This window comes from Balaenoptera physalus (genome assembly GCF_965194825.1).
Source record: "Balaenoptera physalus genome assembly, chromosome: 10".
Classification (NCBI taxonomy): Eukaryota; Metazoa; Chordata; class Mammalia; order Artiodactyla; family Balaenopteridae; genus Balaenoptera; species Balaenoptera physalus.
In genome coordinates, this window is record NC_138889.1 from 43,291,974 (window position 1) to 43,868,689 (window position 576,716).

Below are 576,716 nucleotides of genomic sequence, written 5' to 3' on the forward strand. Positions count from 1 at the left end.
CAGATCAGCCTATCTGTATAGTGTGTTTTGGCCCTAGCACCACACACAGTGCCTAGCATAGGGCAGGCAGTCACTAAATATTGATGCATGAATCAATGACTGAACAACTGATCTGAGTTGCGATGACCTTAAGGTCCAGTCAAGCACAGATTTACCTTTTCCTCTTTATTCTTTCACAGGGACAATGTTTAAGAGACTTCTCCCCAGCCAGAGGGAAGAAAATCTTTGGAATACTATCCACAATATCTATGTAGAGGCCTGGGAGAGGTAAAAATTATGCTCACTTATCATCCTACTAATGTCTTCGTCGCCAAAGTCTTCATAATGCCCTTGATCTAACGTACCTGGACTGTACTACCCTGAGACAGGTCAGGGACCGAGGGAGGCAGCTTACCAGCCAAGAACAAACATCACACACCACCTGTGATGTCTAAAGTCCTGCATGGATGAGTCTGAATGTGAGACAGGCTGGGACCTGGGATACTCCACCAGAGTGCTTGCACCGGGACAAAGTCTCCTTAAGCAACAGAATACAAAGAAACTATAAAGGCCTAAAAATAACTGCACGCAGGCATGGTTGGGGCAATTATGAACAATAGGATACCAAAAGGCCACAAAGCAACTGCCGTTTCTGAGGTGCTGGGAGCAAAAGCAGGGTATTGCGCGTGATCCCTGAACACGGCACCCCCAAGGGGGTGGGCAGACCACCTAAGCTACACCTCCTCCCCAACCCACCCATCCACCCCTTTCCTCTCCCCATTTAAGGAACCAGCTCACCCCTGCCCCTGGTTGGGGAGTGAGCAAGAACACCTGCTTCTTGCTTTTGCTCCCTTGTGCTGTAGCATGAGCCCTTATAAAGCCTTGCCTGAAATTCTCATCTGGCCTTATTAATTTCTACTGATTAAAGAGTTCAAGAGCCTGGGGTGGTAACACATGGGTCCACAACTGGAATCTAGATGTGATCATCCGTCTTCTTGCAGATGGCCGAAAGCTCTTTTTTATAAACTTTGGGCCTGAGACATTTGCTAGGAAAACAATTAAGCTTTTTATTGCCTGTCATTCTTTTAGCTTGACGGAGAGATGCTGGACTGTGTCAATAAAAGCAATACTATTAATGCAATAAGACTAAAAATAAATTAAAAAACAAAAATATCAACAATAGTTTAAAACAGAGACAGTCTGCGGCACATTGAAGATAGGTGAATTTTAATCTCGGGTTGGGTTGGATCTGCATAAATGAAAGTGGGATCATGTCTTCGGGCTACAAGGAGGCAATATTTTTAGATGGCGCTCATATGTATCTTCACCGAAGGCCTCAACCCCACATTGAGTTGATTGCTTTTTCCTTACATTTATTAAATCTGAGAGCAAATATTTGTTTCCATGCCTGTTTCCTCTACTATACCAGTGGTTCCTAGAGAGAAATAATCACATCTTATTTATTTCTGCATCTCCTGCACCTGCTACATGGCCTCAAAAATTGAATGAATGACTAACAAGGAGATTTAAATATTCTTGACTAGTAGATATTGCCAAAATGTTTTATGGAGGATTAGACTGAGACACATTAATTACTGCCATGATCATTCTAACATAGTCCACTCTCAATAATTTTATTTACAGAATTAAAAAAAAAAAATTGGTTTTAGTCTAAGGCTAAAATTTCTTAGAATGGGGAATGCCATGCATGTTTGGGGGAGGAAAGAAGCCAGAAGAAGGATGCCTGCATGGCCCACCTCTGGGATTGCAAAATGATTTTCAAATTATCCCAAGTCAGACATAATCAAAAAAGTAAATGTATTGGAGCAGAGTCAAATACCTGTAGCACAATGCAAAGCATTTAAAAAAATCATCTTGTGCTCCAAATTCTACACAGTGTCATGCCACTCAATGGTGTACATAATAGTAAATTAACTCTAATTATTAATACCAATAGCCCCATTCACTGAGAAATCAGTTTATAATAAAGAGTTATTTAGTTTCCAAGCTCCCGGGGCCATAGCCAAGCACCTACCTGCCAGAGAGGCAGTCATGGGGGATCACTATTAATTATCTGTCCTATTATTCCTCTTTCCCTGAGAAAGAGCATACGCTCCACATCTAATGAGGGCACGAAGGATCCACCCGTGCCCACCTCGCTATTTCAGGGTCCTTCTATCAGGGAGATTGTCCTGCGTTGGTACCTAGGACCACTCAGCAGGTAACACAGCTCCTTAAGAAGCCTTTAGAGCTGCACAGAAATTCTCTTTTTTTTTTTAAGAAAACATCTTTAATCTTACAGTACAGTACCTTGAAAAGTACAGTAGTACAGTACAACAGGTGGCATACAGGGGCTGGCATTGAGTGAACAGGCAAGAAGAGTTACTGACTGGAGGAGGGAGAGGAGGTGGGAGATGGTAGAGCTGAAGGATCGTCAGCAATAGGAGATGGAGGCCAGGCTGCAATTTCACTCACGCCTGACGTCGATGGCACAGGTTCTGGTTCCTTGCTGGATTCGAGTCTATCTACCCTCTTGAAAAAAAAAAAAAACGATCCAGTGATGTCTGGGTAATAGCTCTTTTTTTCTCGTCATAGACGACACGGTAGCCCTGTATTGCATTCTGAACGGCTGCTGCAACCTTCCTGTACCATTCTATGTTCAAGAAATTTCCTTCTTGAGCTAATCTTTCTCACTGTGCTCCCAAACAAACTGTTTTTTTTTGAGGGGGGGAGGTTATAAAAGAGCCATGAATCATCCTTAAGTTGAACAAGGCTTTTTAAAAAAATTATGGTAAATTACATATAAAATGTATCATTTTAACCATTTCGAAGTGTACAGTTTAATAGCATTTAGTTCATTCACGATGCTGGGCAAGCATCACCACTACCCAAGTCCTGAAGATTTTCATCACCCCAAAAGGAAACTCCATCACCATTAAGTAGTCACTCCCCATTCCCTCTTCCCCCACACCTGGCAACCACTAGTCTGCTTGTTCTCTCTGTGGGTTTGCCTATTCTGAATATTTCATATTCAGTCTGTGGCCTTTTGTGACTAGCTGCCTTCACTTAGCTAGGTTCATCCACTTTGCGGCATGTATTAGTACTTCATTCCTTTTTTATGACTGAATAGTATTCCATTGTGTCACATTTTGTTCTTTAGTTGATGAACATTGGGTTGTTTCCATCAACCAAACTTTTCTTTCCTTTTAAAAATTAAAAAATGTTTATACAATTTTTAAAGATTACTTTCCATTTTACAGGTATTACAAAATATTGGCTCTATTCCCTGTTCATCAACCAAACTTTTTAAGGAAAGCCCTTATGCATTATCTCCACCTCCTTAATCTAGTGCGATCTGGCTTCTGCCCTAACAAGAATAACAGCCAGTATCGACAACAGCCGATGGTTATGGAGAGCTTGCTCTGTTCCAAGCATTGTGCACAGTGGTTTACAAGTATAACCCCACTTAATCCTCATAGGGCAAAAGCTTGTGCAGGTTAGTCTTATACCAGGCAGCCTAGCAGAGGGGATGGGGACTGAAATCCAGCCCAGACTCCACTGGCTGTGTCCATCCTGTGGGAGAGGCACCGGGCTCCCCAGTGTGCACAAAAGCAACTCTGTCAACAGCACTTTGGGTAAATATTATCATTATTCACAACCTATACTTAAGGAAAGTGAGAATTAGAGAGTTTCCATAATATTCAAGATTATACAAAGATCTAACAAAGAGGAAGACACCAGGGCTTAAACCCAGAGGCAACTGAGTCCATATCCTCTGCCACCACCCTGTACCAGGATAACGTTGGAAAGGACTTCTGTGGTCTCCCTTCTTCTTCCAAGATTTTCTTCTACCATAATCCAAAGTAAAATATGTATTTTACACTGTGACCCAGTACCTAATGCACATATATAACAAAATAAGTTTCATGAAACTGCACTTAACCTTAGTAACTGCAATGCACTTCTCCATTCTATTTCATTAAAAAAAATACTGGTGAAGCTCCACTAAATTGATTTCTAACAGACAGTCACCCACAGTTTAAAAACCATGGCTGAAAACTCGACCAACCATTTTTTCAGTCTTTTTTCACTTGAACTTGTGGTGACATTTGACACTGTTAGATGGACCTCTACTTCTTGAAATTCAACCTGTTTTTGGATCACTGTCTCTTGGGCTTGAGAACACTATTTCCAGCTCTTTCCCTACAGCTCCTAATCTCAGTTAATGCCTTCTCTACCTTTCCAATCTCTCAAGGTATATAAAGAACTCTTACAACCAAAAGATAGAACAGATGCTTCAAGAAAGAATATATACAAATGAACAAGCACATGAAAAAAATGCTCAACATCATTAGCCATCAAATAAATGAAAATTAAAACCACCATAAAATACCACTATATATATCCACAGCAATCTCTAAAATTAAAAAGACCAACAATGCAAGTGTTGGCAAGGACATGGAGCAATGTATATTGCTGGTGGGAATACAAAATGGGGCAAACACTTTGGAGAATTGTTTGGCAGTTTCTTGTAAAGTTAAGTTTACATTTACCAAGTGCTCTAGCAATTCACTCCTAGTTATTTCCCTGATGAGAAATAAAAACGTATTTCACAGAAAGACTTGTACAGAAATGTACATAACAGCTTCATTTGTAGTAGCCCCAAATGGAAACCAACAAAAACATCCATCAACAGGTGACCATTGGTACATATAAACAAATAAAATTTGGTACATCCACACAACAGAATACTATTCAGCAAAACAAAGGCACAAACTACTGACACAGACAGCATTCTATATGAATTTCAAAAATATTATGCTGAGTGAAAGAAACCACACACAAAAAAGAGTGCATACTGTAAGATTCTACCTATATGGAATTCTAGACAAGAAAAAACTAATTTATAGGGACAGAAAGCATATCAGTGTTTATCTGGGTTGGGCGGCATAGGGGAATTGTTTACTGACTGTCGAGGGCATAAGAGAACTTTTGAGATGATGAAAATATTTCATGTCTTGGTTGTGTATATATTATATATGTATTATATTATATATTATGTATATATTATATATGTATATATTATATATGTGTATATGGGTGTATATATTTGTCAAAACATCAAAACTATATACTTAAAATTGACACATTTTAATTTTATGTAAAGCATACCTTTATAAAGTTAATTTAACCAGTCAACTGGAATTTTTTAAAAAGTGTTCAACCTCTTCCTTCTCTTCCTTTTTGCCACCTCCTACAACTAATCAGTTATTCAGTTCTCCTGCCTCGACTTCAAACATTTCTCTCAAATGAGTCTCTCCTCTCACTCTCTATTGCCTGGTCTTAGTTCAGGTCCTCAATATCTCTCTCCTGCACCGAGGTGAAAGCATTCCATTTTTCCCCACTCTCTCTCCCCTCAACTCCAGCCAACGTTTTCCTTCTCATCCATCCTAATCATATCCTGTCACTCCCTTTATGAAAAGCTTCCATTGGCTACACTTTGTCTACAGGTTGAGATACACTTTCATACTTTCCTCTCTCCCTCTCTTCGTCCCACAAATATTTATTGGCAAGAGACAGGCGTTCAGCACACCATGCAGAGCCATTCACAAACTAGACTCTCTTCAGGCTCATCTTTAGTCACCTGGAACTTTCACAACTCCATATCTTAATACATTCTGTACCTGTCACCTGTTTTTTGCTCTTCCCTCTCGCTCTTCTTATGTTTTTCTATTTCTTAGAGATTCCCCTTCTGTGAAGCTTTCCCCCACCTACCCAGGCAAATATAGGTGTCTCAAAACCTTTTACTTAACCCTAACATAACATTGCCTGGTTATCATTTCATTGTCTATGAAGTCTGTTCCCTTTTTATTTTCTTTTAAATTTTTTAAAATTAATTTTTATTGGAGTATAGTTGCTTTACAATATTGTGTTAGTTTCTACTGTACAGCAAAGTGAATCAGGTATATGTATACATATATCCCCCTTTTTTTTTGGATTTCCTTCCCATTTAGTTCACCACAGAGCATTGAGTAGAGTTCCCTGAGCTATACAGTAGGTTCTCATTAGTTACCTATTTTATACATAGTATCAAGAGCATATATATGTCAATCCCAATCTCCCAATTCATTCCATTCCCCTCTTTCCCCCTTGGCGTCCGTACGTCTGTGTCTCTATTTCTGCTTTGTAAATAAGATCATCTATACCATTTTTCTAGATTCCACATATATGCATTAATGTGTGATTTTCATTTTTCTCTTTCTGACTTCACTCTGTGTGACAGTCTCTAGGTCCATTGTTCCCTTTTCAGACAGTATGATTTGATGTTACAGACTGCTGTATTCATCCCTGTGCCTCTAACAACTAACATCATGGTGCTTAATAAATGTTTATTGAATTAGAAGAACCAGGTACATACATTGGCTATATTTCTATTGATGATGAAGTTAGCAACATAAATTCTCCTGTTAAAATTAATGTTTCCTTCTCCTGTCCTCCCATAATCTTTTGTCAATACCTCTCATGTATCACTTATTATTTCCTCCCTTGATTGTGAACTTTAAAAAAGTTTAGAAATATTTTAAGCACCTCAAAAAGTGTAGAGTGAATAATAAAATAAGCTCCCAGGTACCGATTCTTGTCAAATCTTAGCATTTTTGCTCTATTTGCTTCAGATGTTTTAAAAACTTAAAAATAACTTTTATAGATATAGTTGAAGGTTCCTAGGACCCTTTCCCAATGTCTTTCCCTTTCCTCCCCCTCAAAGGCAATCACTCTCTTAAATTTGATGTTTATCATTTATTTGCATATTTTTATACCATGCACGTACAAATTCACAAACAATGCATGGTGTTTTTACATATTTTAAAACTTTATATAAATAAATATAATACTGCACATATTATTCTGCAAGTTGTTTTGTCTCAACATTATATTATGATTTGTCCATGTTGACACCTGTAACTCAAATTTAAATGAGTGAGATTAAAAAATATATGGCAGGGAATTCCCTGGCTGTCCAGTGGTTAAGACTCTGCACTTCCACTGCAGGGGGTCCAGGTTCCATCCCTGGTCGGGGAACTAAGATCCCACATGCTGCATGGCATGGACAATAAATAAATAAACAAATTTACACATTTAAAAAAATATATATGCTAGCATAAATGTTCAACGAGGTGTAATCTAACTTTGTATAAGCAGAGAACATGTTATATTGTGCAGTCACGATTCTCATAATTTGCCAGCTACAATATGTGACTTACCAATCATTAGCCTGCCTTCTGCTGACTGCTGTACTGGAGACCATGTCACAGTATAGTACAGGTATCTCTGAAGACACATTACATTAAGAATCAGGACTGGACAGCATCTTTCATAAACTATAGAGATGGACTAAATCTACAGGTTTGAAATTTATCAAGGACAAGTGTAAGGTGCTGCATTTGGGTAAAAAAATCCAATGGCACAAATATAAGAGGGGGAGATGTGGCTTAGAAGCAGAACATGAGCAGAAAATGGGGTTTTTTTTTTAATTGACAAGTAAGCAAGGCTGTGAAAGGCAGCTCCAGTGGGGAACCACTGAGATGGAGTCTGGAATGAGGAAGTTTGGTGATGGAGTACACTATTCAGGGCTGCTTGGACCTTACTGGAAGGCAGGCTTCAGTTTCTGAATGTGGAGCTTGTGCAGAAGAAACTAACGAGAATGGCTGAAGGAAAAGGTAATGTTTTCAAGAAAAGAGGTTGAGCCCCATGGGGATCTTGATGTTTGATTTCCATGATGGAAAGGGAGTTCCGTGTGGCCCTGAGAGAGGGCTGGGCCAGTCCTGCTCCTCTTCCTGAATTCCTACCTCGACACCACCACCTGCCCTATCCCAGAAGCTGGAAACCTGGGAAGGGTCCTCAGCTCTCCCTCACATCCTGCCTTCCTACCTTTCTGACCATCATTTTACCTAATCATTCAGCAGCTTTGGATATTGGAGCCAGTCTTCCTGCATGAAACACTATCTTCTGTTGGTTTTGTGGGTCGCCTGTGTTCCTAAATTTCCTCCTACCTCTAAGAATGCAAGAGGTGCAACCTGATTTTGTGGAGCCAGAAAGAGTTTCAATTTAGGGGGCTTTCTTTAAAAGAGTACCAAATTATTAATAAAAGGCCTTGAATGGGGCCCATAAAAGGGAGAGAATTATTTGCCAGCAAATCCATCTCAGGCCTTTTTACACTAATCTTCTTCTTTCAAGCCACATGGTAAAATTCCTGAAGACACACCCAAGCCCTTTTCTCTTCCAATGCTGTACAGTCTCCTGGTTTGGAGGAATTCATTCATATCTTAAATGTCCATGACTACCTGGTGACCCCCAAGATTATGTCTCCAGCTCTGGCCTTTCTGTCTCCAGTCTCATGCTCAGACTTAGTCATCCTGACTAAGCTATCTCACAGACACTGCACACTTCCTGTGGCTGAGACTGAAAGGTGGCCTTCTCCCTCACCACCTGGTCCTTTTATAGGGTCCCCATCTCACCAAATGGCACCAGCATCTACCCAGCTCTGAAGGCTAGATGCCCAGGCACCATCCTTAACACCTCCTTCTCCCTCAGCTTATATCCAGTCACATTTAACTTTATCTCTTTTCTCCTCTCCATCTTCATTACCACCTTCCCAGCCAAGACACCATCAGGTCTTGGCTGGACCACCACAATGGTCTCCTGACTGGTCTTCCTACATTACTATCTGACATCCTCTCCCACCCCTTCTCTCCTCTACACAGCTGCTGGGGTATCTTTCCAAAAGGCCTTTCTGATCAGATATGAACCTGATATTAGAATGCTTTGAACGCATCTATTACTCTTAAGATAAAGATCAAATCTTTAACTAGGCCCCAAAGGCCCTGCCTGGTCTAGTCCTGCCCAGCTCTCAGCTCCCCTCCCACCAACCTGCCTCTGCTCTCCAGTCTCTCAGGCCCTCCTGCATCCTAGCCTTTGCCTGGAAATCTCTTCCTCACCCTCCCACTCCTGACTCCTCAATCTAGGTCAGATTCCCTGATTACTCTCTCTTAAAGAGCGTCATTTCACTCCTGAGTCTATGGATTCAGTATTACACATTCACTAGTGTGATTGATTTGATTGATTTAATGTCTGGCTTTCAACTAGACTCGGCTCCATGCAGGCTTAGACCATGCATGTCTCTGTTTGCTTTTCCATGTGTCTAGACCTTGCTCATAGCAAGTCCTTCAATAAATAATTGTTAAAGAGTGAATAGACCCCTGGGAAGTGGATAAAACAAAATAAAATAGGATGATGCAAGCCTAGCTTCTAGGTCTTGGGTCAGAGAATCTTTAACTTTGAACAAACAAGATTCAAGGACACTATAAGTTGTGGAGGCATGTGCCCTGTTACACCATATATTCCTCTCCAAATGTTAGGATTTGGCAATTCCCAAAGTCCAAGGACACGACTTTGCTGTCAGGGCTGTCTGTCTGCCTGCCTGTAGCTTTAATAGCCTGTTTTCCAAGTATGCATTGACGTCAGCGGGAGTTCCTTGGGCTCAGAGCACCTGACTCAGCCTCTGCAGTGCAATTTGGAGAGAAGGATTTGGCCTGAAGACATTTCACCTGCTGCCTCTTTGGGGCTTAAAGTGAAATTTAGCTTCTATACTTTTTTTTTGCCCTGGTGTTATTTAACCTTCAGTTGCTCATTGTATTTCCTATTTCATTATTTACAGACTAGTAAATAAAAATCTAAATGTGGAGCTGGGGCTGGGGGAGGGGAGCAGAAGCAAGTTCTTTTTGGTCTTTTGCCAAAATTCCAAGTTGGCACAGTTAAAGGTACAAGGAGAAATGTTTTGTCACTTTACGGTACGATAGAGCCTGCAGGATTTTAAGTGTTCCATGCCTTTTTTATTATTAAAAAAAAATCGCCTTCAACCTTCAAAATAAAATGGGATCCCAGAAAACCCTCACCAAAGGACTAATCAGGGCAGCATATTATAATACAAGAAATATGCTTGTAATAAAACAGATATCCTGTCAACTGTTCATAAAAAGTAGTCACATGAAACCTTACGTTTCATACGGGCTTCTTTAAAATACAATATAGCAAGATACTTAAATACTGTCAGAAATGTTTGCAAAGGCCTCAAAATAAAGTTCTCCTTCATTAGTGTTCTCAAAGTGTCTTGGACGCACCTTCATAGAGTGCCTCTCACGACACTGTGATAAGTTGTTTGTCTCCTTGTTGAGACTGGGAGCCCCCTGAGGCTGGAGCACATTTTTTAGCTATTTGTGATGGGCCTAGCTTCAGGGTGTCTGGCACACGGTAGATGCAAAGAGAACAGGAATCAGATTCAGAGAATTCTGAGCTCCAATCCTGCTCTCATATTTTCAGACTCTATGACCTTGACAAATTCCTAAACTCCCCAAGTTCCATTATTCTGTCAAATGGGGAATCACACTTCCTCACAGAGCAGCTATGAGAATGAAATGAGATGTGTGTCCTGCATGCAGTAGGTACTCAATAAATGTTATTATTAAGGACTTAAGAACTAGGATTCTGGGCTCTGCCTTTTTCTAGCTCTGTGACCTTGGGCAGTCCCATAACCTCTCTGAGCCTTGGCTTCTCCATTGCAAAATGGGAATAATAATATCTACCCATCAGAATTGCAGTGAGGAACAGATTTTAGACTATTGGATTCAACGGACCAAAAACAAACAGTCTAGTGACTAATACATGGTTGTCAATCATTTATTTTTTCATGTAGGAATGTTCCAAAAAATAAACGATCATCTACCCTCACCATAAAAGAAACAGTATTTTAACCCCAAAAGAATAGGAAGAATTAATTTCTTTAAATGAAGATATCTTTAAAGAAAAATGTTTTCCAATGGCTTTATTTTAGACTGATGACAACTTTAGTCTTGTGCCAGCACCAGTCCACATCCAGCCTTTGGAAACCATTCGCTATGAGGACTAAATGAGATGATGTGTATAAATAGCTGAGGATAGAGCCCAGCACACAGGAAACACTAAATAAGTTTAACTGCTTCTATTTAATATTATTTTATCATCATCATAAATTAAAATACATAACTCTTCCATTAAAAAGACTGATAACTGAATGAACAAAATGCCTGTTATGTTTGTAATCAGTGGAGCTAAAGAAGGAAAAGAGGTAATGATACGAATGACTGGTCAGAGGCTTTGGGAAGAAGAATAGTATCGGTAAACATTCACTGAGGGCTTCCTACGTTTCAGGTACTCCTCTTAAGTAATTTACATGTATGATCTCATTTGTGCTTCATAAAAGCCCCACTTTTACAGATGAGGCAACAGAGAGGTTACAGAACTTGGTCCAGGTTACCCGTTAGGAAGTGGTGAGGCGGAGATTCCAACCCAGACAGACTCCATCACCATGATCTTCTGCCTCCCTCTAATAAACATAAGATATAGGATAAATTCCAATTTAAGTGATATGTTGAAAAAAATAGAGAAAAGAAGTAAAACGCGATTGAGAGGGAGAGCAGCAGACTGTGTCATTGAACTAGATGTTGGGCAGCAAAGAAAAGCATTAGAAGATGGGCACGTTGCCCCATAATCATACCTAGTTTTATGTAAAAATGTCATGCTCCGGAAACGTGTCAGATACCATTTTCCGTGTAGTTTTGAAGAATTTCATGCTTCAAGGGCTTGACACATCATCTTTATTTTCTGCTGCGCTTCTCCATCTGGGTTTTCTGAAGTGTGTCATACCTTTGGTAGTGATGCTTGGAAGGGGTTAGGGGTGAGAGTGAGGGGGAAGCATGCCCGTTTGGCTCTGAGTCTCGTTGAAGTGTTTTCAATCCTCGGTATTGCCAAGTCCGCTAGGGGGAAGTGCTGGGAGGGCACCATGTTCCAGCTTGGGTAGGGGTGAGAGGCCAGGTGGGCACGGGTAGCCTCCTTGGCACTGGTCACCTGCGTAGAACCCAGGCTGGTGAATCAAACTGCCTGAGAAATAGCCACTGCTTCATTGCTCTCCACCAGCTCCATGGCGGGGGCCAAAAGCCCGCTCCGGAGACAGGCCCGTGCAGAATAGAATGAAACAAGAGGTCACATTTTCCCAGAGCCTCACTGCCAACACGTGGCCAGCGCCTAGCTAAAATTGGCAGCCGTGGCTGCCCAAACCTCCCTCCAGCCCAAAGCAGAGTGACTGGCTTCTTGGAGATGGTTCAGTCACAGCCATGGCCTGGATCGTTCCCAAGCTGATGTTCCACAGCAGGGACCCGTGGAGGACCCAGCCAAGGTCCCAGTGTCTTGGAGGGGGCTGCCAACGCCAGTTGCTCTTTTGAAGACCGGATACCTCTGTGTGGGTTGAGATCAAGGCTCTGGGGTTCACGGGATGCCAAATCACACATGCTTTCTGCCGTCTCATTATCAGTCTTGTTTCTTATTAACCCAAACAAACGCTTTAGCCTTGACATCTGTGTTAGTCAGCACAAAAAAATTATCCCCTCTTTGAGGTTTAAATTGATAGCATTTTCTGTGTTCCAGGCACTGAACCAAGCACTTTATGTGGATTATCTACTTCTCCCAGCCACCCTTCGCAGAAAGTGACAGGAAAGCACAGAGAGGTGTAGTAACTCACCAAGGGGCACACAGCGAGTGTGCTTAGAGACCAGGTTAACTCCAAAATCTAAGAGCTTTAACCACACGTCAGCATCTCTCTCCCGTGAGGGTTGCAAAAAGAATGATTATTTAAGTGTTCAAGTCTCTATTTTCTTCCTGAATGGATTACAAGCTCCTTGAGGGAAGGGGCCATTTCTTACCAAGGTGCTTCCATAATGTCTCCGTCATCTTGTATTGCTGTAAAAAATGCCACTGGCTGGGTGGTTTAAATAACAGACATTTATTTCTCAGGCTGGAGGTTGGAGATCAGGGTGCCAGCCTGGTCAGGTCCTTGTTGAGGGCCCTCTTCTTGGTCATGTCCTTACATGGCCTTCCTTGGGGAGTGCATGCAGAGAGAGACCGTTCCCCCCTCTTATAAGGGCACAGATCCCATCCATGAGGGATGAGACCTAATCATGACATAATCATCTCCCAAGGGCCCTACCTCCTAATACCATCATGTTGGGGGTTAGGATTTCTACATACAAATTGGGAAGGGGACGCAGGCATTCAGTCCCTAATACATAGTATTCATTGGTGCATTTGGGAAACATTTATCGAGGACCTATTATGTACTAGGGATTGTGCTAAGCATTTGCCAAAGCAAAGACAAAAAATCATCAGGTCTGTTCTTCGGAAGCTAACAGTCCTATGAGGGTAATACCCAGGGAAGTCGATGAGTTATTACAAAATAACCAAGTCTACCTGGCATGACATATGCCATGCTAGCAGATCTGAGCAGTTTTTTATAGACTATTAACATATTTTACCTTAGATGCAATAAACAAGAGTGTTATTACCAGATAAAATACTTAAATTAATCCAATGGTGGGTGTAGCATAATCAGAAATATATATTTGGTCTTTATTTCCAGTTCCTGACACAGAGCTCCTAAATCCTTTTGGAATATTCTGAGTGATAAGGATGCTAGGATGTTTTTTGTTTTAATGAGGTACTCTTGGTGGGGCCCCCAGATAGCTTCGGAATGGGGGCATGTTGCCAGAAAGACCAAATCTTGATTAGAAGCCTGGAAATTTCAGCCTCATTCCCCAGACTCCGGGAAGGGGAGAGGGGCTAGAGACTGAGTTAATAACCCATCATGCCTACATGAAGAATCATCCAGGAAAAAAAAAACCCCTAAATAACAGGGTTTGGAGAGCTTCTGGTTCAGGGAACAGATCGAGGTACTGAGAGGATGGCATCCCCAGAGAGGACATGAAAGCTACATGCACTGCCCTTCACTTTCTGGCCCTCTTCATCTCGTCCCTTTGGCTGTTCCTGAGTTCTAGCCTTTATAATAAGTTGATAATATAGCAAATAAACTGTCTTCCTGAGTTCTGTGAGCCGTTTTAGCAAATTATCAAACCTGAGGGGGTGGTGGTGGGAACTCCCAACTTCTAGCCGGTCTGTCAGAAGTACAGAAGCCTCAGGACTTGTGACTGGCGTCTGAAGCGAGGGCAGTCTTGTGCAACTGAACCCTTTAACTTGTGGAATCTGATGCTAACTCCAGGTTGGTAGTGTCAGAATTTAATTTACCTGTAGGACACCCAGGTGGTGCCTGGAGAATCAGAATGGGTCGTTGGTGTTGGAAAGCACCTCAGTGGCATTCTTGAGAGAACAACATAAATTTGTTCATCGTTAAACGCGATGAACATCAGATGACACAAACTTTTCTGTCAAAAGTGGGTAGCCAACTCGAAAGCACATACAATTTCATTTTTTTAAAAAATAAATTTATTTATTTATTTATTTATTTTTGGCTGCGTTGGGTCTTCGTTGCTGCGCGTGGGCTTCCTCTAGTTGCGGCGAGCAGGGGCTACTCTTCGTTGTGGTGCGCAGACTTCTCACTGCAGTGGCTTCTCTTTGTTGTGGAGCACGGGCTCTAGGCGTGCAGGCTTCAGTAGTTGTGGCACACGGGCTCAATAGTTGTGGCTTTCAGGCTCTAGAGCTCAGGCTCAGTAGTTGTGGCGCACGGGCTTAGTTGCTCTGTGGCATGTGGGATCTTCCTGGACCAGGGATCAAACCCATGTCCCATGCATTGGCAGGCGGACTCTCAACCACTGCGCCACCAGGGAAGTCCCACAATTTCATTTTTTATGAATTGTATTTAGATCAAAATAAGAGATGGGTGTTCAAATATTTTACCTTGTGTAACCTCGTGCCCAGATTCTTATAATGGCCTCCTAACTCATCTCCCTGCTTCCACTCTTGTCCTGCTCTAATCTCTCTTCACTGAGCAGCCCGGGGATATTTTTAAAACAATAAATCAGACCATGTCACTTAATGTGCAAACTCCTCATCAATGACTTGCAGTTCTTTTTAGATTAAAACCCAGATTTCCTACCATGGGCTGCAGTGACCTGCATGATCTACCTCCTAACTCTACAAACTCATTTGATGATGATGATTGATAGACAGATAGCACTTATTGAGTATCCACTATGTACTCTACACCCTTTGTCTCACTGAATCGTTTCCACAGCCCTAGCTCCCCTGCTCTGAAATTTACAAAGCAGCTACACTCTGCTCCTTTCTATTCCAAATACCCACAGAGCCCTGTCCCACCTCTGGACCTCAGCATTTGCTCTTGGTCCCAGAGGCTCTTGTTCCAGCTCTCATGGCTGGCTCATGTGCATCCAATCAGGAGTCTGTGCAAACGTCACCTCTTCAGAGAGACCGTCCTTGACTTAATCTAAGCAGCTCCCTCCCATTGTGAAATCCTTTCCTGTGATGACTTCTTGCTGATGAGGACTTATCGGAGCCTGCCAAGGCTATGTTTATTTCTTTTCTTGTGTTCATTTGTTTTTCCACCTAGAACATTTTTTTTTTCTCTAACAGCTCTTGATTTTAATACTGTTACTGGTTTTTCAACATAATGAATACATTTAAAAATTCATAGCAAAATCCATACACCTGTGGTCAATTAATTGACAACAATGGAGGCAATAATATATTAATACAATGGAGAAAAAGTCTCCTCAACAAGTGGTGGTGGGAAAGCTGGAGAGCCACATGCAAATCAATATGAACACTCCTTCACACTATACCCAAAAAAACTTCAAAATAGCTTAAATACCCAAGTATAAGACATGACACCACAAAACTCCCGGTAAAGAACAAAGGCAAAACACTCTCAGACATAAACTGTAGCAATATTTTCTTGGATTAGTGTCCCAAGGCAAAAGAGATATAAAAGCAAAAATGAACAAATGGGACCTGAACTAAAAAAACTTAAAAGCTTTTGCACTGCAAAGGAAACCACAAACAAAACAAAAAGACAACCTAGGGATTGCGAGAAAATCCGCAAATGATGTGCCCACAAGGGGCTAATATCCAAAATATACAAACAGATCATACAACTCAATAAAACAAACAACCCAATCAAAAAATGGGCAGAAGACCCAAACAGACACCCCTCCAAAGATGACACACAGATGGCCAACAGGCACCTGGAAAGATGCTCAACATCAATAACCATTAGAGAAATGCAAATCAAAACCACCACGAGATATCACCCCACACCAGTCAAAATGGCCACCATCAAAAAGTCCACAAACAGTAAACCTGGAGAGGGTGTGGGGAAAAGGGAACCCTCCCACACTGCTGGTGGGGATGTAAACTGGTGCAGCCCTCATGGAAAACTGCGTGGAGATCCCACAAAAAACCAAAATTAGAGCCACCACACCCAGCAATTCCACCCCTTGGCATACACCCCAAAAAGATGAAAACTCTAATTCAAAAAGATACATGCACCCCAATGTTCATAGCGGCACCATCCACAAGAGCCAAGACACCGAAGCAGCCCAAGGGCCCATCAACAGATGACGGGTTTAGGAAGATGTGGCATATTTATATACAATGGCATATGTATTACTCAGTCACAAAAAAGAACGAAATATTGCCATTTGCAGCAACATGGATGGACCCAGAGAATATCACACTAAGTGGAATAAGTCAAACAGAAAAAGACAATTAAGATTTCACTTATATGCGGAATCCAAAAAAATAATACAAATGGATCTATAAAAAGAACAGAAGAACTCACAGACAAAGAAAACAAACTTATGGTTACCAAAGGGGAAAGGGAGGGGTGGCGGGATAAATTAGGAGTATGAGATTAACAGATACAAACTACTATACATAAAACAGATAAGCAACAAGGATTTACTGTATAGCACAGGGAACTATATTCAGTATATTATAATAAACTATAACAGAAAATAATCTGAAAAAAAAATATATATATATAAAACTGAATCTCTTTGCTGTGCTCCTGAAACTAACACAATATTGTAAATTAACTATATTTCAGTAAAATATATATATATATTTTTTAATGAACAATGCTATGATGTACCATACTTACCCCACCTCACTGTCTTGTTCTGCCCGGAGCATAGCAAGCCACTGCTGTTTATACACAGAAGATAGCCATTCTGAAGGTACCAGAGAATCTTGTTCGATAATTCTCGCGGAGGCCAAATCACTGATAATATACCGTGACCTTAAATGTCTGAATACTGACACAAATGGTTTTCCTTGCTCAGTTTCAAGGAAGGTCATACCTTCAAAATCTTTTCTCCTCTTAGAAAACCAGACATCTGTTTCAGTCAAAAGCTGTTTTAAAGATCCATTCCAAGAAGGCACAAGTTGAAGGAATATCCACTTTTTAAGGGCTGTGTATACATCCATCTCCACTTGCATCACAAATAAGTTAGATGAACCAATGAGTTGTTTCATGACATTTATACTGAGTTCTTTAAAAAGTTCAACATTCTGGTGAGTCATCAAATTGTTTAGAAGCCATTCAAGGCACTTTTTCTTTACAGAATCCAGTCCATAGGTCCCTGCCGATGTGTAATAGCCACATACGGGTTTTCACATTAATTGTTCCCTTCATTGTCTCACCACACTGCTGTATTAAACCATCCAACTGCGGCATACAAGCTGCTGCCAAAATGGCAATAACTCGACTGGGCTTTATTAAGACATCATCTCGATACAATGACCCAAATGCCACCTGCAGTGCTTCTATATCAATATTCTGCTCTGGAATCTCCAGTTCAATAATATTCATGCTGGACTCCTTCCATGAACCACTGAACATACTAGAAAAGTAGCCAGATTGACATAAATACATTTTGTGTAAGCTCCACTCTTCTCCTAGAGCACAAATCTTAATGTCACTGTTTCCGCCTTTTAAAAATAATGTTTGATAAATATATTTGGATGCACTCTTCAATGTTTTCCTCCGAGGGGTGTTGAGGAGTCTCTGCTGCTCGTCCCCTTCCTCCTCATCCTTGTCTGTCTCGGAATCGGGGTGACAGTAGCAGAAGGCCCCGCCGCCCCGCTTGCGCTTGCGGCTGCCCGGACAGTAACAGAAGCCGTGGGCGGCCACGTCGCCACCAGTCTCCGGCCTCCGGGCCGAGCCCCCAGCCCCAGAACCCGGCTCCTGCTGGGCTCGGGCTCGCCCCTGGGGGCGCAGCACCCGGCTGCTCAGCAAGCCCATGGGTCACGGCTCACAGAGACTTCAGAGAACGCACCTCAGGGAGCCAGATGAAGGCGGTCTCCTGCCATGGCCCGGCCGCCACCGCCGGCCTCCACGTGGCCCGCCTGCCTACACCGCCACCTTCTCATGCGCAGCCCGGACCTTTGCAGAGGGCGCTGCTGCCTCCATCCTCCGCCCCGCCCCCCGTGTCTGCCGGTGCCGTGCGCCTGGACCGCAGGCGAACATTTTTTTTTTTGAATTTTATTTTTTTTAATCCAGCAGGTTCTTATTAGTTATCTATTTTATACACATTAGTGTATACACGTCAATCCCAATCTCCCAATTCATCACACCACCACCCCCCTCCGTTTTGCCCTCTTGGTGTCCATATGTTTGTTCTCTACATCTGTATCTCTATTTCTGCCCTGCAAACTGGTTCATTTGTACCATTTTTCTAGATTCCACATGTATGCATTAATATACGATATTTGTTTTTCTCTTTCTGACTTATTTCACTCTGTATGACAGTCTCTAGGTCCATCCACGTCTCTACAAATGACCCAATTTCATTCCTTTTTATGGCTGAGCAATATTCCATTGTATATATGTAGCACATCTTCTTTATCCATTCGTCTGTCGATGGGCATTTAGGTTGCTTCCATGACCTGGCTATTGTAAATAGTGCTGCAATGAACATTGGGGTGCAGGTGTCTTTTTGAAGTATGGTTTTCTCTGGGTATATCCCCAGTAGTGGGATTTCTGGGTCATATGGTAATTCTATTTTTAGTTTTTTAAGGAACCTCCATACTGTTCTCCATAGTGGCTGTATCAATTTACACTCCCACCAACAGTGCAAGAGGGTTCTCTTTTCTCCTCACCCTCTCCAGCATTTGTTGTTTGTAGATTTTCTGATGATGGTCATTATGACCAGTGTGAGGTAATAACTCATTGTAGTTTTGATTTGCATTTCTCTAATAATCAGTGATGTTGAGCAGCTTTTCATATGCCTCTTGGCATGTCTTGGTATGTCTTCTTCTGAAAAATGTCTATTTAGGTCTTCTGCCCACTTTTTGATTGGGTTGTTTGTTTTTTTGATACTGAGCTGCATGAGCTGTTTATATATTTTGGAGATTAATCCTTTGTCTGTTGCTTCGTTTGTAAATATTTTCTCCCATTCTGAGGGTTGTCTTTTCATCTTGTTTATAGTTTCCTTTGTTGTGCAAAAGCTTTTAAGTTTCATTAGGTCCCATTTGTTTATTCTTGTTTTTATTTCCATTACTCTAGGAGGTGGGTCAAAAAAGATCTTGCTGTGATTTATGTCAAAGAGTGTTCTTCCTATGTTTTCCTCTAAGAGTTTTATAGTGTCCAGTCTTACATTTAGGTCTCTCATCCATTTTGAGTTTATTTTTGTGTATGGTGTTAGGGAGTGTTCTAATTTCATTCTTTTACATGTAGCTGTCCAGTTTTCCCAGCACCACTTCTTGAAGAGACTGTCTTTTCTCCATTGTATATCCTTGCCTCCTTTGTCATAGATTAGGTGACCGTAGGTGCGTGGGTTTATCTCTGGGCTTTCTATCCTGTTCCATTGATCTATATTTCTGTTTTTGTGCCAGTACCATACTCTCTTGGTTACTGTAGCTTTGTAGTATAGTCTGAAGTCATGGAGTCTGATTCCTCCAGCTCCGTTTTTTTCCCTCAAGGTTGCTTTGGCTATTCGGGGTCTTTTGTGTCTCCATACAAATTTTAATATTTTTTGTTCTAGTTCTGTAAAAAATGTCATTGGTAATTTGATAGGGATTGCATCGAATCTGTAGATTGCTTTGAGTAGTATAGTCATTTCACAATATTGATTCTTCCAATCCAAGAACATGGTATATCTCTCCATCTGTTTGTGTTGTCTTTGATTTCTTTCATCAGTGTCTTATAGTTTTCTGAGTACAGGTCCTTTACCTCCTTAGGTAGATTAATTCCCAGGTATTTTATTCTTTATGTTGCAATGGTGAATGGGATTGTTTCCTTAATTTCTTTTTCTGATCTTTCATTTTTAGCATATAGGTATGCAAGAGATTTCTGTGCATTAATTTTGTATCCTTCAACTTTACCAAATTCATCGACTAGCTCTAGTAATTTTCTGGTGGCATCTTTAGGATTATCTATGTATAGTATCATTTCACCTGCAAACAGTGACAGTTTTACTTCTTCTTTTCCAATTTGTATTCCTTTTATTTCTTTTTCTTCTCTGATTGCCATGGCTAGGACTTCCAAAACTATGTTGAATAATAGTGGTGAGAGTGGACATCCTTGTCTTGTTCCTGATCTTAGAGGAAATGCTTTCAGTTTTTCACCATTGAGAATGATGTTTGCTTTGGGTTTGTTGTATATGGCCTTTATTATGTTGAGGTAGGTTCCCTCTATGCCCACTTTCTGGGGAGTTTTTATCATAAATGGGTGTTGAATTTTGTCAAAAGCGTTTTCTGCATCTATTGAGATGATCATATGGTTTTTCTTCTTCATTTTGTTAATATGCTGAATCACATTGATTGATTTGCGTACATTGAAGAATCCTTGCATCACTGGGATAAATCCCACTTGGTCATGGTGTATGATCCTTTTAATGTGTTGTTGGATTCTGTTTGCTGGTAGTTTGTTGAGGATTTTTGCATCTATATTCATTAGTGATATTGTTCTGTAATTTTCTTTTTTTGTTGTATCTTTGTCTGGTTTTGGTATCAGGGTGATGGTGGCCTTGTAGAATGAGTTTGGGAGTGTCCCTTCCTCTGGAATTTTTTGGAAGAGTTTGAGAAGGGTAGGTATTAGCTCTTCTCTAAATGTTTGATAAAATTCACCTGTGAAGCCATCGGGTCTTGGACTTTTGTTTGTTGGGAGATTTTTAATCACAGTTTCAATTTCATTACTTTGTGATTGGTCTCTCCACCTAGAATATTTTGTAAGCTCTTCATGGCAGTTTCCTCACCAGTCTTGCCTGCTACTCTATCACCAGTACCTAGTGTGTGCAAGGAACAGAGGAAGTGCTCAATATGTATTTTTAAAAAATTTTATTGGAGTATAGTTGATTTACAATGTTGTGTTACTTTCTGCTGTACAGCACAGTGAATCAGTTATACATATACATATATCCACTCTTTTTTAGATTCTTTTCTCACATAGGTCATTACAGACTATTGAGTAGAGTTCCCTTTGCTGTACAGTAGGTCCTTATTAGTCATCTATTTTATATATAGTAGTCTGTATATGTCAATCCCAATCTCCCATTTATCCCTCCCCACCTTCCCCCCGGTAAGCTCAATATGTATTTGGTGAATGATATCTTAAGAATATTAAGTATTAAATTCTAAAATAATCCTATACATTTCTTTGTAAGTAGTGACCACCTAACCATGTCAATATATGTAACTTAACATGCCTGGTTTTAGTATGGTCACTAGATGGGCATGCGTTTGTTGCCTGAGTAGCCATACAAAAAGCAGGTCAGGTGAACCTTGGGGAAACATACCTAAGGGTTTCAGATGTAACTGGATGATCAGGTGAGTACTGTCACGCAGTTAAGAGTGGAGAACTGTGAGAGGAAGGAGTGAGAGCTGTCTGGGGCTGTCAGAAAGTCAGCCGGTACGTGCTCTTTTGTTGGGGAGCGGTTTGGTGTGGGCTGGGCCTTGGGATAGAGGGGGTAAGGATGCAGGGGTGAGGAGTGGCAGGAGATGAGGTGGAAGGTTAGACCACAAACGATGGAGAAGGGTGCTGAATACCATGCTAAAGAGGACGAACTTTGCGCTGGAAGCATGGTTGGCCGTGGAAGTGGGAGAGAGCTTAGGAAATCAGAGTGATTAGATTAATGCCACACAGGTGAGGGCACCTGGATTGGAGAAAGCAGAGCCTGCAGGCAAGACATGAGGCCTGTGGTGCAGTAAGAATGAAGAGGATGCTGGGCATTGAGTTAATGTTCAAAGTGTTTGCTCAGTAAATAGCAGATGTTCAAAATACGCATGATGAAATATACAACACATCATATGAACTGGTTAAAGGAAATCTGGGTGGTGCGATAGAGAGGCATATGCTTCTTTAACTCCAGTGTGACTGTTAATATATAGACAAGCACTGTGTGTCCTTGAATGAAGGATTGTAGATAAAATTTGTAGGTAAGGCACAGGATTAAGAATTAGAAGGGCCTTCAGAGTGGACCTGTGCCCTATTCTCATTCTCACCTGTGTAGCCTTGCTCTTTTCACCAGGGCTTTCTTCACATTCCCTGACTATGTCACATGCTTGCCACCTCCAGATTTTTGCCCCTAATGGTTTCTTTCCCCTATCCCTGCTGGCTGAGATCCTACTCATTTTTCTTGGCCAAGATACATAGTCATGTCTGATGCCTTCCTTACTTTCATTCAGATGAAATCCATTGCTCTGCTCTATGCTCCTGTGTCATTCGCATTGAGGTCTATTATGTGAATATGCACTGGGCACAATCTGTGGTGAGTAACAGGGTAGACTCTTTTTTAAATTGAAGTTTAGTTGATTTACAATATTGTGTGACTTTCAGATGTACAATATAGTGATTCAGTATTTTTGCAGCTTATATTTCATTATAGGTTATTATAAGATAATGGGTATAATTCCCTGTACTGTACAGTAAATCCTTGTTGCTTACCTATTTTCTATATATAATAATATCTGTTGATCTCATGGCCCTAATTTGCCCCTCCCCCCCTTCCCTTTCCCCTTTGGTAACCACAAGTTTGTTTTCTATATCTGTGAATCTCTTTCTGTTTTGCCTATACATTGATTTGCATTATTTTTTAGATTCCACATATAAGTGATATCATATAGTATTGATATTTGTCTTTCTTTGTCAGACTTATTTCACCAAGGATAATATTCTCTAGGTCCATCCAATTTGCTGCAAATGGCCGTATATCATTCTTTTTCATGGCTGAGTAATATTCCATTGTATATATGTACCACATCTTCTTAATCCAGTTGTGTGTTGATGGGCACTTGGGTTGTTTCCATGTCTTGGCTATTGTAAATAGCGCTGCATCAATCTTTTCAAATTAGTGTCTTTATTTTTTCTGGATCTATACCCAAGAGTGGAATTGCTGGATCATACGGTAGTTCCATTTTTCATTTTTTAAGGAACCTCCATACTGTTTTCTATAGTGGCTGCAGGGTGGTCTCTTAAACCAGACTACCTATGTTTGCTCTTGACTAGCCAGGTAAATGACTGAAACACCCTGTGCTTTAGTTTCCTCATTTGTGAAATGAAGGTAATAATAGTATGAATAATACTATGCACTTGTAGGGTTGTTGGAAGGATCTGATGAGCTAATACGTATGAAATGCAAGAACAACCCCTGGCACATAGTAAGGCATTGAGTGTGTTAGCTACTTCCCTGCTTGACTGTGGGTTTCTGAGAATAAGTGGTTTAGGTCTTACTCTTTTCTGTGACTCCAGAGCCTGGCCCACTGGGTGACTCACTGTGGTCCTCAGAGAGGGCTGCTGAGTGAATGGACGGCACAGGTGAGGAAACTGGGGCTCTGAGCAGTTAAGGGGCATGTCCACAGCCCCACAGGAGCATGCACGCAGGGCCTCCTGAGACCCAGGTCAGTGCTCTTAGGTTGGCCATTGAATTGGTCATGTATGAATGTGGAGTAAGCTACTCTGTCTGTGTGCCTTTAGCACAGAAGACTCAGTGCATTTAAACTCAGTTTTCAAGTTGCCTTTTATGACATCTAGGAGAGCGACATTTACAGTTACAGAACATTAAAAAAAGTGAATGTAAATGTAACCTTCTGAAATAACTGTGATTTAGGGAATGATAAGTGTTATTTTTTCACAAGTTTTATGTACTGTGAGTGCATGCTATAGAATAATCTGAACAACAGTTGCAAATAAGCCTGGAGAGTACTTATTTCTACGATAGGATATGATGGCAGTGTGTGCCTTATCTTTCAAACATTTGCAAAATGTGTGGCATTTCTAACAGTTTAAGTGTGAGATATTTCCTCACAATATTTATTGGCCTAAGACGCTGTGAAACAGAGGCATACTCATGTTTTGGGGCCCTGATTCAGAACCTCCATTCCCTAAGTGTGTGTGCTAGGGAGAGGCAGGAGGGCAAGAAAGGGTCCAATTTCATTCCCTCACAACGAAGACCTCTTGTCCTCTACCTGCAGGTGTCCACTCTGCCCTGACTCTGGGTCCAGTTCTGATTTGAGGGGGAATTTAAGGAACCCAGATCCATTGCAGGTTAGCTCTGCTGTTGGGCCCACTGATCTGGGTCCTGATGTCAGGTAAGGGAAACAACTTATTGATTGCCCTATCTATGTCAGGCTCCTACATGCTTTATCTCACTTACTCTTCATAAGAAAGTCACATGTGATGAAACAGGTGCCTAGAGAGGTTAAGTGACTTGACTTAACCAGGATTCAAAATCTGGTGCATGGTGGAAGCAACCCAAATGCCCATCAACTGGTGAATGGATTAACAAAATGTGGTATATCCCATCAACTGGTGAATGGATTAACAAAATGTGGTATATCTGTACAATGGAATAGTATGCAGTCATTAAAAAGTGAAGTACTGATACATGTTATGTATTAGGATTCTCCAAAGAAACAGAACCAATAGGAGATATGTATATATGTATGTATGTGTGTATATATATATATATATATATAATATATAACACCTATATTATAATATATATTAAATATATTAATATTGGTATACCTATATATCTCCTACCAATAGGAGACATATAAAATATATTAATATATTATGCATACATAATAAGGAATTAGCTCACATGGTTATGGAGGGTAATAAGTCCCAAGATCTTCAGCCTGCAAGCCAATAATCAGGAGAACCAATGGTATAGTCCAAGTCCAAAGGCCTGAGAACTAGGAGAGCCAATGGTGTAAGCTCCAGTCTAAGTCCAAGTTCAAAGACCAATGTCCCAGCTTGAAAACAGGCAATAGAATAGAGAACAAATTTTCCCTTGCTCAGCATTTTTGTTCTACTCAGCCCCTCAGTGGATTGGATGAGGCCCACCCTCAGCTTTGCTCAGTCTACCAATTCAGATGTTCATCTCATCCCGAAACACCTTCACAGACACACCCAGAATTAATGTTTAACCAAATATCTGGGCACCCCATGGCCCAGTCAAGTTGACACATGAAATTAACCATCACAGGTTACTCCATGGATGAACCTTGAAACCATTATGCCAAGTGAAAGAAGCCAGACACACACAAAAGGTTACCTGTTGTATGATTCCATTTATATAAAATGTCCAGAATAGACAAATGCAGAGCAACAGAAAGCAGATTAGTGGCAGCCAGGAACTGGTGGGCAGGTGGAATGCGAGTGACTGCTTAATGGGTATGGGGTTTCTGTTGAGGGTGATGAAAATGTTCTGGAACTAGACAGTAGTGATGGTGGCACAGCACTGTTAATGTAATTAATGCTACTGAATTGTACACTTTAAATCAGTTAAAAGGATACATTTTATGTTCTGTGTGTCCTGCCACGATTAAGAAACCAGCACATCTATCTTTGAAGACCTCGTTATTCTCATACAACAGGATGTGCTTCGGCTGCGTCCCTGATCCACAGTGATTTCTCTCTGGAGAAACTGCTTAGTCTTCCAATTCCCCTGCTGCGGGGGCTGCTTGCTTTTTAAGGCCACCCCTCCACGTCTCTCCTCTTCCTGCCACGGCCGGGTTGGAGCTTTGTCCCGGGGGCGGGGGACCTATGACGTCACTCATTCTGACTTCCTGCCTGCTTGTAGCTTTTGGCTGGGTGCCCCTACATCTCTCTGGTTCCACCTGATACCTGCTGCCCGTCTAAACTCTCATCTTCGGCCTGTCATTTTGCGGGCTGGATTTCCACAGTCTGTTGCTGGGCCAGCTTGGCCTGGCCCCATCTCAGGGAGCTGGTCAGGCTGACCTGAGTCAAATGCTTTACGTGTCCTCCTCTCACTCACCTTATGCCCTTTCCCTCGTAGACACTTCCTTACTCTCCTACCCTACTCCTGACTCACCTGTTCTGCTCTTCTGACTGCCTGTACCTGCCAAAGTGTCCCCAAAGTGACAACTAGTCCTCTGCAGAAATTGGGTGAAGCCTACTCATTCTGGTGTTTCTTGCCCTTCACCAGCTGGGCCCAACTTCCCAGAAAACCAGTGTCACCCATACCCACCCCACCCCTAATTAATCTTCCCAACATGTGCATCTAAGGCAAGACAGTGTAGAAGGGAAGAAGCCACATGATCTAAAACAGAGAAGAACTGAAACGATAGGAATTTTGAACACAGAAGGAACGAAGAAACCATCACAAGCTCAAAGGAACGTGGTAGGGGACCCTTGGGGTCTTACAGCATCACTGAAATCACATGATACAGGCAGCTATGGCTTTCATCCAGTTCCCCCGTCCCAAGGCCCCTGTCCTCTCCTGTGGGTGCTTAGTGCTACTGAACCCTTTCTTCCTGCCGACACGATCCACACACCACCTCCTCAGCAGCCTTCGGTCACCGGGAGACAGGGCACAACCTGCTGATTCTCTGAATGAGCAGCCATACTTCACTTGCCATGAATTTCCCAACGTCCCCGCCTGAGAAGGATGATGTCATTAGACACGTAAAGGGAAAAAAGAACGCTTTTCATCTTCCAGCTACAAAGGAAACAGGCTGCATCTGGAACAGGTGGTAGAGCAGGAAAAAAGCCCTAAGCGAGGCCAGGCTCACCTGTGCGGGGCAGGCTGCGTAGAATGACTTGGAACCCTGTCAGGCTTCCCCGGGAGGAAAAGGAGAGGTACAGAAGTTGGGAAATAGGCTCAATGCTTTGGCCTGAAAAAAATCGATCTCCTGCTGATTGAGAGAATCAAGCACTTTCCATCTCTCAATCCTATCAGGTACTGCAGTAAATACAAAGAGGAAAAGGACACAGTCCCTGCCCTCAGAGAGGACTTTTGCTGAAGGGGATGGGGGTTGGGGGAGGCAGGGAGGCAAGCTACAGCCTCTCTGCCAGGCGATCCCTGCACACGGTCAGTGAGCAGTGGGTGGTGTAATAAACGGGGATTCAGAGGAGGCGGGAGCACTGGGGGCTGAGAAAGCTTCTTGGAGAAGGGGGAGCCATACCCTGAGGAATGGGGGGATTCGGGACCTAGAGGGGAGAGGCATTCTGGGTGGAGGCCCCTTGTGACACAGTCAGGGGACGGTGAGGAGAAGCCTGGCTGAAGCTGAGTACAGAAATGGCAGAGGAAGGATGGAAAGGAAGGTGGCAGGGAAACGTGGGGAGGGCTCGACAAGTGTGTGACTTTGAATGACCCCGAGCCTAATTTCCTCATCTCCAAATGGCCGTGAAAAGACCATGATGTTCATAAGCATCATTTAAGACACGTGATGGGAAACCCTAACCTAGCACTCACCACTGTCCGGGCCCTCAAAACACGGCAGTGCTGGGCTGAGATGCTTGGGCATTATCCCGTAGGCTGTGTGGAGCCATAAGGGTTGGTGAGCAGGAGAAGGATTTCAAAACCCAGGCAGAGAGGGAATTATGAAAGTTGTGAGAGGGGCTTGTGAAAGGTTAATCCCCCTCTGCTCTGATGGAGGCTGGCAGAGACGGAGAACTCTGATGGGAGACACTGAGGTCCTGGAGTTACCGGAATGGGAAGCCTTTCAGTGATCTCTCAGACCCTGCTTGAGGCCATCAGATCATGTTGGAAATCTTTTCCCGAAAGCTCTCTAGAGCTCTCAGGCGGTCGGGGCTGCCAACCCCTAGTTCCACCAAGCAGAAGCAGCATGTGAGGGATAGGACAGGAGAGACCCTCCTCCCTTATCAGTCATCACTGCAAGCCGTTTTTCACTCCAGCAAAAATTTAGCAGGTATATTAAAATGCATCCAGGCACAATAAAACCTTGTTTGAGGTCTAAAATATAGCTTGTCAGGTGAGTATTTAGTCGTGTGTTTTAATATGCGTAAGTGCAAACCAGAATTTAATGTGTAGGCTAAAGTACACATTAGCAATTTTGTAAGTGAGCTAAAATTGTAGTGTACATGAGCAACTCGGGGGGCGGGTGGGGGGAAGGGGAGCGAGGAAACAAAATAGCATAAAACTTTGGGATCTTTTTTCTCTTTATTATTTATTTTATTTTATTTTTTAAAATTTAATTTTATTTATTTATTTTTTATACAGCAGGTTCTTATTAGTTATCTATTTTATACACATTAGTGTATACATGTCAATCCTAATCTCCCAATTCATCCCACCACCACCACCCCCTGCTTTTCCCCCTTGGTGTCCATATGTTTGTTCTCTACATCTGTGTCTCAATTTCTGCCTTGCAAATTGGTTCATCTGTACCATTTTTCCAGGTTCCACATACATGCGTTAATATATGATATTTGTTTTTCTCTTTCTTACTTACTTCACTCTGTATGACAGTCTCTAGGTCCATCCACATCTCTACAAATGACCCAATTTCATTCTTTTTTATGGCTGAGTAATATTCCATTGTATATATGTACCACAACTTCTTTATCCATTCGTCTGTCGATGGCCATTTAGGTTGCTTCCATGTCTTGGCTATTGTAAATAGTGCTGCAATGCACATTGGGGTACATGACTCTTTTTGAATTATGGTTTTCTCTGGGTATGTGCCCAGTAGTGGGATTGCTGGATCATATGGTAATTCTATTTTTAGTTTTTTAAGGAACCTCCATACTGTTCTCCATAGTGGCTGTATCAATTTACATTCCCACCAACAGTGTAAGAGGGTTCCCTTTTCTCCACACCCTCTCTAGCATTTGTTGTTTGTGAATTTTCTGATGATGCCCATTCTAACTGGTGTGAGGTGATAGGGATCTTTTTTCTTTATTCCTCTAAGTAGGCCCTTGAATTCTCAGGTGACTTTATAGTGGAGTTTCCTCTTACTTTTTGATTTTTAAAAAAATGTATTTATTTAATTTATTTATTTTTGGCTGCATTGAGTCTTCATTGCTTCACGTGGGCTTTCTCTAGTTGCAGCGAGTGGGGGCTACTCTTCGTTGCGATGCACGGGCTTCTCATTGCAGTGTCTTCTCTTGCTGCGGATCATGGGCTCTAGGCACCTGGGTTTCAGTAGTTGTGGCACATGGGCTCAGTAGTAGTGGCTTTGGGCTCTAGCGCGCAGGCTCAGTAGTTGTGGCACACGGGCTTAGTTGCTCTGCGGCATGTGGGATCTTCCCGGACCAGGGCTCAAACCCGTGTTCCCTGAATTGGCAGGCGGATTCTTAACCACTGTGCCACCAGGGAAACCCTGATTGATTATTTTACCTTATGTTTTACTGAGATAGAATTCACATAATATAAAATTAGCCCTTTTACAGTGGGTAATTCAATGGCATTTAGTACGTTCACAGGGCTATGCTCTGCATCCACCATCTCTTTCTAGTTCCATAACATTTCCATCACCCCAAAAGGAAACCCTGCATCCATTAAGCAGTTACCTCTCCTTTCCTCCTCCCGCTGGCCCATGGCAACCACTCATCTGCTTTCTGTCTCCATGGATTTAACTATTCCAGATCTCTCTCTTTAATTTTAAAATTTATTATTAATTTTTTGCTTTATGCTGTCTTATGATTCATAGAAGTGTGTGTGTTTCTCTGGATCACAGGCAATAACGCCTGCTGTTTTGGAGAAATTCAGAGGTAGCAATGTTGGAAGCCAGTATGTCAGGTTGTTGAAAGGAGAGGAACTACAGGATAGAAGTTATGCAGGTAAGGCTGTAGAACCAATACCCGGAAGGCTAGGAGACAGTCCTACCAAGTTTTTCCCAAGGGGGCTAGTAACCTTTTTGTATTATCAGCCCCTTGGCAGTCTGATGAAGCTCTTGGACCTTTTCTTAAGATAATGATTTAGATGAAATAAAGCATACAGGATTACAAAGGAAGCCAATTATACTGAGATGCAGTTATAAAATATTAAAGTATTTGGTGATCAAGTGTTATGTATACTTCGTTAATACATTGACTAATGAAACCTAGCTGTGGATCTAATAACACTGTAATTTTAAAGTAGTGAGAGGTGTAAATTATATTTTGAGATATCTGCAACACTATAATGTGATATGAAAATATCTGACTTCTATTGGTGCCAAAGTCACAGATATTGCTAATAATACTGCGGTTTGTTGCTTATATTCATAATGGAAAGGAACATGCATGGAAGCTAGTGAAAACAAAGATATCATTTTCCCCCAACCAGATTTATCCACAGACTTTGCTTAAGAATCCTTGTTCTGGAATCAGCGGTTTCTAATCTATTTTCAGCCACGGATTTCTTTAAGAATCTAATGAAAGCTATCTGTAGGCCATCTCACCCCCAAAATGCATTATCTACATGCACAAAAATTATATCATATTTGTGGAACTCCTAATGGCCATCCATGGACCATTTCCAAGCCCACAGACCCCCGGTTAAGAACTCCAGTTCTACCTGTACCAGCAGCCAAGGGCAGTGTATGATTTAGCATTTCTTGGCTGTAAATAACAGAAACTAACCCTGGAGCCAGGCAGTTTTAGAGGACCTCTGTAGCAGAAGCTTCTGGACAGTCTTCTCTGTATCCTATATCTAGAATAAGTAAGTTCCATCTGGGGCCAGGTTTTCAAACCTTGATCATTGTTGCAATGTCTGAGTGGGCCTAGCTCGGGTCAGGTGCCCATCTCTGCACTAGAGGAGAGCTGGGCACCTTGATCAAATACCTCAGCAGACTGTATCTAGTGAGGAAGAATAATTTCTCCAAGGAATTTGAGGCACTATTATCAAAAAAGAAAGGAAGAAAACAGAAAAGAAAAAATTACTGTGGATATAAGGCAGGCAAAAGAGAAGATAAATTTTAAGTCCCATGAAAACTAGTGATGGGTACTGATTTTTTAAAATTATTATTATAAGACATACTTTCTGGGAACATGTTGATGTTTCTGAAATCAGGATATCGCTCTCAATATGTGTATACACTGAAAGCAGCCCTCTCCTCCCCATGCCCAGAAAAGTAAACTGTTGTTCAATCAAATCAGCATTGCATGTTACAGCTGAGTCTTAGAACCGAGGAACTGTGGTCTCACAGAGTCAATCAAAGCCATACAGACCAGATTTCCTGAAGCTTCAGAAAGTGCTTCCATTCCTATACTCTTCATGCCATTTTCTTTTAATCTCTGCTCTTCTACAGCATACTTACTTTGCCTAGCGTGGCTCTTCTTTCATATCAGATGTTTACCACACAGCTAAACGCTGAGATGAAATCCAATTCAATTAAGCAGGTGTTCACTGAACAGCAGCTACGAGTCAAGCTCTTTTCTAGGCACTGTGAGCGTCACGTGAGGAGAATAAAACAGAGTCACCTGCTCTCCAAGAGCTTACAGCTTAGGTGTAGAGGCTGCACACACACAGGAACCAGGTAAAACACTCACCTGGACGGGTAACCTAAGTGATCCTCACTTGATGTGCTCACCCAAGTGCTGCCACCGGGAATCAGGAGTTGAGAGAGCAGAGTGTGGGTTGAGTAGTGAAGGAAGACCATCCCTGTCCTGTGTCTGTACCTGTGGGACCACAGGTCTCCCAGGACCCCTCTCTGAAAGCAATGAGGTACTGTGGAGTTGCACTCCTTGTCCTGGTCATCATCCAAGAAATACAGAATCCTGGGGTGAGGAGGACCACGTACCCCAAGATGGGCTCCCCATGGAGCCAACCCCCATTCATCTCGCAGGTCTCTGCTTTAAGGTCACTTCCAGAAAGGTCCTCCCAGACCTCTCAATTTAGAATTAGGTCCTGTTATTAAACTTTCTCAAGGTGCCTTGTTCTTTTTCTTCAAAACACTTAAAATCATTTGTAATTACATGTTTATTTTTCTCTCCACTGGTCTGTGAGCTTTTCTAGGGAGGGAAAGGACTGCGTCTTTTTTGCTTGCCTCTGCATTCACAAAACTCAACGCAGTGCCTGCGCATACGAGGTGCTCAGGAAATACGCATGGAGTGATGGGAGAGTTAAGTATAGGCTAGAAACCACGTCAGTGCTTTCTGATGATGATGAAGCTCCTTTGAGGACAAGGGCACAGTTGATAGGAAATACCGTTTGATGTTAAAAAATGTGCCAGACCAAAGGGGCAGCTGGTATATGAGTCATTGATGGACATCTTAAGGGTTATGAATCTGAGAGTTAAGGTAGTTAAGAAACATTGCTTTTTGGTTTGGAATTGAAAACCTGTGGTGAAATACTTACAACCTATGCAATAAAGGTGGGGTCTCCTGCTCTGTTCCACCCACGCCAACCATTCCAACCGTTCTGCCTTTAATGGGGCTCTGGGGAGTTGTGTGTTACTGTGGTCTTACTTTCCCGAGCCAAAAAAAAAATGCCATGAAATCCTGAAAGGAAATAGACGACCTCGAAGACAGGCAAGTTAATGAAGCTCTTATTTCTCTTGAAATAGAAACTTAACATTTGTCAGCAGGGAGAAAGTTGTGAAGAAATTAAGTTGAAAGAATCCACTGGTGTTGCTGGCTTGAGAGTTTGCTTTGGTTGCTAGCGGTGGGGTGGAGTAGGGATTCCTTTCCATTCTTTAGCTGAAGACTTAAATTTCAGAAACCCAGAAGCAGTGAGCATGAAGGCCTTGGTTGAACTTTTTACTACTGCTCCAATGTCTTTGTACAAATGAAAGCAGAGACCCTAAAACTTTCCTTATATGGGATTTTACAGCTTTATGAAAATGGGCAAGTCTCCCTTTACTGTAGAATTGAGTAGGTATAAAATTTGGTTTCAAGTCTTTATTTTTTAAAAAAGTATGTATGTATGATATTACTACCAGTGAGAAAAAGACATTTTTATTATAATACTTGATACTTATGCAGTAGTCTTCTCTGAGGAATTCAAATTCCAGCTAAGTGTATGAAATGGGTAAGCTAGCTTCTGGTGGAAATGTAAATGTATGGGACTTAATGCTACACCACTTGTCAAATACAAGAAATTGGGTATTTTCCTCAGTTTAGGGAAGATAAATTTCACCCCTTTTCTAGTTCTAGAAGAGTCTTTCCAGAATGTCAGCTTCTGGGAATTCTTATTGGATTTAACTTGAACACCAATTGTGTACCTGCGGAGGGAAGCATTGCCAAAGGTGTTAACTGTTTGACGTCTGTATTCAGTTGGGCTTTAGGTGAATTACTTAAGTGTGCTAGGTCTCAGTTTTCCCCTTGGTAAGACAGGGATCAAAGACAATATCTCCTCTTAGGAGTAAGTAGCCCCGCTCTGTTGGAGCAGTGTTGGTGACCTAAGAAGGACTCCCTTTGTCACAAGCACACACCTACATGCGTGCATGCATACACACGTGCACACGCACATACACACGTACTCTGTCATTGACCAGACCCCAAGCCCAGAGCCTCATTCCTGACTGGACATCTCCGGAGCCACCACCAATCTCCCCCTGACCCACGGCCACAGGCGCGGTCCTGGGAGTGAAGCCTCTTTAGGCTGTACATTCTGACCAGCTAATGTGTCTGCCATGTAGGCGACAGGCAGGAAAGGAAACAGAGGCGTGATTCAAACAACAGTTGAATGAGTGATGGTCTATTGAGTCTGCTGAGCCTTTGCAGGGGTCACCCAGGTCTCTGAGATTGTAAGGCAGTAACGTCCAAGGCTTTCAGATTGCACGGCCCTGTAACATTACAAAAACGTTTAGGGGGGTACTGAGATTGCCAACTTTTTATTTTGCTGAAAAATGGCTGAAAACAAAACCCCAAGCTATCACAAGTCTCATATTCATTGATACAAAAATGGAATGCATTTAGCTTTACATTGCTCTGATAAGATCTTGTTTTGCCCTTAAGTAACAAAAACATCTCCAAGGACCTGCGGCCGTCAGCAGATGAGCCTGGAACCCTGCTGTAGAGGCTACACAGCCGGGTACGGAAGGGGCCGAGGGAGCAATTTTATGAACATACACGGCTGACCTGTGCTCCTGGCAGCTGCAGCCAGGTCATGAACCCAATTTCAGCTTTGAGGCTTCCTACTCCTGCAAACACACTCTGAGGCACGCTGCCTTCACCATTCTAGACCTCCCCTTTCTTACTTCACTGCTTCTATAATTTATTTCTCAAGACTGGCACAGCCCAGCACAACATGGCACATCTAATGCACAAGGTAGTGTTTCCTCCTTCATCCTGAGTGTGAGTTCGTATCCTCTTCACAGTGTCACAACAAGGTGTGTCTTCCACAAACCTATACCCTCATGTTCTCTTTGGTTTTTTCTCCTTTCTTACAAAGCTAATGTCATATGGACTGAGTCAGAAGAATCATAAGGCCCATATTATTCATTCATTCATTCATTTAATAAATATTGAGAGCCGATTATGCCCTAGGCTCCACACCAGGTGGTGGGGATATAGTAGTGGGTAAACAAGCACAGCCCCTTCTCTCATGGAGGGAGACCATGACAGAAACAAACAAACAAATAAATACGTATTTATAAAATGTGATGAGAACAGTGAAAAATCAGGAGTGTCATGAAAGAGTATCACAGATGGAGTAGTTAAGAAAAGCTTCCCTGAGAAAGTGACATTTAAGCTGAGGCCTGAGAGATGACGTAGTGGACATTCATTGGCTTTGGTCACCTTCCATCCACTTTCTCTTCTTTTGGTAACAACACCTGATGATTATCTTTGGGGGATTTCATTCGGGGAGTCCCATTCTTCTTGGGTTGGGGTTGTGATCAAGCTAGGTCATGTGACCAAGCCAGGTCAAGCTGGCTTTCATTCAGGGCTTGGAATCTTGTGTGGAGTGATGCGAGGACAGAAAAAAACTGGAGTGGGCAGAGTGTTCTGAGGGATGGGTAGAGCCAAACGAATGCCTCTGGAGGGCTGGCTGCACCAGACCCTGTGGGGCAAGATGAAGACTTTGGATTTTATCCTAAATACAAAGGAAAGTTGTAAAGCTCTTTTGAGCATGGGGAGTATATTTTTAGTAGCAACCAATGTCACAAAGAAAAAACAATCCACCGAACAAGCCAATCCAAGAAACAGTGTAAAGATCTTTGAATTGGTCATCTCAGTTTTGCTCTGAGCCAGCTCCAGGACCCTAGGAATTTGTAAGGCTCTTCTAATCTCACTTAGCCCCAGTGTCTTCATCTATAAAATTAGGTGGTAGATTAGCGGATCTAACTTCCCTTCCTTCTCTGATGTTCATGATCTATAGTCAAACCTTGTCAAATTGGACAAGGTGTCCATCATCAAGAAGTTTATAATAAAATAGAGAGATAAGGACTTCCCTGGTGGTCCAGTGGTAAAGAATCCACCTTCCAATGCAGGGGATGCGGGTTCCATCCCTGGTAGGGGAGCTGAGATGCCACATGCCATGGGGAAACTGAGCCTGCGCGCCACAACTACTGAGCTCACATGCCTCAACGAGAGAGCCCACGTGCCGCAAACTACAGAGCCCACGCGCTCTGGAGCCCGCGCACCACAACTAGAGAGAAGCGCGCGCCCGCAATGAAGAGCCCGCGCACCGCAACAAAAATCCCACGTGCCGCAACTAAGACCCGACGCAGCCAAAAAAATAAATAAATAAATAGAGAGATAAACACCCAACCTCTATAACACCTGCTGTGTTCCAAGGAGTTATAATGTTTAAAGTGGTTTTTAAACTGATTTTGCCAGCTTATTGTCCTGTTGGCTGCAAAAGGATTTTAACCAGTTCCAGGCTCAGTAGCCATTCAATGAAGAACTTTGAAAGAAGGAATGACTTAAAGTGTGACACTCTGCTAAGCGGAGACATATTAACTTCAATTGAACGCTTCATGACAGAAAACACTAGTGAGAGTATTGACTCTTGGCTGAATTTCACCGAGACCTTGCAACTGTCGAAACACCTGTGTGTGATGTGTCTCTCAGTTATCCATCTCTGCCAACACTTAGTGGATTAAAGCAACCACCATTTTATTTCTCACAACTCTTGGGTTGCCTGGGTCATTTTGGCTAGTCGCGCCTAGGCTCACTCATGTGGCTACATTCAGCTGGTGGGTTGGCTGGGGGTTGCTACAGCTGGGATGGTGAGCCTCTCTCTGTCTGAGTCTTTCATTTTTAAGGAGGCTGGACCAGATTTCTTCAGTTTCTTCACAGCGTTTCAAGAAAGCAAGGAGCGAGGCACAAGTGCTCATCAAACATCCCTGCGTTTGCCATGTTTGTTGATGTCCCAGTGACCAAAACACATCGTGTGGCCAAGCCCAGGGTTAATATGGGAGGGGGCTACATCATGGGCATGGATAGGCGGCGTGATACATTAGAGGTCCACAGTATGTGGACTTTCCCTCTTAGATATGCATTGCAAGATATGCAATTTTAACTTATAAATTATGGTACTCTCACAAAGACACAATGTACATGTTATTTCTAGTATAAGGAAGCATTTGGAGTCACCTTATTAAGGAACTGAACCCTACCTCAAATGGTTCTGTTTGCCTCACAAAACTATTCATTAATTTTTTGCAGTGGTCTTGGAAAGTTATGTACATATTTAGAGGGAAATGGCATTTACAATTATAACGAATTAAAACAACCTATATTGCAGAAACACTGCCCCAATTTGGAACTGAGGCTTGCTAATTTCATATTAGCGGCATCTATATCCTCCCAACCCCTCTGCCCTAGCATATGGGTGCCTGTCTCATCCACTAGACCTCAGACTCCTTTGAGGGTAAGAATCGTACCTCACCAATGTTTGTTTCCCTCACTCTTCCAGCACCTACAACTCTCAGTGGATGCTCCCTAAATGCTTGTTAAATAAATGAATCGATAGTTGCCTTTCATTAAACACCTATATGTTCCAGGGACTTCACTCACAGACTGGATCACCAATTCTCTCAATGTCACAGATAAGCATCATTCTCCACAGTTTACAACTGAGGGGACTGAGGTGCAGAAAGCCCAAGGCGGATGGGCTGGGATTCCAGCCCAGTCCTGTCTGATGCCACTTCATTGCACTCACTGCTGTTTTATGTGCAGAGCAGGAAGGAGACTGTTAAAAATGAAAAGACGGCCTCAAGGTGTTGAGAGAGGGGCAAGGAGAAAACAGGAAGAGTCTGTAGACCACAGGGGCCCTTAAACATTGACTGCCTTCACAATAAAATAAACACTTGTTCATTAAGAGATTGGCCACCGAAACCCAGGGGGAAAACCTACAGGAGAGCCAGTTCTACAGCTCTTAAGACCAGCTCATAACTGGTCTTAAAACCCAAGACCAGTTAATTCTTCGGGGTGGGGAAGAAGAGGGACTGGAAAGGCCTTGCTCCCGGGGCTGGCTGTCTTGGGTAGGTGACAATACCCCACATACAAGGGTATTAAGGTGTCCCCAGATGAAAAGGTAGCCATTATTTTATTTTTTGCCTATAGTTTTTATTACCTACTAGATTAGTAATAATAGTAATAGTAGCTACCACTTAGATACAGTACAGGTGGGGGTCGAGGGGCTGAGCAAAGCGCTTTACACACAGTGCAGGATCTCAATTAATCCTCACAACAACTCTATGAAATAGATTTTATTACTCTTAATTTATAGATGAGGTAACTGCCCAGGGAGATTAGCTTTCCCGAGAGTTCCCAGCTTTTAAGTGGTAGATCTATGTAAAACCTAAGTCTGTTTGACTAAAGGCCCTGAATAACATTGAGCTGCGGGCCTTGTGCAACTTTGGTGCTAGTCTGAAGTGGGGAATTGTGAATCCTATTTATTCATGCAACGGTGCGCAAGTGTGTGTGTGTGTGTGTGTGTGTGTATTTTACAAAAAAAAAAAAAAAAAAAACAATCCAGGTGGGGATATCTGTCCTCTGGAGGTTTAGAAGCCTACGTGGGTGGAGAGCGGCCAAAATCTCTACTCATTCATTCACTCTTTCGCTGCTTCAAGAAGTATTTGTTGCGCCCTTGGGTATTCAAGGCAGGGCGCTAACCTAGCCCTAGGAGAGAGAATGACGAACACGAGAGACGTGGTGTTTGTTCCCCAGCCCTATTTTACTTTCTCGTGGGCGAGGCATTCAGATTCAGAGAAGCAGGAAATGTATCGACCCAGGTGGGGCACGGAGGAAGGGCGCCGAGCGGCTGGCTAGTCAGGGCAGGCTCCCCGGAGGCAGCGGCGGGGCCGGGGCCGCCACAAGGGAGGGTCTCCGGCAGAGCGGAACCGGGTTGGGAGCGAGCCTTGGGGCGGGGGCGGCCGGCGAGTTAGGGTTAGGGCGAGAGGATTCGCCTTCCCGGCGGCAGAGGGCGCCTGGCGCTGCGGTCCGGCGAGCCGGAGCCGCCCGCGCGGACGCCGAGAGAAGAGGCGAGGCGGGGAGCTCGAGCGGCGGCCACTGCCACGTCTTCCCGGCAGTGGCGGCGGCGGCGCGGGAGGAGGTGAGCGGCGGCGGCGCGGGCGGGCAGGTGGGCAGGGAGCGGCGCGGGCGGGCACTGGGCACCGGGGCGGGGGGGTGCCGGCGCCGGGACAGCGCGGTTCCCGCCACGCCGGCTCCTCCTCTGCGCCGGGCGGACAGCCGAGGCCCGGGCGCCGAGCGAGTCCCGAGCGCAACTCGTGCCGGCGGGGCGGGCCGGGGCCGAGGGGACGCGAGCCCGCCCGCCATTCGCGGCGCGGGACGCGGGATCCCCGCCGCTGCGGGGCTGGCGCCGCGGCCGCGGCCGGGAAAAGTTGGGGCGGACAGAGCCCGCACGGGCCGGGCGGGAAGTGCGGGTGCGCGGCTGACTCCCGGGGCGCGGAGGGACGCGGGCAGAGGGGGGCCTGGGCCGGAGGCGGGAGACGCGGGTCCTCTGCGGGCGAAGAGAAAGGGGTGCGCTCAGGTTCTCAGGCTGGAGCGGGCAAGTGTCCGGCGGGGACCCCGCGAGTGAGGAGGGAGGGAGGCCCACGGGGGGCGGCCACTAAGGGGACCGGAGGCGAGTGGGTGGCGGGGTAGAGCGATGCGGAGTGGGCTTTGCCTCCTCGCGCCTCTGTTGGGGCAGACGCTGAAAGAGGGGTCGGGCTCAGAGTGGGGGACGCCTCTTGGCGTCTGAAGATCCGGTGGGGAGTTCCAGTAACTGGTGGAGGAGGGAGCGGAGCGGTGCTTCCTCTACGGCTTGGGTCAAATACCGTCCCTCCCGGTCTGCCAGATTCACCTCCCAGACTGCAGTGCTTTTGTCCTGGGGAAGTTGAGGAGGGACCCCTGAGTGGATGGGATATTTAGATGTTCCAAGGGGAGTAAGATTGGGCTGCATGAAATCATAACTGTTGCCAGGAGAAATCGCAACTCTGACCCTCCCCCAGCCACCCACCCATCCCATTCCCTCTCCAGTACCGGCAACGTCTGGATTCCTTGGGCTGGGCTAGCAGCTCCCCAAAGCCCTGCAGCGCATCTGCTCACAGGGTCCTGGGTATCCTGAAGGGGCATAAGACATGGCCTTTTATTCTCTGGGACTGAGGTTGGCTATTTCAGAAACAAGTGGTTCTGGAGATGCTGGATGCTTTATTAGAACAATCTGTGTGGTGCCCCTTGACAAAGGAGATGACTCATGTTAGCTTTTTTTTTTTTCTTTTTTCTTCCCCCTCCAAATAAACTTCGTATTCAAGACACAAGTATGCCAGGTCATTTGCAACAGTGATAGAGCTGGAGATCTACGTTGTAGGCCTTGAGCCCTTGTGCTAGTCCTAGATATATTAGCAAGGATTATGGCCTTGGATGAATCACGTCCTCTCTCTGGAACTCAGTTTTCTTATCTGCAAAATAGGGTATAAATAAGGAGCTAGACAGTCTGATGGCGCAGGAGAAGGTGACTGAGGGAGACTGACATCTTTTTCCTTGTAAGTCGAGATCGGCCACACAAAATCAAACTCAGCCTATTACAAAGAAATTAGGGTGGACTTAACACAGCTAAGAAGCAAGAAAGGCTGCATAAAGTAAAACAAAACCAAAAACTAATAATAATTGATATTAGGTTTACAGTATGGATATTGTTCTCATGCAGGCAATTAGTGTACATGGCTGTCCAGCTGTCATTACCATAAAGCTGTTAACTGTGCTTAAAAATTTTACATATGTTTCATCTGTGGACCTGAATTTTATTCTTTTGTTTGAACCTTCAAGCCTGGAGTAGATGCTCAGTTGGATGGGTCTTGGCTCAGCCTTTCTCGAAGAACCTCCCCAGGATCTCTCATTGCCATAGTAGCATAGATTTCCTTCTGTCTGACTGATGCTGCCATCCTTGTACCAACACACTTCTGTCATCTTTTCTGTTCTAGCTTGAGAAGTGGGGAGCTGATCCCTGTTGCATCTGGCATTTCTGAACTTCCCAGGTTTCTTTGCAAGTGAGTGAAATTAAGTGAGGCAAACAGTGCATTAGATGCAGCACATTAAAAATAGCTCAAGGTAATAATGTATCTGCCCCACCCCTATTCCCTAGACCTCCTGGGCGACCTCTCACTAGAACGTCTGTGTCACTTGCTGGCCATCTCGTTTTGGATGCTGAGGGTCATCACACAGCTGAAATGACATGGTTGGGTCAAACAGCACATTCATGATCAAGCCATGATGCTGGAGGGAGAGGAGGATTTTTTTTGTATTTTATCATAACTGAATGCTCCTGTCCTTCTGTTCTCTTCCATTAGTAGCTGTCAAAATCTATATTGGGTTTGACCGCATCATTTTCAGTAATCCTTTTCTGTCAGTTTCTTGGCAGCTGCAATTAGTGGTTATCTCTAAGTTTGAGGTAGTGGTAAAATTATATCCTCTCTAGCAGGTAATTAAGTTGAATCTTTAAAATATCTGCAGTTTATATGTGTGTGTGTGTGTGTGTGTGTGTGTATAAATTTTACTTTAGCTGAGGGCTATTAAATTAATAAAAATCATGTTGCTAATAATAGTTGTCATCTGAGCCCCTACCATTTATCAGGCACTGTGAGGTGAGGAAGCAAAGCTTAGACAGGGTACAACTCTAAGTGCTACCACTGGCTTTCACAAGTTACTGATGATCTTTGAAACCAAATAGTGTTTTACAATAGTGGAAAAGTAATTCTTAACTATCCTACAGGGCTGTGATATTGAATGAGATCTCGTATATGAAAAGCAATGTGTAAACTTGTAAAGTGCCCTCCAACCTAGGGCAGTGTTTTACCCTAAGCACCTGGGGACACCCAGGTGCTTAGGGTAAAGCTTATGAGTCCATGAGTCTTGATGTCTGATGGGCCTGGTGTACATGCTGAGCCCATCGCCTGATCCCTCTGAGCCCGATTTCCCCGTATGTAAAATCAGGATGATAGTATCTGCCTTGCATTCAGTGAGATGCACTTGTGAGTTGCAGTGGGTGCTCTGTGACGGTTGGCATCCAGCCATTTCTCTCCCCTCGCCCATGGGCACTTGGGCTAATGGGATTAAGTCTTCCAGTAGGAATTGTCCTCGAGGGAGAAAGGCTTTTAAAGTACATTTTTGTACTTACAAATAATTGTGTTAGCTTTTGGCTGCCCACTGCATCCTCAACACACGCAGTGAATATTCTAGGACCTACCATCATCTAAAAGGAGGGAATTGCTGGGACTGGCACAGCATTGTGAATCAACTATACTTCAATAAAAATTAAAAAAAAAAAAAAAAAAAAAGGAAAGGAGGGACTTGAACCAAACCAGAAGCCAGAAGGGACACGTCTTTGGTAGGAGGCTGAAGATGGATGTAGCTAGTTTCCCTTTGCCCATTTTGTGCCCTTCTCTCCTCTTTTATTCGTTTTGTGGGACAGGGAAAAGATACTGAGTTTGGGGACTTCGAGCTGTTAGGAGGCATCTTGTTAGAGCTGTAGTATAAGATGGGAGGGCAGTGCAGATATGGGCCGGGAAGGAGATGGAAGAGCTGACTTTGCCAGTAAAATCTGGACAGTTTGGTGTGGGGGAAGTCTCTGTTAGATGTAGGATTTGGCTAAATATGGGGCCAATTTCTATCAAGTGCTATAGGCTGTCTTGTGGGGCTTGGAAGTTTTTATGCTGCAGGCAGAGTTTGACTGGTTGTGGTGGCATCATAAATGAGTTGCCATAGTAAGTTGTATGCGGAAAAGGAAATTAATTTCCAGGAGGGTGTTTGTTGTGACTGATGCCAGAATTTCTCTGAGAATTTTATTAAGATTCAGTCAGTCTATAAAAGTACTTCTTAGTTCTCTGAAGGTATTAATTAAGAAATAGTTTTTTTAAAAAAACCCAGAAGGGTCTCCTTTGTGAGCTTTTGAAATGTAATCTTCCTAAATTTTTGGAAAAAATGAAGTCTTTAAAAAAAAAAAAAAATCACAGCGCTGTCTATTTTAAAAGCAGTTCCTCCAAAGTAATGTTTTCCTTCTCTTCCCATCCCTTCCCTCCTGTCACATTATTTTGATAATGAGTTAATTTTGGTGTCCTCCACATCTTGGTAGCCTAACGTTTATGACCCTTCATTTTTAGATCTCGGATGTGCCTTCTTTTCTCCTGCGTTGACTCGTATTCATTCGTTATGAGGAGGTAGCACAGCGAGGTGGTGAAGGGCAGAGGGTCTGGAGCCAGGTTGGGGACAGGGAGAGTCGTGGCCATTCTTGGAGAGCCGGGCTCTCCTCAGCTTGGATTAACCCCCATAGAAGCTCTGGAGGGTGATCCTTTTATTCCCGTTGCACAGATGAGGAAACCGCAACCTGTGCATCTTCATAGTTGGGGGCAGGGTGGCATGTGTCACAGTCCGAGCGGCAGCTGTGATCTCTGTGACGGCACAGCCTGGGCAGGCAGAAGTCACGCCCACCCTGCCAGGGTTGGACTCCATCCGGAGACTGGGGCTTGATGAAGGGCTGTGGTTTAGAAGGGTGGCTCCGCAGGCTGTGTGGAGTATGAAATGCGCTGACGAGAAACAAGGCCATCAGGGTGATGGGCATGAGAGAGGATGAGGGCTTGAACTCAAGACGTTAAGATGGTGGCAGGGGTGATGGAGCAGAGGGAATGGGTCAGCATGAATGATGCTCAGTCCTCTGGATTGGGGTTGAGAGAGGGGGGAGTCAAATCCTCTTTTCTCTCCTCACCCCCTCCCTGTTGCCCTTCTCATCCTCACAGGCTGGGTAGTGGAGTTACTGTGTGTAGACTGCAAGCATCTCTGTAGAAACTAAAATTGCCTCCTTTGGTCTCTCATGACAGCCAGAGAAATGTGCCTGAGGAAAGCCCCAAAGCGCCTTCCCCTGTCTTTGCCCACCCACCCTGGCCTTAGTTTCTACCTTTCCTGGAGCATCTCAGGATGGAAGTCAGGTTCTCAGACCCCATTTAGAGAAGTGCTGGTTTGAACATTCAAACTTAGAGTGAAACTGTTGAAGGGGAAAAGCCCCCAAAGGAGGAAGTCTCCCTGGGGTGTAGTCGGCACCCCACAGTTCCCTGGTGGACCCAGTGGACCTCAGTGGCTGTGGTCCTCAGTTCTGGCTGTTCCCCAAGGGCTGATCTGTCTCTAGGCTGGGGTGACTTGTGGTCACCAGGCATGCAGGGGCTGGTCGGGAACGGGGAGTGGAGGTGGGCGAGTTCTCAGGGGTGGCCAGCCCTGCAAGGAGGGGAGAACACCCTCCCCTGAAGGGTGCAGCCTCGGTGGGGAGCCGAGCCATACTCAGGAGAACCGGAGTCAGAGCGAGGGGACGTGGTTGGTCCTGGTTGCCAGTGTCCGCATGTCCCCATCATAGGATGCACCACTGCCGCATCAGAAATATGCTGGTCCCATGCCCTCTCCCCTAGTCAGTGCCAGAGTCTGTAAGAAACTTGCCCAGGCTTCCGGTTTCCAGATTGCATAATACCCGTGCCCTTCAGATAGTTTGTTCTTGCTGGGCTCTGGCCAGTTGGTCGGGTTCTGGCTTTGTTTGGGCTGCGTCCTCATTGAGAGGAGGCTGAGAGTTACTTTATGCGTCTGCCTGCTTCGTGGCGTCCGCAGTCACGGCCAGCTCTGCGGTGGGTCACCGCACAAGGACTCCACTCCCCTACTGTTTGATGGTCACCCCTTTCCCTCCGAGATGTGACTTCTTTTCCTTGTCCTGTGGGTAGCCCCCAGCCGTGGACTGTTGAAGTGCCCGGTGAGCGTGGCGCACTAACAGGGTACCTATTTGATGGGAGGAGAGCATTTTGTGTGGGGATGTCAACTGTCGGACTACCTCCTGAACATCATGTCCTAAGCAAAGCCCGTCTGTTCTCCTTTTTGCTCCATGTTTAGCTGCGTGTGTGTGTTTGGGCTGCGTGTTTGTTTTAATTATTACTAGGAAGCCAGAAAAGGTATATATCGAATGTTTGAATCTACAGAAGTGCTACTATGGACAAGCAGAAAAAGTAACTATATGTTAATCCAGGGTACCACTGATTTCTCTCTCCTTATTCCACCTTGTTGCTGTTTTGTTGGCAGAACCCTCTGATTTGTATACTGGTTCAGTTTGGATTTTAGTGTTGAATGTGAAAAGAAGCTGGCCTGGTTGTTTGCTGAAGTGGAGGGACTCGAATGGGTGGGCTTCAGGCTGCCAGCCTTGGCTGTCCCTGCAGCCCCAGGAGCCTGGCACGCAGAGCCTTTGTCGGGAAGGTGGAGTTTGGCCAGGCTTTTTCTTTGGCTTCTCCTGGGAGCAGCTCTGCTGGTGACTGCAGGTGGCCTCCTGTCTGCTGCGGGAAAGGGGATTCTCTCTTCATCTGGTTTTTACATTCTTCTCATCCTATGGAGGTGAGAGGGAGGAGGGTCTCAGAAAAGTGCATCCTGGAACCAAGCGGGTTCAGGGCAGGACAGGTTTGCAGCTTCCACAGAGCTTACCCCAAAGTTTTCCTTGCATCCCGCATTTCCCTTCTTCCCTGTTGATCCCGATCCAGTCTTGTCGTCTGTGGCTTAGAGACTGCCCTTGAACTTTGTCACTCTTGGGAAGACCCTGGAGTGTGGCACCAAAAACTTCTTCAAATTGCTGTGTCAGTTTCACACCAGAACACGAACCCTGTTTCGGTGGCGGTGGTGCTATTTTTAAATCAGTTCGATGGCTTTTTTTCTAAATGATGTAGGTGATACATGAATATATTATGCTCTTGCACCGCACCCTCCCATCCAAATAGTGGAGAAGTGAACAGCAGAAGATGTAGAGTCCTTCTTCCTCTGGCACCCCATGTGCCGCCTCCCTGCTGGGTCCTCAGCACTAACCAATTGTAATTTCCATCAGCCTATACAGACGCAAATACATACAGTTTTGTTTCTTTTGTAAGCATAAATCTGATTGCATCATATATATTGTTTCATTATTTTGTCTTTTCACATGATGGATCTTGTAGATCTTTTCTTGCATGTAGTCCTTCTCTCTTTTAATTTGTCTACAAAATATTTTATAGTATAGATATATCATAATTTATGAGTCAGTCCCCCATTGATAGACATGTAAAGTGACATTAGTTTTGCTATTATATCTTCATACATACATGCTGTTATGCACACATGCGTGTGTTTCTCTAGGAGTGGAATCAGTATGCCACAGGTTCTACTCATTTAAACTGTTACAGCAAATCCCCACACTGTGCTCGCGAGGGCTGTACTGGTTTAAACTACCAATAGTGTATGAGGCTGCCCATTTTCCCACAGGCTGCCGTTCTGCTAGGTGATAGAAATGGACAGTGTTTAGTAGGCATTTCATCCATCACTGGTATGGCTATGAGACTCATTTGGCTTCTGGATCTTAATTGGGGCGGGGGGAGGTGTCTATCATAACCATGGAGGATGAGGGAGCTGAGCCCCCGAGGACCAAGGCTCTGCTCAGGGTGTCCTGCCGCCAGGGGTGGCAACGTGGCCCTGGAAGCCAGCGCTCCTGGTTTCACGTGCTCTCCGCTTTTCCCAGAGGCTGGGCACTGTAATGGAGCACTGTAATTTTGGTGTAACCTGCCAGAGTCTTTCTGCGAGCCTCTCCCCGAGGAAGCAAGTGCTTATGAGCAGCACGTTGATACCAGTTCTGTTCTGCACAGCCAAGGCAGGGATTCCAGGCTGGTGAGCTGAACTGGGGGAACATATAAGGGATCACGTGATGGAAAATCAGACGCTCTTGCTTCTGAAATAGGCTCCATGCATGTAGTGAAGCGCGATTCTGCGTGTGGCGGGGCTTTCCTTCCAGCGGTGTGGTGATCCGTGCCCCACTTCCCTGGTTTGTTATGGGAATATTGTGATGGTTTGTCTCTGAGCAGGGTTCCTTAGGAGGTGTTCCAGGGGCCCGATCTGGTGGAGGACACATCTGGAGGCCCTCACCTGGGCCGTCCCTGCAGGCTGAGCAGCCCAGTGGGTTTTGGGAGGCTCTGACTTACTGAATGACGGTGTCCTTTACCCGCGGTTCAAAGAGGGGCCAGGGAGAAGGAGTGAAGGGGAAGCCCGGGGTGGTGAAGAGACTCTAGGATCATTTCCAGCTCCCACTCCGTCGTTTATGGCTGTGTGACTTAAACACGGTTATCCTTTCTCCCTGGGCCTCGGTTTCGCCACCTGTAAACCAGGAATAATATCAGTACCCACCTCACAGGGTTGTTCTGGGGATTCAGAGAGTAATGTTTGCAAAGCCCTGAGCATATTACCTAGTAAGTACTCAGCAGTTGTAAGCAACTACTACTCTTATTTGTGTTCTCCTGTCCTTAATAAGTGTTTTTAAATGCATGAGTGAGCGTTACATTTGCTAAATGTAAAAATGCGCATCCTCTAGTAACGAATGTCAAGGAGGGCAGAGGCAGACCCGGATCAGCTGGGGTTGTGGGAGGGTAGCCGGCGAAGGTGGCAGGTTGGGCAGGAGAGCACATTTGATGTCCTCTTCCGACACCAGTCCTGCTGTGAGACACCGAGGCCCCAGAGCAGAGGCCTTCCCTTTTCTTAAGTAGATTGGGTGCTGGGGATCCTTCGTGCAGCCCTCTCCCTTTTGTTTTTGAGGAGGCCCTGAGAGGTGAGGTGCAGCTACGGGCCTGGTCGTTCAGAGCAGAGGTGGGACCAGGTCTCCAAGCCCTGGGGGGCTGAGGCTCTTTACCCTGCTCTCCACGCAGGGTAAATGGGCCACGTGCTGCCCGTTTCAAGATGCAGGAAAAGAGAAGCACACAGTGTTGGGCGCTTTGCAGAGCCTGCTGTCTGCCGCTACTGAGTTTGCTGTGAGCTGAGGTCGCTCAAGTGCAGGGAAGGTAACAGAAGTGTAACCCACAGCGGGGCAGGGCTGGGGCTCACACCTGGGTCTGCCTGGCTCACACTTTACCTTCTGCCTAGTCACAGCCCTAACAGTGCTGGCCCTGGGATGCTGTCTGTGCTTGTTCCATATCCCCGACCATGCGCGTGTGCATGTGCATGTACGATGGCAGGTTCGGTTGAAGTCCCTGATTTGTTTGCTGATGGTTTATCCAAACTGGAGAGATCTGCAGGTTGAGTGTGGGGAGGACTGTACTCAGGGCTCCAGAGCAGCCCAGGCCGCCCAGGTCCAGGTGGGCAAAAGGAAACCTCACTCCTGGGAGTGGAGCTTGGTGGAGGAGGAGCCTGGTGTCTGTGGGCCTGGGAGGACCAGAGCTGGCTGGCGAGGACACAGGCGGGGCCTGGGCCGACTGCAGGGCTTCCAGAGCGCCAGGTGCAGAGGCCCATGATGTGAGTCCAGTAGTGTGTGTGGAAGTGAACTACGGAAGCAAGATCAGGCGGCCTGTGGTGTGAGAGAGGTTTGAGAGTAGCGCGTGGTGTGTGCCAGAGGTGCTGCCCTAAGAGTGCATCAGTGGCACGGAGACGTCACCTTGGCTCCCGGGGTCTGAGAGGGCCTCGCAGAAGCGGCGCAGATTAAAACAAGCCTTGCTTGCTCCTTGGAGCGCAGGTCGACCTGGCTTGTGATCCACCCTCAGTTTGCAGATGCGGACACTGAGACCCGGCGAGCTCCCTGGTTCGGGGTCACGGCCCTGCCGAGGAGAGGCGAGCCTGGAGCCTGCCCTGCCTGCCCTGTACTCCACACGTGTGCTCACGGAGTGCTGCCTATAGCAGCTGTTTGCTCGGCACCTGGAGTTGCTCAGGGTTACTTCTCAAGCGAGCAGGCTGGGTCCCAGTTCACTTCCGGTCCTGGCTCTGCTGTCTCTGGGCAGAGCTGGGACGTTAGCCCCTCAGTTTTGCCCTCTTGTAGGGTGGGTATAGCACCCCTGTCTCCCTTCTAGGCTTGTCTCTGTTCGCTCAAGAGCTGTTCAGCAAATACATTTTTTTATTCAGCTGGATGCTATTCTATGTGTCGGGCATTTTGCACCAAGCAAAGGATGTCAAAATCTTGTTCTCCTGGGGCTTATTTTCTCCTGAGGGGCAGCAGACAGTAGCTGGTTACCGTTCATGGTACGTGTCCTAGTTTCCTAGGGCGCTGTGACAGAGAACCGCAAACCGGAGGGCTCAAACCTCAGGACCTTACTCCCTTGCGCCCTGGGGCTCTGAGGGAGGCCCCGTTCCCTGCTTGTGCCCCAGCCTCTGGTGGTGCCGGCGTGCTTGGTGCCCGGATCTTGTGGCCGCACGGCTCTGCTCTCTTGCCTCCCTCACCACACGGCCTCTTTCCCGTGTCTGTGGCCCCTCTTTTCTTATGAGGGCCCACCCCCCTCCAGTGTGTCCTCATCCTAACTGCGTACTTCTGGGAAGACCCTCTCTCCAAATGAGGTCACCTTCTGAGGTTCCAGGTGGACGTGGATTTGAGGGGACGCTGTCCGACCCAGAACGGTATGCGAGGTCGTAATGGCTGCTGAAAAGCCCGGGCAGTGCCTGGGGCAGGGGGTAGGTGAGGTGCTGAAAGGTGATCCAGGCAGGCCTTGCTGAGCAGGTAGCGTTTGAGCTTCCACGTGGAGAAGGGGTGAGGGGAGGGGGAGCTGAGGTATGGAGGGGATGCGGTCCAGGCCGAGGGAACAGAAAGCACGGAGGCCTTGAGGTGGGCATGTGCGCCTGCCAGGCTGGTGTGGGGACAGTGGCGTGGAAGTCGTGTGTGTGTGTGTGTGCGTGCATGCACGTGTGTGTTCGTGAGGCTTTGGCCTTTTGCCCCCGCGAGATGGGAGCCACTGTTGAGCCTGCGAGCACGCCGACAGCAGCGTTGGCGTGTGACGGCCATTGCGGCGCCTCGTCCGTGCGCCTAGATGTTTTGCAGCGATGGTTACTCGGCAGTTTCTTTTTGAAACATCAGTGCTCTGTTGACCCTTGATCCACCGCCCTTTCCTGTCTGTTCTCTCTCCTTCTGGATGCCTTTCCGCCCACCCGCTTCCCCACACTGAAACCACAAGCATGAAGAAGAGAAAGTAGACAAGGCTGGGGGTGGCCAGGGCTGCTGGGAAGCCCGGCACGCGCGGCAGCCCTGGTGGGAGCTGCGCCTTCCCGCCAGCCCGGGGCCGTCTGGCGAACGCTGTGCCCACGGTGAAGGTGTTCCTCGCCCCGGCAGATTTAGAAACTGCTGAGGTCAGTGCGAGCTCAGTGCGCTCGGCTCCCCGCATCCTTCTGCGGATCAAGTCACTATGCCGTGAAAAAAGTTGAGTCAGCCGCCTCGGGCAGCGGCCTCACTTGGCCTGGAAAATACAGGGCAGGGAGGGACTTGCAGAAGCACCTGTGGAGAGACCAGGAGCCTGTCGGGCCCTCTCTGCCACCCACTTTGTCACTGGCCTGCAGAGTTTTACATTCTCATTCACATTTGCTATAAAAACACTCAGGCCCGCGATCCGAGTGCCGTCATTACAGAGAAGGAGGCACTCCAGGCGTGGCTGGCCCCATGGTCCGGGGCCCGTGCCAGTTTGGTTTGCGTGGTCCTGGGGGGAGTGAATCATAACTTTGGATTCCCTGGCGTCAGAGCTGAAGGGAATCTCCTTATCTGGCTCACATTTAATTTCCTCCCTAGACCTCCAAAGGAAAGGGCCTGGCATGTTTGTGATTGGGGCTCCGGAGAAGCGGGCCACGGGTGGCCTTTATTTCAGGCGCTCTTCCCGGCCTCTGCCTGCGAGGGTGGTGCCACGAGCAGCCCGTCCAGGGAGGTGATCCGGGAGGCCCCTGGCGCCGCCGCCCCTCCGGGGAGCACCGCTTTAGAAGATAATTACGTGTAAGTGGAGATGGAAAGAGAATTCCCCAGCGCTGGGAGCAGCTGCTCCTCTGTAGGATTTCAGGAGCAGCCTTTGGGCACCAGTCACACTCGCTAACCCCTGCCTCCCAGCAAAACACACACCCACGCAAAATGAAAGCGAGGCCGACTGTGCCTGGCTAGAGAAGGAGCGTTAGAGTGTGTTTTGTGGGACTGTAGTTCCTCTCCAGTCTTTTCTGAGGGTGCTACCCCAGCACAGCAGAAGAGCTTCCTTGTTTGCCAGACGCTACAAGAAGCTTTGAATCAGGTAGCGTCCCCAGGAGTCCGTGGAGTCTGGCCTCGTTTCTGCATTAGAGGCAGAGAGGCCATGCCCAAGAGTGGGAGCCAGGCAGGGCCCCAAGGGTTCTCGTAGAACAGGCTACTTGTCCTGTGCCCAGGTGGCCTTTGTCTCTGTGCTGATGGGTCTCAAGCACTTGGTAAAGAAGTGCTTGTACATAAGTACTGGATATGGGCCCTGATTTTTGTTTGTTTGTTTGTTTGGTTTTTGTTTTCGTTTTTTAAACTGGGCATCTGAGAGTTAGCTCGGGACCCTGAGAGCTCAGTCTTCGGGCCCCGGAGCGAGACTGGTCTCATCCCTGCAGCCTTGGGGCATCTTTAACCTGGGGGTTGGATGAAATGGTTGTCATGCGTGTCTCCTTCCTTGTGCTCCTCGCAGCCCTTTGCACAGGTCCTGGGGTGATTGGCCTGCACCTATGGTGGGAGTTCCCTGAGGGCAGTGGGAGCCTGGCACATGCAGAGCTTCCAGGAACTTCCCTGCGGCCCTTGTCCTGCTTGGCCAGACCCCCAGGGTCTTGCTTTCTGGGTGAGCGTTGAGGCGGAAGGAGGAACAGGTGGGGGGAGTTTGATGTGAACCCTCCTCCTGGCTCCGGGGGCAGGTGTCCCCAGCTGTTCAGCGTGAGCTCCTTGTTCCTGTCTCAAGTTTCATGCAACTTTTGATCCTTGCCCTAAACAAAGTGCCTTTATTTCTGGATGTTGTCATGAGAGTTGTTTTTGCAATTATCGGTAAGGCAGAAAAGAATGGATCATGACGACAAAGTTGTCTACATATTCCAAATTTAAGAAATGTCTATGCATTAGAAAAATACTACAAAGAATTTAATTTCAGTGGTTGTCTCTGGATTTTGGTATTACAGGAGGTTTTTTATCTTTCTGTTTTTCGGCATTTTCCATGTTGAGCATGTATTGTCTAGATAATAAAAGCTATAAAAATTACTATAAATAATAAATAGCTATTTATTAGGATCTAGTATGTGCTATACACTGTAAGAACTTGCCATTACACTCTTATGTGATCCTCACTATGAACCTGTAAGGTTCTCTTTTTAAAAAAGACACAAATGCTAACATTTTATTTTATTGTGGTGAAATCTACAAAACTTACCTTTTAAACCATTTTTAGGCTCTGTGGCATGAAGTACATTCACCGTGAGATCCTTTCTTTAAACTCCTTATTTTATAAATGAGGAAGCTGAGATTTGGAGAAACACAGCTGCTTAAGGTCACAGAGAGTAAGGAGTTCCAGAGGCAGGATGTGGTTGCAGGGTGATGATACTTGGGCGTCTGGGATCTCTGGTTTGTGGCTGTTGGAGTCTGTGATTACTTACCCTGCCCCATGATCACCGCTTGATCGCAGAAAGCCAGTGTGTGTCTCGTGTGTGTGTCTCCTTTGACAGCTCTAGGGTTGGGTTTTGTGTTTTTACAGGGAGGAGGGTGGTGAGCCTGGCTCGGGGCACGAGTGGCTGACATAAGTGACACCAGGGCTGATGATTTCTGTGCTCCTGTTTGTCTTTGTTCAACGCGTGGAAGCGTGTGTGTACATGGGGTGGCGAGGCCTGTGTGTTAGAGTTCTGTCTCCAGAAGGTGCTCAGCCGTAGGGGACAGTGGAAAGAGCAGTGGCCTAGAGCTTAGATACCTGGCTTCCTCAGGTCTGGGCGCACGGTGCGGGGTGATTTTAGAGAAAGGGCATTGCACTCGGAGTTAGAAGTTCTGTGCTGTAGTCCTGATTTTACCACGTGGTTGACATGCTTAAGCCTCACTTTCCATATTTCTAAGTGGGTGATAAAAATGCTTGTTCTGCTTGCCTCCCGTGATTGCAGAGGATTAAATGTCATGATGGGGGAAAAGCGCTAAGTAAACTGAAGGCCTACCAAGGAAATGTCTAGGATGGGAATTTTGACTGCTCAGTGGTGGGGGGAGGAGTGTCTGTGGCTGACCCCGGAGACTTGAGAAGGGAGGATTTGGATGTGAAGAGTGGCAGGTTTGCTTTGGCTTGTTTTCTTCGGTTGGGGCCATCAGCTTGCTTCCTCCACCATTGCTTAGTCGGTGATATATAGGGTCCCATTGCCTGCCTAGTACTGTATGTTGGAATGCTCTGGGATTTTACTGGCATGTGACTCTGCCAAGGTCCTTGGTCCACGCCCCCCCAACCTCCCCAAGACTCACATTCTCCTAGTGAAATGAATTGTAATGGAGGAGGTCATTTTGTAGCCACATGGTGGTTGAAACTCTGCAGCAACTTTTCCTGGTTTTGTCTGTCTTCCTCGTCTTTACAGCAAGTACCAGTCTGTCTGTTTCTATCCCCTACTCTTGAGGAGCCAAACACAGGAGTGGGTGGGGCCTGGAGGATTGTTGCTGGTGAGGGAAGGCTCTCACCATCTTATGGTGGATGCAGTGCTCGCTTCTTGCTGCACCAAGACACCGTGCTATGCAAGACACTGTGGAATATCACAATAAAGAAGACAGGGTCTCAGCTCTCAAGGAGCCCACTGTGTCCTGGAGAAGACACAGGTACTCCAGAAACAACTAGGAGGGTGAGGGATATAGGTAGCTTGAAAAGCAACTGTCAAGAGAGGTGGTAGCCCTTTGTCTAAATGAATGAAAATGCATCATAGGGGCTGGTCAGAGGGGTGAATTGTCAGCATGACTTTGGGACTCTTTGCTTTTTAACAACCATTTGAATCAGCTGTTCTAAAGCTAGGGCTTCTGTCTGGCTACCCCCAAGATGATTTTTTGAGCCATCACTGTTTCAGTGCACATTTCAAATGACAGGAAAGCCAAGGATTCTGTGTAGGGCCCTGCGGAAGTCAGTGGTCCCATCTCACCACCTGCTTGGTTTTGGCTTTGGGAATGGTACTAGAAGACTAAGTAGGTCACGGAGATCTATTTTGAACTGAGTGTGGCTGGGCTGCCTGGACATTTAATTTCCGGATCAAATCCTGTTGGACTTGTTTGCCCAGGAGGTTGGCAGCGGGCACTCTCTGGTCAGTCGTGTTGTATATTTATAAAGTGTGAAGAGTCTGGAGGTAAGGAGACGTGCCAGCCACTTCTCCGTTCCTGTAGGGGCGCCGGTGGTGGAGAGGTTTCAGAAACCTTCCAGAAGCCAGGGGAGTGTAGTTTTCCCACGCTGCTTCCTTGAATTTTCTGAAAATGGTCAGTCCTCACTAACTTCATGAAACCTTTTCCTTTTAAAGAATGCAATTTAGTTAGTACCCAGAGCCAGTTGGCTTCTGTTTATATTAGTAAGAGCTGCTAGTTGCTGACTGAACCTTTTAGGTACATTATTTTTTTAAATCCTCACAACAACTTTGGAAAATGGGGATTACTGTCCCCGTTTTGTAGGCCAAGAAACAGAACCAGAGTGATGCAGTAATTTGCCAACAGACCCGGTGTGTAAGTAGCAGGGCCAGAGATTTGAACCCAGGTCCTTCTGACCAGAGTCTGGCCTTTTGTACCACGCCACACTGGTCTTGAGAGCCCCGGGAATGGAAGACGTGCCCAGCTGGGAGTGGGGAGTGTGGTAGCCGCTCCTGGGCCTGTTGTGAGGCAAGGTGTGACCTTCCTCCCAGGAGAGGCCAGCTGTGGGTGTTGAGGATGCAGACCCCCCCCAACTCAAGGGGGCTTCTGTGTGCAAATGGAGTTATGTTTTAGGCTATCACTCTGATATAACTGGACCACGGAATCCTCAGAATTTTTACTCTTTGTTGGATTTGTCTCCCGTTTCACTCTTTTGCTCCAGGTGCTCTTGCCTAAGACCTTGGGTGAGTGCAGTGCGGTGGTGAGGTCCATGAGAAAATGTCGGTGGTGATGGAGTCATTTAGACCTCCTCCCCTGCGTGCACGGGCTGTCCACCTGAATATCCCTCTATCTTCAGTCCTCTGTTCTTTCCTTACATTTTTGAGAAGTAAACACAAGCTTTTGGGTACGTGTTTGCTTTGTCTTGCTCTGCAGTTTCTTCCCCCAAGCTACTTACAGAGTCCCAGCAGTAATGCCGCTGCTCGAGGTTGTTTATATTTGTAGATGTGTTGGAGTTCTGGGTGCTTTGCACAGATGTTGCCTCACCTGATGTTCCCGGCGAGCCTTCATCACCCCCAGTTCACAGACAGGGATTCTTTTTTTTTTTTTTTTTTTTAATTTATTTATTTATTTTTGGCTGTGTTGGGTCTTCATTTCTGTGCGAGGGCTCTCTCTAGTTGCAGCGAGCGGGGACCACTCTTCATCACCGTGCGCGGGCCTCTCACTATCGTGGCCTCTCTTGTTGCGGAGTACAGACTCCAGATGCGCAGGCTCAGTAGTTGTGGCTCACGGGCCCAGTTGCTCCACGGCATGTGGGATCTTCCCAGACCAGGGCTCGAACCCGTGTCCCCTGCATTGGCAGGCGGATTCTCAACCACTGTACCACCAGGGAAGCCCACAGACAGGGATTCTTAAGGGACATCACAGACCTGAGACTTTGAGGTAGCATACTCCCTACCCTCCTCTGAAAGTTTTGGACACATCAGAGGAGGAGTTTATTTAAAATCATTTGTCTGGGGACTTCCCTGGTGGCGCAGTGGTTAAGAATCCGCCTGCCAATGCAGGGGACACGGGTTCGAGCCCTGGTCTGGGAAGATCCCACATGCCGCAGAGCAACCAAGCCTGTGCGCCACAACTACTGAGCCTGCGCTCTAGAGCCCGTGAGCCACAACTACTGAGCCCACGCGCCACAACTACTGAAGACTGCTCAACTAGAGCCCGTGCGCCGCAACAAAGAGAAGCCACCGCAATGAGAAGCCCACGCACCGCCACAAAGAGTAGCCCCCTGCTCGCAGCAGCTAGGGCAGCAACGAAGACCCAACACAGCCAAAATAAATAAATAACTAAATTAAAAAATAATAATAAATAAAAATAAAATCGGTTGTCTTCTGAAGGTGAAAGCATGCCCCCTTCAAGTGCTGTCCCCGCTGGCAGGTACGCGGTGGGGCTTGGGGGCAGCGTCCTAGTTGGATGCTGGACCCAACCTAGTTTCCCTCCCAGCCATTTCCTGGCTTTTTACTTAACCTCTGAGTCTGTATCCTATAAATAGGCTAATAATAATAATATCAAATAGCTGGGTGAGATGTAAATGAGACAGTGTACATGAAATCACCCAGAGCTCAATGAACAGGTTATTATTTTCTGTCTTTATTTTATAATTTGGGTTTTAATTTACCTTCATTATGTAGAAAATGACACTCTTAAAAAAAGAGAGAGAGAAAAGAAAATGGCTCTCTAGACCTGATATTCAATTCAGAAGCAACCAGTAAGACAATTATTGGATCTCATTCTTACCGAATTCTGAGCAGATGTATAAACTCTGTGACACCATAAGCAATCTATTATAATATTAAACACATGTTCTGTCTTTATTTTAAACCAGCATGGCTTGGGGAAATCACAGTCCTCAGCTATAGGAGCATAGAGGCCTGAGAAACTGTCCCCTCCCTAAGAGCCTTAGTAACTGACCTCTCCTGTAAACTCCCTCCTCCAAAGCAAGAGGGAGAGGATGAAGCATAAGGACCCTAAAGAACCCTAATTTTAGCGAGAATTTTTCCAAGATTTTCCTATTCTTTTTGGTTTTGGAGTGGGGTAGCTGATGTTTGCTTCATTTGCTGGGACCAGAGCTCTGAGGAGTCCTTATAAACCACATGGCCACTCTCAAGTGCCCAGGCCCAGTATCTTAAAAAATGAAGAAATGCTGAAACAGGATTTTAGGAACAGGTATTTTAAAATTACAAACTGGACACATTAATACTTTTAGCCCACACACATGCAATGACTGTATAATTATCTTGAGATGATTTTGTTTGTTTGTTTGTTTTTTAACATCTTTATTAGAGTATAATTGCTTTACAATGGTGTGTTAGTTTCTGCTTTATAACAAAGTCATTCAGTTACACATACACATATGTCCCCATATCTCTTCCCTCTTGCATCTCCCTCCCTCCCACCCTCCCTATCCCACCCTCTAGGTGGTCACAAAGCACGGAGCTGATCTCCCTGTGCTATGCGGCTGCTTCCCACTAGCTACCTATTTTACGTTTGGTAGTGTATATATGTCCATGCCACTCTCTCACTTTGTCCCAGCTAACCCTTCCTCCTCCCCGTATCCTCAAGTCCATTCTCTAGTAGGTCTGCATCTTTATTCCTGTCTTGCCCCTAGGTTCTTCTGACCTTTTTTTTTCTTTTTTTAGATTCCATATATATGTGTTAGCATATAGTATTTGTTTTTCTCTTTCTGACTTACTTCACTCTGTATGACAGACTCTAGGTCCATCCACCTCACTACAAATAACTCAGTTTCGTTCCTTTTCATGGCTGAGTAATATTCCATTGTATATATGTGCCACATCTTCTTTATCCATTCATCTGTTGATGGACACTTAGGTTGCTTCCATGTCCTGGCTATTGTAAATAGAGCCGCAATGAACATTTTGGTACATGACACTTTTTTTTTTTTTAATTTTATTTATTTATCTATTTTTGGCTGTGTTGGGTCTTCATTTCTGTGTGAGGGCTTTCTCCAGCTGTGGCGAGCGGGGGCCACTCTTCATTGTGGTGCACGGGCCTCTCACTGTCACGGCCTCTCCTGTTGCGGAGCACAGGCTCCAGACGCACAGGCTCAGTAGTTGTGGCTCACGGGCTTAGTTGCTCCACGGCATGTGGGATCTTCCCAGATCAGGGATCGAACCCATGTCCCTTGCATTGGCATGCAGGTTCTTAATCACTGTGCCACCAGGGAAGCCCGGTACATGACTCTTTTTGAATTATGGTTTTCTCAGGGTATACGCCCAGTAGTGGGATTGCTGGGTTGTATGGTAGTTCTATTTTTAGTTTTTTAAGGAACCTCCATACTGTTCTCCATAGTGGCTGTATCAATTTACATTCCCACCAACAGTGCAAGAGGGTTCCCTTTTCTCCACACCCTCTCCAGCATTTATTATTTGTAGATTTTTTGATGATGGCCATTCTGACCGGTGTGAGATGATATCTCATTGTACTTTTGATTTGCATTTCTCTAATGATTAATGATGTTGAGCATTCTTTCATGTGTTTGTTGGCAATCTGTATATCTTCTTTGGAGAAATGTCTATTTTTAGGTCTTCTGCCCATTTTTGGATTGGGTTGTTTGTTTTTTTGATATTGAGCTGCATGAGTTGCTTGTATGTTTTGGAGATTAATCCTTTGTCACTTGCTTCATTTGCAAATATTTTCTCCCATTCTGAGGGTTGTCTTTTCGTCTTGTTTATGGTTTCCTTTGCTTTCCAAAAGCTTTTAAGTTTCATTAGTTCCCATTTGTTTATTTTTGTTTTTATTTCCATTTCTCTAAGAGGTGGGTCAAAAAGGATCTTGCTGTGATTTATGTCATAGAGTGTTTGGCCTATATTTTCCTCTAAGAGTTTGATGGTGTCTGGCCTTACATTTAGGTCTTTAATCCATTTTGAGTTTATTTTTCTGTATGGTGTTAGGGAGTGTTCTAATTTCATTCTTTTACATGTAGCTGTCCAGATTTCCCAGAACCACTTATTGAAGAGGCTGTCTTTTCTCCACTGTATATTCTTGCCTCCTTTATCAAAGATAAGGTGACCATATGTGTGTGGGTTTATCTCTGGGCTTTCTGTCCTGTTCCATTGATCTCTATTTCTGTTTTTGTGCCAGTACCATACTGTCTTGATTACTGTAGCTTTTTCGTATAGTCTGAAGTCAGGGAGCCTGATTCCTCCAGCTCCGTTTTTCTTTCTCAAGATTGCTTTGGCTATTTGGGGTCTTTTGTGTTTCCATACAAATTGTGAAATTTTTTGTTCTAGTTTTGTGAAAAATGCCAGTGGTAGTTTGATAGGGATTGCCTTGAATCTGTAGATTGCTTTGGGTAGTAGAGTCATTTTCACAATGTTGATTCTTCAAATCCAAGAACATGGTATATCTCTCCATCTATTTGTATTATCTTTACTTTCTTTCATCAGTGTCTTATAATTTTCTGCATACAGGTCTTTTGTCTCCTTAGGTAGGTTTATTCCTAGATATTTTATTCTTTTTGTTGCAGTGGTAAATGGGAGTGTTTTCTTAATTTCTCTTTCAGATTTTTCATCATTAGTGTATAGGAATGCAAGAGATTTCTGTGCATTAATTTTGTATGCTGCTACTTTACCAAATTCATTGATGAGCTCTAGTAGTTTTCTGGTAGCATCTTTAGGATTCTCTATGTATAGTGTCATGTCATCTGCAAACAGTGACAGCTTTACTTCTTCTTTTCTGATTTGGATTCCTTTTCTTTCTTTTTCTTCTCTGATTGCTGTGGCTAAAACTTCCAAAACTATGTTGAATAATGGTGGTGAGAGTGGGCAACCTTGTGTTGTTCCTGATATTAGTGCAAATCATTTCAGTTTTTCACCATTGAGGACGATGTTGGCTGTGGGTTTGTCATATATGGCCTTTATTATGTTGAGGAACGTTCCCTCTATGCCTACTTTTTGGAGGGTTTTTATCATAAATGGGTGTTGAATTTTGTCAAAAGCTTTCTCTGCATCTATTGAGATGATCATATGGTTTTTCTCCTTCAATTTGTTAATGTGGTGCATCACGTTAATTGATTTGTGTACATTGAAGAATCCTTGCATTCCTGGGATAAACCCCACTTGATCCTAGTGTATGAACCTTTTAGTGTGCTGTTGGATTCTGTTTGCTAGTATTTTGTTGAGGAGTTTTGCATCTATGTTCATCAGTGATATTGGCCTGTAGTTTTCTCTCTTTGTGACATCTTTGTCTGGTTTTGGTATCAGAGTGATGGTGGCCTCATAGAATGAGCTTGGGAGTGTTCCTCTCTCTGCTATATTCTGGAAGAGTTTGAGAGGGATAGGTGTTAGCTCTTCTTTAAATGTTTGATAGAATTCTCCTGTGAAGCCATCTGGTCCTGGGCTTTTGTTTGTTGGAAGATTTTTAATCACAGTTTTAATTTCACTGCCTGTGATTGGTCTGTTCATATTTTCTGTTTCTTCCTGGTTCAGTCTCGGAAGGTTGTGCATTTCTAAGAATTTGTCCATTTCTTCCAGGATGTCCATTTTATTGGCATATAGTTGCTTGTAGTAATCTCTCATGATCCTTTGTATTTCTGCAGTGTCAGTTGTTACTTCTGCTTTTTCATTTCTAATTCTATTGATTTGAGTCTTCTCCCTTTTTTTCTTGATGAGTCTGGCTAATGGTTTATCAATTTTGTTTATCTTCTCAAAGAACCAGCTTTTACATTTATTGATCTTTGCTATCGTTTCCTTCATTTCTTTTTCATTTATTTCTGATCTGATCTTTATGATTTCTTTCCTTCTGCTAACTTTGGGTTTTTTTTGTTCTTCTTTATCTAATTGCTTTAGGTGTAAGGTTAGGTTGTTTATTTGAGATGTTTCTTGTTTCTTAAGGTAGGCTTGCATAGCTATAAACTTCCCTCTTAGAACTGCTTTTGCTGCATCTCATAGGTTTTGGGTCGTTGTGTTTTCATTGTCATTTGTTTCTAGGTATTTTCTGACTTCCTTTTTGATTTCTTCATTGATCTCTTGGTTATTAAGTGGTGTGTTGTTTAGCCTCCATGTGTTTGTATTTCTTACAGATTTTTTCCTGTAATTGATATCTAGTCTCATAGCATTGTAGTCGGAGAAGGTACTTGATACGATTTCAATTTTCTTAAATATACCAAGGCTTGATTTGTGGCCCAAGATATGATCTATCCTGGAGAATATTCCATGAGCACTTGAGAAGAATGTGTATTCTGTTGTTTTTAGACGGAATGTCATATAAATATCAATTAAGTCAATCTTGTTTAATGTAGCATTTAAAGCTTGTGTTTCCTTATTTATTTTCAGTTTGGATGATCTGTCCATTGGTGAAAGTGGGGTGTTAAAGTCACCGACTATGTTTGTGTTACTGTCGATTTCCCTTTTTATGGCTGTTAGTATTTGCCTTATGTATTGAGGTGCTCATATTTTGGGTGCATAAATATTTACAATTTTTATATCTTCTTGTTGGATTGATCCCTTGATCATTATGTCGTGTCCTTCTTTGTCTCTTGTAATAGCCTTTGATTTAAAGTCTATTTTGTCTGATATGAGAATTGCTACTCCAGCTTTCTTTTGATTTCCATTTGCATGGAATATCTTTTTCCATCCCCTCACTTTCAGTCTGTATGTGTCCCTAGGTCTGAAGTGGGTCTCTTGTGGACAGCATATATACGGGTCTTGTGTTTGTATCCATTCAGCCAGTCTATGTCTTTTGGTGGGAGCATTTAATCCATTTACATTTAAGGTAATTATCGATATGTATGTTCCTATTACCATTTTCTTAATTGTTTTGGGTTTATTATTGTAGGTCTTTTCCTTCTCTTGTGTTTCCTGCCTAGAGAAGTTCCTTTAGCATTTGTTGTAAAGCTGGTTTGGTCGTGCTGAATTCTCTTAGCTTTTGCTTGTGTGTAAAGATTTTAATTTCTCCATCAAATCTGAATGAGATCCTAGCTGGGTAGAGTAATCTTGGTTGTAGGTTTTTCTCTTTCATCACTTTAAATATGTCCTGCCACTCCCTTCTGGCTTGCAGAGTTTCTGCTGAAAGATCAGCTGTTAATCTTATGGGGATTCCTTTATGTGTTATTTGTTGTTTTTCCCTTGCTGCTTTTAATATTTGTTCTTTGTATTTAATTTTTGATAGTTTGATTAATATGTGTCTTGGCATGTTTCTTCTTCGATTTATCCTGTATGGGACTCTTCTGTGCTTCCTGGACTTGATTAACTATTTCCTTTCCCATATTAGGGAAGTTTTCAACTATAATCTCTTCAAATATTTTCTCAGTCCCTTTCTTTTTCTCTTTTTCTTCTGGGACCCCTGTAATTTGAATGTTGATGCATTTAATGTTGTCCCAGAAGTGTCTGAGACTGTTTTCAATTCTTTTCATTCTTTTTTCTTTATTCTGCTCTGCAGTAGTTATTTCCACTATTTTATCTTCCAGGTCACTTATCCATTCTTCTGCCTCAGTTATTCTGCTATTGAACCCTTCTAGAGAATTTTTAATTTCATTTATTGTGTTGTTCATCACTGTTTGTTTACTCTTTAGTTCTTCTAGGTCCTTGTTAAACGTTTCTTGTATTTTCTCCATTCTATTTCCACGATTTTGGATCATCTTTACTCTCATTATTCTGAATTCTTTTTCAGGTAGACTGCCTATTTCCTCTTCATTTGTTAGGTCTGGTGGGTTTTTGCCTTGCTCCTTCATCTGCTGTGTGTTTCTCTGTCTTCTCATTTTGCTTAACTTACTGTGTTTGGGGTCTCCTTTTCCCTGGCTGCAGGTTCGTAGTTTCCGTTGTGTTTGGTGTCTGTCCCCAGTGGCTAAGGTTGGGTCAGTGGGTTGTGTAGGCTTCCTGGTGCAGGGGACTATTGCCTGTGTTCTGGTGGATGAGGCTGGATCTTGTCTTTCTCGTGGGCAGGTCCACGTCTGGTGGTGTGTTTTGGGGTGTCTGTGATCTTATTATGATTTTATGTAGCCTCTCTGCTAATGGATGGGGTTGTGTTCCTGTCTTGGTAGTTATTTGGCATAGGGTGTCCTGCCCTGTAGCTTGCTGGTCGTTGAGTGGAGCTGGGTCTTGGTGTTGAGATGGAGATCTCTGGGAGATTTTTGCCGTTTTGTATTACGTGGAGCTGGGAGGTCTCTTGTGGACCAGTGTCCTGAACTTGGCTCTCCCACCTCAGTGGCACAGCCCTGACCCCTGGCTGGAGCACCAAGAATCTTTCATCCACACGGCTCAGAATAAAAGGGAGAAAGAAAAGAAAGAAAGAAAGAAGAAGATAAAATAAAATAATATAATATAAAGTAAAATAAAATTAAATAAAGTTATTAAAATAAAATATAAAAAATAATTATTAAGAAAAAAAAATTTTAAGTAAAACAAAAACAAAAACAAAAAATGGACCGACAGAACCCTAGGACAAATGGTAAAAGCAAAGCTATACAGACAAAATCACATACAGAAGCATACACATACACACTCTCAAAAAGAGAAAAAGGGAAAAAAACATATATATCGTTGCTCCCAAAGTCCACCCCCTCAATTTGGGATGATTCGTTGTCTATTCAGGTATTCCACAGGACGGGGTTAAAGGAGCAGCTGATTCGGGGGCTCTGGCTTATTCAGGCATGGGGAGGGAGGGGTACAGATGCAGGGCGAGCCTGCGGCGGCAGAGGCCAGCGTGAAGTTGCAGCAGCCTGATGCGCGCCGTGCGTTCTCCCGGGGAAATTGTCCCTGAATCACAGGACCCTGGCAGTGGTGGGCTGCACAGGCTCCCGGGAGGGGAGGTGTGGATAGTGACCTGTGATCGCACACAGGCTTCTTGGTGGTGGCAGCAGCAGCAGCCTTAGCGTCCCATGCCTGTCTCTGGGGTCCGCGCTGATAGCCGCGGCTCACGCCCATCTCTGGAGCTCCTTTAAGTGGCGCTCTTAATTCCCTCTCCTTGCACACCAGGAAACAGAGGCAAGAAAAAGTCTCTTGCCTCTTCGGCAGTTCCAGACTTTTTCCCAGACTCCCTCCCGGCTAGCTGAGGCACACTAGCGCCCTTCTGGCTGTGTTCACACAGCCAACCCCAGTCCTTTCACTGGGATCTGACCGAAGCCCGAGCCTCAGCTCCCAACCCCGGCCCATCCTGGCGGGTGAGCAGACAAGCCTCTCGGGCCGGTGAGTGCTACTCAGCACCGATCCTCCGTGCGGGAATCTCTCCGCTTTGCCCTCTGCACCCCTGTGGCTGCGCTGTCCTCTGTGGCTCTGAAGCTTCCCTCTTCCGCCACCCGCAGTCTCTGCCCACGAAGGGGCTTCCTAGTGTGTGGAAACCTTTCCTCCTTCACAGCTGCCTCCCACTGGTGCAGGTCCCATCCCTGTTCTTTTGTCTCTGTTTTTTCTTTTTTCTTTTGCCCTGCCCATACGTGGGGAGTTTCTTGCCTTTTGGGAGGTCTGACGTCTTCTGCCAGCGTTCAGTGGGTGTTCTTTAGGAGCAGTTCCACGTGTAGATGTATTTCTGATGTATCTGTGGGGAGGAAGGTGATCTCCGCGTCTTACTCTTCCGCCATCTTGAAGCTCCTCGAGATGATTTTTAAAGTCTAAATTTGAGGCCTCTGGACTTGCCTCTCAGAAGGCCTACTCAAGCATCTAGCAGATTCAGTCTCACATTTTTGACCACCTAATGGGAGGCCTTTCATCCTACTCATCCGCCCTACATCTTGTAAGTTTGATTCTAGACAAGTAAAGAGCAAGTTCCTAAGGAACTGGAAAACCGATCAGCAATTTTCGATCTTCGGGGATTCCAGTTTTGTGAATACTTGTCATGTGATCTTGAGCAATTCTCCTTACGTCCAGCCTCAAGGAACTTATCGTCTCATCAGGGGGGCAGCCCTGGAGTTGTGACAGTCCTGATATTGCTGTGGGTGCAGACAAGGATGCTTTTCTTCCAGGCTTGAGTCTTGGCTTGGTGGTGGTGGTTTCTAATTCTCAATACATGAGCAATTTGTTAGCTTTGGTTTTTCCTACTAAAAGAATTACAAATAGGATTACGGAGTGGACTTTTCAGCATGAGCTGCTCTCTCCTTGGGCTCCTGGGCTTCAGTTACACCGTCTGGCACAGTGGGTTACAGTCACCTGTTTACCTTTCCATCTGCCCAGCTTGACGGCAAGCTCTGCAGGGGCAGGCACTTGGCCTAGGCCCTGTTACAGCTTACATGTCATGCTTTCATGTGGGACACAACTGTTAACTACATAAAAGATTTGAAGGCATTGGGATCACTTGACATGGTGGAGAGGCTGTCCGGGGAGTGGTCGACTGCAGCCGTTTATTTTGCAGAATTGGCTGTCAACCACCAGGGGGCGTTGGGAGCTGTGTGGGCCCAGGGAGGCTGACAGTCCTCTGATGTTCATTCAGGCCAGTCCTTCAGAACAAGCTTGTCTCCCTTCCCCACCCCATGCCCATAGCACCTCTGTTGAGGAACGTGGAACCAGGTACCAGGCAGGTGTCTTATAACAAGCCCAAGGGGTGAGTAGTATTATCTCCTATTTTATAGGCCGAGATCTGGAGGAGTCACCCAGCTAATATGCAGGCAGGTCAGTCACCGTTTGAATGCAGGTCTGCAGATTCCAGATCCCAGGCCCTTAACTAACCTGACACACTGCTGCCTCTGCCCTGGAGACATACCCAGCCATACACATTTAATTAACCTGATAGCCCAAGAAACTTAAATTAGATGTAAGGGAGAACTTTCTGATATTTTTTGCCTTTTTTAAATAAAAAACTTAGAGCTAAATGGGGCATTCTAGAGGAGGACTTTTCAAGCTGTCATCCAGAATCCATAGTCACAGAATCAATTTAGTGGGTTGACACATTAAAAAAAAAAAGGAAAGGGACATAGGGGTAGGAGATTAAGAGATACAAGCTACTATGTATAAAATTAATGAGCAACAAGGATATTCTGTACAACGCAGGGAATATAGCCAATATTTTATAATAATTTTCAATGGAGTATAATCTATAAAATTATTGAATCAGTATGTTCTACACCTGAAACTGTCATATTGTAAATCAACTGTACTGCAATAAAAAAAAAAAAGGAAAGAATTAAAAATATCAGTGCATCACATATGGTAAGGCTTAGTCTATGTGAGTGTGTCCCAGATTGTGATGGAAATACATTTCTGACTGGAAATACATTTCATGGCCAAAAATGCCCTAGAGAGATAGGGATTCGTTTAGATCAGTATAGGTTAGATGGTAAAGTCCTTGGGGGTAGAGATCTGCTTCCTCTTCCTTTTCATGCTCCCACCATCCTTAACCCAGTGCTGGGTACATAGTTGGTCAGTTGGTCTGTCTGCGAGAACTCAGAGTTTTCCCTTCAGACTGGAAGAAGTCAGAACCCGCCCTGCACTCTCCGCAGGAAGAGATGACAGTGGTGGTTCTTCCCGGGCTTTGTGTGTGAGGAGAGCAGAGAGCCACCCAGTGTGTGATAGTTAAGAGCTCGGCTCTGAAGTCTGAGGAACCTGGGTTCATGTTGTGTGTGCAGCGCCCAGGAGTGTGGCCCTGGGTCACTCTCTTAGCTTCTCTTACTAAGCTTCACTTTCTCCGTCTTTAAGCTGGGCGTAGTAACAAGGGCACCTACCGCAGAGTATGGTGAGGATGAGAAGAGAGAACTTGAGCTAAGGGCCTTTAGTACAGTGCTTGGCATCCGTTAAGTGGCAGGAAGCCTTATCTGCTGCTCTTGTTTTTACGATTCATATTAAGAGAGATTAAGTGACTCATGCTGGACCTACTGCAGGTGGCCCCTTTTTAGGGCTCCAGTTCTGTGATGGTTGTGGATCTTGAACGGAACTAGAAGCCCAACCCTGTGGTTTGGTTGTGTAGTAAAAGGATGTGGATGTTGCAGTGGAGCAGGTGTCTGTGCAGGGAGATGTTCTGGTTTCATAGTTTCGAGAGAACAAAGCATCTTCCGTATACAGTGAGATGGCACTAGTGTTGTGGAATCTGAGAATATAATGGCATTTCTTAGAAAAGTCAGGTGCTTTTTATTTAATCAAAAAGCGTCAGTTTCAACTTAATGTTATTTTTTTAAAGCAGTAACTGTTTTTAAAAAGTAACTGTTTTCTGAAACTGAACATAGTTCAGTTTTTTCAAAAAGTAACTGTTTTCTGAAACTGAACATAGCCATGGATATGATTAAACTGGTGATTTTGTAATGTTTTTATTCGAAGCTCCAAGATCTGGTAAATACTGATTTCTGAAATCGCCACCTGGGCCTGACAGCACCACCGTCCAGTCAGAATTAACTATGTGAAAATAAATATGTGACTTGTTGAAGGTGTAAGACACTGGACAAAATCCCAAAGGGACTCGAGTTTGGCTTCAGCTTCTAATTTTTCAGATCTGAGTCTGATCAGTTCTGTTGTCTAGGCTGGAGAGTCTTGAGCCTTCTTTCTCCCCATAGTTAAACTATTTTTGGTCTTTATATCCCTTAGTGCTAATTGTTTTTTTTTATGTCTTGGAGGGAAAGGTAATAGACACTAAAAATTATCTGGTGAAAGAAAGTTTCTGGTGTATACTTTAGTTGAAAATGTGACTTCCTCCCTTGCTTGGTAGCAGTCAAGTATAAATGTTAAGAGCACGGATTTCAGCTAGACCTAGATTTCTATCCTGCCTGTGCAGCCTTTTTTCCCTCTTATTTATTTTTTCCTGCTTTATTGAGGCATAATTAACAAATAAAAAGTGTATATTTTTAAGGAATACAGTGAGATGATTTGATATACATATACATTGTGAAATGATTGTCACAATTAAGTAAATTGGCACATCCATCTCCTCACATAGTTACCACTTTTTTGTGTGTGTGGTGAGAACGTTTAAGATCTACGTAGCAAATTTTAAACATACAACACAGTATTATTAACTATAGTCTCCATGTTGTACATTACACCCCTAGAATTTATTCATCTTATAACTGAAAGTTTGTACTCTTTGACCATCATCTCCTTGTCTCCCCGCTTCCCCAGCAAGCACCATTCTGTTCTCTGCTTCTCTATGAGTTTTGACTTTTTTAGATTCCACATATAAGTGAGATCATACAGTATTTGTTTTTCTGTGTCAGACTTATTTCACTTAACATAATGCTTTCCAGGTTCATCTATGCTGTTGCAAATCTGCCTGTGCTTCTAACAAGCTGTGTGACTTTGGGCAAGTAGCTTAACCTCTCTGTACCTCATCTGTGAAATGGGCTAATGATAGTACTACTGCCTTATAGTTTGTTGAGGACTGAATGGGATAATATATGTAAAGCCCTCATTGGAATGTCTGCTCATAAACTCTTCAGCACGTGGGTGCTATCGTCGTCGTCGTCATCATCATCATCATCATCATCATCATCATCGTCATGAATATTGTTTAGAGGAAGGGCTTCCAGGAGACCAGGATTATAGACCTGGCTTTGCCATTGTTAACAGTTGGTCCTGGATATGTTGCTGAACCTCTCTGTTTTCTCTAAAACAAAGGAGTAGCACCGATGCCTCACACTCCTTCTAGCTCTAATACTTGGCTTTGCATGCCGAGCATTCCGTTTTTTCTTGGGCCCAAGTGATGTGATGCTGGTTGCCAGGAGGATACCACTTTCTGTGAAGGAACTGTAGCTCTCTGCCAGATGTTGGTCCTGATAACCTTTGTTTTTCTTTCCTAGATTTTATATTCTCAGCGAATATCTCTTCCCCTAGCTTCTGTCAAATGACTCCTTGTGCTTTTCTATTTTCCTTCCAGTGTATTCAGACCATACGTATGCCTGGTGGGCTGGACTTAAGTCTCAGCTTGACAGAGCCTTGCATGTAAGGGATGTTACAGATAAGGGCGATCCCATCACTTTGCTGTTGGTTTTTAAATCATGCCTGTGTTTGTCTTTATCACGTTCCCCAGTCCAAGCACCAGGGCTGCCTGTATCTGAAGCAACCAGGGAGAGCCACTCACAAGAAACGCATGACTTATTTGATTCATAATAAGCTACCTTCTCACTTTGTTTCCTTCCTGGCCTTGAGTTTAGTTTGAACTTCAAAGGGCTTACTAGAACTTATCTGGGTGTGATTTTATCTTTTGCACCTGCATCTTTGCTAGACTCTGCTTTTGCCAAAAGTGGAGCTGTGGAGTTAATCTGTGGCCTGCCGCTGGTATTTCAGGTGTATCTTTGTGTTCTCTGGGACAGGCAATGCACAGTGAATTAATTGAGTTGTTGTCAGCCCACTTCCTAATCGAACACCTGCCCAGCGAATGCCGCCAGCACGCCTGCCTGTTTCCTGACTTGCCAGCCGTCCCGGTCGTGTCGGTGTCTTGCTTGTATCAGAAGAGTCAGTTTTGTCATTTGTGGTTAGCTTACTGTGCCTTCAGAGAGCTATTTTCTTCTTCACTTAATTTAAAGGTGTCGACGTGTCCTCTTTTGGTACAGTCCCTCTGCGTTCCCATCTTGCTACTGTCCTCCCAGCTAAAATCATTGGTGATTATCAGCCTCCTAAAAGCTGCTGGAAGCAGATGTAGAGAGAGGGTATATGTGCACCCTGCGCTGCTTCTCAGGCTCGCTTCACTCTACCTTGGTCCCAGACTAAGTTTCAAGCGAGTCATTCTTTTTTTTTTTTTTTTTTTTTTTTTTTTTTTAACATCTTTATTGAAGTATAATTGCCTTACAATGGTGTGTTAGCTTCTGCTTTATAACAAAGTGAATCAGTTATACATATACAATATGTTCCCATTTCTCTTCCCTCTTGCATCTCCCTCCCTCCCACCCTCCCCATCCCATCCCTCTAGATGGTCACAAAGCACCGAGCTGATCTCCCTGTGCTATGCGGCTGCTTCCCACTAGTTATCTATTTTACATTTGGTAGTGTATATATGTCCATGACACTCTCTTACCCTGTCACATCTCACCCCACCCCCTCCCCATATCCTCAAGTCCATTCTCTAGTAGGTCTGTGTCTTTATTCCCGTCTTGCCACTAGGTTCTTCATGGCCTTTTTTTTTTTTTTTTTTCCCCTTAGATTCCGTATATATGTGTTAGCATACTGTATTTGTTTTTCTCTTTCTGACTTACTTCACTCTGTATGACAGACTCTAACTCCATCCACCTCATTACAAATACCTCCATTTGCAAATGAAGCAACTGACAAAGGATTAATCTCCAAGATTTACAAGCAGCTCATGCAGCTCAATAACAAAAAAACGAACAACCCAATCCAAAAATGGGCCGAAGACCTAAATAGACATTTCTCCAAAGAAGATATACAGATGGCCTACAGACACATGAAAGAATGCTCAACATCATTAATCATTAGAGAAATGCAAATCAAAACTACAATGAGATATCATCTCACACCGGTCAGAATGGCCATCATCAAAAAATCTAGAAACAATAAATGCTGGAGAGGGTGTGGAGGAAAGGGAACACTCTTGCACTGTTGGTGGGAATGTAAATTGATACAGCCACTATGGAGAACAGTATGGAGGTTCCTTAAAAAACTACAAATAGAACTACCATACGACCCAGCAATCCCACTACTGGGCATATACCCTGAGAAAACCATAGGTCAAAAAGAGTCATGTACCAAAATGTTCATTGCAGCTCTATTTACAATAGCCAGGACATGGAAGCAATCTAAATGTCCATCGACAGATGAATGGATAAAGAAGATGTGGCACATATATACAATGGAATATTACTCAGTCAAGCGAGTCATTCTTAAAGTGGTGCTCATGGTTTAGAGCTGATTCGAAATATTACTTTAAGGGATAGGACGTACAGTTTTTTTTGTTAATAAGACTTTACCTTTTTAGCGCAGTTTCTGGTTCACGGCAATCTTGACCAGAAGGCACGGTGATTTCCCACATTCTACCTGCCTGTCCCCACCACATACATAATCCCCCCATTATCAGCCTCCCCCACCAGAGTGGCACGGTGGTTACAATTGACGACCCTATATTGACGCATCATAGTTGCCCAGAGTTCATAGTTTTCCTTAGGATCCACTCTTGGTGCTGTACATTCCCTGGGTTTGGACAAATGAATAATGACATGTATCCATCATTATGGTATCATACAGAATGTTTTCATTGCCCTGAAAATCCTCTGTGCTCTGCCTCTGTGTTCATCCTTCCTTCCCCACTAACCCCTGGCAACCACTGATCTTTTTACCATCTCCATAGTTTTGCCTTTCCCACAATGTCGTATGGTTGGAATATACAGTATGTAGCCGTCTCAGATTGGCTTCTTTCACTTAGAAATATGCACTTAAAGTTCCTTCATGTCTGTCCGTGGCTTGATAGCTGATATCTTTTTAGAGCTGAATAATACTCCATCGTCTGGATGTATCACAGTTTATCCATTCACCTACTGAAGGACGTCTTGGTGGCTCCCGAGTTTTGGCAGTCATGAATAGAGCTGTTATAATCATCCAAGTGCAGGTTTTGTATGGACATAAGTTTTCACATCTTTTGGGTGAATGCCAAGCAATGTGATTGCTGGATTGATGGTAGAATGTGTGTACTTTTGTAAGAAACTGCCAAGCTGTCTTCCAATCCAAACTGTTTTACATTTCCACCAGCAGTGAATGAGAGTTCCTAGGGTCCCACATCCTCGCTAGCATTTGGTGTTATTATCAGTGTTCTGGATTTTGGCCATTTTAATAGGTGTGTAGTGGAATCTTGTTGTTTTAGTTTGCATTTTTCTGATGACAAATGATGTGGCAAGATGGTTTTTCAAAGGGTGCTGGGGTTTTTTATTGGGTTTTTTTGGCGCCAAGGGTTTGTCTTTCCCAAAAGAAAAATGGTTTTACTAAAAATGAGAGCCAGAGCAGAGAATCCAGTCTGCCCTGATAACAGAAAGCCTTCCCGGTTTAGGGCCTGTGCTGGGTCCTCTCAGCTGTTTTCTTTGGTTCAGAAGTCTCAGAGCCCACCTCGTGGTTTTGAGTGCACCCTTGGCTTAGGTGTGATTTTGTTGTTAAAAATATTGTGGAGACACTGCAACCCTTGTTAATTATTTGCTAGAATTGCATTTCTTAACTTTCTCTTCTTAGTGTTCTTGGCCTTTTAAAAAGAAGTGTACTGGGTTCCTTCTGCCCAGATTTGAACTTATGGAAAGAAGGGGTGAGACTAGAAAAACACTTTTTAAAAAAACTTCTTTGATCTCACTGAGGTTTTGCATTTTGCTTTCAGTGTCCTTTTGGCTTTTAGTAGTATTTCATATTTTCAAAATATTTTAAAGGGTTCCTCAAAAAGTTAAATGTAGAATTACCATAGGATCCAACAATTCCACCCTTGGTATATGTGTGAAAGAATTGAAAACAGAGATTCAAATCTTTATACAAATGTCCATGGCAGCACTGTTGACAATACCCAAATGGATACAACCCAGATGTCCATCAGTGGATAGATGGGTAAACAAACCACGGTATATCCATACAATGGACTATTACTCAGCCATGAAAAGGAATGGAGTACAGGAAGATACTACAACATGGATAAACCTGGAAAACATTATGCTGTAGGTGAAAGAAGACACAAAAGGCCACATGTTGTATGATCCCATTTATATGAGCTATTCAGAGTAGGTAAATCCATAGACAAAGAGGAAGTAGGTGGTTGCTAGGGGCTGGGGCGAGGGGGGAGCATGGGGATTGACCATTTAATGGTACAAGTCTTCTTTTGGGGTGTTGAGAATGTTTTGGAACTAGATAGAGGTGGTAGTTGCACGGCATTGTGAATGTCCTAAATGCCACCGAATTGAACACTTTACCATGGTTAATTTATGTTATGTGAACTTCACCACAGTTAAACAAATTTTTGGAGGGCCAGCCCATAGGTGTCCTTGCCAAGGGTGGCTTTTCCAGTGCCAACACACAAGAGTCACTCTCCAGTGAGGCTCTTCAATGCGGGTGCAGCAGGGAGCGTGCAGCCCCCCTTCTGGGGCTGGGCTGGGCCTCGCTACTAGGCTCAGCTGATCACCAGCGGGGAGTTAGTCCAGAGAGCTGCCTGCCCTCCCCCCCCACCCCCAGCCTGTTCCCTCTTCTGTAAAGAGGGCTTGCCGTGAGCATCAGGTGAGACAAGGGAGGAAGAGCTTGGCACCCTGGAAGTGGTCAGTAAATACCAACCTTTGTCTCTGGTCTGTGGAAGGAGACAATGAAGTGGCCTCAGCTCAGGGAGAGAAGCAAAATGTTGGAACTAGAGAAATGGGGGTGATTTCAGTCATCTAGGTTTAGGTTAGACCTTTGAGAAAAGTATCAAAAACTCCCACTTCTTAGATTCCTTTTAGAAGCCACCATAACCATGTGCGGCCAGGGGAGCCAGCGACAACAAAGAATATTTGTAGAGCACGAAGAACTGTGCCTGGCAGGTAGCGAGGGCGAGAGAAGCGTTTGATTAAGTTAAAGGAGAAGAGTGACTTCCCCGGTGGTGCAGTGGTTAAGACTCTGCGCTCCGAATGCAGGGGGCCCGGGTTCCATCCCTGGTCAGGGAACTAGATCCCATATGCATGCCACAACTAAGAGTTGCATGACGCAACTAAGGAGCCCGCGTGCCGCAACTAGGCAGCCGGCGAGCCACTACTGAGGAGCCTGCGAGCTGCAACTAGGAGCCTGCCTGTCGCAACTAAGAGACCCGCACAACCAAATAAGTAAATAAATAAAAAGAGGACTACCCTGGTGGCACAGTGGTTAAGAATCTGCCTGCCAATGCAGGGCACACGGGTTCAAGCCCTGGTCCGGGAAGATCCCACATGCTGCGAAGCAACTAAGCCCGTGCACCACAACTACTGAGCCTGCACTCTAGAGCCCGCGAGCCACAACTACTGAGCCCGTGCTCCACAACTACTGAAGCCGGAGCGCCTAGAGCCCGTGCTCCGCTACAAGAGAAGCCGCTACAGTGAGCAGCCCGCGCAGCGCAACGAAGAGTAGCCCTCGTTCGCCGTAACTAGAGCCCGTGCTCAGCAACGAAGACCCAATGCAGCCAAAAATAATAATAATAAATAAATAAATAAAAAGAGAGACACGTAGATCTCTTAAAAAAAGAAAAAGGAGAAGGAAGAAAACCCTGGGTGGGTTGTAGCTGTGCTAACGAGGCAGCGGCGGGGTCCGTGCCTCCTGCCCACTCCTTTCCCTTACACGGGGCCCCTCTGGGCGCTGCGTACACACTGAGTGCGTTAGCCCATCAGTCTCTGCAGAGAATTGCGCTCCCGCCTTCAGCTCGGTCGACTCGGGTTTGTGTTTCTGATTCCTGCTTCCTTCCTCAGAAGGGACTTTAGCAGTCCTCTGTGCAGAGTAGAGTACTAAGAAGACGTGGACCTAAGGAGAGACCCCCTTCACTCAGCTGTAAGAACGCAGAAGGGAGGAGGGGAGGAAAGTCTGACTTTCATTGATGAAACACAATGTGTATTTCTTCCTAGCACAAAATTCTGGCGCGGAGATCTCTAGCTTTAGGATATTACTCAGATGTAAATGGATACGTTGATCTCTCTCTTTTATAATTCTGTTTATACTAAGCGTCTTCACTGCACAATTAGCACCTTATTATGCACTGGCTGTTCTTTACTGTTGTTGCTTCACATTTTAGTGCCAAGTAATGTCAGCTGTGGTGTAGAACGAGTGAGGTCACTGGACTTGGGGTCTGAAGAGCAGTGGCTTAGCAGTTGTGTGTGCAGGATTTCTACTTATTTTTATTATTTAATCTGCCTTAAATAAGCCTTCTTCCTTCGTTTGGAACTGATACTCCTTCCCCCTTCTGGAGAAGTGCTTCTCTTCTGCCTATTCTTGGGACCTGCCAGGTGTGGTTCCTGATTGGTCCCCTGTGCCATCGGTGGACCACTGACCCAACTGGGCCAGTCAGGGCCTTCCTGGAATCTTATTTTTTTTTTTGTGAAAGGGAAGAATTTATTATGAGGCCCCAGTATCTCAGAGACTCCAAGGCAGTAATTTCAGCCATGTGATAAGGAGGTTAAAATGGGGCTTGACCCCGCCTGTTTCTACAGAGCTGCCATTGCAAGGCTGTCCCCTACCAAAGGGAATGTGAGGCAGCCTCCTATGTGGACATTACAAAGGAGAAGCGTAAAACCGGTTTTACCGCTTTTGGACCCCTCAGCCAGATCAAAGAAATTAAGGGGAGGCGGTGCAGACTGTGGAGAGGGGAGAGGATTTGATGGAGGGATCTTAGGGAATCCATCCCACCATCCCACCACCCAGCGTAGGGCTGGGGAGTAGGAAGGCGGAGCGGACATCATTTCAAACGCATCTCCCTGGAGTCTTAAACTCGAGGCCCACCAGCCTTTTCGTCTGAGGTGGTGAGGCCAGGGACATGGGGGTCTGGCACTCCGGTGGCCCTGGTTTCCTGTCTGGAGGAGAAAGCTGGGCTGCCCGGAGTGGGTGGGAGGAAGCTGCAGGCAGAGAGAGGCCGGGAGAGGGACGGGGTCGCTGGGAGTCCCTGGTTGCCCAAAGGCCCGTCCCTACAGCTAGTTTTCTCTTGTGCCTGCACTACTTGGAGGTGCTTTCTTTTGTTGCTTATAACAAAGTTCTGAATAATAGGCATGGTGACCCTCAGCGACTCACTGAACTCTCAGTCTGCTTTTCTCTCACGGGTGCAGTAGGTAACCATAATTGCCTCAGTTACTGAGATGTTCAAATAATGTATGTGAGAGCGTTGGGCCGAGTGATACCTAGGAGATAGGCCGTTACGAGTTTTGTGATTATTTTATTAACTATTTGACACTAATGATTTGATTATTCTGAGCGTTGTTTGTTTCTTAGTTTAAGTTAAACATTCTTTTTTTTGAAAAGTTTATTGTATTTTTTATTTTTATTTTTTTGGCCCCGCTTGTGGGATCCTAGTTCCGGGGGCCGCTGCAGTGGAAGTGCGGAGTTCTAACCACTGGACTGCCAGGGCATTCCCTAAACATTCTTTCAGAAACAAGTGATGCCTTTAGCACGTTCCATTTTTTTAAGTCATGGAGTTAAAATAATCTTGAGTTGACCTATGTATTTGTAGGAAGTGAATGAATGGGTCTTGTTAAATTGTGGCTTTCTCAAGCCTAAAAAAGTTTTCTCCGAGTTGAGCCCTGTTTATGTCTTTGGTGAGTATTGAGTGTGGACATATCAGATGGGCTGTTTTCCGGCCTCTGTGCCAGGGAAAATAGTGCTAAAATTTTGGAGTGATTGCATACTTATTTGACTTTGGAGTTAAGCAGCCTTGGGTTTGAATCCCAGTGTTGCCACTTACTAAACTATGTTGTCTTTTTGAGCCTCAATCTTGTCATCTGTAAAATGGAAATAATAATCCCAGCCCTGCAGATTGAGGATTGTAGGAGATGTATTTAAGGTCCTTAGTTGTGCACTGTATGTGGTAGGTACTTAATAAATACAACTGTTACTATTAAAAATGACAGCTTTGGGCTTCCCTGGTGGTGCAGTGGTTGAGAATCCGCCTGCCAATGCAGGGGACACGGGTTCAAGCCCTGGTCTGGGAAGATCCCACATGCCGTGGAGCAACTGGTCCGGTGAGCCACAACTACTGAGCTTGCGCGTCTGGAGCCTGTGCTCTGCAAGAAGAGAGGCCGCGATAGTGAGAGGCCTGCGCACCGCGATGAAGAGTGGCCCCCGCTTGCCACAACTAGGGGAAGCCCTCGCACAGCAATGAAGACCCAACACAGCCAAAACTTAAAAAAAAAAAAAAAAAAAAAAAATGACAGCTTTAGTAACAGTTGCAACTAAAGGGGGTAAGACTAGAAAATATGAATCTGTATTTGGAATTTAATGCCAAAATAAATTAATCAGTATAAAAATCAATCAACTACTATTGGGTACCTTGTCTGTGCAAGGGATGGGGGTGGATGAATAAGAAGGTGTGTAACACCGTTCCTGTCTGTTGGGGGTACAGGTCATGTACACGTAGGAAGAACAGGTAACACACAAGGAACTGGGCTTTGGAGATGGCAGAGGATTGGAAACAGAGAGGCATGCCATAGAAGGCCTTGAGCTGATGGAAGAATGTAGCAAGCGAAGTGATGTAAAGAATTAAACGTCCAGCATGACCTTTGGAAGAGGCCTGACTTTTCCTGTTTTATTATTACGCCTGACTTTTCCTGTTTTATATTTGGTCTTCCTGATTCTCTCCCAGACCCGCTTACTGTTTCTGATCATTATGATGAAGAGCCACACCCATCGTGCATTCCAGAGTTTTAACATTTTTTGAAGACTCGTTTTCTCTGTAAACAGTTGGCCTTTTGTTGGCTCACACCCTTAAGTGACCAGAATTCTCCTGGCAGATTCTGCCTCCCCACTCCCATCTGCTGTGCCTTGTCTTAGTTTCCTGAACTGTAAGTGGCCTTTTCGGGAGTTTTATCCTGTTGCATCGTTGAGTTGAGCACCTACCACAGGCAGTGGGTAGGGCAGCGTGCTGGGGAGGCCTGTCGAGCAGAAAGATGGTGAGCCAGGGTGGTCCCTGCCCTAAGGCAGCTCGCTTAGTAGAGGAAACAGATGGGCAGACGGACTCAAATGTGATTAGTGCTGGATGTTGGTCAGATAAGGAAAGACGTTTGGCGGGAGCCCCAAGTCCCCGGGTCCTCCTCCAGTCACTCACTCACTTCTGGGCACGGTTCACAAAGGCTGTCCACCTCCCCAGCACAGTCTGGAGAAACGCATTCTGTATCAGTAGCTATGGTTCTGGTGTGAGATCTCTCTACGTGGTTCCCTGCTTGGTGGAAAGCGTTTAAGTGAAGGCTCCCTTTGTCACCTCACCCAAATCCTCCTGGCAGGAAGTTTAGAACATAGAGTCTGATCTTTCCATCTCCTCCCACAAACGTACAGCTGGTCACCCCCTGCCACCGCCGGGTTCCCATCTCAAATGGTACCATCATCAATCCAGAGGCCTGAGAGTCACCTGACACCTCCCTCTCTCTCCCCTGTAACTGACTAATCATTCCCCAATCCTATCAGTTCTCTCTCCTCCATTGTCATCACCCAGGTCCAACCATCATCTCCAATTGGAGGTCATGACCCGGGTGACTGGGTTCTGAAGTTAATTTAGAGGGTCTTTACCAGCGTTAAAAAAAAAAGAAGAAGAAGTAGAATGGAAAGCATGAGAGTGGAGTACACATAGTAAGGTTGAGTTTTATTTTGTGAAAGTTGTGTTTGTGTATAATAAGAGTTTTACAGAAAAAGGTTAACGTTGCGAAGGGCTTTTCATACACTGACTTACTTCTCCCCGCAACAGCTGATGCAGTGGTATCGTTGTTGTTATCTCTGCCTCACAGGAGAGGAACTGAGACTCGGGGAAGTTGAGAAGCTAGCCAGGGTCAGGCTGGTAGCCTGTCTCTCAGACACTGTGTGTGTGTACACATACTGGGTTACAAAGTAAAGTGTCGTTCTCACTCTGCAAGTTGTGGTAAAAACAAAAGTTGCAAAGTTTCTGTTTGACAGACATCTGTACCTTTACTCTTATCCTCTCCCCCTCTCCAAGCTGCAGCCCCAGTACTCTTTTACATTGCAAATTGGGTGCTGCTGCTTCTCTGTAGCAAGGCCCCGTGCTTTTAGGAGGGTGTGCAATCTATGTGGTCACAAGGCCTGCCTGCGCAGCCTGGTCCTGCTGGCCTCCTGAGCTCGCAGCTCCTCCTGGCTCGAAGGCTTTGAGAACCCCTGGGGCCCCTGCCTGTGCTCCCACGACCTCTCAGACTCAGGCCCTGCATGACCTGCCCCCACGGTACCCTGGACTGCCAAGTTCCCAGCACCTACTACATCTATAAAGAAATAGTTCCTTGCTCACTTGATGTCTGTCTGGGGTCCAGGGGTGCAGAGACTGGCATGCAGTCCCAGCCCCGAGGACAGTGTCTGGCATGTCAGTCAGTGAATGCTCACTGGGTGTTCCATTAGCTATGGGCGGTGAAGAAAGGTGGAGCCTCGTGTTTGGCTTGAAGAGCTGTTGGTCCACATCTGTTGGGTGGGCTCTCAGATCCCCGTGGGTGTGGGCAGTGTGGTCAAGTGAAAGAGTCCTGGGCCTCACATCAAGAGATAGGGGTCCTGGCTACACCACTTCTTTGCATTTCAACCCTGAGATGTAAAATGGGGGTGGTGACAGTGTACCCATCCATATCCTGGCTGATTATGACAATCAGGGGAGATGAATTGTGTGTGAAAGTTACATGGCAGCGGTGTTGGCTGTTTCGGAAGGTGGTGGTTTGACTTTTTCTCCCTCCTTACTTGGGACTTCTAGTGCTTGGCATGTCCCTTTGTGATTGGAGAGGCCCTCGGGGCCCGGTGGTAACAGGCCCACAAGGTCAAGGGCAGTTCTCTCATCTGTTGAGTGAGTGTAGCCCTGGGCCAAAGCCATTCAAATTCCTTCTTTTAGCTCACATATTGGTGATTTTTCAAACCATCATCCTTGACCTTGGGAGCTTTCTGGCTTACAGTAGTGTAGTGTCAACTCTGTATTCTACATAGGCCCTGAAATCATAACTACAGTGAGAATAATTACAGCTTGTGTTTATTGAGCATCTGTCACATGCCAGCTGCATGCTCTGTTCCCTTTTCTGTCACCAACTTTGGGAAGTCAGTGGTGGACTCCCAATCTTGCTGAAGAGGAAACTGAGGCCCGGTTTGAACAACTTGCCAAGCTCTTCTAGTTGAGTTCTTTAGAGCACACCATTCTCATTTTAGTTATAACTATCCTATTGACTTTTTGTTTTGTTTTTGTGTTTTTGACTTAGAAAATAATGACTCTAAGCTCCTTGAGAGCAAATTTTAATAGCTGTCTTTTGTCTGTTCTCTGTGGTCTGTGTTCTTGATTGGCGTAATCCATCTTTTCCTGGGTGAGACTCTGGTTGTCCAGGCGAGTGTTTCCGTTCCAGTGGTGGCCGCCTTCCTCTCCAGGTGCTTCCTGCACCCTCTGCCCCCCTCCCCTGTGGCGGAGTGGATAGATTGCACACCCTGGAAATGGGAGCTGATTTTCTCTCCTCCCTACTTCTTTTTATTTCTAAAGGCTTCTGTTCGTCTTCTCTGGGCTGCATTCATTTTCCCTCTTTACTGCTGCAGTTTATTGCTCTCTACTGGCTCCTTTATTTTTATTTTTCAGACTTGCCCAAAATGCATCTTGATTTTGGTATCTTTCGATTTTTAAAGCCCTGTACTCTGTTACTGATGATTTCCCTCATTTTGCAGTATTCTAGTTGGTTGCAAGTCTATTTTGCAAGACCCTGCTTCTTTCGCTTCCATCGTTAAATTTTAATACTTTTCGGTTCCTACTCTTTTATAGAAATTTATATTTCATTTTTTAGATTGTAGTAATGGACCTTCAGTGTCCTACAGTTTGACTTCCCATCGGACTGACTTGCTTTTAGAATCATAAGTTCATGGAGCAGAGGACAGCTTTCTGTTGTCCTGGCTCTTTCTTTAGAAGGCAGATCTGCCCGTGTCACTTTGGTGCTCTACACCCCTTCTCTGGCTCTTGTCGGATCAGTTCTGAACCCCTCATCACAGTGGCTAGCCCTCTCCTGCTGCCTCTTCACCCTTCCCTTCTCACCACCCACGACCGGCAGCTCTCCAACTTCTCGTTTCAGGACCCCTTTAAAAATTCTTAAAAACTAGTGAGATCCTCAAAGAGCTTTCAGTTATGTGGATTATATTTAGCAATATTTACAATATTAGCAATCAAAATTGAAAAGATTTTAAAGTATTCATTAAATTAGTTCAAATATAGCAATAATAAACCCATGACATAACACAAATAACACTTTTAGTGAAAAATAACTGTTTCTAAAGCAAAAAACATTTAATGAGAAGGGCGCCATTGTTTTACTTTTTTCCAGGTATCTTTAATGTCTGCCTTAATGGAAGACAGCCGGATTCTCATCAATGCTTTTGCCTTCATTCTGTTGCAGTATGTTGTGTTGGTTGAACTGTATGAAGCAAATACAGCCTTGCACGGAATGTAGTTGGAAAAGGGAGGAATGTTTAATAACCTTTTCAGTTAATTGTGGATAGTCTTTGAAACTACATCAGAGCTTGACAAGTGATAGTTTCTTAAAGGTTTGTTGCAGCATAGAATCTGAAACCATATATCAAGGAACTTCTCATATTCTGTTACATTAAAATCTTTTGGTCTGTCTTGCACTTTAAAAGGATCTTTTATGCATTTTGTAACATCATGCATGACTTATTTGGATAATATCACGTTTGTTAATGTCACTGCTGCTGTCCTCTGAAAAGCCAAGTACTGAGATGCTCTAAACCTCACAGTGGCCAATACAAGTTTTTCCAAATTTTAAATGTTTGCTTGAAAGCTCAAATTTTTCTTTAGCAACAGATACTGTCAGTTTTCCTTGAAATAACAAGCTCACTTTATTCCTTCTAAAAATACCCAAATCTGAGTCACTGTAGTTTTTCTGTCAGTCATTCTTTCAGTTTAAAATGGTGTTCGGTGGAAAGGAGTGCCTAATTCTGCTTGCAGCTCAGTTGTACGAGTGCTTTTTCTTCCCCAAAACCAACCACCGTACTTTGGCTTGTAGCCGAAGTGCTTTATGAGTGCTTCTCATTTTGTCACAAGGGATTTTAAAAAGATGTGTACTCGAGGTTAATATTTAACGAAATTAATCATTTTTACTGCTTCATTAGGGTATTCTTAGATGAAATTGACCTTTTAAAAAAAATTTTTATTTATTATTTATTTATTATGTTTTTTATTTTTGGCTGTGTTGGGTCTTCGTTTCTGTGTGAGGGCTTTCTCCAGTTGCGGCGAGCGGGGGCCACTCTTCATCGCGGTGTGCGGGCCTCTAACTATCGCGGCCTCTCTTGTTGCGGAGCACAGGCTCCAGACGCGCAGGCTCAGTAGTTGTGGCTCACGGGCCCAGTTGCTCCGCGGCATGTGGGATCTTCCCAGACCAGGGCTCGAACCCGTGTCCCCTGCATTGGCAGGCAGATTCTCAACCACTGCGCCACCAGGGAAGCCCCTTGACCTTTTTTTTTTTTTTTTTTTTTTTTTAAACCGTGAAAGTATGGCAGTAGAGAACACAATGACTACTAATACAGTCAGATGCCACTGCCTTGATTCTTGCTAAGGCACCAGCAGTTTTCCCCACCATTGTTTTTGCACCATCAGTGAAAATATCACACTGTTGAAGATAGTGTTGACCTGGCAGCACCCTCCGAGAGGGTCTTGGACCATACTTTGAAAACCACTGGATAAGAACAAACTGTCTTCATTCCTCTGCACACATAGGACGCTCTTGCTTCCCGTCTGCCTGGAACACTCTCTCCCTTGTGTCTGAGTGTGCAGATACTCACATATGTATGTATGTATGTATACATGCATATATGTGCATGTGTCTGTCACTTCAGTTAATACTGGTTGTACTTATCATGTGCTCGTGGGTCTCTTCCAGTAGACGGTAGACTGTGAGCCAGGTTTCATAGTTATCTTGGGTGGCAGTAGCACCAAGTACTGTGCCTATTAAATGTTAACTTGTTGAATGTTGCCTGTCTTCATCATCATCATATTATTATCATTTCAAGGGTTTGATAAATGTTTTTTGAACAAATGAAGAATTTGTGTTAGTATTTTCCCAGGGTTTCCTTAGAACATTCGTTCTCTGATATCAGTAAGTGTTAATCATGAAAGGGCATCTGTGGTTAAGTTGATTTGGGAAGTTGAAATAGGTATTTAATTGAAAGCTTTCCCATATTCTTTATTATATAATATGCATTGTGAATTTCTAAGGGAGATGGGAGGCTACAGAATGTAATATTTCTCCAGTTGAATAGCACGTGAACCTTCTTTTCTTGGTATATCTCATAGGATTAGTTTCCTTGGAATTTTCTTTGGGAAATAATTGTGTAGACTGGCTTTTCCGTTTTTACAGATTATTAAATGGATTACCCATGTTTATTCATGTATTAATTTATACCTCAGATATTTAATGAGTACTTCTTAAGGTTAGACGCTGGTAGATTTAGGCATACAATGGCAAGCAAAAAGAAAAAACAGACTTTGAGAAAATAGTAATACACTATTTGTGTGAAGTAGATGGTTAAGTGGGAGATTCAAGTATCATCAACTGATCACCCGAAATTACAAGTGTTGTGTTGATGGTATGTTGGAAGGTACAGCTATCTGTTGGTATCCAGGAGAGATTGGTTACAGGACTCCTGCAGATACCAAAATCCCCAGATGCTCAAGTTCCTTGTATAAAATGGCATAATATTTGCATATAACCTCTACATATCCTCCTGTATACTTTAAATCATCTCTAGATTACTTATAATACCTAATACAATGTAAATGCTACGTAAGTAGTCGTAAATACAATGTAAATGCTTTGTAAATAGTTGCCAGTGTGTGGCAAATTTGTTTTGCTTTTTGGAACATTCTGGAAAATTTTTTTCTTTTTTCGAATATTTTTGGTCTGTGGTTGTCGAATCGGAGGTTGTGGAACCTGCAGAGACAGAGGGCGGACTGTACACAGTGCTAAACCGTTTGCTTTTTGTTTTTTTCATTCTCAAAGCTCTGCCGGGCCTGTTTAGGTATCCCTCCCAGCATTTTGCTACTGCTGGCATCACTGTGATCCAAAAGACTGATGAAGAAGCTCAGTAATGATGGGGGCCGTTTGCCCAGCCGTATCATCTGAGAGTATAGCGTGTTGGAGATAGGGTCTTTTAAAATGTGAGCCAACCTCTTCTTAGTGCCTGGCACATAGTAGGTGCTTTTATATGTTGATTGGCTGGACGAAGAGTGAATAAATAAATGTGCTCAGAGACTAAAGGATAAACCCCACGCTGTGGTCCCATTACTCCAGTGCCCGAGCTTGCTGCGCCGTACAGGGTGGGCTGAATAAAACTGTATATATGCTTTTCATGCCCCGCAGCTCTGACCTGGCCCATGTTGGAGGGAATCAGTGACTCTTACCTTCTCTGCCCCAAAAAACAACACACGAAGCACATCCTCCTTTTTCTGTTTTGATCCAGTTCTGCCCATACGTTGCGGGAAAATGTTAATACACTCTTTATATGAAAATATTTAATCAAAGGATGTGATGTTGATACAGTAAAATTGGCCTTTGGTCCTCTGACTGCCTGGACAGACGATAGCAGGAGGGTTTTGCAACGCAATAGGCTTGGACTCCGGACTTCGGTAAGAAGATTAAGCCGCTGTTTAATGTGATGATTCATTCTGTGAAGTCACCTACAGAGAAATCAAACATTTCCATGCTTATTAACCAGAGCTCTTGGTTTTTGGTGTGTGGCCCACACCACTTTGGGCTGGATGCGCTCTGGGAATGCATAAAGACCTCCCTCTGGTCCCTCCTCCCCACTGCCACGTGTGGATAGAGAGACAGGAAAACATGTAGCAGCTCAGATTATCCTCTTGTTTCAAAGCCTGAAACTTCTTCAGCCACTTCATGTTCCTGCCAGAGTCTGAAAACTAATAGGCTTTAGAGAGGCGGAGGGTTGAGTGGAGTCACTTAGGGAATGGAATGCATCCGGGTGGCTGATTTTTCAGGTGTTGTTCTGAAACTGAATTAAGAAAATTCTCGGGGAGTTTTCTTGATTTCTAATTTTTATGATTGAGTTAGAGTTGCAGAAGTATGATGAGTTGCTAATTTAAAAAAATTTTTTTTTCGTTTCTTTGTAAAAGGAATTCACGTTAATTGTAGAAATTTGGAAAAATATCAAAAGGCATAATGCTGAAAATTACCCATAATTCTAGTATTCAGAGATAATCACTACAAAACGTTTTGTTGTATTTGCATGCATTTCTATATGCATAATTAAGATCATTGTGTATAAATTTTGATTTCTACTTTTCCCATTTAACATATGAATATTTTATCTTGCATTGAGAGCAGTACAGCATGGGAGCTTGTGTTAGTTTCCTGTGACTGCAAATTTCCACAAACTGGGTGACTTAAAACCACAGAAATATATTCACTCAGTTCTGGAGGCCAGAAGTCTGAACCAAGGTATAAGAATTGTACTCCCTGTGGAGGCTCTAGGGGAGAATCCATTCCTTGACCCTCTCAGTTTCTGGTGGCTGCTGGCATTCCTTGGCTTGTGGCCCTATCTCTCCAATACCTGCCTCTGTTTTCACATGCCTTTCTTGTGTGTGTGTATGTGTGTGGTCTCCCTCTGTCTCTCTTTGAGAGCATTTGTGATGGCATCTAGGGCCCACCCAATGATCGAGGATATCTCTCCATCTTAAGATCCTTCATCTGCAGAGATGCCTTTTCTATCTAAGGTAGCACATACAGGTTCTAGGGTTAGGACCTGTTATCTTTGGGGCCATCAGTGTATTCAGACTATCACAGGATTTGAGAGTATGGACTTTTTTTTTTTTTTTCTTTTTAGCTTCTGATGGTCTGCTTTATTTAATATCATGTTAATGTATGTTTTCTTCAATGGATATATATTTTTTTCTTTTTCAAATTCTTTTCCCATTTAGGTTGTTACATAATATTGAGCAGAGTTCCCTGTGTTCTACAGTAAGTCCTTGTTGGTTATCCATTTTAAATACAGCAGTGTGTACATGTTAATCCCACACTCCCTAACTATCTCTTCCCCCCACCATTCCCCCCTGGTAACCATAAGTTCATTCTCTAATTCTGTGAGTCTGTTTCTGTTTTGTAAATAAGTTCATTTGTATCATTTCTTTTTAGATGCCACATATAAGTGATACCATACGATATTTCTCTTTCTCTGTCTGACTTACTTCACTCAGTATGATAATCTCTGGGTCCATCCATATTGCTGCAAATGGCATTATTTCATTCTTTTTAATGGCTGAGTAATATTCCATTGTATATATGTACCACATCTCCTTTATCCATTCCTCTGCTGATGGACATTTAGGTTGCTTCCATGTCTTGGCTATTGTAAACAGTGCTGCAGTGAACATTGGGGTGCATGTATCCTTTCGGACCATGTTTTTCTCCAGATATAAGCCCAGGAGTGGGATTGCAGGATCATATGGTAGCTCTATTTTTAGTTTTTGTAAGGAACCTCCACACTGTTTTCCATATTGGCTGTACCAATTTACATTCCCACCAACAGTGTGGGAGGGAGGGTTCCCTTCTCTCCACACCCTCCAGCATTTGTTGTTTGTGGATTTTTTGATGATAGCCATTCTGACTGGTGTGAGGTGATATCTCATTGTATTTTTGATTTGCATTTCTCTAATACTTAGCAATGTTGAACATCTTTTCATGTGCTTCTTGACCATCTGTATGTATGAGTCATACATCTGTATGACTTTTGAGTCAGACTGGGTGGGCTCAAATCCCTGTATGGTCTCTTACTAGCAGGATGATCTTGAGCAAGTGTCTTAACACTTGGTGCCTCCATTTACTGATCTGTAAAGTGGGAATAATAACAGTACCTACTGGGAATTCCCTGGTGGTCCAGTGGTTAGGGATGTGTGCTTCCACTGAAGGGGACATGGGTTCCATCTCTGGTCAGGGAACTAAGATCCTGCATGGCATGCAGCGCAGCCTAAAAATAAAAATAAGAATAACAGTATCTACCTAAGTAGATTAAGAAGGTTCATATATGTAAAGCACCTGATAAGCTTAGGACAGTTCCTGGTCCATGTAAGGATTAACTGTTATTATTGTAGTTGTTACTTTTATTAGAAATTCTTTGTAAAATGTCATTTTTATGGCTGTGTAAAACTTTATTCATGAATCTACCATAATTTGTCTAATCATTTCCTTTTCTTGGCTATTAACTTTATTTCTAATTTTTTTAATCTCATATATAACCCTGCCATGGATATCTTTGAGCATTGTTTTGTCCCCATTTCAGATTCATTCCGTAGTGTAGAGGTCTGAAAATGGAATTACAACATTAAAGGGTGTGTACAATTTTAAGCCATTTAATAAGAATTTGTCAAATTGCTTCCAGAAAGATTGTGCCTGTTATACTCCTACCAGTGGTTGAATGATGAGAATGCCCGCTTTGCTGTGGCCAGACCTGCATCAAGTGTTATCATTTTAAACACTCTCTGGTATTTTGACATGGTCTGCCCCTTAAGGCTGAAATGTAACATATCAAAAGGAGTCAACATAGTAGTTCCTTTGATAAGGAGTGTTCTTGCAAGGCAAGAAAACTTCTAATGAGAAATGAAACCCTTGCTTTGTCAAATTTCCGAGTGCCGCCTCCATCCTGTTATGAAGCCTGGAAACTTCCTGAGTGTTTTCGAGGTTACAGGGCGGGATGTTGGGGGAGAGGCTATGTCAGCAGCAGGACAGTGCTAGGTACACAAGGATTTTCATAAAACAGTTTTGTTTCCGTTCTCAAACTTGGACATTGAAAACTCTGAGCACTTGATGGGATGAGGGAGGCACACTTGAACAAAAAACCCTGATAAATTTAATCCCTTTACAACTGAAGCCATTTGAGGGACAGGAGGATGGGGAAGGGAGGGGGCAGCTCCTGCACTGCCTGCAAGGTCAGATGGGAGACCAGCCTTGGGAAGGGCTGAGGGAACAGTCTGCAGCTGCACCTTCATTCTTTGTAATGGCTGAGTAATATTCCATTGTATATATGTACCACATCTCCTTTATCCATTCCTCTGCTGATGGACATTTAGGTTGCTTCCATGTCTTGGCTATTGTAAACAGTGCTGCAGTGAACATTGGGGTGCATGTATCCTTTCCTTTACCAGGGGTGTCTGTTGCCATCTGGTCTTGCCTGGGCTCCTGGGCTGCAGAGGAAGAGCTGGGGTCTCAACTGAGTGAGAGGCAGGGCAGTGGTTTTTTTCTCCAGCAGTGAACTGATATGAGTGTACAGTGCACAACAGGTACAGCTGGTCACAAATAAATTCCACAGTATCCAAACCAGTTGTAGTCGACGGTATGGTGGCCCCAAAGATGGGTTTTGCTCTTTACATTTTCTTATATTATTGTTGTATGTTTAAGTTTGGTTCTAATATACTATTGGATTCGGTTTGCTAGTATTTTGTTGAGTATTTGATTAGAAAGAACTCTTGAGAATGAGGAGATTTTACATTGGCTTCATTTACTCTTTTATGTGTGTCCCTACTCATATCAGGGCCCCGGAAGGCAGAAATTGAGAAGCAGCTTATGTATTTTGTATACCTGTGTTAGGAAATGTCGTATATCCTGTTGCTCCCTCCCTCCAGGGTGATCTCCCTTAAACCACATCATTATGTTGCCTTGGCAACTGCTATTTGTTATGCTTTTCTTTTCAGAACAAGTTGTGTAACCTTTTCCAAATAAGGTCCAAGTAATGTGACCTTATTTGGAGAGAGGGTCTTTGTAGATGTAATTAAGATAAGGATTTTCTTTTAAAAAAGAAATTAAGGTTTTATTCTAATGAGAGTCCACCAAGATTTCTACCCAAGAAGTGACATGATTTAATTAGCATTGCTTAAAGATCTTGTTGTTCTTTCTTTTTTTTTTTGGCACCGCCATGCGGCATGTGGGATCTTAGTTTCCCTGACCAGGGATGGAACCCGTGCCCCCTGCAGTGGAAACTCGGAGTCTTAAGCACTGGACTGCCAGGGAAGTCCCAAGATAAGGATTTTTGAGATGAAGTCATCTTGGATTCTCTAGTGGGCCCTAAATGCAATGACAAGTGTCCTTATAACAAAGAAGAAGAAAGAGATTTTACACACACACACACACACACATGCACACACGCACACACACACACAGAGAAGGCAGTGAAGTGGAGGAGTGGTGTGGCCCCAAGCCAAGGAAAGCCAGCAGACACGAGAAGCTGGAAAAGACAGGGAGCAGTTTCTTCCCTAGAGTCTCTGGAGGGAGTGTGGCCCTGCCGACGCCTTGATTTCAGGCTTCTGGCCCCCAGAACTGTGACAGAATAAATTTCTGTTGTGTTATGCCACCCAGTTTGTGGTAATTTATTATGGCAGCTGCAGGAAACTTGTACACCAGTCTGTGCTCTGTTCAACAAGACAGTTCCACTGATCGTGTGCTTGACTGTGTAGCAATGTCGTAAGCAGTAAAAGCTTCAAAGCTGCTCTTAATTTCTGTACTTATTGTGAGCCAACAGCAAAGGGGTGGTGGATGGCACTGGTTTGCAGACCACCCTCTGAGTGCCACAGGTCCTGTCTCCCTCCCTGGTTTTGTGGACAAGGAAACTGAGGCCTGGAGAGGAGAAAGTGGGGCTGAGTTTAGAGCACAGGTGCCTCTGCTGCTTGGAATGGACAGATAGGATTTGGCAGGGGGCCCGGGGGCCAGGTCTGGGGTGAGCAGACAGGATTGCTGCCCTTCAGCCTGTCCTGCAGGCCCGCTGGTGTCCCTGTGGCTGTTCTGCACCCTGCAGAGTGAAAGTTGATGCTCCAATGAGCCCCTGGAGCACTGAGCTGCCTAAAAGGCCCAGCAGCCAGGAGATACTTGTGAAGCCTTTGCTGCAGCTAATGAGCCAAGAGTAGCAGGCAAAGCACCCTGTCAAGGGTAAAAGTCACAGCTTGATGTCGACTTAATTTCTAGCTGACTGCTTTAGTCTTTGTGGTTTGGGTCATATTTTCTCTCTGTAGCCCAATTTTAACATTCTACATTTTCAGAGAGGTAATTATCTCATAGAGAATATGGGATTAGACTACAGTCATCTTGACTCTTAATGCTGCTTAAATAAAGTCCATCCAGCTTAACCTGGCATTCAGACCCCCTGAAGAACCTTCTACTCTCCAGCCCTGCCTCCCAGCCCTCTGTTTCACACACCCTCATCTTTGAACTTCACAAAAACCATGCTCCCTAGTAGAGGGGACTAGAAGGTGTTAGAGTCTTGAAGCCCTACAGTAGGTGAGTTCATGGTTGACCAACTCAAGAACCAATGGAAAAATAGGTCAAGGGGATAGAGGGCATAAATCTTTCAAGATCTCAGGGGAAAAAAATGTTCACATTTATTAAAGTAGACTCTAAAGGCAGCACAAACAGCTAGTACCAGTCACTAGCATATGAGCTAAGTCATCTGGTCTACCATCCGGCTCAGTTGAGCCACCAGATGACTGTCGCCACATGAGTAAACCAGAAGAAAAACCACCCTGCTGAGCCCAGCACTAATTGCTGACCCACAAACCATGAATAAATAAAATGTTTATTGTTTAAGACCAAAAAAATCACAGCACGGTAAATCAAGATTTATCCTTGAGTTATTACATTTCTCTTTTTAGTAATGATAGGCATCGTATAGTTACTCAATTATTCCTTACTTGCTATAGACACTTTCAGAGTCTCCCAGCTTTGTATCTCATTGAAATTCTTATTTTGTTTTGTTATGGATAGTACCCATATTAAGAGCCCCTTTTCCCCAGTATCTGGGTCTCCATCTTAATATTTAATACTGCTGGGATTTTATGAATTATTTGTTGGATCTACTCTCTGGGTTTCCCACATCTCTCTCTTCCTTTCCTCTCAGGTATTATGGGACAGTAGTTCAGAGGCCCAGGTCACTCCCTCTCATCTTTTATTTTTCCCAAGGCTTTGTTTCAGAAGCCTTTATTTCTTCACCATCTGCTTGTGTTTGTTTGTTTAGTCCCAAGCCTGGATCTCTTATTTTTAAATAAGTAATTTTTGTTTGCAAGGAACAGAAATGCTCTCAAGCCAGCTGTAGTTAGCAGAGGGTCTGTTGCAGGAATCTCAGGAATGCAGGGAGCAGGCTGGAGCAGGAAGGCTCCTCTAGTTCAAGGGCTGTGCAGTCCTGTTCATCTCGCGCGCGCGCGCGCGCCCGCGCGCGCCCGCGCGCGTGTGTGTGTGTGATTCTCTGGATCAGGGCTCACTGCTGCCTGCCTAAGTTTGCATGTCTTTATTCTCAAATGAGGAAAGAAGGAAGGGAGGGAGGCAGTATGGCTGCTGGAAACACACCAGTCACTCGGGGGAGGGGGGTGACTGACGCGAACGGACTTGACGGGGGTGTCACAAAAAAGAGGTCTGTGGAGGGTAGTCCCACCAAACCTATTACACCTCTTTTTCTGATTTCTCAACAGGCATAACCCAAAGTCACCTTTCCTGGAAATCAGTTTGCTGAAACTATTGAAACAGCAGTTCTTGAAGAAAAGGTAAATAGAAGTGAATTTGTGTCTACTAAAATTCTCTTAAGAGGGAAACCCATGTTTGGAGGGTTGACCATCCCTGTCGTTCCTTAAACACACCCAGTTCTGTATGTATTATTTTACCTTCCTCTGCCTGGCCAAGTTCCTAGTCATCCCTCAAGGCCTTTATCAAGTGCTGCCTGCTTTTGAACCCCACAATACTCTCTCCTTCTTACTGACACGTATCCCAACGGGCTTTACATTACCATTCGTGCCCCTCCTCTGACCGTTCTCCTGTGGCTGTATGGAATGTAGGCGCTCCTTCTCTGTGATCCCCACCCCATCGTAGCACTTCCACACTTGATTATAGTTGCCTGTTTGCGTGTTTTCCCCAGTTACTTCCTCGAGACATATCTGAATTGTGCCTTGGACATAGTAGATGCTCCATAAACGTTTATTGAATTAACAGTGAATTGGCCTCCATTCTAGACGGTCAGCTCCCATGTGGATTCACTTTGTACCTCCACCACTCCACCCTTGTAGCGCCTGTACTATAAATCCTTCTCAAATCGATTCTGTTCTTTGAGCGTTCATCAGAAATTGTTAATCTTCTCTAGTTGTCCTTTGTGTTTTGGCTGTTGGTGAAATGAAGCAAAGCTTTTCTATCTAGTTTTTATTTTTCATGGGCAGTTTGGGTCCATGTTAAGAGCAGTAATCCAGAAGCGGGAGGGGAAGGGAGGTGACAGGCGGGTCAGGGAACCAGTGACGGTGGGAGCATGTCTCCCCACCCTGCCTCTGCCTCCCTGTGGTTGGTGTTGAATGGGATTTACTCGAGGTGGGGTTTGGTCATGCCCCTCTTGTCTGCTGGATGGCAGACCCCCTCCCCCATCCATCCATCCATCTATCCATCCATCTATCCATCCATCCATCCATCCATCCATCCATCCATCCATCCATCCGTCCATCCATCCGTATGATCTTCCGAGCTACCTCAATCAACAGACAGTTGCATCTGAACCCACCTCCCTGCTCCAAACCTTTTTTGCTTTAAATCATTGAGTCAGCAGATTCCTTTTCTCACCTGCTTTTACTGCACCTGCTGAATATCCCGAAGACGTTCCTCACTAATGTAGGAATGTCATGTAATGTTATCTGTTTTGTTGGTCACCATCCTCTTAAGAGGACTTGTCCCAGCCTTTCCTACCTGACAGTAACCAGCAGTTGTCTCTTCCATTTGAGGGGTTCTTCTCCTTTTAGAGGGTGCTTCTACACACAGCACCAGAGTTTCTTCTCCCACCAATTCTAGGAAACAGGTAGGGGCAAACGGTAACTTCCCGTTTCAGTAAACAGGCTCAGAGCAGCTAGGCGTCCTGCGTGAGGCCACGTCGCCAATGCGAATGGCGTCTGGTTTTTCTCTCCCCTGCACCATCTTGCGCATTCCCCTTGGAAGCAACCGCTGCTGTCACAGAACCCAGGGGCTCTGTCTCACCCACTCCAGTGTTCCTCTCAGTGGGGGGAGCTGTGGCCTGCTGTGGAGAGATGCCGTCTGACCCTGGTGTTTCCCCTACCCCCAGCCAGGCCGCTTTCTTGAAAAAGTAGGTCTCTTTCTCCCGAGACCTTCCAATCAGTCTTATAAGTTTTATTTTGGTTGGGGCTTATTTAAATGCAGGAAATTTAATTAGTTTACATGAATGCTGTGCTGTCTTACTCTAGCAATACATAGGAAGACACTAACAGGGGCTAGAGCAGCTTAATCTAGCTGTATCTAATGATTTTCTTTCCTTGCCTTCTCCTTTAAATACTTGCAAATGGTGCCATCAATCAAGGTGGCAGAGCACACTGCTTTATTGCCATGTAGAATTGTTTAGTTAAATGTGATTTTTTAAAAAATGGCTCAACTTTTAATTAGAAAGCAGATTGTCAAATAGATTGGAAAATAGACCCATCATGATAGGAAACCAGGTTCTGGTCCAGAAGGAAGCATGTTAACTTAAGAGCAGGATGTGATTTCAGTGAGTCATTGTTTTCCTAAAATAGGCCGTCTTCTCTGGTCTTTTTTTGAGAGAGAGACCTTCCTGTACATCTGTACCGCCTTAGATTAACATTTTCCTGGGGGAGATTCTACTTGGAATCCCCCGAACAGGGTGGTACACCCAGCAGTGTAACTGTCAGGGCACAGGGCTAGATACCGAGACCCTTCTACCTGAAACATCAGTGTCAAGAAATCAGCAAACCTGTTATGTTGCTTGTAATTGAAGAAATTTTCAAGCTACATACTTTACTTCCCATTGTGATGTGATGCAAATCCCATTTTACTGTTAACAGGACTGTTTTCTTAGCCCCAAAGCTGGTATCTGCTTTACTACTGAAGATCATCTTAGAAGCAGCTTGCACATGTCCTGGCCGAGTTTGGCCCCATGAGCTCCCTGTGTGGTGCACCACCCCACCTTGAGCTGGCACAGTGGTGGACACACAAGCACCCCGAGAGGAGGGCGGGAAGGGTCACCTGTGAGAACGGCCCCGGGCGTCCATCACTCCACACAGCTCCTCTGTGCTTTGTAGCTCCTTTTATACCTTTGATAGCCGTTAGTGAACTTGGATAGGTCATGGGCACCTCAGTTTCAACTCTTGCTCTCCTTCTATCACAGCCCCTTTCCAGACCTCCCTTCCCCCCATTTCATTAAGGTGCACAGCTGTTAATTCACTTTCTCAAGCCATTAACTGGGGAGTCATCTGTTATCCTCACCTTTCTCTTCCTCCAAATCACCAAGTCCTAGTGGTACTTCTAAAGCAGATCTTGAATTCTTCTGCTGCCCTTCCACATCCTTCTCCCAAGTCCAGTGACATTGTCATTTGCCTGAGTCACTGCAAAGGCCTTTGAACGGTTGCCCTGCTTCCACTCTCGCTCCATTCTGCTCACCATGTTGGACCCAGGGGATCTTTAACAATGCTTGTCATATCATTTCACTCCCTTGCTCAAAGCTGTCAGTGACCTCCTTCCGCACTGGGATGGATCCCACGTGCCCAGCATGGCCCACAGAGGGGACTGTGCGATCTGGGCCCCGGGCCTTGCTGGAGATCCCACAGCATTGTTGCCATCATGTTGAAGTAACTTGTGAGATGCTTTGCCCTTTCACTTTTGACTTCCTTGGCAGATCGCAGTGACTGATTTTCCAAGTCACGTTCCATGCAGTGGAATGCTCCCGGGGGACTTTACACTGGGGAGATCCTGGACGTTTGATTTTACAGTAGGGATTCTGTAGGCTGGGTCTCTACTTCTGAGGCTCCCTCCTGGATGGCAGTGATCTGATTCAGACATGCAAGTCCTTTCATCAATTCCCACGGGTGTGGGACTCAAAATTCCACAGACTCCCAAGTTTAAGGCATGGCTGCAGGCTATCTACCAGTAATCACAGGGATGTCATTAAAAGTTACTGGGAAAAAAAAAAAAAACCAGGGTAATGGTGTGATTTCAAGGATTGAAGGTGATGCAATGGCCACTGTCTCTAACTTACAAGGTGCCTTCCTCCCTCAGAAGAGGCAAAACCCACCTGCATCTAAGGTGGAAGCCCACCAAGGTCAGTCACAGGGTTCTCAACCTCCTAAATATGGTTCAGTGGGTCATCTCCAAAACTACTTCCAATATAAAATAAATGGCAAAGTGCAACTTACTTAAATTTAATGAGAATTTAATACACAATACTATGTATTGTTTGCTAATGCTGAACTTTTCTGTTTTCATGAACTTTCAATAATTCATAAAGTTGTACATAATCTTAAGAATAAATCTCAAGATTAAGGTTATCTTGAATAAATTTCATCTAGATAAAACCACAAAAAAAAAAAAAAAGAAATGTGATTGATGTTAAATTACAGTCCATCCTCCATGCAGATTCTGCACTGGGGGATTCAACCAACCACGGATCGAAAACATTTGGAAAAAAAAAATGCCAGAAAGTTCCGAAAAGCAAAAGTTGAATTTGCCACATACCAGCCTATTCACATAGCATTTACATTGTATTAGGTATCACAAGTACTCTAGAGATGATTTAAAGTATATGGGAGGATGTGCCATAGCTTATATGCAAATTCTATGCCATTTTATATAAGGGACTTGGGTACATGGGGGAGGTGGGGTCCTGGAACCCACCCCCTGCGGATCCCGAGGGGCGACTGTACCGCAGGCTGGAGTTTCTGGATGAGTGCCTCGTCCTCCACTAGGAGTCTGGCTGTCTCGCCACGCACACAGTGGTGTGTTCCAGGCTCCCGTGGAGCGTGGACTTACACAGGCCCTTGGGTTTCCCGTAGAATTTGGAAACAGTACTCTAAGAGTGCACTGTCACCACCATCTTGAATTCGTGACAGTTGTTAATTGCCAGGAATCTAGATGTTTAATTATCAGTCACTGTTAGCTTGGCTTTCTCATTATTAGTTCAGCACCATTTGGTTGGTTGTTTACCTTGAAGAGTGAAGTGGTGCATATTTACACCAGGGATGTTTTCTGGCTAACAAGTTTCCAACAACTGGACTTTAAAACATGTGTGAGATGTAAACGAGTCATCCATACCCCTTTCCTGAAGCAGACATGCACCTCTCCTGCATTTGCTTCTACAGTGATTCTTCACAGTTAACCACTGCATATGTTTTGCTGGGAAGGGGAAAGTGTGTGGGGCGGGTCCACACCCATCTATGGGCAGTGTAGAGGGATTTAGAAGTGTCTGTACTATTTAGGGCTTGAGAAAGCAGCAAGGTAAGGCAGGGAAACACAGGTTAGGCTGTTGCAGAAATCCACATGAACCAGACGAGGGCCTACTGGTAGTGGGGATGGAGCAGGACGATGTGTTGAGAGATGTTTAGGAAGAGGGATTGGTAGGTCTTGGGGGACAATTTGATACAGGGAATGGGGGTGGGAGGGGAGACATCGAGGAAAACCCCCAAACCTCTAGCTTGGGCAACATTAGCAAGCGGAACAGGCTTAGATCGTTCATCAAATACTTACTGAACCCCTGGTCGGGGAGGTGGACAGAAATGATGAACTCTAAAAAGAAAAGGTGGAACGAAAGAAAGGTTATTTTAAAGGTGTAGAAGTAGGCGAAAGGGCACCTAATTTTGACTAAGGGGATCAGACAGGTTTTCTCACCAGAGAGAGTGTGTAATGCAGGCCAAGACGAGAAGACCTGGGCATAAGTGCGCGTTGGCTTGTTCTGTACCTCGAGCAGCGGGACAGGAGTAATGGCTGCTTGATGCCACGTAGGGAACGGGGCTGCACTCCGCACACGGGGCCTCGGAGGCCCGGCCAAGTTCACACTGTGTGTTGTTGGCCTTGAGGCCACCGAAGGCTTGTTAGTTGGAGGACTAAGATGAGACCTCGGTTTAAGTGAACTCGTTCTATCTGGAGAATGAGGAACGGGGAGGCTGGAAGGAGGAAGACGTGCGGGGTGAGACGGTGAGGCCTCGGTGAGGGCGGGCAGGACAGACGGGCTCCGGGTATGGGTGCAGTGTTGATTTCACTTGGAGATGGGGGGTGGGTGGGATCTAGAGTCAGGGCAGGCGGAGAATAATCAGGCCCTGGTGAGGGCGGCGGGGGGAAGCGGAGGTGAAGGAGACCAGGGCTGCCTGAGGAAGCAGCCTCACCGTGGTCAGCGGGGTCTCTGTGGCGCCCGCAGATGGGCCACAGGCAGAATCAGCAAGCCTGATTTCGTCTTCAGCGCTCCAAAGCCTCTTGTTCTGTGCCCTTTGCCCAAACCGTCCTCATCCACTGTTCAGGTTCGTAAAACCGGCTTAAGGTTCAGCAAACAAGACGGCCTTCAAATTAAAGATCAAATATGTATCACTTCGTTAGTGGCAAACCCCACTTCAGCAGCCCGAGCTCATTGTCTGATGGGGTCCTTCTCCTCCCCCGACCCCAAGCTGACCCTTCGGAGACTCCAGAGAACACCTGGCATGCCACTGGGTAAATATTGGAGAGCAGCCCAGTTTACTGCCTGCCTTTTGCAGAGTATTTGGATTTTGACAGCAGTCAGGGCCTGCAGTGAAGCACAAATGGTGGGTTTTGAGCTTTCGCCAGTGGGTCTGTAACGCCCTCTTTGGAGTGATCTTCTCGCTCACCGGCTGACAGCCGCAGGCCCTCGTGACCCTGCATCGCGGTGCTGCAAAGGCACACTCGTTTCAGGCACCCTCCTGCCCTAGTCCTGCTCGAGGCTTGCTCCCACCTTTTTCTGTGGCCTCTGCTCTCTAATCAGACATGCAGCCCCTTGTAATGCTCTCTGTATTACATCACGTCCCCCGCTCTCTGTCACCTTATGCTGCTTTGTCTTTCTTCATAGCACTTCACTCCTTGACACACTACATATTTATTTGTCTCTCGTCTGCCTCCTTTTCCTGGAATGTACGTTCCGTCAGAGCCAGAACTTCGTGTTGTTCATTATTCCGTCCCCACTGCCCGGACAGTGCCTAGCGCATCGAGGTGAATCAGTAACTGATGAGATGGACCAGTCAGTTCATCCCTCTGTATATGCACAGCAGTTGAGCAGTGCCTGGCATGTGGTAGGTGCCCGCTAAGTGTTTGATGGAATGAATTGGCGAGTGAGTGACTCTGTGTGTGATTGGCTCGTCCCTAACACTTAGGTGCCCAGCAAGTGTCTGTGGAATAAATGAATGGATGTGAGAGCTTGCCCGTCTCTTTCTGAAGCTGGCCCTCTGGGTGGGGTGAGCCCCAGTCTCTGTATTTGAGGAAGGCCCAGGCGTCCAGTCTTGGGCGCATGTAGTTGCGGCTGCTGTTTGCATTTGATGCTTCCGTCAATCCCTCACTCTCTCTCAGTATGTCTGCCATCAGCCAGGCGCTGTAATTAACTTGCTGTAATTTAGCTTAGGGATGAATTTTTCATTTTAAAAATGCCATAAACAACTGGTGCTCGTGATATGTTGGTTGTTAATGAAGTTCATGCCTAAGAGAACATGAGGACGGTGCTCCGCGTCTAGGAGAGAAGGGCTGTGAGCCCGCTTCCGGCCACAGGAGCGTGAGGAAGGCAGAGGAGTTCTGGCGGACTCGTGGCTCTGCATGCCCGCAGTGTTCCCCAGCGTGTAGGCAGAGCCCTGGGGTGCGTGTGGGTCCTGTTTACCCAAAGGTTTGGGGGAAATAACACTTAAAGAGTATTAAAACAAATATGGTTGGTTGTTGGAGGAGAATGCAACATAGCTTAGTGGTCACAAGCAGGGTTCTGGAACCAGACTGGGTGCGTTTGAATCTGTCCCACCACTTATTTGCTTCGTGGTCCTGGGCGAGTTACATAACCTCTCAAAACCCCATTTTTCGCCTCTAAGATGGGAGCCTGGGACGCAGTGAGAGCCACGGCAGGCTCTTATAACAGTGCCATGCCTGTTACGAGTAAACAGCAAGGGATAATGTTATATATGATTGCTTGACATTTAAAATAAGACAATTAAAATTTTATTCTTGCAGTGGCTTTGCCCCAGACTTGGCCTCCAGGACTGAATGTCCACTCTCCATATTTGAGATGGAAGAGTTAGAGAAGCACTGCCTTAAAAATAAAATCCAAAACAGTGCATACAATTGGCTGGTGTGCATGTCTTCATGAATTTCCCCCCAGCCTTGCCTTAGTCTTGAGCTGCCAGAGTTGAGCTGTCGATAACAAAGGGATAAATTAGTGACTTGCTTTTAGTACCTGCTGTCTTAAAGTACCTAATTGAATAGCAGATGAAATCGAGAGAACCTGCAGGTTTGGATAAAGAATTGCCATTTAAGGAATGACAACACCTAGAAGAGCTTGTAACTTTTCACGTGCATTACTTCCTTTTATTCTCATAAGACCCTGTTATTCATCAAGGTAGAAAGACTGTCAGGGTGTTTCTGTGACCTCTCCTGGGAATGGGATTGAAACACTTATCAGCCCTTCCTGCCTTGAGGTCCTCTGCATCCAGTGTTTTTCAGATGCAAGTCACTTTCCGTGGGATTAAACTGACATGTTTTTCTAATGAAATGAAACAAAGAAAATTTCCGAGTGTGTCGCACATAATAAGCTTACATATCATGGCACAAAACTTTGGTTTTAGTTTGTGCCGTGTGTGCTGCTGTTAATTGTATTTCTTTCTGTGCATCTTAACCGTTTCAAAGCCGTTGTTTTGTACCCTCTTACGGGAATTTCACTTAACTTCCTTTCTGTTCAGTCATCTCCTTTGTCCTGTCCGTGGTTGAGTTTGCTTCAGGTCAACTAGTTAAAACAAATTACTGTGCTTGAAGTTGCTGATCGCTGTGAATTTAACTGTAACTTGTCGGGGTTACATAAGGAGATCCATCAAAGGCTTTTTGCCCACCCCTCTTCAGTGGAAGGAGCTGATGGTTGAGCCGCACCTGCAGAGCTTGGTGGAATTGCAAGGCAGGTCCCTGAAAGCCAGTATTTCCTCAAGGCTGGGAGAGCCTCTTCACCGCTGGTTCTTGGAAGAAGCGTGCGGGGACTATTCTGCCCTCACATGGCCTTCTTTGTTCTCTGAGACCAGCAGGAGAGGCCTGGGAAACGTGACAGTAACTTGAACAGAAAAGGGAGGGACGTGGCTTCGTGGAATGAGCAGAATTGAGGCTCCTGCAGAGTTTTCCGCTCCTGAGCTCTGTGTGTGTTGGGGGTCAGGGAGGCGCATGTGGAGGGAGTGGGGCTCCTTGGACAGGCCACTTAAGCCTGAACAGCGGCAGCGTTTCAGATGCGAGGTCCCTGGCCAGGCGCTTTTCTTTTGCAATCTCATGTAACCCTCACATTGTATTCTTCTCACTGTGTCATAGTGGCCTGACAAAATCCTGTCCTGGTTAAGTCTAACATCCCCCGACTCCACCCCCTGTACCTGCACCTGCGCGTTGGTGCCACCCCCCAACCGCCTCGCTCTAAGATCTGAGGCCTCTGACTGCAGGCTGGTGGTCACCCGTCGTGCTCTAATGCATCCATCCCGCTTGACTGCTGTTTCACAGCTTCTCTCTCTTCAGACTCCAGCATCTTCTCCCTCTTCCTGCCTCCCAAGCTGATGACCTTCTTCCCATTTCACTGAGAACCAGCAATAGCCCGGTGAGAACTTGCACAGACTCCCACCGTCACATTGGGCCCATCCAGGGCCAGCCCAGCTGGTGCTCCAGCTCCCCTGGGTGGCTCGCCAGCACTTCTTTTTCCTTCCTTCTCCTGATCCATTTTCCCCTGTAACACAAACATTCTATAAGTGCCTTAAAAAACAAACAAGTAGAACAAAACTCTTGTCCTCATATCCCCTGCTGATTCTGACCCTATTTTCATAGTGATGAAGATGATGATGTTGATGACGGATGATGATAGTTACATAGTAAATACTACGGACCAGGCATTATTCTCATATATCAGTTCCTTAAGGGATTATTATCCCCATTTTCCAGGTGAGAAATGTGAGGCACGGAAAGATTAAGGAACTTGCCCGAGGTCACCGGGCTGATAAATGGCAGGAGTGGGACTGCAGTGCAGACACTCAGCCCCCGAGTCCTGCCTTGAGAAGCGCTGCCGACTCGTGGTCTCCGTTCTCTAGCCTGCTCCCTGCCTCCCTGGGACCCCCTCAGATCTGGGCCCCCTCCCCACCTCGCCACCCCACCAAAACTCTCCCCTCAGGTCACCGATTACCTACACGTGGCCAAGCCTGATGAGTGGCTCCTTCTTCCTGCAACACTTTCTGCACTTGCCTTCCAAGACACCTTACGCTTCCAGTTTTCTTCCTTTCATACCTTTTTAGTCTCTTACTGGTTGCTCTTCAACTCTGCAAGTCCTAAACCTCAGAGCGCACTGGCCCCTCTCTGTCTGCGCTCGCTCCCCAGCCTGGCGGCTTGCATTGCTGACAGCTGCCACGCTCCTGTGTCCAGCCCAGCTCTCTCCCCACGCACAGCCTCATGCATCCAGCTGCCTGCTCAGTGTCTCCACTGGGGACAGCTAATCGCGTCTCAAACTTGACCCATCCCATTGTCCCCACACCCCTACGTGGCGCCTCCATTCCTGCACTTCCTTGGGCCATAGAGCCTTTCATTGTTTTATCTTTTCACACTCCAGTTCCAATCTGCTGGTGAATCATGTTGGCTCTCCCCTCAATGTACCCGACCACTTTTCCCCACATCTGCCCCTCCCTGGGACCAAGCCACCATGTACCTCCTGAATAATTCACTCATGTCCTCACCGAGCTCCTGGCCTCAGCCCTTACCCCCTGCAGTCAGTCGTCCAGCAGTGCTTTTCCTTAGCACAAGCAGAGCCCTCCGGTGGCCCCCATCTTGCACAGGTCACTTCCTCACCTCCTTTGAGTCTCTGGTCCTGTGTCACTTTCTCATGAAGCCTTCCTTGATTGATTTCTCTAAATTTGCAGCCTCTGTTCTTATTTTCTCTAAAACACGTAGCATCATGTATGAGACACATATTCTGTTCATTTGTTGGTTGCCTGTCTCCCACATTCCCTGTAAACTATCCAGCATGTCTCCCGACATATAGTTGATGCTCAAAAAATATTTAAATGCTAGGTAGTTTTATCCCTGTTTTACAGACAGAGTAATTGAAGGTCTAAGAGGTTAAGTTCCTTGCCCAGGGCCACAGACCCCAGAAGTGCCAGGATGGGGATTAAAACCCAGACGTGAGCTTAATTGCTCTGTCTGCTCTTTTTCTTGTGAAAAAGGACAATAATAGGTAATACGAAGAATTACCATGAGGAGGAAATGAATACTGCACAGGAAAGCACTTTGCAGGAATGTCACTTATCCAATTTATTGAGAACCCTAGCTTTTTATGTCTGTGTTATTCAGCAACCCACCCCAAAGTTCTTTTGTGTTCTCGGGTTTTTATTTAGGAGTAGCTGACACTGCCACTGCCAAATGGCATAGTTTCTTCTTCCTTCACCCTCGGTGAGAGAAGTATGTGCACGTGTTTGTGCCTGTCAGCTTCCGCCTGTGGCTCTGATCCTCCCGACGGGCCGGCCGGTCGAGAGCTCCCCGACCTCTGAGGCCGGTCGGCAGCGGGGCGCTGGAGCCCGCGTGCTGCCACTGCTCACGTCTGTGTTCCCGGGAAGGCGCTTGTGTGATCAGCTGGTGCCTAGCGGGTGTCGGGAGCCCCATCCGGCTCAGTTCTCCTGGCGGCCTGCCCACCCCCTGTCCCCGTCTCTGCGGCAGACAGAAGTGAGGTGATCATGGCCCGTTACGGCTAAACCCCAGGGACGTACAGTGACGTGAGCACATGCCATGAGCCACAGAGCTGCTGCTCTTGGCACGCAATTTAGGTTTCCCTGAACTCAGGGCAGCTTCCCCGGGCTCACGGCGTAGAGCATGGAGTGGTGCAGCGCTCCTGATGCTTCATGTTGATAATGACGCAGCCAAGAGAAGAGCTGGTGGAGATCTGCCCCACAGACACCCTTCTTACGTGTCGTTTATTCGCTTGCGTTCCTGATTTTGCAGTAGGAGAAAAACGCAGCCATTTTCTCAGCGAGCATGTTACACCGCCTTTTCTGGAGACAGGAGAGCTGCAGGGCTGTGGAAAGGTGGACAGTGTGGAGGATGGGCGGGCAGTCTCTGGCCTCCATCCCTGGGAGTGGCCCTCCAGGCGGGCCGCCACCCGGGCCTGGTGTCTGTCCTCGCATCGCCTGTGTGGGGAGGAGCGGGTGCAGCCGACGCAGTCTGCAGCCACTTAACGTTGTTGCCTGGACGTGCTGTTCTCAGCGGGCGCCTCTGCAGCAGCCTGGGACATCCTGGGGGCCTTCTTTCTGAGCAGCCTGGCCCACCAGGAGAGTTCAAGCAACCTGCAGTGCGTCTTTAAGCCCAGGACACCTTCTGGGAGTCGGAGCAAGTAAGGAACAGGCTTTATCCGCTGCCACGTGAGACAGGCTCCTGCCCACACACCCTCCCTCCTCGTGTCCTCAGCCTCCAGAGCTGACAGGCAGGAACCCGCCATGGAATCTTGACCCTGTGTCCCGTCACTGCATGGGATGGCCCGGCTACCTGGAGGCAGCTGGGTTGGATGGGAGGCAGACAGAGCTGGGTCTGAATCCCAGATGCACTCTGACTTACTACCTAGGCCCTTCTCTGAGCTTCAGTTCCCTTGTCTGAAAAATGGGATAAAAGCCGCAGTGCGGTTTGCGTGTTTGTAGAGGGCTTTAGTGCGGTAGCCTGACAGGTAGTGAGCCTTCGGGATGTGATAGCTGCTGTTCTTAATTGTGGGCTGACCTGGAGGCACTGTCACTGTGGGGTCATGCAGAGAGGATGGGTGAGCTTTGGAATTAGGTCTGAGTTCAGATCCTCAGTCCATTCATTCACTCAATATTTAATGAGTGATTGTTACGGGTTTTATACTAGGGTTGAGACTGTGCTGGTTTCCTAATGGTCTTTGATCTTGGGCAAGTCACCATACTCTTCTTTTTTTCTTTTTTCATAAATTAATTTATTTTATTTATTTATTTTTGGCTGCGTTGGGTCTGTTCCTGCGTGTGGGCTTTCTCTAGTTGTGGCGAGCGGGGCTACCCTTCGTTGTGGTGTGTGGGCTTCTCATTGCGGTGGCTTCTCTTGTTGCGGAGCATGGGCGCTAGGCACGCGGGCTTCAGTAGTTGTGGCACGTGGGCTCAATAGTTGTGGCTCACGGGCTCTAGAGCGCAGGCTCAGTACTTGTGGTGCACGAGCTTCATTGCTCCACGGCATGTGGGATCTTTCCGGAGCAGGCATCAAACCTGTGTCGCCCGCATTGGCAGGCGGATTCTTAACCACTACGCCACCAGGGAGGTCCCCATACTTTCCTGAATCTCATTTTCTTCACGTAAAATGGGAGTGAGAATACCAATCTTGTGTTGAGAATGAAAGGAGCATTTCTAAGTGGTAGCTGGCTGGTTTATTATCTTCTGCTATAACTTTTTCTTCTCTCCTGTAGAATTTTCTGCTGTAACTCTGTGCTTAGTACGTAAGATGACTGCTTGTCCTCCAGCTTTGGTGTTCGATCCAGAGATGCTTGCTGAGCACCTGTTATGTGAGAGGCATCCTGCCAGCCCAGGGCAATATTATTACTAGCAAGACACATTTGCTCCCAGAGGCGTGCTTAGTCCAGTGGGGACATCAGGGGCCCAGCCAGTTAGGCGGCGGCCACTGGTCAGTGCTGCAGTAAAGGCCTAAACCGAGTGCCGAGACGGCACTGAGGAGGGAGTGCTGAAGGCCAGGCACAGGGGTGACCAAGGATGAGTGTCTGTACCAGGAGGACGCTGGTGCATGGGGGAGGGCATGCGGCAGAGCTCCTGCACGGGCACGGGCATGGGATGTGAGCGTGTGGGGTGGGCACTCAGGCGTGTTGGTAGTCGTGGGTCATGTGAGGTATGATGAGGCTGGAGAGATCCATTAGGGCGGGGCTGTGAGGGCCCCGGAGTCCTCACCATTGTGAGTTGAGGCCGTGATGTGGGAAGCTTATCAGGGGGCTGAACCTGGTGCTTATTGCATGGGGCAGGCACAGCACTGCCCAGTTAAAGTGCCATGTGAGCCACTCACGGAATTTAAAGTTTTTGAGTAGCCCACATTAAGACAGTAAAAAAAAAAAAAAAAAAAGGTGAAATTAATTTAATAATACATTTTATCGAACCCAGTATATCCAAAATGTTATCATTTCTTGTAATTAGTATGGAAGATTTTAATGAGACAGTTTATATTCTTTCTTTTGGTACGGAGCCTTCAAACTCTGGTGTGTATTTCACACTACAGCTCAGTTTGGACCACAGCCACATTTCCAGTGCTAGTAGCCACATGTGACGAGTGGCTGCCATACTGGGCAGTGCAGCATTAGCCTGTCTGGGATACGGGAGCTGGGGGTGGTCTCTGTGATTCTGAACCTTCCCTCAATTGCCCAAGCCAACCTTCTTCTCCCATCAAGCCTCTGGGAAGACCTGCCCAGCAGCAGACTGGTAACTGGTGGTTTTCAGCAGGGAAGAGAAAGAAACTGGGGGGTTCCATCATCCAGGGGTTATATGGTTCAAAACCAAAAAAAGGGCAGCGTTCCCTGGTACCTCCCTCCATACGTGCATCTGCACTGGAAAAAGCTCCCTGGAAAGGGAGTTACTCTGTACCATTTACTGAGCATCTGGTTTGGCCTGTTAATCAATACTTCAGATAATACTTCAGTCTTTCTCCTCCAATGACTCTACAAAGCAGGTTTTCTTATCCCATATTACAGAGGAGGAAAGTCAGGGCATGAGAGATTAAGTACATTGCCCAGGGTTGTATAACTAGACATGGCAGAGCTGAGGCTCAAACCTAGTTTCAAACCCACGTTCTTACCTCTGCTCCTGGCTGTTTCCCTAATAGGTTCTAAGGCTGTCATGTATGATTTCTAAGTAGGAAGAAATATACATAAGGATTTTAATAAGCGTGTGTGTGCACAATATATGTATATATATATATATATATATATATATATATATATATATAGAAAAAAGACTGGAAAGCTCAGCCAAAAAATCATAAAATGATTCTATCTGAAAGGATGTGTTTCCCCTTCCTCTCTGCCCCCCTCCCGTCTGCCCACGCACACCGGGGACCGGTTGGAACATTCCAGTGCTGACCAGTTGCCATGGGCTTGTTGGTGGGGGAGGGGCATTGGTGGAACTCAAGTGTTTGTGAAGTTTCCGTTCCCTGGGTTAGGGGAGCTAGAGGCAGGGGGGTGGCCAGGTGGCAGTCATGGTCGGGTTGTAAAGCTGGAACTCGGCTAGTGGCTCCTCTATCCTGCCTGGGCTGCTTGCTGGGAAAGAGCCAGACTGCACCTTACGAGCTTCATCTCTGATTTCCTCTCTGCAAGGGGCTGGTGAGCAATGACGTGGCCCCAAAGTGGGTAAAGGGCCGGGAAGGTGCGTGGGGAAGGCACCGGAGGATGGTTAGACTATTCAGGCTTCGGGGTCAGGCTGATGTGGGTTTGACTTTTGACTCTGCCACCCCTAATTTTGTGCCAGTGGCAAGGCTTTGGACTCCTCATTTGTAAAACTGGAGTAATCATTTTAGCCAGGGCTCCTTCGTTGGAAGGTACAGAGACCCACTGGGGCCAGCTCAAGTTCAAAGAGATGTCTATCCTAAGATTCAGAAACAGGTCAGCATAACTCAGCTCAGGAGGCTGTATAGAGCTGGGCCTCGCAGGGGCTGTGCTGGAAACATAAGAGCAGAGTCCCCAGTCTCCAGCTCTCAGAGTGCTGCCCTCGGCTCCTGTCTCCTCTCCCCAGCTTGGCTTCTTCCTCTTTTGTCTTCCGCACATGGCGTCAGATGGCTTCCCCGGTGCCCCCATCTGCAGGATTTTCCAGCTTGTGTGCCTTCATGTTTCTCAGTTTAGGTTTCTGAAATAGAGGCTGATTGGCCCTCTCCACTGAAGTTCCTCTTGTCAGTTCTCCACGTCGCCAGATCCAATGGCTGCTGCTTTATCTTCACTTTGTCTCGGTGGCGTTCTGAAGCAGCGCTCTTCTTGACTCTTGGTCCCTGGGACTCCACACTTCTCTTCTTCACTTGCCTCTTCTTCACAGGCTCCTTTGCTTGCCCTTCCCCTCCTGTTCTCTGACTGTCAGATGCTCAGGGCTCGGGCCTGGCCCTCTTCTCCATCTACCTTGTTCTCGGTGAGCTCACCTCATCAGTGGCTGATGACTTCCAAATATAGATCTTCAGCTCAGACCGAGCTCTTGACTCATGTCCTCAACCGCCTCCTTGATATTTCCATGGTGATGTCTAATAGGCATCCTCACACACGGATAGATGTGAACAGAGCCCTTAATGTCCTTTCTCAAATCCATCCCCCCTTCCTGCCATTCTCTCCCACCTCATAAGGCCAGATCACCATCCAGCCAGATGCTCAAGCTCCAAACCTTAGGTCCACCCGTTATTCTCTTTCCCTCATGTGCCATGTCTAATCTGTCATTAGGTACCCCCCAAATAAAAGCCCACTCCGTCCTCCTCTCCATCACCACTGGCCCTCCCCACCAAGTCTGAGCCACCCCTGGCCCTCCCTGCCCTGCTCTAAGGGCCTCCCTTTTCATTCCCCTGGACCCCAGTCTCCGCAGACCGGCCAGAGGAGCTTTTTTAAACTTGCACCTCCCCGTGTGAAGCCCTTCAGTGCCTCGTGCTGCTTTCGGAGTGAATCCCGGCTCCTCACCATGGCCCGCCAGCCTGTGGATGGCCTGGCCTCTGTGCCCTCTGCAGTTCCCCTCCTGCCACCCTTCTGGTTCCTTCCGCTCCGTCTGCCTGCGGCTCTTCCCCAGCCTTTGTCCTGCTGGGCCCTTTTCCCTCCCCTCAGTTGTCCTCTCAGCGGTGTTTTCCCTCCCTCCTCACCACTCTCTCTTCAGCCCCAGGGAGAGTGCCGGGCTGTGGTTTGAGGCCCACAGCACAGGTGAGTGGGATCAGGGAGGCCACCCACTGGAGCCTGACCGAGACCCCAGACTTCAGGCTGGCGTGTTCGTCCTTTAAATCCTGACCAGACCTGCACTGTCCCCAGTGACGAGGCCTTTTTTTAAGCCTTGGAGAGCTTCTGAATGCATCTCACAAATGTCAAGAGCTGGTCGTCACGGGGGCTGGTGCCTATGTATGTCTACCACACCTCTGTGGGAGGATGCAGGCAGCAGCCGAAGGAGCGGGGCTGGGGCCCTTGTTAACTCTGGGCCTCTGGTGCTGCCTGCCTGCGGCCAGTCCTCTGGGGGGGCCCTGTGAGGGGTCCTGTGGGAGAATCCTGTGAGGTGCCCTGCGAGGTGTCCTGTGGGAGAATCTTGTGATGGGCCCTGTGAGGTGTCCTGTGGGAGAATCCTGTGAGGTGCCCTGCGAGCGGTCCTGTGGGAGAATCCTGTGAGGTGTCCTGTGGGAGAATCTTCTGATGGGCCCTGTGAGGGGTCCTGTGGGGGGCTGGGTGACGGGCCACAGTGGGGCCCTCTTCTTTTCACAGGTCATTAGGTTCACAGGGAAATGGCTACAAATCAGAGTGCTGCCAATGGCCTGTCTCTTTTCAGACAACTTCGTGAAGCTGTGTCAGGGAGAGAACAGACCATGGCTCATAGCTTTGGACAAGGGATGCCATCCACTGCTCTGTTAGATACTATTTACAGACCAGCTGACTGTGCGCAAGACATTTTCTCTCTTGCCCCTTGGTCTCCTCATCTCTGAGGGGGGGTCACAAGCCTGCCCGTCTCCCCGCAGGCTGTTTGTTGGGTGGGCTTCAGGAGCATCAGCTAACGTGGATCCGGTGCCTCCTCCGTGCCAGGTGCCGTGTTACCCGGATTCTTGTCTCATCCTCACCGCGGTCCTGCGGGCGGGGCACTGCCATTAGACAGCCTCCCTGGGGGCGGCTGAGGCTGGTGAGCTCGGTGAGCTCTGACCAGGGCCCTGGAGCGGGCAAGCGGTGGGGAGGGAGGAAGCGGCTGCCAGGTGTGGGCGGGCCGAGCACCGTGAGGAGTGTTTTCTTTTCAAATCCTCAGTCACTCCTTCTGAGAGAAGTTGTCCTCATTGTTCAGATGACACTGAGGCCTCCTGAAGCCCAAAGCCGTTCAGCCAGTAAGTTGCATGTCCTTAGTTTGAACCCAGGTCTGCCTGCAAGTTCTCTGAAAGATTTGGAAAGGAGAATTTTTTTTTAAATTTACTTATTTATTTATTTTATTTTTGGTTGTGTTAGGTCTTCGTTTCTGTGCGAGGGCTTTCTCTAGTTGCGGCGAGCGGGGGCCACTCCTCATCGCGGTGCGCGGGCCTCTCACTGTCGCGGCCTCTCTTGTTGCGGAGCACAGGCTCCAGACGCGCAGGCTCAGTAGTTGTGGCTCATGGGCCCAGTTGCTCCGCGGCATGTGGGATCCTCCCAGACCAGGGCTCGAACCCATGTCCCCTGCATCGGCAGGCAGACTCTCAACCACTGCGCCACCAGGGAAGCCCATGAAAAGGAGAATTTTTAAAGCCGGGGGTTCCTACACCTGTCAGGTCTTAAGGAAGTTAAGAGTGGCTGTTTTCAAAAGCCTGATGGAAGGCGTAAATTTGCCTAAATGGGGCTCTCCAGAACTTTAATATTTCCTTTTGGCTGGCATCATGTCATTCCAGTGCAATAATTTCAGCCCTCTTGTACCAGGGGGAACTCCGCCTGATTATGGATAATAGGAAAAAAATTCCGGGGTCCAGTCGGGGATGAGAGGAGTGGTGAGGTTAGGATCCCTCTACCAACAGAGAGAGTCACACAAGGCTTTTCCCGCCTCGGAACCCACATTCCACGTCCTGCCTGCCACTTGACACGTTCACTTAGGTGTAAATGTCATCTTCCTCATCAGGGTGGTGACAGGCCACCCACTGTCCTGGGGCAAAACTGGGTACACAGGATCGTGATACAAAAAGTCTCTTTGTTAGAGGAATATTGGGGTACACTGCTCCTCTGCTTCAGAGAGTGCCTCTCTACCAGTCCCCCAGGATGTTATGAAGGGCATTTGTCTTTTTTATTTCCCTGCCCAGTATCCAGCCCCCCACTCCTTCACTGTGTTTAGAAACACTCCCCCTGCTTATAGAGGTTGGAAGGGTAGGCTGCGGGTATATTGGGTCTCAGCTTGGCTGGTCACATGCACCTGGTGACACAGAGAAGCCAGGGCCCTGGAGAATTCATCCTGAAGGCAGTGACAGCAGCTCCGTCTGGTTTCCAGGGGCAGTAGTGGTGGCCTCAGTGCTCCCTGCTCCAGCGGCAGTGTCCAGGTGATGATACAGCCTGAGGCCTCCTCCAGGCTCGTGGTGTGAGTGGGGCTCAGGTGACGGCTGCACAGCTCCTTGTCCTCTTTTCTGGGGATCCTGTGAGGTGCCAAAGGCCTCTGCATTAACTCCATCTCAACTTGAATCAGCCAAAGTCTGTTACTGTTGTGTAAAGCTCAGAATCGGACTCGTATGGAGCTGTTGCTCTGTAGTTACCCATGGCCTTTGATTCATTCCCCAGGCCCCTGACAGCACCGCTTCACCACCTGAGCGCCTCCACAGGGCACAGAATTTACAAGATCCTAGGCTGGACCGAAGGCTCAGCTGGTCTCTCTATTGTCTGTCTGACCCACCTCTCCACTCCGCTTGCAACCCAGGGTGCACCCCCAGACTGTGGGCTCTGCGAGCACAGCCCCGAGTGTTCCACCTCTTCCTCAGCTCCTCGAGCAGAGCCTGGCACATAGGAGGTGCTCAGGAAGGTTTGGGTGGATGCGTAGAGGATCAAATGGGGATCAGAGAAGTCGGTGCCTCCGGGCTCTCTTCGGCCCCAGTGAGGCTGCCGCGGCCTGCAATCAGGCCCTGGGCTCGGGCAGGAAGGGAGCCACGGTCCTGGGATCTGCAGGCTGCCGGCGGTTCAGCGCTGGAGGTTAGCCAGGGAGATGGTGGGATTTAGAACAATGAAGTAAATAGGTGGGGCCTTGGAAGGGAGAAGGGTGCCCCCCTTTCCGCTGAGTGCAGGCGGCATAGTTAGTGCTTCCCAGCCCCTTCGTGTCATGAAAGCAGTCTTGTTCATCTGGTGCCCGGCGCCTGGCCAGCTGCCCCTGGAGCTGAGAGGCCCTGTCTCAGCGTGCCGGTTACCAGTGCACAGCACACCTGCAGAAGCGCTGACGGTGACAGAGCCCCAGGAACATCCTGCTTATCCCCACCACCCACCACTCAGAGGGGCCACAAGACCTCTTCTGTCCTTAATCCTTGGGCTGCTAAGTTGCAGATACTCTTCCTGCTTTAGCGTTTGCCTTTGACTTTGCGAGTCCTTTTCCTTTCACTCCGTTCATTCTTTTTTTTTTTTTATAGTTACTTTATTTATTTATTTATTTATTTTTAGCTGTGTTGGGTATTTGTTTCGTGCGAGGGCTTTCTCCAGTTGCGGCAAGCGGGGGCCACTCTTCATCGTGGTGCGCGGGCCTCTCACTATCGCGGCCCCTCCCGTTGCAGGGCACAGGCTCCAGATGCGCAGGCTCAGCAGTTGTGGCTCACGGGCCCAGTTGCTCCGTAGCATGTGGGATCTTCCCAGACCAGGGCTCGAACCCGTGTCCCCTGCATTAAGCAGGCAGATTCTCAACCACTGCGCCACCAGGGAAGCCCCACTCCGTTCATTCTTGATCATGGTTCTCTCTACAGGAGATTCTGCACCTTGACCAGAGGAGTGTGACCCTTCCTTCCTTCAAATCCCTCTCCGGACGCACCCTCCTAGCATCCCCTAGGAAAGATGCGGCAGCTCAAGGGGAAGCCCAAGAAGGAGACGTCCAAGGATAAGAAGGAGCGGAAGCAGGCCATGCAGGAGGCCCGGCAGCAGATCACCACGGTGGTGCTGCCCACGCTGGCTGTGGTCGTGCTGCTGATCGTGGTGTTCGTGTACGTGGCCACGCGCCCCGCCATCACCGAGTGAGGGACCTCCCCCCACCCAGAGAGGAGGCGCGGGAGGGGAGAGCAGAAGAAGAATGGCTTTCATCCGCAGAGATCTTCCTGATGCTGAGCTCTGAGCCAGAGTACCCTGTCTTCTCTGGTCTGTGACTTGATTAAAGTTTCTCCACTCTTCTTGGGAGGGAATAGGGAACGCTTTATCAGTGAATGTGCCATACACCTTATGGTCCACTTCATGTGCCTTTCAGACTTCAAAGCCGTGTGTGTGTGTGTGTGTGTGTGTGTGTTTTTCTCGCCTACAATCAATATGTAGCTCCACCTGGTGAGAGGAGGCATCTCTGGGTCATGGATCAGTTGGAATCAGTGCTCACCCCATCATCCCCTTTGCTTTGAACATGACTCTTTCCTACACGTGTTCATGATTTCCAAAGGGACTGTATTTCTTCTCTGTGCTTCATGTGATTTGAAATATGTCGACTCAAAAGTGAAATATTTATTTTTTGAATAAAGGAGATAATAGCCTTAAACCGGATGTTTATCTTGTTTTGCCAGGAGGTGGCCTTGCTCCCCCAGGAGCCCAGGAAGGTGCTGTCTGTGCGGGCCCCCTGGCCGGGAATTATGTCCCCCTCGCCTCCAGTCCTCTGGGCTTTCTCCATCTCCCCCTTCACTCCCTGCTGTGAATCACTTCCGGTAAAATTGTGGTTTTTGACTGGCTCATTTTAAGATTGAGAGACTCTTGAGAGGGCCAAAAAGGATGCATAAATTGGTCTGTTTCAGCAAAAATAAGAGTTCTAATTGGAATGAGACCACAACTGCTTTTGACACCAGTTAGCAAACAGCAACACAGACGTGGTCCTGGAGGTAAAGGTCAGGCTTGGTTCTGTTCCTAAAGAAAGGGTACAAATTGTCAACAGTCCAGCTGAGTTTTGGGTGCAAATTGGCTGTGCTGGAAGGGTTGCTTCGTTGTATTTTAGGGCATCCTTAGCCGTCCTCGTGGCTGGTGGAGTGGACCCTTTTTGGAAGTCAGATTCATGGTAACTGCTCTGAGGGTGTCTGTTCCTCTGTCACTGCTGATTAGGGGGAGATTTGTAGGGAGACAAGTGCTTGTCTAATCTCGGTGGCTGCATGACTCGCTCACTGATTGCACAGGCGTGTTCTGGGGGCGTGGAGCGTGCTAGAGTGAGTCTCTAAGAAGACGAAGCAGCTGCTGGAAGGAAGGGCTCCAGCGGAAGCTCGGATGCTGGGCTGGGCAGGGCCGACGGAGCTCTGCGGGCCTGCGAGGGAGACCCCGTGCTGCCTCAAGCTCACTCCAGTGCCTGTGGCCCTGGAAGGAGATTGGCTAAAACATTTATCAAATGCAGAGGCTGCTAGCATCAAGTTCCTCTTAGGTTTCCGTTTTCCTCCCCCTTATTTGGTTCTCTGAGGAGCGTTAGTGCTTGTTGGTCTGAGAAAGCCTGGAGCCCGCTGCCCCCAGGACGGCTCATTGGGGTGGAGGAGGGGGCGGGGCTTCTGCGCCATCCCTGCTCTTCACGATGGCCACTTAGCCACGAAATGCAGAGTTCTGCCCCCTCCCTCCCCAAGGACAGCCTGTCCGCTCCAGAAGCAAGAGCCCAGGCTGTGCTGGGTCCTGGCCTCATCTGTGTTCAGTTCCCAGCCTACCCCTCAGAGCTGTGGATTTCCCAAAGCCCCGGAGCTCAGTTTCCCCATCTGTAATAGGCGGTCCAGGAACTTTTAGGGAAGTGGGCCTCTAGGGGAAACAAGGCTTTTAGAGCCAACCTGACTTTTTATGCAGGATTTGCTGCCAGAACCCCTCTGAGTCCACTTCCTCCTGTGAAAATGGAGGCTATCTTGCCTCATAGGATTGTTGGGAGAAATCAATTGAAATAATACATTTTGTGATGCCAAGTCTAGCACCTGGGACGTAGTAGTTACTCTATAGTAATTTCTAGCATTTGACATGTATACCTGTAATACAGGTAATGTATACAGGCACATACTTTCCATGTATTAACTCATTTATTTCTCATATAGCCCTAGGAGTAGGTACTGTTAGTGCTCAGTTTTACCGCTGAGGAAACTGAGGTGGGCCAAAGGACTTGTTGATGGCATACCGCTAGTCAGCGGAGGAACCCAGGTTTGTTTATCTTAATGCTTTTGTTATGGGAAGTCTAGCACGTACACAAAAATAGAACAGTAATTCGATATACCTCACGTACACCTCGACCAGCTTCGGCAAACCGCAGCACATGGTCACTCTTGCTCACCCATCTCCACTGCCCCTCACACCCAGACACCTTCCTGTGCACACGCACACCGGATTATTCTGCAGCAGAACAGGAGATGGGATTTAAACCCAGGCAGTCTGGCTCCAGAGTCCGTGCTCTTCATTATGAAGACCTGTTACCTCTTAATAAACACTGATTTCCCCCTCTCCACTCTCCCAGCCTAAAGTAAGCTTTCCTGCCCGGGTGTGTGAACAGTCCTCACTTGCCCACAGCTGCCGTGAACAACCTTAGACGCCACCTTTGGACCAACAGGCCGTGATACAGCTTTACCCGCTGAGTGTCTGACACCCTGCTCAATCTCTCACCCTGTAGCAATCAAGGAGAAATACCTGTTTTGTGGGCTCTTTATAAAAGCATCTCAGTATTCGTGCTTAGGACGTTTCGGGCGTGATGTGAAAATAGCATGGGGTTTGGGAAGCAGAGACGTGTGTGAATCTTCACCCTGCCACTTTCTAACCAGATGACCTCAGTCAGGTCCCGTGACCTGAGCTGTAGTTGCCCCACATCTGTCAGGTAAGGTTCACTTTCACTATGTAGAGGATGTTGGGAGGATAAATGGAAATAAAAAAGGGGCGTGACCTTGTTCCTAGGACATTGTAGATGCTCAATAAATAGCCATTCCCTGTTTGCCAGTGCGTTCAAACCTCACAGGACAGGCATGAAGGCCAGCCTCCCAGGGCGTCACTTGCCAGACTGACACAAGACCTCACACTGGATGATAGATCCTTGAGGTGCTTCTGGCCCTTATTTTCACCCACTGTTTTTCTTTTTGTTGTCCATAGGGAAGGCCTGGTGGAGTTGCACTGGATTTTCAGGTGAAGGCAATTACCAGGCAGGCTTGGTGAAAGCAGGCTGAAAATGGACTTCTGAAAGTTAACACAACTTTGATGTGAGCCCCCTCCTGGCAGGAACGAGGTGCCAATTTACTGTGGACTTGCTGGGTGGAATTGAACAATTCTCAGGGTAAATGGTACTCTCATGTGGAGGCACCGGGTAATGATTTGAGACACCAGCTTCCAAATTATGCTCAGTTATTCAGTGGCTTCAAGGCAAAACCGAGTGATGTATTAGGAGTTTCACAGAAAGTCGTGCTGGGGTTCTGCAGCAGGATCTGGGGTTCTTGGCTTTCAGAGTCCTCATTTCAAAGCCTAACATTTCTCGAAGAGCAAATTCCAAAAGAGGAATCAGATTAGAAACAGGAATAGAAACCATTGTCATTGGTTTGAAAGGCGTCACTTGTTGTGTTTTAAGAGAATCATACCAAGATGTATTTGTGTATCTGCTGGTTCTAAAGCCACCAGCTTTAACTCCTTCTCAGTCGGTTCAAAGGCACAGCAGCACACGCCCGTCTTTCCTTCCTGCATCCTTCATGAGGTAACAGGAAGGAAACCTGTAGCCAGACTCATCTGTAAATTGGAGATGGTTTTTAACACCTGCCTCAGGTTTGTTTAGGAAGATTAAAGAGATGATTGTCCTTCCCTTTTCCCCAAAAGGATCTTACATCATTATTTACTTGCTGGAGGTAGAAAAAGAAGGAAATCAATTATGGCTCTTGGATTTCGTTTTGGAAGTCTGCCATCACATATATGTGTGTGTATGTATTTGTGTGTGTGCATATACATGAATATATTTATCTTTTATAGCTCCGTGTTGAAAATGCCCCACATGCTCTGTCACCTGAAGATGTCTGCCTTACTTTTTTTTTTTTTTTTATAAATTTATTTATTTATTTATATTTATTTTTTGGCTGTGTTGGGTCTTCGTTTCTGTGCGAGGGCTTTCTCTGGTTGAGACGAGTGGGGGCCACTCTTCATCGCGGTGCGCGGGCCTCTCACTGTCGCGGCCTCTGCTGTTGCTGAGCACAGGCTCCAGACGCGCAGGCTCAGTAGTTGTGGCTCACGGGCTCAGTTGCTCCGCGGTATGTGGGATCTTCCCAGACCAGGGCTCGAACCCGTGTCTCCTGCATTGGCAGGCAGATTCTCAACCACTGCGCCACCAGGGAAGCCCTCTGCCTTACTTTGAATGCAATTTTTTTTTCGGGAACCACCTTTAATTCTGTGTTCTCTACAACAGCGGTCCCCAACCTTTTTGGCACCAGGGACTGGTTTCGTGGAAGACAATTTTTCCGTGGACTGGGGAGGTGGGGGGATGGTTCAGGGGGTAATGCGAGCAATGGGGAGCAGCAGGTGAAGCTTCGCTCGCTCACCTGCCGCTCACCTCCTGCTGTGCGGCCCGGTTCCTAACAGGCCGTGGACCGGTAGCGGTCTGAGGCCCGGGGCTTGGGGACCCCTGCTCGACAACATTTGCCACGGACTTGCTTAAGCATTAAAAATCAGATACAGAATCTTTGGATCAAGGAAATATATGAGTACCTTCCTCAGCCCTTCCAGAACATCTGTACTAGGATTGGGTAGGGGCTTGCACATCCTCGGAGGCCTGTCCCACCTGTCCCCGTGCTTCAGAGATCAGGGAAGAGCAGTTGTGCACATATGTTCTGCCTCACCCGCTGTGTCAGGCTTAATTTTTCCTTATGAGTCTGTGTCGTGCAGTAGCCAGGCTGTCCTCTTCTGTTCTGAGTATTTTCTCCTTACTCTACAAGGCGAATGTTTCTGACTTAAGAGTATGTCAGTTGGGTCATCTGTATTATCTCCCCGCCCGCCAGTTCTGTGGAAAGGAGCCAGTCTTTTCAAAAAGCTTTTAATCTCTTGAGCTGTTGAGTAATAACTTCAGGAAGGTAGACCAGAGTGAGCTTTGGGTGCTCAGTGATGCCACGGTTAAGGGTCTCTCTCCTTCCTTTGTTCACTTCCTCATCGTTGCATGAAGGTTGTCTCTTTGAACCCTCCCAGGAAGGAAACTTCTCCAACCTGTGACTGTTCCTTTTCCAGTTGAAACAAAGCACAGCTGGCCACACGGATCACAGCCACTCTTTCAGAAAGCACAGTGAACTTTTTTGGGATAAGGCCCAACTCCCAAGGCATCAACTTGTTTGGATTGGAATAAATTAAGAAAGCCCACGATGAACTCCTCCTGCAAGCCCCTCCACCTGGAGTTACTTCTGCCTCTTACTGCATTACTGGTTCATTGAAAGTCTTCCATTTAGTTCATCCACCCACATTCTCCAGAGACACTGAAATTCCCTGCCTCACACAATCCTCCCAGATGGGGTTTTAGAAGATGTAGCAATATCTACAAAAGATATATTTAAAGCAAAAGTATACTAAAGATTGAAAATTAAAAAGATGGAAAAAATATATGTCAGGCAGATTGAACAAAAACCATGGCAGCAATTTTAACATTAGCAAAACAATTATAAGATGAATATGCCATAAGGGGCAAAGGATGTCATATATTAGTAGTAACAAATGATATTTTATCATGGATATGTATGTTGCTAACAATATAGCCTCAAAATATATAAAGCAAGTGACTATCAACAGACTAGAAAGACATTAACAGTTTTAGTTGAAGATTTTAAGATATACCTTGCAGAAATGGATAGATCAAAAGCTGAAAAGAGCAAAGATATAGATTTGAATTATAAAATTAATGAACTTGATCTAGTAGCTAAATACAGATCTTTTCACTCAAGAGAGAATAAAGATTTTTTTAAGAGCACACATGGTACAGAAATAAAAACTAGCTTAGGGCTTCCCTGGTGGCGCAGTGGTTGAGAGTCTGCCTGCCAATGCAGGGGACACGGGTTTGAGCCCTGGTCTGGGAAGATCCCACATGCCGCGGAGCGGCTGGGCCCGTTAGCCACAATTGCTGAGCCTGCGCGTCTGGAGCCTGTGCTCCGCAACAGGAGAGGCCGCGATAGTGAGAAGCCCGCACACCGCAATGAAGAGAGGCCCCCACTTGCCACAACTAGAGAAAGCCCTCGCACAGAAACGAAGACCCAACACAGCCATAAATAAATAAATAAATAAATAAAATTTAAAAAAAAAAAAAACTAGCTTAAACATTTTCGAATTTTTTGATGAAAAATATAAACCCATAGATTGAAGATGTATAACAATTTCAAGTAAGATTAAACACAAAGAAAATGACACTTAGGCACCTCAAGGTCAAATTGCTGAAAACCAAAAATAAATTTTACCGGGGTAGAATTCAGAGAGGCCTCAGACTTCTCTCTTTCAGCATTTGGCACTAGAAAAGCCATGCTGACAAAATTCTCAGAAGGAAAAAGCCCAACCCAAAACCTTTTTTGTAATTTTCCTTTGTATATTGTTCATTTAACAAATATTTATAGTGCAACTATGTGCCAGCTACTGTTCTTGGCGTTGGAGATACACCAGTGAGCAAAACAGACACACGTTCCTGCCTGTGTAGTGTATACTCTAGTGAGGGAATATATCAAACTGCCACTTATGTTTGAGTGTAATACATCGACGTTTATAAACATGGGAAAAATAAGGACTATATTTCTTATGAGCGTTTTATGAAAAAACTGCAAGAGGATAACAAGTGGTAAATGAGAAATCACAGCAAGAGAATTTGCTATAGGATGAAGACAGGATCCACGGTGGAAGTTACAGTTACAAAAGTTGGAAGTAAGAGGAGAAGGTAAGAGCTGGCTTAAGTATTCTGATTTCTTACTCTTTTATTATTAGGAGTAAAAAAGTTCATAATATACTTTATAAATTTATTTATTTGTTTGTTTTTGTCTGCATTGTTTCTTCATTGCTGCACATGGGCTTTCTCTAGTTGCAGCGAGTGGGGGTGAGCAGGCTTCTCATTGCGGTGGCTTCTCTTGTTGTGGAACACAGGCTCTAGGCATGTGGGCTTCCGTAGTTGTGGCACGCAGGCTCAGTAGTTGTGGCTCGCGGGCTCTAGAGTGCAGGCTCAGTAGTTGTGGCACACGGGCTTAGTTGCTCTGCAGCATGTGGCATCTTCCTGGACCAGGGCTCGAACCTGTGTCCCCAGCATTGGCAGGCAGATTCTTAACCACTGCGCCACCAGGGAAATCCAGTAATATACTTTAAAGTATAAAGGTAAGTACTGAAAGAATAAATAGAAATAATCAGCTAATTTAGTGGAGGGGAGAGTATGAGGAAGTAAAAGCATACTATTATTTTATTTTTTATATATGGTGTCAGTAGATAGAAGCTAAGAAATAGAGGGTTCATAAATAAGGTAGCCACTGAAAGGTAAGACGACATAAAAATTTTTTGAATGATCAGAACACATACATGAGCAAAGGAAACAAGCCATATATTGGAAGTTATTTTAAAGCATCAGTGGAAATCGTTTGTGTAATGTAAAACATGATGACAGAAACAAGACCAAACAGCCATCCTATCTGTAAATGTAAATGGTCCAGATATACTTAAAGAAAAAGGCTCAAATTGGATTATAAGGAAAACCCAAGTATATGCTATATAAAAAAAAGATACACCTTGAAGTGATTCAGAACAGTTGAAAGTAAAAGGATGGGCAAAATGTATGTCAGTGATACATGTGGAAAATAACAATACCATTAAAGGAGTGCTGAGAGGAACATTCACAGCTTTAAATACTTATATCTGTAAACATGAAAAAATGACACTGTCAGAGAAGAAGGAAGCAGTGTTCACAGCCTCACTGTTAAAGTTGAATGGGAACAAAATACAAGAGGGAGAAAGGACACATGATGATAAAGTATATAATTCACGATGAAGATCTAAAAATTATGGATATGTATAAAAATCACATTTTTCTCAACAAAAATACAGGAACTACAAAGAGCAATAGAAACATATTAGTAAATGGAGACTTTAGTTCCCCATTTTCAGCCCATGACAGAGCAAGTAAGTAAAAGATAAGGGTTTATAAGACCTAAACGACATAATAAAATAGACCTGACTCATATATATCAAATTCTGTCCTAAAGATAGAGGCTATGTCTTTTCAAGTTCCAGAAATATTTACAAAAATTATGTTACTTATGTTTGTCTACTTCCTCTAAATGATGAGCTCTGTGAGATGAAAAGGGAAATTGTCTGTCTTGTTAACCCTTTATCCCAGGAACTAACAGAGGTGACCGATAAATATTTTTGAGTAACTGAAAGAACAGTGCACAAAAGAAAAATATAAATGGTCAATAAGCTCATGGGGGAAATAAAGCACAACTTTATAACCAAAGTTATTTCTGTTCAGATATCAAAAGAGTAGCATTTTACCTATCAAGTTGGCAAAACTTAAAAAAAAAAATAACATGCTGTAAATCCTTGCTTTATATATATAAATGCATACCTAGATACTGTGTCAACTCAGCAAAATGTCAAGCAGAACAGGTAACACACACGGTTCTTCCCAGTTCCTGATCCTCTCATGCAAACGTCCAAGGTGAGCCATGACCTTGAGGAAATGTACTACTTGTGTTAGGTCACGTTCTAACTTTCCCTTTATTTCAGTGGGTGGCGTGATAGGCCCATCCTGATAGGCCCACAGCTGAGGTCGACCCATTTCTGAACAGCGCCCAGGAACTCTCTGCTTAGCTGTTCTTGCCCAGCACTGTGAGTCTACCCGCCTCTGGTGCTCTCCCCCAAGGGAGTATCTACCCCAGGCTGACATTTAGCCTATTGCTGATGTGTAAATTTGCTACATGAAACTCACAGTGCATTTCCACATAGCAATAAAGGTGCATATTTCATGGTTAGGTTTCCAGACTGCCCCACAAAAAACTGTTTGAATTTTAGAACCTTAGAGCTGAAAGCTCTATAGATATGACTGGTTTAATCACCTACTTCTTCCTGTATCACCCTGATAGATTCTGATTAGGTATCTAGGATTAGGAGAGCCTACAACTGGAGAGGATGGGCCCCAAATGCTTGTATTAACAAAACAAAATAAAAAGCAGGAGAAAGGATTTTGAAGAAGATTCCACATCCAAATACTTCCTCCTTCAAGTTAGGCTTGGGATTTGACCTCCTGCCTTCTTGTCTAACCACCTCCAGTTATGATAAGAACTAATTTCAGCTACATCCAGAGTGGTAATTTGAGCCCACGTGCTTGAAGTAACCATGGGGCTGGGGAACAAGAATGATGACAAACCCAGATGTCATGTTAAACCCTTACAACCACTTTAATTCCTCATGTGTTGGCTCAGACTATGATTATTTAAATAAAGACCTCTGGTTAATGAAGGCGAGTCAAACCCATGCATGCTCCTGATGATGAAACAACAGTGAAGGAAAAGGAACTAAATTCCCAGGATGAAGAGAAAGTAAGAAGCCTTTTTTTCCACATCTAGCCCCCAGAATGGAGGATCATAACCTTCAGACAGAAAAGTATCTTCTCCAGGTAATTTAATAGACCCAGGAGAAAAGACCTAAGGACTAATGTTGTGGGCTCCGCAAAGAAGCGATCTATTTGGATTAGCCGTCAGTAGAGCCCTGGGCTTCAGTAAGCTCCACCAAGCCTCACCCATGGACACAGAGCTTTTTAGTGCCCCACTCTTAAATACAATCAGACAGCTAAGGATCACAATACAATTTTTAAGAGGCCAAAATAAACAATTACAAAGCAATGCAGCGGAAACAGAGACCACACTGAGTGGCTGGGTGATGACTGCTGTATTGGACCAAAGATTTCCTAACATGAATGTGAATACGGATGCTTTAAATATGGTGTTAAATTTTTTGTGTGTGCTGCACAGTGGACACAACTGAGATTGTTAACGGAAAGACTGAGAAAGTTAATACCAGTCCATGCAATTCAAACAGAACTCCTCTTCAAAGAGCAATCATATTTACATGGACCACCACAGAGTTGAATAAAACAAACAACTAGCGTCCATGATGCAGTGAAAATCCAGAATGTAGGAAAATAGGGGTGGCGTATAACTGGAGAAGATGGGCTCACAATGCTGATATGAGAGCAACAATAAGAGAAAGAGGATTTTGAAGATTCCAAATCCAGAGGGGGTTACATACCCACTGCTCTTATCCCCTTCCAAGTTAGCTTAGGGAATGGACACTTGCCACCTAGGAAACCACTGCAATAAATATAAGAACTAACTACTGTAAACACATTTTAAGACCTCTGATTGTGTCTGGATTTCTCTAAAGTTTTAGCATCTAAGACAGCATTGAATGAACATGTAGTGTTTCTTGTTGTTTGCATTAAGCTCTATAAACTACTACAGCCTGTGGGCCAAATTCAGCCTACCACCTGTTTTTGAACAGATGGAGAGCTAAGAATAGTTACTTTAAAAAAAATTAAGCCTTTTATTTTGAGATAATTGTAGATTCAAATGCAGTTGTAAAAAGTAATACAGAGCGATCCTATGTTCCCTCTACCTAGTTCTTCCCAATATTAACTTCTTCAAACCTGTAGTACAATGACCTAGTACAACCAGGATATTGACACCGGCACAGTCAACAGAGGCCACAGGGATGCTCTGTTCCCCTTTTATAGCTACACCGACTTCCCTCTTGCCCCACTCCCTCCATCGTCCCATGGTAACCACTAACCTGGTCTCCATTTCTATGGCTTTGTTATGTATATATTTGTTATATAACAAAATGTAGCCATTTAGGATTGACTTTTTTGCCCAGCATAATTCTCTGGAGAGTCCTCTAGGTTTTATATAAATCAGTTTTTTTTTTTATTTAATTGCTGTGTGGTTATTTCATGATAAGGATGTACCCTGTACCACCCCCCCCCGTTAAACTATTCACCTGTTGAAGGACATCTGTGTTGTTTCCAGTTTGGGGCTGTTATGAATAAGGCTACTATGAACATTAATGTATAGCTTTTTGTGTGTGAACATAAGTCTTTACTTCTCTGGGATAAATGGCAAGGAGTGCAATTTCTGGGTCATATGGTAGCTGCCAAACGGTTTTTTAGAGTTGCGGCGGTACCACTTTACATTCCTACCAGCAATACAGTCCAATTTCTCTGTGTTCTTGCCAGCATTTCGTGTTGTCACTATTTTAAAATTTTAGCTATTCTGATAGATCTGTAGTGATATCTTACTGTGGTTTTAATTTGCATTTCCCTAACGACTAATCATGTTGAACATCTTTTTATGTGCTTATTTGTAACCTGTATATTCTCTTCAGTGAAATATGTCTTCATATCTTTTACCCATATTCTAATTGGATTATTTATTTGTTTTTTTGCTGTTGAGCTTTGAGAGATTTGTATACATTCAGATGCTAGCTCTTTTTCGGATATGTGGTTTGCAAATATTTTCTCCTGGTGGTAGCTTTTTTCATTCTTTTAATAGGGCCTTTAGCAGAGCAAAAGTTTTAAATTTTGATGACTTCCAATTTATCAATTTTCCCTTTTTTGGAATGTGCTTTTCCTTTATATGTAAGAACTCTTTGCCTAGCCCTAGGTCTCATAGCTTTTCTTGTATGTTTTGTTCTAAAACTTTTATAGTTTTACATTTAAGTCCATGATCCAGTTTTGTATAATTAATTTTATAATTTTTTAATTACCAAAAAAGTTAATTATTGTATAAAGCATGACAAATTCTCTTGGTTTTCCTTCAGCTGAGAGTGTCTTGACTTCGCCTTCATTCCTGAAGGACTTTTTCACTGTGTGTAAGATACTGGGTTAATAGTTCTTTTCTTTCAGCCCTCAAATATATTGTGCCAGTTACTTCTGGTCTCCATGGTTTCTGATTAGAAATTTGCTTTAATTAAAATTGTTTTCTCTTTATAGCTGAGGTGTTGTTTCTCTCTTGCTGCTTCCAAGATTGTTTTGTTTTGTTTTGTTTTCAGAAGTTTGACTATAATATAGGCTTCCCCTGTTACCTGAAAGTAGAGCATTCCTATGAAGCCTTTTGTAAGCCGAAATGGTGTAAAGCAAAGAAACAATTCTTTTTTTCATAAAAGCAAAAATTTTCTTCAGATTTCTTTTAGTGAGTGAAATGAGGTACTAGCATAGGTCTTTTGTAGAAACAAAGTGGTTTAAAGCAAACTTTCGAAAAGCAGGAGACACCTGTATGTCACAATGTGGATTTCCTTGGGTTTATCCTGTTTGGGGTTTGCTCAGCCTCTTGGGAAGTTTTCAGGGATGATTTCTTTGAGTACTTTTTTAGCCCTGCCCTATCTCTCCTCTCCTTCCAAGACTCCAATGACACAATTGTTGGGTCCCTTGTTATAGTTTCACATGTTCCTGAGAGTCTGTTGATTTTAATTTTCATTCTGTTTTCTCCACGTTGTTCAGGTTGGGTAATTTCTATTGTTCACTGATTGTTTCTTCCATCTCCTCCATTCTGCTTGAGCCCCTCCGCTGAGTTTTTATTTGATATCGTATTTTTCAGTTCTAAGATTTCCATTTGGTTTTACTTTACATCTTCTATTTCTCTGCTGAAACTCCTTACTTTCATTTTTTCCTGTTATGTTTCTCATTGCTTGCTGAATCATTTTATGATGGCTGCTTGAAATCTTTGTTGGCTCATTCTAACATCTGTGTCATCTCGGTGTTGTCCCTCATTGACTGTCTTTTCTCATTCAAGTTGAGATCTTTCTGGTTCTTGGTATGACAGTTGACTGAAACCTGGATGTTTGGGGCATTATATAATGAGATTCTGGATCTTAATTAAATCTTGTGTTTTAGTGGGCCTATTCTGACAGTGTTAGAGCACAGATGGGGTGCAGCATCATTCCCGTCAGATGGTAGTGGAAACCCCAGTTCTTGACTCAGCTTCTGTTAACACCTGGGGAGAGGGGCTCCTCATTACTGCTGGATGGGTGGGAGTTCTGATCCCCTGGTAGTCTGTTACTGATACCACCCTGGCTGAGAGGGGCAGGGGTTCCTCATTACTGCTTCTGACATGGACTCCAGTCTCACTGTGGGGCGTAGGAGGGTGGCCTCATTACCACCCAGCTGTGGTTAATATCCTGACTCCACTAGACCTCACTGATGCCCCCTAGTGGAGAAGGGTAGGGATGCTTTGTTACTGCCTCCTGGGAGCTCCCCACATTAGTCTCCACTGGTACTGCTGAGGTGATGGCTTCTTACCTGCTGGCGGGGATGAAAGTGCTGCTGTTCTGCTGCCCTACTTAGCCTTCTTGACATCACTTTGGTGGGGGATTTGGGTTGAGGGTGGAAATCTAGGCGCTCCGCCTACCTTTGCTGGTGTGGTGGGAGAGGGTCTCCAGTTTGCTCTGTGGTGTTTGGCTGAATCAGAGTGGTTGTTGTCTAGACGTTTTCTGCCTTGCTCTGCTGCCCCTTTCCTTGTCTTTTGTCTAGAGAGAGCAGGCTCTGCGGGGGCTTTTTTGTTTGGGCCCATTGCTCTTTCAAGATTGTCAGCTTTTTCAGCTCCAAGTCTGGGATATGTAAGTGGATTAGTTTGCCTGGGCTCCTGTAACAAAGTACTACAAACTGGGTGGTTTAAATAATAGACGCAAAATTTGGAGCGCCTTATACATCTAGCATAGTGTCTTCAATTAAATAAATGCATTTTCTCCAAAATGAAGCTATTATGTTTGGCCATTAAGTCCTTTATTTCCTTAAGTACTCATATTTTTAATATTCAAGTAGTGTCTAAGTTTTTGTTTTCTAAGCTCTGAGACTTTTTTTTTTAATTAATTTATTTTATTTTTATTTATTTTTGGCTGCGTTGGGTCTTTGTTGCAGTGCGCGGGCTTTCTCCAGTTGCAGTGAGTGGGGGCTACTCTTGATTGTGGTGCGCAGGCTTCTCATTGCAGTGGCTTCTCTTGTTGCGGAGCATGGGCTGTAGGCGCATGGGCTTCAGTAGTTGTGGCTCGCAGGCTCTAGAGAGCAGGCTCAGTAGTTGTGGCGCACGGGCTTAGTTGCTCCGTGGCACGTGGGATCTTCACGGACCAGGGCTTGAACCCATGTCCCCTGCATTGGCAGGCGGATTCTTAACCACTGCACCACCAGGGAAGCCCTGAGACTGTTTTTTTAATTTATTAATTTATTAATTTATTTATTCATTTTGGCTGCATTGGGTCTTCGTTGCTACATGCGGGCTTTCTCTAGTTGTGGCGAGCAGGGGCTACTTGTTGTTGTGGTGCGTGGGCTTCTCATTGTGGTGGCTTCTCTTGTTGTGGAGCATGGGCCCTAGGCACGCGGGCTTCAGTTATTGTGGCTTGCGGGCTCAGTACTTGGGGCCTGCAGGCTCTAGAGCGCAGGCCCAGTAGTTGTGGCACACGGGCTTAATTGCTCAGTGGCATGCGGGATCTTCCCAGACAAGGGCTCAAACCCCTGTCCCCTGCATTGGCAGGCAGATTCTTAACCACTGTGCCACCAGGGAAGTCCCACTTAGACTGTTCTTGATTCATGCTTGTTTTTGTAAACTACTGTATTGAGATATAATTGACATATTAAAAAGCTGTACATATTTAATGTATACAACTTGATGAGTTTAGAGATAAATATACATCTGTGAAATCATCTATGCCGTTAACTTATCTATCAACTTCAAAAGTTTCCTCCCTCTCTTTATTTATTATTTTATTGATGATTATTTTCAGAGCATTGTGTGTGTATATGTAAGTATGTATGTGTATACGTTGCTTACATATACATACATGTATATGTGCATATACACACATGTGTGTATACATATATATACATTTACATATGTATGTATATATTTATTCTCCCAAAATTCTTGGGTGCAACTCTTGTTAATATAAAAACCTTTGGTTATAAACTAAACTTTTTATGCAGCAAATGAAGCCAAAGAGCTGTTTTAATTTGGTTACTCATAATTTTATCCATCAAAGTCATTTGGGAGTGACTCATCAAATAATTTATCTCAGCTGAGAGATATGTTTGGGATTGGAAATGGTTTGAACTGAAACAATACTGACTTTTGGAAGATTTTCCTCAAGCTGATGAAAATGAGGAATTTCAAAGCTGTTCTTGTTTTCCGAAACAAACAAACAAAAAAGAAATCATACCAAAATGGGAAGAATGTTAGCTCAGTTCTTTTCTATTTTGTCACTTTAATGTATAAAATTTTCTGATATAGATCTGTTATGCACACCTCAAGTACAGCATAGCATCTACTTAGTATGGGCCCTTTGGCCTCATCTTATATAATAATCTTTTAGGCGGTTCACCATACCTGATAAAAGACATGTTGACCCAATAAGTGAGAAGCCTAGTTCTTTATTTTATGTGAAGCACACAGAGCCTAATAAATTTTATCACTGATGGTTCTTCCTGTTAAGGGAGCAACCATATCATTTCTGTGTGAGTAAACAAAATTTAGGAAGTCACACATCAGGCTTCTCTTAATCTAGAAGAAGTCTTGATTATCAGTTGTCAACTGTCATTGTCAAAACAAGTGTGGTTCAGTCTAACCACTTATGTCCTTGGGCATATTTTGTTTTTCCCCTCCTTGGCAGGCAGGGGAGAAAGGTGTGTCACTTTAAACTGTTAAGTGCAGCCTCTGCCATTGGGTGCCTTCCCAAGAGGGTTTACCTGTATCATGCTGGGTGGGACTCCTAAGGCAGTGATTCTCGATGGGGCTTTAAAGAAGGGAGAACCCTGGGCTGTGGGTAGCATCCCTGCTGCCAGCAACTCGTACTGCAGGGAGTCACAAGTCTTTGATTTTAAAAAAACCCCAAACGTGGATACATTAAGGCATCCACAAAAAAGGGTTGTTTTTAGTGGTGACTCTGGAGGTTGGGGGTCACCTTAAAAAGCCCTATGTCTGTTTAGAGGCAGTGTGACCTGGTAGAAGCAGCATGGACTTTGCAGTCCCACTGGCTGGATATTTTCCAGATATCTGACCTTAAGATAAATCACTCAATCTTTTAAGTCTCAAAATAAAATGGGCCTAATTCTTATTTTCAGGGATTATTATAAAGATTACATTTAATGTAAAAGTCACCAATCATCGAAATTGACTCAAGAAGAAATAGAAAACCTGAATGGATCTATAACAAGGAGAAAAATTGAATTAATAACTAAAATCTTCCCACAAAGAAAAACCCAGGCCCAGATAGCTTCACTAGCGAACTCCATCAGATATTTGAAGAAATAATGCTAGTCCTTTACAAACTCTTCCAGAAAATAGAGGAGTAAGGGAAACTTCCCAGTTTGTTCTATGATGTAAAAATTGGGGCTCCCCTGGTGGCGCAGTGTTTAAGAATCCGCCTGCTAATGCAGGGGACACAGGTACGAGCCCTGGTCCAGGAAGACCCCACATGCTGCAGAGCAACTAAGCCCGTGTGCCACAACTCCTGAGCCTGCGCTCTAGAACCCGTATGCCACAACTACTGAGCCCGTGTGCCACAACCACTGAAGCCTGTGTGCCTAGAGCCCGTGATCCACAACAAAAGAAGCCGCCGCAAAGAGAAGCCCGCGCGCGGCAACAAAGAGTAGCCCCTGCTCGATGCAACTAAAGAAAGCCCGCGTGCAGCAACGAAGACCCAACACAGCCAAAAATAAATAAATAAATAAGTAAAATTTTTTAAAAATTTAAAAGATAAAATGAAATAAAATAAAAATTGCCCTGATACCAAAGCCAGATAAGACATGACAAGAAAACTACAAACCATTATTGCTTATGAATATAGACACAAAATCCTCAACAAAATGTTAGTAAACCAAATCCAACAGCATGTAAGAAAGGATTATACATTATGATTAAGCAGGATTTGTCCCAAGAATGCAAGATTGGTTCATCCTAAAAATAAGTTTATATAACATACTATATTAATAAAGAACAAAAACCACATGATCACCTCAATAGATGCAAAAAAAAGCATTTGACAAAATCTAACAGCCAATCATAAAAGCTTTCAACAAATTAGGAATAGATGGGAACTTCCTTAACCTGATAAAAAGCATATACAAAAAAACCTACAGCTAACATCATGCTTAATGGTGAAAGACTGAAACATTTTCCATAAGATCAGGCACAAGGAAAACATGGTTGCTTTCACTACTTCAAGTTAACATTGTATTGGAGTTTCCAGCTAGTGCAATCAGGTAAGAAAGAAAAAAAAAAGACAGTGCACCCAGAATGGAAAGGAAAAAGCAAAAGCTGTCTTTATTTAAAGACAACATGATCCTTATGTAGAAAATTTTCTCTTTTATGGATTGTGCTTTTGGCATCATAGCTAAGAAATATTTGCTTGGCTCAACGTCACAAATATTTTCTCCTACATTTTCTTCTAAAAGTTTTACAGTTTCAGGTTTTACATAAGGTTTATGATCCACCCTTAGTTAACATTTTTGTATAGTGTAAGGGTCTAGATTCATCCTTTTACATGCAGATGGATACCCCATTGTCCCAGAACCATTTGTTGAAGACTGTTCTTTACCCCATTGAATTACCTTGGTACTTTTTGCTGAAAAATCAACTGACCATAAATATAAAGCTTTATTTCTAGACTCTTAATTCTTTTCCATTGATCTATATGTTTATCCTTATGCCACTACCACATAGTCTTTTTTTTTTGAATATTGGAATTTTATTTTATTTTTTTATACAGCAGGTTCTTATTAGTTATCTATTTTACACATATTAGTGTATATATGTCAATCCCAATCTGCCAATTCATCACACCCCCCCCCAACCCCACCCCCCAGAATAAATGAGCTCAGCAAAGTCACAGATGACAAGACCAATGTACAGAAGTCGATTATATTTGGGCTGGCCAAAAGTGCCTTCAGTTTTTAAGTAAAAATAAAAGACACATTTTTCATTTTCACCGAGAACTTTATTGAACAACGTATTCATACTTTTGTCCCACTACCTTCTGCCAGTTTTCTGGGACAACCTTAAACACAACAACATTTGCAGTATAGGGGTCCCAGAAGGAGAAGAGAGAGAGAAAGGACCCGAGAAGATATTTGAAGAGATTATAGTTGAAAAATTCCCTAACATGGGACAGAAAATAGCCACCCAAGTCCAGGAAGCGCAGAGAGTCCCAGGCAGGATAAACCCAAGGAAAAACGTGCCGAGACACATAGTAATCAAATTGACAAAAATTAAAGACAAAGAAAACTTATTGAAAGCAACAAGGGAAAAATGACAAATAACATAAAAGGGAACTCCCGTAAGGTTAACAGCTGGTTTCTCAGCAGAAACTCTGCAAGCCAGAAGGGAGTGGCATGATATATTTAAAGTGATGAAAGGGAAGAACCTACAACAAAGATTACACTACCCAGCAAGGATCTCATTCAGATTCGATGGAGAAATCAAAAGCTTTACAGACAAACGAAAGCTAAGAGAATTCAGCACCACCAAACCAGCTCTACAACAAATGGTAAAGGAACTTCTCTAAGTGGGAAACACAAGAGAAGAAAAGGACCTACAAAAACAAACCACCAAAAATTAAGAAAATGGTAATAGGACCATACATATCAATAATTACCTTAAACGTGAATGGATTAAATGCTCCAACCAAAAGACACAGGCTCGCTGAATGGGTACATAAACAAGACTCGTACATATGCTGTCTACAAGAGACCACTTCAGTCCTAGGGACACATAAAGACTGAAACTGAGGGGATGGAAAAACATATTCCATGCAAATGGAGATCAAAAGAAAGCTGGAGTACCAATACTCATATCAGATAAAATAGACTTTAACGAATGTAAAGAGACAAGGAAGAACACTACATAATGATCAAGGGATCAATCCAAGAAGAAGATATAACAATTATAATATATATGCACCCAACATAGGAGCACCTCAATACATAAGGTAACTGCTAACAGCTATAAAAGAGGAAATTGACAGTAACACAATAATAGTGGGGGAGTTTAACACCTCACAGCAATGGACAGATCAACCAAACAGAAGATTAATAAGGAAACACAAGCTTTAAATGACACAATAGACCAGATAGATTTAATTGATATTTATAGGACATTCCATCCAAAAACAGCAGATTACAATTTCTTCTCAAGTGTACATGGAACATTCTCCAGGATAGATCACATATTGGGTCACAAATCAAGCCTCAGTAAAATTAAGAAAATTGAAATCATATCAAGCATCTTTTCTGACCACAATGCTATGAGATTAGAAATCAATTACAGGGGAAAAAACTTACAAAACACAAACACATGGAGGCTAAACAATACGTTACTAAATAAGCAAGAGATCACTGAAGAAATCAGAGAGGAAATCAAAAAATACCTAGATACAAATGACAATGAAAACACGACTATCCAAAACCTATGGGATGCAGCAAAAGCAGTTCTAAGAGGGAAGTTTATAGCAATACAAGCCTACCTCAAGAAATAAGAAAAATCTCAAATAAACAATCTAACCTTAGACTTAAAGGAACTAGAGAAAGAAGAACAAACAAAACCCAAAGTTAGTAGAAGGAAAGAAATCATAAAGATCAGAGCAGAAATAAATGAAACAGAAACAAAGAAAATAGGAAAGATCAATAAAGCTAAAAGCTGGTTCTTTGAGAAGATAAACAAAATTGATAAACCTTTAGCCAGACTCATCAAGAAAAAGAGGGAGAGGACTCAAATCAACAAAATTAGAACTGAAAAAGGAGAAGTTACAACGGACACCACAGAAATACAAAGCATCCTAGGAGACTACTACAAGCAAATGTATGCCAATAAAATGGACAACCTGGAAGAAATGGACAAATTCTTAGAAAGGTATAACCTTCCAAGACTGAACCAGGAAGAAATAGAAAATATGAACAGACCAATCAGAAGTAATGAAATTGAAACTGTGATTAAAAATCTTCCCACAAACAAAAGTCCAGGACCAGATGGCTTCACAGGTGAATTCTATCAAACATTTAGAGAGGAGCTAACACCTATCCTTCTCAAACTCTTCCAGAAAATTGCAGAGGAAGGAACACTCCCAAACTCATTCTATGAGGCCACCATCACCCTGATACTAAAACCAGACAAAGACACAACAAAAAAAGAAAATTACAGAATATCACTAATGACTATAGATGCAAAAATCCTCAACAAAATACCAGCAAACAGAATCCAACAGCACATTAAAAGTATCATACACCATGACCAAGTGGGATTTAGCCCAGTGATGCAAGGATTCTTCAATATACGCAAATCAATCAATGTGATTCACCATATTAACAAAGTGTAGAAGAAAAATCATATGATCATCTCAATAGATGCAGAAAAAGCTTTTGACAAAATTCAATACCCGTTTATGATGAAAACTCTCCAGAAAGTGGGCATAGAGGGAACCTACCTCAACATAATAAAGGCCATTTATGACAAACCCACAGCAAACATCATTCTCAATGGTGAAAAACTGAAAGCATTTCCTCTAAGATCAGGAACAAGAGAAGGATGTCCACTCTCGCCACTATTATTCAACATAGTTTAGGAAATCCTAGCCACAGCAATCAGAGAAGAAAATGAAATAAAAGGAATCCAAATTGGAAAAGAAGAAGCAAAACTGTCACTGTTTGCAGATAACATGATACTATACATAGAGAATCCTAAAGCTGCCACCAGAAAACTACTAGAGCTAATCAATGAATTTGGTAAAGTTGTAGGATACAAAATTAATGCACAGAAATCTCTTGCATTCCTATACACTAATGATGAAAAATCTGAAAGAGTAATTAAGGAAACACTCCCATTTACCATTGCAACAAAAAGAATAAAATATCTAGGAATAAACCTACCTAGGGAGACAAAAGACCTGCATGCAGAAAACTATAAGACACTGATGAAAGAAATTAGAGACGATACAAACAAATGGAGAGATATACCATGTTCTTGGTTTGGAAGAATCAATATTGTGAAAATGACCATACTACCCAAAGCAATCTACAGATTCAATGCAATCCCTATCAAATTACCAATGGCATTTTTTACAGAACTAGAACAAAAAATCTTAAAATTTGTATGGAGACACAAAAGACCCCGAATAGCCTCAAGCAGTCTTGAGGGGAAAAAATTGAGCTGGAGGCATCAGGCTCCCTGACTTCAGACTATACTATAAAGCTACAGCAACCGAGACAGTATGGTACTGGTACAAAAACAGGAATATAGATCAATGGAACAGGATAGAAGGCCCAGAGATAAACCCACGCACCTATGGTCAACTAATCTATGACAAAGGAGGCAAGGATATACAATGGAGAAAACACAGTCTCGTCAAGAAGTGGTGCTGGGAAAACTGGACAGCTACATGTAAAAGAATGAAATTAGAACACTCCCTAACACCATACACAAAAATAAACTCAAAATGGTTTAGAGACCTAAATGTAAGACTGGACACTATAAAACTCTTAGAGGAAAACGTAGGAAAAACACTCTTTGACATAAATCACAGCAAGATCTTTTTTGATCCACCTCCTAGAGTAATGGAAATAAAAACAAAAATAAACAAATGGGACCTAATGAAACTTAAAAGCTTTTGGAAAGCAAAGGAAACATAAGATGAAAAGACAACCCTCAGAATGGGAGAAAATATTTGCAAATGAATCAATGGACAAAGGATTAATCTCCAAAATATATAAACAGCTCATGCAGCTCAATATTAAAGAAACAAACAACCCAATCCAAAAATGGGCAGAAGACCTAAATAGACATTTCTCCAAAGAAGACATACAAATGGCCAAGAAGCACATGAAAAGCTGCTCAACATCACTAATTATTAGAAAAATGCAAATCAAAACTACAATGAGGTATCACCTCACACCAGTTAGAATGAGCATCATCAGAAAATCTACAAACAACAAATGCTGGAGAGGGTGTGGAGAAAAGGGAACCCTCTTGCACTGTTGGTGGGAATGTAAATTGATACAGCCACTATGGAGAATAGTATGGAGGCTCCTTAAAAAACTAAAAATAGTATTACCATACGACCCAGCAATCCCACTACTGGACATATACCCAGAGAAAACCATAATTCAAAAAGACACATGCACCCCAATGTTCATTGCAGCACTATTTACAATAGCCAGGTCATGGAAGCAACCTAAATCCCCATCGACAGACAAATGGATAAAGAAGATGTGCTACATATATACAATGGAATATTACTCAGCCATAAAAAGGAATGAAATTGGGTCATTTGTAGAGACGTGGTTGTATCTAGATACTGTCATACAGAGTGAAGTAAGTCAGAAAGAGGAAAACAAATATCGTATATTGACACATATATGTGGAACCTAGAAAAATGGTACAGATGAACCGGTTTGCAGGGCAGAAATAGAGATACAGTTGTAGAGAACAAACGTATGGATACCAAGGGGGAAAGTGGCGGTGGGAGGGTGGTGGTGTTGTGATGAATTGGGAGATTGAGATTGACATATATACAGTAATATGTATAAAATAGGTAACTATTAAGAACCTGCCATATAAAAAAATAAAATTCAAGTATTCAAAAAAAAAAGACTATGTGGTAGTGGCATAAGGATAAACATATAGATCAATGGAAAAGAATTAAGTCTAGAAATAAAGCCTTATATTTATGGTCAGTTGATTTTTCAGCAAAAAGCACCAAGATAATTCAATGGGGTAAAGAACAGTCTTCAACAAATGGTTCTGGGACAATGGGGTATCCATCTGCATGTAAAAGGATGAATCTAGACCCTTACACTATACAAAAATGTTAACTAAGGGTGGATCATAAACCTTATGTAAAACCTGAAACTGTAAAACTTTTAGAAGAAAATGTAGGAGAAAATATTTGTGACGTTGAGTCCAGCAAATATTTCTTAGCTATGATGCCAAAAGCACAGTCTGTAAAAGAGAAAACTGATGAATTGTACTACATCAAAATTAAAAACTTTATGTGCTTCAAAAGACACCATTAAGAAAATGAAAAGAGAAGCCACAGAATGGAAGAGAATATATGCAAATCATATATCTGATAAAGCATTTATATCCAAAATATATAAAGAATTGTTATAGCTCAATAAAGGAAGAAATAATTATAAAATGGGCAAAAGATTTGAATAGACATTTCACCAAAAAAGATATATGAATGCTCAATAAGCACACAAAAGATGCTCATCATTAGGGAAATGCAAGTTAAAACTAGCATGAAATACCACTCACACACACTGAAATGACTCGCCAAAAAGATAGTACCAAGTATGGGAGTGGATATGGAGAAATCGGAACTCTTAGGCCTTGCTGGTAGGAATGTAAAATGGTGTAGCTACTTAGGAAAATAGTTTGACAGTTTCTTTTAAAAGTTAAACATAAATTTACCATGTGACTCAAATTCTGCTCATAGGAATGTACTAAATAGAAACAAAAACATGTCCACACACAGACTTGTATGTAAATGTTCATAATAGCTTTATTCATAATAGCCTCAGTGGAAACAACTCAAATGTCAATGAACGAGTGAAATGGATGAAGAAAATGTGGTTTATTGATACAACAGAACACTATTCAGCAACAACAATAAAAACAGCAAAATATCAATACATGCTACAGTATGAACCACAAAAACATACCAAATGAACGAAGCCAGATGCAAAAACCCACACAGTATATGAATCCATTTATATGAAATGTCCAGGTAAATCATAAAGACAAAGTAGTTTAGCAGCTTCCTGGGGTTGGGCATGGGCAGGGGGAGTGATGGCCAATGGGCACTAGGGATCTTTGGGGAATGATGGAAATGTTGTAAAATTGGGTTGTGGCAATGGTTGCAAAACTTTGTAAATTTAGTAAAAATCGTTGAATTATACCCTTGAAATGGCTGAATTTTATGGTTTGTAAATTATTAGTAGAACTGTTAACGATTAAATGAGTATATTATAGTGGCTGGCACATGGTCCTCAATAAATGACAGTCTTATTCTTTGAAGATGTATTTTATCTTCTGAGCTCAGACCTAATGCCTCAGGAGGGCAAGGATGGCACGTGCTCACAGCTAGCATTTACTGAGTACTCACTGTTCCAGACTCTATGGTAACAGCTTTATGTGCATTGCCTTCTTTAATCTCACAACAACTCTCTGACATAGGTAGTAGTATTGTGCCTGTTCTACAGAAAAGGAAACGGAAGCTTTGTTATGGTCCTGGGGTCGAGGCATGGAGAATACCTGGCCTCCAACAGATCTAACCTGTCCAAATGTGTCGGGAACCTTTAAGACCTAAGAATTTCTAGTCTGGTCATGAGTCTGGCTACGTGGCTCTGAGCATCTCCTTTGTGCTATGCTTGGCCCTCCTGAAGCCGTTGCTGTTTGAAGCCTTGCTGTTCTAGATTACCTGGCAGTTCTGCTGTGCAATGAAATTGCTGGTCACCATAACAGTAATTACCTGGCTGACTCTGACTCATGTTTCTCCTTGTCACAAGACTGTGACCGCTCTCCTTTGAGGTGTCAAAAATTTTTTTAATGAAGTGTAGTTGATTTACAATGTTTCAGGTGTATAGCATAGTGATTCAGTTTTATATATATATGTACACACACACACACACACATATAAACATATATTTGTGTTTTTCAGATTCTTTTCTATTATAGGTTATTACAAGATTTTGAGTATAGTTCCCTGTGCTATACAGTAGGTCCTTGTTTATCTATTTTATATATAGTGGTGGGTATCCGTTAATCTCAAACTCCTAATTTATCCCTCCCCTGCGGTAACCATAAGTTTGTTTTCCATGTCTGTGAGTCTTTCTGTTTTGTAAATAAGTTCATTTTTATCATTTTTTTTTAGATTCCACATAGAAGTGATATCATATATTTGTCTTCCTCTGACTTACTTCACTTAGTATGATAATCTCTAGATCCATCCATGTTGCTGCAAATGGCATTATTTCATTCGTTTTTATGGCTGAGTAATATTCTGTTGTATATATCTCACATCTTCTTTATCCATTCATCTGTTGATGAACATTTAGGTTGCTTCCAGGTCTTGGCTATTGTACATAGTGCTGCAATGAACATTGGGGTGCATGTATCTTTTTGAATTAGAGTTCTTATCTTTTCTGGATATATGCCCAGAAGTGGGATTGCTGGATCATATGGTAACTCTATTTTTAGATTTTTAAGGAACCTCCGTACTCTTCTCCATAGTGGCTTCACCACTTTACATTCCCACCAACAGTGTAGGAGGATTCCCTTTTTGCCACACCTTCTCCGGCATTTATTATTTGTAGACTTTTTAATGGTGGCCATTCTGACCAGTGTGAGGTGATACCTCACTGAGGTTTTGATTTGCATTTCTCTAATAATTAGCGATACTGACCATCTTTTCATGTGCCTGTTGGCCATCTTTATGTCTTCTTTGGAGAAATGTCTATTTAGGTCTTCTGCCCATTGTTTGATTGGGTTGTTTGTTTGTTATTGAGTTGCATGAGCTACTGTGACCCCTCTTGACCCATGTTGGAGGATAGTGCTGTGTGGCAGGTAGCCTCTGAACACTGCCCAATCGGCTTCTGTGACTCGTGCCAATGTTTTTGCCTCATGCCTGCCTTGGGAGTCCCTGGAGGTCATGAAAACTTTTCCCCAGGCTTTTCCCTCAGCCAGGACTCACAGGCCCATTGCCCATTCATTATCATCCCTGGGCACAGTGAGTGCATCCTTTCTGTAGCAGGAAAGAGCCTTTCATCAGTTTGGAATGCTTTATCCCTTAGGGTTTAGCTCTTGGTGATGCTCTAGGCTATGGGGTTGGGATGGTAGGACAGAGTTTCAGTTGCTAGTTGGGCATAAGTCCTTGGGCCCAAATCCCTCTCACACTAACTTCTGCATTCCTGGGATTCTAATGGTTTCATTTGCTCTAACTATTAAGCACCATGGCTGCTGTTCTATATTAGGTTCCTATTAGACATTCGTTAAACCATATAAAAGGAGTGTGTAGATGCTCAGATGGTCCTATGTCAGCTCAAGTATGGAGTGAAAATCTCCCCCCACACCCACCAGCATTCAGACAAATTCACAGTTCTGTGCTCCTTTCTGCAGCTGACAATTTGATATGGCTAGTAGTTTGTCTTGTATCTAAACTGCCTCAAACTTCCTCTACTTTTTGCGTTTGCTAAAGGCATTCCCCATGTCTGGATTCAATCCACCCATTGACCGCTACTTATCCAGTACCTCCCATGAGCAGGACCTGTGCTAGGTGCACAGGGGAGGCAAAGAAGCCTAATACTCCTCTTTTCTAGGAGCTTTCAGGCCAGTTGGAGAGACTGGAGGTGCATGTATAAAGAGGAAATGTACATTAAGTGAGATAACGGGATGGGGAGGGGATAACCGCACAGCACTGTTAAAACCACGATTACGGATTGCTTGGGTCAGGTTAACCATGGTTGAGGCATGGCAGGGATCTAGACAAACCCACCGCAGGGCAGGCCTCTATTTAGGCAGCCCAAGCTGCTGAGCTGATTGCTCTCCCAGAGGGGAGGGCACTGTCTCAGGATCACGGTCCTGGGGAGACCGCGTCCCACTTAGCCGGGGCGGCGCTGTTGACAGATAATCCAGAGCTGTCCAGCATTTTGTTTTAACTATTTGGGGGTTATCTGTGTTTTTCCAGCAGCCCTCCCTCCCTCAAATTTGGTTGATTCTCAAACCAGTTTGCTCCTGGATAATTAAGAAGTAAAAGTATATATTTAGGCCATTACAAGGCAAAAGTTAACTCAAGTCCCACCTCCTCTTTGAGTTGACTCCCAGCGTTAGGTGACCTGACTGGTCTGTCTCCTGCGGCTCTGCTTCTACTCCTTTCATTGTCTTTTAGCTCAATCATGGGCTAAACTGACTTTTGTAGTATGAAGGGTGTTATAACCACTCCTCATGGCATGGTTTCTGTAGGAAACTGTATTTTGTCCTGAGGTAGTAACAGCACAGCTGCCTCTCCTTCGATCCCTCCCACAGCAGCACATGGGCAACCGCTCTGTCGATTCCCTGTGTCTGGGGAGGGGAGGGGAGGAGGGGGAGGGGAGGTGGGAGGAGAGGGGAGGTGGGAGGGGAGGGGAGGGGAGGTGGGCGGGGAGGGGAGGTGGGCAGGGAGGGGAGGGGCTGGGAGGGGGAGGGGAGGGGAGGGGCTGGGAGGGGCTGGGAGGGGAGGGGCAGGGAAGGGAGGAGCAGCAGGTAGGCCTCACTCCTCTCCTTTCAACGTTCAACCAGAGCTGCTTGCTTTTTATCTTGACTGTACATATGTTGGGCTTCAGCATATGATTCCTTTCAAACATTGAATCCTGCTGTTAAGCAAAAACTATTGAAAACCACTGTTTTAAGAAAGTGGGTATGAAGAGGAATGCCGAACTAGTGATTTAAAAGAAGTTTGCTTGTGGACTTGACATAATAATCTGGAGGGGCAAATGCACTGTGAGTCCTGGACATATTCCAGGTTCATGCTTTCTTGACTTTAAGTTTTAAGATCACTGTAGTCTAGAGTCTTCGATTCAGCACGCGTATATACGCATGCAGACGTAGCGTATTTTAAAGATACGTACCTTTAAATTTTTGCATTGTTTGCATTTGCATTAGGGATATAAAGGTTTTAGAATTTGTTTATGGACTGTCCTTTACCTAAACATACTTTTTCTTCCCATCTTCTAAAGATAACACTGAAAAGTGTTCTATTTTCTTTGTGTCCAGGCTAGAAATTACTAAATTTCTAATTAAAGGTATGGTAACTTGGGTTATTTTCCTCATGTGGGTCTTTGTACCCTCTGATGTTTTGCCATAAAACATGGCTTCTGTGGCTAGAGCACTGCTCACCACCTGCTTGCTTACAAGACATAATGCTGGGACGTGGTAAGAGCCAGAGCTGGGAATCAGAAGCTGGCGTTTCTGACTCTTGCTCACCGTGATTCTAGCAAGTTCTTAACAGCTTGATTCCCAGGAACAAGGATACTAGCCTTGCTGACTGCACAGGCTTGTTTTGGGCTGAAATGAATAATGCTCTCTGAAGGCTTTTTGCAAATATCAAGAGCTCTACAAACCCACGTGGTTGTTTCACCTGAAGTGAACAGGGCTCTGCATTTCCCATGGCAATGACACTTGTCTAAGGACATTGTGACTTATCTTTCCGTATGTGGAGGTTTAGTTTCATCAAAGAGAAAAAGAAAACTATAAAAACTGTAGGACTTAACCTGGAGTAATGACATGGGGATTTTTCGTAATCTTCATATAAATGTCATTTTTAAAGAAAGAAAAATGGATTATCATGCTTGTATATCTGGAACTTGAGTTTTATTGTTCACCACCATGCTATTACTATTCTTTACAGACTTGGCATTTATGTTTTAAGTCCAAAGAATTTCTCATTCTTTAATTGTACTTAAAGCAGAGGTATGACAAAGGAGAAGGTAACAACAGCAATGCTTTATAGTTTCTTTATCCTATGTCCATGAATAATTAGTACTAACAGGAAAGCATTAATATTTGGCACATATGTTTTAAGTGTGCAAACAGCACATTCCAGGTCTTTTGTGTTAAAACAGAGAGACATTACAAAGATGAACGCAGAAACAGTAAGCTGTATCTTTTTTTCCTAAAAGAAATTTTAGGATGTTTACATAGCTATTCATTTTAAAAAATCGTTGAGTTTTCAAACGTAGTACAAGAGACCTGCACTTGATCTGTTTGTATTTAGAATATAGTGAGTCCCTTTCCCTCATCATGTGTTGTTACAGAGGAAATGGGTTTCAGTATACATGATTGATTCAGGTGGGAAAAAACTGCATATTTAATTCCAAACTATTCCTTAGACTGGAGAAAAAAATCTCTTTTGGAGAAGTCATGTTTAATTTAGAGTAACTCTGTAGCTGAACAATTTGTTTGTTAATGCAGAAATACAAACAGCTTTATTGAAAAAAATACTATTTTCTAGCTGCCTTACAGAAATGATTTACTCAGGAAAACAGAACAAAATTTCTCAGTTTCATTAATCAGCTTTGTAAATATTTTGCCAGAGCTTTTTTCCTTGGGGTGGGTGAAGCAAATGAAAAAGTTTAAAAGCTCATATGTGTCTGTTTTGTTTTAGCTTGGTGTATTTATTCAGAGTAAATTCTGTGTGTCTTTGCAGTTCATCAATATGTGTATTCAGAAGTTTTTCAAGTTCTTTTGCTCGCTTCTCCTCCTCCAGAAGGAAATGCTGTGCAGCCAAAGAAGCTGGGAAGGCTATATCTGGGGGCGACTAAAAAAAGAAAAAGGAAAGTTAGATGAGGAACACAAGGCCTTTTACAAAAAGTCTTCATATTTCTTGGTATGCTTCACCCCTGACAAAACACTGCAACTCTCAATGAAATAATGTATCTTAAGCTGAACTCTCTACACCAGTGTAATACAGTTGCTGCTAATGAAACCCTTAAGGAACGAAAACAGCAAGTGAAGAGTATAGTCGAGTCGGGCAAAGAAAGCTTATAGAGGAAAGAAACTTAAGGCTGGGCTTCAAGGGGGCTCGCTGCTGCATGGAGGTGGCCAGGTGAGGAGGGATAAAAGCATGATGTATAGTGGGGTGGGTGTGTAATGCTGGGGCTATCTTGTTCGTCCAACTGCAGTTGAGAACACTTCAGTGATGAGTGCCTGCTTCCACCCTTCATGTGGTATGGAAGTGCTCAGTTAACTGCGGCCTGTGTAGTGCTTATTTACACACACACACAATGTGGGGCTGAGGAATAAAGGGCAATGATACCATAATTTTACAGTGTTTCATTCAAAATAATTTGTTCAGTTAATTAAAAAAAATAAGTTGGGGAAATCTGTACTTTAATTTTTTACTTCTGCGGCACCCCCAGACTCTTCTTCAACTTTTGTTTTATGGGAAGAATGGGATTTTTATAAAGCGTATGGAGAGTCAGCGATCTGTATGCAGGCGAACTCTGTTATAGGGGGATGTAGTTCACAAGTCTGGCCTCTGCCAGAAGTGTAGGGATTGTGGCAGATGACAGTGGAGTACTGCCAGCTTATCCAAGTAGTAGCCCCAACTGTAGCTGCCGTGCCAGGTATCACATCTTTACTGAAGTAGAATGTCACAGTCTTGGGGGCATGGTATGCTGCTGTTGATCTGGCAAATGCACTCTTTTTAATACTCAGTGAGGAGGAAGATCAGAAGTAGTTAGCATTCTCATGGGATAGACAACAGTACACATCCATGTTTTCGCCCCAACATTACGTTTTATGTTAATGATGCTGTCATAATACACCCTCAAGGAGCCTGGACCACCTGGACGTTCCACGGACTGCAGACTATAGGACATGATACAGTAACATGAGCATCATGCTAAGACCTGATGAGCAAGAATTGGTAAGCATGTTGAAGGCTTGGAAAGACACAGGTACTCCACAGAGTGAAAGGTAAACCCCAGAAGCAATTCGAGGCTTGACACTTTGTTTGTAGGTGTCTGGTGATATGGAACATGTCAGGACATCTCCTTTTATGCATAAATTAATGCACCTTGCATTTCTTATCACTATGAAAGAAGCATAAAGCTTGGTAGGTCTCTTCAGGTTTTGAAGGCAGCATGTTCCACTCTTGGGAGGAATAATCTGACTCATTTATTACGTGGACACAGAGGCAGTTTTGTTTGTTTGTTTGTTTTTGAGCAGGGCCCAGAGCAAGAAAGGGCTTTGCAGTAAGTTGGGAATGGGGGGAAAAGCAATCCTGCTAGTTGGGTGAAATGACTTAGCAGCTCTCATACGAGAAGAATTTCTCATAGAGAAAAGTGCTCTGTGGTGCCTTTGGCAAGGTTCCGGGGGGAGCTGTGTTACAAACCCTTGAGATTCTGCAGCAAGGCCACGCCATCTGCTGCAGAAAACTGTATACTATTTGCAGAACAGTTCCTGTCATGCTGGTGTGCCCCGGTTGAGACAGAGCATCTAAGACGTAGACAGGATGACTTGATCTAGCTTCTGTCCTTGGCCACTCCAGTGGAAATTATGCATGGGCCGAACAGCACCATCTCCCTTTTACCCAGGTTCATCTAGCTACTGTTCCTGTTGAATGGCTGATCTGCTTGCAATAGAGGCCAAAGCTGAGCTTCTGATATGGCACCGTCCCTCAAGGACATCAACCAGCCTCTCAGGGGCAATTAGATTACATCGGGTCCCTTATACTTTGGAAAGGGCAATGTGTTATCCTTACCAGAACTGACGTGTATCCTATAATTTGCCTTTCCTGCCTGCAGGGCCTCGGTCAGCACCACTATCCGAGGGCTCACAGAGTAACTGATTTACTGACATGAGATCCTGATTAATAATAAACGAACCTACTTTACAGCAGAGGAGTATGGCAGTGAGGGCATGACCGGGTATCTACTGGTTCTACCACATACAGCATGAAGTGTCTCCAGATGATGCTAGTCTGATAGGCTTCTTGAAGGCACAGCTGAGGAATTAGCTTGGAAATCATATCCCACAAGGATGGGGTGCCATTCTTCAGCATATGGTATAGACTTTAAACCAATGGCTGTTATACGCTACTGTGTTTGTAACAGTGATCTGGGAACAGAAGGGAGGATGTAGGAATGTCTTCACTCTCTGTCGGCCCTCTTGGAGAATTTGTTCCTTCTGTCTCTGTCTTTCTTTAGCCTCTGTTGGTCTACAGGTCTTTGGTCTCAGAGAAGGAATGCCTCTCACCAAGTGAGACTGTAAGAGTCTCCCTAAACTTAAAGCTTTGGCTGTACCTTGTCACTTTGGGCTCCGCATGCTGACAGATCAGAGGCACAGAAAAGAGGTACTATACTGGCTGAGGTAACTGACCCTAATCATCATGAAGAGGTAAGACTACTACTACATAATGGAAGCAGTGAGGAATATGTTTGGAACTCAGGTAATCCACTGAGGTGGTCTTTTGGTGCTCTCGTGCCCAGTTTTAACTGTAGATGACAAACCACATCCTGATAAGGGCATGGGAACCAGGGGCTCACCCCACAAGGCAAGCCACCTGGACCAACAGACGTGCCAGTTGAGGGGGGCGGGAACCTAGAGTGGGTGAGGAGATGAGTATCAGTTAAGTCCTTGAGACAGCATCAAGGGCTATAGTTTGCTCTACCAACCCTCCTCTGTAAATTTTCCCAGAAATTACGGCCAGCCAGAATCTTGGAGAAGCTATGCCTGAATGGAATGAACAACATGAAAAGAACATGGATCTGAGTGGGTCAAGAAGTGGACCATAGTGGATGCCGCTGGTGCTCTACCTGGATCCCTTCACCAGGCTGGTGCGTCTATCCTCCAGCTGCTGTGGGTTTTGGCTGCTAACAGCTCACAGCTGGCCACTTCTCTGGAGATCTGCCTGTGGCTAAACTGGAGCCTCCCGCCTCACCTGGGAAGTTACTATTCCCCCCTCTTCTCAGAGGCAGTGACTGACTGACACAGGGCCCAAAACACCAGCCAAGAAGATGGCAGAGTAGAAAGGCCCTGAGCTCACCTCCTCTCACAGGCACATCAAAATCACAACTGTCTGCAGAACAACCATCGATGAAAAAGACTGGAACCTTCCAGGAAAGATCTACAATGAAAGGCATAAAGAAGGAACCAAAACAAGACGGGTAGGAGGAGCGGACTTGCGATATAATCAAATCCCATACCCTCCCAGGTGGGCGACTCACAAATGGGAGAATAATTACATTGCAGAGGTTCTCCCACAGGTGTGAGAGTCCTGAGCCCCATGTCAGGCTCTCCAGCCCGGGGTTCCAGCACTGGGAAGAGGAGCCCCCAGAGCATTTGGCTTTGAAGGCCAGCAGGGCTTAACTGCAGGAGCCCCACAAGACTAGGGGAAATAAAGACTTCACTCTTAAAGGGCTCACACAAAATCTCACGTGCACCAGGACCCAGGGCAAAAGCAGTAATTTGATAAGAGCCTGGGCCAGATCTACCTGCTGACCTTGGAGAGTCTCCTGGAGAGGCAGGGAGTGGCTGTGGCTAACCCTGGGGACAAAGACACTGGTGTCAGACATACCGGGGAACATTCAACTGTGTGAACACTCCTGGCAACTGACATCTTGGATCATTAGCGCCAAGACCTGGCCCCACCCAACAGCCTGCAGGCTCCAGTGCTGGGATGCTTCAGGCCCAACAACTAAGTGCACAGGAACACAACCCTACCCATCAGCAGACAGGCTGTCTACAGACTAAAGAACCCACAGCCGCCTGTGGACACACCCCTAGACAGGGCCCAGCCCACAAGAGGGCCAAGACCCAACTCTACCTACCAGTGGGCAGGCACTGGCCCCTCTTGCCAGGAAGCCTGCACAAACCTCTAGATCAGTCTCACCCACCACAGAGCAGACACCAGAAGCAAGAAAACTACAATCCCGCAAATCCCGCAATGCAGGCCTCCTGGGACTAGCTGGGCCCTGGCCCCGCCCAGTAGCAGGCCAACGCGACCTTCCAGACACCTCGGACGCCATAGTCAACTGCCTCCCCCCCCCCCCCCGCAGTGATCTGAAATGAGCTCTGGGATCCCAGGGCCCTGCAGCCAGACCCTAGGAACCAGCTCTCCCTGCCAGTAGTCCAGCACTAACCCCAGGATCTGGCTTTACCTGCCAGTGAGTTGGCAACAGCCTCAGTCTTTGGGACTCTGATTCCACCCACCAGTGAGCCAGCACTAGCCCCAGGGCCCCCTAGGATTCTACAACCAGCCACCTTGTGACCAGGCCCCACTAAACAGCAGCTAGCAGCAACACACAAGGCAGGGCCTGGCAACCGACCAGACTAGGGGCCAACCAAGCCTACCAGACCACCCACGTAGCCTGTCATAAGAGAAGGACCTACCCATCCCTCTTAGGGGAACCCCTAGAGCATATACCATGGGTGACAAGAGGGGAGTGCACTGCTCGGATGCATAGGATGCCTTCTCCAAGGTCGAGAAACGTTAACTTACCAACCACATACATAAAAATACAAATAGCAACTTAGACAAAATGAGGTGGTAGAGGAGTATGTTCCAGACAAGATAAATCTTTAGAAGAAGAACTAAGTGATATGGAGATAGTCAATCTACCCGAGAAAGAGTTCAGAGTAATGATCATAAAGATGATCAAAGAACTTAGGAGGAGAATGGATGCACACAGCAAGAAGTTAGAATTAACTAAGAGTTAGAAAACATAAAGAACAACCAAACAGAGATGAAGAATACAATAACTCAAATGAAAAATACACTAGAAGGAATCAATAATAGAATAAATGATTCAGAAGAACAGATCAGTGAGCTGGAAGACAGAGTAGTGGACATCACTGTCGCCAAACAGAAAAAAGAATGAAAAGAAATGAGGACAGTTTAAGAGACCTCTGGGACAACATCAGGTGTGCTAATATTCACATTATAGGGGTCCCAGAAGGAGAAGAGAGAGAAAGTGCCCAAGAAAATATCTGAAGAGGTAATAGCTGAAAACCTCCCTAACCTGGGAAAGGAAATAGTTACCTAAGTCCAGGAAATGCAGAGACTCCCATACAGGATTAAGCTACAGAGTACACTAAGACACATAGTAATCAAAATGAAAAAAAAAAGAGAGAATACTAAAAGCAGCAAGGGAAAAGCAACAAATAACATACAAGGGCATCCCCATAAGGCTATCAGCTGATTTTTCAGCAGAAACTCTGCAGTTCAGAAGGAAGTGGCACAATATATTTAAAATAATGAAAGGGAAAAACCTACAATCAAGAATACTCTATCCAGCAAGGCTCTCATTCAGATTCAATGGAGAGATCAAAAGCTTTATAGACAAAAAAAAGGTAAAAGAATTCAGTACCACCAAACCAGCTTTACAACAAATATTAAAGGAACTTCTCTAGGCAAAAAAGAAAGGCCACAACTAGAAACAAGAAAATTATGGAAGGAAAAACCTCACCAGTAAAGGAAAACATAGGAAATCATCCATACACAAAGCTAGTAGGGAGGTTAAAAGACAAAAGTAGTAAAATTGTCTATATCCACAATAAGCAGGTAAGGGATACACAAAACAATTAGATGTAAAATATGATATCAAAAACAGTAATCGTGAGGGAAGGCGAGTACAAATGCAAGGTATTTAAAATGCGTTTGAAATTAAGAGATTAGCAACTTAAAACAATCGTATATATGTAGACTGCTATACCAAAACCTCATTGTAACTACAAATGAAAAATCTATAATAGATATACACACAAAAAAGAAAAAGGAATCCAAACATAACACTAAAGATAGTAATCAAATCACAAAAGAAGAGAACAAACGAAGAAAAGGAAAAAAAAAAAAGACCTACAATTACCTTAAATGTAAACGGACTAAATGCTCCACCAAAAGACACACACTGGCTGAATGAATACCAAAACAAGACCTGTATATTTGCTGCCTACAAATTACCCACTTCAGTTCTAGAGACACATACAGACTAAAAGTGGGGGGACGGAAAAATATATTCTATGCAAATGGAAATCAAAAGAAAGCCAGAGTTGCAGTACTTATATCAGACAAAACAGACTTTAAAATAAAGGCTGTTAAAGAGACACAGATGGACACTACATAATGATCAAAGGATCAATCCAAGAAGAAGATATAACAATTGTCAATATATATGCACCCAACATAGGAGCACCTCAATATATAAGGCAGATGTTAACAGACATAAAAGAAATCGACAGTAATACACTAATAGTGGGGGACTTTAACACCCCGCTTACATCAATGGACAGATCATCCAGACAAAATCAATAAGGAAACACAGGTCTTAAATACCACATTAGACCAAATGGACTTAATTGATATTTATAGAGCATTCCACCCAAAAGCAGCAGAATACACATTCTCTTCAAGTGCACATGGAACATTCTCCAGGATAGATCACATGCTAGGCCACAAAACAAGCCTTGGTAAATTTAAGAAAATTGAAATCATATCATGCATCTTTTCTGATCACAACATTATAAGACTAGAAATCAACTACAAGAAAATAATTGCAAAAAACACAAACATGTGGAAGCTAAACAATATGCTACTGAACAACCAATCGATCACTGAAGAAATCAAAGAGGAAATTAAAAAATACCTAGAGACAAATGAAAATGAAAGCACAGCGATCCGACACCTCTGGGATGCAGCAAAAGCAGTTCTAAGAGGGAAGTTTATAGCAATACAATGCTACCTCAGGAAACAAGAAAGATCTCAAATAAACAACCTAACCTTACACCTAAAGCAACTAGAGAAAGAAGAACAAACAAAGCAAAAAGTTAGTAGAAGGAAAGAAATCATAAAGATCAAAGCAGAAATAAATGAAATAGAGACTAAAAAAAATAGAAAAGATCAATGAAATTAAAACCTGGTTCTTTGAAAAGGTAAATAAAATTGATACATTTTTTTAGCCAGACTCATCAAGAAAAAAGAGAGGACCCAAATCTTAGAAATGAAAAAGCAGAAGTCACAATGCAACCAACACCACAGAAATACAAAGGATCATAAGAGACTACTATGAGCAACTATGTACCAATAAAATGGACAACCTAGAAATAGACAAATTCTTAGAACGGTATTGATACAATCTCCCAAAGCTGAGAAATAGAAAATATGAACAGACCAATTACCAGTACTGAAATTAAATCAGTAATTTTTAAACTTCCAACAAACAAAATCCAGGACCAAATGGCTTCACAGGTGAATTCTATCAAACATTTAGAGAAGAGTTAAGACCTATCCTTCTGAAACTATTCCAAACAACTGCAGAGGAAGGAACACTTCTGAACTCATTCTGTGAGGCCATCATCCTGATACCAAAACCAGACAAAGATATCACAAAAAAAGAAAATTACAGACCAATATCACTGATGAACATAGAAGCAAAAATTCTCAACAAAACACTAGCAAACAGAATCCAACAACACATTAAAAGGATCATACACCATGATCAAGTTGGATTTATCCCAGGGATGCAAGGATTCTTCAATATATGCAAATCAATCAATGTGATACACCATATTAAGAAATTGAAGGAGAAAAACCATATGATCATCTCAATAGATGCAGAAAAAGCTTTTAATAAAATTCAACATTCATTTATGATAAAAAACTCTCCAGAAAGTGGGCATAGAGGGAACATACCTCAATATAAATAAAAGCCATATAGACAAACCCCCAGCTAACATCATACTCAATGGTGAAAAGCTGAAAGCATTCCCTCTAAGATCAGGAACAAGACAAGGATGTCCACTCTTGCCACTTTTATTCAACATAGTTTTAGAAGTTCTAGCCACAGCAATCAGAGAAGAAAAAGAAATAAAAGGAATCCAAATTGGAAAGAAGTAAAACTGTCACTGTTTGCAGATGACATGATGCTATACATAGAAAGTCCTAGAGACGCTACAAGAAAACTACTGGAGCTCACCAATGAGTTCAGTAAAGTTGTAGGATACAAAATTAATATACAGTAATCTGTTGCATTTCTATACACTAACAAGAAAATATCATAAAGAAAATTAAGGAAACAATTCCATTTACCATGGCATCAAAAAGAATAAAATACCTAGGAATAAACCTACCTAAGGATGCAAAAGACCTGTACTCCAAAAGCTGTAAGACACTAATGAAAGAAATTGAAGACCACACAAACAGATGGAAAGATATACCATGTTCTTGGATTGGAAGAATCAATATTGTTAAAAATGACCATACTACCCATGGCAATCTACAGATTCAATGCAATCCCTATCAAATTACTAGTGGCATTTTTCACAGAACTAGAACAAAGGATTTTTAAATTTGTATGGAAACACAAAAGTCCCCAAATGGCCAAAACAATCTTGAGAAAGAAGAACGGAGCTGGAGGAATCATAATCCCTGACTTCAAACTGTACTATAAAGCTACTGTAATTAAAACAGTATGGTACTAGCACAAAAACAGACACATAAATCAATGGAACAGGACAGAAAGCCCAGAAATAAACCCATGCACTTATGGTCAATTAATCTATGACAAAGGAGGCAATAATATACGATGGAGAAAAGACCATCTCTTCAATAAGTGGTGCTGGGAAAAGTGGACAGCTACAGGTAAAAGAACGAAATTAGAAGATTCTCTAACACCATATACAAAAATAAACTCAAAATGGTTTAAAGACCTAAATGTAGGACCAGATACTATAAAACTCCTAGAGGAAAATGTAGGGGAACACTTCATTTCAGGCACCCACTCCCATGGTCATATTCTTGACACTGTCATCAGTGATAACTGCATTACTTACTAATAAAGATTTTATGCAACCCACCTATTATCCTTCCATCTGACTTAGTCTAGTATTCCCACTTTCTCATATCATCCATTCTTTTCTAACTCTGCTCAAATTCCATATCCATTATGATAACCATTCAGCAAATTGTCCCTCCCTATGTCCTGGCTCTATCCTAGGTATTTGGTAAAACCCAGGCCTAATTAAACTGCCTGCACCATGCCTGTACCTGAGCAACTGAATGCTGGGCAGGTGGATGGAGGAGAAATTACATTACTGTAGGGACTGGTTTCACTTGAAATTCATGACCACAAATTCAAATGGTTAGTTAGCACTGCCTGGCCATTCTACTGCACTTCCCTAGTATGTTCACTTTCTCACTCATGGCATTGTGGCCTTGCCTGTTTCTCAGGTGGGAACTCCTTCATCTCTCCACACCGCGTGCACCTGGAGCCATATTTTAGGCCATACTCTGTTTCAGAGTCTTCCTTCTACCTACACTGTGGATTCTATTCCTTCTTACCTGCTTAATGACTTTGCTTCTACAAATGAACCTCATCCCTCCCTGGGTCCCACACCACCTCTTTCACCATCAAACTTTCCTCCTCTCCTTGAAGATTCCCATTGGACCACTAAATGTTATGGTCTAAGGCTTTGTCTTGGGACAACTTTGCCATTTATACTCTTTTAAGTATTATCAATCAGTCTGATAGATTTAAGTATCAGCCTTATGCTGATTACTCCCATATTTTATTTCCAGCTCTGATCTCTTCCTTGATTACCAGGTTCACATATCTATTGCCTATTTAATATCTCCATTTGAATGTTTAATAAACACTTTACATTTAAATGTCTAACCTAGAAATCATGATTTTCTCCTCTAACCCTGGCTCCTTCCTAGTCTTCCATGTCAGAGAGTGGTACGAGCATCTACCTGAGGCTCAGGCTGAGATCCTAGGAGTCATCTTTGAGTCCTCTCTTTCCCTCGCTCCCATAGCCAGTCCACTGTCAAGTCTCTTGGATCTAACATGTGGTTCCACCTCCACCATTCCCAAGCCAGCATCATCATCCCTTGCTTCGACTACTGAAATAGCCTGACAATTGTTCTCCCCACTTCTACCTTTGCCCATCTATAATTTATAATTTATTCTTTATTTGGCAGTCAAATGGATCTCTTAAAAATTTTTAAACAGATCATATACTCCCCCACTTGCAACTTTCCCATGGCTTCCCATTGCTTTAAAATAAAATCCAAATTCCTTCCCATGGCCTACAGTCTCTACATACCTGGACTTCCCCTGCCTACTTCTCTGTCCCCATTTCATTACATTCTCTCTGTGTCCTTCTAAGCTCCAGACCACCCCATTCCCCTTTTCTGCTTCTCAAACTTACCAAACTTCTTCCTGCCATACAGATTTGTACCAGTGGTTCCCTCTGCCCGAAGCTCTCTACTTCCAGATCTTTGCAAGGCTGGATCTTTTTTTGTTACTTAGGTCTCATCCTAAATGTCCCCTCCTCAGTAATCATTTTCCTGGCCACTCAACCTAAAGTCATCCCCCACACTCTCATCACTTCCTATCACATCGTCTGCTTTCTTTTCATCATTTTTTATAGCATTTATAACTTTTTGATATTTTCTTATTTGTTCATTTGTTTCTAGTCATTAACTGTTCCCTCTTTTTTGAGATAAAATGCACATAAAATAAGATTAACCATTTTAAAATGAACAATTCAGTGGATTTAGCACATTCACAATGTACTAAAACCACACCCTCTATCTGGTTCCAAAATATTTTCATCATCCCAAAAGGAAACTCTATACCCATTAAGCCACTGCTCCCTAATCCTCCCTCCCCCTTTACTCCTGGTAACCACCAACCTTCATTCTGTTTCGATGTATTTACCTATTCTGGGCATTCTGTATAAATGGAATCATATATGACCTTTTGTGTCTGGCTTCCTTCACGTAGCATAATATTATCTGGGTTCATCCACATTATAGCATATATCAGTACTTTACTCCTTTTTATGACTGAATAGTATCACACCATGTATACATACCACTCTTTGTTTATCCATTCACCCATTGACGGAGTTCTCCTCTTTTTTTCATCAGTGTATAGACTTGTCTGTCTCATCAAAGATGTGTTTAGAACAGAACCTGCCATACAGTGTGTGCTTAATACATGTTTATTTTATCAGTGACTGAGTGAATGATGAACTCTAGTATTTAAGGGACAGGTATAGGAGGGAGAAGCTTGGAAGCAGACTGGGAAAGAGTAACCAGAAAGGCAGTAGGGGAATCAGTGGAGAATAGCATCTTAGAAGTCAGAGAACATAAGAGTATCAAGAGAAAAGGATTAAGGAAGATGAGTTCTTTAAACTGTGTATTTAATTAACAACTAGGATGTCACTGGTGGTCTGAGTAGGAACCGTATTGCTGTAGAAGTAAAAATGCAGCAGTGGATGGAAATCACTGGACACGGAATGGTGGGTTGGGCTACGTCTTTCAGGAAACTCTAGGGCCACCATCACATCTTAAGTTCCCTGTGTGCAGACCTACAACAGTAGAGAATTTTCTTTCCTGGTTGACTCTGTAGTTATGAACTCCTCAAAGGAATAATGTAGAATTTTAGAGGTGGAAAGAAACCCAGTGTTAAGTTATACAATAGATACTCTTGAATGCTTTTTGTGCCTGCTAGTGCCAGGCACTGTTTTAGGTGTTGGGGTTAAAACAGTAAACAAAAATTGAAAAAAAAAAATCCTACTTTAATGGAGCTTAAGTTCTAGAAGAGGGAGGCAAACAAACCAAATATGGTAAAGTGCTATGGAAAAACAAAAAATAGGAGGACGGGACAGGGAGTCTACAAGGGAGGTGCTACTGTAGGGTAGCTGCGCAGGTGTTTCTGATGAGGTGATATTTGAGCAGAGACAAATCATCCTAAAATCCTAAAATCATCTGATATTAGAACAATGAAGCATTTAGCAATTTATCCCTTTTTTTTTCTCTTCCTGGACTGGAGTATGTGCTTACTTTGGAGTCCTTAAAGATCAAACTTTTGTTGATCAAAATTTGCTAAGTCCTCTTAGATGTTCCCTTAGCTTAAATGAGGAAGTTTATTTACTTTACTTTACTGTTATGGAATTTTATTCTGTTCAAATAATTTTGGCATTTTATGTCGAGATGAAACAAAAGAGCATTTCAGGGCTTTAGAGATCTCTAAAACATCCAAAGTTAATGGATTTAAGTCTTCTTCTTCCACAATAGCTTAAATCTTACTACCAGTCTCTCCCAAAGAAGGTGGTAGATTCCAGAAAAGCAGAAAAGTACTCATGGGATCTAACCAGTTTAAACATTTTCTGGGTTTTTTTTGTTATTGTTTATTTTTATAATTTGTATCCAATAGTAGTATATCATGGAGAGGCACTGAAAAATTACATAATACACTTTGAATATAAGCAAAGGTAACTGCTAAGAGTACTACTAGTTTCTGAGGTGAAAAACCTACATATCTTTTAAAAATCTGTGATTATTATGTTCAGTAAATCAAATCACAAGGTAGAAAATTTCAGCAAAGAACTGGAAACTAAAAAGAAAAATCAAATGAAAATCCAAGAACAGAATAATAATAAAACTGAAATTAACCTACATGAGGCCACTTCCTCAAGGCTGGGAGAGGTGGCTCTTTTATGCAGAGAAACCAACACAGAGAGTCAAGGAAAACAAAGAACAGAGGAATATGAAATTTAAAACCCTTCCCACCTGTTTTATGAAGTCGGCATAATCTGATACCAATGCTTGACAAAGACAACAAAGAAACATTACAGACTAATTCCTCTCATGAACATAAAGCAAAAATTCTAAACCAATATGAACAGACCAAAACCAGCAATCAAGTGTGGTTTATTCTAAGAATTCAAAGTTGGGTTAACAATCTAACGTCAAGAAAAAAACGCCACATTAACAGAGCAAAGGAGAAATTATATGGTCATTTCAATAGCAGTGGAAAAAGCATTTGATAAATTCAATATCAACTCGTGAAAACAAATTTAGCAACCTAGGAATAAAAGGAACTATCTCAATCTTTTAAAAGGAACCTACAAAATATATATAGCAAATATTACGTACAATGATGACATATTGAATGCTTTCCCTTTGCAATTGAAAATACGAGAAAGATGCTGGCAATACCACTTTTACTACTGAACATTCACTAGAGGTCCTAGTGTACAATAAGGCAAGAAGAAGAAAAAAAAGGTATAAAGATTTGAAAGTAGGAAGTCTAACTATCATTATTTTGATTCTGAATATAGAAAATCCAAAGAATCTACAGAACTGGAAAACATGTATAAATTCAATAGAATATTTCCATGGGAAAAGGGACTGAGGTCATACCTTGCACTATATGCAAAAATTAATTCCAGGTGTATACTTAAGTAAAAAATAAAGAGTCAAAGCTTCCGGAAGATAACATAGGATAATATTTTTTATAACTTTGGGACAGGCAAAAGCTTTAAATAGGACACCAAAAATATTAAGCATAAAGGAAAAGATTCATAAGTATGAATGTATTAAAATTAGGAACTTCTGGTCATCAAAACATTCCATTAAGGGAAGAGGCAAGCAGGAGTGGGAGAAGATACTTGCAATACATATAATCAATAAAGGGCTTATATCTAGAATAGACCAAGAACTCCTATGAATCAAGAAGAATTAAGAGAATCCAATAGAAAATTAGGCAAGAAAATCAAACAGACACTTTACAAAGGAGGATATCAAAATAGCCAATAAATTTATGAAAAGGTGCTCACCTCATTAGTCACCAGGAAACAAGAATGAAAATCACAATAAGATGTTGCTACACAGTGACCATAAAAGCTAAAATTAAGACCAATAACACCAACTGTTAGAAAGAATATAGAAAAGGAGAATACTCACACACTACTTGTAGGGATATGAACTGACTCAAACAGTTAGTTAGGAAAACAGCTTGACAGTACCTGCTAAAGCTGACCTTATGCATATTCTATAACCTAGCAATTCCACTCTTAGATATAGATCCAATGGAAATATGTACACATGTGCACCAAAGGACACTTGCAAGAATGTTTTTAGCAACAGTATTTGTAATTGCCCAAAACAGCAATAATTCAAATATCTGTCAAGAGTAGAATGGATAAATTGTATCAGTATCATTATATAACAGTATCATTATATATAGTATTTATATACAATGTAATACTATAGAGAAACAAAAATGGATAAACTACAGCCAACAATATGGATGATGAAATGTTCTTTTTATTACTTGGGTGGTAGTTACACTGCTGTGTTCCCTTTTCAATAATTCATCAAGCTGTCCAATTCTGATTTGCACATGTTTCTGTAGGTATGTCAGAGTCAATAAAAGAGTTTTTTTTTTTAAAAAAAACAGGCACAAAAAAATCACTTGTAGCTCTTTAAAATATACAGATCTTTGAGGGGTCTTAGAATGTGCAGAGGTGACTTGCATTTTTTTAAAAAAAGAGTCACCAGTAATTCTGGCCTGTTCTAGAGGTGAAATACTTCGTTAAACATTATGGATTCTTTCCTTCTATAGGTAGTCATGGCCAAATGACTCACAAGACCCATCTTGGAGTCCTATTCAAGGAGCAATGTTTTTTTTTAACCACTATGTACACATCAGTATACCAGTATCAGTGTAAGAGTAATCACCCTATAAAGGAAAAAGCAATAACCAATAATCAGCAACTCACCATTGGGAATACTTCATCATCACTAACCAAAGGACTTGTCATTTCTTTGGTTTCAAATGGCAAAGGTGGCAACGAAGGTGTTGCACTTTTGTTTGGCTCACGATCGTGGCTAAATCTGAAAGAGAAGGACTGGTTGTCGTTATTGCTACCAAGGACACCTGCTTATTTATGGGGCTAAGGATTTAAATTTCTCTGATACCTAACTGCAAGGAAAATACAACAAAACGTTTGGGCTTGTTATCTGGGTATTTCTTGGAAAATAATTTTGCTGATAATTTCTATTCCACTTAAAAGACTTAGAATAATTAATAATGAAGCAGAAAACTCTTGTAATTGTTAAAAAATATTCTGCCATTCTTATTGCCTATGTTGCTTCCCTTTCTGTGTTTTACTGTTTTATCTCTTGGCCATTTAAGTAAATAATATTAAACCAGTTTGAGAAAAATTTCAAAACAGTTAACACGGCTGCCCTTGACAGTTCTATATAGACACTTTTTTTTATTCTCTATTTCACTTAACCTCACTGGCTTTCTTAGCAGAATTATTCTTTTTTTTTTTGATGCTAAAATAAGTCTCTGAATAATAATAATTCTAATTTCTAAGGACCTTAATAATTTATAGTATGTTTTCAATTTACATCACCTCCTGAACTCCTCCACCCTTAGTTGTATGACCTTGAGCAGATGACTATATCTTTCTGTGACTTTAATTTTTTCATTTATAAAAAAAGTTTGTTACGAGAATTGAACTCCACAATTTGATGAAAGGCGCGGTATAGAATTTGCTGTTTGTGCTAAGATATGGGGTAGAAGATGAGACTGAATAAAATACCAGTGAGATTTTAAATTTTGGTATGCTGACTAAACAAATGAATAATAAAACAAAGAAACAAACCAACTTACCCTAAAATTTTACACAAAAAGGTCCTAACAGTAGGGGCTGTTTGGAGCTAAATAAATATTTTTTCTGAACCTTAATTCATGAAAATGGGGTTTAAATTTAATCAGAATCATCAAAGACCATGAAAACATAAAAACCCCTTGAATTTAAAATTATTTATTTATTTTTACTAATAATTCAAATTCTCCACAGGTATTGATTAACCATTTTCAAAGTCTTCATATTTTAACTTCACACAGTTCAAAAAAGTTACATTCTTTTCCTCTGTTCTTATCCAAAGACTATCTATATAAACTTGTTTTTTATTATGCAAACATTTTCAAAGCTATGCATACAAATAGCAATAAAAGGTAAGTGAGGCATCTGTAAATTAGTACATAAAAACAAACACAACATGCTTTACATTTTTACTTATCTTGAAATAGATCTTTTTTAAAAAAATCCATTCTTCCAAACCATAATTACCATGGAAACAGAACAGCAAATTAAACAGAAATAACATGGTTTATGATGTGCACAATAAAATGAAACATCCCACGATTCAAATAGAATTACAACAATTGCCTAGTACACCTGCATAGAATCTTCAGCTGAACCTTTTAATTTGAGCAAGGCTACCATCTATACTTCAAAGCACAGTGGGGAAAAAATAAGATAATTATAGAAGTGGTTCAAGAAATATACATCTCTCTATAATCTCAATTATACAGAGAATTCAGGGAAAGTACTATTTGTCTTAAATTATCTAAATAATTATCTCAATTATCCATTTGGCTTTGGATGTATAGATACAATTTTATGGTCTTAACTACTAAAATTTATATATGAACATTCTCTTTATTGTAAGATCAATAAAATGTAGAAATTGAAAGGAAAGACTGCATTATGAAGTAAAGTACTTTTGCTTTAAATCATCTTTATATCTAAGTTGTTCCTCTAGAATACAGCTATTCAAATACTTCATAAAACCACCTTGCGAAACATGCTAAGAATATCAATTTAAAAGCTATCTTAAAAATTATTTCAGAAGGCTTTTAATACACTCTCACAAGCTGGTCTGTTCAATTAGCTTTTCCCCAGGCCCCATTCTAAGGCCTCTGCCTACTTTGCCAGGAGTGCAGGACCTGGCTGCTTTGTTGGGAAGCAGAACTCTACCCAACTTGAGTCGGCTTGAGACCTCAGTCACCTCTGCACAGCTTACAGAGTTGTCCGACGGTACATCCAGTCCTGGCCCTCCATTAATTTTATAACCCTCCCTGGGTTGTCGCATAATGTCCTCAGCATGGAATAGGATCCCTGCATAAACTATGCTGACTTACCTGCCTCCGGCCTCGCCTTCTAACGCTCCACATAACGCTCCCTTATTCTATGAACTACTCATTATTTCCCGGCCTAGAACTCTTTCGCCTGCTGTGTTTTTCTCCTGATTAAGCAACACCATGGTGCCAAAATTTACTCAACTTAACTTTTTTGCTTCTAACCAGCTATTCATTCCTTGACAAGGGATCCTGTAGAGTGATTAAGACAAACCTGACTTTGTGGTTTTTTAGTATTAGAAAATTTTAATTTATTGACTAGATTTGCTTGTGATTACCAAAATCTTTCCGGTACATGATATAATTTTTAAAGCCGTATATTCAGTTTTAAGTATGAATCGCATATAGAGATAAAACTCCATTTATTATAAAACTGATTTGCCATTAAAATTAGTTGTATATTAATAGCTCTGGATACCACTACTCTAAGTGGGAATGTAAATGATCCTTAAACTTCAAAACTCTAACTTTTAAAAACTTTTTAAAACATTTAATACATCCTCACCAAATTCAATTTCATCTCATTCATTAATTTTTTTAAAGTGCTGAATAACTTTCTTATTGGAAAGTAAATCCTCTGGAATATCCTAAAATGCTTCACATTTTAAGTGGATGAGCATGAAAATTTTCTTATCACTTCTAACAGGAGTGAAAAACAACAACAAAAACTGAGTTACCTCCAAGTGGATAGAAGATTTTTTTAATAATACAGTATACAAATCTTCCTCAGGTAAAAGCAAGAAGTGGCTAAAAATTAGACTACAGACTTAAAAATTTTGTGGAACGTTATCTTTATATACCTTTGCCTAAAAGCTTTTTCCTTTCTAAAATAGCTTAATATGACCTTACTGCATTAGCCATTGATATGTAAATATGACTATGTATTTTTTTTTTATTATTTTCTGCCTAATCAATACATACAGCTTTCACTATTTGACTTCACTGAGCCGTGCTGTGAGGGAAGGAAAGCACACTGCCTTTTTCGCTTGCTGAAATTAATAGGTATGTGCTTTACAGTTCTCCACTGGTGAGTACACAGTGTCCTTGCCTCTCAACAACTCTTTCCCTATAGTGGGTTTTACATGGTAATAATTTATTCAGAACATTTGAAATGCTGTTTCTTAAAAAAATCAGGTCACTGGAGAACACTGAAATCAGACAAGCCATTAAAACAAATTTAATGAAACTTTCAACAAATCAGACTGGCAGGACACAAGGCTTTGCAGCAGGAATAGTCGCCCAAACTGCTTATTAAGATAGTCTCCTGCTGGGCATTTTACCTCTTACGTTGCTCTCTGTGTCCCCTACTGTCTTGTTTTCGTTAGGCATGTTTAACACATTCCCTACTGCCTGGCAAAGAGAAAAGGGAGCAATCCAAACAATAAAAACACTCTTTAAAAATAGTAAAAAGCAGAGTAGCTGTCTTTTTGTTTAAATAACACCTAGTACCTTCATCCAAGGCTTTCAAAGTTATTCCCAACAGGCAAAAATAGGAAACAATGTTGTGCATCTAATGGGCGCTCAACACAGACCAGTGACGAAGATACACTGGAAGACCCTTTGTAACATAGGGGCCTGCTTTCTCCTACAATGAGAACCTATACACATGGGGTGGTGAGTTGACCCATGGAGAAATGAATCCATTGAGTAGGGGAAGCACTTTGTAAAGAGTTCATTCTATATTAGAAAATACATTCTTACCCTCACATGAAGATTAGGCCCCTTTGGGGCTTCCCTGGTGGCGCAGTGGTTGAGAGTCTGCCTGCTAATGCAGGGGACACGGGTTCGAGCCCTGGTCTGGGAGGATCCCACATGCTGCGGAGCAACTAGGCCCGTGAGCCACAACTACTGAGCCTGCGCGTCTGGAGCCTGTGCTCCGCAACAAGAGAGGCCGCGATAGGGAGAGGCCCGCGCACCGCGATGAAGAGTGGCCCCCGCTCGCCGCAACTAGAGAAAGCCCTTGCACAGAAACGAAGACCCAACACAGCCATAAATAAATAAATTAAAAAAAAAAAAAGATTAGGCCCCTTTGGACAGATTTTCAGTTATACTGGCCGGTCAACGTGGGCACGCTCACCAGAGAGCTGGCCCCTGGTGTGGCGCAGCGCCTGCTTTCATCCTCCCGACACCGCTTTTGTGCTGCTCCCACCCCATCACAGCACCCCACGCACAGTGCTTTTTGTGGGTAGCGGCCAGTCTTCCCTCATTTCCTTCCCTAACCATCTGAAGAGGAGTTATTACTTTAGCACTTCCGAATGCTTTCCGTTTCTTACATCAGGTTAGAATATATCCCTCTAATACATACAGGGCTGGGGCGGTGGAAGTGGGAGAGAATTGTACTACATCCGCAAGAATGCTGAGCAGACATTTTTAGTACAGCCCCTGGATTTATGGATTTATCTACCTGTAGAACTGGACCCCTCAGTTACAAAGACGAGCCTGGCATCACTATCCCCCCCAACAGGACTACCTTTTGAGGAAATGTCAGATTCAGCCATTTGTTTATCCACCAAAATATACTTTTTAGGTACTGTGAGTTGTTGGAGCAGTATTAACATTATTATAAATACTAACAATTTTGTTAGTAATAATAACATCAATAATAATGGCTAACATTTAGGGGACTATATATTTTACATGGAACTATGTTTTCTCCTATAATCCTCAGAAAACCCCTATAACTATTATCTGTATTTGTCAGACGGGCAAACAAAGGTTAAGTGAATTGCCCAAAGTTGCAAATATTAATTATATTTTATGAAAACAATATGTAAAGTTTTCATGCTAAGTATTATGAGCTTCAAAGCAAAAGTTGTATTGAAGTTGGGTCTGGACTTATTAATTTACCATTTCTCAGCACCATGGAATGTTAATAAATCAAATAAGTTTGGGAAATGTTGCACATCATACCTGTTCCTGGAAACTCACAATGTAATTAGCAATATTAATGGCTTTGAGAAATCCTGTAGAAAAGAAACTTGTTTGTCTTGCTGAGCATTTTCCAAGTATGGGAAAATGGTGAAAGAACTCCAGAGACAGTTCTGACTCCATAAATATTTTACTAAAGTTGAAGAAATTAGCCAATGTTATGGCTGATGTATTTACTTAAATTTTGAACTAAGACATTTTAAAGAGCCTGGGGATAATGAGGGCAGCAGATATTGATTTTCCACACTCTTCTTTCCATACAGAAAAGACCTCTCTTACACATCCATAGATTCTTTCCTATGAAATGACCACAGTTTTTCACCACTGCTGGAGTGTCAATATAAAGTGTATATATATTTGAAGTTAAGTCAGACGTGATATCTTCCTATATTTTGACGTAAAAAATAAGATTACTTATTGGTATATTCTGTATGCCACATCAGGTTCTAAGAGGGGTCTGAAGTGACGAAAATTCATTTTAACACTCTACCCATTTCACTGTTATACTTTGAAAGCTATTGGCAACACAGAATTTCATATAAAACAGTATATCTAGACTATTGAATTATCACCATAAAATAAATTTTAAACAACTGAAGAGAAAGTATATAAAATTATAATTTGAATTGTTTAAAAATAATGTCACTTAAATGTTTGTACATTTATGTCCTTATGTAATGGTGTCAGCATACCAATCTTCATTTTTTCCCTTATTTTTTTGGCTCTGATAGGCATACCTTCCTGTTTCTTCGTAGGTATTTTGGTTAGCCCATGCTGATTTTCCACTGGCATGAAGTTTTGCAAGGTCATTTCGGAGCCTTTCATTCTCATATTCCAGTTTGTTAATAGATGTATGCCTTGCGTTTTCCCTGTTAGTGAAGTTCATACTCTAGAGAATAAAATAAACTATCATTGAAAAAATTGTTACTTACAAGTGACATATGTTTTCTGTGCATTTGGACACACGTTGGAAAGACCCTTTAATTTGAGTCAAGTGATGTAGCTCTACTCCTGTGTGCCTCCTAAATGCCTCTTCTCACCCCCACCTTCTCACAACACACGTCCTCAGGGACAGCTGCCACTGAACACATCACAGTAAAAGGGGTACACACACTACTACCCACGCTCCAGTACAGAAAACGCTCACCCCATGCATTACTGTTCTCTGCAGTTAGAACAAATTGTCTAGATAAAGGAGTTTTTGTGTTTATAGGGTATGCCTTCTAGTGCTGATTAATAATGGAACCAGAATTAACATAGCTTTCAATTTTAAAAGATTTTTTTCTGATTAAAACAATACGTGTCATTACAGAAAATCACACATCAATTCCCCACTGTTGGGTGATGCAACAAATTATATACTAAATCCATGTAGACTGGGATATGATTCTGTACCATTCTATACCAAGATCATTAGATCCTGGTTAAGACCGTGCCAATACCACACAGTCTTGAGCAATGTAGCTTCATGATAAAGTTTTACTCTCTGGTATGGGCAACCCAATTTTAATGTCTTCATAAAAGAATAAGCAACATATTTAAATCACAAAATGAGAGGTTTAGAGCAAGAAGAAAGATTCCTGATGCTGTTTTAATTAAATGCTGTAAGAAGTTTCTTAGGGAGAGTCTAAACTTTTCTTCTCACAAAATTTTAAAAAACAGGATATACACTCACATAAAAACTAATGAAAATGCTTTAAATGACCCCATGTAGTCCTTTATAGTGTTATGATTCGAATACCTATGAATTATTTAGTTGCTAATTAAACAATAGCTCTCTGCTTTCAGAAGGATAATATTTTAGCACAAAAAGCATAACATGAGTAAAATATCTTTTGAAGCTACAAATGTCTATGTTTAAAAGCTCATAAGACTATAGTTGATTATGGCTTAGAACTTTCATTTTTAAGTTTCTAAATTTAAGGCTTTGAGTGCCATTTCATATGGGCTGCCATGTCATAAAGTCATTCAAAAATTTTTGACTAATTGCACATTTAAAATTATTCATATACTATCATATTAGTATCAACATTGATAAGTATAGAAATATATATGAGGCATTTAAAATGTTTACCTATTTGTTTTATTTTTTGCTTCACAGGCAAAGTCTGTTTATTAAAATTTTTGTTTACTGCCTAATGTATTATAGAAGTTTATGAAATTTAGAAAGATCTTACTTTTGAATGAAAAAATAAAGTGCTCCAGGAGATCAAGCGTCCTCAAAACAATACAGCAAGGGTTATATACTTATATGTCTATTGACCAAGATGCCCTTTGGGAAAGAAGGGCCATTCAAGGTATTTCTCTGCTTGTTAGGCCCTTGCCTTTAGTATATCTCAACTTTGCTCATTTGAGATACACTGGTGCATATAAAAGACCAGTCTATAATCTGCTTTAAAAGAGAAAGGATTGTTTATTCTAAAATTAGAGCAGATTTGTGATAAACATAAAGGAGGCAGATCTTATAAAATTTGCCCTCATAAGGAGAATACTCATATGCACAGATCTGTTTGAAAAAGATCTTGGAAAAGATTCAAAATTTTACTCCTAAAAAGACATCTACTAGTCAAAATATATAATTCTTGATGGTCTGCTGCTCTGTTACAAGTTTATTCAAAAATTTTCTATAAAATTAGATTTCATCTGTGACTCTTTGGCCCAGTGTTGGTTTAAAGTAATTAAGAATGATAGTAATGATTTTTTTAAAAACCCAGAATTTTCTAAATGTACCAAAATTAAATATGTTGTGAGCATGACCTGAAAGAATTACACAGGTAATGTATTTACACGATTTGTATTTAAAAGCGTTTTCCAGTTTCCTGGACAACATTTTCGGGCTCTCTCATTTTATTTTTTTCCTAAATACTTTTCTAGGGATTTCAGAAATATATCCTCCACTAGATGGTTATCATGCATTGATTAAACTTTACCTCTGTACTGCTGGTGGGTTCTTTTACAGGCCCATTATCTCAATTTCTTGTTTTTTTCCCCCCACATTTTAAGGTTTCATAGTTTTAATCGACTTTTTTTCTTGAAATGGAAAAACCTGCTGGTGCCTGTTTACTTGAACTCACTGGCTCGAGGCCAGATGAGTTGCTGAACTGTCTGAATGATAGTACTTTGTATGTGCACTTTTTCTCTTAAATTCATGTGTATTCTACAATAGTAATTAGGCTAACAAAGTACTTCTACAAAAGGACTGGCTTTAATCATGTTAATTTAAGGTTACTATATTAATTTTTAGTATGTAAATGGATGTTTTAGATGCTTATGAGGGTACAAATTTTTTATGCTGTTATTTTATTTAGCAAACTTTATGGATAGTGAAAGGCAAATTAGTCTTAAAAATTACCATAAATTCTGAGTTCTGATTAAATCTAACTTGATGACACCTTCATTAAATAAAAGAAAATTTAACAAATACAAATATAGGTCTAAATAAATATGGAATCACAAAAAAACTATCATGATAAAATTGATTCTTTGTTATTTACCCAGGAGCAGAATAAAGATAAACCCCTCACTTTTCTCCATACAGTCAAGTTTTTGCACAAAAAACCTCTTGCTAATACTGTTCCTATTCTAAGTATCTCACTGAAACCGGAGGAAGACTTACATAACAGGTGGATAGTCCCAACAGTAAATTCTCCAGAGGAAAATGGGGGTGGCCACAGCCCCAGGTATGCAATAGGTAAGAACTGAGTGCAGGGCTGCTGTTCCTACCTGGGTAGGTCCTACCACTGGGTGGGTGTCATTTTTCAACCTTTTTTTCCCCTAAGTGTAAATAATCAGGGAGTTTCACAATTAATTAAGCAGAAAAGTTCTCAAAAAGTTCTCAAAGCTCTAGTTATTCAGAAATGACCAACTTGTCATTCATATTCAGTAATTCCACTTGTCTAGGAAGGAAAAAATAATTGTTATTTTAATATTATACAAATACTACATATTTTAGAAGATCTAAAAATAATGATGTAAATATTATGTTTCTTATTGCCTGAGGTAAAGTTTCAGCACAAATTATTTAATTGTATGTTTACTTATTAATTTTAGTTATTTCAGAGAGAATTAACTAATTATGGGATTTTAACATATAACAGATATGAGTTTTCTTTATTAAATCTTTAAACAGATAAGTGCTAAATAAGTGACAATAGATTATAAAGGCTTAAAGAGCCAAGAGTCATATTGAACTCTTTTTTATTATTCAATAGACACAAGATTTTTCTCTTTGGGCAGTGGCTTGACTATTTCAATTATCAAAGTCAATTCCAAATCTTCATATATAAAAAATGGAGAGCAATTATAAAGTCAATTTCCTATGAGGGGAATGTGTTCAAGATGGCATAGTAGGAAGACCCTGAACTCAACTTGTCCCAGGGGCACACCAAAATTACAACTACTTATAGAGCAACTACCTATGAGAACAACCTGAAGACTAGCAGAGAAGATTTTCCATGACTAAAGTTATAAAGAAAGAACCACAACGAGACGGGTAGAAGGGGTGGAGACACGGTATAGTCAGGACCCACATTCTTGGATCAGCAACTTTCAAACAGGAAGAATATCATAATTGCAGAGGTCCTCCCCAGGGAGCAAGGGGTCTGAGCCCCACATCAGGCCCCCCAGACTGGGGGTCCTGTACTAGGAAAATGAGCCCCTAGGATGTTTGGCTTTGAACACCAGCAGGACTTATGTTAAGCCAGAGGGCTGTAGGGAACAGAGACTCTGCTCTTCAAGAAAACACACAAAATTTCTCATGCTCCAAGTCTCAGCACAGAGGCAGAGTTTGAAAGGATCCGGGGTCAGATAAACTTGCTAATCTTGGAGAGCCTCCTGGAGAGGCAGGAGGCAACTAGGACTCCCCTGGGGATGGTGATACAGGTGGCAGCCATTCTTGGGAGCTCATTCTACCACATGAACACCAGCACTGGCAAGCACCATTTTGGAGACCTCCCTCCAGCCTCTTAGTGCCAGGGGTTACCTGCCCACCAGCTGGTTGGCACCAGTCCCAGGACTTCATGGGCTGCACATCCAGCTGTGCCAGGACATGGCCCCACCTATCAGAGGTCTGGAAACAGCCTCAGGCCCCACAGGCCCCATGAAAACAATGAACAAGATGGCAGTAAGCACATACTTATTAATAATTACTTTAAATATAAGTGGCCCAAACACTCCAATCAAAAGACACAGAGTGGCTGAACAGATTAAAAAACAAGACCCATATATATGCTGCCTACAAGAGACACACTTAGATCTAAAGACACACACAGACTGAAAGTGAGGGGATGGAAAAAGGTATTCTATGCAAATGGAAATGAAAAGAAAGTTGGGGTAGCAATACTCCTATCAGACAAAATAGACTTTAAAACAAAGACTATAACGAGACAAAGAAGGACATAGCATAATGATAAAGTGATCAATTCAAGAAAAAGATATAACAATTGTAAATATATATGTACCCAACATGGGAGCACCTAAATACATAAGCAAATATTAACATAAAAGGAGAAAGTGAAAGTAATACAATAATAGTAGGGGACTATAACAACCTACTTACATCAATGGACTCATCATCCAGACAGAAAATCAATAAGGAAATACTGCCCGTAAATGACACACTAGAGCAGTTAGAATTAATAGATACATACAAAACATTTCATCCAAAACCAGCAGAATACACATTCTTTTCAAGTGCACATGGAAAATTCTCTAGAATAGATCACATGCTAGGCCAGAAATAAGTCCCAATACATTTAAGAAAATTGAAATTATATCAAGCATCTTTTTTGACTACAATACTATAAGACTAGAAATAACTAAATGGAAAATTAAAAAAAAAAAAAACCATGCTATTAAACAACAAATTGGTCACTGAAGAAATAAAGAAGAAAATACAAATATCTGGAGACAAATGAAAATGGAAACACAACAATTCGAAATCTATGGGAACGAAGCAAAAGCAGTTCCAAGAGAGAAGTTTATAGTGATACCAGCCTACCTCAGGAAACAATACAAATCTCAAACAATCTAACCTTGCACCTAAAGAAACTAGAAAAAGAAGAATAAACAAAACCCACACTTAGCAGAAGGAAAGAAATCATAAGATCAGAGCATAAATAGATGAATTAGAAGCTAAAAAAAATAGAAAAAATTAATGACACTAAGAGCTGCTCCTTTCAAAAGATAAAAAATTGATAAACCTTTAGCGAGACTCATAAAGAAAAAAAAAGAAATACAGCCCAAATAAATAAAATCAGAAATGAAAATGGAGAAATTACAACTGACACCACAGAAATACCAAGGATCATAAGAGATTATTATGAGCAATTATACACCAATAAAATGGACAACTGAGAGGAAATGGATAAATTTTTAGAAATGTACAATCTTCCAAAACTGAATCAAGAAGTAGAAAATATGAACAGACTTATTACCAGTCATGAAATTGAATCAGTAACCAAAAAACTCCCAACAAATAAAAGTTAAGGATCAGACAACTTCACAGGTGAATTCTACCAAACATTTAAAGAAGAGTTAATGCTGATCCTTTTCAAACTATTCCAAAATATTGAGGGGGAAGGAATGCTTCTGAACTCATTCTGTGAGGCCAGCATCAGATTGATGCTGAAACCAGACAAAGACACCACACATACATACACACACACACACACACACACACACACACACACACACACCCCACAGGCCAATATCACTGTTGAACACAGATGCAAAAGTCCTCAACAAAATACCAGCAAATCTAGCAAAACAACACTTTAAAAAGATCATACACCATGATGAAGTGGGATTTATCCCAGGGATGCATGGATGGTCAATATCTGCAAATCAATCAATTTGATACACCACAGTAACAAATTGAAGAATAAAAGTCATGTGATCATCACAATAGATACAGATAAAGCTTTGACAAAATTCAACATCCATTTATGATAAAAGCTCTCCAGAAAGTGGGCATAGAGGGAACATACCTCAACATAATAGAGGCCCCATATGACAAACCCACAGTTAACATCATACGCAACAGTGAAAAGCTGAAAGCAATTCTTTTAAGATCAGGACCAAGACAAGGATACCCACTCTTGCCACTTATTTAACATAGTACTGGAAGTCCTAGCCACAGTAATGAGACAAGAAAAAGAAATAAAAGGATTTCAAATTGGAAAGGAAGAAGTAAAACTGTCACTGTTTGTAGATGACACGAAATGATATATAGAAAACCCTCAAGATGCCACCAAAAAACTATTAGATGTAATAAATGAATTCAATAAGTTTCAGGATACAAAATTAATATACAGAAATCCTTTGCATTCCTATATACTAATAATGAACTATCAGAAAGAGAAATTAAGAAAACATTCTCATTTACAATCACATTAAAAAAATAAAATACCTAGGAATAAATCGACCTAAGGAGGTGAAAGACCAGGTATACCTGGAAAACTATAAGACATTGATGAAAGAAATTGAAGATGACTGAAACAAATGGAAAGATATACTATGCTCATAAGTTGGAAGAATTAATATTGTTAAAATGACCCTATTCCCCAAGGCAATATACAGATTCAATGCAATCCCTTTCAAAATACCAACCGTATTTTTCCCAGCAGTAGCAGAAATAATTCTAAAATTTGTTCAGAAATGCAAAAGACCTTGAATAACCAAAAAAAATCTTGAGAATTGAGAACAAAGCTGGATATATCATGCTCCCTGACTTTAGACTATACTACAAAGCTACTGTAATCAAAATAGTATGGCACTGGCAAAAAAATAGTACATTGATCAATGGAACAGACTAGAGAGCCCAGAAATAAATCCACACTTATATGGTCATTAATCTACAACAAAGGAGGCAAGAATATACAATGGGAAAAAGACAGCATCTTCAATAATTGTGTTGGGAAAACTGGACAGCTACATGCAAAAGAATCAAACTGGACTACTCTCACACCATGCACAAAATAAACACAGAATGGATTAAAGATTTAAATGTAAGACCTGAAACCAAAGAACTCCTAGAAGGAAACATAGGCAGTATACTCGTTGACACTGGTCTTAGTAATATATTTTTTGGATCTGTCTCCTCAGGCAAGGGAAACAAAAGCAAAAATAAATAAGTGTGCTTACATCAAACTAAAAAGCTTTTGCACAGGGAAGGAAACTATAAACAAAATGAAAAGGCAGCTTAACAAATGGGAGAAGATATTTGCAAATGATACATCTGATAAGGGGTTATCCAAAATATATAAAGAACTGATACAACTCAACATCAAAACAAAAAAAACTGATTAAAATATGTGGATGTCAATAGACATACAGATGACTAAAAGACATGAAAAGATGCTCAACATCACTAATCATCAAGGAAATGCAAATCAAAACCACAATGTGATCATCTGTTAACACCTGTTAGAACGGCTATCATAAAAAAGATAGAAAATAACAGGTGTTGGTGAGGATGTGGAGAAAAGCAATGTTCGTGCACTACTGGTGGGAATATAAATTGGTACAGCCTCTAAGGAAAAAAATATGGAAGTTCCTCAAAAAATTAAAAACAGAACTGTCATATGATCCAGCAATTTCACATCTGGGTATTTACCTAAAGAAAACACAAACACTAACTCAATAGCCAAGATACAGAAACAACCTAAGTGTCCATCAATAGACAAATGGATAAAGAAGATGTGGTGTGTATATACAATGGAATATTACTCAGCCATAATTTTAAAAAAATGAAATCTTGCTATTTGGGACAACAAGTGGATCTAGTGGATGGATCTAGAGGCTATTATGCTAAGTGAAATAAGTCAGACTGAGAAGGACAAATACCATATAATCTCATTTATGTGTGGAATCTAAAAAACAAAACAAAACAGACTCAAGAATACACAGAACTAACTGATGGTTGCCAGAGGGGAGGGCGTAAGGGTGGATGGGTGAAATAAGTGAAGGGGATTAAGAGGTACAAACCCCCAGGTATAAAATAAATAAGCAATGGGATGTACTAAACAGCATACGGAATATGGTCAATAATACTGAAATAACTTTATATGGGACAGATGGTTACTAGACTATTGTGATCATTTCATAATATATGCAAATGTTAAATCACTAGGAGGCACACCTGAAACCAACATATTTTATGTCAACGACATTTCAATTAAAATAACCTTCCTATATGAAGTAAAATCTTACATAAAATATATATGAATAAATGCTCTTTTAATAAGATCACATTGAAGGCTATACATCAATGGCATTCCATTTTATGCTAGCCAATTAACAAATCTTTAGACATATATATTATATATGTATATATGTGCTAAGTGCTCCAGAGGTAATCAAATATCAAAAAGTGACTCTGCCTTTATGGAAAATACAATAAAATTGAGTAGGCTAAAGTAACATGTACGAAAAAATAGTAAATAATATAGATATGGTATAATTATGTGTTAAATTATATTGCACCAAGTAGGAACTCAAATGTTTTCTGATAGGAACTCAAATGTTTTCTGAATCAATGAATGTCAACAATTATTGGGATTGAGATCATCCAGAAAGTGAGATAAGACAAGGCTTCGGTGATCTTTTTAATGATATTAGAAAGGATTTTCATGATAACTTATTCATGCTTCTTAGACTACAGGTGAGTCCCAAAAATCCACAAGTATTCATTGAGCCCTACTCTATACCAAAGTCTATATGAAGAAAAAGTATAAAACATAGTCCACTTCTTCCCTCAAGAAGTCTATGACTGATGAGACAAAACATACCCATACTAAACAATTAAAAAATAAAAGAAGACAATTCTAAACTTAGTGCTAAATTGTTATAACTAAGTGCTAAAGAAAGTCAAAGAAAGGAGAACTAAATGGGCCCTAGAGTAATGGGAGATGAATTCATGGAGGAAATAAAATTTAATCTAGTCCCTTAAGGGACTGGTAGGATTTAATAAAGAAAAGGGTATGTCTTTACTCTAGTAAAGGAAAGGAAAGGTGGAGAACATATAATAGGTTGATTCATTCATCATTCACTCATTCATTTGTTCATTCACTCATCCAACAGATTTTTTCAGTGCCTCCTATATTCAGGCACTATAGGAAGTGCTGAGGTACAATGGTAAACTAGGACCATAACTGCCCTCAGGGAGCCTACTGGTAAGGGGATGGGTAGCTGACAAGAAACAGGTAATTTTAATATTGTGGTATGATAGGTGCTAAGTAAAGGATGCTATGATGGCTTCGAGGAGGGACTCTTAACAGAGGAAAATCAGGGAAGATTTCGTATAACATGTAAAATTTATGTGGAGAGACTTGAAACATTAATAGGGCATGGCCATGTGAAGTAGGGAAAGGGGATTTTTAGGTAGAAGGAAAAGCATGTGCAAAGGCCTGGAAATAAGAAAGAACATGAGGAATGAGCATCACACACACAGATGAGAATAAGCTACTCTAGCTATAGTGGAGGCTTTGTGTAAGTCACTACAGGGAAACAAAGTGGGTGAGCCAGATTAAGGAAGCCATGGAATGTGAAGAGTTCTGACTTCCTATGGGAAATTGAGCACATGTTCTACAAGGAAAGCTTATGTAAAGAAAGAACCTAGTGGCAAGACAGGAATAAAGACACAGACCTACTAGAGAATGGACTTGAGGATATGGGGAGGGGGAGGGGTAAGATGTGACAGGGTGAGAGAGTGGCATGGACATATATACACTACCAAATGTAAAATAGATAGCTAGTGGGAAGCAGCTGCATAGCACAGGGAGATCAGCTCAGTGCTTTGTGACCACCTAGAGGGGTGGGATAGGGAGGGTGGGATGGAGGAAGATGCAAGAGGGAAGAGATATGGGAACATATGTATATGTATAACTGATTCACTTTGTTATAAAGCAGAAACTAACACACCATTGTAAAGCAATTATACTCCAATAAATATGTTTAAAAAAAAAAGACAGCATATCTGGTCTGAGAAGTGCCCAACTTGGAAGCTATTCTACGATCCAGAAGAGATAACTTGACGTTATCTCAATCCTTTAAGGGAAAGTACACAGCAAGAGAAGCAGAGGGCCAAGGCCAAATTTGGAGGATGAATAGAGGAAGAAGGGTGAGGAGCCAGTGAAGAAAACAGAAGAAACAGAACCACGGGATATAATGACAGTTTATATCATGCATTTGGAGTTATCAAGCTATGTGATCTTGGGCAAATTACTTACGAGCTATGTGATCTTGGGCAAATTACTTAAAAACTTAAAGATTTCATTTCTTTTTCTGTGAAATGGGGATAATAATACCTACCCCCCACACACGGTATAAGGATGTAGACACTAATGTATGTAAAGTATTCGGCAGAGTGCAAGGCATGTAGTAAACACCCAATAAACAGCAGATCTTTGTTGTTATACAGTCCTACCAGTCTCCCTGACTTTTTTTTTTTTTTTTAGTGGGATGAATATCAGGAGTCCCACTTTTTTTTTTTAATTAATTAATTTATTTATAGCTGTGTTGGGTCTTCGTTTCTGTGCGAGGGCTTTCTCTAGTTGTGGCAAGCGGAGGCCACTCTTCATTGCGCTGCGCGGGCCTCTCACTATCGCGGCCTCTCTCGTTGTGGAGCACAGGCTCCAGATGCGTAGGCTCAGTAATTGTGGCTCACGGGCCCAGCTGCTCTGCGGCATGTGGGATCTTCCCAGACCAGGGCTCGAACCCGTGTCCCCTGCATTAGCAGGCAGATTCTCAACCACTGCGCCACCAGGGAAGCCCTGACTTTTTATCTCTAGTCTCTGTACATTATATTACCTTACCATGACTCATTCCCACCACTCTGTCTGGCTAATTATTCCTCAGATGCCTTTTCTGACTCCCAATACTGGGTTAGGTAACCCCTATACAGCCCCCTGCACTCTGCAATCTCCTATGGCTCTTTAGCATAACTATCTAGTTAATTTTCTGTATCCACTAATGTATGTCTCCTTCCACTAATATTAAGCTCCAAGAATTCAAGGATCTAGTCTGACTTACAATCCTAACATACTGCCTGACACATAGCAGACATTCAATAAGTATTTATGGAACAAATGAAAACATTCTGTGGTGATTGTGGCATGCGATAAATACAGAACAGAATAGAGAACCCAGAAATAAACCCATACATGTACAGTCAACTAATCTTTGACAAGGGCACCAAGAACACACAATGGGGAAAGGATGGTCTTTTCAATAAGTTTTGTTGGGAAAATTAGACATTCACAAGCAAACAAATGAAACTAGACCTCTATTGTAGACTACTTATAAAAACTAACTCAAAATAGATTAAAGACTTAAATGTAAGACCTGAAACTGTAAAACTCCTAGAAGAAAACACAAGGGAAATAGCTATTTAACATGGGCCCTGGCAATGATATTTTGGATATAACACCAAAAGCACAGGCAACAAAAGCAAAAATAGACAAGTGGGACTACACCAAACTAAAAAGCTTCTTGCACAGCAAGGGAAACAATTGACAGAGTGAAGAGGCAATTCCTATGGAATGGGAGAAAATATTTGCCAACCATATATCTGAAGAGGGGTTAATTTCCACAATATATAACAAACTCATCCAACTTAACAGCAAAAATACGAACAATAAAATTAAAAATTGGGCAAAGGTCCTGAATAGACATTTTTCTAAAGAAGACATACAAATGGCAACAGACACATGAAAAAGTTATTAACATCACTAATCATCAAGGAATGCAAATCGAAACCGCAATGAGATATCACCTCACACCTGTTAGGATGGCTAGTATCAAAACGGCAAAAGATAACAAGTGTTGGTGAGAATGTGGAGCAAAGAGAACTCTTGTACACTGCTGATGGGAATATAAACTGGAGAAGCCACTATGGAAAACTGTATGGAGGTTCCTGAAAAAATTAAAAATAGAACTACCATATGACCCAGCAATCCCACATCTGGGTATATATCTAAAGGAAATGAAATCAGTATTTTGAAGAGATATCTGCACTCCCATGTTCATTGCAGCATTGTTCACAATAGCTAAAATATGGAAACAACCTAAGTGTCTATCAATGGATGAATGGATACAGAAAATTCCACATAATGGAATATTATTCAGCCATAAAAAGAAGGAAATCCTGCCATTTGTGACAACATGGGTGAACCTGGAGGACATTATGCTAAGTGACATAATCCAGACAGAGAAAAACAAATGCTGTATGACTGCACTTATATGTGGAATTTCTTTAAAAAGTCAAACTGATACAAGCAGAGAGTAGAATGGTGGTTGCCACGGGCTATCTGGATGGGGGGTCGGGGGGGTGGAATGAGCAGATGTTGACTCAAAGAATACAAACTTTCATTTATAAGATGAAAAAGTTCAGGGGATCTAATGTACAGCATAATGACTATAGTTAATAATACTGTATTGTACACTGAGAATTAGCAAAGAGAGTAGATCTTAAGCATTCTTACCACGCACTCACACAAATGGTAACTATGTGAGTGATGGATGTGTTAAATAATTTGTAGTAATCACTTCACAATGTATATATACATCAAATCATCACATTGTATACTTTAAATATATACAATTTTACTTGTCAATTATACCTTAATAAAGCTAGGAGGGAAAAAAAGAAAGCTTTAAGAAACCAATGTGAAACTGACTAACTTCATTAAAACTTGAGTGCTAACTTCTCTGTGGGATATGCATTTTCTAATATTCTTGTTTTGAGGAGTAAGGGAGACTTGGAAGTTGGCATCTTGCTGCATCTCCCCTGTACCATGTTTATTTCTAACCTTTTGCTCCTGAGCCAAGTGAGTGAGGCTCCTGTCAGGGAAAGCTGGTGAAGACTCCTTCCCTCCCTCAGAGCAAGCAGGGCCACGTAACCTAGGAGGGGCTTGGCTGGGTTATATTAGCCCTCTTGTGTGTGCCTGGTCATCCTGTTCTCAGAGACCAAGCCCACTCTATGACTGGCAGAGTGCATTTGAAGAGAAACATATAGGAAAACATTGCACAGCAAAATTGATGGGATGCAGCAAAAGCTATATCCAGAGGAACACATATAGCTTTAAAAACCTTTACAATTAAAGAAAAAAGAAATAAAATTAAGAAATTCAGTATTTATCTTAAGATATTAGACAAAGTACAACAAAACAAATCAGGAAGAGGAAATTAATAAAAAACAGTAATAATGAAATTAGGAAGAATAATAACAAATCCAAAGTCAATACTTTTAATATTAATAAAATTAGCAATGACTTTGTGTGCCAGACTTAAAAAAGAGAGAGAGCTAAACTATACAAACTTAGAATTAAGAAAGGAAACAAATACAGAATATAGAAGAGATGCAAAGAACTTTAGGATATTACTCCCTTTGGTAACAAGGAAACATACTGGAATGGGTAAACATTTCCTAGAAAAATTAAAATGACCACAAACACCCTAAGAAGAAGTGAAATTTGAATATACCAGGTACCCTGAAAGAGAACAGAAAGGTAATTGAAAATCTACTTCACTGAAACTTCAGTTACATATATATATACATTCTTTTTTATATTCTTTTCCATTATGGTTTATCTTCACTGGTTCAACATCCAGATGGTTTCATAGCTAAGCTCCTTCTAACCTTTAAAGAACTGTAATTCCAATATTATTTAAACCATGCTAGACTGCTCATAAATATGGAAAGCTCCCAATTTATGTTATAAAGCCAGCATAACTGTATAACAAGCAAGGGAAAAGAGAACTATATACAAATCTCATTTATACACACAAATCTTAATTTCTAAATAAAATATTACCACATAGAATCCAGAAATATATCAAAACTGTTAGAGTATGACTGTTATATGTCGAAGTCCTAACCATTATTAATGCCTTAGAATGGAACTTTACTTGTAAACAGGATCTTTACTGAGGTAATCAAATAAAAAATGAGGTCATTAGGGTGGACCCTAATCCAATATGACAGGTATTCTATAAGAAAGGGAAATGTGGACACCGGGACAGACATGCATAGAGGGAAGATGATATGAAGAAACAGAAAGAAGATGGCCATGTGAAGACAAAGCGTTGGAGTGATGCATCTACAATCCAAGGATTGCCAAAGATTGTTGGCAAATCACTAGAGGCTATAAACAGGCAAGGACGAATCCTCCCACACAGGTTTCAGAGGGAGCATGGCCCTGTTGACACCTTGATTTTAGACTTCTAGCTTCCAGAACTATACAACAGTTTCTATTGTTTTAAGCCATCCAGTTTGTGGTACTTTGTTATGACAGCACTAGAAAATGAATACAATGACCAAGAAGGTTTATTCCAGGAATTCAAAGGTGGATCAATATCAGCAAATCTGTCAATCATAGTCTATTACACATCAACAAATTAATGGACAAAAATTACATGATGTCACATATGCTGAAAAGGCATTTGATAAAACCGGCAGCAAATCTTAAAAACTCTAATTAGGAATAGAAAGACAAAATAAAGACCATAAGTCAAGAACAAATATTATCCTAAACATTAAAACTCTAAAACAATTTCATCTAAAATCATAAATTAGACAAATTTGTCAACAATCACTATTATTATTTAATATTCTCTTGGAAGTGCTAGCAAGTTCAATATGACAAAAATTACTGATATGAACAGGAGAAAAGAAGAGATACAACTGTTTTTGTTGAGACAAGTGCATATCTCAAAAAACTTAAGAACCTCTAGAAAAATGCCTACTAGAATTAAAAGATAATTTGGCTTTTTTTTCTATATTAGCCGTAAGTTTTTAGATATGGAAAAAGGAAAATATTCCACTTACAATAGTGACAAGAATTATAAAATGCTTGAGAATAAATTTAAAAAGAAAGGCACAGAATTTATACAAAGATAATTGTAAGGTCTTATTGAAGAGCATAAAATAAGAGATGAAGAAATGGAAAGCCATGCCATATTCTTGGATGGTAAATTTTACTATTATAAAAATGCCAATTCTTTCAAAGATATATAAACTTAATTCAATTCCAAATAGAATCCAACAGGAAATTATCAGGAGAAACTGGATTAATTGAGCTTAATATTTATATAAAAATTTAAATTGGATTCCTGTTTTATATCACACGCAAAAGTGTAACTCAAATGGATTAAAGACAGATGAAAAATATAAAAATCTTTGAATAAACTATACGTATTGTCTAGAAGTTGGAAGAACCATGTTACACAAGGAAGGAAATTCAGATGCTATAAACAAAAGGATGTACATGTTTGACAAATAAAAGTTTAAAATTTTTTGTATGATAAAATGATATCATAAATAAAATTAGAAACAACTAATTTAGAAAAATGCTGTTATAAATTGACAAGAAAAAGATTGCCCAAAGAAAATGAGTTTGAGCTTTGCTCGAGAAAAAGGAGCAAAGAATATAACTAATTTATAGTACATTGTCAATAAATACGCAAAAATATGCTCACTGTAGTCAGGGAAATACAAATTATACTACTATTGAGAAATCACTTTACACCCATCAGACCAACGAAAATATAAAAGAGCAATAACACCTATTATTGCCAGTAAGGATGAAAGAAAAGGGTACTCTCATACAGAGACCGCAGAAATATGATTCGACAACAAATATTGTAAAATTAAAACATATTCTTTGAATTGGCAATTCCATTCTCAGAAAGCTATTCCAAGATGTATGCACAAGGATGTTTTTGACAGTATTGTGTATCTGTGTAAAAATCTAGAAACAGAGTTATTAATTATGAATGAATTACAGTTGACTCTTGAACAACAGGGGTTTGAACTGTGTGGGCCCACTTACACATGGATTTTTTTCACTAAATACGTACCACAGTACTACATGACCCGCAGTTGGTTGAATCCTCAGATATGGAGGAGGGCTGACTGTAAAATTATGTACAGACTTTTGACTGCATGGAGTCAGCGCCCCTGACCCCTGTGTTGTTCAAGGGTCAACCATAATTCTGAAAAAATAGCTGAATAACTTTTGATACATTTACATCATGGGATATTATTAAGCTACTCTATGCAATCAAATAAGACCTAAACTTGTTGACATAGGATCTGCAAAGGTTACAAGATGCAGAGAAGTGTGCAAAATATATTCCATTTTTTAAAAAAAATTAAAACCCCTAAATAGGTATATGACTACACACACACACAAACATATATGAAAAAACACAAAATGATACACACTGAATAGTTAACGTGTTATCTGGTGGATGGGTTATGAGGTGGCTAGAGAAATGGAGGAAAGGGGAAGGGGAGAAGAAGCAAGAGAAAAAGAGAGACTGCACTAAAATCACTAGTATGTAAGTTATGCGTCAATTCATTAAAATTTGTATGTACCTTACATGAGTATATATATATTTATTTTTTCTAAGAAATTAAGAAAAATAAAAAGATGTTTCTCTACTGACTTGTAGAGATGTCCGTGATACATAGTCAAAAGGCAGTTTAGAATAATGTATATATTACACATGTATTTCTGTAAAAGAACACTCAGCTCATCCCTCCTAAGTGTGTACACAAGCAAGGAAAAAGTTATAGCATGCTACACACTCGCTGGTTAGCACTGAATATCTCTGGAGTCCAAACTGGGATTGCGGATAGGAGCCGAGATAATTAGCTTCTTCTTTACCCATCTTCACGTGTTTTATTTCTTGAAAAAATGAAAACCAGTAAATGAACAAAGCCAAATGCCTACAGGAGCCAGAGTGAAGCAGGCTTAGTGGGGGCTGTGACGAAGCAGACTACACAAGCAAAAACATCCAGATTCAAATGTAAAAAAATAACAAGAACCATTTTTTGAGAGAAAAAAAGACATAGATGAGGGCAGGATCCTAAATAATGTTTTCGTGTGTCCAGTTTAGAAAAAATAGTCTTTGTGTTACACAGATTTTCTTAACAGACGGGGAAATCACACATACTTTACTTTTTATCCATCTATACTCCAATCACGGGATCCATAACAAGGCCCAAAGAAGAATGCAGAATGCTTCTATCCTTTGATGCTAGAATACAGACTATTAGGAGAACAAGGACACACTATCACAGAAATATAGTATCATCATAGGCAGAACACTCTTTGACATAAACTGTAGCAATATTTTTTTGGATCTGTCTCCTAAAGCAAAGGAAATAAAAGCAAAAATAAACAAATGAGACCTAATTAAACTTAAAAGCTTTTGCATAACAAAGGAAACCATCAACAAAAGGAGAAGACAACCTACTGAATGGGAGAAAATATTTGCAAATGATATGACCAATAAGGGTTAATATCAAAAACAGCTCATACATTCAACATCAAAAAAACAAACAACCCGATTAAAAAATAGGCAGAAGAACTGAATAGACATTTTCCCAACGAGGACATTCAGATGGCCAACAGGCACATGAAAAAATGCTCAACATTCTTAATCATCAGAGAAATGCAAATTAAAACCACAATGAGATATCACCTCACACCTGTCGGAATGGCTATCATCAAAAAGAACACAAATAACAAATGTTGGTGAGAATGTGGAGGAAAGGGAACTGTCATACACTGTTGATGGGAATGTAAATTGGTGCAGCCACCGTGGAAAACAGTATGGAGGTTTTCCAGAAAACTAAAAATAGAAATACCATATGACCCAGCAATTTCATTCACGGGTATGTATCTGAGAAAAACAAAAAACACTGATTCAAAAAGATATATGCACCCCAATGTTCACAGCAGCATTATTTACAATTGTCAAGATACAGAAGCAACCTAAGTGTCCACCAACAGATGAATTGATAAAGAGATGTGGTACACACACACACACACAGACACAGACACACACACACACACAGACACACACACACACACAGACACACACACAATGGAATACTACTCAGCCATAAAAAAGAATGAAATTTTGCCATGGATGGACTTGGAAGGTATTATGCTAAGTGAAATAAGTCAGAGAAAGACAAATACTGTATGATATCACATATGTATAATCTAAAAAATACAACAAACTAGTGAACATAACAGAAAAGAAAGAGATTCACAGATACAGAGATAGGGGTAGGGGATTAAGAGGTACAAACTATTTTGTATAAAATAAACTATGAGGATATATTGTACAACACAGGGAATATAGCCAATATTTTATAATAACTATAAATAGTGTATAACCTTTAAAATTGTGAGTCACTATGTAGTATACCTGTAATTTATATAATATTGTAAATCAACTATACTTCAATTAAAAAAGCAAAAATAAAATACTGACAAAAAAGGAAATTCAGTATCCTGGCTTAAGAAAGGACCATGGAAAATGCCTGATCCAACTTCCTCACTTTACAGCTGAGGAATGTGAGGCCAAGTTAAGCAACTGCCATATGCGATTCCCTCCATTCCCTGCATGGCAGAAAATTATTTTATCTCAGAATTTTCACTCAGAGCAAATAAATGGTAGACAAGTAACAATGTATTTCATTAGTTCAATAAATAAAAGTTCTCCTATTTTACGTGTAAAAAACCAACCCTCAACTGTTATATTAAACATTTGAAATGAAAGGCAAAGAACCTGTTTAAGTTGCCTTGTGTAAACCTGTAAAGACACTGGTTGAAACCACAAGTTCAGTCCTCAGTCATTCACAGATCCATCCTTTTTTTTATTCAACCAGCGTTCACTGAACACTGTCTATACTCCTGACGCTGGGAGGTACTGGTGATACACACATTAGAGAGGCACAGTCTTTGTTCACCATCCAGTGGGGAAGTGATAAGCTATGAAACAAGTCGGACCAAAATACAAACCAAGTGTAGATGGAATGATTTATTCTGACTGGAGTTTCAGGAGCAGCTTCATCCATCAAGGGGAAAATTGACACATGAGTCAGGCCATGTAGGAGGTAGGATTCCAGAGGCAACAGCAAGAGCAAAAGCAAGGAAGTAGTATGTTTGAGGAAATGATCAGAATTGAGCCCAATGCAAGAAAAGAACAAGGGAGAAAACTAGAAATTCACATGTTCTAGCCTGAGGATAAAAGTAAATTCAATCTAAGTGCAAGATAATTTGCCACCCCATCTCCTGCATGCCTGACATGTGGGAAGCGTTCAGTAAAGAATGTCTGGGTAAATCCTGACCAACTAAGTAATCTCTCTGTTCAAGTTACTGAATGATTTCAGCATATTACCATGTACCGTCCAGGGTCTAAATCTCCCATCATGCCTTTCAGGTGAGTGTTTTCAGTTCTGACAGCTTTATATCTCATATCTGAGACCTGAAAGGAGATTAGTAGTTAAAAGTGAATGTAAAATTCATAATAAAATTTCACAATTCTATGAAAATTAATTTTATTTTGTTAATGTAAATAGTTTTGACGTGTAGTGAAGGGAAACACTTCTTAGGCAGGATCATCATAAATCAGGTATTCTCATTCAGTTCTTGGATCTTTAGCAGGCCCCACTTTACCCTCCTTTTCTGACTGGTGCTAAATTAAAAATACATACATACAATAATGATTCATTATATTTTTCTTTTCTATTCCAAAATTCCATTTCTCACTTCTATTTTTCTATGGTATGCAAATTACCATCAGAAAAATCACAGTTTTAAAAACTTGCTTGAATAACAGTGTCCATTAAATTTGTTCATGACCTGATTAATTTTTACAATATGCAAATATGATTTCATGTTTAATTTTGTTCTTCTTGATACTTCTGCCAAATTCCCTTCTTTTTTGTGACAACTTCATTTTGTCTCCTAATTTATTTTTTTCCCTAATTTCTTCTACTTAAGAGCACTTAGACATAGCATTTGCCCTTTTATTTATCTAGGGCTCATTTCCATATAAAACACTTCCGTTAAAAAGGTTTACTTTTGTAAATTACAAAATATATTCTCCTTGACAAAAGTCTAAAAATATAGAAGAATATAAAGGTGAAAATAAAAATCATTCATGATCCAACTACCCAGATCACTGTTAACACCTGTAAAAATACCATTTCCTTTACAGGTGCAACCAATGCTATTGTCCCATCTATGCTGTTTTCCTGTATTTTATACAAATTAATCACAGTTTAAAGCTTATAATTGGGCAAAGGCAGAATCTTTTCTTGTTTTTATAATACTCAGGATTGAAATAGCCCTGTTATTTGTGAAGTAACCCTCATATGCCTAGAAAATTATTGAATGGTGCTCTCAAAAACTCTGTATTTGGTGGTGAGATGAATTGGGAGATTGGGATTGACATATATACACTGATATGTATAAAATAGCTAACTAATAAGAACTTGCTGTATAAAAATAAATAAATAAAATAAAATTTAAAAACCCCTCTATATTTGGGGTAAAAACATTGAGAAACCCTATACTTTCAAGTAGCAGGCCACCAATTTGATGATGAGTATGGGACTGAGGGAATTTCAAAATGAATAGGAGGGGAGGGAGGGAGGGAAGACTTAGAAGTCACTTGCAGTATTCTAACAGTAGAATGTTATAATGGCTGTTTTTCCCCATGAACTACGCTATGCACTGAGTGAATGTTCAGTAAATATGAACTAATCTTCGCGTTTCATATCCATTTTTTAAAACTCTAAAATAAAGGTATGAAATGGGAGTGGGAAGTGTCCAAGAAAAGCTGGAGTAGGAGCTTTTTTTAAGATACAAATGTTAATAGAAGAGAACTATGGAAAACAAATTCAGGAAGAAATCTTTGACCAGAGCATGCTGTGGGAGGTGATCAGAATATGGGTCACTAGAAAATGTTAGCATGAGATTTATAGAAATTTTCTTGTGCTGTCACTTGTTTCCCTGGTTCTTGTTTGATGACACTTTGCATTATCTCACCAAGGTTTTACGTGACTCCACAAAGCATTTCTGTGCTGTTAGTCTCAGAAACAATACGAGAAATACAACGCTTTTATTAATCAATAAGGAAGGCGACTATTTGCACTGAGCAAGAGTGACCTGGACAGGCGCTTCCTGCCGCTTGCGTACCTGTTGTTTCGCTAACATTTTCTCTTTTATTTCTATCTCCATTTTTAACTGTCTTTCCAGAAGGGCAGCTTTCTTCATGATAGTTGCTATAGTGATCTCCTTCTGATGAAGCGCCTCTGTTAGGTCAGAGATTTCATTCCTCATTCTTTCCTGCTCAGAACTATGGTACTCTTCCTCCTGATAGAGTTGGCTTCTTATCTGCAGGGGATATTTTCCAGAAAATAGTAACAAATCCTTTATACAGCAGCTGAAAGGTTTTATTGGCCATGTTCGGTCTTCCCATCCTATCTTAAAACTTTGCCAGGCCTCACTTTACCATCCTTTTCTGATCAATGCTAAATGAAAAAGATACTTACAGTAATGATTCATTTACTTTTTCCTTCCAATTTCAAAATTTTTTTTTCGCTTCTATTTTCTATTGTATGTAAGTCATCACCAACTACTGATACCACTTTAATGACGACTTCGACAGGAAGGTGGGGAAAGTATTATCAAGCACTTTTCCCCCAGCTTCATTGAGGTATAATTGCTATACAAAAAACTGCACGTAGTTCATGGATAAAATTTGGTGAGTTTGGACATACACTTGTGTTAGCATCACCATAATCAAGACAATAAACATTACAATTACCTCTAAAAGTTTCTTTGTGTCCCTTTGTTGTTTTAATTTTGTGTATGTGTGGTAAGAATACTTAACTCAAGCTCTACCCTCTTAACACAGTTTTAAGTGCACAATACCTTACTGTTTACTGTTGCACTGTGTTGTGCGGCAGACTGTGGAACTCACTGATCTCGTGTAACTTACTTCATACCCATTAAACCACCACTCCGGATTTGGTGCCATGGAAGAGCACTGGACCCACAACCCAGAGGCTGATGAACCATTTTTTAGGGAGAAAAAAATTGGCTTAGAGACGTTAAGTGACTTGCTCAAAGTCATAAAGCTATTAACTGGCAGAGCTAGGTCTAGAACTTAGGACTGTTGGATCTAAATTCAGTGCTCTTTTGGACCAAATCATGCTGTACTATTTGTGACTGAACATTATGTTTTTTAGAATCATGTTACAATAAATTTCAAACTTAAGGTGTCCATCAAAAAGCATCACCTACTTTTCTTAAGCCGGTGGAGTCTCATATTCTTAACTTTAGCTAAACCTTCCGCGGTAGAAACCTCTGGATCACCCTGGACGCCTCCCCTCCCTCATCCTCCCCAATCAAGTCAGGTAGCAAATTCTGTCCCTTCTATTTCAACCTCTCTTAAATCTCACCTCTGCTTTCCATTCCTACTACCACTGTCTTAGTCCAGCCTCCTCCCGTCTTTCTAGAAATCGTTCACTCTCTCTAATTCTTGAGGCTCAGAGATAAAGTATGTGATTACCGGTCTCAAAAAAAAAAATCACAGTCTATCGGGGGAAACAGGAAAATAAACAGTTAGAACACAGTGTAGCAACTGATATCAGCAGTATGTAGTGGAGTAGTGCTTACTCCAGCCTGGGGATGCCAGGATAGGATTCCCAGAGGAAGGGCCATCGCACTGAATACTGAAGGATGAATGGAAGCCAGATGGAAGAGAGAGATGGAGGTGGGCTCCCAGGCAACGAATGCAGTGAAGGAGCGGGGTCAGAGGGAGAAGGCACACTCAGTGAACCAAAAGGAGTTTGGTGTGGCTGGGACTTGGCGCATTGTGAGAAGTAAGGCTGGAGAGTTAAGTAGGGGCCATTCACAAAGAGATTTATATGAATCTACCCCTCGGAACTTACTTCAAAAACGTTTTTTTCATTTCATCTTTAAACATTTCAGGATATATCTCTAAAAGAAGAGGGGTGTGCTCTCTCTCTTTTCTAACATAACCAGAATACCATTATAATGTCTTAACAATATTAACAACAATTCCTCAGTATCATACAATATCCAGGCACTGTCAAATTTAAAATGGTATCAGAAGTGTAATGAATGGTTTTCAAGTTTGCTTGTTTGAATTGAGATCTAAATATGGTCCACACATTGAGACTGGCTCCTATCTTTTTAAAGCCTCTCTTTGTGCATGCATGTGTGTGTGTGTGTGTGTGTGTGTGTGTGTTCTGAGTACTCTGCATACATCGTCTTATTTAATCACCACAATCTCTATATTCCAGATCAGAAAATTAAGATACATAACTGTTCACAGTCACATTCTTGGTGACAGGCAGTCTGATTCCAGGTCCTTACCCACTGTGCTATGCAACCTCTGTGAGCATAGCCCTAGAACGTGGTTCCCACATTGGAAAAAAGCCAGAGTGGGATGACCTAACGTGGAAAGTACTCAGGTCAGTAAGGCAACCATGGTCCAGCCTCAGGCTTTATACCATCAATCTCTCATCTGAGTCTATTCTTTTTACTAAAATTTTTAGAATTTCAGAGTTGGACATAACCTTAGAAATCACATGGTCTAACTCCATCATTTAAAAAATGGAAAAAAAGACTCACAGGGAAAGGAACTGACTGGGTCTGTTATCCAGCTCCTAAGAGCAGAAGCATAGACTAGGAGACTGAAGTACAAATACCCTCACCCCAGGACAATATTACACATCTCCTTTCGTCTCCCATCTTCTCTCTCCAATTTCTTCTCTTACAATTTATTTGATGAACAATGGGGTTGTTCTATCATTTGCCCCAATTTGGATTTTGCTGATTGCATCCCCATGGTGTAGTTTAACATGTTCTCTTAAGGTATTTTTAAAATGTGGGGGAAAATGAATATACTATCACGAAGAAGGAGTAAACTATTTTCATTATTTTCACAACATTTAGATATTAAAACATGCTATATTGCAAAATTTCTTTTTAAATGAGATTAATTTACCTAGCTCTAAATGACTTTTCGCTTTTATTAAAAATGTCAATTTTATCACAAAATAAGTGACTAAAGATCGTTCTATATTGAAAAAAGAGAAAGAAATAAAACACTTGCAAGATTCATAATACATGGCTCTTGTTGGTTTTATTACAAGAGAATGAAAATGCTCTCTACAAACAGTTCCCAGAAACTATATCTATTTATACACAATTCATTTGTTAACTTTTCTGCAAAGCAATGCATTATCTAGAGGTCTCCCAGAGTCTGTAAAGAGATTTGTGTCTTGCAGTCCCTCCCTCCACATCAAAACTGTGCAAAATCAGTAGATTCCTTCTAAGTTTTATTACTCTACCTAAATCTATGAGGTTAAGAATGGTGTAACTATACTTTAGGAGGATTTAATCAACCTTTTATCATAATGTATTCACTGGGGACTCCAGTCAAGAACAGTTTTTAAAGTTATATTTTAAAATATCAGTAAAATCAGTTTCATGGGATTATGTGAAAAATATAAGGAAAATGATCATTAATTCATAACACCTTTTCTACACTTAATAGCTGCCTGATGGTCAATTCTTCAGGAGATGGGATTTGTCTTTTACATTATTATATTTCCTACAGAAATAAGCAGTATAGCAATAGTCGTACTAGATACTCAATAAATGTTTGTTTAATTTATACAAACAACTGAATTTATGACCCTATAAAATTATGCGAGACTTCAGCCTTAATATTAATAAATTTGTTCTCTAAATATTTATTTTCACTCATTGTGTGTCAGGCACTTTGCTGGGCATTGGATGATAATTCAAAGCCACATCCAGGATTTTCCTACTTTTAACAATTGTTTAGACTATATAGCATTGAATATTCTGTGTAATCCTTAAACTGAAAGACCAGAGAAGTGGGTAGCAGCCGTGAGAAACTCATGGGAAAGCCATTACTGAATTTTACTAGAGGAAGAAGAGAAGACAGTTTTTGTAGCTGCCTAGCTCCTGACAGAGTACTTGGCACATGTTAGGTGCTCAATGACAAAATGTGGGTGTAACCAATAACAATAGCAGCCAACATTTATTAGGTGCTTCCTCTGAGCTAGGTAGGCCCTGTTCTAAGCACTTTACTTGCATTATTTTATGGATTTTAACTTAAAGGAAGAGTATGAATTCTGGAGCCAGATTGCCTGGATTCAAATCTGGCCCCTGCCACTTACTAGTTATATAATATTGGTGGAAATTACTGACCTTCTCTGTGCCTTAGTTTCCTTAAATGTAAAAGAGGATAGTATTAGTACCTACCTTATAAGATGGTTGTGAGGAATACATGAATTAGGATTTGTTAAGCCCTTAGAACAGCTTCTGGCACATGGCAAGAGTTGTGTAAGCTTGTTTAATCCTCATCACAACCTTATGAGGTAGGGCTAATTATCTCACCCCCATCCTAGAAATAAGGACCATGAGCAGCTCGCATAGGCAACTTCCCCAAGCTTATGCACCTAGTGTGCGGTTGAGCGCAGGCCTCTGCTCTCACACTTCTTGCGGTCAGCTACCTTGCACGGAGCCACAGGCCCTCTGTGCTTCCTGGGCGGTCTCCCAGCAGCAGAGTGATGCCCTAAGGTTTGTGTTTCTTATAGCATTACACAGAAGAGTGTCAGAATTAGCAGCTTGGTAGGTTATTATCTTAGGAGAAAACACAGAAGGAAAAAGAAGGGAGTGAGAGGGAAGATTTTTTTTCCCCCTTTGTATTCAGAGACTTCAGATCTGCCTGGAAGAATGAAGCTCATTATTTGCCATACCTTGTTCAATTCTTTTTCATGATTTGGTTGATCTGGGGTCACTGCGAACAGCTCTTTCCGTTGTTTTTCTGATTCTTTAATAGATGGTGAATAAGATGATTCAAGTCTACAAATTATAATGAGTAAAAATTAAGCTTAACTTGATAAATTGTTATGATTATATTGTTAATTTAGGCCATCATAGGAGGCAGAGTTAGATTATTAGTCTGTTGGAAACATTTCTAGTTACAGAAATGGCAAGTTCTAATACATTCAGGTCCCATAAGTATTTGCATATTTAACTGAGTGCAAATAGTCTTAGTGAAAAAAATAAAACCTAGTTATTAATATGGAATTTCAATTATACATTAAAAATTGGCTGAATACTGGATTTGCATATGTAGATAAGATTTTTGGATAAGAAGAAAAGACTGTTTGGTATAATAAAATAGCTTGGGAGCCAGTTTAAAAAAAGAAAATACACCTGACCTGCTTCTACATCGTGGAAAGGAACTATGTCAGGAGATGTCCGAGGGGAGCCACTACTCTGTAAAAGTGATCCAAAATGATTAAATCTGACAGTCTACCCAGAGAGAGTGCAAATATGTCTATTTTTTGGCTGCTCAATTTATAAAATGGAATAGCAACCACATATGGACACTAGAGAGGAAAGGCAGAAACTAGTGTAAAAAGTACCATTTCCATAGGAAGGTTGGAGAACTAGAAACAGGTAATGTTCACTTCCACATCAGGGAGGTTGGTAAAATTACAAAACCATTAAAACAGAAAAATAAAGATAACCAGGCAAGAAAAGAAACATTCTTTCCACTATTGCTGGACTAACCTGGTAGAGTCTGGGGTTTTGAGGAATGTACCCACCTATAAGTGAGCATAATTTTAGATTTCCAAAGAGCTTTTTAAAAATTTCCACAAATCAAAAACTTAAGCCACACATTCAAACACAACAAAATCTGAGTAATGATAGAGAAATAACTAATGTAAAGGTGGAAAATAAAGGGCTCTTTTAAAAGGTATAAATTAAGAGTGATATCCCTGAGGTGCATATGTCTGGACTGGATTGCTTTTTTCTGATTATCAAATATACATGTTAACTGTAGAAAACAGAGTTTATCAGAGTATATACTGTGATAAATTGTCATCTAGGAAGAACTGTTGTCAGCATTTTTGTGTATATTAATTGTCTTTTTTGCCTGTGCATATGTGTATAAAAACATACATGTTCCCCGTACAATTAGAATGTACTGAACACATTATTTTTCAGTCCCCTTTTGTTTCCCACTCAGTAATATATTGTGAGTATTTTATCCAATATTCTCCTAAAACATTATTTCAGGATCAATCTTAAATTTCTCTTATTTGCTATGATTTTAAAAAGGTGAAAAATGAAATTTCCTATTTTTTTAATTCTTCCTAAGCAATTCAGGGAGTGGAATGTTGAACTGAATGGTAAAACCTCATAATGATCTTATAAATGTCAGTGAGTGAATGGAACAAACATCAAGCTTTAATGTGCACAAGTTCAAAGAAGAAAACAATAATCATGCTAATATAAAGATATAAAGGAACTATCATTTATCTTGTAAGAAGGGAATGTAGAAATTATTTTTAATAACTCTCAGAACATATCAGCCCAAGATATTTCTATAAGTAAGAAAAGAAAAAGCTAACAAAATCTTAGCATTATAGAGAAAGGTTCTGAAAATGAATGAAGACATTATAATGCTACTATTATAAAGCTATTGTGTGTCTACACTCAGTAGCCTTGGCTGCTTCACCTTAATACAGCTGTAAAGACAAAACAGAGTCTAAATAAAAAAAAAAACCCAAAACAATAAAGAGTATAGAATCATGTTCATATGAGAACTCAAAGAATTAGAAGCTTTCAGTGGAAAGATGAAGGCTGAGAAAACTCTGCCCAAAGTCTAAAATACAATGGAAGCTGTGAAAAGTTAAATATCTATCTTTTCATCAAATCTCAGAATACTAGAACTGAAGAATATCTTCCAAATTAGAAAGATGTAGTTTGGAGACCAAAATATACACCAACTTAAATAGAAGATGGCAAGCAGGCATACCAGAAGAGTTGTATTAGCCAAATATGTGAATAACTGCAAGACTTTAGATTAAATCATGTATTGAAGGACAGTTAACAATGTCTGGAATTCAGCATTGGCCTTGTGAGAAAGCTCCAGAGAAAATACCTACAATGCTCTTCACAAACCAGAGCTAGACATGGGTTGAATGGTTTGCTCTTGTAGGATATTTCTTACGTTTTTAGGCATATACATTCCTTGTGTGAAGACATTTCTCACCAACTCACCACACTGGGACAGTGCCTTGCACATAATATATTTCCAATGGATTTATTAATGATCAGTGGTGATGACATATAGCTTATATATTTGAGCACTCTATAATGCTAACTGGCTAACAGGCATTCTACCATCCTTGGTTAGATGCACAGTAGGTCATTTTTATGGATCTTAATTTGCCATTTGTTGTTAAGTGTAGACCTCAGAGAAATGCTAGCAGGTCCCACAACTTTGAAGAAATAACTATTGCCTTTAAAACAATGTAATTATCCTTCAATAAAATATCCCTTACCATTTGGCTATTCAGTTTCTAAAATCCTATCATTGGTCTGGCATTAGCCTTCAGATGTAAGAAGGATTCAAGTTCTAATGAGAATTAGAACATCAGTGAATAGTTAGAACAGTCAAACTGTCTATTCACAAACATAAACATTTAATAATCCTCTGCACTCCCATTTCCTTTGTGGTTATGTAGTACACAATATCTGTCTGATTTTAAAAAAGGAAAAAAAATGTCTGTTCTAACAAAACCCTTAATGGAACTGACACGGTGGTGAGTGTGGAGGCCAAAATAAATACAACATTTATGAGTGAAAAGTTAGTAACAGGTTTAAGGCCAACAAAATAAAAACATTTGAAAAATATGGAATAAATCTTATTTATCAACATTGATAATTAAATACCAGCTCTATACTATTGTTTTTACGATATTCTGAAGAATAAAGTTCTAAGAAAGTCTCTGACTTCATTATGACACATACATATCTACATATCAGAACATGATATAATTTTCTAGGTGAGTAAAGATACTGATTTTGAAGATAAAATAATTACTAGCTTTATTTTTAATATCTAATATTACCTAATAATTAACAGCATGTTAATACAAGACTGACTTTTAATTCTAGTTTCAAATATAAAACTCTTAAAAATATTCAAACATGATGTTTTGAATAGTTTTTCTCAGGCTGCTGAATATAAAAATATACCTTTTTTTATTTTCTGGAGCACTTTGGCACTCTCCTAGTTTTAATAATTCTCTGTGCAACTGCAATCGTTCCATTTCTATAATTCTCAAGAGATCATCACGTGATTGTAACTCACTTTTCACCTCTGAGAGTCCTGCTTCCATGGCCTAAATAAAAACATCAAAAAATTTCAATCCTCACATTTGGATATCATGATGTATAATACTTTTAAAAATATTTCACATCTATGAAGCAGCCTAATTTCAAATGAACTGATATATAATCCTTTGCTGGCTCTGTCTTACAGAATTTCATTCATTTATTCAACAAATATTTACTGAGCTCTTACTCTATGCTCAGCACTGAGGATACAGACACAGGATCTGTCCTCATGAGCTTACAGTCTAGTGAAAAAGACAAAGAAGCATCCAAATATGGCCATACTGTATGAAAGAGGGAAACATAAAAGTATGAATAAAATATCAACGCATAAAATTTGAATTAATGCAAATAATTCCTAATTTAAATAAGATAATAGCCAAGAAAAATCTAATTTCAAAGCTGGCCAACAAAGTGAATTATAAACCATGGTTTATGGTTCCACTATTGCCCAATAGTAGCCCTGCTTTAGCTGGTAACTAGAAATACCAGCAATCCTGTGAGCCCAGTGTTTTATTTGGCTAATAGCAGGGACTTGAGCAAGTTTAGAAGCTGTTGGGAAGGATCCAGTTGGGAGAGAGAAGGGGTAATACTAACAGTGTCAGGTTCCTCAGAAGATAGGTGGGGTGGGTCCCAAAGCACAAGTGAAAGAATTGCCTAAAGCAAAAGAGCCCCTCTGCTCCTGCAGTAGGAAAGAAGGAAGGAAGATGGAATGGAGACACGTATATGCATCTGGAAATGGGGAGCTAGGAGAGGGGCTACCTGTTGGCTTCTATTTTCCTTGTGAAGGAAAAAGGCAATGTCAGGTCAGTGGAAGGAGAGGTGGAGGTGGGGGTAGGGGAGGGATTTTTGAGAGTGGAGAAGGTTTGAGATGGCCTTCAATGGGAATGGGAGAGTTAGTTGTTTGGAGCAACACAGTAGGACTCCTGGCAGTGTTGATACTCATTTGAGGTCTGTGTCCATGACCTGTTGAGTGATTTTCTCCAGCAGAACTTGGCTGTTCTCCGGGAGAGAGGAATGGAAGAGTCCTTTCATATCAATAGGTCTCCTCCACTCAATTACACAGAGAAATGAATATTTATTAATGTAATTAATATTAAATAAATACTAACATATTTGATGACCCAAGTCATCAAATCCATCGCCATTTTTATAGATGAGCAAATTGAGGGCCAGACTTGGTCCAAAGTTACATAGCTCATAAGTGGCAGATTCTGGAATGGAAAAATCCAGATCTTTTGTCTACTAGTCCAGTTAGAACATTCAAGACGCAAAAAATAATTGTTTCATGCAAAATAAGTAAAGCAGACCTGTAGCTTGTTGGTAAAGATGGGGGGTGGGTGTTGTGCTGAGGGCACTGCTAATAAAGGCTGTAAAAAAACCACTGTTGATATTTTCAAAAAATCATTTGTTCAATAATCTTTATATATCAATAATAGTTTCATTCAAATATAATCCATATACCATAAAATTCACCCACTTAAAGTGTACAGTTCGGTGGATTTGAGTATATTCACAAAGTTGTGCAAGCATCACCACTATCTAATCCCAGAACATTTTCATCACTCCTAAAATAAACCACATACTCATTAGCAACCACTCTTCATTTTCCCTTCCTTCCAATCCCTGGCAACCACTACTGTATATTGTGTCTCTATGGAATTACCTATTCTGCACAATTCATACAAATGGAGTCATACGACATGTGGCCTTTTGTGACTGGTTTCTTTCTCTTGGCATAATGCTTCCAAGGTTCCTCCATGTTGTAGCACGTATCAGTACTTCATTCCTTTTTATTAATAATATTTAATTGTATAGATATACCACTTTATTTATTCATCAATTGATGAACGTTTGGGTATTTCCTTTTTTAAAGCTATTATGAATAATGTTGCTATGAAATTCAGGTATAAGCTTTTATGTGGACATATGTTTTCTTATTCATTAATTCTTATCTAAAAATTCACAGCTTAGAATTATAATCATGTAGACAGTATAGGACATATGGGTTCCCAGATAAACTTTCTTTTTTTTTACCAAAGTCTTAAATATAATATATTATTTTCCAGGAGACCTAGAGACCTGGGTTCAGTAAAAGACTTAGCTGCAATACTTTAGCCCCAGAAATTCCTGGCTGATTTGGAAATAAGAATGAAAATATATTCAAATACGTGATTTAACAGACTTGTTTGGATAAAGTCCTTGTCTCAAACAGTGGGGATTTTTCAGATGAGGTTAAAATTCCAAAATAAACAAAAGAAATGTGAAACAATAGATTAGCAAATAGAAAGACAAATTAACTTGATGTGAAGGTCATCCATTACTTTACCCAGTTGAGGAAGGCACTCTCTGGGCTCCCTGCATTGCAGATTTACTACCAGGGAGCAATCTAACGTGAACCTGCATGTAGAAGAGTGGGCCAGCCTTCACTTGGGGAAGGGGGGCGCACAAAAGGGCTCTAACTCCAGGACAATGAAATGTAGTGTCACCATGGAATTCTGTAAAATGTGATAATAAGGGAGTCTATTTGTGTACTGTCATTAGAAAATAATACCTAAAAGAGTGACATTTGGAGATATCATTAAGGGAAAAAAAAGCTTATTTGTGATCTAGCTGCACAGGTAGAAGAATTTATGTTAGAATTGAAACTTTTACAATAATAATGATTTGACAGGTTTTTCTAACATGAAGGAATACGTGAAAGTTTTTAATTATAATTGACAGCATTATGTAAAATTGACTAGAAAGTGCAAAAAAAGAAGCTTTGTTAGTATTGATAAATTGAGTTGTTTTTTGACTTGTGTAATATCCCTTTGAATTCAATGTTAATAATACTGAGTTGACACAAGAATTGGTGATTTAACTTAGATTAGGTGATTTAAAATTAGCATGCTTTTGTATAAAAGTCAAGTCAATTATTTGTCAGTGTGGATGCAAATATTCAGGAAAAGGATTCTTTGGTACTTGATTCAGTTATTGGAACACTTTCAAGTTTGTTTGGAACAACTTGGGTATGTAAATCTCTACTTTTTTAACTGTAAATTTTATGAAATCTTAATACAGATCGGGAACTTCCGGTGAATACTAAACATCCAAATTGAGATGTGTAAGTGTAACATACACACCAGATTTTGAAGACTTAGTATGAAAAGAAATGTAAAATATCTCATTAATAATTTTTTACATTGATTGTATGTTGAAATGATAACTCTTTGGATATATGTTGTGTTGAATAAAGTTTATTACTATTATATATTAATTTCACCCATTTCGTATTACTTCTTTTAATGTGGCTACTAGAAAAGTTTAAATTACATTTGTGGTTTGCATTATATTTCTATTGGACAGTGCTGCTCTAGTACCTTAATGACACGTTATCAAGCAAACAAAAAAGGTCCATTTTTTTGGCATAGATATTAGAAAAAATGCAGAACAATTTATTTCTGTTATTAACTGCCAATGGGAAATATTGTACACTTTCAGAATGTGAGTAATGCAGCACAGTAAATAAACATATGCAATGGAATTAATAGCTATGCTGACACATTTCAAGGTTGTGGAAAGACAAGTGAGAAGATGTGATTCATGTGAAAATTCAGATGCAGCTGGCATTAAAGTGTGTTGTAAACTAAAGAGAATTTTATATACAATAAGTGACAGTAATTCAGACTGAAATGGTTGTCTTTTTAAATTCATGTGCAAGACGTGGAACACCATCATATGACAGTTTTGCAAAAAGAGAAGAGAAACTTCTTTCTAAATACATGCACTGGTTACAGTGATTATTCACTTCTAATTATTCCCATTTGGTAAAATATAAATTTTGTAAAACAAGTTTGAGGCCCATCTGTTTAGTTAGAAATTTGCTTAATGGTTTGAGAGAAGCAGTGATTTTGAACCCTCAAATCAGCTATCAAGCAGTAAATAATTGATATTTATTCTAAAGTAAAAGAATGAAACATAAGTAAAATTTGGAAATAAAACAGGGAAAAGGCCAAACAAAAGCATCATTTTCAGCATTTTTTTCTAGATGCATCAAGATTAATTAGTGTTTTCCTGGAAGTAGAAATCTTCGCTTTTAGACACCTTGAAGTTTTTGAAGCAAATTACTTCTCAAAAATCTTTTCATTAGAACTATATCTTTTTGTGTGTGTATGAAACATACTCCAGAATAATTTGATTTTTTTTTCTGTAAGTGAATCCTTGTGATCCTGGTGCAGCCTCTAGCAGTATAAAGACAGCTGCAAAATGTAAATTTAAGACGTCTTTAAATCAGGGCCAGAGGTGTGACCAGTGACCCTTGTCCAGGGGGATGAAGGGGAAACAGCCCCTGGGAGGAAGGGGAGCCTGTCAGAACCAGCAGTCACGCAAACCCAGCTCCACCAGGACTGGTGGGGGGATGGCGAGCTAAACACTAGAAAGCACCTGGACAAGCTCTACAGCAGAAGAGGAGGGGCTCGTCTCATTTACATTCTAGTGAATCCAGAGAAAACGTCATCAATAACTTTTCTGTTTCTAGAAGATGTATGACTTTCTCAGTGTTTAGCATTTGTGGTTTAGCTTGGTTTGTGTACATCTGCTTTCTCATTTGTACTGGAGTAACACCCCCTCCCCAAACAAAGCTGGAGTCTGGGGTGGGAAGCTGTACTTCTCTTAGAAATGCCACAGGATAGGAGAAGCTGGGAGCCTGTGCTCTGTCCCCTTGCCAACGTGGGGACAGGGGAACACAGAAGATAGATGCTGGCAGAGAAAGAAGTGAAAGGATGAATCCCACACGTAATCCCACATACAATGTGGCAGAAGGAGGGAAGGAGAAGTCGGCCCAACACTAAGAAATGACCCTGGGAAGAAGAGCCTGAGGTGGCATATCTTAGAGAAGTGGAAGTCTGCTCAGGCAGTGACCTGGAAAGGTGACCTCTGCCTGAGGAGGGAATGGAGTGGGACTACGAAATGGGCCAACTGACACAGAGGAATCAGTAGAAAGAGGCTGAATGTTTGCTGGTGGGAGATAAGACCTAGAATGGGAGAGAAAACCACAGAATGTCTCAAGTAACTGGGAAAGACATGAATAAGAAATACATATTTAGTCGAGAAATTGGTAATGCTCAATTTTGATGAATGCTGCATAACTTTCTTAGTGGTTCCAAGAGAGAGACAAAAAATGATTTTTGAGTTAAGAAAAAAATTAATCCTTGGAAAAACCATCCATCACATCTACCAAGGTGGAGTTACCTCCTATTTGGTAAACGATGATAACGTTAATGGTGATAAACCACAGGGAGTGACCCTCATGACTCTCAGGGAGGTGATTAGATTGTCGAACCCTTAATAATTTCCTGGGTCTCCAGCCCAGGATTCCTGAGAGGCAAAGAGGCACAGCATCAGAGAGAATGAACACTGGGGACAGAGGGTGTGGTGTGGCTAAAGGGCCATGGTTTTTAGGAAGAGAGGTCTGTGAGAGACCACTCTTCTACTGCACTGGTAATATTTATTATTACGTTGCTGCAGAACCCGAGTGCACCTAGTGCGGAAAAGTACCCATGGGATTACTGAATTTACTCATCAAGTAAGAATTACTTATTAAGAGGAAATATGAGCTGAATTTACATATGTAATAAAAAATTAGCTTTCTAATCCATATACCTGTTGAGTCATCATTTGTACAACTCATGGGCTGTATCAGTTGAAAAACAAATAAATGTTACCTGGCACTGTCTTTGGTACATTTTCAGTTCTTGTAAGAGCTTCTGATTTTCATCTTGTAACTTATTCCTGCTTAACGCGATTTCACTCACAGCTGATTTTAACTTTTCAATAATGAACTCATCTCTTTCATTGGTTTCACAACTGGTATCTGGTTCGCATATCCAAGGAATTTCAGAGCTGCTGTCTTCTATGCCCTGTTTTTTACTATTTAGTGGAGTTTGGTAACTTTGTGCCTGTTTCTGAGAAATATGAAAATTGTGTCAGTTAAGTGAAGAATATCGTATTTAAGCTTAATAAAGTTCAAGAATGATAGAAAAGAATCAGGAAAAACATATTTAAATATATTATTAGATAATGAAGTTTTGTCCTCCATAATTCAGTCTTGTGTTTATTCTAAAAACCTCAATTTCAGATGGCATAAAGAGAAAATATATCTGTATAACCTCAGAGCAAAGATGCAGAGTAGAGTAGACGGCTTTTGCTAGGGGATTCTTATTCAGCAAAAAAGAAAATATAGAAGATATGAAAAAAAGCATGGATTCAATTACATAATAGTTGAAAATGTCTCTATGACAAAAAATAAACAAAATAAAACAAAAAATCTGGATTGTACAAAAAAGTTGTCAACATGTGTAACAAGGGTAATTTCTGATGTACAAAAACTACACATCAATAAGAAAAAGACAAACAACACAAAAGAAAAGTGGGCAAAGTTTATGCACAGGCAATTCACAGAAGAGGAAATGAAAAAGGCTGAGAAACACAAGAAGAGATGCTCAACCTTACAAGTAGTCAGAGAAACGTAAAGCAAATGAAGTCAAGGTTACTATTAGTCCATCAAGTTAGTAAAAATCAAAAGACGGATAGTCCATGCTGGTGAGAGTAGGGATAGTCTTGTTGCCTGTTCGTGAATTATAAATTACTATCATTTTTAAGAAAGTAATCTGCTAATATTTATTAAAAATTTGAGTGAACATACCCTTTGGCTTAGCGATCGTTTCTAGGACTTTTATTTAACAAAAGGAAAGTATTCGTATTTAAAGATGTACATACAAGCGTATTTGTTACACTACTGTAATAGCAGAAAACTGGAAACAACCTGAGTGTTCGTTAATAAGGAAATGACTGAAAGAATTATGGTACATCTACGATATACTATGGTATATATGATATATATACACTATATACTTTGAAATATTTTAATTAAGTAGTGACTCAAAAGGCTATTCATGGCTTATTAAGTAAAAAAGCAAAATTTAAAAAAGAAAAATATACAATTTCCACACAAGCATATATTTACATATTTGTACAAACAAAAGAAAATGTATGTGAAGATAAACACCTAATTGTTAACAGTGTTTATATTAAATGGATAAGAATGGAGTAGAGGATGAGGTTATCAGTTTTATATCACATTATTTTGTATTGTTGAATTCAGGGAACACGTATAACATACAATTCAAGTAACTTAAAGAAAGAATGAAAAATAAGTATATATCAAACAAAAATGTTTCTTACCAGCTTTAATAAAAATTCCAAATTCCTTAGGTAAGCCTTTAAGGCTTATTACAATCTAATATCCAACTCACCAGCCTTCCCTCCTGCCTACTGCCCTTTCACCTCCCGCATGGACTTCCAGCCAATTGGCCCACTTTCCATTCCCTGAATTTGCCTTTTGCTCTCTTGCCTCAGTGACTTTGCTCATGTTATTTCCACAACCTGGAATACATTCTCTCTTGTCTCAAAATATAACCATTCTTCTTCTAGGCCCAGGCCTAGTCCCACCCCTGCTGGAGGATGTTTCCTGACTATCTCAGTCCAAATTTTTCTCTTACTCCTTCGACCTCTAAAAGGATTTGTATCCTTTTCATTCACTTGTCATTAATTATCTGTAAACCTGTACATGTATTATCTGTGTCTAGGCTGTAAGGTTCTAGAGGGCCAGGACCAAGCAGTCTTAAGACTTTCTAAATGACTTGCTCATAGGCATGCAAAAACATGTTATTTAATGACATAATAACAATGGAGACTTTTAATGGCACCACCCTCTGAGACATACAGACTAAAGTCGTCATTACAGATATTTCATGCACTTGTAACTCTACCCAGTGTTGGACCTACTTTGGTTATTTTCCCTTAGTTGGCATTTGTATCTGTAGAAGGATTACATGCTGAATGGTAAAGAGAGTGATAGTATTTAACCTCTAATTTATTCTGATTTAGAGGATAGTATTAGATAATGTACCTGAAATTGACTACACTTCTCAGATAATACTTTTTGTTGAGCATCTAAAGAAACCAGATGAGTCTGATATAGTATCTCCTGCTTGTCCCATTCTCTTGACTTTGCTCTAAATTCCTTTAAAAAGTGGAGAGAGAAATATAAATTGAAAAAATTATTCATTTTAAAGCACAATGAACAGGGCTTCTTTCATTTGTACATATTTCTTCTGAGAAAAAAAGTACATCCATTCTTTCCCCATTAGGAAAACAAAAAAGTATCAAATCACTCATCTTAGATTTACTAATAGATATATCTTCTAATTTTTGCTAGGAAAGTATGGAATTGAATCCACTATTTTATTTTTATTTTTAATTTTTATTGGAGTATAGTTCCTTTACTGCAACTTTTTAAAAATAAGGATTTTGTTTGTTAAAAATGTAAAAAATTTTTTATAACAAATACTGATAACAAATAGCGGAGTTTCAAACAATTTTTTGCATCAACCAGTACTTCCTTTCTATTTCCTGAGCTGACACCAGAAGTTTTTTTCCCTTCTTTCATTCTTTACACTCAGTCACCAAACCTGCTCCCTTGTTTTTGAGGGGGTGGGGCTTGGACTGATTTAGTGACTTTGTCCCCTGTGGCTTTCAAAGCCGTTATCCCAGGTGAAGCCAAGATTGACCCATTCTTGAGAACAGACAGAACAACCATCTCAGGCCTCCTTTAGGCAGTACCAGCTGGGCTAAGCTGGGGAAGAAGTGGTAGAACTACTTGATACAGCATGCTCTCAGTTCTTCACCGTTTTGCTCAAGTAGTGTCTTCATGGAGCCTGGTTATCTGTTCACAAATTTATAAGAGGAAAGAATGTGGCTTTGGGAATCCCAAAGAAAACTTCACTGCTTATCAATTTTGCCTAGGGCTGGCCATCATATCTTATCTTTCTGTCCAGGCTGTAAGCAACTTAAGGGTAAGGACTATGTATTTCACTACTTTTGTATTGCTCATGGTGCATGACAAAGTGCCAGGCACCACTTACATGAATGTACAAACAAAAGCATGGTATTAATATTTCCAAAAATGTAAACATTTCTCACTAAATTTTGCAAAGAAAACAACGTGGTTGGAAACAAACTCTATAGCTACTAAGTCCATAGCGATATATTACTGAATGTAGATACATGGCATGAATGCATTGATGTTTCCAATTATCAACTCAGTAGTATTAAGTACCTAGTGTACAGCAGGTACTGTGGAGAGAGGAGAATTTGGAAATATTTCATGATTAAAAGAAACAAATTTTTAAAAGAAAAAATCAATTTATATATAAAATAAAGTAGGGAAATATACATGTAAATAATTTTACAGTATTAGTACAAATAATAGTGCCACATAAAAGCCATGCAGATGATGCCATGATTATCTTAGCCATCCCCAATAATATGTCAACTGGAAAAGAGTTCATTTGGCCAGAGAGATTGGCGATGCTTTGAAGATGGCTGAAATGACTGGATTCGCTAGCTGGAAAATAAATATACTAATTTAGAGAATGAAAGCTACATCTTGCTTAAAATGAGAATATGGCATTTCATATTTTCTATAGAGAAATGATTTTAAAGAATATTTGGGGAAATCTTCATTTTATAAATCCAAAAGTCCCAAAATAATCAGTTAAAGAAGGCTATAAATTGGGAGGCTTTTATAGTAATTAAAGGAGACCTGAAATTGAGTGGTGGTAATAAAGATGGAGAAATACAGATAGACCCTGTTTTAAATATATAATAATACCCTGATAAATAGACCATATTTATTAAGATAAATGGAGACAGTTCATTTAAAGTTATTGACTTTGATTCTGACATTTGACAATTTAAAATTAGGTACATGAAAACAGGGTCTTCAGAAATAGTGACAAATTTACAAAACTAGGTACACTTCAAATCAGTACAAGGTGGATTAAAAAATTGCTGTTTAATTTAGAAAGGAGTTTTTGGAGTCAGAAGTCAAAACGTGGGCAAGGTTGACTTGCACAGTTCATATCTTTCAATGATATTAATACTTAACACCCAACAATCTCAATCTTGACAATAAATATTTCCCAGCATGCTTTAGGAGGAGGCAGGAACATCAGCCTCACTTCCTTACAAATTCTACAACAGGTAGACATGAGGCCAAGAATGAGGCCAAACAAGGCTAAAAATGTGTGTCACAAACATATCAGCTGGTCCTTATAACAGTCCTGGCTTCCTTGGTCTTACAGATGTATTGGTTTCAAGATCAGCAAGCATGTAAGCACAATATCTCCAGCAGTCACAGGGCTGTGCAAAGACAGAGCGAGCTTTATAAGGATTTTGTAGAGACTGGAGGTGTCGGCCCAGGCTCCAGTTCCAGAGGCTCCATACACTTGCCTAAACCTCCAGAGTAAGTTCTCCACAGCTAGAAACCTTTTCTGGGTCTTTAAGTTTGCGAGTGGATCAGAGGCATTAAAATCAAAGTTTCTAGCAGAAGCTATATTATTATATATATGTTTTAATCCTTCTACTAAATCTTGAGAGGTAGAATGACCATTTCTTTAGTGATTACGGTATGTCAGGGACTCTACAAACCTCCACTTGCAAGATAGTTTTAACTTTTTAGTACGACAATTTTCATACTTACATAATAGGAGAGAGTCAAACAAACTCCCAGGTACCCTTCACCCAGCTTAACTACTGTCAACTCAGTCCATCTGTATTTCATCTATCACTCCATCCTTTCTTGTTGGAGTATTTTAAGGCAACTTCCAGACTTCATGTATTTTTACCCCCAAATGCATCTAAACACACATACACACACATATATTTTTTTCTTCCATAACCATGTCACTTATATTTTTAGCCCCCATTTATCGGTGAAAACTGTAATCTCTGTGAAGTTAACAGCTTGTCTAAAGGTCACAGGGCAAATAAACGAGTCAGTCAGATCCTATTTTAAGTTGTAAACTGTCAGGTTCTTCCACTACAGCAAGCTGCTTCCCATTGCTCGATCACTGTACCAGTGTATAAATGTTTGTCCCCAAGGAGAAACATGCTTAGATGTAGACTAAAACTGGAATAGCCCATCTCCTACACATTAATTTTTCACATGCCTCTAAGCAAAAACAGGTACATGAAGCATTTCTGTAATAAAATAGATTAAACTGTATCTACATAGTGTGCTTAAAAATTTTTGTATAAGTACAAATATATCAAGTCATACTTTGCTACTAATTTCCACTATTATTTCATGAGATACATTTTATATAAATATTTAGCTCCCTAAATGTAAAATGCATACACACAAAGTACTTAATTTAAGGCTTTTTCTTTGTCCAAACAATTTATATGAATGTAATTCTCCCACTAATCCCCATGAGAAGTCAATCAAATGGAACATCAGTGACTTAACTGCATTTTCAGTGAAAGCTCGTGTATATTAAGTTGCAATCTTTGGGCATCTTCTGTGAGACCAGAATATTTCAGAAGCCAGTTGAGTTACACCATTGCAAGAGCCAGGGAGTTACACACAGTGCATTTTCCTAGAGGGTCAAACTTACTTAGTGGTAGTAATTTTGTATTTAAAAAAATGTACATTTATTATTCAGTACAATATAAAATTTGCAGGAATTTAAAAACTAAAACCAAAGACTTCCAACAAAGTTCTTGCAATAGGCTGGTTTTAGGACTGTGATTCCAGATTTTTTTTTTTTTTCTGCTCTTAAAAATATTTTGGAAGAAAAGTTTGAGAAGGACTTAATTGAAGAGTCAGATGATAAAGATGAAGAAGTATGAAACAGGGCAAGGACAATTAGATAGGAGAAAGACAGAGATAAGAGGCATTAGACAAAGTAAAGGGGCAAATCTGGGCTGGAATATGAGAGTAAGAGAAAGGAACAGATCAAAGATTCCTAAGAGGTTTCTACCTGGGTGATTGGGAAGTACAGAACCATGACCTATTAACAAAGTAGAAGAAACTGAAATCATTGGCTGACAGTGGGAGAAGCTGGGGTTTAGGGCTTGAGAACAGTGAAAAAAAAAAAATGACGGGGATAACATGATAGGGGTCAACTTGAGGTCAATTAAAAAACAATGATTGACCAGCACTGAGAATTTAGTAAGGTTAGAGCACAGGAATTCATACTAGAATCTATTTGCTGTTATGTGGCCAGTAGCAGGAATGCTCAAGGGCACAGGGAAGAAAAATAGCCAAAATAGAATTTATTTATTTTTTCCAAGGTTGGAAAGTTAAGGGGATTAAAATAAGTGTATCTATGACATAGTAAACCTTTATAGGGACTGAGATTTTAGAAGTTCCGGGTAACATGGGGTAGCTATATTGGAGTGGCATTACCTCTTCAAAGAAAAGATCCTGAAACTTCAAGCTCTGTTCTGAAAACTGCTATGAGGCTTCATTGGGATTTAAGTACCTAATAGTTAAACAGCCATTAAAAGATTTACTAGACACTCGCTTTAAGTGACCCCAGGGATGTCCTTCAATTTCACTCAACATCTGCAGTTCCTTTGAATTTTTTTTTTTGCTCTCCAAAAATGCTGATATACATAAAAGATGTATAAATCGAAGTGATGTTTTAATTCACTAAGTGCTTGAAGGGAAGGTGCACTAAGAAAATATATTCAATGAGAAGTTGATTTCTAACGGAGTTTGTTACCACAGCGGTACATGTCATTGTGTACACTAGTGACAAATAGCCCTTAACAGCAACAACAAAAACCAATCTCAATATACACAGGGAGAAACTAAGAAAATATAACTCACCTCTAATTTCTGGTTCAAACTGCTCAGTTCAAAGGGTATTTCTTCTTTGATGTGTGGTACCTCTTTTTGTCGAAATTTATTTTGCTTCATCTGGTGTAATCTCAGTTTTTCAAAGCTATTAGTTAGTTTGGAGAACTGTAAATAATACAGAATGCTAACATTTTACTATTGGTTATTTCTAACTCGATTTCACGATAGTCCTTTTCTTGTATACCTCTTTCAAAATTTAAGTCACGATTAGGAAATGCAGTAAAGCTTAAATGTTCCAATTAGTGAAGATAGAACCAGTTATTAAAACTAAATTATTGAAGCTGAATGCAATTCAGCTTTCATGTAAATTTGGAACTTCATTAACTGCACAGTTAAACAGCGATTCACTTGATAAAATGTTTTGTTCAGTTTTGTCTTAACCATATGTAGCAAGGCTCAAAATTTAAAACAACCAAGTTCTTTTTCTTACTTTTATTTAGTGCCATCTTGTGTTGACGATTTTAATTTCAGTAACTCAATCTATAAAATAACCAACTTATACTCCATTTAAGAAAACTGAGGACTTAATTTAAAAGATACAAACAACATACACTTATTCATGTTGATATAAGTTTAAATAAACTTAAATATCAAGCTTGATATAATCTTTTTCTTACCAGTAATTCTTGTTATAACTTAGACTCTATTTTTTTTTTTTCTTGCTTCTACCTTCAAGTAATTGATTATAAGTGGCATGGTCTATCAACATCTGTGAGGAAATTTCTAAATAACTTAACCAATTTTTTTGTTTTTATTTTTTATCTTGAAATAAGTATAGATTCAGAGGAAGTTGCAAAGATATTACAGAGAGGTTCTGGGTCCTCTTCACCCAGTTTCCCCAAATATTTACATCTTATTGAACTATATAGTACAGGATCAAACCCAGGAAATTGATGTCAGTACAATATATGCATGAGTGTATCAATAGTTCATTCCTTTTTATTGCTCAGTATTATTCCACGGTATGGATGTAACCACAGTTTGTTTGACCATTCACATATTGAGACATTTTTGGTTGCTCCCAGTTTTTGACTATTATAAGTAAAGCTGTGAACAATTGTGTCTACTTTATCTGACAGTAATGTAGTCATTTCTGCTTCCTTTTTCCTTCTCACATTGTTTTTATAATTGATATATAATTCACCTACTATAAAATTCACCCTTTAGAGTATATACTTCATTGGTTTCTAGTATATTCATAGTTGTATAACCATCACACTATCTAATTTCAGAATATTTTCATCACCTCCATTAGAAACGCTATATCTATTAACAGTGACTACACATTTCCTCCTTCCCCAAGGCCTGGCAACAACTAATCTACTTTCTTTTTCTATAGATTTGCCTATTCTGATCATTTCATATTAATGGAGTCATACAACATGTAGTCTTTTGTGTCTGGTTTCTTTCACTTAGCATAATGTTTTCAAGGTTCATCCATGTTGTAGCATGTATCAATATTTCATTCCTTTTAATGGCTGAATAATATTTCATTGCATGAATATACCACATTTTGTTTATCCATTCATCAATTGATGGACATTTGGAGTGTTTCCACTTTTTGGATATTATGGAAAAATGCTGCTATGAACATTTGTGTACTAGTTTTTGTGTGGATATATGTTTTTATTTCTCTTGGGTATATACCTAGGAGTAGAATAGCTGGGTCATATGGAAACTCTAAGTTTAACTTTATAAGGAACTGCCAAACAGTTTTCCAAAGTGGCTGTACCATTTTTCATTTCCAATGGTAATGTATAGGGTTCCAATTTCTCCATATCCTCACCAACATTCGCTGTTATCTATCATTTGGTTATAGCCATTAGCAGGTGTGAAGGGGTATCTCATTATGGTTTTGATTTGCATTTCCCTAATGACTAATGATGTTCAGCACTTTTTCATGTGCTCATTGGTCATTTATATATCTCCTTTGGAGAAATGCCTATTTATATCTATGCCCATTTTAAAATTTGGCCTTCTGTCTTTTTATTGTTGACTAGTATGAGTTTTTTTTTTTAAATTCTGGACACTAGTCCCTTATCAAATATATGACTTGCAAATGTTTTCTCCCATTTTGTCGGTTGTCTTTTCACTTTCTTTTGGTGTGCTTTGAAGCACAAAGGTTTCTAAAATTTTCATGAAATCAAGTTTACCTAATTTTTCTTGTGCTTTTGGTGCCAAATCTAAGAAACTATTGCCTAATCCGAAATCATGAGGATTTACTCCTATGTTTTCTTCTAAGAGTTTTACAGATTTAATTTTTATATTTAGGTCTTTGATCCATTTTGAGTTAATTTTTGTCTATGGTAAGGGTTGAACTTAATTCTTTTTCATGTGGATATCCAGTTGTCCTGTCACTGTTGAAAAGACTATTCTTTCTCCATTGAATTATTTTGGCACCACTTCTGCTTTCTTTTGATTAATATTTGTAGGGTATATATTTTTCTGTCTTTTTTTGTGTTTTCTATTTTTTACTTTCAATTTACATATGTAGTTATTTTTGAAGTGAGTTTCTGGAACACAGCATATAGTTTGGTCATTTAAAAAATTTACTCTGTAAATCTCTATCTTTTAATGCGTGTATTTAGACCATTTTCATTTAGTGTAATTATTATTATGTTAGGGTTTAAGCCTGACATTTTTTGTTTTCTGTTTGTTATCCAGTTTTTGGTTTCTCTGTTTTACCTTTCCTGACTTCCTCTGGGTTCTTTGAACATTTTTTAGAATTCCATTTTGATTTATCTATAGTATTTTTGAATGTATTTCTTTGTATAGCATTTTTAGTTATTGCTCTAGGTGTAATATTATAGATACATAGCTTATTACAATCTACTGGTGTCAACATTTTACCAGTTCAAGTGAAGTGCAGCATCTTAGTTCTCTTTATGTCCCTTTGCCATGACCCATTTCTAACATTACTGTCTTAAGAAATTTCTCAATATACATTAAGAATCACTTTAGACACTGTTATAATTTTTGCTTCAGCTGTCAAACAATTTATCAATAGAAAACTCAAGAGAAGTAAAGTCTATTGCATTTACCCATGTTTTCACTTTTTCCAATTTTTTTCTTCCTTCCTGATGTCTCAAAAGTCTTTATCATTTCCTTTCTACCAAGAGAACTTCCTTTAGCTATTCTTTTAGGGCAGATCTATTACTGACAAAATCTCTTAGTTTTCCTTCATTTGAGAATTTCTCAATTTCCTCTTGGTTCGTAAGGATATTTTCTCGAACATGGAATTCTGGGTTGACATTTTTTCTCTTTCAGCAATTGAAAAACATTCCACTTCCTTCTCGCCTCCATGGTCTCTGATAAGAAATCCGTTATCTGAATTGGTTTTTCTATATAGGCAAAGTGTTATTTCTCTCTTCCTGTTTCCAAGACTTTGTCTTAATTTTCAGAACTTTGACCATGATGTGTCTTGGTGTAGATTTGTTTGGATTTATCATATTTGAGTGTCACACAGCCTCTTGAATCTGTAGATTTACATCTTTTGCCAGGTTTTGAAACTTTTCAGTCATTACTTCTTTGAATACTTTTTCAGTCCTACACTTTTTCTCCTCTTTTCTGGGACTCTGATGATACAATTTTTCAACCTTTTGTAATAATACTACAGGTCCTTGAGGTTCATTTTCTTTTAGTCTGTTTTCTCTCTGTTGTTCAGATTGGGTAATTTCTATTTTGCTATGTTCAAGTTCACTGATTATGTCCTCTGTCCTCTCCATTCTGCTTTTGAGCCTATCCATTGAATTTTTTTAGTTTGGTTATTGTATTTTTCAGTTATAAAATTTCTAACTGCTTGCTCTTTAGTTTCATCTCTTTGTTAAAACGTTCTAATTTAATTTGTTTCAGGGATGTTTGTAATTGCTCATTGAAGCATTTTTATAACAGCTGCTTTAAACTCCTTGTCAGATAATTCTAACATCTATATCAACTCAGTGTTGGTGTCTCTTGATTGCCTATTCTCATTCAAGTTGAGATCTTCCTTGTCTTTGGTGTGATGAGCGATTTTTTAACTGAGGCCATTTTTGGGTATTGTGTTACATGACTCTGGATTTTATTTAAATATTGTGTTTTAGCAGTCCTTTTCTGACAACATCCCAGTAGGGAAAAATAGAATGCTGCCTCATTGCTGTCAGGTGGCAGGGAAAGTCCAGGTCTTAACTTGGCCTCAGCTGGTAACTGGGAGGAGGTGTTCCTCATTACTGCTGAGTGGGAGTGAGAGTTCAGGCTCCCCACATTTTTCATTGACACCACTTTGATTGGAGGGGCATAGGTGCCTTGTTACTGCTTCTCACATGGCCTTCAATGATGCTGTAGTGAGGGGAGTAGCCCTGTTACCACGGAGAGGTGGTGAATGTCCTGACTCCTCATTAGGCTTCCTCGGATACCATTCCAGAGAAGAGGAGGAGGGCTGCCTCATCACCACCAGATGGGCAGAGAAGTCCAGGCTCTCCACATGGTCTCCACTGACATCATGGGCTGGGGAGGGGCTTGTTGACACCCAGTGGTGATGAAACTCCTGGATTTCCACTCAGTCTTCTCTGACTCCATCCAGGTTGGGGCCTGGGCTACCTCATTATAGATGGTAAGGGTGGAACCGAGGCTGTCCACTCAGTCTCTGCTGGTGAAGTGGGTTTGCAGCCGTAGTCTTATTCTGTGGCCTTTGGCTAGAGTCAAGCAGTTATTATCTAAAAGTGTTTAATCTTGGTAGGTTGTCTTTTCTTCTGGTTTTTCAGTTGAAGGGAGCAGGCTTTCCTTGGGGCTCTTTTTGTTTGATTGTGCCTGCTGGAGTGTCTGGGTTGCTGGCTTCTCTGTTATCCAGTCTGGGATATAAGAGGTAAAAAGAAATTCCAGGAACTCACCACCTTGTTGTTCCTTGGGTCCCAAGGTCCTAGCTGGTCTGTCTTCCCTCTCCACTTCTCGGAGTCTTCTTATCATTTTATAAATAATGCCCAGGATTTCTAGTTCCATTTAGCAGAAAGAATAGGGGAAAGTACATTGACTCCACCTTTCCAGAAGTAGAAATCTCAAATATATATACAATTATAATTTTATAATGGTTAGAAGGAAAAGAAAACACCCCATTTTATAAAAGGAAGCAATTTCTACAAGAAAGTTTTGACAGAGTTGAGTTTTTTAAGACAGAGTGTGGTAAAATGGACCTTTAAGATACTTTAGGAAAATAACGTTGTAAACAAATGAGGAATTTCAAAGAAAGAAGCAGTAGAGTGAGCCAGCAGCAACAAAAGCATGTTTTCCACAAGATATCATTTTCCGGTTAGAAAAATGACATATTACTAGTTATTATGCAAACCAAGTCAAATACATAGTACTTTTCTTTTTCTCTCTTTTTCCCTCCTTTCCTCTTCCTTCTCTTCTGCCTTCCCTCCCTAACTCTCTCCCTTCCTTTCTTTTAACCAGAGACGAAAAGAGAGGCAGAAAACTGCAGCGGAAGCAGATGGCTGTTCTCTCAACAACAATGTAGTGTTTCCAAAGTGTATTCTGTGAAACACCTGTTTATGGTGTTTACACTGTAGCTGTGCTATGGTGTTATTTGGTTTTAGTTTAAAAAACAGAAGGGTTCCATGGTCAAATATGTTTGAAAAATGATGGATTAAAATGGCTAAATGGATGTTTTTAAAGCAAGACTTCTCACAGCCTGTAATACGCTACTATGCACTGTGAATGTCCAGGAGAAGAGGAAGAGTAAATAGCATTTCCTAAGCTCTCAGTGTTAGTACACAGAACAAATTTTTGTGAAAATTGCCGTAAAGACATTTGTTGGCTAGCTGGCAGCTGAGTAATAAAATAGAGCTGCAAAGCATCAAATGGCAAGGATTCATATATTAAATGACTGCTCAGTGCCTGTAAACAAACCCAAAACTTTTTAACAACAGACAAGAAAAAAAAAATCCAGAAATTAAAGATCTGGTACGCTGCGACTGAACTCGTTAAATATAATTTAGAGATGGTACTTAACTTGTATCTAGATTTCTGTATTTTTTCAAACTTATTCCAGGTTGTGATCTCATGGTTTATACTGAAAAATTATAGTGATTCAATATTTATGTTGCTATTTTACAGCTTCATCTTTATAGAAAAAGCAAGGTTGATTGACTTGTGTTAAATGCTTAGAGTCTTAACTAGGAAAACCCATATATAAAGTTTCATAATTCAAGCTACCATCTAGCAGCAGCTATTTAAATTGCGGGCAAAATATCTAGGTAGACTTAAGAGCTAGCCTTGTAAGATCATACCCATTAAGTGGAATCAAATGCTTCATATTCCTATTGTAATGGCTGATCACCTCCCTAAAAAGGTACGTAAAGAGGAACTTTAACTTCTTTGGGCTCCTTTAACTATATTATCATCTGTGAAATCTCTGCACTCCAAAAAAAGCTGGTTGTAAAGTAAAATTCATAGTCAAACCATATTTCCCGTTGATTAATTTACTAAGTGAAGCAAGGATACAGTACCTACGAGACCTGAGATGCTCAGATGCTTATTGCCCTATGTGTCATCTGTGGGAAGAAAGAGAAGACTTTTTGCTTCCTAGCACAGTGGGGAGTATAATATAGGGATAAATCAGAAAGAAATCAGTATCCCTCTCATCATATATGCAGAAGCCCTCTCATTTATGAAACAGCCCTACCAGTAACAAAGCAATAAAGACCAGTTTTGTTCTTTCAAATATCTATTTTGTAATAGCAAACCTCCATATTTTAAATTGCCATAGAAGAAAGGACACCCCTATTAGGAAGTAGTGACTACAAAAGATAATACTTTGCTGTTGTTGTTCACAAAGCTAATTATCATGATATAATTAATCTACTAATCACTTGATAAATAGAAAGCCATTAGTCTATCACTGTGCTAAGAGTTAAAGGGATACAGAGCTGACAATCTAATAAAAGAGACAAAATAAATACACATAAAACAATGAAAGACAGGGCCAAACATATAACCTGTAGTTGAAATACTAGAACTTTTGCTTGTACTAAAAATAATTCATTTTAACAAAATTAACACAATTTTGTAGGTCAAAACATATACCAAAACATATGATATTAAACTGTAATAAGTTTCCTTACTTGAGCTTTTAGGGTTTGTAGTTGTCCTTCGTAATTCTGAGTCATTGCTAAGTTACATTTTTCCAAACTGTCCAACTTCTGTCTAAGTAACCCCACCTGAATTAAGAATAAAATTTAATTTTGATTTTTCTAAATTTTGCCTGACAAAATCAGAAAATGTACAAAAGAGGAATACAGTTCAAATAAAACTGCTGTACCAAACCAAGAATAAATATTTGTACTGTGGTTCTTAGAATAGTTATTAATAATTAAATTCACAAAAACCAAATGTAGCTAGCACTATTCCACTGGGTACACATTAAGACAGTATGGTATGGATGTTTGACAAAAGATCCTTCTCACCGGCACATTTTAAAGCAGGATTTAAAATTTACTTCGCATTATCTTTTTGGGAGGCTTATGTCATCGTTCCTGGGACAGAACCCCTGCAGACACACTTCAGCCTTTAGTTTAGGCACTACTACCTTCAATGGGAGCTCTGTTTTAGTGGTGTTGTGGAATAATTGTTACATTTTTATAAGAACTAACAAATTAAAAAGAAAAAGAAAAATGTCTAAGAGGAGTTCTTAGGGATTTGGCTTACAGAATTTGCTTAAGAAGTAGGCAAGGCCCCTGTTCGCACATCTGTATTGTGACAGGTACAAAAGTGAGAAAATAGTCCCTTCCATACGCCAGGTCTGATGACCTGCCTCTATTGATAACTAACTAGGCCAAACAATAACTTAGTTAACCATGACAAAAAACTAAGTTCCATCGAGAGGCCATTAGAGGTAGAAAAATGGCCGCTGAACAAGTTGACTTGATGTTTTAGTTATTAGCATGTGATCAGTAAACATTTCTTATGCCTCACCCCAAAGAAAAATTCAGACACGAAAGTCCACATCAGGTGAAGCGTATGCCTTTCCTGAACTCCTCTGCAGGCCCAAGAGCACTCAGACCTCCTTCTACCATCACCAGCTTGGCCACAAGCACCTTCACTGGGGCCCAGGGCATTCCTACCAAGTGGGCGCCCAGGTATACACACACTCCTTTCACCAAACTGTTTTCTCTCTTGTTCTACAATCAAGGCTTTACCTTTTACTTCTTTTAGGAAAGATTTTTCTAGCAGATGAGAAAAGGCAAATGCTCCTGAACTCTGCCTCATCCAAAGGCACAGCTTTGTTGACTACTTTGTTTCTACAGCAGCAAAATCACTGACATCTTTGCTTGCAAACAGTATTTATTTCACATACATATTGAATGTTTGTTTACTTTCCTAGACAACATTGACTAGACTCTATTTCTGTCTGCATTGGCAAATTACTACCGGTTTAAGCTCTGCTTGCCGCTTATTTGATAGAACACATTTAGCACACTGTGACAGAATTTCAAGCTATAAATGCTATTGCTGATGCCTGATAAAAAGTATGTGTAATGAAAAATATATTCTGACAGAACAAATAATATTTATAACAGCCTGAGGAATTAACAATTTATTAACACATCTATGCAGTACCTCTTGACCTTTCTGTTCTAAACAAGTTTGTGCATTTGCCAACTCTTGATCCCGAAGATCTAATCGTGTCTCCAGAGCCCGCATCTTCCTTTCCCAATCCAATTTTTTGTTGTTTACCATGATGTCAATTTGTTCCATTAATTCCTGAAGCTCAGCCTCACAAGGAGAAGCTCTGGCAATTGCAGAAAAGTAAAATACATTTAAAAAGAGTGAAATGTGAGAACAAGAAAAATTATGATCTTGCTTTGAATAGCTTGATCATTATTTCCTCAAATTGTTCAATTATTTAAATAGGAAGAATTCCGAAAACCAGAGGTTAACATTTTAAATTAAAACTAAAAGCTAATTTCAGAGCTAACAGTGTACATACTTTTCAAAAGCATTTTAAAAAGTACAGTTGCTGCCATAATATAATGCAATATATTGATAAAGTCACTGCCTGCATTTCTCTTATGTACTGGTGGTAACGCATGGATCTCCCTGACCCAAAAGTTTTGACTTAGACAAGGGAGTCCTAAAATGAAAAAATATTGTGTGGATTACGTCAGAAATAAGGTCACAATAAAGAAAATTAGTTTAAAAATAATAAATTAATTAATTAATTAATTAATTTTAGAGTGGGCTAATTCAAAGGAAAATTCTAATTATGAAAAATGATCCCATGCTCTTACATGTAAATATACATATACCTATGTGCTTATCATAAGTTGAGGAGGTTTGATGGCAGGTCAGCTGGGGCTTCAATTGTGCCTGCCAGGGAGAGAGGAACAAGCCTAGGCTAGGTAGGACCAGATTCAAATGTACTATCTGGGCTACACTGCTGCTCCTTCGGGAGAGAAACTTGGTGTGATCTGGCTGGTGGTGTCTCTTTGGAAGGAATCTAAGTGGGCAGGTGTGGGCAGAGTAATGTAAGATTTTAGACAATGGGGATACTATTAGTCAAAAAAGTGGTAATATTTTGGGTCTAGGAAGGTCTACTGTGTTTGAAACAAGACCCTTGGTGATAACTAGAATTATAGAGACCGAGAGTTGGAGAGATTGCTAAGTGCTGCCAGGACAGGGTTCTCCTTCATAGAAGCTGAAGCATTCCCCAAGGACCTGGTATAAATCCAGTCATTCAGCCTGGATAAGCAGGTAGATGTTGAGGCCTCAGATTTCAGCTTAAAGAACACACAAATGTCCAGATTAGAAAAGCAAGTTACTTCAGTATCCATTCAATGGTGCTGATAGGGCTTCCAATATATTTGCATAGCTGGGAGGAAGGCAGGAGAGGCAGATGTAAAATGACATCATTTCCTCCATTTAGTTTCATCAAATCAGAATTTTAGGGCTAATTAAAGATCATTTAGCATTTTAAAAAAACTGAAGCCCAGCGACATCAAGGTCACACATTAATTAATGGAAGAGCCAGAACTAGATCCTAGACGGCTGCTTCCCATCTTAATTAAGCTCCTTCCTGTATACCACACAGCAAAAGACATGGTGTTTTGCATACAAACTTGCTTGGAAAATGTAGTACAAATTAGCTCTGTTGCAATAGGTTTAGAAATAGGTATTTGAACTCAAAGAACTCAGAATTTCCAGAATCCCTTTCTCAAATACCCAGAGTCAACCTGAACAAGGGATGTCCCCTTGATTGGCTTATTCAACAGCAGATTCACCAGTTTTGACACCAGAGAGGTTGTAAGTACAAAATGCCATTCTTAAATCTTCTAACATTCCTGGGCTAAGGCCCAAAGGCTCTCAGTTTTTACTTAAAACCTAAAACAAGTCTGAGGAAAGGAAGTACTAATTCCTCTATAAAAAAACTTGATTGGATTTTGATTGGAGTTCTGATGTGGGGAAAAACAACAGAACGAAAAGAAGGGTTTTCACACCATTTTTATTTCATAACAACATGTATCACCCTTTACTGTAAATACATTTTGTCTATTTTTTTCTGCTGGTGTAAACTCTGAAAGAAAAAGGACTACATCAGTCTTGTTCATCACCATCTCCCCAAGGCTTAGCACAGTGCTCCAGCACATAGCAGATGCTCAATAAATCTCTGAAGAGTCAATGAACGAATTTTTTCCATTACTATCTCCTTGGCATATAGGAATGTACCGTGCTAATGGAATTAAAATATAGGCCTAAAATAGAGTGTGGCATAATATGAGTTACTCAATCAGTATTGTTAAATAAGTGAATAAAGTGTTTATTTCCTGGTTATGACTATGATATTGCAAAAGTCAGAATATTAGACTTCAAGGTGGAAGGACTTTTACAAGTCATCTAGTCCAACTAACCATTCAGTGTTTGCATACCTTCCACAAATGTTTCTGGAGAGAATCATCTATCATACCCCACTGATCAGATTCAGCAAATCTAGGACAGAGCCCAGATTCTGCATTGGTAACAAAGGTATCAAGTACATGCCACTTGGTGCATGCCAAAGTTTGTGATCTATTTTGTAATATCACCGCCAAGAGGTCACCCAGCCTAGGTCTGAACTTTTCCTTTAGCAGGTAACCACTGTCTGAGATTGCATCTAGACAGAAGTGGGTTTTAAAAAGTTCTTTCTTATACTGAAGAACTTTTTCATCCACTGGTCCTAATTTGATCCATTGTAACCACTGAGAACAAATGCCTTTTCAACACTGTAGACTATAAAATACTTGAATACAGTTATCAATACGCTGAATACAGTTATCAGTGTACCTCCAGATTCTTCCTGAGTCTTCTCAATGTTCAATATTTGAGACTGAACATACTAACAGACAATGCCAGAATATGCGGTAATGGATTCTGACCCAAAACCTTTGCAGCAACAGTCCTAGAATGGTCAAGACTTGGTCAATGACTGACAGCTTCCCCAATTTTGCCTCCACTTCCAACTCAGGACCAACCAGAGAAAGGCAAATATGTTCCCCAAACCAATCACATAGGAGGCCCTGCTTCTAACGATCCTGCCTCTAGCTTCCCCATGTCAACAGCCTAGGGCTGAGGCATACCTGAAGCCTCTGGTTTTTCACTGTTGAGCCTTCCCACTCTCCTGCCTGTCTTTGAGTCTGCCAAATGCAAGTGATAGTTGACTCCCTTTTTATAGAAATCTTTGAATAAATAGCCTTCATTTGTTCTTATTGGGTGGTCTTTGTTTATTTTCACAAGTTATCTTTATTTCCTTCAATTGCTTGCAGAGATTTTTTTTCTCTACCATTCACTACCTAGTATACTGCCTAGAAAATACTACATGCTTAATATACAGTTGTTGAACTGTGTATTAGTTGAAGAAATGAATGACTATTTTAAGATTTTCAGAACCTTCATAATCCTGGCGGCTCTCCTCTGAACAAGTTCCTTCCTGTTTGTCGATTTCCTCCTTGAAATGTATTGTTCAGAACTTTAACATGGTACCCAAGGTATGGTCTAATAAGCTCAGAGAGGGACTCTCACATCCTTTGTTTTAGGTGATACATACTTTCATTCAAGCAGATGAAGATCACCTTAGCTTTGAATTTGGGAGGGGGGAGGGTAAGCAGTGATATCATATGACTTTTAAGGTGAGTTTTTTCTTGCTAAACACGTTTTTTCCTTTTCATGCATGCTACGAGTAAAGCCACCTACTCACTATCTTGTGATTGTTTCATTTTGGGGGATGCTCCAAGGGCAGGGATTTATATTTATTTTCATTACATTTCAGTGTTACAGTTTCAGCCTCGATGTAGGTTGTCATCACTGATTCTTTAAGGAAGCAAACATTCACAGGTGACTTCTCCCCACTGTGAGATGAACTAGGAAGACAGAGACACAAAACCAACTGCCTGTGTATAGGAAGACTTGCAAGGCAGGCAGGTACAGTAACAGATTGATGAATACATACAGTTCTTTTGGGAACAGAAAGGAGGGGCCCGAATACCCCTTGGGTATTGGACAGCGTGGACTATCACAGAAACCTTCCTGAAAGAGGTAACATCTGAGCTTATATTTTGGGATCCTGGTACTGTCAGAGAATATATTCGCTATACCTCCCAATTTTGTGTCAGCAGCAGATTTGATAAGCATTATTTGTTTTACATATACATTTTTTTCATACAAGTGATTGTTAAATGTCATAAAGGACAGGAGAGAGGACAGAGCCCTCTGGCCTTCCATTATCAAGCCCTTCAGGGTCACAGTGATCTGTTGATTATTTCTTTTATTATAATCAGATGTTAATCCACTTAATTAACCTTATTTTTTTTTCCCACAAAAAATGTGGTGAAAAGCCCTATAAAATATGCCAAAGCCCAAGTACATCTCTGTCTATATGTTCTCTGATGCACCAGCATACTTGCACTTTGAAGCAAGGCTGGTCTAGCATGCAGTGGTCCGGGTGCATCCATGCTGAGTCCTGGTGGCCACTGCTTCCTCTTCTGGATGCTCACAAACCACTGATAATCTTTTCCAGAGTCTTATCTAAGATTTAGTCAAACACACTTTTACATCAAATTCAGCTTTTTGTCATATTTAATACTCCCTTTTGAAAGTCAATTGTCTAATCTTGTAGTATATTTTCCCTTCTTCAGTTTCTCAGAGATAATTAATAGCAGTTCGGCTGTCTCAGTATCAATATCTGTTCCTATATCTAGTGAACTTTAAAATAAAATACAAAAGGCTTAGTTTAGCCTCCTCCATAACTGGACAGTACATTATTTATATTTTTATTTCTTCCTTTAGTCAAATGCTAACACTGTGTTAATTACTTTCCTGTACTTCCTGTCATGAATCCTCATAACATCCCATAAAGTAGACCTTATTATTCCAAGTTTAGAAAAGTTGACTGAGGAGCTAAAAAAGAAAAAAAAAATTCTCTGAATCTTTCAGCATTGGAGACTGGTTGGATTGTGCCTGATAACACTACTTAAGACATGTAAACCCCTGCCCTAACCATTGGGTTTATCCTTGGGAGCAATTCACAAGAGAAGGATCCTGAGGTCAGGACAGCAGTCTGAATGCATTAAGCAAGAAAGGAGGGGGCACATTGAGACTTGCAGGGGAACATACCAGTCTGGGGATCCTAGAGTTAAAATATCAGGACATCATTATTTGGAGATGAAGAGAGAGCAAACTAGAAAGCTGGTGATGTAAATGGAGGCAGTAGTGGCAAGTGTGTTGGGAAAGGGCAGGGGAATGGAATGTGGAGAGAGTCATTCAGAGTAAAAGGGGCTAGGGTAAGATACATGGAATACATGTCACTCCAAAGTCCTTTAACAATGGGCTTAGGTGCTGATTCTTAAAAGGCAGATCTTCATCAGACAGATAACTATGGTGACCATATGATTTGTTATCCAACCCAGGACAATTTTAAAAGTGAAAGGGGCACTAATAATAATTATTCCAGGACAACAGGTATAAACAGTGGCTGTTCTCGGCAAACTGAAATGTAGGGTCAGTCTATCCATCACCAGTCTGGAAAACAGAAGTGGATAACAGGTCTATTCAAAAAAAAAAAAAAAAGAGTGAGTTCAGTTCAGGACATGAGAGATGTCTGACAGAAATGGATCTTCACCTTGGGAGAGAGAAGAGGGGCTTTGCCTTAAAAAACAAATGTAGAAGTCATCACGGAGAAAGGGCAGGGAGAGAGGAAGGGAAGCAGGGAGAAAAAATAAAGAGGACTCTATTTCATGCAACATGGACAAGCCTAAGAAAACGAGTTTCCAAAAGGCTGATGAGCAATCTTATCAGGTCTTACCTTTTTCAAAATATTCTAATAAAACTCATTTTAAAAATGTATTAACATACTATCCGTCTTAGTTATATTACTATTATTTAGTTCTACTAAATGTATAGTGGCACAATATATTCAAAGCGGTGAAAGAAAAAAATTTTCAACTAAGACTACTCTAACCAGCAAAGTTATCATTCAGAAAAGATATAAAGAGTTTTCCAGAAAAGCAAAAGCTAAAGGAGTTCATCACCACTAAATTGGCCTGACAAGAAATGTTAAAGGAACTTCTTGAAGCTGAAAAGAAAGGGCACTGATTAATAACAAGAACACATATGAAAGAATAAATCTCACTGGAAAGGTAAATATATAGTAAAGGTAGTGAGTTAATCACTTATAAAGCTAGTAAGAAGAGTCAAAAACAGGTAGTAAAAATAACTATGATTACAACAATTAAGGGATATACAAGATGAAAAGATGTAAAATGTGACATCAAAAACATTAAATGCAGCAAGGGGAAGAGTAAGAATGTTGAGCTTTACAATGGTATCAAACTTAAGTTATTATCAACTTTATAGCAACTGTTATAGATAGCAATTGTTACATGTAAACCTCATGGTAACCACAAAGCAAAAACCTATAGTAAATACCCAAAAGATAAAGGAATGTAAGCATACCACTAAAGAAAGTCATCAAATCACAAAGGAAGAGAGCAAGAGAAGAAGAAAGGAACAGAGAGGAACTATAAGAACAGCTAGAAAATAATTAACAAAATGGCACTAAGTGCACAGCTATCAATAATTACTTTAGGGACTTTCCTGGTGGTCCAGTGGGTAAGACTCCACACTCCCAACACAGGGGCCTGGATTCCATCCCTGGCCAGGGAACTAGATCCTGCATGCATGCCACAACTAAGAGTTCACATGCTGCAACTAAGAGTCTGCATGCCACAGTTAAGAAGTCCACATGCCACAACTAAGAAGCTCTCATGCCACAACTAAGAGTCTGCATGCCACAGCTAAGAAGTCCACATGCCACAACTGAGACCCAGCAAAGGCAAAATGAATAAATAAACAATAAATAAAAATAATTTTTAAAATTAAAAAAAAATAATTACTTTAAATGTAAATGGACTAAATTCTCCATTCAAAAGACACAGAGTGGCTGAACAGATAAGAAAATAAGACCCATCTATATGCTGCCTACAAGAGACTCATTTAGGATGTAAGGACACACATAGACTGAAAGTGAAGGGATGGAAAAAGATATCTCATACAAATGGAAACTGAAAAAAAAGTTGGAGTAGCTATACTTTTATCAGACAAAATAGACTTTAAAACAAAGACTGTAACAGAGACAAAAAAGGGCATTGTATAATGATAAAGAAGTCAATCCAACAAGAAGATATAACATTTGTAAATATTTACACACCCAACGTAGGAGCACCTAAATATATAAAGCAAATATTAACAGACCTAAAGGGAGAAATAGACAGCAATACACTAATAGTAGGACACTATAATACTCCACTTACATTAATGGATAGATCATCCAGACAGATAATCAATTAAAAAACATCAGCCTTAAACAACACATTAGACCAGATGGACTTAATAGATATTTATAAAATACTCTATCCAAAAGTAACAAAAACACAGTCTTCTCAAGTGCACATGGAATATTTTCAAAGCTGGATCATACGTTAGGTCACAAAACAAGTCTTACTAAATTTAAAAGGACTGAAGTCATATCAAGCAACTTTTCTGACCACAATGTTATGAAACTAGAAATTTATTACACAAGAAAACAGGAAAATTCACAAATGTGTGGATATTAAACAACATGCTACTGAATAACCAAAGGTTCAAAGAAAAAATAAAAAGAGAAAGTAAAAAATACCTTGAGACAAATGAAAATGGGTATGTAACATACAAAATTTATGGAATGCAGCAAAAGTAGTCCTAAGAGGGAAGTTTTAGCTATAAATACCTACCTCAAGAAAAAAAAGTCTCAAATAAACAATCTAACTTTACACCTCAAGGAACTAGAAAAAGAAGAACAAACAGAACCCAAAGTTAGTAGAAGGAAGGAAATAAAAAGATTAGAGCAGAAGTTAAGTGAAATAGAGATTAAAAAGACAATAAAAAAAGATCAGTGAAACTAAGTTGGTTCTTTGAAAAAGATAAATAAAATTGACAAACCTCTAGCTAGACTCACCAAGAAAAAAAGAGAGGACTCAAAATCAGAAATGAAAGAGGAGATATTACAACTGATACCACAGGAATAAACAGATCATAAGAGACTACTATGAAAAATTATATACTAACAAATTGGACAACCTGGAAGAAATGGATAAATTCCTAGAAATATACAATCTACCAAGACTGAATCATAATGAAATAAAAAATCTAAACAGACTGACTGTTAGTAAAGAGATTGAATCAGTAATCAAAAACCTCTCAACAAACAAAAGTCCAGGACCAGATGGCTTCACTGGTGAATTTTACCAAACATTCAAAGAATTAATACCAATCCTTCTCAAACTCTTCCAAAAAAAAGGAGGAGGGAACTCTTCCAAACTCATTTTATGAGGTCAGCATTACCCTGATACTGAAACCAGACGAGAATGCCACAAGAAAAGAAAATTACCTGGTGAACACAAATGCAAAATCCTCAACAAAATATTAGCAAACCAAATTCAACAGGCATACACTACGATCAAGTGGGATTTATTCTAGGGATGAAAGGATGGTTCAACAACTACAAATCAGTCACTGTGATATGTCACATAGACAAAATAAAGGATAAAAATCATATGATCATCTCAATAGATGCAGAAAAAGCATTTGACAAAATTCAACATCCATTATGACAAAACCCCTCAATAAAGTGGGTACAGAGGGGACACACAAAAGTACTTCAACATAATAAAGGCCATACATGACAAGCCTACATCATACTCAATGGTGAAAAGCTGAAAGTTTTTCCTCTAAGATCAGGAACAAGACAAGGATACCTACTCTTACCACTTTTATTAAATATAGTATTGGAAGTCCTAGCCAGAGTAATTAGGAAAGAAAAAGAAATAAAAGGCATCCAAATTGGAAAGGAAGAAGTAAAACTGTCACTATATTAAGATGACACTATATATATATATATATATATATATATATATATATATATATATATATATGGCTTAAAGACTCCATCAAAAAACTTAAAAACTAATAAACAAATTCAGTAAAGTTGCAGGATACAACATCAATATACAAAAATCTGTTGTATTTAAATAAACTAATAATGAACTATCAGAAAGAGAAATTAAGCAAACAATCCCATTTACAATTGCATCAAAAAAGAATAAAATACCTAGCAATAAATTTAACCAAGGAGGTGGAAGACCTGTATATTGAAAACTACAAAACATTAAAGAAATTGAAAACAACACAAATAAATAGACAGATATTCCATACTCATGGATTGGAAGAATTAATATTGTTAAAATGTCCATACCACCCAAATCAATCTACAGATTCAATGCAATCCCTAACAAAATCCCTATCCCAATGGAATTTTTCACAGAAATAGAACAAATAATCCTAAAATTTGTATGAAACCATAAAAGACACCAAATAGCCAAAGCAATCTTGAGAAAGAAGAACAAAGCTGAAGGCATCACACTCTCTAATTTCAAACTACATTACAAGCTATAGTAATTTAAACAGTATGATATTCACAGAAAAGCAGACACACAGATCAAAGGAACAAAATAAAGAGCCCAGAAATAAACCCAAGTATATATGGTTAAATAATTGATGACAAAGAAGCCAAGAATACACAATGGGGAAAGGACAGTCTTTCCTATAAATGGTTTTGGGAAAATTGGACAGCCACATGCAGAAGATTGAAACTGGATTAATACTTTTACACCATACACAAATATTAACTCAAAATGGATTAAAGACTTGAGTGTAACACCCGAAATCATAAAATTCCTAGAAGAAAACAGGCGGTAAAGCTCTTTGACATTATGCCTTGACGATGATTTTTTGATTCTCACACCGAAAGTACAAGGAACAAAAGCAAAAATAAACAAGTGGGACTACATCAAACTAAAAAGTTTCTGCATAGCAAAGGAAATCATTGACAAAATGAAAATGGAGAAAATATTTGCAAATATCCAAAATATATAAACAACGAATACAACTCAATACAAAAAAATATGATTAAAAAATGAGCAGATCTGAATGTTTTTCCAAAAAGGACATACAGATGTCCAAAAGACACATGAAAAATGCTCTTTATCATTAATCTACATCACTAATCATTAAACATAATGCAAAAAAAACCACAATGAGATATCACCTCACACCTGTCAGAATGGCTATTATCAAAATGACTAGAAATAAAAAGTGTTGGCAAGGATGTGGAGAAGAGAGGACACTTGTACACTGTTGGTGGGAATGTAAATTGGTACAGTTTTTATGGAAAACAGTATGAAGGTTCCTCAAAAAATTAAAAATAGAACTACCATATGATCTAGCAATTACACCTCTGGGCATTTATCTGAAGAAAATGAAAACACTAACTTGAAAAGATATATGCATCCCCATGTTCATTACAGCATTATTTAACAATAGCCAAGTTATGGAAACAAAGTAAATGTCCATTGATGGATAAATGGATGAAGATGTGGTACATGTATGTATATGTCTGTGTGTGTATAGACACACACACATACAATGGAATATTATTCAGTCACATAAAAGAGTGATATCTTGCCATTTGCAACAACATGGATGAACCCTGAGGGTATTAAGCTAAGTGAAATAAGTCAGACACTGAAAGACAAATACCGTATGTACTCTCTTATATGTGGAGTCTAAGATATATATATATAAACCAAACTCATAGATACAGGTAACAGATTGGTGGTGGCCAGAGGCAAGAGGTGGAGGTAGGATAAATGGATAAACTGGTTTTTTTTCAGTTTTAAAAATAATAATAAATAAATAGAATTTAACATTTCTGTGGTGGCTCACAAATCCTATTTGCACGTCACATTCTGTACTACACCTGAAACATAATTAGAACCAAATGAGAGAGACTCCAGCAGAACTCCTAGAACTCACTTCTGTAGACATGTCTGTGGTGTCAGCCTGCTCTTTAGTCAATTGTCTCTCCTAAAACAGTAAATGAAAGATTTATCACTTTATGATTTTTAGGTCATAGTTTCATGGTTGCCCTTGTTCAAAATTAATTATTGAATTATAGTTAAAAGTAGCTTTTTCTCAAGCACTTTTTTTTGTTGTCCAAAAAATGTTATTTACTGTCACCGTGAGTGTTTGCTGACGTACTAGCATTGCAATGCCTATTTTTACTGCACATTTGAGATGGTGGCTCATATTCAGTCCATTCTCTGCTCTCATTTGTGATAAGCTTAATGTTAGGATGTGGAGGAGGTGTAAATCCCACTATTCCAATAAAGCATGCTTAACTGTACTTATAAAGGCCTTATTCTAAAGCCTTCATTATAATCATCAAAAAAAGATGTTTATAGAAAGAAAATGCAATGTCATAGCTTTCAAGTCTCTATCAGTGTTTTATAAGAATTCTAGGTACATACAAATTTAAAATCTCATTTTTTTTATGTTCTAAAGGGAATGGAAATTCTGTTTAAAAATCTACATTACAGATCAACTTTTTCTTGAAACTTTTCTATGATAATTATTCACGTTCTGAGTAACACCTTGGTTCACAGATCGAATGAGGTAAGGAGACAGTGAAATGTTAGCAAGCACTAACTCTCTTTCTTCAGGGTGATTTCTACAATCATCTAGAAGCATAAATAATTATCTGAAAAACTATTCCATATTAATACATACAAACATAGGATACAATTAATAGTAAATAAATATTTACACATGCATTAGCTTAGATTTTTTTGTTTTTTTTTTCATATTTCTTTTTTTAAGCCTATGGGAGAGGTTGAAACTAAAGCAAATCTGGACATATTATAAAGCCACTGAAAAAGTATGAACCCAAAATCAAATTTGTATCTGACGTATATTGCTATCCCATTTTCAACATCTAAAATTACCCTTTGTACTTTTTTTGACTATTCAAACATTTAAATATTTAATGATTGACTTCCACTAATAACCATAAGCATGGATTCTATAAGCCAATCTCTTAAGACAATTAAAATTCCCTCCTGCCAAAAGGTATATCTGATGAGACACTGCAGTGTTAGTACATGTGAGGACAGTCACTTTACCCTTTTTCTATTTAAAACTACAGCCGTCTATTTCACTGGATGCTAGCAGTGAAGAATTAGGCAAACACTGATAAAATCTGTTTTTCCAATGCTAGAAAACTAAGAAATATACTGTTCCCTAAATGTTAGAAATTTCTAATGAAACTTCTAATACCAGCTTGTTCTAATAACTTCCAAATCTGTATCTGCAGCCTGAGCTGCTGATCTCCTGACTTCTCTAACCAACTACCTATTCAACATTGACATTCCCATAGGCGTCTATAGGCATCTCAATCTTCACAAGTTCAAAGCAGAGTGCTAGACTCCCTGTGCCACAAACCTGCTCCCACTCCAGTCCACTCCATTTCTTTAATTGGCACCATAGTTACAGTTACTCAAGATAAAAAACTCTTCATGATTCTAGATTTGTGTTTTCCTCAAACCCCAGAACCATAGTCCTATTGGCACTGCCTCCAGTATACTGAATTCTGACTACTTCTCACCATATCCAGTGATAAAACCTTAGTCTGAGTCATCCTTATCTCTTGTCTGCTTCCATCCTTATCTCCTATGTGGCTAGTTGCCTACTCAACATCCAGCTTTCCTTTCTTCCATACCAACAGAGCTCTGATGTTATTCAGTGTGGAAATGTGTCCAGCGAGAAAAACAACTACATTTCCCAGTCTCCCCTGGAGCTAGGCATGGCCATGTAAGAAAATCTGGCCTATGAAATGTAAGCGGAAGTTGCCGTGAAGCTGTTGAAAAGAAGGCCACAGCAGTTGCTGTTGGTGTCCCACGCATCTCTCACACTTACCACTTCAGGGCACTCAGCCTGATTTCCAGTGGACAGAACCTGCATTTCCTTGCCTGAGTGTCTTCTCTTGCTACTGGGGTCCTCTTTGCCTCCTGTGTGACAGGCCAGCAGCGACGGGGAATTGAAGCCCTCCCAGGAGCAACCTTCAACCAATAACTGTCGGTTACTGGTGTATAAACATTCATTTGCTCCTTGGATGGAAGAACTCTGAGGAGTGTGATTTACACTGGGTTCCAGAGTTTCCCCATCAGGATTTTGCTCCAGTCACCTTCAGTGGTACTTGGTTTGATAACCTGTCTTTCCTTGTTTTACTTCCCCAACCCTACAGGTGATAGGCTGAAAAATGGCCACCAAAGATATAAGGTCTGAATCCCCGGAACCTGTAAATGTTATTTCATTTGGAAGAAAGTTCTTTGTATAAATTAAGTGTCTTGAGATGGGGAGATTATCCTACATTATCTGGGTGGGCCCTAGGAAAGAGGCAGAGGGAAATTTGACACACACAAGAAAAGGGGCTATGAAGATGAATCAGAGACAGATGAGAAGATGCTGGACTTAAGGATCAGAGTGCTGTAGCCACAAGCCAAGGAATGCTGGCAGTCACCAGGAGCCTGAAGAAGCAAGGAACAGATTCTCCCCTAGAGCATCTGGAGGGAATGCAGCCCTGCTGACACCTTGATTTTGGCCCAGTGACACTGATTTTGGACTTCCGGACCACAGAACTGTGAGTAAATGCATTTTAGTTGTTTTAAGCCACTGAGTTTGCTATACAGCAGTCACAGGAAACTAATACACCATACTTTCATCTCCCAAATAAACTACTTGTATCCAAATCCTTGTTTCAGGGCTTTGGCTTCTGTAGGAACCCCAAATAAAATGCTGGCATGCTCTCTTTTGTTTTTACCCATTGCCCTTCCTCTGCTCCCTTTCTGGAAGGCAGATGTGATGCTGGAGGTGGTTCCGCCATCTTGCAATCATTTGTTGGGGCCAAACAATAAAGCCACACACTGAAGGTGATAAAGCAGAAAGATACATCTAGACTTGGATATACAGCTAATTATTTGATCTTTACTTGGATGGGTAACAGGCATCTCAAACCAAGCTTGCATTTTCTCCAGTCTTCTTTATTTTAATAAATGACAATCTTTTTTTTTTTTTTTAACATCTTTATTGAAGTATAATTGCCTTACAATGGTGTGTTAGCTTCTGCTTTATAACAAAGTGAATCAGTTATACATATACAATATGTTCCCATTTCTCTTCCCTCTTGCATCTCCCTCCCTCCCACCCTCCCCGTCCCACCCCTCTAGGTGGTCACAAAGCACCGGGCTGATCTCCCTGTGCTATGCGGCTGCTTCCCACTAGTTATCTATTTTACATTTGGTAGTGTATATATGTCCATGACACTCTCTTACCCTGTCACATCTCACCCCACCCCCTCCCCATATCCTCAAGTCCATTCTCTAGTAGGTCTGTGTCTTTATTCCCGTCTTGCCACTAGATCACTAGATTCTTCATGGCCTTTTTTTTTTTTTTCCCTTAGATTCCGTATATATGTGTTAGCATACTGTATTTGTTTTTCTCTTTCTGACTTACTTCACTCTATATGACAGACTCTAACTCCATCCACCTCATTACAAATACCTCCATTTCATTTCTTTTTATGGCTGAGTAATATTCCATTGTATATATGTGCCACATCTTCTTTATCCATTCATCTGTCGATGGACATTTAGGTTGCTTCCATGTCCTGGCTATTGTAAATAGAGCTGCAATGAACATTTTGGTACATGACTCTTTTTGACCTATGGTTTTCTCAGGGTATATGCCCAGTAGTGGGATTGCTGGGTCGTATGGTAGTTCTATTTGTAGTTTTTTAAGGAACCTCCATACTGTTCTCCATAGTGGCTGTATCAATTTACATTCCCACCAACAGTGCAAGAGTGTTCCCTTTTCTCCACACCCTCTCCAGCATTTATTGTTTGTAGATTTTTTGATGATGGCCATTCTGACTGGTGTGAGATGATATCTCATTGTAGTTTTGATTTGCATTTCTCTAATGATTAATGATGTTGAGCATTCTTTCATGTGTCTGTGGGCCATCTGTATATCTTCTTTGGAGAAATGTCTATTTAGGTCTTCGGCCCATTTTTGGATTGGGTTGTTCGTTTTTTTGTTATTGAGCTGCATGAGCTGCTTGTAAATCTTGGAGATTAATCCTTTGTCAGTTGCTTCATTTGCAAATATTTTCTCCCATTCTGATGGTTGTCTTTTGGTCTTGTTTATGGTTTCCTTTGCTGTGCAAAAGCTTTTAAGTTTCATTAGGTCCCATTTGTTTATTTGTGTTCTTATTTCCATTTCTCTGGGAGCTGGGTCAAAAAGAATCTTGCTGTGATGTATGTCATAGAGTGTTCTGCCTATGTTTTCCTCTAAGAGTTTGATAGTGTCTGGCCTTACACTTAGGTCTTTAATCCATTTTGAGTTTATTTTTGTGCATGGTGAATAAATGACAATCTTATCTTTCCAATTGGTGGGACAAAAGCCCACCATCCCATCTCCTTCCTGCACACTCCACATTCAATCTATGATTTCTAAATATTATCAGCTTTTCTGTCACAACATCCCCATTTGTCACTATTTCTACCAACCTGATCCAAACCACTGCCATCTCCCACTGAATTACAGTTCGGCTTGTCTGTCTTTTCTACCCTTGCTTTGCCATGGTCTAGTCTTCACATAGCAACCAGAATGAGCCTTTCAAAACATTAGGTCAGAAAATGTCACTGCTTTGCTCAAAGCCTTCCAGTGACTTCCCATTTTACACAGTGAAACCTAAAGTCTTTACCAAGGTCTGCAAGGCCCTACAGGACTTGGTTCTATTTGCCTCTCTGAGGTCACCACCTACCACCTTCCTCCCGGCTTGCTCCTCTCTAAACACACTGGCCTTTTTTTTGTTCCTTGAAAATACTAAGCATGTTCCTGCCTCAGAACCTTTGCTTTTGCTGTCTCCTCTGCCTGGAATGCCATTCCCCAGGCCATATTGAATACATATATATATAATTAATATATATATGAATTATATATTTTCATATATATTCATATATTTATTTCATATATATATTCATATATATGAATACATATGAAGAGAACCCTCACTTTCTGTAGGTCTTTCTTCAGATATCACCTTATCAGATTTACTTTGTAACTCTCTACTACCATAGCCTGCTTAATTTTTCTTCAAAGCAGTCACTACCATCCCCCTGACAGAATATACCCTCATTTATCTGTTAAAATCTGTCCCCCCACTGCACCGTAAGCTCCATGAATCCCTGATGGTATGGTAGAGCCAGGGTCAGCTCTGAACTGCCAACCTCCAGAAAAATAAAAACCCTAATCTGTTTGGGTATCGTGTTATGAGACTCTGGACCCTTTTTAAAATTTGTGTTCAACAGGTCTTTTCTGAGAATGCACCATCAGAGAGATGGGGTGCTGTCTCACTCCTGCCAGGCCACGGTGGAATCCACGTTCTTGACTAAGCATCTGTTGCTACTTGGGAGAAGGGACTCCTCATTACTGCTGGGTGGCAGGGGGAGGGGTTCAGGCTCCCCACTAGTCCTTTGCCAATACCACCACGGCTGAGAGGGGCAGGGGTGTCCTCATGGGCCCCATGGACACTGTGGGAAGTGGGTGGCCTCGTTATCATTCACCGCTCAAAGTGTCTGTTTTTCTTTGCCATTGTAAGTATGTATGTTTCTCCCTGAGATTGTCTGTGATCTGAGGCAAGATTTGGGTATTCCGGGGTCCCTGGGCCATAGCACCAAATGTGCCTCATATCCCACTTCAGTTTCTTATATGAATGGGTACAGACTTCATCCGTACTCTGACCAGCTGTCCTTTATGAGTCAGCTGTTTTGCTGATCCACCCATTTTTCCCTATTCTTGAACTTTTAAAAAGTATTTTCATAACTGGAAAATAAGATTAGCACAAGATATTTGCATTTCTGCTTTTCTCTTTTTCAGAGAAAATTTGGAAGTCATTTCACCGCATGATTCTATAGTGCACCTGGCTCTGTTATGCTCTTTTTGTACATAGCTTTTACATGAACTGCGGTCCAGTGAGAGTGCTTTTTGCCCCCCAGGGGAGAGAACTAACGAGCTCCTACTGTTTCTATCATTTTCATGTTTTAGCACCTGTTTCACCAATGCTCTGACAAGAGGCTTGCAACTGCTGCAAGTGGTTCCAAGGTGCCAGACCACTGAGCACATGGAATGTCAGGTCAGGGTGAGTGTGCCTGGGTCCTGATGTACATGCCTAGGTTTACACATATCATGGCTTATTTCTTTTTCATGTTTTAAAAAATGTAACTTGTAACTAATACAACCAACCTTTTGTAAACATTGTCCTGTAAAAATTACGTGCAAATTTATCCTACACAGAGGTAATTTTTAATCTTTGCCTTAACTTAATAGCAGCTTAACAAGTCTTTCAAAGGAATCTTTCTCTTTCCTTCTTTCTTCCCTCACGCCCTCCTCCCCTCTATCTCCCTCCCTCCCCTTTCTTCATAAGTGTCTTTCCCTCCTTTCAAAGTCACTCAGTGAATTCCTACAATCACTTAGCATTGTGCTAACACTTCAGGGTCTAACTTCAAAGTCTGAGATATCAGAATTCTACCCTAGGTCCACTTCACGTTGCTTCTTCAGAGAAACAAGAAACTAGAACTTGTTAAATTTGATTACTCTGGAGAGGAATATGTGTATTTTGTGGGGGATAAATTATGATGGAGGGAGAATAATGGGGTATAGTCTGGGCCACTCAGATACCACGAGAATCAATCAAATTAAAAAGAATTTTCAATGTGTAAAAATAATACATGACAATTTATTAAACTACAAATATATATTGACTTATATTAGAATTTTTTACAAACTATAATTAAAACTGTATTTAACTCATAAGAAACAGGTAAGTAAAGTTGTGATTATGAATATGTCTCAGAGGGAAAGGACACTCTAAAGGTTAAGAAAGTTGTATATTCGGGGTCTTTTGTGTTTCCATACAAATTGTGAAATTTTTTGTTCTAGTTCTGTGAAAAATGTCAGTGGTAGTTTGATAGGTATTGCATTGAATCTGTTGATTGCTTTGGGTAGTATAGTCATTTTCACAATGTTGATTCTTCCAATCCAAGAACATGGTATATCTCTCCATCTGTTTGTATCACCTTTAATTTCTTTCATCAGTGTCTTATAATTTTCTGCATACAGGTCTTTTGTCTCCTTAGGTAGGTTTATTCCTAGATATTTTATTCTTTTTGTTGCAATGGTAAATGGGAGTGTTTCCTTAATTTCTCTTTCAGATTTTTCATCATTAGTGTAGAGGAATGCCAGAGATTTCTGTGCATTAGTTTTGTATCCTGCTACTTTACCAAATTCACTGATTAGCTCTAGTAGTTTTCAGGTAGCATCTTTAGGATTCTCTATGTATAGTATCATGTCATCTGCAAACAGTGACAGCTTTACTTCTTCTTTTCCAATTTGGATTCCTTTTATTTCTTTTTCTTCTCTGATTGCTGTGGCTAAAACTTCCAAAACAATGTTGAGTAATAGTGGTGAGAGTGGGCAACCTTGTCTTGTTCCTGATCTTAGTGGAAATGGTTTCAATTATTCACCATTCAGGATGATGTTGACTGTGGGTTTGTCATATATGGCCTTTATTATGTTGAGGTAAGTTCCCTCTATGCCTACTTTCTGGAGGGTTTTTGTCATAAATGCGTGTTGAATTTTGTTGAAAGCTTTCTCTGCATCTATTGATATGATCATATGGTTTTCCTCCTTCAGTTTGTTAATATGGTGTATCACATTGATTGATTTGCATATATTGAAGAATCCTTGCATTCCTGGGATAAACCCCACGTGATCATGGTGTATGATCCTTTTAATGTGCTGTTGAATTCTGGAGGAATCAGGCTCCCGGATTTCAGACGATACTACAAAGCTACAGTAATCAAGACAGTATGGTACTGGCACAAAAACAGAAATATAGATCAATGGAACAGGATAGAAAGCCCAGAGATAAACCCACGCACATATGGTCACCTTATCTTTGATAAAGGAGGCAAGAATATACAATGGAGAAAAGACAGCCTCTTCAATAAGTGGTGCTGGGAAAACTGGACAGCTACATGTAAAAGAATGAAATTAGAACACTCCCTAACACCATAAACAAAAATAAACTCAAAATGGATGAGAGACCTAAATATAAGGCCAGACACTATCAAACTCTTAGAGGAAAACATAGGCCAAACACTCTCTGACATAAATCACAGCAAGATCCTTTTTGACCCACCTCCTAGAGAAATGGAAATAAAAACAAAAATAAACAAATGGGACCTAATGAATCTTAAGAGCTTTTGCACAGCAAAGGAAACCATAAACAAGACGAAAAGACAACCCTCAGAATGGGAGAAAATATTTGCAAACGAAGCAACTGACAAAGGATTAATCTCCAAAATTTACAAGCAGCTCATGCAGCTCAATATCAGAGAAACAAACAACCCAATCCAAAAATGGGCAGAAGACCTAAATAGACATTTCTCCAAAGAAGATATACAGATTGCCAACAGACACATGAAAGAATGCTCAACATCATTAATCATTAGAGAAATGCAAATAAAAACTACAATGCGATATCATCTCACACCACTCAGAATGGCCATCATCAAAAATCTACAAACAGTAAATGCTGGAGAGGGTGTGGAGAAAAGGGAACCCTCATACACTGTTGGTGGGAATGTAAACTGATACAGCCACTATGGAGAACAGTATGGAGGTTCCTTAAAAAACTAAAAATAGAACTACCATATGAACCAGCAATCCCACTACTTGGCATATACCCTGAGAAAACCATAATTCAAAAAGAGTCATGTACCACAATGTTCATTGCAGCTCTATTTACAACAGCCAGGATGTGGAAGCAACCGAAGTGTCCATCGACAGATGAATGGATAAAGAAGATGTGGCAATATATACAATGGAATATTACTCAGCCATAAAAAGGAACAAAATTTAGTTATTTGTAGTGAGGTGGACGGACCTAGAGTCTGTCATAGAGTGAAGTAAGTCAGAAAGAGAAAAACAAATACCGTATGCTAACATATGTATATGTGGAATCTAAAAAAAAAAAAAGGTCATGAAGAACCTAGGTGCAAGATGGGAATAAAGACGCAGACCTACTAGAGAATGGACTTGAGGACACGGGGAGGGGGAAGGGTAAGCTGGGACAAAGTGAGAGAGTGGGAGTGTATATATGGACATATATACACTATCAAATGTAAAATAGATAGCTAGTGGGAAGCAGTCGTATAGCATAGGGAGATCAGCTTGGTGCTTTGTGACCAGCTAGAGGGTGGGATAGGGAGGGTGGGAGGGAGGGATATGCAAGAGGGAAGAGATATGGGGATATATGTATAACTGATTCACTTCGTTATAAAGCAGAAACTAACACCATTGTAAAGCAATTATACACCAACAAAAACGTTAAAAAAAAAAAAAGAAAGTTGTATACATAGAAGAGTACTCCTTTAAAGGATTTTTCTGAATTCAGATGTGAGAATGTGCTTTAATATTCATCTGCCTTGGTCTTTGAAAATATGACTTTCACAGCAGATAAAAAAATTTTGGTAGATCGTGTAGCAGTACCCAGATTTTTAGGAAGAATTTGACAAGATCCTATGCACGAGATCAACGACTAAGATATATGTCACAGAATAAAGAGTAAATGATTCAGTAGAGAAAATGAGACTTTTGGTTGAAGATGGATTAACATACAAATTTTGCTCCCTTTCCAAATCCTACTAAAATAAGGCAAAGGAATATTTTTAACCTAAGGTTAAACCTACAGGACAAAAAAATGGGAGCTGGTATTGGAAAAAGCCAAGAAGCAACACACTAGATATTTCTGGAAGTAGGAGGTGAACGCTGGCTGCCCAACTTATATGCTCTAAGCAGGAGAATTTTGAATCACGTTCTCTGGAAACTGATCAGCCTGAGACAAAGGAAAGAGACTACCCTGATAATCAGACAGTGAAGACCGCTATCAACAAGCCCTGCCCATGTACGCTGGAGCTTCCCATCAGCTTCCAATGCCATTACTCTTAAACAGGAGCAAGCAGTCAGAGATCACAGACATCTGAGGAAAGCAGTTCACACAATGAGGTCAAATACAAACAGAAAGACATTGTTTGAAGAAAATTATGCAGAAAGAAGAAAACTTCAAAAAATTTATAATTAAGATACTAGAGGTATTAGCTCCAGGAAAAACAAAACGTGCAGGAAAGGAAAAGTAATCACAGTATACTATATGGCTCAGAGGTGAAGAGTATTTATAAAGGTAGAGGTATTTATAAAGTCATAACAAGGCAAACAGAATATTGATCCAACCAAAATTATGGTGTATTGAGAGAATGGAGGAATGGTGTGTGTGTGTGTGTGTTTGTGTGTGTGTGTGTGTGTGTGTGTGTGTGTATAGCAGGGATGATGAGGTGACCAAAACTGAAAAATCAAGAAGTAGCAATGTAAGCATGTTCTTTAGAGATATGGAGATAAATATCAAAAGGATCAGCCAAAAGAAATGAAAGTGGTTGCCTTTCGGGAGTGGAAAACTGGAGCAGGAATAGGAGATTGCTGTTTTTTGGTGACAGAGACAAAGAACCAAATGACTTTTTAAATTACATACATGAGTAACTAAGTAAAGGAAAATCTGGATAAATGTTGTTTTTCAGTTAGAAAAGATATTTTAAAGAAAAAAAATCCATCATATGTGCATCCACTTATGTTGTACAAGGAAAATGACATTTTTCAAAACATCACTCCAGAATTCAGAAATTTTGGGACTCTCTGTGTTTTATTGACCTTAGCATTGCTCAGTGCATTTGTGGAATTCCTATTTAGAAATGACCTTCAGAGATAAGTTTATTAAACATAAGCTTTAATAATGACCTTCAGAGATAAGTTTATTAAACATAAGCTTTAATAATCTTAAATAGCTTAAAAATAAATAGATTAAGCTTTAAAAATCTTAATCTTAAATATATTAGACTGCACAGCACATTGGATGGTGGTTATACTGAGCCCTCAGGGAGCTGTAGCTACACTGTAGTTGGTGGAATGATTTCTCTGGAAAACCTAATTGATTTCTCTTCTTGAGTAGCAGAGGCTGGGAGAAAGGCAGCCCCGTGGAGTAATTGTTGGGGTTTGGAAAGAGGCACCAAACCTCTTTGGTGGAGGATGTGGAGGAATATACCAGAGCCACACCCACAGAATGACTGACTGTAAAGGAGTTAATATAAGACGCAAGAGATAATTTCAAACACTTCTTATTCATATTTTTAATAAGAGACAAAGGGTGTATTGCATTGATAAAGAAAAGCAATTTACTATGTAAAAGGAACAATGAAATAAACATACAAAAAAGAAGTACTGGAAATAAAAACATGGTTGTCAATACTAAAGATCTCAAGAGAAGCAATAAAAAACCAGAATGTAATCATTGCTGAAATAAAAATGAGAAAATGCAAGGAATTGCTCCAGAACATAGAGCAAAAAAGACAATGATGGAAATTATGAGAAAAAAGAAAAAGATGTAGGCATTCTAGTAGATTGAAACAAGATGGTGGAGAATTATTAATCAAAGGAATAGAAGAAAATTTCACTGAGCTGAAGAGATTTGAATCTTCCTCAATAAAAGTGTTCACCAAATGCTGTGAAGGATTATTGAGAAAGGATCTATACCTAGAAAGTTATCTTGGTAAATTTGTAAATTCCAAGGATAAAAAGAAATCCCATAAGCCTCCAGATACGAAAAAAAAAAAAGAAAGGGATAACAAAACCTGAAGGAGAGAATGAGACTGGCATTGGACTTTCCATCTGCAACACTCCACGCTTCAAGACCATGGGAGTAATGACTGTTACAGAGTTCCCGTGTAAGGGTAAAAATAAGACATTTGGACATGAAAAAAGTTAAGAAGTATACTACCTATGTTCATTTTTATGAAAAGATTACCTAAGGCAGTACTTCAGTCAAATTAAAAATGAATTTTAAATAATTTAAATTAATAACAGGGAAAATTTTAAATTTTATATAATAGTAATAAGCGATGCGATCAAATTTACAGCTGTTAAAGAGGATTCTTAAAAGAGGAATAGTTAACATTATCCTATATATAATCATTTATATATAAATTAATAGAAATCAGGACTAGAAATCCGGATTATTTCTTGGAGGTGAAGTAAGGGAATGAGGAAGCAAAAGCAGTACTAAAGGTGAAGTCTTACATAGGGTTGAGGGAGGTCAAAGTTACACTAAAAATTCAGGAAGCCAGACTAGAAATCCAAATTTAAAATGTTTGTAAAAAAGGTAAATTAAAAACTTATAAAATAGGATGTAGAACTTCTAAGAGAAAAAGAAGAAAAAGAAAACTAGATAAGACTAGCAAATGTTGGCAAAGCAAAAAGGGTCAAATGTTAATATACTAATGATCATAAAATCCTCTTTTTAGTGGCAAAGACATTCCAATTGAGGTATATATATACATTAATCTAACCATATGCTACTTATAAGAGACACGATATTAAAAAATATTGAAAACAAGGGTATGAGAGAATAGAAAATATATATTGGTCTCTGCCCCTGGTTCCTGGCACAAAGTTCCTAAAACCCTTGTAATTTCCTAAGTGATAAGAACTCTAGGGGCATCTCTTGCTCTAATATTGGTCTTAGACCTTGGTTCCTGAAACCTTAGTAATTTCCTGGGTGGTAGGAGTGTCTTTTGTTCTAATGAGGCAACTTTGGGTAGGTTCCTAGATGACTCCTGGATGAGGGCTGGTCACCAGAAAGACCAAGTCATGATTAGAAACTTGGAATTTTCAGCCCCGCCTCTCCCCCCTCCATTCTCTTGTGTAGGGAGATGGTCTGAAAATGGAGTTAATGATCAATCATGCCTACGTGATGAAGCCTCCATAAAAACCCCCAAAGTACGGGGTTTGGAGAGCTTCTGGGTTGGTGACCAGGTGGAGGTGCTGGGAGAGTGGCATGCCGCTTCCCATATATCTTGCGCCATGCATCCTTTCCATCTGGATGCTCATCTGTATCCTTTAACAAGCTGGATGAAAGTAAGAGTTTAAAGGTAAGTGTTTCCCCTAGTCTGTGAGCTACTCTAGCAAATTAATCAAATCCAAGGAGGGGCTATTGGAACCTCTGATCTGTAACTGGTTGGTCAGAAGCACAGGTGACAACCTGGGCTTGCAACTGGAGCTGAAGAGGGTCGTGAGCAGTCTTGTGGGACTAAGCCCTCAACCTGTGGGATCTGATGCTGTCTCTGGGTAGACAGTGTCAGAACTGAGTTGAATTGCAGGACACCCAGCTGGTGTCCCAGAGAATTGCTTGGCGGGGGAAAAAACCTCCACACATTTGGTGACCAGAAGTGAAGTGTTCTCTGTGAAGGTAAAGGAGACACACAGGGAAGAAAGACATAGTAGGGAAGAACTGGGTTTTTCCCTACAAAGGAAGGAAAAGACTGAATTTTTTCCTTTATAAAAGGGATGAAGAAGGCTATTACAGACTAATGCAAATTAAAAAGAAAGCAGAGATGGCAATATCAATATCAGGCAAAGTAGAATTCAAATAAAAATCACTCACTTATACTTGTGAGATATTCTATAAAGCTAAACCATATAATATACCACGAAGATATAACATCCATGAACCTCAATATATTGAGCAACAGAACACTGGATATATAAAATAAAAACTGCCTGAAATAAAAGAAGAATTGGACAAAAATTACAATTATAGTAAAGACCTTTCTTAAAATGTGACAAATAGACAAAAAGATAATAATGGATGTGAAAAGCATAATTTAAACATAATAATAATAACAATTAAACAATTTGGCTATATATGTATAACTTTTTAACCTTTTTTCTTAAGCAAAAGAGAATATACATTTGTTTTCAATGCCTAAAGGACATTTGTAAAACTTGATCATGTAACAAATCATAAGAATAATCTTAATGAAACTGAACTATCATATAGGTCATATTCTATGACCATGGATGTAGGGGGATTAGAAAGTAATAATAAAAAGATAAATAAACCCCACCCCCAGAAGTTACATCTCCCAAATATCTCTTGAGTCAAAGAGGAAATCAAAGCTGAAATAATAGACAATTTAGAAAATGAGAGTGGGAACACTAATTCTACAGCCTGCAGCAAAGTTGAGCCCAAGAGGAACTTTAGCTTTAAATGTTTGCATTATTTAAAGAAATCATGAAATTCAGAAATCATGAAAATAACTGAATCATATTTTTCAATTCAAAAATCAGAACAGGATAAGTAAAATAAAACATAAAAGGACAAAGAGTAGAAATTCATGAATAAAACAAAAACAAAGTAAAATGTAGACATGGTTCTCTTAAAAAGTCCAATAAAAGTAGATTATTTATTCATTCTATAGTTATTTATGTTCTGGGCATACACTCTGAAAACAAAAAGGACAAACTTGGCTGATTCACTTTGTTGTACAACAGAAACTAGCACAGCATTGTGAAGCAGTTATACTCCAATAAAGATGTATAAAAAACAACAACAAAAAAAACCCACCAAACATGACAAAAATAAATAAATAAATGGTTCATTTAGAAGGAGTTTAGGTTGATAATTATGGCACAAACACCTATAATTGGGAGAAACCTTGGATAAATAAAAATCAAGCCCTGTTATAACCTAGATGTCAGAGAATCATGACTCACCCACATCATAAATGTTCTGTGTAAAAGCTCCCACCTCAGGCCTTTGTGTTTTCTGTTCTTCGTATCTGGAACCTTCTTCTCCCAGACATAAGCTCTGCTCAAATGCTGCCTTACCAGGAATCTTTGTTTGACCACCCCATTCTCATCCTCAGCCCGCTTTATTCTTCTTCATATCACATATGAAACATGTTGATATCTCCCACTGTCTCTCCCACTAACGTAAAAATCCCTTGGAGGAGCTGTCACTAATGTGTTCACTGCTGTCTTCCTGGTGCTTAGACCAATGAATGGCTCATTGTAGACTTTAGATAAATGAAATCTTTGTCAAATGAAGGCTGCTCCACAAATCATTCCTGTGTATATAGGTGACATGGTTTGATAAGCATATAACAAATCCCTGATGAGTGAGGTTTTATTATCTTCATGATCTAAATTTTTACATATTTCTCAATAGTGCATGGGACAGAGGCAAAGCCAACCTGGCTCTCCATTCTTTGGAGACCAAGGTCAACAAGGTCTGGTCCCATGCCTGTTGTGGTAAGTGGTGGCTTTCTCATGGAAACCTCCAGTAATTCTCATTCACTTCTGGTTTGTAATTACATTGTACCCAAATGAGCTCTATGGCTCCCTACTAAATACTAAGTTCTTTAAGGTTTGTTTCTTAATGGTCTTTGTATGAGTCAGAGAGCTTAGTGTTGTGCCTGGCATACATTCAGTCCTCCATACTTTTTTCCAAAAGAATGAATGAAGAGAAACAGCAGTCTCCATGGCCTCAGATTTGCAGGAGTGAAGTGATATCTGGTACCCAACCTTAGGTTCAAGGCCTTCAATCTGCTTCTAAGCCCTTAGTGCCATCTTCACACCAGGGACCTACCACCTGCTCAATCCAGAACCCTATCCTAGCTCTGCTATGGATTCCAGGCAGGATATTCCCCACATCTTTTTGCCATCCATTTCTAGCGTAGCAAAGTGCTGGGATTGGAGCCAGACATATCTGCTGAATTCAAATCCTACCTCCTCCAGAAACCAGCTGTGTATTCTGGGCCAAGTTCCTGCTTTATTTCTCTTTCTTTCTACCTTTCTGAACTCAATGTGACACAGGCTGCTAGTGGGCCACCAATATCCATTCTTTTTCCTTTTATTATAGTACCTCTAAGCTTTAACTGGCCATACGGCTGCCCAGTTAGAGACTGCATTTCTCAGCCTTCCTTGCAGCTAGCTCTTGCCCTGGGGCTAAGCTCTGGCCAATGCGGAGTGAACAGAAGCGAGGCTTGTCACTTCCAGGTCATACTCCTAAGAGGAACGGTCTTATTCTCTCCTCTTGCCCTTCCCCCTTCCCTCTGGCAGGAGCACAGTCATTGATGGTGGGAGATGAAGCAATCACTTCAGGCCCAGAGCTGGAAATCATGTAGTGAGAATGGCGGAGCTGCCCTACCAGCCCTGGTCTGCTCATCTCTGGTCTTGTGGATGAAACAGAAATACACTTCAATCTTTTTTAAACCTCTGTATTTGGCAGTCTCTTTGTCACAGAGCTTAGACTATACTCTAACTAATATGCTCAATTTTGTTAGTTGTAAAATGAGAATGATACCTAGCAGGGCTGTTCTAAGGAGGAGTATGCAGTAGAAGTTTAAGGCTTGTGCAGCTTTCCTTTAGCCTGATGTCAAAGTCACAGTCTGAGCAGAATAACTGAAAGTAAGATATCTGGAGTGTTTGACTAGTGCCAAAGTCAGTCACAGTCAAGATCAGGAACTATAGTATCACCCCTACCCCCCATCCCTCTCCCACTTTCTCTACTCCCTCTCAACTCCCTAAGCTCTAGGGTCAGCCAGTGGCCAGTTGGCTAATGAAACAGTAGGAAGAGAAACCTTTATGGTGCTGGTGGCAGGGAAGGACAGACATTTGTCAAAAAGAATTTAACTTTTTACAATGGCAAATGCCATACTAACTCTATTCCTTATCTCTTCCTGAAACGTTTGGTAAAATATCCAGTTCTTGTTGCAGTTTTGAGGAGCTAAATCTGTTTTGAGGCTATGTTTACGTTTTGAGTTCAGCCTTAAGGGCAAGCCTGGAGGGAGCTTGGACACAATGCAGCAGAAAAGGAGCAAGCTGGCCAGGAGCTGCTGCACTGTGGAAACCCAAGAGCATATGAGGCCTATGTGGGCATCCATCATCCTAGAACACTGGAAAATTTCACTAAAAGTTGGAAAATGGTGATTTTTGACTACAGATCCATAGTCAAAACTGGAAAGACTCAAACTATAGATTCTTAATTAAAGTCACTTGAATTTCTCCCAACCTCCTCACCAAAAATAATTGGTACATCTTCTATTAATACTAAATTTCAAAATTCACATATCATCAGGGAGATTTTGGCATAATTAAATACCAACGTAATTAAAAAGAAATGTCTCAGCACTTACTCCATTGTATTATGGGGTTGGTTCTCCATGTCAAGAAACTGCTGCATCTGGTTTGTATTTCTTGATTTTTAATCTGTGAGGGGGAAAAAATGATCTAGATTCCTAAAATGCTTACATTTATTAACCTATAAAACAAGAAAATTTTGCTACTGGCAAACCATGTTGTTATATGAGTTTTTCTGAGTGTAGTAGCTCTTGGTTCCACAAAATGTAGAAACTTGCATGCGTGTGTGTGCCCCGTGCATTTATGACACTGGCTTAGTGATGAGTTGAAATAGATGCTACTGACTGAAATGAACATTCATTCACTATCTACTGAACAACAGCTTGGTGCCAGGTACTTTGCAAGTGCCAGCACATGAGATAAATAAAACAGAATTCCTACTCCAGATGGGTCCCAGCTGAAGGTACTCAAGCTTTCCCTCCCGGTGGCTCCCCTAAAGGTCTGCCTTTATTTGAGTAGATTCTTTCTTTGGTCCTGTCTGGATTTAGTTAGAATGAATATACCATGAGATTTAGGACAAAAAGCCTAAAATTGCCTAAAAATAGAAATTTTACAATTCCTCAGTGGCTCTGTGGGCACCCGCTCACCCTTTTGACAAAATAGGGATGTTAGTACTTCCTAAAGTAAAAAAAAATGTTTTTCCCAGAAACGTAGTTTTAATTAAAAAGAAAAAATCTATGAGGATAAATGGACAAATATTGAAAAGGACTTCGATTCCTCTGAATAAAAGTTAAACAGCATTCAAGATGGTAGAAAGAGGAGGAAGAGAGGCGGGCTCATGTCCCTCTCAAATCAAAGGGATTAAAGAGAGACCCTGGAATTGCGAGTGGAGCAGAGGGGCGAGGAGCAGGAACGGGGAATGAAAACCTGACCCGTACGTTCAGATGAATAATTTCATTTTGTAGGTTCTCAAATCCCTCACTTTAACATCAGGGAAACTGAGGCACTGACGAGCCAAGTGACTTGCCCAAAGCCACACAACTAGAACACAGACCTTCCAGTTTAGGGAGAATCTCTGTTCTGAATTCTACAGGGTCAGCCCGAGCCTCTCTCCACCCGCCCCGCAGCCCGCGCCCCCCGGGAGGGTTCAAGGCCAGCCTCCGCGGAACAGCCTGTCTGTTGGGGGTCCCCCGCCCCTCCTGGGCAAGCTGGGCTGAAGGTCGAGGGTCCGAGGCGGGTTACCTGCGCTGCGCCGCGCTCTCCCGAGAGGTCTGAAGCCCCGGGTGTAGGAACGCCGGGGCCACCGCCAGCCCGGCCCGCCCCGAGGGGCCCCGCCGCCCGGGCCCGCCCGCCGCGCGGCCTCCGAGGCCGTTACGGCCTCTGGCTCCCGGCCCGCCGCCGCTGGCTGCCATGGGGACGCGGCCGAACTCGCTGCCGCCGGGGGTGAGGTGGGGGATGGGCTCGGCGGCGCGGCGGGCTGACCCGCGGGAGGCCGCGGCTGGCGCGCCTTGCCGGGCTCCCCGGGACCTCGCCGCCCTGCAGTTCTGCGTCTAGTGTCTGCTCAGCAGACGGAGGGCTCCCCGAGACCACATTCTGGGTGCTGTCCACTCTGTGGCTCCCACTGCTTAGCAGAGTGTCCGGCACTCGACAGGGATCCGAGAAATATTTGTCGGATGAATGAACGAAATAACGAGGGAACAAAGTGTAAACAGCTGTGGGGAGGGAGGGTTCTGCATCCAGGTTCCTTAAATCCCCCTGGCTTCCCCGCCTCTTACCCACATTTGAAATGATACGAAAAAGAAATAGACTTACGGCAAAGAGAGCTGCCTTTCGAGTCACCAGAGTGTCCCCCAGCTAGAAAGAGCTTTCAGCAGCAACTGTACCTGTCTTTCCCGTCCAGCGCATTGGGTCCTTAGAACAACTCTGCGAGTTAGACGGAGCAGTGTTCCTTCCCTCTTAGGGAGAAGGAAATAGCTCCTAAGTGGGGGAACACACACGGAACGCAGAGTGATTGATTCCAAATTCTTTTTTTTCACCAAATTCCAAGAATAGTTGATGACAGAAGCTCTGTCTCATGGTTCTCATTTCAAAGAAATGATAGGAAAGAATATATGCATAAATACTTGTACGTACACACACACACACACATATATATATATATATACCCATTTTTTTTTTTCTACGGATACCACGAGTGATATTTTAAGCACTTAGATTTTGTGTTTGGAAAATATTCTAGTATCTATTTTAGGGACAGAATTCCTTGCCAATACATTCAGTCGATTAATTCCTAATTCTTAAAATCTTTTATTCACACTCCACTTTCATAATATTAACATTAATTTGCTACTTTAATATGGCTATCAATTTAATACTGACCTCAATCCCTCCATCCAAATTCCACCTGAATTTCAAAAAACCATTTGCTGTTTTCTTGACAAATTGAGTTTCATAGATGAATTGTGTAAAGTAACTCAGGTCATTAGTGCTAATAAATGTTTCATAGTTCTCATTATGATTGAATGAAGAAAGTGATCGTTTTATCTTAACTTGAGACCTTCCATTATTCTGTAAACCTTTGTCATATTCTCTATTCTTGTCTAAACTGAATGGATCAATGTATTTATTCTGACCCCAGGAAGGGAAAATGGAACTAGGAATGAAATTTAATGAAGTTTCAGGATGCCCAATATCACTCACATTGTGTAACTCTTTACCATTGGTAAGTACTTTTATGTTCATTAGGTCCTTATATGCTCAAAATGTACCATGCAACACAAGTGTAACAGGTGTTATTATAGCTCCTTTTAGCATATTAAGAACCTAAGGTTTAGAGAGAATAAAAAAATTTGTCCAAGAGGATACATCTAGTTCAAGTGCAGCTAAGATATGAACCAAGATCATCTTACTTCAAATCCAGTGCTCTTCAAACGCTGTCCAAAAATTAAGGTTGAGTAGGTTTCTTTAGCAGTCAGAATCTTGCACAGGTAACTGTAGATGTATTTAAAGCCATATTTTCACAAGAAAGAATGAATGTGAGCAGGGCTTGCAAAGCATAGGTATGTGAGAGTTCACATACTATGACAGATTTAAAGAAAATTTCAATGTAGAATAGAAATACCCCATTCAATTTAATAGGAATAAAGGTTTCATTTCAGGGTGAGACTTAAGACTTAAAATGCAAAGACCTACCGTCCCCCCCCCCTCACTGCTCCTTGACTCCCCGCCATCAAGTAAGAACTGCAAAGCCTTGAATTTACCCTGAAATGTACCTATTATTAGATCTTTTCAGGTGAAATTGTTTTGAAAGGGATGAGGAGAGGATCGAGGATGGTCTTTGGAAGAAAAGCTAAGGGATGAATTATGTAGAATAAATGATAATCATTATAGACTGAACCTTAAAAATTGAAAAACCTTCATTAACAAAACAGTTTTCATGCCAAAATTTATAATAATAGTACAGAAAACAAACATACAACTTTAATATATGGAAGGTTCTATAAATTATCTTTATGTCTGTCTTTTTATCAACACGGGAATATTTATTTTTATATCATTTTCAAAAGAAGGCTAAAAAATTATATATATTACAATAAAAAGTTATGACTACCTTATGCATGGAAAAAAGAAAAAAGTTTTAATAATAATAATTATGAAATAACCATAGAATTGGAAGAATTAATTAAGGGCACCTAGTCCAACCCTTCATTTTATATAAAGAAACTCAGACCCAAAGAATTAAAATGATTTGACTAGTTTTATTTCTAGTTAATGACAAAAATAGAGATTAGAATCCAGGTTTTTTTCTTATTGTATCTTCCCACTTCTGTAAGTGGAAGCAGGTTGAGGGAGTTTTCTGGAGATGCTTCAATGTATATTCTAGTTGAGAAAATAGCCATTCAGGAAAAGGAGATTCGGTCTTTAGAACCAAGGTCACCCTAGAGACAGCACTGTCCCATAGAAATATAATGCATACCACCTATCCACCCATGTAATTTAAAATATTATAGTAGTCAAATTTAAAAAGTAAAAAGAAACAGGTGAAGTTGATTTGGATAGTATATTTATTTAACCCAACATATCCAAAATATGTTTTCAACATATAGGCAGTATAAAAAATTGAGATATTTTACATTCTTTTTTTCTATACTTAGTCTTCAAAATCTGGTGTGTAGTTTATACTTCCAGCACAATCAGCTCCTAGAGCCATATTCAAGTGCTCAATAGCTACACATGACTGGTGGCTACCATACTGGACAGCATAGCCCTGGAATATGGGTGCCTGGTCAGTGTACTAAAGCCCTTTGTTAAGTGTGAAGGGTCAAACAATGAGAGAGTTTCTAAGTAATTTGGGTGTGATTTGAGAGGGACTATGAAAGTCTCCTCCCTCAAAATCCTCATTAACCTTCTCTGCATTGGGCGAGGGATTGGAGAAAAGCATAACTAGGCCCCTTAGCCAGGCAGGGGGAGGCCTTTCACTGCATCATGACTCACAGTCCTGTCAATTCTCCTCATCAGGGCTGCTTCTCCAAAGAGAATTCAGACAATTCAGATTTGATGGGAGGGCCTTACCTCTTTGTGTCGGCTGGCCAGGGGCCCAGGTGCCACAGAAGCACGTCCTCCTGATGGGAATTAGGAACACCGGATCTCATTTTAGGTTCAGAAAACAAAACTAAATTTTTTGGAAAATGGCTACCATGATTTTTTCCTATAGTTTTCCTTCTTAGAGGTCCTTAGTGTTTTGCTTTGTGGTTTTGAAAATGTAACCCTCTCTTGGATATTAAAGGGAACCAAAGATTTTTTTACAGTCTTGAGCTAAAGTTTCATGGATGGAATAGCTTATTTCCTGGAATCAGGCATGGCAGGGTTAATGCTGAAGTGAAAGGTTCCCAATGGGGAAGACAAATTTGGAGCCAGGGGTCAACTCTTTCCAAAAGCTCATCTCTGTTAAAACCTTTCAGGTCTCAAGCTAATATGATAGTGAGAAATTATTGGGTCAAAATCGAAGAAAGGTAAGAACCTAGAGAAGTGAGCCCAGAGCTCAATGCTGCTTTTGCCTGGGAGGCATTAGATGCTCTGGAAGGAACAACCACAAAACTGAGCAGCAGTTCTGGTAGTCTTGGGAAGCAAAGGGGCCAAAAGACAAAGCCTGGGCTCACCCCAGATAAGGAGTCAATAACTACCCTCTGCCTTTAAGCTGTAATCCCAAAGAGCTTTGCCCTCAGGAAAATGGTGAAGTGGAAATAAATCAGTCCTCTCACTAACTTGCAGCCCAGCTTTGGATCACCTAAGTAATTCAGGACAATCTCAGTCTCTGAGCATGGATAAGGCAGTGTTGGACTGGTAGATTAAAACACCTGGAGAAAGTTAGCAAAAATTTTCTCTGGTGAAGATTAAAATCATTCTAGGCCTCAAATTCTTCCTAAGAATAATTTCTCAAATAGCAGAACAGACGCAAATATAATCTAGGACCAGGAAACAAAATACCATCAGGGAAAACTGGTAGAAAGTACAGACCACAGAAACAGAACCACAGAAGATTTATATATTGGAATCAGACAAAGATTATAAAAATATGGATAATATGTTTAAAGAAATAAAAATAAGATTGAAAAATCTATAAGGAGTGCTAAATATAAAAAGCAACTTAGCGTATTTGAAAAGGAACCAAATAGAAATTCTAAAACTAAAAAAATTACTAATAAGAAAAATTAAGGACACAGCAGATGTGTGTAATAGTAGATTTGATACAGGTACAGAGAGAATTTGTGAACTGGAAAATAGATAAGAAGAAATTTTCTAGATTGTAGGGAAAAGACAAAATATTGGAAAATATTTTAAGATGAAGGTTTACAACTTTAGTACTTATTAATAGAATTATTTGTTGTTATGAAAATAAAAATAGATACTATATATGAAAGTATCTAGTACATGCCCTTGCATTTAGTGGGTACTCAAGAAGTATTTGTTGAATTTGAAATTTGGTTATTTCACAAATCATCTTTGTCACTTTTTATAACTTCCATTTCTTTGTCAAAATGTTCAGCTTCTCTTTTAATTTTTAAACATATTAATCATAGTCATTTTCTATTCTGTGTCTTATAATTCCAATCTCTGAAATTTTGGGATCTATTACTGCTATTTCTTATCATGTTATCTTATTTTCTTGTATGTTTTATGAGTTTTGACTATAAGATAATTTGGGTGGGGGGATTTATTTCTGGGACATCTTTGAGGCTAGAACTGAGGTTAAATTCTTCCAGAGGATTTGCATTTGCTTTTGAGAGTTGCCTTACGGCATAACCAACCCCAAATTATTTTATATTAAATTTTTGACAGGAGATTTTTAAGACAACACAGGTAATATGAATGAATGAAAAATAAGTGTAGGGACAACTTATGATACAACTTTCCAGAGAAAGAATTTTCCTTCACTTAGGGTCAAAGTTAAGATAGGTATGTGTTCTGCTGTTCCATTTTTGTGACAAAAAATAAGTGTCTTTTATTTTAGAATAGTTTTAGATTTACAGAAAAATTGTGAAGCTAATACAGAGAGTTCCCATATACCCCACATCCAATAGCCCTTATTATTGACATTTTTTATTAGTATGGTCCATTTGTTACAACTAATAAACAAATGCTGATGTATTATTATTAACTACAGTTTGTACTTTACTCAGATTTCCTTAGTTTTTACCTAACATCCTTTTTTCTGTTGCAAGATCCCACCCAGGATAACACATTACCTTTAGTTATCACGTCTTCTTAGGCATCTCTTGGCTGTGACAGTTTCTAAGAATTTCCTTGTTTTCGATGATCTTGACAGTTTTGAGAAGTGCTGGTCAGGTATTTTGTAGAATGTCCTTCAATTGGAATTTGTCTTGTGTTTTTCTCATGATTAGACTGGGATTATGGGTTTGGGGGAAGAAGATCACAGAAGTAAACTGCCATTTTCATCACATTGTATCAAGGGTACCTACTGTCAACGTGGTTTATGATTGTGGGTGTTGATCTTGGTCACCTGATTGAGATAGTGTTTGTCAAGTTTCCCCACTGTAAAGTTACTCTCCCCTCCCTTTCCATTCTGTGCTCTTTGGATGGAAGTTATTATGTACAGCCCACACTTAAGGAGTAAGGAGTTTTGCTCCATCACCTCCTTAAGGGTACGGTATCTATATAAATTATTTGAAATTCTTCTGCATGGAAGTTTTGTCTCATCTCTCTCATTTATTTATATCTGTATGGACTCATGGATATTTATTGTATACCATGAATTATAATTCAAAGCTTTTTTATTTATTTTGTTTCTTAAATTGTTCCAGCTTTGGCCATTGGAAATTCTTTCAGTTAACTTCTATGTCCCTTTGACATACCCTCATCATTGTGGGTTTTAGTTTAGTTTAGCTTTGGGTTTTTTTTGAAGCACTTCATGACTTTCTGGCATTATAAGATGTTCCAGGCTCATCTATATCTATAAATATCTATATCTACAAGTATCTATAAATGCTTCTATGCGTAACCATTTGTTTCTTTATTAGGCTAAACATGAGTTCCCATTGTAATCTCCAACTAACCTATTATGTGGATCATTCTAACCTCCTCTCCTTGCTTACGTGTAAACTCCTACTCCAACAGGAAAAAACTGGCTCCCACCATCCACCATCTATTTACTTAATTATTCAACTGCATAAGTATACAGGTATCGCAGTATTGGAAGCGTTAACCTGTACCCTCTGAAAAACAACTTTATCAGGGAGAGTACAGTACTTATGTACAGTTAATTTTGCCTTTTTTACAGATTCTATTCATACCCAAAGTTACTTAGATCAGTACCTTTTCCCCTTACCTCTTTCATACATTTACAATACAGTTAGAATGTCACATTCTGCATTCCATCCTGGGATCCTTCAACCCCCTAAATCACTTTTTAAAAATTTGTATGCACTAAAGTTTACTCTTTGTCTCTCACTTACTTTTATAATGAGAGTAGCCTTTGGGAAGCCCAGTTTTTTGCAGGGGTCTTCTATTGGAATCCTCACCTGGGCTGGTCCTGGGCTTTATATCCATTGCCCTTCTGCCCATAGTCATCACAGTGTAAGAAGAAACACTCAGGGCAAAGCTGCTTTTAGCATTCACTCCCTTGTTAGAGGTCTTGCTTTTACTTGGGTTTATAAATCTATCGGTTCCATTCTTTCTTTCCAACTCGGCAATATATTTATATTTTATATTTTATTTGTTTTGATAAGGAGGGCTGTTAAGTATACCTAATCAAACATGCTGCCAGAAATGGAAGTCTTTTCTACATTATTTAAATTTTTTTCTTATCATATTATATATAAATGTTCTGTAAGTTTCCTCAGCTCTTTATTTTTAGAAACAGGAACAGTTACAATTATGAATGATTTAAATAAATAAATGCTTCAAGATCAGCCCCCATCTGCTATAGATAGTGTTGTTAGTGAGAAATTAAAGAACAGAATATAGCAATGTGTATAGTAAGAGAATATGGCTTTAAAATATATTTAGAACGCAGAATTTTGTATTAGGAAATCTAACTATCATTATTTTATTGTTATTTAATTTTATTGAAATGACTTCTATGAACTGAGAATTACTTTCTGTGTATCTCTGAGTGTCATGTTTCCTAGTTATCCTATAAACAGTGGTTAATGTGCAGGTGGCTGAGTAAAACTGAGTTAGAGATACATGAAGAAACAAATTTCAATGGATAAACATTCTATCATCACCATGAGAGACTGCAGCTCCTGTTTTAGAGAGATACCAGTGTTTTATCCATTTTAGTGTCACCCTTCAATGAGCATGTGAAACAACACGAAGGTTGAAGAAAAATGACTCCTAGTACCCTTGTTTCTTAGGTTTGTGTTGCAAGACTACTCATCATGTTGCCACCATTATGCCTCTTTTTGTTCCTGGTATAAAGCATGTTAGCACTGTCCCTGTTGCTACCTAATATGAGTTGTTATGCCTATAACAAGACGTTATTCCAGGAGGCATCTGAGTTCAGTGTTGAGGGAACTTGAGTTTGCCACATTCAATAGGAAAAAAGAAAACCGAAACATTTTTCTCTTTTCCTTTTCCTGGACAAAAATGATGAAACCTCTTAGACATGTCTCAGAAAAGGAAGCAGAGAAATATGTACCATGAAATCTAGTTCCCAGTGCCCTTACATGCAGAGCCGCTTACTCCCCACCTGCCTGCATTCTACGGTGCTTGATTCTACAGAAAACTTGTTAGAAAACAACTTTTGACAACTTAGGGATGGATCATCTCTAAAAAATAAATTTACATAATTCTGATGGAACATTGTGGAGTGTCACCTGAAAAGTATACTGGCCTTCAGTTTATGGTAACCTCAACATCCAGAAACCCAAATTATCTCTGAAAGTTTGTAAATTGCTTTGTAAAGAAGGCATCAATCTCATTATCATGGGGTTGTGCTGAAATTCATTATGCAGTCCTATATCTGAACTGACTGGGAGAATTTTCTCAGCTTGACATAAATCCTTAGATGGTAGAGACTGATGATCATTGTGAGAAGAAACCACATTTTCTTTTTTTTTCTCTTTTCATTGTTAAATATTTCAGTTGCATTTCTCACTTTAACTGGGTCTCAGTCACTTACCCGTCGATGGCTGAATTAGGTTTGTTAACAGTGAAGGAAAGGAAATTCATTCTTCTGAAAAAAGAATCAATAGCAGTAGGCAGTGCCCTCCAAGCAGGAAAAAATATATAATTTCAATGTTCATCATTTAAAATTGTGGAATTCTTATCTTGAACCCTACTTTTCCTTTGAACATACAATATTAAAATGCAACTATACAAGTGATTTATTTCTGAGAAATTCAGCTGAGCATTATAGAAAGAAGATGGGCTTTGAATTTAGACAGATGAGCGTTTGAATCCCAACTCTATTATTTAACAGCTATATGACTGGCTAATTTATTTAATTTCACTGAATATTAGTTTCCTCCTTTCTATAGTGGGAAATAACAGTAGTTACAGGGCTGTAGTAAATATTAAATTAGGTCAGTGGTGTATTTAATGTGCTTGTCACTCAGTAGGTACCTAAGAATAGTTGGAATTAGCATCATTACATGGTTGTTTCTATCGTAATATTATTATTTGTTATATAACTATTCTGCTGTGTTTTAAATATTCAGAGAGAAAAACTTTTAGAAGCAAATTAGCCTGGACAAGTTAAAATAAAGAGCTTAGTCAGAGAACACTTGAATGATAATTAAATATTGATAAAGGGAAAGGGAAAGGTAATTAATCGGTTGCTAAGGTATTTTTCCCAATTAAAAGTCAATCCCATGGGGTTAAATAAAGACTTTCTGTGTGTCGAAATTTCATTTACTATTCCATTATTCATCCATTCAAAAACAGCACATTTATGTAATGTGAACTATATGCTAGGCATTGTGGGAGAGGAAAGATCAAGGGGTAGGAGCATGCAAAGAGAAATTCATCTGATAAGCAAGGTGCTTTTTTCAAATCATAAATATACCAAAAAAATGCTCATCCTCACCAATAAAGAATACAAATTAACAAAAATATCAAATAGAATTGAGAAAAATTAGAAAGACTAATAACATTTAAAATTGGCAAAGAGAGAGAGACATTCTCATCTACTGTTTGGCAGAGTATAAATTGTTACAATTATTCTGGGGAGGCAATTTAACAATATCTACCTAAATTTAAAATGTGCAAGCCTGAAATTCCAATTTTAAAAATTTATCCTATAGAAATAATATCTTGAGGACATAAAGATATACATACAAAGAGGTTTTGTTGCAGCATTGTTTATAATAGCAAAAAAGGAAGGGGGAGAGCAACAGAATAGTGTACACCTGTATTAGCTATGTATTGCTGTGTAACAAATTATCCCCAAAATTATCAGTTGAAAACAACAAATATCTATTACCTTATTTCTTTAAGGGTCATGAATTTGGTTTTGGCTTAGCTGGGTGGTTCCGGCTCAGAGTCTCTCATGAGATTACAGTCAAGATGTTGACCAGGACTGGAGTCTTTGAAGACTTGACTGGGACTGGAGGATCTACTTCCAAGATGGCCCACTCATGTCTGTTGGCAGAGGACCTCAGTCCCTCTCTACATGGACCGTGTGAACTTTTCCATGGAGCTTCTTGAGCATCCTCATGACATGGCAGCTGGCTTCTCTCAGGAAAAATGATCTAAAAGACAGCAAGAAGGAAGCTGCGATGCCTTTTATGAACTAGTTTTGGAGATCACACATTATCATTTCTATAATATTCTATTCATTAGCACCAAGTCACCAAATCCAGTCTAAGCTCAAGGGAAAGTGAATTAGGCTCCATTTTTGGAGGGAAGGGTGTTGAATGATTTATGGATGTATTTTAAAACTATTTAACTTGTCCTCTGGCCACAGAGTAAAATTATTCTCACATAGAGAATATACTCATCCCCTTCCAACACCCCCCAACCAACCCCGTTTCAACCATTTATTGCATCAGTTTAAAGTCCAGAAACATGTCAACTTAATCAGATCCAGGTGAGGCTTGGCTTGTCAGGTGTCATTCCTTAAGTGCAACTCCTAGAGTATGGTTCCTTAGATCTCAAGCCCTGTGAACTAGAGACAAGTTATCCATACATATATACATCCATATACACACATAAATACATACATGAGGGGATAACTCGTCCTATATATATACATATATATATATGTATGTATATATATGTATATGTATATATGGGACAGGCACAGGATAACCACTCTGGACATTCTTGTTCAAAAAGAGAAAAAATGGGATGTCCAAAGCAGTCACTGTTCTACAGCAATTCTGAAATCCACTCAGCTACATGTTAGATGTTCTTGATTCAAACTCATTCCTACTCCTGACCAGGAATGATTGTTCATGGCTCTTGGCTTCAAGAACCTCCGAAGGTCACCTGGCACATCAGGTACATTTTCTACTTTCCTGATTCATTCCTCCTTTTCCTTGAAAGTTAGCCTATTTTGGAGCTGTGTAATTTTCTCAGTAAAATTTTAGAGTTCCAAATGCCTGTTTTCATTGTGTACTATCTCCTTCAGTCTAAGCTGGTGTTATTTCTGTAATTATAATTATTTTTAGAAACTCTGTGGGCCTCCCATGAATCTTATCAGGGTTCACTTCATTAGACAAAAGCCACACCCACAAATCTCTTCAAGGTAAATTCTTCTCTACCTTGAGCTTCTGCTGAACTATGGAAGGACAGTATCCTTTAGCTTCTTCAAAGCTCTGTTGTTTGAACAGTTCTCTGAGGCACCATCTTAGATCTTTCTGAGGTCATAAGCAAAGTATTTTAAAGCTCTACTCTTAGCCTCATCTCTAAACTAGGCTTTCTTGGCAGTGGCCTGGAATTGATCTTTGCTGCAAACCCATTTCTTCATTTTAGTTTTGTTTGCCATCTGGAAAGACAGAATTTTTAAAAACCATCCGGTTCTGGCTTCTTTGTGTTTAACAATCTTTCCTTCAGTTTCTCTCTTTCCTCTCATATTTTATTACAATCAGCAAGAAGAAACCAGGTGGCACCTTCAGCATTTTACCTGGAAATGTCCTTAGCTAGATCACCTGGCACATCAGGTACATTTTCTACTTTCCACATTACCACAGGGGACAGTCTTACTAAACTTTCTGCCACTATGTAACAAGGATCCCCTTTTTCTCCAGTTTCCCTAAAGCTGTTCCTCACTTTCTTGTAAGCTCTCACCAGAGCCTCCCTATGGCAATCAGGCCTCTATTAACACATTCTGACACTCTCCTCAAAGCCTTTACAGCCTTTGCCCACTACCCAGTTCCAAAGCCACTTCCACATTTTTAGGTACTTATTAGGGTAGCACCCAACTTCCAGGTATCAAAATCAGTATCATTATCTACTGCTGTGTAACAAATTACTCCAAAACATAGCAGCTTATAACAACCATTTATTATATCACAATTGCTGTGGGTCAAGAATCAGGAAGCAACTTAACTGGGTGGCTTTGGCTCAGGGTCTCTCATGAGATTATAGTCAAGATGTCAGTGGGGCTGTTTTCACTTTTTAAAATTGAAGTATAGTTAATTTACAATGTTGTGTTAGTTTCAAGTGTACAGCAAAGTGACTCAGTTATATATATATATATATATATATAAAATCTTTCTCATATTATGTTCCATTATAGTTCCATTATAGGTATTACAAGATACTGAGTGTAGTTCCCTGTGCTATACAGTGGGTCCTTGCTGTTTATCTATTTTATATACAGTAGTGTATATATGTTAATCCCGAACTCCTAATTTATCTCCTCCTCTCCCTCCCGTGGCATTCATTTAAAGGCTTCAGAGGGGCTGGAGGATCCACTGCCAAGATGGTTCACTTGAATGTGTACTGTCAGAGGGCCACTGCTCCTCACTGGCTGTTGGCATGGGACCTTAGTTCCTGGCCATATAGGTCTTTCTTCAGGCCTTCTTGAGTGTCCTCATGACAAAGAACTGGCTTCTCTCAGAATGAGTGATCTGAGAGAGAAAGAGAAAAGGGGAAGCTGCAATGCCTTTTATGATCTAGTCTCAGAAGTCACATAATGTCACTTCCACCATATTCTATTCATTAGAAGTGAGTCACTAAGTTCAGTCCACACTCAGGGGAGGGGAATTAGGCTCCACCTTTTGGAAAGGAGTATCAAGAATTAGTGGACTTCTTTTACTCTGTGAATGTATTTTAAAACCATATCGATTCCCATTAAAAATAATGAGGTGTGTTAAAAAATACTAACTTAGAAAAGCATTGTTGATATATCATTAATTAAAAAGAACAGAGCAAGTTTTATGATATGTACAGCAATTATATATATAGCGTGATTTTTTATTTTGGGAGAAACCGACCAAATCTTACATATGTAGGTGTAAGCATAAAAGTTTCTAGAAGCTTAGAGATGAAAATGTTGATAGTGCTTACAGAGGTATGGTAGGTGGTTGGAAATGAACCTAGTGGACTGCAGAGGAGTGAGTTTTACACATTACATTGAAAAAGAGGAATAATTACAAGTAATTTTTTACTCCTTCTTTGTGTTTTTCTGTGATTCCAAACTTGCTAAAATAAACATGTATTGCTTATATAATTAGAAGGTAGCAAGTGTGCATAATAGGGAGAGATTTAACTTTTGGCTATAAACATTGGATTGAGATTGGAAGAGAATGGAGCTGAGACCTTACCCAAATCTCAACATAATGATCAAAAGCCCAAGAGGAACACCAGTTTGTTAGTACTGAAGATCTGATTTGTTGAAAGTGGATAAAATCAGCCCTGTAAATTGTGGAAAACATAATTTCAATTCTATCTGTTGGACCACAGGGTGTTGACAAGATTTTAAGAAAGAATATATAACAAATGATTTCTGACTAATACAGCAGATTGAAACATGCCTTCCCTACTCTCCTCTCCTGAAATTCCACTACAATGTCAATAAAAGATGAGATAGACACACACACACACACACACACACACACACACACACACACACACACATCGTGAGAGAGAAGAAGAGGGGAGAGGGAGGTAGATATTGATAGAGAAAGAGATAGGGAGAGAGAGAGAGATTGCAAGAGAGAGAGAGAGAATGAGAGAGAGAAGGAGGAGAGAGAAAGGGAAGGGAACAGGAAGAGAAAGAACAGGAAGGAAGACAGTGGTGTAATTTTGGCAGCTGGAAAGCTGATGGATGAGTGGTGACTGACTCCTTAGATCAGGGGAAGCTGAAATCTAAGCCTACAACAGCTGAAGCTAAGAAGTATGTCAAGTCATGCCAGGGATTTCCAAAAAAGAAAGCTCAGGAATTGAATCCACCAAGTACTTCAAAATATTGGAGAACAGGTAGGGAAGAAAACAGAGTGTTGATTGAACATCTACATAGGTTGTACCCAGATCCTTCCCTCTATACCATTCCCCAGCTGGATAACTGCCTCTTCTTGAATCTGGCAGAAAACTAGATGTTTACTCTCTGGAGATGTCAAACCAGAGGTCTCCGGACTTAGGGCGTTCAGCAGAGAGGAGGATGGAGTACCATACCAAAAACAGGGGAACTGAATGAAAGCCTCTATTCTAAACAACCTCTTCCATGGCTCAGCTCTTAGAATGCTGGTAGTCATATTTAAAGGCAGGAGATTAGAGGATTCCTTTCTGAGGAAAGTGATCAGCCAAAGAGGAAAATGAGAAAAACAAAATAAACTACTTGCACTTGGGAGACCCCTAATGAAATGGCTGTGTTCTACTCAATTATCCTTCAGTGAAGCCAAGTCTTCTCACAATTTTAAGTCCTCTTTCTTAAATATGAGCAAAATAAGAATAACAAGAGATTTGGGGGAAACTTTTAACATCAGAGAGACCAAAACAAATAGAAAAAGGTAGCACAGATGAAACAATATAGGAAGCAGAAAAAACAAAAACAAAAAAACTGGGCTTCCCTGGTGGCGCAGTGGTTGAGAATCTGCCTGCCAATGCGGGGGACATGGGTTCGAGCCCTGGTCTGGGAAGATCCCACATGCCGCGGAGCGACTAGGTCTATGAGCCACAATTGCTGAGCCTGCGCGTCTGGAGCCTGTGCTCCGCAACAAGAGAGGCCGCAATAATGAGAGGCCCACGCACCGTGATGAAGAGTGGCCCCCACTTGCCACAACTAGAGAAAGCCCTCGCACAGAAACGAAGACCCAACACAGCCATAAATAAATAAATAAATAAAACTACAGATTCCTTGACCCTACCATCAGCTTGATTAAATCAGAATTTTTTAAAAAACAAAAAAAAACCAAAAAAACAAAAAAACTATAATCATCTTCAGGGATGATTACATCCCTGCATTACATCCATGACACATGCACACAAAAGTTATAAAAAGAACATTTAGAAAACAAAATAGACCTTAGAAATTTAAAAATATGATACAAGAAATTACAATTCTGGAATAAAGTTTAGAATGCATTAATGATAGGTATATAGAAAGTTATCAAATGAAAAAAAGTTAACTATTAATTCCAGGGAAAACATAACATTATATAAGAAAAGAATATAATACAGTACTTGGCTAAGATAAAAATAATCTTCACATAGACAAAATACTGCAAACTCAAATACTGATCTATTTAAAAATATGATATAGATAAATGTGTGGGTAGATGAAGAAGGAGTCTGTGTGGTGTCCAGGGGAGTCATGATGTATCTTCAACAGTGGGGAGAGCCTAGAAAATCTCTAAAATACAAAATTAATAAATAGTAGAATAAACTTGCTCATTAGAAAGCTGTGGTAGATATTTGTCATTTCTTTGCAGGCTGTCTAGCTCCTTTTGAACAACATACTGTTATATTTGGGGAATTTACTGCCATATGAATCCTGTATCCCCAAAATAAACTCCCAAATTCTGTTCCAGTGTCCTTTTCAGCTAGCACAGACACATGTGACCTGGGATCCACCAGCAGACTCACTCCCATGAGATTCTGATCTAGAAGTGAGCGACCTGAGGAAGGTGGTCCCATATGGAAAGCATTTGGCTGGTGAGGGCTGTGGCAGAACAGTTCAGCTTCGGAGGGCGGCCACAAGGTTGAGTTCCAGAGCAGAACGGACATCCATGGGACACGTGGTGGTAGAATGTGTCTTTTTTCAGGGGAGTCTGATGTATGGTTTAAGCACTGTTCTTGGAAGCTTAGCATCTCCATGAGCTACCCCATGTCTAGAGTCAGTCTGTTGTTTTCAAGTACCTAACAACCCTCAGAACTACAGAGGCAAATACGAAAAGAATAGCTAAAGAACTTGAAATGGTTACCTCTGGGAGTGAAAATCAAGGGTAGGAAGAGGTTGATCAGGAAACTACCGTTTTTTGTCTTTTTTGTCTTTCTCTTGGGCTTTCTAACCATGACTATTTGACTTTCTAGCTATGTACATATGTAAGTTTGATAAAAATTAAAACTGAAACAAAAGAAAACAAAGAGACAATAAGAACTATCTTTTGGAGAGTATAAATGCACCACAGAGTGTTACCTCTCCTTTTTTTGTCTGTGGGAGACATCACTAACCGATAAAGCTCTCATTCCCTACAGAGGCTGGAATCTCACTCACAATCCTTCCCAACACTTATTTTTTGGTATATTGGAGTTCGGTCTTCAGCTGAAAACTCTTTGCCATTCTTGGCCTAAGAGGAAATGCTCAGTCTTGTGTAGGCCTGGCCTTGCATTTCTGAACTTAAGTGAAAGCAAGCCCAGAATATGTTTCACGGTATACAGAATTAGAACATATATCCTAATTCTGAGAAATACCTTTATTAAAGGATGTAGGTCAGCGCTATAGAACTCTGTTATTCCAGTGAAATTGCTACAGTTGAAAGAAGTCATTTAGGTTTCTGAACATTAACATGAAGATATACTTTGAAGCTTTACAGCACTATGATTAATAGAATTTTATTACCTCAGAGTTTTCAAAGTAGCTTAATCTCTTCACTAGCAGTATTGGCATAGCATTTTATAAGAAAATCATGTTCCTTCAAGTCAACATATAGTTAATTCACATCTGGAGATGAGGCTACTATGACAACATGACAATTTATTGTGGTTTGAACACCTTTGGAAAAGGAATTATTAAAAGGAAGAGAACAGAAATGCTTTGTGATAGAAAAATAGAATATCAGAATTATCTGGACAATTTTTAACAGTCATTTGCAAGGACTTATTGTCACTCTTTTATCTTGGTGTTCTTTCTTACTTTTTTCATTTCTATGACACAGTGGTAGGATTATTTGTTCTATAATGAAAATGAGTTTCTGTACAAGATTCAAGAAGCATACTTAAATCCATCAAGCACGGCATCTGTTAAAATCTCCTGGCATTAAAGAAAATGTTTAACTGGATTTATTTCCAACCTTTTTATGAAATGTAGAACAATTGAGAACTAATTAGAGCTCTAATAACCCTCTCTACTATTTCTACAGGTTGGACCATTGCTTTATTTAGAGAGAGGTATATCAAAAAATCACTTTCTAAACAGCTTTAGGGTACACATGAAATTGAATAGAAGGAATACATTTTTCTCTGAATCTACTGTCTTCATTGTAAAGGTACAGAAAGAAGTTAGCTATGAGGTGAAAGCATTATGTGAGATGTGTAGAACAGGAGCTAGTGGGTTCCCTCAGAGTTTCCTCAAGCAGGACACATCTGCACTGTCTTTGATTCTTCCTACTCTTTCACTTTTTTTTCTCAAGTTGAAGTATAGTTGATGTAAAATATTATATTAGATTCAAGTGTTCAACATAGTGATTTGACAATCAAATACATGACAAAATGATCACCACAATAATTCTAGTAACCATTTGTTACATACAAAATTATTACAGTATTATTGACTATATTCCTTATGTTGTCTATTACATCTTGTGACTCATTTATTTTATAACTGAAAGTTTGTACCTCTTAATCCCGTTCACCTATTTTGCCAAACTCTCCCTCCTCCTCCCCAGCATTCGCCTGTTTGTTCTTTCAAAGAATCCATTTCTGTTTTGTTTTGTTCATTTGTTTTGTTTAGATTCCACATGTAAGTGAAATTATACAATATTCGTCTTTATCTGACTCATTTCACTTAGCATAATACCTCTAGGTGCATCCATGCTGTCACAAATGGCAAAATTTTATTCTTTTTTATGGCTGAGTAATATTCCAGTGTGTGTGTGTGTGTGTGTGTGTGTGTGTGTGTGTGTGTGTGTGTGTATGTATATTACATCTTCTTTGTCCACTCATCTATCCATGAACATTTAGGTTGCTTCCATATCTTGGCTTTTGTAAATAATGCTGCAGTGAATATAAGGGTGCATATATCTTTTCAAATTAGTGTTTTGTTTTCTTAAGGTAAATACCCAGAAGTGGAATTGCTGGATCATATGGTAGTTCTGTTTTTAATGTTTTGCGGAACCTCCACAGTGTTTTCCATAGTGGCTGCACCAATTCACATTCTCACCAGCAGTGCACAAGGGTTCCCTTTCTCCGCATACTTGCCAACACTTGTTATTTATTGTGTACTTGATAATTGCCATTTTAACAGGTGTGAGGTGGTATCTCACTGTGGTTTTGATTTGCATTTCCCTGATGATTCGTGATGTTGAGCATCTTTTCATGTACCTGTTGGCCATCTGTATGTCTTCTTTGGAAAAATGTCTATTCAGGACATCCACCCATTTTTTAAGTGGATTGCTGGTTTTTTTTAAAAAAAATTGAGTTGTATGAGTTATTCATATATTTTGGATATTAACTTCTTATCAGACATATTTTCAAATATTTTTCCCATTTGGTAGGCTGCCTTTGCATTTAGTTGATATTTTTCTTCTCTGTGTAAAAGCTTTTTTAGTTTGATATAGTCCCATTTGTTTATTTTTCCTTTTGTTTCGGTTGCCTGGCTCCATTGCCAGCCAAGGGCACCTGCCAGGCCTGGTGAAGTGTGGGGGCCACATTGGAAGAGCGCCGTGCTGTTGGGTTCATGGGTGAACCCAGGGTTAATTGGTTTCATGGAGAGAGTCAGTAATGGCACCTTCCAGCATTGGGCCAGCTAGGTAGAGGGTGAGCTAGAAAGAAAAAAACACAACCAACCAAACAACAAAACTGGCATCCACCAGCTCCTTTATAAGAAAAAGTTATATCAGATCCCTGCCCCTCAGGCACATACCCTAAAATTAGTCAATGAATCTCCAGGTGCCTTTCATACAGCTGCTTCTGTGCTGGGCCTTGGAGTTTTTGTGCGTGCCCCTTAAATGTGGATTCTCAGTTTCCTACAGCCCTCTGGCCCACTTGGATATAAGTCCCACTTGTTTTCAAAGCCGGATGTCATGGGGGCTCATCTTCCCTGTGTGGGTGCCCTGGGCTGGGGAGCCTAATGTGGGATTCGGAGCCCTTGCTCCTCAGGGGGAACCTCTGAGGCTGTGATTTCCCTTCTGCCTGTGGGATGTGGATCCCAGCCAGACCATGTCTCCACCCCTCCTATTCATCTCAATGTGGCTTTTACCCTTTATCTTTTTATTTATTTATTTTTTGGCCGACACGTGGAATGTGGGATCTTAGTTCCCCTACTGGGGATGGAACTTGTGCCCCCTGCAGTGGAAGCGTGGAGTCTTAACCACTGGACTGCCAGGGAAGTCCCTACCCTTTATCTTTAGTTGTAGAACATCTTTTTTGCTAGTCTTCAGGCTGTTCTCAGAGATAGTTACCCCATATGTAGTTGTAAATTTGGTGTGTCCATGGGAGGAGGTGAGCTCAGGATCTTCCTACTCTGCCATCTTGAACCACCTCCACACCTTTACCCTGGCATTTTTCAGTCACACTTTCCTATTCCTTGGAATTTGATCATGTCTGTCTCGTCTTTATTTTAATCACATGGCTAATGTGCAAGGGCACATGTTTATAGCTTGAATTTTCTGGCCCACAAAGTCTCAGAGGAGGTTGCATCTCAGGTCCTGGAGAGGAAGACCCAGCAGGGCAAGGTAAATGAGATATGGGGCAATATGGGTAATGACACAGTATTAGACAAAGCATCAGAAAAACTAGGCTCCCAAATTCTTCCAAAGCAGTGGAGCGACTTTGGGTAAGCCACTTAACCTCTGAATCTCATTTCTCTCATCTGTGAAATGAGATGATTGGGTTTAATCATCTCTAAGATCCTTCCCTGCACCCAAATCCCTTAATATTGATGTGGCATGTCTTAATCTTTTAGGATTCCTATGGATGAGTGTTAAACATAGAAAGTATGTAGGAAGGGTAGCCTGTATTCTCTAAGGGAAACTAAAAGACATGACCAGTGTTAAAGCAGTGCCAAGACAAGCAGAGTTCACGTAGGAATCCAACTGAGTAGTTTAAGGTTGCTATGATTATGTCTAGTGAGAAAAAGGTATTAAGAAGCTGAGTATAAAATATCTTTATAGGAAATATCTATGTAAAGAACAAAGCTTCAAGAAAAATGAAAAGTAAACTCCCTAAAGGCATAAAGTGACTCACATATGTTTTTTTTTAGTTGTTTGTTTTTGAACAATGTATAAAAGGGAATAGTATACTTTTTTGGTAAGGAGACTTAACTTGGTTGGGTAGGATATGGGGGGTGGGGGCAATTCAGATCACAGCCTTAGCCCTATCTCACAAACTTGAGCAAATTAATTATTTTTCTTTATTTCTGGTTCATCATCCCTTAAACTTTGAAGGTTTACTGTTTACTTTTTAGTACTGTATAAAGGAAGGTAATTCAGCAGAGTGTTAGGGGACAAAGACTGTAGAGTCAAACAGAACTGGAATTGAATCCCAGCTCCATGACTTACCTCTCATGTGTCCTTGGGAAAATGAAGTAATCTCTCTGAGCTCAGTTTTCTCATCTGTAAGGAGAGAACAGAAATCTTCTGCAACAGAAATCTTCCATTTTTGTCTGCCAGGCATTTTTCTACCTTCCAGTAGGGACACTCACTCCACGTGCTTAGCTCAGTAGGGGTTGAGCTCTGTTCTATTCGCATGGTTGGATATGACCGGGGCCTGGTCAACCACATTCCCACCTCCCTAATCAATCTCAACTTCAGGGAGAGGTAGAACACCCAAGGGAACCAATCAGACAATTCTCTGGGATTTTACTCCCAGAACTGTAGAGAAGATGCTTCCCTTTTCTTTGGGTTACTAAGGGGGAAGAATATAAGTTTGAGTCTGTTGACACCCACCATGATTGCTATAGGAAGAGAGATTTTGGCGAGATAGAGATGGGGATAGGGATAGGGATATAGATGCAGCTCGAGACAGAGGAGAGGATAGAGATAGAGCTGGGGAGAGGAGTAGAGTTAGGGATAGGAATAGGAATACAGTTAGAGATAGGCATAGAGATAGAGTTGGAAGTAGGGATAGGGACGAGGGTGGAGCTAGAGGTAGGGACGGGGACGAGGGTGGGGCTAGAGGTAGGGACGGGGAGGAGGGTAGGGTTAGAGGTAGGGATAGGGATAGTACTGTTTGAGCCCTGGATCCAGCTGAACCACTACCCCCAGATCCTTAGACTAATTGAGCCAGTAAATTCGTTTTGCTTAAACTAGTTTGACTTGTGTTCCTATCATTTACAACTAAAAGAGTCTGAACATAATACTTATCTCATAGAGTTATGGCAAAAATTAAATAGAACAAAGCATGGAAAGCACATACCACAGGGCTTGGCAGGGCCAAGTTGCCACAGTAAGATGCTAAACAGACAGTGGCCATTATGATAAGTAATTAAAGCTAACGTGTACTTTTTTTATACTTTTATGCCATTTTTTACCCTAAGAAGGTTCAAGGCAAAGAAGGTAAAATATAAAAAATTTAAAACAGTATAGTATAAAATGCTGATGTGGTTTTTTAAAAAAAATAATTGAGGTTCTGTCACTTAGACAACTAAGGAGTTGGAGCTAAGTTATTTAAAGTGGGGGGAGTGCTTCCTAGTGGAATGAGTCCCTAGTTGACCCATTCATTCTTTTTTATTTTTATTCAGTTAATATACATTGGGTGATTATATGTGTTTGTTACAAGATGTACAAGGAAGAAATAACTGATTCCTTGCTTTTGAGAAGCTTATAGTTTAACATGAAGGATTGTGATACAATTATTTGACCCCGTGCAGTGCGTATAAGAGAAAGGACACAAGGGTTTGCTCTGTCTGGGGGAACTTGAAGGTTTCAAAGAGGGGGGTGAGCATCTGAGCTGAGACTTGATATTTCCATGTTGTTGAGCACAGGGAGGATGTCCTAGACAGAACAAACCCAAACCTGTAGTGGGAGAAAGTGTGGCCGTATTGCTGAAGCCTGGAGCTGGGGTTAGGAGGAACGGCAGACGTGAGGCTGGGCAGGGAGGCTGTCATCAGATCTTGGCAGGCCTCATGTGACCAGTCAAGGATGTTAGACAGGCAGGACTGGCTCCTGGGAGCACAACGGATAACGTGGATGGCCGGGTTCAGAGCAGGAGAGAGGCAGCATCAAGGGCAGGTATGGAAGAAATGGCCAGGACACACGTATCTGTTAGGATTCCGTTTGCCTGCACACACAACCGCAGACAAACAATGCCTTGAATTAGAGGTTTATTTCTCTCTTTCACAAAATAATCCGAAGATAGGCAGCCAAGGACTGGTGAGTTTCCCCAGGTGTCAGAGAACAAGGCTCCTTTCAGCTCGCTGTGTGGAACTCACTCAATATTTTCACATGATGCCGCTGGAGCTTGAGTCATCAAGTTATGTTCCAGGCAGCAGGTTGATGGAAGGGGTCGAAGAAGGGTAGAGTATGCACTCCACACAATTCCATTTATATCTTGTTGTCTAAAATGAGGTCATTTGTCCATACCTAGCTGCAAGGAAGACTGGAAATTGTACATTTGAGTGGGCAGCAATGTATCCAGCTAAAACCCAGCATGATATTCCTATAGAGGGGGAAAAAGGGATTTTAGGAAGCAATTAGCAGGCCTGACACCGTACCGGAGGGGTGAAGCAGCATGACACGGATGAGGCTGAATGCAAAGCTTTCCGTCACTGCTAAAGGGAGGAAGCAAGAACAAGTTGACTGAGGAGGAGCTTCAAGATGGCAGAAGAGTAAGACGCGGAGGTCACCTTCCTCCCCACAAATACATCAGAAATACACCTACATGTGGAACAACCCCTACAGAACACCTACTGAACGCTGGCAGAAGACCTCAGACCTCCCAAAAAGCAAGAAACTCCCCACGTATGGGTAGGGCAAAAGAAAAAACAGAGACAAAGAATAGGGAGGGGACCTGCACCAGTGCGAGGGAGCCGTGAAGGAGGAAAGGTTTCCACACACTAGGAAGCCCCTTCGCGGGCGGAGACTGTGGGTGGCAGAGGGGGGAAGCTTCGGAGCCACGGAGGAGAGCGCAGCCACAGGGGTGCGGAGGGCAAAGCGGAGAGATTCCCGCACGGAGGCTCGGCGCCGAGCAGCACTCACCAGCCCGAGAGGCTTGTCTGCTCACCCGCCAGGGCAACTGGGGGCTGGGAGCTGAGGCTCGGGCTTCGGTCGGATCGCAGGGAGAGGACTGGGGGTGGCGGCGTGAACACAGCCTGAAGGGGTTAGTGCGCCACAGCTAGCCGGGAGGAGTCCGGGAAAAGGTCTGGAACTGCCGTAGAGGCAAGAGACTTTTTCTTGCTTCTGTTTCCTGGTGCGCGAGGAGAGGGGATTCAGAGCGCCGCTTAAAGGAGCTCCAGAGACGGGCGCGAGCCGCGGCTATCAGCGCAGACCCCAGAGACGGGCATGAGACGCTAAGGCTGCTGCTGCCGCCACCAAGAAGCCTGTGTGCGAGTACAGGTCACTCTCCAGACCTCCTCTCCCGGGAGCCTGTGCAGCCGCCACTGCCAGGGTCCCGTGATCCGGGGACAACTTCCCCGGGAGAACGCACGGCGCGCCTCAGGCTGCTGCAACGTCACGCCGGCCTCTGCCGCCGCAGGCTCGCCCCGCATCCGTACCCCTCCCTCCCCCCAGCCGGAGTGAGCCAGAGCCCCCGAATCAGCTGCTTCTTTAACCCCGTCCTGTCTGAGCGAAGAACAGATGCCCTCAGGTGACCTACACGCAGAGGTGGGGTCAAATCCAAAGCTGAACCCCAGGAGCTGTGCGAACAAAGAAGAGAAAGTTCTCACAGCAGCCTCAGGAGCAGCGGATTAAAGCTCCACAATCAACTTGATGAACCCTGCATCTGTGGAGTACCTGAATAGACAACGAATCATCCCAAAGTGAGGAGGTGGACTTTGGGAGCAACAATATATATATTTCCCTCCCCTTTTTCTCTTTTGTGAGTGTGTATGTGTATGCTTCTGTGTGTGATTTTGTCTGTATAGCTTTCCTTTTACCATTTGTCCTAGGGTTCTGTCTGTCAGTTTTCTCTTTTTTTATCATTACTTAAAAAAAAATTGTTTCTTAATACTTATTTTTTATTTTACTTTATTTTATTTTATCTTTTTTTTCTTTCTTTCTTTTTTCTCCCTTTTATTCTGAGCCGTGTGGAGGACAGGCTCTTGGTGCTCCAGCCAGGCGTCAGGGCTGTGCCACTGAGGTGGGAGAGCCAAGTTCAGGACACTGGTCCACAAGAGACCTCTTAGCTCCACATAATATCAAATGGCGAAAATCTCCCAGAGATGTCCATCTCAATGCCAAGACCCAGCTCCACTCACCGACCAGCAAGCTACAGTGCTGGACACCCTATGCCAAACAACTAGCAAGACAGGAACACAACCCCATCCATTAGCAGAGAAGCTGCCTAAAACCATAATAAGTTCATAGACACCCCAAAACACACCACCAGACGTGGACCTGCCCACCAGAAAGACAAGATCCAGCCTCATCTACCAGAACACAGGCACTAGTCCCCCCCACCAGGAAGCCTACACAACCCACTGAACCAACCTTAGCCACTGGGGACACACCAAACACAACAGAAACTACGAACCTGCAGCCTGGGAAAACGAGACCCCAAACACAGTAAGTTAAGCAAAATGAGAAGACAGAGAAACACACAGCAGATGAAGGAGCAAGGCAAAAACCCACCAGACCTAACGAATGAAGAGGAAATAGGCAGTCTACCTGAAAAAGAATTCAGAATAATGATAGTAAAGATGATCCAAAAGCTTGGAAATAGAATGTAGAAAATACATGAAGAGCTTAACAAGGACCTAGAAGAACTAAAGAGTAAACAAACAGTGATGAACAACACAATAAATGAAATTAAAAATTCTCTAGAAGGGATCAATAGCAGAATAACTGAGGCAGAAGAACGGATAAGTGACCTGGAAGATAAAATAGTGGAAATAACTACTGCAGAATAGAGCAGAATAAAGAAGAAAGAATGAAAAGAATTGAGGACAGTCTCAGAGACCTCTGGGACAACATTAAACGCACCAGCATTCGAATTATAGGGGTCCCTGAAGAAGAAGAGAAAAAGAAAGGGACTGGGGCTTCCCTGGTGGCACAGTGGTTGAGAATCTGCCTGCCAATGCAGGGGACACGGGTTTGAGCCCTGGTCTGGGAAGATCCCACATGCCGCGGAGCAACTAGGCCCGTGAGCCACAACTACTGAACCTGCACATCTGGAGCTTGTGCTCTGCAAAAAGAGAGGCCGCGATAGTGAGAGGCCTGCGCACCGCGATGAGGAGTGGCCCCCGCTTGCCACAACTAGAGAAAGCCCTTGCACAGAAACGAAGACCCAACACAGCCAAAAATAAATAATAAAAATAAAGGAATTCCTTCAAAAAAAAAGTTAAAAAAAAAAGAAAGGGACTGAGAAAATATTTGAAGAGATTATAGTTGAAAACTTCCCTAATATGGGAAAGGAAATAGTTAATCAAGTCCAGGAAGCACACAGAGTCCCATACAGGATAAATCCAAGGAGAAACACGCCAAGACACATATTAATCAAACTATCAAAAATTAAATACAAAGAACAAATATTAAAAGCAGCAAGGGAAAAACAACAAGTAACACATAATGGAATCCCGAAAAGGATAACAGCTGATCTTTCAGCAGAAACTCTGCAAGCCAGAAGGGAATGGCAGGACGTATTTAAAGTGAGGAAAGACAAAAACCTACAAGCAAGATTACCCTACCCAGCAAGGATTTCATTCAGATTTGATGGAGAAATTAAAAGCTTTACAGACAAGCCAAAGCTAAGAGAATTCAGCACCACCAAACCAGCTTTACAACGAATGCTAAAGGAACTTCCCTAGGCAGGAAACACAAGAGAAGGAAAAGACCTACAATAATAAACCCAAAACAATTAAGAAAATGGTAATAGGAACATACATATTGATAATTACCTTACATGTAAATGGATTAAATGCTCCAACCAAAAGACACAGACTGGCTGAATGGATACAAACACAAGACCCATATATATGCTGTCTACAAGAGACCAACTTCAGACCTAGGGACACATACAGACTGAAAGTGAGGGGATGGAAAAAGATATTCCATGCAAATGGAAATCAAAAGAAAGCTGGAGTAGCAATTCTCATATCAGACAAAATAGACTTTAAAATAAAGACTATTACAAGAGACAAAGAAGGACATTATATAATGATCAAGGGATCGATCCAAGAGGAAGGTATAACAATTGTAAATATTTATGCACCCAACATAGGAGCACCTCAATATATAAGGCAAATACTAACAGCCACAAAAGGGGAAATCGACAGTAACACAATCATAGTAGGGGACTTTAACACCCCACTTTCACCAATGGACAGATCATCCAAAATGAAAATAAATAAGGAAACACAAGCTTTAAATGATACATTAAACAAGATGGACTTAATTGATATTTATAGGACATTCCATCCAAAAACAACAGAATACACATTCTTCTCAAGTGCTCATGGAATATTCTCCAGGATAGATCATATCTTGGGTCACAAATCAAGCCTTGGTAAATTTAAGAAAATTGAAATCGTATCAAGTATCTTTTCTGACCACAGCGCTATGAGACTAGATATCAGTACAGGAAAAAATCTGTAAGAAATACAAACGCATGGAGGCTAAACAACACACTACTTAATAACAAAGAGATCACTGAAGAAATCAAAGAGGAAATCAAAAAATACCTAGAAACAAATGACAATGAAAACACAATGACCCAAAACCTATGGGATGCAGCAAAAGCAGTTCTAAGAGGGAAGTTTATAGCTATGCAAGCCTACCTTAAGAAACAAGAAACATCTCAAATAAACAACCTAACCTTCACCTAAAGCAATTAGAGAAAGAAGAACAAAAAAACCCCAAAGTTAGCAGAAGGAAAGAAATCAGAAGGATCAGATCAGAAATAAATGAAAAAGAAATGAAGGAAACGATAGCAAAGATCAATAAAACCAAAAGTTGGTTCTTTGAGAATATAAACAAAATTGATAAACCATTAGCCAGACTTATCAAGAAAAAAAGGGAGAAGACTCAAATCAATAGAATTAGAAATGAAAAAGCAGAAGTAACAACTGACACTGCAGAAATACAAACGATCATGAGAGATTACTACAAGCAAGTATATGCCAATAAAATGGACAACCTGGAAGAAATGGACAAATTCTTAGAAAAGCACAACGTTCTGAGACTGAACCAGGAAGAAATAGAAAATATGAACAGACCAATCACAAGCACTGAAATTGAAACTGTGATTAAAAATCTTCCAACAAACAAAAGCCCAGGACCAGATGGCTTCACAGGCGAATTCTATCAAATATTTAGAGGAGAGCTAACACCTATCCTTCTCAAACTCTTCCAAAATATAGCAGAGGGAGGAACACTCCCAAACTCATTCTACGAGGCCACCATCACCCTGATACCAAAACCAGACAAAGATGTCACAAAGAGAGAAAACTTCAGGTCAATATCACTGATGAACATAGATGCAAAAATCCTCAACAAAATACTAGCAAACAGAATCCAACAGCACATTAAAAGATCATACACTAGGATCAAGTGGGGTTTATCCCAGGAATGCAAGGATTCTTCAACATAAGGATATCAATCAACATGATACATCATATTAACAAATTGAAGGAGAAAAACCATATGGTCATCTCAATAGATGCAGAGAAAGCTTTTGACAAAATTCAACACCCATTTATGATAAAAACCCTCCAGAAAGTAGGCAGAGAGGGAACTTTCCTCAATATAATAAAGGCCATATATGACAAACCCACAGCCAACATCGTCCTCAATGGTGAAAAACCGAAACCAATTCCATAAGATCAGGAACAAGACAAGGTGGCCCACTCTCACCACTATTATTCAACATAGTTTTGGAAGTGTTAGCCACAGCAATCAGAGAAGAAAAAGAAATAAAAGGAATCCAAATCGGAAAAGAAGAAGTAAAGCTGTCACTGTTTGCAGATGACATGATACTATACATAGAGAATCCTAAAGATGCTACCAGAAAACTGCTAGAGTTAATCAATGAATTTGGTAAAGGAGCAGCATACAAAATTAATGTACAGAAATCTCTTGCATTCCTATACACTAATGATGAAAAATCTGAAAGTGAAATTAAGAAAACACTTCAATTTAGCATTGCAACAAAAAGAATAAAATATCTAGGAATAAACCTACCTAAGGAGACAAAAGACCTGTATGCAAAAAATTATAAGACACTGTTGAAAGAAATTAAAGATGATACAAACAGATGAGATATACATGTTCTTGGATTGGAAGAATCAACATTGTGAAAATGAGTCTACTACCCAAAGCAATCTACAGTTTCAATGCAATCCCTATCAAACTACCACTGGCATTTTTCACAGAACTAGAACAAAACATTTCACAATTTGTATGGAAACACAAAAGACCCCGAATGGCCAAAGCAATCTTGAGAAAGAAAAACGGAGCTGGAGAAATCAGGCTCCCTGACTTCAGACTATACTACAAAGCTACAGTAATCAAGACAGTATGGTACTGGCAGAAAAACAGAAATATAGATCAATGGAACAGGATAGAAAGCACATAAACCCACGCACATATGGTCACCTTATCTTTGATAAAGGAGGCAAGAATATACAGTGGAGAAAAGACAGCCTCTTCAATAAGTGGTGCTGGGAAAACTGGACAGCTACATGTAAAAGAATGAAATTAGAACACTCCCTAACACCATACACAAAAATAAACTCAAAATGGATTAAAGACCTAAATGTAAGGCCAGACACTATAAAACTCTTAGAGGAAAACATAGACAGAACACTCTGTGACATAAATCACAGCAAGATCCTTTGTGACCCACCTCCTAGAGAAATGGAAATAAAAACAAAAATAAACCAATGGGACCTAATGAAACTTAAAAGCTTTTGCACAGCAAAGGAAACCATAAACAAGCCGAAAAGACAACCCTCAGAATGGGAGAAAATATTTGCAAATGAAGCAACTGACAAAGGATTAATCTCCAAAAAATACAAGCAACTCATGCAGCTCAATATCAGAGAAACAAACAACCCAATCCAAAAATGGGCAGAAGACCTAAATAGACATTTCTCCAAAGAAGATATACAGATCACCAACAAACACATGAAAGAATGCTCAACATCATTAATCATTAGCGAAATGCAAATGAAAACTACAATGAGATATCATCTCACACCCATCAGAATGGCCATCATCAAAAAATCTACAAACAGTAAATGCTGGAAAGGGTGTGGAGAAAAGGGAACCCCCCTGCACTGTTGGTAGGAATGTAAATTGATACAGCCACTATGGAGAAGAGTATGGAGGTTCCTTAAAAAACTAAAAATAGAATTACCATATTACCCAGCAATCCCACTACTGGGCATATATCCAGAAAAGATAAAAACTCTAAATCAAAAAGATACATACACCCCAATGTTCATAGCAGTACTATGTACAATAGCCAAGACCTGGAAGCAATCTAAATGTTCATCGACAGATGAATGGATAAAGAAGATGTGGCACATATATACAATGGAATATTACTCAGCCATAAAAAGGAATGAAACTGAGTTATTTGTAGTGAGGTGGATGGACCTAGAGACTGTCATACAGAGTGAAGTAAGTCAGAAAGAGAAAAACAAATACCATATGCTAACACATATATATGGAATCTAAAAAAAAAAAAAAAGAGAAGAAAATGGTCAGAAGAACCTAGGGGCAAGATGGGAATAAAGATGCAGACCTAGTAGAGAATGGATTTCAGGATATGGAGAGGGGGAAGGGTAAGCTGGGACAAAGTGAGAGAGGGGCATGGACATATATACACTCCCAAATGTAAAATAGATAGCTAGTGGGAAGCAGCTGCATAGCACAGGGAGATCAGCTTGGTGCTTTGTGACCACCTAGAGGGGTGGGATAGGGAGGGTGGGAGGGAGGGAGATGCAAGAGGGAAGAGATATGTGGACATATGTATATGTATAAGTGATTCATTTTGTTATAAAGCAGAATCTGACACGTCATTGCAAAGCAATTATAGTCTAATAAAGATGTTAAAAAATAAAATAAAATAAAATAAAAATAAAAATTGACTTATAAAAAAAAAACAAAACAAAAAAACAAAGAAACAAAAAGGAACAAGTTGACTTGTTCAGGCAACAATGATCACAAGGACAAGCCCACACTCACGCATGCACTAGTGCATTTGTTTTGCTCCATAAAGATCTGCACACTTATACACGTGTGTGCATATATGCCCTTGCACATACACTTACACGCACACACTATACAACAGATCAAAAATGTTGCACTACAGTTCCAAGTAGGTTGGTCACAGAGATTAATAATAAACATGAAGGAGCCCTGTCAAGTCCAAAATCCAGATGATTCAGCGTTCTTTTTAATAATGGTAAAACCAGAAACAGCCTTATAAATATTTTTAAACATAAACTCCTAGGCTGTATTCCTTACAAAAGTTTTCAAGTTCAGGGGAATTCTGAATACTCTATGATGCCAAAGGATTTGGGGGGATTTGGGAATTTTTAAGAGCTAAAATTTAAATATTTTAGGTAATAGTCAAACTAAGCATAGTCATTAAATCACTGTTTTAGACACTGTGTGTATCTGTAAATCAGAGACTGGTTTTCAGATTCCCAGGACAATGTCATTAAAATAAATAGTCCAGCGGGCTTTAGCATCAGCAAAGAACAACTTATGAAATCTATGACACTGTGAGATTTCCATCTGTTCCAGGAGCTGTTGTCGATACATGTGAGGTTACCCAGGCACTATTTCAAAATGATGTGAACTGTAGGGACCTTTAATCATTTGCAGAGTCACTATGTGAGGAAGCCACATGCCAGGTGCGGGAGAGCAGATGCAGTCCCCAATTTACCAGGTTCATGTCACAATTCATTCCCATTATGGCAGTCTGGTATTCAAAATCTTGAAACTAGACAAACATATGCTGGATGGCTGCATGTTTCTCAGGCTCGTATATTATACCTAGCAGGTTTCTGGATAAATTAATTTATTCCTGATCTGCAAGAATCATTTGGAATTGTCTCTGGACATCCATGTCAAAACCTTAAAGTGCTAGAGACTAAACCAGGATGAAACTCCCAGGCTTCCCAGGACCATGACAGAGCCTTCCACATTTGATGCTAATATATTGTAAAGTATGTGTTAATGAATTACAAATGGTGTCACACAGTCTTTGCACGTTGTCATATTAATTCAAGATTTCAGAATTTCAAAATGCATTTTCAATATGATTCAAGTGTATAAATATTAAGGAGGCACTGACCTTTATCAAAATGATTTTTTCCTGTGTTAAAAAGATCAAAATTTAACATAACAGGGCACACGATTTGACTTTGTTTTAAAGTGGTTGATGAGGAGAACTGTATCCGCCCCCAAATTATTCACATGAGGACTGTGAAACCTTTCATTTGCACTTTTTTTGGGAATGGCAGGAGTGTGGATGGGAGCTGGGGGAGAAAGAGGAATATTGCAACTAGTGAAAAAAGAGTAAAGTGAAGGATGTCTGTTCTTTAATTAACATGCTGCTTGTCATCTTAAGCACAGAGAATAACAAAACCCTGCAGGCACTAAATAAAATGAGCCTTTGAGAGGTTTCTCATCCTAGGCAATCTACAGTTTGTGTCAATTTGGAGTCACTGATGCAAACATTTTGCTCAAATACTTTATTGTTTGCTAGCTGCATGACATCCACAAGAATGTTTTCAAGGTCAAATGAATATTTTGATAAGTCAGAGTGTGGGATTCTGTGAAGTGGGCTCCTTGAGGCAGATCAGGAACCTTGATGAAGCAAATTGGAGCTTCACCTCAAGTCCCCAAACCACTGATATGCTTAACATAGCTATCAATTCCCCCCCCCCTTTTTTTTTTTTACTTTAGGCACTTTTTTATTGAAGTATAGTCGATTTAAAATATTATATTAGTTTCAGGTGTACAGCACAATGATTCAGTATTTTTACAGATTATAATCCATTATAGCTTATTACAAGATAATGGCTATAATTCCCTGTGCTATACAATATATCGTCGTTGCTTATCTATTTTATACATTGTAGTTTGCATCTCTTAATCCCATGCCCCTAATTTGTCCCTCCCCCCTTCCCTCTCCCCTTTGGTAACCATCAGTTTGTTTTCTATATCTGTGAGTCTGTTTCTGTTTTGACATATACATTCGTTTGTATTATTATTTTTTTAAACATCTTTATTGGAGTATAATTCCTTTACAATGGTGTGTTAGTTTCTGCTTTATAACAAAGTGAATCAGTTATACATATACATATGTCCCCATACCTCTTCCCTCTTGCGTCTTCCTCCTTCCCACCCTCCCTATCCCACCCCTCTAGGTGGTCACAAAGCACAGAGCTGATCTCCCTGTGCTATGCGGCTGCTTCCCACTAGCTATCTATTTTACGTTTGGTAGTAACACCCACTTTCTCTCCAACAGGATTTACGACTGGAGTCAATCAGTTCCAGCCTCAGGGGAGCCCAGACCAGAGGAAAATAAAACAGTAAAAATACTGATTTTTGTCTTACCTTGTCAGAATCTTCAATTTCAGGGGCAAATGTTCTGGGCAGCTTTATGACCACCGCATCATTCCCCACACAATTAGAGCAGCAATCACATTGAACTTGTTCACTGCCATGTCCCCATTTTCTGGCCCAGTGCCCGGCACATAGCAAGTACTCAATAAATATTTGTTGAACGAAAAATAGATTCCAGGGTCACACGATTAAAACTATCTCTTCAAACTAACTTAGGAAACATCCCAGGGAGTTTTAAGCAATAATTAAAATATTATATTATGACTTATGTCCCAGAAACTTCTTAAGGGACTTGTGAATTTCTAATATGCTAACCTCTGATTTTGTAAGGAATCGTTGTTTGTGCTTCTGGACTTATATGCTAACAAATAATTGAGGTATTTGTCTACTCGTAACTGTAGAAAACGAGTCCAAACTGTAGGAGCTTTCTGTATTAAAACAACCCTCCCAAAAAAGATTTACTATTTAGGGGAATAATATAAATTGTGGGACATTTTATTTTATTATTTTTTATTTTTTTTAAATTTTTTTTTGGACATTTTAAATTGTGATTACATAGACAATTCTAACAGTACATCACCCCATGGAAGAATAATACATTTTATCCAACATTTTCATCTCTTTCATTGGGAAGGGAAGTCCTTTCGTGAAAACATCTTACAGAGCAGCCATCAGGGGGCATCATTAATGTGATCGTAGCATTGGGGAACCTCTGTTCCCCATCATACTGAACAACACCTTAACATGGGTGTCTTGGGTTGAACACTGATTAGAGTTCCCATGCGTTTATTTGGGAGAAAAGGGGGAGAGTGAGTGATGAGTTCCCTCTAAATAAAAATACAGTAGGACATCCAGGCTCACTTTATTCTCCCCATTCTCCATTCCCAAGTACTGCCATCACTAATCAAATCGGTTTCATTCTTTCCTAGTTTATCATTCTAAAAACTATATATTGGGATTCCCTGGTGGCAGAGTAGTTAACAATCCACCTGCCAATGCAGGGGACACGGGTTCGAGCCCTGGTCCAGGAAGATCCCACATGCCGCGGAGCAACTAAGCCCGTGCGCCACAACTACTGAGCCTGCGCCTTAGAGCCCGGAAGCCACAACTACTGAGCCTGCGTGCCACAACTACTGAAGCCCACATGCCTAGAGCCCGTGCTCCGCAACAAGAGAAGCGCACTGCAACAAAAGAGTAGCCCCTGCTCGCTGCAACTAGAGAAAGCCCGTGCACAGCAACGAAGACACAATGCAGCCAGAAATAAATAAATAAAAATAAATTTAAAAAATAAATAAATAAGTAAAAAATATGTACTGTCATTTGCTGGATACTTCCTAAAATGTGAATATTTAATAATTTTTAAATGGTTGCTGTGGCACTAACTTCTAGTTATCACCCAATACATTATATAAATGAGTTACAGATGATCTTGGTCTATTGACCTGTGGGTTGTTTATCACTTCACTGCATGTTGAGATCTATTAGTTCAAAAGTCTACTGGCATCATGCTCAAAATTTTACACATCCAATTCTTTTAAAAATAGCCCCAATAAGCAGATTTTTAGCCATTTAGAGCCCAATTGCTTTGTATACCCTGTGAAACCTTTCCCAAGGCTGTCATGATACCTGTCATGTCATGATAAGGTAGAGCCCTATGGGTATGAGATCCCAAGCTGCTATGGCCCTTTGGAGCTCTCTGACCCAGAGACTTATCACCCTCTCCTACCCTCCTCTCCTGTGAGGTCTCTTGCTCTTTTCCTCCTAGATGGTTGCCCCCACATTGTAACTTCTGGACTTTCTCCAGCAGTGATGGACTACCCTTCTCACACAACTTCATCCAAGTGCTACCCACGTAAGGACACAGTGAGGAGACAGCTGTCTATAACAGGAAGCAGACCCTCACCAGACACCAAATCTGCCAGTGCCTTGATCTTGGACTTCTCAGACTTCAGAACTGTGAGAAATAAATGTTTGTTGCTTAAGGCACCCAGTCTATGATTTTTTCGTTACAGCAGCCCAAACAGAATAAGACAACAATCATCATAGGAGAAAGATCACAGTCAAGGCTCAGAGAAGTGCAAGCAGGAAAGATATTTGGGGAACAGCAAACAGTCCAGTGGTTTAAATCATAGAGTGCATGCAGGGAATGATTGGGAGAAAAGTTTGAAAAGTGTGTTTGGGTCACATTAGAAAGCCCTTAAATACCAGGGCCCTGAATGCCATTGATTTTGGCTGGCAGTAGAGGCTCCCTAAAGGCTCTTGAGTGAGACAGTGATGTGATGGGAGCTGTGTGCCTGTAAGATGTATCTGGAAACTGTGTGAAGACTGGACCAGAGCGGGGGAAGACAGGAGATTAAAAAGATACCACTTCAGTGGCTTTGTAGTAATCCAGCAAGATAATGAGAGTCTGAACTAAAGTGGTGGAGGGGGAAGATACAAATAACATTCAGAGGTTATTGATCATTCCTCCAACCGTAATACAGATGATGCCATCCTAAGTGTCTCATTCTGTCTATTTTTATCATTGATGCTATAGGTAGCCAGACAAACTGGCATTGCTTGTAGCATGATTATATTTCTTCACATCAAACACATCAACATACTCACAAAGAGATCTTGAGCTTCCCAGAAATACACAGAGTACATAGGTAATTTACCAAACTGATAGAATTAAATACTCTTAATAGAATAAAAACAAAATGGTTAACTAAAGAGCCTTGTTGGCTGGAAACAGCAATTTCCCATAAAGACATTTATTTAATTGAAAATGAAGTTCATAAGTTCATGTGTTGGTGGGGTATCTTTCTACAAAATACAGTTGCATTTTTCAAAATACCTACTAGCCTCATAAATTAATACAATTTAGGTTAAAGATTTCATTCGGAAGGAAATAATCAAGCATAGTGGGCTTCTACAATGCATGTGAAGTAATTATCTCAAATAACATTAATTGCCCAGGTGCTGCTAACAGGGCCCAGGCAACTGGGACATTAGAACTGTAGCCATAATAGAGAATTATTTCAGAAGTTACTTTAAAAAGCTTTTGCCTATTAGTCTCAGTGGGGTGTTTGCCTCTCTGGCATTTCTTTTACCTCTTCCTCTTCCCCAAAATGTGGGGCAGTCCTTTGGTTCTTGAAAGTCACTTGGAAGAAACAAGTGACCTATGCTATACTACTTATTGTTTTCCATCACTGAATGTTTCCATTTCCACAGGGAATGGTTCAGGACTCATGATCTGACAGGGAATCTATGGAAGATCACTGGCTTTTGCTTGTTAATAACAAAAACTCTGACTCGATTGGCTAAAATAATAAAGACTTTTATTTCCTCTTACAACAAGAAGTCTAAAAGTAGAACAATCCCAGCCACACCATAATAAGCTTTCCAGGTCTCAGCTTTTTCTCCTCCATAGTTTGGTATTGCCCTCAGGATGGTTTTCCTCATGATCACAAGAAGGCTGCCAGTAGCAACTATCACAACACACTTCCTTTCTTATACCAAGCAGGTGAAATAGAGAAGGAACCTCTTGCCTTTTGATATAACTGGGCTAATTTAGGACATAAGCTCAACCTGAGATAATAACAGACCAGGAGAATACTTTCCTGATTAGCTTAAACCTTAATTCCTGATTCAATCATTGGTAAGAGGGGGTAAAAGTACTATGATTGGATTATACTAGTCAGGATGCGTGCTAGGGGCTAGAGATGGGATGGGTATCCCCCCAAAGCAATGTTCTCTTAGAAAGGCAGAAATTAGAGGTGGGGAGAGATGATGTAAAAAGATATTAAGAATACGTGTATACATGTAGCAACAATATGATCAGTGAGTTGCAAAACAGATTACTCTGCAGAAGTGTCAAAGTAGGTGTAAGAGATGGCAGGGAACTGATTAGATGAGTTAATCCTATCAAGGACTTAAAACAGTAGAGGGTAGAGAGAGAGGATTTGGTGTGAAAATTTTTTAAAGAAAGAGATGCTGGTGTGCTATGAGTCTCAAGCCCCCATCCTAAGGGGGAAGGGTGTCTACTCCTATGGGGGCAAAGTATGTCGCCTGCACTTCAGTTAACAAAGAATGTCGCCCGCCATCAAGCCATCAGCCATTGCAGCCGTGCCCCCCCCCCACCCTGCCCATGGTGTGCCCTGGGGGGAATTCCAATGGAGAAAAACATATTTTGGCCATAGATAGTTAAGATGCATATCAAAAGGATAATTCCAATGAGCCCAGACTCTTGAATCATCTCACACTTAGAAAAGCACTAAAATCATTAACTTGATATGTCTGTTTTTTTGTGATTAGCAGTAGTCTTTTGATGGTCAACTACATGTTTGTTTTTATTTTTGTTTTTGTTTCTGAGCAAAAACTCTTGTATTTCCTGGCTTCTCCCTTACCTCCTTGGAACAGTTCCTCAGAGCTATCTGAGAGCTTATCTCCCGGGCTATAGTCTTCAGTAAGGTCTCAGGATAAAACATAACTTGCAACGTTTAGGTTGTGTGGGGTTTTTTTTTCAGTCAACACCTAACACAAACTGAGTAAGAGGGTCCAAAAGGGAATCATTTGGGTAGCTTGCTGTTTCCCCTGCAGTTACAGAATCAGCATGGATGTGGCTTGACTCCTCTCCTCAAAATCTACAGGCTGCAGATGGGCTGGCAAGCTGTTTTGGTGGCAGAGTGATGGAGGGTTGTTGCTATGCTATGATGGACCTGCACTCACAGAGTTTTGGGGGCAAGGAATGTGTGAATGTGTCCTGTGGCTGGGATGTGGGCTATATGCGTGAACTTGAGAGCCAGTGGGAGAACCATCTTTGATCCTTTCCATTAGGATCATCGGAGGAACAAAGAGACCTCAACAGAAATGATACTGAGGTGGCTCACCCATTCCCTAGAGCTTGTAGAGGAAGGAATTGCAGGAATAGCATGTGTTCGCCCAGATCAGAGAAACCGCAGGTGAAAGACCACTATGATACCAAGGTCTCTAAAGAACCTCTAAAAGTGAGTAAACTTTAAACGTCTGCCAGACCCAGGAAGTGTGAAGCCATATTACAAAGTACCAGTCAAATGAGAAACTCTCCTTTGCCTTCCAACCTCTCTGATATCCACTCCCCAAGGGATCATATGCTAGAAAACAAGCTGGATAAAGAATGAGGAAAGAAAGAAGGACCATACCCTAGAATGCCCTGCAGGTGGCCAGTATATAGCAGGACCTGGTGTTGTTGATTTTAAATTTAAATCAAGTTTAGAGAGCATTTTAAATTATTGAATTGACACTGTTTTTGTATTCTAAAGTGACTTTTGAACCTTGTATTAGTTAAGAGAGATCCCTAAATCATATGCTCTCCAAGAGTTTTCACCCTGGAATCACTTTACCTTGGCCATGATCTGCATGAGCAAAAGGGATACTCTGTGCCTTGCCTTCAATATCCAGGAAGCTAGTGACTGACTCTCGGACCTCTGCTACAGCTGCCGCAAAAAAGCAAGTGCTCTGACAACTGTGCTTGCAAAAAGCAGCAGAAGCGCGGCCTCTTATGCATGATGTCACTTCCTCCCAAATCTGGCACGGGTCTATCTGCCTGATAGACTCTAGATCAAGCTGAAGGGAGTCTGGGTATGTAACCTTAGCTTTGCAGGCTCCAGCGTGAAGCAAGCACACCCCTGTCAGGGGCTGGCATGGGATGGAGAGAGCCAGCCTGCAGGATCTGCCACAATGCCCACACCACACACCTGGTGGTCTATATCCTGAGTAGTTTCACTGCATGAATGTGTCTACTCAAGAGACAGGATTAATACGAAATTGCTTCATGGCCTTCCTGTACACTTGGAAGCCATCTACTCACTGGCATCCGAGAGCAAGCTCCAGATCCAGGTGACATCCAGGTGTGACCCCTCACTCTCTCCTGCTAACTGGCCACCTTTCTCCTGGCTCCTCCCTTTCCTTGAGCAATGAAGCTTCTCCCCACAGGTCTCTTCAGAGCCTGTTCACATCTTACCCACCCTTTGGGGTCTCCCTGAAGGGTCCCCTGCCCCAGGAGCCTTTCCTTGGCTTTCCAGGCTCCTCTGAGTTCCCTCTTTTTCTGTGATTTCCAGCACTTCCTGTCCAGAACAACATTTTGACATGGGATTATATAAGCCTTGGATTCGTCTGCTAATTCATTCATTCGACAAATGTTTAAGGAGCCCATACAAGGTGCTTTGTTGAATGTCAGGTGGTAAAGGCATGGTCCCTGTCTTCTTAAAGCCTACAGACTATTATAGAGGAAACAGACATTAAACAAGTAAACAACATATAAATGTAGAATTACAGATTGCAATCAGAGCTATGAAAGAAAACTTTCAGATGTGTTGAGAGAGTCAATCAGTGGTCTGTCTTGAGTGGTCAAAGAAGGTGTCCCTTAGGAAGTGGAATCTAAAACAGGAGGTCTAAGTAGGGGCTAGCCAGGTGAACAGGGGGAGCAAAAACATGTCAGGCAGAAGGAATCATTAAAGGCCTTGAGTCAGGAAGAGATGAAAGCATTTTAGGAGTTGAGAGGACAGTACATTTGGGACATTGTGGCAAGGGGCAGGTGGCAGCAGTGAGATAAGTTTAGAAATATAACCTGATTATGTGGGTCCTTCCTGGTTGTGTTAGGCACTTTGGACTTAAAGCTAAGGGTACTGGAAAATTTTTTGAACGATTTATAGCAGAGCAGTAATATGACCCAATTAATGTTTTAAAAGAATACCCTAGGGTCCTCAATGGAAAATGGATTGCTGAAGAGCAAGAGTAGAAAAAAAGGAAATTAGCTAGGGAGCAATTACAAAAGCCCAGATGAAAAGTCACAGTGGTTGGCCACTAATGGTGGTTGCAGGGGAGATGGAAAGAATGCTTGATAATTGAGATCATAAGCTTCATGTCTTTCGTGCATGCCAGGCATCTGGCTTGGTGAAAACCTATAGCTCTACTCAGTAAGTAAATATAATAAATCAATACAGTAATTAGTTAATTACATGCTGTTTTAACCTTTTAAAAAGAGGAGCTGATCTATATTGTTAACTGGATCAAACTTCTCACAGCAGCTGAGAAAGCAATTATGTAGACATATAGTCAACCTGGTTTGTTTGCTAAGTCAGTCTGGTTACTTTGGCTATATTAACAACTGAATAATATAGACCATGTGGTTATCCAGAGTTCTGTTTAGACACCGTACTAGTCCAAGATAATACCAGTTCTGTCTAGGTCATTTTCGTTGTTCATTAGATAGAGCTTTGAATGCACAACTTAGGATTTTATAGTATATAACAGTGGTTCCTAAATATTTTTTATTCCGTAAACCAATATTCTTTTCTTTTCAAAAACTGGGGGAACTGCTTAATGTGACCCCCTTTAGTTTGTCAAGAATGGGTATTAGAACAAACAATCAAATAACTACTCTCATAGTGAGGGTTCTTAGCTGCAAGCAACAGAAACTAAATTCTGTCAGATTTAAGTAGGAAAGAATTTATGATGAGAGTTTTGTGTGGCTCACAGAATCACCAGGAGGGCTGGAGACTTAGGGCCAAGCTATCAAGAACACTGTCCAAATCTTTGATGTGATGAAGACCACACAGCCACTGCCAGTGCCATTAAGCAGTCGACGCCATAGGTTAATCGCTAAGATCACCAACGCTGCCACTGGATGGCTCTGAGAACTGACACATGGCCCTTGGAAGTAGATATAGCCACTGCTGCTGCCATCGTCCCTCCCCAGAATGGCTGCTGGGCAGTCCTTGCTTCACAGTGCCGTTTTCGGTTCAAAGACTGGTGTGAACTTACCATTAGTGGAGCGTAGCTCAGGGGCTTGTGTCCTCACTGCAAGGAAGACAGGAAACTGAGCTTCCAGGGCTGGAGGTAGGCAGGCCTTCCCAATGAGATTTATAAAGTGCAGAATTTTCCAAGTATAGGAATAGGGTTTGGACATCAGGATCCTAAAAAAGAGTAACAACTACCATTTATTATCCCTATCAGTTCATAAGAGAAAAAGACATTTAGTTCTAAAATGTAAAAGGGGACAAATTACAGTATATAGAATAGCCTATTAATGGAATAAAGTGTTTTTTTTAATAGAAAACTCACTGTATTGTCCTTACTGTTTTCTTTTCTTTATTCATGGAGAAACTCTGCCTTGAGGCAGCTTGATCGACAGAACAATTTTGGGAACCCATGTGTATAGAGGACACGGGCCTTGGATAACAAACTTGGTCTTGGCATTTCAGCTCTACCACTTACTTAAGCAGTTGTATAATCTTAGGTATGTTAGATCTGAAATTCAAGGTCATCCTTTTTAAAATGGGGATAATAATTCCTAACTCTTAGACCTGCTGGGGCATTAGATGAGATAATGTATGTAGATGTATAGCAGGACCTGGAACATAGGAGCCAGGGGTAGATGCTCCTCTTCTGTTCTTCCCATCTTGTGCTGTAAGGGGTCTGCATCCTGCACTAGAACCTGAGACTCTTAGCCCTTCCAGCCATGGGCTGTGCTAGTACTGTTTGCCGTTGAAATCTCCAAAACCTAGCTCAACGCCTACATAATAAGTGCTCAGTGACTGCTTGCCAAATAGACAAGTAGCTCTTACTTAAATTATTACTAATTATGTGAAGTAATAATGTAAAACGCATGACATCATCCTTGGCACAGAGTAGATATTAAGTATAAATGTGAGCTCACAACTTCCATTTCCAGTAATAATCAGCAAGTTTCTTTGGGCCAATCCTCCTCCTAGAATGTTTTACAACGTAGTAAAATACATATAATATAAAATTTACCATCTTAACCATTTTTAAGTGTACATACTGTTTAGTGGTATTAAGTATTTTCACAATGTTGTGCAATCATCACCACCATCCATTTGCATAACCTCTTTTTTTTTACTTTAAAATTTTATTTTTTTAGAGAAGTTTTAGGTTTATAATAAAGTTGAAAGGAAGGTGCAGAGATGTCTTGTAAACTCTGCTCCCACACATGCATAGCCTCATCCATTCTCAACATCACTCGCCAGAATGGTACATTTCTTATGAAGGGTGAACGTACATTAACATATCACAATCATCCGAAGTCCATAATTTACCTTAGGGTTCACTCTTGTGCTGTATACTCTAGCGTGTGGACAAACGTATAATTACATACATGCATCATTATATCATACAGAGTATTGTCACCACCCCTGTGCTCTGCCCAGTCATCTCTTCTCTTTCCCCACCTCCCCTCACTCCCCCACAACCACTGATCTTTTTACTGTCTCCATAGTTCTGACTTTTGCAGAATGTCATATAGTTGGAATAACACAGTACGTAGTCTTCTTACACTGGCGTCTTTCACTTAGTAATGTGCATTTAATATTTCTCCATGTCTTTTTATGGCTTGGTAACTCATTTCTTTTTAGCACTGAGTAATATTCCAATGTCTGGAGGCACCATAGTTTACCCATTTATCTACCGAAGGACATCTTGTTTGCTTCCCAGCTTTGGCAATTATGAATAAAGCGTCTATAAATATCAATGTCCAGGGTTTTGTGTGGACATAAGTTTTCAACTCCTTTAGGTAAATACCAAGGAGCATGAACGCTGGACTGTATGGTAAGAGTATGTTTAGTTTTGTAAGAAACCTCCAAACAATCTGCCAAAGTGGCTGTACCACCAGCAATGAATGAGAGTTCCTTTTGCTTCACATCTTTGACAGCATTTGGTGTTGTCAGTGTTCTGGATTTCTGCCATTCTAGTAGGTGTGTGGTGGTATCTAGTTTTAATTTGCATTTTCCTGATGACGTATGTGGAGTATCTTTTCATATGCTTATTTGTTATCTATATATCTTCTTCAGTGAAGTGTCTGTTGAGGTGTTTGGCCCATTTTTTAATTGGGCCGTTTGTTTTCTTATTGCTGAGCTTTAAGAGTTCTTTGTATATTTTGGATAATGGTCCTTTATCAGATGTGTCTTTTGCAAATGTTTTCTTCCTACTGTGGCTCGTCTTCCATTTTTGATATTCTTTCACAGAGCAGAAGTTTTTAATTTTAACTAAGTTCAGCTTATCAATTATTTCTTCCATTGGATCATGTCTTTGGTGTTGTATCTAAAAGGATATCACCATACACAAGATCATCTAGGTTTTCTCCTATATTACTTTCTAGGAGCTTTGTATTTTTGCATTTTATATTTAGGTCTATCTATGATTCATTCTGAGTTAATTTTTGTGAAGGGTGTAAGGTCTGTGTCTAGATTCATTTTTTTTCATGTGGATGTCCAATTGTTCTAGCACCATTTGTTGAAGAGACTATCTTGGCTCCATTGTATTGCCTTTCCTCCTTTGTCAAAGATAAGTTGACTATATTTATGAGGGTCTATTTCTGAGCCCTCTATTCTGTTCTTTTGATCCATTTGTCTATTCTTTCACCAATATCACTCTGTCTTGATTACTGTAGCTTTATAGTAAGGGCAGTGTAAGTCCTCCAACTTTATTCTCCTTCAATATGTATTAGCTATTCTTGGTCTTTTGCCTCTCCACATAAACTTTAGAATTAGTCTGTCAATATCCATAAAATAATTTGCTGGGATTTTCATTGGGATCACATTGAATCCAAAAATCAAGTTGGGAAGATCTGACACCCTGACAATATTAAGTATTCCTATCCATGAACATGGAATATTTCTCCATTTATTTAGTTCTTCTTTGATTTTTTCATCAGGGTTTTGTAATTTTCCTCATATAGATCTTACATATATTTTATTAGGTTTTACCAAAGTATTTCGTTTTTAGGAGTAGTAATGTAAATGGTATTGTATTTTTGATTTCAAATTCCACTTGTTCATTGTTGGTATATAGAAAAGCAATTGACTTTTGTATGATAACCTTGCACCCTGCAACCTTACTATAATCATTTAGTTCCACGGTGTTTTTTTATCAATTCTTTTGGGCTTTCTATATAGACAATCATGTCATCTGCAAATGAGGAAAGTTTTATATCCTCCTTCCCAATCTGTATACCTTTTATTTCCTTTTCTTGCCTTATTGAGTTAGCAAGGACTTCTAGTATGATGTTGAAAAGGAGTGATGAGTGGCAATATCCTTACCTTATACCTGATCTTAATGGGAAAGCTTCAAGTCTCTCACCATTTAGCATGATGTTAGTTGCAGGGTTTTTGTAGATAGCCTTAACCAAGTTGAGAAGGTTCCCCTCTATTCCTGGTTTACTGAGAGTTTTTACATGATGGGGTGTTGGCTTTCCATCTTTTCATCTGCCAAAACTAGAATTCTGTGCACACTGAAAAACAACTCCCCATTCTGTCCTCACCCCAACTCCTGGCAACCACCATTCTACTTTCTGTCTCTATGAATTTGAATACTCTAAGTGCTTCATATAAGTGGAATCACACAGTATTTGTCCTTTTTTGATTGATTTAGTTCACTTGGCACAAAGTCTTCAAGATTCATCCATGTTGCAGCATATGTCAGCATTTATTACTCTTTAGAACTGAACAATATTCCATTCTATGTATAAACCACATTTTGTTTAGCTATTCATGTGTCAATGAACACTTGGGTTGCTTCTACCTTTTGGCTATTATGAATAATGCTGCCAGACATGAAGAAATGCAAATATCTCCTCAAGACCATGCTTTCAATTCTTTTGGATATATACCCAGAAGTAGAATTCTGGATCATTTGATAATTCTATTTTTAATTGTTTGATGAACCACCATAGTGTCTTCCACAATAGCTGCACAATTTTACATTCCTACAAACAGTATTCAAGGGTTCCAATTTCTTCATATACTTACCAACTTGTTATTTTCTTTTTTTGATAGTAGACATCCTAATGGGTATGAAATGGTACAGCAGTCCCCCCATTATGTGAAGTTTCACCCTCTGAGGTTTCAGTTACCTGCGAACAACCATGGTCTGAAAATGTTAAATGGAAAATTCCAGAAATAAACAATTCATAAGTTTTAAATTGCACGCTGTCCTGAACAGCATGATGAAATCTTGTGCTGTCCTTCTCAGTCCCACCTGGGATGTGAATCACCTCTTTGTCCAGTGTATCCTGCCCTTAGTCACTTAATAGTTGTCTTGGTTTTCAGATCGATGGTCAAGGTATTTCATTACTTAATAGTGGCCCTGAAGTACAGGAGTAGTGATGCTGGCAATTCAGATATGCCAAAGAGAAGCTGTAAAGTGCTTTCTTTAAGTGAAAAGGTGAATGTTCTTGACTTAATAAGGAAAGAAAAACAGTTATGTGCTGAGGTTGCTAGGATCCACAGCAAAGACAAATCTTCTATTTGTGAAATTGTGAAGAAGGAAAAAAGAAATTCATGTTAGTTTTTCTATTGCAACTCAGACTGCAAGAGTTATGGCCAGAGCGTGCGATAAGTGCTTAGTTAAGATGGAAATGGAAAAGTCATTAAATTTGTACAATAAGATACTGAGAGAGAGAGAGAGAGACCACATTCACATAAGTTTTATTATAATATACTATTATAATTGTTCTATTTATTATTAATTACTGTTAATCTCTTACTGTGCCTAATTTATAAATTAAACTATATCATAGGTATGTAAGTATAGGGAAAAACTAGTATATATGGGGTTTGGTACTATCTGCAGTTTCAGGCATCCACAGGGGCTCTTGGAATGTATCCATTGTGGCTAAGGGAAGACTACTGTATCTCATTCCATCTTGAATTTTAAATGCTGGATTAAAAATAACCTTCTTAGGCATAAAAGAGCAATCACACATAACAAATATTCAGTAAGTCGAAATCTAAGGAAACTTAAAACTCAGGGAGAACTTCAAGTCACTTTTGCCCTGATTACTTTTATTGGTCCAGAAGAAACAAAACTTTATAAATGAGCCTCAGTTCTGATAGTCTTGCATTCCAATGGGGATCAGATTCCATGTCTCCTACCCGAGGAGTTTCATTAGGTCCATTTGTTTATTTTTGTTTTTATTTCCATTTCTCTAGGAGGTGGGTCAAAAAGGATCTTGCTGTGATTTATGTCATAGAGCGTTCTTCCTATGTTTTCCTCTAAGAGTTTTATAGTGTCTGGCCTTACATTTAGGTCTTTAATCCATTTTGAGTTTATTTTTGTGTATGGTGTTAGGGAGTGTTCTAATTTCATTCTTTTACATGTAGCTGTCCAGTTTTCCCAGCACCACTTATTGAAGAGACTGTCTTTTCTCCATTGTGTATTCTTGCCTCCTTTGTCATAGATTAGGTGACCATAGGTGTGTGGGTTTATCTCTGGGCTTTCTATCCTGTTCCATTGATCTATATTTCTGTTTTGGTGGCAGTACCACACTGTCTTGGTTACTGTAGCTTTGTAGTATATTTTGAAGTCAGAGAGTCTGATTCCTCCAGCTCTGTTTTTTTCCCTCAAGATTGCTTTGGCTATTTGGGGTCTTTTGTTTCTCCATACAAATTTTAAGATTTTTTGTTCTAGTTCTGTAAAAAATGCCATTGGTAATTTGATAGGGATTGCACTGAATCTGTAGACTGCTTTGGGTAGTATAGTCATTTTCACAATATTGATTCTTCCAATCCAAGAACATGGTATGTCTCTCCATCTGTTTGTGTCATCTTTGATTTCTTTCATCAGTGTCTTATAGTTTTCTGAGTACAGGTCTTTTACCTCCTTAGGCAGGTTTATTCCTAGGTATTTTATTCTTTTTGTTGAAATGGTAAATGGGATTGTTTCCTTAATTTCTCTTTCTCATCTTTCGTTGTTAGTGTATAGGAATGCAAGAGGTTTCTGTGCATTAATTTTGTATCCTGTGAGTTTACTAAATTCATTGATTAGCTCTAGTAGTTTTCTGGTGGCATCTTTAGGATTTTCTCTGTATAGTATCATGTCATCTGCAAACAGTGACAGTTTTAATTATTCTTTTCCAATTTGGATTCCTTTTATTTCTTTTTCTTCTCTGATTGCCATGGCTAGGACTTCCAAAACTATGTTGTCTTGTTCCTGATCTTAGAGGAAATGCTTTCAGTTTTTCACTATTGAGAACAATGTTTGCTGTGGGTTTGTCATATATGGCCTTTATATATTGAGGTAAGTTCCCTCTATGCCCACTTTCTGGAGAGTTTTATCATAAATGAGTGTTGAATTTTGTCAAAAGCTTTTTCTGCATCTATTGAGATGATCATATAGTTTTTATTTATTCAATTTGTTAATATGGTGGATCTCATTGATTTGCGTATATTGAAGAATCCTTGCATCGCTGGGCTAAATCCCACTTGATCATGGTGTATGATCCTTTTAACATGCTGTTGGATTCTGTTTGCTAGTATTTTGTTCAGGATTTTTGCATCTATATTCATCAGTGATATTGGTCTGTAATTTTCTTTTTTTGTAGTATCTTTGTCTGGTTTTGGTATCAGGGTGATGGTGGCCTCGTAGAATGAGTTTGGGAGTGTTCCACCCTCTGCAATTTTTTGAAAGCGTTTGAGGAGGATAGGTGTTAGCTCTTCTCTAAATGTTTGATAGAATTCGCCTGTGAAGCCATCTGGTCCTGGACTTTTGTTTGCTGTACGATTTTTAATCACAGTTTCAATTTCATTACTTGTGATTGGTCTTTTCATATATTCTATTTCTTCCTGGTTCAGTTTTGGAAGTTTGTACTTTTCTAAGAATTTGTCCATTTCTTCGAGGTTGTCCATTTTATTGGCATATAGTTGCTCACAGTAGTCTCTTATGATCCTTTGTATTTCTGTGGTGTCATTTGTAACTTCTCCTTTTTCATTTCTAATTTTTTTTTAATTTGAGTCCTCTCCCTTTCTTTCTTGATGAGTCTGGCTAAAGGTTTATCAATTTTGTTTATCTTCTCAAAGAACAAGTTTTTAGTTTTATTGATCTTTGTTATTTTCTTTGTTTCTATTTTGCTTATTTCTGCTCTGATCTTTATGATTTCTTTCCTTCTATTGATACTAACTTTGGGTTTTGTTTGTTCTTCTTTCTCTAGTTGCTGTAGATGTAAGTTTAGGTTGTTTTTTGAGATTTTTCTTGTTTCTTGTGGTAGGATTGTATTGCTATAAACTTTCTTCTTAGAATTGCTTTTGCTTCATCCCATAGGTGTTGGGTCATCGTGTTTTCATTGTCATTTGTTTCTAGGTGGAAATTCTGTATCTTGATCGAGGTGGTGGTAATATAGGTATATACATTTGCATAACTCAGTAAACTGTATTCTTTAAATGGTGTACATTGTTATCCATAAATTATGCCACAATTCATATGATATAACAAATTTAAAAATAAGCACAGTGGTAAAACTACAGGGAAAAGGAAGAAAATGATTATCCCAAAAGCCAGGCCAGTGATTTCCTCCATCTAGAGGAACATATTGGGGGGGAACTTCTAGAGTTCTGGCAATGTTATACTCTTGACCTGAGTTGTGGCTATATCAGTTTCACTTCATAGTTTTTTTTGGTTAAACTGTAAATATATGTTTAATGTACTTCGTGTGTGTGTAAGTATGTGTATGTATATATTTCACAGTAAAACAAAAAATGAAACATAACTAATTTCATAAAAACAGTGTTTTCCTCTTTTGCACTCATGGAATGGAAAATCATGAGGCAATCCTCATTACCATTCACAGTTAGGTAAGGGGTACAGTAAGCAGAACATGTTACAGTGATCATGTTGGTGGAAGAATCTAAGCTTATTTATTTAAAACAATTTATGGCAAATGCCTTGTTTCAAAAAATATTTTAGTTGCATATAATTTCCCTGTGATGTAAGTACGGGATTTGGTCCCTGCTTCAGTGCCGAGTACAAGAGAAATTTCTCTAGATTTTGAGAAGGAGACTCAAGAGAGGTTTAACACCCTTGTAAAGTAAACTAGATTCTTTGTATTATGTTTGGACTCTCAAATGTATATTTTTCAGATAAGTTTTTTTTGTTCATGCTTTTGGTTTTGATTATTACCATGTTTATATTCCCAGTAAATTGCCATATTTTTTCCCAGAAATGAGTTGATGATTTTATCAACCAGGATAAGTTAGATTATGCCATGGTAATAAAAAATGGCAAAATCTCAGAGGATTAATAGAATACATGTTAAGTGCTCAGTCACACAAAGTTTCCTTTTGGCCTGGGTGGCTCTGCAGACAGGGGTTCTCTATGTGGTGCAAGGTCAGGATGCTGGGCTGCTTCAATCTCATGGTACCTCCATGTCAAAAGGCACTTCCAGGACCACCAATGGGGGGTGGGGGGGCAGAGGGAAAGGAGAGCTGGACAGTCAAGCACTGGCAATGAAATGCTTCTGCAAACAAGTGATGCATGCCATGCATTTCATTGGCTAAAGCAAATCACATGTTTATTCTTACGTTCTGGGGAGGGCTGGGGCGTGGGCAGGGAAGCGTAATTCTCCTACATGGTCAGAAGGAGAGGAGAACCGATGTGTTTGTTAGCAGTATAATGTCCGCCTCCATTACATAGCAGAATTAGGCCAAATTAATGTTATATTTTGTAAAGATGAATTGAGTCCTACTCAAATGGCAAGCATAATGATGATGATGATATCTTATTTTTGTTTAATACTTTGGAATTTATGAAGCATTTTCTCAACATATTTTTTATTCATTTATTCAGCAGAGTTTAAAGCAATGGTTATGGGCCAGGCACTATGTTAGGTACAGAACATGTGAATAAGACAGAGGCTCTGCCCTTCTGCATGATAATCACATGGTAATTGCAATATAAAAGCTTGGATGGGTACCGTGATGGCCAGGAGGAGAGTGTTCAGTATCATCAGGGAAAGAAAGAGGAAGACTTCTTACATGAAGTGATACTTACTTAAGTCGGGGTTTCAAAGATAAGTAGAAATTTATCAAGCAGAGGGATGGGGAGATGGGAAAGACAATACAGAGAGTGAGAAGAGCAAGTAAAAAGGTACAGAGAGTTATCTTACATGTTCTCCCAAACCTCCAGGAATTAGGTACTTGCCACTCTCACAATTTTATAGGTAAGGTAACTAAGGTACAAAGAAGGAAATGATTTTCTCAGCTCACAAACTTACTACAATGCAGACTAGAACTCAAGCCTTTTAACTCAAGTCTTTTAATCCTATGTTCTAAACACACATCATTATCATCTAAACAAAAAACACATTTTAAAGTAATGAACATATATAATTCACTCAACATATCTTATCCCTAATTAATGGCTGGCATAAAATCAATATTCAGCAAAGGATGGTAAAATGTTAAAGCTCTAGATGACTCTGCCTACTATGCACAAGGCATTTTTGCTCCATATGGGCAAAAACTGCATCTCTCTCTCTTTTTTTAAATTGAGGTATAATTGACATATAACATTGTATTAGTTTCAGGTGTAAAATGTTATGATTCAAGATTTGTGTATATTGTGGAATGATCAACACAATAAGTCTAGTTAACATTCATCATCACACATAGTTTTTTTTCTTGTGATGAGAACTTTTAAAGTTTATTCTTTTAGCCACTTACACATATGCAACACAATATTATTAACTACAGTCACCATGCTGTATATTACATCCCCCTGACATTTATTTTATACCTGGAAATCTGTACCTCTCGTGTCCCTTTTTTTATAATCATATCTGTGGTTTCAAGTACAGTATCTGATACATTATAGGTTCTGTATAAGCATTTATGGAAGGAAGGAAGGAAGGAAAGAAGGAAGGAGGAAGGGAGGAAAGAATCTCTAAGTCCTTACTTTTAAACTAATGGGAAAAGTTTCCTTAATCTATTTGAGCACGAAAATAATCCCTTAATTTGCATTCATAGACCTTGCAGTCCACTATATGCTTTTGTGTGAGATAGTTCATTTTTCACTATGACATACAATAATTAGGACACAGAAGCATGGGTCACAGGGAGAAAACCCAATGCAGTGCTTTGAACATGGTAGCTATTCCCTAAGCATTCGTTGAATGGCTGAATGGCAAAGTCAGGTCAGTCATTATTCATCTGAAACAACACATCTGTGTGGTTTAAACCTTCAGAGACTAGAGATTTATTACACATTAGCGATTACTTCAAACACTGGAGATTAATGAGGCATGAGATATTACTTCGGACTTCAGTGATCTCAGGAGTTTAGTAAACACTGCAAGCTCTCCAGTCAATATTGAAAGGTCTGATGGGGCCACAGCAGGCCTTATTTATAGAAACTCTGGTTCTGCACCAGTGATGGGTCTGCCCTTTTTACTGTGAGAGAAGATTCAAAAGACGGTCTAGGGTGATTGCACATCAGTACTTATCTCAGTGGTATATCAAAATGCTCCAGGCAGTCACCTTCAGGATTAACCATCCTCGTGTGGCTATTCAGACAGCCTTGTAGCTGAAAACACAGAAGCTAAAGGCCACCTATCAGTCAGCAATGAGTTTTAACAACTTACTATGCACCAAAGAGTACATCAATCAGTCGTTGAAATGGATACTAGAGAAACAAACATAAGGAGTATTCTTTGCTCTTAAGAAGGATGGGGCAAATCAGATGGGGCGATATAAGAGAATAATGAAAGAAGTCTTGAATCAAGTGTCAAATAATTGGCCAATAGCTCTACAAGAAAGGAGAGGCCACAGGGTACCAGGAGCACCTAGGAAGACTTAATGAAGGGAACAAGACTTGAGGTTGCTTAGTTTTGGACACTCGCTCCTGTTTTCGGACTCCTGTGATCCAGGCACACAGTATTTCACCCCATGTGAAATACACACATATATTTCCTGTGACATATATGAAATTATAGGTGTCATGAAGTTATTCATGGGATGCTCACCCTGCCTAGAATATTTTTCCTCCACTTTTCAGCCTGGCTGAATCCCTCTTCAAGGTCCAGTTTAAAGATGGCTTCCTTTCCCAGAGCGCTCCCCACCTCCTTCGGCACCCGGGCAAAAGTTAATCACTTCCTCCTTAGCGCTCCGACAGCCCTTTGTACGTGTCTCTGATGCAGCACTAACCACGCTGCACTGTAATGAATTGTCCATGTGTCTGCTTCTCCACTTCGTGCTGCCTGGCAAGGCATGAGCCCTCATTAAATACTGCTTGTATGGGTGGATGGATAAATTAACTGCAGGAGAGCTTTCAAATGAGAGACCAGTGGGATATCTGGTAAGATGGGTCCAGACTTCGAAGGACCTTTTAAAGACAAGCCAAAGGGACGGGGGGAAGGAACGAAGGAAGAAAGGAAGTAAAAGATATGCTTAAGTAGGTTAAGGGAAAAGACTGGAGCTGGATTATTTTTTTAGATGACCCAGAAAATAAAAGCCCTCCATAATCCCACTTCTCAGTGTTATCTACTGTGAACATTATTTGTGTCTCCCCAGCAGTTTTTCTATGCATAGAAATACATTGGCAAATTTCCCTACAGTTTACATTACCACTATTCATGTAGGAGAGTGTCCAAAAATCCAGCCAGGCAACAAATATTTATCGTGTGCTTATGAATTACTGTATAATTGTAGACAAACCGAACATTATCCCTGCCTTCCATGGATTTTACAGTATAGTGGATAAAACAGCATCTAAAAAATTATATATTGTTAAGTAAATGATTAAAATGTGCAAAGGCTCATCTCCACCATTGCTTTGGATGTTTTCAGCAGAGGCATGATATGATGCAAGCAGTACTTAGAATGATTAAGTTGCCAGCAGAATAAATTGAAAAGGAGAAATGTTATGCGGAGCCGGGCATGGGTAATGGCAATGAGAATAGAGAAAAAAAGTGAACCCAAGAAATACTTTAAAGCAAAATTTCTTAATCTGTGGACCATTTGGGGCTACAAGGATAACTATAGAATTTTGAACCCTCAAGTTTAGACTTTATGTATAGTTTATCTATGTATTTTTCTATGGACAGTAAGTTTTTTAAATTATTATTATTTATTTATTATTGGCTGTGCTGGGTCTTCCTTTCTGTGTGAGGGCCCCCTCGAGTTGCAGCGAGTGGGGGCCACTCCCCATCGCGGTGCACGGGCCTCCCACCATCGCGGCCTCCCCCGTTGCAGAGCAGAGGCTCCAGACCCTCAGGCCCAGCAGTTGTGGCTCACGGGCCCAGCCGCTCTGCGGCATGTGGGATCCTCCCAGACCAGGGCCCGAACCCGTGTCCCCTGCATTGGCAGGCAGACTCTCAACCACTGCGCCACCAGGGAAGCCCAACAGTAAGTTTTATAGGTTCCATTAATCTCTCTGTAAGGCAATATAGCATAGTGTTTTAAGATCACTGACACTGGAGTTAGAAAACCTAGGTTCAAACACTATATCACTTACTAGCTTTGAAACCTTAGTAGAGTTACTTAACCTTCTAGAGATAACAAAGCAACAAAAGAGCAACAATGTAAAGTACCTATCACCCAACTGTTTTTATTCTACAGGGTCTATTATCCAAAAGATAAAAATCAATACTTTAAACAAAGAATGGATGGGAATTCCCTGGAGGTCCAGTGGTTAGGACTCTGAGTTTCCAGTGCTGGGGGCCCGGGTTTGATTCTTGGGCGGGGAACTAAGATCCCGCAAGCCACATGGTGCAGCCAAAAAAATAAAATAAAATAACAGAAATAAAAATAAATAAATAAATAATAAAAAAGAATAGACAAGGCTTGATGTCAGACTGATAATGAGGGAGGAGAGAGGAGAAGGAGTAGAAGAAAAGGGATGCTGGCAGAGGAGGTAAAATGGATTAAGATTTACCATAAGAGCATGAAGGACTCTCAGAATAGTCCACCTGTGGTGCACAGTTTTCAGTATGCAAGAAGGGGCCAAATTACAGACTTGCTTTCGCAGGTTTAGAGAGTTTGGATCACTTCGCTGATTATCAAAAATGTTGACTCATTTTCACTGAATACTAAAAGCAGATGTGGCAGAGTGGGGAAGGGAGGAGGGAGGAGAGGAAAGCTGAATGGGAGAATGGGGGTGGGTAAGAAGACTTCCAACGTCCTTCAAATTCTGAACATCTATGAGTAGACACTACTGACATTGCAACTGATGAAATCATTATACTTGACTGGGAGTTGGGGAGGGACTTCAAGACTTTGTTTACAAATAATAATGTAAACATTACTATTAAAAATAATAATGTTTACATTATTGTTATTATAATGTAATATAATACATTACACTATAATAATAATGTCTCTGTCTCAACAGAGACACCCTGACAAGATTCAAAGTTGTCAAAGATCATACAACTTAAACGTGTGTATCTCATTGCCAGACCACACCATCTGTAGTATACTGTCAGTTAATGTATTTATCTTACTATATTTTCTCCTTTTCCTTTTATAATTTTGAGACTAAACTATAGAAATGCTATAAACTGATCATTAAATTATTTTTGTTATACTTCCTTCATTAATTAATATTTGTGTACATCTTTCAATTCTCTTAGAAATAATAGAGTTGTATTGCATTGTTTTGTGTTTTATAATCTTCTTTTGACTTGAAAATATTTTTTAATGCACAAAAAATGGAAGTGACCTGGGCCTCTCTTGTTGTCTAAGTAATCCTTAAGATTTGTTAAGCCACTGTGATAAAAGTGGCGGAAAGGGGCAACTTGGGCTAGGAGAGCACAACATTTTTAAAGGACTCTGGAGAATTTCTGCTCCAGCCGTACCTTGAACCTTGTAAAAAAAAATAGAAGAAAGAAAGAAAGGAAGGAAGGAAGGAAGGAAAGGAGAAAGGAAGAAAGAAAGAGGGAGAGAGGGAGGGAGGAAGGAAGGGGGAAGAAAGAAAGAAAGAAAGAAAAAAGGAGAGAAAATGGGGGACCTTCAAGATGGTGGAAGAGTAAGACAAGGAGATCATCCTCCTCCCCACAGATACATCAGAAATACGTCTACATGTGGAACAACTCCTACGCAACACCTACTGAACGCTGGCAGAAGACCTCAGACCTCCCAAAAGGCAAGAAACTCCCCACGTACCTGGGTAGGGCAAAAGAAAAAAGAAAAAACAGAGACAAAAGAATAGGGACGGGACCTGCACCAGTGGGAGGGAGCTGTGAAGGAGGAAAGGTTTCCACACACTAGGAAGCCCCTTCGCAGGCGGAGACTGTGGGTGGCAGAGGGGGGAAGCTTCGGAGCCACGGAGGAGAGTGCAGCCACAGGGGTGCGGAGGGCAATGCGGAGAGATTCCCGCACAGAGAATCGGTGCCGACCAGCACTCACCAGCCCAAGAGGCTTGTCTGCTCACCCGCCGGGGCGGGTGGGGGCTGGGAGCTGAGGCTCGGGCTTCGGTCAGATCCCAGGGAGAGGACTGGGGTTGGCGGCGTGAACACAGCCTGAAGGGGGCTAGTGCACCACAGCTAGCCAGGAGGGAGTCCAGGAAAAAGTCTGGAACTGCCGAAGAGGCAAGAGACCATTGTTTCGGGGTGCATGAGGAGAGGGGATTCAGAGCACCGCCTAAATGAGCTCCAGAGACGGGCACGAGCCGCAGCTATCAGCGTGGACCCCAGAGACGGGCATGAGACGCTAAGGCTGCTGCTGCCACCACCAAAAAGCCTGTGTGCAAGCACAGGTCACTCTCCACACCTCCCCTCCCGGGAGCCTGTGCAGCCCGCCACTGCCAGGGTCCCGTGATCCGGGGACAACTTCCCCGGGAGAACGCACGGCGCGCCTCAGGCTGCTGCAACGTCACGCCGGCCTCTGCCATCGCAGGCTCGCCCTGCATCCGTGCCCCTCCCTCCCCCGGCCTGAGTGAGCCAGAGCCCCCAAGTCAGCTGCTCCTTTAACCCCGTCCTGTCTGAGCGAAGAACAGATGCCCTCAGGCGACCTACACACAGAGGCGGGTCCAAATCCAAAGCTGAACCCCAGGAGCTGTGCGAACAAAGAAGACAAAGGGAAATCTCTCCCAGCAGCCTCAGGAGCAGCGGATTAAATCTCCACAATCAACTTGATGTACCCTGCATCTGTGGAATACCTGAATAGACGACGAATCATCCCAAATTGAGGAGGTGGACTTTGGGAGCAATGATATATATATATTTTTCCCCCTTTTTCTCTTTTTGTGACTGTGTATGTGTATGCTTCTGTGTGTAATTTTGTCTATATAGCTTTGCTTTTACCATTTGTCCAAGGGTTCTGTCTGCCCGTTTTTTGTTTTTGTTTTTGTTTTTTAGTATAGTTTTTAGCGCTTCTTATCATTGGTGGATTTGTTTTTCAGTTTGGTTGCTCCCTTCATTCTTTCTTTGATTCTTTTTTTTATTACTTTTTAATTTTTTATAATTATTTTTTATTTTAATAACTTTATTTTATTTTATTATTATTATTTTTTTCATTCTTTCTTTTTTTCTCCCTTTTATTCTGAGCCATGTGGATGAAAGGATCTCGGTGTTCCGGCCAGGTGTCAGGCCTGTGCCTCTGAGGTGGGAGAGCCAAGTACAGGACATTGGTCCACCAGAGACCCCCCCCCCAGCTCCACATATGTCAAATGGCAAAAATCTCCTAGAGATCTCCATCTCAACGTCAAGACCCAGCTCCACTCAATGATCAGCAAGCTAAGTGCAGGACACCCTATGCAAAAAAACTAGCAAGACAGGAACACAACCACACCCACTAGAAGAAAGGCTGCCTAAAATCATAATAAGGTCACAGACACCCCAAAACACACCACTGGACGTGGGCCTGCCCACCAGAAAGACAAGATCCAGCCTCATCCACCAGAACACAGGCACTAGGCCCCTCCACCAGGAAGCCTACACAACCCACTGAACCAAACTTAGCCACTGGGGGCAGACACCAAAAACAACGGGAACTACGAACCTGCAGCCTGCAAAAAGGAGACCCCAAACACAGTAAGTTAAGCAAAATGAGAAGACAGAGAAACACACAGCAGATGAAGGAGCAAGGTAAAAACCCACCAGACCAAACAAATGAAGAGGAAATAGGCAGTCTACCTGAAAAAGAATTCAGAGTAATGATAGTAAAGATGATCCAAAGTCTTGGAAATAGAATGGAGAAATTACAAGAAATGTTTAACAAGGACCTAGAAGAACTAAAGAGCAAACAAACAATGATGAACAACACAATAAATGAAATTAAAAATTCTCTAGAAGGAATCAGTAGCAGAATAACTGAGGCAGAAGAATGGATAAGTGACCTGGAAGATAAAATAGTGGAAATAATTACTGCACAGCAGAATAAAGAAAAAAGAATGAAAAGAATTGAGGACAGTCTCAGAGACCTCTGAGACAACATTAAATGCACCAACATTTGATTTATAGGGGTCCCAGAAGAAGAAGAGAAACAGAAAGGGACTGAGAAAATATTTGAAGAGATTATAGTTGAAAACTTCCCTAATATGGGAAAGGAAATAGTTAATCAAGTCCAGAAAGCAGACAGAGTCCCATACAGGATAAATCCAAGGAGAAACATGCCAAGACACATATTAATCAAAGTAACAAAAATTAAATATAAAGAAAATATATTGAAAGCAGCAAGGGAAAAACAACAAATAACATACAAGGGAATCCCCATAAGGTTAACAGCTGACCTTTCAGCAGTAACTCTGCAATCCAGAAGGGAGTGGCAGGACATATTTAAAGTGATGAAAGGAAAAAACCTACAACCAAGATTACTCTACCCAGCAAGGATCTCATTCAGATTTGACAGAGAAATTAAAACCTTTACAGACAAGTAAAAAACAGAATTCAAAAGCTAAGAGAATTCAGCACCACCAAAGCAGCTTTACAACAAATGCTAAAGGAACTTCTCTAGGCAGGAAACACAAGAGAAGGAAAACACCTATAAAAACAAACCCAAAACAATTAAGAAACTGGTAACAGGAACATACACAGTGATAATTACCTTAAATGTAAATGGATTAAATACTCCCACCAAAAGACATAGACTGGCTGAATGGATACAAAAACAAGACCGGTACATATGCTGTCTACAAGAGACCCACTTCAGACCTAGGGACACATACAGACTGAAAGTGAGGGGATGGAAAAAGATATTCCATGCAAATGGAAATCAAAAGAAAGCTGGAGTAGCAATTCTCATATCAGACAAAATAGACTTTAAAACAAAGGCTATTTATAAGAGACAAAGAAGGACACAACATAATGATCAAGGGATCAATCCAACAAGAAGATATAACAATTGTAAATATTTATGCACCCAACATAGGAGCACCTCAATACATAAGGCAAATTCTAACAGCCATAAAAGGGGAAATTGACAGTAACACAATCATAGTAGGGGACTTTAACACCCCACTTTCACTAATGGACAGATCATCCAAAATGAAAATAAATAAGGAAACACAAGCTTTAAATGATACATTAAACAAGATGGACTTAACTGATATTTATAGGCTATTCCATCCAAAAACAACAGAATACACTTTCTTTTCAAGTGCTCATGGCACATTCTGCAGGATAGATCACATCTTGGGTCACAAATCAAGCTTTGGTAAATGTAAGAAAACTGAAATCGTATCAAGTATCTTTTCCAACCACAATGCTATGAGACTAAATATCAATTACAGGAAAAAATCTGTAAAAAATACAAACACATGGAGGCTAAACAATACACTACTTAATAACCAAGAGATCACTGAAGAAATCAAAGAGGAAATAAAAAAATACCTAGAAACAAATGACAATGAAAACATGGTGACCCAAAACATATGGGATGCAGCAAAAGCAGTTGTAAGAGGGAAGTTTATAGCTACTATCCCACCTTAAGAAACAAGAAACATCTCAAATAAACAACCTAACCTTACACCTAAAGCAATTAGAGAAAGAAGAACAAAAAAACCCCAAAGTTAGCAGAAGGAAAGAAATCATAAAGATCTGCACAGAAATAAATGAAAAAGAAATGAAGGAAACAATAGAAAAGATCAGTAAAACTAAAAGCTGGTTCTTTGAGAAGATAAACAAAATTGATAAACCATTAGCCAGACTCATCAAGAAAAAAAGGGAGAAGACAAATCAATAGAATTAGAAATGAAAAAGCAGAAGTAACAACTGACACTGCAGAAATACAAAGGATCATGAGAGATTACTACAAGCAACTCTATGCCAATAAAATGGACAACCTGGAAGAAATGGACAAATTCTTAGAAAAGCACAACGTTCTGAGACTGAACCAGGAAGAAATAGAAAATATAAACAGACCAATCACAAGCACTGAAATTGAAACTGTGATTAAAAATCTTCCAACAAACAAAAGCCCAGGACCAGATGGCTTCACAGCCAAATTCTATCAAACATTTAGAGAAGAGCTAACATCTATCCTTCTCAAACTCTTCCAAAATACAGCAGAGGGAGGAACACTCCCAAACTCATTCTACAAGGCCACCATCACTCTGATACCAAAACCAGACAAAGATGTCACAAAGAAAGAAAACTTCAGGTCAGTATCACTGATGAACATAGATGCAAAAATCTTCAACAAAATACTAGCAAACAGAATCCAACAGCACATTAAAAGGATCATACACCACGATCAAGTGGGCTTTATCCCAGGAATGCAAGGATTCTTCAATATATGCAAATCAATCAATGTGATACACCATATTAACAAATTGAAGAATAAAAACCATATGATCATCTCAAAAGATGCAGAAAAAGCTTTCGACAAAATTCAACACCCATTTATGATAAAAACCCTCCAGAAAGTAGGCATAGAGGGAACTTTTCTCAACATAATAAAGGCCATATATGACAAACCCACAGCCAACATCGTCCTCAATGGTGAAAATCTGAAACCATTTCCTCTAAGATCAGGAATAAGACAAGGTTGCCCACTATCACCACTATTATTCAACATTGTTTTGGAAGTTTTAGCCACAGCAATCAGAGAAGAAAAAGAAGTAAAAGGAATACAAATTAGAAAAGAAGAAGAAAAACTGTCACTGCAGATGACATGATACTATACATAGAGAATCCTAAAGATGCTACCTGAAAACTACTAGAGCTAATCAGTGAATTTGGTAAAGTAGCAGGATACAAAATTAATGCACAGAAATCTCTTGCATTTCTCTACACTAATGATGAAAAATCTGAAAGTGAAATTAAGAAAACACTCCCATTTACCATTGCAACAAAAAGAATAAAATATCTAGGAATAAACCTACCTAAGGAGGTAAAAGACCTGTACTCAGAAAACTATAGGACACTGATGAAAGAAATTACAGATGATACAAATAGATGGAGAGATATACCATGTTCTTGGATTGGAAGAATCAACATTGTGAAAATGACTATACTACCCAAAGCAATCTACAGATTCAATGCAATCCCAATCAAACTACCAATGGCATTTTTCACAGAACTAGAACAAAATATTTCACAATTTTTATGGAAACACAGAAGACCCCGAATAGCCAAAGCAATCTTGAGAAAGAAAAATGGAGCTGGAGGAATCAGGCTCGTGGACTTCAGACTATACGACAAAGCTACAGTATCAAGACAGTTTGGTACTGGCACAAAAACAGAAATATAGATCAATGGAACAGGATAGAAAGCCCAGAGATAAACCCAGCACATATAGTCACCTTATTTTTGATAAAGGAGGCAAGACTATACAATGGAGAAAAGACAGCCTCTTCAATAAGTGGTGCTGGGAAAACTGGACAGCCACATGTAAAAGAATGAAATTAGAACACTCCCTAACACCATACACAAAAATAAACTCAAAATGGATTAGAGACCTAAATGTAAGACTGGACACTATAAAACTCTTAGAGGAAAACACAGGGAGAACACTCTATGACATAAATCACAGCAAGATCCTTTTTGACCCACCTTCTAGAGAAATGGAATTAAAAACAAAAATAAACAAATGGGGCCTAGTGAATCTTAAGAGCTTTTGCACAGCAAAGGAAACCATAAACAAGACGAAAAGACAACCCTCAGAATGGGAGAAAATATTTGCAAATGAAACAACTGACAAAGGATTCATCTCCAAAATTTACAAGCAGCTCATGCAGCTCAATATCAAAACAACAAACAACTCAATCTAAAAATGGTCAGAAAACCTAAATAGACATTTCTCCAAAGAAGATATACAGATTGCCAATAAACACATGAAAGAATGCTCAACATCACTAATCATTAGAGAAATGCAAATCAAAACTACAATGAGGTATCACCTCACACCAGTCAGAATGGCCATCATCAAAAAATCTACAAATAATAAATGCTGGAGAGGGTGTGGAGAAAAGGGAACCCCTCTTGCACTGTGGTTGGGAATGTAAATTGATACAGCCACTACGGAGAACTGTATGGAGGTTCTTTAGAAACCTACAAACAGAGCTACCATACGACCCATCAATCCCACTATTGGGCATATACCTGAGAAAACCATAATTCAAAGAGTCATGTACCACAATGTTCATTGCAGCTCTATTTACAACATCCAGGACATGGAAGCAACCTAAGTGTCCAACAGATGAATGGATAAAGAAGATGTGGTACATATATACAATGGAATATTACTCAGCCTTAAAAAGAAACGAAATTGAGTTATTTGTAGTGAGGTGGATGGACCTAGAGGCTGTCATACAGAGTGAAGTAAGTCAGAAAGAGAAAAACAAATACCGTATGCTAACACATATATATGTTATCTAAAAAAAATGGTTATGAAGAACCTAGGGGCAGGACAGGAATAAAGACACAGACCTACTAGAGAATGGACTTGAGGACATGGGGAGGGGGAATGGTAAGCTGGGACAAAGTGAGAGAATGGCATGGACATATATACACTACTAAATGTAAAATCGATAACTAGTGTGAAGCAGCCGCATAGCACAGGGAGATCAGCTCAGTGCTGTGACCACCTGGAGGGGTGGGATAGGAAAGGTGGGAGGGAGGGAGATGCAAGAGGGAAGAGATATCGGGATGTATATATATGTATGGCAGATTCACTTTTTTATAAAGCAGAAACTAACACACCATTGTAAAGCAATTATACTCCAATAAAGATTTAAAAAAAAAAGGAGAGAAGGAAAAATGCAGGTTATTTTCCATTTACCGCTAAGCAAATGTTTGTCTTCAATAAGACAGGTCACAAGTGCTCTTTGAGAATCTATTATTTATTTGCCTAGGAACTTAGGAAATAAAAAGAAATTAAAATGTATGGTCTTCTGTTCTAAAGCTCTCAATCTAACTGTGGCATCAAGATTTATGTCTAGGAAATAACTACGAAATAAAAGTAGACAAACCCTGGACAGTCCCTTGGGATGCCGTTTTCCTATTTCTTTCCTTTTATGGGGTAGGAGGACAGTTTTTAATAATGTCTTTAATTATGCAAAGCCCAAACTGTATCTCCAGGCTGATGATGCTAAATGCATCCCATTTCCTGAACACAATGTGTAAAACACTAAGTGCACGCCATGTTCATCATCCCTTTCAGAAAAAAGATGGTTTCTCGCACCCAACGTTACCTGGATTAGTGTCATGTGACCTTGTTACCTGGCCAAAATTGATTGAACCAGTAATCAGGGTCAAAAGTAATTGTCAAGAACTAAGCCTAGTAATAGAACTAAATATTTAATGAGCACTTAAGTCTGTGAGTCAAACACTATGCTGAGGTCTCCATTGGATTGTTTTATTTAACCTTCACAACAGTCCTATGAGATTGGCCGGAATATTATCAAATGCATCCTAATAACAATACACACATAGTTACAGAGATACCCTGACAGGATTGAAAAAGTTGTCAGTAATCATCCAACTTTAACTACGTGTCCCATGACCAGCCCACATCATCACAGAGGCTTAGTAACTGGTCCAGTGTCACAGGCTGGTAAGTGGGGCTGCTGGGGCTTGAACCCAGGGTCTTTCTGTTTGCCTGCCTCTAGAGCCCTTACTCCTCACCCTTAGCCTGAGTGGTCAGCTCAGTCTGTTCAGCGAGGATGTTCCATATTGGTTGGCTTGACTCAATCAAATCCTCTCTCCCTGAAGGGTATGTTGAATGTGACATTTTTAGAGAGAGAGGATGGAAGTAACAGAAATATAAAAGAAGTAAAAATAGAGAGAAAAGGCTTAGGAGAATGGACGTTAGCAGAAACCAGGAAGACTGAGATGACAGCTATGTCATTAGGGCTAAGGCAAGGTCACAGAAATGCTGAACACACTAAATGACCCTGAAAATAAGTTCATTTGTATCATTTTTTAAAGATTCCTCATATAAGCAATATCATACTTCACTTAGTATGATAATCTCCAGGTCTATCCAAGTTGCTGCAAATGGCATTATTTCATTCTTTTTAATGGCTGAGTAATATTCCACCATATATATGTACCACATCTTCTTTATCCATTCATCTGTTGATGGACATTTATGTTGCTTCCATGTCTTGGCTATTGTAAACAGCACTGCAATGAACATTGGGGTGCATGTATCCTTTCGAACCATGTTTTTCTCCAAATATATGCCCAGGGGTGGAATTGCTGGGTCATATGGTAGCTCTAGAGAATTAATTTATGGTTTCTAGAGGGGAAGGGTGGGGGAAAGGGATAGATTGGGAGTTTAGGATTGACATGTACATACTGCTATATTTAAAATAGATAACCGGGGGCTTCCCTGGTGGTCCAGTGGTTGGGACTTCGCCTTCCAATGCAGGGGGTGTGGGTTCGATCCCTGGTCAGGGAGCTAGGATCCCACACGCCTCTCGGCCAAAAAACCAAAACATAAAACAGAAGCAATATTGTAACAAATTCATAAAGACTTTTAAAAAATAAGATAAAATAGATAACTGACAAGGACCTACTGTACAGCATGGGGCACTCTCCTCAATATTCTGTAATAACCTAAATGGCAAAAGGATTTGAAAAAGAATAGATACATGTATATGGATAACTGAATCACTTTGCTGTACACCTGAAACTAACACCACGTTGTTAATCAACTATACTCTAACATAAAATAAAAATTAAAAAAAAGAAAAGTAAGCAAATAATAATAATAAAAAAATGACCCTGAAAGATATTCAGCATTCCAGCTTCATTAGGCCTGATACTGTGACACCTCTTCAAAGAAGTTACCTGAGCACATCTCTGCCCTCGCTCCCTGAACAGCCCGAAGTGACACAGAAATGATCTTCTGCTTGGGCAACAATTAGGTTCCTAAATAAACTGTCAGAGAAGAAAGTTAACTCTGGCACCTAAAACACATAGAGTGCTCTTTAATTAATGACATAGATTACCCGCACTTCAAGAGAATTTAAGAGCTAATTTGACTATGAATTCACACCAGTTAAAAGCTTACTTGAAGCAGTTTCTGAGACTGAGAGTCTTGCTAGTTTTCCAGCCCCTCAGCTTCTTGAAGTTCTCTCCCAGCATTAAATTAGGCCAACGTTGAGTAAAGATTTAGTATTATAGTTTTTGCTCTAAAGGAGAGTCATGTAAGGTGCATCATTTGAAATAATAAATTCATTTTGTTTCACTGGAAGGAAAAGTTCATTTTTCCAGGTGAATTCCTTTAATCATAAAGAGAATTTTAATAATGGATCTCAGATACCTGGGACCATTTATACAGCTGCTGTTTCAAGTACTTTTCGTTCTCACTTTTAAAAAAATGACCTGTTTTATATGTTTTACTATGATACGTTATCCCGGACATTTTTGAAAGTGTTAGGTTGAACCATCTGAAGGTGCCAGTAGTCAATCATTTTTAACCTGAAGAAGGAGCAATTCCAGATGGTTCAACCTGTAAATCAGAAGTAAATACTTTTGGATATACATGCATGGGGAAAATTCCCAAAGGGAATATGGCAAAATTTTAACTGTGAAATCCTGTAGTGGGACAATATACGCTTTTTATTTTTTATTTCCTGCTTTTCGTATTTCCTAAATTTTCTATTGCTTCTACTTTACTCAGCAACATTGTTGCTTCTTTCTCTTTAGTTCTGTCATAGATTGTGCCTTAATACCCTGTACCTATTACCCTGCACTTATTATCCACAGTTACTACCTTGCACTTATTATCCTGTGATTATTACCTCGTATTGCACCTTTTTTAAAGGAAAAAACCCTATGTGTCTCTTCTGTGAATTTCTTGAGAGCAAATACTGTGTCTTATTTATCTTTAAAGTCACTGTACCTGGCACACAGGAGGCATTCAACAAATGTTTTACCAGTTGAATGAATAAATGTATCTATGTCTGGCTTCACCAAATCAGAACACAATTCATATACAGTTTTTTCAAGTAATTGATTTTTCTAAAAATAAGTGAATAAAGCTTCAAAATGACTTCTCATACTTTACATCTTCTATTAATGTGCTAACCTTTGGATGACATACATTCTTATATTATATTCAGGTGATGCTTACAATTCTTTTCAGCTTATTCTGACCGAACAGTAGCTTTTAGCATTGCCTGACTATAGCTCTAAGATCATACTTGGATGTTTTCCAGATTTCTTAAATTGAACAGAGGCCATGTTCAAAGGATGTCCTTGACTCTTGTCCTTGTGGCTTGGAATTGTTTCTTTTAATGAACCTAGTATCTATCCCAATTCTACGGCAGATAACCTTGAGGGCATTTTGACGGCAGAGCTTTCCTCTGTGTTTTACATCAGTCGGCCTCTGTAGTTTACAGCGTCTGTTTAAGAATGACCAGTTTCAGATCATAATGATGCCTTGGGCCTGAAATGTATTAACAGCTCCACTTTCCCATGTACACAGAGGCGATAGGCTGTGATAAAAGCCAATGCTTCTCAAAAGTTAATGTGCATACAAGTCACCTGGGAATCTTGTTAAAAAGCAGATTCTGACTCAGTTGGTCTGGGTTGGGCCCGAGGTTCTGCTTTCTAACAAGGTGCTGCAGGTCTGACTCCACAGTTTGAGCAGGAAGACTGTAAGTCCTCTTGTGCAGCCCTTGGTATGCTTAAGTGCTCCAATTTTGGAGCCTTAAGAGGGCTCATCTCTAGTAAATATAAAAGTTCCACAGGCTGGTGGCATTGCATGTAAGCCCTGCCCCAGGTTAGCTAAAGTTTTTGGTGGTTCTCCATCCCCCTTCATCTTCCTAAATGCCCTCTACAAGGTGCCTCATGGAAGCTCAGGGTTCTCACTGTGGCTTTCTACCTGGGCATCCATAGCCTTTCCCTATTCTCCAAATGTCCTGTCATGCATCCAATCAATCCAAGTTCTCACTTGAAATTAATTTGAAGAACCAATGCTCAATAACGTGTCAATAGACAGCACAGTTTAATGTGGTGATTTTCAATTTGAAAACAAAAGTCTTTGGTTTACATCCTTGCTCTGCCATTCACTAGCTATGGATCTCAGCAAGTCATGTAGTGCCTGTGGTAGGCTGAATAATATATCCCAAAGATGTCCACATCCTGATCCCTGGAACCTGTGACGGTTCCCTTGTGTTGCAAAAGGGACTTTGCAGATGTGATTACATTAGGATCTTGAGATGGGGAGATCCTGGATTATCTCGGGGTGTGCCCAGTGTAATCAGAGGAACCCTTATAAGAGGAAGGCTTGAAAATGAAGTAGGAGAAGGCAACTTGAAGATGGAAACAGAGATAGGAGTGATGCAGCCACAAGCCAAGACAGTCTCTAGAAGCTAGAAGAGGCAAGGAACAGACTCTCCTGGAACCTCCAGAAGGAACCAACCCTTCTGATTGATTTTAGTCTCGTAAAACTGATGTTAGGCTTCTGGCCTCCAGAGTTGTAAGAGAATAAATTGCATTGTTTTAAGCCACCAGGTCTGTGGTAATTTCTCAAAGCAGCATTGGGAAATTAATACAAAGTTTCTGTTTCTTAGTCTGTATAATGAGGCTAATGATAGCAAGGCTAATAGCAGCATTGACATGAGTTTTCAAAGGGATGCCTTCCTAATTGAGGACACCTGAATCAAATGCACCTTGTCTATAAAAGCAGTGCTCAAAGAAGAGGACAGACAGATTTAAAAGAAAAAGTAAAGAGATTTTATTTTGTGTTAGGCACTAAGTTTCTCTTCTGAAGGAACTCACAATGAGCTGGGCCTAGATATGGAGCCATCACAGGGGCATGTGTAAAGGTTCAAAAACACTAGAAGAGGGCTTCCCTGGTGGTGCAGTGGTTGAGAATCTGCCTGCCAATGCACGGGACACGGGTTCGAGCCCTGGTCTGGGAAGACCCCACATGCCGTGGAGCTACTAGGCCCGTGAGCCGCAACTACTGAGCCTGTGCGTCTGGAGCTTGTGCTCCGCAACAAGAGAGGCTGCAACAGTGAGAGGCCCGCGCACCGCGATGAAGAGTGGCCCCCACTCGCCGCAACTGGAGAAAGCCCTCGCACAGAAACGAAGACCCAACACAGCCAAAAATAAATAAATAAATAAATAAGCTTTCATTTAAACAACAACAACAACAAAATACTAGAAGAGTCTTTTGGTAGAGGAGTTAAGAATAGCCAGCACTTATGGTGCTACTAACCACTTTAAAGTGCCTACAGCCATGCCTGTACCTTTCCTTAAATACGCCTGTCCTTCATAGTGTTACACGAGCCCATAGGGGGATAGCTAATTCTGCTTGGGGATGGTGTGGTGTTCAACGTTATGTATTGACTTGACTGGTGCTCAGATATTTGGTCAAACATTATTTTGAGTGTGTCCATGAGGATATTTTGGCTGAGTTTAACATTTCAATTGATGGATTGAGTAAAGCAGATTGCCCTCCCTAATGTGGATGGACCTCACCCAATCAACTGAAGGTCTGACTAGAACAAAAAGGGTGACCGTCCCCAGAATAAGAGGGAATTCCTCTTGCTTGACTACCTTTGAGCTGGGACACTGATCTTTTTTTCCTGCCTTCTCGCTCAAACTGAGACATCGATTCAAGACTGCTGGCCTTCAGACTAGAACTACACCACCAGCTCTCCTGGGTGTCCAGCTCGCTGACTGCAAATCTTGGGACTTGTCTGTCTCCATAATTGCATGAACGAATTCCTTATAATCAGTCAATCAATCAATCAATCAATCTCTCTCTCTCTCCCCATCTGTATCTCTATCTCTATATACACATCCTATTGGTCCTTTTTCTCTGGAAACTCTAATACAGATGAGTATATGGAAAGGCTTCACAGAGGAGGTCACTTTTCAGAGAGATGTTGAAATCATGGATAATCTATTTCTAAATATTCTACTTCATAATTATAAATTGTCAATTCCTCTGCCATTCATCCATTTCAAAATACATTTAGGGTTGAGATGAATTTAGTGAATGCTTACTGTGTGCCAGGCACCTTGCTAGGCACAGAGGTGGGGTCAAAGAAGACCTCAGTGCTGACCCTCTAGTGAGGAAGCAAGACAGAGCAATATCATGTGTACACATGATCTTTTGAAAGTGGCAGTCCCATTCTTACAAAAGAAAAACATGACGCCCAGTTAAGATTGCCAGATAAAATACTGCATGGTTCATGCAATTATTTATTTATCTGAAATTCAGATTTAGTTGGGCACCCTGCATTTTTAATTGCGATATCTGGCACCTCTATGTCCAGTTCTCACCCTACATCCAGAGGAGTATAGAGATTGGGAAGACATGGCTCTCCTTTAGGCTCAGAAAGGAAGATGCCCTTCTCTTCTCTTCTAGATTATTGCATTCTGTCCTGCTGCCTCTACCTGGGACTTTCCCTGCAGACACTGCCCTTCACACTTGCTGGCAGAGCAAATCCCCTATATATCCTTTCAGAAATGATGGCGGGAAGTCCTGCTGGGACAGAGGAATTCCTGGGTCTCTGCCATCGGGGAGTGGAGAGGACCTACATGACCTGACCCTATTCTGCTTTTCCCAAAGCCCCACCTTCCTCGATTTGCTGTTTGAGGTACTTTTAGTTAGTTAAGGTCAGGGCCAGGTTGGGAAAGATGCAATCACTCCTCAGTGGAGGTTGAAAGCAGGGGATTTGGAATTCGCCAGCCTGCGTTTGAATTGTTACTCTGTCACTTAACTTGCTCTATGAACTTGGGCGGGTGACTTAACCTTCCTAAGCCTCCATTTCTTCACTGATAACGTGGGGATGATCACTCTGCTATGAGGATTAAATACAGTGATGTGCATAAGGACGGTGCCTGGTACGTAAGGACATGTGCTCAATAAATTGTTGCTGTTATTATTAACACTTCTGGGTCTCTTTTACAGCTAGTTTATTACTAATTTTTGTTTCAAATATGCTAATGCTAACATTTTTGTGCATTGGCTTTTTTTTTTAAGTTTTGAATTTGTTTCTTGGAATAAAAGCCTAGGAGTGGGATTATTAGGTCAAAGACTATCAGAGGCACAGAGCACAGACTCTGGAGCCAGACTACCTGGGATCAAATCCCGGCTGCCCTACTGCCTGGCTATGTGAGTTGGGACAGGTTCCTTCACTTCTCTGTGCTGTGGTATTGTAGCATTTAAATTAGTGTTAGTTGTTATTATGACTATGTGATGGATCTTAGCATATACGGGCAGGTTATCTTCAAAAATGATAATAATTTGATAACCTATGTTAACTATCCCATCAGACTAACAGCGGACCTTCTTCTTTGTGTATCATTTTATCAAAAGTGTTCTCACATTCCTTCTCTGCTTTTTAAAAATCTAAATCTTGTTTTTCTGTGTCATGTATTTGTTTATTTTTGTTTTTCACCTTATCTGTCATTTCCATCATAAAATTTTCCATTGTTTCAAGGGTAAAATTTGGTACTTTGAGAAGTGAATGGGGAAGATCTTTTGGGAATAGGAAGCCTTTTTAGTTTTTAATTCATCAACTTCTTTTTTTAATCATTATTAATTCCATTCTTACATTTTCCTTAGGTTTGTTTTGTGGTTCTCTTTTTCTAATTTTTTTGGTTGAGTGTCTAATTGATCTAGTTCCATTCATTATTATTATTTTTTATTGTAGTATAGTTTATATTGTTATATTAGTTTTAATTGTACAACATAGTGATTCAATATTTTTATAGATTATACTCCATTTAAAGTAATTGTAAAATATTGGTTATATTCCCTGTGATGTACATTACATCCTTGTATGTTATTTACTTTATATCTAGTGGTTTGTACCACTAATCCCTTACCTCTATCTTGCCACTCTCCCCAGTCTTCTCCCCACTGGTAACCACTAGTTTGTTTTCTGTGTCTATGAATCTGTTTCTGTTTTGTTATATTCATTTGTTTTATTTTTTAGATTCCACATATAAATGAAAACACAATATTGTCTTTGTCTGACTTATTTCACTAAGCATAATACCTTCCAGGTCTATCCATGTTGTTGCAAATGGCAAAATTTCATTCTTTCTTATGACTGAATAATATTCCTGTGTGTGTGTGTGTGTGTGTGTGTGTGTGTGTGTGTGTGTGTGTATCACATCATTATCCATTCATCTGTTGATAGACACTTAGATTGCTTCCATATCTTGACTACTGAGGAAAATGCTGCTATGAACATTGGGGTGTGAATTAGTATTTTTGTTTTCTTAGGGTATACGCCCAGTAGTGGAATCATATGGTACTTCTATTTTTAATTTTTTGAGGAACCTCTATACTGTTTTTCATACTGATTGTACCAATTTACATTCCCACCAACATTGAACTACATTTCCCTTTTCTCCACATCCTCACCAACATTTATTATTTGTTGTCTTTCTGACAATAACCATTCTGACAGGTGTGAGGTGATATCTTATTGTGGTTTTGATTTGCATTTCCCTGATGATTAGTGATGTTGAGCATCTTTTCATGTGCCCGTTGGTCATTTGTATGACTTCTTTGGAAAAATGTCTATTCAGGTTTGCCCACTTTTTAATCAGGTTTTTTCTGGTTTTGTTTTGTTTTTTTGATGTTGAGTTGTATGAGCTCTTTATATATTTTGCATACTAACCCCTTATCAGACATATCATTTCTAAATATCTTCTCACATTCAGTAGGTTGTCTTTTGGTTTTCTTGATGGCTTCTTTCCCTGTGCAAAAGCTTTTAAGTTTAATTAGGTCCCATTTGTTTATTTTTGCTTTTATTTCTTTTGCCTTAGGAGAAGATCCAAAAAACTATTGCTATGATTTATGTCAAAGAGTGTTCTACTTATGTTCTCTTCTAAAAGCTTTATGGTTTCAGGTCTTATATTTAGGTCTTTAATCCATTTTGAGTTTATTTTTCTATATACTGTGATTAAATGTTCTAATTTCATTTTTTTAACAAGTAGCTGTCCAGGTTTCCCAACACCACTTACTAAAGAGACTGTCTTTTCCTTGTAGTATATTTTTGTCTCCTTTGTGGTGTGGGCTCTCTATTCTGTTCCATTGATCCATGTGTCTTTTTTTGTGCCTGTACCATGCTGTTTTGATTACTGTAGCTTTGCAATATAGTCTGAAGTTAGAGAGAATGATACCTCCAACTTTGTTCTTTTTTTTCAAGATTGCTTTGGTTATTCAAGGTCTTTTGTGGTTCCATAAAAATTTTAGGATTATTTGTTCTAGTTCTGTGAAAAATGTCATGGGTATTTTGATAGGGATTGCATTAAATCTGTAGATTGCTTTTGGTAGTATGGACATTTTAACAATATTAATTGTTCTAATCCCTGAACACAGGATATCTTTCCATTTATTTGTATCATTTTCAATTTCCTTCATCAGTGTCTTATAGTTTTCAGAGTATAGGTCTTTCACCTCCTTCGTTAAGTTTATTCCTAGGTATTTTATTCTCTTGTAAAAGTCTGGGTAAAGGCTAATCAGTTTTATTTATCTTTTCAAAATACCAGACCTTGGTGTCACTGATCTTTTCTATTTGGTTTTGGTTTTTTTTTTGGTCTCTATTTTATTTATTTCCTCTCTAATCTTTTTTATTTCCTTCCTTCTGCTTACTTTGGGCTTTGTTCTTCTTTTTCTAATTCATTCCTTTAGATGAAAAGGTTAGGTTGTTTGAGATTTTTCTTGTTTCTTGAGATAGGCCTGTATTGCTGTATATTTCCCTCTTAGAACTGCTTTTGCTCTGTCCCATATATTTTGGAAAGTTTTGTTTTTATTTTCACCTGTCTCAAGGTATTTTTAAAATTTCCTCTTTAATTTCTTCATTGACCCATTGGTTTTTTTAGTAGCATATTGTATAGTCTCCATATGTTTGAGTTTTTCCCATTTTTCTTCCTGTAATTGATTTCTAGTTTCATACCATTGCTTGGAAAAGATGCTTAATATAATTTTCTGTTCTCTGAATTTGTTGAGACTTGTTTTGTTTTGTGGCCTAGTATGTGATCTATCCTAGAGAACGCTCCATGTGCACTTGAAAAGAATGTGTAGTCTGCTGGTTTTGGATAGAAAGTCCTGAGGTTACCTATTAAATCCAGCTGGTCTAATGTGTCATTTAAGGCCACTGTTTCATTATTGATGTTCTGTCTGAATGATCTGTCCATTGATGTAAGTGGGATGTTAAAGTCCCCTACTCATTATATTATTGTCAATTTCTCCCTTTATGGCTGTTAATATTTGCATTATATATTTAGGTGTTCCAAATTAGGTGCATATATGTTTACAAATGTTAAATACTCTCCTGTATTGATCCCTTTATAATTATATAATGCCTTTGTTTTCTTATTACAAACTTTGTTTTAAAGTCTACTTTGTCTGATATGAGTATTGCTACCCCACCTTTCTTTTTGGTTTCCATTTGCATGGAATATCTTTTTACACCCTCTCACTTTTAGTCTGTGTGTGTTTTAGCTCTGAAGTGAGTCTCCTATAGGTGGCATACAGAAGGGTACTTTTTTAGATCCAATCAGCCATCCTATGTCATTTGACTTGAGCATTTAGTCCAATGACATTTAAAGTTATTATTGATAGGTATGTACTTACTGCCATTTTGTTATTCGTTTTCTGGGTTTTTATAGTTCTTCTCTGTTCTTTTCTTCTTTTAGTCTCTTCCCTTGTGGTTTGATGCCTATCTTTGGTACAGTAAGTCCCCTACATATGAGAACTTTGTCTTTCAAAGATGCAAATGTGTGTTCCAACAACGTCAGATGTGAGTGAAATTGCAGCTTGCCCTCTGCCTCCTATTGCTGACGATCCTTCAGCTCTACCATCTCCCACCTCTTCTCCCTCCTCCAGTCAGTAGTAACTCTCCTTGCCTATTCACTTGATGCCAGCCCCTGTATGCCAGCTGTTATACTGTACTACTGTACTTTTCAAGGTACTGTATTATAAGATTAAAAATGTTGTTTTTTGTTTGTTTTCTATGTATTATTTGCGTGAAAAGTATTATAAACTTTTTACAGTACAGTACTATATAGCCGATTGTGTTAGTTGGGTACCTAGGCTAACTTTGTTGGACTTACAAACAAATTGGACTTATGAATACACTCTTGGAACGGAACTCATTTGTATGTAGGTGGCTTACTGTGTTACGTTTGTGTTCCTTTTGCTCTAGTTTTTGTATATCTATTGTAGGTTTTGATTTGTGGTTATCATGAAGCTCATATATGTTGACCTATATCTACTTGTATAAAACTGATAGTTATTTAAGTTCAAACACATTCTAAAAGCTCTACAATTTTTTACTCCCCCACCTATGTTTTTTGCTTTTGACATATTTTACATATTTATGTCTATCCTTTAACTGTTTATTGCAATTTTATTTGATTTTACAACCTTTGTCTTTTAACCTTTGTATTAGCTTATTTAGGTGGTTGATCCACACCTTTACTATATATTTGCCTTTATCAGGGGGATCATCCCTTCCTATAATTTCTTATTTCTTGCTGTAGACTCTTCTATTTCACTTAGAGAAGATTCTTTAACATTTCTTTCAGTGTCAGTTTAGCATTGATGAACTTTTTTAGTTTTTGCTTGTCTGAGAAGCTCTTTATCTCTCCTTCAGTTCTGAATAATAACATTTCTGGGTAGAGTAACCTAGATTGTAGGGTTTTTGCCTTTCAGCACTCTAAATATATCATGCCATCCCCTACTGGCCTGCAACTTTTCTACTGGAAAGTCAGCTGATACCCTTATGGAGGGTCTCTTGTGTGTGGTCCTTTGTTTTTCTCTTGTAGCCTTTAGAATTCTCTCTTTATCTTTAACTATTCCCATTTTAATTATGCTATGTCTTGGTGTGGGTCTCTTTGGGTTCATCTTGTTTGGGACTCTGTGTTTCCTGGACCTGGATATGTTTCTTTCTTCAGGTTCAGGAAGTTTTCAGGCATAATTTCATCAAATACATTTTCTACTCCTTTCTTGCTCAGTTTTCTTTCTGGGACCCTTATAATGTGAATGTTAGTATGCTCATTCATTATTACTTAATAATGAAAGAATTTAAAAACACAAATTTACCTCTGAGTATAAATTTGGCCATATCTCAAGTGTTTGATATGTAGTGCTATGATTGCTGTTTTCTAAGTAGTCTGTAATTACAGTTTGATTGCTCCTTTGCTCTAAGTTTCATGGAGACAGTTTAATTATTTTCAGAAAGTTGAATTTTTTTGTTCACACTTGTCAATAGTTTCTGTTTCTATTGTATGTTGATAAAGGATATTGATGGAAAATTCTGTTTATTTTTGGAATTTATAGAGATTTTCTTTGTGGTTTCCTATATAATCAATTTCTGTAAGTAATCCTCTGAGCACATGAAAAGGAAAAGTGCAGTATTCTAATTTTCTTAGGTATAGAATTCTACATATATATTTATTTCATTAGCTCATAATTAAATTATTTCTCTTGTCTGTATTAAGATTTTTAAAATGGGTGACCCATGGATGAGCTTTAGGAGATCTGTGTGCACTGTTTTTAGGGAGAAGGCTCAGTTTTTTCAAGTTCTCAAAGGGATCTGTGGCCCCCAAAACATTAAGAAACTCTGCTCTATATCCTACTTTATCTGTCAAAGAGTAAGAAAGGAGAGTTAAATTACTAAATATAACTTAAAATCAACATTAAAAATTATTCTGAAATAAAAATTATAATTATTTTATTAATACACAGGATTCCTGAGAAACAGTTATATTGGTATTTACTACTTACACATCCTGTAAATAGTGCTAAGTGGCTTTGCTTATTTTATTCCAGGCCCTTGAATGAGATTCATAAGGAAGCTGGGCTTCTATAGGATAGCAGAAAAAGGGCTGATTCCCTTTAGCAAAATGTATTCTGGAACAAGTTGGTCACATGTATTCCATTTTCTCTGTGAGTTTTGCACTCAGTCTTTTGCAATCTTCTCTGATGAATTCTTCATTTCTTCTTTGAATACGCCTCCTCAGTTAATGCTCTGAGGAAACAGTCCCATTTTAAATCATGCCCTTAAGGTGACTCAGTTCAAAGTCATGTACTTCCTAAAGTAAGGCAGAGGTAAATGCATCAATTTCTAGGATGGGAATGACAGCCACTTAAAAACCGACAACCAAATTATAGGTGTACATGGAACAGGAAGTATCTGCTGACAAACAAGTCACGCATTTTTAAATGATGTACATGAAGAATTTAAAGTCCACCTTAAAAGAAAAATTGAAGAGGTCTTAAAAGGAACAGTGATGATTGAAATTATGACTTATGCTCTACAAAAGTCCCTATACCTAATCCTTAGAAGAGTTAGAAGTTCTCAGCGCTAACTTATCCATTATATACACCATACTAGGCTCCTATGCATAATACTTTCAGGGCCCATGAAAATACCTTAATTTTAATTTTGTTTAAAAGCTGAAGAAAAAATGACTATAACAGTAATAATGTATATATAATAATGAATACAGCCTGGATTGCATTTGACTTTATACCAATGCAGTCATAAATATAATTTATAAATATATATTATACATAATATACATATATATTACAGATGTACATCATGGGTCCCATTTTTTTTATGGAAGAAAAGAACCATGAAGGCAAAAGTGCCTACATCCCATTAAAGTCATAATGGGGCCATGCAAATAATTATCTGCTCAACATTGTGAATGGTCAGTAACTAAGTAGATGCCTTTTGAAAGTTTTTGATGTGTGTTTATGCATGATTTTGAGGCATTGTTTAAAATAAATTATATTCTCTTAATAGAATGAAAATTGAGGCTGTGTAGCCTCTTTATATCTGTGCTTCTTTCTTCCTGTTTGCTTCACTCTGGCTCTTTCCACGAACTTTTACTTGCTCAGTTCTTGCACATGGCTCAATAGTCCCCAGCCCCAACTCAGCATCAGATCTACCACTGACATTGGTTTTTTGTGGATCTGAGTTCAAATTCTCTGCTGGAGCAGCCTCTAGTCAGCTGTTCACCATACATCCAATTAGCTGTAGCTAATCCTTCCCCTCTCATTCTCCCCCATGCACTCTTGCATGCCCTTCAGTCCCCATGGTATGTGTGGCTGGCCCTCCTGCAAGCTGTGTTGGAGCAGCTAATGAAATATCTTCTACTGTATAGTTTTAATATGACTAGATTATACTCACAGCAAAAAACAATTACAGGAAGAATGAGCCTAGCAGTAAGTAGTGGTCTTACTATAATTATATCATTATACTTTCTCATGCCCTTGATTGTCATTTTGCCACCTATTCAACACATAGAAAACAGGAGGCTCCTCCCCAGGAAATGCCACTTGCAGACACTATGTCCAATCTAGGCATCAGTGAAGAGCTACGTTTCATAATCAAGCAGGACTCCTGACTTGAGACTAAGCCATTATCTGAAGATTTACAGACATCCCTCTAAGTCTCTTTTTGCTGGATGAGTGACCTATCTGAGTATTCACATCACATATGCTTCCTGTCATTTTGGGGCTGTAATAAGCCTTCTTCATTAATGGTTATGTATTAGGAACACCTGAGTAGATGTGACTTTAATAGCAATTTGAACTTTATTTAATTATCACAATGTCACACACTTTCCTACCTTTGTAGAATTTTAATACTCAATAAGCACAATATTGTTTCACTATAAAGAAGTATGATTGGTGCATAGCAATTTGGTATTACTAAGACATGTATTATCTATCTCAAGTAAGGTGAACTATGAGATACAAAACTTTTATCTGTCATATTTTCAATTTATAAGTGTCACTCCTTTTTAAATTGAAGAACAGGAAATCTTATGGTCTTTCTTGATAAGAAGAAAACCTTGAGCAAAAAAGACTATATCAATGACAGTTGTTTTTCTTTTAATATTATCTTACTAACAGAGAAGTAGGAAAAGTTCTGTTACGGATACTGTATCAGCCACGGTTAAGTTTTGAAGAGCAGAATCTATTCAACAAGTTTAAGAGAAAGGGATTTATTAAAGGATGTTTTATCATTTACTGTACCATTGGGAGGCAAAAAAAAAAAAAAAAAATGCCCTTTTATGAGGGCTGAACTTCCAAGATCAGCTCCCAAGATGAAACTATGGAACTGGGTCAAGGGAACAGTTGCCTCTGCAATGGTCAAGAGGCTGCAGATTCAGGGAGCTGATATCTTAGCTGCCTGCTCCGAGACACATTGCCTCTCTGCCAATGCCACTGTCCATACCAGCCAAATGGTGTGCCATCTTGTCTCTCTTCCCATATGGCTTAGGTCTGAATCAAGTCTCATTTGACTACACTTGTTTTGTGAAGCTCTAACTGCAAGGAAGTCTGAGAAGTGTGGTTTTTAGCTTTCTGGCCTCTACATGTTAAAAGGGGACTAGAATGAGGGTTGAATGAGCCAATTTAGAGTATTAACCATGGGTACATGATTGGGTAATATTGAAAACTTGAGTAACGAAGGTGCAAATAAGATATGATCATCTTTGGGGTTTATTTTTCCCCTTTCAGGACTGGAAATGTATTAATCACAATCTTTGGTTCATGATACACTCATATCAGTGACCTGTGTATGGACCCCAAATTACTTAATAGTAAATTAACATCATGGACCCACCCATCACCCAAATAAAAGCTAGGTCCTTGACAATACCCAACATGTAACCAAATATTCCCTGATACTCCTTACCCTAGGAAACCATCACCCTGAATTTCAAGTTTTATTGCATCTATAGGTATACTTGCAAAATACCTTTTTAAAAATTTTAGTGGTTTCTGTACTGTTATAAAGATGGACTCATACTCTATGTAACATTTGGTTCTTACTTTTTTCATTGAATATTCTGTTGCTAGATTCATCTATATTTTTGCATTTCACTGCAGTTCATTTCAACTGTTGTATTCTATTGCTGAATATGACAATATTCCATTATGTGAGTATTCATCCATTTTTCTCTTAATAGACATTTGGACTGCTTCAAAATTTTGATGCTGTGAATAGTGCTGCTGTAAACATTCTTTCATACATACAAGAGTTTCTCTGGGGTATTTACCAAAGATGGAATTACTGGGTCATGGGAATTTTTTAGTTTGGATTGGAGTTCTACATGCTGAAGGTCATCAAAATATATATAATTTTCAGCCAAGTCTGGTTTAAAAGTAATTAACATAATCATCAAAGAATATGAAGGGCTTACAGTTTTTTCTCAAAAAGCCTATATTCCATTGGAAGAAACAATTAATATTTTATCTTTGGTATTTTTTTTTTTAATTCCACGCAGATGGCTTACATGATCAAGGTAACATTTTATGAAAGGCTTTTTTTTTTTCAAATTTATTTGTTTATTTATGGCTGTGTTGGGTCTTCGTTTCTGTGCCAGGGCTTTCTCTAGTTGTGGCAAGCGGGGGCCACTCCTCATCGCGGTGCGCGGGCCTCTCACTATCGCGGCCTCTCTTGTGGCAGAGCACAGGCTCCAGACGCGCAGGCTCAGTAATCGTGGCTCACGGGCCCAGTTGCTCCGTGGTATGTGGGATCTTCCCAGTCCAGGGCTCGAACCCGTGTCCCCTGCATTGGCAGGCAGATTCTCAACCACTGCGCCACCAGGGAAGCCCCTTTGGTATTTTTTGTACCTACTCATCTTCTGAAATACTTCTTAACCCAAGGAACCCAACACACCTTTCCTACTGTCATTTGAGAGTGGTCAGCTAATAGAAGTTCCTTGATATTCAACAAACAATCATGCTTCTTAGACTACAACCTTAGGACCATGATCTCCATCTCTCACATTTCTCCAAAACCAATTCCTGTTCACAGTACACCCCCTTAGCCATTGAAGCACAAAGCTATTCTGCCACACTGTAGGGGAATCTTGGGGTTCCAACCACATTAGTAGGAAATTGATGAGGACACAGGGTGTCCATTAAATCCAGCTTGATTTAGTGTAACACAATCATCAGAGGGTGATCAGGCTTTTGATTTACATCAGGCTGCCTAAGCTATAGAGAGAACTCTTAAATTTCATATTTGTCATAGGAAGGTTTCCCCTGGAAAATGACTTTGATATAAAGATTTATGTGCATGTGTTTTATTGGGAGGACTCTCAGTTACAATAGCTGTCAGGGAGCGAGGAAAGCAGGATTGAACAAAAGAAGTTAAACTGCAATACAGTTGCAAGAGAGGCCTCAGCTGAATTCCTGGGAAGCTCCGACACTGAGATGAACCTTCAGAGATGTCCTGAATTCAGCAAGGGGCCAAGACCTTTGTACCCCATATAGACCAGTTATAGGATACATGCTGCCCTTGGGAAGGGGGTGTAATCTTGAGTGAGTCAGCTCCCTTTGACCAACAGTGATTCATGAGGAGGGCCTCTTGGCAGCTGGGAGGAATGACTGCTCAGTTCTGAAGAGGGATCTGGGCAGCATATCACAGCGTCCGCACAAGTCCATCTCTTGGGCTACATGGATCCATTTGCTTCTTACAAATTCACCCCATCTTGGAACAACAACCTGAGGATTCTTGTTGGTCTATTTTCTTGGGGAAAGTCACAAGAGGAAAGTTAGTGGCCTAAACTATATGCCTCTGCAGCTTATGGTCATAAGTGATGCTCCAAGTGTTGCTCCTTCCTCTACTGCCCATTCTAAATTCCCCACACCCCAGCTAGCACCTCTGCTGGTCTAGGTGGCTGACCTGGTGTGACAATTCAGACTCTCATTACCGTGGGGTCTGAGCCCCTAGTCAACATGCAATTCTTGGGCCATGGCTACTGTTAAAATTAGGTAAGAGAATATCAAGGGATACTGCAGTGGTTCATTGGGATGCTAAACATATTCTTTTTTGCTCCTGCTGTGTAAGAACATAGCAGCTCTATTCACAATAGCCGAGACATGGAAACACCCTAAATGTCCATCGACAGATGAATGGATAAAGAAGATGTGGCGTATACACACACACACACACAATGGACCACTACTCAGCCGTAAAAAAAGAATGAAATAATGCCATTTGCAACCACATGTATGGACCTAGAGATTATCATATTATACTAAGTGAAGTAAGTCAGAGAGAGAAAGACAAATACCATATGATATCACTTATACGTGGAATCTAAAATATGACAAAATGAACCTATCTACGAAACAGAAACAGACTCACAGATATAGAGAACAGACTTGTGGTTGCCAAGGAGGAGAAGGGGTGGGGAGGGGATGGACTGGGAGTTTGGGGTTAACAGATGCAAACTATTATATATAGGATGGATAAACAACAAGGTCCTACTGTATAGCACAGGGAACTATATTCCATATCCTGAGATACAAAACCATAATGGAAAAAATATAAAAAGAATGTATATATATGTATAACTGAATCATTTTGCCACACAGCAGAAATTAACACAACATTGTAAATCAACTATACGTCAGTAAAAAATAATTCAGTGGGACCCTTACTTGTCACCTGGTGGAAGCATTATGTATCTGGGAATCAGAACCTCTAAACATGTAGAGCATATAATGTGAAGATAAAAGCATAAATTACCCCAATGGGTCACTGGGGGTGATGATAAGTGGGACCGCTTCTACTTCTACTCCTTCTTGGACCTATGTAGTCTACATATTGGGTCCAGTACCTTACAGTGATTATTGGTTTAGTATACATATCGGGCCCTAAAGGATGGTACACCATACTCATAAAGCATCATCACCAATCTGGCGTCTTAACTGTGCCTTCAAAGAGCTGTTCCATTGTCCTATCAGGCCAACATCCTCTGGCTGGTGTGATATGGAATAGGACCATTGGATCTCATGGAATAAGCCCCTTTGCTATGAATCAGGTCCCTTGGTCGATTGCAATGTTATATGGGATCCCATGTCAACAGATCAGTTATTCCATGAGCCCTCAGATGGTAGTGCTGGCTGAAGACATGCAGGCAGGAAAGGCAAATGCATACTCAGAATATACATCAATTCTAGTCAAGATGAAGTGCCAGGGTCGAAGTGGTCCCATTTAATTATTTTGTCATCAAATGGCCGGTTAGTCTCTTCAGGAATGGTATAATATCAAAAGCTCAGTCCTTGTCTCTGTTACTGACAGGTTAGACATGTCACAACAACCATAGTCGTATTAGTCTTGGAAAGTGGGAGCCCATGTTATGAGGCCCATGCACAGCTCCTTGAAAGCATGGCTCCTCTTGTCGTGCACTCATTGTGCCAGTACTGGGCTGGCCAAGTCATTCTGTCTACTTGGTGATTTAGTGCCTCTTTCATGGTGGATGCTCTCTAATGTGATTTAACATGTCATACAAAAATCTTCACACTTTTCATCCACTCCCTAAGGTCCATACACATGCCTCTTTCTCAGTTCTCCTGGATTGTGACCTAATCTTTCTTCTTCTAAGCCCCTGACCATGAGTTTGTACAGACACACACACACACATATAATCTCAGGACAGTTGTCTTTCCACACAAAGTGTCTGGTCAGGTACATTTTCTGAACTCTTTGGGAGGATTTCCCTTCATTATTGTCTTTTACAGCCATTCTTGATTAGGGCTGCAGTGCAGTAATAGTCTAATTTCAGTTTCACCTACATATTGAGCTGGCTACCCAATGAACCAAGTTCATTCTATTTCCTCTTTTGTCCCCAGGTCATAATAGACCCATCTTAGTGTGAGCTAAGGGAGAGGCACCAGTGCAACAGTGGTGGATGGCATGGGAGTCTAACTGACCTGGTCATTCAGCTTACTTGTACCCTTTGTCCCTGTTCACGCTGGTCCCAGATATACCACTTGCATCTTTTGCAGAATCGCTTCTGGAACTGCCAGACTTCATGATTTAGTGAGTCTGACAGAATCCTGATCATGAAGGACAGTTTTGATCAAATCATCACTTATATCCTATGGTCAGGCTCTATCGTGGCTCTTTTTCAAATAACGTATAGTTCTCTGCTGTCAATGGCATGCCTTACTCCAGAACCCTAGAGTTCCATGTTGTGATTTTTCTTACTGAGATTTGTCATAAGCTTCACATGGCCTTTCTATATACTATAGATACATCTAATACTATGCGGTCTGTCATGTTATACGGCTCAAGCTGTAGGGCCACTTGTTCTACAACCTGAACTGCTGCAAAGCCTGTTCCTACACTGGTCCTCACCCACAGCTGGCAGCCTTCCATGTCAATTGGTGACTAGGTTAGAGCAATTGCTAAGTGTGGAAGTTGCTGCCTTCAAATCTGAGAAGGCCTTCTAGATGTTCTTCTTCTTGCTTAATGGTGGGAGGTACAAGTTGTAATAATTTATCCTTTACTTTGGAGGGGATGTCCCAGCATGGCCCATACCACTGGACTCCTAAAAACTTTAATGATATGAATCCTTGAGCTTTAAAGAGTTTATTTCCACTCCCTGGTGAACATATGTCTTTCTAAGGCTTCTAAGGTTTCTGATGTACTATTTGCTCATCTGGTTCAATTAACATGTCACAGACATTGTAAACCAATTTGATGTACTATGGAACGATGAGATGGTCTTAGTCCATTCAGACTATACTATGACAGAGGATGGTAGAGTTAACATAGTTCTGGGGCAAGACTATAAATGTATACTGTTACCTATCCCACTTGAATGTCAACTGCTCCTTCTTCATGATAGGGATGGAAAAGAAAGCATTCACCAGATCAATAACTGCATACCACATACCCAAGACTGTGTTAATCTGCTCTAGCAAATATACTACAACTAACACAGCCACTGAAAATGGAGCTACTACTTGGCTGAGTTTGTAATAATCCATTTTCATCCTCCAGGATCTGTTTGGTTTTTATAGGGACCAGACTAGTGAATTAAATAAACGAGGATATGATGGGGCCATCATGCCTATATCCTGTAGGTCTTTAAGGGTAACACTAATCTCTGATCTTCTTCTCATCAAGTGATATTGTATTGATTTTATAGTCTTGGTCAGGAAGAAAGGAAGTTTCAGAGGTTACCAGTTGGCTTTCCCCACTACAATAGCTCCTACCCCATACACAGAAGAACAAATGAGAAGGTTCAGCCAATTACCAGGATGCCCACGCCAATTATATATTTGGGTACTGGGGAAAGGATCACTGGTGGGTCCATGGAACCAGTGAACACACAGTGAACCAGGAACTAGACCATGACTCCATTTATTACTTGCCTCCATATAACCCCACTCTCATAAAGGGGCCATTTTGACATAGGCCTCAGTTGTTCACATGGGTATCATTGTCAACTTGGACTCAGTTTCCAATAGTCCTTGAATGTGTGGATATTCTTCTTTCAGTATATGGTAGCCTGAATAGATGGCTGTAGGTTCCTCTGGGGAAGGACTGGACTGGGGGAATCATTACTCCCATATACTTGCCATAGGTCCACACACTTGCAGGTTCCTTCTTTATGGGGACTTGGCCTCTCCTTCAGCCAATGGGTTCCTTGACTGAAAGTTGCTCAGATAGGACAAGGGAGAAATTGAATGGCAATGCATTATAACTCAGCCAATCCTATGGGGAGCTCTGAACTGGGATGGCCATTCAGAGATGATCTGAATCAAAGCAAGGGGCTGGGCCTTTGTATCCCCATATCAACCAGTCACTGGATGCAGGCAGCCCCTGGGGTGAGACCACAGACTTGGGCCAGGCAACTACCTTCAGCTGAGCGCAATGTCTGGCGAGGGCCTCACCTGTGAGCTGTCAACTGACATTTCTCAAAGCTGGGGAAATGAGTTCCTTGATCTTCAAGGGGGCCTCTGGGTGTTGTCTCATGGTACCATTATAATATCAAAAGTACTTTCTCTGGAGTCTCTTAAGCACCATCTGAAAATTCTCTCCTCAAAATCCAGCTAACACCTCATTAGCAAGTCGTCAGTGTCTTGGCTGTTTTCTTTTCTCAAAATGTGTTCTACAGAACACTAATACTATGAGATGTCCATCAAAAAGTATTCCATAATCAAACAAGTTTGGGAAATCTGGCCTAGCTTATGCCACTCTTGCAGGCTCACAAGCATATTAACACATTAAATTCTCTGAGATGACTGACAGTATAACAAATTGTTTCCTAATATTAGTATTTCTAAAACTCTTCTTCTTTTAACAGTCCATGCAACTAGAATTCCAGAGAACAAAGTTTGGCTGAAGCTCTTTAATGCTTAAAGAGATTTCTCTTGGCTTCCAGCTTTCAAGGTTTTTCTAATTGATTGCTCTTCAGTCAGGTAATGAATGTATGCCTTTCTTTTCATTCCCACTGCTCTCAGCCTGATCTAAGTCATTATGATCTTGCAAACCTATACTACTGCCATAGTCTCCTGCCAGTGACCTTCCCTTAAGTTTCTCTTGCTTTCAGTCTTTTACATAGACCTGAGTAGAATCAATGGTCTAGAACTGCACTCTCTAATAAGCAGCCACTAGCCACACGATGGAAATAAAACATGCACAGATGAAGCAACTTGAATTAACTAGAAAATAATAGATCAACCACAGCATGTACTTAAAATAGCCTATAATAGTGTGATTCAAATTGAATACATAAAAGCAGAGGAAAAGAACTATATTCCCCAGCATTGTGTACACAGTTTCAAAGCCAGAGGTCAGAGGACTGTTTTATGATGACTGGCTGCCTTGCCCAACAATATGCCAGATGGAGGCTTAAGAAATTGTCCCTCAATTCTAAAATAGAAACGTCTACAAAGCTGAACACTGCTCCTCTGGTTTGTCAATGGTTAAGGAATAAGCAGGGGGTCAGATTTTTTTTAACAGAATTACCTGGAGTGATAATGTTCTAAATAAAGATCACATGAAGTAAACATCAAAGTTAATAAAATTACTCTCTCAGTTTCCTTTATTTCAGGAAGGTACTTACTGGACCCATGTAACTTTCTTGGCCTGTGCAAAGGATAATATAAATCCCTGAAATTCATAAAAAGATAATGAGGCTCTCTCCAGAAGGTATAGGTCTCAGGGTAAACCACACTATGTGGTCTTCCCAACAGCCAAATGTTCATGCCGTTGAAATCTGGATAAAAGGGATACAATTTTAGCTTTAGAGAGGAAACTGAAGGGCAAGAGGATGCAAAAGGGCAAGATGCAGCCTGAAGAATGAAGGATTGGGGATGTCAAATGGCTGGGTACAGTACCATTTACTAATTTACTAATTAAACATTTAGACTAAGAGAGACAAAGTGAGATGAATATAGAGTCCATAAGTAAAATAGATGAGGGAAGTGGTAGAGAGAAAAAATAGCAAAGCCTCAGATGTCGTGCTTCCAAGTAAGAAAGGCAGTAGAGAATAGTTGGGGCTAGGCCAGCTAGAGAGTACATGTCCCATACAAGGAGGGCACGGCCTCTACACAATTTCCAATTGTTGCCAAATGGAAATTCAGAACTTGGGTTGGCAGAGCTTCTGATTTTATAAGAGAAATATTTTAAATATCCCATTTAAAAAATGTCCTGGGGAGCAGTTGTAGGGTTGAGGGAGCGATTTAGTATATTTAACTCCAGAACTATTTTCATACTCAGGCTTTGGACCTTGACTGGCTTCCTTCATTGAGTCTATCTTGAAGAGATGTGATCAACATTGATTGTTTAAATGAGTCGCATATAAAACAGGCCATAATATATCATCAGGCTAGATTTAAACATATAATCTGTAAATGCAAAATCTGCATCTGTTATTCAGTGATGACACATTGAGAATAGTTTCCTCAGTCAGGTGCCCAGTAGTTTTCTCCACAGAGTCACGGAAAACGAGGCTTGGAAATGACCCTTTTCTCTTTTCTAATGTTAAGCCCTTCAAAACTACTCCTTAAAGACATTCAGTCTTCCATCATTGCCCTGAACATTAATGTTGAGATCACAGATGCCAAATGAGTCGTGGGAATATCTCAAGGGAGGAAATCTTTACAAACAAACACAGGTTTTATCTTCCTCATTCAGAACAGTTGCCTGATATCACATAGGCAAAATCTTGTTGTAACACAGTGCTTTGATGTTGTATATAGGTGCTGCCATTATAGAGAATGCTGCCTACAGAGGTTCATGGCTCATCAGGAAAATGTTGCTCAAGTGCCCTTTCTTCCATAAGAAAATTCCAGAAAGGCTGTTTTTGTATTTTTATCTTAAGAACCCTGGAGACTCCCATGAACCTAACTAGACCTTTACACACTGAAAGTATCCTGCTGCACTGATGGGAAGGAAGCAGGAGCCCCTTAAGTCATCAGAGAGCAGCTATGAAATGGCCCCCAATTCCCAGGTACAGTTGGGACAAGAAAGCCCTGGATGGGAGGGTAGAGGAAGGGATCCTGAGCCCCTCACAGGGGCTATTTTCAGAGCTAACTGCAGGGCTGTGGTCAGGCTTAATCTCATAGTCTCATAGTCATAGCAGCAAGTGCTCTGTGGAGAAGAGAAAAACAGAGAGATTGTCCTAGATGTCACTTTTTTGGGAGGCGGGGTGGGGGAGGAGATGGAGAGGGCAGAAGATAAAATATAATTAGGGTCAGAATCAAAAATTCAGAATCTTTTATAGGCAGGAAAATCTCTCTGCTTTTCCAACTAACCCCATCAGTCTATCAATTGCCTATCTGTGATACTCCCTTGCTATATTATTTCTAACTCTAGTTTGCTGTTCCCTATTTAATTCTTTTGAAAAAGGACACTAATATTGTTCATTTTAACTAAATTTTACCTATATAAACATTGTGATTGGACCAGGGGGGAAGAAACCCACAAGGACTTCAAATATCAAAATTACCAAATAGATATAATAAAGCAACTATGCTGACGTTTTTAAAAGAAATAAAAGACAAGTCTGAAAATATTTTATGGAACAGAAACTATGAAAAGGGATATAACACATTTGAAAAGGAACTAAATAGAACTTCTAGAAATTATATATGTGTTTGTGTGTGTGTATACATGTATATATATCTGATATTAGAAACTCAGTGTACAGACTTAGAGATGGAAACAGCTGAAAATAAAATTACTAAACTGGAAGAAATAACTGAAGAAATTAAAAAGAATGAAGCACATAGAGACAAAAAGATGAAAATATGGAAGAGGAATTGAGAAACATGAAGAATAAAAAGACACATTAATTATATCTAAAAAAAATAAGGTCTAACATACATTTAATTGGAATTTCAGAAAAAGAGGATCAAGAAAGTGGGCTGAAAGATAGCAGCTAAGAATTTTCCAAAACTGAAGAAAATAATACATAGTTTCAGGAAGCATAAACAATCATAAGAAGGATAAATAGCAATAAATGAATCATAGACAAATCAAAGTGAAATTGCAGAATACAAAGGCAGAAAAATCTTAAAAGTTGACACAGATAAAATACTACTTTTTTTGAATTTTATTTTATTTTTTTATGCAACAGGTTCTTATTAGTTATCTGTTTTATATATATTACTGTATATATGTCAATCCCAATCTCCCAATTCATCCCACCACCACCACTCCCCAACCCCCAACTTTTCCCCCTTGGTGTCCACATGTTTGTACTCTACATCTGTGTCTCTATTTCTGCCCTGCAAACTGGTTCATCTGTTACCATTTTTCTAGATTCCACATATGTGCGTTAATGTATGATATTTGATTTTCTCTTTCTGACATACTTCACTCTGTATGTGAGGTGATACCTCATGGTAGTTTTGATTTGCATTTCTCTAATAATTAGTGATGTTGAGCATCACTCATTTTCATGTGTCTCTTGGCCATCTATATGTCTTCTTTAGAGAAATGTCTATTTAGGTCTTCTGCCCATTTTTTGACTGGGTTGTTTGTTTTTTAACATTGAGCTGCATGAGCTGTTTATATATTTTGGAGATTAATCCGTTATCCGTTGATTCATTTACAAATATTTTCTTCCATTATAAGGGTTGTCTTTTCATTTTGTTTATAGTTCCCTTTGCTGTGCAAAAGCTTTGAAGGTTCATTAGGTCCCATTTTGTTATTTTTGGTTTTATTTCCATTATTCTAGGAGGTGGGTCAAAAAAGATCTTGCTGTGATTTATGTCAAAGAGTGATCTTCCTATGTTTTCCTCTAAGAGTTTTATAGTGTTCGGTCTTACATTTAGGTCTTTAATCCATTTTGAGTTTATTTTTGTGTATGGTGTTAGGGAGTGTTCTAATTTCATTCCTTTACATGTTGCTGTCCAGTTTTCCCAGCACCACTTATTGAAGAGACTGTCTTTTCTCCATTGTATATCCTTACCTCCTTTGTCATAGATTAGTTGACCATAGGTGCATGGGTTTATCTCTGGGCTCTCTATCCTATTGCATTGATCTATATTTCTGTTTTTGTGCCAGTATCATATTGTCTAGATTACTGTAGTTTTGTAGTATAGTCTGAAGTCAGGGAGTCTGATTCCTCCAGCTCCATTTTTTCCCCTCAAGACTGCTTTGGCTAATCGGGGTCTTTTGTGTCTCCATACAAATTTTAAGATTTTTTGTTCTAGTTCTGTAAAAAATGCCATTGGTAATTTGATAGGGGTTGCATTGAATCTGTAGATTGCTTTGGGTAGTATAGTCATTTTCACATGTTGAGTCTTCCAATCCAAGAACATGGTATATCTCTCCATCTGTTTGTGTCATCTTTAATTTCTTTCAATTTGATTACTATGTGTCTTGGCGTGTTTCTCCTTGGGCCTATCCTGCCTGGGACTCTCTGCACTTTCTGGTCTTGGGTGGCTATTTCCTTTCCCATGTTAGGGAACTTTTCGACTATAATCTCTTCAAATATTTTCTCGAGTCCTTTCTCTCTCTCTTCTCCTTCTGGGACCCCTATAATGCAAATGTTAGTGCATTTAATGTTGTCCCAGAGGTCTCTTAGGCTGTCTTCATTTCTTTTCATTCTTTTTTCTTTATTCTGTTCCATGGCAGTGAATTCCACCATTCTGTCTTCCAGGTCACTTATTTGTTCTTCTGCCTCAGTTATTCTGCTATTGATTCCTTCTCGTGTATTTTTCATGTCAGTTATTGTATTGTTCATCACTGTTTGTTTGTTCTTTAATTCTTCTAGGTGTTTGTTCTTTAATTCTTCTAGGTCTTTGTTAACATTTCTTGCATCTTCTCAATCTTTGCCTCCATTCTTTTTCTGAGGTCCTGGATCATCTTTACTATCATACTGAATTCTTTTTCTGGAAGGCTGCCTATTTCCACTTCCTTTAATTGTTTTTCTGGGGTTTTATCTTGTTCCTTCATCTGGTACATAGCCCTCTGCCTTTTCATTTTGTCTATCTCTCTGTGTGGTTTTCGTTCCACAGGCTGCAGAATTGTGGTTCTTCTTGCTTCTGCTGTCTGCCCTCTGGTGGATGAGGATATCTAAGAGGCTTGTGCAAGCTTTCTGATGGCAGGGACTGGTGGTTGGTAGAGCTGGGTGTTGCTCCGGTGGGCAGAGCTCAGTAAAACTTTAACCAGCTTGTCTGCTGATGGGTGGGGCTGAGTTCCCTCCCTGTTGCTTGTTTGGCCTGAGGTGACCCAGAACTGGAGGCTACAGGCTCTTTGGTGGGGCTAATGGTGGACTCCGGGAGGGCTCATGCCCAGGAGTACTTCACAGAACTTATGCTGCTAGTGTCCTTGTCCCTGCAGTGAGCCATAGCCACCCCCCGCCTATGCAGGAGACCATCCTACACTAGCAGGTAGGTCTGGTTCAGTCTCCTGTGGGCTCACTGCTCCTTTCTCCAGGCCCTAAGGCACACACCACTTTGTGTGTGCCCTCCAAGAGTGGGGTCTCTGGTTCCCCAAGTCCTACTGAAGTCCTGCAATCAAATCCTGCTAGCCTTCAAAATCTGATTATCTGGGAATTTGTCCTCCCGTTGCCAGACCCCCAGGTTAGGAAGCCTGATGTGGGGCTCAGAACCTTCACTCCAATGGGTGGACTTCCGTGGTATAATTGTTCTACAGTTTGTGAACCACCATCCCAGCAGTTATGGGATTTGATTTTATTGGGATTGTGCCCATCCTACCATCTCATTGTGGCTTCTCCTTTGTCTTTGGATGTGGGGTATCTTTTTTGGTGAGTTCCAGTGTATTCCTGTAGATGACTGTTCAGAGATAGTTGATTCCAGTGCTCTTGCAAGAGGGAGTGAGCACACGTCCTTCTACTCTGCCATCTTGAACCAATCTCCTGAAATACTACTTCTAGTAGTATTAGTAATAGAGTAATAGTTGGACCAAAAGCTGACTACTCAGCCACAAAATGGAACACAGAATATTTTCAATGTGTTGAAAATAACTGCTAATCTCGGATATTATACTTACTTAATTTTTATTTCAAATATGAGGAGAAAAGACATATTTTTAGCTCAAGGACATCAGACAGTTTAATACGAGCAAACCCTCACTAAAGGAAATTCTAAACAGTATACCTCAGGTAGAAGAAAAGTGATCCCAGATGGAAGGTCTGAGAAGCAAAAAGAAATCAAAAGCAAAGAAAGTGATAAATAAGTGAGTATAAATAATAATAATGTGTTAAGTTAAAAACAAAGAAAGAATGAAAATACATGATGATAGGGGACTTCCCTGGCAGTCCAGTGGTTAAAACTTCACCTCCCAATGCAGGGGGTGTGGGTTCGATCCCTGGTTGGGGAGCTAAGATCCCACATGACTGGAGGCCAAAAAACCAAAACATAAAAACAGAAGCAATATTGTAACACATTCAATAAAGACTAAAAATGGATCACATTAAAAAAAAATCTTAAAAAAAAAAGAAAATACATGATGATAACATTTAAGTTGTGTGGGTCAGAAAAATGGATGAAAATGTTCTATGGTTCTAAGGTTATATTATGAAGGGGGGTAAAGTATTAATTAATTTTAGAGGTTTATAATTTAAGTGTAAATGTTGTAATATTTAGGAAACCACTACAAGAATGGAAATGGAAGGTACATGTTCTATACTCATGGAAATAAAAATAGAATGATAAAAACTATTCAATCCAAAAAAGACAATAAAGGGGAGAATAATAAAGAGGATTGGTGGGACAAATAGAAGCACAAAATGAGGTGGTATATTTAAACCCAAACATTATCAGTAATTACATGAAATATATATTAATTAAATGCTTCTGTTAAACTTGTAGTTCACCAAACTGGAAACTACTTAAATGTCATCTACAGTAGAATGAATAACTATAGTATAGACACAGTATGGAATATTATACTGCAAAAAATAAGGGTAAAGACAATTTATAAAACCTGCAGCTATATACAACAGCATAGATGAATCATACAAATTTAATACTGAGCAAGAAAACAAAACACAAAAGAATGCACACAATCTATTCCATTTAAATAGAGTTAAAAAATAGTCAAAATTCAACTACTTAGTTTAGGAATGCATATATAGAAGGAAAAACTATTTTAAAAGTAATGATACGATTATCATTAAATCTTGAATAATGTTTATCTTTGAGGAAAGGGGAGGGTTTGTGATCAGGGCATGACACATATGCGGGGAGGGTCTGGAAGGCTGGTAATGTTCTATTTCTTATTCTGCAAGTGACTGCAGGGTGTTCACTTTATAAATATTTGGAAAAATGTACTTATATGCATTTGTATGAATGTAGGTTACATTTGACAATAAAATGGTTTTAAATCATGAATTTAAAATGGTGAGGAGAGTATTATTTACTCTCATATTCTCGTGAATATGATTTACTATCAGCCATGTATTCTACTCATTATATAATTCTGAGTGCTCTGCATGTACTCATGCAAGGGGACAGATTTCTGTCTTCAAGAAACATAATTTGTACAGGGGCCTCCAACCTTTCCAAGTTTAATGATGCCTTTTAATATAAAAAATTTCCAGCCTCAGGAATTAGGCATTTTAGTAGCTGTTACTTGGAGAACTGTTAATGGGAGGGGGGAAGCTTTTATTAAATCAATAAAGCCTTTTAATAAATTTTTATTTTATTATTTTATTAATCACAATAGCATCTATCTGTCAAACAGTAGAATGTATTTATATGAGCCAAATATTTCATTTGTAATTTCATTGGTAATGCTTTATGTGCATATTCATTCATTCATTCATTCACAAAGCCTTACTGAGATCTACTTCTAGCCAGACACTATGACTATGGGTTCATGGACCCTGGGCAATATTTTTAAGTCCCCTCTGCACAGGTCTGTGGTACTCAGGTTGAGAATCATTGATTTATATCATGTCATCATAGTAATGTCTCTATACTGGCCTCTCTGCTGAGAACTTCACACAAAAAATTAAAGGGACACAGATCTTGCCACACCAGATAAAAAGGATCTGATGCAAAGTCATGGCTGTGTACACAGATTCTCAGAAGGAACCAAATCTAATATATTTGTTTCAGGATATTATCCCTTTTATTTCTCTAGCAGCCATTATTTGCCTAGGATTCATCACAAACACTAGATGGACATTGTTCTGGTTCTCAAGTCTATTTTATTTTTGTTTATTAATTCTAATCTTATATATATTTCCAAATTCACCTCCAAATCTGCCCCTTCCTGCAGTGTAGCATAGGAGGTAAGAGCATGGGCTCTGGGCTCAATCTTCACTGGTGACTTCAACAAGTTAATGCGTTAATGCATCTCTCTATGTTAGTGAAGAGTCTCTTGGATGCAAGCATCAGAAAACCTAGCTGGAACTGTATTGTTTGTAATTTAGAGAATAAATTGTTAGTTTCTTGATTTTCACTTTTGTCCAGATAAATGGCACTGGAACTAGACATTTGCTAGGGAATAATAATACTAATTTGCAAAGATAGGAGATGAGGAGAGCAGTGCACAAGGGGTATTGTAAGATATTCTGGATAAAGCTGTACCTGGAGTCAGCTATGCCTGAACCAGATAGATCCTGACTTAGAACAACGGAACATATGTTGCATTGCCAAGGTTTTGTTTAGGTCCCACTTCTGCAAGGGAGCTGCTCCTTACCAGGAAATTCCTAGAGGCCATACTGAACTGGGAGGGCTGTTTCCCTGAGTAGCTGCAAGAGTGTGTGTGTGTGTGTGTGTGTTTGGTGGGGGGTGGGGGGGAAATGAATTGTACTCAAATGACTCAAATGGGCAAAACCAAGGTTGCGGGAAGGCAGACAGTTCCAGAAAAAAAGTGAGGTCATAATTAGATGATGAAAAAGGAGGCAGAAACTGATGGGACCAAGACCCAGAAAACATGAGAGGTCATAGAGCAGAGTGGTTATACGTAGATCCAAGAGCCAGAATCCGGGGGATGATAGCCAAGATCCACTAGCTTCTGTTTCACCTTGAGCAGCTAACTGAACCTTTCTGTGCTCCAGGGCCCTCATTGAGGAAATGCACATGAGAAGTCAAAGTGTGATACTTGTCAAGCACTTCCATCCATGCCTGTCCCATGGAGGGGACTCAACACATGTCAGTTATAGTTACTACTCCATCAGCATCATGTTTTGCTTTCACAATCCATATGCTGGTGTCTGACTGCCCAGGGCTCCCGAGTTTTACAGGAAAGCAGGGAGACACCATTCTCTCCCTTCCAATCCTAGCTCTAAAGTTCCCACAGAAGATACCTTCCCTGCATGAAAGCTATGACTAGAAAACAGGGTCACGTTGTAAAAAAGTGACCACTCACACCCAACTAGATGAATTAGGGATCATAATTCAAGAAAAGGGGGAGCAAATCAGTTTCCATAACAACAGAAGTGAGGAATGACTTGGGAGATAACATAAGAGTACAAACAGCCCATTGATGGGTCACCTTTATTCAAAATTAAATCGTCCTTCTCTATACACAATGCCAAAGTGTACATTAAACCTGAATATTTGCCCCAGATTGAACTCTGTGCTTAGCCAGGTCAAAACTGATATTTCTGTGGTTAAGAAAAAAAAAAAGAAGATTCCACTCCATGAGATCAACTTTTATTTTATATCTCACTAGGTTTTTATTCTGTGGCTTTTCTTTCAGTGCTCTACTTCTCATTGTTTTATCTCAGATTTTCTGAATGTTCTCCTCTAACAACCGATATAAACACAATAAACAGTGTAACAGTCAAGACCCTTGATATAGAAGTGGGGGCACATTAGCAGCAAGGCATCCAAAGACACTGAGATAAAGCAGAGAAAAGCACGACATAGCTGTGAGTGGGGCTCAGTGAAGAAGGTACAGTGGTGGGGAATGTGGTGTGGGGAGAAGGGTGAGAGCTAAATTTCAGGTGTTATCAGAATATTACATAGGTATGTTTGTGGCCAATTACAAGAAATGCTTAGAATGGTATTATAAACAGAGTAAGCGCTAAATAAATATTATTCAAGTGAAGGTAGGAATGAATGAATGAATGAATGAGAAATCAGGCTTTTGCTATCATTAGCATATAGGCATTTTGATAAATAACGGAATCTTAAAATTAAAAGGGGCCCAAAAAGTCCCTTTGTCTACTTCCCTCACAAATGGTTTTAGCTGAAGTACCTCAGAATCTCAAGTTTGAACTAAGAGCCAGTAAGAAAGAAAGAAAAAGAAGTAAACACTGAAGCATAGTTTTTTGTTTTTTGTTTTTTGTTTTTAGGGAATACAAAGTGTTCTAGAATAATGGATCACTGAAGGACAGTTCTTAGCAAAAAAGCTATCATGGGAGAAGTGGAAAGGACCCCAAAGAGGTCACTAGTCATACCATCTCTCCTTCAGCTGTAAAATACAGAAATCATTAGTTAATACCAACACTGTTCTACATTTGTATAGTACTTTTGGTTCCCGAAGTGCATTCAAAGACATTTTCTCCATTAATCCTCACCAGGAAGTAGGTATACTTTTCTGGTATCAAAAGAAATTACTAGCCCAGAAGTAATGGGTACTTGTTGACTTACAGAAGCACAGTTACCTGAAGACAGAAATATGGAATGTCTTTATAAAAGACTGCTCCACAAAAATCACATTCGTTCATTTGGTAACAGGGAGAGCTGTTGAGTTAATTGGTATCTTGTCTTTTTGAAGCTGTGAATTCATCAGCATTAATTTGGAAAGTATTTTTCTCTCCCTCTCCCAAGACCACAGCAAGGATGATTATCCAAGTAGGGAGGGGAGGGAAAGTGGGGAGTGGTCCCGCCCTTGAGAAGACTTCTCAGGGACTGGGAAGGGTAGAGGGTGTGTGTGTTCTGGGCCTCACCTTGTACCTGTGCACCATTTGTAGGCAGTGTTGGAGAGGGACAGGATTTAGAAGGGAGCCCTGCTGCCAGGGGTCAGAATGATGGGGGTGAGGGGTATAGTGTAATCCTCCCAGAGCAGCGAGCCCAACTGGTTGCAAAAGATCAGAGCTTCACTGTACAGCACAAAAGGTCCTTTACCTCCACTTCCCTCAACTGTATAACTCTCGTAACCCTGGGATTTTGCTATGAACTGTAGGAGGTGGAAAGAATTTTTAAAAACAATAACTAATACTGGACTTGCTGTGAATCTTGGTTAGTTGATATTTGATTTGATTTGTTTTTTTTAATTTTAATTTTTTAATTTTTTTACTTTTTGTCTTTTTTTAACATCTTTATAACAGTATAATTACTTTACAATGGTGTGTCAGTTTCTACTTTATAACAAAGTCAGTCAGTTATACATATACATATATCCCCATATCTCTTCCCTCTTGCATCTCCCTCCCTCCCACCCTCCCTATCCCACCCCTCTAGTTGGTCACAAAGCACCAAGCTGATCTCCCTGTGCTATGCGGCCGCTTCCCATTAGCTATCTATTTTACATTTGGTAGTGTATATATGTCCATGCCACTCTCTCACTTCGTCCCAGCTTACCCTTCCCCCTCCCCATATCCTCAAGTCCATTCTCTAGTAGGTCTGCATCTTTATTCCCGTCTTGCCCCTAGGTTTTTCTGATGATTTTTTCTTTTTCTTTTTTTTTTAGATTCCATATATATGTGTTAGCATACGGTATTTGTTTTCCTCTTTCTGACTTACTTCACTCTGTATGACAGTCTCTAGGTCCATCCACCTCACTACAAATAACTCAGTTTCATTCCTTTTTATGGCTGAGTAATATTCCATTGTATATATGTGCCACATCTTCTTTATCCACTCATCTGTTGATGGACACTTAGGTTGCTTCCATGTCCTGGCTATTGTAAATAGAGCTGCAATGAACATTGTGGTACATGACTCTTTTGGATTTATGGTTTTCTCAGGGTATATGCCCAGTAGTGGGATTGCTGGGTCATATGGTAGTTCTATTTTTAGTTTTTTAAGGAACCTCCATACTGTTCTCCATAGTGGCTGTATCAATTTACATTCCCACCAACAGTGTAGGAGGATAACCTTTTCTCCACACCCTCTCCAGCATTTATTGTTTGTAGATTTTTTGATGATGGCCATTCTGACCAGTGTGAGATGACATTTCATTGTAGTTTTGACTTGCATTTCTCTAATGATTAATGATGTTGAGCACTCTTTCATGTGTTTGTTGGCAATCTGTAAACCCACACACATATGGTCACCTTATCTTTGATAAAGGAGGCAAGAATATACAGTGGAGAAAAGACAGCCTCTTCAATAAGTGGGGCTGGGAAAACTGGACAGCTACATGTAAAAGAATGAAATTAGAACACTCCCTAACACCATACACAAAAATAAACTCACAATGGATTAAAGACCTAAACGTAAGGCCAGACACCATCAAACTCTTAGAGGAAAACATAGGCAGAACACTATGACATAAATCACAGCAAGATCCTTTTTGACCCACCTCCTAGAGAAATGGAAATAAAAACAAAAATAAACAAATGGGACCTAATGAAATTTAAAAGCTTTTGCACAGCAAAGGAAACCATAAACAAGATGAAAAGACAACCCTCAGAATGGGAGAAAATACTTGCAAATGAAGCAACTGACAAAGGATTAATCTCCAAAACATACAAGCAACTCATGCAGCTCAATATCAAAAAAACAAACAACCCAATCCAAAAATGGACAGAAGACCTAAATAGACATTTCTCCAAGGAAGATATACCGATTGCCAACAAACACATGATTTGATTTAGAAATATAACGAGGTAATGTTTCTTGCACTTGAGTATCATAGAACAATTGTGCTTGGGTTAGTCTTCATGCAATAAGCGTTTATTGAGCACCTACTGTGAATATGAACATACTTTAGGATACGTGTTGGGGATGTAGTGAGAAACAAGACAGACATGGTCCCTGTCTTTGAGAAGCTGGTTCCATCTATCAGGAAAGATGGACAAACAAGGAATAACACTGCAATGTGCCGAGTGTTACAACAGGACAAGTACAGGCTCTGAGACACCAGCGACCAGGGCTACATAACCTGGTCTGGGGGCCTGGGAAGGCACCCCTGCAAAAGCCACATTTAAGCAGAGGCCTGAAGGATTCTGTCCTGCATTACGCACTTCACTCCCACCATTACCATACTAAGCACTCACCACCGTTACAGGGTATTCGCCATTTTCAAATCTCTCACTCAGTATTAAGCTCCTGGAGGTCTTGGAGCACGATGTAAAAAAAATTTTTTTAAATCTTTGTATCCCCAGCACCTCTTGCAGTCCCCTTCAAATAGTAGCCTTTCACTGCATGGCAGCTACATGAAAAAAATAAAAAATGGAATAAATGAATGAGTGAATGAGTGAGTGAATGAATGGCTGGAGTCTTAATCGCACTATATAGCAGCAATGCTAATGTTTCTTTTCAAAGGATGCAGGCTGTATGCTGCATCCTAGCTAAGCAGTGCCAGGACAGTGCTCTTTTCCACGTGGCCAGGTGAGAAGCATCCGCTACTTAAGGCTACACTGCCACTGTGAGGACAATGCAGGTAGTGCCAAGATTGGGCAGGACCTGATAACCACTTCGGCTCTCAGCTTCAGGCTGGTGAGAGCGCTACCAGTGCAGACTCACTGATGAAGTAGGGAAACGCCCCCATCCTCATGGTCCCCTTATTCAGGCAGCCACCTGCCCTACTGCAAAGCGAGGGCTTGCAGTCTCTCTTGAAAGTGGCAGCCCAGGCAAGAAAATGGAACTGCATCTTCATGGCACAACTTTGGGTACACAAAGAACTTGCCGCATTTCTTCCTCATCCATAGGCTGGAGAAGAGACTTCTAACCCCGCCCCACTGCTCCCATTGCCCTGGAAGAGCCCCTTGTTGACCACTGACTTAGTTCAAGTTGCTTTAACCAAATGCCAAGCATAGGGTGGCTTAAACAACAGAAATTTATTTCTTACGGTTCCAGAGGCTGCAAGTCTGAGATCAGGGTACCAGTGCAGTCAGATTCTGGTGGGAGCTCTCTTCCTTGTTTGCAGATGGCTGTCTTCTTGCTGTGTCCTCACGTGGAGAGACGGATGATCTCCTTCAGGTCTCTTCTTCTAAGAGTACTAATCCCTCTCCTGAGGGCTCCACCCTCATGACCTCATCATCTCCCAAAGGCCCCACCTCCAAATATCATTACACTGGGGATTAGGGCTCCAGGATATGAAGTTGGCGGGTGGGGGTTGGGGGGAAACACAAACATTAAGTCTCTAGCTACCATTCTTGGATGAACACGATGCAGATGCACCACCCCATCGCAAGACCTGGCACGCCTTAACTGAAACATTCTCCTCATTGGCGTCACTTCTTCTCTCCTCTCCAGGGGGCTTTAAATGCTGGTGAAGCACCTTGGAAGGAATAATGTGCTAGCGCCTTCCTCAGTGAGTCTCCTGGCCAGTCCCCCAAACTTCTGTCCTGGCCACTGCTGGGTGGCCTGAGGCACTGGGAGCTAGGACACCTGCGTTCTAACCCCAGCTCTGCCCCTTCTAGGCATTAAACCTCAGGGTAGTTGATTAATGTCTTTGAACCTTAGCTCATCTGTAAAATAAACACGAAAATACCCTATCTTACAGGACTGCTGAAAGAATCACATGGTATATACATTAACTATCCTTTGTAAGCTTTAAAGCACTATACACATACAAAGTATTAGTTTCATTAAGTCCTACATGTCTGAAAAATGTATGAAATAGCGATGCTGAAAAAATGTGCATTCATGTTGTGGAATTCTCACTGTCTCTGCTTGTCACCCACGTAGCCCAGGGAACCACGAACCTGTGTCCCTTTCCCTTCTTTCTCTCATTTCTTTCTAATTAGATCACTGAAACAATAGTTATGAGCAAAATTTAACGTCAAAAATATTTATTTAGTGCCTACTATGTGTCAGGAAGGGTTCCAGGTGCTGGAGATACCAGAGATGAATGTAGACAGGTTTCTGCCCTCATTCACTGGGGCTAGAGCAAGGGGGTGAAACAGACAGTCCCTGCCCACAGGGGCTTACAGTTCAGTGAGGGAGGTGGGAATTAAACAATTACACAAAACTTAACTCATGCTAAGTATACAGAAAAGAAGGCAAATGTTTCATATTGGCCAGAGTTTCTATCTTGTCCTTATAAAACCCCAACTATTAGCCAGGGGGAGCATTAACTAAATGTCCAATATTTTAAAACTCCTTTCAAACCAATATTCTAAACAATTCTCCATCAGGCAATGCTCAGAATCACCAGCAAAATGCTCAGCTTTTCAGATTGTCCTCCCTTCCCTCTGTTTCATTTCCAAAACAGGTGGGGCGGTATAGGATGTGAGGCAGGGGCAAGAGTTGAGGTCCTCAAGCTGTGCGTCCTCTCCCTCTTGCAGTCTCCAGGGAAGTGCCTCTTGCAAAGTGCTTCCTGTCCTCCGGCAGACCCGAGTCTTTGCCACGTTCTCTCTCTAGCCTGTGGGCTTGACAGTCTACTCCTGACGTCTATTGTGACCTGCCATGGCTGACCTGACGGCAGACCCAGTGGCTTTCCACTCAGCATCTATTCGACATGGGAACTGAAAGGTCTCAGGAGAGTTAAACCTCAGGGCCTCCCTCTGTGACCACACCACTAGATGCGAGACCTGCCCCAAAGGCCTGAATGAGAAAGGGCGGTAATGCTCACACTGACCTGATGAGTCGTCCCCAGTCCAGACCCAAATGAGGTCTACGGGGACGCACACGTCTTGTTCTCCTCTTGCTCGCTACTTCTGCCTCTTCCCACCAATGCTCAGGGTTGGAAAGTGGGTGATATTTCTTTTACTTCCTATACACGATATCTGTCTCATCGTACTGTTGGTGAGTCTTGTGGCTTCACTAAATACCCTTTGGGAGAACCTGGATGCCAAGTCCCTGCTCCCAGTGAATTCATTATCCCTGTTCACTCCCTGGTCTCCCGCAGCTGCTGACCTTTACCACACTGCTTTCCACATGCCTGGACCCCGCTCCCCCTGCCTTCTGTCTAAAGCACTGCCAACCATGGATGTTACATGCACTGGACTCCTCCTGAATGACAGGGGGTGATGGTGGGGGGATGCAGCAAAACACAAGATGGGAAACAACCGGAAATCAACTGGTAGAAGGCACTGACTTTAAAGACCCTCTGCTGTCCCCACCACAGTGATTATCTCGCTTGTGACAATCCCAGCTCTTTCACAAAGCCCTGCCTGCCATCGTCTCCTGGACTCCTTTCACCTCCCTCTAGCCAAACATTTCTCCAACTCTCTCAGTACCAGAGACACTTGTTACCTGTCCTCCAGGCAGCCAGTCTACTACTCTGCTATGGAGAGAATTTTAGTTCTCATTTTATCTGATGCTTAGCTGAGAAGCAGCATAGAGTAATGGTTAAGCTTATGGGTTGTAAAGCCATTCTGCCCAGGTTTCAAATCTGTACCACAGTTTCCCCATCTGTAACTTGGAATAACCAACAGCTCTACTGACTGGGGCTATCATGAGGGTTATATGAGGAATATACGTATGTAAGATGCTTATACCTGTGCTTGGTACCAAGCAAGCACTCAATGAAAGGTAGATGTTATTTTCTCAACTTCCTCTTTCCTAGGCTATTCCTAGACCATTGGTTCTCAAACTTTAGCACACAACAGAATTATCTGGAGGGCCCAGCCCCAGAGTTTCTGATTCAGTAGGTATGGAATGCAGCTGGGGAATCTGTACATCTAATAAGTTCCCAGGTGTTGCCATGAAGCTGCTCCAAGAATCATACTGTGAGAACCATAGGTCTAGACAATTTTTTTCCATTTAAGAAAGTACCATTAAGGTTTTTTTCCTTGACATGAAAACCACTGATCTCACCTTCCTACCCTTAAGAAAAAGTAGAAGCTTCAACTTGTACTTTTTACAAATTCCACAGGCAGAAAAGAATATATTGAGTATGTTGCGTGTTCTGTGTGAAAGAAGAGAAAAAAATGTGCACGCGTAACTTCATTTATTGCAAAAAAGAAACTTAGGAAAGATAAACCACAAACTAAGAGAACTGTTTACCTAGAGTGGGGTACAAAGGACAGGAGATAGAATGACACTTCTCTGAGTATACTATTTTTTTGTATACAGTTTTAACTTTTGGAAGCATGTTAGTATTTTGCATACTTAAAAATTAAATCTTGGGCTTCCCTGGTGGTGCAGTGGTTGGGAATCTGTCTGCCAGTGCAGGAGACACGGGTTCGAGCCCTGGTCCGGAAGGATCCCACATGCCATGGAGCAACTAAGCCCGCGTGCCACAACTGCTGAGTCCGCGAGCCACAACTACTGAGGCCCGTGCACCTGGAGCCTGCGTTCTGCAACGAAGAGAGGCCACCGTGATGAGAGGCCCGCGCACCGCAACAAAGAGTGGCCCCCGCTCACTGCAACTAGTGAAGGCCCGCGTGCAGCAACGAAGACCCAACACAGCCGTAAAATTAAATTAATTAATTTTTTTTAAAAAAGAAAGTTTATAAAAAAAAGTTAAATCAAAAAGTTTGTGGAGAGGAACTGAATAAAAATTGAATTAAATAAAAACAGAAACTAAGTTAACAGTATATCAAATGGATGACAGAACTACATAGAAGGGGGAAACAAGAGAATGAACCCAACTCATTTGGAACACAGTACTTAGATATATACCCTCAGTCGAAAGAAAAACAGAAATGCAAACATATATTGTTTTTGTAGTGATATGGGTGTAGCAATTCTGAAACTATTTTGTGTTCATTTTAGGACTGAGCAAAGGAGTAAATATAGTGATGCTTCTGGAGGGCCAGGTTTTCCATGTGGGGAAAAGGAAGTACAATTTATGGAATGGGGAGAAATAAGGAAGAACCTATGCTATTTGCTTAAACTTAGAGATATCAGTATGAAATCATAATTTAAAAAAATTAAAAAATAATCTGTATATGTGTATGTATTTCCCAGGTCAGTTTGCTGAAAAAGCCTAGAAGTAATGCTACCCCGGTAGCAATGAACAGACGTAGCACTAGCGTGTAGCTCTTGGTGTTTAAATATCATTCCCCATTAAAAATAGCTGAGTCAAAAGTACAAGATAAGACTAGAACATTTTGTGTGCAGAAAATCTTTAAAAATACGGGACTTGACTGTGGAGAACGGTATGGAGGTTCCTTAAAAAACTAAAAATAGAATTACCATATGATCCAGCAATCCCACTCCGTGGAAAATATCAGGAAAAGACAAAAACTCTAATTTGAAAAGATACATGCACCCCAGTGTTCAAAGCAGCACTATTTACAATAGCCAAGACATGGAAGCAACCTAAGTGTCCAAAGACAGATGAATGGATAAAGAAGTTGTGGTGTATATATACAATGGACTATTACTCAGCCATAAGAAAGAGCAAAATAATGCCATTCACAGCAGCATGGATGGACCTAGAGATTGTCATACTAAGTGAAGTAAGTCAGACAGAGAAAGGCAAATAGCATATGATATCACTTATGTAGAATTTAAAAAAATGATACAAATGAACTTATTTACAAAACAGAAACAGAGTCACAGACATAGAAAGTAATCTTATGGTTTACCAGAGGGGAAGGTGGAGGAGGAATAAATTAGGAGTTTGGGATTAACAGATACACAATTCTATATATAAAATAGATAAATAATAAGGACATACTGTATAGCACAGGGAACTATATTTAGTATCTTGTAATAATCTACATGGAAGAGACTCTGAAGAATATTTATATATATAATATATATATATTCAGTATATATAGACTGCATCACTTCACTGTACACCTGCAATACAACACTGTAAATCAACTATACTTCAATTTAAAAATGTACAAAAAATGGGGCATGTAAAAAAGACAGAGGAAGAAGCGTGGATGGATTTCTACTGGCCAAATCATTGACAATTTGAGCAAAATAATAATAATAAAGAATAATGATAGTAATGGATTATAACACATTGGGGAAAAAAACCAACCAAGAATCCATGAGTCCTTAATGATACTAAAAAAAGAAAGAGAAACAAATAATAAGGATGGCAGGAAGGCTTTTCTTTATAGTTGAACATCAACTAATAAATGTAGAAGGAATAATAGAAAATCACCATTTTTAAACCATCATACCAATATTTGGCTTAGATAAGAATTATCAAGGAATGCTAAAATGATTAGGTGGAAGTCTGTTAGGGATGAGCATATTCACACATTCTGAAAATTTCTCCTCACAGATTATTAACTATAAGAGGAAAAAATTACTTTTACAGTAGGCAACACTGTAGCAAAGTAATCATCCATGGGATAAACTGGTATCACATGTTTCCTGATAAGATGCACCAAGGTCACAACATCACTTATGTAACATTCCTCCAAAAGTGTATAACCAGAATTTAATCATGAGAAAATTATCAGGCAAACCCAAATTCAAGAATAAGCCATAAAGCAAGTGGTTTATGCTTTTCAAAAATATCAACGTCAGAAGAGACAAAGAAAGGCTGGGGAAAAAACTGCAGATTAAAGGACATTAAAGAGCTGTGACAACGAAATGAAAGCCACAATTCACTACTGGGTGAACAATTAGGGAAAAAACCTCACATTGTTATAAAGGACATTATTAGGACAACTGCTAAAAATTTTTATATGAACTGCCTATTACATAATAGTGTTATATCATCATTACATTTTCTAAATGATCATTGCTCCATGTAAAAGAATGTCTCTGTTCTCAAAAGATAGATGCTAAAGTATTTAGGAGTAGATAGTTGTGATGTCTGCAACTTGCTCTCAAATGATTCATCAATAAAATTACAATATATATACATATAGTTATGTATATAGAGAGAGATAAAGCAAATGTGGCAAAGTATCAGCAATTGGGGAATCTTAGTGAAGGATATATGAGAATTTATTGTTCTAATTTTGCAATTTTCCTATAAGCTTGAAACTTTTGCAAAAGAGAAAGTTGAAACAAATTTTTTAAGTCTTTTTAAGTCTTTAGGTGAAGTTCTCTCCCCAACAAGATGACATTATTTTCCCTTTAAGCCCAGGGGTCTTCCACTAATTTTGTTTTACTATTACACTTTTCTGTTGACAACTTTTCCTTCCCTGGCTTGGGAAGCAGGTGGAGAGAAGGTGATGGGCACGATTTGGATTCATTGCATTTACAGTGTCTCCAAGAGACCCAATGAGACAGGGACTCAGGGGAGAGGTTTAGGCTAAGACATGGAATTAAGTGTCAGGTGGTGATACTCCTTTGAGAGTTTTTCTTGGGGGAGCTTGGAGAATAAGAGTATCACAGTGAAGGAGACTAAGAAGTGGCACACATGAAGGGAGAACCCAGGGGTGCCATGTCTCAGGAGCTGTGGAAGGACAGAATTTCAGCATGGAGGCCATGGCCAGCAGTGTGAGTGCCCCGAGGAGTAAAGCAGACATCTGCAAAGTCCACTGGATTTGGCAAGTAGGTGGTCCTTGGTGACCTGGGCAACAGCAGTTTCCAGGGGGTGGGCAGTGGGATTGGTGTCGAAATCATGCTTGGGTGCATTGGGAGTGAAATTGCTGAGTCTACAATTCCGATAAGCCTATTTTGAAGACAATGAGAGCAAAACTGTAGAATCATAGTGACAGTTGGGTGAAGGCAGATTTTTATTTTTGATTTTTAAAGCTGGAAGGGATTTGCCCATGGAAATTTGCAGAAGTGGAAAGGGGAGATTCCCAGATTAGCAACAGCCCAGAGGAACCCATGGGCAGGGGATCTCCACACACTGGAGGGGCCAGCCCTAAGGGGGGAAAAGAGTGTCTTTTCCTACCTCGTAGCCTGTGGTCCTCAGGGTCTTGCCTTCTGTCCTGGATGCCCTTTCTCTTCTATAGGGTTCTCCTCTCCTCTCTCAAAAACAAACCAGAATGTTCCCTTCTTTCCTAATATCTCCCCTGATGAGCCACCCACAGGATACCACAAAGCATTGTACTGATATGGGTAGGACTCAGAATTTGGAGTCAGAAGACAGCTTAGATTTTTCTGCTTGACTTCCTCCTGTGTTATCCTTCCCGAGCAGCAATTTTCTCGTCTTTAAAACGGGAAAGTATACTTTATTTTGTAGGTTTTTCTGAGACTAACTTAATATATGAAAACACTTTAAAAACTCTAAAGGGAATGTGATTAAGTAGCTTCCAGTTTTCATTGTTTGTTGTGTGCATATTTTGTTTGTTTGTGTTGGTCTGTTATGATTGTGGCAAAGATTCATCCAGCAGTTATTTGTCAAAGGCTTACCATGTGCCAGACCCTCTGTCCTCAGGATCCGGCAATGTTCTAGTGACCAGGAGACCTGGAAGTTGCCAAGAACGTTCTCTACAGCCACTGGTTCTGACTGGGCAGCTCACACAAGATCGTGCGCCTTTGCTTTTAGGGAGGATTAAAAAAAAAAAAAAAAAAAAAGCGTGTCAACACAGACATCGACTCTGTCCGTGTTACGTAATTGTGATGAACTGTATAGTGCAAGTCAATGGGAGCCAGCTGGCAATTATCACAGTGAGGTTATAACTGAGAACAGCTTATAATAATCTAATTTTCCACTAGGTGACAGCAGAGCCCATGGTATTACCCTAATCATTGTCCTCTCCAACAACTAGGTCTGAGAATCTTCTGAAAGATCCTGCCATTCTGGAGGGAGTAATTATTGCTAAAACGGTGATACATGGCTTTGAGATGTCATTGTTCATCTCCTGAGAGACCTAAACTCCAGCTTTTTAAAATGAATTTTAGTTTTTGACATTCTAAGTCACTTGAATTTATGGAAACAACTACAACAGTAATTTTTTTTTTTTCACACACATACACTGTATTTTATTTTTACAAGAGATAAATAGACTGACACCAAGCATTGTACATGGATGACCACAACAAAAGTACAACAGTAATTTTAAAAGCTAACATTTATTAAGCATTTGCTACATGCCAGGCATTGTTACATGTGTTCAGGGTCCCTGAGACAACCCTACTTCTTAGAGGCTTCTCAGGGACAGAAAGTCCCTCCTCTAATGAAGAGCTAAGCCTTCCCCAGGCTGCTCCAGTAACCGTAATACTAACTACATAAACATGTCCTCACAGTTTACCCTGCCTGGGAAAGGAGGAGTTTGGCTAAGCATACTAAGAGACCTTTATAGGGCTGTATAAACAATTTCATTTATAATTGGTGTTTCTCAGAGCACTTTTTTTTAAAAACCTTTTTTCCTCAAACTCATGTTAACCCTTGGTCGGGTCCCCTGTTGGTGGTCACTCATCTTGGGAATGTCTGGTGAGTTTCTAAGTGACTCGATGGAGTCTTTTTTCAGGGGCTGAGGCTGAAAAGCCAGGCAGAGTGAGTTTGACTCACTGTGGCACAAAGCCTTAACCATCAGAAGGAAGAGAGAATTAGAGCAAGTGGCTGGCATTTGATTCTGTCCCGTAAATGTCTTCTAAACGCTTGTCTTGGCCCTGAGGAGAGCAAGGACTGAGAAGTAAAATGGCAGGGCAGTTTTGGAACAGCCTGATGCACAAGCAGGCCTGCTTTGGTTTTTTCTACCAGAATATAACACAGACACCAGAGAGGCATTCTAGCTGGCTCCTACACAGCTACCTACACAGCTATTTAAATGTGTTACGTATTTCTATATCTGAAAGAATGCCGTAAGTATAGAGAAAATTTCAAAAGGCACAACAGGGCATACAGTTAAAAAGTAAGTATTCCCTCGCACACCTATTCCCCACAGGCACCCGCTGTAACCACAGTTACCAGTTTCCAATGCTGCCCAGCTTTGGCACCCAGAGAGAACCGCTATGCTCGGTAGAATTGCAACAGAGATGCTGGCTCCTGACACAGCAGCTCCGGGCAGCTCAGACAGTGGAGTTTGTTAACATGTAACACCTCCTACTGACTCTCAGGGGCTAGGAGGTCACGGCATGTGGGAAAATGAGCCAGAGAAAACTGGGAATTAATGAAAAGATGGCCTTATTTCTACCCATAGACTGGTGTGCCCTGGGAAAATTCAGTGTACTACTATTATAGAAATGGCATATGTTCTCAGATGAAGGTTTAAAAATACAGCTAAGTATATCTCCTTATGTAAGTGCAGATATATACATGTGTGTGTGTATATATATATATATATATATATACACACACACATATATGTGCACTTTCACATGTATATATGAACATATATTTGATGCAGTTTTTCCCTGCAATATGGACCCAAGAATTAGCAAACAATGTCTCCATGAGAGAAAAGCTGAGATCCCTAAAGTCACCAGGAGCCTGATCCCACAAGGTCAGCTGGAACCATGAGAAGGAACAACCACTGCAGAGCGGCAGCCAGGCTGGACAAGCACACCGCAGCCCCTGGCACTGGCCCAATGTGCATCCACAAAGCACGTATGCTGCTTGACCGTCTCAGTTGACACCCAGCGTAATTATTGCATCCTGTTCCAGTCACAAAAAATGTCCCAAGTTTGTCAATAAATTATATGATCACACTAAATACAATTCTTCTGTGCTTCACCTTCCCCAGCACAGCTCCTTCAGGGGGTTGGAATGATTTTGGACCTCTGAGTTAGGGCAGGCTGAGGAGTCTAGCAGCTTACGTACCCAAAGCTGTAACCGCTTTCTCTCCCTGGGGCCTCTCCTGGATCTAGCAGTTCCCTATTTCTGGGGTCCTTGAACATAAAAGGGCTACCTCCAGTCCAGACAATGAAACTCCTTGTCCTCCCTTCGAAGATTGGTTGTCCTAAATCCCTATATCCCCTTTCTTCAAAGGCCTGCACTCAATAGCACTAAGGGAAGTTACTGCTGAGAAGGGTAATTTCTCAGGATAGTTCTTTTGGGTCCCATCAAATCCCTAGCATGTCATCTGTAACACAAGAAAGAGAAGAAAATAAAACTCCACCATAACCCTCAACTAGAAATTTCCAGTGGTTACTATTATTAAAACATCTTCTTCTGGATATATATGTAAAGTCTTTTATTAGAGCTAGCAGTTTTTCATCTGATTTGTGTAACTTTTCCGGGTAAACAATCATGATTTGCAACTAATAACTATGTTGACACCCTTCCAATATTTATTTATTTAATCTTTTAAATATTCTTATTTTAGAGTCTAAAACTTCTAGGATAAAATTAAATAATAACAGTGATAGTTGGCTTGTTTTCTTCCTGACTTTAGTAGAATGCCTCTAGTATTCTACCATAAAAAATGATGTGTGCTGTTGGTTTAGGACAGGAATTTGTGTGAAGGGAGTATCCTCCTATTCTAAGTTTACCAATTACTTTGGTTCTAATTTATAGAATAAATTGTTAGTTTCTTGATTTTCACTTTTGTCCAGATAAATGGCACTGGAACTAGACATTTGCTAGGGAATACTACTACTAATTTCACAGCATTGTTGCATTAACTTATCACATTGCCTAGAATGTAGCAATTGCTCAATGAATGCATTTTATAGCTATTGTTAATGATAATTATTATTCTATCCTTCAGTGGGATCATAGTGAAAAATCTCCTTAGAACGGATTTTGAACAGTTAAAAGTGTTAAATCTAAGGCTATCTAATGATCATTCTAAGGTCACTGTGCTCTTTTCTTTAAGGGTGGTAGGGTGACCAACTTTCCTAGGTTGCCAGGATTGACGGGTTTCCAGGGATGAGGGCTAGATGTACATTTCTGATTGTCTGGTGCCCTTCACCTAATGTTGCCCAGGGTCATCTCAAATTCAGTATGTTCAAAATCAGACTCATCATTTGAGCTTTCAAATATGATCCTTTTTCTGTTTTTTCCATCTCTGCCAGGACTAGTACCAACCAACCAGTACAAGCCAATTTAGCCTGAGCTTAAATATCAGAGTTATCTCATTCCCTCCTCCCACCTGGCCAATGCACAGACCCAGCTGATTCTAACACTGTGCTCTGTTCACCTCAGCAGAGCATGCCCACTGTCACCTCCCATCAGGCCTCCTCACACTTCACTTGTATTGCAGGGGTTTATTCACTCAGCACCCCGAGATTAGGCTGTGTCCCACCTGATTATCCTCTATGTTGCTGCTTACATCTTCCTAGAGCTAAAATCTAATCACAGCAGTTCCCAGAAGATTAGCGGTTCTCAACTGGGATGTGTCCCCAAATCGCCCAGAAGTTTTGAAAAACTCAACTGCAAATGAGACTTACTTAGTCTCTGGCACTGGGGCAAGGGCCTGTGTATTTTGAGAAAGCTCCTCATGGGATTCTGATGATTAAGAGTCATTGCTGTAATGGAACCTCAACGCCTACTGAAAACACCTCAGATTTCTTATTGTGATATTTAAGGCACTAACTTTTGCTTTGAGCCTTATCTCCCTTATTCCTTACATATCCCAAAGGCTGGCGCAAACTGACTACAACAGTTACTGTTTCCTGAATGCCTCCTGATGTGTCATACCTTTCATTAGTCTGCTTTTGCTACCAGGAATACCCTTTCTTCTCCATTTCTGTTTCTCTCAATTATGCCTTTTCTTCAAGGGCAAGCTTAAATGAGACTAATTTAGATAAAAATACATTTAAAGCACTTAGAATAGCTCTTGAGTGATAATAAGCCCTCATAAATACTAGTGGATGTCGTTATTGTGATGATGATATAAATTTAAAAATTCTACCTCCATGAATCCTTACCTTCCCCTAAGTCAAAACTACTCTCTCCTTCTTTTTTGTTTCCATTGCCCTTTGTTTCCACTCCTTTTAGGGTCCTTGGCAGATTCTATTTCATTTTCCAGTTATTTTTGCACCAGCCTCACCTCTCCTGGTAAGTGCAACCTTGTTGATGAACTCTGTGTTGGTCAAGGACCACATCATACTCAAAACCCTAGAGTCCCCACTCAGTCTTGCTCTCAGTTATATTCTCAACAAATTTTTACTCTTTTAAATTGAGTTCTAAATGATCCATGTTAATTGCCAATCCAGCCAGGACCAGATGTTAAGGGGCATTTCCAGCCTTCATGCCCAGCATGTTTTGTCTCAGAGCTGAGCAGGGGAGAAGCCTGACTAAGAGCCCTTTAAATTAAAAGTGGCAAGAGAATTTCCAATCAGAGCTGGCAGAAGAAGACATTAACATTGGTTGAGTACATACCGTCTGCCAGGACACTGTGGTCTGTTTGCCCTTGGAACAGCTGTGTAGTGTGGAGCTGCTCCTGCCTTGTCATGTACTCTTCCCTCCCGTTGTTTGCTTAATGTAACATTTACGTCTGACATTTGCTTAGCGCACCTCCCCAGTTGTTTCTGAGCCTAGTAAAGAGGAAACAGTTCACTGGGCGGCAAGGCCAGGTACTCAGATTTTCCTCTGAGAATTCAGGACCAGAGCTGTCGAGCGAGGGCAGAATTTGTGACTGATGTGTTAGCAGTGCTCTTTTGAAAAGTGTAACATACTGTTAAATGTCAAAATATCTATAATTTGTCCTTACTGTCAGCTAGGTGGCTATTTATTTATTTATTTTTTTAAATTTTTATTTATTTATTTATTTATTTATTTTTGGCTGTGTTGGGTCTTCGTTTCTGTGTGAGGGCTTTCTCTAGTTGCGGCAAGTGGGGGCCACTCTTCATCGCGGTGCACGGGCCTCTCACTGTTGCGGCCTCTCTTGTTGCGGAGCACAGGCTCCAGACGCGCAGGCTCAGTAGTTGTGGCTCACGGGCCTAGTTGCTCCGCGGCATGTGGGATCTTCCCAGACCAGTACTCGAACCCGTGTCCCCTGCATCGGCAGGCAGATTCTCAACCACTGCGCCACCAAGGAAGCCCTAGGTGGCTATTTAAATTGTTTTCGAAGGATGAGTTTCAAAGAGCAGTGGCTTTACACCCAAATCCACACTCCTGGGAGGGGTGACAGTATTGGCCCATGGCATTATGTCCCTGTGAACAGTACCAGAAATGGAGATCCAACTCGCTGGAACAAGGGACAAGAGTGGCTCTCTGGGCACGTGCTCCCATGTTGGAAGGTGACTAGCACTGTGCCTAGGGTGGCCATAAACTTACTATTCAAACTGGGACATTCCAAACAACAGAGTAAACTGGGGCTGTCCCAGGCAAACTGGGACCTTTGCTGTCAGAGCATGGATCACCCCATGGGAAATGGAGTCCAGGCAGCCACTCTTTTCAACAACAGATAAGTGCCAAAAGAGAAGGTGTGAATCCTGAGAGCAAGTACAAAGGTCCTCTGGATGTGCCGGATTAACCTTGAAGTGACTGAACTATTCAATAAGTCTCTGTACCGTGACCTAATGTAAGAGCAGGCTTCTCAATTAAAAGAGCAAGTCATGCATTGGGTCGGCTGAGGGGAGTCAGGCCTCTTCTTGTAAACACTGCCCTGTGACAATGGGGAGGCATGGACGCCGCCTGTACGCTGAAGTTAACACCCGAACCGGGAGCGTCAGTGGGGGGGCGGTTGTCACACTGACTGCATCCACCATCTTCTGGACTCTCCAGCCAAGTGGTCATCCTAGGGCCTCTCCAAATCCTGACTTCATCTTCAAGGCTCAGTCAGAGGTGAACTGCTCTAGTAAGTATTCTCACTGTCCTTCAAATGCCATCGCTTTCCACTCAGAAAAGTGGAAAAGTTCCTCAGAACTGCTATACCTTCTCTGCTACAGAATTTGAGATTTAAGGGGAAATGCATCACCAGCCCAACTAGAAGGCACCTCTACTTATTTTTAACCCCTGTCACATTGAGAAGTCGTTCAGTCCAGTTGTTCCGCCCTTGGCATATACAGCTGTGCATGGGTAAGTGTTCTTGTACGTGGACTGTTTTGTCTTCCCAAATTGATTGGGCAAATGAACCATGGTCCCTCCTCCACCCACATGACTCAGTTATCAATGAATACTTGTTGACTTTGAGAAGCTTATTTTGTATGTAGAACCATCCTGGGTTTGTTCCAAATGGAAGAGCTATTAACTTCAGCAAAAATTACCTGAGCTTTCCCCTTATTTCTCAACACATTACCAAAAAGCCCTATCCTAATCTGGTATGGATAATCAGACTGCTTAGAGACACAGGGGCATGGAGTCAATACTTTAGCCTGCAGGGTGATGCTGGCATCCTGAAGTGTGCAGTGGAAATGGTATAATCAGTAGAAGCTTTGAAATCCATCAGGTCAGAATTGGGGTCCTGGGTCTGGTTCCTACTATGGGGCTTTGGGATTCACTTCCTTTCTGAGCAACAGTTATTTCTAAAATATTGATAATAACATCTGTTTTGCAGGGCTTGTGTGAGGATTAAATGAGATAACATATAAGAAAGCACTTAGCATGACGTCTAGAACAGAGTAAGTGCTCAGTAAATGTTAGATAATCTTCAAGTTGAATGGGCTCCCTATGTTGTTTTAGGGGACGTCAAATCCTGTAAGCCTAGGACAGAAGATGAGAGTGGTTGTAAGAAAAAGAGGAATAAATAATATCAGTGATTATACCTGATGCCAGATGCCTGGAAAGGAGTGTGGTAAAGAAACAATAATCCTGGAGCTTGGATTGGCTTCTCTGGAACCTTTCACTTTAAATGTAATCAGTTGTAAACTGCATCCTCAGCCTGAAAATATTTCAGCAAATTTGAGAAACTACAGAAAAGCATTTCCCAAAGTTTGGTCCATGGAACACCAGTCCTAAGAGTTAATTCATGAAAAATGGTTCTGATGTCAAGTGCGTTCGTTAAATACTGCATTCTGTATCACCCTCTTGGATATGGCCATGCACATTAACATATTAGAGACTATGAAAACTCTGCATTAAACAAAACTGTTTCGTTTCGTTAAACTTATTTGACCATGGAACACTTTCCACATGACATTTGTTTACATTGACTTCACTATTCCAGAAACAAATTTTAGGAAATACTGCTTTAAAATGGTGGCTCTCAAACTTTAGCATGCGTCAGAATCACCCTGGTGGGCTTGTTAAAATACAAATAGCTGGGACACACCCTCAGCATTTCTGAGTCAGTAGGTCTGGGGTGGGGGCCAAGAATTTATATTTCTAACAAGTTTCTAGGTGACGCTGATACTGCTGGTCTAGGGACTACACTTTGAGAACTACTGTTATAGAATACAGAAATTCCATCAGGCTCTCTCATGTTATTTCCTAGAACAATGCTTCTCAAACTTGAATGTGCACACCAATCACATTGTATTGTTTTACAAACAGAGATTCTGATCAGTAGATCTGGGGTGTGGCCTGAGATGCTTCATTAATAGACAAGGATGCTGTTGGTCCATGGACCCAACTTTGAGAAGTGAACCAATAGAACGTGATACTGCCCAAGCTCTTTTGCTCTCCAAGTAATGAGGCATCCTTCTATCAAAACTTCTGGTAAGTATTTCTGTAAATTCCAAGTTAACCAGAAAAGTAAACTGATTTCTTTTATCTATCTGGACAAACACTTACAAAATTTCACAGAGGATTTGTGTGGAGCAAGTTTTCTGCTGACATCATCAGGCTAACATAGACTTGGGTAACAGTCTGTAATCTTTTCTTCATACGATTTACCGTAAACCTTATAGTCATCTGAATGAAAGCTTGTATTCATTAGCTGTGGGTGACAGTGACCCAACGTAACAATGATTCAGATAAGATTTCTCTCTCACAGAGAAGTCCAAGATGATGTTACTAGTTCTACTCTAGGAAATCATCAAGGGCCCAGGCTCCTTCTGTTTTGGTGGCTTGTCATCCCTGGAGTGTTACCCTTATTTGCATGGTTCAAGGGCAAGACTCATATGCTGCACTTATTCTGCTCAGATCTCATTGGCCAGAGTCTAGTCATACAGCACACATGGCTAGGTTCCCACGTGCAGAGTTAAAAGTTGTATTTCCATGAAAAAAAAAGAAGGGACAATGAATAATCTCTGTTGTAGCAATGATAGTAATAAATTATGGAAGGGGAGGGAAAATGGGGGCATGGGGATAGCAATTTGCTTGAGGAACATTCACTTAAGGTATTAAGATATGCTTGTGTGTTACTCTAGACCTGGTGGAAAGTACTGTTGTAAAGTACACTTTTTAAGTGTTTCCTGGTTTATATTTCTTTCTCAACAGTAAAAGAAGATGATTTACAAAGACAGTAGACGGTTCAGCAGCAAATCTTTATAAACCCGTTAAATGTGCTTCAAGAGTCCTGCAAGGAACCAATTCCTGTGAATAGCAGCAGTTAACAACATGTTCTTCCATTGGTTTGGATAGTATACAGGAGAGCAGCTTTTCTGGGGGAAATTCTTGGACCATTCAGTTGTTAACAACGTGGAATTCAGCCCAATTTGGGCTAGTGGCTTCATTTTTCCAGGACATGCTTAAAGAAATCAAGCTGTGGAACATGCATAGCAGTTGAAAGGCACTATTTTGTACAGCACGAGGCTGTAATTTATGGTCAACTCCAGGAGGTACCCTCTTATGCATGGAAAACCTATCCGCCATGAATGGAAAGTCTACTCTGTCACCACTCCTACTGTACTAGTCCAAGTCCAGAAGGTATGAGGCCAGGCAAATTTTACGCATGGAGGGCTATATTCCAGAATCAAGGTTTTTTGTTTTTACATTTTTAATTGAAATAGAATTGATAGATAATGTTTCAGGTGTACAGCATAGTGATTCAGTTTATATATTTATATATAAACACATGTATATATTCTTTTTCAGATTCTTTTCTATTATAGGTTATTCCAAGATATTGAATATAGTTCCCTGTGCTATATAGTAGGTCCTTGTTGTTTACCTAGTTTATATATATATAGTGTGTATCTGCTAACCCCGAACTCTTAATTTATCCCTCCCCCCCTTTCCCCTTTGGTAACCGTAAGTTTGTTTTCTATGTCAGAATCAAGTTGTGGTAATTGACATATAAATAAAGATTATTAATATGAGCCTTATTTTAAAAAACCTAAGTGTTGTGATATAAATAACTTTGTCTTTTATTTCCTTAAAGAGCCACATCTGAATGATCGCCAAGATAAAGTCAAACTTGTTAGATGGTAAAGAATTTCTTGACACAATTAATGTAGATCCAAAGAGCTGATTAGAGGATGAATTAGGAAACATTTATATTATGCGAAATGAACTGTTCCTTGGTCAATTTCTCACTTCTCTGACTTAATACAATGGCCCATCTTTAAGAAGTCACTCACTGATCTAATTTATTATAAAATGTATGCAGTCTATTGAGAAAATCAGGTCAAGGTGCTTAGCCATTTTATGAGGGAAAAATCAAACAATGAACAATTATGGGCTATTATGACTGAGAAACAAAATTGACAGGAACAGAACCATATAAATGGAGCCTAATGTGGTTGGCTACCAGCTTGGCCTTAAAGGAAACAGGGTGGTGACATTTTCTTTTTAAAAGGGTACCTTTTTCTAAGGACATCTTGTCTTATAAACTTCTGAGGACATGAGCTGGAATGCAGTCCTCTAGCTGGAACATCTCCTGTCTCCTGAGTGGAAACTTTCTAACTTCCATGCCACTCTTTTTTACTACAAAAAAGATTATGTGTATTTATTTTCTCTAATGAGGTCCACTGGGGATCGGCATCTCCTAGGCAGATTTCCCTAGGGAGGTATGGTTCTCCTCCTTCCCAGTGCGGTTGGTATCACTCAACAATGTTATTAAGTTGTGAGCAAGCTCTTCAGATCACCGTGGGGAGTGTTCTAAGTAGTGGAAATTCTAGGATTCCTCAGGTCTGACAAGTGTCTCTGGTGACCTACTTACCGTAAGTAAGTCTTTCACATACTCCCTTTGAACTGTGATAAAAAGTAGGCTAACACAAAAGCTGACAGGTATGGCCTATCAAATCGAATCCCAAACCAGACCCTGATGTTAAAATCCTGAAACAGAGGGGGCTTATCAAGTTAAATTTTACACGTGAGGATAATGAATTCTTAGTGTCCAGAGAAAACCCAGACTTCTGTACTTGGCATGACGATAGTTTCATTAGAAGACAACGCAGGTTAAATAACTTCCTTGTAGGTTAATATTTAACCAATACATAATGCTTAAAGTGGAAAGAAGCACATTTTTGAAAGCACTCTTCTTCTATTAAGCCTTTTGGAAGGACACCTGGGATTTATTTAAGTACAAGTTTTAAGCCTTCTTACCATTTATATTGAATACGAAAAGGAATAAGTAACATGTGGGAAAGTAAGTGTGTGCTTCCTAGCACTTGCCATAAGTCACTTTTTCTATTGCCCTTCACAGGGTAATATTTTCAGAGGACAATGTTGAATATGTGAGTAGTGACATTTATGTCAGAGTTAAGCCCCAACAGTGAAGCTCAATTACCTGATTTCCTGAGAATCTTTCTTACCTTTCATTGGCTCTATGAGAACGGACAGACAGATATGTACAATGCACTAATGACTCAATCACACCACCAACCAGTGGCCTGCAGCGTGGAAATGCACCCACAACCTGCCAGCTCAGGAGTCAGGCCCTCCCTCAAGTGGCTGGGAGGCTCAGTGGTTTGCAACATGCATCCCAGCGTTGCAACTGAACTTGGTTTTCAGCTGTGGGACTTTGGGCAAGTTGCTTAATCTGTCTAAGCCTCAGTTTTTTTCAGTGAAATATGGGGTAATACAACACCTGCCTCATAGGGTTGCTGTGCAGGGTAAATGGGGTAATTTATGAGTGAAACTCACTTAGCGTGGGACTTGCCTCCATGAAAGTTAGATTCCCTTGTTGTTACATTTATTACTATGACTACTTTCAACAAAATTAACTAGACCATTGTGATGTGAGAACTCATTTTCTTACCTTTTTAAAATATGACTTAGAAGAAAAGGTAAAGAGCAAGAAACTAGTTAAAGGGACCAAACTGAACTAACCTAACCTAGCTCTTATCATTTTACCCCCCTCTTTTTAACCCCATCTTTGCCCCACTGCCAAATGGCAGAAAAATGGAGCCTCCATGGACAATTTTTCCAGGATACTTTACAATTTAATATACAGCCCTAGGACAGTATATCCTCAGTAGGGCCCTCCAGGAACTGGACATGGGGGAGGGAAGATGAGAGGAGGGGACTGCAGAAAATGCTATTCCCAACTTAACAGCCCTGAAGAAAGGGGAAGAGCCTGGAGATGACAGATGGATAGGCAGAGTGAGTGACATATGATAGGGGCCCTCACTTGGTACCCATGTACTGCTCTACCCAGCATGCTTTATTTTTTTTTGGTCAGAAGCCTGAGTGTTTGGCCAAAATCAAAGCAACAGCTGCTTCACTAACTGCTGCCCTCCTACCTGACAATTATTGGCCTGAATCAATAACCACCCCTAAGAAAGTTTATTGAGGTGGTAATGAAAGCCATACAGGATCCCAAATGTCAAGAACTTTCTGGGATATGGATGTGATTTCCCATCGTCTGAATAAATGTTTCTGGAGACAGTGTAGTTGAAACTTGACACTACTATTGGATTTTGAGCAAATCGTTTAAGTTCTCTTACTCTCAGTTTCTTCATTTGTAAAATGGAGATAATACATGAAGTCTTCTTAGGGAAATAAATGAGATTATGTATGTGCAGTTATAAAGGTCTCACCAGTAGACAGCTGGCATATGCATACATACGCATACAAAGTGCTAATTGAAGAGAGTTGAGGAGAGGAACTATTTACAATGATATGGGCAGTTTTTCAAGAACATCAACAGGGGATGATGTAGTATCCGAGCGCAGGCAGTGAGGAGCAGGAGCATTCCTGCCTCTATGCCTGGAAAGGCAATAAGAAGGAGTGTTTACAGGGACCCTGGAGAGGGCTGCCCGACAGAAGCTGTGACTTTCTTAGAGGGATGCAGCCAACCTGTAGGGACTTAGTAAGGAGGGTACCAGAAAAATGAATTCCTGACCTCTTTCACCTCTGTCCTAGGATCGACCTCCTTCCACTATCTCCAAACCTCAAAACTAATTGGAGGCCCATTGAAGCATTCTATACAGGACAGTCTTCTGGGGCCCAGAACAGGATGGAAAAGGTGGGAAAGAGGATCTGAGGGGGAAATGGAAGACAAGTGGAGAACGCTTTCAGGCACATAGTATTTTGCCTGGCGCCTAGGTGGTATGTAATTATAATTATTACAGCAAAGAAAAGAATACACAGACCAGGTTTCAAATTCTAGCTCTACCTTTGTGGGGGTGAGTGGCAAATAATCCAAGAATTTTTCAGAAATGTTCAAAGCTTTATAAATGTAGGCTTTCTGAACATTTTCAGAAACGTATTTCAGTTGTCTGCTTATTGTCAAGAGGATTTTTCCGATAATATTGTCTTGTATGCGCAGTAGTACATGTTTCAAGCACAAGCTTAACTGTATTGCTTCAGCTTTCTGGGAAAAGACCCTAAGTGTGGTCGATCTGGGATTTAATGGTAATTCCACTGACACCCAGTTCATTTGGGTTCCCTTTGTCTCTGAAGTGTCATGCTTTTCTAGGGAGTCCTTCTTGGGTCCATTAATGAAACAAGTATTCAATTCAGAGTCTTCAATAAATGCCACGTTGTGTGGAGAATTTACCTTTTCCCAATCCAAATGACAAAACGACATAATTTATGACGGTGATACAATTCTGCATATAAATAATCTAAAAGCAGGATGTAGCAGTAGTTGGGTAAATTGATATTTAAGAACTCTATTTCTTGTAGGTCAGCAGTCTTTCACAAGAAGGTTCCCTCTCATTTTGACTATAAAGTTTCAAAGGACTCTTCAGAAAATCTCCTTTCTTCAGTCGTTCCCAGTCATTCAAATGTAAATTCTGAAACTGCTGTCTCCCCAGTCACAGAGATAACTGACATTAAAAATTTTGCACAGCAAAGGAAACCATAAACAAGACCAAAAGACAACCCTCAGAATGGGAGAAAATATTTGCAAATAAAGCAACTGACAAGGGATTCATCTCCAAAATTTACAAGCAGCTCATGCAGCTCAATAACAAAAAAACAAATAACCCAATCCAAAAATGGGCAGAAGACCTAAATAGACATTTCTCCAAAGAAGATACACAGATTGCCAACAAACACATGAAAGAATGTTCAACATCATTAATCATTAGAGAAGTGCAAATCAAAACTACAATGAGATATCATCTCACACCGGTCAGAATGGCCATCATCAAAAAATCTAGAAAAATAAATGCTGGAGAGGGTGTGGAGAAAAGGGAACACTCTTGCACTGTTGGTGGGAATGTAAATTGATACAGCCACTATGGAGAACAGTATGGAGGTTCCTTAAAAAACTAAAACTAGAACTACCATACGACCCAGCAATCCCACTACTGGGCATATACCCTGAGAAAACCATAATTCAAAAAGAGTCATGTACCAAAATGCTCATTGCAGCTCTATTTACAATAGCCAGGACATGGAAGCAACCTAAGTGTCCATCATCAGATGAATGGATAAAGAAGATGTGGCACATATATACAATGGAATATTACTCAGCCATAAAAAGAAACGAAATTGAGTTATTTGTAGTGAGATGGATGGACCTAGAGTCTGTCATACAGAGTGAAGTAAGTCAGAAAGAGAAAAACAAATACAGTATGCTAACACATATATATGGAATCTAAGGGGAAAAAAGAAAAAGGTCATGAAGAACCTAGTGGTAAGACAGGAATAAAGACACAGACCTACTAGAGAATGGACTTGAGGATATGGGGAGGGAGAAGGGTAAGCTGTGACAAAGTGAGAGAGTGGCATGAACATATATACACTACCAAATGTAAAATAGACAGCTAGTGGGAAGCAGCCGCATAGCACAGGGACATCAGCTCGGTGCTTTGTGATCACCTAGAGGGGTGGGATAGGGAGGGTGGGAGAGAGGGAGATGCAAGAGGGAAGAGATATGGGAACATATGTATATGTATAATTGATTCACTTTATTATAAAGCAGAAACTAACACACCACTGTAAAGCAATTATACTCCAATAAAGATGTTAAAAAAAAATGAAGTATTTGAAATCAACTACAGAATAGGAAAACGTAAATTTTAAAAAATAATAAACTTCACATATAGACGACTTTCTTGAATACCTGTCTTGACAAAAATTAGTGATTGGCAGGGACCATGACTTTCCCTTTTTGTAAATTTAGTGTTTGTTTTTATCATGTACTCAAAGAATCAAACAAGACATAATGAAAAACCAGTTCTCCCTACAATTCCCTTTCTCAAGAGGCAACCACTTCGAACTCCTTTGATAGTTTCATTTGGTATTTACCTCCGTATCTGTAAATAACACTCTTACAGTAGTATTGATGTTTCAGCTTTAGATATTATCTACTTTCTCACAACTCTGAAAAGTGAGAATTTACCTCTTTCACACAGCCTTCATAGAGAATATTTCTCCCCACCCCACCCACAGCTTCAAACAGAGTTGTAATACATTCTCTGTTAAAGTTATGTTTTGTGTTTTTATTATTATGACTTGACACACATTATTCACTGCCAAGGAAAATGGCGCACTGTACTTATATTTCTTTTATCAGTGTTTTGTTCTTGAAGGTATCCCTTCTTGGTACCTTCTGTTCTCCTGCCCCAATTTGGACTGCTTACTCTCTAGGACTGCTGGACAACTGGGACCCTGGCATTTGGCATTTTCTTGGGATTCACCTCTCCTGTGTTGGATCCCTGCTTTCCTGGATCCCATGCCTACTTCTTCCTAGGTTTACTCCTTAATTTTGATGGAGCATTCTTCCCATGGTTTCTAAGAGAAGGAACATAGGAAGTATATTTTTTGAGCTCTTATATATCTTAAAATGTGTTTATTTTATGCTTTCATCTGATTGATAGTTTGGCCAGGTATCAGATTCTAAGTTGGATGTGTTTTACTTCAGAAGTTGTAATGCAGTGCTCCACTGTCCTCCAGCTTTTGTTGTTGCTACTGGGCAGTTAGATGCAACTGCAATTGAATGTGATCCCTTCCTCACCTTTTATTTATTCATTTTTTTATATCAAAAAGCTGTTAGGATCTCCCTATTATTTTCGGTGTCCTAAAATTTTACAATTTAAATATGTCTTGGCTTAAGTCTGTTTTCATCTGTTGTACTGGGCATTCAGTGTTGTATTGGGCAATCCTTCTAATTTGGAAACAAATACCCTTCAATTCTGAGAAATTCTGTTGTATTATTACTTTGATTTTTCCTTCTCCTTGGACCTGCTAGACGAATCCTTAATTTTATTATTTTTTCTATTTTCCTTTCTTTTTGTCTTTTTGTTTTACTTTTTGTTCTGTTAACGTTCCTTTTTCCACGGCATTCTATTCTTGTTTTATGGATGCACTATCTTTTAAAAAATTTTTATTTGAGAATATCAGGTTTTTTTAGTTATCTTGTACTACTTGCATTCTCTTTCCCCCAGGCACAGTTTTCAGTTAATTTTAATCTACTAAATCAGTCATAAAGAGTTAAATAAAACAAACTTATTGGTAATAAAAGTATGGTTATCAGCAACAATTACTCCAACAAAGAAACTCTTAAGAGGACCAGTGCTGGTCAGCATGTTTCCTAAATTCTTCAACAGAATACAGAAGTCGTTAAGGTGGATATTAATTAGAAGATGGTGAGAAATTATCTCTATATACATTGAAAACATAAGAGGGTAAAACATATTTAAGATACATAATAAATAATATTTTACACAGAGGGGAATCAAAATAGAGTAAATGCTGAGGATTTGGTCTGCTCAGCTTTTCTTTTTGGAAACTGTTACCTTCTTCACACTGTCGTCTGCAATAATTTCATCAGTACCTACCACATATATGACTTTGTTCACCCCTCACTTTCCTAGTCTGGGGTGAGAAGCTGATCTAAGTTGATCTAATCACAATTCTTTCCTGAGAAATTTAAAAACTGAAACTGAAAAAAAAGAAACTAGTGTCTTGCTGGACACCTGATCTGTAAAATACAGAAATTGCGAGGGTTTGGGAACCATGTTTCCTGCCAGGTAAACCTGAGAAGCAGAGGACCTCTGCAGCAAAAACCTGCACAGATATACAAGCAGGTGCACAGAGAAAAGCAATGGCAGGAGAAGGAGACAGAGTTTCAGAGGCATCAAAATCAGCTGTTCCTGACCTCAGCCAAATCTCTGTCCTGGGGATCTCAATACCCTCGTTAAAGTTCCCCTTTGTCTTAAGTTAAAGTTGGTCCCTCTCTCTAGTGCAATAAAAAACTCCTAATTAATATGCTCAGTTTACTTGATGCTTTCTGTGAACTAGGCAATGGACTAATGTTCTAAATACTTTATCTCATTAAATCTTCACAACAAACTGTGAGGTTGGAAATATTATTTTACACATGAAGAAACTTTTGAGATCTAACTACTGTATAAAAGATGCTATCTAGATGTTCCACAGGTGTCTCAAATCAACATGTCTGAAACACAGCCGTTTCTCCATCTGTGAAATGGTGAAGGCTATTCTCACAGCCTGAACTGCTTTTCTCCCTGCATACATCTAACTCCTTCTAATCTTGAGGTGTCAGCTTAAATGTTCTCCGAGAAGACTGTCCTGCCCACTCAATCCGAAGTAGTTTCTCCAGTAGCACCCTATTACTATTTTCTTCACCAACATTGTAATTACATAGTTAATATTTTGTTTAGTTCTTTTCTTTTGCATGCTCCTATACTAGTCTATGAACTCCAGTTCATACCAATATTCTTTGCCATTACAGACCCTGCATCTAGCATAGTCCCTGGCACAGGGGATGTGCTCCATAAATGTGTTTGGATAAATAAAAGCTTTCTAAATATTTCCCTTCATGTATCCATGAGGCTATATTCAACAACTTTCAACACCTATTTACTGAACCACTGATACATGCAGGGCACTCTGCTAGGCCTTTTGAGACAAAGACACAGACAAAGATACAGCTTCTCTCCTGCAGGCATTCACAGTATAGCAGAAGACTCGGACAGGGAAATAATTATAATGCAAGGGGAGAGATGTTACAACAGAGATATGAACAAAGTATGGTCGTTACAAAGGAGGAAGTAATTGACATATGATCCAGGAAGTTAAACTGAGGAAAAGAAAGAAAGGAATCGCCTGGGTTCAAACAGTCAGATTCTTTATAATGTCTTTATTCTAATATAGCTTTTCCCTATACCCTCTTCCAATTTACAAAATCTGGAGCAGAAGTCACAGTAAATATCTTCTCAAGTAATGCAATATGAAACCATGTAATTGTCCTGAATTTCATGATCATCCCTATCACTTGGCTTATCTCATATCAGTCTGTAAAAACACTGAGCCTGGCTGCCTGCCTCAGCCCAGGCCTCCATTACAGGTCAGACCTTTTTCCCTTCCACACTGCCAGATCTGCTTTTCCTGATGCTGAGATTAGACGACAATGGCTTTTGATCCCTTTTAACACTCAAAGGATAATGCTGCTCTTTCAAGACACTGCCCTAAGTGTTCTCACTACAATGGGTGGTTTCTTGGACAGCTACCTATCTGATGCCTGTCTTCTCCCCCACTGATCTGTAACTAGGTACACCACCCCAATACGGCTTAGGGACTATTCCTCTAGTTAAGATCCACCACGATAGAGTTCTTTTTTCTCTATCTCCCCTACATCTTTGTTATGCGTCAGGAACATTTTACAGAAAACCTTTCTTTGGGGCTTGCAAGTGTATGATTGTGAATGACTGGGGTTGATTTAAGGAAAACAAAGGGTTTTGGCAAACCACTAGTAAAACTCACAAAAGATGCAACAGGAGGAAAGATACAGATATTATGTAACTGCCTACTTTTTAAATCTTAGCATTTTAAATATTTATCACTATCACCACGTAGTTGTATCAGTGATCCTAGAAATTAGACACCCCCTCCCCCATCAAAACAACAACAACAAACCAACTTTCCTCAGAAGACCCTACTGAAATAGAACGGACAAAAAGAAAAAGTCTTATGTCCTGGCTTTAAAGAACTATGAAATGAAAAAAAAAAAAAAAAAAAGAGCAATTTCAAAATTAAAGCACTTTCATTCTATCCAAAAGCCTGCTTCATCCACTGATGTACCCACCTGAGGGGCCAGCTGCATATTGAAAGCCCCAGATCTGGCTGCAGATAGAATTCCATCTTTGCCATTTACTACTTTATTATCCTTGGACAGGTTACTTAGCTCTGTGCGCTTAGTTCCCACATCTGTAAAATGGATATATACATTAGAATTATCACACAGGCTTGTTCTCTGAATTAAATAAGACAATGCATGTATAGTGCTTAAGAATATTTGACACTGCATCAGTATAATTACCCTTAACCTTAATTTCCTTTCAACACTGTGGCTAACGTCAAGTATCTGAAGGGCACTGAAAAATCCTTAAAGTGAAACTATTTGACTAAATGAAACGCTACTTGAGGGCACCCTCTATCTCTAAACAGAGGCATAGAGACGGAAAAACAACTCCAACATGGATGGGGCAAATTCCCTCCTACTTTGCAGTCTTCAAGGTGCCTTGCAGAATGCTAAAGCCTTGCAAGCAGATGGGCTCCTGGAATTTAAGTTCGGGGTCATCTGTAAAGACACCCTCCCCACCCTCATCCCCACCAGGGAGCTATAGGCCTGGGTCTCCGCCAGCTCTAAGTTACTACCCCCAGTTATCTCCAAAACGTCCCTCCTCTCCCGTTACCCTGCCCTTCTGCAGCCGGACCTCCTCTCACTCCGGTCTTCTACCCCGAGCGCTGCTCACTGGCCGCTTCCCAGCGCTCCAGGAAGGCTCCTCGAGCCCCAGCGCCTCGGCCGGGCCGGGCCGCCCCACTGCGCATGCTCCCCGCCGCGCGGGTGCGGTGCGCCAGGCCGGGCGAGGTTCTCGCTCAGCCGGGGAGGCCTTGGCCACGCAGCGGCAGGAGCGCGCATCCCGGGGCGGCGGCGTCCTGGAGACCCCCGAGAGATGGAAGCTGCGGCGCCGGCGGCGGCCGAGGCGGCTGGGCACGAAGAGCTCGGTGGGTGCTGGGCGCGGGCGGGGGTGCGGGCCGACGTGGCGCAGGGATGCGCGTCCGCGGGAAGCGCCGAGGCCCCGAGACCGCGCTCAGCCTCGGCCGGGGGTCGGGGGGCGGTGCGGGCGCCCGGGCGGCCGCCCACCCTGCCCCACGCATCCGGGTTCGCGTTTCCTGTCCCTAGACAGCGAGAAACGCGGAGTGGCTTTCCGGTCGTTATTGGGGTTTCTTGGGGGGTCAAGGTTTTTGGGGTTGTGGGTCTGGCGTAGGTTTGAATGTAAAACCAGCAAAGCAAACCTCCCTGGGACATTTGGGTTGAGCCGAGGCTTAGGAGGTGACTGACCTCCGGGTCAGCACCTGCACAGGAACGAGTTGTCCGACCTGAGAGCTGGGTCAGGCGAAAAGCTAGGCCCTACAGAGGGCGTCAAAATGTGTGTGTGTGTCCGTGTGCGCGCGCTGACGGGTAGCGTGCGCTGGTGTACGTTTCAAGGGCAATGCAGAGCCTTCGCTGTGACTCACTGTTTTTTTCCAACGATGCTTTAAGGAAGTTGACATAATTTGGCTTTTCAGACACGGCAGCCCTGTTCGGAGTCCCTGGTGAATCCTTAATTTACTGTCTGCCACCCCAGGAGTGGCGAGCGGGACGTGCTGACCAGACTGAGATACGACGTGTAGTTGGCTCACTTGGCAGAGTTTGTTTTCCTGCTTTCCTCTGGTGTCTTGTCTCCTTGGCGACAGGGAATGCAAAACTTTGTTTATGGTTTCCCGCTGTCAAAAGGAAAACAAAAATAGAGATCGAGGTAGTAATAATATTGTTCCTCCCAGTTATATGCATTGTATTAGGAATATTTGTAATTCGTTGCTAAATGATTAAAAATGAAGTTGAGCTTTAAAGAAGTACTTTATTATAGTAACAGATTGCCGTCCTGTAATAATGTGCAGGGCACTTTGCAGTTGATTTCTTTCAAGTCACAGTAATGGTAGAAATAAACGTAACATGTTATTGAATGTTTACTGTGTCGAGCAGTGTAAGTGCTTTACATATGTTTTGTTTACTTTAATCCTCACAACAATAGGGAGGTAGGTGCAATTATTATCCCTGTTTTATAGATAGAATAATTTTAAGCTCATTAATGGCAGTACCGAGATAGGAATCCAGGTTTATCTGTTTTAAATTCATTAATAACCCATCTTAGGAGGTGGGAAAATATGCATTCTCATGCATTGCTGGTAAAAGCAGTATAATATACTTATCCTTAAAAATGCACACATCGTTTGACCCAGCATTTCTACTTATAGAAATATTTCCCGAGGAAATGTCATGTAACATATCAGTAGGTGTTTATTACGTTATTTATAAATGAGAAAAGCTGGTGACTATCTAAATGTCCAATTAAAGGAAATTGTTCGGGTAAATTGTGATATAGCCATGTAGTCATATAATGAATAGCCCTTTAAAGTCATATGGGAAGATGTGTGCCATATGTATTTTTACTAACTGAAAAAGTTTTCTAAATTATTTTAATTTTTTAAAGTTATGTCTCTTCATTAATTCAACACATATTCGTTGAGCTTCTCCTATGTGCTAGGCACTGCTTTAGGCATTTGGGATACATGTGTGATACATCTGTGAACAACACAGATCAAGATTCCTGCTCTCATGGAGCTTATATTCTAGTAAGAGGAAGCAGACAATGAACAGTAAAGACAATTATCAGTTAATTTAAAGTACATTAGGCTAAAAGTGCTATGGAAAAAAGAGCAGAGTAAGGGAAATCCGGAGAGAGCGTGGGAGTTGGGCAGTTTATAGCATTTTATAAAGTAGTCAGAATGGACCTTATTGAATAGGTGGGACTTGAGCAAAGACTTGGAAGAGGTGAGGGAATTAGTCAAGTGGATATCTGAGGAAAGACTCTTCTAGGCAGAAAGAACAGCTGGAGTAAAGACAGAAATAGTGAGGAGGGCAAGGAGGCTGAAGCAGAATGATCAAGGTGGTGATGAGGCCAGATTATGTAGGGCAGCGGTCCCCAACCTTTTTGGCACCAGGGACTGGTTTCATGGAAGACAGTTTTTCCACCCGGTGAGGTCGGGGGGTGGGGTGGGGTGGTAATGCGAGCGATGGGGAGCGGCAGATGAAGCTTTGCTTGCTCGCCTGCCGCTCAACTCCTGCTGTGCAGCCTGGTTCCTAACAGGCCGTGGACTGGTACCGGTCCACAGCCTGGGGGTTGGAGGCCTCTGATGTAGGGTCTTGCAGTTCTGTGTGAAGCCTTTGGCTTTTGCTCTGAGAGGACGGGGAGCCAGTGCAAGGTTTCAGCAGAGGAGAGACATGATCTGACTTAAATTCTGAAAGGATCACACTGTGTGAAGAGTGCACTGTGAGGGACAAAAGTAGAAGCAGGGTATTTCAGCAATTCAGGAGACAGGTGGACATGTCCTTCACGGCAGTAGTGGTAGCAGCAGTGGGAGTGGAGAGAAATGGTTAGACTCTGGATATATATTTAAAGTAGAGCGAGAATGATTTCCTAACAGATTAGATGAGGGGTGAGAGTGAGACAGAGGAGACAAGGATAACTCCAGGGACCTGAGTGTCTAGAAGAATGAAATTGCCATCAAATGAGATGTTGTGGTGGTTGTATAATACGTCTACAAATTCTTTGATGTTTCTCTTGTCAAGAGGAGGAACTTAATTTCCTTCCCTTTGAGTGTGGGCTGTATTTAGTAACTTGCTTCTATTGAATAGATTATGGTGGAAGTGATGATGTTTGACTTCAAAGCTAGGTCCTAAAAGGCATTGTGCCAGGCTCTCATTTTTGGATTAGTTACTTGGGGAGAGGCAGCTGCCATGTTGCGAGGATACTCAAGCAACTGTAAGGAAGGGCCCACATTGCATAGAACTGAGGCATCCTGATGGCAGCGATAAGTTGTTATACAGTAATCCATAGCCAGTTGAGATGGGTTAAGCCAGGAAGGGCAGGTTTGGTGGTGAAGATCAGGAGTTCAGTTTGGAGCATGCTAAGTTTGAAATGTCTATTAGACATGAAAGTGTAGATGTCGAGTAGGCAGGTGGATTTATGTCTAGAGTTAGGGAGATGTCTCGGCTGGAGATACGAATTCGGAAGCCATCATCATGTAGATAATATTTAAAGCCATGGGACTGAATGAAAATATACTGGAGTGAGTGTATGTGTTTCTGTATACTCTAAAATGTTGCCAGCAGTAGTTTCTAGGTGATGAGGTCATTTTATTTTCAGAAATGTTGCTTATCTTTATATTTTCTGATTTTCTACAATGACCAAATATTATTTAATTTAAAAAAGAATTTTAAAAATTGGGTGTCTGCGTGAAGAGCACTGGTAGAGTTGTTAAGATACAGGTTTCCTTAAGGTCTGCACTTTATTTCAAAGAGGATGGGGACCTCTGGAAGGTTTCTTGCTGTAGACATTTTCTCTGCCTCGGAAATGAATACAACAGTTACTGTTCCCATCTTACATATAGTAGTTTATAGATTTAGGTAACATTATATTATTTACATTATTTTTTTAAAAAAGAAACTGTTCCCACTTTCTTTCAGTTTATCAATTACCAAAATATAAATAAGTGGTTTCTTTTATTTTGCTATTGTAAAAGTAATGCAAGTTTATTACTTTCTTCTTATTTTTACATTTTCCAGGGAAAGACAGAAAAAAGGTACTTACGCTCTCATTGTCTGTATATATCCTTGTTAACTTATTCACATGTTGATATATTTCCTTTCTTTAATTTTTAATTAACTTTTAAAAACATCATTGCACTCATACTGTGATTATCCAGTTTTTTCCTGCTCAGCAATTGATACATTTTCCCTGTTTTATTCAGACTTCAAAACCAAAATTTAATTGTCAGTGTCATAGTTTATAAAGTGGCTGTACTGTAGTGCAGGGATCCCCGACACCTGGGGCTGTGGACTGGTGTCAGTGTGAGGCCTGTTAGGAACCGGGCCGAACAGCAGGAGGTGAGCAGCGGGTGAGCAAGTGAAGCTTCATCTGCCGCTCCCCATCGCTCGCATTACCGCCTGAACCATCGCTGCACCCTCCCCCTCCCAGTCCGTGAAAAAATTGTCTTCCATGAAACCGGTCCCTGGTACCAGAAAGGTTGGGGACCACTGCTGTAGTGAATTTAGCAGTTTCCTGATTGTTGCACATTTAGGTTGTTTCCGAATTCTCTGTATAGTGTTTTGATTAAGATCTTTGTGCAGAAATCCTTTTCTCCATATACTGGATTTGCAGAAGTGGAATTACTCGGTGAAAAGGAGAAACATTTTAAAGGTTTCAATACATATTGCTAAATGAATGTGATTTTTCTCTATTCGGACAACAGCTGGAAATTTAGGTTGATTTTAGGTTAGAAAATTCAGGTTGAAACAATTGCCTGGGCAATATAAGAGAGCATAAAAAGCACTGCCTAAGAATGTTCCAATTGTATGCACCATTAATGTATACATATGATGTATAATGTATGGTTTATAATATTGAATGAAGCTAGTATTTCTTATTCATTTATATTTTTCTATTTGTAAATAGAAATAATTTTGTCTAGATAGTTTGATATCCATTGATTAATAATGTTTTATTTTATAGGCATTGTTAATTCTTTTTTTTAACTGAAATATAGTTGCTGTACAGTATTATATAAGTTAAAGGTGTACAATATAGTGATTCACAATTTTTAAAGATTATATTCCACTTATAGTTACTATAATATATTGGCTATATTCCCCACATTGTACAATATATCCTTGTAGCTTATTTTATACCTAATAGTTTGTACCTCTTAACTCCCTACTTCTCTATTGCCCCTCCTCCCTTCCCTCTCCCCACTGGTAGCCACTAGTTTGTCCTCCATATCCGTGGGTCTGCTTCTTTTTTGTTATATTCACCAGTTTGTTGTATTTTTTAGATTCCACATATAAGTGATATCATACAGTATTTGTATTTCTCTGTCTGACTTATTTCATTTAGCATAATGACTTCCAAGTCCATCCATGTTGTTGCAAATAGCAAAATTTCATTCTTGTTTATGGCTGAGCAGTATTCCATTGTGCAATCTACAGATTCAGTGCAATCGCTTTCAAAATACCAATGACGTTTTTCACAGAACTAGAACAATTATATTTAAAATTTGTATGGAATCACAAAAGACCCCAAATAGCCAAAACAGTCTTGAGAAAAAAGAACAGAGCTGGAGGAATCACAGTCCCTGACTTCAGATTATACTACAAAGCTACAGTAATTAAAACAGTATGGTACTGGCACTAAAACTGACACAGATCAATGGAACAGAAAGAGAGCTCAGAAATAAATCCACACACTATGGACAATTAATCTGTGACAAAGGAGGCAAGAATATACAATGGAGAAAAGATAGTCTCTTCAATAAGTGGTGCTGGGAAAACTGGATAGCTGCGTGTAAAAGAATGAAATCAGAACATTCTCTAACACCATATAAAGCATTGTTAATTCTTAGCTATAGTAATCACAAGTATTTTTCAGAGCTGTCCAATTCAATATTTGGCCAAAGGCGAGACATTGGCAATTAATAGACTTTATGTGTAATGTAAGTTGGATTTTGTAATTTTTAATTACTTTGCATGAGTATTCCTGTTTTATTTCATATGTTCTTACCTCTATTAAAGTTTATCCAATGTTAGGTTTTTAAGTATTTGTCTCCTTCACTAGTCTCAATTTCCTTCTGTCTGGCATAACATATTTTGTCTGTATGCATACTCAGTATTATAGCACAGTTTGTAGCCCATAAGTGCTCAGAATTATTAATTATTAGTAGTAAATGAATTAATTTCATGTCAGATTTATATTTTAAAATTGTGTAAAGCTAAATTTTTATCTACTATTTCATTATGTAGGAAGGGGAAGAAAACTAATATTTATTGATTACTTATTATGTGCCAAGGACGAGGCTCTATGCTTCATATATATTATCCCATTTCACTATCACAAAACCCCTGTGAGGTAGAAATTACTACTCTCATTTTCTACATGAAAAGATAGGCCCAGAGGAATCCTGGTTAAAATATAAATCAGATCATGTCACGCCTCTGCACAAAACTCTACTTTTGTCGAGCATGGTAGCCTTTAGCCATATGTGTATCTGATCGGAAATATGGTTTGTCTGAATTACAGTATGCTGTAATTGTAAAATACACTCTGGATTTCTAAGACTTAGTATGAAAAATAGAATGTAAAATATCTTGTTAATAATTTTTATATTGATTACATTATCATTGACATGATAATATTTTGGATATATTGGGTTAATAAAATGTTATTAAAATTAATTTTACCTGTTGCTTTTTTGCCTTTTGCTTTTTGATAATGGCCACCCTACCATGTATGAAGTGACATTTCATTGTGATTTTGATTTGCATTTCCGTGATGATTAGTGACATTGAGCATCTTTTCTGTTGGCCATTTGTATGTCTTCTTTGGAGAAATGTCTGTTCAAATCTTTAGCCAATTTATTAATCAGGTTATTAGGTTTTTTTTTTATTTGTTTTTGTTTTTCTCGCTCTTGAGTTGAAGGAGTTCCTTATGTACTTTGGAAATTAACCCCTTATCAGATATATGGTTTGCAAATATATTCTCCCATTCCTTAGATTGACTTTTCACTCTGTTGATTGTTTCCTTTGCTGTGCAGAAGCTTTTTAGTTTGATGTAATCCCACTTACCTATTTTTGCTTTAGTTAACTGTACTTTTGGTGACACATTCATGAAATCATTGCCAAAACCAATATCTAAACCTTTTCTCCTATGTTTTCTTGTAGAAGTTTTACAGTTTCAAGTTTACATATAAGTTTTTAATCCATTTTGGGGTTGATTTTTGTGTATGATATAAGATAAAAATCCAATTTCATTCTTTTGTATGTGGATACCCAGTATTCTGAGCACCATTTGTTGAAAACGCTGTCTTTTCCACATTGTGTATTCTTGGCACCCTTGTTGAATATCAGTTGCATAGACTGATTTCTGGGCTCTCTATTCTGTTCCATTGGTCTGTATGTCTGTCATTATGCCAATATCATAATGTTTTAATTACAGAAGACCTTAAATATCCCAAACAGTTTTGAAAAAGAACAAAGCTGATCACACTTCCTGATTTCAAAATATATTACAAAGCTAAAGAATCTTTCAGTATCTTAAAGCATAACTTTACTCTTGGGAAAAACTGTTGTGCTGAGTTCCAAATAGCACTGGGATAATGGCAGCTGCCTAAATCCTAATCTCTCCACATATCCTCCCCCAAAACCTGTTAATTCAACAAGGAGCACAAGTAAACACATTCATGAAATTATTCTTATAGCATTAATAGGAGACCAAGGATACCACAAACTTCAAATAATCTGTAAATAGAAAAATAAACAAAATTTCAAACAGAGCTCCTGTCGCTGCTGCGAATATGGAGAGTGGAGGAGTCGTTTTTAGAATTTCTGTGGAAAATAGGAGAGGGGAGCAGGAGGCTTGGAAGAAGCACAGTGAAAATCTCCCTTAGAAAGAGAAAATCTAAACTAAAGTGTTAAAAGTCTAAACAGAGGTCAGGTTGGGGAGTTGGTAATTCACAGCACTGAGTACAGGGAAGGAATTTGAACATTAGCAGGAATAGAGGAGACAGCCTTGGCAAAACATTTCTTCTGGAGGATAAGGAGATAAAAAAGCAGTGGAGATGCCCCTCAGATCCCTGGAAGTAAAGAGAAGAAGGAAAGTAACGGGGGAAATTGAAGATTCTGCAGAAATGGAAAAGCACCAGAAGACAGGCCAGTTACTCCCTATGACCCCTGATAACTCAACATCATCCATTAAATAAACTGAACTTCACTGTGCTGGCAGAAGGAAATACTGTCAAACTAGGATCCCTGTCCATGAAATGCCTAGCAATAGGAGAAATCATAAATAAAGAATAAATTACAAGGTGTCTAAGGGAAATATATTGAAATGAAAATTTAAGTCATTGAATTTCAAAGAAGAATTTAAATGAGGTAAAGAAAGACAGTAAAATGGTTCTAGAGAAAGTAGTTGAAATGGAAGACAGACAACAAAGATCCAGCATGTAATTGGAATCTCTAAAAAAGAAAAACAAAATATTTGAACCAAACAAATGCTTAAAGATATAATCCAAGAAAAATTTCCAGAAATAAAGAAAACCTAAATCTGTATATCAAAAAGACCCACTTTGTACCCTTTTGAACTCAGAGTGCTCAACCATAAGACATATCATAATAAAACCATTAGACTTTTAAAACAAGGGAAGATTCCTCAGGACCTCAAGCAAAAAGAACAAATTATGTAATGGCTGAGAAAATTAGTCTGACATCAGACTTCTCAAGAATAGCATACAAAGTAAGGTAAGAGTAGAGCAGCATTTTCCAAGAAACTCAAGGGTAGAAAGTGTGAGCCAAGGATGTTCTGTCTAGCTGTCCTTCATATCAAGGCTATAGAATATAGTTTAAAACATACAAAAATTCAGGGAATACTGAGCCCATGAGCCCTTCCTGAGCAATCTACTAGAGCAGTGGTTCTCAGAGTGGTCCCCAGACCAGCAACATCAGAGTCACCTGGGACCTTGTTAAAAATGTATATTCTCAGGTCCACCTCAGGCCTACTAAAATCAGAAGCTTTGGCATGGAGTATATCAATTTGTGTTTAAGCAAGCCCTGCAGGTGGTGCTGATGCACATTCTACAGGAGAATGAACTTCTTCCAGCCAAGGGATGATTGAGGAAACTTTGGCAGAGGACTGATCACAAGCATTTAATACATTGATTGTAGATTTAAGTCTAAGACATGAGTGGGGATATGATTGAACAACAGTATGTAAAGCATTTTGTATATTGCCAAAGTAGATAGAAAGAATACAACTGAAAGATGAGAGAATAAGAGACACAGAAAAGCAAAAGTAGAATAAGACCACTAATTGTTGTATAGGTGGAAGTCAGAGGACACCATTTAAAACTGATAAACAAGATAGCAAAAGATTAAGAAAAAAAGAGGATTAAGGGCACCATAAAAGATAAAATGGCAAAGGTAACTAGTAGAATAGCTCAACTAAATGCAATACATGATCCTGTACTGCAAAAAAATTACTAAGAGAACCTTATTAGTACAGTTGATGAAACTGGAAAATAGAATGTAGATTAAATAAAAGTATTGATCAATATTAAACTACTTGAACTTGATAACTGTACTGTGAATATTCAGGAAAATATTCTTGTTCATAGGGAATACATGCTAGTGATAGGGTAAAATGGCATGATATATGTAACCTACTCTCAAATAGTTAATAAAAAGTGATAAATATTTGAGAGAGAAAAAGAAAACATGGCAAAATGTTAAAATTTGTTGAGCCTGTAAAGGATACATGGGAGTTTTTTTTGTACTATTCATGCAAATTTAATGTAAGTTTGAAATTATTACAAAATAAGAAGTTTTAAAAAGTTATGTCAATCAGTCATTTCCAACTAAATCATTTAGGTTACCCCAATTCCCTGTTACATAGGTTTATTGTATGTATTTGAATGGAACAAACTTTCACTTCTTTAAAATATCCTATACTTCAGACCTTACTAATGCTTATCAGTCATCTCAATAAATTTGAATTTAGTGAATTTTACAAGAACAAGACAGACAGTGATGACTAGTATTATCTTTCTCCTCAGAAGGAGCAAAATCATGCTAAAAATTGCTAGATATAAGAACAGATTTTGATACTAAAAATTTAAAGATTGGAATGGCTTTATAATTTTCTTAAAGCATTTAAAATTATGCTTGCCAGCAATTCCACTCCTGGGTATATGTACAAAAAAACCCAAAACACTAATTTGAAAAGCTACATGCACCCCAATGTGCACAGCAGCATTATTTACAATAGCCAAGATATGGAAGCAACCTAAGTGTTTATGAACAGATGAGTGGATAAAGAAGATGTGGTATGTATGCACAGTGGAATACTACTCAGCCATAAAAAAGAATGAAATTTTGCCATATGCAACAACACGTATGGACTTGGAAGGTATTATGTCAGACAGACAGATACTGTATGATATCACTTACGTGGAATCTAAAAAATACAACAAACTAGTGAATATAACAAAAAAGCAGACTCACGGATATGGAGAACAAACTAGTGGATGCCAGTGGGGAGAAGGAAGGGGGGAGGGACAATATAGGGAGAGGGGACTATGAGGTACAAATTATTAGATATAAAATAAGCTACAAGGATATATTGTACAACATGGGGAATATAGCCAATATTTTATAACTATAAATGGAGTATAACCTTTAAAAATTGTGAACCACTATACATACACCTGTAACATATAATATTATACAACTCTACTTCAATTAAAAAATTTTTTTTAATTTTTAAGAATAAAAATAAATTAAAATATGATTACCATTTATGTACTCAGTATGATTTGAAGCTAACAAGAGATGGAAGTTCATTTTATTATTTCTTCACATTTTTCACCCCATAATTCTATCATCATTTAGTATAAACCTCAGGTAGACAAAACAGAAAACATTTTGCTTTGAATACTTATGCTTTTCACTTTGCACTGCTTAGTCCAAACAAAATATCCAGCAAATAAGTCTAGTTGTTTCTTTCTAAATATGGTAAAACTCAGAAGTATTAATGTGAATTAACTTAGGGTGGAAATGGTAAAGATGCGTACAAATGGCATGTCCTACTATTAAAAATGTTATTTATTCCAGCTTTAACCCAAGTTTTAAAATGATAGTGAAGCACTTTTTCTTTTTAAAGATATGGATGTAATGAGACCCTTAATAAATGAGCAAAACTTTGATGGGACATCAGATGAAGAACATGAGCAAGAACTCCTCCCTGTTCAGAAGCATTACCAGCTTGATGATCAAGAGGGTATTTCGTAAGTGTTAAGGTTAAATTTCATTTTCTCTTTTCACTCAGTGTATATTTTGTAATCATCTTCTATGGACCAGGCACTTAAGTAGATACTACAGAAGACACAAAGATGAATAAGATACGGTCCCCACCCTCAAGGCGTTTATAGTCTATTTGGGAAAGAAGAAATACATCTAAATTACAGAGCCGTGTGTAGGAATTACTAAAATGATGATATGTATCAAATGCTATGGATCTTGAAAGAAGGGAGATCAGATTGAGAGGAAAAGAAATTTTAAGAGAAGGGGCTTCTGAAATGGTTAGGAGTTAGACCGCGGGAAGTAGGTAGTAAACACTTCTTTATGTTGAGTGAATGGTATGAAACAAAGTCATGGTCCCAGGAAAGCAGTGGAACATTTTTTAAACTTTTTTTGTTATTTTGTCATCATTAATAGATTTGAATAAGGTATTATTCTAATAGTGATTTAACAGTTAAGCAAAGTAACATTTTAATTGATCAAAAAAGAATAGTATAAAGTAAAAAAAAATTTTAGGCAAGCATTTTTGTTTCATAAATTAAAAATGTGTGCTATTCTTCCTAGTTTAATTTGTTTTTCCTTGGTCAAGAGACCTCCTTCAAATGCCTCTTGGAAACTTTTCTTAGGTGAAATCCCTTGGGAGTTCATGTTGTCTGAAAGTTAATTAGTATTTATCTTACCTGATGATACACATAGTTTTAGAAATTGTATGTTTTTTCTTTTAATTAACTTCCTCTGAGATTGATAATCATAGATCAACTGTTTAATATCATGATTACATAGATAGTGCAATAAATTGCTGTTTTACCAGCTTAGCTGTATATAATCTTCAACATTGTTCTGAATATCATAGCAGCAAAGAATCTTATGAGAAAATTACCTTTTCTTTATTACTTTAATAAGTACAAAAATACTTTCACTTAAATAACTCATTTAATCTCCATAGTAACCCTCTGTATTCCACTTTTTTTTTTCACACACGCACACTGTATTTTATTTTTACAAGAGATAAATAGACTGACACCAAGCATTGTAAATGGATGACCACAACAAAAGCAACAATGATTGCAATTACCAAACACGAAACACACTCATACTATGTCATAATATTGACATTCAGTCCAGTAATCCTCCACTGTAACAACTCCTTTACTTTGCAGTGAAAATTGATTTGTATATTCTTTGCCTCTGAGTCCTTGTGGGATTTTTTTTTTTTAATTCAAACAGAAAGTCACAAAAATTATACTCATCCTCATCAGTTCACTCAGTCCCATGTAATTAGTTTTTTTTTCATCTTGATCTTTTGTTAGCACATTTATGAGTTCATCAGTTTTTCATTAGAGTTCTGAAAATGCTTATTCATTCAGTTCAGCAGTACAGTTGTATTCTACTTTTAAGTAGCAGAGATAGGACTTGAACCAAATATAACTTTTGGCTCATTCAACCTCTGGTTGAATGGAAATGTTAATTTGATTCCTTGCCTAGATTAATTTTTAGTTCCCTTCTAATGCTAAAACCATGGTCATGTGATTTTAATAGCTTTTGTTCTAAAATGTTTAAATCTTACAACTTTTACTTTTCAGATTTGTACAAACTCTTATGCATCTTCTTAAGGGAAATATTGGAACCGGTCTTTTAGGACTTCCACTGGCAATAAAAAATGCAGGCATAGTGGTAAGACTCATCTTTGTAATCTCTAGTTAAAATAGTTATCAGTCTTAATTTACAGCAAAAATTACAAGTTAACATCTGATCTAGTCAAATATAACCTGGTCAGGTGACAACTAGATAATCATTTAGCTGTTGCTGATAGAATTATGTGAACTGTGATAATAATATCTAACTAAAAATGAGAGTTAATTACCCTTTTCATTTCTACTTAATTACTTATTTATAATATTTGACAGATTCTAAATCAGTATTTGATTTTTCCAGGTATGGTTATATCTTATTATTCTTTTGGATTTTCAGGTATTTAAGTAATATGTTCATATCAACAAATATATTTATAGAGTATTTGTAGTGGTGAAATTTTATAGTTTTTTAGATTCCAAATAAAATATGTAGTTTTCAGACTTAAAGAATAATAGTTAAGAAAAGGAATAACAATATCTTTTGAAAACAAATATTCAAAGTTTTGTTAGAACCAATTATTGTAATTATAGAGAATCCTGATAGGGGAGAATTCACTTACGAAGTAGTGAAATTATATTTAACTTTTTTTAACTGACCAGTTTTCTTAACAACAGTTGTAACTATCATCTTTCTCTGCATTGGACTTTGTCCACCCTAATTTAGCGAGACTTAAAAATTTCTGATTATAAAAATAAACTTTGGCAACATTTTGTCTGTCTCTCAATAATCAGGCATCATTTTAATTTTAGTACATAAATACTTGAAAATTTTTATGTACCACTTTTTCAAATAATTATTTTCTAGGCACAGTTTCTCACACGTAATTCTCAACAAGCAATCTATAGAAGAAGTAGATTGCCCACAATCCCAGATGATACAGTGCTTTTTAGTCATTTAGCTAATGATTCATAGTTGCATATACTTATAATGGTGAGACACTGATAGTCACAGACTTGCCATCTGATGTTAAATATGATGTTGTATTCTATTCTACTTTGTTGCATACCTATACTCTACATTCATAGGTTTGGATAGCCAAGTCGATAAGATGGAATCATATGTGGTTGTCTTAAATACTACTAAATTCTTTCTGTATCAGGTTCACTAATTTCCCTTATGCAAATGACTCTAATCATTTTGTCTAACAAATATTTATTCACTGCAAATTAATAGTCTGTTGTCTCATTGTTTATAAGGTAACTTGATTTTTATTAAACTGAAATATTTAAATATTATAAAATGTTTCCCTCACAGCTTGGACCAATCAGCCTTGTGTTTATAGGAATTATTTCTGTTCACTGTATGCACATTTTGGTACGTTGCAGTCACTTTCTATGTCAGAGGTAAATGTGGATTTGTTAAGTCTATTTAATTTATTTTAAATCTATATATTTACTTAAAGTATCAGATAGTCTTATATTTCTACTGTGCTTTGCAACTAGAAGTTGTATTTCCTATAATCTGTTACATAGATAAGTCTAAGATAATGAATATGGGAAAAGGTAGCATTTCATACGATTGCAATCTAGTCAGAATATATATACTTCCTTTAAAAGAAGTGAAATAGAATGGTTTCTTTTATTCAGTGTAAGTGAAAAAAATCAGGGAAGTTATATGGGGAAAATGGAGGCAGCAGGGCTACTTTTAGTTAAAGAATAATGGTCTTTAATTTGTTAGTAATTTCATTTTGGGTGTAATGCCTTTGCTGCTCTTTGCTGGTATGTGGGTTGGTAGATAGTCAATAAAACAATATTTTGTTTTCTTTATTTTTGCATCATAAAATGATTCTGTTGGATAGTGAAACAACTTTTTAAAAAAATGAATATTGTCTATTCTGATAAACTGATATTCTAATCTTAACTCTTTTTTGTTGGTGCTAAATGTTCTTAAAACTTTGGGCACGTCATTTATGATCTTTAAATAACAATGTATACTTAAAAAAAATAGGAGAGGCAACATGGCTATTTTGATGATTAAATAGGGTAGTTTGTATAACAATATATTATAAAGCCCTGTACAGATGTGTTAAATAATGCCATTCTAAGAATGGAATAATTTAAGCATGAACAGTGTAGTTGATGTTTTTAGATAATTGAAACATTTAAATCAGTGAAACACAATTACTACGTTATATGAATTCAACAAATACGTAAACTTTAATAGTGGATAAAAACTAATATACCGGTAAGAAGGGTATATAAAAATTTTTAATTTCATGAGATAACTTAAGAAGTATGCAGATCTCGAAATTTCGAAAACTCCTCTGTCAGTGTATAGCCCATTTATCTGATGTTCTTTTCAAGAAATGGATTTATGGACCAATTAAAAAGTTTTCTTTTTCATATGCATGTATGTCATTAACTTTCAGGTTTAAAAGGTCAACATTAGGGTATAGTGACACTGTGAGTTTTGCTATGGAAGTAAGTCCTTGGAGTTGTCTGCAGAAGCAAGCAGCATGGGGACGGTAAGTACTTGCTATGTTATTAATAATTATTTTAAGTATTAATAATATTTAAAATTACATTAATTTTAAGCATTTTAATCTGACAAGATACATTAACAAAAGTATGATAAAGTTGGGAGGAAACAATCTTTAGAGTTAGACAGACTTGGATTCAAATCTCAACTCTACCATCTTACAAATTTATGACCTGGGTCAAAGTATTTTTATTTTGTTTTAGTATTTCACTATCAAATGAGTTTATAATAATACTTCACAGGATTATTATAGTAGTCTAAATAAAATTATATTTATAAAGCACCTAGCTAACCTCTGGTATAATCATGCTCAATAATTAAGGAAAAAAACCAAGAGAAATGTTGCAATCTCTATTTCAAATAAAATTGTGGTGTTTAGCTACATGTTCTTAAGACATCTGAAGTACGTATTTTAGCATAATCTTGTTTTTATTATTGTATTGTTTAAATGTAACTTTACTATTGATGGACATGACTAATCAAAATCAGGTAAATACAGGACTGGAAGATAAGCACAGGCAATTCACAACATGCTGACTATGGTACAAATGATACGGGCGGTGGAAATTAAAAGAAGGAAAAGAACAGTGTTAGTAGAGTAGTTTATGGTTAAATATGGCCTTTCTGGGGATTTTCAGGACGTTAGATGTGTTTATGAGCTGCTCAGAGTTCACAGCCTGATATGCTGTGTAGGAGGAGGAAGAAAACAGAGCCGAATGCCCTAGGGATTTGCCCCCAGAACCCTGTCTTCTTCCTTCTTCTCCCCCAGTCTGTAGGCACCTTTGTCTATTTTTTTCTATCAAAAAGAATGGCTTTCAGATAGAAGTGGCTGGAATGATTGTTGGTAAGGATACTAAAATCAAAGGTGGATGAAGAGATCTTAAGGGAATACTTAAACGTAATTCATCAGTGAGAAGAAACTTGAATTCATTTCAAGGTACCAAGATTACTAACAAATGAGATCCCCTGAAGAACCATAGAGAACTAGAGAGTTATGGCAAGAATGAAGATGGGCACGGGCCCTTCCAGTTTCAAATGGGAGGAGGAGGGTCTATAGATTTTTTAGACTAGGTTGCTTGACAGCTTGACATTTATGGTCAGACAAGAGACTATAACGAATTAGTAAGTGCAAGCTCTTGTGTCACTAATTGTTCCCAGAACAATAGGGAAAGGTATGGGCTGTATACTAATAACATGAAGGCAGACTTTTGATTGTAATAATACCCAAATAAAGCTCATTTGACCGGTGAATTCCCTTTCCTACTCCCATACGCTACTTTATGTAGCTGGAATTTTTTAGAGTATCTAAAAAAATATGAACAGAGCTAAGCTCCTGGAGAGGTCTCTGGTGGAATGACTTAGGGCCATGCCCCCAGTCCTCTCGCATTCCTATTCTTATTAGTGATTTGGATAGTAGGGAATATGTTCATCCTGTTTGCTGGGAAATACACTGGGTTGATCTGAAAAAGATCTTGAGAAGTAGGAGAGATGGGCTTAAACTAGCTGATGAAATGTTTTCATGAAATCATTTTATAGACAGATACTCTTTTTTTTTTTTAAGAAGTTTATTTATTTTATTTATTTATTTATTTATATTTGGCTGTGTTGGGTCTTCGTTTCTGTGCGAGGGCTTTCTCTAGTTGTGGCAAGTGGGGGCCACTCTTCATCGCGGTGCGCGGGCCTATCACTGTCGTGGCCTCTCTTGTTGCGGAGCACAGGCTCCAGACGCGCAGGCTCAACAGGTGTGGCTCATGGGCCCAGCCGCTCCACGGCATGTGGGATCTTCCCAGACCAGGGCTCAAACCCGTGTCCCCTGCATTGGCAGGCAGACTCTCAACCACTGCGCCACCAGGGAAGCCCTAGACAGATACTCTTAAACTGTGGAATTTCAGAAGGAAATGATGGGAAAATATGGGCTTTTAACGTATGTAACATTTTTTTGCTCAATAATAATTCTAGTGATATACAGATCATAAATACGTGCTCTTTGTAGAAAATAAATGCTTTAAGCCTATTTCTTATTGTAATGAAGTAAAAAGAATAAATGCTATTATGAAATATTTTAAAATAGTTAAAAAGAGAAAAAATACATCGACATCTTAGCAGCTCTTATTAATACTTATTTGTGGGTATCTCTTTTCAGGAGTGTGGTTGATTTTTTTCTGGTGATAACACAGCTGGGATTCTGTAGTGTTTATATTGTCTTCTTAGCTGAAAATGTGAAACAAGTAAGTATTTTTCTCCAGTTTTTGAAATCATTTTCTTCTGATGCCATAGTTATGGCATCATATTGCCTCTGAGTAAGCTGTGGTTGAATATGAAAATGTGTTTCTTTCATAAATCATGTATCTTTCTAGATTTTCCTTTAGTCATTTTTTTTGCAAGTTGGATTCTGCTATTGTTGACTTTTACGTTTCTTGCTATTATGTCAATTATGCTTGTTCTTTCAGATCGAAACAGGCATAATTTACTGATTCTTGGCTATTTGGAATTTAGATCTCAAAAGCAGATATATGGATGTTTTGGTAGCATATTTTTTACATTGATATTTTATAAAAAAGTATATAAGGCATTAGCCAGCAGCCTAAAAAGCGAAGTTAAAAAGTGGGCATTACTAAAATCTCATAATTATTGCCATTGTCTAAAAAGATACTGTGTCCAGAAATGTACAGTGTTCTGTAGTTCTCTCCATATTATAAAGGTTTGTTTTAAGAGGAAGTGGTTTGCAGTCTTGGTAGAGACTGTCAATTTGAACAAACATGCAAAGCACTGAAATAAAAAAGCTCCCCTATCAGAATAATGCCAAAGCACATTTCTTTATGTGCTTTAACTGGTAGTTGGCCTATTATTCCTACTTTACCCTCTGCTCTTCTTTATTTTAATCAATAACAGTTGTTAGTATACACAAGTGCATGGTGCAGTAGTAGGCATTATATATAGTAATATGTAGAACTTCTCGTAGGTATTTTAATGCAAAATCATGTGAATATGTGTTCTAAAGAATCTATATGTATATATCTAAGTATATATTTGACTCATTTTTCTAAGTTATAAACTGCTTCATTTTATATTTAGACCAAGATTTGGCAACATTTTTTATAAAGGGCCAGATAATAAGTATTTTCTGTTTTGCAGGCCATATGATCTCTGTCTCAACTCAGCCATAGACAACAATACATTAGATATGGCTGTATTCCAATAAAATTTTATTTGCAAAATTAGGTGGTAGATTGGGTTTGGTCTGCAGGCCAAAGTTTAATAAAGCCACCAGCTTAGGTTTTTAATGTCGGAAAGGATCACTGAGTCTTTCTCTTATAAATAAGAGAGTTGATGGTTTTATCAGCACTACTCATTATAGATGATGTGCTTTTGATTTTACAAATATTTAATTCCACAAGTCACATATTTTTAGGGCTGCTAACTCAGTTAAGAGGCTATTTATTGTCAAGATAGACATACTATCTTAGCAGTCATTTACATAGAATACAGTGGAAACGGTGCCTTTCTAGGATCGTGCAGCATGGTAGTACTATATCTTTTCTATCATCTCCTAAGAGAGCCACCAACAAGCTTGATTTAAAGTTATAAATAATGCTAATAATGCCTTATAATCTTATATTTTATAAGCTATGATATATATCCTGTAATTTTTTTACAACTACTCTGTAATATAAGTTCTATGCTCATTTTATGAATGAGGAAACCTCATCTCACAGAGCATGAGCAGTGTCCCCTAGGTCACGTGAATTAGTCAGAAACCTAGGTGCCTGACGTAGCTGCCACACAGTATATTAATTGTTCATCACTGGGCAGGACATTGTCTGATTTTAGTTGTGTGTATGTGTACGTGTGTGACATAGACTGTGTTAAGTACATACAATAAATATCTATAAGCTTAGGATTGGTGACTTTCTCCTATGAAATGATATCAGATGCTTCCAAAGTTGAATGGAAGAATTTAACCCATTTGCACATATCCTAAGAAGACCAGGTAGAAACAGTGACTCTCTGGAAGGTAAGGAGAAGCTTGCTGTAGATAGACGAAAGATCTTTTGAGGCATGAAGAGCAACATGGAAAAAGACATTCAGTCAGACTTGAGACTTGAAAAGTTGAACTCTGCAGAGCAGACAGATGGTCACTGAAACAGCATCATGAGAGACTTTCCCTCTCTGCAGAGGTGTTCTCACACTTGATAGCAATCTCCAATTAAAGACACATTTTTTGTTGTTGTTGTTTGTTTTGTTTTTTAAATTTATTTATTTATTTATGGCTGTGTTGGGTCTTCGTTTCTGTGCGAGGGCTTTCTCTAGTTGCGGCAAACGGGGGCCACTCTTCATCGCGGTGCGCGGGCCTATCACTGTCGCGGCCTCTCTTGTTGCGGAGCACAGGCTCCAGACGCACAGGCTCAGCAATTGTGGCTCACGGGCCTAGTCGCTCCGCGGCATGTGGGATCTTCCCAGACCAGGGCTCGAACCCGTGTTCCCTGCATTGGCAGGCAGATTCTCAACCACTGCACCACCAGGGAAGCCCCCAAGACACATGGTTTGATTAAACCTTACTAATTGCTACTACTTTTACAGTTAAAATTTGTAAGATTTTTACCTCCTTAATCTACATAAAATTGAAGTTTCAGTATTTCATTGAATCAAAGAATTAAGAATTAATTAAACTAAGAGTTTAGTTCCCATACAAACGTGTACATCTCCTGCTTTGTAACTGTCACATGGCTGTTCTTTCTTTCTTTCTTTCTTTCTTTCTTTCTTTCTTTCTTTCTTTTTGGCTGTGTTGGGTCTTCGTTTCTGTGCGAGGGCTTTCTCCAGTTGCGGCGAGCGGGGGCCACTCCTCATCGCGGTGCACGGGCCTCTCACTATCGTGGTCTCTCTTGTTGCGGGGCACAGGCTCCAGACGTGCAGGCTCAGTAGTTGTGGCTCACAGGCCTAGTTGCTCCGCGGCATGTGGGATCTTCCCGCACAGGGGCACGAACCCGTGTCCCCTGCATTGGCAGGCGGATTCCTAACCACTGCGCCACCAGGGAAGCCCCACGTGGCTGTTCTTGATCCCGTTAAGCCACTGTGGACAATCGACAGGGGGAAAAGAACTGTGGTGCTTCAAGTGATTCTAGTCCGTGGTGGTTGTAGTAGCTCCTCTCTGTTCTTACTCTGAGATACTCAAGAAAATGTCAGGTAGACAGAGTAGTGTATATGGGCGTGAAGAGTTGGGAAGGGATTGTACATTCAGAGGAAGAAAAATGTTGTGATACCAAAGACCATGGACTTCAGAGTCAGAAGATCTGAATTCAAATCCGTGCTCTCAGTTTTAACTCACACATTGGGTAAGACCCTCTTGTCCCTCGTCAAGCCTCGGTTTCCTTATTTGTAAAATGGGAACGGTAGCAAAATCTCCCCACGTTCCTCGTAAATTTATTGTGAGGTTCAGCTGACAAAAGGTTTGCGAAAGCCTTTATAAAATGCATTATGCATTTTATATGCAGTATGCAAATGTAGCGTATTGTGTCTTTTAATTCTGCATTTTAGCTTTGCTGAAGAACATAATCTGCCTTTGGAATTTTAACCATTAAATTACTGAATTGAAAAGCTAATAAATAGTAGAATTTAGTAAATTTGAGATCTAAATGGAAACAACTGAATTTAGTAATTTTATTTTATAATATTTATTTCAGTGTTTTGCATTTTGGTAAACATGTGAGATCATAGGAAGTCCTATTAGATAGCCAATCTCTGTCTCTAGAGGGCACCAAAGGATTCAAATGTTTACCTGAATCTTGCTCTGGGTATGTATCTACATTTTTATTTTACTTTATTTTTTAATCTTGAGAATTTTTATAACCATCTTTCTGCCAAAGAATACTAATTATTATGAGAGATTTGTGGTAGAATTGATTTCAAATTCCCAAGCACCTAATGACTCAAACAGTCCTTTCTAAAATTGGTTATATAACTGCTTTTCTCTTACCAGATATCCTTGTTAGAGCTTAATTTTGATCATTATCTAATCTGATTATTGGACGTAATTCTTTGATACAGAAGTATTTGGCTGTAAATAATTTGGTTACAGAGGAAATTGGGTCAACAAATAAAATACATTCTTAAAAGCCAAGTAATGTGAATTATCAAATTTGCTTCTATTTCATATTATAGAAAATAAGATTAAAAGTTTTAATGGACAATTACAAGATAAATGAGAGCTATGCATTTCTTAAATGGTACATGGTGTAACCTGAGAGTTTGTTAGTCCTGTGTGAGTTATAAATTGCCAATATAACTTAAAACTAGTAGATATATTCCCTGCAGTTTAAGATGATATGTACATTTGTAGTGACACTAAACATTGCTTATTGTGGATAAGTGTAAAATTAAACACCTAAATTATTATTCATATCAGGATTTTGTTCTGTACTTCTGACTTTTTGGCCTTTTGTTACTGTATTTAAGGAGAGAGAGAGAGATGTCAAGGTGGAGGCCAGGTGGCTACTTGGGCAGGGTCCCTCTTTAAGGATTGCAGCATTTTGGTCAGGTAAACATGTACCTGTCACAAGCTAGATTCTGGGGTCTCAGGCCTGGGTTTGAATCCTAGAACCACGACTTACTGGCTTGATATTATATAGGGTTTTTTTTTTTTTTACCCTCCCTAAACCTCAGTTTCCTCAGCTATAAATTGATATTAATACTACCACCCACCTCAGAGTGTTTTTTTGAGGATTAGTTGAGATGTTGTATAAGATTTAGTTCAGTACCTGACACATAGTAAGTACTCAGAAAATACTTGCTGTTATTACTAAGAATAACATTTATGTATCCAGAGACTTGATAAGTCTTTGTGTTCCATTGTGTTCAAAGGAGGGTACAGTATTTGGGGCAAATAGATTTTCACTGGAATTTATATTATAGTTTGATCTGCCAGTGCTGTGAGTTTTTAAGATTATTTTTAAAGTCCTCTATAATTTCATTTCTATCTTTGTAAGTTGGATTATGTGATTAATTGAATCAAGCACAATTTTTAGTAAATGGAGCCTATAAATCATTGCATCTCTTTTGAAAGTTGAATATAGGTTTATAGAAGTGGCTGAATAAATTTTGAGGCAAAGTTGATTTATCTTGTAGAAGTTTTTTGCTCTAATAAGAATTTATTTAGTGTCTAGCATGCACGAAGATAGTCGATTTTTAACAAATATTTATTGACAGTGATGATAATTCATCAGCAGTTGCTTTATAAAATACCTTTAAAGTTAGGCTCTGATTTCTGAATTTAATTTTGAGTACTGTACATTTCTAAGAGGTACTTAGAGATTGTTTCTTACTTTGAAAAAAGTATGTCAGTAGAATACCCAATGGCCATTCTGGACAAGCATGCGTCCACTTTTGATCATCTCAGAAGCAGGTTGAGCCTTTCTAGGCATCATGAGCTTCACAGTCACAAAGCTTCAAAATAAATTAGTAAATCCATCCTCATAATTTCCTAGTGAACTTTCTTTTCACAGTATGATAAAGCTATTTTGCAAAGAAGATTTTCCTATTTTAATTATCCTTAAATTTGATATCTATATTTCTAAGACACGAGAGTATCTTAAAACTCTGTAAGTATTTTATTTATTGTAAATGAATTTATCATAGAGTGTATATAGATCATAATTTTCTTTGTATTTCTCCTTTATGATTATAAGTTGATGGAAGTTTTTTTCCCCCCCTCTTCCTTATTCTCCTGGTAATCCTGTATAGGTTCATGAAGGGTTCCTGGAGAGTAAAGTGTTTGTTTTGAATAGTACCAATTCATCAGATCCATGTGAGAGAAGAACTATTGACCTAAGGATATATATGCTTTGCTTTCTTCCATTTCTAATTCTTTTGGTCTTCATTCGTGAGCTCAAGAATCTATTTGTGCTTTCATTCCTTGCCAACGTTTCCATGGCTGTGAGTCTTGTGATAATTTATCAATACATTGTTAGGGTAAGTATAACATGTTTTTCACTGTGTCATATGTTTCTTAACAAGTAAATATTTTTCACTTTGGAAGTAAAAGTAATGATAAGTAAAGACTCTACTTCATATGTGTCACACAGGAGATAATCAGGGAACTCTGGTTTCCTTTTGGGGGATACTGCTTAGTTGAAAAAGCAATATATGACATAGAGGTTGAAAGCATAGGTTTTGTAGTCAGATCTGGTTTTGAATCTTGGTCAGTGTGTTTCTGGACTGTATGATATTGCTTCAGAAGATAGTAATACCTGACTTATTAGAGTTGTGAGATTTAGGATCGTGCCTTAGTGCACTGCCTAACGTGAAACAAAGAACTCATTAGTGTTTTGTTTATTCCTTTAAGATTTAAACCAATCACAAGAGACGGGAGTACAAACGTGATTTTATAATTTTCTTTCACTTCTGAACCTTTATTTGCTGCCACCACTTCAGCTCACTGCCACTACACTAGGCTGTAACCTCTTTATCTGATGTATGCAATAACCTCAACTCATTTCATTGTCGGCAGTCTGGAGATTCTTAACCCAGTTTCCTTAAAATATTCTATTGATGGGATTCAGGGGATCTGCAAATCCCTTAAAATTATTTGTAAGATTTAGTGTTTCTGTATGTATATATGCATTTTTCTACTGAGCAGCTGTATAGCTTTCATCCCTCATAGGAGCCAGTGACTCAAAAAAGGTAGAGAATCCTATTTTTTCCTGATACAGTCCATTTTATACATTGCTGCCAAAGCAGTTGTCCTAAAATCTCCATTAGCAATTCATTACAGATTCTCTTACGATGGATCTATGTTTCCTTTTTGCCCCATCTTGATTCCAAAGCCTGTAGACTCTTTGTTATATCATGTGAGAGTGAAAGGCGACAGGCAGGAAGATCTCATAAGGCTTTCTGGAGTTCGTGACCCCTTGGCTGGACATGTGGGAGTTAGTGGAGCAGAAAAGGAGGCTCCTTAGGTAGAGGGAACCATGTGAGCCTTGAAGAACAGTTTAGCATTATCCAATAATCCAAACATTTTAGTAAGTTTTTCATTTTGACCCTAGCTTATGTTTCACCATTATATCACACAGTTCTACCTATGCTTCAGATGTTCTAAATCTATTCCCCAAATTTTCCCTGTGCTGTCACACTTCAGTTTCTTTGTTCATCCTCTTTCATTGGCCTTGAATTCCGCTTCTAGTCAGGTAAAGGCAGAGAACACAGGCTGGTGAGGAGACTTGGGCTAGCTGGAAGAAGTGGCCAGTGTGGGCCCAGGGATCTTGAACAAGATGCGCAGTCTGTGAGTTTCCAGATAATGAGAGTTAGAAGAAGGCTATATGAGTCAGGACCAAGAAATCAAAGCCAGAGTCAGAGCATAGGCACAAGTAATAAGGGTAATGGCAACTGTCAGGTCAAAGAGTAAGATGCTGAAACCACGAGGAGACCTGTTCTAGAGAACAGCACAGCGTTATTGAGATAGAAAGCCAAAGTCAGGAAATCTTAGAGACCAAAAGAGCAATGAAAGTAGAGTGGGGAATGAATTTCATTGGACACCATCAGCAGTGGTTGATAACTGACTATATGGCTCTCAGCTCAGACGTTGAATATGCTTATGTATTTCCTGTTGTGGCAGGAGCCATACCCAGTGAGAACAGCCTGGGACTTACAGGTGGAAACAGGTAATCAGGAGCATTTAGCTCAGATGGAATGTGTGGGCTTGAGGGAAACAATTGCTTTTGGCAGTGAAATCCTAACAGCTTGGCTACATTTAACATAGGATGCTTAAAGTGTTTATTGAAAGAATTATTCACATTTATAATACACATTTGCTGCTGTGAAGCTCAGAAGTATATGATTTCGCTCTTCCATTTTAAGTTCTTTCAAGTAAGTAAAGATGTAACTTATTGACATCTTATTTTTTCTTTCTCCAGAATATGCCAGATCCCCACAACCTTCCAATAGTGGCTGGCTGGAAAAAATACCCTCTCTTTTTTGGTACTGCTGTATTTGCTTTTGAAGGCATAGGAGTGGTAAGGATTTAGTCTTTATTACTATTTTTTAAAATCTTAAGTTAACACAAAGACTTATTTACATTTAAAAATGCCTGTTTTTTGTTTCTATTTTTTTATTCCTAGAAAACGATTTGCATTTTGGTATGACAGACTTGAATTATAGTTTCCTTCTTCTACTTACCAAGACTTTTATCTCAGATGTATCACTTTTTCTTAATCTGTAAAATGAGAACATTTGAGTGGATGATTTTTTAACATTTTATCGTGGAAATTTTCAAACCTATACAAAACTTAGAGAATAGTGTGATGAATGCCTATGGAAGCATCACCCAGCTTCAAAAACCATTAACTTATGGCTAATTTTGTTTGATCTATATTCTATCTACTCTAGCAAGTCTGGGTTATATTCAGACAAATCCCAAACATCATATTTTATAGACTAGATGATTTTAAATGAATTGAAATTGTTACAAATTTACTATTGCATAAGAAGAGTCAAATATAAATTCTCTTCTTAGATTTATACATATCATACTTGTTTTGAGAAATGATGTTATCATAAAGCTAATACCAAGAGATACAAACATCCTGAGAATTCTGAGATCCTAAATATTTCCATTCAAGATGCTTCCAGTTCATTTCAAGCCTAGAATATGTAGATTTGGGGAAAGTAGAATATTGCTGTTTACTCCATAGCTTTTGTTTCATAGCCTGATGGTTTGGTATAGGAGCAAAACCACTCATAAACATCTATTCATATGAACCACAGACAAAACAGAACTAAAAGACAATTTTATGCCATTTTACTTGGGTTTCTGCTCTCTCTGAATTCTCCTTTATAGAATTCTCACTAATTCTCACAGCTCCACTTATCTGTGTTACAGCCATAAGTGTAGATTTTCATTTCTGCTTTAACTAGTAAGCTCTAGTTAACTGTTGGACATTTCCAGTTAAGTGTTGTTCCTCTGACATCTCAAATTCAACAACTCTGAAGTCTGACAGATAACCTTTTTTTTTTAATCTAAAACCAGTTTCACTTTCTCATTTCTCTATTTATTTTAGTTTTACTTCCAGTCACTCAAGCTTGAAATATTGGAGTACTTCTTTTCACTGTGTCCCTGGTTTCCCCATTCCAGTCAGTAATTAAGACATGTTGAGTCTTCTTTTCATATTTCTCCAAATCTATTCCATAAATGAGATTATGTGTAAAACACTTAATGCTGCTTGAGGGAACCTCTGTAAATGTTCATTTCCTTCTCTTCCTCCTTTTCTAGCTGTATTGACACCGTTCTTGACTTTAGCTTCTTATTTCAGGTCTGGATTATCTCCGGAACATACAAATTGTTCACTGTTTTCTTTTCCATTAATCACTTAAAATTTCCATGTCGACCTGACTAACGCACCTGAAAAGTGGAGATGAAATTAGTTATTATCTCATGAGGTTATTGTAAATACTATGGGATGTATTACATGCAAAGCTTTTGAAAAATACCTAGCACATTGTAAGCACTCAGTAAATACTTGTTATTATTATTACTTAGTGTCTTTTACTGCATGGTCAAATTGTATGGCCAAAATCTCCAAAGATTTGCCTAAAAAATTAACTTTGCAGTTAGCCTTTTTTCCTTTAAAGGTTTTTTTTTTTTTTCCCATAATGAAAATATTCATCTTATTAAATTGACGGCCATTAGATACAGATGGATAGATATAGAAACAATTACAGACATGTATATACATGGGTTCGTATACATACATATATTTCCTAACTCTGTCTGCTGAGAGAACTGGAAGCAGTGGCACCCAGTAGCAACGAGCACACTCAGCACCCAGATCCTGAGTTCTAAATACAATTCTCCAACAAAGGAAGCAAAGTTCTTTGGAGAAATAGCTGCTTGTAGGGCTGAAGCAAGGAAATTCAATGTGGGTCTGGAGCATCTTGTAGTGCCAGCAAGTATGGAAGTGCTCAAAAAACAGAAGAATGGATGCATGTCAAAGGGACACAGGACCCAACCTGATAGAACTCACGATGACCAAAGGTGGAACGATATGAGCAACAAAATAAATAATAGTGTTTGGGATTCATGCCCAAAGTATAAAACAAATATACATGAATCCATACTAATACAAATAAATGATGAAATAAATAAGTACATAGGGCAGATTTTCAAATAACTTATGTAAATACCCCCCCATCCAGGAGCTCTAATTTAATCCCCTCTATCTGTAGTGACTTACTTCCAATGAATAGAGTATGATGAGGGAGGAGGAGAAATCTTTACAGGCAGAGAAACCTGGCAAACACTGCCTTGCCCAAGTGATCAAAATTAACTTCACCAGTGATAAATCATGTTGATAGCATGTGTGATGAGAAGGGCACTGCACCTCTGTGGTATCCTTTTCTGAAACCTATTTTCCCAGTCTAGTCATGAAGAAAACATCAGACAAACCCAAGTAGAGCGACAGTGTACCAAATACCTAACCAATGCTCCTCAAAACTGTCAAGGTAATGTATGATAAGGAAGGATTGAGAAACTGCCACAGACCAGAGGAGATTAAGGAGACAGGACAGCAAAATGCAATGTGCTGTCCTGGATGGGACCCTGGAGCAGAAAAAGGAAAGTTAGTGGGAAAACTAGTGAAATCCAAATAAAGTTTGGAGTTTAATAATAATGTACCAATATTGGTTCTTAGTTGTAACACAGGTACTTAGGTTGTGTGAAATGTTAACAATAGCGGAAACTGGTCAGGAGTATATGGGAGTCTTCTGTTTATCTCTGCATCTTTTCTGTAAATCTAAAATTATTCCGGAGTAAGAAGTTTATTTTAAAAAACCTGACAGACAGTTTTGCCTACTAAGAGCTGATTTCAGATCTTTTTATTTTAAGAATAAAAAAATCTGTAGTGTGAAAAAATATATAACACGTAGAAAAATACATCAACAATTATGTGTTGCATATAAACTATAGAAAGATTAATTTGTGTACGTATAAGACGGGATATTAGATTGTTTTAAATTACTTGCATTCTCTTCTTAGGTCCTTCCACTGGAAAACCAAATGAAAGAATCAAAACGCTTCACCCAAGCATTGAATATTGGCATGGGAATTGTTACAACTCTGTATGTAACATTAGCTACCTTAGGATATATGTGTTTCCATGATGAAATCAAAGGCAGCATAACTTTAAATCTTCCCCAAGATGTGTGGTAGGTAGACAAGAGTTTGTTAACCTAGTTTGTGTATTTTGTAGATATAATTTACCAATGTTTCATGATAAAGGTGTATTCTTGGTTTTATGATTTAAACATTTAAAATCTTTACTGTGATTTCTTTGTTTGTGTAATCTAAATTTTTTTCATAATCTTCAGAAGAGATCATCTGTGATTTTACATATTCTTGTGGGATTTTTTTGAAAGATTCAAAATTATAGGGTGTTCCAAATTTGAGTAACATATAAGAGTAAAACATGACTCTGTTATTTATTTATTTATTTTTATTTTTTGGATTTTTCGAATTTTATTTTTTTATACAGCAGGTTCTTATTAGTTATCCATTTTATACATATCAGTGTATACATGTCAATTGCAATCTCCCAATTCATCACACCACCACCACTCCGCGCTTTCCCCCCTTGGTGTCCATACAAAACATGAATCTTTTAATATGGACTCACTTTATTAAAAAAATTTAATACTTATCCTTGCTGTCAAAAATCCAACACTCTGGGTTCCTGATAAAACAATACAACCCATCACTCATGGCCGTCACTGTTTTACTGGTCACCTCTAATACTGTATGTGCCCCAAGTCCTTTCTGAACACAGTTAGGTCACATTGTACAGTTGACCCTCAAACAACATGGGTTTGAACTGCATTGGTCCACTTATACGTGGATTTTTTTCAGTTAACATATTAGAAAAAAATTTTTTTTGATTAATTTTTATTGGAGTATAGTTGCTTTACAATGTTATGTTAGTTTCTACTGTACAGCAAAATGAATCAGCTGTACATATACATATATCCCCTCTGTTTTGGATTTCCTTCCCATTTAGGTCACCACAGTGCACTAAGTAGAGTTCCCTGTGCTATACAGTATGTTCTCATTAGTTGTCTATTTTATACATAGTATCAATAGTGTATATATGTCAATCCCAATCTCCCAATTCCTCCCAACCCTCCTTCCCCCTTGGTATCCATACATTTGTCCTCTATGTCTGTGTCTCTATTTCTGCTTTGCAAATAAGATCATCTATACCATTTTTCTAGATTCCAAATATATGCGTTAATATACGATATTTGTTTTTCTCTTTTTGACTTACTTCACTCTGTATGACACTTTCTAGGTCCATCCATGTCTCTACAAATGACCCAATTTCATTCCTTTTTATGGCTGAGTAATATTCCATTGTATATATGTATCGCATCTTCTTTATCCATTCCTCTGTTGATGGACATTTAGGTTGCTGCCATGTCCTGGCTATTGTAAATAGTGCTACAATGAACATTGGGGTGCATGTGTCTTTTTGAATTATGGTTTTCTCTGGGTATATGCCCAGTAGTGAGATTGCTGGATCATATGGTAGTTCTATTTTTAGTTTTTTAAGGAACCTCCATACTGTTCTCCATAGTGACTGTATCAATTGACATTCCTACCCACAGTGCAAGAGGGTTCCCTTTTCTCCACACCCTCTCCAGCATTTATTGTTTGTAGATTTTTTGATGATGGCCATTCTTACCAGTGTGAGGTGATACCTCATTGTAGTTTTGATTTGCATTTCTCTGGTAATTAGTGATGTGGAGCACCTTTTCATGTGTTTGTTGGCACTCTGTATATCTTCTTTGGAGATATGTCTATTTAGGTCTTCTGCCTATATTTTGATTTGTTTGTCTCTTTTTTAGTATTGAGCTACATGAGCTGCTTGTATATTTTGGAGATTAATCCTTTGTCAGTTGCTTCATTTGCAAATATTTTCTCCCATTATGAGGGTTGTCTTTTCGTCTTCTTTATAGTTTCCTTTGCTGTGAAAAAGCTTTTAAGTTTCATTAGGTCCCATTTGTTTTTTTTTTTGTTTTTATTTTCATTACTCTAGGAGGTGGGAAAACAGGACAGCCACATGTAAAAGAACGAAATTAGAACACTCCCTAACACCATACACAAAAATAAACTCAAAATGGATTAAAGACCTTAATGTAAGGCCAGACACTATCAAACTCTTAGAGGAAAACACAGGTAGAACACTCTTTGACATAAATTGCAGAAAGATCTTTTTGACCCACCTCCTAGAAAAAATTGTTGAGATTTGTGACAATTTGAAAAAACTCAGAAACTACATAGCCGAGAAGTATCAAAAAAATTAAAAAGTTAGGTATGTCATAAATCTATAAAATATATGTAGCTATACATGTAACATCCAAAATATGCGTTAATTGACTGTTTATGTTATCAGTAAGGCTTCCAGTCAACAGTAGGCTATTAGTAGTTAAGTTTCGGGGGAATCAAAAGTTATATGTGAATTTTCAACTGCGGGGGTTGGCACCCCTCACCCCTGTGTTGGTCCAGGGTCAACTGTAGGTAAATAGTATTAATATTCATATTAATATTATATATATCTTAATATTCTCTTTAATATTAGAACCATATTCTGCTAAATGAAGCAATATATAGGGTTTTTTCTTCTTCCAGAGATTGGTCTTTGGAGGTTTAAAAAAGATATTGGCAGTCATTACGATGCAGAGTTGCTACCTTATTTATGAAATGGAAGGTAACTCCTTAGTTTTGATAAATGCAAAGAATAAATGCTGATTTAATTAATATCACACTGCTCCTTTAGCTGCTTGGATAGAAGTCTGTGAAACCTTAAGTTTAAATAGTATATATTTTGTAAAATAGATAGCTAGTGGGAAGCAGCCACATGGCACAGGGAGATCAGCACAGTGCTTTGTGACCACCTAGAGGGGTGGGATAGGGAAGGTGGGAGGGAGGGAGATGCAAGAGGGAAGAGTTATGGGGATATATGTATATGTATAACTGATTCACTTTGTTATAAAGCAGAAACTAACACACCATTGTAAAGCAATTATACTCCAATAAAGATGTTAAAAAAAAATAAAGCATTGTTTCCCATAAAAATAATAAATAAATAAATAGTATATATTTTGGCTGGCTTCCTAATGAGAGTTTGACTGCTATTCAGTAATCATTTGCATCCTGGGTCTTCACTGGAGTCCAGAATGTTGTTAGAACAAAGGTATGCAGGGAACTATTTATGACAGAGAGAAAGTACCTAGAATAGTTTCCAGGTTGCACAGAGGCATACATGCAGTGTGTTTATCTTTTTATTTTTAAATTATAGTTTTACTTTAGTTATGACATATTTACAAAGGTATTTCAAGATGGAACATGTTTTAATGTCATACATTTGTTTCAAGCTGGAGACATGACTACCAACAAGATATACGGTTGTTCAGCATTTATTTCATTAACCTATTTTATAGTTGATTATGTAATTTTGTTTCCTTCAAATGTGCTTCTTTTTTCTTTTTTTATAATAGTTTAATGTGGAGTAGAATCTTAAACAGCTTAATATAAGAGAATCAAGGCTAAAAATTATGGTAGCTTAGTTCCTCTTTCAAAGACAGTATAATGTCTAGAAAATAGAATGGTATTTTTCTCCACTTGGAATAACATTTAGACTAAATCCTGAAAACAAATTTATAAATAAATTTGACAAGTACTTTTAATGTCAACTATAAAATGTAGGTGGGGAAACAATCTCAGAATTCTTCCCTACTCTTACTCACAAAAGTATTTAAAGAAAGTCTTAAGGGCGAAGGTGAGAGTGCATGCGTGTCAAGTTGGGATGTTCCTGTCCGCAGGGAGTTAAGAACATGGTGAAGGAGCAGTGAGCAAGGATGTGGAGGGAATGCTTTTGGTATTCACAACTAAATCCTGAGTGTGTGATACTGCGCCTGCAGTAGCTTTAATTAATCCTTCCCTTTTTCTGCATCCCCTTCCCACCTCTTGCCTTATCCCTAATTGCTGTGGCTCCCCAGTTAGAACGGAACTAGTCGCAAACCTTGATTAAAAAGAGACTATCAGATCATAGTTTCTATTCAAGAAAGCCTAGCTAGACACCTGCTTTTTTATTTAGGAGAGCCTTGTATCCTAAGAAACAAAAATCTGGAAAAAACAGGAAAGCAAGTCAAGATACTCTCCTTTAGAGAACTTGTAACACCTTCTCATGGTGTATATATGCCTTCTGTGGCCTATAGTCTTATTTCTTTATGGTCTGCAGCTGGGACAGTTAAAATACTAGCCATGGCTGAGGGATACTGGAGAGGAGATGCTTGTCTGTTATAGTGATAGTCTTCCAAAATGAGAAGTTTGGACTAGAATAGTCATGGGGTTATACCTAATGTTCCTTTCTTGAAATGCTATGTATGAGTCTCTTCTCCCCCCAACCCACCCGTGCTTCAGGCAATAGGCCTAGCAATTTAGAGAATGTACAGTGTACTCTTTATTGGCTGGGCATGAAATCCAATGACTGTCACAAGAGCCTAGGGAACTCATAGCTACTAGCTATGGGAAGCTGTAAAGGGCTTTTGATGCCACATTGACTTAAAGTCTCAGAGTTCATACGGGGTATTTCTACAAGAAAAGATTGAATTAGAAAGCAGCCCCAGAATAAAGCAAGTATGGATTAGAGAGGCTCCAAGTTATTATTATTTATTACCCTCAATCTTAGTGAGGCGTCATTTTTTAAAACTAGTTACGAATAATATTGTTCAACATATTGCATTTAGCTTTTGAAGTAAAGGGTGTATTTTAAAGATGATAATGAAGTAAATTCACAATTCTGAGCTAGAACATTAGCACCTTGAGGGCAGGAACCCTGCATCTTCTGGGTTTGTGATGCATCTCCACAATCTAGCGCATTACTCAGCATTTAAGAGGCACTTAGTAAACATTTGTTACATAGTATTCTAAGCATAAAAGCATTTCTCCTGTTACTACTAGTCTTAGTTGAATGATGTTTTAGCAGTGGTTTTCCAAGATTTCCACTAAAGTAACCCAAATAGCAGACACACTTCCACTAACAGATTTCAAGGATATTAGGTTTTCATATAGACAAACACTGAGAAGCAGTTAGGTGACTTCTGCTGCCTCACACGTGGCATTCTTTGTGAAGCACACAATGGATAGGGAAGATTCAACCAAAAATAGGAAAGAAGCATATAAGAACAGGGAAGGTATGGGGTAGGTATTTTAATTTATTTAGAATATTGAACTGGGACTTCATTTTCCCCCCAAAACAGAACAAACCTTAAGTCTGAGCTCATGTTTGTAGCATATAGGAGCTAGGAGGCTGAGTATTCTGGGAAATAAAGCTGACAAATAGTGGCAGGTAATCAAGCTACATCTTAATTGATCCTACCACACAATCAGGGAGCTGAACTCTGAAGAGTTTGTTACCTAAGATGAAAATATTTAGGCAAGAATGGACTCACCGAGAGGCACAGTAAATAAAGAAGTAGAGCAATAGATTTAAGGAAACTGGGAAAAGGTTTGTATATTCTGGACTATTCCCTCTGTCCTCTCCCTCAGAAATTCTTAATGATCTTCCAATACTAAAGTTGCCTATATCTAGGAATCCTGGCCCAAACGGCTTCTGCCTTTCCTTTCCTCTGTCTGTCACTTTCTTCCTCACAGTGAATATTATTAAGTTGTAGGGCATCTATCAAATTCATTTTTTATCTAACAGATATTTATTGTATGTGTTTTTTGTACTAGGAAGTGTTCCCAGGCACTAGTGATACAGCAGTGAAGAGATAAAAAATCTCTCCCTCAGAGTGCTTACATTCTAGTGGACATGCTACAGGATTGTAGCTAGTTCTCACAAAGACTTCTTGACAGATCTTAACCCTCGAGATTCTTGACCGTCATGAAAGGTCCAAGGGGGAAAGTGAGTTATTAGATTCTTTCCAAGAGTAGTTTCTGTATTCAACCTTGAGAGAAAGAGAATCAGTCAGCCACCTATTTCCCAGGTTAGCTTTAAAAAAATTAAGATATTCTTATCTATAAATTTTGTTTAGGTATTGACTTCTTAGCCAATGTGGGGAAAAGAATAGAAACATTGCAATTTTTGGAATCCTCTGTTTTCAAAACTTATGTTTTCACTGGACTACTTAGTTGTTTTCTCCCCCATAATCTGATTCTATATATTGACTGCAAAATAATTATTTAAAAAATATATTTCTGCTCTTTACTAAGATACTACATTTCTTTGCTACCAGTATAACAGACTTTGTTTTCAAGCAAGAGTCATTTTATTTTTGAAGTATTTTTATTTGTGATATTGATTAGACGTAGTTTCTAAGAATCACCTATCCATACCCATTTTTGATTATTAATTTAATTAACATTTAATAAGTATCTATCCCCTGCCAAGTGCATGGGGGGTTATACAGAGAAGAATAAAACATAGTCTCTAACTTTCAAGAACTTTGGCACTGAGTTTTGTTTTGTTTTGTTTTTAAGACTTGTTTTCTTTCTTTCTTTTTTTTTTTATTTTTTTAATTTAATTTTTAGCTGCACTCCGCAGAATGTGGGATCCTAGTTCCCCAACCAGGGATCAAATCTACACCTGCTGCATTGGAAGGCAGTGTTAACCACTGGACCGCCAGGGAAGTCTGTGGCACTGAGTTTTAAAATACCTTTTTAACGTGTACCATATGTCATTTAAAAGTTGTTTTATGTTCTTATATATCATCAAAACAAATTCCTATCACTTTAAGCAAGTTTTTTTATCCTTTTGAGAGACAGTTTACTGGGTAGATTCTTCTTTCAACTCTTCATTTCTAAAACTTAGTACCTATGGACAATTACCACAGATAATGCTTACAACCAAAATGAGAACAAAGGTTGATAAGATATAGAAAAGTTGAGTAGAGAAAAATAGTACTTGAAAATGTAGATATCAAACATAGAAATTAGTGGGTTCTTAACGCAAAAAAGAAGTAAAAGTGGAAGAGTTGATTTTAAAAGACTGTAGCGCTTCTCTTAAACACTCATGTCTATATTACTCTTTGGTGGATGATTAGCAAATATACCAGCTTCTAAAAGACCCAAACCATTTTATTTCCCATTTCTACTCTGTGTAACACCAAGTGATAGCAATTACATATAATTAATATTACTGAATGGTATTAATAATAACCAGATTCTTAACCCATACAATTTGTTTTATATAAATAGAAAAGTAATTATACTTATATATATAATGATATATTTTTAGATATATTGGTAATCATATTTTTAAAACATGTAAGTTAAAACATAATTAGAAAAAAAGGAATGTTGTAATAATAAACTAAGAATATTCATTTAATTCTCCACAATTATGTATCAGAGTATATGAAGCAATCTTTTGGTTATTTTGTACATTTCAATAGCTTGACCATTTGTGTTTAAACTTTAAGCATCAAGCTGAGAAATAGATCTTGAATCATTTTAAAATTAAGATAGTATTGTTGCTGGCCCTAAGGCATTCCTTCTTGCCTTAATTATGCTGTTTGTAGTATTTTCAAATGTATTTCTCTTTTTTTTTTTTTTTTTTACAATTTTTTCGCTTTGTATTTTGGGGACTTCATATTTTTTTTTAACATCTTTATTGGAGTATAATTGCTTTACAACGTTGTGTTAATTTCTGCTGTATAACAAAGTGAATCAGCTATATGTATACATATATCCCCATATCCCCTCCCTCAAATCTATTTCTACTCAGCTTTCTTCCTTCCTCCTTCACTCGTATGATGGATACATTATAGAAGGAGACTTATCGAATTCCTTCTTGCTTGACGACAGTTTAGGAAACTGTTTATAATCTTGACATCTAAGTGATACCATGCAGTATTTGTCTTTCTCTGGCTTATTTCACTTAGCATAATGCCTGCCAGGTTCATGCATGTTGTTGTCTTAATATGAATCTAACTTTACTTTTAATGACTCAAATAAACAGAGAATAGATTGGTGGTTGCCAGGGGCTGGTGGATGGGGAAGAAGAGGAGAGTTTGGTAAAAGGGTACAAATTTTCGGTTAAAGGATGAATAAGGTCTGAGGATCTAATGTATAACATGGTGACTGTGGTTGATATGTGTTATATAATTGAAATTGCCAAGAGAGTAGAATCAAAGTGTTATTGCCAAAACGGAAAAAAAAGGCAAATATGTGAGGTGATGGATATGTTTGTTAATTAACTCAGTCGTGGGAATTCTTTCACAATGTATACATATGTCAAATCATCACGTTGTAGACTTTAAATGTATTATAATTTTATTGGTCAGTCATACCTCAATAAAGTTGGAAATAAAAGAATGACTAAATTTTGAAATTTTTTAACAGGTTATATCAGTCAGTGAAAATTCTCTATTCCTTCGGCATCTTTGTGACATATTCAATTCAGTTCTATGTTCCAGCAGAGATAGTTATCCCTGTGATCACATCCAAATTTCATGCTAAATGGAAGAAAATCTGTGAATTTGCAATAAGGTCCTTCTTGGTTACTATTACTTGTAAGTATCACTGCATATTTATAGCATAATGATTTTTATTGTTGAATTTCTTATAGTGAAGCTACTTAAAAGTATATTTTTTATATTTTTAAAACAATTTTGTTCGCCTAACTGGGATACATTTTGATTTAAAATTCTGTTATTCTATGGCTATAGAAGAAAAACACAAACTAGATCCTATCACACTTAAAACAACTAATCAAATTATTATTTTGGAAATGACCTCACTCATGATTGAGATATAAGTATATTTAAATCAGATGCATAAACGACCCCTTATATTGTTGATACACATTTTACTTTGGTTTTCTAGTTTTCCTCAGCTTTTTTGTATCTGTTAACTTTTGTATATTTAACATTTTAATTCTCCATGTCTACCTATACGAATGGGTTTTTTTCTGTTTTGGTCTTTAATAATTTCAGTGGCTTATTTTACTTACTATTTGAAGGAGTGTATATAATCTCTTATTAAAGTTTCACATTGTAGAATGCCTCCACAAGGTAGAATTAAGGATGGAGACTCATGGAGAGGGAGCTTGAGTTTGGGATAGTGGAAAGAGTATGAGTTTTACAGTCACACTGAACTGACAGTTCAAACTCAGGCCTCCCACTTACTTGCTGGTGTCTTTAGGTAAGTTACAAACCATCTTTGAGTCCTTCTTTCCTCAACTATGAAATGAAGATAAGACATTTAAAAATATTAACAAAGTAGTTAGAAATTATTGTTTTATTGTCACCACTTATACTATAAGCACAGATAGAAAGAAGACTGCAACACTGAACTAACTAATGGGATTGCTTAGAATGATACCAGGGACCAGATTACTGGGGATTGGGGAACAAGCAGCTTTGGAAATTCTATAGAAGATGTGAATAACCATCTTGGCCCACTCAAGGTCAGAGAATGGTAGAACTAGAAATTCTGGGCAACTCTGTAAATTACATTGAGCAGCTTGGGGTGGAGCTTATGCCTAGATTTAAAGAACTGGGTGTATTACATTGTGTTCAAAGAAAAAGCAAAACTGGGAAAATTAGATAAAACTTATTTTTCAAAGTAATCATTTAAATGAAATAAGTAAACTAATAAGGGAAATCACATTGAGGAATGACGTCAGTAAGCCCATACTTTGATGACTAATGAAACATTCAGGAGGAAAAGGTTATTTTAAAACATTTTGGAATATTTTTTACACATTGCTTTTATTGACATTTTGACAACTACTAAATACAAAGACTTATTTCAGTCAAAGTCCTTTTATCAGTAGATGTAAGACAGTTCTCTTCTGAAAGTATGTCTCCTTTTAGAGTTAGTTACTGAATTTTAATAACTTCATCCTTTTCTGCACATTGGCCGCTGTCGTTATGCTGAGCTGCCTGTCTCCTGAGGTACAGACCATACTGCACATCTGTTACCAGGGTTTATTCCCAGAAGCCAGGGCTTTTCCTCAGGAGCTGAGTTCATGTCACAGAGGATTGCAGCTTTTTCTTTGCTGCTTCTTTCTTTTAGTTAAAAATAAGTAAACCTACTTAACCATATATGAGGGTTATATTTACAGCATACTTTGAACAAAGAGAACACAAACAATGCCATATTCTGTCCTACTTCACTGAAACACATCATTGGACACTGAGCTTAATTTACGTCTTTGGCCCATCCTTCCAAATTAAAGTAAAAGCCAACTGATATTCATGTCAGGACTGTTTTGAATCTGTTCTCCAAAGCACTTGAAAAGATTCTGGGTCAGGCTCTTTATTGATGAATGCGTGGAGAGCTGATGGGACCTTGTCATGTCCGTAGAGCAGGCAGTGCAGCACTAGCAGTGAGAGTGGAGGCTCAGCTGGGTTTGCATGTTTCAGCGTTCCATAATCCTTTCCAAGTACTGAATCCACGTTTACAGGATGGGTCTTCAAAGTCGTGGGCTCATCAGCTTGGATTATACTGGTTATGTCCAAGCCTCCATTTAGTATTTGAATCACCATTTCACAGTATCTTCTTGATGGAACTCAAAAGCTTGAAAGGATGGGTCAGACTCTTCCTGCATGTTCCCTGTAGGCACTTACCTGCTAGATAGGCATCGCACAGGTGAGGGAGAAGAGTGGATAGAAACTGGCCAAAGGCCACCTTGGACTACAATAAATGCCTTTTATTTTAAAAGCAAACCTGTAGAAAAAGCTGTTAAATTTTGATTTGACACTAGTATTTTGATCCCCTGTTTGAATTGAACCTGCAAAATGTGTTAAATACTACTTATTTCTGTTATTGTCCGATTCATTGATCCTTCTGCTATTTCTAATTTGAAAAGCCCTTGATTTGAGAGTATGCTTTCTACTTTTAGTAAACTATGACCACATAAAGCATAAATCTTTGGTAGTTTGTAGAATACTAAGAAGATATACTAAAATCCTTCATTTAAGTTAGTTGTCACTGCAGATGAGAAAAAGTACCATTCTGTACCCTAATATTCTATCTTAAGAGTCAGTAGGTATATGGAGACGACCATTCACTATTTGTGTAATTAAAATTTATGTGCTAGAGTGTTTCTCACAGTTTTGTTGTTGATGTTATAATATCAAGCATTTTATTTTATTTTTCTGATATATCTGCTTTCACCATTTAGATGCAAAAAAATGGACCTAAATAGGCTTTTTTTCATGTTAGAGGAAACTTTGTACCTTAAGGATACATTCTTTTTCTCTATAATATAGTTTTGGGAAATACTGAATAAGCTTAATTAGTACTTAATAGATATATTCATAACAACTGTCTGTAAATGACATGGGTCAACCTATTTATAGTAATCCTATAGCGAATATTTGTAATGAATAAACTGTCCTTATCCCAAGCTATCCTTTGACTTACTGTTTTTGTGATTTTTGAGTTCTTCTATGTTGGATTTGCCTAAAGTGTATATATTTCTCTTCCTTGTCTAACTAATAACATTATCAAATAATGTTTCAAGCCATTTTTACTTGCAAATATTTGTTGGTTATATAACATTTAAAGAATGACTTTAATCAATAAATTTCATGATTTAGAAGTGTTTGATAAGTGGAATTTTAGTCTGAATGAATAAATTCTAAAATACTATAGTGTTCTTCCGCATGGTTTTCCAACATTTCACTTGATTTACTAGTAATAGATTGGATAATTGGAAGACACTAGTGATGAAAAATAGATTCCATTCTTCAGATGGCAAGGTTGTAGTCATGTTTGTATAGTTGTCCTTTTAAATACTGCCACCTACTATGAGTAGGTGAAGCATGTTTCCACAAAATGGATATAGTCAATGAATTTTAAAAGGTTCTAATTTTGTTTGAGAGTTATGCTCTATAGTTCCCTTAGAGAAATGTTAAAAGGATGTAGCACACATCCATTAAACAGGGGCCCACTTTATAAAGTATTTCTAGTTTAGAGTTCCAACTTCTTCAAATTCAGTTGTTTTACTTAGGAAGGTTTCTTGTACTTCAGCCTTGTAGGCGTGCAGCTAGATTTATGATTTCAAAATAATTTTTAGGGTTTTAGCTTTTGTAATAATTTAAATAAAAAGTGGTAAATAATAATGTATGGTTCTAAGAAATGTGGTGGTTCCAAATTAATCCCACATCCTCCCGAAAAACATCGAGGGCCACAAAGAGAATAGGGGAAGGGAGAAAACCATAAACTGAAAATTAAGAAGCAAAGAAGCCAGTAGACTGCAGACTCAATTACAAAGAGCATGAATTAAATTGTATATATATCACAGAAAGTTCAGTAAGAGACAAAGACACAGAAAAAAGAAAAGCAAAAGGAGGTAAACTTAGAAATAAAAGAGAGGGATAACAAAGATTGGAGAGAAAACTAATACCTTTTGAAGACAAGTAAAAGAAAGCCAACACATACATAATTAGAGTCCTCACAGCCGGAACTGTGGTTACATTGTCACCTTTGGTGGCAGTGGCGATATAGTTGTCACAGCTTTCATGTAAGCAAACTCAGCTGTTATTTCTGATGGCAACTCCAACCCTCAACAAATCATTCAGTGAACCATCTAAGGACAATTTGAAGAAAGAATATGAGTCTTTTTTAAAAATTTTATTTATTTTATTTATTTTTGGCTGCGTTGGGTCTTCGTTGCTGTGCGCGGGCTTTCTCTAGTTGCGGCGAGCACTGGCTACTCTTCGTTGCGGTGCACGGGCTTCTCATTGCGGTGGTTTCTCTTGTTGCAGAGCACAGGCTTTAGGCACGCGGACTTCAGTAATTGTGGCACACGGGCTCTAGAGCGCAGGCTCAGTAGTTGTGGTGCACGGGCTTAGTTGCTCCGCGGCATGTGGGATCTTCCCGGACCAGGGCTCGAACCCATGTCCCCTGCATTGGCAAGCGGATTCTTAACCACTGTGCTACCAGGGAAGTCCCGAGTATAAGTCTTGATTTTTGCAAACCTTCTGTTGATATTTGGTAAGATAAAGATAAGATCAAAAAAGTGCCAGATCAAAACTTGCAGAAGACTTGATGGTACCTTGGACTAAAATCCTGTTGACAATAATGGTACATTTTTTTTTTTTAACTTTTCATTTTGAAATAACTTAGAAAAGTTGTAAAAGAAAGTAGAATTACCATAAACCCTTTACTCAATTTCCTCTAATGTTATCAGCTTACATACCACAATATAGTCAAGGAAATTAACATTAATACAATGCTGTTAACTAATTGACCTTATTTTGATTTTGCCAGTTTTCCCACTGATACCCTTTTTCAGATCAAGGAGCCAATCCAAGGTCCCACCTGAATTTAGTTGTCATGTCTACTTAGTCTCCTCCAGTCTTGGCAGTTATCTTTTTTTATCTTTCTTTATTTACCTTGATGTCTTTGAAGTGTCAGTAATTTTGCAGAATTTCCTTCAGTGTAGATTTGTGTGATGCTTTCTTATGATTAGGTTGAAGTTAAGCATTTTTAACAAGAATGCCACAAGTGATGCTTTGCACTTCTCAATACATCATATCGTGGCATCAATATTTCTTATTACTGGTGATGTTAACTTTGATCACTTGGTTAAGGTGGTGTCTGTCAGATGTCTCCACTGTAAAGGTACTCTTTTTCCCTTTATAATTGATAAATATCTTGTAGGGAGATATCCTGTTCTCATACAGTTTTTGCCCACTAATTTTAGCATCCTTCAGCGACTTTTCCTGCAACAGTTATTACTGTGGTATTTGGTTAATAATGATTTTCTATTTCCATTGTTTCTACTATTTTGGTTAATTGGAATTCTAATGTAAGGAATAGCTCTCTCTTCTCTCTCATTTATTTAATGATTTATTTATATCACACCACCCCAGGTTTTGTGCTTTATAGAATGAGCTATATGGCAGAGTAATGAAAATACATTCTTCACCCAGAATTTCATAGCAAAAATTAAAAGTCATTTATGTAAGAAACTCTGTTGATAAGTCAAAGTCCAAGAAATATCACTCACTGTTTTGGTTTCTTTCTTTGTTTCCTTTTTTAGCTCAGAACAGAATATGACAGATTCTTCCACAAGCAATAGTTTAGTAGTGCCTACTTGCATCAATTAATTTTAATGTAATGAATGTGTCTACAGTTAGTATTCATGTAAGTATTAAATATTTACATAAGAAAAATTTGTATTTTCAATTTTCTAGGTGCTGGAGCGATTCTGATTCCTCGTTTGGACATTGTGATTTCCTTCGTCGGAGCGGTGAGCAGCAGCACATTGGCCCTGATCCTACCGCCTCTGGTTGAAATTCTTACATTTTCTAAGGAGCACTACAATATATGGATGATCCTGAAAAATATTTCTATCGCGTTCACTGGAGTTGTTGGTTTCTTGTTAGGTACATATGTGACTGTTGAAGAAATTATTTATCCTACTCCCAAAGTTTTCGCTGGCACTCCACAAAGTTCCTCTTTAAATTTGAATTCGACATGCTTTACATCTGGTTTGAAATAGTAGAAGCAGAATTATGAGTCTCAAGTCTGAAAATGATGAAAGTAAGAACCATTAGAACACATCACCATATACTTAAAAACCGTTTTCTTTCGGCACAACATTGATATTTTGGCAGTAAATTATAATTCTTTACCAATACTGATAAACTACGACGGATTCGTGGTTTTAAGTATTAGCAGCAATTTCAAAAATTTTAGTTCTGAAAATGGAAAAAATTAAAATGTTAAAAAAATTAAAGAATAAAAATGCTTCTGTTATTCTTCTCTCAATCAAATACTTTAACCAGGATTCTCTCTTTTACCTCCATGCTACTCTGTTGCCACCCAGTTGAGGAGAGAACAGGGTTTCAACAATAAGAGAATTAAAGAAGTATAGGTGACTAAAATCTGACCATCCCAATGAATTTTAAAGTGTACTTTGTATATAATGTAGAAATATCTCGATTATGTTTTTATTAGAGAGCCAAATACTTACGTCTACCCCCTGGAAGTTTAGAAAACTCTCATTAGCCATAATGTAAGAATCAGAAAATCCCCCAAACCAGAATTATTTTTACACTATTCTGTAATGGTAGCTGATCTTCATAATGAAAACCAAAAGGCACTGTGCAAGATTCTGACTTAGTGTTTCAACCAAATTTGAGAGACTTTAAAAGTTATTCAATACATATTCCCTTATTTTTTTTTACCTGAGGAAATGGATACCCAGGATGGTTAAGTAACTTGATCAAGACCACTCAGCCTTGAGATGAAGACAACATGATCTTTTGATTCCCAGTCCACAATTTTTTATCTTTCACTTCACATCCTAGAAAAAGAATAAATTATGTTGTTTTAGTATTAAGTCTGTTTAATTATATTTCAATATTTTGTAAGTCATGATCTTTGACCAGTATACGTGACCTGAGCAGAAAGTCAGGGAACTCTAAAAAGCCTGCACTACAGCCATGTAAGCCTCAACATGGGAAAGAAGCAATGCTTTTTAAAACAGAATAGAAATGCCTTGCTGGTTTAACTGCTGGCTGGTAGAAGGTGCCCAGCTGTCCCGTGTGTGGATTCAGCTCTCCTTATCGTTTCTTTCTTTCTAGGTTTGTAGACACTATCTTTCCTAATGGCAAAAGATAGAGATCTGACACAGTACAGGACTTGTGTATTCTTTTCGGCCTCATGGCTTTCCTTATCATAGCCTTCCGTTGATCTGAATGGGCAGAATAAGAGAAAGAGATTCAGGCCTAGGAAAAATCAAGACAATAATAAACTCTCTGCTAGATACTGAGACGCTCCAGGCTTCTTCCAGAGAAATACCTTTTATTCCTCCATATTCTTCAAGCCCAGTTATTAACCAAAACAAAGAATCTCAGTGGGCATGGAATATGAAAATGGTTAAATTTAAAACTAAGAATCTTGATATTTTTTTTTAACTCATACTTTAAAACTCATCAAACTTTTTAGTCAGGTTGGTGATACTCTAATTTGTAATACTCTAAGATATCACCAAGATCACAGTAGTGTATATACTCTATATTTTTATATGTAAATGTTCAAGTATTTTTTTGCTTACATCATTGAGTCATCAAGTATAATCCAAAGATATATCAGAAGCTTTATTTTGGTACAAATTCTTAAGAATCAAAACTTTTTAAAAAACATTTGCATTGAGAATCGCCAGTAATTGTTTGTGACACTTTTATGTCAAATCTGTTATGTTGAACCTTTAGTCACGGGAGAATGTGGAAGAAGTTATAGGAAAAGTAATTGTCATTGAAACTAATGTTATATAATCTTGAATCTAAGAGTAAATTAGGTGTTTTTTAATGTATAACTTGGTATAATATGACTTGAAAACTATTATTTAATAGAAAGCACTATTAGGTTTTTGTCAGCTGTCTTCAGATAGTATTTCTAGTCTATGTGTGATATTTTATTTTTATACTTTCGCCTTTGTTTATTTTCCTTATGGAATTTATCACATTGAATGAAATTTCAAATAGCTGATAATAGCAATATATAAATTTTAGATTCAATGAACAAATGTTGAGTACCTTATCAACGAGGCTTCCTTAAGCAATGAGTGCTGACTCCACATCCAGTACTCAATTCACTAAATTATCAATACTTTAAATACAAGAGAAAAGTTGAAATGCAGAAAGGAAGAGGGGCTAAGAAGGGAGAGAGCAGTTTTAATTCTTAACAAGAAATACTATTTAGATGTACAAACGCACTCTTATTTAAGGATTTTTAATGATGTGTTTTATTTACAAAAAATCAAGCAGTATTTTTCCTCTGAAAATTTAGTTTTAATGAGTCATAACATTTTCTAAGATTCTTGGAGAAGATATTTTGATTAAACCAGCTGTTGATTTTATTTTGGGACCTGGAAAAATGAGAGTGATTACACCTGTCAAATTTTGTATCCAGTCTCTTTGGTCCATTACATTATAGCTTAAATGACTTCAGCATTTCATCTGCCGCCACAGTAAAGCACCCTCTTCTCTGAAAGCTAATCAGGTGCCTGTGAGCCTTTTCTACTAGTGGAGTGGGGGGGAAAAAGGAAAGCTTTGTTCACCTCTGATGACCTCTGAACTAAGTCAGTCATCACTGTTCCCTTACAGCCAAAAGGGTTTCACCAGTTTCAGTCAACTTGTCAAAACAGTGGCTTTCAGACCTTTTTTATTTTTTATCAGAGTATTTTCTTGACCCCCATGGCCAGATTTCTCCACAACTGAAGTAAGACCTAGTTTTTTCTTAGTTAAAGACCAATTTGTATGGTGTTACCAAATGAAAAAAAGCACTGTGTTAGCAAGTGCTACATTATGTTTTAATTCTGTCCTCTCTGGATTCTCCTCTATTAAAACAATTTCTGCCTTTTGCCTATGTGATGCAATTAACATTTTTGTAAGCATTTTATGCAACGTGCATGTTGTACATGTCCTAACCTGGGGTGATTTCATTCACTATTTTCATAGTAGTTACAGAAAAGCTCTGTAACTGTAAAGTACTGTACAAATATTAATTGGGATATTAATTGACGTCCTACATTAGTGCCATGTCCAGCTGTGGACATGCTTACTGTAGCTTCCCCGTGGCATCTTCTGGGACTGATATGCCAGAGATGGCAGTACAGCAACTTAGTACTGCATTTGTTTACTGAAAGTATGTACCCACTCCTTTCTTCATTTCAAAGGGAGAGGATACATAATAGAGCTAATGGGAATAACAAATAAAATTATTTAAGTGATACCAGTGGCTCAATGAATATGTTCTGTTGAGAAAATAATTTGGTAAAAATATAGACCATTGATACTATAAAATGAGTTTTTAAAAAATGAGTCTTTTAATCTTTTTGGCTGAACTAGCGCCCCTTCATAAGAAAATTTGAGAGACTTTGATCTAAAAGGCATAACAAGATACTTCTTAACACTAGATGGCTGACTGTAATAGTTAACACTTTGGCAGTATGATTAACCACAATTAATCTTATTTATGCCACCAGTGCTCACTAGGCTAACCACCTTTCTGAAAGTGATTGGTTTTGACCTGGGGATAAGAAAACATGCTTTAGAAATGCTGTTTATTGCCCTCTGATAAAATGAAATGACAAATCACTCTCATTCTTAAAATTTTATATCAAGGTTACCTAGTTCTTATGTATACACATACACACACTCCAGTAGTCTGTGGCGTTAGGTACTAATACTAATTTGCCATCTAAATTGGATCCAGGAAGGGGATGTGTTGAAAGATCACTCTGAAAATTATTCCATTAGTTTTCTTGATAAGAAGTAGGAAAATACGTGTTTATACCGTGAATAAATTAAGCTATGGATTTTTGTTTTTCAAAATGATGTTTGTTTGAATGAAAACTAAATATCAGTGCACTTGAGTTAATTCTTTTTCTTTTAACTTATTTTTCTTTATAATATGAATAAGTGTCTTAAAGTACTGTAACTTCTGAATTTTCAATAAAATATTATTTTGCTTGCAAATACCTTTTTAAATAAATTTTTATAAGGTTAAATGACATTGACAAATGTCATAAGCTGGAAAGGGCACTAGTATATTCTCATAATAACATTTTAATAAGTCTTTGCGGTTAATTCCTTGTCATGTGACCCTCAATCTTGGAAGCTGATATTATGCACCTCTGGGATTTAAGAGCAGAAGTTGACTAAAAAATGAAAGGTCTTACTCAAAACCATGACCAGAACTTCCTTCAGAGTGAATGCAGGGAGGGCAGTCTGCAGATGCTGCATCCATGAGGTCGTTTATCACCCTCTTAAGGTCAAGAATATGTACCAGTCCCACTATTACATTTTGCTTGCATTATGCCAACCCCAAATCAGAGACCATAAAGGTATTTATACTTTTACATCAATAATTCTGCTCTTTGAACTTAATAAAAGGACATACTATAGTTCATCAGAAGAGAAAGACCCTATACTTAAAGGTGCATTGGCAACATTATGTTTAATAGTGAAAAACTGAAAACGACCTAAATGTTCGACAATAAGGAAATCATAAATTCGGATATCTTAGCCTAGAATACAATGGGGATCAAATTAATTATACTAATGTTATATTGAAGATTAGTAATTTGGTAAAGAATAAATACATACAATTAATTTTTACCTGCAGCTGTGTAAAAATATGCTTTTGGACTAACACAGGAGCATCTGCAGAAAGTGGAACCATAGTGCTAGGAGAAAGAGATGGGTTTTACTGTTTTTAAGTGAGTAGTTAAAGGAAGGCTGTGAGAGAAAAATAAGATTTTGAGAGAGGAACAAGGAGTTTATAAAGCTTTAGTAGTAGTAGTACATGTTCTTGTCAAGCAACAGAAGGAACATAAAGACCAAAAAAAAACAACAAACAGCCAAACAAAAAAATACAGAGTGGGGATAGGACTGGGTACATAACATACAGGTACAAATGCAATGAAATACCCTGTGGAATACTCACTGGAGGAGAAAAATTAAATATGGCCACCTTGTAAAATAAGGGGTTTTTTAAATGTAAAAAGTTTAGTGTTTGTTCTTAACAGATATGCACATTCTCTCAAAATTTTGCATGTAGATTTATGGGGTTCACATTTCAAGGGGTCCACAGACCCCAGGGGAAAGAATTCTTAGAAAAAGTACATCAGTTTTTGAAGAACAGGTTTGGTTCAGTGTTTCCCTATGGAAACAGATTTGTTTGAAGGCTTAAATGGTATGAAGGTCTTTGATCTTCACTGTTGCCTGGTGCCATGAAGCACAGGACCAGCTGTACGAGATAATAGAATGCTTCTCAAATGAAAGCTAATACATTCATCTTGCCAAGGAGTTAGGGAGTAACTTCCCCATCCTCCATCCTGGATCTAGATCTGGGCTACAGGACGAGGGCTGGACACTGACCACCCAGCCTGCACTGAGTGGAGAGGAAAGGTATGCTGGGTGTGGATCAAGGCTGAGCAGGTCTTGAGTAGAACAAGAAAGTGAACAAAAAATAGGCAGTGCAGAAGCAAGCGCCTTCAGATCATGGACCTACAGTGCCTTACATACTTTTGTAGCTCCAGTACCTAACAATACTCCATGAGGGCACAGACTAGGTGCTACAAACTCCCCTGTCGTAAATCTCTCCTTCCCCAACCTCAGCTGTGCAAATACCAAGGGCCTCACTCACTCCCTGCCTCAGCCTCCAAATTACACCAAATTGCCAGTTGCACCACAAACACACCACACACCATCTGGTTTTCATCTGCATGACTTCATCACGTCTTCGTGCTGAAACTACTTCCTTCTACTCCCTCCCCCATTGTTTCCTGGCCAATCCTTGGTTATTGTTAAGATTCAGTTTAGGCATGTCTTCTACCAGGAAGCCTTCCCATCTATCCTCTCCCCCACCCAGAACGAGTTGTGTACTCCTTCCTTCACACCAGCAAATGACCTTGGGTTCATTAACCCACTTTCCACACTGTGGTAATTCATTTTCTGTGTCCATCTCTCTATTAAATTGGGAGTTCTACAAGCATACCGTGTGTGTGTGTGTGTGTGTATAGATACATATATTCATTTTTTGGTTCCCTCTCTGTCTGTCCTCCCCTAGAGAATATAAGCTCCATGGAGGAGGCAATTTTGTCATTTGTGTTCCCTACTGAATATACAGTGCCTAGAAGAGTGTCAGTCACATTGGAGAAGCTCAAAAAATATTTGTGGGATGAATGAATGAAATGACAAAAATAACAAGGAAAAACCCATATTAGAGTTCTGGCCCTTAATAAAATCTTCAAGTGAAGGGGCCAAGTCAAGCTTTTTGTACTGGCCCCTCCAGCCCTGTGCCTATTTACTGAATGACTGTGGCCGATGACACTCTTTTCCACTTTGTATGTGAACTCAGCCAGCTACAGAACCATAAAGCACTCAAGTCTGAGTCTCTTATAGACAATCCTATGAAATAGCCAAGCCTTAAAAACATATTCAGGAGATTCTGGGAATGGATGTGAAGTCTATAAGTAGGAAAAGATTGAAAATCCTTCTTCGCAAGCCTTTATGTCTTCATGTTTTATATAAGCAGATTGTTCTGTAGGAAAAAAAATGAGGTTACACTTTCTGCCTATTGTACAAAAGATTACATCTGACTTAGAATGCAAGTGGACCATTTCTGCCTAAAAAAGTATCTGTCTAAAATATAAAATCTAGTCCTGATATCTGAGGGTATTTTCCTAAACTTTTGATGCTTAATAGATCCTTGCTCCTAAGAGTTATAAATTCAGTTTCTTGGAATCTTCTCACACAGGAGAGTATTCTCTGGCTGTTCCGAGAAGCTACCTCTTGTCAAAGTGCATCACAGTATACACCAGAGACGGACCCCAGTGCAAATCAAGAATGAGAAGCTATCACAGTTGGGAAAAGTGATTGCCAAGGTGATCATTTTGTAGACATAGCTAAAAATGGAAAGTGAAATTAAGAAGAATAGCAGAGAGGGCAGACAGCAGAAGGAAGAAGAACTACAATTCTGCAGGCTGTGGAAAGAAAACCACATTCACAGAAAGATACACAAAATGAAAAGGCAGAGGACTATGTACCAGATGAAGGAACAAGATAAAACCCAGAAAAGCAACTAAATGAAGTGCAGATAGGCAACCTTCCAGAAAAAGAATTCAGAATAAGTATAGTGAAGATGATCCAGGACCTCAGAAAAAGAATGGAGGCAAAGGTCGAGAAGATGCAAGAAATGTTTAACAAAGACCTGGAAGAATTAAAGAAAAAACACCTAGAAGAATTAAAGAACAAACAAGCAGAGATGAACAATACAATAACTGAAATGAAAAATACACTAGAGGGAATCAGTAGCAGAATAACTGAGGCAGAAGAATAGATAAGTGACCTGGAAGACAGAATGGTGGAATTCACTGCCACGGAACAGAATAAAGAAAAAAGAAAAATAAATGAAGACAGCTTAAGAGACCTCTGGGACAATATTAAACATACCAACATTCTCATTATAGGGGTCCCAGAAGAAGAGAGAGAGAAAAGACCCGAGAAAATATTTGAAGAGATTATAGTCGAAAATTTCCCTAACATGGGAAAGGAAATAGCTACCCAAGTCCAGGAAGCGCAGAGTCCCAGGCAGGATAAGCCCAAGGAGAAACATGCCAAGACACATAGCAATCAAATTGGCAAACTTAAAGACAAAGAAAAATTATTGAAAGCAACAAGGGAAAAATGACAAATAACATGCAAAGGAACTCCCATAAGGTTAACAGCTGATTCCTCAGCAGAAACTCTACAAGCCAGAAGGGAGTGGGACGATATATTTAAAGTGATGAAAGAGAAGAAACTACAACCAAGATTAATCTACCCTGCAAGGATCTCATTCAGATTTGATGGAGAAATCAAAAGATTTACAGATAAGCAAAAGCTAAGAGAATTCAGCACCACCAAACCAGCTCTACAACAAATGCTAAAGAAACTTCTCTAAGTGGGAAACACAAGAGAAGAAAAGGACCTACAAAAACAAACCCAACACAATTAAGAAAATGGTCATAGGAACATACATGTTGATAATTACCCTAAACGTGAATGGATTAAATGCTCCAACCAAAAGACACAGGCTCCCTGATTGGATACAAAAACAAGATCCATATATATGCTGTCTACAAGAGACCCACTTTAGACCTAGGGGCACATATAGACTGAAAGTGAGGGATGGAAAAAGATATTCCATGCAAATGGAAATCACAAGAAAGCTGGAGTAGCAATACTCATATCAGATAAAATAGACTTTAAAATAAAGAATGTTACAAGAGACAAGGAAGGACACTACATAATGATCAAGGGATCAATCCAAGAAGAAGATAAAACAATTATAAATATATATGCACCCAACATAGGAGCACCTCAATACATAAGGCAAATGCTAACAGCTATAAAAGAGGAAATCGACAGTAACATAATAATAGTGGAGAATTTTAACAACTCACTTACACTAATGGACAGATCATCCAGACAGAAAATTAATAAGGAAACACAAGCTTTAAATGCCACAATAGACCAGATAGATTTAACTGATATTTATAGGACATTCCATCCAAAAACAGCAGATTACACTTTCTTCTTGAGTGAACACAGAACATTCTCCAGGATAGTTCACATCTTGCGTCACAAATCAAGCTTCTGTAAAGTTAAGAAAATTGAAATTATATCAAGCATCTTTTCTGACCTCAACACTATGAGATTAGAAATGAATTACAGGGAAAAAAGATGTAAAAAACACAAACACATGGAGGCTAAACAATACATTACTCAATAACCAAGAGATCACTGAAGAAATGAAAGAGGAAATCAAAAAATACCTAGAGACAAATGACAATGAAAACACAACAATCCAAAACCTATGGGATGCAGCAAAAGCAGTTCTAAGAGGGAAGTTTATAGCAATACAAGCCTACCTCAAGAAACAAGAAAAATCTCAAATAAACAATCTAACCATAGACTTAAAGGACTAGAGAAAGAAGAACAAACAAAACCCAGTGCTAGTAGAAGGAAAGAAATCATAAAGATCAGAGCAGAAATAAATGAAATAGAAACAAAGAAAACAATAACAAAGATCAATAAAACTAAAAGCTGGTTCTTTGAGAAGATAAACAAAATTAATAAACCTTTAGCCAGGCTCATCAAGAAAAAGAGGGAGAGGATTCAAATCAATAAACTTAGAAATGAAAAAGGAGAAGTTACAACAGACACCACAGAAATACAAAGCATCCTAAGAGACTACTACTAGCAACTGTATGCCACTAAAATGGACAACCTGTAAGAAATGGACAAATTCTTAGAAAGGTATAACCTTCCAAGACTGAACCAGGAAGAAACAGAAAATATGAACAGACCAATCACAAGTAATGAAATTGAAACTGTGATTAAAAATCTTCGAACAAACAAACAAATGGGACCTAATGAAACTTGAGAGCTTTTGTATAGCAAAGAAACGATAAACAAGACGAAAATACAACCCTCAGAATGGGAGAAAATATTTGCAAATTAATCATCAGACAAAGGATTAATCTCCAAAATATAAAAACAGCTCATGCAGCCCAATATTAAAAAAACAAGCCACCCAATTTAAAAATGGGCAGAAGACCTAAATAGACATTTCTCTAAAGAAGATATACAGATTGTCAACAAACACATGAAAGGATGCTCAACATCACTAATCATTAGAGAAACGCAAATCAAAACTACCATGAGGTATCACCTCGCACCTGTCAGAATGGCCATCATCAAAAAATCTACAAATAATAAATGCTTGAGAGGGTGTGGAGAAAAGGGAACCCTCTTGCACTGTTGGTGGGAATGTAAATTGATACAGCCACTATGGTGAACAGTATGCAGATTCCTTAAAGAACTAAAAATAGAACGACCATATGATCCAGCAATCTCACTACTGGGCATATACCCAGAGAAAACCATAATTCAAAAAGACACATGCACCCCAATGTTCATTGCAGTACTATTTACAATAACCAGGACATGGAAGCAACCTAAATGCCCATCGACAGATGAATGGATAAAGAAGATTTGGTACATATATACAATGGAATATTACTCAGCCATAAAATGGAACGAAATTGGGTCATTTGTAGAGACGTGGATAGATCTAGAGACTGTCATACAGAGTGAAGTAAGTCAGAAAGAGAAAAACAAATATCGTATATAAACACATGTATGTGGAACCTAGAAAAATGGTACAGATGAACTGGTTTGCAGGGCAGAAATTGAGACACAAACGTAGAGAACAAATGTATGGACACCAAGGGGGGAAAGTGGTGGGGGTGCTGGGGGGGAGTGGGATGAATTGGGAGATTGGGATTGACATATATACACTAATATGTATAAAACAGATAACTAATAAGAACCTGCTGTATAAAAAATAAATAAAATAAAATTCAAAAAAAAAAGGTAACTGTGTGAGCTGATGGATGTGTTAATAAAAAAAAAAAGAAGAACAAGAATAGCAATGACTATCTGGAAATTGGAATTAATTTAACTGAAAATCCACTTGCTCCAGCATATTGTCCTTCATGAGGCTTTGCCCAAGTGTGTTATTTTCACATAAAGCAGAGTGTGCTCTTTGGCATTTAAAGTGACCACAGTCATACCTTTTAGTATAAAACAGATGAATTTTGCCACTGGAAAAAGAAAAGAGAACTCAAATTACACTCCTCTTGGAAAAAACAAATCTGGGTCATCTTTTTTACTATATATGTGTAACTCTGGTCACCCAATGTTAATGACCAGGCAATATTTATATCAAAAAACACTGTTGGAAAACAGTATGGAAGTTTCCCAAAAAACTAAAATTGTGGTACCATATGACCCAGCAATTCCACTCCTGGGTATATATCTGAAAGAAAATGAAAACACTAATTCGAAAGGATACATGCACCACATTTTTCATGGCAGCATTATTTACAATAGCCAAGATATGGAAGCAAACTAAGTGTCCATCGACAGATTAATGGATAAAGAAGATGTGGTACATATATACAATGGAATTACTCAGCCATAAAAAAGAATGAAATTTTCCCATTTGCAACAACATGGATGGACTCGGAGGGTATTATGCTAAGTGAAATAAGTCAGAGAGAAAGATAAATGGTGTATGATATCACTTATATGTGGAATCTAAAAAATACAACAAACTAGTGAATACAACAATAAAAACAGAGTCACAGATACAGAGGACAAACTAGTGGTTACCAGTGGGGAGAGGGAAGGGGGGAGGGGCAATATAAGGGTACGGGAGTAGGAGGTACAAACCATTAGGTATAAAATAAGCTACAACGATATGTTGTACAACATGGGGAATATAGCCAATATTTTATAATAACTATAAATAGAGTATAACCTTTAAAAATTGTGAATCACTGTATTGTACACGTGTAACATATAATATTGCACATCCACTATATGTCAATAAAAAAATTTTAGAAGACCACTGCTGCAATTGCATAATATCAGTGGCAGAAGATGCTCATTAAATGGGCATGCCTTCAATGGTTCACTTTTCAACCACTGCAGTATAGTATGTATATGAAGGAAGTGTTTGATGACTTACGGTTATTGTAATATAGAAAACCCATACCGCAGGAGAAGAGATGTTTTAATTAAAAGTTTATTTTGGAGCCATTATACGGACTGGTGATGTGTTGTGCTCAATTCTGACAAAGGCCCAGATTCTTACAAGATTAGAAAAGTAGCCCCTAAATGCAAATCCATGTACTGCTTGGTTTTACAGAGGTTAATTGGCAGTCTCTGGTAATAGTGCCTCCTGATTGCAACTTTATGTTTAATGAAGTAATAGTGAAAATTATAACTACCATCAACTTGCAGCTATTGAGTGTACACCTTTTCAGGACTTTCTGCCAAGAAATGGACAGTGGCTATAAAACAGTGCTTTTCCCGACTGAAGAATGCTGGTTGGCAGAGAGAAATGTGCTTCTAGGAGCTGTGAGATAAGGGATGGGGACATTCCTTCATGACATTAATAATGTCAGTAAAGACCATTTCTATCATTTCAGATGCACGGTGCATCTCAGTGATGTCTTCAATTATCTTGACAATCCTGAACTCATCACTGCAAAGATGAACTATTGCCAATTTTTCATGGTGAGGATAATGTGTCAGGATTAAAACAAAACAAGACGTGAAGATACGGGTTGTCAATAAACAATTCTATCCTTCCCCCATCAAGTTATCTTTCTAAATTCTAGCTGTCCTATAAATCTACTTCTGGATTATCTTCTATGTTTCTGCTTACTTTTGTGATCCGAGAGACATAGGAAGCAACAAAAGGACTTACTATTCTGGGCTGATTTCTGATTAACCACACATGTATAATTAAATGGAAGCAGTGAGAACACATAGGTCAGTAATTTCTTCAAAGAGGACAGTTCAAACCCCACTTCTTTAATGAAAGTTTTCCTCAGCATCACAGCCTGGGATGTTCTCTCCTAGACTGGAGTCCCAACATTTGCGGCAAAGAGTTTTGGGCAACAGTTTAGTATTTAAAAATTAATCTTCTATCTACCTGTGACTTGTTTCTTCAATAAATATTTCAGTTCATTGAAAAAAACAAACAAACAAGACAAAACAAGCTAGGGTACAACTGCCTCAGTCACAAGGAATTTGACTCGTTCCCAATATTTGGTGATTTTCTTTCTCATTAGAGAAAACAAAACAATGAAACCTTGGGTATGTTTAAAAGCCACATCAAGGTGCAGCAATACAATATAGACAAGTGCTTGACAGAGACAATGCAACCAGAGTAGATTAAGAATTTGTTTGTCGCTACCCCCAAATAAACGGCCAGCTTTCGATTTGATTGTGGACTTAGAGTTTTCAAGGTACTAGTCATTAAATCTCTCCATTAATTCTGGGTCCATGTTTGACTTGACTATCCAGATTTATCAGGTGGAGCCATCAAACATTTACATTCCCAATCATCTATAATTGTCACTTTAATCCTCTAATTTACCAGCAGTAAAAGAAGCAGGAAAGAAACATAATGCATGTAGAGTAGAACCTAATGCTTGAATTATTGAGCCAAAAGTGAAAAAGGTTAGCAATGAGATCATCCCTCTTCCACTGACATGAAATAATTAATCTTACCATTAATATTATGTTCCATTTTTATAATTTAAATACTTATCATGTCTCTTTCTATTCACTTAAAATTAATGGTCCACGAGCACACTGAGTAAACCATTCGGTGGTCTGGGGATAAGAAAAATTTGAGAAATGCTGGTGAGAGAGTGTTGGTGGAAGGAATGGCTAAGGGAATTGGCTAGGCTACAGAAGACCTGACAGTAATGAAAGAGCGCCCCCAGGTGGTTTTTCCTGGTTGTGGACATGGAAAATTGGGAATCAGTGCTGAAAACGGGTGCAAATCCCGGCATTTGCCGTTGATGACGACAATGAATATGGGGATGACTGAATCTTTTGAGACTTAAAATATAAGTGATGGAAATGATCACATTTCTGTAAAATAAATTGCATCATTAGTCACCATTTTTCAATAAAAATTGAGACACTGACAGAATGACAATAGATCAGAAAGCCTTTAAATCTGCCAAACGATGCAAACCATTTTTCCTCTGACAAGAAGATTCACTTGCCAAAATTTCAAAATGCAATATTGCTTTTTGTACGGTATTCTGGGCATCTTCCCTCAACGATTACCGTGAAAAAGCTCATTGAGCTTTGGGAATAAAGAAACAGGTGAAAGAACAAATATTTTTGGTGTCCACATATTTTGTTAGTCTTAGGTCTAGAAATATTGTCACAGCAAGAGAGAAACACCTTAGATACTAAATCTCATAATATTATCACCCTTCAATTCAGCCTCATTTTCAAAATTGATTAACTCAATGAAATTGCATCATGATGGGTATAGCTGGTAGGAAAAAATTGTTCTAATGGTATCTTAGTCAGGACAAGTAATATAGCTGCTCTAACAAATCACCCCTGTAGTCTTAGGCAGAGGGAAAATGTGCTCCTAGGAGCTGTAAACATTATAAAATTATTACTTCTTGCTCATGTCACAATGTGCTGTACGTTGGACCCGCCTGTCCCATGTGGGGATAGAGTGATAACAAGTTCTTTGCATCTTGTGTCACTGCCACATTAAACTCATGGCCTCCAAAGGTCACCAAGGAAGAGAAAGAGAAAGCATGGACAACCTTTTGTGGAGCTTTGTGGCCAGGCCTAGAAGAGGGGTACATCGCTTCTACCCACATCCCATTGCCTAGGACCTCATCACATGGCCTGTGTTACTAATTCCAAGAGGGACTAGGAGAGTCTTTCTGTTTGCCCAGGAAGAGGGAATGGGGTTGGCAATCATGTAGTAAGTCTCAGCTAGAGATGGTAATAAAAATACTATTTTACACCAAAAAACAATTATACTATTAAGATCCAAAAAGCATGTAAATTTTTAAAATAAAGCACAATAATTTAAAGAAATTTTGAGCTTAAGGGTTTCGATGAAGTTAAGCTATGGACCCCTGAGAAAACACATTCACACACTGATGTTTGAAGAGATATCTCAGTAACGAAGTTTGAGAAGTTACTAACAATGTCCTCAGACTGAGCGAACCACATGTTTTCATTTTCATCTTGGTGATCAATCAACATCAGAGAGTCAGGATCAGGTACACGATCTGTACGCTTAGCACAAAGCTTCCTCTCACACATTCCCTCCCATCATTCCATTAATGGACATAACCGACTCATGAAAGATGGAAACAACTGAGGTGCTGATCTTATTAGCACTGTGATCTGAACAAAGAGACCTCAACATGGGAACCTAAAAGGAGGAGGTGATTGAGGATTAATTGCTATTATAAAAGGGGTGGAGGAATCCAGTCTGTCCAGACTTCTTTAACAATTAAAAAAAAGGAGAGGAGAAACTTCGCAGTGGAGAGGAATATGGAATGATGTTTCACGCATGCTTCACTCCTGAAATTTGTATGTAATTTTTCTCTTCAAAATAATGGTTAGAACTGCACAAGAATCAAACAAGGAATGCAGCCATGAACCAAATTTAAAAGTCCCTTCTGAACACCGCAAGGTGTCAATAAACATTTGATGAATTGAGGAACAGAGGTAAAGAATTGGATTGTAGTACTGACAGCTCGTGAGTATAGCACCCGGTCATTTTTCATTAAAAAAGTAAAGTCAATCATTAAACTTGCTGTTTTGAGAATTAATTGCCTGGAATTTCAATAGCATTAAACATGTAATCATTACATGACTTCGAGTAGTTACTGTAAGTTTCATGTTGTTAAGTAAAAAGCATAATTTAATACAGTTAGAATAAATACACCTGGAGACAACAGGTAAACATGAAAGTAACCAAACCTTTACAATGAGTGCAGACCCTACCAAATCACAGATTAACCCTATGTGGTTTGCAAATATTTTCTCCCAGAGTGTAGGTTGCCTTTTCATCCTTTTCACAGGGTATTTTGCAAAGCAAAGATTTTAATTTTGAAAAAGCCCGATTTATAAAGTTTTCATTTTATAGCTCATGCTTTTGGTTTCAAGTCTAAGAACTCTTCGCCTAGACCTAGATCCTAAGGATTTTCTCTTACTTTCAAAACAAGTTTTACATTTTTACCTTTTACGTTTAAATCCATGATCCATTTTGAGTGAATTTTTGTTTAAGGTATGACGCTTAGGTCAAGATTCATTTTCCCCTGTGGATGTCCAATTGCTCCAGCACCATGTAATGAAAAGGCTATCGTTCCTCCATCGAATTGTTTTTGCACCTTTGTTAAAAATCATTTGGGGTTATTTGTGGGTCTATTTCTGGGTTTTTTATTCTGTTCCACTCATCTATGAATTTATTCCTCCACCAATATCACACTGTCCTGATTATTGTAGCTATAGAATAAGTCTTGACATTTGGTAGACTGATTTCTATCACTTTATTCTTCATTTTCAAAATTGTTTTAGCTCTTCTAGTTCCTTTGCTTTTCCACATAAATTTTAGGATAATCTTGCCTGTATCCACTAAAAACCTTTTAGTAGATTTTTTTTTTAGCATACTTATTTGCTTACAACTTTAAAAACAACAAATGTGAGAAGTCATTGTGTAATCATTTTATGTTCACATCAATTGTGTTCCCTTCTTTCTGGAGGGTTCCAGTTTCAGCCTGAGGTCTTCAAGCCTGGTAGTTGTCCATCTATGTGGGAGCACAGAATGGTACCATCAGAAAGAGATGGAGGTCTTCGTGCTCCCTTCCACCAGCTTCTCACCCCCAAGAATCTGCCTCACTTGGCATCCTGAGTATAGTGCTGTCTAACCCTTTCGTTTGGCCTCTTGCTCCTTATCTCTAACCTGCTGCTTTGTTTCTCTATTAGACTCCATTAATGGAAGTCCAATGCAGAGAATAAAATAACCTAGGAATTATTTCAACTATTTCTGATAGTCACTTTGCCATTGGTAGCTGAGAGTTGCCACCCAAGCACTTCCTCTAAAGATTTTTCACAATAGGGCTCAGCAAGGCTTAGGGGCACTTGACTTCATAAATGGCACTTAGACCATTCATGTAAGAGACTTGAGCATCCCCAGATTTTGGTATTGGAGTTGGGGGAGACCTGGAACAAATCCCCCATGGATAAGGAGGGACAACTCTATATATCATATTTTATCACTTCTTTGTGGAGGACAACGTCACTGAACAGTTAAGGGATCAAATTAATTATCATCCTCTGACATTATTCAGCTTTAATGGTAATAGATCTTGGCATTTTTCAAAAGTCAGGCAATGAAGTAGTAACTTCTTTAGGTGATTATATGAATGCTGCCAGCTTGTTTTACTCTCCTTAAAAATGTAAGGAGACAAAAAAAAAGGAGACAAGCTCAAATTAGAGCAGGTCAGATGTGAAAAAGAAGTTCCCAGAAGTGTGATAAGCATGGAAATGTTTTACTGAAAGATGGAGTGCGTTATCTTGAGATGTCTGCAAAAGGTTTAAAGATTTCAGCTTGGAGCAAGAGGAATTGATTAAGTTAATTCAGAAAGTCTTATAGTCTTTAAAGTCTTTTCGTTATTTAGGAAATTCTGAACAAAAATTCAGATCCTTGAAAACACATGACTAAAACCTCTTTGGTTATAATAAGGTAAGACCAAACAATCCCAAATCTCTCTGAATTTGAGGATTATTCAGACAATTAAGATTTTGGTATAATTTGGATTAATGTTGACAATTAAGATTTTATTGCTGATTAAGACCTCCACAGCAGAGTTGGCTTTGCAATGAGAATTGCAATGTTAATTCAGTATGGCTGAAATATCTTGGACACACATGCTCATATACCATACATAAGTGTATTGCAGATGAATGTGTGTATACTCCTATGTCATTAAAATTCTTCTAAAGTATTTATATAATTAAATGAAAACTTCTAAAAAATATATTTATTATTTCAGTTACATGTTTAGAGATATAAAAGCAAAACATCTGACACCCAAATGTTGTAAATACAAAAAAAAAACCTTGAAAACTGTGCTATAAACAACACATTATAACTGCTGAAATCCCAACACTATGGATTTAACTGAATTCAATTTCATGAACATTGAGGGAGCATCTTCTAAGTATTGATCTCTATGTTGAGCACAAGATTTTCATCTCATGATGGTGGACTCAGCACATATTGGGCTGTCCTGTGTCATCAGACCCCTCCGAAATAACAGTGAAGAGATACAAAGGGAATAAAGACATTATAGCAAAGAGAATCACAGGAGAGTTATCAACAAATGAAAGAGACTTGAACTCCAAGACCTTGCTTCAGACGTGTAAGCTCCCCCATCCATTAAACCAGGGGTCCCCAAACCCCAGGCAGAGGACCTGTTAGGAACCGGGCTGCACAGCAAGAGGTGAGCGGTGGGCAAGCGAGCGAAGCTTCATCTGCCGCTCCCCATCGCTCCCCATCACTCGCATTATTGACTGAACCATCCCCCCCCCAACCCCGTCCGTGGAAAAATTGTCTTCCACGAAACAAGTCCCTGGTGCCAAAAAGGTTGGGGACCGCTGCATTAAACCATTGATCTCTGTTGCTGACTCTGGGCTCTTTCTTCGGTCTTGAAGCTGCACAAGGACAGGCCTTGTAAGCCTGTGGGGTGTAGGGGGGAAATGAGCAAGACGGGTGATGTGGTGCTAGTTGGCACTCTTGATCCCTCGTTCCTTGCCTGTATCAAGGAAGCCCAGATGGAGCAGAACTTGTTCCCTCACTCCAGGGCAGTGAGACTGTGAGTAAATGCTCCCATTTCACCAGGATGTATCAATGGGGTCAAACTGGGAGCTGAACTTCCACTCTCACCTAGACCGGTACACAACACCTAAACGGAGTGACTGCCTGCAAAAAAGAAGAGAAATAGGATCCAGGACTGATCTTGGGTGGCCTTGGCCTGCAACAGCTTGAAGCAAGGTTTCAGTTCTGCGACCAGAGATTGAAATCAGGCCAAGGCAATAAGAGTGCTGAATCCTAGCCACTAGACCAGTGGCCAGTGACAAGGCCCTGGCCTGTTGGCTTTGAAGAAATGAATTCCCACAAAGAGACAAGTAAAGTGAAAGTAGTGAAACAAGTAAAGTGTTTATTAGGAGGAAAAAGGGTACGTGTGGATAGACACATGGGCGGGCTCAGAGAGAGAGTCACGCCCTCGTGGTAGTTTGAATCACTTCTGTGGGACATTTCTTCCAGGTTTCCTTTGGCCAATCATCTTGCTTTGCCTGGTTCTGAGTCCGTATTTGGTTTAGCTCAGGGTCCTCCCATGTGTGCATGCGCATCTCTTAGCCAAGAAGGATTCTAGCAAGGAGGTCTATGGGTAGGTTGACATCACTAACTGTGGGGTGGTGCCCCCTCCCTTTTGACCTCCGAGGGGCCTTTCTACACATGTGTAGTCGGGAAGGCCTCCTTGACTTCGAGAATGAGGAATATGTGATCTCTTATCTGGGCAGGGCACAGCTCCTTGCTCCTGCTATTATCTTCACCTTGGAGAATCTGTGCACAGGGGACAAACTCCAACTGCTCAGCCTGGGGCCCGTCTATCTCCTGCCTCAGGATCTCACAACATAATATCCAAACTGTGGGGTACAACCAAAAAAATCACTTATAACAAGAATCGTCTCAATGTGAATGAGAAAACACAATCCATGGATACTGAGATGACAGAGATGTTGGCATTAGCTAACGAGGATTTTAGAGCAGCCGCCATAAAATGAGCAATTAAGACCAGGTTTGAAATAAAAGATAAAATAGAAAGTCTCAGCAAATAAATGATATATATGAGGAGAACAACGTGGAAGCTTTAGAATGGAAAAAATACGATACTGGACATTTTAAAAAGTCCTCCATAAACGGACATAAAAAATGAGTTCTCACTGGATGGACCCAATAACAGAAAGAATATGACAGAGGAAAGAATCAGTAAACATAAAGATATGAAAACAGAAATGACCCAATCTGAACAACAGAGAGAAAACGGGTAGAAAATAAATGAACAGAATCCCAGGGACCTGTGAAACTATAACAATAGATCTAACATTTGTATAATCAGAGACCCAGCAGGAGCAGAGGGAGAGTGGGACTCAGAGTATTTGAAGGAAATAATAATAATTCAGATCTTTTTGAGCAAGAGATTCCTCTTCTATTTTTTAATTTTATTTAAAAATTTTTATTTTATATTGGAGTATAGTTGATTTATAATGATGTCTTAGTTTCAGGTGTACGGCAAAGTGATTCAGTTATACACATGCATATATCTATTCTTTTTCAGATTCTTTTCTTGCATAGGTTATTATAGATTACTGAGTAGAGTTAAAACAGCAAAAATGTTCAGAGGTCTCCCCATGGTAGTTTCCATACTTTTTATATGCATCCATAGGAAAAATACAAATAGCAAAAAACTACAATGAATTTAGTGATGCTTTTAAGTAAATCTGTATTGTGTTATCACAATTACCTTGGACATTAGCAAGCATGGGTGTATGTGTGAAATATTTCCTCAGCCGTCCAAACAAGACTTGTTGTATACCATGGTTTGCAGATCCCATGACATAACTCTGACTTCTAAGGATGGTCACTGGTTCATCCACGTGTTCATTCATTCAACAAATACTTACTGTTCCCTTAGTCTGGCCCACATACTGAGAAGTGTAGTGTTACAGAGAGATTTCTGCACTGGACACTGCTGTTTCGCAGCTGACCCATCACTTTCTGCTGCTGTAGGAAATGTCTCCTCTTGGCACTGGCCAGCATCAGCTTATCAGAGTGTAGCTTGTAAATCTGATGAGGACCTAGATGGTCTTTTTCAGTTTTGTTTTCTGAAGTTCTAAAAATCTTCTTTGTATTAGAAAGCCATTTTGGTATTTGCTATTTAATGTTCTGTAAACAATCTTACCTTGTAGTTGAGTGTTTTTTTTTATTATTTAATTTATTTATTTATTTATTTATGGCTGTGCTGGGTCTTCGTTTCTGTGCGAGGGCTTTCTCTAGTTGCGGCGAGCGGGGGCCACTCTTCATCGCGGTGCGCGGGCCTCTCACTATCGCGGCCTCTCCTGTTGCAGAGCACAGGCTCCAGACGCGCAGGCTCAGCAATTGTGGCTCACGGGCCCAGTTGCTCCGCGGCATGTGGGATCTTCCTAGACCAGAACTCAAACCCGCGTCCCCTGCATTGGCAGGCAGACTCTCAACCACTGCGCCACCAGGGAAGCCCCTGTAGTTGGCTTTTGGTTTCGGTTCTGGTTGTCACAAGGTCCTGTACTTATTCAACTCTTCACCAAAAGCCCAGTCGCATTCTGAATGGATCTTTCTGTTATGGAACTACTTTCTAGTTCCCCATGACAATTGCTGCCTGCTTTGTCTGTTACCATCACTGTTGCAACCACTGTCAATAGGTTTGGTCATGACCATGTGAATTACTGTCAAATGAATTGGAAATTTGGGTGAAGGGAACTTGTTTCTACTTGGATTGAATTTTAGGCCCAGCAAATATTTTGTGACCATCTTGCTGTGTTGACCAAGATGGCAAAAGGTCACATTTCTATTCCACATCTTACTAATTACTGAAATAACAATTCGGTACAATTACTAATTAACTAAAAGTTTGTGAAAATTAAATGTGATGTCAAAGGATAATTTTCAAAAATTGATAAGAAATCATGACTTTCAGATATAAAATGAACAAAGATTTTATTCAGCTTATTATATGCATGAATTATAATGCAGTAAAGAAATGTTGAAATAAATTTGCAAAAACTATTCTATGCATAGGGCAACAGTCAATTTTATCCCAGCAGGGCACATCTAATTTACATTTCCATAGACAGGAACTGTCTGCATTGCTGTCAGTTTGCAACAAATTAACTTCTATCTCCACAGAGTTGTAAAATAGCCTAGTCAAAGTCACCTGGTGATGGAATTAAATATCAATAATTCCCGGGGCCTTCAGCCTTTTATTGAAAGGATATCCAGTAACCTCTTGCCCATTTCAAAGTCTTAAATTTTTCTCTATAGTGATAAAAGCTATAGTTTGCCTTAGCACAGTTACAGAAGGCGGAATAAAAAACATATTTGCTAAAACTACAGAGGAAGAAATTATATCTCTTTTATGTCTTGTGCTTAGTTTTTGTAACAGATAAAAAGAACAAAGCAAGCATAAATATTAATAATTATGGTGAAGACATTGTAAAGACTAACTTCACTTTAGTTATCCAAAATACAAATAAAAAATGCAATAACTATTAAGTAAATGCAAAATAGAAACTCATGGTAAATGTGTGTTTTGCTTATGCACAAAGGGCATACACTCTATCAAATGAAAATAGAGATTTGTTTTTTTTAAAGATGTGGAATTATTCCAAACAATTCTTTTTCTCTTTAATGAAAAAACATGCACCCCCATGTTAGTAAGTCAGCTGGGAACATGGGCTGTTCTTGCTTAATGTAAATAGCCTAAATGTGACATTCAAAGTGATCTCAGGTGGCCTCAGCCTGCAGTGGCTTGAAGCAGGATTTCGGTTTCCGGCTAGAGATTGAAGTCAGGCCGCGGCGGTGAGAGTGCTGAATCCTAGCCACTAGACCACCAGGGACCAGTGGCAGGGACAAGGCCCTGGCCCATCAGCTGTGTAGAAATTAATTTCCACATAGAGATGGAAAGTAGTGAAACAAGTAAAGTGTTTATTAGGAGGAAAAAGGGTACTTGTGGATAGACACATGGGCAGGCTCAGAGAGAGAGTCAGTCCCTCGTGGTACTTTGAATCACTTCTATGGGACATTTTTTTCTGGGTTTCCGTTGGCCCATCATCTTGCTTTGCCTTGTTCTGAGTCCGTATGTGGTTTATCTCAGGGTCCTCCCATGTGTGCGTGCACATTTCTTAGCCAAGATGGATACTAGCGAAGAGGTCTATGGGTAGGTTGACATCACTTACTGTGGGGTGGCGTCCCCTCCCTTTTTGACCACCAAGGAGCCTTTCTGCGCATGTGTAGTTGGGAAGGTCTCCTTGACTTCGAGAATGAGGAATATGTGGTCTTTTATCTCTTATGTGGGCAGGGCCAAGCCTCCTCCCTTGCTCCTGCTATCTTAGAGTATCTGTCTACAGGGGACAAACTCCGGCTGTTCAGACTGGGGCCCATCTATTTCCTGCCTCAAAAGGAGTCTGAGAAGCAATTTCCTTAAACTGTGGGCATTTGGTTGACTTATTTGATTTAAGATTAATTTATTCTTTTGTCTACAAGTTCAATGCATTTTAATTTTCAAACAGTAGTTTGTTCAGCAAGCATTGATTATATATCCTTACTAAGTGCCTAAAACCATACTAACTAGTTTTGTCTTCTATCATTCAATACTATAAAAAATGTTATTATTAAATCAAATTGTAATCAGACCTTCCTTAGACTTTAACCATAAGTGGAAGGCTAAGATCAAGGCAAAATTTTTGAACTCAGCTGGTAGGAAAGCTAAGTGGGTAAGGCAGCACTGGAAAATGCTCACTTCTTTGACTTGGATTTCCAAAAGGCATCAAGAGCTAAGCAGTATGTCTCTCCTGCAGCTCCCCACCCCACCCCATACAAATTCACAGACCTCACAGAATTCTTTGTAGAGTTCAGACAAATACAATGCTCATTCACTTTTCCATAATTGTACCAAAACAGAATTCCACACCTTGTCATGTTAATTTCCACTACCGGAATCCCACCCCTATCTCCTCCTTCCATACTAGACTGAGTTCTTTCTAGGGCAAGATTTGTGTCTTGTACTTATGTAGGCACCATACGCATGTTCTTAGCACCTAGAGTACCTAGTGTATAGTAGGCACTTTTTTTTGAGTAAAAAGTTTGTTAACAGGTTAAAAGAAAGAAGAAAGATCAAGTTGAAAAAAAATGAACAATTAGAGATTTTTCTGAGTTATCAAACATCCTCTATAAAAATTCGAACTTCTCCTAAAGGATTACTGGATCATCAATAAATGACACCTAGCTGATTGCTTTCTGATGCCCAGCTGAAAACAAAAAGGTGTTGGAAGTTCTGATGAAAGAGTCTGGGGAAGGATGGAGATGTTGTTTCTGAGCTTGGGGCAGAAAGGAAAAGACAGTGCCAGGAATTGGGAGAGAGAGCGAGAGATGGGAGAGGTTTGAGAAATAATCTCCTTTCCTTCATAGCTCTGCCCCTTACCTACTTGCCTGGGAACTGCTAGGGAACCATTTCTTTTTTCAGAGGCCTGTGCACAGCAGTAATAAAAGTTGATTGGGTTGATGAATGCTCACCATCACACATCAACCCCATCATCCCACCTCGGAGGGCCAAGGAGGCCAGTGCAAAAACCAGGGTTCTTATAGCCTGTGTGAGGAATGGATTCTCCGGACCCTTCTTCTTCCCATGATTTCAGTTTCCTGGGTAAGGGAATGTCATCCACTGGGAGGAGCAGGGATCAGCCCTGCAGGAAAGGGGCCCTTTTTCTGTGAGGAGAACTGAACTAGATTGTCAACTTGCATCTCACAGGCAGCCTTGCTTCTAACATCACTGAAGGCACGGTGACACCACATGGGATCTCCCTCATGTTCCCTCTCCTCCTTTCCTAATACCTCTCACAGCAGCACCACCTGCATTTCTTTCTCTTTTGGGTGGGCAGGTAGAGTTATAGACATGAAAAATGCTGAATCTCATAAACAAGATGTCCTCTAGTAGGTGGATAAATAAACTGTTGTACATCCAGACAATGGAATATTATTCAGTGCTAGAAAGAAATGAGCTCTCAGGCCATGAAAAGACATAGAGGAATTTTAAATGCATATTACTAAGTGAAAGAAACCAATCTGTAAAGGCTACATATGGTCTGATTCCAACTGTATGACATTCTGTAAAAGGCAAAACTATGGAGCAGATATCCTAGTTAATGGTTTTAGCGCTGTAAACAGTTTTTGGCAGGAAAGAGCTCTTTGCAGGAAAGAGCTCTCTACAGGAAGCCCTTTTTGTCTTGTCACTAAACTTAAACCAGACACCCCCATGCTCTATTAGGAAGTTTTCTAATTGTTACTGCTGAAGGATGTCTTGCAATCATAAGAACCACGAGGGCCGGTCCAGTGGTAACATTGGACTGGAAAGGGGAGAAGTCTGTGGGGACCTCACTAGGGCCCAGGTGGGTGACCCAGCATTTCTAGCTGATAATGTTACTATCCATGGGCTGAGACCAGCACAAAGCAGTCGGGGCACCATGTGCACACACTAACAATGTTGGAATGGCCACTTCTCATTACGCACTAGAATACTGGCTAGAACATTCACCTGTCTTGAGTGGCACATAATAGAAAATGCAATCCAAACTGGGATAAACGAGAAAGAAGATTTGTTTGTCTGTGTGCCTGGAAAGTCCAGCAGAAGAGCAGGCATTAACCTGTCTGATCCAGCAGCTTAACAATGTCATTGTCAAGGGTGCAGTTTGCTTGCATGTCTTTCGCTCTGCCACCCAGAATGTTAGTTCCATTTACAAGCACATCCCAGTAAGTTGGAAGCTGCCTGACTTCCAAATGAAGACTTGCAGGAGAAAAGGTACATCTTCTGCCCCAGCATTCCAGGTGGAATCCTGACTGGACTAGATTAGATCATGTGCAAAGTCTCAAGAAGATGACCATGGAGAAGGCAGTCTCATGGTCACAAGTGCGGCTCAGCCCTCGGTGTCAGGGCTCACTGCAGGCTGGAGGGGAGGCTAGTCTCCCCAAGTACAGGGTCTGCAAGGGGCAGGGATGGAAACCTGAGTACCGTAAGCAAGAGGGGAGGGGTGATCAGTGCTGGGTAGACCCCCATAAATGTCCACTAAGTCGCCTGTGGACACTGTATGGGAACTGTGAGGTTAAGTGCGATCAATCACTGGGAGTGATTGAATGAGACCAGGAGTAGAAATAGAATAATGCTGGCTGTGAATTTTGTGAGCATTTCTTTTTAAAAAAATTTTTAATTGAAATATAGTCGATTGACAATGTTCTGTTAGTTTCAGGGGTACAGCAAAGTGATTCAGTTATATATATATAACTGAATATGTGTGTATATATATATATAAATTTTCAGATTCTTTTCCATTATAGGTTATTACAAGATATTGTGTATAGTTCCCTGGGCTATACAGTAGGTCCTTGTCGGTCTTGTTGGTTGTCTACTTTACATATAGTAATGTGTATATTTTAATCCCAAACTTCTAATTTATCCCTCCCCACCCTTTCCCCTTTTGTAACCATAAGTTTGTTTTCTATGTGTGTGAGTCTATTTCTGTTTTGTAAATAAGTTCATTCGTATGATGCCACATATAAGTGACATTATATGTTATTTGTCTTTCTCCATCTGACTTATTTCACTTAATATGAAAAATTTTAGGTACATCCATGTTGCTGCAAATGGCATTATTTCATTCTTTTTTATGGTGGAGTAGTATTCCATTTTTTATATATATACTACATCTTCTTTATCCATTCCTCTGTTGATGGACATTTAGTTTGCTTCCATGTCTTGGCTGTTGTAAATAGTGTTGCTATTGGAGTGCATGTATCTTTTTGAATTATAGTTTCTACAATATATGCTCAGAAGTGTGACCACTGGATCAGGAAAAAGGTATTCCATGCAAATCGAAGTCAAAAGAAAGCTGGAGTGAGCATTTCTTTCTAGAGTTAAGGGCAGTCACTAAGTGTGAGGGCCTGTTCGTGTTCAGTTAGAGAAAGAAATCCTTATTTTGGGGAGTCAGATCTGAGATGGTGCCCAGGCTGAGTATGAGCTCTTCCTTTGGCTGAGTAGTTTTCTCCTGGGCTTTAAGTAACTTGGCTGAGAGTGAGGACGAAAAAAATCATTGGGCTTCCGGGAGGTTAGCACAGCCTGTGATGCTGTCTGCGTTGGCTGATTTGCATTCTCAGCACACAGAGAAAATAACAACTTGAGATTCTGCTTCTTTGTAGCAAGGAAGCTCATAAGGAGATCTCAGAAGTCAAAAAAAAAAGAGCTTAAGCCAAGGGTCTGGCAATACTCTGACCTGGGACAGGAAGCCCAGACCATGGGGCAAGTGTCCCTTACAGAGGCTTGACCTCTATTGCCTGGCACACACCTCTCTGCCTTGGGCCACTTTGTGCCCTGAGAAGGATTTGACATATCATGAGTCCTGGGTTTCTTCACTGCCCTTCAACAATATTTAAGGAGGAGCTGGAGAGTTGGGAGGATAATGAACGTGATGGAAAGGAGAGGAAAGAATGGCTGGAGAGCGTGGGGGCATGTGCACATGTGTGTATGAGATGTGACTGGACCAGCGGAGGCGGATTGGTCCTTGGGGGCTACCTCTAGGCATATCCCAGAAAGTTCCCTAACTCTGTGTGTCCTCTTAGTTTTCTTCTGTCTGTCTGAAGAATCTGGTCTGTAGGTCTGAGTCGCCTGGACATTAAATTGCTAGAAAGGTGAGCAGGAAGGGAGAAGATAGAGCAAACCACACCGTGCCCACATGGCACCCACATGGACACAGTGCCACTGCACAAAGCCAGGGAGGGGCCCGCCTTTCAGACCCAGCCAGAAAGATGTTGCTACCAGCCATGATCTCCCACCAATACACGGAGGAGGTTCCGTCAGGACCCAGGTGACAAAGAACAGAAACTCTCTCAAGTTAGTGCAGATAAAGGGGAATTTTCTGGACCCCAGGGTAGCATGTACGACTGTGCCTAATGGGGTCTGGGAGGTTGCTGGGCAGCTGCCCTCTCCACCTCATTTTTCTTGACCACATAGCCCTTACCTTGGGTTCTTTCCACGTTTCTGCTCTGGTCTTCTCTCAGCAAACAGCTTTCTCTACCTTCCCATAAGTTCAACTTGCACGTGGCTTGGTGTACCATGGTGCTGATTGATCCCAGCTTGACAAGACTTTATAGCTCCAATACTCAGGACCCGTGACCACCCTTCCTGTGCCAGTTAGTTAGTTAGTTAGTGAGAGCCAACAGCTGTGTGGTCAGGGTGGAGTCCCTTGGCATAAATGTGGCCACTTAGGCTCCTTCCCTCAGTATGGGCTGTGGGGATGAGGTGGTCATGCATATTAGGGGCATGCTTATATTAAAAACTAATTTCTTATTTACCAGAAATTCAAATTTACCTGGGTGACCTGTATTTTTATTTGTTAAATCTGGCAACCCTTTGGGGGGCACTCTGAGGGAGTCTACCATAAGGGCCAAGGAAGCGATAATCTTTCAAGAGCACCTTTTTGTCTTTCAGTCAAGGGCAAATATCAGCTTTGCTGTTTGTAACAAGTTTGAATCACATAATTTTCTGAATGTAAGTTATGAAATGGGAATAATTATCTTATTAAATAAAAATAATTAGATAATTATTTACATTGTTCCGAAATAAAATATGAAATAGAATAAAAAATAAAGCTAATGTGAGTGGGTGGCAGATCTGACCCTATGGGTTCCAGGGGCCAGACTGAAGAATCACCAGGTAAAGTAAGTTAGGCTCCTAACAAACTGTGGAGACTCAGTAATTTTTGGTTCCATTGCAGCTTTCACCTTTCCCCTGCTTTAATCTACTCTTTTATAATGAACAGTTCTCATGACTGTCCCATGAACATCCAGAGTTTCTTCTGGGGGCTTCTAATCAGTAACTTGAGAAATACTAATTAGTTGTAAAATACATTGAATAATGTATCTATGGAATGATGGCAACCATGTTTATTTTTTTAGTATGTGTAAGAATGACAAAGAAAATGCAAGAATTGTTAAGGTAATGGGATGGTGAGGGGTTTCTTTTCTTTACAATTTCAGTTACAGTCGAGGTGCTGAGACAGGGAATACAACTTTATTCGGAAAGCCGGCAGACCGAGGAGATGGTGGACTAGGGTCCTCCAAAAACCATCTTACCGGGGTCTGGATGCCAGTTTCTTTTATAGAACAGAGAGGGGGAGGAGGTGAGGAAGTAAAGTTAAAAAAGGCCATTTATCTTGCAAAACATCTCCTGGCATGGCCTGCACGGGGGAGGGGATGTGTTAATTTCTTCTTTTCTGCAGCCATTCACACACAGGTGGGCATGGTCAGATTGTCACCCTGTGAGTTGAACAAAGGCACTTTGGTTTAACATTCAGGCAGAGGGTCAAGGTTCTCTGAGGGAGGCCATTATGTATGATTATAATAACAAAAGCAATGAAAAGCAAAGGTTAAAGTCAAAGAAACAGATCCAACATGGAGTCAAAATTGGCTCTTCCCTGTTACAACTGGATTAAAATGATAAACGACCACTCTACCCAGTGGAGGAGTAAATTCTTTCTAGAGGAAGGTTACATCTTCTGGAGCTTAAACACGGTTTTGTACACAATGCCTGGCAATAAATAAACATTATTAGGCATGCCAAAGACAGGACACTGTGACTAAAACCAAGAGAAAAATAGTTATAGAAGACCCACAGGTGATCCAAAGATTAGAGTTAGCTGACAAGGATTTAAAAAGAAACATGATTAATATATTTTTTAAATAGAGGAGGAAATAGGTAAAATAGATGTAAACTTTCATTAGAGGTTTAGAATATAAAATAATTAAATTAAAATTCTAGAACTGAAAAGATATTATAAAAGAACTAAATAAAAATTTGAACTTTAAAATACAATAACAAAATTTAATAATTCAGGGGTTGTGTTTGACAACATATTAGACACAGCTGAATAGAAAACTAAAGAACAAGAAGGTAGGTCAGAAGAAATTATACAGAATGAAACATGGGGAAAGAAAAGGATGAAAAATACAAAAAAAGGGTATGAGACATAAAGGAGGTAGTGAGAAGGTGTACTATATGCCTAAATGGATTTCCAGAAAGAAAGGAGAGAAAGAAAAAGACAGACACCATGTGTGAGGTGATAATGGCTGAGAATTTCTCAAACAGATGAATGATCTTCAATTCACAGATAAAAGAAAAAGTTCTGCAAACCCCAAGTATGATAAGTAAAACAAATCCACACCTAGACACCTCAAAATAAAACTGGTGAAAATCAAAGACAAAAAGAAAATCAAAAAAGTAGGCAGAAAAGATTACCTTCATTGAGGAACTATTACACTGATAGTTGACTTCTCAACAAAAATTAAAAATCAAAGTATAGAATTTTGTAGGAAGAGAATAGCTATCATTCTAGAATCCGATACCTAGCAAAAAGTTCCTTCAAGAATGAAAGTGCAAAGACATTTCAGATATGCAAAACTGAAAGAATTAATTACTAGCAGGCTCTGAAGGCAAAAAGGACATTATCCCTGAATGAAGTTTACAAATATTGGAATAAATAATGAACAATGGAAGAAGGCAAACGCATCAGTAAATTTAAATGAATATTGTTTCTATAAGCTAATAATAATAATAAATTGTGACTTATCCATATGTTAGAAAGTAGAGAGGGACACAGAAAGGGAAAGAAGGAAACAGAAAGAGAACAAAGAAAAACGTAAGAGAGAGAGATGGAGGTAAGGGGGAATTTAAAAATATAACAGCATATACATCAGCAAAAGAGTAAAAATTGGGAGAGGGTGAATAAAGTTAAATTATTTGAAGCTCCTTGCTTTATTGGGGAAGTGGGTAAAAAATTAATATTTGCTTTCAACAATTCTAGAATTAGTATTATAGTTCCTAAGAAACTAGTAAAATAACATATTACTTCTACATGAGCATAGGAAAATAAAAGGAATCATCAAAAAGAATCCAAAAAAAGGCTAAAAAGGAAAGGAAAAGGAACATAGAATAGGCAAGACAAATAGAAAGTACATACAAATGTATGTACAAATATATAACAGATAGATATAAATTCAAATACATCAGTAAGTACATTTAGTGTAAATAGCTTTATATCATAAAAAAGGTAAAATAATTCAGACATTAAAAACAAAATCCAAACACAAGCTGCTTATAAGTGACATGCCTTAAATAAATAGATACAGATCGTTGACTGCAAAAGGACAGAAAAAAATGCAACTATACCAATATCAGACAAGATAGGTTTTAAGTCTGAAAGCATTACTAGAGATGAGAGATGCTTCATAATTATAGAAGGTTCAATTCACCAGGATAATATAGCAATTCTGAGTTTGTACGAATGAAATAACATGGACTTAACATATATAAAGCAAACACTGACAGAACTACAAGGAGAAATCAACAAATTAACAATTATAATGGGAGATTTAACATATCTCTCTCAGTAACAGCTAGAATAAAGACACTAAATCATTAAAGCTATAGAAGATTTGAACATGATAAACTTGATTTAATGGACATATTTAGAACATTGCACATGACAGCCACAAATAGACCTTCTAGTGGGTCATAAAGCAAGGTGTGAAACAAACTTCAAAAAGTGAAAATCATACATTATATTTTCTGACCACAATGCAATTAAGCTAGGAATCAATAATAAAATATAACTAGAAAATCCTCTTATGTTCAGAAATGAATAAATATATTTCTAAATTTTTAAGAAGATGTCAAGTGGTAAGTTAGAAATGCAGTACCTTGGACTACACTTAGCTCAAAACAACGCTTAAAGAAAAATATTTGTTCTTAGATGCATATATTTGAAAAGAAGTAAAGCTGAAGATTAATGAGCTCAGGATTCATCTAAAAATTCGAAAAAAACCTGCAAATTAAATCTAAAGAAAGTAGAAAAAAAGGAAATAATGACAAGAACAGAAATTAATGAAATAGAACAAAAGTGGACTAGATCAGCAAAGCCAACATGGTTTACAACAGCTCAGGGGAAAGGAATTAAAATTTACTGCATGCCTGTTATGTGTTTTACAGTCTGCTAGGGCCCTTAAAAATGCTATTTAATTCCTTTTAATAGCTTTATTGAGATATAATTTACATACTATAAAGTTAATCTATTTAAAGCATACAGTTCAGTGGGTTTAGTATATTCACAGGTTGTGCAACCATAATTACAATCTAATTTTAGAACATTTTGGTCTCCACACAAAGAATCCCCACACTCCCAGGCAGTCACTCCCCATTCCTTTCCAGTCTCCCCTCCCCTTTCAAGCCCCTAGCACCACTATTCTACTTTCTCTCTATAAGTTTGCTTTTTGCTGACATTTCATATAAATGACCTCTTACAATATACTGTCTTTCATGACTAGCTTCTTTCACGTAGCATAATGTTTTCAAGATTCATTCATGCTGTGGTATGGATTAGTACTTCATTCCTTTTTAGAGGTGAATAATATTCCCTTATATGAATTACCACATTTTGTTTATCCATTCATAAGTTGAATGACACTTGGCTTGTTCCCACCTTTTGGCTATTATAAATAATGTTGCTGTGAACATTTATGTACCAGTTTTTTGTGGATGCATGTTGGATTTCTTGAGTTGCAGGAGTTCTTTTTGTATCCTGGATACAAGTTCCTCATTAGATACATGATTTGCAAAATTTGTTCCCATTCTGTGGGTTGCCTTCTCACTTTCTTGACAGTACTATTGGCAAAACAAAAGTTTTAAATTTTGAAAGAGTTTTAACAGTTTGGTAGTTTTAGCAGTTACATTTAGGTTTATGATCCATTTTTTGTTTATTTTTGTGTGTAATTTTAATGTTTACAACAGCTCTGTAAGATGAGTGCTATTCTATTCATTTTATATGAAAAATAACTGTGACTCAGAGTCTAAATTAGTTCCCCAAGATGAAACAAGCATGCACTGAAACTGGGACTCAGACTCAAATTTCAAATCAAATCCAGATACAAAGTTCACGATACCAAAAAGCCCGACTGGCATTTCTAGCATATGAAATCTGAGTCATTTTTGAAGTTGGCATTTTATTCAAGGGTATACTCATTTCATAAAATGCTGTTTCATTTAGTGTTTAAATTGAAAAAGAATTAAAGCAGTTTGGCAAACATCTTCTGGGGCTGAAGTTCATTAAAAGGACATGTACTATAAGATGAAAATACATACCAGAAGACCAACTAGACTCTCCAGAGCATGGTTAATGAGTCTCCTATACCACATCCCATGACATTTTATTTCATAATTAAATGCTACATAAACCATTAAAATGCAGCATTTCTACTGTATAGCTAGCAACAGCACTACTATCAAAGGACAGTAAAGAGGTGTCTTAAACCGGCTGCTTCGTGGCATCAAATAGCTGATGTTTTCTTTGGGTGAAGAAAACTCAGATGACGCATAAATGAAAAATAGTTACCAGGAGAAAGAAGAAAAATAAGTCAGGAAGGAGGGAGCCATCACTCATTTTTGAAGGCAAATGATCTAAACAATGTTTGTTTATGAAACTGTCAGTCTAAAATGAGTCTAATGAGCTGGCCATTTAGGAATATGTTTTGCTGGAAAGTTTCAACGCCCTGTACATAGTCCAGAGAGAGAAAGAAGAGAGTAAGAGGGAGAGACAGAGAGATATACACAAGTGATGAATGCTTTCTTCTGTATGGAAAATCTGATGACTAAACACTTGCTCCCTGATTTGAAGGTGGCCTAGAACTCAACTCTCCTATGGATCTCCCAAGAGACAAATTAAAGTACTTGAAACTACTTCGCTGGAAGAAGAGATTGGCAGGAATGGAAAAAGTGAGCCATGCAGGATGTGCTGACATTACAAGTGTATTAGCAAGAACTTTAAGGAGAATTTTGCTTTTGGCTTACTGTCTTAGTCCATTTGGGCTGCTCTAACAAAATACCATAGACTTGGTGGCTTAAACAGTAAACATTTACTTCTCACAGTCCTGAAGGCTGTGAAATCCAAGATCAAGGCACTGGCAGCACTGATTCCGGGTGAGAGCTCTCTTCCTGGTTTGCAGAATGGACATCTTCTTGCTGTATCCTTACGTGGCCAAGAGAGAAATTATCTTTCTGCAGTCTCTTTTTAAAAGGGCACTAATCTCACTCATAAGGGCTCCATCCTCTTGACCTATCACCTCCAAAGGCCCCGTCTCCAAATACCATCACACTGGAAATTAGGGCTTCAACATATGAATTTGGGGGAGACACAAACATTCGATCTATAGCACTTACTAATACATGAACCACATACTATAAGTAGAAATGTAAGACAAATTACCAAGAAGAATTTAGTGAGCTTCATACAAGTACCCTAGAGCATAGGCAGTCAAGAAGTGTGTTGTTGTTGTTGCTTTAGTAACAAACATCCTGATTTTCGAATAAAATCTTCTAATCCGTCTCAGAACTCCCAGTATGTGAAATAAATAAATACAAAGCCTGTCTTCTCTTAGTGGAGAAAATAGCCCAGAACCCCAAATGGTTCTGTCTCCTCCACTTTCATCTAAGATACCTTTTGTAAAACTTCATGAAAACTACAGCTGCTCCAGCACAATAAATTTTCTTTATTTTTTTTACAGCATTAAAAATATTTTAAATGAAATGGTGGAAATAATAGATGGCAGGTATTTTGTTTTTAAGACTTTAAGATTTGTCTTGGCAAAAACAAAGCAAAAAGACTGGCAACTATACATCAGCAACTCAAATTAAAAAAAAAAAAAAGCAATTAAACTGTTATGCATTGAGTTGTGTCCTAGCAAAAAGATGTTGAAGTCTTAACCTCCAGTACCTCAGAATGTGACTTTATTTGGAATTCGAGCTTTTACATAGGTTTCATTTCAAACTAAATTTCATTTCAAACTAAAATGAAATTATTAGGGTGGGCACTAATCCAATATAACTGTGTCCTTATTAAAAAAAGAAAAAGGGAAATTTGGCCACAGAGGCATACATGTGTAGAAGGAAGATGATGTAAAGACACAGGAAGAAGACCATCTACAAGGCAGGGAACACTGAAGCTACCAGAAGCTGGGAGAAAGGCACAGAACAGACCCTTCCCTCACAGCCCTCAGAAGGAACCAGCATGCTGAAACCTCGATTTCAGACTTCTAGCCTCCAGAACTGTGAGGCAATAAACGTCTGCTGTTTAAGTAAGTCACCTAGTTTCTGGCACTTCGCTATGACAGCCTAGGAAGCTAATGCACAAACAAAACTTGAAATCTCAGAGTCTGGGGAACACTGGATAAGCAGACTCAAAAGAAAAATAAGACACTGTCTTTTCCCAGAGAAGGAAGGCAGTCAACCTCAAGGGAGTCCCTCCCATGTCCCAGGCATTGTGAAAGGTTTGATTTTACTCTTTATCACATCTAAATTCTCATAGCAGCATTAAGATATTGGTTATTAATCCAGTTCTATGGATGAGGAAATTGAAACTCAGAGAGAATAATCTGATCTTGTCCAAGATCATACTACCCATAAGTGGTGAGGCTGAGTCCAAAAACATGATAGGTAATATTACTGAACATTTCCTATGTCTAGGAGCTATTATAAGGGCTTTACATGTATTAACTCATTCAATTTTCATAACAACCCTGTGAAGCAACAATAGAATTATCTTCAAGGAATTTTCCACATAGATATTTTGTAATTCTTTCTTAAATTAATTCCTCTAAAATATAGTTTTGTTGCAGTTATAAATTTTTTCAGTTGTTTATTGATAGTATAAATAAGTGTTATTAATTGTGAGTTATAGAACACCATGGTTAGTGTCTAGGCTCTAGATCCACACCATCTGCAGTTTCACCCCTTGCTCTGTGACCTTGGGCAAGGTATTTAATCTCAGCTTTGTGCTTTTGTTACTTTATCTGTATAATGGGGATAATAATAACACTTATAGAGCTGTGCAAATTAAATGAATTAACATATTTGAATTATAAAACTGGTTTATAATAAGTATTATCTCTCAGCATCATTATTTATTGTTATTATCCCATTTTATCTGTAAAATGTAGTTTTTGCCTGTTTGGCCAGAAAAATAAGTTTTCAAGTCAGGCTGACCTGGGTTTGAAATGCAATTCTGTCATCTACTAGCTGTGTGACTTTCACAAAGTTCTTCTCCAGAAGATGGGGAGAAGACAGTCTCTCTAATAAGTGGTGCTGGGAAAAGTGGACAGCTACATGTAAAAGAATGAAATTAGAACATTTTCTCATATCATATACAAAAATAAACTCAAAATGGATTAAAGATTGAGAGGAGGGCTTCCCTGGTGGCGCAGTGGTTGAGAATCTGCCTGCCAATGCAGGGGACACGGGTTCGAGCCCTGGTCTGGGAAGATCCCACATGCCACGGAGCAACTGGGCCTGTGAGCCACAACTACTGAGCCTGCGCGTCTGGAGCCTGTGCTCCGCAACAAGAGAGGCCGCGATAGTGAGAGGCCCGCGCACCGCGATGAAGAGTGGCCCCCGCTTGCCGCAACTAGAGAAAGCCCTCGCACAGAAACGAAGACCCAACACAGCCATGAATAAATAAATAAATAAATAAAGTTTAAAAAAAAAAAAAAAAAGATTGAGAGGAGAGGGGTAGTGGGGTAGGGCAAGATAGGGGAAGGGGATTAGACAAATAAGATACAAGGATATATTGTACAACAGAAGGGATATAGCCAATGTCTTATAATAACTTTATTTTTTTAATTTTAATTTTAATTTTTTGCCACGTTAGGTCTTTGTTGCTGCACGTGGGGGCTACTCTACATTGCGGTGCATGGGCTTCTCCTTGCAGTGGCTTTTCTTGTTGTGGAGCACGGGCTCTAGGTAGGGGGGCTTCAGTAGTTGTGGTGCGTGGGCTCAGTAGTTTTGGTGCGTGGCTTAGTTGCTCCTCGGCATGTGGGATCTTCCCGGACCAGGGATCAAACCCGTGTCCCTTGCATGAGCAGGCGGACTCTTAACCACTGCGCCACCAGGGAAGTCCCTATAATAACTCTAAATGGAGTATAATCTATAAAAATTATGAATCACTATGCTGTACACATGAAACTATTATATTTTAAACAACCATACTTTAAAATAAAAAAGAATTAAAAGAATTGTGCCGCTTATTTTCTTAAGATTACCAGAACATATCTGTTTTGAACCAGTGCAAACCGAAGATAACAAAATGACTATTATCTAAAATACTAGAATTAGTTTCTTATGGTGTTAAAGAATGAGTTTAGCTTTAGGTAGGAAATGAAAGAGAGAGAGAGAGAAAGAAAAGAAAGTCCAATAAATTCATTTTAAGTTCAGTTAAATCTAAAGTAATTCATGATGTATACAACTTATTAAAGACTTCCTACAATTATTAAAACATGATTTATAAATCTTGACGTTTAGTCACGCATAGGTAAAAGCAGATTTTCTTAAAACAATTTAACATTGTGAGAGTTTTCAAGGACCAGGGCGAGAGCATTGCAGTGAAGTGTCAGTCTGACAGAAGAGGTGACACAACAAATTTTGTCCTACTCTGGATCAACAGGTGGGTTCTGGATTTCTAGCTTTGATTCAGCTACTTTGTCAGCACTGAATAAGACCTTTGGAGCATAACATCTCTGTAAACTAAGTACTTTCAGGAGTATTTTCCTTTTTATTTTTCCTTTAATTAAAGCCAGTGCCCTTCTTAAAGGGACATTCCTTTTCAGATTGTGTATTTTCCTTCCTCAAAGAGAGGCCTTATTTTACTGCCTTTTATACTTCATGGACTTGTTATAGAAATTAAATGAGAGGAGTGCTTGCAAAGTTCTTAGCATAATGGCTGGCAATGAGAAAACAACAGATCTTATTATAATTCCCTGGAAACCAAAACATTAACTTTCTGTGAGAAGGAACATAAAGATGATTCCATACTAGCAGCCAGTACCTTTTAGTTTCTTGGGGAAATGTGTCGTCCTTAACTTCTCTACCTTTCTAACTATGAGCTTTAAAGCTTCTTCTCTTTCTTGAAGCCAGTCAGCTATGTCAAATACCGTAGATATTTTCAAAATTGAATTTTCATATTCTTATTTTCAAAGAGCAAACAGTGAATAAAAAAACATAGAAGAGGATCAAAACGTATTTGAAACAGTTTGTGACAGTTTGGTCATTGAAAACAGCAATATTTTTGATTCATTCCTGAGTTGGGAAAAATGTCATTTATTGACATTGGTGTACATTTGTTCTCTAGAAAAATCACATAAGAATCTTGGAGCTCAACTCTGTAGGGAGTAATCCAACCATCTCACTTCATCACTTCTGGAGAAGTTTGCAATGCTATCTCCTGAATGACAAACATGAAAGAACAGATGGCATAAAAAAGAAGTTCCACAGAGTAGTAAGAATAATTCCTATTATTTTGAATCAGTCCTTCAAAAAGAAGTGCAGTCACCTCAAATTATTGTGTGATCTTAACCAAACTATGTATGTATGAAAATCTGTATTTATACCCCATCTATTTCTCCCCCCCAATTTTAAAGTATCTTAGAATAAAGAACTTTCAAAAAGATTAAAATTTGAATAGAAAAAAAAAGATAATGACATAAGAAAAAGACTACTACCAATTATCAGGAAATAGAACTGTTAATGTAATTAGCATAACATTTTTTATACACTTCCTGGAAGCCTAGGCAAAAAAGCGGTCTCCTTATCAGAAAAAAAGGCACAAGGCTTTTAAAATTGAAAAATGGAAGAAACATGGAGTCACTTATGATTGTATGGTGCTTTCTATGGGAACTTCTCATCCACTGGAAGGTCAAATAAAGCCTCCTGGGTGCTGACTCCCAAGTAACCCCATTCAGCATGGCCAAAGATTGAAATAAAAAAGTATATGTCCTGGCTATTGTAAATAGTGTTGCAATGAACATTGGGGTGCATGTTATCTTTTTGAATTATAGTTTTCTCCGTATATATGCCCAGAAGAGGGATTGCTGGATCATATGGCAGCTCTATTTTTAGTTTTTTAAGGAGCCTCCATATTGTTCTCTGTAGTGGCTGTATCAATTTACATTCCTACCAACAGTGCAAGAGGGTTTCCTTTTCTCTACACCCTCTCCAGCATTTATTGTTTGTAGATTTTTTGCTGATGGCCATTCTGACCAGTGCGAGGTGATATCTTATTGTAGTTTTGATTTGCATTTCTCTACTAATAATTAGTGATGTTGAGCATCTTTTCATGTGCTTTTTAACCATCTGTATGTCTACTTTGGAGAAATGTCCATTTAGATCTTCTACCCATTTTTTGATTGGGTTGTTTGGGTTTTTTTGATATTGAGTTGCATGAGTTGTTTGTATATTTTGGAGATTAATCCCTTTTTGGTTGCTTCATTTGCAAATATTTTCTCCCATTCTGTGGGTTGTCTTTTAGTTTTGTTTACGGTTTCCTTTGCTGTGCAAAAGCTCTTTGCAGCACTGTTTACAATAGCCAGGACATGGAAGGAACCTAAATGCCCATCAACAGAGGAATGGATAAAGAAGATGTGGTCCATATATACAATGGAATATTACTCAGCCTTAAAAAAAGAATGAAATAATGTCATTTGCAGCAACATGGATGGACCTAGAGACTGTCATACTGAGTGCAGTAAGTCAGACAGAGAAAGACAAATATCATATGATATCACTTATATTTGGAATCTAAAAAAAGGCTACAAATGCACTTATCTACAAAAGAGAAATAGAGTTACAGATGTAGAAAATAAACTTATGGTTACTGGGGGTGGTAAGGGGGGGGAGGGATAAATTGGAAGTTTGGGATTGACACACACACTACTATATATAAAATAGATAACTAATAAGAACCTACTGTATAGCACAGGAAACTCTACTCAATACTCTGTAATGACCTCTATGGGAAAAGAATCTAAAAAAAAGTGGGCATGTGTATATTCACTTTGCTGTACGCCTGAAACTAATACAACATTGTAAATCAACTATACCCCAATAAAAATTATTTTAAAAAAAGGGTATGTAGCTGCTCAATGCAATTGCTCACACAAAAAATTTGTTTTGTTGACTTAGTTGACAGGTGTTTTTGTTTCATTGGCTGAAGTGAATTGACCAATCAATTTGATGTGATCAGAACCAGCTGTCATGATTTTGGCTGATACATCTGGTTGCATGTAACAGGAACACCACTTATCCGAATAGTCTTATCCCCTACCACACAAAGAAAAAGATTTATTATTTTTCACATGAAAAGGAATCTGGAGCTGGGCAGAAGACGGGTTTGGCAGCTTCATGATGACAACAGGAATCCAGGCTCTTTCTCATTTTCCATTCCACCATCCTTAGTGTATGGCTCGTTTCCTCCTCTTTTCCTCTCTAGGTATATGTCTATGTTCCAGGCAGGAAGAATTGGGGGAGAACAAAGGATTGAGGATAAAAGGCAAAAGATGCATGAACTTTTTAACAAGCTTTCCAAGAGTCTCACATTCACATGCATCTCATTAGCCAGAACTTGGTCACATGGCTACTCCTAGAGACAAGGGGGCCTGGAGAAGTGAATATTTTAAACTGGGCATCTTGACATCCCAAACAAAATCGGGTGTTTGTTGATAAAAAGGAAAGAAGAATGGACATTGGGTGCACAATTAACAATAGTTGCCATATGGCTTTGACTTCCTTACCTTTAAAAAAACATAAAGTAAGGCATATCAATTTCCTTATTCTCACATCTTCCCTGAATTTCAGGAGGGGAGTGTGTGTGTGTGTGTGTGTGTGTGTGTGTGTGTGTGTGTAGGTGATTTCAGAATCTTTCATATTTTTAAAGATAGATAATTTTTTAAGCAGTTTTAGATTTACAGAAAAATTGAGAAGCTAGTACAGAGAATTCCTACATACTTCCTTACCCAATTTCCCCTAATGTCTTACAGTATGACACATTTGTTGCAATTAATGAAATAATATTGATACCTTTTGATTAACAAAAGTTAATAGTTTATTCATATTTCCTTAATTTTACTTAATGTCTTTCCCTCTTCTAAGAGCCCACTCAGGACATCAAATTACATTTAGTTGTCATGTCTCCTAGGTTCCTCTTGGCTATGACAGTTTCTCAAACTTTCCTTGTTTTTAATGACTTTGATAGTTTGGGGGTATATTACTCAGTTTTAGGATGCCCCTCTGTTGGAATTTGTCTGATGTTTTTCTCATGATTAGACTAGGGTTATTCACTCTTGGGAGGATGATGGCCAGGGTAAAGTGCCATTTTGATCACATAATATCAAAGGTACATAACTATCAACATCATTTATCACAGTTGATACTGACCTTGATCACCTGATGGAGGTAGTGTTTGTCAGGTTTTCCACTATGAAGTTACTCTTTTTAAATTTTTCTCACTTTTCAGACCGTGCTCCTCAGAAGGAAGTCACATTACATGACCCACACTTAAGAAGTAGGAAGTTATTCTCCCTCTCCCAAGGGTAGAATATCTGCAGACATTATTTGGAATTCTTATGCAAGGGAGACATCTATTCTCCCTTATTTATTCAATCATTTATTTATATCAGTATGGACTCATGGATATTTTTCATATACTTTGGGTTTAAAATCCAGTAATACTTTCTGTATTTATTTTGCTCAAATTGTTCCAGGTTTGGTCATTAGAAATTTTTTTCGGTTGGTTCCTAGGTCCCTTTGATGTCTCCCCATCAATCTAGGTTTTTTGTTTGGTTTTGAGTACTTTCTTATTTTCTGCTACAAAATGCTACAGGCTCACCTTATTTCCTGCCCCAGAGCTACAATCACTCTTTTCTCCAATGATGAGGGCAGAATTTTTAAGATATTATTTTTCCCACTTTATAACTGAGATAATTGTGGCAGATTAGGAAACTTATTTAAGTTTCCAGAGCTTACTGTTAATAGAATTAGTATAAGAATCCTAGGATCTTTCCACTAGACCATAATTTTTATCTGCTTATTTAATAAATCTTATTAGGATCTATGTAGAAATTTCTAGTAAGCACGAACTTCCAAAAATCCTTAGTACAGAAACCCCAGATATATCCCTGAGAATTGTGAAGTTGTAAACATTGAAACCTAGTGAATATCACACTCTAAAGGAAGAGAAGACATATTATGGGAGTACTGAGAAGACTTTCAGGGAAACCTTGGCTAATCCACAAAAAAGCTGTCATTTTTCAGAGCATCAAGATCTCTGTGGGAGTCTCAATAGCTGTTGGAGCAGTGAAGTGCTCCTGTTGGGAATGCAGTCACTGCCAGGGCTGCAGGGATCCTGTGGCTCAAGTCAGAGGGGCTGGGATTACCCCTCAGGAAGCTGCTGTCTGCGTAAATTTCAGGTTCCCCTGCACTTGATTGCTAGTCCTCCAGGTAGCTTATGGAAACCCTTGGGAGCAGGTAACACAGAAATGGCTCAAAATAATTTAGGATGTTTTAGGTATAAGTTTAGCCTTTTGAATCAAGTTGAGGATTATTATAGAAATTGTGTGATTGAAGATCTCATACAGCTTGGAGGCACAGCACAGTACCTGGAAAAGATATTAAAACTGCCACATGGGTATATAAGCATGAAGTATGCTTTTTCCATGATTAAAACTCATTAATGTTCATATCTTATCACTTGAGGGAAAAAGCATTTGTTAATCAAAATGGACCAGTGGGATTTATCATCCCAGCCTCGGTTCCCCATTGATTTCTTTCCTTGAAGAAATCCACTAGTGTGCTGATCCAAAGTTCCCCCAAGGAAATCCCATTCTCCCATTTCAGTTTAATTTCCTACTGATAGTTTATTGCCGTATTAAATGTACCTTTTTTAAAAAGTTCATTTCATAGAGATTTTGTTGCCCAGTGGTTTTGCTTATTACCTTTATGTTCAGAGACCCCACATGAAACATAGGCTAAACATAGGATAAAAGAAGGACACTACATAATGATTAAGGGATCAATCCAAGAAGAAGATATAACAATTATAAATATATATGCATCCAACATAGGAGCACCTCAATACATAAGGCAACTGCTAACAGCTGTAAAAGAGGAAATCAACAGTAACACAATAATAGTGGGGGACTTTAACACCTCACTTACACCAATGGACAGATCATCCAAAATGAAAATAAATAAGGAAACAGAAGTTTTAAAAGACACAATAGACCAGATAGATTTAATTGATATTTATAGGACATTCCAACCGAAAATAGCAGATTACACTTTCTTCTCAAGTGCACACAGAAGATTTTCCAGGATAGATCACATCTTGGGTCAGAAATCAAGCCTCAGTAAATTTAAGAAAATTGAAATCATATCAAGCATCTTTTCTGACCACAACGCTATGAGATTAGAAATGAATTACAGGGAAAAAAACGTAAAAAAGACAAACACATGGAGGCTAAACAATACGTTACTAAATAACCAAGAGATCACTGAAAAAATCAAAGAGGAAATGAAAAAATACCTAGAGACAAATGGCAATGAAAACACACCAATCCAAAACGTATGGGATACAGCGAAAGCAGTTCTAAGAGGGAAGTCTATAGCTACACAAGCCTACCTCAAGAAACAGAAAAATCTCAAATAAATAATCTAACCTTACACCTAAAGGAACTAGAGAAAAGAACAAACAAAACCCAAAGTTAGCAGAAGGAAATAAATCATAAAGAGCAGAGCGGAAATAACTGAAATAGAAACAAAGAAAACAATAGCAAAGATCAATAAAACTAAAAGCTGGTTCTTTGAGAAGATAAACAAAATTGATAAACCATTAGCCAGACTGATCAAGAAAAAGAGGGAGAGGACTCAAATCAATAAAATTAGAAATGAAAGAGGAGAAGTTACAACAGACACTGCAGAAATACAAAGCATCCTAAGAGACTACTATAAGCAACTCTATGCCAATAAAGTGGACAACCTGGAAGAAATGGACAAATTCTTAGAAATGTATAACCTTCCAAGACTGAAGCAGGAAGAAACAGAAAATATGAACAGAACAATCACAAGTAATGAAATTGAAACTGTGATTAAAAATCTTCCAACAAACAAAAGTCCAGGACCAGATGGCTTCACAGGTGAATTCTATCAAACATTTAGAGAAGAGTTAACACCCATCCTTCTCAAACTCCTCCAAAGTATTACAGAGGAAGCAACACTCTCAAATTCATTCTATGAGGCCACCATCACCCTGATACCAAAACCAGACAAAGATACTACAAAAAAAGAAAATTACAGACCAATATCACTGATGAATATAGATGCAAAAATCCTCAACAAAATACTAGCAAACAGAATCCAACAACACATTAAAAGGATCATACACCATGATCAAGAGGGATTTATCCCAGGGATGCAAGGATTCTTCAATATACGCAAATCAATCAATGTGATACACCATATTAACAAATTGAAGAATAAAAACCATACGATCATCTCAATAGATGCAGAAAAAGCTTTTGACAAAATTCAACACCCATTTATGATAAAAACTCTCCAGAAAGTGGGCATAGAGGGAAACTACCTCAATATAATAAAGGCCATATATGACAAACCCACAGCAAACATCATTCGCAATAGTGAAAAACTGAAAGCACTTCCCCTAAGATCAGGAATAAGACAAGGATGTCCACTCTCACTGTTATTATTCAACATAGTTTTGGAAGTCCTTAGCCTCGTCAATCAGAGAAGAAAAAGAAATAAAAGGAATACAAATTGGAAAAGAAGAAGTAAAACTGTCACTGTTTGCACATGACATGATACTATACATAGAGAATCCTAAGGATGCCACCAGAAAACTACTAGAGCTAATCAATGAATTTGGTAAAGTTGCAGGATACAAAATTAATGCACAGAAATCTCTTCCATTCCTAAGCACTAATGATGAAATATCTGAAAGAGAAATTAAGGAAACACTCTCATTTACCATTGCAACAAAAAGAATAAAATACCTAGGAACAAACCTAGTAAGACAGTGTCTTCCTAAAATACCTAGGAAGACAAAAGACCTGTATGCAGAAAACTATAAGACACTGATGAAAGAAATTAAAGATGGTACTAACAGATGGAGAGATATACCATGTTCTTGGATTGGAAGAATCAATATTGTAAAAATGACTATACTACCCAAAGCAATCTACAGATTCAATGCAATCCCTATCAAATTACCAATGGCATTTTTTACAGAACTAGAACAAAAAATCTTAAAATTTGTATGGCAACACAAAAGGCCCCGAATAGCCAAAGCAGTCTTGAGGGAAGAAAACGAAGCTGGAGGAATCAGAATCCCTGACTTCAGACTATACTACAAAGCTACAGTAATCAAGACAATATGGTACTGGCATAAAAACAGGAACATAGATCAATGGAACAAGATAGAAAGCCCAGAGGTAAACCCATGCACCTATGGTCAACTAATCTATGACAAAGGATGCAAGGATATACAATGGAGAAAAGACAGTCTCTTCAATACGTGGTGCTGGGAAAACTGGACAGCTACCTGTAAAAGAATGAAATTAGAACACTCCCTAACACCATACTCAAAAATAAACTCAAAATGGATTAGGGACCTAAATGTAAGACCGGACAGTATAAAACTCTTAGAGGAAAACATAGGAAGAACACTCTTTGACATAAATCACAGCAAGATCTTTTTTGATCCACTTCCTAGAGTAATGGAAATAAAAACAAAAATAACAAATGGGACCTAATGAAACTTAAAAGCTTTTGCACAGCAAAGGAAACCATAAACAATACGAAAAGACAACACTCAGAATGGGAGAAAATATTTGCAAACGAATCAATGGACAGAGGATTAATCCCCAAAATATATAAACAGCTCATGCAGCTTGATATTAAAAAAACAAACAACCCAATCCAAAAACGGGCAGAAGACCTAAATAGACATTTCTCCAAGGGAGAAATACAGGTGGCCAAGAAGCACATGAAAAGATGCTCAACGTCACTAATTATTAGAAAAATGCAAATCAAAACTACAATGAGGTATCACCTCACACCAGTTAGAATGGGCATCATCAGAAAATCTACAAACAACAAATGCTGGAGAGGGTGTGGAGATAAGGGAACCCTCTTGCACTGTTGCTGGGAATGTAAATTGATACAGCCACTATGGAGAACAGTATGGAGGTTCCTTAAAAAACTAAAAATAGAATTACCATATGATCCAGCAATTCCACTACTGGGCATATACCCAGAGAAAACCATAATTCAAAAAGACACATGCACCCCAATGTTCATTGCAGCACTATTTACAATAGCAGGTCATGGAAGCAACCTAAGTGCCCATCGACAGACGAATGGATAAGGAAGTTGTGGTACATATATACAATGGAATATTACTCAGCCATAAAAAGGAACGAAATTGAGTCATTTGTTGAGACGTGGATGGATCTAGAGACTCTCATACAGAGTGAAGTAAGTCAGAAAGAGAAAAACAAATATCGTATATTAATGCTAGTGGATCCTAGAAAAGTGGTACAGATGACCCGGTTTGCAGGGCAGAAATTGAAACACAGATGTAGAGAACAAACGTATGGACACCAAGGGGGGAAAGCTGCGGTGGGGTGGTTGTGTGATGAATTGGGAGATTGGGATTGACATGTATACACTGATGTGTATAAAATTGATGACTAATAAGAACCTGCTGTATTTTTAAAAAATGCAATCAAATGTATTCTATTGGAAAGAAGCAAAAATAGACCATGTTTACTGTCTAAATTATATAATAATTTAATTATATTTAGCATCTATTGCAGATGTATTTATTATTGCAGATTGTATTTGCTTTATCAATGTCTTTGCTTTGGTAATCAAGATAAAATAAAATAAAATAAAATAAAATCTGGAAAAAAATTCAGATGATAAAACATCTCCATCATTGCTTGTACGAGAGTCTCTGTTTTATTTCTCTCCATGATTTCATCATAAATAAAGATTAAATATGTTAACATTGTTGATAAATATCACAATTCCCAGGAGTCACATTCAAAGCTCTGAATATATATGATAATCACCTGAGTTACATAAAATAAATTTGCTCAGTTCTGCCCTTTGCCTCGGGGGTATTTAGCAATGAACCTTGGTAAGTACTGTCTTGGTCAGGGTCCAGTCAAGATGCAGAAACCACACCAGTTATTTCACAATAGAGATAATTTAGTATAAAGGAATGTTAGCTAGGTATCAAGAATTGTTAACTAGGTAACTAAAAAGTCAGAAAGAGAATAAGAAAGTATCACAGAGGTAGCAAATGCAGGAAGCAGCTACTACCTTGGACTAGGGGGACAAAGGGAAGAGGTTGAGATTATTAAAATTTAGAAGCTTAAAGAAGAGCCCCTGCCAAGGTGTAACTTAGATCTCTGAGGAGGGGGCACTGCTTAGCCGGTTCAGGCATTTCTGGGCTTAGCAGAGGGGCCCCAAGGACCTGAGACCCACATATCTGAGGAGGGGCACCAGCTGACTGGTGCTGGAGTCTCTCAGATGGTACAATAAGTCTGGCTCTGTGAGGGTTGGAAAAACTGCTGCTTCTGGAAAGAAATGCCAGTGCCAGGGGAAAAAAAGACATGTGGGAGTGCGGATGCTGGAACAGAGCCCAGGCTGGGCAGAATGGTGGTTACAAGTAACTGCTCTGGGGTCAGAAGGACTGCTTTTCCATCTCAACTCCATCACCTTCTAGCTCTGTGATCTTGGGCAAGTTAGACTCAGTTTTCCCATACATAAAACGGGGCTAGTATACTTAATGTGATATTCCTTATCTGAGGATCAAGTGTGATGGTCTATGTAAAGTGCTTGGCAAAGTACCAGTACATAAACTCCAATGCACTCCTGCTGCAATTGTTATTAATAAATGCATGAGAGTTTAAATTAATGCTTCTCAATCCAGGGTGATTTTGTTCCCCAAAGGACATTCAGCAGTGCCTGGAAATATTTTTGATTGTCATGACTTGGGAGCAGTGCTCTGGCATGTAGTGAATAGAGGCCAAAGAAGCTGCTTAACATCCTACAATGCACAGGACAACAAAGAATCATCTGGACCAAAATGTCAGCAATGCTGAGGTTAAGAAACCCTGATTTAAATAAAAACAAAAACTGTGTTTGAAGAACTATGAAGGAACAGTACTTCAGAGGGAGGAGAGCTCAGCAAAGACTAGAGTAGTCCAGGAACACTGTGGGTAAGGAAGGTCCAGAAGATGAATGGATTTGGCTCAACGAATGGAGTAAGGAGGGCCACTCCAGGCTGGGCAATAACATGAGCAAAGGCGTGAAGGTGGGACCTTTTCTTCTCTACCTTTATTACCAAGTGGCACATCCAAACTCTCACAAAGGTGGTGTAAATCACTGACTCAGAAACGAAGTGCCAAATATGAGTCTCCATTCAGCTTGCTTTTCTAACAGAAATCTCACATAACCACTTCATCATTATGCGGCAGAAAACGGCCCTGCAGGCTAGATCCCTGACTTAGCTGTCTTGCCAATCAGCATTTCACACAACCAACACCACGGGCAGAAACACCTCAGACGAGAGGAGATGGGAGGAGACTCAGTAAATGCAGCTACGTTTTCAGAGTCCTGCCTTCTAAAATCATTTCACCTCTAGCAACTCGGTGACCCTCCTGAGCAATGGCCTTCGCAGAAAGCTGATCATTCTGGCTAAACCGTGGTTTGACAAATCAGCAGGGCTTTGGACCCCGTACTCGACCTCATGCAAATAACCTTACACAATTACTATGAAAAAGACATTGATTTAGTCTCACTTGTTAATTTTGGCTCTTGTTGACTTTGCTTTTTGTGTCAAATCCAAAAATCATTGCTGAGACCTATCTCACTGGGCTTACCCCCTATGTTTTCTTCTAGGAGTTTCACTGTTTCAGGTCTTACATTCAAGTCTTTCATTCATTTTGAGTTGATTTTATCTGTATCCTCATGTTCATTGCAGCATAATTCACAATAACCAAGATATGAAAACAATCTAAGTGTCCATCAATGAATGAATGGATTAAGATGTGGTATGTATGTATGTGTGTGTGTGTGTGTATATATATATATATATATATATATATATATATATATGTATGTATATACATGCAATGAGGATATGACTCAGCCATGAGAAAGAAGGTAATCCTGCTGTTTGTGACAACATGGATGGAACTTGAGGGCATTATACTAAGTGAAATAAGTCAGATACAGAAAGACAAATACTGTAGGTTATCACTTAAATGTGGAATCTAAAAAAAGCCAAACTCAGAGACACAGAGTCTAGAATGGTGGTTACCATAGGCTGGGGTTTGGGGGAAATGGGGAGACATTGCTCAAAAAATACAAATTTCTGGCTATAAGATGAATAAGTTCTGGGGATCTAATGTACAGCATGGTGATGATAGTTTATAGTCTTGTATTATATACTTGAAAGTTCCTAAGAGAGTAGATTTTAAATGTTCTCACCACAAAAAAGAAATGGTGATAATGTGATTGGCAGGAGGTATTAGCTAATCATTTTACATATATAAGTAATATATAATGATTTTGCAATATATAAGTGTATCAATCAACACATTGTACACATTAAACATACACGATGTTATATGTCAGTTCTATAAAGCTGGAGGAGGGAAAGACCCTGATTATAGTCAAGGTTGTGCCGTAAATGAGTTGCCTGAGAGTCGTCAGATTTTAGAAGAATGAAGACAACACTCAAGGAAGAAATGGGGTTGAGGATGCAGCTCTGCTACCGATAAATGATGTGACTCTCCTTGACTAAGTCCATGCACATCTCTTTGCCTTAGATTTCCTCACACTGAGAATAAGGTCACTGAGAAGAGGCTTGCTTAGGTTAATTCAGGGTGTACCTTTCTAAGGCTTTATCTTGCTTTTTTTTCAGAATCTAAAATTCCCAGGTCTTCTTTACCAAAGTCAGGAAACACAGTGTAGTATTTAGTTTGTTTGTTTGAACCTGCCTTTCCTGCTGGGGTGGAAACTCCACAAGGACATGAGCTCACGGTTGCGTCCTCAGCATTTAGAGTAGCTCCTGGCTCATAGTAGGCACTCACTGAATATTTGCTGAATGTTGAAAGATCTCAAGTCTGCCATGATTAGGGATAGAGCTAGAAAAAAACAGGGAGAAGAAGAGAGAGAACAACAGGTGTTTTCTTAGAAAGAGGGTAGACTAAGGAAAAGCTTAATGAGATGTTACTGGAGCTGAGTCTTGTAGTATGTGTAGGAGTTTGCATGGGAAGAAGTGAGGGAGAAGGTTTTCCAAACAGAGTATTAGATATGCAAGGGCTCAGGGAGCATGAAAGATCAAAGTTCTTTTCAAAAACTGCAGGTTTGCCATAGCTTAGGTCTGGGCATAAGATGCAGCAGGGCAGACATCAGGAGTCAATCTGAGAGGAGTGGCAAATAAGAGAGAGACTTGTGTGCCTGCTGACTCATCTTCAAGGAATGGGGAGCAACCACAGATCTATGACATGACAGACTGGGATGTGACAAAGCTTTTACTGACAGTAGTGGGGAAAACAATTACGGGGCTGAACAAGAGGCGGGGAGTGCGGTCAGGCATGATGTCTGCCTGTGGCCAAGAGGGAGATGGTAGAGAGCAGGTTAAGATCTCTCTAACCCATCCTATCTTCTGCATTAGGCGAGGTAGGTTAAACTAACCATTCACCAGGGGTTTCTCTGCTTTTCAAGACAATATATAAAGTTCTCATAACCTTTGAGACTCAAACCCCTTGGAGATTAATTATTTGGTACATTCTGCTAAACTCAAGTGAAATATTTGTTGTATTTCCATTACTAAAACTTTCCTCTCTGTAATGTGTTGACTGCTTTTGAATGAGTCTTAAAACAGGTGGGTTTCTGTATTTAGGTCATATTATATACATTTCTGTGGAAATTTCAGTAAGACATCCTCTTCATCCTCCTCCTCCTCTTCCTCATCATCACCATCATCATCAAATTGTCTGACAGGTTATTACATAAGTGTATATGTTGTTTCGAACTTCAAACTGATGGTGCAAATTTCTCTACTAAACTGCTCATTTCTGGAAAAATAGTATTTGCAATATAATCATCTCTTATTAGGCATTATCAATATTACTAAAGGGGCTCAAGTAAGAACAATGAAGAAAACTTTCTCCATTTTTCACTGAGATTGACAATGTCCTTTCAGACAAAGGGATACATGTTGCTTATTAAACTTTTATGTTTTCCTTGTCCTTTTGCAAACACTCTCACGTCATTTTTAAGTTCTTTTCTCCCTTTACCATTAAGTTGTTTTTCTCTTTCCATATACACGTGTCTTCATATCAAGAGGAAAGATTAGCCATTAGAGTCCAGATACCCCTCACATTGTTGGATTTATCTTATAGTTTATGTCAAGGGAGAGGTAGAAGGTCGACCTTCTTCTTCCTCCAGGGTTTTCTTTCCGTGTGCATAATTGTAGTGTTTTTATATAATAGAGATGACAAGACCCCTTTGTATTTAGAACTCATGCTCTTCCCCCAATCACAGGTAAGACACAAAGAGCACCACTGAATGGGTAACAATGAGTGTCATATCATTAGTACTTAGTTACCTCATTACTCTGTTTTAAATAGCCTGTAATTACTTTCAGCTGCTACTAATGAGCTTCAACTGTGGGGGAAAAAAAACACATCCTTAAGTAAACATATGGAAAACTACATTTGCTCACCTTTTCAAGTCAGTGGAGAGTGTATTGGCAGGTTTACTGGCAGTAAAAGTCAGGATGATTTCTTTTCTGTGCACAGTCATGTTGAACTTTCATCAGACTGATTATCTTCACTCCACATTTTGGCTTTTGTTTTTCCATGAGATTTTTCTATTCAGGGATCAATCTCTGTTTAATTTCATTCAGTTCACTAAAATCTGGAGAAGTTTTAGCTGAAGGAATAATTTTTTTTCCCTGGTGAGCATCTTCAGCTCACATGTTCAGAATGATTCGTGTAGGCTCTTAACAACCTTGGTAAAGCATATAAAGAGTTATGAATAGTGTTTACTCTCCCAAAAGTACCCTCCTTCATTCCATTCCTCAGGAATTCACTGAGCATTTACTATACGTGTTTTTGCATCACTGGGCTGCTGAAAAAATTTCACTGGTGTTCTATTGCTTACAGAATAAAATCCAAGCCCCTTAGCCTAGTATTGTGGATGGTGCTAGAGTGATTCCACTCCCCATCTTCCCCCAATTCCTACCAACACACACACACACACACACACACACACACACACACACACACACACACACACATACACACACACACACATACACACACACACACACACAAACACACACACATACACACACACACAAACACACACACACACATACACACACACACACACAAACACACACACACACACACACGGCCCTCCAATACTATTCCTGCTTCTGGACCTTTGCTTATGCTCTGGCTACTGCCTAGAGTCTTCCTCTCACCCCTATAGATACAGATCCTCGCCATCCTTCAAGGATATCTATTACAAGGAAGCTATAGTGTGCTGGTAAACATTTCACAATCAGCTCTCCAGAAAACAAAACAAAACCAAACAAAAAAACCCCACCCAACCTAACAAACAAAAATCCAAAAGCATTTACTGATTTCCACAGAGTAAATATTTCCACTCTCGCCAATTTCAATCTACTGATGTGATGTCGCTGAATGCAGAGTTGGGAAGAGATGAGCAGAAGCACATCTTTATAAAGTGTTTCTATCATCAGATACAATAAAATAAAATAATCTGAAACATACAGATAATAATAAAAGAAAGTAAAATAATTAAGAAGTAAGGAGGGCTTCCCTGGTGGCGCAGTGGTTGAGAATCTGCCTGCCAATGCAGGGGACACGGGTTCGAGCCCTGGTCTGGGAAGATCCCACATGCCGTGGAGCAGCTGGGCCCGTGAGCCACAACTACTGAGCCTGAGCGTCTGGAGCCTGTGCTCCGCACCAAGAGAGGCCGCGATAGTGAGAGGCCCGCGCACCGCGATGAAGAGTGGCCCCCACTTGCCGCAACTAGAGAAATCCCTTGCACAGAAACGAAGACCCAACACAGCCAAAAATAAATAATAAATTAAAAAAAAAAAGAAGTAAGGAGTTGAGTATCACTTTTATTTGTACTATATTTAATTGTAACTTTAACTTAATTTTTAATAATGGCTGTATTTAACAACTGAAAACTTGACACTTATCTCTTGCAAGCTGGCTAAAGTCAGCTCCAGCACACTCCTGCATGGACCCTACCATACTTCTCAAGCCCACAGATATCTCCCTCTGTACGCATGTGGCATCTGTATAACTATTTTCATAATTTATTCAAGCAATCATTTATTGAATGGCTACTATGAACCAGACATTCTAGTTCAGGAATTCAGGCAAAAAGCAGATAAAGGAATAAAAACACAATTGCAGGCGTAATCAGTTCCACCAAGAGGACGGTGACTGGGGGGTGAGAGGTACCATTTATAAGGAAGAGAGAGACTAATGGATGAGCAGAAGTTGGGAGCCGAGGCAGAGGCAGAGGGTATAGAATGGTTTTAGAATATGTTAGGTTTCATATGACTTTAGACACCCAAGGAGGAGATGCAATTGGACAATTTCTATGTAGATTCTACAGCTCAGAGTGGAACCAAGGCTGAGGGTATAGTTAAGGGTATCATAAGCATAAATGGTATTTCAAGTCACAGGTGGTGATGAAATCATACTCAGAGTAAAGATGGAGAAGAAAAAAAAAGACAGAACCCTGATACTCCAACATTTGAAAATCAGGTGCTATAGGATGAACTTTGTCCCCCTAGAATTCTTATGCTGAAGTCCTAATCTTCACTACCTCAGAATGTGACTATATTTCTGTTATCGCAAGTTCGTGTGCCCGAAGCACAGTGAGGCCAAACAAACCAAAACATCGGAGTTTGGAGCAGAGAAAGGTTTGTTGCAGGGCCCTGCGAGGGAGGAGGCGGGTGGCTCATGCCCTAAAAAGCCCGAGCTCCCCGAAGGGTTTCGGCAAAGCATTTTTAAAAGCCAGGTGATGGAGTGGGGTCGCAAGGTATGTGACCAGCTCATGCACAATTCTCTGACGGGCTGATGGTGAGGCAACAGTGTGGTGTCACAGTGTTAACATTGTCAGTACTTAAGCTCTAGGAGGCCTGGACCTATGTGCTCATGGTCAAGTAGTTAACATCTTGCATTTGGTGGGGGGTTTTCACATCTGTAAAAGAACTCAGGAAATGTGCATCAAATACTGTTATCTTGGTACTTCAGAGAGGAGTTAGAGCAGAGGATATGGGGGAAGGCCTGTCCCAGAAAGGCCCCCTAGGGTCCTGCTCAGTTACATTTGGAGACAGGGTCTTTAAAGAGGTAATTAAATTAAAATGAGACCATGTGGGTGGGTCCTAATCCAATGGGCCTGTGTCCTTATAAGAAGAGACTTTAAGACACAGACAAGTAGAGAGGGAAACCACGAGAAGACACAGGGAGAAGACGGCCACCTACAGGCTGAGGAGAGGGGTCTCAGAAGTAACCGATCTTGTTGACACCTTTATCTCAGACTTCTGCCCTCCAGACTTGTGAGAACATAAATTTCTGTTGTTTAAATCACCCAGTTTGTGGTACTTTGTTATGGCAGCCCTAGTAAACTAATACACCAGGCAAAGAAATGAAATATATTTTGCCTTCCATCCACTTTTCAAATAGGTATTTCTTCTTTCCTCAGCTAAATTATAAGCTCCTTGAAGACAGGAACCTTGTATCCCCCCAGTGTCTACCACACAGTAGTGGCTCTTATCATTCTTGCCCATGTGAGGGTTTAATTGGATCCAATGGCAGCAGAAGAGTGGCTGGAGCCCTTTACAGAAAGCAGAAAAACTGCTGAGAACATCAAGATCTTTGTTCCATGCAAAACAGCTCTCAGGCATTCACATCATCCCCTGCCAGTGTGCTTGTGTTATAGGAATACTGGAACATCTTATATGTGCACTGAATTTCTTTCACACATCGTCTTTTCCCCCAGTCAACCACCTGCAAGACAGGCAGAGTGTGTATTTTTACCACCATTCTACAGCAGAGACAGCAGGCCCAGAGAGGGGCAGAGACTAGCTTAAGGCAGGTCTGGGGCAAGGTCAGGGATTTAATTCAGGTTTTCTGTATCCCTGCCTGATCAGAATCCTAGGGAGTTCTTGGTAAAAAGGCTGATCCCTCAAGGGAAATCCAGGATCCAAGAAAGTATCAAATTAAAAGTGTCTTCAAGAGTATAGGGCAAAGAATTCCCCAGAGAACAAATAGCACATAAACCAAGGAAGGAAAAAACAATCTTTGTACCAAAGTCAGAAGTAAACAAGTTTGTATTATGCATTATTCAGAAAAGACATTCCCTATCATGACCCAGAGTGTCATTTCACTTTACTAGGCTGGAAATTGATCATTTTAATAATAGCCTCAGGGGTTCCAGAGGCAGGAACTCTTCCTGCATTTGTAAATACAACCTAATTTCCTTTCTTTTAGAAATGACCAAAATGCAGGCTTTGGGTACCAACAAGGGAATTAATATAATTTGCTCATAGTATGTTTCTCCAAGGACAAACCTAGAATACATATTCTGACACTCCTTCTAACTCATAGTCTCTCCAGACTCCTCAAAGACTGGAGGCGGACTGATCTGTAGCACAATTATCTAGCATAAGTTGCTTTTTCATCTTTGTCTTTGCATAGGATGTAATCCTTACACAGCTGAAGAGCTTGCAAGTGCATATTTGCCCTGCCAACAAGTCCTCCAAGTGTCAGTGGTCCATTTCACAGGAAAGAACACCTAGCTACCTGCAAGCCACAGCTGGAAATTTTCTGCACATAAAACTGGTTGGACCATTTTAGAAAGAACTGACTGGTGCATTTACCTTTTTGCTTAGTGTTGTTTTTATTTTTATTTATTTATTAAAAAGCCACATTAAGTTTAGTTTTATTTACTTGCAACCACATGCATCCCAAGAACAAACATAATTTGTAAATGTCTTCACTCTTCCAGTCTATTATTTACATCTGTAACATGCTGTTTTTTTTCCCATTTTTTCCATTTTGTATTGTGATAAAATAGACATAACGTAAAATGTACTATCTTAATCATTTTTAAGTGTACAGTTCGGTGGTATTAAGTACATTCATATTGTTGTGCAGCCATCACCATCCATTTATATACACTGTGTATTTTTTTATTTTAAAAATATATTTATATATTTTTATATTTTTAAAAATCATCAAATCAATCTCTTAATCAGAAAGTCACATCTGCGACCCACATAACAATCCACATACATCACAGACACGAGAAGGCAGGAAGAAGGAGCTGCCAGAGGGGAGCTGTTGGATGGGGAGAAAGTAGACTAGTGAAGGAATTAGAGTTCCCTGGGAGGCCTAGGAGTGTTTTGAGGAGGGAGGTAAAGAGAGAATGAGAAGGTCATAAATTGTGTTCAGATAGGAAGAGAATGTAGTTTGAGACAACACAGAGGGTAGATTTCAGGAGAAAGTGGAGGTGTGGCCTGACAGGAAGTGGAAATAGAACAGAGGTGAAAAGTCATGGAACTGAGGAAGTCAGGCAGCAAGTTGAAAAGATAGAAAAATACTGTCCTGTCTGCCTTGGGTGAGTCATGGAGGTGCCCCCCCCCCTCAACCTTGTAGAGAAGCCCTTCCTAGGGTCCAGACTCAAGGCTCTATCAACGGGCCAGTTGCATCCATTGACTTGTGGTGATTAAAGGGCCAGTTGCATCCATTGACTTGTAGCCTTAAGTCAGCAAACAATGCTCAGATTGCTAGTCCCACCAAGTGGTACCTCAGCTGTCCTTTTGGCTGAGCTCTGCTGTGAGTCACCAGGAAGATGCAAGGTCTGGTGGAATCTTGATAAAAATGTCCCAAAGCTATAAAGAATTCATGTTCACATGCAATCAAAACACATGCTGCATCACATAGTGATTCCTGTAACAGTAGCAAGTATACCTAGTCTGAGGAGTCAGGAATCTTCCTCTGAGGAAATGACGCTTGGGCTGATATCTGAAGGAAGAGTAGGTACTGAGTGCACCTGATGATGAACATTTGTACCCTTTTCAGTTTGGGGAAATATGAGAGTTCTAGTTGCTTTATATTCTCACCAACACTTGGGACTCTCAGGCTTTTTAGTTTTAGTTATTGTGGTCAATGTGTTGTTGTACCTCATCACGTTTAATTTGCATTTTTCAGAAAAATCATGAGGCTGAGTCTCTTTTCATGTTTATCAGTGATTTGGATATCCTTTTCTTTGAAGAGCTTATGTCTTTGCCCTTTTTTTTATATTGAGTTCTTTGTCTTTTCCTTATTGACTTGTAGGAGTTCTTTCTGTATTCTAGATGAGTCTTTTGTTCGATATTATTACTGCAAATATCTTCTCCCAATAAAGGGCTTGCCTTTTCACTTTAATGGTATTTTTTTAAGGAACAGAAGTTCTTAATTTTAATGAAGTTCTGTTAATAAATCTTCTTTTTTTATGCTTAGTACTCTGAAGTATTATTTAAGAAAAATTTTTCTACCCCAAGGTCATGAAGATATTTACTTCCAAATTTTTCATTGTTTTACCTTTAGTATTTAGAACTATGACCCATATGAAATTAATTTTTGTGTATAGTGTGAAGCATGGATCAAATTTTTTTTAAAAAAAAGTATGAATATGCAATTGCTCCAAAAACATTTAGTTAAAAGACCATTCTTTCTCCTAAATTGTAGTAGTGCCTTTATTATAAAGTGACTATATAAGTATAGATTTGTTTTTGAAGTCTCTATTCTATTTCATTGGTCTATTTGTCTACCCTTACAACAATACAAATTGTTTTGATTTTTATAGCTTTAAAATAAGTTTTGAAACCTAGTAGTTCAGTCCTTTATCTTTGTTTTTCTTTAAAGAATTCTTGGCAATTCTGCATCCTTGCATTTCTATAAATATTTAAAAATCAACGTTTAAATTTCCAACAAAAAACCTGCTGGGATTTTGATTGAGACTGTATTGATCAATTTGAAGGTAATTGACATCTTAAAAATATTGAATTGTCCAACCCCTTAATACAGTTTATCTCTCCACTATTTAGAAATGTAGATTTCTCTCAGTATTGTTCAATAGTTTTCAGTACAGTGGTATTGCATATCTTTTGTTAGATTTACTTAATTATTTGGTGGTGTTTGACACTATTGTAAATTGTATTTTCATTTTCCAATTGTTCATTGCTAGTACATACAAAAACAATTCATTTTTATATACTGTCCTATGTTCAATGATTATGCTAAAATCAGTATTTGATTTTAATCATTCATCTAATTAGATGTTAATTTTGGATTTTTTAATAAACAATTATTCCTTCCGTGAATATGAAAGTTTTACTTTCTGCTTTCTGATATTTACACCTTTTATTTATTTTCCTTGCCTTATCCCACTGGCTAGGACTCCCAGGTCAATGCTGAATGGACAAACTTGTCTTTTTCTGATTCTCATTGTGTAGATGCACCTGTAACTCCTGAGACATGGGAATACTTAGGAGAAACAAATGGTTTTTTAAAAAGAGGACAAGAATTGGAAGCTGTAGCAAGGTTAAAGAGGACTTGTGTTGATTTGGGATGACTTCATGGAATGTCAGTGATGACTGGGACAAGGATGGAGATGAAGCTTCCCAGGCTTATTTGGAAAGGCTGTATCTCTCTTGAAAGAAATGTTGATATTTTTAGGCCTTACATGAGGACAGTTATGAAATATGACTGTGAGTGTGTTGAGGAATGTTAAAAGACTCTTCAGAAAAAATATGGTCAAAAAGTGGATGAGACTTCTACAGAATGTAAGAGGAAACTTAGAAGAGAACTTTCTAAAAAGTAAAAACCCAAACAACAATGCATCCGTGGAAGGAAAAGGCGACAGTAAGAATTCCCATGGAGAACCATACCATCACTCCACAGATTTTTCTCAGAATGTTTTACACACACACACACACACACACACTCACACACATAGACACAATAGTGACAATGGCTTTTAAATACATGTTAAACACAGTAAATACATAGCTCAATGAATGAACCAAGTCACAGGGACCTTTTTGAGACAGCACACACATATATACACTATGAAAAAAAACTTCTGTGACAAGGTACACCTCCAGGAATATCTGATTCCCCCCTGCTTGAACTATATATAACTAGTAATGATGAAGGTTTATCTGCAATAAATATCTGTTCTTCCTGTCTTGTAAAATTAGAACAGAGGAGCTTCTGTGGACTAGTCAATGACCCCATCTCTTAATTATATGTGAGTCTGATAGATCAGCCAAAGCAATTTGCTATTCTTAAGGGACCTTTATTGAGTTGTCACTTAATAATAGTGATCATATATGACCAGGTCTGTTGAAGCACTGCTGGGGAGAGTGACACAAATGTCAATTTCTTCTATTTTTAATTTGTTAAGACTCTTGAAGTATTGAGATTTGATACAGCAGTTAAAACTTTAAGGTTAGTCCTTTTAAAAAAGTAAAATGTTAAGTTAACTCAAAGGATAAAATGAAACAAGTGAAATTAATTTTAATATGTTTCATTTAACCCATTTCCAAAATATTATCACTTAATGTGTAATCAATATGAGATATTTTACACTCTATTATCTCATACGAAGTCTTCAAAATTCAGTATATTACATTACAGCACATCTCAATTCAGACTAGCCTTATTTCAGCTGCTCAATAGCCACATGTGCCTAATATTGGATACTATCGTTCTAGGCTTGATTGGATATAAACATTTTTGGCAAGAATACTTCATAGACAATGTTGTACACTTCATATCAGGAGGCCTAGGATGTCATGGTGTCTCACGATTAGTGATGTAAAATTTATCATTTGGTTAAGGGGGCGATCATCAGATTCCTTCATTACAAAGGTATACTTTCATTCGTACATCAGTGAGAAATCTGTAGGCTGATACTTTGGCACCATGCAAATATCCTGTTCCCCAATCAAATTTCACCTACAGATTTTAGCAACCAGTGCTGATGTTTGCCTTACCATAATAGAGGCTGGAAACTACTGACTCTAGTTCCATTATTCTTTTATATTCATTAAGTTTACATTTGCTGTATCTCATCCTTTCCCCCTTTTTGGAGGATCACTATGGCTTGTGGATTTTTATTTACTTGGTATGTTATGATTAAATCAGTTTTTAAAATATTCAAATTATTGTAAATTTTGGTGCCTTAAAGCTTATTTCTGTAAAGCAACTGGTAAATTTGTCTTTACTTAGACACTTGCCTAAATAGTGGTTTTCCAAAAAACTTTATAATCTACTTTAAGGTAAAATACTGATAACATTTCAGAAGAGGAATATTCCATAGTCTGTAACATGTGGCTATATCACAGCTGTTTTTAAAGGTTCATTTCTTATACTAACAGTGGCAGGGATTATCTGTTAGCCAGAATGTAAAAATATATTCCAACGCACTCTGTCTAAACAACAGGGTTATTTATTTTATAAATAAAACAACTGGTGTTGGGGCAATCATAGACTGCTACTGCTAATCTTTCACTCTCCACAGACGTGTATCTCCCAACAGGTGTTCCATCAATCATGGTGATAAAAAAGATTATGATGTCATTCATAAGCTGACTCGTGGTATTTTGTTTATTTTGTGTTACCTTATGGGTGATTTTTCACTCTTTCCCCAAACTCATACCTTCCCCCACACTAATAAACTAAGAAATTTATTTCACATCATTTTAAAAGAAGAAAAGCAGGAATCATAAAAACTCTCTTTCCTTTTATAAAGTAAGCCCGGCTTTTCCTGTACGAGCAGCTATCGTCATTCAACACCAGGATCATCTGTAGTTCCCCAGATTCACCAGACAAGCATGTTTGGGAAGCTGCACATCCTTCTATGCCTTCATGTTTCTTCAAGATAAACAGTGGAATTTGTCGTACGCTTAAGCGGTGATGGAAACATCCCTCCCTTGGGCTGGTGCTTCCCTGTGCCAGGTTGCATGGCAAAGTAGTCCAGGTTAGTAATAATACACAAAACATTACTCACTTACTTTTACTCCTATAGCCCTCCTCTGACCTCACGTCTACTTGCTTATGTTACTTCATCTTATTCAGCAGAAGTGCTGGATTTTCTCTGCAGCATCAGTTCACATTGTCCAATATTTCTGCACATGGAATATGAGTTTGGTGCAGGGATGGTCCATTGACCCTCAGGAAAGACATGTCTAAGCATCTCTTCTTTTTGAACACACTCTTAGACCAGAGCTGGTATAGAGCACAGCTGCAGACTTTGTCTTCCCCAGTCTATTTAATCAGAACTGGATGAAATTTTGTCATTAGTACTGTCCAGTAAAAATATAACATAAGCTACAAATGCAAGCAAACTATGTAATTTAAAATTTGCTGAGAGCCATATATTAAAGGTATAATGAATAGGTGAAATTAAGTGCAATGATATAGTTTAATTAATACATGCACCAAAAAATCATTTGAAGAGATAATAAATATTAAAAAAATCATTAATGGGATATTTTTCACTTTTTAGAAATGATATCTTTTTTTTTCTTTTTTTTATTAGCTTTATAACAAAGTGAATCAGTTATGCATATACATATGTTCCCATATCTCTTCCCTCTTGCATCTCCCTCCCTCCCACCCTCCCTATCCCACCCCTCTAGGCGGCCACAAAGCACCGAGCTGATCTCCCTGTGCTACGCGGCTGCTTCCCACCAGCTATCCACTCCACACTTGGTAGTGTATACATGTCCATGACACCCTCCCACCCCGTCACATCTCACCCCTCCCCCTCCCCATAGCCTCAAGTCCACTCTCTAGTAGGTCTGCGTCTTTATTCCCGTCTTGCCACTAGGTTCTTCATGACCCTTTTTTTTTTTCCCTTAGATTCCATATATATGTGTTAGCATACTGTATTTGTTTTCCTCTTTCTGACTTACTTCACTCTGTATGACAGACTCTAACTCCATCCACCTCACTACAAATACCTTCATTTCATTTCTTTTTATGGCTGAGCAACACTCCACTGTATATATGTGCCACAACTTCTCCATCCATTCATCCGATGATGGACACTTAGGTTGCTTCCATGTCCTGGCTATCGTAAATAGAGCTGCAATGAACATTTTGGTACATGACTCTTTTTGAATTATGGTTTTCTCAGGGTATATGCCCAGTAGTGGGATTGCTGGGTCGTATGGTATCTTTGAAATTTGGTGTGCATTTTATACTTACATCACGTCTCACTCTGGACCAGTCACATCTCAAGTGCTCAGTGGCCCTGTGTGGCTAATGACTGCATATTGAACAGCACAGGTCTAACCATATTTTCCTCTGAAAAGGAAGTAAAAGCATGTTCTTCATTTGTTCCACCTCATGACCGTTCACCAGATAAAGCTTCTTGTTGTATTCTGCTAACAACTGGTCAGAAGTCTCAGAACCAGATAGATGACAGAACATGCTTGCTTTTGAGGAATCTGACTGTCTCAACTACACTTTGCAGTGCAGAGCTGGTTTGGGTGGATTAGAGGGATTTTACCCTTAAGGGTATCAAGGGCAATTTCCATGATGATAGGAAATAGACTGTAGTTTTGCTGTGTTTGGAGGATGCTCACATAAGTAATTCCAATAGGCTCAGATTCCCTCGCCTGCCGTCAGACACTGCCAAGTCTGCATGGTGCAGAAGCATGCGGCCGGATTGCTGGAGGATTACCCTCCTTTCAGCCTCCCAGAATGAGCATTTCCTTGAGACACTCGGAAGCAGCTGATTGGGTGCAAAGACACCTGCTTTCAGTGGGAGTTTATCAAGGAGCCAAAACGTTGAGGAGCCTCCAGTGCATTTAATTTACCCAGAGGTCTCTGCAGGGACCACTAGGTGGCACTGTGGAGGCCTTCCAGGAGGAAGCACACATGGATGGAGTACATCTTTCTAGCCTATGTAGTTATCTGTAATTTGCCTTAGGCAGGTGATAAAAATTTTGTGATTATATTGACAGTATGGTTTCCCTTGCCCTGGTCAGAACATATTTAGAATAAGGTTAAGGACCGTGATGGTAGCATGACATGCTTGGTGAGGCATTTATTGACTTTCCCTATCGTCCGTACCAACAAGCTTACAGAGCTACCGCCCTGCAGCACTCAGTATTGCAGGAAGTTTCCATAGATCAGCTGTGTGGGAAACAGTGCTGTTCCTCACTGTGTAAAGACTGCCAGCACCGGACAATTTCCTAAGAAACTTCTGATAACATCTTATCTCCATTTCCCACTAGTTTTGTCCCCTCTCATCCACCCCCGCCCCCTGACACACCCTCACATGCGTACACAAGTTTTTCCCAGAATTAAAGGGCCTGGCTGGTATCATTGTCTGTCAAAGGATTCAGCAGCCATAAAGGCATGCTTTAAAGTCATTAATAATCACACGCATAGGGTCCCCTTGCAGAGTTTCTTTTCCACATTTTCTTTGTCCTTCACAGTCTTCCTTACAAATGATGGCCTACTGCTGCTTGACAACACTCGAGGGTTCATTTTCCCTTTTGGCAATAATCAAACCTGGGGGTGGCTTCCTTGGTGGCGCAGTGGTTGAGAATCCGCCTGCCAATGCAGGGGACACGGGTTCGGGCCCTGGTCTGGGAAGATCCCACATGCCGCGAGCAACTGGGCCCGTGAGCCCCAACTACTGAGCCTGCGCGTCTGGAGCCTATGCTCCGCCAACAAGAGAGGCCGTGATAGTGAGAGGCCCGCGCACCGCGATGAAGAGTGGCCCCCGCTCGCCGCAACTAGAGAAAGCGCTCGCACAGAAACGAAGACCCAACACAGCCAAAAATAAGTAAATAATTAATTTAAAACTTAAAAAAAAAAAAAATCAAACCTGGGGTCCTTTAACCCGTCAAAATTAACTTTGGCCACTCTACCCAGCATTCGGTGTGGTATCATTATTTTGAGCACTGTCGTGTTTTAGAGCTGTAACACTTGGGGTCTGCAGAAATAAATCCTCAACGTGATACCCAAGTGGTAATTCACTAGAATGTTCACCTAGATAATTACCTAGAGATGGGTCCCAGTCCTCCTCTGTGATGCTGAAAATCTCAGGGTCACACATGCCAAAGACACCTGCTCTGTAATGCATGCTGTAGTAAAGCAGCCTCTGATGATATCTAATCTAGTCCACGTGGGGCCTTTGGCATCCTTCCAACAAAACAAAGCATATCAGCACCTCTGAGTTTTCAAGAGGACATATCCGAAGAAAATGGAAACTGATGGTTGCAAGCTCCCACGCTTCTCACTAAAGTGGTATTGGAGAGATTGGACCACACTTCAAATTTATTCCTCCAGCAGCAATCTCATTAATATGCTGGGGGTTCAAAGTAAACACTCTCTAAAGCAACTGTCCTTAATACAGGACCGCTGATAACCGCACCCCAGCTGGGAAAATAATGCTTCCTGCTTCTGGCAAAGGTGATGAACATAATCACCAAAAGGACTTTAAAATGCCAAGCTTCACAAATCTCAGGAACATTATCTGTCACTTCCAGCACTGCATTTACTCCTACAGCACCCTGCAGAATACCAAGTCACTGCTGTGGCTTTATACGCCTAGAGGGATGGGTTAGCTGATCTTAGCCTGGGTGCAGTAGAGCACAAATATTAGCTTTCCATCCATCCTGAGAACAGAGCAGAAAAACATGCCCATTAGAGTGAATACAATTTGGCCCTTTTCCAGATCAAAATGATGGTTTTCAGTATCTCAGAGTGATCATAATTAATCTGTGGGTGTATTTCATCTTACCCTGAAAGTAATATAAACTTATGCTATCAGAATGGCAGGATGGGGTGCCATCTCACCCATCTTTCAACAGTGGTGTAAGCAGATAGCATTCATTCAAACTCCTCTCCCCCAAAGGAATCCCTGTGTTCCGGAGACAGGGGTCAACCGTGCAGCTTTAGAAAGCCCATCCTGAAGAGAGACTCTCTAGAGAATGTAGCTGACCAGGGACCTAGCGGACATCACCTCACAGGTTGCTCTAATCACAGCACTGCGCCCACTCCTCTGAAGCAGGCGAGGCAGCCATAGAAGAAAACAAGCACTAAATTCCCTGGACACTCTGACTCCGATGATCACTGCTCCCATCGCAGCAGGCAGGCCACGTGGAGATGTCCTACAGTACACTGGAAACCCTAGCACTTGACAACTAACCAGGATGGAATGACCCTCCCACCCAGAGGTGGCCATCGGGGAGTCACCAAGTCAGCACGCGTGTATTGACAGTTGAGGCTGCTCAGCCATGAGCACAGAATAGAGAGCGCCATGTCCACTGCACACATATTCGAAAAGATAGATTTGTCTGAGTACTATCTTTGCAGAATACCAGCCATAATCAGAAGCTGTACATTCTTCTTCCAGCAATGCCATCACTCTCTCTATGGATCAAACAACTTATTCTCTTCGTTCAACTGTAAAAGCTCTTCTCTGTCAACTGGCATCATCTGGCCAACCTCTAATATTTCAGAGCTCTCATGGACCTATATATTTTCGATTCTGAAGCATTTTCGTAAAATGGGGGCGTTGTCCCATATTCCCCAGGAAGCCCAAGGCTCAGAGTGGTCTCTTCCCAAGTGATCGTCTGCTGTAATGCACTCACGCTAAGTCTTGAATTGTGGGTGATAAACAGTCTCAAATATCAGCACTGATACATTTGTTTAAATATTATTAAAATTGGTTCTCAAGTTCCCCCTTTAACTTATTCTGAACATGTGTGCTACATAATTTAATATGAGGTGTGTAGCCTGGGTTCTTATATATATTCTAAGTATTTTGGGGATCCAACAACAGATAGATACTTACCCTTCATAAAAGTCCTCCACTTATGCCATAGCAAAGCCTCACATTCATATTTCTTTGAGGAAACACATCAAAACTCTGACCATTCAGTGTCTTTCTTGAAAACTAATCTGTGTGGTATTGTCTTTCCATTGTGCCATTCTGAAAGAGCTGAGGAGGGGCGGGGAATGCGGTGTGGAACAATTCTCATGCTATGATGATGGACAGCTGTGAGAAAAATATGTGTGCAACTGCGTTGGTGTTTATTCTTATAAGTTACATGGCATTGGCCACAGATGTGAGGCAACCCAGAAACATCCTCATATTTGTCATTCTGTTATAACGATCAGAGTACAAATGTATAAAAACAAATTGGGAGCATTGCTGACCCCCCAGAAACAAGGTGTTCCCATTCACCATGGTCACATAATAGCCACATCTAAATGTTCCTCAAACAATTCCCCACCTCTCTGCTGTGTCATTTTCTGAAAGGAAGACGCCCCCAGGCCTTGTGAAACACCCCTACCTGGGGCACCAGCAGCATCTTGCTTTTCTCTGGGAATTGCGTCAGAGCTGCAGCAAAAATAGGAGTGAGCCTCCAAGGGATTAAAACTCACAAGGTGCTGAACATCATAATGAATCACCTGAGTACAAAGAACAGATTGTAAATTTCTATGTGCCCTTCCCTCTGATTAGTTACCACCATCATGGTATCCTCCTCGATCTATCATCAATAAGCTTGCTTTACTCTGCAACAAGGGAGCCCACAGACTGCTGGGCTTACATGAGGCCCAGGGCTGTTCACACTTCTCTTGATTATTGGAGATTATTATTATTAACCTCGAGGCCCAGCTCTGCCCATGAGTCTCTGCAAACTCTTGATGGCTTCTATAAATTATAGTGTCTGGTTTCCATTCCCAAAATGGAATTTGTGGTCATAGTCAATACTATGAAAATTTCACATAGAAGTTCTCAGTTTCTTTAAAAAAAATCTTTTCGACCTCCCCATCATTACCCTTGGCTACTTTGGACCCCCTAACATAGCTCCTGCATGTTCTCAGAGCCCCAGGGTTTCAGATGTTTTGTTTGGGGGGGATTGCATAGCGCATGTCCCCACTATATCTCAAGAAGCCTGGCCAACCCGTTGGCACTTTGGTGCCTCTACAGGTGGTTTCACAGGCTAAAGAATGATCTATGTGGTTCAGAGATGCTGTCTCTGCTCTAGGACTAAGGACTGTATGGTAGCAAAAAATAAAATAAGCTAGCAGCAGGTTTGCCTTAACTGGACCTCAGTGCTGTTGGGCATGTGCTCCTTAAAATGACCCTTTAACACTATCTGCCATATTCTTAATAATCTGTGTTTCTAACTTCAATTCTGTTATTGTAAGCAGCTAAGCATTTCCATCAAGATGGATGAGAGCTTGCTATTTTAACCCCACAGTGGTTTACTTGCTTTCAGCCATACTACATAATATTATAATCTACATACATACAAAATATATGTATATATTATATATACATAGTTGTAATATTAAAATTTTCCATAGCACACACCTGTATCACAATTTCCAACTCTTAGCAGGCTTATCCCTGGAACGTTTTTGTGCATCCAGGGGAGGGCTAGGGGTGGTATTTGAAACTGTTTTCAAATACCACCATTTTTATTGCAGCTTCTCTCATATTCATATAACCAAAGCCATCACCATTATATAGAAGACGGAATATGTGTCCCAAAAACCCCACACATTTCCTTAAAAAAAAAGTTATATACAACCAATTTTAAACATACTTTCCTACTAACCCTCAAAAAGGAAATGTTTTCACTTACCTTGTGTTGTAGGTATAATTGGACACATGGGGTGAAAAGGTATCAATACAACAAACCAGCCTCCCACCATTTCACACCATAATTTATTCAAATGGGTAAGAACTGCCCCATATTCACTCCCAAAAATGTTTGCTTCAGATTACTGGCAGGTGAGATTCAGGGATCAATCAAAGTGACCTGGTGGGATTAGCAGGTGGGCACGCAGCCTCTAACATGGAGAGAAAAGAGTGGGCTCAGATTACCCCTTTATTTTTGTTCATGAAGGCAAAAATAAAGCACAAATTGAGAGGCACATCTTTCCTTCCAAAAACCAGGTTAGTTACTACACAGACCGTCTATATTTTTGAGTCTTTTCTAGGTTGTCAGGAAAGGACTCTTACCACGACCTGAGGAATAAGGAGGCATTTGAGCCATTTCAAGTCAACAAAGTGTCCTTTATTCTAATGTCCCCAAATAAGATCACCATCCCCACCCCAGGGATTTGTTTGCTTCAGATGTCTTTCTGGAGACTTGAGTCCTCCTGGAGTTACATGGTTGGTCCAGAGATAGCCCACTCACAAAGCTTCTTTCTTAAATACTGCAGGGGAGATCAACATTATACCATCTGACTGTTAGGAAAATTTAGGATCCTGATGACAAGATCATGCCCTTATTAAGTGGTTAATGGGACATACTTTTGGAACTCCATCCATGTTGGTGCTGGCAAATCTTTATCCATTATTTTTCAAATGAAAGGATGCTATGCTCATATGCAGACAAGGTACCTCTACATATTGTTGACAAAATGTGTTAATAAAATTACTACTCATTCTTACAAAAGTTATAAAAATACTACTTAGAATAGCAGAAATGAGTCTCCTGGGAATTATTTTAACCCCTCCCACAGTAACCTTGGGAGTTGATGGAGTGCCAGGATCTATAGATCCAAGTCCTTTCCTTCCAAAGTCATGTCTAAAATGAGTAATATGCATGCCGATGGAATGTTTTGTTTTGTTTTAGGTCTCATTGTCTCTTTTTTGGAAAAATTTAATTTTTCAGTGGTATAGGGGAGGTGTGTTTTTGTATTGCTAACAATTGCCAGAATCATCAAAGGTCAATGGTGAGAATTTTTGAGTCTGACTTTGTGAGAATTTTATACTTTTAGAAAATATGGTCTATTTTCTATATAGTAATTTATTTAAAAATACTTTAGTAGTAAAAGTGTGGTATAAATCCCTGTTCAGGTAAACCTTATATTATTCAGAAAGATTTGTTTAACTGACAGTGTCACTCCCCCCCCATCCCACCCACCCCCCAGCCCTGCCCAACCCCCGGGAGAACATTTTCAGAAACCCTAGCCAAAGAGTGAAGTTGATTCCCTCTCTCAGCCACGCAGCATTGCTGGTTGCTGGTTTACACGTCTTCTGGTCTTTGAAGGCAGCTGTTCTCATTAGTACTCACTAGCTGTGAATGGGAGATAGAGACCACCACTTCACCTGTTTGCTCGCGCCCCGGGAATAAGGGAGGAGTGGCTTCATGTTTCCAAAGGAGAGAGGTACCTTCCAGTACGGTTCATAGGGCAACAAGAAGCATTTTTCAGAATAGGTCGCTCTTTCACCATTAAATAGGACTGGAACAGCACAGGTGAGCTGTGTACATGGACTCTGTGCCCAGAGAGAAGAGAAACGTTCAGCTGCTTTGTGGGCCTTTCCATTCACCAAGGGCTTTAATTACCTTTAGAATAATGGCAACTCCAGATCTATTCTCTCCAGCCAGGAACTCTCACCTGAGCTCCAGACAGACAGATCCATCCCGCTGTCCACTGGCTCCAGTGTCCCACACATGATCATTATTCTCTTCCCAAAACCTGTCCCTTGCTTTTGTTCCTCCTCTGTATCTATGTCACCCAGCGTGTCCTCACATCCCCCGCCATCCAGAACCCTGTGTGTGTGTGTCCATACTTCTGAAAGGTGAACAGCTTAATTCAATAGAATTTTGCTCTTCATTGCTGGTGGGGGAGTGTGTCTCCTTTCTGTCCAGCTGAAAGATGCCATTTTCACGTGTGGCTCCCAAGGTCACTCTGGGCAAGGACACCCAGGCATATGACAAGGGCAGAGAGAGTACATTTGGCCTGCAGCCTGTAGTTTGCTGACCCTTGATTGAGAATGTCAGCTCCATAGGACCAGAAGCCTTACCCGTCTCATTTATATTTCCCGTGTGCTCAAACATATTTGACCTGCTTGGGGAAGAATCTTCATATTGTGTTTGAACTGAAATCTGCTAGGGGTGCACTTTAGTTCAAGCAGGATGCAGAGGGAAAAATCTTTACTAGACTCTGATGTTTTCTTGCTAATGAAAGAAAGCACTCAGCATATATAAAATAATGTGTTAACTAAGAGTAGACTTGATGTGTGCATTTAAGGCTTGTAAGCAAAATCAGTTTCCTTTAACAAGTATATTTGACCATCTAAATGAACAAATAAAGTTTCCCAGAATAAATGTTAAACAAGTTTTGTGGTTCTAACAAATGTATGGTTAAAATTTACAGTGCTGTGAAAGTAAATGAAACTTTCATAGTTAAATAACTGAATATCTTGGAGAACCGTCAACTTGCTTTTCAACACCCTGGAATTATTGGTGGGAGAGAAAGAGAGAAATTTTAAAGAAGAGAGAGGTGTGTAACCAAGATTCATTGGATATCAGTAGGCATTGAAAAAGGGAACATAATACAGACAGGGATTACTTGGGCCAACTTTCCTCCTAAAAACAACTGCAAATACTATATTTAAAAAATACCTCCTCTGTCTGACTTATTTCACTTCGTATGATAATCTCTAGGTCCATCCATGTTGCTGTAAATGGCGTTATTTCATTCTTTTTTTTATGATTGAGTAATATTCTATTGTGTATATATACCACATCTTCTTTATCATATAAAATATTATATGATATCACTTATATATGGAATCTATTGATTTAAAATGATACAAATGAACTTATTTACAAAACAGAAATAGACTCAGACATAGACTGCAAACTTATGGTTGCCAAAGGGGAAAGAGGGCAGGAATAAATTAGGAGTTTGGGATTAACAGATACACACTGCTATATATAAAATAGATAACCAACAAGGACCTACTGTATAGCACAAGGAACTATATGTAATATCTTGTAATAACCTATAATGGAAAAGAACCTGAAAAAGTTGAATCACTCCTCTGACACCTGAAATTGACATAACATTGTAAATCAACTATACTTCAATTAAAAAAAAACCTCCTTAAAAACATTGAAGAGTTGACAAGTATGCTAGTTATCAGGGATGTTTAGCACTATTTCAAGTTCTCTTTCTGAGCCCATAGTAGCTTTGCACTTCACTACCCTTTTGAAGCTGATGCAGCCGTGTGACTTGCTTTGGATAGTAAAATATGAGCAGAGGTAAAAGATTTGTGTTCTTCTTGGCAGACCTTCAAGACCAACGTGTGATTCACCATGATCCCTTCCTCCCACCATGACAGCCAACAACATTGCAGACGATCGTGCCTCTGTGAGCCTGCATGGATCCGTGAGAAAGGAAAGTGTGGAACACACCACTGCAAACTTGACACAGAGATGTATGTAATCAAGAATACATCTGTGTTGTTTTAAGTCACTGATATTAGGGGGCTTTGTACTGCAGCATACATTAGTTTATTCCGACTTATGTATTAAGATTGTAAGAAATTACCAGACTAAATTGTAAGGGAGAATGTGAACCCAGATGGCTTAAGCAGGAATAGAGCACGTAGAAGCTGCTTTTACCTTGGAGACACTTGCTGATCTGGTAAAATTTGAACTTGGTTTTGATGGTCTTGTGGTGCTGGGGATAGAGGTCAAAGTCCAGTGACTGTCAAAGGAGACCCCTATCATTTTATCCTCGAATCCTAAAGGAACTACACATTAGAGTAAGGTTGAGTCAGAAGGAAACTCACTCTCTGCGCAAGAGACTTCAGAGAAAGTTACCTTAGCATAGAGTACAGCCAGGAAGGAATTAAAAACAAAAACCAAAACTCATCCTTGCAAAATTGAAACCAAAATCTAGCCCTGTAATGGATTTATAGTCCAAATTCTCATCACATCACCTGGTGGCACTAGCCTGGAAATGCCTCCTTAGATGCTTTACAGAAGAAAACACAAATTCTTCCTACAGGAAGGATCTTTTATCCTAGACCTAAAAGAACACCGCAAGTAATATTTCCAGGACAGTGATCGATAGTATACAGTAAGATCAACTTTACTAAGTACACAAGGAAGCAAAGCACTATAAGTGAGAGCCAGCAAAAAACAAGAGTTAGCAGACAGAGAATTATGAGGACTTCAGATATTAGAATCATCAGAGGCATTTTTGTTTTTGCTTTTAAAGAGGCTTATTTTGTTTAAATAGAGACAAACGTGAAAATAGAGGCAGGGAAGAATGCAGTGATGTAGAAGATTACAAAATGAATCAAATAGACCTTCTAAACATGAAAAATGCAGTTCCCTATTGCAGAATATTAATGACCTACCAGACAGGTTTAAAAGCCAAATGGACAATAGATGAAAAGAGAGAGCTAAAAGAGAGGCCAGCAAAAATGTCATATGCAGCACAGACGGGTAAAATAATAGAAAACATGGAAGTGAGGTTAAGAGATTGAAGGACAGAGTGAGACGTTCTAATACATATTTAATCTGAGTGCTAGAAGGAATAAGGAATGGATGGGGCAGAGGCAATATTTGGTTAGATAATGGTTGAGAGTCTTCCAGAACTGATGGAAAAATACCAATTCACAGATCTGAAATTATGATTCCCAAGTAGGATAAGCATAAAGAAATCTCATCCAATACAACATAGTGAAAGTGCTTACAGTTTTGCATACAAATCTTAAAAGCAGCAAGGGAAAAAAAAAGGTAGTTTCCTTTCAAAGGAGCAATTTAGTTAGATCACCAGCTGACTGCTGAAGATCTTCTGTGGGAGGGTCCGGAGACAGGAAAGCGCTACCTTCAATATGCTGAGAGAATGTAAACTTCCCTTCTCAAACCTATAAAAAATTTTAAAATGAGAGTAAAATTGACATTTTTTCCAGACAAACTGACACTGAGAGAGTTCACCAAAATCAGTTCTGATTAGAATGAAATTCTGTGGATGTACTTTAAGTACAGGTGGAAGTCTGAGGTACCAGATGGAAGGAAGAGCTAAGAAATGGTAGATTTGTGGGTAATTCGCAATGGACGTAGACTGTATAAAACACTATCAATGGTTCATAGGATTTTAAAAATAGAATGAAACCTATAATCTAGGAATTATTAGAGTTGTAAATGAGCTAAGTGTCTAATGTCCCTGTGTGATCCAGAAGGAGGGTATAAGATATGATTAACTCCAGAAGTCTGTTAAATATGCATGTTTAATTTCTAGGGTAACCACTAAAAGAAAAGAAACTTCCAAACTATTGGAATTAAAATGAAATTACCAAAAAAAAATTAGTCCCCCCCCCCAAAAAAACCAGGAGGAAAGAAGAGACAGGAATATAGAATAAGTGGGACAAATAGAAAGTACAGAATGTATACTGGTAGACTTAAACCCAAGTAAGTCAGTAATCATATTAAATATAAATGTATTAAATGTCTCAGCTAAACAATTAAAAATTGAGAAACCAGGGGACTGATCTTGCTTAAATGAGGACAGAAAATGGTTGAAATTAAGGAAATAGAAAGATACACAATGCAAATATTAACCAAAAGAAATATAACTATGTTAATATCAGTTAAAATAACTTTAGAGCAAAAAGCCTTATTAATGATAAAAGGTTCATTTTTAATAATAAAGCATTAATTTACCAGGAAACATAACAATTATAAAATCCTATTCACCAATAATGTCACCTCAAAATGTATAAATCAAAAATTTATAATACAAGGATAAATAAATCCAAAATATGGCAACAGATTTGAACATAATTCTTTTAGTAATTTGTAGAAGAAGCAGAAAAATGATTTCTAACCATATACAAAATTTTAACAAGTTAACAATCCTGACCTAATAGATGTATACATGCTCTCTCTGGCAAATGCAGAATACATACTATTTTCAAGACTACATAGAATGTTTTTATAAATTGACCAAAATAGGTCCATAGTGTATGACCAATGTATTTCAAAGGTTTGCACTCATTCAGAGCATATTCCCTGACCACAATGAAATAAAGCTAAAAATATAACTAGAACATATCTATATTTTGGAAATCATAAATACTTTACATAACTCATGAGTCAAAGAAGAAATTATAACAGAACTTAGAAAACATTTTACACTAAAAATTAACAAACTATGACATATCAAACTTGAGATGCAGCTAAAGAAAGACTCAAAGGAAAATTTATCTTTTCAGTGTGCATAATAGAAAAGAAGGGAAGTTAAAAAATTAAAGAGCTAAGCATTCAAACAGCAAAATGAATGCAATGAAATTTTTAAAGGAGACAATAAAAATTTAAAAAAAAAGAAAACAAACATACAACAGAAATGTTCTTTGTAAAATTAAGAAAACTAACAAATTCTTAGCAAGATTCGTAAAGTAAAAGAGAATTTACAAAAGAGAGAACGCTCTCATTTGCAGCAACACGAATGTACCTTGAAGACATTATGCTAAGTGAAATAAGTCAGACAGAGAAAGGCAAAAACATATGATCTCATTTATATGTGTAATCTAAAAAAAAAACCTGAACCCTTAGATGCAGAGAACAGATTGGTGATTGTGGGGGCAGGGGGCGGGGCATAGGAGAAATGGGAAAGAGGGTCAAAAGGTACAAACTTCCAGTTCTAAAATAAATGTGTCATGGAGATATAATGTACAGCTTGGTGACTATAGTTAATAATATTGTATTACATATTTGAAAGTTGTTAAGAGAGATCTTAAAAGTTCTCATCACAAGGAAAAAAATTGTAACTGTGTGGTGTGGTGTGGTGATGGATGTTGAGACTAGAATTATTGTGGTGATCATTTCACAATCTATACAAATATTGAATTATTATGTACTACACCTAAACTAATATGTCAATTATATCTCAATTAAGAAAGAGAGAGAAGGTACAAATAATCAATGATAGAAATATAAAGAAATATTACTACAGATGTTGCAGATATTAAAATATAGTATTATTATAAACAATTTTAGGGCAAAAACTTTAAAAATTTATATGAAATAGACAAATTTATAGGGAAATGCAATTTATCAGAACTGACAAGGAGAAATAAAAACTTTGAATCAAGTGAAAATCATCTAACAAATTGAAATCAGGTAGCAAAGAACTTCCCACACAGAATACAAGCCCAGCTTATTCCAAATGCAAATTCTATATATTTTTTAAAGAAAAAGGAGAAAAGGGAGGAAGGGAAGAGAAAGGAGGAAGGAGAGAGAGAGTATAAATATTGGAAAGGAAGAAATAAACTTATCATTATATGAAGCTAATGCATATATTTACTTAAAATCTAAATGAAATCTACTTAAATTGATAAAGGAATTTAGCAGGGTTGCCACATTTTAAAAAGTCAATATATAAGAGTGAGCTATATTTCTACATATTAACAAGAAAATTCTAGAAATGACATTTTAAAAAATATTCCATTTACAATAGGATCAGCGTTGTTAGTTGCAAACAATGGAACTGACTCCAGCGATTGGGTAGCTCATGTTGATGCTAAGCTTCTAGGAACAATGGTTTAAAATCATGCAGCAGAACTGCCCTGAAAAGGAGAGGAATTCAACCACTCCTGCCCCGACTGATGCCTTCTCTGCTCTGGAACTCAACCTTGTGACTGCCCTTCAAAGCTGAATAACTCTGTCAGAGTCCTCACCCGTGAAGGCTTTCCCACAGGGGCCACCTTCCTCAAGTTGCTCACTTCTAAATTGAAATCTCATGTGGGTGAACCTGGTTGGTGGAACATAGGTCACGTAAATCTGTCCCAGGTGCAAAGGACACTGTGGAACAGAACTTTCTGGGTTCACTTACTTTAAAACTATGAAGTATCTTGAAAAAAATCTAATAAAACATGTTCAAGAACTTACAGAGAAATTTATTGGGCTTCCCTGGTGGCGCAGTGGTTAAGAATCTTCCTGCCAATGCAGGGACACGGGTTCAAGTCCTGGTCCGAGAAGATCCCACATGCCGCGGAGCAGCTAAGCCCGTGTGCCACAACGACTGAGCCTGCACTCTAGGGCCCATGAGCCACAGCTACTGAGCCCACATGCCACAACTACTGAAGCCTGCATGCCTAGAGCCCATGCTCTGCAACAACAGAAGTCACTGCAATGAGAAGCCTGTTGACACAACTAGAGAAAGCCCACGTGCAGCAACGAAGACACAACGCAGCCGAAAACAAATAAATAAATAAGCAAATAAATAAATAAATAAAAAGAACTTACAGACAAATTTATAAATGTTACTGAAATAAATTAAAACAGGCCTAGATAAATTGAGTAGTATACTACGATCATAGAATCAAAGACTCAATATTGTTAAAATGTAGATTTTTCCCCAAATTTATGTACAGATTTTTATAATTCCAATCAAAATCCTAACTTTTCTGTGGATTCAACAAGATGATTCTAAGATTTTTTTATAGAAATTGCAAGAATGGGGTAGAGAATTTGGTCTACAAGAAATCAAGTCTCATTTTAAAGTTACAGTAATTAAGAAAATGTGGCTTAGGGCTTCCCTGGTGGCACAGTGGTTGGGAGTCTGCCTGCCAATGCAGGGGACACGGGTTCGAGCCCTGGTCTGGGAGGATCCCACATGCCGCGGAGCAACTGGGCCCGTGAGCCACAATTACTGAGCCTGCGCATCTGGAGCCTGTGCTCCGCAACGAGAGGCCGCGATAATGAGAGGCCCGCGCACCGCGATGAGGAGTGGCCTCCGCTTGCCACAGCTGGGGAAAGCCCTCGCACAGAAACGAAGACCCAGCACAGCCATAAATTAATTAATTAATTAATTAAAAAAAAAAGAAAAAAGAAAATGTGGCTTAGTTCAGGGATAGATAAATAGATCAATGAAACAAAGTAAAGAGCCCTGGAATAAATCTATTAATATATAGGCTGAGACACATGACAGAAGTGGCACTGCAGATTAACGGAGCAAGGTCAGTCTTTATGTAACAGGGAAGAACAAATCTGACTCCATATTAGATTTTTTCCCTGTACTTTAACCTTTGCATTCTATTGCTTTTGCTACCAGTTAATCACTAAAGTGATGTTGCCTACAGTTTAAAATATACATAATGGCCTATCCCCTAGAACCCTGCCTCCCGTGTCTGAGTTGAAGCTAAAATACCTTTGTTTAGCTCACAGGAAACATCCTGACCAGGCCCCCCTGTGAATGGCTGCAGGAAAGAAGAAATTAACACATCTCTTCAGGAGTCTGGCTGGAACCAGGAAACATTTGCAACAACTTATCAGCTTTTTTACTTTACTTCCACACCCTCTCTCTTTGCTCTGTAAAAGAAACCAGCAACCAAACCTGAGAAAGATGATTCTTTGCGACATCAGTCTACCATCTTCTTTGTCTGCTAGATTTCTGAAAAAAGTCGCTATTCCTTGCCCCAATAACTTATTTCTTGGTTGATTAGGCTGTTGTGTGGTGAGCAGTATGAGCTTGGACTCAGTAATTTTACCAGAAGTGGTGCTGAGACAAGTGGATATGGATATGGATAAAAATGGAATTGCATTCCTACCTTATACCATACACAAAGTCAAGTCCATGTGGAAGGGCAGTTTATAAAGGATAGAGGATGATTCTTTCAAAAGGTAAAAGGTTAAAAAAAAGAAGAAAAATAGTAACAGAGGAAAAGTTTGATATGTTGGACCACACCAAAAAAATTATAAAGAGAATAAAAAGGCAAGGCACAGAGAGGGAAAAAGTATTCATATCACATAAAACCAACAAAATACTAGAATCCAGAATACATGGCAAACTCCTACAAGTCAATAAGATAGAGATTAACCCAGTAGAAAAATAGACAAAATTCTTGAACGTGTACTTCACAAAAGAAGAGATCCAAATGCACAATAAGCATATGAAATAGTGCTCAACATACCAGTCTTCAGGGAAATGCAAATTAAGGAAATAACATTGCTTGTCCTCCTGACTGGCAAAATTTAAAACATCTTGCGCTACCCAACCATGGCCAGGAGAGGGAGTCTTAATAGGCACCATCACTCTGAAAAACAATTGGGTGTGTTAGTAAATTTGAATATGCCCCACTCCTAGGAATATTCTCTAGCAAAACATGTGCACCAGGATACATGGCTGTTCATGGCATAAAAGAACACACACTGTATGATTCCTTTATACCAAATTCAAAAACAGGCAAAACTGACTGACTTATTTAGTTCATAAAGTGATAAAGAAAAGCAAGGAAATGATTATGACCCAATTCAGGGCAGTGATTAACTCTTTGGGTGGAGAGGTTTGTGATGGGGAAGGGGTACAAGGGGGCTTCTGGGGTGTTGACAATATTCTCTTTCTTGACTACAGTGGTAGATATGTTGGTATTTGCTTTATAATTATCACTAAATCATCCTTACATACTATACTTTATGCACTATTTGCATGTGTTACATTTCACAATGAGAAAAGAAGCAGAGTGTTTTATTTTATTATTTGTTTGCTTTTAATTATTTTGTATTGGTTTACAACATTATAAAGTTTCATGCATATAATATGATATTCTGACTTCTGTATACTCTATAGCCTGCTCACCACCCAAAGTTTAATTTCCATCCATCACCATTCTGTTCGTCCCCTTTACCCATTTTGTTCTACCCCCACTCCCTTCCCCTCTGGTTACCACTACTTTGTTCTCTGTATCTATGTGTTTTTGTTTGGTTTGTTCATATATTTTTTTGTTTTTATTTATATTCCAAATATGAGGGAAATCATATGGTATTTCTTTAAAATAAGACCTTTGTTTTACTTGCCTAATCCCTTGATGGTGCTCCTTTTTCATTGTGCTCCTGTGATCACAAGAGTGCAAATATTCCCTGACTTTCTCTTTCTCATTTGCTGAGAATCCAACACTTGGATTCTCCAAATATTTCCTTCAACAAAATTATTTTCTCTATGAAATATCATAGTAACATCGTTTCTTTTAATACTTGCAAAGTCTGATTTAAGTTTAAGCTTATCCTTGAATTCCACGTACAGTAGGTGCTTGAATTTGTCAAATGAATGCATATCCCATCCATACAATCCTTTTCAGTATAAAGAGTCTATCTCTTTTTTTCTCCTAGGAAATATCCCTTGATTTTAAGTTGCACTGGAAGCCTCTGTGGGGACTTGTAAACTTGTTGAAAGTACTAGAAACCAGAGTTGAATTAATTCCATTTTTCGTAGAGGAAGAAAGCTGATTTTGCAAGTCTCTGACAGGTAAGGATGAGGTCAATTCAAAGCAAGATTCCGGGAAGGGTTGATTGTGAGTATATAGATTTCATTTTAGCACTCTTAATTAAACAGGATGTGAACATTTTCTTGTAGAACTAAATAGTAGACAAAGCTTTTTTCCTGCTAGTAACCAGCGTGAATTTTTTTTTCAATTTCGATAAGAATTATGTAGTGTACTGTCTCAAATTTTACTGTAAGCTCCTAGGAAACAGCTTTAGGCTCTACATATCAACTATGAAAACCTTTACAGTCTGCACAATTGCATTCTATTTTCTGCCCTTGGTCAGTCTTCCTATTCTGATTTAGAGCTCCTTGGTTCTGCTTTATCTTGCTTATTTGTGCTCTACCATTACAATGTATGTTTTCTGTATAAGACACTTTCAAATCCTTAGTAAAACAAGATAAAGGCAGCAGGAAGAGAGAGGAGGTGAGAAAGGAGGCCAGGGAATGTAAACCTGGTGGAGAAAACCATGACCGTAGGTTCCAGCATGGTTTCTTTGAGCAACAAGTCATGGTGGACAAATCTAATTTCCTTCTTTAATAATAAAGAATTAGATTGGACAAATAGATAAGGAAGGTAGGGAGCATATGTACCTCTGTTTGGGCAAGGCCTTACCTGAAGTGCCATGATACCCTTCTGGTCGGCATGGAGAAATCTATAACAGCAAAGCACCAGGGAAATTTAGAACGTTTGCCCTTAAGTCAAGAAGGTGACCCAAAGGGAGTTTCTGAGTGGCAAGATTTGTGCTTGGACCCAGGTCCTGGCCACAGGCTCAGTATCTTCACCAGTGACTTGGGTAAAGACCTAAACAGCATCCTCATTAAAGTTGCTAACAAAGTAGATCGCAATCGAGACCACGCATGGAACGCAGTATATCAAAACCCAACGAGGCACAGAGTAGGAGTGAAAAGATGCTGGTTCCAAATTCTACCTCTGCCCACCTATTAGGGTGTCATCTTGGGCAAGTCATTGATGAGCCTTTCTTTCATAACCTTTAAAATGGGAATGTTAATAATATTTACCTTGAGGCTTGTTATGAAAATTAAAGGCAATATATACAGCACCTGGCATAGAGTAGCTACTCAATAAATGTTGAATATATTTGATTGCATAATTAGGATCAGAAAAGATTCGGCAGGCTGGAGAGATGAATCAAATCTAATGAAATAACGTGAGATGGTTTTATTTTATAATTCAGATTTGGTTAAAAACAAAGAAACAAGCAAATACATCAAAACAGCTTGCAAAAGTTCAGGAAGAGAAAGCTGTGGGCGTAGCTCTCTCTACAAAACTGTCTGCCCTGGTCTCTGACCGGGTCGCTTTGTGCAAACCTTTTAGCCAAAGCAGATCTTGTAAAGAAACTGGGAGCTTTTAGTCAAAAAGCAAAATCCCCATATGTCAGTTGTGTGATCTGGCACCACTCCGACAACAAAAGCTGGTGGTTATTCTGCCCTAGGAGTCTGCATGGCAACCTTCCAATGATGGAGACCATAGATCCCACCACAGTCATTTACAGCCCCCAGGGCAGCACATGGAAAGCATTTGCTAAACTGCATCTCCCTCACTCTGCTTTTCCTAAATCCATCTCATCACTGCTTTGAGCACATCCCAGGAAATCTCTGACCCTCCTTAGAATTCAGAGGCAGAACTTATTCTTGGTGAGGACCAGAGATATATTGGATTAATATTTTATCTAGACAGATTCATGACAGCTTCCAGTTCATAGAGAATAAAAATAATCTCTTGAACTTCTTTATGCCTGAGGAGACCAGGAGGCTTAAGTGTTTCACACAAATCCCCTTCACCGGGTCTGAGGAGAAATGTAAAGTTGGCCTTTATTTTTTGGCCCCATTTATTCAACAGAATTTGGTGTGCAGCCATCATGTGTCACGCACCACATTAGAAACATAAAAATCGTCGACCGAAATAATCAATGCCAATTTACGATAGGAATAGAAAAGAGTTTTATTTGAGCCAAACTGAGGAATATAGCCTGGGAGACACAGATTCAAGAAGCACTTGAGGGCTTGGCTTCCCAGGTGGCGCAGTGGTTGAGAATCTGGCTGCCAATGCAGGGGACACGGGTTCGAGCCCTGGTCTGGGAAGATCCCACATTCCGCGGAGCACCTGGGCCCGTGAGCCACAACTACTGAGCCTGCGCGTCTGGAGCCTGTGCTCCGCAACAAGAGAGGCCGCGATAGGGAGAGGCCCGCACACTGCGATGAAGAGTGGCCCCCGCTCGCCGCAACTAGAGAAAGCCCTCGCACAGAAACGAAAGACCCAACACAGCCAAAAATAATAAATAAATAATAAATTAATTTTTTAAAAAAAGAAGCACTTGAATTGTGTTCCGCCAGACTACAAAATGGGGGAGTCTTATAAAGGTAAAACCCACAAAATTATCAATACCTAAGTTGTTTGTCAAGAATTATAATTGGAGGGGCAAGAAGTAAGGGTGCTTGTTAAGCAAGGATTGATTGGGGTCTGAAATGGTCACATAGTTACAAGGGGAGACCTTGAGACCATAAGGTTGCAGTTGGCATCTGCTAACATACTGTTTTGAGAACGGCTGGTGGCATCGTTGAATCTGATACAGTTCAGAAAGTTCAAGTTCTCAGTGATACAGGAACGTGTCTGAAACCATGTCCACAATGGCCTCTGAACTCTATATTAAATGACTGACAGTTACTCCATTTTTATTTTTTAAATGCATTCTTTTCTTTAATGGGTAAAGCAGATGTATAATGCAGGCTTAATAGGCCATAAACAGGCTGTTCTTGTTGGCCTACAGTTCAAGTTTAATCATGTGTAAGCCAGAATGACTTCCCCATAACTCAATATGTGAAAATTTTTTTCTGTCTAAAAGAATAATACTGTCTCGTGTTGGTCCCTTAACTGGCCACGGCCAATCATGCCAGTGGTCACAGACACCCCATGGAAAAGCAGTAAGCTCGTCCCTCAATTCTGGCTCAACTCCTCCAAGCTCATATACCCTCCACCCACTGTGACAGTCAGTTCTCTGAAATCCCCAACCTGCTTGCTTGTTTAACGCCTCATCTGTTCTCATTTGACTTACACACTAGATTCAGACTCTTACCTTGGCTCTGGCCCAGAGTCCACCCCAGGCTGCATCCAATGACAGCCTCCACATCCCACACCCTATGCCACAGGCAAGTCGAGCCCAGGCCTGGGTCGCTGCAGGTTCGCTGGCAGCCTCCCCTGCTCCTTCACCACCCAGGAAGGGAGAAACAGCAAACCTCAGCGGATCTGTCAACTCACAAGGCCCTCAGGACCTGCCTGCCCATCCCATGGCCAGCACAGCTTGAAGGCTTCCTCACAGACCCCCCTGGGCCCCCAAGTGCAGACCAGGTGGGCTCTCGGTATTCTCCTTGGGAAATAAGCCATGCAAATGCACAGATATTTAATACTGGTATTCACAGGGCTCCCAGGACCTGGAAGGGCTAGCCAACCTGTTGGATCTCTGCTTGCCTTTGGCTGTTGCCTCACAGATGACAAGCCTGCACCTGCTTCAAAGCCAGTCGAGCCTCTGCTCTTGACATCCTACAGCTGAGCTGCACAGCTGACTAATGGTCCACACAGCTGGGCCCCCAGCTTCCAGGTGACTTCTGCCATGAGCAAGTCTCAGTAGCATATGCTCATGCTAGAATCAAGGAGCCTTTCATAGGAACTCAAACTGTGGCTGCATTTCACAGGCAGGAACTCTTCTTTTCTGCCATTAACCTATCTCATCAAAAATGAGAATGTTACTCCCCAGGCTTGAAGGAGCTGGAATGTTTCTATGAAGAGAAATTGCACAGTGTAGCCAGAAGAACTCTGAACTAAGCAGAGAAAACTAAAATTTATTAAGCACCTACTATTTTCCAATACTTTAATCTTCATCACAATTCAATTTGCTAAATATTTTTATCTCCACTCTACTGATAAGGAAACTTTGAGACTCAGGAAACTTCAAGACTTTGGAAAACGTGCCCAGTACCATGTGGTTGGTAAGTGGCAAGGTCAGGATTTGCACCCAGGTCTACCCGGAAAGCTCATCTACCTGCCCCACCACCAGCCTCCTTCAAGCTAGGAGCACTGGGGGGCCATCTTGGATGTTGGCTCTCACACACCACATGGACCAGCCTCCTTCACTCACTTGCTGAGCCCACTGTCTCCTCTCTCAAAAGGGAATGTCCGACCTCACAGTACTTGTGATAATCAAATGTGAAGGCATTTTAACAACTCTGAAGCCCTGAGGCCTGAACTACAACCTTGAGGCAAGAGCTGTTGACACCAGGGAATCTGCATGTGCCCTCAGTGGCTGGGATCTTGGGCCACAATTTAGAATGGAAAGGCAAGTTCCCCCAGGGTAGGCAAAGTGAGGGACACAGTCAGAAGATTCAGGTGCCCCACTTCACTCGCCCTTGGACGTATCTCTACATGGGGACTGGAAAGCTGTGACTTAGTGTCCATCTTGTCTCAGCTCCTGGGCTAAAAACCTGGGTGATACCTGGTGCGATCCAGGTATGAGTATGAGTCTTCGGGAAAATGTGGGGTTTCTTCTTTCTGAGTAAGGGGGGGAAAGAGGGTCCTGTAATCACGGAGAGAGAGGAGTAGCAGCAGTGAAAGCTAGTGGTACTAACAAGGCCAATGGGCAAGACCAAGAGGAGACTCCTGCCTTCATGGGCGGGGATTACGGTCATTCAAGAGAGGCAACGCCAGGATGAGGGCCTTCCAGGAGCAGCTACAGAGAGTGTGAGAGTAGGAGAAACCAAGGAATCCTCATAGGGCCTCTAAGAAGGGGACCTTTGCCTCAGGCGTCTGGGGCAAAGGCACAGAATGGATTATAGAGTCACCTTTGTATTGGACTGTCCAAATTAACCACAGAAAAGAAATTCAACTCCTTACGGTTGGTTAGGATACATCTGTATGTTAAGTTGTTGGGGAAACAGTGGATCTTTCCAACCTGACCAAGATTCACATCATCTCTACAATTCATGCCCTCTACGTGAAAGAGGTTAAGCTGATTTTTCTTGTGAGGGTACCAGCCAATTTGCATATAAGTATATGACACCAAAATGAAACAGTATCTCCATCATTTTAAGTCAGTGATAACCTTTTCTCCCCCTTATATTCATGGAAGAAAATTAAAAGATGCAGACCAGTGAAAAGAAGGAAAAAATACCCATTCTCCTGTGACACAGAGATGGCCCCTTGGGGGAATCTCTTGGGGGATAACCCTTCCACATGTATTTTTACACAAATATTTTCTAGAAATAAGGTCATGTTATCCCATCTGATTCATGTGCCTTTTATTCACTCAACAATAGGTTTTTAAAATATCAATAACTATTCATCTTCAACATCATTTTTGATGATGGCATAGTATTCCACAGCATTGATGTAACTTGATGATTCTTCTACTGGTTGAATATGTAGATAGTTGACAATTGAATTTTTAAATTTTGGGTGGCATATTTATTTATTTATTTATTTTAAAACATCTTTATTGGAGTATAATTGCTTTACAATGTTGTGTTAGTTTCTGCTGTATAACAAAGTGAGTCAGCTACATGTATACATATAACCCCATATCCCCTCCCTCTTGCGTCTCCCTCCCACCCTCCCTATCCCACCACCCTAGGTGGTCACAAAGCACCAAGCTGATCTCCCTGTGTTATGCAGCTGCTTCCCACTAGCTATCTATTTTACATTTGGTAGTGTATATATGTCAATACTACTCTCTCACTTTGTCCCAGCTTACCCTTCCCCTTCCCTGTGTCCTCAAGTCTATTCTCTGTCTGTGGCTTTATTCCGGTCCTACCCCTAGGTTCATCAGAACCATTTTTTTTTTTTAGATTCCATATATATGTGTTAGCATATGGTATTTGTTTTTCTCTTTCTGACGTACTTCACTCTGTATGACAGACTCTAGGTCCATCCACCTCACTACAAATAGCTCAACTTCGTTTCTTTTTATGGCTGAGTAATATTCCATTGTATATATGTGCCACATCTTCTTTATCCATTCATCTGTTGTTGGGCACTTAGGTTGCTTCCATGTCCTGGCTATTGTAAACAGTGCTGCAGTGAACATTGTGGTACATGTCTCTTTTTGAATTATGGTTTTCTCAGGGTATATGCCCAGTAGTGGGATTGTTGGGTTGTATGGTAGTTCTATTTTTAGGTTCCAAAACTATCACTGACTTCCAAAACTATGTTAAATAATAGTGGTGAGAGTGGGCAACCTTGTCTTTTTCCTGATTTTAGAGGAAATGGTTTCAGTTTTTCATCATTGAGAACAATGTTGGCTGTGAGTTTGTCATATATGGCTTTTATTATGTTGAGGTAGGTTCCCTCTATGCCCACTTTCTGGAGAGTTTTTATCATAAATGGTGTTGAATTTTGTCAAAAGCTTTTTCTGCATCTATTGAGATGATCGTATGGTTTTTATCCTTCAGTTTGTTAATATGGTGTATCACCTTGATTGATTTTTGTATATTGAAGAATCCTTGCATTCCTGGGATAGACTGCACTTGATCATGGTGTATGATCCTTTTAATGTGCTATTGGATGCTGTTTGCTAGTATTTTGTTGAGGATTTTGGTATCTACGTTCATCAGTGATATTGGCCTGTAGTTTTCTTTTATTGTGACATCTCTATCTGGTTTTGGTCTCAGGGAAATGGTGGTCTTGTAGAATGAGTTTGGGAGTGTTCCTCCCTCCGCTATGTTTTGGAAGAGTTTGAGAAGGATAGGTGTTAGCAATTCTCTAAGTATTTGATAGAATTCACCTGTGAAGCCATCTGGTCCGGGCTTTTGTTTGTTGGAAGATTTATTTTTTTAAATAAATTTATTCATTTATTTATTTATTTTTGGCTGTGATGGGTCTTTGTTGCTGCACGTGGGCTTTCTCTAGTTGTGGCGAGTAGGGACTACTTTGTTGTGGTGTGCAGTCTTCTCATTGCAGTAGCTTCTCTTGTTGTGGAGCATGGGCTCTAGGCACATGGGCTTCCGTACTTGTGGTATGTGGGCTCAGTAGTTGTGGCTCGTGGGCTCTAGAGTGCAGGCTCACTAGTTGTGGCATACGGGCTCAGTTGCTCTGCGGCATGTGGGATCTTTCCGGACCAGGGATCAATGCTGTGTCCCCTGCATTGGCAGGTGGATTCTTAACCACTGCACAACCAGGGAAGTCCCTGTTGGAAGATTTTAAATCATAGTTTCAATTTCAGTGCTTGTGATTGGTCTGTTTAAATTTTCTATTTCTTCCTCCTTCAGTCTTGGAAGGTGGTGCTTTTCTAAGAATTTGTCCATTTCTTCCAGGCTGTCCATTTTATTGGCATATAGTTGCTTTTAACAATCTCTCATGATCCTTTGTATTTCTGCAGTGTCAGTTGTTACTTCTCCTTTTCCATTTCTAATTCTGTTGATTTGAGTCTTCTCCCTTTTTTTCTTGATGAGTCTGACTAATGGTTTATCAATTTTGTTAATCTTCTCAAAGAACCAACTTTTAGTTTTATTAGTCTTTGCTATTGTTTCCTTCATTTCTTTTTCATTTATTTCTGATCTGATCTTTATGATTTCTTTCCTTCTGCTAACTTTGGGGGGTTTTTTGCTCTTATTTCTCTAATTGCTTTAGGTGTAAGGTTAGGTTGTTTATTGGAACTTTTTCTTGTTTCTTTAGTTAGGATTGTATTGTTATAAACTTCCCTCTTAGAACATCCCTTAAGATGTTCTAAGCATCCCTTAGGTTTTAGGTCATCGTGTTTTCATTGTCATGTGTTTCTAGGTATGTTTTGATTTCCTCTTTGATTTCTGCATTATTCTCTTGGTTATTTAGTAGTGTATTGTTTAGCCTCCATGTGTTTGTATTTTTTACGGTTTCTTTCCTGTAGTTGATATCTATCTAGTCTCATAGCATTGTGGTTGGAAAAGATACTTGATATGCTTTCAATCTTCTTAAATTTTCCAAGGCTTGATTTGTGATCCAAGATATGACCTATCTTGGAGAATGTTCCATGAGCACTTGACAAGAAAATGTATTCTTTTGTTTTTGGATGGAATGTCCTATAAATATCAATTAAGTCTATCTTGTCTAATGTGTCATTTAAAGCTTGTGTTTCCTTACTTATTTTCATTTTGGATGATCTGTCCATTGGTGAAAGTGGAGTGTTAAAGCCCCCTACTATTATTGTGTTACTGTCGATTTCCCCTTTTATGGCTGTTAGCATTTGCCTTATGTATTGGGGTGCTCCTATGTTGGGTGCATAAATATTTACAATTGTTATATCTTCTTCTTGGATTGATCCCTTGATCACTATGTAGTGTCCTTCTTTTCTCTTGTAATAGTCTTTATTTTAAAGTCTATTTTGTCTGATATGAGAATTGCTACTCCAGCTTTCTTTTGACTTCCATTTGCATGGAATATCTTTTTCCATCCCCTCACTTTCAGTCTGTATGTGTCCCTAGGTCTGGAGTGGGTCTCCTGTAGACAGCATATATATGGGTCTTGTTTTTGTATCCATTCAGTCAGTCTATGTCTTTTGGTTGGAGCATTTAATCCATTTACATTTAAGGTAATTATCAGTGTGTATGTTCCTATTACCAGTTTCTTAATTGTTTTGGGTTTGTTTTTGTAGGTCTTTTCCTCTTCTTGTGTTTCCTGCCTAGAGAAGTTCCTTTAGCATTTGTTGTAAAGCTTGTTTGGTGGTGCTGAATTCTCTTAACTTTTGCTTGTCTGTAAAGGTTTTAATTTCTCCGTCGAATCTGAATGAGATTCTTGCTGGGTAGAGTAATCTTGGTTGTAGGTTTTTCCCTTTCATCATTTTAAATCTGTCCTGCCACTCCCTTCTGGCTTGCAGAGTTTCTGCTGAAGTTCACCTGTTAACCTTATGGGGATTCCATTGTATGTTATTTGTTGTTTTACCCTTGCTGCTTTTAATAATTTTTCTTTGAATTTAATTTTTGATAGTTTGATTAATATGTGTCTTGCCATGTTTCTCCTTGGATTTATCCTGTATGGGACTATCTGATCTTCCTGGACTTGACTGACTATTTCCTTTCCCATATTAGGGAAGTTTTCAACTATAATCTCTTCAAATATTTTCTCAGACCTTTTCTTTTTCTCTTCTTCTGGGACCCCTATAATTTGAATGTTTGTGCATTTAATGTTGTCCCAGGGGTCTCTGAGACTGTCCTCAATTCTTTTCATTCTTTTTTCTTTATTGTGTGGTAGTTATTTCCAATACTTTATCTTCCAGGTCACTTATCCATTCTTCCGCCTCAGTCATTCTGCTATTGATTCCTTCTAGAGAGTTTTTAATTTCATTTATTGTGTTGTTCATCATTGTTTGTTTGCTCTTTAGTTCTTCTAGGTCCTTGTTAAAAGTTTCTTTTATTTTCTCCATTCTATTTCCAAGATTTTGGATCATCTTCACTATATTACTCTGAATTCTTTTTCAGGTAGACTGCCTATTTCCTCTTCATTTTTTTGGTCTGGTGGGTTTTTACCTTGCTCCTTCATCTGCTGCATATTTCTCTGTCTTCTCATTTGGTTTAACTTACGTTGTTTAGGGTCTCTTTTCCACAGGCTGCAGGCTCATAGTTCCCGTTGTTTTTCGTGTCTGCCCCTAGCGGGTGAGGTTGGTTCAGTGGCTTGTGTAGGCTTCCTGGTAGAGGGGACTGGTGCCTGTGTTCTGGTAGGTGGGGCTGGATCTTGTCTTTCTGGTGGGCAGAGCCACATCTGGTGGTGTGTTTTGGGGTGTCTGTGAACTTAGTATGATTTTAGGCAGCCTCTCTGCTAATGGGTGGGGTTGTGTTCCTGTCTTACTAGTTGTTTGGCATGGGGCGTCCATTGCTGGAGCTTGCTGGCCATTGGGTGGAGCTGGGTCTTAGCGTTGAGATGGAGGTCTCTGGGAGAGCTCTCGCCAATTGATATTATGTGGGGTCGGGATGTCTCTGGTGGTCCAATGTCCTGAACTCGGCTCTCCCACCTCAGAGGTTCAGGCCTGACACCAGGCAGGAGCACCAAGACCCTGTCAGCCATAAAGCTCAGAAGAAAAGGAAGAAAAAATGAAAGACAAAAAAGTTATTAAAGTAAAAAAATAATAATTAAAAAAAAGAAGAGAGCAACCAAACCAATAAATAAATCCATCATTGATAACAAGCACTAAAAACAATACTAAGGTAAACATAAATATCAGAAACTCTTCTGTCGCTCACAGCAAACCCCAAGTCTACAGTTGCTCCCAAAGTTCACTGCCTCAATTTTGGGATGATTCGTTGTCTATTCAGGTATTCCACAGATGCAGAGTACATCAAGTTGATTGTGGGGATTTAATCCGCTGCCCCTGAGGCTGCTGGGAGAAATTTCCCTTTCTCTTCTTTGTTCGCACAGCTCCTGGGGTTCAGCTTTGATTTTGGCCCCACCTCTGCATGTAGGTTGCCCACAGGCATCTGTTCCCCGCCCATACAGGAGGGGGTTAAAGCAGCACCTGATGAGGGCTTTCTTGCTCACTAATGCCAGGGAGAGGGAGGGGTACAGTAGTCATAATTGGAAAGCGGGGCAAGCCTGTGGTGGCAGAAGCCAGCGTGACGTTCCAACAGCCTGAGGCATGCCGTGCATTCTCCGGGAGAAGTTGTCCCTGGATCATGGGACCCTGGCAGTGGCGGGCTGCACAGGCTCCCAGGGGGGTGTGGATAGTGACCTGCGCTTGCACACAGGATTCTTGGTGGCAGCGGCCACAGCGTTAGCATTTCATGCCCATCTCTGGGGTCTGAGCTGTTTTCTGTGGCTCTTGCCCATCTCTGGAGCTCACTTAGGCGGTGCTCTGCCTTCTGTGGGCACACGGTGAAGGAATCTCTTCTCCTCGCACACCCCGAAACAATGGTCTCTTGCCTCTTCGGCAGCGTCAGACTTTTTCCCGGAGTCCCTCCCGGCTGGCTGTGGCGCACTAGCCCCCTTCTGGCTGTGTACACGCAGCCAACCCCAGTCCTCTCCTTGCGATCCGATCGAAGCCCGAGCCTCAGCTCCCAGCCCCCGCCCATCCCGAGTGAGCAGATAAGCCTCTCGGGCTGGTGAGTGCTGGTCGGCACTGATCCTCTGTGCGGGAATCTCTCCGCTTTGCCCTCCGCACCCCTGTGGCTGTGCTCTCCTCCGTGGCTCTGAAGTTTCCCCCCCGCACCCCCCGTCTCTGCCACTGAAGGGGCTTCCTAGTGTGTGGAAACTTTTCCTCCTTCACAGCTCCCTCCCAGAGGTGCAGGTCCTGTCCCTGTTCTTTTGTCTCTGTTTTTTTCTTTTTTCTTTTACCCTACCCAGGTACGTGGGGAGTTTCTTGCCTTTTGGGATGTCTGAGGTCTTCTGCCAGTGTTCAGTAGGTGTTCTGTAGGAGTTGTTCCACATGTAGATGTATTTCTGATGTATTTGTGGGGAGGAAGGTGATCTCTACATCTTACTCCTCCGCTATCTTGAGGGTCCCTCTGGAGCATATTTAAAATAGACCTAAAAATATTAAAAAATTGCACAAAAATATCCATGTGAAAATTGCATTTTGACTATTATAAAATAGATCAAAATTCTTGTAGTTAAATCTTTGTGCTTATCTTTAATTACATCACTAGTATAAATTCTTGGAAGTTAACTACTGTCTCAAGTTGTGTGCACATTTTCTCCCAAATTTTTATTTTTAAAATATTCAAATGTAGAGAAAAAACAAAAGAATAGGACAATAAACATATAACTTTCACCAAATTCATTTCACCACATTTGCTTTATCTCTCCCTATAATTTTATTTTGGAAAGTATTAAATACTACAAACATGACGTTTCACCCTTGTCTACTCCAGTTCACATCTCCTAAGAACAAAAGTCACTAACCCTTTAACCACAACACTAGTAGCATGCCCCAACTTTTGACATTGATTCAGAAATGTTACCCAAGTTTCCCCAATTATCCTCCAAATTCCTGTTAGCTGTCACCCTCATTTCCAGGATTCAATGACAAGTTATGCGTTACGTTTGGTTGCCATGTTCTTTTTGTCTCCTTTAATTTGGAATAATTCCTTTGCTTTTTATTTTCTTTCACAATGTATTTGTTATCTACTGCTCTATAATAAGTTACCCCAAACTTAGTGATTTAACTCTAAACACTTGTTAACTCACATTTTCTGTGGGTTAGGGATTTGAGAATGGCTTAGCCATGCAGTTCTGGTTTGGGGTTGGTCATGAGATTGCAGTCATAAGTCACTTGAGGATGCAGTCATCTGAAGGCTTGAGGCTAGGGGCTCACTTCCAAGGTGGCTTATTCGCATGGTGAACAAGATGGTCTGCCTGTTGGCAAGAGGTCTCAGTTCCTCACTACATGGGCCTCTCCACAGGACTATTTATGTGTCTTTCACATGACATGGTGATTACCTTCCTCCAGAGCAACTAAGAATATGCAAGGCAGAAGCCACAATGTCTTTTATGACCTAGCTTTGGAAGCCATATACAGTCAATTCTGCAATACCCTATTATTTACACAAGTCAGCCCTAGTCATTGTGAGAGGGGACTATACAAGGCATGGATACCAAAAAGCTAGGATCACTGGGGGGGGGGGCATCTTGGATGGTGGCTATCACACATGACATTGACATTTTGAAAAGTCCATGCCAACTGTCTTGTAGGATACCACACGTTCTAGAGTTGTCTGATGGTTTTCCTCTAACTAGATTCAGATAATGTGTATTTCCCATTGTATTACATCTGGAGATGCATAACGCAGTTTGTTCTCTTACTGGTCATGCTAAGTTTGGCTACATAGTCGAGATATGCACACTAAGTCTTTGACTCACTATTACCTTCTTGACCATCTCTCTTGGCAAAGCATCAAAATCACACATGCCAATGTCTGGGCTGATTTCTCCACCCAAAAATGGAACGTTTCCTTGTATTTTGGTTACTGAACCAAACTTTGATCTGCTTACCCAAGCAGCACAGCAAAGCCAATCTACTGACACTGGGCTGTGGTGAAGGAAAGTAAAGCATTTATTGCAAGGCACCAAGCAAGGAGCATGGGCAGCAAATGCTCAAAAGACCCGAACTCCCAAATGGCTTTTGGGGAAGGGTTTTTAAAGGCAAGGTGAGGGAGAGGGTTGTAGGGTGCCTGATCAGCTCATGGATATTGATTCTTCTAATTGGTTGGTGGTGAGGGCACTAGATGGTATTTGGGGAATCTTAATTATCAACCTTCTAAACTGGTCTGGGATCTATGTGCTGGTGGGCAGCAGTTTAGTTCTTTCACCTGGTGGGGGTTTTTAGTATATGCAACACAACTCAAGGATATGGCTCAGGATTTTACCCATAGCTCATGAGGAGGAACTAAATGTCCTTGACTTTGTTTTATGGCTAAACAATTATTATTTTGTCTTGACTGTTTTCCTTTGTTTCTGCATTTTCTCACTTCTCTGATTAAATTTGTCTTTGGAACTTGGGGGAGACCTAGGAGGCTAAAGTTTTTCTACAAAGAAGAAGCAGGGGAAAGGGGTGGGGGAGGGAATGTCTGTCCCCAGGAAGTCCCCACAGGGTTGTGCTCAGTTTCATTTTTACACTATTAATCTTTTAGTTAGCAACAACCAGCTCTGTGTGTGTGTGTGTGTGTGTGTGTGTGTGTTGTGGGGAGTGGGGTGTTTGATGTTGATATCGATGGACATTCTGAACTGAAGAATGCCATTTCAATAGGGAAGAGGTGAAGGGGCACACCAAGGAGTGAACTCTGTTTTATTTTTCTTTGTATTCTGATTGCCTTACACAATGTTCGACAAATACGGTAATAAGCACTTAATAAACATGTGTTGAATAAATGTAAAAACAAACAAGAAAGGAAAGAAACCAGGAGAAGTAGAAAGGCACTTTCTAATTTATAAAAATGTAGAAACCAAAATATTACTTTCCGCCAAAATAAATGATTAAGTTCCTCAGAAGTGCAGCCCCTCCCATTCCCATCTCAGGGTGGTTTAAGGCTTCCGTCCCTCCTGTCTTCAGGCCCTGCCACCATGAGGGCTCTGACTCCTGACAGTCCAAGTCTACAGTCTCCATGCTTCCTTAGAAAGCACACTACATTCTAAACCCACTTTTCCTTTTCTGTACCATGATGATAAACTGCTCGCATTGCATCTTGAGTCTTGCTTGACCACTTAGTCACCCCAGGAAGGAAGTAAAGTACTGAGTAATGATATTTTCCTAATGGTGAGAGCCACAGTAAACGGAATTGCCTGAGCTAATCTGAATGCACTTCTGTGTTCAGAATTACCCTCTCACATTCAATTCCATTTTCAATTCCTTTTCTCTGTGCCATATTGATTCATGAGACCTCCCTGTTAGTTGCATAAAACTGTAGTAATGTGTCCCATGGTGAACAAAATAATTAAAATGAAAGGTCTCAGTTTGTAACAACCTTTTCTATTTTAGAAAAAGAATGTGGAAAAGCACCAGGTACCATGGAGTTAAATGCCCCCTCTTTAAGCCTACCTCAGTCAATGCCCTATTACTGAGCTAAGCTGGGTCAGTGGAGGATGACCTTCTCAAACATTTTCTTTCTCATATCCATTCACATAAATGCAGGAACTGAGAAGCCAGAACATAGCAGGAAGAAGAAAGGAAAGGAAGGAAGGAGGGATTTACCAAGACTACTGTGTCCAGGCACCATCACACAAGCTATTAATACCTCACTTGAGAGATGTGGGCTGAAGGGCATTAATAACTTGCTCAAGGCCACAGGTAGTCAGGAAGTGTCAGGTGGAATTCCAAAGCTAGGTTCTCTCTGCTGCCAAAGCCAGTGCCCTGAACATCACACCATCACACCATTATGCCTTTTTTTCACAAATTGGGATAAAAAGCCCTACACCTCCAACTTTTGGGGGCTTATCTCCCATACCTCCACCTGCCCAACACAGTCATACACACCCTGAACTTCAGTCATAGTAGACGATTCTCTAAACACACGATACACTTTAAAGTTATCGAAGGGTGTATATATCCAAAGGAAATGAAATGAGGATCTCAAAGAGATATCTGTGTTCCCATGTTCATCACAGCATTATTCACAATAGCCAAGATATGGAAACAACCTACCTGTCTGTTGACAGGTGAATGGATAAAGAAAATGTGGTATACGTGCACAATGGAATATTATCTAGCATTTAAAAAGAAGGAAGCCTTGCCATTTGCAACAACAAGGATGAACCTGGAAAGCATTATGCTAAGTGAAATAAGCCAGGCATAGAAAGACAATATTGCATGATCTCACTTATATGTAATTAACCTAAATGTCAAATTCATAGTAGCAGAGAGTAGAATGGTGATTACCAGGCCTTGGGAAGAAGGAATGGGGAGATGTTGGTCAAAGGGTATAAAGTTTCAGTTATGCAAGACAACTATGTTCTGGAGATTTAGTGTACAGCAAGGTGACTACAGTAAACAACACTGTAATTTATACTTGAAATTTGCCAAGAGGGTACATCATAAGTGTTCTCACTACAAAAATAAAAATGGTAACTATGTGAGATGGCAGCTATGTTATTTAGTTTGATTGTGGTGATTATTTATTATACTATATATATCTATGTCAAAATATCAGATTGTACACCTTAATTGTATGCAATTTTATCTGTCAATTACAGTTCATTAAAACTGGGGAAAATTTATCTGACGATGTTTGACAGGTAATATGGTTACATTCAAAAAGTATATCATGAACATCCTGCTGTTTACTTCTGCACCCCACCTCCCAGTTTCCCTCCTCTGAGTCTACACATTTATGTTTCTTGTTCCTTTTCAGAGACATCTTATGCATACATTGCTGAATACTTCTGTTTATTCTTTATTCTATTTTGTCCACTTTATTTACATAAATAGTGGTCTTCCCTACCTGCTGTTCTGCACCTTGTGCTTTTCCTTTATACTATATCTTGGAGATCATCCCATATAGAATTATAAGGAGACTTGTCATTCTTTTATGGTGCCATACTGTTGCATTGTAGGACTACACTGATGTTTCTTTTCACAGTCCCCTGTGACATACATTTAAATCGTTTCCAATCTTTTGCTACTACAAGCAATGTTGCAATAATTAACCTAGTATGTTTTGCACAAGGATAAGTGTGTCTCTAGGAAAACTCCCTAGAAGAGGAATTGCTAGATGACACGTCGGTGCCTTTGTAATCATGAGAGATCTACCAAACTGTCCTCAGTAGGACTCAGCCCAGCTTACACTGCAACCAGCAACACACAAGAGGGTTTGTTTCCAGCACTGCTGCCCGCACGGTACCATATATATTTTTTAATCATTGGCAATCTGATAGGTAAAGAAATCAGACTACACATCTCAGGCATCTGTGCCACTGCTTTCACAGTTTCCTCTGCCTCTCACACCCAGCTCCCTCTGACCGGTGGCCTATCTACTCTGAGCAAGGCCCAAAGACCAGTCTCTATAAATCCCACAAGCAGAGGACGTGTTCCCACAGCACGTTGTCCTTTCTGTTATTACATGCTCTACATTATTTGTTTAGGTGTCTATCTTCCTGACTATTGATTTCTCTAAGACAGGAGCCTTAATCACCTTGGGGTCCTCAGCACCCAACACCAGGCCTAGCCCATATGTACTCGTTTAATGAACACTAAAAATATTTTGGTTGCATATGAGTTGGTGACAAAATTAGCACACTAGATTTTCGTAGTTTGAAGTACTTTCTCCTCTCTGATATATTTGGGTGATGCCCTGCCATACTGGAGACTCTCTGCTTCAGGAGCCTCCCCTGCTTTGCCTCTTAGTACCCATTCCGTGCAGACAACATGGAGATGGTGACTGGGAAAGAACTGTAGAGTCCATCATCAGACCTGACTCCATGCTTCCTGGAAATGGTCTGGCTTTGACTTCTGAATGCATGTGAGCAAAGCTGGAAAAATACTAAATCCTTTCTGCTGTCATGAGTGTCAGGCTTCAAGGGAACTCACCCCATCCAAGACTTAACTAGAAAGGTGTTATAGCTTTAATATTTCAGCCGTGGAAAATTTCTCCCAATTTTCCTTGCAAATGTTCATCGCTTAAATAAAAGGTTATATTATTGCCAGATAGAACAAGGCAGATTGCTTTTAACTGCAACCATGGAGCTCGTTTGTACACTAAATATGAATTTTAGGTTCATGAGAACCACTCCTGACTACCCTGAAAAGGAAATGAATGTGACTTTATCACCAACTCTGCCCATTTTTCTCATTATGCAATGTGTCTTCCTCTTAGCCTACTTCTAAGCTAGGTTAAATGAAGAGAAATGATGATGTATCACATCTATTTACCTTAATTTCATTGTTTCTCATCATAAGCCATTTATATGAGAACTGACATTAATTAATTCCACCTTCATCTGTCATGTAGTTCAACATTTAATCTAATTCCATGTATCAGATAAAAATATAGTATTCTAAATTCTGGAGTTTTTATCTTGAGTGAAAAAGGAGGTCATAAATCTAAGACAGCCCTTGTGTCTCTTCCTTTTGCCTGCCACTCCATCAACTGTAAGTAGCTACTGGCTTCAGGAAAGTTCAGGAGACAGAGCCATCAAGATTGACGGACTTAATGTGGAGGTGTGTGTTACTGTGACCAGACTCTCAGTTCCTAATGACTCTCAAAATATGAAGTCTATTCTGAGGAATATTATCAGAAATTCTAGAAGCCTTTACTTTGAGTCAATACTATTTCGAATATTTCTTTATTATTATGGATTCCTTTTTCTGAGCTGCAATCCAGACCAAGCACATTCTGACTCTACAGCTTTGGAGAGCCAACCAAGAGTTTAAGGTCTGCAGCACTTTCTCAATTACCTGGAATGGTACCAATGTCTGCCCGTGTTCCCTCCCTACAGCCTTCTTACCCAGAGCTCAGAACACTTGACCCTCAAGTGTAGGCTTGGACCTACCCCTCACACTGCTCAGTGGTCATGTTATAAGTGAGTGGATCTCTTATCTCTGTTCTAAAACTGGGCTCTGCCTTTTCCTTTACAGGTTCATGGCTGTGGCCCCATCATTCCCCCTGACTCAAGTTTATGTGTCCTCTGAAGGTTCTCATTTGCTCTTGTCACCTCCCTCTGCTCCACCCTAAGGGCTGAGACCCTTCCCTTGCACTTGAGGCTTTGGCTAGGCCTCTGATTGCTGCTGTCAAGCACATTCCAGCCTACACTCCTAGCCAGCCACCCGGGGGTAAGGATATCCTGTACATCTCTGGGACCACAGACACTGGCTGTTTGCCTCGACCTGTTACCTCGAACCATTGTCCTTGAATACCTGATTCTAGGTGTTGGTTGTACTTCTTCCCAGTCCTATCAATGCGACAACATCTCCGTCACCCCATCACTCTGTTAGTACATGCAGATCCAGAGAGTTCATCCAGACCCTGCTCTGTCTGTCCTCTTTTGCTGTGGTTAAGCCATCCTTGCCCAGTGATATCATGATAGATGACAAGTCCTAGCCATGTAGGAGACTTAAAAACATTTTTGGGGAATTTCCTGGTGGTCCAGTGGTTAGGACTCTGTGCTTCCACTGCAGCGGGCACTGGTTTGATCCCTGGTCAGGGAACTAAGATCCTGCATGCCGTGCAGCATGGCACCCCCCTCAAAAAAAGTTTTTAAATCTTTAATTCTTATTAAATAAGACATCCTCACATTGAAAAAACCAGTAAAGAAGTAAAGTGTAAACTGAGGGTCTCTCTCCTTCAACCACAGTCCATCCTTTTCCCCAAAGGTAAAAATTTGATAAATATATCTCGAGACTTTTTATTGTGTGAAATACATTATAAGCAGATGAACACAAATAAAGAAGATATATTTGGGGCGGGGGGGGGGAAATGATACCATACTATACATGATTATCTTCAATTTGTTGTTGTTTTTCATAATGGACACAATTCATGTTGGTATATAAATCTATCCTTGAACACGTACATAGTATTCCATAGTTTGTATGTACTATTTTCTAGTTAACCATAATTCTGTTGATACAGAATCCAATTTTTCAGCGCTACAAATAATGAGGTGATATACATTCTCATACCAAATGGTACTAATCGTTCCACAAGTTAAATTGTTAGGTACATACATTTAAAAGAGAAAGAGACAATGAAGCAGCTGATCATGTAGTTGGAGAGAAAGGCAAGGAAAAAATCATGAAGAGCTTGTGAAATTCATAAATGTGAAGACATATGAGAATGATTTTCATAGGAGGATGAAATAACCATTTGTACATTTTGGAAAAATCACTTTGGTTAGATTATGAAAAAAAGATTAGAAGGGAGTGAGATTAGAGCCACAGCAATATTTAAAAGATTGTTGCCACATAACATCCAGGCTATTGTGATATGTATATACGTGGAGGGGAGGTTGTTCACACATCATGCAATAGGTTAAATAGCCCTTCAAGCTACATTAATAATGATTCATCATTTTAAAAGGCAAAATAATTAATTCACAAATACACTGCTAGCATATTGATTTTTATCGATAATGAGGTAAAGCAATCAACAAAGTATGTACATAAACAGGAAATTGGGCAATAAAAGTTGCCTACAAATAAGCTCCTAGAAAGATTTTTCTGAGTCACCAAAATAAAGGAGACTTAGTCACAGGTTACATTTTAAATTCCATCCAACGTAATCTTCTCCCTGGATGAAATTTTGAGAGGGGACATCGATCTTTTTGAGGTCTAAAACACGACTTTAGGTCCAATCAGTTCTAAACAATGATTCTGGCTATGGTATTGGGATAACTGGTGAGGCAGGCAGTACCCTTCAAGGGCTCTTGGAAGGGGCTCCAGTCAGATGGGGGAAGGGGGTGTTCCCCACTTAAGCGGCAGGGATCTGAAAGCCAATACGCTTAGAAAATAGTTCATCTCCACTTGGCCCTCAGGATACAACCCATTGTTCCTCTGCATTTTCTTACAGATTAAGAAAGAACACTGGCATTTCCTTTCGTGTTAGAAATGTTCACCATTGTCTTTACCCAAATTTGTATTTTATATTTATTTAATATCAATTGATCTGTTAATATTTGGCGAGGATCAAAGAAACACCCCTGAACTGGTTCTAACCTCCAGCTGGAAAGTTTTCAGTAATTCATGAGCAGATATCATCTATCTCAAGACACTAAAAGCTCAAGCGAAGACAATTAGACAGGAAATCTGAGTCTAAATCAAACGGGAGTCATCGGGCAGGTTTGCATCGTCTATCTTTCCTGATAATGGTTCTGCCACTTGTCATAGGGTGTGGTTGTTATAGTGACAGCATAGAGGAGTGGGGGGCGGGTGGTAGAGAGGGCAAACTTAGACAGCAGAGTGAAATGTAGCAAGGTAAAAGAGCTGCGGGCATACTTGTTTCTTCTCATTTAACCTTGCTCAAGTCTTAAGACATCCATAGCCTGCTGCCATGATGAGGCCAAGAAGACCTTGGACTGGCTCCTTTATCCTCCCTGTCACTGGCATGCAGGCATTCATGCGGAGTGTGTCCCACTGCGCCTGACCCCTTCCACTCACTTTTGATGATTTTTCTGTCATTCCCCCCACCCATGCTATCTCGCTTCCATCACAACCACTTCAGCAGTACATCAACCCTTGTCTGTTTATGCCTAAGCTTTCATTAGAAACAAGGTGTCTAGATACTGTGTGGTGTGCTGTCACCTGTTCTCCTCCAGCAGCATGTCCGAACCTGAGCTCCATTCAGGCAAGATCCCCACTACATAAGACACCCAGCACAGTGCCTGGGACACATTTCAAGGGGGATTTATAATAAGGGGAAGAAGTAGATAAATGTTTCAACACACTAAACCAAAGGTACAGAAGATAGAAAAGAGAAAGACAGCTATAACAACAGGACAGGACTATCCCAGGATACCTAAGCTGATGAGCTTTGGTGTGTGGATTTTTTGTGTGTGTGTGTGTATAGAATACAAAACAGACTAAAAAAGAATCATCAAAGACTTTGAAAAGAACTAGAAGAAGCCAATTTGGTAAAGCCAAACGCAGTTCTGAATTTTAACAAAGGTCTGACTTTTATACTTTTTGCCTAAAAGGAAAAAAATAAGGATTTTACATTCCCTTTGACTTGTTCTCCTTAAACATTTTGGAAATCTTTAAAAGCCCTTTTAGAATGAGCTTGTTGTGCCCTGTTCACGTGCAAGGCCCAATGTTGGCATCTTCAATTGAAATACAGGTGGCACTGCAGACAGTGACAAAATAAATATATAAACAGCTCTAGTATGAGGCAAAGTAAAGGAAGTAACAGCAAGAATGTGCGTGTCCAGGGGGGATGGCATTTCAGAGAAGGGAGAGGCCTCAGAGCTCGAGGGAAACATGCATAGCCATGTGTGATCATGGTCTCTGAGGAAGACAGGATTCAAGCAGGCAAAACACAGGGAGTCCTGTCTAGTGGTGGACCTCAGATGGTTGGGTTTGGCTTGATGCTTGTCAACTCTGCAGAAGATCACCAGAAAGCCTCTTGGGCAAAGTTAAGTTCATGCAGCCGGCTGCAGGAAGGGAGAACACCACATTGACACACTTAGTAGTATCTCAGAAGGGGGAGGTCAGGGAGGGCATTTGTAAGGTTTGGGGGTCTGCGTTTAAGTGGTTTGAGGTGAGTCTTTCACGATGGGTAATTAATTTGTGGTAACAAGTTTTGTGACATAATAGTTTAGGAAGAGCAAGTCTTGATAAGTAAACTGTTGCCTACTAGGAAGCTTTCTAAGGTGCTCAGTATATTAAAAAATAATACCCTACTTTCAGGAAAAAGTTTGTAAAGCACATGAGTTTTCTCTCACTCTTGCTTACCATCATTTCTCCCACATTATATATGAAGTTCTAGGGATGGGACAACTACTTTGCTGAACAAATTTGTGCCAGGCCCTTGATAACATGCAGTCATCAGTTCTCCCCGTGAGCATTGCAGACGGTTATTATTCTCCACACTTCACAGATTAGGAGCCTGAGGACCCTCTGATGCGGGTCAGAGAATTTAGACAATGAGTAAGTTCTCACTGCTGGTAAGTGGCAGGTCAGTATTGAATTCCAGATCTGTTTGATCCCCAGCCCTTTCAGAGGCTGCCTTTCAGAGGCTCAGTGTGCAAACCCAAAGTGCACAGGGTCCCTCGGCATCTCCACCTCCATAGCAGCGTGCCTTCACCCTCCTGCTCCTTCCTCAAGGGACAGGCTTCCCCTGGTGACCAGCTAAGTCCCCCCACCCCCCTTGGAGAGGCCTTCTACCCACACCTCTTCTCTTGCAGCACAACGATCCTGCTATTTATTGCTGTTACTGTCACAGCCCCTGACACTCTCCACCCACTCTCCACCACCACCTTTGGCTACATTCATGAGCACTGTCTCTGGATCAGGCTTGTCTAAGTGCTCTGCAAACACTGTTACGTTGGGTTCTCACAGAAAGCCTTGCAGGGGGATGGGGAGTGAGGCATTTAAAGAACTATTTCAATTTAAACCTTTAATGGGTTGAATTCTTCCATTTCTCTTGCAAGCATTTGACTTCAGGTGGAGAGAAGCTAGCATGACTGGTTCTGACAGATCCACCGTATCAGTTTTCTTGCAGTTTTCCCTTGTATCAGTGGATTTTCTCTAAACCTAGGAGACCATACTTTCCACGTTACCCAGGATAGTGTGATTTGGACATATTGTCTTTACAGAATCATTAACAGTTCCTCTTTCATTTCCAAAAGCATTTGGTCATCTTACCTAAATCTGCCTTTGCAGCTAAGGAGAAAGAGTACATGTTTTGCAAGGCTGTAGGGCTCACTGCAGTCCGTAAGCTCGTGCTGGTCTCAGAAAGCCTTGCCCAGTGGCAGCATCTTCGCAACCAGCAGGTACTTCCCAGCTGTTTTCTTCTCCTGGCCCAGGCCAGGCTTTGTTCAGATGAGTGATGCTGGCTGTGTGTGCACAGTGGCTATCTCCGCACCTGACGGGACACGCTAGCACAGGAGTGGGCTAGAATTCCTCTTCGCGTGATGAAGATGAAAATGACGTGATTTGCAATCCATGCGAAGGAAAACAGATAGCCAAAGAAACAAAAGGGCTGGGGAATTTTCATGCTTCACATCAAGACGAATTTCCCTGTTTCTTTAGAATGCATTCATCATCAACAGCAGTGTATGGGCTCAGGCTGTGGGCTGTTGGCGGTACAGAACCTGATTTGGAAATTGCAACTTGGTCCAACGTTAAGAAGGTTCTGCTTTTTTAAACTTCCATACACAATTAGAAAAATGTGCTACCATAGCTATTAAAGAGAATTTACCCCCTGAGAAGGGGGTTATTGGGAACAAAGAGCCCCCTCAGAGATACTCTGGATAATGAAGCAAAGTTAAGAATACTTTGAAGAAAAAAGATGCTTGCTTAGAGATAATCTAAATTGATACCCGTGTCAGTGTGCCTGCCAAACAAATAGGTACCTTATGAGACATTTACACAGTGGGGCTTTCCATGATACGGACCTTATTTTCAGCAGTCACATGACGTGTCTAACTAGTCTAGTCTTACGTTATTCCTGTGGTGGTGGGCAGATGTGATCGTTCGGTTTTATAGATGGAGAGACTGAGGCTTGGAGAGTGGCCTGGATTCTTCCATGTGAACTGACACGTCCTGCTGGGGTCCTCCTCCTCCATCCCCCCCATCACTGCCCCTCTCTACCACAGAGGTGTGGAGACCAAGATAGTCAGGGGTTTAGAAGGAAAGCCTAGAAGAGTTTTCTCCTTGCTTTTGAAGTCCCTCCCATAGAACTGCGAGCTGCTCAGAGGGATGAGACCATCTGCACCTCCTTCTCCTGGCCAAACAGTGCCAACCACAGGTAAGGCAGTCCCCAAAAGAATCACTGAGTGCAGCTGACTTGGCACGTGGCAAATCAACGCCACCATCCCTCTCTCAGACCAGGCATGTCTGGCAGTGCACACCGGCCACCTGAAGCAGGTTATTGGCAAATTGCTTCATTCCACAAGGCCCTTTGGGTTTTTTGGTTTATTTTATTTTATTATTTTTTAATTTTTAAATTACAAAGAATTTTTATTTTATATTGGAGTATAGCTGATTAACAATGTTGTGTTAGTTTCAGGTGTACAGCAAAATGATTCAGTTATACATATACATGTCTCTATTCGGCCCTTTGTTGACCTAGCTTCGGAGTGGGGTCCGCTGGCATGCAGATGTGGGCCACGTCTGAGAGCACTGCAGGTGGCTTGTTGACCTCTAAGCTTCCACTTCACTACCATAAAAGAAATGGCACTGATGTTCTACGAGTATACTCAGAGCTGGTCATAACTTGTCAGCATGGGATTTTCTAAAGAGAAGAAATAGAGAACTGTATTACTACTTATAATCTTTTTCATTGCCCAAAACTGAAAAAACAAAGAATAGTGTTACTTAGTCTACCTTAGTAAAACAAAAATGCATTTTGGAAAATTTTATATTTAACCATTTGAATTTATTCGCTAAGGTCATTAGGCCAGTCAATAGATCTTTCACATTTAGTCTCCCTCCATTGGGTTGTTGGGTCTTAAAGAGGCAAAATATTTGTTTGAAAACACACTAAGATTCATACATCCAAATGTGTGTTGTTCTTCACGACAGTCCTCTTGGGGCATTGTACACACGTTCCTACAATGCTGTGGTCCCAGTGGACATGTGGAAATTCCTCTTTGGGAACTACCTTTAGTTGTCAGTCTATAAACTGCGCAAGAAAATCAAGCTCAGCTTCCAGGTGTAGTTTTCAATGCCGGCTGCACTTTAGACTCACCTCGTGGGGTTTTAAACAAGACTCATGACTGGCCTCCCATAAGCCAATAAGTTAGAAAAGCTGAGCATTCTTGATTATTTCAGACTTCTCCAACCATTCTAATGTGCAGCAAAGACTGAGAATTACTCCTCTTTCTTTAACAGATACACCCAATTTCTCTTTGAATGATTTTTGACTGTTTGCAAATTTTAAATCTATCATCAAAAGGCAGAAATGTAATATTTTTGAAAGTACACGCACACACACACACACACACACACACACACACAGGTGCTATAGTTTCCCAAAGCAGCTCCAAAATTGTTCTGAACCATGGGATCTTGGTGTCAGAATAAACATATACCTTCCCAGGGAGAAAAATACAGAACTTGTCAGAAAAATACAGAACTTGTCAGTTGCTCATTCACTCTTCTATTAACGAGCATTTGAGTTGTTAAGTTTTGGGTGGTTATAAATAAAGCTGCTATGAACATGTGTGTGCAAGTCTTTGTATAGACAGATGTTTTCATTTCTTTTACATAAATAGCTATAAGGGGAATAGCTGAGTCATCAGACTCAGCTATTTATATGAATGTATGTTTACAGAAACTGTTACACAGTTCTCCAAAACTTAATTTTACCCTTTGACCTACAATGTATGAGAGTTCCACTTGCTCCACTCCCTTATCAACAGTAAATATTTTCAGATTTTTTAATTTTAGCCACCCTAAAACATATAAAATTTGATGTAATTATGGTTTAAATTTACTTGTCCATGATGATTAATGATACTGAACGTTGTTTCTTGTTATTATAGGCTATTCATATATCTTCTTTTGTGAAGTGCCTGTTCAAATCTTTTGCCCACTTATTAGGTTAACTTTTTATTTTGAGATACTTGTCGATTCACATGCAGTTGTAAGAGATAATACAGACATCCCGGGTACCTTTTCCCTAATATACCCCATGGTAACATCTTGTAAAACTATGGTACGCTGTCACAACCAGCTACTGACATTGTTACAGAACACGCATCATATGCAGATTTCCCCATTTGTACATATACTCATTTGTGTGTGTGTGTTTAGTTTTATAACATGTGTAGTTTCCTTTATCCACTATCACAGTCAAGAAACAGAACAGCTTCATCATCGCAAGGATCCCTCGTGTTGGTCTCTCATAACCATATCCACTCCCTCCAACCGTTCTCACCCTGTCCCTAAACTCTGCAACCACTGATCTGTTCTCCATTTTAAAAATTTTGCCATTTAAAAAATGCTATAGAAATGGAATCATACAGTACGTAACCTTCGGGGATTTTTTTTCACTTAGCAAAAATCTCTGGAGATTTGTCCAAGTTCTTTGTATCAATAGTTTGTTGCTGTTTATTGTTAGTAGTATTACATGGTCTAGATGTACCACAGAGTGCTTAAGCATTTACTCACTGAGAGACATTTGAGTTGTTTTCAGGCTTTTCACTATTATGAAAAAAGCTACTATGATCATTTGTGTACAGGTTTTTGTGTGACATTAGTTTGCATTTCTCTGGGATAAATGCCCAGGAGTGCAATTATTGGGTCATATGATAACAGCATGGTTAGTTTATAAGGAATTGCAAACTGTTTTCCAGAATGGTGGTACCATTTTAGATTCCCACCAGCAATGTATACATGATGCAGTTTCTCTGCACACTCATCAACATTTGGTGTTAACTATTTTTTATTTTAACCATTCTAATAGGTATGTGGTGATATATCATTGTGGTTTTCATTTCATTTCTCTAATGGCTAATGATGTTGAACATCTTTTCATGTGCTTATTTGCCATCTATATATCCTCTTTGGTGAGATTTCTGGGTTTTTTTCCATGTCCTAATGAAAATGTTTAGTGTTTTGCTGTTGAGTTTTGAAAATTCTGTATATATGTTCTAAATACTAGTCCTTTGTCAGATATGTGGTTTGCAAATATTTTCTCCCAGCCTAGAGCTTGTCCTTTTATCCTCTTAACAAGGTCTTTCATGGACCAAAACTTTTCATTTTGATGAGGTCTAATTTACCTATGTTTTCTTTTATGTATTGTGCTTTTAGTGTCAAGTCTAAGAACTCTTTGCCTAGCCCCAAATCTCAAAGATTTTCTCCTATTTTTTCCTAAAAGTTTTATAGTTTTATATTTTACATTTAAATCTGTGATCAATTTTGACTTGATTTTTCTATAAAGAGTGAGATTTATGTCGATTCATTATTTTCTTTTGTCCATTTTTAATTGGGCTGTTTGTCTTTTTATGTTGAATAGTAGGTGTTCTTTATATATTATGTATACAATCCCTTTGTCAGGTATATGTATTTTAAATATTTTTCCCAATCTATTTATTTTTTAATAGTATCTTTTGATAAGCAGACATTTTTAATTTTGATAAAGTCTGATGTATCATAATGAAGACTATAGTTAGTTCTTTTATGTCTTGGCTAAGAAAATTTTGCCTACCCCAAAGGCATAAAGATATTCTCCTGTGTAGTCTTCTAGAATCTTTATCATTATATCTTTTACAGTTCAGGCTATAATCTATCTTGAATTATTTTTGTGTACTGAGTAAGGGAGGGATTGAAGTTTTGTTTGCTCTTTCCTTACTAACATCCAGTTGTTCCATCACCATTTGTTAAAAAGAGTCTACTTTCCTACTGAACAGACTTGGTGGTTTGGTTGAAAATCAATTGACCATGTATGGATGAGTTTATTTCTTGATTCTATTCTGTTCAGTTGATCTATTTGCTTATCCATATGCCAAAACCACACTGAATTTACTAATGTAGCTTTATAACACAACTTGAAATTGGATCATATTAGTTGATTGTTTTGGTTATTCTACATCATCTGCATTTTAATATAAATTTTAGAATCAGATTGCTAATATTTTCAAAAAATCTTGCTAGGATTTAGATTGGGATTTCATTGAATCTGTAGATGAATTTTTTAAATAAGTATTTTAACAATATTTTTCTAATCCAAGAACATGGTATATCTCTCCATTGATTTAGGTCTTGCTTACTTTTGCTCTGCAGTATTTTGTAGTGCTCAGTATAGAGGCTTTGTACATATTTTGGTTGATTAATTCTGTGTTTATTTTTGTGTTATTGCAAATAGTATTGTTTTAAAATTTTATTTTAAATTTATCTTTGGTAGTCTACAGAAAAACTATAGATTTAAAAAATATTTACCCTGTATCATGTGATCTTACTAAATTCACTTACTAATTCTGGTAGCTTTTTTTTTTTTTTTTAAGTTTCCATAGGGTTTTCAACATATACAATTATGTAATCTGAGAATAAAGACAGTTTTACTTCTTTTCACAATATGCGTGACTTTTGTTTCTTTTTCTTGACTTATGGTAATGTTAGGACTTCCAGCAAAACAATGAAAGAGTAGATATCCTTGTTCTGTCTTAAGGGGAAAACATTCATGGTTTCACCACAACATATGCTATTAGTTGTAGGCTTTTCAAAGATACCCTTTACCAAATTGAGGAAATTCCCTTCTACTCCTAGTTTTCCAAAAGTTGTTATCATGAATGAAGGTTGAATGGTGTAAAATGAATTTTTGCATCTTTTGAGATAATTTTCTCTTTTGTTCTATTAATATTATAAATTATCAATACTTTGATTTTCAAATGTAAAAATCAACTTTATATTCCTGGAGAACCCCACCACCACCACCTTGATCATGATGTATTATCTTTTTTTGTATATTTTTGGAATCAATTTGCTAATATATTATTATGGATTTTTGCATCTTTGTTTATGCAGGATATAATTTTTCTTTTCTGCATGTAATTTTTTCTCTTTTTCTAATGACATTGTATGCTATAAGGGTTATGATGGTTTCACAAAATACATTGGGAAATGTTTTCTCTTCCACTATTTTATGTGTGTGTAAGGTTAGTATTATTTCATTCTTAAATGTTTGATAGAATTCACAAGTTAAATTATGCAGGCCAATAGTTTTCTATGAGGGAAGACTTTTTTATTGCAAATTCAATTTCTTTAATAGATACAGAGCTTTTCAAATTTTCTATTTCACCATTTATCAGTTTTGGTAATCTATGGATTTCATTGAATTTATCCATTATTTCTAAGTTGTTAAATCTATTGGCATAATGTTATTCATAATTGCCTTATTATCCTTTAATGTCTTTAGAATCTATAGTAATTCTCCCTCTTTTGTTCCTGATATTTGTAACTTGTTTCTCTGTCCTCTTTCACTCTCTTTTTCTTAATAGGTCTCACTAAGGGTGAAAACTTAGATTATTGATTTTATATCTTTTTTTCTTTTATGATATAGGCCTTTAAAGTCACAATCACTCTAAGTGTTGCTTTGGCTTCATTCCACAAATTCTGATACATTACTTTCTACATTATCATTCAGTTCAAAATACTTTATTTCCCTTGTGATTTTTCTTTGGCCTATGGTTTTTTAGACGTATGTACTTAATTTGCAATTAGGGAATGTGCAGAAAAGAGTTAACATAGCAGGTCTGAGACTGCCATCCTTAGAAAGGTCTGTTTGTGAGGTTGGCCCTTGACTTCCATCTGGGAACTTGGATTTCGAGAGGGTTCTCACCATTTGATAATTGAAAGAGTGGCTCCATGTACTGAAATTGTTTATGCAAATAATGTTTCTAGTGATGAACACCAGCTTCCTTTTGGGGAATCTGGAGTTTTGGTCCATGCTAAGCACAGGGTGCCTATGTGCCTGAGCTCCAGTAAAAACCCTGAACACCTTGGCTCAGGCAAGGTTCCCTGGGAGACAACGCTTCATGTGTGTTATAATAAGGTTTTTTTTTTTGGCCGTGTCATGTGGCATGCAGGATCTTAGTTCCCCCACCAGGGATTGAACCTGTGCTCCCTGCAGTGGAAGCACAGAGTCTTAACCACTGGACCACCAGGGAAGTCCTGTGTTATAACAATTTGTTGCTGGAATAATTGTTTCCTGTGTGTGGTTCTACTAGGAGAGGACTCTTGGAAGATGGTACCTGTTTTCCTCCAGATTTCCCCCAGGTCCCCTTTTCCTTTGCCAGTTTTGCTTTGTTTCCTTTACTCTGCTCTGTCCAGTTTTCTGTTAAGCCCTTCAAATAAACTTTTCGTACCTGTTATCACAGTTTTTATTTCAACATTTCTATTTTTAAACATAATTTTCATTTCTGTGCTAAAATTCCCCTTCTCACATGTTGTCCACCTTTTCTACTACATCCTTTAACATACTTTTTACAGTTATTTTCAAGTCTGTATCTTCCAGTTCCAACATTTGCACCATCTCTGGGTCTCCTTCTATGGGTGGTTCTTCTCTTGTCCAGGGGTCGAATTTCCTTTCCTCTTTGCGTGTCTCATATTTTTTTGGTTTTTGGTATGCCAGCCATTTTGTGAAAAGAGCAGTTAAAACTGAAATAAAAACCACTTATCCCCAGAAAAGGGCACATCTGTTCTGTCAGGCTCCTGGTATGTGTATGCATGTGGTGGGGGCAGTGGCGGGGTTGCGGGGGGGGTCCTGCCTCAGTCTAACCTGTAGTTACCCAGGTCTAGTCTTGCAGCTTTAGTTAGATTCTGTTCAACACTAGCCTCAAACATTCTGAAGGTAGGAACAGGGGTTTTCTTGGGATTAAGCCACCTGCTCTGTGGTACTTTCTCACGCTAGCCCCAGCAAACTAACGCAGATGGGAAGGAAGGTTGCAAGGTGGTATCTTTGACCAGATTGTCCAGCATCAAAGAGGTAGAGGGTGAACAGAATTCCCACACTATTGCAGCAAAATTGTCTTTATTTAAAATCAGAGTCCACAGTGTGAAGCCATTCCGCGTGAGTATGTACGTGCCCGATGCCATGGGTTTTCCGTATGCCCCTTCATTCTCTCGGCTCCTGGACCATCACCACCGAAACCCATGGAAACAAGAAAAGGTCCCAGTTAGTGGACTGTCAGTGCTGAGCCCTGGCAAACCAGGTGACAGCTGTGGGCCCAGCAAACTGAAGCGAACTTTTGTTCCTTCAATCGTATTCATTGATCCTGTGCCATACACTCAACCCGGAGCTAAAAGATAGGGCTAAGGGGAGCAGCTGGGGCACACCCCATTGCCTCCATGTCAGGACTGATGGGCCAACCCCTGTAGTTGGTGCCAGGGGGTAGGAGACTGGGAGAACAGAGAGCAAACCCATGCCAGACCCGGTCAGCACAGGCTCCACCCAGAGCCAAGGAAAGTGGCTGCAGCCCAGGGAGAAGCCTTAGGCTCTTGGTTTTTCTCTCAGCCTGAGGTCTGGACTGGGAGGCCTCCTTGGACGGGACTCTCCACACCAGGTAGATGCATCCCAACCTGCAGGTAACCAGGGCTGGAACACCTACATTCCTAACAGTCTGGTTGAAGACCACCAGGGTCAGAATCAGATTCCCAGACCCTTCCCGAGATCTCCGCAGTCGACACGTTTTGGGTGGAGCCTGGAGCGTGTTCCTGTTTAACAAGCTCCTAGGTGGTGACCCAGCGACTAGGCACGGCCCCCATCCTAATTCCTCCATTATAAGGGGAGCGAGAACATCTAGCCTGACACTGAGGTCAGCATTCTGGGTTCTTCGTTCTGCAAAGCAGCGGCCGCCTGAGGCAACTTTTCTGTCTCCCTGGGTCCCCCAGTTACCTCCTGCATTTGGGTACTTCGCCCACTCTGCTTTGCTCCTGCCACACATTCCGAGGTGTGTGTCTGGGGGACAGGCAGAAGGGGTTGCTACTGCCAGACAGACCGGGTCTCCACACCTAGCTTTGAATTCAACAGCTCTGAACTCGGGAAATCACGTCACTTCTTTAAGTTTCAGTTTCTTAGTATAAACATGGATAAGATCTTTTCAAAGAGTTTTGTAAGAACTAAATGAGATAATGCATATCCAGCACTTACTACCCCGCCTGATACAAGCAAACACCCCATGAATGTTAGCTGATCTGAAAACCTTAGCAGACACTGACCGCTCAGAGGGCGGCCAACAGGCCTTTTGCTCCCCACTCTGGGCCCGCCTGCAAAGGGCACTCAACTCATGTCTGTGGAATTGAAGAAGGAGGCTAAATCCATTGGTGCCAAATGAGGACCTGAGATATCTACAGATAGAAAGCCTGATTGCTGAACAACTGAAACTAACGCAACATTGTAAATCCACTATACTTCAATAAAAATAAGTAAGTAAATTAAAAAAAAAAAAGAATATGAAGAAAAGAAAGCGTTAGAAAAGATAAGCTATCACCCTTGTGATATTTTGCTTCTCTACCAATCTCAGTTTTTCACTTGAAAAGTGAGCATCTACCTGGTATCCCAGATGTGTCTTTTACTGACTGCTAGAACAATCTAGCAGCTACAATGAAGACTAACTGTCCTTCCTCTGAAACGTCAAATGTTTAAATATGATTACCGAACGTTTAATAATAATATTCCAATGTTATTAAGTTTGGGAAAAATAAAAAGAAAACCCGGGAGTACACAGCCTGAGGAAGCAACTGGGCTGCAGCTGCTCCCACCTGCACACACACCTTCCCATCCTCTTCCCTCCCTCCCTGTCTCTGTGTGTCACTTCTTCCCTCCTTCAAGGTTACCTTTCATTTTAGGTAGTTAGGATAAGAATAAGAGGGAATGATAACTGAGTGCCAGCCGCGGTCCTCAGCTCTCGAACGGTATCATCGCAGCGACTCCTCACGCAACCCCGGGAGGCAGGCAGCAGCAAGGTCTCCGTTTTAAGGGCTGTAAACCGAGGAAAACAGCGGTTAGGGGACCTACCCCAGTCACACAGCTTGAACAGGGTGGAACCAAGAAAGGGAGCCTGGCAGACTCCAGACACCTGAGGAGGGTGTGTGTGGTATGTGTGTTTACAGGGTGATGCGAGGCGGTGTGTATACTGTGTAGAGCGTGTGTGGTGTGTGTGTACAGTGTGATGTGGGTGGTGTGTACAGTGCATATAGGGCGGTATGTGCGTGTGTATATGCCTGCACATGCGCACACACATATATGTAGGGAAGGTCCGCGGCGGAGAGCGCAGGATGCTTACCCTTTGCACCACGCCAGCCCCCAGAGGCCCTGCAGAGCTACCCAGCTTCCAGCACTGCAGAGCTTGATCTTCCGTCCTTGCTAACAGAGGAGATATCCACTCTCAGGGGAGAGAGCGAAAGCGGCAAGGAGGCCAAAGCAGGAGCACAAGAGAGCAGCCCGTGGGAAGGAACTGGCCTCTGCCACCCCAGGCCCCTCCGCATTCTGTTCCTTCCTTGGTCCTTGTCTGCGCTAAGCCCCAGTGCACCCGGGAGAGCGGGTCTGCCAGGTCCATAGCTGTGCTTGCTGGGACGGGGCCCCCAGTACCTGCAGGTGTCTCTGACCAACCTGAACCAAGGGTGTTGACGGGCTCCTTGTCCACAGGATGAAGTTCTGCAAGCCGTGTGCTGTCCCGTGAATGGCTGGCATGGTCCAGGAGGCCGCCTGATCTCACCCTTGGAGCAGATTCACTCCCATCATTTCAGGAGTTTGTCGCCTGGCCGGGGATCACACAAGAGAGCATCTGCCTGGACGGCGGGCTGGATGTTAACCACTGGGGGAGCTTGGCTTTCTGGCGCCTCCGCCCGGCTGCCCTTGGAAGAGTCCTGTAGGTAGTGCCATGGGTTCCAGAGGGCAGAGGCAATCTTCTTGTATTCCCTGCAGAAGTTCTGGTTCAGGATCCCATAGACGATGGCATCAAGGCAGCTGTTGAAATAAGCCAGGAAGTAGCTAGTGACAAAGAGGCCCTCTGGGACCCAGGGAGCCACTTCTGAGTCGATGGCCACAGCAAGGCCAATGCAGTTCAGTGGTGCCCAGCAGATGGCAAAGATCACAAACACCACGAACGTGGTCAGAAAGCTCCGGATGTTACTGGACCACAGGCATGGATTGCCCTCCGACTTGACCTTCCTGTAGGCCCGGAGCACCAGCGCCCAGATGCGCAGGTAACAGAAGCACGCAACAGCCATGGGGGGAGGAAGTGGACGACCGCCACTGCCACCGTGTACCGGGACCTGGCCGTCTGGATGAAGGTGCAGGAGTAGATGCGTGGGCCATACTCCAGGAACCCCACGAAGAAGCTGGGCACCAGGGCCAGCAGGGTGAGGAGCCAGACAAGGCAGAGGTAGAGGGGGGTGTGCCAGTGGCAGTAGATGCGGTGGTAGGTCACGCTGTGGCAGACGCAGCAGTAGCGGTTAATGGCGATGGCGGTGATGTCGAAGACGGAGCCAATGATGCTCAGGCCCATCACAAAGGCGCTGGCCTTGCAGCGCGCCTCCCCCAGGGCCCAGCCGTCGTGGAAGATGGCCAAGAGGATTAGCGGGTAGGGGTACAAGGCCAGGTCAGCCAATGCCAGACTCACCAAGAACAAATTACCTGGAGCGGGAAACAGGAAGCAAGAGTCAGGATGAAACCCCACGATCTCTATTCTGTAGAATATTCTAGCCTTTGTCCCTCACAGGAGGGACTATCCCAGGACATGGATGGGCCACCGTCACCATACGTCTGTGGGTAGTCTGCGGAGGCTGCTGTGACCACCTCAGGGGTCCAAAGCATCAGGCAGAGGGAAAGAATCCAGAAGGCTCAGCAACCAGAAAAGTCAGGCTGTGGTCTGGCTTCAAGGGGGTTTGGGAAAAGGGAGCTTCAGAGCCACTCAGCGGGGAGTTCCCCTGAGTCAGACCCTCAGGTGAAGCAGACTCTGTACTTGCAGCTACATGCAAACCCACAGGTAGAGAAAGGGCGTTCCCAGCCCTCTCTGCCCTGACACACAGTCTCAACCCATCTCAGGGAAGACTCCATAGGACGTGCCCCCAGGAAGCCGGAAGACCCACAAGCAGCCTTCTTGAAGTGCCTATTTTGGTCTCAGATGCTTGGGGTAACTCCGCTTAGAACTGACCGAAAAGACATCTGTTAGCTCCCTGGGAGTTCTCAGGACCCAACTGCTCCTGAGTCCAGAGCTAGGTTAGGGCCCGAGGGAGGCAGGATGTAACTGAATAGAAAGGAGATGATTTGGATACTTAAAGTGCTTTCAGGTAGTGAGCTTCCGTGTCTCTCGAGGTATTCAAGTACAAGTTGGATGGTAAAGGAGAAGCCTGCCTCAGATTGAACTGCGAGATTCCTTCCTATTCTACTGTCTCAGGGATCTATTTACTTAATGGGAGAAAAGCCCCCTCAAATTCTGTCTGGTTGGTACTACAAGGCAAGAAACATACATCTTAGTACCTGCTTGGGATGCGGGGGAGTCTCCTTCTTGTTCATTTAATTCTCAGCCTTGTTCTCTGTCTCCACTGGTGGATTTCAGGTTCTGACTCCACTACTGAGAACTTACTTGGTCTCAAGAAAGAGAGGGATTTCGTCTCTCGAATTTCTTGTTTTCAGCTGAATCAGGAGCCCTTGTCTCTTCCTAGAATTTTAAGTGTTCTTTTTGGTTAATTAAAGTAGAGCTGATTTACAGTATTGTATTAGTTTCAGGTGTACAACATAGTGATTCAGTATTGTTTTTTTCATTCAACAAACATTTATTGATTAACTGGGAGGAAAGTGATACAGACACAAGACATAATTCCTGCCTTCAAAAAGCTGCAGAGACAGATAAAGCAGATGAGAAATCAGATAGTATTAATGAAAGCACAGAGGTGACTCAGTATTTTTATAGATTATACTCCATTTAAGGTTATTATAAAATATTGGCTATATTCCCTGTGCAGTACTTGTAGTTTATTTATTTTGTACATAGATTTTGTCTCTCTAAATCCCTTATCGCTATGTTGCCCCTCCGCCTTCCCTCTGCCCACTGATAACCGCTAGTTTGTTCTCTATATCTGTGAATCTGCTACTTTTTTGTTATATTCACTAGTTTGTTGTATTTTTTAGATTTCACGTATAAGTGATAACATACAGTATTTGTCTTTCTCTGTCTGACTTATTCTACCAGGCATAATACCCTTCAGGTCCATCCACGTTGTTGCAAATGGCAAAATTTCATTCTTTGTTATGGCTGAGTAATATTCCAGTGTGTGTGTGTGTGTGTGTGTGTGTGTGTGTGTGTATACACCACATCTTTTTTATCCTTTCACCTGTTGATAGACACATAGGTTGCTTCCATACCTTGGTAACTGTAAATAATGCTGCTATGAGCATTGGGGTGCATGTATCTTTTTAAATTAGTGTTTTCTTTTTGGGGGGATATATACCCAGCAGTGGAACTGCTGGATCTTATGGGCAGCCTACTGAATGGGAGAAAATTATTTGCAACTGATATGTCCGATAAGGGGTTAATATCCAAAATATAAATAGCTCATGCAACTCAATATCAAAAAAACAAACAACCTGATCAAAAAATGGGCAGAAGACCTGAATAGACGTTTTTCCAAAGAAGACATCCAAATGGCCAACAGGCACATGAAAAGATGCTCAACATCACTAATCATCAGGGAAATGCAAATCAAAACCACAATGAGATATCACCTGACACTTGTCAGAATGGCTATGATTAAAAAGAACACAAATAACAAATGCTGGCGAGGGTGTGGAGAAAAGGGAACCCTCGTACACTGTTGGTGGGAATGTAAACTGATGCAGCCATTGTGGAAAACGGTACGGAGACTTCTCAAAAAAAAAAAAAATTAAATGTTGTTTTGACATTGGGAAGTGGCGCTGGAAGTTGGAGTGATCTGGGATAATCTCAGTCCTGCCACTTTGAACTTGACCTAGTCACTGAACTTCTTTTCTCTGTCACTATTGTTTCATCCGTTCCCTCCTTTCCTTTTGCAGCCCTCCTTCCCCCTCGTCACACACACTCCACATGATTATTTCTGTGAAGAAAATCCCTTCTTTCCCACGTCTCTGCAGCGCCCACTGGCTTCCTGGCTGAGCGGCAAAGAAGCTTTTGGCCCTTGCAAGCACATGTGGAGAAAGTCAAGAGCGGCTGGGAGCGGGTGCCAGCTCAGCCAGCTGTTCCCGAGAAAGCAAGTCAAGCTCTGCCGTGTTAATGTGGCTCATCCCCTAATAATGCCCCAGAAGCTGGCAAACAGCTTGTAAATAGTGGGAAGAACACATTCAACTCCACGTGGAAAGTGTTTCAATTACTCTCCCCTATTACTACTGGGGTTCCTATAAGGCTGAAATCAACCAGTTTCTGCTGTAGATCCATCTGCCCTCAGACGTCATACCGTCTCTCGACCTTCTTGACACAATTCCAAGTTAGACGAATAAAATTCTTGCTTTTGGGGCTTCCCTGGTGGCGCAGTGGTTGAGAATCTGCCTGCCAATGCAGGGCACACGGGTTCGAGCCCCGGTCTGGGAAGATCCCACATGCCGCGGAGCAACTGGGCCCGTGAGCCACAACTACTGAGCCTGCGCGTCTGGAGCCTGTGCTCCGCAACAAGAGAGGCCGCGACAGTGAGAGGCCCGCGCACCGCGATGAGGAGTGGCCCCCGCTCGCCGTAACTAGAGAAAGCCCTAGCACAGAAACGAAGACGCAACACAGCCATAAATAAATAAATTAAAAAATTAAAAAAAAAAAATTCTTGCTTTGTTTCCCATCTGTAGCCAGAAGCCAGACCCTGTCTAGATGACAGTCAAAGGGAAAGACACAGACCTACTAGAGAATGGACTTGAGGATATGGGGAGGGGGTGGGGTGAGATGTGACAGGGTAAGAGAGTGTCATGGACATATATACACTACCAAATGTAAAATAGATAGCTAGTGGGAAGCAGCCACATAGCACAGGGAGATCAGCTCGGTGCTTTGTGACCACCTAGAGGGGTGGGATGGGGAGGGTGGGAGGGAGGGAAATGCAAGAGGGAAGAGATATGGGAACATATTGTATGTGTATAACTGATTCACTTTGTTATAAAGCAGAAGCTAACACACCATTGTAAGGCAATTATACTTCAATAAAGATGTTTAAAAAAAAAAAAAAAAAGGGAGAGCGAGTTCTCTATTCATGTTTTCCCCAGACAGGTGAGAAATCAACCAGGACACACAGCAGCGCTCATCATCCGGGGCACAGACTTCTAATGAATATTTATATCACGAGTCTTGGCGTGACTTATTTCCATCTGCCTCTATCAGACAGGGCGTATTAGTGGAGACAGACCTCAACAACAAGGTTTTGTACTAATATGGAACTCCCTTCCCTTTGCATTCATATACAAAGCACATCCCTCTACACATAGAGCCACCACAATCCCCTCCCTGCTGGCCTACTTTCTCCTTCTTTTGGGGAAATCTAGTCCTTAATGGGAATCTGGAAATCTGAGAAAGAGCCAGCAGATGTTCAGCTATCTAGTTTTCATCAGATAGGAGAATTCTGGAAGATAAAGCTACCTTTATCTTGCTCTTCCCTGTACCCACCCTATTTTCCTAGAGGAATTTCTTGGTTTTAAATTGTCTCTGGTCATTGAGCTAAAATTGGCAATGTAGAAATAGATAGTCATTGAGTCATTTGGTCAACAAATATTGCTGAGTATTTACTAGGTATTGTCTCTGGCCTATGCTGGGGCGTGGTGAGCAAGAGAGACACATCCCCTCCTCTTACAAAGCTCGTGGTCTCATAGAAGAGACAATTCAATAAAATCAAGACGTGATGAGGGTTACGATAGGGAAGTAAACAGATGATCTATCATTTCTAACAGGGTTAAACTTTCCATGCCTTGAGGTCTTCTTCCATCCTCCACTTGCTCAAACGTGTAATATATTTACTGAGCACCTATCACACTTGGGTAGGGCGCAGTGATGGGTGAAAGACACGCCCCTGCCATTGGGGAAAGAGACACAGAAACAGTGGCTCTTCAGTGTGGTGAGAGCTGGGTTGGAGGCTAGCACGAGGTGGTGGCAACAGTGGGGAAGAACTAAGTCATCTTGGGGCTGAGGGCAGTACTGGAGGATGGGGCTGGTCAAGCAGGACAATTCAGCAAGGGGCCGGACAAAACCACAAAGGCCCTTGTCACAGGCCTGCCTCCCATCCCAGGATGGCTGTTCACCTCAAATAGGATCCTGCATGGGAAAAAATTTAAGACATAATAACAGTCTCCAAACGAATGTGAGATATTCTTGTTAGTTATATTCTGGGAGAGGCATTTGAAATAACTGAACAGATAATTTATTAAAAATGTGACTTCCTCACAAATACTAAAATAGTGCACTTTTATATTAACATAAGCTCCTCATTAGATTCCCAAATTCTTTGAGGGTGGAGATTGTTTTCTTCCCAAATCACATTGTTTGTGAAAACCCTGGAGCGTGTGGATGAATCATACAAGGGCTGAGCTGAACTCTAACATCACGTTAATTTAAAAAGAAAAGGATTACTAAGCAAGCTAATGGTATAAAAAAAAATATGATGGGGGTATTTTAACCACTTAAAAGAATAAAATATATTTAAGAGCATAGGCATCCATTTAAATAATTAACTGAGACGCTTATTACAAAATCATATTCCATGACCATCAAGGCATTGCTTGGAAACTCTTATGGAAGCATTTTATTACTTTAATTACACTTAGTTATAACAAAAGAAAAAAACACCCCACAATTGGTATAGTACCTCGACATTTATAAAGTGCATTCACGTAAACTGACTCACTTGTTTCTCACAAGAATCCTTTAAGGTTGATTGCATGATTTCCATTTTACAGATCAAGAAACCAACACTCAGAATATGTGAACAGAGAAAGAGGGAGAAAAAGCAAAAAGAGAAACAAGAGGAAACCAGGAAAAAGAAATGTCAAAGGGATTAAGGGTGTAGTGTTTTTGGTCATCCACAAGAATGAGAAAGAACAGAAAAGTGCCCATGTCACCTGCCAGTTAGGAGATCAGCAGTGATGTTAGCAAGGGCGAATTCTGTTGAGTGTTGGAGGATAAGCTTTTGCACTGGAGGCTGCCCTCCCAACCAGCTTTGCCTTCAAGAGAAATGGACTGGTACTTGGAAAGAGCTATCCTTTGATGGAGAGATTGTGTAAGATATTTTTTTTCTTTTCTCTTTCTCTCTCTTTTAAATGAGAGAGGCTGACACATAATAAGCACATAGCAATCTTTTTTTCATTGGAGTATAGTTGATTTACAATGTTGTGTTAATGTCTGCCATACAGCAAAGCGATTCAGTTATACACATATATGTCCTTTTTTTTTTTTTTTTTTTTAAAGTTTGTTAACATTCTGATTTTTTTTTTAGAAATTCACGTTCTTTTATTTATTTATGACTGTGTTGGGTCTTCGTTTCTGTGCGAGGGCTTTCTCTAGTTGTGGCAAGTGGGGACCACTCTTCATCGCAGTGCGCGGGCCTCTCACCGTCGTGGCCTCTCCTGTTGTGGAGCGCAGGCTCCAGACGCGCAGGCTCAGCAATTGTGGCTCACGGGCCCAGCTGCTCCGCGGCACGTGGGATCCTCCCAGACCAGGGCTCGAACCCGTGTCCCCTGCATTGGCAGGCAGACTCTCAACCACTGCGCCACCAGGGAAGCCCCCATATATGTCCTTTTTTTAATTTTCTTTTCTATTATGGTTTAATCACAGGATATTGAATATAGTTCCCTGTGCTATACAGTAGGACCTTGTTGTTGATCCATTCTATATATAGTAGTTTGCATCTGCTAACCCTACACATAACAATCTTAGCTATTATTTATTATTGTAATTTTTATATTATCAGCTGCATTATTATTTATATTATTATGAGTTTTTATATTATGATAATTATATACAATTATAACAGTTTTATATTATTATTACAAAGAACAAGAAAGACGCTCATAAGGTTGGACTAAGCTCCCTGGGAGATAAGATGTGAGAAGGCCTATAGGGTGAGGACGATGAAGAAATTAGGACATTGCATCTAGAGTGTAAACACCCTCAGAACTGCAACTTTACTTCCCAACTCCCTAACTTTTCCTCTTTCAGCCATAAGTATTTTAAACTGTTAAGACCTAACAGCAGCATCAAGATCTTCTGAGTTTTGCTGCATATCATGCTAAATACAGACTCCAACTTTGTGCGGGGAAAGAAAAAGGCAGTCTAACATGAAAGTGTTCACACGCGGGGCTGCTAAGGACTCTATGGGAGGAATTAACGAGGATTATGAGCTTTCCTGATTATTTGGCTAAAGACATAATTAAGAGATTTAAAATGCTTTCATTTTTGCCTGGTAAAGAGAAAATAAGCATTCAGAGCCAAAATGTGAAGTTGGAAAGTTCAGGCAATATCAGGGAAGGAGTCCAATGTAACCCAGTTTGGTTTTCAGCTGATAAGAAGCCCTCCGAAGCCCGAAAGCTCAGCAGGTTAAAAGACGCCTGTCACCGAGGGGCATCTCCAGGAGTATTCAGTGGTAGGATAGAGCCTGGATGAAGTGGGCTCCACCTTACCTTGTAACACCTGAAGGGCAGGGGCTGTGGGTCTATTAACTATTTCCTCCAGGCCTTTCAAGAGCTTTTGCCTAGGGCCAGCCTGCTTATTCAATCATCATTTACCTCCTCCATCAACAAGTGGGAGGAAAAGGGGCTGCATGGCGGGCTCTGCTCTAATGTAACTGGGGATGCCAACACGTGCCAGGCTGAAAATGCCCATCAGGAAGTCTGCAATGCAGGCACCGGTTCTGGATAAGAGACGATGCAGACTCTAAGCATCGCTGGGCATCCAGAGGACAGAGTGGATTCCGGACAAGGACCTGGGTGTTCAGCAAGCAAGTCCTCCATGTTTTCCTGTCAAATATTCCACATCTTTTTTCCTTACAAATCACAGGGATGTCCTAGGTATGGATATACACCCGCTCACTAACAGCACCTCTCCGACAGCCTCTTAATCCATCTGCAGTACAAGAAGCCATTGTCAGACCATGGCTCCTGACCCTCACCAGGGAAATTAGGGTCCCTGTGCTGATGGGCCAAGAATCATGAATGCTGTTGTGCTTTCCCCTTGCTGATGGAGACTATCTCGATGTTACAGTAAGGACACGTTTCTCTCAGCTCTCTTCTGTGTGGCTGACAGTCAGGATGGTGCAGGTAAGGGCAGGAGGCTCAATTTCACAGGCAGTTTAAAGCGGGCAGCCTCCAGCCAGACCGGCAAGAGGCATATACACACTACTATATACAAAATAGATAACTAGTAAGAACCTGCTGTACAGCACAGGGAACTCTACTCAATACTCTGTAATGACCTATATGGGGAAAAAAATCTAAAAAAAAAAAAAGAGTGGGTATATATACATGTATAACTAATGCACTTTGCTGTATACCTGAAACTAACATAACATTGTAAATCAACTATACTGCAATAAAAATTTAAAAAAAAAGACAAACTCCCTAAGGAGTCACTGGGGCACAATTTTAGGGAACCCACTGGCCACACAGGAACAGCAGGGATCAAGATACACCCTAGTGCAGGTGCCAGTCAAGTGTCTGAGGACAAGAGTGAGGTGTACTTTGGGCTTTCAGCGCTCAAAGCAATTCAGGTCCATGAGGATTGTACTGATGGCGTGAGCGGTGCTGAGTAGACCTCACCTCATGAAGCAAAATTAATACCTTCTGTCTCACTGCTTTCCTGGTACCTTGTCCACTTCAGTTTGTTTCAGCAAATCTATATTCAGTTTTAGAAATGGAATAAAAGTCTCTGCTCTCAAGGATCTCACAGTCCAGTGGGGAGAGAAAAAATACTAAGAGCAATACAGTGAGGGAGGTGTTGTATGGGGAGGGCATGCGGGGAGCCTGGGCTGGGTGGGGAAGGGGGGAAAGATAGTAAGCACACCTTTTATGTTATTAATGATAAAAATCAACAACCCACAGGGGAGCTGAGGAAGGGGTTTGAAAGAGATATTCAATAGCCGAAAAGAGGCAGGGAGCTTCCCAAGATGAGGATAGAGCATCAACCTAGATGGGTGGGATGGCGGGGGGGGGGAGGGAGGTCCAAGAGGGAGGGGATATATGCATACATATAGCTGATTCACTTCATTGTACAGCAGAAACTGACACAACATTGTAAAACTATACCCCAATTTAAAAAAAAAAAGAACACAGACCGTGTGGAAGCGACAGCAGCTCGTGTCGCATTGAGTGGGAGAAGTGAGACAAGTCTGTGACATTGAGGGGGTCAGGCAGGTCCCGGAAGCTTGTTCCAGCCATGCTCTGGAGCTGGACACCATTCTGTAGATGGAGGGTGGTCCCTGGAGGAAGGGGTGACCCTGGCCGTGGTAACAGGGAGGGTAGAGGAGTGGGGAAAGCTGTCTGGTGACTACGGACATGGTTTGCTCAAGGGAGGATGAGGGTGTAAATTGGGGCAGTAGGAGTAGGGGGGCAGGAAAGGGGGAAATGGAGAGACGCTATGAGACAAAAATCAGGAGGGCTTGGGGAATGAAGGAACCAAAGATGACTCCCAGGGATCAGGTGTCTGAGAGAGGAAGGAGGTCCAAAAACCAGCATCAGGTAAGCCGAGGGAATGGAAGGTCTCAAGGAGGGAGTGGCTCTCAGTGTCACACACAGCACAGAGGGGCATTTCCCACGAGGGCAGACCCCAGGGGGCTGAGGAGGAAATGGGAAGCAATGAGGTGATTAATGGATGTAAACTGTTATATTAAGATGTCTGGCTGAAAAGAGAAGGAGAAAGGTAGCCCTGAAGTTAGAAGGAGACATAAGACCAAGGAAAGATTTTTTTCTTTTAAACAAAGGAGCCCCTTTGTGTGTGTGTGTGTGTGTGTGTGTGTGTGTGTGTGTGTGTGTGTAAGCTAAAGGGAAAGAGACAGAAATTGAAAATACAGAAGAGAGAGAAGGAACTTGATGGAGGAAAGTTCTGTGAGAGCAGGAGAGGGAGAGAGAGAAAATACAGAGATGAACATTGGTGAGGTCTGGGCTGGGGATGAGTGACAGGGGCGGGCACAAGGAGACGTCCTCAGACGCTATCAGGAGGGCCTGAAGTGTGGCAAGCCCCAGAAAGCACACACCGAGAAATATGAAATGCCACCAGTGCCACGCAATGTGTAAGGCTCTGGAAACATAGCAAAGAGTGTAACACACAGCTGGCCTTACCTTCTAAGTTGGGGCAGTGCCCTGAATCTGCCTCCCATCTTCCCTCCATCCCTTCCTGTCTGCCTTGCTCTAGTGCCATCTCTGAAAAAATCAACCCAAAGCACAAGCAACGGAACCTGAAGACAGGGAAGTCCCTCCCTCAAAAAGGACAGTTAATCTAACCACCTACCCCACTATCACGAACATCCCTGTTATGAATGATGAGAGTTTGCTGCACAGAGAAACTGGGTTTGTAATAGTCAAGTAGAGGATACTGACACCTGCTAAGAACGCTGCTGCGACCTCAATATGGGCTGCGTGCCTTAGTCATTGGAAATACACATGTTCTCATTGTCACAGCCCTATTTTCTTAATAACGATGAATTAAGGAACCAGACTCAATTACAGAAAGCTCTAAGATAAATGTTTCTTAAAGTAAGTCCATATTCTTCAGTAAGAGAAGACCTGATTAACAGTGGAATGGGTGCTAGCTATTCAAACTGCTGTAGGTTTTCAGGCATCTTTTGAAATCTCAATCTGCCAAAGTTATTTAGTTTACATTAATACTATGATTTTTCATAGTATGTATGACTATCATCAATAAAGCCATGGGTCAAATAAAAATTGGTTGTGTGGCCGGAGCAGCCTTTAATGTGCCAGGAATTAATATCATTTAGATAAAGTGTTAAAATTTTTTCTGGTGCTGGGCTGTAGCAGACTCAGAGGGAGTCAGGAAGGATAGGACATATGGTGTGCCAGCGATTTAACATGCTCATTACCCAGCCAGGCCAAATCAATAAGGTTTCCATGAACTTCGCTAGGAGAGCAGAAGAGGCCAGCCCTCCTCGGGACGGAGGAGGGGAGAATAAGCTTGTCTCCTTCAGGCAAAAGGAAGAAGCACCCTCAACCTTCAGCCACCCCGCCCGTGGTAGGCAGCCCACCGGGTCTCCTCTAAACACCCTGCTAGTCAGGAAGAGAGGCCCTGCCTCCTCATTGCGTCCCTGGGCAGGAAATGAATTCTTGTGGCTGCTACAAAAGGGCGATAGGATGGAAATATTAAATACAGCTTTCTGATAGTAACCTGTTCTTTCCTAGTAGATAAGCCTCTACTCAAAGGACACAATAATATCTTGAAAAAGTTACTGCAGATAATACGAGCATCCACTACTGAAATGACTGAGTTAGAAAGCTTACTTTTTTTCTTCCAGTTTTATTGAGATATAATTGACATCCAGCACTGTATAAGTTTAAGGCGTACAGCATGATGATTTGACTTATATACACCATGATTACCACAATAAGTCTAGTGAACATCCATCGTTTCATATAGATACAAAAAAGAAATAGAAAAAAAGACATTTTTCCTTGTGATGAGAACTCCTAGGATCTACTCTCTTAACAACTTTCATATGTAGCACACAGCAGAGTTAGTTATATGTAGCCTGTTGTACATTACATCCCTAGTACTTATTTATCTTGTAACTGGAAGTTTGCGTCTTTTGACTGCCTTCTCCCAGTTCCCTCTCCCCTCAGCTCCTGCCTCTGGTAACCACAAATCTGCCCTCTTTGTCTATGAGTTTGTTTGTTTGTTTGTTTTTGAAGTATAATTAACCTATAACAGTATGTTAGCTCCTAGGGCACAATATAGGCATTCGATACTTCTTAACATTTCAAAATGATCACTAGGATAAGTCTAGCTACCATCTGTCACATACAGTTACTTCTTCTTAATAATATGAAGTTTCCAATATTATGCACAGAAGCTCACATTTTTATTTTTTGTTTGTTCTTTAGATAAAAATCATGGAGTCACAGGGCCACATAAAATATACATAACAATTTGTTAAAAATAGCCTTTCTGAATGGTCAGCCTCCTTAGAAAAGCGTGTTTAAGCTATATAATTGGCTTTCTGCTATCTTTTCATTTTAATTCACTCTAATATTTGAGTTGCCCCTAAGACCCAAACTGGGAAATGACAAATTGACAAACAGGTCATTGAGCTTCTCCCCAAGCTGGAATGGTCAGTGTGCTCCAATGTCCCTCAGGGCCAGAGTTTAGAGACTCCCTCCCTCTGGTTTTGTCCCCTGGCACACCTGAGTATGGGAAAGTTGAAATGAGAGTGGATTGAAAGGGGAAAAATATTCTCAGGATTGCAACACTATTTTGCCAAATCACTATTTTAATCTTCGTGTAGTCCTACGAATTCCCTGTCTTCATTAAAGACCACGGTTATCGCAAAACAATTTAGTTCCATCCAAGCAGAGGCTGCAGATGTCTGCTTTTGCACTCTCTTGTTTGGAACCAAGATGAGGAGATAAGTCTAGGACGAAAATTCACTGGAGCGTTTCCATTAATTCACTCATTGGCTCAGCAAATATTTCCTAAGCACCTACTGCGTGAACCACAGTGCTTGGCCGGCGAGGGAGGTGTTGAAGATGGTGAGATCTCTGTGGCCAGGGAGGGTCACCATGGGGAACCGCACACACTGGAGCGCCTTGGAGAGCTAAGGCTTCCAGCGGCTTGGATTTCCACAGCGCCCGGGTCTGCCGAAAAGTGCGCAAGAAAAACTTTGCCCGATTCATGCTGGCACTGATGCGCCAAGTGCTTCCTGGTCCATTTGCTAGAGCCGCAAGTCGGGGAAAGGCAGCAACTCACCCTAACTTTTGAGTTCAAGACCAAACTCGGGGACTGGTTAGGGAGAAGGGAACGCGGCGCGGGGGCCTGACGAGGGACAAGGCGGCGGATTGCAGGATCAGGGTCAGGGGCAAGACCAGACACCAGAGGGGGACCGACGCAGCAGCGGGCGTGGCGCTCACCTGCGTTCCGGAGCTTGCGGTTCCCGAGCACCGAGAGGATGACCAGGAGGTTGCCCACGATGGCCACCGCGGTGGTGACGATGAGCACGGCGGACAGCGCGGGCGCCACCCAGGGCGGCCGGGGGGTCCCGGAGGGCCGCGCGCCTCCTGCCCCAGTCCAGACCCGGCTCTCCGCTCGGTCGCCCGCCTCGCCCGCCTCGCAGCAGTTGGCGAAGGAGCCGTTACTCGGGCATCGTGGACCCTCCCGCACCGCGCCAGCCGCCACGCACCGGGTCTCTCCGCAGGCTGGGCGCGCAGTGCCGAGTCCGGCGCTCCTGCCGCCCCCTTCCCTACCCAGGTCGCGCGGGCCAGGGAGGATGCCAGTGGGCAGGGACCTGGAAGAGATAAACATGGGCAAGGGACGGAGAAAAAACGTAGGAACGGGAGGAGGATTTGGGGTGCAGGCGTTGCCAAAGGGGCGGGTTCCCCCCCCCTCGCTAGCTCAGGAGAAGCTGCTAGGGCGCCGCCAGGCGCTGCCACCCGGAGCCCAGCACGTGCCTGGCCCAGTTCGGGCCTCAGTGCCTGAGCGCACCGTCAGAGAAGCTGTGTCTAGGGACACCCAGATTTTCGGACTAGAAAAGGTGCAGTTCGTCGGGGACCTGCTGATTGGTTGTCAGAAGGTCCCCATGGGGCTGTACAGCCCCAAAAAGGTGGTGACTCCAGGCTATGGGGACAGATCCCAGAGCAAAATAAGGGAGAGGGTTACGCTCTAGGCAGCTGCAGGAGAAAGACGAACCTGTGCTATTTACTGAGCACTTGCTGTTTATGTGGGAAGTATTGGTGATGTCTCTGCCCTGTCCTCCTTAAAAAGCCATGACAGTACTTAAATAGATTTAGGAACATCTATTTAAACATGATAATACTTAAATAGATGTATGGTCAATACTGGAGGTTATTATAATGTGGTTTTTGGAGGGGTTAGAACAAGAAGAAGAGTGCACTATGGTTATAGGAAAGAAGGAACTTAGATGCCCTTCCTTTAAAATGTTTGAGCACTTTTACTCTGATAATAACAACTGCTCAGCCCTCTTGAGGGTAAATTTATGCCAAGCACTGTCTTAAGCTCTGTTTGCATCACTGGAATCAAAATGACTGATTATCTATCTGGCGAAGAAGTAAAGTACCTGGAACTCTCATACATCGCTTTTATGAGAATGCAAAATGGTACAGCCACTTTAAAGTGCTTGGTAGTTTGGTAGTTTCTTATAGAATTAAACATATACCATCCTATGACCAGAAATGAAAAGAAAATGAAACATATGTCCACAAAAAGATCTGTGCAAGAATTATCCAGAGCAGCCTTACTTACAGTAGCCCAGACCTGGAAACAGCCCAAAGGTCCCTCGAGAGATGAACGGGTAAACAAATTGCGGTAATTGTGAATACCACCCAGCAATAAAAACTACTGATATGCACAACAACATGGATTAATCTAAAAAAACATTATATTGAGCAAAAGAAGCCAGATACGAAAGGGTACATTCTATACAATTCCAATTATAGAATGGCCAAAAGCAGGAAAATATCATCTCTGGTGATAGTAATCAGAGCAATGGTTGCCCGTGGGGGTGAGGATTGACTGGAACAGGACATGAAATGAATTTCTGGGATGTTATTTGTATGTATGTTATTATATGTAAATTATACTCTCCCACCGCCCCCTCCCCCAAATAGAAACAAAAACAAAAAAGAATGCAGTGGAGAGGGAGGGACTCTAATGGCGTTGTGATGCAGGAGAAGATAATAATTAAAGCAATAAACTCCTTGAGAGGTGAGCCCATCCAGAGCCCAAGGAAGGTAGATTATTGTTAGGAGAGAGAAGCTTTCTTCCCTGCAGTAGAAATGAAGCAGAAGCCAGTACAAATTCAGAAGTGTTTCTAGATTGGCATGAGATGAGGGAGTTCCTCTCTGGCTGCTGTATTCTCAGGGTGTTCGACGCTACCTCATTAGCTGGGATTCAGGGGGAAAGAGTGTGGAAGATTTGAAGACAGGAGAAGGTCTGAAATGTCATTACAGAAAAGAGGAACTTTAACTAGGAAAGCATGGCAGGTGTGTCAGGAGAGCGTGCGCCACTGTACAGCTTAAGATGATGATTTGAAACGAAGCCAGTCAGCCTTGCTGGTGGTTATTAAGCAGCAACTTGGAGCCGCTCAGGATAGACACAGAGAAGGCAGAGTGAACTTCGCTCAGGATTTCGATTTGCCGGTGAGGAGTAACTAACAAAAGGAAGCGTGAGGGTGTGATGGGAAGACGGACCCTAGAAGGACATTAAACGAGAGAAGTTGAGAAAACGGGGGGGATGGGGAGGGGGCTGGTGGGTCATGGGAAAGAGGCAGGATCAAGGGATGGGAGGGGTTGAATTCAAAGAGTTGTGGTGGATGAATCTGAAAACCTAAATTGTGGTATTGAGAGAGTGACTTGTTTGAAACTGAGATTTCTGAGGAGTGTGGATTTTATTGATATGAGGGCTCTGAGGTGATGATGGGAGTGGGTTGCTGGAAGAAGCTTGTTGGGAATGAGAAGGTCGAGGACCTGAGAAGTCACGGGCTGAATATTATGGTGGTGAGAGAAAAGGAAACCCATGATTTGGGGGCGAATCCCCAATGAACGAGGAGGAATAAGCAGCCAGTTGGTAGGAGAGCAACAGGAAGGAGGAAGAAACACAGCTGGATGGTGTCTAGGGGCATTTTCAAAGAAGGGACAGACATGCTTTCCCTGTTCTTACAAGTGCATATGTAGCAAACATAGAGTAGCACTTCTCTGGCTGTCAGTGGCCCTCAGAGCAATAGGAAAGTTGAATACAATATATGTTGCCCCAGTTCAGACACACCAATAACACACAATTGGTTAATTGTGTATGAAACACAGGGTATTTGCCCTGTGTTGCCCTGGTCTGGGATCACGCACATAGCCACAACAGATATCTCAAGACCTTTGGACATTGGAATTGGGGTACTTGCTGCCAAGAAGTCCATGCTGTCTCCTGGCACAGCTGACCAGGCTGTGCCTTAAAAGGTCAGAATAATGGTATAGCCACTTTGAAAGACAGTTTGGGACTTCTCTGGTGGCACAGTGGTTAAGAATCCACCTGCCAATGCAGGGAACACGGGTTTGAGCCCTGGTCTGGGAAGATCCCACATGCCACGGAGCAACTAAGCCTGTGTGCCACAACTACTGAGCCTGCACTCTAGAGCCCACAAGCACAACTACTGAGCCTGCACTCTAGAGCCCACAAGCCACAACTACTAAGCCTGCGTGACTAGAACCCATGCTCTGCAACAAGAGAAGCCACTACAATAAGAAGCTGGCGCACTGCAATGAAGAGTAGGCCCCGCTTGACGCAACTAGAGAAAGCCCGCGCACAGCAATGAAGACCCAACACAGCCAAAAAATAAATAAATAATAAATAAATTTAAAAAAAAAAAAGACAGTTTGGCCGTTTCTAACAAAACTAAACACACTCTTATCACATGATCCATAAATTGTACTCCTTGACATTTCTCCAAAGAAGTTGAAAACTTATCTCCACACAAAAGCCTCCACATGGATGTTTATAGCAGCTTTATTCATCATTTCCCAGAACTGGAAACTACCAAGATGTCCTTCAATAGGTAACTGGATAAATAAAGTGTGATACATTTATACAATGAAATATTTTCCAGCACTAACAAGAAATGAGATATTAAGTCATGAAAGGACATGGAAGAAACTTAAATGCATATTACTAAGTGAAAGAAGTCAATCTGAAAAGGCTAGTATGATTCCAAATATATGACATTCTAGAAAAGGCAAAACTATGCAGACACTAAAAAGATCAGTGGTTGCCAGGGGTTAGGGGAGAAAGAGAGATGAATAAGCAGAGCACAGAGGATTTTTAAGGCAGTGAAACTACTCTGTGTGATACCACAATGGTGTATATATGTCATTACATTTGTCCAAACCCTTAGAACATACAGCACCAAAAGTGAGCTCTAATGTAAACTATGGACTTTGGGTGATTCATACATCTTCAGGCAAAACAGAATCCACCCTACTATCAACAAGACAAACTAAAGCAAATCTAGGGAGAGAAGTCATGATGATGGAGAGATTGGAGCTATGACATCCAAGATGATGGAGAGGAGTGCCCAGATTTAAGAGAGAGGGTATCGCATTCAAGGAACTGAGAAGACATCCCGAAAGAAGTAAGTTCCGGTCTGAGAATCAGGCTAGAGAATAGGGCAGGAACTGGTCCAGGGAGGCCTCAAGGTCACCTTGAGGACTCTGGACTTGATCCCAGCCACAGTAGAATCTGTTGAAGGGTTTGCCAGGCATCTGCATCCTGCCCCACTCTGGCAGGTTTCCCTTCCAATGCAGAGAGGATGTCTGCCACAGAAAGCAATTCCCATGTTGACGTCCAAGTGTAGAACAGTGGTGATTGCTTCCAGTGTTCCAGGCTCATGGCCTCTTAACATAAGAGGATTCTTTTCATAATAGGTGAAACCAATAGTGGCTGCCAACAGTGAAATTAAATTATATGGGAAGAAAATTCAAACCCTAGAGAAGGGAAAGGAGAGAGCCAAAGGAGAGAGGTTCAAGATTCCTAGATGGTTTCTTTAAAAAGTAAATCAACGTTTTGAACACCTATGGAGTGCCCTAGGGCTACAAAAATGAGCAGGATTGGCCTTCTTTATGCCTGCCCCCAAGTTCAAATGCAAATCAAAATATGCTCACAGAAGCTCAGCTTCCCACATCCCAACAATAATATCTTTCACTCTGGATAGTACTTGAAACCTTTTCCAAACCGCTTTTACCCAGGCCATCTTGTATCTCCTTTCAACAGCTCTGTGAGGCCTTGGGGGCAGGTATGATTGGCCCAGCTGGAAAAGAAAGGAACAGACTCTTGGAGATAAATAATGTGCCAAGGTTGGTGGCTGATGAATGGCCAAGATGAGTCTGTAACCCAGCTGTCTACCAGAATCCAATTCTTCTTCTTTTTTTTTAATAATTAATTAATTAGGTTGCACCAGGTCTTAGTTGCAGCAGGTGGGCTCCTTAGTTGCAGCTTGCGGCCTGCTGAGTTGCAGCTTGCTGGCTCCTTAGTTGTGGCACGCGAACTCATAGTTGCAGCATGCATGTCGGCCCCATGCATTGGGAGCACAGACTCTTAACCACTGAGCCACCAGGGAAGTCCCAGAATCCAATTCTTTGATTGAATGTATAATGGTTTATATTCCCCCTATATGAAATATACAAAGCATATAATCAAAACTTTCTTTAGGTAATCAGTTTGCAACATGGTTGAAAGAGCCACTTGCCCTTTTAGTGATACCAGAAGAAATAATCATAGCAGCCACAGCTAACACTGAGTGTTTTCTATGTGCTAGGAGACATATGGATACTTTCATTTAACCCTCCCGTCTCTATGGAGTGGGTAGGATTACTGTCTACTGTGAAGAAACTGAGATTCAGCTGGTAGGTCTCAGAGCTAGGATGATTCCCAAACCTGGTACAGTTTTTCCCTTGCATCGGGGAATATTAAAACCTATGGGTTCTTTTTCACCTCAAGAGAAGGGGAGCTCGATGATGTTGGGCAGGTTGAACCCTGGAAGAAAAATCTTGTGTGAGTTTTGAAAAGATGGCTTTTATTTAGATAACTTAGAAGATATACCACTGCTCAGCATCGAGAAGCTGCCCTCATCTTTCCCTGAAGTGTAATCTGGAAAGAGGGATATTGTACAAGAAAGGAGTGAAAACAAGACAAAACAACAAAAACAACAAAAACCCCACCTCTGGACAGTCTTCCTCCTGTTACCCAGCACAAGCTCATGGCAGAGACCAGTAGAGTGATCCAGGGACCCAGCTGGGCCAGGCAAGGTCAGAGCAGCAAATTCTCTCCGCTGCCGGTGGCATGATCTTTACATTTTCTGACTTTTCTTTCCCTTCAGAGGAAACATCAGCCTAAGAGTTACCGTCCTGGTACTTCAGATTTGAATCAAATCTAACAGCTCAGTGTTCAAGCAGAAGGGGTTGACCCTTGCCTTGGAATCCAGTGAACTCCAGATCAGTGTTTATTATCCCACACTATCTAGAATGAATTATTTAGCATATATATATCATTTATATATTTATATAATTTAAATTGTTTAATTCTTGCTTTATTGGAAGATTGTTTTGTTTATAGTTTACAATTTACCAGAACAGTAAGTATATTTTCCTAGTAAAAATAAATTGAAGCAGAAAATCATAAGCAGCAAGATTCAAGTGAAAGGGCTACACCAAATCTGGGATGGTTTTGACTTCTGCAGAAGGAAATTTATCTTGGAATCTTAATGCTTTCTTTTAAAACCTGGGGACAAGGGGACCCAGTCACAGGGACATTCATTCAAGGGACAAGCTGTTAGGGAAGAGAGGTCTCCAAGCTATTAGGGAAGTATGGTCCAGAGGCCAATGTGGATTCCATTTCCGGGGACAGAGGGTGCTGGTGTACCCTCCTGGAGCCTCAGCTCGGTGGGGTGTGTAACCACCCTCCTGTCTCGTGGGGGCATGTTTATTTTAGGAGAATACCCCCGTGCTCCTGCAGAGATGCTGTTAGCAGACCAGGCCTCTTCCCCAGAGACTGGCTGTTATCAACCCCCAAGGGCCTCAGTCAGTAATGTCGTACCTTTGCCTCCAAAGCCAGTGAATGGGACACTCAGCCTGGGGCAGAATTTTAAACGTGAGTGACTTGCTCTATGTTCTCCCTGTGGTTGCTTAATTAATGCTATTATTTTCCAGCCAAGTTAATTTGCCAAGGCCTGGCCTGTTCCCCAAACTAATATCCACAGCCAGCTGAAGACTTCTTGACTGTAGAGAGTTGAGTCTGTTCCTTGGAGAAGCAGCCCTCCGTAATGCATGGGAGTGTCTGTATCTTTGGCCCAAAAGTCACCTAGACCAGACAAGCCTGGCTGTCATTAAAGAAGATATGGATTAAACATGGAAAACCAGCTTGTTTGGAAGGGCCTGTCGTCACTTGCGCTACCAGGCAGGGGGCGGAGTACTGCCAGCCAGCACTTGATTAGTTGACTTCCTGCGATCTGTTGTTGAGGACGTGAATGATTTGATCTGGAAAGTGGCCTAAGAGGAGGCTGGATTCTTCATCCTGTGCCCAGGAACATCATAGGAATAGATGGGTACTTGGCTGAAGTTCCTGAGAATTCACTGGCCACTGTTCCACCCAGCACACACCTATCCCCACTTTTGGTCCCCACCTCCACTCTCTATACACAGGATCCTCTGGCATTCGGGATATACCTTCATCAATAAGAGAAAGCAAAATAAGGTTGGTCCTCTTGTGCGGTCTGTATCCCCAGGCCTCTCATTGTCACCCTTTATTCCTACACCTCTTCTTTTTATTTCTGCACCTACATTCCCTAGCCAGGGCTGCATCTAGTAATAATAGTTGTTTACTGAGCATATTTAGATAATGTGTTACCGCTTCCTGTGCATTACTAAACAACAACTCTCTGACGTAGATGAGTTTATTATCCATGTTTTACAGATGAGGAAACCGAGGCACAGAGACATTAACTAATTTTCCCAAGGCCATGGAGCTAAGAACTGGCAGGCCCAGGTTTGTCTGATTCCAAAGCCTCTTGTCTTCTCGGTTAATAATATCTCTGAGATATATAGTGTAGTAGTTAACCCTGGAGCCAGACCACTAGCTGTGTGACCCTGGACAAGCCGTTTAACCTCTCTGTGCCTTAGTTTCCTCATGTAAAATATATAAAATGTAAAATCTTCACATGCAGATCCAGAAATGTCCTCATTTGACATTGAGGTCCTGGAGGTTAGTTGGCCTGCCCAGGATTTTGCGGCTGGTGGGGAAGCCAGGCCAGAGGTAACTTCTGGACCCCTGCACTGGACCTCTCCTCTCTCACTCTGTAAGCATACTGAGACAGGTGGCCCAACCCGGGTTCGAAGACATCTCTTCAGGAGCCAACCTCGTGATTTTGCTGTGTGCCAGGCTCACACAGACAACTGACTCAGCAGAACTGGCTAGTTCTGAATGTCTAGACCCAGATTCTACAGGCAGGAAAAAATATAACCAGTGAAGTTACAAATGCCCATTGCACACATACAAATGTTTCTAAGATCCGAACCTTGGAGTGACTATGTCTGACAGCCTGGTCTCTAAGGATGTGATGTTGAGGGTCTTACCTACAGTCCTTCGACACTCTGAGGGTAAGGGAGCAAAGCTTGGAGCCTTGACTAAATTAAAGCTAACCTACAGCTGATGATGACTCAGGCCCCACCCTCCTAACATGAAAATGAGACATATTCTGGGCATAAAGCTTCTGCTTACCTCCATCCTCAGGATGCACCAGTCACCTCTTCACTTCCCCTGCCCTCTGCTTTCATATCTTCCCTTTTTAATGAGCCTTCTTTTTTGGCTACCATAGCCAGTCCTAGAACCTCGACCCTTTATGACATTCCTTTATGGTCAAATATCTCATTCTGTTGTCAGACCTTGGGTTCCTCCCATTCTTGGTTGGAAAATGCAGGCAGCACACCTTTGTCACCTTTAGTCATTACCACTCTTTGTGGCACAGACTTAGGTAACCCTGGCTGTGTTTCATTCTCATCTCAAAGAAAACACAAATAGGACTACAAATGCATTGAATAGGACCGTAGATTATTTTTTAAATGTCTTGGGTGTACAGGGGATTATGTACATACCACACGGCAAAATATGTAGAGGTCCCTTTAAGCTTTGCCTTCTCTTTTCCTAAAGTTGTTTTCCCTTCATCAACTGAATCTCTTTGCTGCTGCTTATTGTCTCCCTTTGCCCCAGCCTTTCTCTTCCTCTCCAGATTCTCTGGCCCTGAGTCCATTCTAGAGAAATAGAGGTCTCTACTAACCTCCTTACCCATCACCCTCGTTAGCAAAACAAACTCTCAGTGTTTCTTTTCTTGCCCACTTTCCTTCTCCAACTGGAGGAAGGGATTTCACCCTTCTTAGAAAGGAGTAGGAAAGATATGGAGAAACATTGTTTCATAGTGAGAAAGAGGAAGAGGTTGAACATATATCACGCAACCATTATATGCCAGAGATATTCTCATTGCCTGCCCAAGTTAGTATGTGCTATTCATCCAGGGATACGGCAACTTGCGTAAGGACAGGGCCCATTTCTTCAGGGAATGAAACCAGGTTGGCTTGGCCACAGAATTATGGCTCCAAAGGTGTTTTCTAAATATTTTAATTAGATGCCAACCATTAGAAATAAGATCTGACACAAAAATATTGACATCTGGCTTCGCTTGAAAAATTGGAGTTTTGGCATGCTTGGCCTGACTGTAGTCAGAGCTTAATTGGAGCTGCCCCTCCCACCTCCTTAGATGGGGCCTGCATGCCACAGGGTACCACCGCTCTCTGTTGTGTTCTTCATACCAAAGGAGCATCAATTGCCATCTATTATCATGCTTGTACTCTTTCCTTATGGTAAATAGAAAAGTAAATTTAAACATAGGTAAATAAGAGATCTCAGGGCTTTTGTGCTCCTTGCTCCTACCCATTAGGTCATTGATCTCACCTGCCTGGTCCCTGTAAGCACGCAAGCTTGTGAGCCTACATAACTGAGTGCTTCTTTCCTAGCTTCTCGTGGTTCTGGTGCCAATGTGTGGCAGACACCCCACAATTCCCGATGGATTGAATGACCGGATTAAATCCCACAGGCCAGGGGACAAGCTCGCCGTCTAATGTCTGCTCTCCTGCACTCTCCCTCCCTCTTTCCTGCCACTGCCCAAGAGAAGTAGCCCCTCCTTGGTCCCTCGACAAACCTTGGAGTGCCCTTTTGGGCCAGTTAGTCCAAAATCTTCTGCAACACCTGTGACTATGGAAGCAGGAGAAATAGTTCAAAAATATCTTAGCAGCACGATATCAATAAACCATGGTAGAGAGTTCCCAATTGCTGGGTTGTTATAAGCCAAGTCTAAGTTAGATATAAATAGCTCACAGTTTTGTGAATCAGCCAATTTAGTCCAGAGATTGATTTATAATCTTTTAAATCACTCAGCTTAGGCCCCCTTTCTCAAAGAGAATCGGCCAAGTAGGGGTGGGGTGGGCAGGAGAGGCACTGACAAAGCAACAAATAATATTATAGGGCATCTGTTCTAGATTTTCCAGTACACCTAATTATGCCTTTTTAAATAAGGATAATTTATTAATTGGACAATCAAATGTGGTCTAATTCTTATGCTTTTATAAATTTTTTCATATAAATAACTTTAAGAATTAGGGAGAAAAATTCACTGTCACATTATCTGTCCAGATTTTATATGATAGTTAAACTATACAGCTCCTTTCCCAATAAAATTGGTACTTGCTGGGGAAACACAAAGAACCTGAGGCTAAGGTGACTGGGTGATGTTAGGGCTGGGGAAATAAGATATGTATTCCTCAAGTATCCTTGGAAAAATGATGATTGTATTTCTTATTTGTGCCTACCTCTCTCTCTAGTCTACTTCACCTTTATTTTATACCCCATTTAACTCCCTACTGGTTTCTAATAAATGTATCCTCTCCCTCTCATTAGACCAGAACAGTTTGAGGATGGAGCATACCTTCTTTTCCTTTTTTAGCCCCGTTAGTTCCTCACGTGGTACCCAACATGCAATAAGCTGAAAATTGCTTCTCGAATGAATGAAAATATTTTTCTGCTGAGTAGAAACTCTCACACCTTCCATCACTGTCCCTTCTCACACCTATTCCTCACTGCTCCCTCCCCATGTGGAGGGAGACCCTGAGTGGGGTGGGGACACTGGAAGAAAGAAGCCAGAACCAAACCCACTTGCAGTTTTTCCCACTTTTGAAGGAAGTGGGGTGTGGAGGCGCATCACTGCATCATGACTGTGATGCTGGCGTGAGCTGGGGGTGTGGGCTCACAGGAAGGGGTGGCCAGCTGGACGCCTGGTCCCTCACTGCTGTGCGCCCACTGTGAGGACTAACCCAGCTATCTTAATGGATGCCCTCAGATATCCTCATGCCCTCCTCAAACTAGTCCACTGGCATCTTATCCTTAATGCTTTAAAAATGAAGCTACCACAGCCATCCCCAAACCTGCTGGTTCTCTTTCATCGCCTTGTAAGAAGACCTCCCATATTCATCCAATTCTTTCCATTCGCTGCCACCATCCTATAGGTGTTACTGAACTCAGGTTCTGCTGCTCAACAATCTAATACTGAGAGACAAGTGTTGGGTAAAAGGAAAGATAGCTTTATTGAGGAAGCCAGCAATCTTGGGAAGAAGGTGGACTCATGTCCCAAAGAACCGACTCCCCACTGCCCAGGTTTTGCTCAGAGATAATAGAGTAAGTCCTCTACATACAAACGATTTCTGTTGTGAGAGCGCATTCATAAGTCCAATTTGTTTGTGAGTCCAACAAAGTTAGCCTAGGTACCCAACTAACACAATCGGCTATATAGTACTGTACTGTAATAGGTTTATAATACTTTTCACACAAGTAATACATAAAAAACAAACAAAAAATAAAACATTTTTAATCTTACAGTACAGTACCTTGAAAAGTACAGTAGTGCAGTACAATAGCTGGCACACAGGGGCTGGCATCAAGTGAACAGGTAAGAAGAGTTACTGACTGGAGGAGGGAGAGGAGGTGGGAGATGGTAGAGTTGAAGGATCGTCAGCAATAGGAGACGGAGGGCAAGCTGCAATTTCACTCACGCCTGATGTTGATGGCACAGGTTCTGGTTCCTTGCTGGATTCAATTCTATCTCCCTTCTTGAAAAAGCGATCCAGTGATGTCTGGGTAGTAGCTCTTCTTTTCTCGTCATAGATGACACGGTAGCACTGGATTGCTTCTGAACGGCTGCTGCAACCTTTGTGTACCATTCTATGTTCGGGTCGTGCCTCAAAAACTAACAGTGTCTCCTCAAATAAAGAAAATCCCCTTGCCATTTCCTGTGTTGTGAATCTCTTCGGTTCTTCACCAGTACCAGCTACACCACTGCTGCTTTTACTCTTGCTTCCAGACATCCTGGGCTTGAAATAAAGTTACTGTACTACTGTACTCTATACAGTACTGTACAGTACAGTACACAAAAGCACAACCACTTGTAGAGGATGCACGCACATGACAATGTACGGCAGACACATGAACTAACTTATGTGATTAGGCATGTGAACGCATGTTCACATCTTTGAAAGTTCTCAACTTGAAGGTTCATGTGTAGGGGACTTACTGTATAGGGAAAAGAGGAAAAGGACTACTCACTGAGGAGAAGGTTGAGGGGTGAGTGATTGGCTTGTGGACATTCTTCTGATTGGTTGCTGGTGAGGTAACCGGGAGTCAACATCATCAACCTTTTGGTTCTAACTGGTCTGGGGTCTATGTGCATATAGTAGACTTGGTGGGAGTTTCAGTATCTGCAAAACAGCTCAAAGGATGTGGCTCAGAATATTATCTAGAGGAGGAAACAAAGGTCCTTGACTTTGTTTAATGGCTAAACTATTATTATTTTGTCTTGCCTGACTATTTTCCCATGTTTTTGCATTTTCTCACTTACTGATTAAATTTATTCTTTGGAACTCAGGAAAGGCCTAGGAGGCTAAAGTTTTTCTATAAACAAGAGGCAGGCAGAAGACATGGAGGGCATCTGTCCAGGGGAGGCCCCAATGGATTCTGCTCGGTGACAATAAGGATAGGGTGACAACTCAAGAGCCCCAGGTTAGTCAGTCTCCCTACTCCTACCTTGCCTGTCTCCAACCCTTTTTCCATTTAGTAGGCAGGACTATTTTTTTTTTTATGTAAATCAGCTAATTCCCCAGCTCAGTACCCTCCAATGGTTTCCTTTCACACTTAGAATGAAAACTCCACGCTCCTTCCCCTGGTTGCATGATTTGACCTCATTTGCTACCAGTGTCCCCTTCTCCCCATCATTCTAGCCTCCTGGCCTCCTCATGGGCAGGGTCTCTGCTCTCTCTGCACCCTCTCTCTGAAATGATTCCCTTTCACCCTGTCTTTGGAGGCTCCTTCCTAAGAGAGGAAGCCCCCTTGCCACCCCCAAGCACCACCACACTGCCCTGTTTCATTTTCCTCCTGGCACTTAGTATTAACTGCAATTATCTATCCCACTTATTTCTTTACTTGTTTATTACCCACCTCTTCCATGTTGCAAGATGTAAACAGCACACAGATTTCCAGATACATTGTTTGGGGTCTTTCCTCGCCTTTGGTGAGAGGATTCCTGAAACTGTAGTTGCATACATAAACTCTTGAAATTAGCAACCTCAGAATAGTTCATTTTAGTCAGCAAAAAGATTAAAGAATTATTGTTAACTTTTTCAAGGAATGACAATGGTATTGTGATCATATATCTAAAAAGTCTTGATCTTTTAGAAATATATATTAAAATACATAATACTTATATATTGACATGAGACAATGTCTGAGAATTGCTTTAAAATAAATCAGAACAGGGCAATGAGGGATGGAAATGGATAGGAGTGTTGATGAATTGGCTCTAAGTTGATAATTATGAAAGTTGAGTAATACATGCATGGGAGTTCATTACACTAGTCTTTCTACTTTTGTATATGTTTGAAATGTTTCAAAAGAAAATGTAAGAAAGAAAAAAATTCTTACAACATTTTCTGAAACCTGTCATAGACGTAAAGCCTCTTTCATTTAGACAGAGACACACTGTCTGCACTTCAGATCATGCCAACTCAAGTTCATCCTTGGATTGGGCTATGCACATCTCATTTTAACAGCTGGCAGAGGTCCACAGTGCACTTCCAGAATGTAAGCCCTGAGAACAGGGAACTTACATGGTGCTCCTGGATGTACTCCAAGCCTCCAGACCGGTGCCTGGAAAAAAACAGGCACTCAGTAAACATTGTTAAACACATAAATAAAGTACCCATTTCAGTTCATGTCAACCTTATCTTCCCAGTCACTCAGACTAAACTTCGAGATCACCACTGCCCTCCTTCTCTGGACTGCCTCTCTCACATGGGGCCCTTTGGTCCATCCCAATGTCAATGTCCTTCATCACCACTCACCTCCACCATTGCAACAGTCCAAACTGGTCTCTTTATTCCAGCCCTTCCCCTCGCTAGAGAATGCTTTGAATGTTACCAGAGAGTTCTTTCTGAAGCACATTGAAAAATCTACTTGAAAACTTTCCCTGGTTCCCCAATCTGGCCCCTTATTAGTAATAAACATATTTTATATTTTCACAATGTCTTATAGATGGCAAAGCTCTCTCACATGTCTTTTGATTTAATCCTCATGGTCCTCTGAGGCAGAAATCTCTCTCCCCATTTTACAGATGAAGAAACTGAGACTCAAAGACTCAAAATTAAACAGTGATGGAGTATGGACAAGAATTCAGTGCTCTACAGAATAAGGAGTTAATGGGAAGGAATGTGACTTGGTTGTTGGTTGGAGTAGGACGTAGACAGGGTGTATTGTTAGGTTGTTCACATCTTTTGTGGATTCTTCTATTGTGTGTGTGTGTGTGTGTGTGTGTGTGTGTGTGTGTTTTATTATAATGAAGTAGAAATTTTCACTTGAGTTCACTTGACTCTCAGGAGGGCTTGTTCTTTTAGCAAAGCTGCCAGGTAGGAGGTGAAGCATACTTTCCTACAGGTGGGCTGGCAGGGCTGAAAGAGGCTGGGAGGGAGAGCTTTCTAGCAGTGGCTGAGCGTGGACCTCTCAGCCGGGAGCTGTGTCTACACAGGCCCTCCAGAAGCTTGCTCTGTGGTATGCTAAGCTAAGGTAGTTCTCTCACGGCTCCTTCAAAGAACCTGCAGTGAAGACTAGCAGGTCACAAACTGGAGGCTGTGAGCCAGGGGCTATTGGCAGCTGTGATTTTTTAGAAGTGTAAAAAAACTTCTGAGCCAACATTTACAAATGTCCAGAGTCTACGTGGCTTAAAAATTGGAAGATCTGGTGTCCAAGGCCCGTCTTCCAGCACAGTCCCCCTGGGCTGAGCCATGTGACAGCTGCCCTCTGAGAAAGGGCTGAGTCTCAAGCCCAGACTAAGCTGATCAACTTCTCCATCATGCCTTCTGGCTCCTGCAAGCCTCTGAGTTTGGGACCCTAAAGCTTCATTAGCTTTAAGACATTTGGAGCAAATGCTACCCTCACATTAGATGGGGCCAGAAGGTTGCAGAGGTCTTTGGGTTATTGAATCTTTTCAATGAGAGTATATTATCTGTATGTAAAATCCATGTGGATAAAGAGAGAAATAATCATCGAGTACTCTCCCTGCCAGTCCACAGCTGCCTAACTCATACTTCTACCTTATGATCCAGCACACTTCCCTGTGACTCAGGCATTCGGGGTGTGCCCATCTACCGGGTCCCTGTCTCTGAGCTCATACCGTCACCAGGAACATCCTTCCTGCGCACTGGAAGCCCATGTCAGATTCATCTTTCTATCCTTCAAGTCATTTTCTACTCATTTGCAAACATATCCATATATGATTCTTTTTAACCTAAACAGGGTCATACTTTAAACACTGATCTTCAGCTAGAATGCAAACTCTGTGAGGACAGGAATTTTGCCTGAATTGTTCATTGTTATATCTCATGTACCTATACCACTGCTTGACGTGTAAGTGCTAAGTAAATATTTGTTCCATGAGTAAAGTGAAAAAGTCAACTTGTTTTCTTGCTCATAATGTCTGAGAGATCTTTCCATGCCAGTAGATATACAGATCTATTGAATTCTTCTGAACGGCTGCATACCAATCCATGTTATCAGTTACTGTAAATAAACACCTTGGTGGCATTTATATTCTTTCCGAATTTTCATTATGTTAAACAGCATTGGGAATGACTGTTTCTCCTTACGCATAATAGGACTTGTGCAAGTAATTTTTGTAGAAATAATTCTTGGAAGTGAACTTTTGGGGTCAAATTGTAAACTTTTGGGGTCAAAATTTAAAAATTTTGAAATATAGCCACTTGGTGCTCTTAAAAGGCCAGGCCAATCTATAGTTCCAACAGCAGAGTATGAAAGTGTCTTCTTCTCCATTGCCTTGCTAACCCTAAATATTGCCTATCTGTTTTATTTGGCCAATCGGATTTTAGCACCCTTATTTTCCAGGGGAAGGAAAGGAGGGAACACAGAAGGAAAGTGGGAAAAGAGGAAATGAGGCGGGTGCATGTGAAGGAAGTGAAAATGTGCCTTGTTGAATTCCATGGGGAAAAAATTGACAAGAGGTATTTCATTTTGATTCTATAAATTTTATAAGATTAATGCTAAATCTGGAATATATTATTGGCCATTGGTGCTTATCTCTGAAATACTTCTGGGAAAGTTGTCATAACATAGTAAATTGTTGCCAAGAAAAAAAAAAAGTAGGAAAATTATAATTAGATCTCTATAAACATTGCAAAATTATCACCATACACGTGAGGAACAAAATTGTTTTCAAGGAAATTTTAGCTATTTTGTTATATATGATATTCACAAGAACCTGTAGGTGTGTTTCTCCATTTTTATTGATTCTCCAAAGCACAGAAAATCCAAGCGATTAGCCTAACATCACTCAGTCAAAGGCAAAGACAAGACTTAGAACCCTGGTTCTGACTCTCAGCCCAGTTCTCTTTCCTCTGTGGTCTGCACAGTTATTAAACCACCTTTCAGTCAAATGTGGTCCACAGAAGCATGTCAGAGATTTTTTTCAGCTCTTGCAACATGACACCTTCAACATATTGTTTAGAGCTGGTCAGTGCTGACATGATATCGTGGCTCTGAGAAGGAGAAAATGGTGAGTTACTAAGAGCTTCTGTGTGTGTGCTTAACTCAAATCTATTATATCCCAAATGGTGTAGAGCCTCTGGAATGATCATTGCTCTCAATAAAATTAATACACGTAGCTTTCAGATGCAAGGACTCCTCAACTTGGGGTCCAGTTTTAAAACAAAAAATATAAATAAACAAACAAACAAAATACTTGACTAGATTATGTTCTCGAGGGCAAAAATGATTTTTTTCACCTTTGTCTTGCCAAGCATGTGCTTGGCATATAGAAGGAGTTCAAATGTCTGTTGGATAGTTACAATAATAGCATGCTCATATTTAAAAACATGAAAAGCAATAACTTCTCTGGAGTTGCTGAAGAGAGAGACAAACAGTTGCATAAAGATTCTTGCATATGTGCAGAGTCTCTGCATTCTCTGAGATGTGTGGATGTACTGATATAATAATTAAGAGCAGAGGCTTTAAAGCCCAGATTTCTACAAAAAGTCTGTTCAAGGCAATTTAGGATTTCTCTAACCCTCTCCTCAAAATCCTCCCAGGCTCCTTCCACTGCCTGCACTCCTACATTTTTAGATATTTATTTCAGCCACACTTCGTTTCCAGGTACCAAAATCTATATTAGTTACCTGTTGCTGCCTAATAGTTTATCATAAAATTAGCATCTTAAAATAACAAACGTTTACTGTCTCACAGTTTCTGTGTGTCTGGAAACCGGTGTGATGAACTGGGAGTCTCACACTCAGGGCTTCTCACAAGGATGCAGTCAAGATGTTGGTTGCAGCTGCAGTCGTGAAGGCTCACAGGGATGACCCGCTTCCAAGCTCACTCGCTTGACTGTTGGCAGACATCAGGTCTTCTCAAGTTGTTGGCCAGACATCAAGACCTTGCCACACCGTCCTCCTGATGGAGCAGCTCACAACTTGGAAGCTGGCTTCCCTCAGAGCAAGAGTCAGAGAGCAAGAAAGATGCTGAAGACAGAAGTTACAGCCTTTTTGTTACCTAATCTTGGCAGTGACATTCTACCACACTTGCCATATTCTGTTTATTAGAAGTGAGTCACTAGGACCAGCCCACACTCAGGGGAGGGTCACACAAGGGCACGGATACTGGGAGATGGAGTCACTGGGGGCCATCTGCCACTTACACCAGCTTAACATATGTTCCTTCCATTCTTTTCTTCCTTCCTTTTCCCATCCTCCCTCATTCCCTCTCTACTTTCTTCCAGCACTTACTGTGGGTCTACCACCACCAAGGAGCTACACCAGGCTCTGGGAACGTAAAGCCTGAGAACATGGAGGTGCCCAGCCTAGAAAGAGCCATGAAAAATAACCATTTCCCAAGCTCAGTCACTCACTCCTTTGGCCATACACATGGACTTCCTAAACCTTTTCTTGCTTTCTTTCTTTTTTCAAATTCAAGTATAGTTGAGTCACAATATTGTGTTAGTTTCAGATGTACAGCAAAGTTTTTCAGTTACATAATACATATTTTTTTCAGATTATTTTCCATTGTGGGTTATTACAAGATATTGAAAATTGTTCTCTGTGTTATACAGTAAGTTCTTGTTGCTTATCTGTTTTATGTATAGTAGTTTGTATCTGTTAATCCCATACTCCTAATTTATCCCTCCCCTCCTTCTCTTTCCCCTTTGTGGAATCTAAAAAAATATTACAAATGAATCTATGTACAAAACAGAAACAGACTCACAGAAAACAAACTTACGGTTACCTAAACATTTTCTTATTCAATGTTTTCTTTAAGTTGATTCGCCTCTGAACTCTGACCTCATCTTAAGCCAGTTCTTAACACTGGCTGTCCTTTAGCAGCGCATCAGGAGGCTGTTTAGCCTACGGGTGAAGGAGATGTGGTCCACATGGGGCAGTTCTTCCCATCACCCCACAGTTGCTTTACCACCCACTTACTCCCACCCCGCCCCGAGGGGTCACCAGCAGGGAGGTGGCGGCTTCCCTGGGAGGAGCCGCCTCTCCTGCCCTGCAGCTCCAAGCTCCGCCCCCTCTTATTGCCCCTCCCCACTCGCGCTGTCCCCACCCTTGCCCCTTTCATCAGTGAAGGAGCAAAAGGACCTTGCTGCAGCCACACACAGCTCTCATTTACGAAAAAGAAACTCCTTTGCTTTCTTAGAAAGAGATGGAGCGTTACTGTGGGCGCTTGTGACCCCCGGTGGTAGAGAAGGGAAAATACAAGCAGTGGAGTCTAGGAGGCTGGAAGGTAGCATCTGTCACCTATGCCCTGGCGTCTCCACTGACACTGTGCACAACGGTGTCCACAGAGGGTGAAAGCAACACACACACAACGATGAAACACCCTGCCTTTCACCTCGTGTTAAGCAGCTTTATTCACTTCTAAGCAATCAGCACCTCCACTAGTACAAAAACGTCCAGAAGATACAAATGCCCCTATTGTATCTGCATTTTTGTCCGCAGTATTTTGGAGTAAGATGTTGGAGGAGCTTCTCAAACTTCCCAGGTACCTTACTGGCCACGAGGACTAATCTATATCTCTGGGGGCCTGGGGGGATAGTCCTAATCTGCAGTAGCCCAAACAAAATTGTTCTGAAGTTTCATGATTTATTATAAAAAACTCATGTGAATGCTGCATTCCAATGCACTAATATATCACTATGTTTAACATAAAATGATATTTTACCCAACTGTCTGAATCAAATCAACTCTGTAGAAGGATTCATCATCTTTATGCAAAGCACCTTACCCATGACCCCTGGGCCTAAGGGTCTCCAGTGTGAAGGGCATAGAGATCATGGGGACCTCAAGGAGCCAGGCTCCTCTGGGTCCAACCCCAGCTCTCCTGTTTCCTGGCCATGTCACGCTGGCAAATTAACTCCCTGCTCTGAAACACAGTTTTCTTATCTGTAAGAGCAATGTGAACCTCGGAGCTCTGGAGAGAGCCAGAACTGCCGAGAATGGTGATACCGTCAGCCATACAGTGTTTTACAAGTTACCAAGCATGTCCATGTGTTACCTTATTTGGATCAGGCACCTCGATGTGGAAGGAAGTCAGAAACCTAGGCTTGTGCCCGGAGGGACTCTGTGCTCCCCGGCAAGTGATTTAACCTTTGAGAGCATCTATAGCCTCATGCATGAATGACCTGTGATAATGATGTTATAGGTTATTGGGATAATTAAAGATAATTTCCCCCCTACCCTTCATGAGTTCTTTTGGCTGGCCTAATGATTAAACTGACACAAGACAGCTTAACAGGAGAAAAGAAAACAGGTCCAATTTAATTCATATGCACAGAGGTCTTATAGAAATAGGACAATAGGAAATGACCAAAGTATCATTTTTGGACAAAGAAACTATTTGTGAAGATTTGACAAAACAAAGGGGCTTGTGCTTGGGGCAGCAGACTAATGAAGAAGTAACAAAGTCTGTCTATACAGCTTTCTTAGCCTTGAATTCCCTGACTCTGGTGATAAGGATGCTTTTTATCTTCCTGGTATAGGGAGGACACCTTTACATCGGAGATTTATTTCCTGCATTTGGGGGAAAGAGAGGGGTCAGGTGTTTTGGGTTTTGTTTTTTTCATCTTGTTTTTATCCCCACAGGCTCTCTCTCAAGTAACTTTAGTTCAAAATAATCAATATGACATTGAGACATATTTGGGGGCAGCCTGCCCTGGGACCCAACAACGTCTGTAACGTGGGCAAATCTCAGTAAGCAGTCAGTTTCCCTGGTGCCTGGAAGCAGCTGCAGAGGGTGGGTAAGCACACCAGCTCTGCAGCCAGAATGGCTCAGCTCCTACTAACTGGGTGACCTTGGGCAAGTTACTTAACATCTTTCTGCCTCAGTTTCCTCATCTGTCGGAGAAGTATGAAAACAGCATCCTCTCAGAGGGTTGCGAAGATAAATGACTTGATAGAAGACACACTCACAATAGTGGCTGGCCCATAGGATGTTAAGGATTCCAGTAGGTATTTGTGTGCCGTTGATTGGCCATAGGGAAACAGAGGCTCAGAGAGGTTCCCCTCAAAATCAACATGCCGTCCTTTCCCCAAGTGGAAGATACAGGATTTGAATCCAGATTAAGATTCCAGATCTAGTCATATTTTCGCCGTTCTCCAACAGGGTCTCCTGGGAGTAGGGGCTGTACACTACATTAATTTATCCTCCACTGGAAGCCTCAACTCCCTGGAGTGGGCCCATGGAGGCCAGGGTTCACACAGTATTCCCTAATATAAACAGCAAGTCTTCTCAGGCTAATTACTTCTAGTCCATGAAATAATGCCTTATTGCTTCCTGGAGAGGTTGGAAGATAGACAAAAGCCCTGTGTTTAATGGAATTTCTTTCTGAGACTAAGCAGCCCTCTCAGTTACCTTAAGATACTATAGAGAGCCAACACCATTGTTCTGATACCTACTACCTGCCTGGGCTCAAAAGAGTTATAAAACGTAAAAGTAGAAAGAGATTGTAGGTCATTTTCTCCAAATATAGACGGGGATTGAGGTCCACCGAACTTAGAGCCCTGACCCACACTCTTATATCTGTTTTGATCTATTCTATGTAATAACCAGAGACTTCCTCATCTGGGCTCCACCAAACACTCTCCCCCACCTATTAAGGCTGCCTACACCCACCCTCTGTCATTCTGTGTCCAGATGTCTTCTCATTTCCCTGAAAGACTCCAAATCTCCCTCTGCTCTTGCTCTCTCCCAGACCATGACCTTCCTCCTCCTTACTACAGAGAGAAAATAGAAGCCATGAGGGGAAATGCCTGTAACTTCCACGGATGCACCAGCCCCTGCATCTCCTTGCCTGTCCCTGGAGAAGAGGGGTCTCTTCCAGTGCAGTGTCTGGGTACCATGCCATCCTGCCTTCTTAAGGAACTTATCCCATATTGGTTTCCTCGCTTTCTCATAAATCTCCCACATCGCCCTCTGCTGGTTCCTTCTACAGTAAGTCCCCTACATACGAACGAGTTCTGTTCCGAGAGCGCGTTCGTAAATCCAATTTGTTCATTAAGCCCAACAAAGTTAACCTAGGTACCCAACTAACACAATTGGCTATATAGTACTGTACTGTAATAGGTTTATAATACTTTAAACACAAATAATACATAAAAACAAACACAAAAAACAAAACATTTTTAATCTTACAGTACAGTACCTTGAAAAGTACAGTAGTGCAGTACAGCTGTCTTACAGGGGCTGGCATCCAACGAACAGGCAAGAAGAGTTACTGACTGGAGGAGGGAGAGGAGGTGGGAGATGGTAGAGCTGAAGGATCGTCGGCAATAGGAGATGGAGGGCAAGCTGCAATTTCAGTCACTCCTGACGTTGTTGACACAGGTTCTGGTTCCTTGCTGGATTCAATTCTATCTCCCCTCTTGAAAAAGCGATCCAGTGATGTCTGGGTAGTAGCTCTTCTTTCCTCGTCATAGATGACACAGTAACACTGGATTGCATTCTGAATGGCTGCTGCAACCTTCGTGTACTAACTTACGTGACTAGACATGCAAACACACGTTCGCATCGTTGGAAGTTCACAACTTGAAGATTCGTATGTAGGGGACTTACTGTAATCAAAATTTGCACATGGTTCTCCTTCTCCCATCTTTAAGAACAGATGACCACTATGTCAATATATTCATGAATTCAAGGTATGTATTTGAATATCTGCTGTGCTGCGGACACTGTCCCAGGCACTGAGAATACACTGTAAACAAATAGCAAATATCCCTGTCCTCATGTGGCTCACCAGCTGGTCATGTAGGAGTGCAAAGGTCACATTTCAGTCTTCATTTTCTTACTGAAACTCAGGTCTGGCTGCTCACCACTCAAAAGCCCATACTCGAGAGGTAAGTATTGGTAGAAAGGAAAGTCTGCTTTATTTTGGAGGCCGGCAACAGGGGGAGAGGCGGACTCATGTCCAAAGGCCAACTCCCCACTGCTGATCAGTGGGCAAGAGCTTTTAAAAGAGACTTTCAGGAGCGTATAGGAAGAGGGAGGGGGCTACGGGCAGAAACAGTAGAGTCAGCTCCGACAGTCATCTTGAAGTTAATCATACGGTGGTCTGGTCAGTGTCGTCTTGATTGTTTTAAGTACAGTTAATCTTCCGTTCCATTTCTTTGAGGCCAGTTCTCAGAATTGTGTCAGCTTATGTAATGGTTACAATCTGGTCATCATGTAGTTAACTTCCACCTGCTGGGGGTTTCAGTATCTACAAACCAGCTCAAAGGATGTGGCTCAGAATATTATCTGTAGCACTTTACAGGAACTAAAGGTCGTTGACTTTGTTTAATGACTAAACTATTATTATTTTGTCCTGTTTGACTGCTTTCCTTTTGTTTCTGCATTTTCTCACTTCTCTGATTAAATTTATTCTTTGACTAAAGTTTTTCTACAGAGAAAAGGCAGGCGGAGGACCTGCAGAGGTGGTTCTGTTCTGGGAAGGCACCATAGGGTCCTGCTCTGTTTCAATTTTACTTCATCTTCAATGGAATCTAATCACTCACTTATTTTTTTTTAATACCTTGTACTGGGCATCACTTCTCTTAAATGGCTGATATAGCTCAGACTCTTTATCATACTGTCTGATTTAAAATTTTTTCAATCAACAAAATTTTATTGACTACCAAGTATGTGCCAAGCACGCTTTCTGGTGCTGAGAAACAACAATGAAAAATAGAAAGACAAAAATCTCAGCCTTCATGAGGCTTATGGTTTAGTGGGAAGGTAGATGGAGAGTGTCAGGTGCAAGCGGGGTTAAATAGGGTGATCAGAGTCACTTCACTGATAAAGTGACATGGAACTAAGGAGGCAAGCTGTGCAGCATCTGAGGGAAAAGCATTCCAGGCAGAGGGAACAGCCAGTACACATGCCCTAGTGCAGAGTAAGAGGGTGAAGAGTTGACAATAAGAAGATCAGAGAGGAAATCAGGTGGGGGAGTGTGTGTGTTAAATTGTGCAGGGCCTTGTGGCCCACCACCCTGAGTGAGCTGAGGGCTACTGGAGGGTTTTGAGCCAAGGAGAGAAATAATCTGACATGTGTTCTAAAAGGAACACCCTGACTGCCTTGTGGGGAACAGGGATGATGGTGGCTTGGACCAGGGTGATGGTGGTATAAGGGTGAGAAGTTATGGAATCCAACAGGGCACTGTGGAGCTCCGCAGGGCTCTTCTCCCTGCGGAGAAGAACCCTGACATCTTCTTCCCAAGGAGAAGAACTCTGACCTCTTCTCCCTGAGGAGAATCATGACCTCTTCTTCCTGAGGAGAGAGCCCTGCAGTGAGATGGCACTTGGGTGACCCCATCTCCTCCCACAGCTCCAATTGTCTTCTGCTCAATGACAGGTCCTACCCAGGCATCTTCTCTGAGCTTCTTCTCGGTGTTTCTTTCTGGTTCTTAAAGTCACCTCCAAGTCTGCATGTCTTGCCCCTCTTAGACATGCCATCACCCACCCAGTTGCTAAGCCAGACATTTGGAAATTCACCTTTGATACCTCCCCCTGCTTCACCTCCACATTCACTTAGCTCCATGCCTTGGAGTCACCACTTCTCTCCGCATCTTCTCTAGGCCACCATTGTGTTGGCACTAGCCTCCCAACTGAACTCACAGTGTCCACGCCTGTGCCTCCAATCCCCACCTCTTCCCTAAGCTGAGGCAAAGAGAACGTTTAAGAATACAGATTTCAACAGATCATACCCCTGCTTAAAATCCTTAAATGCCTTTCCATGGCTCCTAGGTAAATCCTTACTAAACAAAATCCTCACAAAACAAAATTCCAATTATACCCTGAAGTACCTCACCCCTTCCTGCGTCTCCAATCTTTCCCCATACCCTCTCCATCTTTCTCTGTACTCCAGACATGTTAACCTTCTTCGGTTGCTTCCCACTTTAGGGCCTTTGCATGTGATGTTTCTTCTGCCTGGAAGACTCTCTGTCACCCTCTTAACTTTCTATATTCTCTAGGTCTCAGCTCATGTAGCTTTCCCAAGAAGACCTCCCACAAGCCCTAGATGATGTCAGAGCTCTCTCTCCACATACTCACAACACCTTGGATTTCTCTTTCACAGCGTCATCACAATTGGAAGAAATTATTTGTTTAAGTAGCTGTTTAATGCTTATTCATATGCTATGCTCTGTATCCTGTCTGTCTTCTCATCATGGTATCTCCCATGTCAAGGACAGTGTGGGCAACAAAGAAAGGGCCCTTAGACATAAACAAGAAGGTCCCTGCCTGGCTCATGCTCTTGCCCTGCTCCAGTGATACCTCTTCTCATGGTGCAAGGAGTCTACAGGACCAAGGGATTTGTCTATTCAAGGCTCTGTCCTCCTTCTGGATGCCCAGGACCCTGGAATTATTTACCTCAAAGGCCTGGGATCCACTTAGATTGCCTGTAAACACCTCTTACCTGAGTTTCCCCTCACAAGGGTAGATGATGCCATCAGGGCGAGCCCCCCCTAGGCCTGGGGTGGGTGAAGCTGCACAGTGCAGTTGGGACACGCAAGCTAGAGCATCCATATGCCTGTGTGCAAGGACATAGTGTGCAGACTGACCTGGGAAGGGAAGAGAAGGTGTCAGGCCATGGGCGGGGTCAAGGTCAGCAGTCCTGCCACATTTGGGCACAGAACTCTGAGAATTCCAAGAATTCTAAATTCAAACCAGGCTTTCCAGGTCAGCTTGAAGGCAAATAAACCATTTTATGTAATGACTTGTTACCTCGATTTATAATTGTTAAATGGACACATGCTATGTAGATCTCTATTTGTATTCTAGCCCAGAGCCTGACAATAAGTTTTGTTAAATGAACAGATTTTATCCCCGGATCTCAGCTCAACTCACGAAGTGACTAGATGAAAAACGTATGGACGGTTCATGCAAATCAATCCCCTCAATAGCAAATGCATTTTATTTATTTAAAGTGAAGATCCGAGTATAATCTGAGCTGCCGAGTACAATCTGTCTCCAGTGGGTGAGATATTTTTCTTGGGGCAGCTCTGACTTGGATGTGTCCTTTCCATGATTCAATGATAAGCATAATTAATCACAATAGCTAACATTTATTGGGCCCTTATGTTCAGGCACTGTTTTAAGCCCTTTACATGAACTGATTCATTTAATAGTCATAATCCTACGAAATAGGTACTGTTATCATCCCCTTGTTACAGATGAAAAATTGAGATTCAGAAATGTTAAGTGACTTGCCTAAGGTCACACAGCTAGTAAGTAGCAAAGCTAGAGTTAAGTTCCCAGCAGCCTGGGCTTACGTATGTGCAGAAGCCCAAGTCTTCCTGTGCCTCTCCCTTGTTATCAATCCCTGGGAGCTCTTGGAGTCTAAGCCGGAATCTAAAGGTGTTAGGACCACACTCCCTAATGCTGTGTTGCCTTTGCAATGCGTGAGAAATAATAAGGGATTAAATATGGAGTTTAATTAGCCAGATGACTAATACCACCCCCACAAGGGAAGCATTCCACCCAATCTCTACATTCAGTCTCCTCTAGTAGCCTTATAGGAATGCAGAGATAGGACAAAGAGCATCTCATTTATTTTCAATAAAGTTATTGGATTTTCATTTAATAATCATGACATCAAGGGGCCTGGATGAGGGAAAAAATCATAGTTCCTTAACGGTGAATTTTTTACAGGCTGTAAACTTTAATTAGCAAATATACTGACTCCCTGAAAATGCTCTAGTCCCACCTGAGTAGATATTTATTGTTAGGCTGGGAAAACCCAAATCCCAAAGTGAAAACAGAGAAGCCCCTTCCTGTTCTCAGGCAATAGGATCACTGGTAGTAGCTCCAAGGACCCCAGGGGCAGTCTAACCTTCAGGGTTGGAGTAAGAGAAGTAGGATGGGGGAAAGAGAAGGCAGGCAGGACATAGACTCAAAGCTGTGGATCCTTCAGAGAATTATGTCCCCAGCTACATATTTTCAAAAGATGCTCACATTCTCCCCTGTGTGTTGGGGGGACTAGGGGAGAATGAGGCCATTACCAAGGTCAGGCTCAGTATGAGATTGATATACGCCCTGCCCTCAGGGACATTAAGAAGTCCCTAGAGGAATATAGGGTAGCTTCAGACAATGTCAATACTAATCAACAATTTAGATATTTTTGCATGACAAAAATGTTTTTATTTTAACATCATTCTCTGTAGCATTATTCATAACAGCAAAAAATGAAAACACCTTTTGAACTCTGTGATTGGTACTCAATGAATATCAATTCTCTTTTCCTCTTCACCTCTCATCCTGATCTTCCACTTCCAATTTTACAAACCTGTGTTTCACAGAGTCGTTCGTTACGAGAATAAAATGAAACAAAACCTTTCTCCGCTCAACACAATTGCCATTTACTAGTAACCATGATTTGTTGAAATGACGTAATGTAAAATTTCCTAACACATGGTAAACATTTAACACATTTGCTAAACAAAACAAAAATGGTTGGAAAATGGCTAAACTTAAAAAGACAATGCTCTCCCCTTCCAAGCTTCTGTGGATATGTCCCAAACCAGAGTGATGGAAATAAACCAGACTTCAAGCTTGGGATAGTCCCAGTGATTTCAAAGCAGGTAACAAAATCCAGGCTTTGGCAGCAGTGTTCCTGAAATAAACTGCACACAGTTCTCAGAGGAGAGTTACTTCTGGTCCAGAAATTGGCTACCTTCTCAAATGGTCATTCAGAAGGTACATTTGTCCTGCACCAGCAAGCACTGGCTGTCTCCATGACTGAATCTGATCTACTCCTTGACACAGTCACCTCGTCTTCCCCTCTCCTTGCTCTCCCACCCTGCTACACAGATCATTCTTCCCTTGTTGTCACACAGCCTGCTTTGGTAGGTAGATCACATGGGCCTGGACTTGGGAAGCCTGGAAGTAGATTCTGGCTTTGTCCTGACCCTGCTGTAGCAATTGACCCTCAGCAAGCTGTTGGCCTCTCTGTGCTTCAGTATCTACATCTGCAAAATAGTAATGGTCTGGGACTTCCCTCACGGTCCAGTGGTTAAGACTCCGCACTTCCATTGCAGGGAGCGCAGGTTCTATCTCTGGTCTGGGAACTAAGATCCCACATGCCACATGCCATGCACAGCGTGTCCAAAAAAAGAGTAACAGTCTGGTCACTGTGTGACTGTCATGTTTGAGAATCTCTTTCCTGAAACGTTTACTGAACCCTCCCACTCTCTCGCCTCCAGTTTGCTCTACCCTAGCTGTGTATTACCTCTCTATTAAAGCACTATGGATGCTTTGGTTTCATCTTTTTTTTTCTGCAGTCCTGGATCTCAGTCTCCTTAGTGCCTGGACAGAGCAATGCTCAAGAACGTTTGATGAATGGATGAATGAATGAATGGGAAAACATTAAAAGCACAATGCTCTAAATCAAACAAACTTATCTATAAAAGTCCAGAGTTAATAGTTCAGGCTCTGTGGGTCTGTTGCAACCACTCATTCGGCTGGTGTGTCCCAAAGCAGCCACTGACGTAGGTAAATGAATGGATGTGACTGTGCTCCAATTAAATTTTATTTATGGACACTGAAATTGGAATGTCTGTCATCTGATTTTCACATACCATAAATCATCCTTTTCTTCTTTGCATTTACTCAATCATTTTAAAATGTAAAAGTCATTCTTTACACACGGACCACACAAAAGTTGGTGCAGGCCAGATTTGGCCCATGGGTCATAGTTGGTCAAGTTCTGCTCTAAAGTAATAGTTGATATTGTTTTTATCACGGGTGATGCTGAGATTGCCCATGGGTCCCTTTTCTTTCATGTGGATAGATACTGAGATCCGCCGAGTGTGTGACATCAGGCCTGTGTCTCCCCACCATCAGTAGGGAAGATCCTCCTGTCACCTGCTGCCTTTTCATCCTGAGGGTCTGACCAGCTACCTTTCTCCCTTCACTCTGTCCCTTCAAAGGATCTGTGGCCCTCCTACCCCTGGGGTGCCTGGGCTGGTTTTCAGCACACAAGTCATCTTCCCAGCAGAGGGTCATATGTGAGCAGAACGAGGGTTATGGCGGTTCTGACATTCTTTGGACATGTAATTTGGTTAAGAATTGGGGTGAATTTGCCTCTATCCTTTCTTATTCATTGTGCAATTATAAATAATGATTCATATTACAACACCTTTTATTTATTGAGCACTTACTATGTGCTCAATCAATGTTGTGCTAAGGGATTTTTCACGTCGTACCTCATTTATAAAATGATTTCAAAGTAGAATTGTTTTCTTCCTCACCATGATGGGCTTCTCTGTCTTTGAAGACCTATTTAACAGAGGAAGGTTGGTAGGAACCAGCTTTGGAAGTGTAACAGAAGGGAGGCATAATAAAACCGTCAGTTACTGAGAGTTTAATATATACCAGGCACCATTCTACAGATTCTCCCATGAGAGGATCAAAGCAAATGTAAGAGGGTAGATAATATCATTATTTCAATTTTATGGTGCAAACCAAGGCTTATGAAGGTTTAACTGGTTGACAGTCATTTATCTATAGGAAGTAGTAGAGTGAGGTTTGGCCCAAGTGGTCTGACTCCAGACCCTCCTCCTAACTTCTAACAATTCTGCCCACAACCTTAAAGTCGTAAGTGTATTTCATCATTTTCCACCATCAGCATAAAGTATTGGCAAAGTCCCCTCATCTCCTTCCTTTATGTTATTTTTATATTGTTATATCATTCCATATTCTTTTAAAAATTCCTGTTTCTTCCACCATCACCATCATTTTCCCTATCTCTTGTTATGACCTTGAACTTGAAATCATTCTATCTATTCGGTGCCACAGTTTGAAAAAGGTATTGGAGGGGAGAGGACCCTTCAGAAGCTTTCAAAAGATGACCTAGTGACCTTTATTTCAAGCTCACAGGATCATTTAAATCTCCTTTCGGTTAGGGTCCCAGCCTATTCATTATGGTTGAAAATATCCACTGTGCTCCCATAGGCCTACACGAAATGCCACTTCTACCATAAAGACCTGAGAATAACAAAATATACTTGCATTATATCAGGAAAGCAATATTCCAGCGGGTTTTCTGTATCTCAGCAGCGGCAGCTGTAGAATCGGGATCGTAATAGTGTCCAGCTCATAGGGTTATAGTGAGGATGAGATGATGCAATGCATGAGGAGTGCTCAAAACCGTGTCAGAAGGTCAATACATACTCTTTTTTTTTTTTAATTTATTTATTTTATTTATTTATTTTTGGCTGTGTTGGGTCTTCCTTGCGGTGCGCGGACTTCTCATTGCGGTGGCTTCTCTTGTTGCAGAGCACGGGCTCTAGGCGCGTGGCCTTCAGTAGTTGTGGCTCGCGGGCTCTAGGGCGCAGGCTCAGTAGTTGTGGCGCACGGGCTTAGTTGCTCCGCGGCATGTGGGATCTGCCCGGACCAGAGCTTGAACCCACGTCCCCTGCATTGGCAGGCAGATTCTCAACCACTGCGCCACTAGGAAGGTCAGTACATAGTCTTACTGATTCTTGTTATTTTACAGGTAACCCAGTCTTCGGGGTGACAAGTCTAGTGGTGATCTTTGCAGTTTACAGTCAGGCTCTTGCTTTGTTCAACAATCGTCAAAACAGGCTGGAGGTATGAGTCTTTTATCTTCCCAGTCCAGACCCAAGATGGGGATCTACATGGATCCAACGGTCAGAGACAGGGCACTGTTTTGTGTTTTAATGATGTGAAAAAAGGACAGCAATAGCTTACATTTAAAAAAAACTTTATTCTCATGTTTACAGAATCAATAGGGTTTGAAGGGGTCATTTCAATGTCCCAGTTATATTCATACTACAGTACACAGAGGAAATGATAAACATATATCCTATACCTACATACATTATATGTAGTATTCAGAAGTCTGGGGATTCAAGGTTTGGGGACATCTCTTGTGATTGTTAAGTGCCAAAGATGAACAGGAATGTGATTTGTTTCTTTATATAAGAAATATGACCTCCATGGGGACTGCTCTTCTGTCCTATTTTTCTAGGCTCTAAACCATTATTTTCCAAACTGTATTCTTTAGTACATTAGTTCCATGAGTGGTTAATTGTGTACCTTTAAAAAAGGGTTCCCTAGGGCTTCCCTGGTGGCGCAGTGGTTGAGAATCTGCCTGCCAATGCAGGGGACACGGGTTCGAGCCCTGGTCTGGGAACATCCCACATGCCGCGGAGCAACTAGGCCCATGAGCCACAACTACTGAGCCTGCGCGTCTGGAGCCTGTGCTCCGCAACAAGAGAGGCCACGATAGTGAGAGGCCCGCGCACCGCGATGAAGAGTGGCCCCCGCTTGCTGCAACTAGAGAAAGCCCTCGCACAGAAACGAAGACTCAACACAGCCAAAAATAAATAAATAAATTTATTTTAAAAAAAAGGGTTCCCCAATCAAACACATGGAGTGAACTCTAAGATGAGTTTTCTTTCTATGAAACAGGGTTCCTATAGTATCTAAAGCAAGGATTGCTCTGTTTTCACCACTGGTGAGGCTGCAGCTCTACCCTGTGCTAATGAAGCCACAGTTCTCCCGCGACTACATTTTTATTGGCTTCTCAGGTACTTAAATCGTACAGATTATTGTTCAGCTGGGGCACTTCTCCAGGACATTAACTGCACCAATTACTAATGAATTTTCTCATTGTTTCTTCTTTTTCAGCTTCATTTTCTGAGGGTTAGAAAAATAGATTTCCTCCATATGCTGACAATAGCCTCAACTCACCTGCCTAACCTTACCCTCATTCTTTCTGTTTTCATTCCTTCTGTTCTTGCCAAGTCTTTTGACTACTTCAGTGCTTCACCAAAGGTGGCAACCTTGACCTTTTCTACTTCATGACATCCCCCTCTGCACCCTCATTCTTTGCAGGAAGGCTGCAAATGTTTATGGCCTTCTTAAAGTAACTCCTCATTCATTCGTTCACTTGTTAAACATTAAGGACCTACTATGGGCTGGGCATTGTTGTAGGATCTGATTGAAAGGATCAGTAAATGAATGGATTTCCTCCTGCTGGAATTTGGGAAGTTCTGTTAAGTAATGCATGGCTAGGTATGTTTATCCTTTTGGGAGAAAAGTGCTCTATAAGTCAGGGAACTATTATAACATTTACATATTGGTCCCATGAGAAATGATTTAAGCAGTTTCCCTATAATACGAATCCTGATAATTTGCATTTATATAGCACATTATTGGCAAAATGACAACTTTGTCTCTCTGAGTAGCTTCACTTAAAGTGGCTTTCCTTTAATTATCTCTCACAGAACAACTATAAAATGATTGTAAAACAATTTGCAAGTATGTGTGTTATCCATAGAGTCTAAATAACAGTTAAATTATAAACACTATGCAGTGAATCTGACATTCCTCAGGATAATATTTTAGATGTTCACCTGATGTACTGTCAATTCTGGAGCATTAACATCTGGATTAGGACAGATGTGCATCTGGGGAGGTAAGGAAGAGAGTGTGCTTGCCTTAGGAGCAACCCAGAGGAAGGAGAACCTTGCTTTACCCTCTAATTTTTTGTCTGTATCTTACTGTCTCTCAGTAGACCAAATGAAATGATTTCCAAAGGAGACCACGGTAGTCATAAAACATGTATGTGTTCAAGGGCTAACAGCATGATTTCAGATTTATAAGATGCTTTAAATATTAACTAGCGAATTGACACAATAGATATCTGAGAACTTCCTTTGATCCTTCATTAGTGGACTCTATGCAAATCACTGTGAATGGCATCTTGGAGACAGCAGTGAATAAGTTCGTCGTGATCCCTGAGTATCCATCAAAAAAAGGAAGCTCCTGATGATATTGACATAATCACTTTTCTCCTCCAGTGCTCTGGAGGTAACATCTATTCTTGCCAGCATTGCAGAATTAAGTTTAAAGTTCTCAATCTCTACTCACTTTGAGTACAGTTGCTCTGTGGATCCCTCATGGACCCTACAGTTTCACTACCAACCCATTGGCTGATTCTCTTAAGGACTGGTGGAGGGAAAAGCAGGAATGTTTATCAGTCCTGTTCTACAGGTGAAGAGCCTGCGATCCAGAGTGTCAATAGCTTATGCAAATTCACGCTGATAAATGAGAGAAAGAACCTGAGCTTAGATTTCTAGAATCAAGGGAGGGAAGGGTGCTCACGTATATGGGATATCCACAAAATGATTTTCCCTATAGCATACGCTTCACAATGAAAAAGTTAGAACTGGGAACATGTACTTTCACGTGGCTACATGAATGGATGAAAGAATGAACGAATGGGCAGTTCTGTGCTGACATCCTCCACCGACTTCTCGGACTCTTGCTGGCTTCAAAAGGAAATCTGCCGGGACATTAACTTTACCTGTGTCTGTAGCATCTCTCTTCTAGCCGTGCCACCACCACCCCTACCTCATCCTATTTCCTGCTCCATCCCTGTTGAACCACAGATGAAAGGAGCCCCTCCTTTGCCCCAGTTCTTCCTCTGGGACACTTCTCTGAGCAGGGCGTGGGGCTGGAGAAGGTGAAGCCTTGACAGTTTCTTGTGCTGCCTCTGGGCTGAAGTTCAGAATTCACTTGCTTTTGGATTTATACTTCTATCTGGCTTACGATTCAAAGTGAGTAGAGATTGGGAGACTCCAAATTAACTGCAGTCTTGGCAGAGAGATGTCACCCCTAGAACACTGGGGAAGAAAAGCAACTATGTAAATAAATATGATGGGGAGCTTCCTTTGTTGGATGAAGGCTCAAGAGAGGCACCTGTGATCAAGTCTATTAGCAGGGTCTACTGAAGGCTTCCGCTCCCACTGCCTGTGTACAGACCTCTGTATTGTGATAGCCTACTGTGTGTGGGTGTGAGTGAGTCCCCCTAGCCGCCTGGGATTGTGAATGTGTCACATTAGCTGGCCTGGGAATTCCTAGAGGTGCGGATCCTTCTTGAACCATGCCTGACATGTAAATGCTTACGTATTCAAATCAGATTGAATAGGACTTGCCTGAGACTCAGTTTTTACATCTAGGATGAGGTACTGCACTAGAGTGATGCCTAGGGGACTTCCAGGAAGTAGCATGTCCTGGCTGTGGTAAGTATGTTGTTTTTAGAAAGGAACATGTCTTGATTAAAATTCCATCCCTACTCCTGCCTACATGCTGGTTGTGTGGTCTGGACAACTCGTTTTACTTTTCTGAGCCATATGTGAAATGGAGGTTAGGCAACAACAGCTTTGCGGTGGGGATGCAGTAACACAAAGTGCTCCGGAAATATTTGTTGAATGACTAATGCTCAGAGAGTTCATAGGAAAAGCTTTCCATTTTAATAGGGCTTGACCAGATCTTCCCACACTGCCCTTTCCCCTTAAAGTTGTCAAGCTCTGGAACTTGAAGGAAAGGGCCCTCTCCCTTTGTCTCTGTGCAAGGAGTTGTTTGAGTAGAAAATCAATAATTTAGAGTCACTCCAATATCCAGTTCTTTGCCTCCTCCAGTGCTTGGACTCCAGCTCCTGGGGTGTGGGCTGGATGAGCCTGGCCTGGCTTCCCCCTTGTGCTGTTGAGTCAGGGAGAGCAGATATCCTAGTCCACCTCATGCTTCAAGACCACCACGGGAAAGATGCTCTGTAAGTATTTGTGCAAAGAAATAACTCCTTCTTTCTTAGGATTTGATTTCCTATTTTTTGCAGGTCTGCAAACTGGATATCTCCTTATTCAGGTGATCAGACCCTGGGAAAGTCAGCTTTCCCTTCTTCTCATGCACACACTTGAAATTGGACTGAACTAAGTCAAAACAATTCTTTTTTTTAATTAGTTAATTTTTAAATTAAAATATAATTTGTTTACAATGTTGTATTAACTTTTGCTGTAAAGCAAAGCGATTTCAGTTATACATGTATATACATTCTTTTTCATAGTCTTTTCCACTATAGTTTATCACAGGATATTGAATATTGTTCCCTGTGCTATATAGTGGGACCTTGTTCTTTATCCATTCTATATATAATAGTTTGCCTCTGCTAACCCCAAACTCCCACTCCATCCCTCCCCCACCTCTTCTCCCCGTTGGCAACCCTCAAGCCTGTTCTCTATGTCTGTGCATCTGTTTCTGTTTCATAGATAAGTTTACTTGTGTTGTATTTTAGATTCCACATATAAGTTTCAGGTGTACAGCACAGTGATTCAGATATATATATAACTGAAATATATATATTCTTTTTCAGATTCTTTTCCCTTTTAGGTTATTACAAAATGTTGAGTTCAGTTCCCTGCGCTATACAGTAGATCCTTGTTGTTTATTTTATATATAGTAGTGTGTATCTGTTAATCTCAAACTTGTAATTTATCCTCCCCCTTTCCCCTTTAGTAACCATAAGTTTGTTTTCTATGTCTGTGGGTCTATTTCTGTTTCGTAAATAAGATCATTTGTATCTTTTTTTTTTAGATTCCACATATAAGCGATATCATATAATATTTGTCTTTGGCTGGCTTACTTCACTTAGTATGATAATGTCTAGGTCCATCTATGTTGCTGCAAATGGCATTATTTCATTCTTTTTTATGGCTGAGTAATATTCCATTGTATATATATACCACATCTTCTTTATCCATTCCTCTGTCGATGGACATTTAGGTTGCTTCCATGTCCTGGCTATTGTATTGGTATTAGGTGTTGAACCTTTACCTTTCAAGTTCCCCATGACAAACTCCAGTTTGTTTCACTTTCTGGGTTTCTTCTAAAATTTACTGGTACTGTTGTGCAGACTAAGTTTATGTCTGCGATGGGTTCTGTCTCTAGAAACCTGAATAAACTGGAGAGATCTCATAGCTACACCTCTGCTCACTAACTCTAAAGACCAAGGGGCTTTGGTTAATAGTTACACAGATAGATAAATTAATTAATAGATGTATTTAGTTCATACGCCAATATTGGTCACATTGTCTAGTTTTTTATGAATCAACCCTCTCTGGAGTAACTTTTCACTGCAAAGTCACCTCTTCTTGTGTTTATGCAGTTGCCCAACAAGCACATCTTGATCATATAACTTCATGTGTCTCCGTGAATTCTCATTACATTGTGCTTGTCATTCTAAATGATTTTATTTCATCCTAACTCCTCTGAAGCCTGCATTACAGTCACTATAGATTCACTTCTAATTCTTAACCGTCCCAGTCCAGAAACCCTGATGACTTTATGTTTTATACATTGTAAATACTATTTCTAATAAAATGATAATAAATTGCCAGGGCCCTTCGAATTTGTAAATAATGGGAATATTTCCCTAGTGACAGCCAATTACACTAGGCTGGGAAAGTCATTCTATCAGGAGCACTTACCCTTCAGCTGGTTTCAATGTCAGAAAACCTCTTCATTCTGATTATTCTTTCAGTTCTGAGTCAGCCAAGCCACAGAGATATTATGTAAATGGCTTAAATGCAAGAAGTATAATAATAATAATTCGTAATGAGGAGACAGTCTGGCTCAGCAGAAGCCTGGAAACCCAGAGACTGAGGGGTATCTTCCTGTTTCTTCATTTATGTGTTCCGTGACCTTGGGCAAATTGTTTGGTCTGTATGTGAGCACTTCACCTCTCAGTGAGTGGAGTCTGGCAACACAAGACAGGGAGAGGAAGACAGGACCATAGTCGATACTGGTTGTGGATCACTTGCCACGTGCCAGGCACTGTGCAGGATGATCAAGTTCAACCTCAAGCAAAGCAGGAAGTAAGCATTATCCCCATTTTACAGATGAGGAAACGGAAGCTCAGAGATAGAAAATTCACATAACTGGGAAGTAGAAGAGGCAGGATTTAGACTCAGGTCTACCTGATTCCGAAGTGCAATTGTCTTATATTCTTAATTTGCCTTTGTGCTATTTCAAAGAGGCCAAAACGAGATGGTACTATAGTCTCATTGTAAGACTAGGGAATTTCAGATCCAGACCAGGGAGCGATCAGCTCAGCTGCACCGGGTGGAAGGGCTGCAGAGTCAGGAAGGAGTCTAGACTCTGACCCTTTAGAGTTCACTGCAGGGTCCTCTGGGTATTGTTTCAGGGGCTTGAGCTTGACTTTGGGATGAGGGAGAAGATGTTGACAAAGTCGTGTGTTCCCCATCTTGATGGCAAGTGGTCCCCCCTCTCTTTTCTGACCCCCACCTCTATTTATGTGGCATACACGTCAGCTGCACCCCTTGGCTGAGGTCCCATTCCCCACTGCCAGGACTCCTGTGGTTGCCTCCTAAGGGGCTCCCTGCCTACAGCCTCAGCCTCTCGGAGCTTCTCATCACTGAAGGAACAGAGTCACTTTTCCCCCGAGGGCGATAAAGAGTAATCAAGAGATTCCAGCAGGGGGATTACATAATTAGACTTACAGTTTAGGAAAACTAAACTCTGAGGAATTAATGCATAATGATATTCCCCCTTCATCTCTTTAGCCATTGTTTTCTCCCAACCATTTCCTGTCCTCCAGGCAAATTGAGTACGGAATTGTGTTCAACTGATTATTCTGCCTGACCAGCCCCTCCCTCCTCTATGGGCTTTGAGACGCCATGGTCTTGAAGACCTGTTAAAACTTCTCTGTGAAGAGGTCCTCATCACCCCACACACTTGGGAACTCTCCAAAAGAGCCCCGTTCTCAGCCCTCATGACGCACTCGTTACACGGAAATAGTTTCTTTGTGGTCTGTCTCCCTTACTAAAGTGTGAACCCCTCGAAGACAGGGGCTGCATCACTCACACTGAATCCACAGCTCCCAAGGCAGAGCTAAGCAGTGGTCCCTCTTACGTGTTAGTGGAATGAATCAGTGGGCTCCATGGCTCTGCTTCTTCTCTTCTAAAAAGTGACTGGGTGAGGGAAAGGTGCTAATAGTGGGGGACCAAGGAGTTGCGGAACCTTTGGATAATCCTCTGAACATCTTAGACCTTGATTCTTCTATAAAATTGGGGAAGGGAAGGGAAGGGACAGATGTTTCCTGAGGGCCCCACTTCTCTGACATTCTAGCTTTTTGGTTCTTTAGGGGTAAAGGTGGGGATGATGATTTAAGAATGAGAAATGGGCAGTGCTCAAGGAGGTGGGCCTCAGTGGGATGGGGAACTCTGAAAGTCTAGGCTATTGGCCTCTTGCCATCCTGGGCCCAAGCTTGGGCTGGGGAGAGGGGCTGGAGAAAGTCAGCATTGACTGTGTGTGAGTGATTGAGCTCTGCTGAGAACTTTCCCCGGGAGGGATGAGGACATGCTCAGCCTCGAAGAAAACCCCACAGCCAGCCTCAAAGCAGTCCCACAAGCTCTCCCTCAGCAATCCCAGACTGCTGACTTGAAGGAGCCCCAGCTGGGATTGCTGTCCCTCATGGAGCCTGAGAGCTTTCCCGAAGTCAGGCCATGACTGCTTCCTAATTTGGAAGCCTCAACCTCTGGCACAGTGTTGAGCCCTATACTTCTCAATAAACGGCTCAATGAATGAATGAATGGCCACAACCTTTCAGCACCTTAGTCTCGGGAAGTCGCATGCAAAGTCTGGAGCCATGCAGCATTCATTCCGGCCAAAATTATTTATTTCTCTTTCTTTCTATTTTTTTCCTATTTCCAAAATCTTCCCTTCCCCCACTCTACCCACACACCTTCTCACCCACTCTCTCTTCACCCATATATTCAATCAGTCAGAGAAGAAGTCCATGCAGTTGGGCTTGGGGGTAGGGAGTGGCATTACTTAACCAGTTCCAGCTCTGGTATCAGATTTGGGTGGAACCAGAGGAGGGTCCAGTGCTAGGTTTATAAAAGCAGGAGGCACAGCTGTTGCAGCTCTTGCTGGATTAACTTTGTTTCTTTTTCTCTGGAGGTAGGGACTTGCATGGGGCAGGAGAGAAGCTGCAAACTATGGCGTGTTGGGGTTTCTTGTACAGGAAGTGTGCTGGGGGTGAGGGTTGGATGGGGGGATTGGAAGGATGGGAGGAAGGGGTGGGGGGGAAGCCCCACACAGGAGAAAGGATGGATGGGCCACGACTGCTTGGAAGTACCAGCTATGGCCCTGGGATCGTGACTCTTGCCAGGGCGTGAGCCTGGCAAATCTTTTACTTTTCAGTTGATGCTACCATGTCCCAGGCTCCGGGCTAGGCTGTGAAGTGGGGAGGGGGGTGCTGGACAGGAGCAAAGTGGAGGGGAGGAGAGGAGAGAGGCAGGCCTGGAACGCTGTGGCCTCACCCACCCCGTGCTCCCCTCTAGCAGTGACCGAAGGAAGGGACCCGCCGCCACGGGCAAAGAGAAGACCCATACCAATATCGTTGTCATCAGCCACGTGGGCTCTGGCAAGTCCACCACCGCCGGGCATCTCATCTACGAGTGTGGGGGGATCGACAAGAGGACCATCGAGAAGTTTGAGAAGGAGGCAGCCAAGGTAAGGCACCCACGCGTGGTGTTGGTGTCTAGCAGTGGGGGCGGGGAGGATGGAGGATGGATGTCCCACTTCTGGGTGGGTCTGGTGGCAGAGCGCGGACAGCAGGGTGCGCTGTGAGGTCTAAGGCGCCACTGAATTCCCTGGGATAGGTCAGTCTGCTCGCCATCAATGTGCTCTACTCACTCCCCACCCCTCCCCAGATGGGTAGGGGCTCCTTCAAGTACACCTGGGTGCTGGACAAACTGAAGGCAGAGAGAGAGCGTGGCATCACCATCGACATCTCCCTGTGGAAGTTTGAAACCAGCAAGTACTACATCACCATCATCGATGCCCCAGGAACATGATCACGGGCACCTCCCAGGTAAAGCAGCCCTTGTTCCCAGGGCCCTCCCTGTCGGATGGGGGCGGGCCGGGCGCAGAGGAAGGGAGGGAACTCAGGCTTTACTTCCGGGACTCTGGGAAGGAGGGTATCATAAGCCTTAGAAGGTTTTCCTCATCCATGCCAATCATCAGTTCTGAAAGAACCAGAGAAGGACAGACTCTGTGAGGCTCAGATACGGGCCCCCTTTCAGGCTGGGGCAGGGACCAGGTTTTCTGATGCCCAGACAAGTAGATCACTTGGGGTCCGTCTGGGAGGAAGGAACTAAAAGCTCACTTATGGGACTAGGTGAGAGTTTAACTGGGAGACGGGACCTCTGCGCACAGCAGCAACCAAGGGACCCACGAATTTATCAACTCCTGGGGAGCAGCCCATCCCCGAGCTTTCCCAAGGGGCCTGGGGCTGCCCGAAACTCTAGCAGGCTTCCCAGCCCGGCCGGCGCCCCCTCCCCTAACTAAGCCCTTGACCCCGTGGTGTCTGTGTCCTGCAGGCCGACTACGCAGTGCTTATCGTGGCCGGCGGCTTAGGCGAGTTCGAGGCGGGCATCTCCAAGAACGGGCAGACCCGCGAGCACACGCTTCTGGCCTTCACCCTGGGCGTGAAGCAGCTGATCGTGGCCATCAGCAAGAGGGACTCGACCGAGCCCGCCTACAGCGCCGCGCGCTTCCAGGAGATCACGGAGGAAGTGAGCGCCTACATCAAGAAGATCGGCCTCTGTGGCCTTCGTGCCCATCTCGGGTTGGCACAGCAGCAACATGCTGGAGCCCAGCAGCGACGTGAGTGCGGACCGGGTCTGCAGGTGCGCGTCTCAGGTCTTGGTCCCGGTCCTGGTCCTGTTACTGGGGTGGGCGCAACGGGAGCCATGACCCAGGCTCACCTCCGCTCTGCATCCCCATCCCCCTTCCCCGTACGTGCCCTGGTTCAAGGCTGGAAGGTTGAGCGAAAGGAGGGAAGCACCACTGGGGTGACTCTACTGGAAGCTCTGGATTCCACCCTCCCGCCCACTCGCCCTGTCAACAAGCCCCTGAGGCTGCCTCTGCAAGACGTGTACAAGATTGGAGGTGAGGTGACAGGGCTTCTTAAGGAATGAAGAAGTTGAGAATGAGGTCTGGTGTCTGACTTGCCAGGGTTCAGGTCCTGACTTTTAAGGTAGGATAAAGTGCCAAGCCCTCAGCGTTTCCAGTTTATCTGATAGATACATAGCATAAATAAGCCAGTCATTGGGTCCTGGCGCTTCCTACTAGCCCTGTAGGTGACCTTGGTCCTTGCGCCCCAGGACAAGGTACTTCCCCAGAAGCCAGTTCTCACTGGGTGGGTCTAGAATCTTTCTGAGTGCCCTTTTCCCATTGTACAGGCATCGACACTGTGCCCTTGGGCCGTGTGGAGACCGGCCTCCTGAAACCTGGCATGGTGGTCGCCTTTGCCCCTTGCAGCGTCACCACTGAGGTCAAGTCTGTGGAGATGCACCACGAGGCCCTGCCCGAGGCCCTGCCTGACGACAATGTGGGCTTCAACGTGAAGAACGTGTCTGTGAAGGACATCCGTCGTGGCAATGTGGCCGGAGACAGCAAGAACGACCCCCCCTGCCTCCCATGGAGGCCGGCAGCTTTGTGGCCCAGGTAAGCTGCCTGGGAGGCCTCGGGCCTTGGTGCTTGGTGGTGATGGAAATGCTTCTTAGAAATTAGCCCCGACTTCTACGGAAGACAAAGGTTGGCCGAGAGTTGGCCCCAGATCACAGGTGCCATCCTATCTCTTCTAATTCCATCCTCCTCCCCTCTCCAGGGGATCATCTTGAATCACTCGGGACAGATCCATGCCGGCTATTGCCCGGTGCTGGACTGCCACATGGCCCACGTCTCCTGCAAGCTTGCTGAACTGAGGGAAAAGATTGACCGGCGCTCAGGCAAGAAGCTGGAGGACAACCCCAAGGCCCTGATGCAGCCATAGTGCAGATGGTCCCCAGCGAGGCCACGTGTGTGGAGACCTTCTCTGAGTACCGACCTCTAGGTGAGCCAGGGACTGATGGCTGCTGAGTCCTGGCAAGGAAAGCACCTCTGACCGAGGCCAAGGAGCCTTTCCTTCTATGACTCTTTCCAGCAATTTCACTCTTTCTTCTTCCTTCCTTCCTCCTCCAGGCTGTTTTGCTGTGCATGACATGAGGCAAACATTGGCCATTGACGTCATCAAGGCCATGGAGAAGACAGCATCTGTGGCCAAGGTCACCAAGTCAGCAGTGAAGGCCAGCAAGAAATGAAGCATGTCCTTCTTCTCCCTGCAATTTAGTTTCCTCAGCAACCTCCACTATGTAGATTAGATACTTCTGTGTATTGACTGAATAAAATTAATAATAAAATTTAGACTAGCTGTCATGGTTTCTTCCAAGAAAGAAAACGTGAGGTCAATGAGGAACCTCTGGGTAGATGAACAACTAATTTAAGGCTCATAAGCTTCAAAGTAGTTTTATGCCCTGGTTGGTGAACACACCATTCAGGTCTTAACAGCCTTCTCTTACCCAGGGCTCTGTCCTATCCTTCTCCTGTTTCCCACGAGGAAGAATTGTTTGGGGATGTGATAAAGTATAGTCACAATGGCATAGGGTGGGATCTCAGTGCCAATAGGTTAGTCCAACACTACCATGTCCTCGATTCCTGGTGCTACGTGCTTTAGCATTCAGAATCCTGAAAGAGTAAATGCGAATTTCTCTTAGGCAGAAGGGAGGTACTATATATGGATGTTTGGGTTCAACCTGCTGCCCGCCATGTCCATTTAGGTTAGGTTACTATGCCTAGAGGGTGAGGAATGAATGGAGCTCTGTAACCTTTTGTTCCCTAATTTCTGTTTTCCATTTTTCAGATGCAGCAGAGTATTGCCTCATGGCACTGAATAAGCTAAATTGCATGCTCATTCATCATATACTGGGAATCAGGCCCCCGAGGTCTGCCTGTGGTGTATTCATCCATCCATCAAATATTGGCAGAATTTGTGCCAGATGTTAGTCTGACCCCTTAGACTTACTTAGTGTGTAGAGACAAGTAAATATCAGGTGGTGATAAATGCATAAAGCAAGGGAGCAGTGAGAATGGTAGAGGTGGAAAGTAGACCATGAAAGATGCAAGGCAGTGAAGATTTCCAATCACCCAAGCAAGATGGCAACTTGGACCAGGACGATAGTCATGATGGAGATAAGCAGTGAGAAGTTCTGACTATATTTAGAAACTGACAAATATCTAAAAATTGGATGTGCGATATAAGGAAAGAGGGTTAAAGGTGACATCTAGGTTCTTGGCCTGAGGAATTAGAAGGAGGGAGCTTCTATGATGAGAGGTGGGGGTGGATTGCTAACTAAAAGAAATGCTGTTCTGGAGAAGGGAGAGGTCCAGGCTGAGATAATCAGGGGTGTAATTAAAACATGGAAGTTTGATCCCTTGCCCAGAAGCATCTGCTAGGAGGTGCTATAGGACATGCACATACACCCAGCCTTCCTGGAAGTAAATTAATCAGCTGCATGATAATTGCAATCAATTCTCTATTGGAAAAGTCATTAATCTTCAAACATTGAGAATGCTATTAAAAAGTATCAAGGCCTAAGAGGGCTGTTGGAGTCCTTTCTGTAGCCATGTTGGGGATGGGCAGGAAGTGATATTCCTAATCACTTTGGGACTTTGATGTCCAAGATTTAGACCAAGTGTGCAGTGATTTATTTTTTTTTCACTGATCAATAACATTACCTGTTCCTGCCCGTCAAGTTGGCTTCCTTTCATGTGCAAATCCCCAGGGAAACCCCACACCCAGCACAAACCTAGAAATAGTAGTGGGATGACACATCAGAGCTGTCACTGTGCCAAGTGTCAAAAAACTCACCTGTCTCCAGTGCTGGGAAGCCTGTCAAATTCCAGCTGCTGTCAGCATGAATCTGCCTAATGGAACCTGGACCAGCTTGGGAGCACCTCAAGCCTGTCAATGTCAAAGGCTACCCAGACCCAGGCCAGGGCAGGAGCTGTGGCCGGGATAGAGTGCAAATTGCTCACCTGTTGGATTCCTCATGCCTCCTGGGGTCTGTGCAAAACGGCTAGTCCTTTTTTTTTTTTTTTTTAATTTTATTTATTTATTTATTTATTTATTTATTTATTTATTTATTTATGGCTGTGTTGGGTCCTCGTTTCTGTGCGAGGGCTTCCTCTAGTTGCGGCAAGTGGGGGCCACTCCTCATCGCGGTGCGCGGGCCTCTCACTATTGCGGCCTCTCTTGTTGCGGAGCACAGGCTCCAGACGCGCAGGCTCAGTAGTTGTGGCTCACGGGCCCAGTTGCTCCGCGGCATGTGGGATCTTCCCAGACCAGGGCTCGAACCCGTGTCCCCTGCATTGGCAGGCGGATTCTCAACCACTGCGCCACCAAGGAAGCCCAAAATGGCTTTTTGTCCTCAGAACACTTTATTTAAAATTCTCAAAATCATAACCACAGCTTTGCTTAAAATGATTGAGGAACTAAACTTTCAACTTAGATGTGTCCTTAATATGTACTTGATAAACATTTGTTGATTCGTGAGTGAATGTCAACCTACTTTTGTTGAAATAAGTGAATGTTTGGGTGCCAATTTACTCAGTTTTCAAGAATACTCACGGTCTTGATCCTCATTTCTTAAAGATTCCTTAAATTCAATTTGAAAAGAAAATTAAAAAGTATCACGGTTAATCCTCTAAGTACCATATTCTCTAATGAGTAATTCCACGCTAGGTGGGAGTAATTCCACTGCTGGTAAGTGAGAGAATCTCATCTCATTAGAAACTCCAAAAGCCTATCTGTGCAGCACTGCAAAGAGCCACCAGTAATGGCTGAACCAACAGAGTTTGGCACCAAACTACGGCTATGGCAGTTCAGACTTGTAGTGAGAGCTCTG

At 40.4% G+C, this 576,716-nt stretch overlaps 4 protein-coding genes and 2 pseudogenes across 18 annotated transcripts; 3 read left to right on the top strand and 3 right to left on the bottom strand.

Annotated features, from left to right (window-relative positions):
* Positions 1-16,726: 16,726 nt before the first annotated feature.
* Positions 16,727-24,614, bottom strand: LOC309636646 (germ cell-less protein-like 1 pseudogene; annotated as a pseudogene). Its single transcript has one exon. The product of its transcript is annotated as a germ cell-less protein-like 1 pseudogene (transcript).
* Positions 24,615-38,358: 13,744 nt separating this feature from the next.
* On the top strand, positions 38,359-110,909 carry SMCO4 (single-pass membrane protein with coiled-coil domains 4). Its single transcript, XM_082410094.1, has 3 exons — positions 38,359-38,513; positions 90,003-90,074; positions 110,140-110,909. The coding sequence occupies exon 3, from the start codon at positions 110,228-110,230 to the stop codon at positions 110,405-110,407; it is 180 nt and encodes a 59-aa protein (XP_082266220.1). The 5' UTR covers positions 38,359-38,513; positions 90,003-90,074; positions 110,140-110,227; the 3' UTR covers positions 110,408-110,909.
* Positions 110,910-116,613: 5,704 nt separating this feature from the next.
* Positions 116,614-364,562, bottom strand: DEUP1 (deuterosome assembly protein 1). 11 transcript variants are annotated; one of them, XM_082409954.1, is made up of 17 exons: positions 364,462-364,562; positions 363,831-363,952; positions 345,082-345,210; positions 280,202-280,353; positions 260,240-260,293; positions 210,966-211,137; positions 209,471-209,566; positions 202,347-202,481; positions 197,577-197,690; positions 195,331-195,570; positions 189,488-189,633; positions 186,187-186,292; positions 181,559-181,756; positions 179,754-179,840; positions 160,292-160,443; positions 154,411-154,525; positions 139,245-139,654 (listed from the first exon to the last, which is right to left on the bottom strand). In XM_082409954.1, the coding sequence occupies exons 6-17, from the start codon at positions 211,101-211,103 to the stop codon at positions 139,478-139,480; spliced, it is 1,704 nt and encodes a 567-aa protein (XP_082266080.1). In that variant the 5' UTR covers positions 211,104-211,137; positions 260,240-260,293; positions 280,202-280,353; positions 345,082-345,210; positions 363,831-363,952; positions 364,462-364,562; the 3' UTR covers positions 139,245-139,477. The 11 variants fall into 11 exon arrangements, with proteins under 11 accessions (XP_082266078.1, XP_082266080.1, XP_082266079.1 ...); XM_082409953.1 differs by lacking the exons at positions 260,240-260,293; positions 280,202-280,353; positions 345,082-345,210; positions 363,831-363,952; positions 364,462-364,562 and adding exons at positions 221,784-221,834; positions 238,949-239,021; positions 240,705-240,803; XM_082409955.1 differs by lacking the exons at positions 260,240-260,293; positions 280,202-280,353; positions 345,082-345,210; positions 363,831-363,952; positions 364,462-364,562 and adding exons at positions 221,784-221,834; positions 238,949-239,021; positions 240,135-240,288.
* A 28-nt stretch (positions 364,563-364,590) lies between these two features.
* On the top strand, positions 364,591-417,793 carry SLC36A4 (solute carrier family 36 member 4). 3 transcript variants are annotated; one of them, XM_082409980.1, is made up of 11 exons: positions 364,592-364,753; positions 375,556-375,679; positions 377,276-377,366; positions 378,582-378,670; positions 379,696-379,791; positions 381,949-382,033; positions 387,543-387,770; positions 389,711-389,809; positions 392,827-392,996; positions 401,191-401,360; positions 407,001-417,793. In XM_082409980.1, exons 1-11 carry the CDS (start codon positions 364,702-364,704, stop codon positions 407,306-407,308), a joined length of 1,512 nt encoding a protein of 503 aa, XP_082266106.1. In that variant the 5' UTR covers positions 364,592-364,701; the 3' UTR covers positions 407,309-417,793. The 3 variants fall into 3 exon arrangements, with proteins under 3 accessions (XP_082266107.1, XP_082266106.1, XP_082266108.1); XM_082409981.1 differs by lacking the exon at positions 387,543-387,770 and having other exon boundaries at positions 364,591-364,753; XM_082409982.1 differs by lacking the exons at positions 364,592-364,753; positions 375,556-375,679 and having other exon boundaries at positions 377,291-377,366; positions 378,582-378,641.
* A 99,805-nt stretch (positions 417,794-517,598) lies between these two features.
* MTNR1B (melatonin receptor 1B) lies at positions 517,599-532,723 on the bottom strand (the record flags this gene model as incomplete). Its single annotated transcript, XM_082409614.1, is given in 3 exon segments — positions 517,599-519,499; positions 519,502-519,900; positions 532,333-532,723. Coding segments are annotated over 3 exon segments (1,287 nt in total). The 3' UTR covers positions 517,599-519,002.
* A 38,822-nt stretch (positions 532,724-571,545) lies between these two features.
* LOC309636674 (elongation factor 1-alpha-like) lies at positions 571,546-576,217 on the top strand (annotated as a pseudogene). The gene is made up of 2 exons (XR_014268517.1): positions 571,546-571,801; positions 572,310-576,217. The product of XR_014268517.1 is annotated as an elongation factor 1-alpha-like (transcript).
* The last annotated feature ends 499 nt before the right edge of the window (positions 576,218-576,716 follow it).

Excerpts from the sequence above, each read along its gene's own strand:
- SMCO4 (XM_082410094.1), top strand. The coding sequence starts at position 110,228 with ATGCGGCAGCTCAAGGGGAAGCCCAAGAAGGAGACGTCCAAGGATAAG.
- SLC36A4 (XM_082409980.1), top strand. The coding sequence starts at position 364,702 with ATGGAAGCTGCGGCGCCGGCGGCGGCCGAGGCGGCTGGGCACGAAGAG. Across the intron at positions 379,792-381,948 it reads AAGCAAGCAGCATGGGGACG|GAGTGTGGTTGATTTTTTTC; the intron begins GTAAGTACTTGC and ends ATCTCTTTTCAG. Across the intron at positions 401,361-407,000 it reads CTTCTTGGTTACTATTACTT|GTGCTGGAGCGATTCTGATT; the intron begins GTAAGTATCACT and ends TCAATTTTCTAG.
- DEUP1 (XM_082409948.1), bottom strand. The coding sequence starts at position 238,995 with ATGCAGCAGTTTCTTGACATGGAGAACCAACCCCATAATACAATGGA. Across the intron at positions 211,138-238,948 it reads CAACCCCATAATACAATGGA|AGCTTCTCCTTGTGAGGCTG; the intron begins GTAAGTGCTGAG and ends TGCAATTGCCAG. Across the intron at positions 197,691-202,346 it reads GTTTGAACCAGAAATTAGAG|GAATTTAGAGCAAAGTCAAG; the intron begins GTGAGTTATATT and ends CACTTTTTAAAG.